The 576716-nt window shown below is 38.4% G+C and overlaps 2 protein-coding genes, 1 non-coding gene and 1 pseudogene across 11 annotated transcripts; 2 read left to right on the top strand and 2 right to left on the bottom strand.

Annotated features, from left to right (window-relative positions):
• The first annotated feature begins 54121 nt into the window (after positions 1–54121).
• On the top strand, positions 54122–54921 carry LOC150004107 (dnaJ homolog subfamily B member 6 pseudogene; annotated as a pseudogene).
• Positions 54922–80123: 25202 nt separating this feature from the next.
• Positions 80124–87759, top strand: ABRA (actin binding Rho activating protein). Its single transcript, XM_090283447.1, has 2 exons — positions 80124–80841; positions 85891–87759. The coding sequence occupies exons 1-2, from the start codon at positions 80183–80185 to the stop codon at positions 86393–86395; spliced, it is 1164 nt and encodes a 387-aa protein (XP_090139573.1). The 5' UTR covers positions 80124–80182; the 3' UTR covers positions 86396–87759.
• Positions 87760–91792: 4033 nt separating this feature from the next.
• On the bottom strand, positions 91793–455166 carry OXR1 (oxidation resistance 1). Of its 9 annotated transcripts, none has more exons than XM_090283450.1 (17): positions 455099–455166; positions 383017–383186; positions 270585–270781; positions 146598–146680; positions 140864–140971; positions 139845–139958; positions 132713–132865; positions 128333–128517; positions 124553–125307; positions 121383–121551; positions 117778–117940; positions 101711–101791; positions 99845–99970; positions 99002–99154; positions 97107–97202; positions 95409–95482; positions 91793–93650 (listed from the first exon to the last, which is right to left on the bottom strand). In XM_090283450.1, exons 2-17 carry the CDS (start codon positions 383037–383039, stop codon positions 93515–93517), a joined length of 2616 nt encoding a protein of 871 aa, XP_090139576.1. In that variant the 5' UTR covers positions 383040–383186; positions 455099–455166; the 3' UTR covers positions 91793–93514. The 9 variants fall into 9 exon arrangements, with proteins under 9 accessions (XP_090139576.1, XP_090139574.1, XP_090139578.1 ...); XM_090283448.1 differs by lacking the exon at positions 455099–455166 and adding an exon at positions 446894–446995; XM_090283452.1 differs by lacking the exons at positions 101711–101791; positions 455099–455166 and adding an exon at positions 446894–446998.
• On the bottom strand, positions 324134–324267 carry LOC150004110 (U11 spliceosomal RNA). The gene has a single exon (XR_016512554.1). It is a non-coding gene; the product is annotated as a U11 spliceosomal RNA (small nuclear RNA).
• Positions 455167–576716: the final 121550 nt, after the last annotated feature.

Genomic DNA, 576716 nt, shown 5'->3' on the forward strand with positions numbered 1-576716 from the left:
CCAGCAGGGCGTGATGGTACCCATTGCCATAGACGTTTGTGGTGGTTTCGGGTTGTAGCCCTGGCACTCTGCTGTCCTGAAGCCTAGATCCTCATTTGCAGGACACGATCACAAAGCTCAGTCCTCCCGGGGCCTGCCCTGAGTGGCACCTCGTTGCTGGTTTGGGCCCAGCGGGGCATGATGGTACCCTGTGCCACAGATGTTTGCAGTGGTGTCGGGGAGTGGCAGGGTGGGTGTTCAGGATTGTGCATATCTACTAGATTACTCCTGCTTGTTCTGTATTTTGGGACAGAGGGTATTGGGTTGGGGATCTTGGGAGGATGAGGATAGAGTATAACTGGGTTGCCCTTCATCAAGAATGATGGGTACTGCCGCTGCTGATACAGCTGCTGCAGACATAGTAAACTGCTTTCATTTCTTGGATGCACAAAGACGAGGCCCTTGTAGGGCCTCGTTCCCTTTCTGATATGTCCTGCCTTAGCGTTGCCACCGCCATGGCCTGGGCTCCCTTGGTGTTCTGTGCCATGACTGCTTGCCGTCCCTCCCGCCCAGCTCCCTGTGATGTTATAGCTGGCAGATGGAATGCCTCAGCTCACTGGCGGCTGGAGCCTGGGCCTTCCTTGGGAGCGACAGGCAATGCAGAGGTGTTGTCAAACAGCTTTCTGGCCAAGTTTTCCCGTGGTGGTAATCTCAGGAACCGGCTGGCTGCTTTAGATGTCAAAATCTGGTCATTGCCCGACAGTTCAGTACTGCCGCGGACCACCCTGAGTGGCACGACGCTGCTGGTTTTGCCCCAGCGGGGCGTGATGGTACCTTGTGCCACAGATGTTTGTGGTGGTTTACATATTTTATCCCTGGCACTCTGCTATCCGGAAGCCTAGCTCCTCACTTCGAGGACACGGTCACAAAGCTCAGTCCTGCCGGGGCCGCCCTGAGTGGCACCACCACGGTGCTGGTTTGGCCCCAGCGGGGCGTGATGGTAGCTTTTGCCACAGATGTTTCTGGTGGTTTACATATTTTATCCCTGGCACTCTGCTATCCGGAAGCCTAGATCCTCACTTCGAGGTCACGGTCACAAAGCTCAGTCCTGCCGGGGCCGCCCTGAGTGGCACCACCACGGTGCTGGTTTGGCCCCAGCGGGGCGTGATGGTACCCTTTGCCATAGACGTTTATGGTGGTTTCGGGTTGTAGCCCTGGCACTCTGCTATCCGGAAGCCTAGATCCTCATTTGCAGGACACGGTCACAAAGCTCAGTCCTCCCGGGGCCTGCCCTGAGTGGCACCTCGTTGCTGGTTTGGGCCCAGCGGGGCATGATGGTACCCTGTGCCACAGATGTTTGCAGTGGTGTCGGGGAGTGGCAGGGTGGGTGTTCAGGATTGTGCATATCTACTAGATTACTCCTGCTTGTTCTGTATTTTGGGACAGAGGGTATTGGGTTGGGGATCTTGGGAGGATGAGGATAGAGTATAACTGGGTTGCCCTTCATCAAGAAGGATGGGTACTGCCGCTGCTGATACAGCTGCTGCAGACATAGTAAACTGCTTTCATTTCTTGGATGCACAAAGACGAGGCCCTTGTAGGGCCTCGTTCCCTTTCTGATATGTCCTGCCTTAGCGTTGCCACCACCATGGCCTGGGCTTCCTTGGTGTTCTGTGCCATGACTGCTTGCCGTCCCTCCCGCCCAGCTCCCTGTGATGTTATAGCTGGCAGATGGAATGCCTCAGCTCACCGGCGGCTGGAGCCTGGGCCTTCCTTGGGAGCGAGAGGCAATGCAGAGGTGTTGTCAAACAGATTTCTGGCCAAGTTTTCCCGTGGTGGTAATCTCGGGAACCGGCTGGCTGCTTTAGGTGTCAAAATATGGTCATTGCCCGACAGTTCAGTACTGCCGCGGACCACCCTGAGTGGCACCACGCTGCTGGTTTTGCCCCAGCGGGGCCTGATGGTAGCTTTTGCCACAGATGTTTGTGCTGGTTTACATATTTTATCCCTGGCACTCTGCTATCCGGAAGCCTAGCTCCTCACTTCGAGGACACGGTCACAAAGCTCAGTCCTGCCGGGGCCGTCCTTAGTGGCACCACCACGGTGCTGGTTTGGCCCCAGCGGGGCGTGATGGTAGCTTTTGCCACAGATGTTCGTGGTGCTTTCCGCATTTTATCCCTGGCACTCTGCTATCCGGAAGCCTAGCTCCTCACTTCGAGGACACGGTCACAAAGCTCAGTACTGCCGGGGCCGCCCTGAGTGGCACCAGCACGGTGCTGGTTTGGCCCCAGCGGGGCGTGATGGTAGCTTTTGCCACAGATGTTCGTGGTGGTTTCTGTATTTTATCCCTGGCACTCTGCTATCCGGAAGCCTAGCTCCTCACTTCGAGGACACGGTCACAAAGCTCAGTCCTGCCGGGTCCGCCCTGAGTGGCACCACCACGGTGCTGGTTTGGCCCCAGCGGGGCGTGATGGTAGCTTTTGCCACAGATGTTCGTGGTGGTTTACATATTTTATCCCTGGCACTCTGCTATCCGGAAGCCTAACTCCTCACTTCGAGGACACGGTGACAAAGCTCAGTCCTGCCGGGGCCGCCCTGAGTGGCACCACCACGGTGCTGGTTTGGCCCCAGCGGGGCGTGATGGTAGCTTTTGCCACAGATGTTCGTGGTGCTTTACGCATTTTATCCCTGGCACTCTGCTATCCGGAAGCCTAGCTCCTCACTTCGAGGACACGGTCACAAAGCTCAGTCCTGCCGGGGCCGCCCTGAGTGGCACCACCACGGTGCTGGTTTGGCCCCAGCAGGGCGTGATGGTACCCATTGCCATAGACGTTTGTGGTGGTTTCGGGTTGTAGCCCTGGCACTCTGCTGTCCTGAAGCCTAGATCCTCATTTGCAGGACACGATCACAAAGCTCAGTCCTCCCGGGGCCTGCCCTGAGTGGCACCTCGTTGCTGGTTTGGGCCCAGCGGGGCATGATGGTACCCTGTGCCACAGATGTTTGCAGTGGTGTCGGGGAGTGGCAGGGTGGGTGTTCAGGATTGTGCATATCTACTAGATTACTCCTGCTTGTTCTGTATTTTGGGACAGAGGGTATTGGGTTGGGGATCTTGGGAGGATGAGGATAGAGTATAACTGGGTTGCCCTTCATCAAGAAGGATGGGTACTGCCGCTGCTGATACAGCTGCTGCAGACATAGTAAACTGCTTTCATTTCTTGGATGCACAAAGACGAGGCCCTTGTAGGGCCTCGTTCCCTTTCTGATATGTCCTGCCTTAGCGTTGCCACCACCATGGCCTGGGCTCCCTTGGTGTTCTGTGCCATGACTGCTTGCCGTCCCTCCCGCACAGCTCCCTGTGATGTTATAGCTGGCAGATGGAATGCCTCAGCTCACCGGCGGCTGGAGCCTGGGCCTTCCTTGGGAGCGACAGGCAATGCAGAGGTGTTGTCAAACAGCTTTCTGGCCAAGTTTTCCCGTGGTGGTAATCTCGGGAACCGGCTGGCTGCTTTAGATGTCAAAATCTGGTCATTGCCCGACAGTTCAGTACTGCCGCGGACCACCCTGAGTGGCACCACGCTGCTGGTTTTGCCCCAGCGGGGCGTGATGGTACCTTGTGCCACAGATGTTTGTGGTGGTTTACATATTTTATCCCTGGCACTCTGCTATCCGGAAGCCTAGCTCCTCACTTCGAGGACACGGTCACAAAGCTCAGTCCTGCCGGGGCCGCCCTGAGTGGCACCACCACGGTGCTGGTTTGGCCCCAGCAGGGCTTGATGGTAGCTTTTGCCACAGATGTTCGTGGTGGTTTCCGTATTTTATCCCTGGCACTCTGCTATCCGGAAGCCTAGCTCCTCACTTCGAGGACACGGTCACAAAGCTCAGTCCTGCCGGGTGCGCCCTGAGTGGCACCACCACGGTGCTGGTTTGGCCCCAGCGGGGCGTGATGGTAGCTTTTGCCACAGATGTTCGTGGTGGTTTACATATTTTATCCCTGGCACTCTGCTATCCGGAAGCCTAACTCCTCACTTCGAGGACACGGTGACAAAGCTCAGTCCTGCCGGGGCCGCCCTGAGTGGCACCACCACGGTGCTGGTTTGGCCCCAGCGGGGCGTGATGGTAGCTTTTGCCACAGATGTTCGTGGTGCTTTACGCATTTTATCCCTGGCACTCTGCTATCCGGAAGCCTAGCTCCTCACTTCGAGGACACGGTGACAAAGCTCAGTCCTGCCGGGGCCGCCCTGAGTGGCACCACCACGGTGCTGGTTTGGCCCCAGCGGGGCGTGATGGTAGCTTTTGCCACAGATGTTTCTGGTGGTTTACATATTTTATCCCTGGCACTCTGCTATCCGGAAGCCTAGATCCTCACTTCGAGGACACGGTCACAAAGCTCAGTCCTGCCGGGGCCGCCCTGAGTGGCACCACCACGGTGCTGGTTTGGCCCCAGCGGGGCGTGATGGTACCCTTTGCCATAGACGTTTGTGGTGGTTTCGGGTTGTAGCCCTGGCACTCTCCTGTCCGGAAGCCTAGATCCTCATTTGCAGGACACGGTCACAAAGCTCAGTCCTCCCGGGGCCTGCCCTGAGTGGCACCTCGTTGCTGGTTTGGGCCCAGCGGGGCATGATGGTACCCTGTGCCACAGATGTTTGCAGTGGTGTCGGGGAGTGGCAGGGTGGGTGTTCAGGATTGTGCATATCTACTAGATTACTCCTGCTTGTTCTGTATTTTGGGACAGAGGGTATTGGGTTGGGGATCTTGGGAGGATGAGGATAGAGTATAACTGGGTTGCCCTTCATCAAGAAGGATGGGTACTGCCGCTGCTGATACAGCTGCTGCAGACATAGTAAACTGCTTTCATTTCTTGGATGCACAAAGACGAGGCCCTTGTAGGGCCTCGTTCCCTTTCTGATATGTCCTGCCTTAGCGTTGCCACCACCATGGCCTGGGCTCCCTTGGTGTTCTGTGCCATGACTGCTTGCCGTCCCTCCCGCACAGCTCCCTGTGATGTTATAGCTGGCAGATGGAATGCCTCAGCTCACCGGCGGCTGGAGCCTGGGCCTTCCTTGGGAGCGACAGGCAATGCAGAGGTGTTGTCAAACAGCTTTCTGGCCAAGTTTTCCCGTGGTGGTAATCTCGGGAACCGGCTGGCTGCTTTAGATGTCAAAATCTGGTCATTGCCCGACAGTTCAGTACTGCAGCGGACCACCCTGAGTGGCACCACGCTGCTGGTTTTGCCCCAGCGGGGCGTGATGGTACCTTGTGCCACAGATGTTTGTGGTGGTTTACATATTTTATCCCTGGCACTCTGCTATCCGGAAGCCTAGCTCCTCACTTCGAGGACACGGTCACAAAGCTCAGTCCTGCCGGGGCCGCCCTGAGTGGCACCACCACGGTGCTGGTTTGGCCCCAGCGGGGCGTGATGGTAGCTTTTGCCACAGATGTTCGTGGTGCTTTCCGCATTTTATCCCTGGCACTCTGCTATCCGGAAGCCTAGCTCCTCACTTCGAGGACACGGTCACAAAGCTCAGTCCTGCCGGGGCCGCCCTGAGTGGCACCACCATGGTGCTGGTTTGGCCCCAGCGGGGCGTGATGGTAGCTTTTGCCACAGATGTTCGTGGTGCTTTCCGTATTTTATCCCTGGCACTCTGCTATCCGGAAGCCTAGCTCCTCACTTCGAGGACACGGTCACAAAGCTCAGTCCTGCCGGGGCCGCCCTGAGTGGCACCACCACGGTGCTGGTTTGGCCCCAGCGGGGCGTGATGGTACCCTGTGCCTCAGATGTTTGCAGTGGTCTCGGTGTGTGGCAGGGTGGGTGTTCAGGATTGTGCATATCTACTAGATTACTCCTGCTTGATCTGTATTTTGGGACAGAGGGTATTGGGTTTGGGATCTTGGGAGGATGAGGATAGAGTATAACTGGGTTGCCTTTCATCAAGAAGGATGGGTACTGCCGCTGCTGATACAGCTGCTGCAGACATGGTAAACAGCTTTCATTTCTTGGATGCACAAAGATGAGGCCCTTGTAGGGCCTCGTTCCCTTTCTGATATGTCCTGCCTTAGCTTTGCCACCGCCATGGCCTGGGCTCCCTTGGTGTTCTGTGCCATGACTGCTGGCCGTCCCTCCCGCACAGCTCCCTGTGATGTTATAGCTGGCAGATGGAATGGCTCAGTTCACTTGCGGCTAGAGCCTGGGCCTTCCTTGGGAGCGACAGGCAATGCAGAGGTGTTGTCAAACAGCTTTCTGGCCACCTTTTCCCGTGGTGGTAATCTCAGGAACCGGCTGGCTGCTTTAGTTTTTAAAATCTGTTCTTTGCCCGACAGTTCATTACTGCCGGGGACCACCCTAAGTGGAACCACACTTCTGGTTTAGCCCCAGCTGGGCGTGATTGTACCTTGTGCCACAGATGTTTGTGGTGGTTTACATATTTTATCCCTGGCACTCTGCTGTCCGGAAGCCTAGCTCCTCACTTCGAGAACACAGTCACAAAGCTCAGTCCTGCCGGGGCCGCCCTGAGTGGCACCAGCACGGTGCTGGTTTGGCCCTAGCAGGGCTTCATGGTAGCTTTTGCCACAGATGTTCGTGCTGGTTTCCGTATTTTATCCCTGGCACTCTGCTGTCTGGAAGCCTAGCTCCTCACTTCCAGGACACGGTCACAAAACTCAGTCCTGCCGGAGACGCCCTGAGTGGCACCATCAGGTGCTGGTTTGGCCCCATCGGGGCGTGATGGTACCCTATGCTACAGATATTTCTGGTCGTCTGGGTGTTGTATCCTTGACACTCTCCTCTCCGGGAGCACTTCTCCTCATTTGCAGGACACTGTCACAAACCTCTGTCCTGCGGGGGGCCTCACTGTGTGGCACCACCACGGTGCTGGTTTGGCCCCAACGGGGCATGATTGTATCTTGTGCCACAGATGTTTGTGGTGGTTTACACATTTTATTCCTCGCACTCTGCTGTCCGGAAGCCTAGCTTCTCACTTCCCGGACACCGTCAGAAAGCTCATTCCTGTGGTGGGTCGCTATGAGTGGCACCGTCACGTGCTGGTTTGTCCTCAACAGGGCGTGATGGTACCCATTGCCATAGATGTTTGTGGTGGTTTCGGGTTGTAGCCCTGGCACTCTGCTGTCCGGAAGCCTAGCTCCTCATTTGCAAGACACTCTCACAAAGCTTAGTCCTGCCGGGGCTGCCCTGAGTGGCACCACCACGGTGCTGGTTTGGCCCCAGCGGGGCGTGATGGTACCTTGTGCCACAGATGTTTGCAGTGGTCTCGGTGAGTCGCTGGGTGGGTTTTCAGGGTTAGAGGCATCTGTTGGATTACTCCTGCCTGTTCTAGAACTTGGGACGGAGGGTACTCTGTTTGGGGATCTTGGGATGATGAGGATGGAGTATAACTGGGTTTCCCTCTATCAAGAATGATGGGTACCGCCGCTTCTGATACAGCTGCTGCAGACATGGTAAACTGCTTTCATTTCTTTGATGCACAAAGACTAGGCCCTTGTAGAGCCTCGGGTGCCTTGCCGTGATGTCCTGCCTCTGCGTTGCCACCACCATGGCCTGGGCTCCCTTGGTGTTCTGGTCCATGACTGCTGGCCGCCCCTCCCGCCTAGCTCCCTGTGGTGTTATAGCTGGCATATGGAATGGCTCAGCTAACCGGCTGCTGGAGCCTGGGCCTTTATTGGGAGCGATAGGCAACACAGAGTTGTTGTCATGCAGCCTTCTGGCCACGGTTCCCCGTGGTGGTAATCTGGGGAACCGTCTGGCTGCTTTAGTTTTTAAAATCTGTTTGTTGCTCGACAGCTCAGTATTGCCGTGGACCGCCCTTAGTGGCACCATGATGCTGGTTTTGCCCCAGCGGGGCGTGATGGTACCCTGTGCCACCCCCTGCTGTGGTCTGGGTGGTGCAGCCCTGGCACTCCGCCTTCCGGGCGCAGAGCTCCCCACCTCACAAACACCATCAGGTGGCTTCAACAGGCCCTTCCCAACCACACACAGCTGTGGCCCCACAAAGGCCTGAGGCCTTGGTTGTGTAACCTGCCGCATAGCGTACTGCCTTCTCTTTTTGTAGTTTCTGATTGCTTTCCCAGATGGGAATGAGGAAACTTGAACGCCGGCCTTTCTTTTATAGTCAGGGCTCCATTGACCCAGCTCCATTCTGACCCAGGCAGTGGGTGTAGAGCCAGCTGACCTCATAGTCAGCCTTGGCTCAGGCATGTGTGTTAGTGTTCGGGACGTATTTTCTTCAAACCAAAAATATTCAGAAGTTCTATAAGACGGGCTTGTCTGCTGTTATAGTCAGCTTCTCTAGCTATTGGAATAGCTTCAGATGACCAAACAAGGAAGGGTTAGGGATAGAGAGGACTGTGAGTCCAGGCAGTATATATATGGCTTCATCCTATAGAATTTCCAGGTTTTGGGCCCTAGCTCTACTGCTGTGAGGAGGAGTTCACATGGCTCATCACCTCACAGCTTTCTTCGTACTTGACAGAGTGTCTGTTGGACGAGGCAGATATCTGACAGGGATTCACTTGGAGTTAAGCTTTGGGTGGGAACTGGGTGAAACTGTGCTCCCAGCTCATGTTTTACTTATCACATTCTCAGGCCAAATGAAAAACACCCATCCCTTCAAGGCTGACATACAACTGGGTTTTACTTCACATGGTGAGACTGGATTTCTGAGCAAGGACCATGTCCCCGGGGGCCAGTTATGGGTGAACTTTCACTCACCTCAAATTGTAGAAGAAATCTCGGCAGCATGAAAATGTTTAGTGAGACTGTCAGCTCTTTTCTCAGAATGCAGGTCCTGTTTGAGATTTGTTGTAGGACGGGTACTTGTTCCTTAGGACTTTTGTTTTGGAGATTACAACAGTGAATGGTTTTCTTCCCTTAATAAGATACCTTCAACAGAAAGAATTTGATTCCTTAATCAAGGTGCATTCAATGATATTTGCCTAACCCTCACTGGCATCAAATGTCCACATTAACTTAATTTACTTACAGCTTAAGGAATTTCTTCTAAGGAGATTTTCACATGATTTAGAACATATTTACTTGGCGTATAAATTTTTATTTAATTCTAAATTTAGATATAAATGTTTATATTCTTATTTTCTTATATTCATCACCACTTTTGTATATATTAATGCTTTGTGGACAAGTGGGTTTGACACCCATTATGCTGCCATTCTCATATAGTACATTGTTCCTGCAATGTAGGACCGGCATGGAAAATATAGTAAGCGTTTTGTTTTGTTTTTTCACTTACAGGTGTGCATCTAAGAGTGACATGTTTTCTTTATGGGGCTTATGAAGTCAGTTTTGGGATCTTGACAAGTCAAGCAAGTGTTGTGAGGATGTAAATTTTAAAAGTAGCCATATCAGTTCAGGGATCAGGTGGATTAGCCACTGAAAGGGCCATTTTGGGGCAAGTGACCGTCATCATGCTGTCATAGAACTGACTCTTGGCGCTCTGCAGTGTGGAAAATGACTTCTTTCCTAACATGTAGTCCCATTGTGATTCCTCAGCAAATACCTGCGGTAGGGGCCTGTAGTCCCTGCTTGGGCCAAGGTTTGACTGAAAATTGGTAAGAGTGGTTGCTGCTTCTCTCTCTTGGCTGCCGGCAAGACTAGCTATGTTAGAAAGTTGATTTTAATGTATTTTCCCCCAAGGGATAAAGGTGCCTCACCAAAGGCCAGTTCTTGACTTGCGTTTATGGTCACTATTAATAATTATGCTGGTAGACAGGTGTAACGTAAGACTGTTCCAGGCAAACTAGGATGAAAGTTCACCCTAGCTCTAAGGCAGTACAGGTGGTTTCATCCAGTGCACTGACCAGAGGAGAAATGTTCTGTCATAAGGTGCACCAGGTGATGAATCAATGCCACACCCGTGCAAGGATCTCATCAACCACAGGTCACCAAGAACAACACAAGAAGAAATTCACCCAACCTTGGTTCAGGATGAGTTCCTTGTTGTGTCATAAATATTTTTTGAAATATGCTGAAACCTAACAAGTCTTCTGCAGAAGGACATACAGACATGTCAAATTTTGCAATTCCATAAACGTCTCAGTTTCCTTGAAGCCACTGATGGAAATATGAACCCTAGATTTATCAGCTCTATAAGGTGTGAACTACACAATATATTTTATTATTTTCATCAAAGTGTTAAAAACAGTTTAGGAGCACCGTGGCTGGGTGGCTCAACTGTTTGGAGAATCATCCCATACACTGAAAGATTACAGGTTTGGTCCATTGTCAGGGCACGTGCCTAGACCACGGTCCCGTCTCTAGTCAGGGCACGTATGGGAGACAACTGCCTGAGTTTTCTCTCTCTGATCACTGTTTCACTCTCTCTCTCTCCCTTCCTTTCTAAGATCAATAAACATATCCTCAAGTGAGGACTAAAAAATAAACTTAGGAGCACATAATTTATAGAATTTACTGACATAGTTATGATCAGAAACCTTTGTGTATTAGGTAATTAACAATATGTGTATGAACATAATTCATGAATGGTTACTTCAAATTCACTTCTGGGAATAGGCATCTCTGGCACCTTTGTGCTAATTGGAGGACCATTAAAGAAAATCATCAGAATTTAGTTTTCCTGATCTCAAGATTACTCCACTGGAGGTGGTAGTTTATAACAACAATCATCATTTGGTAATACTCTTTTTTATTCATCCAAGTAGATTTTTTAATAAAAAAAAATGCTTGCTAATAAAGAAACTACATATTTAACAGAAAAAACATTGTTAAAACTAGAAGTTATAGGCACATTGAGAGCGAGTGTTTATTTAATCCAAATTTTTTGTCTACTAATTTGGGCCTGGAGGAAAGTTGTGGAAATCCTGAAAAGTGTTCCTGCCGCACCCTGAACCCAAAGATTCCTCACACCCTGACCCATCTCTTCGCTGGGTGTGAAGGACCGCACACATTTTCATCCAATTTAAGGAATTAATTTAACATATCAATTAAACCAATTTCAATGAAATTATTTTAAAGTTTTTTTATTAATGATAATTTTAAATTGATCAATGGTTAGCTATCAATATGTCATAAATTTAAAAAATTCTACTCTCAAAATCTATACTGTTTCTAGTTCTATTCAAAAGGCATAAATATATCACATGTCTAGTAAGAAAATGTAATAGGGGACCTAAAATATAGTAAAGTACTTACTACATTTGACATTAGGTAATCTTATCTTAGAATGTAGGGTGTTGCTAGGGAAATAAATAGCACAAGTACTTTAAAAAGACATCGTTGCGAGATTTTAAAAACTTTTGATGTGTTTTCCTTAAAAAAGCAAAGGCATTCAGCCACCTCACTTATTCTGTGGGTGTTTCTTCACACTTTCAAGAGTTGACATAATATGCGTCCTCTTTATTGTCTTTCCTTCTCAGTTTACTGAAACGAGCTAACGAAAGCAGTACCTAATTAAGAGCCACACAAGTACCTAGCATTTTGGCTGGTAAAAAGCATGTGATCCTTCACGCTAACATTATGTTAGTTGTTTTACGGTAGCAATTAGATCCAATAGCCTTCCTGACCATGTATGTGAGGAGGGACCCAAAACACAGGAATTAGTTTGTAAAAAGTTGTGTATCTATTCTCACATATATAAACTTCGAAGTACTCTTCATTTGATGCAATACCCCTATTGAGACATTTTCCCCACTACTCAAAACAGTTTTTGAGCCCGACAGTTTTGATGCCTTTCAGTGGTGCTGCCATGTTTTGTTTCACCCCTTCCACATCAGGAAAACATTTTCCTTTGAGAACTTTTTTCATCCAGAGAAACAACAAACAAAAAAAGTCACTTGGGGCAAGATCAGATAAGTAGGGAGGGTAAGGTACTGGGGTCATGATGTTTTGGTCAGAAACTGCTGAACACTCAGAGCGGTGTGGGTGTTGTACTTTTAAATCATCCATCATGAAGTAGGCTAATGCATTGATTCTTCGAAATAAAAATCACTGAAGCTGAATGCAGCCTCCCACAACAACGCCAGCAGGTACACTGATACTAATGGCGTCCTAGGTCACCTAGAGGGGGAATCACATACTATAAGGGGAGTGCCTTCCAGAAGATAATTCTGTTTGTTGTCCCAGCCCTTCTTCCTGTGCTCCCTGCACACCCTTCTCCCTCAGGCGATCCCCACACCATTGTTCATGTTCTGGCTACTCCATTTCCTATACTGTACTTTACTTCCCCATGGCTGTGCTGTAACTACCTATTTGTACTTCTTAATGCCCTCATCCCCCACACCCTCCTCCCAACCATCAAAATGCTCTCTTTTCTTCTTGTTTACTTTGCTTTTTAGATTCAATTGTTGATACATATGTATTCTTATCCACTTTATTGTTCATTCATTTTTTAAATTTCATTGTTTCTCAATTACAGTTGTCCCAATTTTCCCCCCATTGCTCTTCTGTGCCCCGCCCTCCCTCCCACCACAGTCTATATTTTGATGTTCTTTTTCTTAAGTCCCTTGAACACGATGATGCTGAACTCTTTTATATCTTTCTTGTTTGGCTATCTTGATGGTAGCTGGAGGATCTGCTAGGTGATGAATGGCTGGGTGGTTATTCAGGTTTGGGGGCGTCTTGTGGATTCCTGATGCCTGTTCCGGAAACATCAAAAAGTAAAAAAAAAAACCAATAACAACAAAAAAAAACACAGAATGGGCGAAAATATTTCCAAATCATATACCTGATGTTGGTCTCATATCTAGAATATAGAAAGAACTGTTACAACGCAACAACTAAAGAACAATTTTAAACGTCAAGTACTTCACGCCTGAGTGGGGCATCCCCTAGGTCAGTCTGGAGGCTTCTGCCTACCGACGCAGAGCGCTGTCGGGACCCGCCGTTACAACCCAATGCAGCCTCTTGGAAGCGGCCTTCCTCTAGGCCTATGACCGTCCTGGGGGACAGCACAGACAGGTCCCCTAGAAAGCCCCAAGCTCCTCTTCTGCCAGCCCTGCCCACCGCTAGCAATCTGTCCACGCCCCCTACTCCGCCCTCCAAAGGATTTCAAAGATGGAGGCGGCGGCTCAGTAAATCGCTTTCCCTGTTCACCCACCTCCATGGAGATCGAAAGGGGACCTCGCCCACCCCAGACGGTTCCGCAGGAAGACAGGATCCTTGCAGACCAAGAGCAAGCAATACTGACCACAGTGTCTAGGATGGGGGGGCCTTCTTGGGGTTTGAAGTGTCTTTCTCCCCTCGCTCGCCTACTTCTGCTGAAGCCCTGGCCATTTTCTGGGTGCCTGCCTCCTGCGGAGCAGGCCTGTCTGCTGCTAACGGGAGCTCTCCGCGAAGCGGTGGAGGAGAGACTGCTTTGGGGCCTTCCTTCTGTGTGTTGGGGGGTGGCGGGGAAGACAGGGGGTGGAAAGCAAGACCTCCCGTGTCCTGGCTTACGCTGGACTTGCCACAGCTGAGTGTAGCGCGGCTCCCCCGCGGTTAAGGTGCTGCAAAATGTGACTCCCCACAACGAGCTCCTTGGGGAGGGCAATGCACGGTTACCGAGTCCAGGGGATGCAGCGCCTGGGAAAAGGATTCGAACCCCCCACTGTGGCGTCAGTGCCAGCCTTGCAACGGACACCGGCCAACCGCCCGCGCTTCCGCGCGCCCCGAAGTACCCCAACCCGAAAATCCAGCGCTTACAACTGACACCGGCCAACCACCCGCGCTTCCGCGCGCCCCGAAGTACCCCAACCCGGAAATCCAGCGCTTACAACCGACAGGGGCCAACCGCCCCCGCTCCACTCATAAGTATCCCATCCTGTAAAGCCTGTGCGCATTACCAGCCTGTGGATGCCATCAGACCGGGTCTGCCGGATTATCACAAAATTATAAAGCAGCCTATGAACATAGGTACTACCGTGCTTCCTCCAAGATAAGAGTGTCTTATATTAATTTTTGCTCCTAAAGACGCGCTAGGTCTTATTTTAAGGGGATGTCTTATTTTTCCATGATCAAGAATTCCCATTTATTGTTGAATAAAAAATCAACATTTATTAATATACTGGAGTCATGTCATCACAAACAGCAGCATAACCAGCCAAACTATGAATTCCATCAAGAATTTGGGGGGAGCTGTAGCAATGACTGCCACTGGGTCTTATTCTCAGGGGAGGCCATATATTTCTAACCTTGAAAAGAATTGCACTAGGTCTTATTTTGGGGGGATGTCTTATTTTGGGGGAAACGGTATATATCTAAAAGGAGACCTGAAAATAACCATTACAGGGCTGCTTCCGCATGTATGCAGGATTTTAATACCATGTTCACCAACTGTTATACCTACAACAAACCCACTGATATGTCCTGATGGCACAAATGCTGGAAAAGATGTTTCTACAGAAAGTGCCATCAAAGCTGCAAGAGGAATAAGAGCTTATAGTCACCATCCCTAAGAACGGCCACAAGAAGGGGGCCAAATTGGCAGCACTCCAGGGCAGTATCACAAGTGCCCATCAGGTGCCTGCTGTCTCTTTCTGTATCTCACATATCCCTCCATACTCCACCTCCTGAAATATCTACCACTGCCCTCAACATTCCTTCAGACATCAGTGATTCAGACTCAGGCTAAGGGGCCAGGCCAGATGGATGAGGAGGGTCCACAGGACCAGACCCTTAAGATCACGCTGCCCTGCTCCTCCTTCCCTTGCTGTGACACTTCTTCATCTCACCCCTTCCCCCACTGTAGGAGCTCTGGCCCTGCAGTGGGGAGGGGTGCAGGGACATTTACTGAAGGAGACACACAATGGACACAGTAAAGTTGAGTTCCCAGCCCCACAGACAATGACCTCTTGGGTGTAGAGCTCCCATTCAGAATGTCTGGGACAGGGGAGGTAGGTGGTGTGAGTGGGCAAAGATCCTGATAGGGGGCTACCTGAAACCATAGCTGCCCTGTTCACTTGTAAAGATCCAGGTGTGAGGTTGGCTACTTCTAATAGATTTGAAGCTAGGAAAGACTGAAGGGGATGGGGCCGTGGTCACTCTCGACCTCCATGGGAAGGGAAGAAAGGGGAGTTCAGTTTTATGGTGACTTTTTTTCTATTCTGTTTTCCCTTTTTCTTTTCTATGTGGGGACCCTGAGGGTTTCTGTCATCTCCCATTTGGTCCTCTGAATAGTCTGTCTTTAATTAATTTTTTAAAAAAGAAGATATACAAACGGCGAACAAGCACACAAAATGATGCTTAACATCATTAGTCATTAGGGGAATGCAAATTAAAATGACAGTAAGATACTATTCTATACCCACTAGGATAGCCATAATAAGGAAACGAAAAATAACGAATGTTGGCGAGAACACGGAAACACCAGAGCCCTCACTCATTGCTGGTGGAAATGTAAAATGGCATAGCCACTGTGGAAAATAGTTTGGTGGGTCTTTACCAAGTTAATCTTAGAATTACAGTATGTGTCTAAAAGATAATTTGTAAAAAAATGTTCATAACAGCTCTATTTGCAGTAGTCAAAAGGTGGAAACAACCCAAATATCCATAATGAATGAATGGATAAACAAAATGTGGTAGATTTATACAATGAAGATAGTTAGCTACCAAAAGGAACGAAGTACTGATACATGCTACATGCATGAACCCTGAAAATATAATGTTAAGTTAAAGACTCCAGACACATAAGGCCACATATTATGTGATTCCATTTATATAAAATATCCAGAGTAAGTAAATCCATAAAGATGGAAAGCAGATCAGCAGTAGGCAAGGGCTGGTGAGAGGAGGGCAAGATGGGCAGGGAATACTTATAGGGTACAAGTTTCCCTCTGAAGTGATGGAAAAGTTCTGGAACTAGGTAGCGATAATGGCAGCACAACATTACGAATGTAATTGATGCCCTGAATTTTACACTTTAAAATGCTAAATTTTTTTATCACATGTATTTTTCTCAATAAATACAAATAAAAAACACAGGACTGTTTCAGAGGACATAAAAGGAGCTAGAGAGGTGTGAAGTTATATCAGGTGTCTGTGGGATTGAGAACAAGCAGGTGAAAGCAGTTGCATGAAGAGCTCAGAAAGCAACCTCATACTCTCATACTGAAGAGCTTTGAACATCATATTAAAGAGTTGGTACATTACTCTAGAAATAATAAAGAACCACTGAAGAGTTTTAAGCAACAGGATAAATTGATCTGAAAGTTCTAAAACTTTGTAACGCCTTCTTGATTGTGATACCTAAACGGCAATCAGAAGCTCTCTTTCATTGAGTTTCATTTGTAAACTTGATTAAACTGTCTCCTCCTCTTTCCCAGGAAGCCAGGACTCAAAAGTCTTCTCCTAGTGTAAAATCTTTTCTATCACCTTAAACTGCGAGCCAAAAGAAGCAGCCAGACTTGTGGCCATCGCTAGAAGCATTTTATGAACAACGTTTTACTGCCCCTCTTAGGAGACATTTTACAAGAGGAAAGGCTTGCCTCCCTAAGCAATGAGTGGATTGAAGGCCTGGACTATTTTAAAAGAAAAACTTTTTCATAGAAATATTTCCCCTGCTCCCAGGCAGCTCTGAGGCCTTGTCCCAGTTGTGGGATGATCCTTTGGGTGTAAGCACAGAAGCCAGAAAGTCAGCTCTGCCGCCTGTAAGTCTGGCATGTAAGGCGTATAGCTCTATCTTTAATCAAAACCACAGACAGTTGGCACTTTGGGCACTCCAAGAATGCAGGCAGGAATTCTCTATGTTCTAACCCTGATCAAAAGCTCACTTGAACCACCTGATGTTGAGAGGCTTAGGGAGAGCCATCGGTAACTCTGCTCTCCTGGATAAGCACAATTCTATTGGAGTCAGATGAGTTCATAACTCTCACAGAGGCCTCATTACCATAGCTCCCAATTTGTAGGCCTTGCGTGCATTGTAAGTTCATATAATAGCTTCAGACTCAAATGCAGCTTACAGATTGCATATCATGGAACTTCTCAGCCTCTATGACTGTGTGAGCCAATTCCTTTAATAAATCTCCTCTTATGTATCTCTGTGTATATGTCCTATCGGTTCTGTTTCTCTGGAGAACAACCCTAATACACCCTTAAAGGAAAAATTGACTGAAGTCCTTCCATAGCAAACATCCTGCACAGTGCTGGGCACATGGACAGTTTGTGACTTGACCCTCGTTTTAGTCCTAAGTGTGTGGGCTTCTCTAGGAAACAGATATATACGTTTCTCCCACTTGATTTAAATTATCCTTGAGTTCATAAATAGCACTTCTTTTGTCAATGCCTAACAGGTCATCCTACTTACATATAGGATTTCTACATAATTAGTTACTAAATTTCTGTCAGCCTCTCCCCACTTTGCAAAGTAAGGCCGACCTTCAATGCATCCAAGTGAGTCATTAATGCTTACCTCTGTGTGCCAGATACTCCAAACTGCTGGAGTGAAGTGGGAACAGACATGGTGACAACTGGGGACTTTATACAGAGCCAGAAATGTTGTGGGGTACCTATTAATCATGACTGAGTTTTTGTTTTGGCCTGCATCCATTTTAGACCTCACTATTTTAAGTCTATTATAGTCTTCCTACTTAAGGCCACTCACATGGGAACATTTCTCTCCTCCCTGAACTGTCATCAGGCTGTAAGGCAGCCTGAGATCCTCCACACAGTGGGTACGGTTGGCTGCAACCTGCTCTGCAGACTCAACTCTCTCCAAGGCCAGTTCAAGGTATAGATTTGGACAGAGGTAGGAGGAACCCTCTGATTTTGCCTTGGTTTCCAACCACGGAGCCCTGGGCTTTGAGAATGATTATTCTTGATTTTAAAAGTTAATCATTTTATCTTGTTTACTCTGAATTAGTTTTTTACTTACTTGTTCTTAATGGAGAAGGTGGGTAATTAATTGGTATCCCAGAAGGCCACTAGGCTTAGAAGAGGTCATTTCTGTACTGGCTCAATTTCACCTTCCAAAAGAGTTTTTTTTATGACCCCATGGGCAAAAATGGACATAGAGGCAGAGTGAACATTGTACGCTGTAGTTCTAAGTCCTCCTCTCCCTAAACACACATACAAAGTCTGCAGTTCAGAAGGCAGATCGCAATATAGAATATCCAACGTATCTTATGGACCATCAGGCCTCCATTTCTTCCCCAACTGACGAAAGTGAGATTCTATTAAAGCAGGGGTCCCAAACCTCTGGGCTATGTACCGGTACCAATCCAGGACTGTCAGCAACCAGGTCACATAGAAGGAAGTGAGCTTGAATGTAATGCGCCTGAATTACCCCCAAACCATCCCCCCGACTCTGTCCTTGGAAAAATTGACTTCCACAGAACTGGTCCCCAGTGCCAAAAAGGTTGGTGACCACTGTAAAAACCAGAAGGAATATGGGAGGAGAAAAGGTTAAAAGCCATATAAAGTGGGAAGTAAATTTAACCTTAGCAGAAATAAAATTCCTAATCCTGGAAATGTGATGTGAAAGCTGGATGGTCATGGCAAGGAGCTCTAGGTGGGATCTACAAATTAGTGAGAAAAGTCATGATTCTCTGTGAGCCAGGTACATTACTCAGGAGTGGGCTGGGCGGAGGAGAGCAAAGGGGGGTAAACTTGGATATGTAATAGAACAACAATAAAATATTTAATTTTAAGAAAGGAAGAAGATACCAAGATGCTGTCCAGCCCAAGTATAGCCTAGACTGGCTTTCTTTCCCCATAAAGCATGAGAGGCCACCAGGTGTCAGTGAAAGCAAGAAAATAGAAACAAGTCCTTGAGTTGGTCAGTTGGTTGGTTTTAAAGTAGCTTATCTAAATTTACACTGGGAGACAACATTCTGGACATGTTTGAGATTAAATAACAGTAACAGGAATATCAAATACAGAAATTTAAAAATGTTGTAAAAAGGTTAATGAACACTATAATAAATTTTCCTCATAATATCAGAAAATATCTAATTTAGTTAACCGATGCTATGTTTAAGAGGGAAGAAACAATGGTTTCTATTGGTGAGACAGGCAGCCAATGGCAAACTGACTTTAATAAACTTGACTGTCAGGTGCATTCCCACCTGGGATCAGCACAGGCATCTTGTGAAATGGACAGCTATTCAAGGCCCACAGCTATTAATTCATTCCAAGCACTTTTAGCTGGCTTTCCCACATTCCCCACAAGAATAATCTTGCTTCGGATTCTTATGAGCAAACTTAGGAAAGGCTCTGACTTTTGGGGGAATTGTCTTCTGCCACAAAGAATCAAGTAAAAACAATCAACTCCACTTTACCTGTATGGGACCTAAATTGATCATGCTTAGACAAGATTCCTCACCTCTCCCCAAATTTTATCTCTGTCTACTTGAGAAGACAAGGTTTTCTTGTGGGGGCTTTACCTGCACTTGTATTGAATTAGCCATGTTAGTGAGAACTAGCTGCCTTTCTTTGCCTCAAAAACAAAATTATTCCTGAGGAAATAAAAACCTATATTTGTATACCATTTTATGCTTATAAGACAACACTTTCACCCATATTTAATAGGAACAGGAATCCTGTTATGTAGGTTCTTGTGTGATCATTTTGTTTTTTAGATTCAAGTGTTGATAGATATGTATTTTTAGCCATTTTACTGTTCATTCATTTTTAGAATTTTATTGTTTTTCAATTACAGTTGTCCAAATTTTCCCCACCTTGCATTTCCGTGTCCCGCCCTCCCTCCTCGCAAGACTATATTTTGATCTTCTTTTTCTTAAGTCCCTTTAACACGGTGATGGTGAACTCCTTTAGTTCTTTCTTCTTTGGAGTATCTTGATGGTAGCTGGAGGATCTGCTAGGTGATGAGTGGCTGGGTAGTTTTTCAGGGTTGGGGGCGTCTGGTGGATTCCTGATGCCTGTTCCAGAAATTGGGGTGGGCGGAAGGTACTGGGTTGGGAAACTTTACAGGACGGGGATATAGGACCACTGGGTTGCCCTCAAGTAAGAAGGATGGGTACTGCTGCTGCATGATACAGCTGCTGCAAAGATGCTAAATTGCTTTCATTTCTTTGATGCACAAAGACTAGGCCCTTGTAGAGCCACGGGCGCCTTGCCGTGATGTCCTGCCTCTGCGTTGCAACCGCCAGGGCCTGGACTCCCTTGGTGTTATGTGCAATGACCGGTGGCCGCCTCTCCAAACAAGCTCCCCGTGATATTATTCCTGGCAGATGAAATGCCTCAGCTAACTGGCTGCTGGAGCATAGGCTTACACTGGGAGCGACAGGCAGCACAGAGGGGGTATCATTCATTCTCCTGGCCATTGTTCCCCTTGGTTGTAATATAGGAAACTGAGTGGCTACCTTGATTTCTAAAGCTGCTCATTGGTTGAGAACTCAGTCCTGCCAAAGACTGCCCTGAGTGGCACCACCACGTTGCTGGTTGGGATGCAGCGAGGCGTGATGGTACTCAGTGCCACAGATGTTTGTGGTGGTCTGGGTGTTGTAGCCCTGGCACTCTGCTGTCCGGAAGCCTAGCTCCTCATTTGCAGGACACAGTCACAAAGCTCAGTCCTCCCTGGGGCTGCACTGAGTGGCACCTCGTTGCTGGTTTGGGCCCAGCGGCGCATGATGGTACCCTGTGCCACAGATGTTTGTGGTGGTCTGGGTGAGTGGCTGGGTGGTTGTTCAGGGTTGGGGGCATCTGAAGGATTACTCCTGCCTGTTCTGGAACTTGGGGCGGAGGGCACTGGGTTTGGGGATCTTGGCAGGATGAAAATGGAGTATAATGGGGTTGCCCTCCATCAAGAAGGATGGGTACTGCAGCTGCTGATACAGCTGCTGCAGACATGGTAAACTGCTTTCATTTCTTTCCTGCACAAGGACTAAGCACTTGTAGGACCTCGTTGCCTTGCCGTGATGTCCTGCCCCTGCATTGCCACCGCCATGGCCTGGGCTCCCTTGGTGTTCTGTGCCATGACTGCTGGCCGTCCCTCCCGCCCAGCTCCCTGTGGTGTTATAGCTGGCAGACGGAATGCCTCAGCTCACCGGCTGCTGGAGCCTGGGCCTTCATTGGGAGCGACAGGCAACTCAGAGGTGTTGTCATGGAGCCTTCTGGCCACGTTTTCCCGTGGTGGTAATCTGGGGAACCGGGTGACTGCTTTAATTTTTAAAATCTGTTTGTTGCTCGACAGCTCAGTACTGCCGGGGACCGCCCTGAGTGGCACAACGCAGCTGGTTTGGCCCCTGCGGGGCGTGATGGTACCCAGTGACACAGATGTTTGTGGTGGTCTGTGTGTTGCAGGCCTGGCACTCTGCTGTCCGGAAGCCTAGATCCTCACTCCCAGGACACGGTCAGAAAGCTCACTCCTGCTGGGGGCCGCCCTGAGTGGCAACACCTCATTGCTGGATAGACCCCAGCGGGGCATGATGGGACCCTGTGCCACAGATGTTTGTGGTGGTTTCGGGTTGTAGCCCTGGCACTCTGCTGTCCGGAAGCCTGTCTCCTCACATGCATGAAAATGTCACAAAGCTCAGTCTTGCCGGGGGCCACCATGAGTGGCACCACCACATTGCTGATTTGGCCCCAGTGGGGCGTGATGGTACCCTGTGCCACAGATGTTTGTGGTGGTTTGGGGTTGTAGCCCTGGCACTCTGCTATCCGGAAGGCTAGCTCCTCACATGCATGAAAATGTCAGAAAGCTCACTCCTGCCGGGGTCCGCCCTGAGTGGCACCACCTCGTTGCTGATTTGGCCCCAGTGGGGCGAGATGGTACCCTGTGCCACAGATGTTTGTGGTGGTTTCGGGTTGTAGCCCTGGCACTCTGCTATCCGGAAGCCTAGCTCCTCACATGCATGAAAATGTCACAAAGCTCATTCTTGCCGGGGGCCGCCATGAGTGGCACCATCACGTGCTGGTTTGGACACAGTAGGGCGTGATGGTACCCTGTGCCATAGATGTTTGTGGTGGTTTCGGAATTGTAGCCCTGGCACTCTGCTATCCGGAAGCCTAGCTCCTCACATGCATGAAAATGTCAGAAAGCTCACTCCTGCCGGGGTCCGCCCTGAGTGGCACCACCTCGTTGCTGATTTGGCCCCAGTGGGGCGAGATGGTACCCTGTGCCACAGATGTTTGTGGTGGTTTCGGGTTGTAGCCCTGGCACTCTGCTATCCGGAAGCCTAGCTCCTCACATGCATGAAAATATCAGAAAGCTCACTCCTGCCGGGGTCCGCCCTGAGTGGCACCACCTCATTGCTGATTTGGCCCCAGTGGGGCGAGATGGTACCCTGTGCCACAGATGTTTGTGGTGGCTTCGGGTTGTAGCCCTGGCACTCTGCTATCCGGAAGCCTAGCTCCTCACATGCATGAAAATGTCAGAAAGCTCACTCCTGCCGGGGTCCGCCCTGAGTGGCACCACCTCGTTGCTGATTTGGCCCCAGTGGGGCGAGATGGTACCCTGTGCCACAGATGTTTGTGGTGGTTTCGGGTTGTAGCCCTGGCACTCTGCTATCCGGAAGCCTAGCTCCTCACATGCATGAAAATGTCAGAAAGCTCACTCCTGCCGGGGTCCGCCCTGAGTGGCACCACCTCGTTGCTGATTTGGCCCCAGTGGGGCAAGATGGTATCCTGTGCCACAGATGTTTGTGGTGGTTTCGGGTTGTAGCCCTGGCACTCTGCTATCCGGAAGTCTAGCTCCTCACATGCATGAAAATGTCACAAAGCTCAGTCTTGCCGGGGGCCGCCATGAGTGGCACCATCATGTGCTGGTTTGGACCCAGTAAGGCGTGATGGTACCTTGTGCCATAGATGTTTGTGGGGGTTTCAGAATTGTAGCCCTGGCACTCTGCTATCCGGAAGCCTGTCTCCTCACATGCATGAAAATGTCACAAAGCTCAGTCTTGCCGGGGGCCACCATGAGTGGCACCACCACATTGCTGATTTGGCCCCAGTGGGGCGTGATGGTACCCTGTGCCACAGATGTTTGTGGTGGTTTCGGGTTGTAGCCCTGGCACTCTGCTATCCGGAAGCCTAGCTCCTCACATGCATGAAAATGTCAGCCAGCTCACTCCTGCCGGGGTCCGCCCTGAGTGGCACCACCTCGTTGCTGATTTGGCCCCAGTGGGGCGTGATGGTACCCTGTGCCACAGATGTTTGTGGTGGTTTGGGGTTGTAGCCCTGGCACTCTGCTATCCGGAAGCCTAGCTCCTCACATGCATGAAAATGTCACAAAGCTCAGTCTTGCCGGGGGCCGCCATGAGTGGCACCATCACGTGCTGGTTTGGACCCAGTAGGGCGTGATGGTACCCTGTGCCATAGATGTTTGTGGTGGTTTCGGAATTGTAGCCCTGGCACTCTGCTATCCGGAAGCCTAGCTCCTCACATGCATGAAAATGTCAGAAAGCTCACTCCTGCCGGGGTCCGCCCTGAGTGGCACCACCTCGTTGCTGATTTGGCCCCAGTGGGGCGAGATGGTACCCTGTGCCACAGATGTTTGTGGTGGTTTCGGGTTGTAGCCCTGGCACTCTGCTATCCGGAAGCCTAGCTCCTCACATGCATGAAAATGTCACAAAGCTCATTCTTGCCGGGGGCCGCCATGAGTGGCACCATCACGTGCTGGTTTGGACCCAGTAGGGCGTGATGGTACCCTGTGCCATAGATGTTTGTGGTGGTTTCGGAATTGTAGCCCTGGCACTATGCTATCCGGAAGCCTAGCTCCTCACATGCATGAAAATGTCAGAAAGCTCACTCCTGCCGGGTTCCGCCCTGAGTGGCACCACCTCGTTGCTGATTTGGCCCCAGTGGGGCGAGATGGTACCCTGTGCCACAGATGTTTGTGGTGGTTTCGGGTTGTAGCCCTGGCACTCTGCTATCCGGAAGCCTAGCTCCTCACATGCATGAAAATGTCAGAAAGCTCACTCCTGCCAGGGGCCGCCCTGAGTGGCACCACCTCGTTGCTGATTTGGCCCCAGTGGGGCGTGATGGTACCCTGTGCCACAGATGTTTGTGGTGGTTTCGGGTTGTAGCCCTGGCACTCTGCTGTCCGGAAGCCTGTCTCCTCACATGCATGAAAATGTCACAAAGCTCAGTCTTGCCGGGGGCCACCATGAGTGGCACCACCACATTGCTGATTTGGCCCCAGTGGGGCGTGATGGTACCCTGTGCCACAGATGTTTGTGGTGGTTTGGGGTTGTAGCCCTGGCACTCTGCTATCCGGAAGCCTAGCTCCTCACATGCATGAAAATGTCAGCAAGCTCACTCCTGCCGGGGGCCGCCCTGAGTGGCACCACCTCGTTGCTGATTTGGCCCCAGTGGGGCGAGATGGTACCCTGTGCCACAGATGTTTGTGGTGGTTTGGGGTTGTAGCCCTGGCACTCTGCTATCCGGAAGCCTAGCTCCTCACATGCATGAAAATGTCACAAAGCTCAGTCTTGCCGGGGGCCGCCATGAGTGGCACCATCACGTGCTGGTTTGGACCCAGTAGGGCGTGATGGTACCCTGTGCCATAGATGTTTGTGGGGGTTTCGGAATTGTAGCCCTGGCACTCTGCTATCCGGAAGCCTAGCTCCTCACATGCATGAAAATGTCACAAATCTCAGTCCTCCCGGGGACCGCCCTAAGTGGCACCTCATTGCTGGTTTGGGCCCAGCGGGGCATGACGGTACCCTGTGCCACAGATGTTTGCGGTGGTCTCGGTGAGTGACTTGGTGGGTGTTCAGAGTTGGGGGCATCTGTTGGATTACTCCCGCCTGTTCTGGAATTTGGGGTGGAGGGTACTGGGTTTGGGGATCTTGGGAGGATGAGGATGGAGTACAACTGGGTTGCCCTCCATCAAGAAGGATGGGTACTGCCGCTGCATGACACAGCTGCTGCAGAGATGCTAAACTGCTTTCATTTCTTTGATGCACAAAGTCTAGGCCCTTGTAGAGCCTCGGGTGCCTTGCCGTGATGTCCTGCCTCTGCATTGTCACCATATATATGGTTTCATCCTATAGAATTTCCAGGTTTTTGGCCCTAGCTTTACTGCTGTGAGGAGGAGTTCACATGGCTCATCACCTCACAGCTTTCTTCGTACTTGACAGAGTGTCTGTTGGACGAGGCAGATATCTGACAGGGATTCACTTGGAGTTAAGCTTTGGGTGGGAACTGGGTGAAACTGTGCTCCCAGCTCATGTTTTACTTATCACATTCTCAGGCCACATGAAAAACACCCATCCCTTCAAGGCTGACATACAACTGGGCTTTACTTCATACGATGAGACTGGATTTCTGAGCAAGGACCATGTCCCCGGGGGCCAGTTATGGGTGAACTTTCACTCACCTCAAGTTGTAGAAGAAATCTCGGCAGCATGAAAATGTAGTGAGCCTGTCAGCTCTTTTCTCAGAATGCAGGTCCTGTTTGAGATTTGTTGTAGGACGGGTACTTGTTCCTTAGGACTTTTGCCTTGGCGATTACAACACTGAATGGTTTTCTTCCCTTAATAAGATACCTTCAACAGAAAGAATTTGATTCCTTAATCAAGGTGCATTCAATGTTATTTGCCTAACCCTCACTGGCATCAAATGTCCACATTAACTTAATTTACTTACAGCTTAAGGAATTTCTTCTAAGGAGATTTTCACATGATATAGAACATATTTACTTGGCGTATAAATTTTTATTTAAATCTAAATTTGGATATAAATGTTTATACTCTTATTTTCTTATATTCATCACCACTTTTGTATATATTAATGCTATGTGGACAAGTAGGTCTGACACCCATTATGCTGCCATTCTCATATCGTACATTGTTCCTGCCATGTAGGACAGGCATGGAAAATACAGTAAGCATTTTGTTTTGTTTTTTCACTTACAGGTGTGCATCTAAGAGTGACATGTTTTCTTTCTGGGGCTTATGAAGTCAATTTTGGAATCTGGACAAGTCAAGCAAGTGTTGTGAGGATGCACATTTTAAAAGTAGCCATATCATTTCAGGGGTCAGGTGGTTTAGTCACTGAAAGGGCCATGTTGGGGCAAGTGACCGTCATCATGCTGTCATAGAACCATCTCTTGGTGCTCTGCAGTGTGGAAAATGACTTCTTTCCTAACATGTAGCCCCATTGTGATTCCTCAGCAAATACCTGCGGTAGGGGCCTGTAGCCCCTGCTTGGGCCAAGGTTTGACTGAAAATTGGTAAGACTGGTTGCTGCTTCTCTCTCTTGGCTGCCGGCAAGACTAGCTACATTAGAAAGTTGATTTTAATGTATTTTTCCCTAAGGGATAAAGGTGCCTCACCAAAGGCCAGTTCTTGACTTGCATTTATGGTCACTATTAATAATTATGCTGGTAGACAGGTGTAACGTAAGACTGTTCCAGGCAAACTAGGATGAAAGTTCACCCTAGCCCTAAGGCAGTACAGGTGGTTTCATCCAGTGCACTGACCAGAGGAGAAATGTGCTGTCATAAGGTGCACCAGGTGATGAATCAATGCCACACCCGTGCAAGGACCTCATCAACCGCAGGTCACCAAGAGCAACACGAGAAGAAATTCACCCAACCTTGGTTTAGGATGAGTTCCTTTTTGTGTCACAGATATTTTTTGAAATATGCTGAAACCTAACAAAAGTCTTCTGCAGAAGGACATACAGACATGTCAAATTTTGCAATTCCATAAAAGTCTCAGTTTCCTTGAAGCCACTTATGGAAATATGAACCCTAGATTTATCAGCTCTTTAAGGTGTGAACAACACAATGTATTTTATTATTTTCATCAAAGTGTTAAAAACAGTTTAGGAGCACCGTGGCTGGGTGGCTCAACTGTTCGGAGAATCATCCCATACACCGAAAGATTACAGGTTTGGTCCCTGGTCAGGGCACGTGCCTAGGTCACGGTTCCGTCTCTAGTCAGGGCACGTATGGGAGACAACTGCCTGAGGGTTCTCTCTCTGATCACTATTTCACTCTCTCTCTCTCTCCCTTCCTTTCTAAGATCAATAAACATATCCTCAAGTGAGGACTAAAAAATAAACTTAGGAGCACATAACTTATAGAATTTACTGACATAGTTATGATCAGAAACCTTTGTGTATTAGGTAATTAACAATATGTGTATGAACATAATTCATGAATGGTTACCTCAAATTCACTTCTGTGTATAGGCATCTCTGGCACCTTTGTACTAACTGGAGGACCATTAAAGAAAATCATCAGAATTTAGTTTGCCTGATCTCAAGATTACTCCATTAGAGGTATTAGTTTATAACAACAATCATCATTTGGTAATACTCTTTTTTATTCATCCAAGTAAATTTTTTAATAAAAAAAAACACTTGCTAATAAAGAGACTACATATTTAACAGAAAAAAAATTGTTAAAACTAAAAGTTAAAGGCACATTGAGGGCGAGTGCTTTTTAATCCAAATTTTTTGTCTACTAATTTGGGCCTGGAGGAAGGTTGTGAAATTCCCGAAAAATGTTTCTGCCCCACCCCGAACCCAAAGATGCCTCACACTCTGACCCATCTCTTCGCTGGGTGTGAAGGACCGCACACATTTTCATCCAATTTAAGGAATTAATTTTACATATCAGTTAAACCAAGTGCAATAAAATTATTTTAAGGTTTTTTATTAATGACAATTTTAAATTGATCAATGGTTAGCTATCAATATGTCATAAATTTAAAAAATTCTACTCTCAAAATCTATACTATTCCTAGTTCTATTCAAAAGGCATAAATATATGTAGTAAGAAAATGTAATAGGGAACCTAAAATATAGTAAAGTACTTACTACATTTGACATTAGGTAATCTTATCTTAGAATGTAGGGTGTTGCTAGGGAAATAAATAGCACAAGTACTTTAAAAAGACATCGTTGCAAGATTTTAAAAACGTTTTATGTGTTTTCCTTAAAAAAGCAAAGGCATTCAGCCACCTCACTTATTCTGTGGGTGTTTCCTCACATTTTCAAGAGTTGACATAATATGCGTCCTCTTTATTCTCTTTCCTTCTCAATTTACTGAAACGAGCTAACGAAAGCAGTACCTAATTAAGAGCCACACAAGTACCTAGCATTTTGGCTGGTAAAAAACATGTGATCCTTCACACTAACATTATGTTAGTTGTTTTACGGTAGCAATTAGATCTAATAGCCTTCCTAACTATGTATGTGAGGAGGGACCCAAAACACAGGAATTAGTTTGTAAAAAGTTGTGTATCTATTCTCACATATATAAACTTCGAAGTACTCTTCATTTGACACAATACCCCTATTGAGACATTTTCCCCACTACTCAAAACAGTTTTTGAGCCCTACGGTTTTGATGCCTTTCAGTGCTGCTGCTATGTTTTGTTTCACCCCTTCCACATCAGCAAATCATTTTCCTTTGAGAACTTTTTTCATCCAGAGAAACAAACAACAACAACAAAAAAAGTCACTTGGGGCAAGATCAGATAAGTAGGGAGGGTAAGGTACTGGGGTCATGATGTTTTGGTCAGAAACTGCTGAACACTCAGAGCGGTGTGGGTGTTGTACTTTTAAATTACCCATCATTAAATAGGCTAATGCGTTGATTCTTCGAAATAAAAATCACTGAAGCTGAATGCAGCCTCCCACAACGACGCCAGCTGGTACACTGATACTAATGGCATCCTAGGTCACCTAGAGGGGGAATCACTATAAGGGGAGTGCCTTCCAGAAGATAATTCTGTTTGTTGTCCCAGCCTTTCTTCCTGTGCTCCCTGCACACCCTTCTCCCTCAGGCGACCCCCACACCATTGTTCATGTTCTGGCTACTCCATTTCCTATACTGTACTTTACTTCCCCATGGCTATGCTGTAACTACCTATTTGTACTTCTTAATGCCCTCATCCCCCACACCCTCCTCCCAACCATCAAAATGCTCTCTGTTCTTCTTGTTTACTTTGTTTTTTAGATTCAATTGTTGATACATATGTATTCTTATCCATTTTATTGTTCATTCGTTTTTTAAATTTCATTGTTTTTGAATTACAGTTGTCCCAATTTTCCCCCCATTGCTCTTCCGTGCCCCGCCCTCCCTCCCACCACAGTCTGTATTTTGATCTTCTTAAGTCCCTTGAACACGATGATGCTGAACTCCTTTAGTTCTTTCTTGTTTGGCTATCTTGATGGTAGCTGGAGGATCTGCTAGGTGATGAATGGCTGGGTGGTTATTCAGGGTTGGGGGCGTCTTGTGGATTTCCGACGCCTGTTCCGGAAACATCAAAAAGAAAAAAAAAACACAGAATGGGCGAAAATATTTGCAAATCATATACCTGATGTTGGTCTCATATCTAGAATATAGAAAGAACTGTTACAACGCAACAACTAAAGAACAATTTTAAACGTCAAGTACTTCACGCCTGAGTGGGGCATCCCCTAGGTCAGTCTGGAGGCTTCTGCCTACCGACGCAGAGCGCTGTCGGGACCCGCCGTTACAACCCAATGCAGCCTCTTGGAAGCGGCCTTCCTCTAGGCCTATGACCGTCCTGGGGGACAGCACAGACAGGTCCCCTAGAAAGCCCCAAGCTCCTCTTCTGCCAGCCCTGCCCACTGCTAGCAATCTGTCCACGCCCCCTACTCCGCCCTCCAAAGGATTTCAAAGATGGAGGCTAACCCGCTTTCCCTGTTCACCCACCTCCATGGAGATCGAAAGGGGACCTCGCCCACCCCAGACGGTTCCGCAGGAAGACAGGATCCTTGCAGACCAAGAGCAAGCAATACTGACCACAGTGTCTAGGATGGGGGGGGGGGGCTTCTTAGGGTTTGAAGTGTCTTTCTCCCCTCGCTCGCCTACTTCTGCTAAAGCCGTGGCCATTTTCTGGGTGCCTGCCTCCTGCGGAGCAGGCCTGTCTGCTGCTAACGGGAGCTCTCCGCGAAGCGGTGGAGGAGACTGCTTTGGGGCCTTCCTTCTGTGTGTTGGGGGGTGGCGGGGAAGACAGGGGGTGGAAGGCAAGACCTCCCGTGTCCTGGCTTATGCTGGACGGGACAGGAAGGGGACCCATGTCAGTGAGAACTAGCTGCCTCTCTTTGCCTCAAAAACAAAATTATTCCTGGGGAGATAAAAACCTATATTGTATACCATGTTATGCTTATAAGACAACACTTTCACCCATATTTAATAAGAACAGGAATTATGTAGGTTAAAAACAAAACACTTCATGTCTATTTTATAGACAAGAGATCGAGGCTTAGCAATGAACCCAAGTTTGCACCTTAACTTCCCATTTGTAAATTTTTTGCACTCTGCTTTAAGAACAAATAAAAATAAAGATCCATGTTCTATTAAAAACATTTTCAATTTCCAGGAAAAATCCACCACATAAAGGTAAAAAGACAAATGTGAATGTGGTTGTGCAAGAGAAATAAAAATTAAAACATTCAATACTGTCAACTAGAGCAATTTTTGTCAATTTTCTAGCTTAGGAGATTAAAAATTTAGTAAGACTATACCACTATAAACAAAATAAAGGATATACATATATATATATTTTTCTTTCATGACTTTGACAAAAACAGAGTGGGTTGTGAGCCAAATTTACTTTATGTTTGTTTGTAAGGCTTAATTTCATATTTTTAAATTTTATTGTAAAGAAACTAGGAGATGTAGAAAAAAATTGTAGGGATTTGAGAAGGAGCCCCAATAATATACACCAGTCACACCCTCCTAAGTGCTAACTAAGACAAAGAGAAGTAGGCAGATGGGACGGGAAATGTCAGCTTTATCACTTATGAGCTGTTGGATGATGTGACTTAGGTGGGAGGTGCCGTTGGTTCCTGATAATGTATCCTGAACAGATTCACCCACAAGCAGGACCCAAGACATGAATTTGTAAGTCACTTATTTGGAAATTAATCTAAGCGGAAGTATGGGGAGCAAGACAGGGAATACATTCTAAAGCCAGTAATCCCTGTGCGCAGCCTGAGCTCAGCCCCTTGGAGAGCTCTGGGAGAAAGCACAGAACACACCTCTGAGAGCTCTCTCGGCTTAGCGTCTCTGAAGCTGGCATGTGCATTCATCAGCTCCCACTCCATCCTTCTTTTAGAGCTGCCTCTAGGGACACCAACTCTAGGGTGCTTCCAGCCTGTCTGTGCACAGGCCAAGCAGCCCCCTGTGCAGGAGACTTACTCCGACAGAACTCATAGGTATAATAAGCAACCTTTGCCTAGAGAGGTGAACTTTGGGAAGAGAAAGGTGGGTCAGCCACAGCATTTGCTACACCCATCGAGTTGCAGGTAGCTCTGCCCAACATAGGGCCTTTCCAACAGGGCACTTAGCATTAAGCTGACCACATGACCAAGAGCGGACCAGATCTAGGCTTTCCTAAGGAAAAAGGAGAAAGGGCCTGAGCCGCGCATGCTCAGTTCCTCACCCAAACTCACATCAGGTAAAGTGTAAGTGAGGGGGCAAGAGGGACCAGGAGTGAACTGTAATGGAGCTAGGGAAGAAAGGGGCCTCACCCCAACAATAGTAATCCTGGGTGACAATTTTAGCAGGTGAGAAGTAGCTAGAAAAATTATGTAGAATGTCTTCACTCGCCTTTTCACCTCTTGTTACCAAAAAGAAATCTGGGCAAGATACTTTTTCTGGTTTGACTTAGGTTTCACTGAATTATTGGCGCATTTCTATATAAATAATAGAGGGAATAATTAGGTTGCTAGAGGTCCAAAAATAAATACATTTAACAGAAAGTCAAATGGCTTAAAAGTTACTTTCAGACATTAGTATATATCCTCTAATGGAGAATTCAAAATCACATCCCAGTAACTGGGTAGTAAAATCAGCTTACTTTAAAATATTTTTATAACCCCCACATACCAAGTAAATTGAATTTCAAAGGCGAGGAGTAGGCAAAAAGAAAAAAAAATACTATGAATAGCAAAATAGCCTGGTAAATAAGTTGTCAGAGAAAAATAAAAGTTTTTATAAGTTTATAGCATACTTATGCTAGATCCTAAATAACGTCTGGATGTGGCAGACCAACATATACCATCAACTTATTTTATTAGCAAAGGGAAAGTTGTCTTACACAAAGTATATATGGCAGCCCAGTGTGCATAAATATGTATATATATATATATATATAAGGTACATGTGTTTGTGTACATGTGTTTGTGTGTATATACTGATAACCTGTTGGTTGAAGGTGAAATAATGGCCTTTGGCAAATTTTGGTTCTGTAGAGCTATAAAGTTCCCATAATGAAAGCAAGTGTGTGCTATGAGAGACTGTGGACCCCCTTTGGGGGCCAAAGAGAACATATTCATTTATCCCTCATTCATTCTGCAGTGACTGAATACCTACTTGGCGTATTGAAGATTGGGGGGTGTGGCAGAATAGAGGTTGTATTAGTTGCTGCATAATTAATTAACCCATATGCAACAGCCTAAAACAATGAAAATTTATTTCCTCCGAGTTGCTGAGTGTCGGGAATCTGTGGGAGGCTTAGTTGGGTGGATCTGGCTCAGGGTCTCTCATGAGGTTACAGTTAAGCTATCAGCCGGGGATACATCATCTGAAGTGTTAACTGGCTGGAGAATCTGCTTCCAGGATCACTCATGGGACTGTGCCCAGAGTCCTCAGTTACTCAGCGCATGGACGTCTCCGTAGGACTGCTCACAGCATGGCAGCTGGCATCCCTAGAAGCATATGGTCACAGAGGAAGAGAGAGCAACCAAGAAGGAAGCCAACCTGGCTCTCTCTTTAGTTACATGTGTACTTGGAGCCTTGAGTCACCATGGAAGAAATCCTGCTATCCCAAACCCCAGCTGTGGCAGCCCTTGGCAAGGTCACACAGACCCAGAGAAAGACACCAGGAAGCCCCCTCTGAGGCAGCCACTGACGGAGGGTAAGCCCACCCGAGGACCTGAGCCAGAACCACCTCTCTGAGCGCAGCCCCCTCTCAGCACTATCAGAGATAAGAAGTGATTGTTAGGGGTTCTGAGCCACTACTTTAGAGGGGATTGTTCCGCAGTAGCAGATAACCTGAGACAGATCTCATGAAGAGTAAAAGCTCCTTCAACTTCACCTAACCAGAAAGAGGGATTAAAAGCTAGTTTGTTTACAAAGACACCAGTGTTTTCAGACATTTTAGAAGGGTTTGGTGACTGAAAGCCAGTGATTTCATCCTTCTGACTTCTTCTCCCCCCTTAACACCCAGGCCCCTCCCTGCTCTTGTTCTTATGCAGACATTCGACTCTGTCAAACCTTCGTCACAACACAAATCAAACACCACTTTCTAATCCCTCAGTTTGGAAACTCCAGTAGCTCTTACCTTCAGAAACAACTATTTTGAAGGAGAAAGTTACCAAATGACTCTGAGGAAACGTTTTTCTGGAAGAGGACCGCAACAACATTGTCATTTTCAATACAGCATTAATATCTCTCATTAGCCTCTTGTTTTCTTAATGTAATGTGTAAATACTCATGGGTGCCACTTTTTAATCATCGTTCCAGGTGTTTTACTTATTGAAAGACAACGAATGCAGGTAATTATCAACAATGCATTTATGCCCCAGATCTAATTTACAGGAGGCCACCTGTGCAGGTAGGGAAGCACCTTCAGGAAAAACAAGCACAATGAGACCAACCCTCACCCCCTACCTCCCACCCGCCACCCCCACCCCAAACCCCCCAGCCCCAGGACACTATCATCAACATGGGAAGGCAACAGGGGTTGGTGGCAGCCAGCAAAATGAATTACAGGGACTGGGAGGGAAAGGTGGAGTGGAAGAAAGTGAAATAACATTAACTATTTGTCCATAAATCTGTGGCTGCACCCTACACAGACACTAGTGTTCCACATGTCACATGTACTAAAGATGAATTAAGTGACTCACATTGGTTTTCTACAGGTACCAAAAACCAACTCATCTTTGCTGTAAGACCACTGCCTGAGTGTTTGATTCACCCTGTAGGTCTGAGGCCTCTGCTGCAGGATTTTGGCATTTGCATATTGGCCTTTAGCTCCAGACCAGCTCTGCCATCAGTTACAAATTCGCTATGGGGATGTGGCCATGAATTACCTTGTTGGGTTCAGTTACTTTGCAAGTCAACTCCTGGGTCTTCATACCAAACCAAAGAGCTTCCCTAACACTATCTTACTTCCTAACAAAAGAATTCCAGTTAGGCTAATTGAATACAGTAGTCCCTTGTTATATCACAGTTCACTTATCGTGGCCTCACTGTATCGCAGGATTTAAAAAAATATTATATTTAATTATCGTGGGTTTTTCGCTATATCACGGGATTTTGCAGTATTGTATATATATGTTGTTAAAGTTACGTAGGTTTAAGAGTGTAGAATAAATTTAAGGTTTCTACTTCGCGGGGGGCCTGGAACATAATACCCACGATAAGTGAGGGAATACTGTAACTAATTAACAAAAGGGTGTTATTGCATGACTTCTCAACAAATGCAGTTCCTTTGACCTTGGCCTTAATCTGCACGTCTGAGGGCATAACCTATGTAGTTGTGGCTTTCAATTTCAACAATACCTAGAGATACTTTTAGAAAATGCTGATGCTCAAGTTGCCCCAGACCAATTATATTAAAATTACTAGGGCAAGGGTTCAGGCATTGCTAGTTTTTAAAGTTATCTCATGATTCAAAATGTGCAACTAGGTGAATTTCTGCTTTATATCATGTTTATGCACAATAAATCCTCACAGTTACCAGAATTAGCATTGTATTATATATACAAGGCAGGACAAATATATCTCCAAAAGGCCTTGACAATGAGTATCTTTATTCATATTTCTTGAAAAGTGAGAGAGAAAATTATGGAGCATAAAATATAGCAAAATATGCTTACAAATACTGTCTCCCTTAAATCCTACATTACAGAATAGCAATGTCTCTATATTCTCCCTGCTCTTTCAAAAACACCATCTCTCAAAGACTCAGCCTACTTAGGATTTCCCATTCCTCTCTTCTTTTTCAATTCCATAAACCCATTTCTGCCACATAGAAATAGCTTCTGTCCCTTTAAGATGTCATCAGTCATCCATATTTTTTATTTTTCCTGTCCAGAACCTTCAATTTCTTAATTTTAGTAATAAAAAGCACTTTTCCTTGGTAAATCACTCCGTCCTTCTTGGAAGTGTTGCAGATGTCACTGGGGCTCAGGACTGAGCACGAGACCTGGCCAGTCACCTGCAATCCACAGGGGTCTATTCAGGATAAGCACGCGTCTCAGCTAGACCGATTAGAGGCAATGGAACAGTTTCCAAATTGCTTATGCTATTAGACAAGAGGCTTTCTCTTTCTTCTAAGAATACCAGCCTTACAAATATACATCCCTAACTACCAAGAGTAAGTGTGAGAAGTCTTCAAATGACGCCAACTACAAAGAAACAGAACTTAGGGGTAGAAAGCAGGTGCAGCTGGAGTGACAACACCACTAAAGAAGGTTAATCCCAAGGCTACTGAGCTTTTGATGAAAACCAGCTGAGCTTCAAAAAAAAAAAAAAAAAAACAAAAAAAAAACTACCGTGCTTCACTAATAGAAGACAAGATATTCTCAACTGTATTAAATTAGGTCTCTGTCCCTTGAAACTGAAAGAGTCGTTTAACACAGAAACCAGTAGTTAGAAATAGGGTATTATAAATAAGAGTCCATCAAATGTTGGATTACTGAGCTCTGATGTGGTGGATAGGAGTAACTAAGGTAAGAAACTGGAAATATCTGTTACAAGGTGGTTGAACAATCCCCTATCAAGCCTGGAGATAGAGATAATATGCCTAACAAGGCTGGAATATTAGAAAATTTTGCAGAAAAACACTAGAATGGAGGGATATATTGTTTACCCCTTGCAACCACTACTAAGCTCCATCAAGAAATTAATTTCTTTGACAAAGAACTTCTATGCACACCAGTCCATCTGGAAATGAAGAGAAGAAAATCAAACCTTGCTAAGACCTTTTCTGTATACAACTTTGCAGATGTTTTGAATTCCGTTCCTCTTTTCACTTGCAGGGTTAGAGATACAAACTCTACCTCAGGATAAAGTTGGAATTGTGGCTAAAAGCAGAGTGGGAGATAAGATACCAAGAGAAAGCAACAGCTTTCTCCCTTAGGCATATTGTAAGCACCTCAACCTATGAACTCTCTATCTGAAGAGGAGAAAAAAAAAAAAAAACCCAAGCAAAAGAGCCAGTCCTTAGACTATAGGCTGGGGACCAGGGAAAGATGAGATGGGAGTTTTGAGCTGTTTTGACAGAGGCCAGTCAGAAGAGTATTAAGCTGATCTCTGCACAAATGTGCAGAGCCCACAGCCTTTAGCGCCAGAGGACCAGAATCTAAATTCTGGGGCACTGACTTGACAAGAGAATTAACTTCGTCTTTACTAAAATTGACTGGCAGCAAATAGATCCCAAACCTACTAAGCTTTTAAGGGAATTGTGTTTGCAGAGAATCCCCAGTCTACAGAACATACCTATTGCTCTGTAGTTTTTTCTGTTTTCAGTTAGCAGTGCAACTTGGGAAGAGGTTCATACCAGAGACTACTGGCTTAACCCTCTGTTTTTAAATCCTGCAAACAGCATTTCTTTGTATGAAGATTTTACAGTGTATCAACTTCACTACTGCTGACCGCTAACTACTACCTGATTTACAGATATAACAAACGCTGCATTGAGTATTCTTGACTGTATGATGAAAATAGGTTTTTCTCTAAAACGCAAACCTAGTTCTCTAGGAAGGATTACCATAGCCTAGCCAAAAACTTCCGGAAACTCAAACAAGCATTAATTTCATAAGTGAGTTGACAGACATCTTAACCATGAGTTTTGTGCTTCAGTCCCCATCTGAGAATCTCAGAAATATCCTCTCTTATGCTTCAACTCGAGATGCCAGCGATGAAGAGAACAAGCCCCGGGAACAGTGCACATAAGGCCTGACCTTTGTGATGATGTTCAAGCAGCCCACTCGCACCCTGATTCTTTCTTTCTGCTCGGCTTTGTCAAAGCTCCACGCTTCCCTACTTGCCCGGAGCACGTTTGCTTTTCATTTGCTTGTGGCTTAGAAAGCCACAGATGTGGGTGGGTGGCAGGAACTCAGCACTTTGTTTCCTTAGTGATAAAGACCGCCATCAACGGCACACAGATGGCTCCTATTAAAGCAAATGGAAGGCACGTGTCTAATTTGGAGGGCAAAATTGGCAAAACTGAAACAGCTGAAACTATTGACCCTTTGTTTTCAAGGGGTGCTATGTGAGGTGAATAGTTCAGTCTCTTTTTCTAACCTGTTTATATGACTTCCTCATTGTATAATGTTCGTTTCTTTCTACCTCTGTTCACACATGGTAGGATTTCCCTCAGATTTTTCTTGGCTCAGTATGTCCTTCTTTCTCATTATGAAAGAAGAAACCTAGGAATGCCATTTTAAATGGAATCTATAAACACCCATGACAAACGATAACCCTCCAGTGCCAACAGAAACTAGGTGACCTGTTGCAGGAAGACAGATCTCTGGGTAGGGGCATTCTCATGCCCTCCACCCAGGTGGCATCCCATGACTCAGGAGACGATGAGCAACTCTTGTCTCCGCCTTCAGCTTTAGGCTGTCGAGGCCACTGAGTCGTGGAATCCTGGGTAAAACAGGTTCTGTTGTGTACTCCATATGCTTCGTTGTTAATGAAGTCTTAAAATGGAGCTGGCCTTGAGGATTAATGTGTTTGCCTTGCTTCCCTGGTAGGTGCTAGCTAAACCAGGAGTTACCCTGGCTGCATTTTACATATTAATGATACTTTGTAAGAATTCTTTCACTTGTAAAATTCTTCTGTTGTTGGCTGGAATGTCACACCCCCTGTTCTGGTAGCTTTTGAAATCCTAATAAAAAGAGGATGAGGCTTCCCGCTCTCAGCTGTTGGTCAGAGCGAGCCACAGTCCTCTGTTTGTTACTGGCCAATAATCCTGCCTGCTGGATTTATTTCAGTGTCCGAGATCATAAGCAACACTCCAGTGACCAATTATTAGTATATTTTAGAGGGGAATCAAATATCTAATTGGGACAGTAGTTGAATGTAAGATTCCTTTTGCCCTCAAGTGTCTATGAGTCATGGGTTAATTCTGTGAACATATTTTAAGCATTTCAATACGCCAATTACTGGTAGAATCTGGACATACAAAACAAAGACAATTTCTATTTCCAAGGAGTTCACATTCTAGAGAGGACAGTCAGGAAAACTGTCTCTCACAGGAAACCATGAAAACCTTGAGGGCAGAGAAAACAGTGTTATTTGTTGTCATGTTGTCAGTATTCAATATATGTTATATGACACAGATAATTGCAACAGGTATGAATGAGGAAGGCAAAGACTGACAGTGGAAACATAGATCTGAAAGTTAAAAGAACGGTTCAAATTTGGATGGAGGGTTATGCGTCATTACCATAGAGATGTCAGCAGAAATGTAAAAATGGAGGAGACTTCCCAGGAAGAATATGTGAAGTGTGGCCAGCATTGGGGAAGCTGACCTCTGAGGAACAGCTAACGGGCAAGGAATCACCATGACATAACCGAAGATGTGGGATGGGTACCGTGAAGAGTAATGTCCTAGAAGTCAAGAGAATGTGTCTTACTCTGTTCCGGTTATAGCAAAAATGCCATCAACTAGGTGGCTTAGCAACAACAGAAGTGTAAAGTCCAAGATCAAAGCACTGATAGATTGAGCATCTGGTGAGGGTCCTCTTCCTTGTTCCCAGATGGTCATCTTTTCACTGTCTGCCTGTGGTAGAAGATGGGAGGGAGCTCGCCGGGACTTACTTTATAAGGGCACTAATTCCATTTATAAGCACCCCACCTTCATTACCTAATCAGCTTCTAAAGGCCCCATCTCCTAATACTATCACTTTGGGAGTTAGGATATTAATGTATGAATTATTGAGGGGACGTTCAGACCATAGCAGAGAGTTTCAAGAAGGGTGTTACCAAAAATAAAAAGAAGCTACAGAGTATAGACATAATTTACAGACTAAAAGGTGCCCATTTAATGAAAAGAATTAGAAAATAATGAAGTTAAAATAGGCCAAAATTGTCAAGAAGAAGCAACCTAGAAACAGGAAACAAATAAACCCAGGAGAATAAGGAAAGGCTTCACTTTGTCCACCTTTTGGATCGAAGCTTCCTTCACGTCCCTCCACAGAACTTAGCACAAAGATGATCAAGGTATTTTCCCAATTCAGGTATGTTATAAGTTGGACAAAAGATATTGTATCATTAAAACAAAATACCAATGGTCTTTCCTGGTTTCCAGGAAAAAAAAAAATTTACAGGATGATGTGTTCTCAAAGGCATCTTCGTCTCTCACATGTCGGTCTACATACACTGTTGGTGCCCAGTCCATCCCGCACTTCTGCTATCAAGTGTTAGAGGCTAAAAATGAGAGGAAGTAAAAAGTAATAAATATTAAAGAGGAAAACCTAGGAAGAAGATAACCATGTTGATTTGATGACTTTATATTTCATGGATAATTGTGCTCAAGATTGTAATTTTATGTTATTAACCTCAAGTATGTTCTTAGTTCATATAATGGAATTAATCCTGTCCATTTTTTTCATGGTGTTATAAAAAGTACCATGAAAAATAGTTTTGTTTGGTTTTTTCTTTTACCCAGAAAAATTTGGGCACTCTATCTCCCAAACAAATCTGCAACCTATTGGCCTAACACATTAATTTGCATGCTGTTTATATATATTCCTGCAGTAAAACTCAGAGGAACAATGGTTCCGTGGGGTCCTGAAACTGAAGAAATTATGGCAAAGTCCAGGCCAAACTTAATATTCACCACTTACTTTAAAATTTTATTTATTTATTTTAGAGCAAGAGTGAAAGGGGGTGAGGGAAGAGAGACAGAGGAGAGAAGAAAGAGGAGTGCGAGAGAATGAGAGAAAAACACAGATCTGTTGTTCCACTTATTGATGCATTCATTGGTTGATTTTTGTATGTGCCCTGACTGGGGATTGAACCCACAACCTTGGCATATCGAAATGACTAACTGAGCTACGTAGCCCCACCTACATTCATTGCCAGAAATCTTAGAGTGAGTGTAAAAATGCAGCAGCTCTCTCCTTTGTGCCTAAAGGAAGATGATTATTGCCAAGGCCATAAATTATCCTAGACTGGGAAGTGAGACTCTCGGGAGAGGCTGGAGAAGCTAGATAACTGAAGAGAAGAATGGATATTTTAAGAAGTAGTACTGTTTACCTAGGAATACCCTTAAGAGATACAAGACCAGGTCTTGTATCTCTTAAGGGTATTCCTAGGTATTTTATTTTATTTTTCTTGTTGCTGTAGTAAATGGTATTTTCTTTTTTGCTTCTGTGTCTGATATTTTATTGTTGGTGTACAGAAATGCCTTAGGTTTCTGTATATTTATTGTGCACCCTGCTATTTTGCCAAATTCACTTACTATATCGAGTAGTGTTTTAGTGGAGTTTATAGGGTTTTCTAGGTATTCTATCCTGTCATCTGCAAACAGTGATAGTTTTACTTCTTCTTTCCCAATTTGGTTGCCTTTTATTTCTTTGTCTTGTCTGATCGCTGTGGCTACGACTTCCAACACTATGTTGAATAGAATTTAGGTGAGTGGACAGCCTTGTCTACTTGCTGATTTCAGGGGGAATGCTTTCAGTTTTTGTCCATTGAGTATGATGTTGGCTTCAGGCTTCTCATAGATAGCCTTCATTATGTTAAGGTATGCTCCCTTTATTCCCATTTTGCTGAGTGTTTTCATCATAGATGAGTGTTGCACTTTATCAAATGCTTTTTCTGCATCTATGGACATGATCATGTGATTTTTGTCTTTCATTTTGTTTAGGTGATGTATTATATTTATAGATTTACAAGTACTAAACCATCCTTGCATCCCTGGGATGAATCCCACTTGATCGTGGTGTATGATCTTTTAGATGTATTGCCGGATCCTGTTTGACAAAATTTTATTGAGGATTTTAGCATCTATGTTCATCAGTGATATTGGCCTGTAGTTTTCTCTCTTTGTTGTGTCTTGACGTGGTTTTGGGATTAGGGTAATACTGGTTTCATAGGACAAGCCTGTTCTGGCAGAATATTGCATTACATGGAAAATGGTAAATACACATACACAACATGTATTGGAATGGCAAAAGAAAGCTATAAAACACTTGTTATAATGATGCTCAAGGAACATAGTGAGGACCTCAACAGCATACAAATGATCCTGTCAGAAATGAAGGATACACTAATTGAAATAATACACAATTTACAGGGAAACCACAGTAGAGTGATGCAGCCTAAAATTAAATCAATGGTATGGAATACAAGGAAGCAAAAAAACAACCAATCAGAACAAGATGAAAAAGAATCCAAAAAAGTGAGGATAGCTTCTGGAACAACTTTAAGAGATCTAATATTCACATCATAGTGGTTTCAGAAGAAGAGAATGAGCAAGAAATTGGAAACTATTTGAAAAAATAATGAGTGGGAAGTTCCCTGATTTGGTGAAGGAAATAGACACGCAAGTCCCAGAAGCACAGAGAGTTGTATGCAAAGTGCCCACTCTAAGACACGTCATAATTAAAATACCAAAGGTTAAAGATAAAGCAAGAATCTTAAAAGTAAAAAGAGAAAGGGAGAAAGGAGTTTAGTTACCCACAGGGGAATTCCCACTAGACTGTCAGCTAATTTCTCTAAAGAAACTTTGCAGGCGAGAAGGTATTGGTAAGAAATATCCGAAGTCATGAAAAGGAGGAATCTACAGCCAAAACTGCTCTACCCAGCAAAGCTATCATTTTGAATTGAAGGGCAGATAAAAAGCCTCGCAGAAAATTTAAAAAAAACGAGGGGTTCATAATCATCAATTATTAGAAGAAATGTTAAAGAAACTTCTTTAAGAAAAAGAAGATCAAAACTATGAGCAATAGAAAGGCAAAAAATACAAATTTGTTAACAATTGAATCTAAAAAACAAACGTAGCAAACAAGGAAAGCAGAGATTGAATTAAGGATCCAGATAACGTTCTGGTGGTTGCCAGATGTGAGGGGGGTTTGAGGGAATGCGTGAAGAGGTAGGGGATTAAGAAATACAAATAAGTAGTGACAGAGTAACCATGGGGCTGTAAATGACCGTGTAGAACATGGAGTAGACAAAGAACTTGTGCATGACCCATGGACATGAACAATGGTTAGGGACTGCCTGAGGAAGTGTGGAGTGTTGGATAGAGAGGATGTAAAGTGGGAAAAAGCAGAACGACTGTAATAGCCTAATTAATAAAATACAATTTAAAAAATATCAAAAATAAAACTTATTTATAATTTATAATAAATTGTAATAATAAATCACACCAAAAGAAAATAAAGAAAAATCAAAGTAAGAAAAAGTTATAGGGGTGGAAGAAAACAAATTCTGGTAGGAGAGGCTGTACAGGTTTAACAAGTGGCTCTAGATGTGGCCCTGAGACATTTCTAAGACACAGCTCTGCTGCTGCTGTTGCTAAAACCAGAGCAGGTACAAGAGAGGGATATTCAGGCAGGGTCCCTGGACTGATCAGGAAGTAAAGTCACGTCTCTTGTCTGAGTAGTCCCTCAGGGTAGGGGACCCAGGCAGCGACCTCACTTCTTGAAGTCATAGACCTTAAGAACTTGGAACCCCGGTAGCGAGACAGCAAAATTCTAAAGCTGCCCCTAACTGACTCACTTTGGCTACAGAGTTGGGACAGACAACATGTCCCTTTGTTGTCCCCCAATTCCTTGACGCCAAAACTCAAAAAGGCAGAAATATGAGTTTGGACCAGCGCAGAAAGCTTTGGCCTGTTTCAAAGAAGAACTCACAGGTAACACAGAAACGCTCAGGGTGGTTTTCTTTGGGCCAGGCCACCACTCAGATCCCACCTGGGCTGATCTATGTCAACTTCGTGTGTGTGTGTGTGTGTGTGTGTGTGTGTGTGTGTGTGAGTGTGTGTGGTTGTGGAGCAAGTGCGAGAACCAAATGGTTGGAGACAATCAAATTAGAATTTAAAGAGCCTTTATTAGCTGGCTAGCGACTGCCCACCCGTCCACAAGCCGGACTTAGGTGGACAGCCCCGACGTTAGGGATTGGGGTTTTATAAAACCTTTCGGGTGCATGAACTTGGACAGAAATGCAGCTTGTACAGACAAAAATTTTCCACTATTTTCCAGGTCATTGCTCAAAGGAATAGGTCACTGCTCAAAGGAATAACAGTTAGGTTAAGTTCCTTGTTCTGCTTGGTCGGAGCATGCAACTGAGGGGGTCTGGTTCCCGTGACCCAGGTTCAGCTGATTACCCTACTGGCTGGACATCTAAGAAATACCCTTTAACATTCCCCACTGGTTTTATTTGGGGATTCAAATCCTTGAGTCCTAGGTGTTTAAAGGATGATATTGTGACCTTAGGACCAAAACTCTTCTAGGCCCTTATGGAATGAAGCCCCTGTATAATTCCCCTTCTTAGACTTAAGACCCTTTATTTTATAGAGGACACTGGGCGAAGGTCTCATGCTTTTCTAGCTGCTTCAAGCTGAACATGGTCGTCGTCCTACCTCCCCTTGGGTCTAGGGATTTCTTTTTTTTTTTTTTTATGTTTTTTATTGATTATATTGTTACAACAGTTCCAATTTTCTCCCCTTTGTTCCCCTCCCCCCAGCACCCCTCTCCCCCAGCAATCCCCCCCAAGTCCATACCCCTGGTTCATAAAAATTAACTATCCCCCCCCCTCTCAAATATTAGGACCCTTTGTAATCTTGTAAAGGACAATGGGCGAAGGTCTCAAGCTCCTCTAGCTGCTTCAAGCTGGACATGGTCGTCGTCCTACCTACCCTTGGGTCCAGAAAACCCTAATAAGAGTGGGGGTGTGGAGGGGAGGGTGGCCTTCCCACATGGGGAAGGATCGTGCAGACTCCAGGTCAGTTGGCTGCCTCCGGTCAACGGCGTGCTTGGTTCAACAGGCTGGTGTCCTTGTTGTGTTCTGAGGGCAACAGATTTGGCGAAAAGGGTTAAAAGACATCATTCAATCCATAACTACTAGATGACAAAAGGCAGGGATTAATTTTTCAATGTTCCATATTAGGGAAAAAAAAAAAGTTTCTTTGTAAGAAGGTGTGCTAGGTACATCTCGCCTGTCCAAAACCCTTTTGCCCATTATACTTAGTTTGGGCTGAGGTAAATAGTTTAGGTTTTTCCCCCTCTCAGACCTCTGGGCCTTTTCTGTCCAAGCCATTAGGATAGAAAAGAGAAACCCGTTTTAAAGTGAAGCCCACAGACCACCCCATTCTTCCCCAACCCAGCCATTTAGTTCAGCCAAACCGTTGAGTCTCAGGAGGCAGCGCTGCAGAGAGGATTAAGTGAGGCTTATGCGTACAGATAATCACTCAGGTAATGCGATCATAGGCTTATGTCCTTTGAAAACAAAAAACACGTGTTAATTTATGTAACATAACCCGCAAACAAGTCTCTAAATCTGGAGAAGAAACTTTTAAGACGGTTAGTTGCCCTGTTTTATACTCTACTACTGATCATTGTGATTTTCCTTGAATAATAATTTTCCTCCCTAAGGTTACCCTCTTTGTCTTTAAAGGGACTACATTAAGTCCATTTTTAATTTATCCTGTTCGTTTGCATAAACATAACAAGAGCAGCAAATGATCACTTATGATCTTTAGTTCTGCTTTGCTGGAACTTACCCAAGGAATATTTGGGGTGACCTTCAGTCTGTTCTTCAGGGCACAGAAGCTGTGCCACATATCTGGCATTCATCCTTGCCTGTACACACCTGTTTTTTCCAAGTCTTTCTGGTCTTTCCTTGTGCCTTAAGGTCCCTTCTAGCCATCTTTCAGGAAAACAACCTTCGTTCCTTCCCTGGAAAGATTGCTGTGGACCGCACAACCAACCATGGTACCAGGCCTTTTATCTCACGGGCTTTTATTACCTTTGAAAGTCATTCCCAGTTCCTCAGGGCTTTCTGGTAACAATCTGAGCCCAAGTATGTTTCCTTTAGGCTTGACATTCCAGTCAAAGACTTGGTCAAAAAAAAAAAAAAAAAAGAACCTCTGTTGACAACTGGTCTTATTAGTTCTATGTAAAGGAACTTATGTCATTATTTACTTGTTTAAAATGCCAAACTCTGGAGGGATCAAATAGGGAGAAAAATATACAATGTGAAGGAAAATCTTTGTCCTAATATTCACTGAACTGGCATTTCCATTCTTCATATTTTCATTTTCCCCCCACTAAAAAATGTTGGTTTGTTTTTCCATTACAGTTGTCTCACTTTTTTAGCCCTCTTGTTTCCCTGCACCCTGTCCCTCCCCTCCCCCACATTTAGTCCCCACTCAGTTGCACCTGTCTGTGGGTCATTCATATATATATATATATTTTTTTTCAGATTTAATGTGTTTTATTGATTAAAATATTACATTTGTGCCCCTTTCCCTTCCCTCTGCTCCCCTCCACCCGGTGGCCCCCTCCCTCCAGTTGTCCCCCCCTTTTAGATTATGTCCATTAGTTGTGCTTACAGTTCCTCCCAACCTCTCTCCGTCTATTCCATTCCCTCCTACCATGATCCCCAATTCCTATATCATCTCCCTCCCTCTCCCCACTCCCCCTCCCTGTTGGCCTCCCCCCACTATGTTTCCCTTACCCACAGTTCCTTTTCCACTCTCGTTGCCTGTTTCATTTGCCTTTGTTTCATCTCCCTAGCTTCTGTTTTTAAACCAGTCCCTTTAACTTCTCATATAACAGTGGTTTGGATCTAATGAACTCTTTCAGTTTTATTTTGTCCTGGAAACACTTTCTCTGTCCTTCTATTCTGAATGACAATTTCGCTGGATAGAGTATTCGTGGTTGTAGGTTTTGGATTTTCATTACTTTGAATATTTCTTGCCAGTCCCTTCTTGTCTGTAGGGTTTCCCTTGAGAAGTCAGCTGATAGTCTAATTGGGACCCCTTTGTACATAATTCTTTTCTTCTCTCTTGCTGCTTTTAAGATTCTCTCTTTATCTTTAATTTTTGACATTTTGATTATAATGTGTCTTGGAGTGGTTCTCCCTGGGTCCAGTCTCTTGGGAACTCTCCTTGCTTCCTGGATCTGCAAGTCTATTCCCTTCCCCAAGTCTGGGAAGTTCTCCTTTATTATATTTTCACTCAATTTTTCAAGTTCTAGTTCATCTTCCTCATTCTCTGGCAAACCAATGATTCTTATGTTGGGCCTTTTATAGCTGTCCCAGAGGTTTCTGATCCTCTCATTGTTGCTTCCCATTTCCTCTCGCTGCATTGGTTGACTGCTTGTTCCTTCTCCATATTCCAGTTTGTTGAAATGGACTCTGAATTCCTCACCATCTGTCTCGTATGTGGTTTTGTTCCTTTCGTTATGAAAGTTTTTCGCTTCTTTCATATCTTTTTCCTGCTCTTTTGTGAATTCTGTAAGCCACCTGATAACAATGGCCCAGAACTGAGCCTCTGACAGGTTTCTTATCTGTTCATCTGTCAGGTTCTCTATCTGCTGCCTGGTGAGTTGTGTCACCGGGATCTCTATAGTTGCCTGCCTCATTTTGACAGATGCGTTTTGTTTTCCTGGGCCGGCTGTCGGGGGTAGGGGGCAGTGCCTGCGTACGCGTCACAAATCAGCGACCGCCGGCGCCTGTCTGTCCGCGACCTATTTCGCCGCCCTGTGGTGCTTTCTGTGGGGGCGGGGGTCCAAGATGGATTCACACAGTTATTCAGCTAGGAGACCGGGATCCGTCCTCCCGCCCCCCTGGGCCTCACTGTTCAAGGCGATGCTACGGCTGCTCCCCAGCGCCCGGAGTCGCGCAAGCCAGGGGCTTGATTGGAGTCGCGCACGCCAGGGGCTTGGTTGCCTCCAGGATTTTTCGCCGCCCCGCCCCGCCGCTCCGCAAACAGCTTTGCCTTCTTTAACTCTTACCTGCCCAAATGGCACCGCTGGTTTATAACTTCATATGTTGGGCTTCCGTGTAGCTTTATTTTCTGGAATTTCTAGTTATCCTTTGTTTTAAAGTAGTTGTATTCCACTATAGTTGTAGAGGGAGACCTAGCGTGTCCGTCTAAGCCTCCATCTTGGCCGGAAGTCCTATATATTTTTTAACTTGACCCATCCCCTTACACCTTTCTTTTCCTCCCCCCGTCCCCCTTGTTACTGTTAGTCTACTTCTTGTTTACATACCTCTGGTTCAATTTTGCTCATTTGTTTGTGTTGTTCATTAGTTTCCTGTAATAGGTGACAGCATAAGGTATTTTTCTTTTGTTGCCTGGCTTATTTCACTAAGCATAATTTTCTCTAGTTCCATCCATGTTGTTGCAAATGGTAGAAGTTCCTTCTTTCTTTCTGCTACATAGAATTCCATTGTGTAAATGTACCACAGTTTTTTGATCCACTCATCTACAGATGGGCACTTAGGTTGTTTCCAGCACTTGGCTATTGTAAATAGTGCTGCTATGAACATTGGAGTGCATAGGTTCTTTTGAATTGGTGTTTCGGGATTTTTTTGGATATAATCCTAGCAATGGAATTGCTGGTTCAAAAGGCAGTTCCATTTTTAGTTTTTTAAGGAAATTCCAAACTGTTTTCCACAGTGGCTGCACCAATCTGCATTCCCACCAGCAATGCACCAGGGTTCCCGTTTCTCCGCATCCTCTCCAGCACAAGTTGTTTGTTGATTTGTTGATGATTGCCATTTTGACTGGTGTGAGGTGGTATCTCATTGTGGTTTTAATTTGCATCTCTCTGATGGCTAGTGATGTTGAGCATACTTTCATATGTCTATGGGCCCTCTGTATGTCTTCTTTGGAGAAGTGTTTGTTCAGGTCCTTTGCCCATTTTTTAATTGGGTTGTCTGTCTTCTTGGTGTTGAGTCGTATGAGTTCTTTATATATTTTGGAGATCAATCCCTTGTCTGAGATGTCATTGGCGAATATATTTTCCCATATGGTTGGTTTCCTTTGCATCTTGCTGATGTTTTCTTTAGCTGAGCAGAAACTTCTTAGTTTGATGTAGTCCCATTTGTTTATTCTTTCCTTTATTTCCCTTGCCTTAGGAGATATATCAGTGAAAATGTTGCTACGTGGGATATCTGAAATTTTCCTGCCTATTTTTTCCTCTAGGACTTTTATGGTGTCACGGCTTACATTTAAGTCTTTGATCCATTTTGAGTTTATTCTGGTGTATGGTGTGAGCTGGTGGTCTAGTTTCATTTTTTTGCATGTCCCTGTCCAGTTCTCCCAACACCATTTGTTGAAGAGGCTCTTTTCATTCCATTTGATGTTCTTTCCCCCTTTGTCAAATATTAGTTGACCATATGAACCTGGGCTTATTTCTGGGCTCTCTATTCTGTTCCATTGATCTATATGTCTGTTTTTATGCCAGTACCAGACTGTTTTGATTACCGTGGCCTTGTAGTATAGTTTGATATCGGGTATTGTGATTCCTCCTACTGTGTTCTGCCTCAAAATTGCTGTGGCTATTCGGGCTCTTTTTTGGTTCCATATAAATTTTTGAAGTATTTGTTCTAGGTCTGTGAGATATGTTGCTGGTATTTTAATAGGGATTGCATTGAATCTATAAATTGCTTTGGGTAGTATGGACATTTTAATGATGTTGATTCTTCCCATCCATGAGCATGGTATACGCTTCCATTTATTTGTATCTTCTTTAATTTCTTTCTTCAGTGTTATGTAGTTTTCTGTGTACAGGTCTTTTACCTCTTTGGTTAAGTTTATTCCTAGTTACTTTATTTTTCTTGTTGCTATGGTAAATGGGATTTTTCTTTCAGTTTCTATCTCTGAGTTTTTATTGTTGGTGTATAAAAATGCCTTCGATTTCTTAATATTGACTTTGTATCCTGCTATTTTGCCGAATTCAGTTATTAGATTGAGTAGTTTTTTTGTGGAGTCTAAAGGATTTTCTATGTACACTATCATGTCATCTGCAAATAATGACAGTTTTACTTCCTCTTTTCCAATTTGGATGCCTTTTATTTCTCTTTCTTGTCTGATTGCTGTGGCTAGAACTTCCAAGACTATGTTGAATAGGAGTGGAGAGAGCGGACATCCTTGTCTTATTCCTGATTTCAGGGGGAATGCTCTCAGTTTTTGCCCATTGAGTATGATGTTGGCTTCAGGTTTCTCATATATGGCCTTTATTATGTTGAGGTATGCTCCCTCTATTCCCATTTTGCTGAGAGTTTTTATCATAAATGGGTGTTGTACTTTATCAAATGCTTTTTCCGCATCTATTGATATGATCATGTGGTTTTTGTCTTTCATTTTGTTTATGTGGTGTATCACGTTTATTGATTTGCGAATATTAAACCATCCTTGCATCCCTGGGATGAATCCTACTTGATCGTGGTGTATGATCTTTCTAATGTGTTGCTGGATCCGGTTTGCCAATATTTTGTTGAGGATTTTAGCATCTATGTTCATCAGCGATATTGGTCTGTAGTTTTCTTTCTTTGTTGTGTCTTGACCTGGTTTTGGAATTAGGGTTATACTGGCTTCATAGAACGAGTTTGGGAGTCTACCCTCTTCTTGTATCTTTTGGAATAGTCTGAGGAGGATAGGAGTTAGTTCTTTCCTAAATGTTTTGTAGAATTCACTTGTGAAGCCATCTGGTCCTGGGCTTTTGTGTGCTGGGAGTTTTTTGATTACTGCTTCAATTTCGCTAGCTGTTATTCGTCTATTCAGACTTTCTGCTTCTTCTTGATTCAGTTTGGGCAGACTATAGTTTTCCAGGAATCTGTCCATTTCCTCTAGGTTGTCAAATTTCTTGCCATACAGTTGTTCGTAATAATTTCTTATAATTCTTTGTATTTCTGTGGTATCAGTTGTGATTTCTCCTCTTTCATTTCTGATTTTATTTATTTGGGTTCTCTCTCTTTTTTTCTTGATGAGCCTGGCTAAAGGCTTGTCAATTTTGTTTATCTTTTCAAAGAACCAGCTCCTACTCTTGTTGATCTTTTGAATTGTTACTTTAGACTCTATGTCATTTAATTCTGCTCTGATCTTGATGATTTCTGACTGTCACCTGGAATGTGATACCTACATTAAGAGAACCCCATCAGATGACCTAAAGTCTTAGGAGTCTTTGCCCAACGGTGAGGAATTGAGGGAGACTGGGATAGGTTGTGGGAGTAGTACTGGCCAGCTTATGTGGAGGGTTCGGTGCAGTTCCAGATACACAGGGAGCATCTGCAGAAGCTGGCCCGGAGCAAAGCCTGGCCTCAGGCCACCTGTGTGCTGGACTGTCTGACGGAGGGTGTCAGGGTATTGTCCCAGGCTTTGCCTACTGGAAGTCTCAGGTTATAATCCTTCTTTGAAGGATTTATGGAAATGCAGGCATGTGGGTGACATTTTGTTTGTTTGCACTTTATCAGAAGGCCAGGAAGCTGAGCCAGACCCCAATTTCGAAACCTGTAGTGCATCCAGGAGACCTCAATGCAGGGACAGTCTAATAGGCTGATCCACTACTGGAAGCCTCCATCACCCGGCCTTGGTAGCATCCCAGACCTGAGCAAGGCCCCCTCTACATTCTGAAAGAATCCTTTTTCAAACTTTCCCTGGTTCCTGGGTAATGGTACAGGGCCATTTGTAGAGGTCATTATCATTTAACTGGCTCATTTACTCCCATTATTAAATTTAAATACTTAATAAAAGGTTTGTTGTTGCAGAGGGGAGAAAGGAAAGCCCGAGGAGCCGCTGCCGCGCAGGAGCCCAGGAAACCGCGCCGTCCGCCGGGCCTTCCCACCGCCGGCTCTGCGACTTCGGATGCGTCCCCTCAGCCTGTCACTGTGGTGGGTCCGCCGGACGTTCCCGCCACCGGCCCCGCCGCGCAAGAGCCGAGGAGACGGCGCCGTCCGCCGGACCTTCCCGCCACCGGTCCCGCCGCGCAGGAGCCGAGGAGACCGCGCCGTCCGCCGGACCTTCCCGCCGCCAGCTCCGCGACTTCAGACGAGTCCCCGCAGCCTGTCACCGTGGTGGGTCCGCCGGACCTTTCCGCCACCGGCCCCGCCACGCAGGAGCCGAGCAGACTGCGCCATCCGCTGCGCCATCCGCTGCGCTGTCCGCCGCGCCCTCCGCCGGGCCTTCCCAGCGCCGGCTCCGCGACTTCGGACACGTCCCCGCAGCCTGTCACCGTAGTGGGTCCGCCGGACCTTCCCACCACCGGCCCCGCCACGCAGGAGCCGAGCAGACTACACCATCTGCTGCGCCATCCGCTGCGCTGTCCGCCGCGCCCTCCGCCGGGCCTTCCCAGCGCCGGCTCCGCGACTTCAGATGAGTCCCCGCAGCCTGTCACCGTGGTGGGTCCGCCGGACCTTTCCGCCACTGGCCCCGCTACGCAGGAGCCGAGCAGACTGCGCCATCTGCTGCGCCATCCGCTGCGCTGTCCGCCGCGCCCTCCGCCGGGCCTTCCCAGCGCCGGCTCCGCGACTTCGGACACGTCCCCGCAGCCTGTCACCGTAGTGGGTCCGCCGGACCTTCCCACCACCGGCCCCGCCGCGCAGGAGCCGAGGAGACCGCTCCGTCCGCCTGACATTCCCGCCGCCGCCTCCGCCGCGCAGGAGCCGAGGAGACCGCGCCATCTGCTGTGCCGTCCTCCGGGCCCTCCCACCGCCGGCTCCGCGACTTCGGACGCGTCCCCGCCGCCTGTCACCGTGGTGGGTCCGCTGGAGCTTGCCGCCACCGGCCCCGCCGCGCAGGAGCCGAGGAGACCGTGCCGTCCACCGGACCTTCCCGCCGCTGGCCCCGCCGCCCAGGAGCCGAGGAGACCGTGCCGTCCGCTGTGCCGTCCTCCGGGCCCTCCCACCGCCGGCTCCGCGACTTTGGACGCGTCCCCGCAGCCTGTCACCGTGGTGGGTGCGCCGGACCTTCCTACCACCGGCCCCGCCGCGCAGGAGCCGAGGAGACCGCGCCGTCCGCCGGACCTTCCCTCCGCCGGCTCCGCGACTTCAGACGAGTCCCCGCAGCCTGTCACTGTGGTGCGTCCACTGGACCTTCCCGCCGCCGGCCCCACCGCGCAGGAGCCGAGGAGACCGCGCCGTCCGCTGCGCCGTCCGCTATGCCGTCCGCCGGGCCTTCCCACCGCCGGTTCCGCGACTTTGGACGCATCCCCGCAGCCTGTCACCGTGGTGGGTCCACCGGACCTTCCCGCCACCGGTCCCGCCGCGCAGGAGCCGAGGAGACCGCGCCGTCCGCCGGACCTTCCCGCCGCCAGCTTCGCGACTTCAGACGAGTCCCCGCAGCCTGTCACTGTGGTGGGTCCGCCGGACCTTCCCGCCACTGGCCCCGCCACGCAGGAGCCGAGCAGACTGCGCCATCTGCTGCGCCATCCGCTGCGCTGTCCGCCGCGCCGTCCGCCGGGCCTTCCCACCGCCGGCTCCGTGACTTCGGACACGTCCCCGCAGCCTGTCACCGTAGTGGGTCCGCCGGACCTTCCCACCACCGGCCCCGCCGCGCAGGAGCCGAGGACACCCCTCCGTCCGCCTGACATTCCCGCCGCCGCCCCCGCCGCGCAGGAGCCGAGGAGACCGCGCCGTCCGCTGCGCCGTCCGCTGTGCCGTCCGCCGGGCCTTCCCACCGCCGGCTCCGCGACTTCGGACGCGTCCCCGCAGCCTGTCACCGTGGTGGGTCCGCTGGACCTTCCCGCCGCCGACCCAGCCGCGCAGGAGCCGAGGAGACCGCTCTGTCCGCCGAACATTCCCGCCGCCGGCCCCGCCGCGCAGGAGCCGAGGAGACCGTGCTGTCCACCGGACCTTCCCGCCCCTGGCCCCGCCGCCCAGGAGCCGAGGAGACCGCGCCGTCCGCTGCGCCGTCCGCTGTGCCGTCCGCCGGGCCTTCCCACCACCGGTTCCGCGACTTTGGACGCATCCCCGCAGCCTGTCACCGTGGTGGGTCCACCGGACCTTCCCGCCACCGGTCCCGCCGCGCAGGAGCCGAGGAGACCGCGCCGTCCGCCGGACCTTCCCGCCGCCAGCTCCGCGACTTCAGACGAGTCCCCGCAGCCTGTCACCGTGGTGGGTCCGCCGGACCTTCCCGCCACTGGCCCCGCCACGCAGGAGGCGAGCAGACTGCGCCATCTGCTGCGCCATCCGCTGCGCTGTCCGCCGCGCTGTCCGCCGCGCCGTCCGCCGGGCCTTCCCACCGCCGGCTCTGCGACTTCGGACACGTCCCCGCAGCCTGTCACCGTAGTGGGTCCGCTGGACCTTCCCACCACCGGCCCCGCCGTGCAGGAGCCGAGGAGGCCGCTCCGTCCGCCTGACATTCCCGCCGCCGCCCCCGCCGCGCAGGAGCCAAGGAGACGGCTCAGTCCGCTGGACCTTCCCGCCGCCGGCCCCGCCGCGCAGGAGCCAAGGAGACCGCGCCATCTGCTGTGCCGTCCTCCGGGCCCTCCCACCGCCGGCTCCACGACTTCGGACGCGTCCCCGCCGCCTGTCACCGTGGTGGGTCCGCTGGAGCTTGCCGCCGCCGGCCCCGCCGCACAGGAGCCGAGGAGACCGTGCCGTCCACCGGACCTTCCCGCCGCTGGCCCCGCCGCCCAGGAGCCGAGGAGACCGTGCCGTCCGCTGTGCCGTCCTCCGGGCCCTCCCACCGCCGGCTCCGCGACTTCGGACGCGTCCCCGCAGCCTGTCACCGTGGTGGGTCCGCCGGACCTTCCCGCCACAGGCCCCGCCGCGCAGGAGCCGAGGAGACCGCGCCATCTGCTGTGCCGTCCTCCGGGCCTTCCCACCGCCGGCTCCGTGACTTCGGACGCGTCCCCGCATCCTGTCACCGTGGTGGGTCCACCGGACCTTCCCGCCACCGGTCCCGTCGCGCAGGAGCCGAGGAGACCGCGCCGTCCGCCGGACCTTCCCGCCGCCAGCTCCGCGACTTCAGACGAGTCCCCGCAGCCTGTCACCGTGGTGGGTCCGCCGGACCTTCCCGCCACTGGCCCCGCCACGCAGGAGGCGAGCAGACTGCGCCATCTGCTGCGCCATCCGCTGCGCTGTCCGCCGCGCCGTCCGCCGGGCCTTCCCACCGCCCGCTCGGCGACTTCGGACGCGTCCCCGCTGCCTGTCACCGTGGTGGGTCCCCCGGACCTTCCCGCCAGCGGCCCTGCCGCGCAGGAGCCGAGGAGACCGCGCCATCCTCTGGACCTTCCCACCACCGGCCCCGCCGCGCAGGAGCCGAGGAGACCGCGTCGTCCGCCGGACCTTCCCGCTGCCCGCCCCGCCGCGCAGGAGCCGAGGAGACCGCGCAGTCCGCTGCGACGTCCGCTGCGCAGTCCGCCGGGCCTTCCCACCACCGGCTCCGCGACTTCGGACGCGTCCCCGCAGCCTGTCACCGTGGTGGGTTACTATGAAATGCTAGGTGTGCAGAGACATGCCTCCACTGAGGACATTAAGAAGGCGTACCGGAAACTGGCCCTGAAGTGGCACCCGGATAAGAACCCCGACAACAAAGAGGAGGCGGAGAGGAAGTTCAAGCAGGTGGCCGAGGCCTACCACGTGCTGTCAGATGCTAAAAAGCGGGACATCTATGACAAATACGGCAAAGAGGGATTGAATGGAGGTGGAGGTGGCACTCACTTCGACGACTCGTTCAGCGAGTTTGACTTCACGTTCTGGGTATTCTTTGGTGGACGGGATCCATTTCTGTTCGACTTCTTTGAAGGCCCCTTCAAGGAGTTCTTTGGGCCTCGGCGGGGCTCGCGTGGGAGGAGCCGCGGCGCAGGCTCGTTCTTCTCCGCCTTCAGTGGATTTCCATCATTCGGAGGAGGGTTTTCTTCTTTTGATAGCTGAATTTTCTTTTTTGGGGCCACTCGGTCACCGGGGCCTCACTTCATTCGCTTCCACCACGTGTGGTGGTAGTGGGATGGGCAACTTCAAGTCCGTGTCAACTTCCACCAAGATTGTTAACGGCTGAAAAATCACTACAAAGAGAATTGTGGAGAAGGGCCAGGAAAGGGTGGAGGTTGAGGAAGACGGCCAGCTCAAGTCCTTGACGATAAATGGGAAGGAGCAGCAGCTACGCTTGGATAACAAGTAACTCGGCGCACGCATGAAACAGAGATGTTACATTCTGGAAGAATCCTTTTTCAAACTTTCCCTGGTTCCTGGGTAATGGTCCAGGGCCATTTCATTTAACTGGCTCTTCTACTCCCATTATTAAATTTAAATACTTCCTAAAAGGTATTGTTTATAATGTAAATTGTATCACCCCTGTGCAGACATCACCACTGTGTAGCTGCAGGATGTTCCGTCTCCCTGAAAGGAAACCCCACACCAGAAGTTCTTACTCACCCCTCCTGCCCCTGGCAACCCCTGATGTGCTCAGTGTCTCTGATCCATTATCAGAGATGTTACATGGGTTGCCTTTTTTTTTTTTTTTTTTTTTTTTTCCTTTTGCTTACACATTTTTGTTTTTTGAAAGGAAAATCCCAGGTGGATTAGAGATCAGATGTAAAAAAGAAGCCCTTTGGTACAATCTCAGGGTATAGACCACTGTCCAAAGTGTGACTGCAGGGTCAGAAGCCAGTCAGGCAGCGGCTGTCTCCTCCTGCGCACAAAACAGTAATGAGGAAGATGCAGACATTGGGGAAGACAAACCACAAGCTGGGAAGCATCCCTCAAAGCCTAGGCAGATAAGGTTTAGCCTTTCTGCGGTGCAGCAAACTCTTGGAAGTCTGTGTTATCTAAAGGAACCTATAGCAAACAGACACTTCCATTGGCAGGTGGTGCCCACGTCTCTGCATATCAGAGATGCCCGACCTCCCCAGTGGGGGAACACACACTGCAAACACTGAGGACAGAGCACTGTCATCATCAGACAGGCAGTCTAGTCCTGGGGACAAAGTGAGGAATTAGAGGCCCAGAAGATCCCCTGGAGTGAAGGGGGAAAGGCCCTTCCTCTGGGACGACAATGTGCCAGTCCCGTCTAAGGCCTGCAGGTGCTCACCTTTTCCTGGCAGTGGTCACCCTAGTTTACCTCACAGAAATTCTTGCACAATTGTCCAAAGATGTGTTTTCAAAATTACCCGTCAGAGCACTGATGTAATTGCTGGGAATTGGGGAAAACACTAGTGTCCATGGAGAAGGAATGGGGTCCCCTAGTCCTGGTCCACATGGAGGAAGGACGCTGGACAGCTGCTAAAGTGGGCGCAGGAGTCTCTACGTACTGATACATGGAGACCGCAGGTGTCCTCTGTGTAATATGTGTGGAACAACTGTGTGCATCCCGGGTCCCACCTGTTAGACCACATACATGTAATTTCCACAGGCAGACATACATATGTGAAAATTATTCTTCTTGTGACAGAGACCAACAAACAGAATAAAAGAGGCAGAATCTGAAAGACACCCACTAAACCACACATGATGGTCACTTCGCGGTGGGACTAGCAAATCTCTTATCTTTTTTGGGAGATGAGGTCTAAATTTTTGACATCCTCTTCCTCCTCGGTATTTTCTGTCCCCCCCCCCCCACACACATAAAAATTCCCAAAGCCCCTACTGGGGAACATGAGCCATTTCCAAGTTTTCACTCCCATCATCATGCAGAGGGAAACATATGTATTCATATATCTTTCTTTATTTAGGAAACGTCCCTAGAAGTGGAGATTCTTGGTCTAATATAAACACAATTTTATGTTTTGGGGCACAGTTTTCTACATCTCAGGTCACCTTGGGCACTTGAGCCTTGTTTGGGACAGCAGGGTTGCCAAGACCTGGGGCCAATACCTCAGGGAGAGAGGAGGAGGAGGGGCTGGGAGTGAAAGAGATGAAAGTATCTGGGAGTGACACACCCAGCAGGAAGGTCCCATCCATCCTGCCCATGCCCTGCTTCATGTAACACCTCCTACCCTTGTACCCCTAGCCCACATTAGCCCACCCTACTCCATAACTCAGTTGAGCCCAGCAGCCTGGCCCAGCCATCCAGGACACAAGAGAGTTCCATCCTGCACATTCGGGCCTGCTCCCTCTCCCTCCAAGCACAGACCCCCTTCCTCTCTGTCAGGAAAGCAGATGTAGGGAGGCTCTGCCTTTCATAAGGACCATTGTGAATGTGCTCTATCCATGTGAAGATCCCAGTTACCACAGCAGGACCCATTACCCTGTGTGAGAAGGAACCTTTCAAGGGGCCTCACAGAAGGCGACAGAACGTCAGAGCATCAGGCTCCAGGCTTTGGCAGGCCGCAGAACTTGAAGCACGGAGGTCCTCCAGCAGGGACCTCTGCCCCAGCCCTGTGTCAGTCCTCAGCCCTCATATCCAGCACATCCAGATCTGGTGGGTGGGGCTCTGCTCAGCGTGGGAAAGGGAGGGAGTCCTCATCTCCTTCAGTATCAGGTCAGGTGAGTCCACTTGGTCAGAGTCTGTCAGGTGAGTTACAGTCAGTGAAATAGCAATTGCCTGCCCAGAAACAGGACCCCTTACCCAGAGCAGAGAATATAGGTCATTTAGGTGGGAACGCGTCAGGGCCCCCCTAGTGGAAGAGAAAGAAACCCCTGATGGTAGGGGGAGCGGGAAAGAGGGGAGGGGAGGACATATTTGTGGATGTCAGTATTCAGACTGATTTTAACATAAGACACAGACTCAGATAAAGTGTTTTCAAGACACAGATCTGATAAGGAACTGGTATCCAAATATGGAAAAGGAAACTTTTAATCTTCAACATAATCCACTGAACCACCCCAGCCAGGGCTATCACAGCTTTTTAATCCATTTATCTGCTGATTGGCACTTGTACTGTTCCCAAATCTTGGCTATCATAAATAATGCTGCAATGAACATAGGAGTGCATATATTCTTTCAAATTAGTGTTTCAGGATAAGGTAGGCCTTTGATCATGAGTTATTGTGGATTATTTGCCCAATGAATGCATGAAACAGCCCTGGCTGGTTTGGCTCAGTGGATTGAGCGTCGGCCTGCGAGCTAAGTGTCGCTGGTTCGATCTTCCAGTCAGGGCACATCAGAGAAGGAGAACTCTGACTCCAAAAAACCTCCGCTGCCTTGCGGCATACCTCTTCAGGGGAAAGGCTAAGGGAGTAAACCCCGACAGAAAATCCGGAGCCGGAGTCCCTAAGGCGGTTTGACATTGTAGTCAACACCGGCAACTCCTGCGGCGCACCTGAAGCCAAGCTGTATTGACTCCGTCTTTCCCTTGGATCCTTCAGCTGCGAAGAGAGGGGGGGGTCTGCTGCATGGGCAACAGCAGACCCTCCATATCACCCTGCCCAGGCTCTGTAGCTTCAGCTTCACTGGAGAGGACACTCCAGCGTCATCGCAAGATGTCGATTCAACACGGGAGGAGACAGATACCGTGTCACTCCCGAGTCGGACTGCACAGCCATTCTCGGCGGTGCAGATAGACTCTTAAGAAGCTACACCATCGTCTCTCGAGACGGATGGCTGCCAACGAGTACTGTTTACCAACCCCACCCCCCTTAATGGTCTCAAAATAGCACAATTGAAATATTTTAGTCTTTTCTATATTCTTTTTTGGAGGGTCTGGATTCTGTGTTTTGAATGTTAAACTACTAGTTAAATGTGGCTACATGAGTCTTTGGGTTCAAGGAGTCTCATCTAGAATTTCAGATCCATTCAGGGTCACCCTGATGCAGGTCTCTAAGATTAAGTGTAATAACTTCTTAAGCATAGAACTTTCTTTCCAGTGACTCACTGATAATGTGTTCTCTCTTTGCGTATTACCCACCACCCCTGAGTAACTGCATCCTTGGCAAATGGCTCTGCCCTCCTACATACAGCTGGGTGCAATGGGTCTCCCCGTCTCAGCCAAACTTCTAAGGACTAGGAACCAAAGGCCTTTTATCCCATGATAAAAAATTATCCCCATATCATTGGTATGCTATCATATTCCATCCAACCATCAAATGAGCTAAAAGAATTACCATTTCCTCCATTGGTGGCAGAATTAGCTAGAAGAATAGACGTCTTACTGATTTACAGTTCTGGACAGGTTTTCCCACATATGTGAGAAAGCATTTTTCACAAGGCTTTTCTCAGCTGTTGCCTTTTCCTGACTCAAGTGTCAAATGCTCTGGTACGTGAATTCTGTACCCCTGTCATAGCCTTGGGTGTTGGCATTCATAAGCCAGTATATTTCTGTCATCACCCACATGCCAAAGCTCAAAAGAAAGCTACATGTGCATTGGAGAAAAGGCAGCTGTCATTTTCTCTGGGGAAAAATACAATTAAGAAATCTTTTAGCAACAACCTCAGCATTTCCTTTGGAGAATAAGAGGGAGAGTTAGAGAGCCAAGGGGATTCAGGCCAGAGGAACAGACTCCCTAGAACCAAATACATAAATATGGCTAACAGGGTTATGGAGACCGCAAAGTAAAAGGAAGTGATAAAAGATAAGGGCCTTGCCCCATTTCTCATTTTACCCAAACCTTTGCCTGATGCAATGCCCAGAAACTACGTCCTTGATTCTGCCGCACAAGGCAGAGTGGAATTAATTTCCAATGCACTTTATGTTGTATAGACATAGCATGAACTGACTGGAATCAAAGGAGCCAAATGTAGATACAGGTACAGATATGGATAAACGCCTCAAAACTATGTCTGCTCCATGTACTTCCACATCTTCATGTCTAGTCCAAAGGGAGAAAGAAGATACCTTAGTCCTTCTGGGACTCAAAATTATCTAAATCAGCAAATAAGATCAAGCCAATAGGAAGGAACTGGAAATCAATTAGAAATAAATTCTTCTACTCAGGGTTTCTCAACCTTGGTTCATTGACATTTTGGGTCAGGTCATCATTCTTTGTTACCAGGGCGAGGCGGGGTGGGGCAGTTGTCCTGTGCATTGTAAGATTTTTAGTGGTATCCCTATCCTCTGCTTCCTAGATGCCAGTAGCAACCCTCCATCTGTGACCACCAGTAATGTCTCCAGACATTGCCAAGTATCCCCTGGGGGACAACATCACCCCGGTTATGAACCACTGTTCTATCTCAACGATATCCGGGGTTGTAGGGGAGAAGCTGTCCTATAAAGGGACCTTGGTTTTCAGGATATGAAATGGTTCAGCTGAGAAGTGTACACAGCTAAGATATGTGTCAATCCCATAGGCCTTTAAGTATATTTTTCCCAGCTTTATTGAGATATAATTGACAAATAACATTTAAGGTGTACAATGTGATTTGATATATGTACATACTACAAAGTGATTACTACAATAAGGTGACTTAACAAATCCTTCAACTTACTTACATAGGTACCTTTTGTGTGTGGTAAGAACTTTATAAACATTAAAAAAAATTTTTATTGACACTAATACAGATGTCCCCATTCCCCACCCCCTTCCCTTTGGCCATCACTACACTGTTGTCTGTATACATGGAACACACAGTGTCAGGGATACAAGTATCCATTACAAAGTGATTTATGTATCCTCTGTATACTCCTCCACTTTTAATACAGGTTCTCTTTCAATGAGTCAATCATTTTTCCTGGCACGCACACTTGAGATGGCATTAAAACAGAGCTAGGCACTGTGGCTTTGCTTGTAAGGGCATTGGCATGACTTCTTTGGAGATCACACACCAACACAACCAGCTGCAGGTGGCTTCGAGTTACAGAGCACAGGCCAGGGGCAGGAGAAGGTGTTGCTAGGGAGCTCCTCTTGAGGGGCAGGGGCTTCAAACACAGCTGAATTAACTTGCGCTAAAGCTATTATATGGATCTATTCTCAGAAAAAAAGAAGTTCCATTGAATTAGATGTTACATATACAACCAGCCCCTTACTTTCATTGCTGCATTAGCCCAAAGTGTGAGCACCACAGGCTGCCACATGCAGGAGAAATCAAAGGTTATCTATTATTCTCAAATATGGTAATGATCTAAAAATAGGGAAGTGATTTAGGAACTAAACGAAGCAACTGAGTTAGTTGTTTATAACCTCTGAGTAAGTCAGTGCATGAATTTAGCTGATAACAATTTGAAAACGAGGAACTCAGCCGAAAGCAAAACTTAATTCATCATCATAATCACTTTTACCCACATTAATATATTAATGGAGCAGATGATGCAAGGTTCTGTTCTATAGTAGAACTGCAAAGAATTGGATAACATTTCTTTCAGACTATCAATAAAGTCAGTGGGTTTCTTTTACAGGACAGACATTTTTAATTAGAATTTTCTTTTTTTGTTTTTGTTTGTATTTTATTTAATCTTTATTGCATATTTTCCATTACCTTTCAGTCCCCTTATGTGTTCTTTAAAGTACAGTGTCCAGTTGTCATATGTATTGATTGTCTATTGCAGCAGTATTTGGGGATGGAAAGTGACTTAAAAGTGATACATATATGACTTATTTTTAGCAGTGTTCTATTTTAGATGGTTTTAGAACTATACTTTCTGTAATTAAAAATCACTACACAATTAGGAAAAAAAAGCCCTCATTTCTCATTCAAAATTATTAATAATTCTGTTGTCCTTTTAGATTAATTCAAGGTAATATCTCAGTTACATCACAGGTAAAGGCACTATGGCAACAAGTTAATCTCTCTTCAAATATTTCAAGGTCTGTTATACTGGAGAGGGATTAAGTCCCTATGTGTTTCTCTAGAACTAGGGCCCGTGAATGGAAGTTTTAGAATCAGAGCAAAATATGAAAAAAAAACCTTTGTGTTGTTTAAGTGAGAATTGTTTGACCATAAACTGAACTCATTCTTGCACCTAAGGCTCCACTCCACAAAATTTACAGGTGCCTTTTCTACAATAGGCATCACTATTAAGACAGGGAGTCAAGGCAGCTCTGCCTAATACACAGAAACAAACACAGGGAGGCTGCCAAATTGAGGAGACAAAGAAATATGGCCAGAATGAAAGAACAGAGCTAAACCCACCCAAAAAGAACTAAATAAAATGGAGATAGCCAACCTATGGAGAGGCAGAGTTCAAAACTCTGGTGATCAGGATGCTCAAAGAACTCACTGAGTACAGGAACAACATAAAAGAAAAAGTGAAGGTTAATAAAGAGGAATAAATAAAGAGAAATCTACAGGCAACCAACAGTGAAGGGAAGGAAGTAGAGATTCAAGTCAACAATTTGGAATATAAGGAAGAGATGAGCATTCAACCAGAACAGCAAGAAGAAACAAGAATTCAAAAAAATGAGGACAGTATATGAAGCCTCTGGGACATCTCCAAACATAACCAATATCTGAATCATAGGGATGGCAGGAGAAAAAGAGGAGGAACAAGAAATTGAAAACTTATTTGAAAAAAATAATGCAAAACTTCCTTAATTTGGTGAAGGAAATAGCTATGCAAATCCAGGAAGCACAGTATCCCAGAAAGGACCACACCAAGACACATCATAATTAAAATGCCAAGGGTTAAAGATAAAGAGACAATCTTAAAAGCAGCAAGAGAAAAGCAGAGTTACTTACAAAGGAGTTCCCATAGGACTGTCAGCTGACTTCTCAAAAGAAACTTTGCAGGCAAGAAGGGACTGGCAAGAAGTATTCAAAGTGATGAAAAGAAAGGGCCTACAACCTAGATTACTCTACCCAGCAAAGCTATCATTTAGAATGGAAGGGCTGATAACGTGCTTCCCAGATAAAGTAAATATAAAGGAGTTCATCATTGCCAAGCCATTATTACAGGAAATGCTAAAAGGACTTATTTAAGAAAAAGAAGAAGATCAAAACTATGAACATTAAAATGGCAACATATTCAGAGCTGTCAACAACTGAATCTTAAAAAAAAAACAAAAAACTAAAAAAACAACTAGAACAGGAACAAAATCACAGATATGGAAATCATGTGGAGGGTTATCAGCTGGGAGGCAGAAGGGAGAGAATGGGAAAGGTACAGGGATTAAGAAACATAACTGGTAGGAACAAAGAGACAGGGGGATGTTAAGAATAGTATAGGAAATGGAGAAGTCAAAGAATTTATATGCATGACACATGGACGTGAACTAAGGGCGGGGCAGAGGAGGGCAAGGGGGAAAATACTGGAACAACTGTAACAACATAATCAATAAAATATATATATTTTAAAAGACTAAACAAAAAAAAGTTTTAAGTCTGGTTCTGCCAGAGGGCAGAGGTCTGATTCCAAGAAACTTCAGGTGTCCCAATTTGGTTTTTCATCTGAGAGAGAATATGAAACCTCTCACATTCATTCTTTCTACTCCTCTGAGAACCATTGACCCAAAACATGGCCATAAGTTTTATTATCAAAGGGGCTGGAAATACTCAGAGGTGTGGCAAGATTTGGGAAGTGAATCCAAACCCTCAGGTTGAGCTCACTCTCGAATGTACAAGAAAGAGGGAGAACACAGTGAGCTGGTCATTCCATTCTAATTTAGAATTTGGATGTCTGTCACATTCCAAGTTCTTAGGACTAAGTTCAATAAAGAGTTTGCCAGGCTTTTCTGTCACACTGCCAGTGACAGTGAGGAACTGAATCAGGAGACAGACAGTGACCATGTGAGCAAGTGCCTGCTGCTGTCAGGGAGAATCAGAGTGTAACAATGATCAGAAACAGACCTTTCAGCATAATATTACCTCCCACTTTACCAATGGGGAAACCAAGGCACAGAGAGGTTCAGAAAGTCACCTGAGGTCATTCAACGAGTAAGCCACTAAGCTTGCATTTAAAACCCAATGTTTCTGACCACAGAATCCATGTCCTATGCCACACAAGCCCATTTCGTTAAATACAACACAGACTAATACCATATATGAGACTGTGTTCTCTCTGGCACTGACCAGGTCGACACATTCCCTTTTGCTGAGTCATCAGGCAGGTCACCCAGTTATGTCCTTTATCTCTCACTGCAGTTAACCTCTAGTGTCGTGAAATTCCTTTCCTCCTGGAAGTTCAATAGGGCTCCAATGTGGGATATGGCAAACATAAGCCACTCTTATGTTTAAAGGAAGCCATTTGTTTTACACACACACACAGAGATGCATGGACTCACACACACTGATTTTGGTGAGTGGAAAGAGGCTAAGCTAAGGGAAAAGAATCTCTGAAAAGGATGCCTATGATAATGAAAGGAGGAAGTCCTTTCTGATTGGGTTTTTCTTAGGAATAAGAGGAAAGGCTGCTCTTTCCTTAAGATCAAGCTCATTAGCTCATGGGATCACCAGGATTTATTGTATGACTTTTTAAAATTTATTTTTATTCTTGGAGAGAGGGGAAGGGAGGGAGAAAGACAGAGAGAGACATCTACGTGGGAGAGAATCATCAGTCAGTTGCCTCTTACATGCCCCCAGCTGGGGCCCTGGCCAACAACCAATGCATGTGCCCTGACAGGGAATCGAACCAGCAACCTTGCAGTTAACAGGCCTGCATTCAACCTACTGAGCTACAACAGCCGGGCCTACTATGTGACTTCTAAGCACATCCAATTACAATGTCCTTGTTAACCCTGAAGGACAAGTTATTTGGCAGGAAAACTGAACACAGTCCTCCCTTTTGAGAGGTATTTACCTCCCTAATATCACTGGGACAAGAATCTTGTAGCTAATAACACTCCAAAGTTTCACCATGGTACTTGGCCCCGTATTGCCATTAAGTAAATGGCAATGTCTCCATGGGAAAACTTTTATACTAGCTGACCAGAAGCATTTGAAAGTAAAATAAGGCATCTTGGTTCCTGGTTTTTGAAGTTCACATGGGTAGGCTACATACATGGAATCTAATGAACAAAATTAACTGACAAACAAAATAGAAACAGAGGCATGGAAATATGGAGCAGACTGACAGCTGTCAGAGGGGAGGGGGTTGGGGGTTGGATGAAAGAAGGTGAAGGGATTAAGCAAAAGGATATATACATCACATAGACACAGATGACAGTGTGGTGATTGCCAGAGGGAAAGTGGGGGTGGGGGTAGGGGCAGGCGGAGGTGGGCAAAGGGGGTATCAACGGGGACAGAATGAGACTTTGGGGTGCAGGGCGCACGATGCAGTGAGCAGATGATGTTTCGTTGAGTTGTATACTTGAAACCTGTACAGTTTTATGAACCAGTGTCACCTTAATAAATTCAATTAAAAATTCAATTCAAGAACTCTTTGCTTTTGGGTATTCATTTATTTCAAGAAGATATCACCTCTTGGGTTTACTGTTTTGTTGTATTTTGTGCTGGGATTTCTTAAAAATAGTAGTGACCAATTGCTTTTTCATGTGCTAAGTCAAAAGACATTCTTAGGTGTAGTAAATTCCCTAATTAAACATGAGAAAAGGACAAATAATGGTCTCACATCTTACAGGGCTAGGAGATGCATTATGGAATCAAAGTTTATGCATTTTTTTTTTTGCAATTAAAGCAGAATCACATTTTTTTAAAGTCATTGTCACTGAGTTATATCTTGTTTAGTTCTAAAATTTGATTAATTTTAAATGATTAAATTTCAGTTCAAAGTAGCTTAAACAAAAACAGGATTTATTAGTTAACATAAGTGAAGAATCTTCAGAGTAACATCTTCAGGTATGGCTTGACCAAGGTGCTAAAAGTGTTATTGGGACTCAACACTCTCCATCTTCTGGCTTTGCTTTCTTTTGTGTTGATTTCATTTTCACACCGGCTCTGCCCATGAAGCAGCAAAACAGCTAACTTTATAACTATACAACATCAATAACAAGAAAACCTTTCCTTCCCAGTAATTCTGGAAAAAGTCTGGGACTGAGGTTCACTGTATCAATAGGGACAGCTGTCCATTTCTGTCCCAAGGGGGAATAAAACATGCTGACTTGTTATATCAGTCACTCACTGGAAAGGGATAAATTATGTCAGTGGGGAGCAAGGCAATTTCTAAAAGAAAAATTGAGATGCTATTTCCAGCAAAAAAGAAAAATGATAAAACCAAGAGTAGTCAATTCTGTACAGCAAGGTAGAGTTTTAGTAAAAGCATTGTCAACTGCACTAAAAGACAAATCCATCTTATGTTTTACTCTCTTGTGTGACAACTCTAGCAATGACATTATGGTGGTATTTGTGGATTATAATTTCATAAATCTTAACAACTTGTTTTCTTATATAATTGATAGACTCATTTTTAATAAGTAAAAGAGAAAGGGAAAATGCAGAAAGAGTAAGTAAAATATCCATATCCATACTGGCCATTACAGTAAACTTTGCCTTAATTTATAATCAGATTTTCTCTAAATGCCATCTATCACGTGAGTGAAAGCAGATAGAAGTTTGGGAGCTGTTCCAAGACCTCAGGTAGCCCAGCTCTGCAGAAGGAAGTTTCTAGGCCTCTGAAGATTTTTCTACCTGCTTAGTTTATGTTGTTTGGGTTTATTTTGGATTTTTTCCCTTAGAGTTTCAACCTATATTAGCATACAATGCAAAAATTACTAAGGATGTTATTCATATCAACAATATAATTTGCAGAAAGATCCATGTTTTAAAGGGAGAGTAGAAATGAATGTCCTTCATTGTTTTATGTGTGTAATTGCCTCTGATGTTCTAACAATATTATCATCTTTAATATTGCCATAGAATAAGATGTTTAATATAGGAAAATTTTTCAGGTAATTGTTCTAATTATATATTGCTTTGATATATTTTTCTGAAGTGCATTGTTTTATTTAGTAGCTTAGTATATATGGTCATAGATTAAAACATCGATTAAATTAATATGACAATAATCAAAGGCAGCCTCAGGGCTTATAACATCCTGGGGTTTGGGTACATCCTTAGACAATAGATTAGATAACTTCAAACTCACATGTAACTGGAATGTGTCCACTGTGTCCTCGTCGTCTGCCAGATGGTCAACTGTGACTTCTTAGGTGCTCTAAATAGATCTTCCTCATTGCAGTTGCCAACCTGTGCAGAAGGGAAAGCATAACTGAGCTTGTTAGAATTTGTCCAAGACTATACCGATTCTATGTGACCATTTAAGGAGCTCTGCGGTGGATAAGGTGAAACAGGTTCACCAGCCACTCCGCTCAAAACGCTAAGGCAGCAGGGGCATGTCTGCATCCTTAGAGCTCACTAGAGTGGCTGCTGTACCATCGGCACCAATAAATACGTGTTGAATGACTACATAAATATACAGCTTGGCATTTACTTTGCTCTGAAACTTTTAAACTTCTTTTCACATTGTTGGCTTGGTAGGTTAAGATATGTGAATTCTGCACGAACTGTTACCGACAGTTTCTATGAAGTGAGAAAGTGTGTGCAAAGCCACTTAGCTCCAGGCTTGCTACACAGCATCATAGGTGCTTGATAATATTTGTTAGATCATGCATTTTCCTCACCTATAGTGCCCTTTCGTTGACTTATTTTTTAAATGGAATTTCTCTGGCTACAGCACGTTCAGAGGCTGCGTGGTATCATGGGAAACCCACTTAAGCAAGAGTGAGGCTACAAGGTTGAAGTCATGGCTTTGTCACTCATTCTATGATTCTGGCAGTGGCCAATTAAGAGAACTTCTGGGAACCTCAGCTTATTCATAGGTAAACAGAAATAATTATTCAACTTAAAAACAATGTATTGAATGATAGTCAGTATTAAGGTTCACAGGATTCAAAAATAATCTATCACTTTTCTATTTCACATAGGTTCTTGTGACATTCAAATTAGATAATATGGGAATCTTTTGCAAACTATGAAGCAATATCCACAAAATAAATGCTATTGGGATTATTTTTCCATGAAGTTTAAGGCCTTTTTTGGTTGTTCAAAATCATCCAATTTTTTCCCCCTTTGCTGTATCCTTCAGAGACAAAGAAAAATGAGTAATGCTTTCTTTTATTGACTTACTTTTATTTGCATTTAATTTTTCCAAAGTCCTCCAAGTTCTAGTCTGCTTTTGGATTTGTTTTGCGGGAGTGGGTTACATACTTATAAAAGTTTTGGGAGTTTGGGGGATGAACGTTTTCTTGGAGGATCTTAGAGAAAGGTTTCCAACACTGTAATGACTGGATTTGATTGATCCAGGAAATCTACCTCCTGTATTGATCTCATGAGGAGCCAAGCAATGAAATATGGATAGGGAAGGTAAGTAGTCTCTTGGAGATCAGCTCCTTTCTTTATTGAGTAGACATTCAGGGTATGATATGTTGCCAAATTTAGTAAATAAAATAGAGGTCCAGCTAAATTTGACTTTCAGGTAAACAATGAATACATTTTCAGTATAAGTGTTGCCAAATGTTGTATTCTATATTTGATCTGGCAACCACAGGTGAGACAATACCTTGAAAGGGTCCACAAGGAGTCTTAACAAAACTGCAACCTTCAGATGATCTTTACCCTGTTAAAAAGTGAGATACTTTTGCCATCTAGAAAAGGGTTCTGTGGGTTGTACAGGATCCTCTGGGAGGTTTCCTGTTAGGGTGTCTCACGTAGGCAAAATTACATGGTTGCTGGGGCTAGAGATGTCTAATCACTCATCTAAGTTGGAGACCCAAGAGACCTCACTCCTAACTGGCTATTGATTGGGAGCTCAGCTGACAATCATTGATTCAAGTGTCTGTGTATGGTCAATCACCTTTACTTGGGCTTCTCCTGACACGGTGGCTGTGTTCCTAGACAGCATCCCAAGAATGAACATTCCAAGAGCTAAGCCCTTTGCTTTTGCCTCCCAACTAAGCAAACTCAGTGAACTTGCTGACACCACCCACACTCATGTCTTCGAGATGAGGAGTATTGTTATGGAGCTGGTTGCATGGCTCGTGCTCTCTAGGAACACATTTACTTCAATGACTAAGAATAGAAAGACATAGACGAGAGCTCAAAGAGTAGCATGTGAAGTGAGGGTTGAACAAGGGGCAGAGGGACTGGTTTGGAGGCAAGTTATAAAGATAGATAAGTGGTGGATGAGAGACGACACTGTCTTTGGTGGATCCAGGTACCAGGCAAAGTGAAAGAGTTATGCATTATACTTGATTGATATATGGATTATCTAGGATAATTTTGATTAAGAATTAAGTTTGACTTCTGGGAAAGAAGTACTGGGGTCCTGCAATACAATGTAAAAATCTGCACAAATATTTTTACATTTTATATTTTATAAAAGACTAAAACATAGCAATTTCATGGTTTGTCCTTTTTTATAAAGTAAAATTTGGCCCTGGCCAGGTGGCTCAGTTGGTTGGAGCGTCATTGCGATATGCCAAGGTTGCAGGTTTGATTCCAGGTGGTCAGGGCACATATAAGAATTCACCAATAAGTGCATAAATAGGTGAAACAACAATTTAATGTTTCTCCCTCTCTCTCTCTCTTCCTCCTTCCCTCCATCCTTCCCTCTCTCTTTCTCTCTCAAATTAAGCAATAAAAAAAAGTTTAAAAATAAAAATTAAAAGAGCCATGGCCAGGTGGCTCAGTTAATTGGAACACTGTCTGGTAAACTGAAAGGTCGCGGATTCGATTCCCAGTCAGAGCACATGCCTGGGTTACAGATTGGGTCCCTGGTCAGGGCACATAAGAGAGGCAGACGACCAATGTTTCTCTCTCACACCGATGTTTTTCTCCTTCTCTCTCTCTTCTTCTCCACTCACCCCCCTCTAAAATCAATAAGCATGTCCTTGGATGAGGATTAAAAAATAATAATGAAAAAATAAAAAGTAAAATTTTTGTTTGATTTTATTTATACCTACTTGCTTTAAAATAAAAAAGTTACTTTCACTTAAATGTGCTACAAGTATTAATTTAACCAAGAGGACTTGCCTCTGACACACTTCTTGGCTTATATGTTGAACTATAGTATGAATAGTATTTACTTCACTGCTGTTTCCTTTCCACATTTCATGAATATCCCAAGAATAAGTTGAGAACCCCAAAGGTATTCAAGGAGCCTGAGTGAATATAAACCCCTCCCTATCGAAGTTTCTAATCACAAGTTCTTGACAAATTGATACACACTGGGTGTACAGAAAATGTTTGATTGAGGCTTGCTCTGATTGCAGGTTAGACCCAGAGGTGGGTTTTGGTTAAATAAATATTAGGTCAGTTAGAAGGCTACTTCCCAATCATAACATAGCTGCCTGTCGAGCAAAACAGTTAGTGGCTGAAAAAGGAATGAATAAGAACATGTTCTGCCTTGTGCTATGAAATGTGAAAGGGGGTAGCCCTGAGAGACTTTGCAGAATAGAAAGGTCAAGCAACTGGGCTATATATTTGGATTAAAATGCAACTGAGTTATTTCTGGAAGGTAAGTTTAGATGGAGAGTAGAACAAGAAAAAAAATGAGATCATATTATCCACCACTGATTGAAAAATCAGGCTATGGTCTTTGGGTCGGTTACTCTGTCAGAAACTGCAAAATTTCACCAGCAGCATTCAGTAATGAGACCTGCAGAGCCACCTGAGGAGGGAGGAAAAGGTAACAGGGGTGTGCATTTCACGCTATATCAGAGTACACATGGCCCTGCAAAAGAGCTAAATTAAATTGGTTATCCATCAACAATATATGCACTACAGACATCTTGTTGCTCTGGGCTGGCCGTTACTAACTAGAATAAAGTTTCACTTGAAAAATAGGGATTAGGAATGCAAAGAGTTAAGGTCATCAAGGGGAAATGCTTGACTTCACATAGGATAAAGGTTGAGATATCCTAAGGGAGTATTTCTGAACAGCCTTTGAGACGGATAATAACATCTGAATTTTTGTCTCCCACCTCCTTCCCTAAGAACCACTCTTGACACTGGAGACCTCCAGATAATGTTAGAAATTTCCGGTGGGTCTGGACTACGTGAAATGTTGCTTTAATCATGTCCTGTCATCATTGCTGCAGAAAGACAAGGTTGGCTTATTTGTAGATATTTCAAACTTCAGTTACTAGTCCTCCCTCCCTTACAAACAATTCATGAGGTTTATCTAACTCCATTCGCACACTGTCTTTATCTTTCAGTGAAGATCACAAACTCATCTTTACTCCTATGAGCTTGAGGCTAGCTTACCATAACCAGCAAGCTTCATGGCCATGTAGTGAAATCCTGGCACCCTCGAGCAATCGTTCTGATAACATTTCTGCTCTCCCCAGATGCTGCTTTAAAGCACATGTGGAGACGCCATGTCTTTTCTCTGTCCCCTTCCTGTCTCAGCAGGAGCATTTCAGCAGCCTTGTTAAGGTGTTCAGCTTTTCAAATACCAGATCCCATAAACCAGCTATCCAGGTTGGAACTTTTCCAAGCAGAACACTTTTAGAGTTTGAGATGAAAACGTAATAAAACGCACTGCAACAGAAAGAAGGTATATCACTCTCCTTTTTTTAATTAAAATTTTTTTATTAATTCTCACCTGAGGATATATTCACTGACTTTAAAGAGAGAGGAATATAGAGAGAAACATCAATGGGAGAGAGAAATATCGATTGGTTGCCTCCTGCACATACCTCTACCAGGGACTGAACCCACAACCTAGGCATGTGCCCTGACCACAGATTCAATCCGCAACCACTTGGAGCATAAGATGACACTCCAACCAGCTGGGCCACATGGCCAGGGCCATATCCGTCGGCAGCCGTCCGTCTCGAGAGACGATGGTGTAGCTTCTTAAGAGTCTATCTGCACCGCCGAGAATGGCTGGGCAGTCCGACTCCGGAGTGACACGGTATCTGTCTCCTCCCATGTTGAATCGACATCTTGCGATGACGCTGGAGTGTCCTCTCCAGTGAAGCTGAAGCTACAGAGCCTGGGCAGGGTGATATGGAGGGTCTGCTGTTGCCCATGCAGCAGACCCCCCCTCTCTTCGCAGCTGAAGGATCCAAGGGAAAGACGGAGTCAATACAGCTTGGCTTCAGGTGCGCCGCAGGAGTTGCCGGTGTTGACTACAACGTCAAACCGCCTTAGGGACTCCGGCTCCGGATTTTCTGTCGGGGTTTACTCCCTTAGCCTTTCCCCTGAAGAGGTATGCCGCAAGGCAGCGGAGGTTTTTTGGAGTCAGAGTTTTCCTTCTCTGATGTGCCCTGACTGGAAGATCGAACCAGCGACACTTAGCTTGCAGGCCGACGCTCAATCCACTGAGCCAAACCAGCCAGGGCCATATCACTATCCTTTTAAAGGCAGCTACATGTCACTGAAACTTCACTAGCATCAAAAGACAGGGAATTATAATCATATACTTTTTTGTATTAGTTATATGCTATAATAATACAACTTTTTAGGCAGTTACGATGATTTACCAAGCACAATTTATAGCACTTTGTATATATTACTCATTAATCTGCACAGTAACCCCAGGCTATTCTGTACCCTTTTTACATTTAGGCCAGTTAAGACAAAGTGGGTAAATAGATTGTCGTAGATGTACTGGCGCTCTATGGATAGAACAAATTGCCACAAACTTAACTTAAAGCAGTACACATTTATTTATAAACTCACAGTTTCTGCTGGTCAAGAGTCTGGGCATGTCTTAAAGGTCCTTTGCTCAGGGTCTTAACGTGGCTGCGGGGCTGCATTTTCATCCTGAGACTCAGCTGGGGAAGGATCTGCTTCCAAGGTCACACAGGTGATTGATAGAAAAAAATCTTGCAGCATCATGACCCAGGGCCTCCTTTTTCTTTTTTTTCCTCTTCTTCTCCTTTTTCTTTTTTGCTGGCTTTTGGCTGGAAGCCGTGCTCAGGTCCTAGACGCCACCTGCCTTTCCTTACCACGTGGCTTCTCTAATGTGGCCCCTTGTATCATCAAGTCTGGAAGAAGACTCTCTCACCTCTGGGAAGGTTCAGTCCCTCCTTGAAGGGCTGTTCACCTGATAAAGTCAGGCCCACCAAGGGTGCTCTCCCTTTTAACTGAAATTCAACCAATTCGAGACATTATATCTACAAAATCTCTTCACCTTGGTCATATCCAACTGGCCGTAAGTCACAAGCCCCAGCCGCATGGAAGGGGAGGGGCATTACACGAAGGCACGCCCAACAGGAGGCAGGAATGACTGGGGGTCACGCGGGTCTGCCTGCCGCGCTGCCTGGGTGCTTCTGCAGCTTTCACTCACGGCCGATCACCTGGCTGTCTTGGTAGGTGCAGAGTCTGATTCAGGAAGTCTGGGGTGGGGCCTGAGAGTATGCATTTCCAACAAGCTCCCAGGTGATGCTGATGCCCCTGGCTGGTGTGCGGACCACCGAGACCTCAGAGGGGTAGGAACCAGCATTTTGAGCCCCGGTCCCTATGCTTTTAGCCACTTCCTTAGATTGGTCAGATTGTCCAGGACAGCACGCAGGCTGCTGGGGAGAGGACTCTGTCTACTCCGGGCCCCACGACCCACTGGCTGAGCAGCCTGGGGTCAGTGTTGCTTTACATTCTCAGCCACCACCTCCCTCCCTACATGAGAAAACTTCCTTCCTTGCTTGCTTCTTTACATCAAGCCTCTGTGGGCATTTTTACCTGACCAAAGCGTTTTGCCAGAGGTCTATTTTCCTTTTAAAGAAAAGGAAGTACAGATTTTAAATATTCCGTGGTTTTTGAAGATAAATATTTACTTTGAAGGAAAGACAAAGATGGAAAACATCTTAACTACAAATAACTCTCCCTGGACTTGGTAGGGGAAAATAATTTTCACAAAGAAAGTAGAGAAATATTGCATGAAAGCTTCTCTTCAGTAATCTCTCCCAGACAGGGAGCTGTTTACCTACCTTCTTTTAAAAAGGCTGCTTAGACCCTTATAGGGACTTGGGCGCTCAGGCAGCCTCCCCTGTCTCCCTGTGGGGCACACATATTGTTTAATAACACAGGTGCTGAATGGGACACTTCCCCACACAGCTTCCTTGGACTCTGAGTAAACTCCAGTCTCCATTAAAAACAAAACAGAACAAAAGCCTGCAGGTAAGCCTGTCAGAGGGTTCTGAAATTAACATAACTCAGACCTCCTGCCAGCGACGCAACACTTCAAACAGGGACTTTTTCAATTGCCTGCCAGCGAGGGGCAAGGCTTTCCGAGGATAGCCAGCGTTCTGAGATTGGAGCAGGTCTCCAACGCTGACCTTGGCCCTGGGGACGTGCAGGCAGGAGGAGGACAGAGCTGCACACTGAAGGGCTAAAGTCCTCCATCTCCGCTGCCCCGGGTGCTAACCGCAGTGAGCCTTCGTGCCCCGTTCCACCTTTACAACAATCCTGGCAAAGGCTTATCGCTACTTCCCCTTTGGAGAGAGAGCTCAGGGAGAGGCAAGTAACATACTCAAAGGTCACACAGCGAGCTGACCACTGGGCTTAACTTGATCCGAAGTCAGCCTACGTGATAGAAACAGGGGAGACTTAAAAGCACCATGGGATGCTAAAGAGGACACCTTGCAAGGAAACTGTAGTGGGGTGAATGGTGGCTCCCCCAAAGATAGGTCCACATCCTACTACCTGGAATCTCTGAGCACTGTATTGGAAGAAAGGTCTTCGCAGGTGTAATTAATTGGAGGAGCTTTAGAGGATGTCAGCCTGGATTCTCTGGTGGGTCCTAACTCCAAAGGCATGCCCTTATACAAGAGAGGGAGATTTGACACAGACAGAAGAGGGGAAGACACACACGCAGAGGAGATGGCCAAGGAAAGGCAGAGGCAGAGATTAGCATGATGCTGCCACAAACCAAGGATGCCTGGAGCCCCCAGAGGCTGGTAAGGGCAAGGGAGGGTCCTCCTCTGGAGCCCTCAGAGGGAGCCTGGCCAGGCCACCACCTTGATTTATGACTTCTGGCCTCTAGAATTGAGAGAAAAAATTTTTGTGTTTAGGCACCAAGTTTGTGGCAATTTGTTACAGCAGTCCTAGCAAAATAATACAGACCTAGGGGAAAAAATATCCTTAGGTTAACAACGTGTGGAGCCCCTGTGATTACCAAGTGTGCCTGAATCTCTGACAAGGTGATAAGCCCTGAGAAGAAATGGGCACTCTTTCATCCCTCTCTGTACTCTTAACATTCACGATACTCACCTGCAGTCTGGGGACTGCGTATCGAATTGGACGGTGGAAACAGTCCATAGTGGGGGGGAATAGAGACGGTAGAGACAGCAAGCCTGGAGTCATCGGAAAGCCAGCACAGGAGGCTGAGGCAAGTCAGTCCCTTGCAAAGGGGCCAAACCAGACTGAAATCACTCTTTTTCAGGACTGAGAAGCAGGATCAGGAGCCCTGCCCTCGTGTAGGAGGATACAGAGGTGGCCCCAGGAAAATTTAGAGCAGTATTTTCAGCCCTAGTTTGATCAAAAAGTGGTCATGGAAATGGAGCATGATTCTTACACATTTTGAAATGGCGAAAATAGGAATAAACCTGAATTTTACTTCTGAAATCAGTTTATTACTAACACATACAAAGGTATGCAGTGGCATCTCCCTCTCCCACCACCCACTCATGCCTGCCTGCTGTGTACTATTCTCAGTGCTTAGGACACATGAGTGAATAAAACAGACAAAAACAACTGTCTTCATGGCCTTCACACTCACCTGGGCTGAGAAATCGAAGTTAGGCTCTTCAAAAAGGGAGACGAACAAAGACTTAAAGTAAAGGAAGTGAAGGAAGTGAGCCAGGCAAATGTCCTCCCCCTACCATCCTGGAATTAGATTTCTCTGAATCCTTCTTCAGAGCAGGAAATTTGAACATATATTCTGATTTTTCTTTACTACAAAAAGCAGATTATATTGCATCTTGCTTCTTTAATTTAATGTACTTGTAGCTTTCCGTCAGATAACTTTCTTTACCTGAAAGTTTCCTTATTTACTTTTGCACTGTTGGCTAGAGTGCCATTATTTGTATGAATACACAGAAATTTATGTAACTGTCTTGCCATCTATCCCATGAATTATTATATCTGCTTTGTGCTCTCCCTCCTTCTTCACTGAGGTGATGGTTGTGTCTAAATTTGTGGCTAACGGGTCCCATTTTTAACCTGCTCAGTGGCAATGTTTTTCTGGTGAGTGTTCTTGTTAAGTTTACTGTATTTTTCCACATGTTTTTCTTAAAGTGTCTTTGGGTTGATATTTTACCCTTTTAAACAATTTTTACGTTATTAAGTTGAATTTTTCCGACTAGGCATTTAAGGAAGTTCCTGTGAGGAGGGGTGGGATGAGGTCACCCCCATAGCTTCCAGGTGTTAACACTCCGAAGAACCTCCTATTGGTACCACCGGATGGATTGTCACCTGCACAGGTGGTGCCTCTATACACAGTTCCTTGTATCCCCTTCCTGCCTTTACCTCTTTAAATCCACATTTAGGAGAATTTTTATTGCCAGCCCTGGCACCAGATTTCTGGACTCACTATAGCAAACAAGCCATGTAGCTTTTTTTTTTTTTCTAGAGGATGAGCCTCTTTCTGGCCTAAGATGTGCTTTTACAAAATCCTTCTAAACCCACTGCTGCCAGGCCTTCTCAGTATCCTTCTTGACTTCCTGCCAGATGAATCCTAACCAGTCTTAGCCGCTGTTAGCAGTCATCACACGTACGTCAGAGTCTGCAGAGCATCTGTGTCCTGTTTAATTGAAGACAGAGGTTGAGACTTGGCAATAAGAAAGTCATCCATGACCTTGATTAAACTGAGTTCTGGGCAGCAACCAGAATTGTGAATGGAATGAGGTGGGAAATGAATAGGAGGTTATAAATTAGGGGGTGTAGACTACTTTCTAAAAATACTCCCCTCCCCACCGCTGCTGAGATTTTTTGAAATATAATTGACAGATAACATTGTGTAAATTTAAGCTGTATAATGGGTTGGTTTGATACACTTAAATATTGCAAAATTATTACCAAAGTAGAGTTAGCTAACACTTCCATGAGGTCACATAGAGGCACTTGGCTATTAAGGAAAGGAAAGTTTTACAGGCTCAGATAGAAAGACAGAGCTAAGAAACTCTATATTTAGATCTTCTTGTTTAGACATGGTGTCACAAGCTGTGGAGTTGTGCCCTTCAAGGTGGGGGTGGGACACAAGGAGGAGAAAAGGAATTTGTAAGGGCACATTCACAGCCAACTCTGGCATCAGAGAGCCTGGGTTTGAGCCTGTTGTAACTTTTGTTGACTCTGTGACGTGGTACAGCTTAGTCTCCATGATCCAAAATGATGCCCTCGTTTATGTAAGAGCCCAGATCTTTCCCCTGAGCTCCAATCCCTGTCTACTGGGTAACCCTAACCCTAACCCTCACCCTTCAGGGATGGAACAAACCCCATATGATAAAACATCTGGATTCCTTAGCCAGATGTTCTTTACAATGTCCCACTGCTTCCTGGTACCTTGTTCTTACCCCATAAACACTGCATGCTCTTCTCTAAAGGTCACAACTGTGGGCCCCAAAATAGATTTGGTCTAGGGGAGACTTAAAAGCACCATAGTGCTAGTGTGTGTGTGTGTGTGTGTGTGAGAGAGAGAGAGAGAGAGAGAGAGAGAGAGAGAGAGTGTTAACTGTTACCATTTAAATAACTGGAAAAGTTCATGTAAAAGTCCAGATCTCTAACTTCTCTTGAAACATGACCTAACCACCCCGTGATCCCGTGATGTGTTGGTACCCTACTCGCCTCCCACCTAAGTGAGCCACATGACCGTGCAGGCATCTGAGTTTGGGATCTCTGCTCTGTGTCAACAGTGCGCTTTCATGCCTTTGTAACTTTGTTCACGTTGTTCCTTCAGATTAGAGTACCCTTTCTCCACCTGGCAATGTTCTCCTTATCTTTAAGGACCAGATAAAAAATCTCCACGTCTGTGAAGTCCTTCCAATAAAACCCGTCACTCTTTGCTCGATGATTCCATGAAGTTTTACTTTTATTTCTAATGTAGCTGTCTCGAAACTACTGAAGGGGCTCGTATGTATGCCTTCTCCTGGCTAGACTGTTTTGTTCAGCTGTATACCCTCTCCCACACTGTCTACTGTCGCGCCTCACCCTGTGTACACCTTCCACAAGTGCTGAGTAAATGCGATTGAAATCAGAAGCTCTTTTTGCTCCCCATTAAACTCTATTCATCCCCATTTTCTGAAACTAAACAAGTAAAGGACTTACTAGCTTATGTAGAAAGGCTCATAAAAATTATTGCTTCACATGAGCTTTGAGCAAATTTAGGTTCTAAATGTTTTAGAGCCGTTTAGAAGGGTTGGCTCTATCTGACTGCTAAGTGTATTATGCAAAGAAGTATATAAATAGAACTCCCCCCTTCCCTAGTACTGCCCACATCAGCAGATAATAACTAATATTTTTTCAAAACACTTTCATACTTATGAGAAATTTCTTAGGTGGTAATGACTTCTTCATTAATCAGGTCTGCCTCTTCACGTACAGTTTCTAATCTCATGGTTTTATAGACACTCACATTGTAAGCTATTTCTCATTTCACTATGTCTTTGTTTTTGAGACTTTATTTTCATTCTTTACATCTGCTGTCAAAATAGAAGAACACTACACTCCCAAGCACCTCGATCTGGGTTCAGAAAGAAGATAGGACATTTCTATAGTCATTAGAAGATGCGGGGCAGGCAGTGTGCAGACCTTGCCTTAGGGAAGGAGCACTCACTCTTCCCTGGAGAAGTATGAATGAGGGTCCACAGTTGCCATGGAAGCAAAAGCTCAGAAGGAATAACCAGACTCTTTCAGGAGCTGCCACTGTGTTTTGCCAAGACTATTGTTGACAGCCCTAGGCCCCAGGCAGCTGCCTGCAACCATGAGAGACTAATACCATTTTACTGTCTCAGTTTGTTCTCAGAGCTGCAGGTGGAGCAGGTGTGGCCAGGGAAGCAGAAAAACCCCTTCGGAAATTGCCAATTAGGCGGATCCTGGACTAAGCTCCTGAGTGTCTGAGGGACCCCTCCCTTCTCAAGGCATCCAAGCGTGACGAAGGGATTCTTATCAGGAACCAACCATCTGCACTGTCTACATTCCAAGAAAGAATGCCAGATTTTCAGATTTCAAATCCAGTCTTTGCTAGTAACAGTTTTCCTTCCTTGTTATCCAATTTCCTCTTAATTAATCAAGAGGGATTTTGACTCTGCATTGTTGGACCTCGGTTAACGCTATTAGATAATGTGGAACTCTGAAAACACATGTGACAGATTTCTAGCTAGAGTATTAAGTCATCTCCTAGACTGTTTTAATCCTAGCAGGTAAATGACCTAGATGATGAATGATTGACATCAATTTTTTAAGTGAAGGGGTCTATCAGAAATAATTAACTTTCATACCTGTTTTATGCTCTTAGCAGTTTTCTATTAATATGGTTAACTATGTGTCAAGATTGGAGGAAAGGATACAGTATTAATGTCTATATAACTACTCTATGAAAAAAATTGTATTTGTCTTATTTTGTGTGCTGAGTTCTGAGCATTTTTATCTGGTTTAGTATACTTCATAGATGGTTCGTTTTCTATCCAAATGACCTATCTATGCAGTCCTTAAAAAAACAAAAAACAAACAAACAAAAAAAACTATACTATCTGAATTTTTGTTCTGAGAATTGAAAGAGTGGCTTTTTCTGCAAGGAAGGTTGTGTTATTAAAAACAAAAGGTCAGGCAGGAGTTGCTTCTGAGAGCATTCACTTATTTTGTCTTTACATGCTCTTTTTAAACAAACAATTTGAAAAGGTTTATTGTTATAATGACCTATGAAGTTCAATGTGTGTGTAGGTCTTAACTGGAAGGTTTAACAAAATAACTGAACTAGACTTTTGATCGCTGTCTTATTTTTAATATGATTTGTTTAGGCAATAATTCAAACCTGGGACTGGAAAGAGTAGCTGTTGTCATCCCCTTTATCTGGGCCTCAATTTTCTCATCTGGAAAATAAAGGTTGGACAAGGTGACTTCTAAGGTCTGTACTGAAGACAGCTGAAGACCAAAGAAAAGGGCACCTTAGGATCTCTGATGACTAGAATGAAGAGGCACAAGCTTTGAAGCAGATATATCTGGGTTGGAATCTCAGATATTATAGCTTTAGGGAGTTATATGTCATTGTACTCAGCTACAAAATGGTTATTAAGTAAGAGCTATCTTGAGGGCTGTTGGGGTTTAAATGAGAACACACCTATAATGTTCCTAGTACAATCTGTGAACATATTTTATGCTTCTATAAATGGTAGGGCCATATTTTAAGGTCAAGAAACACACAAGGTTGGCCGCATGATCAGATCTAGTAATTTCCACTCTGGCACTTGGCACTTGGAGAAGAAAGGGAGTGAGCACATCACTGTCCTGTAACAGCAGACATGCCCCTCTGCTGTGATGAAATTGGAGCCCTCAGGGTTTAAAAAAAGAATCCTGTCAGGGGGAAGACACCACATCTTGGTGAGAAATGCTTAACATACTTTCATCATCACCAAACTCTGTTCCCAGCCCACACCCTGCTTCTATTTAAGTCCAAGGCACTCACAGGTCCCCACTCATTTCAGCCAGTGCCCAGGCTATCAGCACAGAAGAGAAGTGTAGCATGGCTGCAGGAGACAAAGAGAGAGAGAAGGGGCCAACCAAGAGCACCCTGCGGAAGGTACACAGAGCCACCCTGGTGATCAGCTTGGCCCGAGGTTGGCAGCAGTGGGCAAATGAGAACAGCACCAAGCAGGGCCAGGAGCCTGCAGGCTGGCTGCCAGGAGGGACCCAGGACTCACCCCAAGATCCTAAACCAGTGACACACCCCACTCCCCACCAAAAAGCTCAGAGTGCCCCAAAGTTTCCCTCCCTAAAACCAGAGGGGCATGGGGATGGACAGAGCTCAGAGGAAGCCACCGAGGTCTCTCACATCAAAAGGAAAGAGGTGACCAGAACAGTTGTCAGCAAAGCTTATGAGAGAGGAAGAGACGTGAGCCACCTCAGCCACAGATACGAGGACAGTGGCATGCCGGCACCTGGGCAGCCAGAGGATGACATCGACCGCATCCTCCGCAGCCATGACTCCCCGACACGGAGGAGAAAATGCTCCAACCTGGTGTCTGAGCTGACCAAAGGCTGGAAGGCGATGGAACAGGATGAGCCCAAGGGGAGGAGTGACAGCATAGACACAGAGGACAGCGGCTACGGAGGCGATACTGAGGACAGGCCGGAGGAGGACGGAGAGCAGGTGGCCAGGATCAAACGCCCCTTGCCCTCCCAGTAAGTGCATTCATCCTTCGGCTCCTTGTGTTGCTGTTGAGCCCCAGGCAGCTCCAGGAAGCCAGAGAGCAGGGAAGTGCTGCCCACGGGAGGGTGAGAGCCTCACTCTGGGCAGGCACGGGGCTCCTGTGGGGAAGGCGTGCCCGGGGCTAAGAGGGCGGCGCCAGGCTCAGACTGCGGCATCTGGGTAGAGGGCCTGCATTAGTTCGTTTCCCCATTTGCTTTGAACCGAACACTCAAGTTTTAGCCTCAACAAAAATGAAGCTACCAGAGAGGGGTGGTGAGTGCTTTGGGTACAATTTTAAAATCAACTGTATGATGAGTAGCAAATTGGCTTATTTCTCTGCAGAGAAAAATCTTATGGTAGATCAATTGGAGATACCTTTCCTTTGTCCCAAATCTGTTTAAGTTTTATCAGGAGCCAAATCTACCCAAATAGTGCCCATGGAACATGAATCTCTATGTCCCTGTAATTGGGGAGGAGGCTGCTATCTGACTTGAGAGCAAGTTCTGAAGTCCGAGAGACCCAAGTTCAAATGCCAGCTCTACCCTGACTCTAGTTAACAATACTGTATTATATACTTGAAAGTTGCTAAGAGTAGATCTTAAATGTTCTTGCCACACACACATCTGATTATATTTCTCAGCCCATCTCCTCCTTTATAAAATGATGGCAGAAGCAGTCTTCGGGGATAAGTTGTATTGTATTGAGAGAAGTAAACAAGAGTAAGGCTGCCAAACACTCAGCACAGTGCCCCCCACATACGCTCAACACACGAAAGCTGTTATTGTTCATACAGGGTCTACTACTGAGCACTTTTTCAAACTTTCAGAAAAAATTTTGTCATTTGTAAGTGAAGAGAAATGGAATTAAAGCGAGGTAATTAAAATACCACAATCCGTAACTATTTAGATGTGAAATACACAGAGACACTCAAACTACCACACTTATTCAGACAAGATACACATGCTTTCTTTCAAGACATTAACTCTACCTCTACATAACAGGAAGTCAGGATACCTCGCTCCACAACCGCAGCATATCAGAATAGGGGAAAGGTCTCTGATGTGATGAATGCCTTTAAACTGACTCCTCTGGGAACAGTTATATGTGTTTTTCAAATGTTATGAAACAAGCAGAAAGTAAAGAACAGAATTGGTTACCTAATTTGACAAAGAGCTGCCTTAGAGTGTGTGACTTTACAGGTGTTTTGAAAGGATTACAACTACTGTTTTTGGGAAGCTTCCAAGAAAAACGAAATGGCAAAATTAGGCAATTTTAACAATCCCTCTTGCATTTAGTGTGCACTACGGGCATTTTACATGCTTTTCCCTTTGAAAAGGTGCTTATAATCCTATGAAGTGGCTGTTATCGCATTTTAGGAAGGAGAGTACGGAAGCTCAGAGGCAAGGTTTACCTGGCAGGTTAGTGACAAAGCTGAGATGTGCCCGTTTCCAAATGTCATGCTGCCAACTCGCATGCAGTGCCTTCCAGAAGCATTCAGAGATTTGGATTTCTGTTCTACTTACGTTCATATAGGAATTCACAATCAGAAATAACTATTCTACCAGAAATACGGAACCACGGTCTGCAATCTGGCCTGTGGATGAATGTGTATGTGTGTACGAGTGTGTATGTGTCTAGGTGCATGCGCACGTGCACACGTGCATACTAGGAAGAGAATAATAAGAGCCCAACAGAATAAAGACTGAGGTTGGCACAGTGAAGATCTTCCTGTGAGCACATCTAAACTGGCAACAGGCAGGGAAATGAGAGCCAGGGCCAATCTCCAATGCATGCACCCTTCTCTGGCACATGTTTATTCATGCAATCCTCACAACACTCTCATGGGGTAGGTATAATCATGATCCACACTCGATAGATGAGAACAGGAGACAAAGAAATATTAGGGAATACGTGGCTAACACTGCACAGCCCACAGGGATTTGAACCCAGGCATTCTGACTCCAGAGCCCACCCTCTTGACCTCAACTCTAAATGGTCTTACCTGGAAGTGGGGACTTGTCTTCAGTACCTTTCTCATGGTTCCTGAAACCAGACATGTACATGGACATCTTAATGTGATGGAGAGGAGCTTAAGCTTTGAATAAGAGGTTTGAGCCATAGTTACACTGGCAAATCCTAAATCTCTTTGACCTCATCTAAAAAACAGATATGATAATTAGTTATTTTTATATTAATTATGTAAAGCAATGGACTCAGAGGAGCTACTTAATAAGCTGCCCAACTGCAGGATCCCAGCCCTTCAAGGTGCTAGGAGCTTGGCTCTCAGGCTTGGCCAAGGGGAAGTGGGAATCAAATCTCTTTTTCCTTCTTTGGTTCCTTTCCCTCAGTCTTATAGTACATACAGTACCAGAATGTTGTATGTAGCAGCAACAGCTTGGAATGTCAGTGGTAATCCGAGCTGTGCTCAGAAAGCTTCAGCTGAAAAGCCCAACGGGACTTTTTGCCTGAAGGGACTCTTAAATACTGTTTGAGAAATTAACGTGGCATTACAGAATAAGCCTATAGGAAAGAGGTTTTCATTTATTTTTAATTAAACACCATTCTTTTCCCACATCCACCAATAGGGAGAAAATAATGAATCATGAATATTTAAGTAGAAAGAGTGTTTTGTTGGTAGTTAAGATAAAACACAGGTCAGGTTTGGTAAAAAGCAGAGATATTCCTTATTTTGCTAAGTGGGGTTTTACTCTGAATACAGTTGATATTTCCTATTTCATTTAAAAATTTTTAATATTTTGATTGTATAGCCATGACTTACTCAGTCTAGCTCCTCTAGACAAAGGAAATTGGATCCCTCTCCCATACAGAAATAGTGAAATATTCAAGAGCCAATCTCCCATCTATCCTCTTCTCCAAGGGTTATTCAGTAAAAATAATAGCAGTTGAGAATGACGGTGCCATTTTATAGATAAGGGAACTGGCACACAGACATTAAGAAATGTGTCTATATCACAGAGCTAGTAAGTGGTATGGGTAAGGCTGATGCCAGAGTTTGCGTTCTTAACCATTATGCTAGACTGTTTCAGTAGAGAACAGACTCAAGGAATAAAATAGAGATCAAAGGGTCAGCTTAATTAACGGGATCCCAATAACTCCCAAAGTGTCGGGGTTTGAGACACACTCTTGCCTTTGTTCTCAGCAAAGTCCTTCAATATACAGGGGTGGGCAAAGTAGGTAAGAGGTCTGTGCCAAAGTGAGCTTGAGTATTACAAGAATGTGTAATAGCGAAGGCCAGCAATTTGAGCACTTAGAGATTTTTTAAAGAGTTCCAAGGAGATAAGGTGTTTGCTCTCCGTTGATAATGAGATGAAGCAGCCCCGTCTGGGCAGCAGAACAGGGACTGTCTACGGAGAGGGAGGTGACTGTGAGGAGCAGCGGGGCAGAGAAAGCCGTTTCACTACAATGTGATGCAATTCCTTAAACTTCAATAACTGTGTAATTCTTGTTTGCTGCTTTTCTCCAATTAACTTTGTCATATCCTTTTGGTCCACGTGGCGACACAGAATAGTAATGTTAGATGTAGCAGCGTATTGAATTCTTGTTTGAATTCTATTGTAATAGGATAGACACTAAGCATGGGAATTAATACAAGTTTGCCCTCTAGTGGATGTCATGTCTTGTTTGAAAACAACGCTAACTACAAAGACGCCTGCCTCCCTTTCCTCGTCCATTAGCTTCCTGCACTTGGATAACCGGTTTTCAGGAAGTGAGTTTGGTTTGGATAGTGAGGAATACCCACATCTGACCTGCTCCTGGGTTTTGGGTAGTGAGTTGTGAGAGTTTCGGTAGGAGGGGCCACTTAGTTCAAGCATGCCCTTCTCCTAAGCAATTGCGACGCTGCTCTACAACTGGTCCCAGTGTTTGCAGACACTAGGCCACTTGCTGGTGGGGAGGAGGAACGGTGGGTCACGCGTGAGGATGAGGAATACAGAGCTCTGACTTTCAGAGAGTCCAGCAGAACATGTTTACTTGTGAAGCGAAGAGATGTGGGGGAAAGGTCTAGATTAGAGATACAGAAATGACAGGAAAGTGTTTTAAAGACAAACTGTGCTCATTAAAAAATTAGACATGCGTCCTCATGACACCACTGGTCTACACTTTCCAGTGCTGTTTTTTCTTTTTTAATAGTTAATACATCCATTCTAAATTGCAAGGACAGACACACATTTGACAGACAACTCACCCACATGCTGAGTGGCATCATGAAACTCAGGAGCATTGACTTGAGCCTCAGATAGCTGTGTTTGAATACCACGTCTGACACTGGTTTAGGGTACTTTGTAGTTGTGCACAGGTTCTGGAGCCAGCTTAATTTTAGCTCAAATCCCACTCTGTCACGTAACAACAGTTCCGTGACTTTAAGGAAGTTACTTAACCCCTCTGGCCTCAGTTTCCTCATCCGTGAAATGAGCACACTAGTATCTGTATCATAGAATGGTTGTGGGAATATTAGTAAAAAGTATTTAGAAGAATGTCAGCACATAGCATTCAGTAAGTGTTACTATTACTAGCATGTGTCTTCTCTCTATACAATTTGGTATTTTAACATTTGTGGTACATCACTGATATGCTTTCATTAATAATCCACATATGAAAATTACATGTGAGTGAATATTACAATGTGCTGGTGTAGGCCGTATGTGGGGGAAAATAGCTGATTTCTGAAGTGGACTCCCTTAATACACACGATTCCAGTTCTAAAATATTAACACGCAATTTAAGATACATGTATTTACCTTACCTGTGTGTAAGAATATATTTTTCCTAAAATATTTACTACTACTTTACAGCATTTAAAACCTTCCTTTATCCAGAGAATAATCTAGGACATACACCAAATTAAAAATAATGGTGGACTTTGTGTTTTCTTTCATTTTTAATTTCTTTATTGTGTTTATATTTTTTATAATGAAAACAATCAGATAATTACATTAAGATGCATATGTGCAAAAATACAATAAGAAAGCAACACCTGTGTGTTAAACTATCAGTATCTTGATTCTTCACTCTCTCTCCTTCAGGGCAAACAGATTTACAGAGAATCTCAACTGCAAGTTGCAACGGCAAAACAGCCAAGTGCACAGCCTGAAAGGGAGGTGGCAGCAGTGGGCTGATGAACACATACAGTCGCAGAAGCTCAACCCTTTCAGCGAGGAGTTTGATTATCAGCTGGCCATGTCCACGCGCCTACACAAGGGAGATGAAGGCTACGGCCGGCCCAAGGAAGGAACCAAAACTGCTGAAAGGGCCAAGCGAGCGGAGGAGCACATCTACAGGGAAATCATGGACATGTGCTTCATCATCCGCACGATGGCTCGCCACCGACGGGACGGGAAGATCCAGGTTACTTTCGGGGATCTTTTCGACAGATACGTTCGCATTTCAGATAAAGTAGTGGGTATTCTCATGCGTGCCAGGAAACACGGACTGGTTGACTTCGAAGGAGAGATGCTCTGGCAAGGCCGAGATGACCATGTTGTGATCACTCTACTCGAGCAAACCCCCAGCAACAGAAGTCAAACGTGACCCACGCCTGTCTTAATGCTAAATGCGAACTTAGTAAAAATTAAAATGCAAACTGCTCTATAAGAAGTTCATACATATTAAACAATTTTTACATGACTGACTTTTTGGCATACTATTTCTGAGGAACTTTGAAGATTTTGATAGAGCACACACAAACATTTGAAATTCCACTTACCCTTCAGGGGAAGAGACCTAAGGGATCTCTCACACTGCCATTCCTCCAAGGTCACTCCCACCTCTTACCCTTTTAGGCAAAAACATTTGGCTATTCATTGCAGACATTATTGCAAGTCTTTAACGAAATAATTACATCTAAGAAAAAAGCTGAATATAGATAAATATCAGCAGAACATATTATGATGTCATTTTTTAGGGAAAAGAAATCCCATTAAGTTTGGCAAAACTAAACTTAAAGTTTTCTAAGAAGCTTGACTTTGTACTATTATTTTAATCATAGTATGCCTTACAAAACAGGCACACAAGAAATTGCTCAAATGTGTCTGTGGGCTTATAATTTAACAGGTTTCCAAAGTCAGCCGTGCTTCTGTGTAATTTGTGAAAATCACATAAAAACAGACATTATTGGTGGTCACAGAACCAATGGAGAAAGCATGTTCTGCTTTGCTATGAAAGCAAAGCAGAGGTGAGAGTTCAGATTTATCTACCTTTGTAGGACTTCTTGCAGGTTTATTTTGTCTCAAAACCATGTCATGCTGCTTACATTCATGCCGAAATGTGAAATAGAAATACAGAAAATTCTACAATAAAGTTCAACATTCATGTAGAAGAACCTAATAGCATCACTGGTAAATTAGAAAGATTTGAGACTTTTTGTTTTCTTCATACTTTAACAAACTTTATAAAATATCTGAAAATTATAAAACAGCAATATGAGTTCTGCCAGTGAAAAAAAGTATAGTTTAATATGATGCCAAAGAGAAATTTGACACTAATCTGTCATTTTTTCTGATTTAATGTGCCCTGTACAATTCTAAAAACACTAAAATGTGAGATTAGTTCTTACTGAATTCAATAAAAATTACTATTATATAGCATTTTTGTGTTAAATACAAAAATTAATGTCACATTATCATACCTCAAAATAACACATTCATAATTTTTAAGTTTAATATATTAACTAAACTGCTATAGGAATTATTTTTGTTCCATGTATGATTCTTTCAAACTTTTAAGTTCAAATAATTTCTTAAAGGTTTGTACATTTTTGTCTTAATAATTACAAATTAATGACCAATATTAATAAGTAGAATTTCATGTAAGATGTATACTTCTATCACAACCATGAACCTGTATTAAAAATTTAAGCTATGGTACAAGAATAAAAGATAGTTTCTTGTATTTCCTGTTCTTGTGTTTAGACTACTATTTTTACTACTGCTTTGGAATACAACAAAATTACAGAGTGCAACTTGGGTTACTTCTAGTTACCAGCGGAATATTTAGACCAAGACTTCAAGAGTTTCCTCATATTCAACTCTAGACAATATTAGTTTTTGTAGGCACTGACAGATTATTCCAAGTTCAATTTGATTGAATTTGAGGAAGGAGTTAGTCTTCTCAGAGAGCTTACATTAACTCACACTCTTCTGAATAAGGTGGGGCTGTGAAGTCAGAAAGTTAAGCTTCCTTTGCGGGAAATGAGTGATATATGACAGATTTTTATCCTAAAAACTAACAGAAAAATTCAGTTGAAAATTTAGGGCTCCTGTTAGTTGCTTTTCGCCTTTAATGATATCTTTTGATGAAAAGCTCTTAAAATTATAATGTGGCATATCATTTTCTCCTTTACAGTCAGTGCTTCTGTGTTCCACTTAAGAAATGTTATGTGTATCCTAAGATCATAAAGATATTCTTCTATATTTTAAAATTAATAGCACTACTGTCTAATCTTTCACATTTAGATCTACAATCTTTTTTGTATGTGATGTGAGACAGGTCAAGACAGATGCCATTTATGTAAAAAAATATATGCTCTCCACTAAGCAGCAGCATCATCTTTAAAAAAATCAGTTCATTTCTGGACTCGATTTTGATGCATTCCTTTGTATATTCTTTGACCAATACCACATCCTCTCACTCAATTTTTTAATAGGTCATGATATCTGAAATTTAACACAGCCTCATTCCCCAATGTTGTCGTAGCTACTCTTTGCCTTTACATTTCCATACAAATTATTCAACCAGCTTTATTTCCAAAAATAAGCCTGAGATTTTCAGTGCCAATAAGAATTGATTTTGGAGACTTAACATCTTTTAATATTGTTTCCAAGTCATAAATGTCGTATTTCCTTCTTAGGTGTTTTCTTTTTGTTATAGATCCAATATTTTCAGTGGTATTACAACTGGTAATATTTTAAACTTCATATTGTAATTGTTGTTTGTATATTAAAATTGAAAGATTTTATGTTTAAACAAAATCAAACTTGTATTTAGTGACCTTGAAAAAACAATTCATTCCAACAGTTCAAGCTTTTTGGCATTTTCTTTGTCCACAATCATGTCACATACAAATGACATTTAAAATACTTTCTTCCTAATCCTCATACCTTTAATTTTTCTTGCTTTGTTGCATTGATTGTGACTTCCAGAACAATGTTGAATAGAAGTGGTTATAGCAATGATCATTATATAATAGTTTCTTTTTTAAAATCTCTGGGAAGAAACTTTCAGTAATTCACTGTTAAAGATGATGCTTCCTGTTCATGTTTCAAAAAGATTAAGGAACCTTCTTTCCTAGTTAGAAAAGGGCTTTTAATCATAAATGGGCATTGAAATTAATCAAATGCTTTGCTTCTATAGAGATCATATAATTTTTTTCAATTATAGTTAACATAGTTTTATATTCATTTCAAATGTACACCAGGGTGATTAGACATTTATAAAACTCACAAACTTACCATCCTGATAAGTTCAGTACCCATTTGACACCATAACTGGCAATTTGCACAGCTTAATCCTTTCCTCTTTTTCACTCAACACTCCTCTCATTTGGCAACCATCAGTTTGTTCTCTGCACTTATGAGTTCATTCATTTCTTTTTAGATTGCACATTTAAGTGAAATGTTGTTTTTCTCCAACGTCTTTCATTTAGCCTTATACCCTCTAGGTCCATCCATGTTGCCACAAATGTCAAGATTTCATTCTTTTTTATGAGTAATAATCCATTGTATATATGAGGTCTGTCCAGAAAAAGTCCAGACATTGTTAATACGAGGATGGTTTGCGTGACACTGATGTAACCTGGCAGCCAAGGAGAGTGGACTGGAATGCTCATGCGTGAACAAATACAACTTCATAGTAGGGGCAGTAGACGCCAGTCAGTGAGCATGTGTACTGTGTGGCTGTCACACTCAAAATGATTGAGAAGAGCAACGAATCTGCATCAAGTTTTATGTTAAGCTTGAACATTCCTCTGCAGAAACTATTCCATGATTCAGAAGGCCGCGGCTATGAGCAGCTGGTGATTGGCAGCTCCATCACGACAATGCACCCACTCATGCATCACATCTCATGCAGTTTTTTGGTGCAACATCAAACCACTCAGGTGACTCAACCCCCCACAGCCCAAATTTGGTGCCCTGCAACTTCTGGCTTTTCCTAGAACTAAAATCACCTTTGAGAGGGAAGAGGTTTCAGACCATCAATGTGATTCAGGAAAATACTATGGGGCAGCTGATGGTGATTGGGAGAACTGTGTGAGGTCCTAAGGTGCCTACTTTGAAGGGGACTGAGGCATCATTTTTCTATGTACAATGAATGTTTCTTGTATCTTCTTCAATAAACTTCTCTATTTTTCATATTACATGGCTGGTTACCTTCTGGACAGACTCTGTATACACCACTTCTTCATCCATTCATTTACTGATGGACCCTTAGATTGCTTCTGTATCCTGGCTATTGTAAATAATTCTGCAATAAATATAGGGAGGCATATGTTTTTCAAATTAGTGTTTTGGGTTTCTTCAGACAAATACCCAGAAGAGGAATTGCTAGATCCTTCTTTAGTATTGCTACACCATTTTTTCCCCCCTTAATTTTCATTTGCATGAATTATCTTTTTCCATTCCTTTACTTTTAGTCTGTATATGCCTTTTTGATTTGAAGTGGGCAGCATATATATGTTTTCTTATCCATTCAGCCATCCCATGTCTTCTGATTGGAACATTTAACCCATTTACATTTAAAGTAATTATTGACAGGTATGAGGCTGTTCTGGAATTTTATTTTGCTTTTTTGGAAGGATTACATTGTCAAGTGTAGTGATGCAAAGTCTTTTACAATACCCTATCTCTTTAAGATCTATGGGCTCTGTGGTGATGTCTCCTTTTAAATTAACAATGGTAATATTTTTCTTGATCTTGCTAGAGGCTTACAATTTTTATTATTCTCAGATTGTGTTTTGTGTATTTGTCTTGATTTTATTGATTTCTGCTCACATCTTTATTTTGTCTTACCTCCTATTTTCATTAGGCTTAATTTGTTGCTCTTGTTCTAGTTTCTTGAGATGGAAGTTTAGAGTCTTATTTTTTCTGCCTGTCATTTAATACTTCTACACCCCAAAAACCTATCTCAAGATTTTTCTCTTTTCACTCAGTCTATAACCTCCAAAGGCATTGTATCCACAGGATATGGCCTCAACATCTACCTGTATGTTGTTGATTAAAAACATTTTTTTTATCAGAACAGAATACTGAATCCTTCCCCAATCTAGTCCCTAATTTCTCACATCATAGTATAACAAGGTCAATAAATAACCTAATTTCCCTCCTGCTTTTTTCTCCTCTTTGTATATCACCTGTCAATACATAATGTACCCTGTTTCTAGGTAAAACATCTGACGGCCAAGGTTAACTCTTTCTGACATCCAATAACCTCTTCCTAATGCACACCTCCTTCTTTAATCACCATTGCTAGTAGGCTTCCTCAGGCCTCAGCATTACCCCTCTGGACTATAGAGTGGATTTGTCTGTCTCTAGTTTTCCTCTCTACCAATCCATTTTGCAGAGATCTTCATGAAATGCAAATCTGACCATGTCATTCCCTCATTCAAATTTTCTTAATTACCCCTACAAGAAACAAATAAGTTTCTTGGCACTGCACACAACAACAAACCTCTTTATGACATCAATCATACCTTGTAATGCACTTCCCATCAAAAAAGAAAACAGCATGATTTAAAAATATCAAATGACTTTCACTTCACAGCAGGTGCCCTCTTACTCTCCCATTTTTAAAACTATGGTGCTCCTCCTACTTGAATGCATCCTTCCATCACCATCACCACCACCATCATGGTCGTTAGAGGCATTTTTTACATCTAATCAAAGACGTCTTAGCTATGAAAATAAGTTGATTGTCAATAAATCCAAACTCAAATTTGTATTTACGTATTTCTTTTTATTTGGTGTACACCACTATGACCTTATTTTAATTGAAATCCAATACAGGATTTTTTTTTTCCATGATTAGTCAACTCCACAAAGACAATAATACTGCTGTGGAAGACCAAAGGGGGGAGGGGCAATATATTTATTTACAATTCTCTATTTGTAAACATTTAATCTATATACTGTAACTAAGTTATAATGAGAGAGCTTTACATAGACAAGAAAATGATGCCCTGCATCTCTATTCACATTCAGCAGTAGCATATTAAATAGAACATCAGGTTTTCTTTCCCATTTGCATTATGCTTTCTTGAGATAATAATCTAAATTTTCAAAAGATCTAAATATATTCAAGTACTATACAACTAAAACTACTTGAGCCAACATATTTGGCTTACAATTTCATTTTTAGAATAATTTAAAGTGCTATAAGCAACCTGGCAATCAACACTTTCTATAAGAACAAAACTACCTTTAAACATTAATTTACAAGATAATATACAATGTTTATCTGGAATAGCTGAAATTTCAGCACAAAGTCACTGTCACATGTATAACAGCAGGATTTTGTTTGCATAACGTGAAGCTTTGAAATTAACTGATGAATTATTGCCATAATGGCTTATTATTGGTTTCCTACAAAAGAGGATAAGAACTACTAATATATTCTATCTTTTTTTTCTTGAGGTCACTTGACAGTAAGTTTGCATATTCAACAAATCTACTACTGAGTTACAATATTGTCTACTATAATCATTGCCCTTTTATAACAGCAAATGCTAATGGTAACTAATAACATATACCACTCAAAAGAAAATCACAAGTTTCTTTTCTTTTTGAATAGGAACCTATATTTTTGGAGTTGGTGTGCAATAAGGCTAAAACAACAGAACTATAAAACAGTATACCTGACACAAATGTTGAAGAAATATGTATCTGTTTCATAGTTTTTGTACTTATAATGCCCTGCTACACTACAAATATATAAGTAGAATATTTTCTTGCTTGAGATATTAAATCCAGTAGGATCATCAAGTTCTCATTCTCTTTTGTCATTTTCTAACTCTTTATCAGTTAATTCAATGATCAAAGCATATGCCCAAACCTGCAGATCATGTGTACTGCAGTCTATTTCAACCAAAATTTTCCTGCAAAATTAATAAAGAGAACATTGTAGTGTGAATTAAAACTAGAACTCAGTGGTCCATGAAGTATGCATTATTTTGGCATGTGTTTTTTCCTTCTTAAGGATGACTAAGTTGAGCATGTTCAAAATTCACCTGGGCCAACCTCACGAACATAGGAGTACCTAGAGTTCATTCCCTCAATGTCCCAATCAGACCGATCTAGTACAACAACCAACACAGTGTTAAAAACAATAAACCAAAACAGGTTCAACAGAAGAGCACCATCCTTTTAGGGGACCCAGATAACATGGACTGTAGATGAGGTGGCCACTATGATCGAATGCTGACAAAAACCACGCTTTTCTACTGCAGGGAGCCACGCCATGGTTTAAGCCTAAATGAACTCTTAGCTCTGGGACAGAAATATGATTTAAATGTCAAATTATAACCGCAATAAATGGTGATACGGACTAATTTTAAAGCACGAGTAACATGGTACATTGTATTGCTTCTTGAACTTTCCAAACAATGCTTGTCCATGTCAGGTTTGGGCCATTATCCTGCTAAGACAGAGAGCATTATATTTATTCAAAAGCCCAGATTTCGATGTCCTGGATAAAGAAATCTTCCTTCTTAGAAAGTGTATGATTCCCAAATGTTTTACAAGAATGGCTTCTTCCATGGTAGAGATCTCCATCAAGCCAAAGGGCAAATTCTCCCCTGCAACATATGCAACAGTTTTAACAATAATCTCTTAATACTTAGGACCTGAGTTGTAAAATAATAATTTCAGAGGTTGTTCAATAATTTAAATGAGACATTTCAATATCCAGCAACTCTAAAATCATAAAAATTTCCAAATCCTTCTCTATTCTCTTCCACTCCGGCACAAAGTAATTTTGCTTTGTTCATGTCCCATTAAAAAATCACTTACTCTATAGATCAAAGAGTAAAATGAAAGCTCTAAAATTATCTTCATATAGAATTAACTCTTGAGACAAGTGCTGCTCTGTTATTCTTGGCCTGATACTATGGGTTCCTCTTCGGATCTATCGTTTTAATATACAGGGTGGGGCAAAAACAGGTTTACAGTTGTTCATATGGAAATAATAGTTAATAATCATACAATAATAAACTCTGTGTTTCATGTACTCACAACTATAAACCAACTTTTCTGAATGGCATATTTATAACCTTCCCTGTCAATCATTTCATAACAAGTTGACAAAAAATGAGCGATGAAAAAGCAGATTTTATAGGATATCAGTGATATATATAATTTAAGTAATACTAGGGGAAAAAATGGAATGACAGAAAAACATCAATGGCTGACCTGGCTAGGCAGTTTGCAACATGACTTATTGTTAGGAAAAAAAAGCGAAGAAAAAAGAAAACCAAATACTTCAACGAAACTAAAACTCCAGCTTAAAAAACTGTGAGCCTCTGCAGCCCAAACCCAAGACCGCATGGAGTGAGACTACTGACTCCTCTGGCTTAAGAGCAAGAAAGTCCTGAGAAACATAAGGTGCGGCAAAAGTAGGTTTACATTTGTGACTGCGAGAAACACAATTTATTTTTGTATTATTATTTATTAATTATTGGCCCTGACCAGCATGGCTTAGTTGGTTATCATCCACAAAGCATAAGGTCATTGCTTCGGCTCCAGTTGGGTCACATGCCTGGGTTGCGGCCAGGTCCCGGGCTGGGACATATGCCAGAGGCAATCGATCAATGTTTCTCTCCCTCTCCTTTCTCCCTCCCTTCCCCTTTCTCTAAAAATAAATAAATAAACAAACAAATAAATAAATATTGTATTATTTTTCATACAAAAAACAACTATAAACCTACATTTGCCCCAGCTGGTATTTAGCATGAGTTTCTCAGGGGCATAAAAGTTCCACATTATCTAAAATAAAATGTGGGGTTCAAGCTCCAACTCATAGCTGAGAAAACACTAGACTTGAGCTTGTTCAAGGTCCCACGTGTAACATGTACTGAAGCTAGAATATGAGTCACGTCCATTTGACAAAGCCTACATTCAGTCTATCCCCATGATAATTTTGATTTCTTTGGGGCTCCTGTTTGGAATTCTGGAACATCAAAAGTGCCTGTAGCTCCCATTTTCTGAGCCCATACTCTTTTTCTTTTTTTAAATCCTTACCCAAAGATATGTTTTTACAGAATATTTTTTTTTTTTGAGAGAGAGAGAGAAAGAAAGAAACATTTATCTGTTGCCTCCTGTGCACACCCTGACCACTGATCGAACCCACAACCTGGGCAAGTGCCGGACCAGGAATAGAGCCTCCAACCCTTCAGTGCACTTAAAACACCTTCTTGCAAATAAATTACACTTTTAGTCATAGCATACAAATTAGGATTCTTATGTCAAAACTCTCCAAAGATAACTAATCTTACAAATAACACATAAATGTTTAAAGTTTCTTAAAAATCTTACGGTAAAATGTTCAAGAGACTTACCCTCCTCCACCAAAGGCTAGGGAATCCATGTCTCCTTTGATAAAAAACATATTATCTCCTGTCCATTTAAAGACCTACATTAAAAAAAAAAAAAAAAAGGAAAAAAAGAGCTTTAAATAGCTTTAAATATGTAGAAGAAAATGGTCGTTAAACAGAGTTAGTTCTCCTAAACCCCAAATACCTAACAAAGCTTAGATGGATAGTAAGAGAAACAATAGCAAGAACAAAAAGTCTGGGCAGAAGGGCATGATGCTTTGAATTTCAGTGTTTGTGTGACTACATTTAAAAGCACATGATCTACTGCAATGTAATCTTCAATTCAAATTCCTCAAAACTTACATTCTCTTCATACATACTTTTTTCTAACTATATAGGTATAAGAATCAGATGGTTAATGAAAATGGTTGAAGAAAATAGAAAATCAGTTTAAAACACTGATATGGATGTCATTATCTTTTAACGTTAAACATAAATATAAATTGTAATATTTGATATAGGGCCAAGGGCATTTCTTTGGATATGTATTTTGACCACCATCATTGTTCTTACATATGCTAATGACACCTTTATGATTTCCAGTTTCTTCTTTAAAGAGCAGTAAGAACATAAAAATACCTGAGAAGCCCAAGGGGAAGACTTCTAGATGCTAACATCCCTCAATATTTTTTTCTAACCTTTCATGGGAGTTTTACCTAAACTTAATACAAATAGCAATTTCTAGCACTTTACCCTTAACCAAGTTTTTCCAAAGTATTCATTATAGTTTCCAATAAAATAAACCTTAACACTCACTTTTTCATATCTATATAAATTTGATTAATTACTTTATAAACAGTTATTGAGGAGACAGCACAAAAAGTTCTGAGAAGAAGCACAACTCAAGCTTTATATTTCTGTAACAATTTCAGGCTTCCAGTTAGTAGGACAGCTGATGTGTTTTATTAAGAGACCAGAAAGCACTGGCCAATCTGTCAAGCCAGCCAATTACAAATTTCTTAAGAAAGCTTCTGTTGTGTTATCAAATCCTTCCTATTTTATTCCTTATAGAAACTGTTTCTAAAGACCACTCATTTTTTTAAAACCAAGTATTTTGATTCCCTTTTCAAGACTTAAAATTCCTCTCTTAAGAAGGTTTGACAGGCTGAACCTTAGTGTACCTGAAATGCTGGGGTTGCATTCAATGTTGTAAACAGAATCATACATTCACTAAAGTTCATGTATACCTTTACATTTTAGAACTGATTGGCATTAGAATGATTCAATTTAAGTTAGTCAAGCCACGATTAAAAAAAACAACAACAACCGGGCAATCACTTTTGAATTAGACACAAATAATTTATTAGGTTTTGAAGACATACATCATTAAGCTCATGTAGTCATTACACGTTTCTAGAAATTTCACAATGACAGTTCATAAATAGAATAGTAATAATGATGTATATGTCTTTCTGAGCCCATGATGTGTGTCTGGCACCATGCCAACTGTTGTGCATATAAGAATCTCATTTAATTTTTAAACAACTGTTACACTTTCTATCCATAGAAAAACTGAAGCTCAAAACTATCAAAAAAAGTGCTGTTTTCAGTTAGTAAAAGGCAGAGATGAGAGTCAAATGCAAGTGCACAGGACTCCAAAGTGCATGTTCCCTTCATTATTCCATCTCTTTATAAACTGAATATTGGAATGACTGTCCTCACCTCAAATTCCGGACAGAATGTAAAAACAAAGGTCTCTCCAGTACCATAAAAGCCATCACTCACTTTAAATGGTTCAGATGCTAGTGCACCAAAAACCTAAGGATAAAAAAAGGTATATTCAATATGTTTCATTAAGCATTATGCAATTATGTATGTTAAAGTAAAATGCAAAAAATAAAATCCAGTGTCATTTTATCTATTTGTATTTAAAAAAGCAAACATGATCAGTTGCTATATAATTCATATTAATGCCAAGTACAAACAAATCAAATCCGTTTCTTGATAGGAAAAAAAAAAGGTATTCCTGTTTTTAAAATCTAAAAAGATGCTTATTTTACCAATTAAACAGACAATCTTAAAAAATGGCTCACAACTTCGGGATGACTTCTCTGCACAACGTACGTACAATAAAGATTACGTGCTGCTGTGGGGCTGTGGCTCTCAGGGAGGCAAAGCCCCGGCAGCACGGGAGAATATTCTACAACTATAAAAAGCACGCTATCTTTCTCTTCACTGGACAGTAAACTCCATGAGGGCAGCCCTTGGACCTGAATTGTTTGGCCCTTTAAGACTGTGGCCTTCCATAGTACAAGACACACAGACACCCTAAACAAAATAATGAAGGACTAAAGAGACTTGGACAAGCTGTTTCAGAGCTCTGGGTCTAAGTTTCTACATCATAAATGGAATGTAGAGTTTGACAAATGATCTCCACAGTCATTGTCTTTCCTGACATTCTATTTTTTACAGTCTTAATTTTAAAAATACTTTATTATTGAAAGGTATGTATTTCATGTATGTAACATACATATAAACATAAAATACAAATGGACAGCTTAATTTTGAGTGATCACAAAGTCCCATTTAACCTTCATTCAGACAAGAAACAGAGTAATGCCAGTACTCCAGAGCCTTCCCAGTGCCTCCTCCTCTGCACACCACCCTCAACCAACCCCCGCAAAGGAAGCCACTAGCCTGACAATACCATAGATTTGTTTTGCCCATTTATGAACTTTCTATAAATGTAATCACGAGAAAGTAATTCTTTAGTGTCTGATTTTTAACTCATATTATGTTTGTGACACTTATCTCTGCTAAGAAATGTAACAGAAGTACATTTTTATTCCTTCAAATATCTTTTATCAGGAGTATAACCTTGGGGAAGTTGATACACCTCTTTAAGTCATAGTTAACTCATCTTTAAAACAGGGTTGATAAAAATACCAATCTCACAGGGCTTTGATAATCAATTAAAATAATGCATATAAAGTGATTAGACATGTGTGCAATATAAACACACTAAAAGTGTTAGCAGTAGTAGTGTTTTGCTTTGTTTTGTTAAATGAATATTGCTATTTGACCCTCTCATTGCTCTCTAGTGTTGGTAGTGACCTTAACTTGGCATTTTAGGAACACACCAATGTTTCTCTTGCTCATCTGCTATTCTGTTCTTGGTATCATCCTTACACAATTATCTTTAACTTTAAGAACTTGACTCATTCTTCAAGACTGTCAATTTCCACCCTTTCTGTAAATCTCATCATCTCTCCCAAATATATATGAACACCCCTCACTCTGAGCACTTCTTTTGTTTTTTTCTAGGTATTTACTATTCGACATATTTTTCTTGGCATTAGAGACAATGACATAGTTAAATGATCATCTCTACCAGAGTACAATCCCCTTGAAGGCAGGAACCCTTTAAACATTGTTCATACTCATATCTACCTTCCGGAGCACTCAGCATTGCCTTGCATATTAAAAGTATTCAATAATTACCAGTTAAATTTAATAAAATATACTGATAAAAATTTTTTAATCAAAGAGGATATATTGAAAGTCACTGTTGCTATAATCTCTTAAAAGGTAAGGTGTCCATATAGTTATTTTCATACCTGCCCATCACTGTCTTTAATCACCATCAGCACTGGGGTGTCCAAACCTGTCATTGTGCGATAAAGGGTCTTCAAACTTGTGCCATGCTTCCCAGTACCATAAACAAGAGTCCATGGATAGCCTATTGTTCTTGGTGGAAGATGCTTGGTAAGCTTTGGGGAAAAAAAAAAAAAGTTAAAATTTACTTGGTAGCTTATTGTCAGCCTGTAGGATAGTAATGCCACTGGGACTGGGTGGTACTTTATAAAATACAGGTTACAAAAAAATAACAGTAGAAATTATGATTTTATAAGACACTGAGATGTTTGAAGAGTAATTGTACATTTCTCACCATGAAACATTAATTGTCTAGTAGGAAAAGAATCATGCTGAATAAGATACAAATTAGAACAGAGACAAGAAACAGGAATTACTCATAATGCTCTCTGTCTTGAATTAAGAAAAATATTGAATGGACTATTAGCTTGATTATTAACCATCTCTCAAATAATGGGCTCCAGAGGAAGACTATCAGAGATAGAAATCAAGCTTCAATACTTTTATCTGTGAGACTTTAACCTCTCTCTGCCCAAGTCTCTTCACTTATAAAATGCACACAGTAAGAGTATCCAACTCCTGCAGGTGCTGTGACAATGACATGAGAGAGTCCACACAACGCACACAACAAGAAATTAAATGCCCGCTATGGTAGCAGGTCCCCTAAATTGCTCTGTTACCTTGTTCTGTTTGCTGACCTAAGTCGCCTCATACCTTCTAGCTCACTATATTGTGCTCACTACAAAGAGGCTGTTTTACTCTTAGGGGCGCCCATTCAGAAATGCACAGAGGTGGGTATGTCATACCTTTTCAATCTGATCTGGCAGTAAAAGTTCACTGGGATCACTTAGGTTTGGTCGAAAAGATTCAGACTCCAGGTCTGCTTTCACTGGAGCCGCCTGCTTTGAATTTATGTCTTCCCTTGTAGTAATCTAAAGAAGGAAACGGCAGCAGCATATGAATATAAAATTGCAACATGTTTTCAAAACGTTTAGCCTCTTGAGAGAAATCAAATTTTATACCTTAGAAAAGGTGGCTAAAGCTTTACTTTAGGATTTTAGAAGGCAAAGGATGCTTCATGAAATAATATCCAATGCAGAAAGATTTTTTAACTATAAAAAGACACTTTTCTTATCCAGAATATGAAGGACAGGGAATGAATGGTAAGCCCATACTTCTGTATAAAAGGAGAGGGTGACATGCAAACTTTAATTTTGCTGCTGAAGGACAAAAGTGACCCAACTAGCATGCGCTTCATGTGTGCTATTTAAAATATGTGGGATTATTTTTTCGTGGTAAACATAAAATTTGCCAAAAATAACTTTCTTGGTGCTAAAATCTTAATTTAAAGACTAGTACAATAAAAAGTATAACTTCACTGATGTGTTTGCTTTGCTGAAAACATTATAGTTATTTTTAAAAATGCCTTCATTGTTTCACAAATGTATGTTTTAAATTAGATCGATCCGATGCATTAAAAAGAGTAAATGCTTTTTGTTTGATGGAAATGATCTCACTGATATTCTTTAAAATGATAAAAATATTGATTAACTTAAACTCCTGTACATTTGCTGTTGTTAGCACTTTTTCATATTGATTTTATTTTAATGTAAAAAACAATAACAGAATAAATTATGTGAAACGTAACCATCGTTAATACAATTTTTAAGTTGGGAAATAAGAGTTCTATTGGAGCAGATAACTAAAACGTAGCAATGTTTGGCGACTTATGTTTCTACACAGAAATGAAATGTGGCTCAACCATTTTGCTCCTTGGACAAATTTCTTACCAAACTTAAACAGCATATAATTTCAACCAATACATGTTCTAGAACTGTATTGCTTTTTGATGAGAAGCTAAGCTTTATTAATTCTCTCACATCATCATATTTTACCTTTATTTTGATGATGTGAAAGGTTAAAAAAAAAAAAAAAAAAAATCCAAGGCAGCATGAAAAGCATTCAAAGAAAGAAAGAAAAAAATCAGTAGTTCTAGCAAAGCCATGAGAGCGTATCTTACTAAGAGGAAAACACACAGCACACAAAACTGGAAAATCAATTCAAACGTATCGCTTTCTTTTATTCTAAGAAAAAATCACAAAGATTATTTCACAACATTTTAAATAATTCATCTAGTTCTGGTGACTAACCTAGACTATTTTCCAAAGTATTTCCAATACTAACCAAGAATAATACCTCAAGAGCAAAACAATTTATTTCACTAACATATTTGAGGTGGGTCTGATACAACTGAAGTAACCTTAAAGAAAATATTTCAAATCTTACTATCCATTAAAAATTAAAACATTTCCCCACAGTAACCACACTTTCAGATTCTGTTTAGCAAAAAATCAATCTTAAATCCAAAGACAGTCTTCCAACGTTAAAATTAAATAAAAACTCATCACTCAAGGAAACACAGAATGCTGAGAACAGTTCTAAAGGGACAGAAAATTCCTCTGAATATTTTTCAAATGAAAAGATGACAGGAAAGATAATCCTACAGCACTTCAAAGCATTGCTGTACTCTTCAGTACAAAAGGAATTTTCTGATGGGCTATTTTAGTGCAACAGTCAAAACAAATCCTTCAAAAATGAGATTTGCCCTGACCAAAGACTAAAAACAAGGAGTAGCCACTCTCCGGAGGGGTTTAAACTACTGAAGGGGGCACCTGGAGGCGTCTGCAGAGTGTGCGCAGTTCTTCAGTATTTAGAGCATCGATCCTGCGGTGATACTCAGCCACCGACACTACCTGAATGTGGAGACAGGAAGACAATAATTCCACTGACAATTGAGAAGAAGAGCCAACAATTTTTAAAAAATGGAGCAATTTAAATGGGGAAAGGGAACTGTTGTAAGGATTTCTTTCCCCGACTCCAGGCTGAAAATCCAAGAGATTTATATCTTATACTGCAGTGAAATATGCAGGAATGAGTTTAACCACACTACCTCCAACGAGATCACAATGTAAGGTTTATTTTATGGACTGTTTCATAGAGACAGAATTTGAGTAATAAGATTTACAAAGGAAACATGTAAAACAAAACATGCTTTGCTAATATTGAAGATTATGACATCTAAAACTGTTTACAAAGAAAATGGTAGTTTCAACCCTTGTCTTGAAATCAGTTTAGTTCAAACACTGTATCCTAAGGGCAATGGTGGAAAAATTTCTTCCAGGCAAAGGTGACAAACATACCCATGTATGATCTGTATCAGAAAAAACGAGAGGAGGAAGCAAGAAAAAGACACGAAGTACATTTTAAAACTTAAAGCAGTAAGAAAAATAAGCTTTAGAAAGTAGAAAATTAGATGTTCAAAAGCATATCTAATCAGCAATACTTCCTCAGGCATGTTGTCTACTTCAGTATTTTTACATGACTCTTTTCAGTTTTTGCCTCTCCTGTATATTTCCTTATGGCTTGTACTGTAGCAGTTATTTGTGAATAAAACTTGATGACACTCCTACATTCTAAATTCCCAAGGGAAATTCTCTATTTTTGGTAATTGCCTAGACCAGTCTCTTGCACAGTGCTGACTTTGAAAACAGTATCTGACAGATAAACATGATTACAAAAGGTCCACAAAAACAGACAAGTTTCCTCAGGTTGACACATAGCTACAGCTTTTTCAGATTGCGGTGCAATTCCCCAATAAGTAACCATAACATAGTGAACTCTGGTGGGGCCATAAATAGGTGCTGATTGTCCTGAGCCACGACAAATTCCTCTTGTGATCAAATATGTAGAAGTTCTGGCCACAAATGCAGTTAAACTACTTGGCCCATGGAGTTTAGACTTCTAAAAGGTTCTTGTTCTAGCCAACTAAAATGAATTAGCCACCAGTAAACATTAAGGTACCTCTATAAAGAACTATGTAGACCTGCCATGAAAGCTATGAAAGATATGAGAATAGAAAAAAAGGAAAAGAAACTGGACATATTTCCATTCTGGCTGTTATTATTATATTGCCTTTTGCAAAGCAGCAATACTTGCAATATGATAGCTAACTTTTTTATCTATAAAGAAACCCAGTGGTTATGATCTCCAGCTCGGGGAGATCAGATGAACCTGGGTTTGGCACCCTTTTCTATTTCTTCATAAAAAAAGTAGAAATAATAAGAGTACATACCAAATAGGGATTTTATGTAAATAAAGTGAGAAAATAAAATGCATTTAAAGGATTGAGTATAGTGCCCAGCATATAGCCAATGAGAACTACTTATTAACACTTTTTTTTACTTGATCATTTTTTTACCTATTACCCTAAGTATTAAAGAATGTCTTAAAAACCTCCTAATTCATTTTTGATATGAAAATGTTTCAGTTTTGACAGCTCCAATATTTTGTATACCCTGAATGACTTCTCTGAAATTAATTTTCCATTTCAGTATTAGATAAAATATTAAATACCTTTCAATTAAGAACGACAATTCTCAATGAACAACAACAACAAAAAAATTAAGTACTAAAAGTAAAACATGGCCTAGCTTCTCTATGGCCAGCAAAAGATATCTCCACAAGATATTTAATGGCCAGTTATATTTTTCTTTCTTTCCCCATGGCATTCAGCCTAATCAAGAGTCTCCTAGCCAAGTATTTTCAAATTATATAACATCTACTCCTCTGCATACCTTCTATTCCCTTGGTTAACAACAATCTGGTTTCTTAAAGCTCCTTCTTTTACCATAATAAACACACTTCCTGGATGGAAGTGAAATTGAGTTTGGCTCTCAAAATGGAACAGTTATAATCTTATTCAATCAATACCACTGAGAGTAAGAGTTATTGGTGAGGGAACCATGAACTGTTATTGTAAACATTTGATGCATTCAAAATTTCTTTACTGTCAAAATTAATTAATTTCTCATTAATACTTTTTTAAAAAAATGTGTTCTTTTCTGAGACTTACAAACTCACCAATCCCTTAACCTTCTAAATATTTACTCATGTTGTGATGAATGAAGAGACATAAAACTGTCAAGAATCTATGAAGTAATAAAGAAAAGGGATCTGAAATGAGTACAGAAATATACTTCCTCCTCTGAAAACAAAAGAATAAAGAGATAGAGTCCTAGTATACATGATAGAACTGGACTGGTCTTAATTTTTATCCCTTGGTAAATCATACTCAATGTACAGAATTTATTACTTTAACCAAAAGATTAAGCCTAAGTGGAAAACAGACATATTTCTACAAAATGTCCTATATCACACTTTTAATTATTAAGGACACAAAGCTGAGGAAACCAAGACCTTCTAATTAAAAGCATATTCACTGTCTGGCTGAAGAGTTGTTTACTGAGGAATAAAGTGGTCCACACACTCTGCCAAGTCCCATCCACAGGCACTAAGTACAATATGACCTACCTTCTGCAGAATTAAGTGCGCACTATTGAGTCTTTTCAGCCTTTGACAAAGGACTCTCACACAAAGGTGTTTTAAAGCATTTATTTTCACAGAATTACAAATTAAAGGCAGGATTAAATCTACTCATCTCTGTTACAAAGGGACCAACAACAACCACCAAAACAGAACAAAAGCTGAAAGTATGAGAAAACTTAATTTTTATTTGTTTTATGTTTATAGGTTGCTGTTAATCCCTTGAATAAGAACATGTTCTTTTAGATATAAAGACCAATGTTATGGTCTAACAGTCCTCATTCCAGAATTATTCCTGTATTTCCCCCTGAGATTACCCCACAAACCAACCAAATACCTCCTTTCCCCCAATTGCCTGACAGAGTAACAAAAGTCTGTTAGGTATCTTTAAATGGGCCATTTTTATCTCTTAATTTTCTTTTTTAGTAAAGGAAGAAGGGGTAGAAAGAAAAATATTACCTAATCACTGAGACTTATACTTTAGTATCCAAAAATATATGAAACAGGAGGAAATGTAAGTCTGAGCTGTTGTGTCTTAACAAAAAGGGCGTACAGCAGCATCCCTGAGGTCACATGACCTTTTGTTCTATAATTTCATCATATCCAACAAAGTCATATTACAAAATAAAACCTGGATTGTGTTAAAAATTGGCTCATTTTTGCCTTAAATTAAAACTACTGCTTTCAAAGTTAATACTTTGTGGGACTACATTAAATGAGAAGCAAAGAGAGAATTATGAATTAGATACTGGAAAATAGAATTGATAGAGGAAAAAAAAAAAAAGAAAAATCCAGAATACATTCCAAATAGAACACATCAAAGTTTTTATTTGAATAAACCTTCTGCATTTAAAATTACTTCCTTTTAAGTATATTTGCAGATGACTCATTTTCATGAGAAGACAGATATATTCACTGTTCTTTTAGTCAAACAGAAACCCGTTAACTTCTTAAAACCATTCAATTACAGTACATATATACTGTATTAGCTTAACAATAAATCCAAGAAGTGACTCTCATAAAAAGGGAACAATATCGTTTTTGGGTAGCATATCAGGGGAAAAACCTCATGATATAATCTTGAAATGTATAAATGCACTATTATAGTTGGAGACTTCAAAACTACTCTATCAGTGATGCACAAATCCAGCAGGCAGAGATTCAGTGACGATGTAACTGAACGGAACAGCACTCTCAATTTATTGGATCTAATTGATAATGTATAAAATAGCTCATCCAACAGCAAAATACACATTCTTCTCAAGCTTGCATGGAACATTGACAAGACAGACCACATTCTGGGCCATAAAAGAGACCTCAACAAACAGAAATAATAAAAGACCAAAAAGAAACTTAACTAGAAATCAGTAACAGAGAAATAATGGGAAAATATCAAAATACTTTAAAAAAACGCATAAAGTATTTTGAACTAAATAAAAAAAACAGCAAGCAATAAAATTAAAAACAGAAAATTGATGGAGAAAAATCAACAAAACCAAAAGACAGCTCTTTTAAAAAGATTAATGAAATTGATACACCTCTAGCCACTGTAAGTAAAAAAGTGAAGACACACATGAATTGTATCAGAAATGAAGAGGGCCATCACTATTGATCCCATGGGCATTAAAAGAATAATGAAGGAATATTATAAACAACTCTATATTCACAAAGTTGATAGCCTAGATGAAATGGATCAATTCCTTAGAAGACACAAACCACCAAATCTTACAAAAGAAGAAACATAATTTGAATAGGCCTATATCTATTAAAGAAGTTAAACTAACAATTAATAAGCTTCCAAAACAGAAGGTACTAGACCCCGTTTTAGCCAACAGAAATGAATTAGCTATCTGTAAACAAACATCAAAGTAACTAAATAAAAAGCTACACAGACTTGTTGAAAGCTATGAAAAGAATGTGAGTACAAAAAAAGAAAAAAACTGGACAGATTTCCATTCTGGCCGTTATTATTATATTTACTTTTGCAAAGCAAGAAAGCATACACTAACTATGATAGCTGAGTCTATACTTACAAAGAAACCCAAGTAGTTAGGATCCCTAGCTATGGAGTGTCTGGAGTAAATCCAGATGGATTCACTGGTGAATTCTACCAAAATTTAAGAAAAAAACTATATTAATTTTCTACAGCATCTTCCAGAGAATAGAACCAGAGGAAATACTTCCCATCATTCTATGATGCCAGCATTACACTAATTAGAAAACAAAAACAAATAAAGACATTAAAAGAAAGGAAATACACAAACCAATCTCTCTCATAAACATACATGCAACAAAGTATTAGCTAATTGAATTCAACAATTTATAAAAAAAATTATATACAATGACCAAGTGAAATTTATTCCTGGTATGCAAGGCACTCGCAAGGTACTTCAACATTTGAAAAAAATCAACTGATGCAATCCATCACATCAACAGGCTAAAGAAAAAAAATTCATATGATGATATCAACAGACGCAAAAAAAAAAAAGCACTATTCCAAATCCAACACGCCATGATTAAAATTCTCGGCAACCTAGCAATAGAAGAGGTATTTCTTTAACTTGATAAAGGATATCTACAAAAAAACCCTAGTTATTCAAACTGAGGGTCCTTACATCTTCAATGAAATTGAGCTTCAAATCCTAGCTCCAAAAATCATCTCTCTCTCTCTCTCTCTCTCTCTCTCTCCCCTTCAGAGACCTAGCCTACCCACTTCCTTGATAGTTAGCAATCCTCAAGGAAGCAGAAGACAGTAGTCCAAACTTGACTTATGGTCAGAAGGTCTGGACCTCTAGCAGGCCAAAGATAATATCTTGAACTAAGTTACATTTCAGCTTCTGAGTCCTAAGATGGAACAACTTCCTGGCTACTTCCTCATGAAACCAGACAGTGAGACCTTGGAACAGATCTCAGAACTGTCAAGACCTGAAGAAATGATTTATTACCCTTATCTCATCTCTGAATAACCAGCTCCCTGTTACAACTTCCACCTAAAGTATCTTGTGATTTCTTCCCTATGTAACCCGTAACCTGCGTACCACTGGAGAGTTAGGGCTTTTGACCATTAGCTTCCTGTTCCCCTGGGTGGAGCAATTCATAATAAAATAGCAAATATTTCTCCTCTGCAATTCTTGGTGTTTAGTGCTTGGTTCTGCTAGTGCTGAGTAGCACTACCCATTCAGTCACATTATCATAGATAATGGTGAGGAACAAAATAACCTTCCCACTAAGGTAAGGAGAAAGGCAAAGATGTACCTTCTTACCACTTCTATTCAACACTGTATTACAAGTTCTAGCTAACGCAGTAAGATAAGTAAATAAAATCAATATCATTAATGGTGAAAATGAAAAATGTTCCTTTTATTTCACACACAAAAAATCACATAGACTTTTTGGCCAACCCAATAACAAAGGAAAAAATGTAGGTGACCTTGGGTTTAAGGAAGCAGATAGAACACCAAAAGCACATAAAAATTATTTAGAGATTATTAAAATTAATAATGTCTTCTCTGAGACAGACACTCAAGAGAATGAAAAAAATCTCCCAGCCACAGACTGGGGGAAAATCTTTGCAAAATACATATCTGATAAATATGTTGTCCAAAATATACGAAGAACTCTTACAACGTAAGAAGAAAACAATCTAATTAAAGCATGAACTAAAGATCTGAACAGACACACCACTAAAGAAGATATAAAGGTGGCAAATAAGAATATGAAAAGATGCTCATTATCATGCCATCAGGGAAATGCAAATTAAAATAACAATGTGATACCATCATATACTATTGAGAGCGGCTAAAATCAAAAGAAACGTGAAATACCAATGAGGATGTACAGAGCAACAGGAATGAATTCTCATTCATTGTTGATACAGTGCAAAATGGTACAGCCACTTTGGAACAGTTTGGAAACTTCTTATAAAACTAAATATACTCTTATCATACAATTCAGCAACTGCATTCCTTGGTATTTACCAAACGAGTCAAAAACATATGTCCACACAAAATATGCACATGGATATTTTAACAGCTTTTTATTATATGGGTCAAAATTGGAAGCAACCAAGGTGTCATTACGTGAATGAATAAACAAACTATGTTACTTTCAGACCATGGAATATTAAAAGTCAGCACTATAAAGAAACAACCTCTTAAGCCATGAAAATAAAGGGGGGAACCTTAAATGCGACTTAGTAAGTGAAAGAAGCCAATCTGAAAGGGCTACATGATTCCAACTCTATAGTACTCTGCAAAAGGCAAAAATACACAAGCAGTAAAATCAGTGGTTGGCAGGTGTTACAGTGGAGGAAAGAAGGCTGACTGAAGCACAGAGAATTTTTAGGGCAGTGAAAGTACACTCTATTAGCCTTTAATGGTAGGTACATGTCATTCCACACAATGTACAACACAAAGAATAACACATAATGTAAACTATGAACTTTCGGTGATAATAATGTATAATATAAGTTCATAAATTGTAACAAATGTACCACATTAATACAAGGTGTGAATAATAGTATTGTGTTCAGGGAAAAAGGGGTATATAGGAATTCTCTGTACTTTCCATTCATTTTATTTCTGTAAGCCTAGATTGCGCTACAAAATAAAACTTATTAATTAAAAAAAGCAGGGGAGTAATAGCCACAAAACTCAGGAAGGTGGTTACAATTTGTGGAAGACATAAGATGAAGTAGAGAAAGAACACATGGGCTGAGGCTAGTAGGGTGGTGGGATCACAGGTATTCATTTTTTTATTATGCCTCATAACTTGTATATGTAATGAATATGCTTTTCAAGAACTAAGTCAAACAAAGAAAAAATATTCTACATTGAATATATGTGCATATGTCCTCTTTCATGAATATGTGACTAGAAAGCAGAGGATGTTTTACATACAATAAGGCACATATAAATATTAGTTAATAAATTACCTGTGAATATGTACTATAGGTAGGCAACATAGTATAGCAAAAAGAATACTTGGTTTGGGTATTAAGAACTCTGCCTTAATTCTGATTCAGCTTTTTGTTAGTTGTGTGAACTTGAGCAGCCACTTTAATCTCTCCATTTCTGATCTTTTGAATGAAAATAATAAACATACTTTAAGCACTTGATGAGGAATAAAAGACATATGGAATTGATATTGATAATTAAATGTACAAATCAAATGCTAATTCACTTCTAGTTATATTTTTGAAAATTTTGAAAACAAGTACAGCAAAGAGTTTAATGGCACAGGCTAGAGCCAGAGTGCCTGGACTTAAACCACAGCTGTATGACTGCTATATGCCTCTATTTCAGAAAATGGAGATGTTAGTAGTACCACTACCTCACAGGTTAAGGATTAAATAGAACAATTCATGTGTCAAAATAATACATGATGTTAATAGGAGTACACAATGTTAGTAGAAATTATTATTTTTATCATTACTATTATTATTATATTGAGCTGAGGTCAGTGAAAAAATTTTTACATTTAAGTTAGCTCTTATTAAAATTCTGTGAGCTATTTCTTACATAGATGTACATAATTCATCATAGGAACTTTTCTCCTGTGCTTTCATATATAAAAGCCTAAAACATATACACACAAAAATCTGTCTTGTCTTATAAGGATTTAAATATATATATATATGTGTGTGTGTGTGTGTGTGTGTGTGTATATATATATATATAAAGGTGACTAAATTAGTGAAGTATTGATGTCGATAGAGTTCAGTGTTGCTATTTAATGATTTGTGACTTTAATCTGACTAACTCTAAATCCTTATTACAAAACAGGCTTATAACTTTCAAGCAAATGACAATTTATTGACAGACATAAAAAAAGGTAGACTATAGTAAATAGGTTTATCAAATATATAAATAGCTCCAAGTAAATAATCAGAAGGTTAAAGTTTAGGTGGTTTGTCAGAATAAATTCTAAAACAGCCTTAAAAATAAAGATAAGAAAAGTTAAGCAAAGCTAATTGGCAAAGGTTTAACTTCTTTCCATGTATTTTGCTTAAAATGTCTTCAAGCCTTAACACATACATAAAATAAAAATAATCTACCTCTGTAAGGTCACACAGAGTTATTGTAAGGTCAAATATGACACTACATGCCTGAGTATTTGGAAAACTATTGTGGCTTACATAAATATGGCCACATTAGAACTAACTGTTAAGATGTAGGTCTTCACTTAGGTCTATTCCATTCTGCTCATCAGCGGAGTAAAGATAGAATTGTAAAAAGCTTCCAAATACAAAGTCCAAAATGAGAAATTTTGTATGTTCTGAAATCCTTGTTATTCTCCTAGAAGAATCACTTTTTTTTATTTTCAGATTTAAAGCAGAAGAGCCAGCCTGTTGGCAGGTGAAATTCTATAGGAAATCTCATCTACACAACAAGTAAAAGAATTGCTAAGCTTTTAATTTTTATTTCTTTAGCCTTTCTCTTGCCTATAGCTCCTAGGATATCTACTCCAAAACATAGAAAACTAGGACCTGAGCTTCTCTGAATGTGCAAACATGTTATACTATATTGTACTGTTTTAGAAAATTCTCAGAGGCATCCTGGTGAGATAAAGAGCGTGCTAGGGTCAAACCGTCTCTGTGCTCCATCACAACGTAGTTCAGCAACCATTCTATACCTGTTTCCCCATGTTTAAAACAGGAAGTAGTAGTACTGACTATGAAAAATTATTGTGAGGATTAAATGAAATAATACATATAACTATACATATGGCAGAGCTGAAGGCCAGTGAGAGGCATGTTGTCATATGACAAAAACATATAACAGCTTCCTATGAGGTTGAACAGGGTTTGATGAGTGTAGTAAGTGTGATGCACATCATAATGACCTATAAAATTCAACACATCCACAATTTGTTTTACCTGTATGTGTAATACATTTAACTGTATTGAAGTTTTAGCAAACTAATGATGTTTAAAGCAAATAAAAAATCCATGAATAGCTTCACTGTTTTTGTATTTTAAAAAATGTGTTCAGATTCTGATAAATCTGATCAAAATTTTACCCATTTCAATAATATGAGATTCCTAAATCCCTCTGTGCTGATGTATCATGTAAACAAAAACCTGTAAATCATTCAACTTGAAGAAAGTACTCCCAAGCCCAATTAAAAATAACACCGATTAAAGTTATCTTAATATTTTTAATGCTTAACATTTAACGGTGGCAAAATGCTTTGGGGGCATTTTTCAAAGTCACTCCTGGTGCTAAGGAAATAGCTAGCCTAATTTAAATCACTACAATTAACAGTAAAAAATAAAATTAACATTCATAAGACAAGCTATAATTCTGAATTACCACAGAAAGAATAACTGGCAATACATTTCTAACAAATAATGCACACATATTTATACTAAGAAATAACTAGAATTCTTAGCTAGTAAGGTTGACTGAGATTCTTCTTTACTAGAATAGATCTTAAAGTTTGGTAGTATTAGATAGCACTGCTAGAAACTTTTTGGATAGTTTCAAAAAGCCTTCCTCAGATTGCTAAAATGAGAGTCTTAATACACAATGTTTTAAATGTATCTAGTTTGGGATTCAGTCTATAAAAATTAAAGTTAATTCACTCTGATTGTTCTACACTATTTTTAAGCAAGAAAAAAAATGTATTTTCCTACAAAGTTAAGCTTAAATAGAAAATTTAGGGAGCAATAAAGATTTGGTAACTACTGTTTATGTGGAATAGAAAAATCAAACACTTCTACAAAATAAAACTACAGTACCTTATTCATTTCCTTCTTTAAAAAAGATATTTAGGATTAGCAGAAATGACTTAAAGGTACTTTTCTGCAATCACACTATTTTGTATTCTATGAGTATTCGCTATCTTTAAACTTTCAGAATTGTAAATTTTGCATGATAAACTATAAAAAGACTAGTAAATATAGAAATGGAAACCACTAAGATTTACCAGAGGATACTTATGATTAATTGGTTGATGTCTTCTCCCTTTCTTCCCATACCAGAGACGAGACATTTCCTTTCCAAGGCAGATTAAGTTACATCAGATTTCGTAAGAACTGTTTTACAAAGCATTCTTCCTCTGTCAAAGATAAATTCCCAGCACAACAAGCCCTTCCTACTATAGTGACAAAACAGTTTGCTAGAGACAAAGATTTGATTGACAATACAGAGAGCTAATCACCAAGTAGTATCCATTGCAGAGAGAGTCCTGAGTGGAGACTATAAAGCTGGGGAGGGAAGACAGGGTTTCCCATGTGTAGTTCGGTTGCGCTGTACCCAAATGTGCAAAGAAAGGGCTCAGAAGTTTAAAGACACAGTGCCTGTATTTCCAAACACTAAGTATACTAAGAAATATACTAAGAATATCTTACTCATAAAAATGTAGTAAGTACAGTACCCAGAATCCCTCCCAAAGTACACAAATGATTGCAATTAACATTTTGTGTGCTCATAATCACAAAATTTTATTCTTTATATATAATTACAAATCCTATAAAATGTCATCTTTTATATGAGCATTTTTTAAAACAATAAGATGTTCTTTGAGGACCTTCAAACCTCACATTTCATAGAATGACTATGTAAAAACCAAAGCCAACAAAGAACAAATAAGTCCTGCAGAAATATTCAAAGTGACCTGAAAATTCCTCTGCCTGTTGCACAGTCCGTTTTTAAACTGAATTTTCTAACATTTAATTTGTTGAAAAAATACTTATGTTTATTATGCCCACATATACTTCACTGACTAGTAACATGCTGAATATAACCAGAGTAAAATTTTAAGTATTAAAGCTAGAAACTAAAATTATCTAGTGTTCAATTTTAACTAGCGCATCAATGTCACAACAGCATACCTATAAATTTCTTCCACTTTAAGCTAAATCTGTTCCTACCCTTTGACCTTGTGTGTACACACAATGACACCCTTTGTACACACAGAAAACAGCACACTCCACACTCTTACCCAGACACCTTCCTCTACACGCCAGCATGCACATGCACCGGGCAGAGCACGCCACACTGAACATCCTCCCTTCCACACACCGGCCATGTCCCCTGCCCCCAGGTCTCCACGAGCCCCATCACTCTTACCCTAGGATCTCCTCCCAACAGGCTCTCATGGGCACACTAGAACCAGCTCCACCCTGGTTCCACTATACAGAGTCCCACATTACACCCACCCTTTCGTCGCTACACTGCCCCTACACACACCCACGACATTACACAATTGCATGGTAGTGGGGTGCCATTTTGAAAACCTATCCATTACTTACAGCCAGATTTTCTAAAGTTAAAAATATATGTACCACAGTGAGGTTTAAAAGAGATTTACACACACACACACCAAGCACAGAATAGACTATTTTGTTGGTTGTCTATTCAACATACATCCCCACAGATGCTTCTAATTCAGCTTTGATTTTACTGAGGGACCTTTTCAGTCATGTGTTTGTGAGAAGGTTGTGTCCATGCCTGGAGAGGAGGTGGCCTTCGTTCTAAAACAGCGGCTCTCAAAGTTTAGCCTGCGCCCGAGTCACCTGGGGCATTTGTTAAAACAGCGGACGCTGGGCTTCAAAAGCAGTTTCTGGTTAAGCGGACCAGAATGGGGTCTGGGAATGTGACTTCTACACAAATGCCTAGATGCTGCTGCTGATGGCCTGGAGACCATAATTTTAAAAAAATTTAATCTTGTTGTATTTTTGTTACATTACCTTTTAACCCCCTTATACTGCCCTGCCCCCAGCAATCACCACACTGTTGTCCAGGTCCGTGAGTTCTTCCTTTTTACTCAGTCCTTCCGCCCCCTAACCTCCCCTCCCTGCTCGCTGTCATCCTGCCCTCCAGGTATGGGTCTGTCCCCATTTTCCTCGTTAGTTCAGTTTGTTCATTAGATTCCACATATGAGTGAAACCATATGACACTTGTCTTTCTCTGACTGGCTACGTCACTTAGCATAATCCAGGTCCATCCATACTGTCGCAAAGGGTAGGTCCCCAGTCAGGGCAACCAATTGATGTTGCTCTCTCACACTGATTTTCCTCTCTCCCTCCCTGCCACTTCCTCTCTCTCTAAAAAAATCAATAAAAACATATTCTCAGGTAAAGATTAAAAAAAAAAAAGGAAAATGAAAGAAGCTAGAATGTCAGTTAATTAGTTAATTCCAACTTCCAGAGCCTATGGCTTGATGACAAAATATTTACCACGACTGATATGAAAACTTATTTTAAGATATAGACCTGTTTTGAAAGACAAATAAAAAGTTTTATAACCAATTCTAATGTATGCCCCAAATTATTCACTAATCAATAAATATTTATTGAGAATAAATTATACAGGGTGAGGTAAAAGTACCTTTACAGTTGTGAGTATGTGAAACACGGAGGATATTCTGAGTTTTTATTATTGTATTATTTTCCATGAACAACTGGAAACCCACTTTTGCCTCATCCTGTATACCGACACTGTTCTTGGTTCTGAGGATACAGCAGGGCCTGGAACTGCCGTCATGATACTTACTTAGGGAGGGAGACAAGTGGGAAACAGAAGGAAAGTGGGAGTGGAGGTAAGTTTACCATATGCAAGAGTTTCCCCAGTGTACACATTCCTGGTTAGCAATATATTTCTGCCTGATTAACAGGGATAATAAAGAACTAAGTATCACTGAAGCAGAGCAAGAGTAAGACCAGATGGTTTTAATCAAATAGACTGGTAGCCGTACTAAATGCATCCTAAATTCTAAGTCACCTATTCTCCATCCCTAGGTAGAAAAAAAACCCTAAAAATACCACTTCACATTTTGAAGTACTTTGATTTTATATAAGTGCTCTAGCCAAATTCCTTTTCAAACATCATTTTAACATTTAAAATATTTTTATGTTATTATACATTTGTTCAAATCCATAGACCGTATAACACCAAGAGTGATTTTGGATGAAAAAAAAATCACTTTTTAGGTATTAGTAACCATTGGGCACTAGACCATCACTGTACAAGATCATTACAAGACACATGCAGTTATAAATTTTCTAGTATCCACATTAAAAAAAGAAAAAGTTAAAGTAATTTAAATATATTTAATCCAATATATCCAAAATATTATCATTCAACATAATCAATATATATAAAATGATATATTTTTTCTTCAGTTCTAAGTCTTTAACATCCAGTATATATTTTATATTTAGAGAGAACATCTCAATCAGGACAAGCCACATTTCAAGTTCTCAATATCCACATGTGGCTGCTGGCAATTGTATCTGTAGGAATTCCTATAGCATACACCATTGCACATCTCAATTAAGATACTACATTTTCACAGGAAATACTTGATCTTACTGAGATTTGAATTTATTTAAATCATATTTAGACTTCATTAAATTTATAGTTGAAAAAGTAGATTCATAAATTCAAGTTATTCAAGTTACCAAAATGAATAATTTATCAGTTTCTAACTTTAAATTAAAATAAAATGAAAAATTCAGTTCCTTAGTTGCATTAGTCACATTTCAAGTACTCAGTAGTCCTATGTGGCATTGCAGCACTGTTTCTAGATAATGTGGCAACAAGTTTTTAAATTAATATTTATTTTATTTTCCTTTTTTTAAAATTTGAATTACTCTGGTTGAAAACAGGTGAGCATTTACTTTTCTTTAGAAATTATAACCTGCAGTCTTCCACAAGAACAAAGGCAGTTCCTTTGAACCAAAATAGTAAGTAGTAAAATCATCATAATAGTCTATTATTTCCAAAGTTAAGTGCTCCAACTCCCAGTGGAATAAAAATCCCCAATTCCCTTATTTGATTAAAAATATTTCCATCCATCTTGCATCCAAGTTAGAAACATCACCATTATCTGGTTGTTACTAAATCTAATCTTATTAGCTATGTAATTCCTTTTCAAAAAACTTTATTTCATCCCCTTCCACTCTAACTTCAACTGTTGCTACCTGAGTACAGGAACACATCTTTGATCACCTTGGCTACTTTAAAAGCCTCCTAAAGCTAATTTTAAATACAAAGGGATTATTTTCTATATATGTCAACACCCATGTAACCCTCACCCAGAATAAAATACAGAACATTTCCAGTACTCTACAAAGTTCCCACGTGCCCCTAGCTACCCCAATAACCCCCAGAAAAAGCTAGCTTGATTGAATTTTAACTAACTTCTCCCTTCTGAACTCTATGTAAATGAAATTATACAGTATATACTCTTTTTCTTCCCTGGCTTGGCTTCTTTTAGAAAACTTTATTATCTGTGAGATTGATCTATAATGCTGCCTGTGCCAGTAGATCATTTTTTTGCTATATTATTTGGAATCTTATGAATATTCCAAAATTTATTTATCCATTCTCCTGCTGAGAGGCATTCAGGTTGTTTCCAGTTTGGGGCTATTGTGAATAATGCTGATGAGAAGATTAATAATGTTGGTTTAAGTACTAAAAGACCCTAAAATATGTACTGAATATATGCCACCTCTTTCCCTCCATTATATTAAAGTTATAGTAGAAATTGATGTATATACTACACAAACTGGACATTTAAAATCAGGTTCACATTTTAAACAAAAGACATGCCATGTATACTTTCAATCATTATACATGTTAACTACATGCATGACAAATTTATATCACATAAACAACCACGAAAATTAACACCAAATGGATAACAAAATTTGATCTCATTTACTATCACATTTTAGTATCTGCTCTATATTTTCTAATGCATCAAGAAGAGATTAATCCAGGCAATCACAACAGATAAACCAGTAATTGCCGCCCTATCAACCCCACAAAACAAAGCATGTAAAACATATGTAATATTAAAAGATATATCTAAAAGGGGTTATAAAAAGTTGATTAGTGTTAATTTAGCCATATAGATAAGTTCATTAAATTTGAGCAAATAAAGTTTTTACTATTTTGTGAAATAGCATCAGCTTATTTCCCTAGCATTATTTACATTCATGTCAAAATAATGCTTGAATATAGATTTAAAAGAGTTAATTTGCATGAATCTGTTAAATGACTATTATACCTGCTCCATGTAGGAGATAACAGTAATAAATCATTTCTGAAAAAATTAGTATAAGAGCAATTAATATTATTCTAAAAAGCACTCAATAAGTCATTTTATTGCTGGTGCACTGCTTCTCTAGTATTTTTAAAGCCCCCCCCACCTCCAAAAAAAGGGCTAATAGTAATTAACCAAAGTTACTAGTTAGATTCATTCAATAGACATATATATACATGGACAGTGAACCTTTTTAAAAAAGTGTTCTTTTGTACCCAGATTTTGTGTACTTCCTGTACTACCATAAAGCTATAGATTCACAGAGGAAAAAGATCAATGAAATCTTCAGTTTTCTCCTTACCTCCCATTCTCTGGCTGCTGCTTCATTAGTAGAATCCTCATTTGTTTCAGATTCTTCAATCCTTTTTACAACTATGAACCCAGGTTCTCTGGTATATTCACCAGTATCTTCTGCATATATTTCTGGACTCCACTGAATGAAGAAGGCATATAAGTGGTCTGTCCTGTTAGAACAAATGACCATTAATAACAGACCTAGTGTACTGCACTTCTAGTTAGAGTTAAAAAATTGTACGTTAAATATCTTGACAAAACTTGATAACTTAAAATATACACAGACTATACTATGCTTTATTTTAAAAAGATAATAAAACCCACAACTAGTAAGAGAATAACTTAAAATATTTTATTTGGCTGTCTTCTATCAAGTTGTTCTGAGAAAACTGTATCAAGATTTTCCTTGGCATGCTTTTGACTAGCTCAGGTGCTGTCCATGGTAATATTTTCCTCTTTAAAGCAACTAGGGAAGGGAAGGAAAATGAACCCAGAATTGTGACATCATTCACACAATGATCTAATTATCTAAAATACAAGTAAACAATTTACAAATTGCCTATCTGAAACCTGGATATTAGAATTTTTCCAAGTTAACAGAAATTTAATATGTATAACTTTTAAATGATACCAAGAACACACAATGTATTATTGGTTCAGAGACAGATGATTTAATAGTAAAGCCTGCTGCTACAAAATAAAAACCCAAATAAACATATCTGAGTGTCAAATACATATTTCAAATAATTGTTTTCTTGACTTGAATTAGCATGGAAATTAAATTTGATAACAAAACTCTCAACTACCATATACCAATCAATAACAATGGTTCTGGAAATTGCTTCCAATTTAGATATTTTTAAAGTACCTCATAGGTGACAGCTACCATAATTAAAAGCGTGCTTAGTTCCAATTTCAGAAATTTGCCTCTACCAAAACAGCAATCTTCATAAATTGGGCCCCATTTTGAAAGAAGTTATACTGTGGGTAAAATACTACCAATCAGCAATGTATGCTACAGAGAAACTGCTTGTGAAAGGAAGAGTCAATTAATGTGGCAAACTTCATTCTTGTCTTATTTTAACTAATTGCCAATCACCCCAAATTCGGGAACCACCATCCATAAGCAGCCATTAGCACCAAGGCAAGACAGTTTACCAGCAAAAAGACTCACTGAAGGTTCAGGTGGTTAGCAATTTTTACCAATAGAGCATTTTTACATTAGGGTATGTACATTTTTTAATACACAGTGCTATTGCACACTTAACACTCTAGTATAGCGTGACATAATTTTTACATGCTCTGAGACTTGCTTTACTGTGAAATTCATTTTATTGCAGTATTTACTTTATTACAATAGTTAGGAACTGAACCTGCAATACCTCTAAGAAATGCCTGTAGTTTAAATTTTCATTGTGGTCATCTTAATTTTTCTGGAAAACCATGAACTGGCTCTGTTCCATTGAGGTATTTCTGAATTATGCATTACATACCATATTTTTAAATCACTCTAATCACATTTTGTTGAATGTACACATTGCACTGTATATTTGAGTAGGAGGAGGAAAAATTTTATCATTGTATCCCCCAAACCAGTAGTTTTCAGAGCAACAGACTTGCCGAGAGGTACACAAACACTTAAGATGGATCTAAGGGAATCAATTTCTTTGTCTTTTTTTTCTAAATGTTACTCCTCACTCATACTAATCTGCTTGAAAAGTGTGGTAATGATATCTTAACACAGCCCCTGTTCTCTGCTTTCACTAAAGCATCCTTTTCTATCTTATTTAAAAAAAGAAGGAGGAGGAGAAGGAGAAAGAGAGGAAGAGGAAGAAGAGGAAGAGGAAGAAGAAGAGGAGGAAGGGGAAGAAGAAGAAGAGGAAGGGGAAGAAGAAGAAGAAGAAGCATATCCTCATCTATCCAAAACTTTATAATGGTACATGCTCTTAAAAACTTCTAGGTCCTCCAAAGTTGGTATTAAGACAGGAAAAGATTCTAAAGACTGCGTTATACATCTTTTTTTGCATATCAGGTAGTTTCTAATTCAATTGTTACTATAAAACTGAAGTTTTCAATGAAGTTGTTCACTGATTATCACTAAACAGAATTTTGATAAAAGAAGATTAAGTAATTTTTGGAATATACATAGAAAAATGTTTCAATAATTGAATGACATTATTATAATAATACTCTGCAGCCTCATAGACTTTTTTTTTTTTTTTGGTAAACAAAGCTTCTCAGTACCTAAAAGAAAAAAGAGAGGGGAGTAGGTAGAACTGACGGGCTGAATCTTATCTCATCCTTTCAATAAACAACATTCATCAATGAATACATAAATTAACTGTGAGAAAGGCCCATCTATTTTATTAAGACATCTCCTGTGTTATTTTATGTGTAATAATTATGAAAATTTATAATTTATGTTGCTATAATCAATGTGTTATTAATAACTAATAACATTTTTTATAGATTTAGTTAACATTTGGAATAACGTAGTCTGTATAGATAATTTTCTCTTGGATTTCTGCATGTCTTGTGAGGAGAAGTACTGATTATCTTTGTTCAGCCCTATCTTTTCAAGTATGTTAACACAGGAAACATAGCATAGCATAGCATAGTCTTAGAAGGCAGAAATAGTACCTTACTCTGGAGCAAAGGGTACCCATGCATACTGTACATTATAAAAGGTTTAGGTTCCCTAAATTTATGGTTCCTCTTCTGTCATACAACCCATGGCATAATGCGTCTGTCACCTGGTCTTCACATCACACTCTGAGAACTGAGGCTCAAAGAACTCATGCCAATGTTGGTACTCTGACTACCGCTTTTGTTGGGACTCTTGTGTTTTCTGCCAGCATGCATTAAACTAAGGCAGACCACTTGTTAGACTGCATGTAGGGCATGAACAATAGTCACAGAAAATTTAAAAATACATGTAATTTCAGTATGTATACACACACACACAAATGTGTAAGTGTATGTGATCTGTTGCAACAAATATATAATAGGGAATAAAAACATAGTACCTTAGTATAAGATTCTATGAGGAGGTGTAATAGAAATACAAGTTCGAAGAGAAAAAGTAAGGATGTAAATTCTGTTAAAAAAGAGCACATTCAAGTAGTTTTTAAATGGATAATGGTAGAGAGCAAATTGTTATGATGTTTAGATTCTACTAGATTTATTGTTAAAATCAATATAACAGTGCTATGTATATAGCAGATATTCAGTTAAGTACCGGAGATTTAAAAAAAGGGATTATACATCATTACCTGCCAGGAGGTAGGGGTCATACCAGTTAATATTTTGATGAACCTTTTTGCTTTAAGGCATTTTAAGTAAGTTTCTTTACTACTAAAACTAAGTATATGTTCACATTTTTTGCATAACATCACAACAAAGAGTAACATTTGAAATGGAGTAAATTAAAAGAATATAAAATAGGAGCTAAATTATTTTGAACAGATTTGTCAGGTTTTAATCATAAATTATGTTTCAGAAGTACTTGTAAATGGTGTTAAACAACACAGAAAATACTTTTAATTAGAAGGATCTCGATAATGTTTTTAAGTTTCAGCTGTGTGTGTGTGTGTGTGTACGTGTGTGTTTTACCTTTCCTGCGGCACAGCAAACCAATATTCATGTTTCTTATCTCTCTGTGCATACTGTTGCATTGTTGCACTCGCTTGGGACACAAATGTTTTTCTCATTGGCTTTCCAACTCTGAGACACAAGAATTTATGTAATCGATGCCTTCTCTTTTCTTTTAAAAGTGCAGAACCTAGAATTGAGACAAACAGTGTTTATTTAATTCTTATATACCATGCTTAAATAATTTAAATTACATAATGCTTATCTCCACACTTCTGACAAATAATTACAGAATACTACTACAATTTGTTGACACTTGGGTGAATTCTCTTAAGTAACTTATATTTTTTCCATCAAAGGTATAGATACAACAAGATCAATGAACTATCAGCCACATTAAAAACTGAAATTATATCCAAGGATATGAGGAAAAATGTGAAAGTTTCAGGAACTCTTGACAAGTTTTTGTTTGTAATAACCACACTAAAATAATTACGTATAAAAATACAGTTTTCTGCACATTCTCTATCAGCTTTCTAGAATAATAACCAAATAAGTTTGTAGAATTTTTAAAGGTTACTTTAATATGGTTGCTACAGACAAAAATTTAATTTAAAAGTTTCTAAAGCTTTTATATACATATTAGTGTGATAAAAATAATCAACAGCCATCTGTTTGGACAGTTTATTAAGCCTGAATTATCATTAAATCCCCCAACCAGAGATTCTGACATAAGGTATTAAGGGTCTGACAAAAAGGCTGAATTTAGGAATCTGGACATTAATTAGCTTACAAAGGCATCATAGTGTGGAGGAAACACATAGTTATACTCAGAAAATCTGGGTAATAGCTATGGCTTTTTTCTGCACAACATTGTGAAAGGCAAATAATCTTAAGCCTAAGTATTTGCATATGGTTAAAAAAATGAACTTATCATTTTCCCCACAGTTATATTCCAGTTTTATACTTATTATTAAATATTTTATATTATAGATGTCATTCAAATCATAAACTTTGAATATTCCCTATAATAGACTCTTAAGTTACTTAAAATTAGTTACCACATACCCTCACCCCCTCGAAAAGGGAAGAAACCGAAAGGCAATGATTGGAGCTACCTATCTGAACACATCTACCAGCTTTTCTCCTCTCAGTATTTTGTCATAATAGAGCCTCTCCCCATCCAAACCCTGCATTCCAACAAACGCACTACATGAAAGAAGTCTACCACAATATTGGTTTAAGCAGAACACCTTATCTTTTTCAAAGATGCGAAGTATAAGGCAACCATCAGACACAAAGGTACCAATAAAGATATTCATGCCAGCGTTCTTTACAGCATCAAAGATAGAAAACATCTTAACAATATGGAAATGTGAAAACATTCATGGCATAAAATTTTAAGTGAAAAAAGCGAAATACAACACTATGTACAGCATAATCTTGATTTTATATTAAGAATATATATGTATACATACAAATATCAGTTTTATATATGTATGAATATATACATAACACACCAAAGATAAAACATAAATATACCAAATATTAATAATGATCATTTCTAGGTGATGAATTCCAGGTAATGTTTTATGAATTTTGTAAAATTCTCTACATTTAAAAAAAATCATGTTTAATGGATGTTCATTAGTTCTGAGTAAAGAAAAAGATATTACAAAGGAAGAAATATTCAATCTTTTATAGAATTTGCTTTGAGTAAATGATTTTCTTGGAATCTGCTGAATATAAACCTTAGGTCTTCAGAGTATCTAAGATGATAGAAAGAAAATCAGTATTTTAAGAACTAAACCAAACCATTGTGTATTGCTGATGGAAACGTCAAATGGTGCAGCCACTGTGGAAAACAGTTTAGCAGTCACTCAAAAAATTAAACACAGAATTACCATTAAATCCAGAAAATTCATTTTTGGGTATATACCCCCCCAAAACTGAAAGGAACGGCTCAAACAAATGTTTGTACCCCAATGTTTACAGCAGCCCTGTTAACAAAAGCCAGAAGGTTGAAACAACACAAATGTCCGTTAATAAATCAATCAAGAAAACATGATATGCATAATGGAACATTATTCAACTTTAAAAAGGAAGGAAATTCTGACACGTTACAACACAGATAAAACCTGCAGGCATTAGGTATGGTAAATAAGCAACAAACAAAAGGACGGATATTATATGACTCCACTTATATGAGGTACTTAGAGACAAAAAGTAGAATGGTGGTTTCCGGGAGCTGGGAATGGGGAGAATATTTTTTGTTTAATGGATACAGGTTCATTTTGGAAATATGAAAAGCTTTGGAAATGGATGGTGGTGATAGCTGTACAACAATGTGAAGGTACTTACTGTGACTGAATTTTACATTTAAAAATGGTTAAAATGGTAAATTTCATTTCATGTTTAACAATAAAATATTTGAATTAAAAAATATAATGAAAGAAAACTTCATATATAAACTGGACTGGCCTGGATCACTGTTCCAATAGACTGTAAGAAATGCTACCTAAGCTACCTGAGCTGCAGTCCATTCACCTATTAAGCAGAAAGACTGTATATGAGAAATAAAAGGCTATTTCTGTAATTTTCATTAGTTCCCAAAAACAAAACTGAAAATGAAAGTGGTGTTTTAATTTATCTTTAGTGCTGCTTTCTAAAGGAAAGCATTTAATCAGACAATAACAGAACTTCTAGATACTTGGAAGAATTAAAAAAACAGATTTTCATGCCTAATCACACTTTTTTAAAAAAAGATGGGATTACAATTTTGTCAACTACAAACTGCAATCACGATATTGTATGTGCAATGAGAAAAGACATTTTAATGAGATAACATGCCAAGAACTCAAAAAAAAAAAAAAAAAAAAAAAAAAGGAGAAATCAGTTATTACAGAGCTTATATGCATTTTCAAGAAGTAAATTGTTTAAGAATAGAGTGCGGTTAAGTTGGGAATGTTTAAACATGGTGAAAAATGTTCACTATATGTGTAATCACCTGTGGGATGAGAAAAGTCAAACGAGTAGAAACCAGAGACTATTATACTTGGCCCCAGTGAAACGGCAGTCAAGGGCCACTAGGTCATTTGCAGACAGCCTACGACAGAGCATCTTTTGAGGCGGCAAGGACAGAGGCACACAAAATGCAATAATATGAACTCTATATCCTCTCTAACACTTACCTTCTATATCAACAGTTGCTACTTTAGGCTTAATTTCTTTTTGTGACACCTGTTGCATATTTTCCCTTTGCTGCTTCGTTTGTTGCATAGTATGGGTTTTCCAGAGTTTCCGGAGCTCTTCTACCTCTGTCTCTGAGTCCTGGTTTTGTTCCTTTCCTTGTTTCCTTTTGACAGTTTGCTTTTGTTTGAATTCTGCTGCTTTCCCACAAGGTAGACTTTCTTTTTCATCCTCTTCTTGGTGTAGTGAATTCTCACTAAGAAAATCCTGGTCTGCATTCCTTTTAACACTTATGCATTCTTCTTTAGGGCCTGATATTTCTAGAATATTATCTGTAGGCTGATCTCCTTCCTTAGTGGCGATTTCAAGATTATTTAAATCAGTTTTAAGAGAAAGAGCCCCAACTTCATTTGTAGAATGTCCAGAATCAGATTTTAACTGATCAGGAGTAGTAGTAGACGCTGATATGACTGCCAAACATCCTCCTCCACTCTGACTGACAGTTTGCACAGACTCTGATGACGCACCAGACCATTTACCTTGTCGCAGCTCATCTGAAGAGACAAGCTCCTCCCGTGCAGGAGAGAGTTCTGATTCTGTGAACACGTCTTCAGAAAGAGACTCCTCGGTGCTCCTAGGAGCAGTGCTGGCACTATCATTACCTGCATCACGGATTCTTGAGTCTATTTCATCAGTATTACTTCTTGTCATTTTCTTTAAATGGCAGAAGTCCCTTCCTGATAACTGATCTAGTTCTCTGTCAGTAAACAAAATTATAAGTTATTAGACTTTTTAAGTTGTAGTCTTTTATTTTCTACAAATTTACCACTAAATTAATATTCCAAAATAGGCTTTTCTAAAAGGAGGTAGCATACATCTCTTAACAGCATTTCACAAATTTTGACTTACTCATATAGACCACGTAATAGTCAAGCTTTTGTATCAATTGCTTAAAATATGGAAAACATCAATATAAGATTTCCTGAATTAATCTACCTGAAGAGAAGATAATAAGTTTTAGGTGAAGCAAAATTCTAAGTTAAAATGTATTCATTGATAGCATATGAAAAAATAAGCTTAGGTAAAATTTTGATTAAAATTTAAATGCCTTAATAAAGGAAGACATTGATTGATATTACACACACATGCACACACACAGTGCTTATTTCCATTTAAATAGAGATTAAACTAAAATATAGAGCTCAAATGCAAAGCTGAAAACCAACCTGAGTAGAACTGAGGCAAAAGTACTTACAGGAATTCTTCAGGCTACCAGCAACAATTCTTAGTAAAAACTCTAAGAGAACTTGTTCAACTAGAGGAATTAGATATTAGATAGCTGAATGGTTTTTAATTGCATCTAGGTTTCCATGTTTAATGGCATTTGTATATGGAAGTAGTAATTTCAAAAGTTAAGTTTAAGTTCTTGAAGGAGGTAGTACAAACATTTATAGCATGAAATACAACTCCGCAATTTAAAATGACAGTTCGAAATAGTTTGTGATACATGAAAACTGCATGAGTTCTCAGCAGAAAAACTATTAACATTTATGCAAGCGTGAAAATACAAAACACTGAGAAGTAACTCAACACAAAAATAATTGGCTGTCTCTGGATGGTGAAGCCGAGAACTCCCTTCTTCCTAGTCACCTTTAGGTATTTTTCAAATTTTCTAGAATGATTATGCATAATTTTTATAACGATAGGAAAAATTCCACAAAATGTATTAATTAGTTGAAGTCCAATTCATATCTCTGCTTCTCATATCTGATTCACCGTTTAAAAAACACAATTTAATCTGTGCTATAAAATATGTAACAGTGTCATCTACTGGTGGTCCACTCAACCTGCATACAGGGTTGGGCAAAAGTAGGTTTACAGTTGTGAGCATGCAAAGGTGTTTATTCTTATATCATTATTTATTAATTATTGTATTATTTTCCATATGAACAACTGTAAACCTACTTCTTCCCTACACTGTACAGAGGTCTTGGAACTTGACAAAGTTCTGAGAAAATGTACATGTACATTTAATGAGACCCTTAGATAAGAGTTAAGTAACAAACCTAACAGGATATATATCTATATAAATGCTGTAACCTTCGGAGTTAATATCCCAAAAGACTAAATATTTATTAATGCCAATGATGCTTCTACTGCTCAATATAGTTTCAAAACAATACCTTTAAAATCAACTTCCCAAGCAGTTTAAGGCAAAAGAAAACCAATCAAATCTTATACTTCATTTTTGTCATGCATGACATTACTCTGAAAAACCACTTCATTTATATGATTTGTCACAAACACTGTTTTTAAATCAATTCATAAGGAAGAACTGAATGTTATTTCTTTCTGAAGAAATTAAAAAACAATGTTTAGGTCAAATGCATGGTCTTTCCAGGTCACATTCTGAATGGCAAAACAGTGATCTGCAAGACAAGAAGCCCTACAGCATCCTTGTACAATAATGACGGATCACTCAGCATAAGAGTATCCCAAAATACCACTATGCAAACGGACAAGCAGGGCAACAGAAAGTTAATCTTACCAATGACTGACAATATATACATGTACATATATAATCTTGTTTCTCTAAAATTAATCCTTCCCTCCTTCACTTTGGTCTCATCCCTCCACCCTCTCCAATAATCCTTATTTGCTGAAACTGACTTTGAACGATCTATAAAAATAACTGACATTAGAGGATATCCTAGGAATTACCCACCTTTAAAGATGAGTTTATCAAGCCAAAATAATATCTAGTGAGTGAAAGGTGTAATGAAGACATTTTGAATAAGGAATTTTATTCTCCACAGGTATCTTAACAACTCATGTAGTTTGCCTCACAAACAAAAATAATTTGGTCTTCTCCTTTGTAAGTAGTTCTATTCCACAAGATTAACTTTAAAACAGCCTTCATCATCCCTGTGGGCTAATACAGGGATATATATTTCAGAGTCAGTTATAGTGAGGCCAGTTTTTAAATTGTTGGCAGAGTCATGCATGAAGGAAAGGGGGAGTAGTTCTTGTCTATTATATATCAATTTCCTTCCTTTCTACTTCTTTCCTTCTTTGTATACTTATCTTTTAGCTCCTTTTATTTCTTATTTCTCCCCTTTCTGTCTGGTCATTCCTTTGGTCATGCACATTACGTGCAAAGACTCTGCTGACCTGTAGTCTCACATCTGTGCTACCTGAATCACAATCAGATAAGCACACATCCCCTGACACAAGATTAATGCTTTGTAACTGTGCAATTTTTGGATCTTCTTCCCTGTATTTTACACTTTTCTGAGAAAGAAGGATGCAAACATATAAATCAATAAACAAAAAGCACAAAGCCACTCTGCCTACAGCAATGTCAGGTTTTTGTTCACATGGCCTCCCCAAATCCTACCCGATTCTTCAGGCTCTTCTAAGAAAAATTTAAAAGCTACCTTTGATTGCTTATAGTACCCTGAATTACTCATATAAATAATTTATAATTCTGAATGCTATGTCTGAACAAAAAAAGCTGGTAAACATTGTATTAAACTAGTACTATAGGTTACTTTTAAATATCCAGTTTTCTGACCAAATATACAAACATAAACCTAAAACAATTCCTATCTATTCTAAGTGCATTGAGAATAATCTTTTCAAAACTATATATATTTTTGTTTCCTTATTAATAAAATGAAAAGCAGCTAAAATGAAACTAATAAAAATACTTCAGAGTATTAGACTAGGGTCAACTATCTAAACGCAATAAAACTGCAAAGGAGTATAAAAAACACTCTTACATGGGTAAGGATTCCTTTATTTTGCTATCCAAAATTTCTTTGTACATTGCAGCTGACATCACCTCTTCCATTGGACACATGATCCCATAATCCTCACAGCCATTCTCTTGAACCAAAGGGTCAGTTTTATGTGGATCAAACATTATATTATTTGGTGTAACTAGAAGCACACCACTGACTGTGCCCTAAGATAAAAAGAAAATGATGTTTAATCTTCAAAGTTTAACTTTTCAAAAAGTACTCTAGCTGTTTTCAATAATTTTCATCTGATGTTAAGCCACCTACTATATATAAAAGCAGTACATTCAAGTACTAAGGCATTCTCATGGAAACGTTAATAAAACACACATTTTCCCAGTAAGTTCTCCTCGTTAACAGAGAAAAAAATATTATATTTACTCTTAAACAACCAAGGCAGGTATACAATTTGCAGCCTCAGGAAAATACTGAGTTATAGCAGCAAGATAACGTCAGTAATGTGAGAATGGACCATAAGCTCCTGGAAGGCACGAGTCACGCTGTGCACTGACTTTCGCACTGCGTCCTGTGTTGTTCCCTCACTAGAGCCACCAAATACAGTTTTATGTATTCAATGCAAGTTTAATAAATAATGCTGACGATTCAATCCATTAGAAAAGGAAAAGAGTATAAACTCTTTTAAAATATTTTGTAAAAAATCTGCTTCACTTGATACTGCTATCACCTAGGCATGTGACCTTGGGCAGCAAGCAAAGCCCCTGGGCCTCAGTTTTTTAATCTATAGAATCAGGTAGATTAGATGACCTCCAAGGTATACCACAATCATTTTTATCTTAATTATAAAAGCTATGAAATTTGAAATATATTCAGACAAATAGTGATGCTAGAGTCCAATCCTCTCATTTCACAAGGAGCAAACTAAAATCCATAAGAAGCCAATCCCAATAATATTAGCTAATGTACTGAATGCTTTGTATGTATCACACTTTATATACATTGCTGTTCATTTGATCATCAAGATCAGCTCTGAGATGAGTATACGTATGAGAAAATTAAGGTTGAGAGAGACTGGGCAACTTGTCCTAAAATAGTAACACAGCTAGCTAATAAGAGGTAGAACAAGATTCAAAAGCCAGGCAGTCTGTGCTGTTACTATAAACCCTCCACATCCAAGTAACAAACTATATAATCACTTCAACTCAAGTGCCAACTACACAATAACTTAATCCCATTTCACTATATCCTATAAGTATAAAAATGAAGAGTCAGACAAAATTCTAAAAACACACCAACTAGTTTCTTCAAAGTTGTCTTGTGTTTTTTCTGAAGCTAATAAGAAAAAGAAAAAGACTTAAATCCTGTTTGATTTGGTACTACACCCACCTTCCAATTCCATACTCAGCTCTGTGAATTCACTTGGTTTAACTTTAAGGACATAAAACTACCTTTAAAAATAATAAAGTAAAAAAAGAAAATCCTACTAAAAATGGTCACCTAATCACAAGTAGAAAAAAAGTTATTGCAAATGTTCAAGATAATATGCTTATCATTCACCATAACTATGCAATATTGGAGAGAAAAATATATGCACACAAGCACTTTGGTGAGGGAAAGGGAATCAATCTGAAACTATGAATTGCATTTCTTTTTGTTCAGACAGACTATGGGCCTCTTAAGTATCACTTAATCATCCTCCGATTAATATTTTAAGTAGATTTACATACATCAGTTTGTATTCCTGGATCAATGGCAACTCAAGCCAATGAGAGATGGTAAAGTGTGTTGTAGGAACACTTGCATTGCTGGGTATAATCCAAGAAATAGATAATAAAGAGTAGAGTATAAACAATGTAAGAATACCGTGATACTCCATATATTCAAGAATGCAGAAGATTGTGCAAGCTAAATAGGGTCCACGAAGATGACCCACTCTGAACTTATAGATGAAAAATACGCTAGATAGAACATAAAGATATAGTAATTTAAACTGTTCAAAACAATGAAAAAAAAAGAGAGCAAAGTACCACTGAAGCTATGAGAGACAACACTGAGATGTCTAAACATGCGTAATTTGAGCTCCCAGTGAAGAAAGGAGAGTGGGAAAGAAAAAAGTATTTGAAGGTATTTGGCCAAAAAGGTTATAAATTTGAGGAAAACTATAAACTCATGTATTCAAGAAGCTACATCAATCTTAAGCAAAAAAATAAAAATATAACAAGGCATATCATAATCAAATTGCTCAAAAACAGACCATCTTAAATGCAACTAGAAGAAAATACTATGTTTTATACAGAACACCAAATATAAAACCTACAGAAGACGTATCTTTAGAAACAATGCAAGCTGGAAAACAGTAGCCTTCTGAAAGAAACATCTTTAAAATTCTGAGAAAAAACTCTTGTCAATCCAAAATTCTATGCTCAATGAAAAGATCTTTCAAATACAAAGAAATGGTCAAAAATAAAGGATAGCAAATAACATTATGAAAACAGGCTCAATTTCATAAGTCATTAGGAAAATGCAAGTTAAAACAATGAATCACCATTAACGACCGATTGGCATGGCTAAAATCTAAACACTGACAACGGTGAGTGCTAGTGAAGGTGTGCAGCAACAGTCAGCCGGTACTGACTGCTTTTGGGAACACAAAATGGTACAACCACTTTGGAAGACATTTTGGGGTTTTCTCACAAAGCTAAACATGTCTACACAAAAAAACCTGCCTGTGAATGTTTACAGCAGCTGTTTTCATATGTGTCCAAATTTGGAAACAAACAATTGTCCTTCAGCTGATGAATTCAAAAATCCACACAATGAATTACTGTTCAGTAATTGTTTAAAAAAAAAAAAAAAAAGACAGCTGTCGAGTCACAAAAGACGTGGAGGATTCTTAAATGAATACTGCTAAGTGAAAGACAATCTGAAATCATACAATCATACTACATGATTCTAACTATAGGACACTATGGAAAAGGCAAAACTATACAGTAAAAGACTGGTAGTTTTCAGGGATTGAGCGAGGGAACTGACCAGGCAGAGCACAGAGGCTTTTTAGGGTAATGAAACTGTTCTCTATGGCACTGTAACGGTGGGTAGATGTCATTACTTGTGTAAGCCCACACACAGAATGTGCAGCACAGAGTGAATTCTAACGTAAGGTATGGAAACCCATTTTAAATATAAAAGCACAGGCCAAAAGTAAAACAACAAAAGAGATAAACCATGTTAGCACTAATCTAAAGGGATCTGAAGTATCCACAAAGTATATTTCATTGCAAGAATATTAATTACCAAGAATAGCGAAACAAATCAATTCATCAAGACAATATAATAATCTTAAACATCTTTACGCCTAATGGCAAAGTTTCAAAATGCACAAAACAAAAACAGATATGGAAGGAGAAATAGATAACTATCGTGAGATTATTTCAACACCCTCCTGTCAATAACTGATAGGACAGAAAGGGAAACAGTAGGGAAACAGAAGAACAACACTATCACTCAACTGGAATTAATTGACATTTATAGAATAATCCTCCCAATAACAGCAGAATACACATCAATTTCAAGTGCACATGTAATATTTATCAACATATACCACATTCTTGACCATATAATAAGTCCTATATCAAGTCTTCAAAAAGTAGCATGTTCTCTAACCATATGGAATAATATTAGAACTCAGTAACCGAAGATATTTTAAAAAATCCCCAAATGTTTAGAAACTAAAACACTCTAAATATTCCATGGGCCAAAGAAGACATTCTTTGCAATGTTTTCCAACTCTGTGTTACTTTACCATATTGCCTCTGCAGATGTGATATGCTTTGCTTAGTAAAGCAGAAATGTGTGGTATATAACACAGATTCAAACTCAGTGTGGATTCTAGCCATGATGGAGACTTGGGCATATTAACCCTTTCTGATATATACTTTTTTCCTGTGAAAAAGAAATAGGACTACCTATTGCGCAGGATTAGTATGAGTTGATAAAATTATTAAGACACCAAAAATTAGTTTCTGGCATACAGTAGGTACTCAATAAATGGCAGTTATCTTCTTGTGTGTTATACTAACTTTGCAAGAGTTAGCACTTCAAAGAGTGCCCAGGAGTAGTCATTTTATATCAGCTTTTAAAAATATTCTACCATCAGCAAAATAAATTCACCTTATTGTTGAAAATTTATCTATATCCCACTGCCTTTAACAATTTGCAACAGACCACCAGATTGTTAGTTATGAGCAAAATCCATACTAACTCAAACTAGTAGTTCCACTAATACTTTTAAAAATATTCAAGCATTTGCTGATGTTGATGACTTAAAATGTAAATGCCATACTGTCATATTTTAGTAATAAATAAAGCATAATTAAAAATATTTTCTAAGGTGCTATTCATTACCTTGCCTCTGGTAACATATTTGCAATTAATTTTTAGAAACTTCTCAGTAAATGCTTCTTCCTCCTCAGAAGTTGAAGATATAACTCGTGCAGGTCGAACACCAGTAAAAGTAGATGAGGGAGTTGTTTCTTTCGGGTGGACTACATCAGGATTCTTAAAAATAAATAAATAAATAAATAAATAAATAAATAAATAAATAAATAAATAAATAAATGTACTTTGGAGAACTAAATAAAAATAAGTACATTATTAAAGTCAAATGAATAGCTTTCCTTGATAAATGTTCTTCCTTCTCATCACATTCTGGAGGTTAGCGCAAAATAGTCTTATGTAAAAAATATAGGTAAGAACGCTTGCTCTTTTAATGGGGGATATATCTATGAATCATTTGGGGAATGTTGAAACGTATATTTCTTATATCCCCAGGCCCTGACATGTGAATACCAAACACAAGGGCACACAGACACAGTCTCTCCCTCTCCCTCCTCTCTCTCTCTCAGTAGCTCCCAAATTAAACCACTGAGCCTGATAAGATCATTTACTACATCCCCGAGGTGCTGGGAGCAAAGAGAAAGTAGAGTGCTTGTCTGTGATATCTAGGAATTTAGCAGAACCCATTCACTGAAAGAGCATTTTAAAATATATAATATGTACAGAGAAAGAGAAATAAGAAGAAAGAGGAATGTAGGGAGGGAGTGCTGGCGCCTACTTTAAGGATGGTATATCTGAGAACAAGTCTTAGAGCACATGCAGCATTTAGTCTCTTCAAACTATCGTGCTATTTGTAACTAGGTCTTTAACTTCTTGCAAGTCTGCTATTATTTGTGATTAATGTCTGCTTGCAGGTACACAGTGAATTGTGTGATTATGATTAATATGGAAAGGGATTTACTTTATCAGATTTCACAAATATGCTCAAGCTTCACCAAACCTCTGTAAAAAATTAACCTCACTCTTCTATATATCTTCTCATAAGAAAATAGTCCCTGAATGTTTTTAAAAATAATCTTGAGCAGTTAGAAAATGTTCTAATTATTCCTTTTTTTCTCAGAAATAAGGGAGATTAAATTCTATAATATGAACTGAGTTCTAAGTTCTATAAAATAAATTCTGTAATTCTCTTTTAATTTTTAACCAGCAATGTTATGGGGTTGATTGTGTCACCCAAGAGACATACTGAAGTCCTAATCCCCAGTACCTCAGAATGTGACTTTACTTGTAAATAGGGTTTTTACAGATGAAATTAGTTATGCTGAGGTCATACAGGAGCAGTAGGGTGGACTCTCCCCAATTACTAGCAGTCCCTCATAGGCAAAGGAGACCAGTATGTGAAGACACAGACCCACAGGTGGAAGACAGTCATATGACTACAAAAGCAGAAAGAGGACTAATCTAAAACAAGCCAAGGAGTGTCAGGGAGTGCTGGCGAACACCTGACTAGAATAGAGTCAAGGAAGGATTTTCCCCCACAAGGATCATGGCCCTGCCAACGGCTCAATTACAGACTTCTAGCCTCCAGAACTGGGAGATAAATTTCTGGATTAAACACACCCGCTTTGTGACCCTTTGTTACGGCTGCCCTAGGAATCTAATACAGGCAACTCGTAATTTTTTAAGTTACATAAACAGAATATTAAAAAATCCAGAAAATCTTAAATATTGAAAGTAGTAAAGGAAAAGAAAAGCCAATGCTTCTGTTCACCTTTTAATCAGTTTAAACAATATTTCTGAATTATCTGCTTACTTCTATTTTTTGCTTTGGTTAAGCAAAAACTTGCTACATTACTTTCAGACAGCTGTTTATTGTAAACTTTCTAGTTTCTATAATTATAAGTGCATAGTAAGCACTTTTTACTAATAAGTATAATAATTAACTATGTCACATAGTTAACAGTATAATCACAGTCTACGCTTAAAAAGAAACTTTCAGTGTACCTAAGCTCTATAGTTTACGTTATGTATTTTCTTCCTGTAAGGCCTAGGTTTCCATAGGAACTCTTTAATTTTCTTTTTTTTCAAAATTACATTTTCTTACTACCGTACACCTGGTTCAATGTTGTAAGCACTAATTTTCTTACAATCTTTTAGATTTATTAGAATATACTAAAGAGTATTCTATATTAAAAACAACTATCTGTATATCCCATCCTTCAGTAAAGTATATTAATATAAGTGTTAAAAAAACTCTAAATTATTTCATTTTCCACATTATTTATTTTAAACACTTTTCCTCTGAATTTCATCCTGAATATATTACACAGGTAGATTTAGCCTAAAAAAAAAACAAACAAAAAAGGATAAACATTTATAAAAGGATGTTAAATTTAAAGAAGCTTAAAGATGATAATGCAAAGTGTCAGTTATTGCTATACTCATTTATAATGATTACGTATTACTCATCTTATTGGGTCCAATTATTTATTGAGCAATAGTAGTTTCTTGTGGGGAATCGCTCCTTGTGGTTTTGGGAATTGTAGCCCAAGCCATGAGCCAGGCTGCACACTTCCTCCCCCCCCCCACCCCCCCCAAGTCTCTGAGTCTCAACAGAAAACTGGAAGGCGGGGGCAGACAAGACCGAAGGCCACTCAGAGGGTTTCCATGGGAACTGGATTTAAAGAATGCTTATTATGCTTTGGAGCTTGCTCTGTTTTTCTTATCTCTTAGTTAACTTTAAACATCTCTAGCAGGGAATGTATGAAACCTTACACCTAATGCCAGTGTGGCATCAAGATGTTTAATAGACCCTGACACAGACTGGTCACTGTACCCTCTATATTGATACTTGTATTCTGTAACTGTCAACTGTAATCCGGGTGCCTAAAAGCTATTGATGACGTATGAATTTTGACCTTGTATCTCCCATGCGTACCCTTGTCAATAAAAAGCATGAGGGACGGAGGTCTTGAGCTTTCTCCACTCGAGGAAACAGATGCCTCCTTTCTCCCCCAGACAAAATACAGTGTCCTGGATAAATGTGTTCCGCCGTGGTCATGAAACCTCTGCTGGACAGAGTAGTTTCCAACTGAGCCAGGGCGTTGGAGGCAGCTCAGCCTCAGTTTCTGAGGTATTAATTTTCAGCTATAAAGTGGTAATTAAGAACATGCACTCTGTACTCAAACTACCGGGGTTGAAGTCTTCACTCAGCTACTAGCTAATTGAGTGAACTTAGATAGTTTATTACTTAACCTGTCTCCCTCAGTTTCCTCAACTGTAAAATAAATACTGCATTGGTAATATACTGAAAGTAAAAGATGGCACATCAACCTGAGTAATTTTAAGTTTAATAATGGAACTATTTACAAAGGTATGCAGTGTAAAATGGAAATCCAGGTGAACAACAACAGGAGTTTCATTATCACCTGTAGGCCGGAAGAGGGAAGGGGGAGGAACTCATGCCTAAACCCAGACAGAGAGGACTCTGTAGAAAAGGTTGTCTGTCTGACAAGAAATGAGGTATTGAAGAATATAACCACTCTGGGGTGATCCTGTAGACAGGAAGTAAGGAGAATAAATATGTCCCCCACCTTCTTTTCCCTTATCTTTTGCCAGCGCTATCAAAGACCAAAATCGACAGAAAGAAAAGGTCAAGGGAGCCCAAAATGTACTCTACAGCCCGAAGGAATACAGAAAAAAGTGTAGAATGGGTCTATAAGGAAAAACAGACAGCCAGGCTAAGTGTTTATCTCATACAAGTTTGAGATTAGGAATAAATAAGACTTCCAAAGTGCTCAGAATTGTACTTGACCTATAGAAAATTTTAGTTATTATTTATTCTCACTTTGGTTTTATCTATTTTTTTTTTGTGAATATGTGAAGAAAAAGAAAAATGGACCGCAGAAATTCTCAAATATATTATTTTTAAGGGAAAATAAATTATTCAAAAAGCCACTGAGATCCTTTATGCTGCCAAAGCCAGGAACATAACATTTTAGCTTCATAAGTAAGCTAAAATCTACTACGTAGTAGTTACTGCTCATGCTTTTGTACTAATTTTCTTCATAGTAATGCCTATTTAATTGGTGGCTTTGGTAACTGATTAGTGCTCTTAATAATCAGAGCTCCAGACACAGCATTTCCCCAAATAAATAATACAAGCTTTTGACCTTTGCCCCCAACTTTCCTATTATTAGTGGCTTTCTCAATAGTCAAAGCTGGAGTGGGCACTGGCTGAACGGTTCATCCCCCTTTAGCGGGCAACCTGGCCCACTCAGGAGCCTTTGTTGACCTAACAATTTTCTCCCTTCACTTGTCAGGGGAATCATCTATACTAGGGGCTATTAATTTTATTATTACTATTTGTTTAATCTGTCCTAATCACAGCTTTTACTAGTTCTGTCTCTTCCTGTCTCAGTGGCCAGCATCACAGATGTTATTGACGGACTGAAATCTAATACCACTTTCTTTGACCCAGCTAGGGAGGAGATCCTATTTTATACCAACATCTATTCTGATTTTTTGGGCACCCAGTTTACATTCTGATCTTGCCCGGACTTGGAATAATTTCACATATTGTTACCTACTACTCAGGAAAAAAAGAACCATTTGGGTACATGGTTATGGTCTGAGCTATAAGGTCAATCGGATTTCTATGCTTTATCATTTGAGCCCATCACATGTTTACAGTAGGCACAGAGGTCGACATGAGCATACTTTACATCCGCTACTAGAACTATTGCTACCCCAACCGGAGTAAAAGTATTTAGCTGGTTAGCGACCTTACATGGACGCAACATCAAGTGATCTCCTGCTATACTCTGAGCCCTTGGTTTTATTTTCTTGTTTAGTAGGAGGCTTAACAGGCATCGTTCTTCATAACATATACTATATAATAGCACATTTCCACTATGTCTTATCAATAGGGGCCATGTTCGCTAGTATAGGCAGATTCCTGTGAGTATTCAGGATACCTGTCAATGATTATTAGAAATATAAACTCTAACAATTTTGGAGAAAAACCTGTAGTAACAATACTAATTACATTATTTTAATTAATATAATACAAGTATGAATTATATCTAATAAAACACAAGATCCCTGCTTCTAAGCATAAATCCAATAAATCCAGTAATTACAATACTGAGATATGAGCATTTGAGATATGTAGAAAGTTATATAGGATTATACTGGAATCTAGTAATGACCATATTTCTAGGTTAAAAAAACAAAACAAAAAACTACTGCCCTGGTGGGTGTGATTCAGTGAATTAAGCACCTGCTTGTGATCCAAAAGGTCACCAGTTCAATTCCCACTAGGACACATGCCTGGGTTGCAGGTCCCCAGTTGGGGGCATGTGAGAGGCAACCAATTGATGTTTCTCTTCCTCTCCCTCCCTTCCCCTATCTCTGAAAATAAATAGAATCTTAAAAACAACAACTCAAGTTTACATTATTACTGTTCAAAAGAATTATTTCTAATATTGTCTACAATCAGATAGCAAGAGATGGTTATCATCAGGTAAAGGGAACTTCAAGAACTCTTATATTTCTTCTCCTTTTCCTGGAACCATTTCAGGGAGAAAGAATTTATTCATGATTGGTTATATTAGAGGATACTTTCGGGGCCACTTCTGATAGTAGGTTAAAAGGTCATACATATGGCTTTATTCTTCTCTCCCTCTTTTTCACCAACATGACAAAATTGTGAAAAATAACCTTTTCAAGTAGGAGGAGACCTGGCCTTGCTATTCCCTTGAGCTTCAGCTTTCTCTTCTCTTTGATTTTAAGCTTTCAATAAAGTCAGTTGATAGGCAAATTTGGGGTAAAGGTGAGGGACAGAAAAGGGTCCCACAGGTTCCTTCCTTGTCAGGCAAGATGCTACAGTCAAGGCTTTTCACAATTCTGCTTTAGGGTTTAAAACACAAACTAAATTAACTGAAGGCTACACTGCTCTACTTTGTTATTTACTCTTATGAGTATATTTCTTTTTTAAGTCCCACGGGAAAATGCCATGGCCATGTTCAACAAGATATTCTTGCATCACCTGGCTTAGCAATACCTATCATTATAATCTGACTTTCATTCTTATCAATGATGAGTAAGTGTAATACATCTATTCTTTTCATGTGAATACATTCTAAAGCACAATGTTGTCATATTTATGCAAATAAGATACCCAACTAACAAACACTTGAAAAAGACACCATATTCTACTTCCCATCCCACACCCCCGCTCTCTCTCTCTCTCTCTCTCTCACACACACACACACACACACACACACACACACACACACATCCCACCTCTGGGCAAGAAGAAAATAGTTAGCAATAATATCTTGTACTTTACTCCATGAAAGAAGTAAAACTAATTTAATACTAGAGCTTAGAAAGAAATAACACCTTATAACCTGTGGGAAAATTAAAATTAATAATCTGTGTTTTATTAGTAATATGCCATTTAGTATCCTAAACTTTCAGTGAAAATTGGGGCAGAGAAAAAAAACAATATCTCCTAAAGTCAGCAGAACATAGAAGAATCTCTCACAGGAGTCCAGCCATTTAATGGAGGAAGAACCTTTTACATAGAAACATAATCCTTAGGTTATTATGAAAATGGGAAATTATGATTAGTATTAATTTACATAGCAAAGGCACAAAAAATATTTCTTTCATATCTTATTAAAAATTATTAGTGTTTGGTTCCTTGAAATTAATTTGTAAAATAACTTATATAAAACACTGGTTCCTTAAAATATGCTAAATTAACCCATTATTAATTACTTGAAATTAATACTTGGAAGAATGTTAAGATGATAATAAATTATTTTTTAAAAGGCATTGTGTCAAAAATGAACTCGAGTTCTAAGTACTATTAGCAATATTCACAGAAACTGAAATAAAAATCAAGTTGAACATGAACTTCCTATTATGATGCTCTCATGTTTGTTAGGTAAAACTTCTTCCTTAGTTATTACATGGTATTTATAAGAGTGAATTGGTGAATATCCTTGGACCAATATCACGAACAGTAAATTAATTTAAGCTGATTTAATAAGAATGTTTTACAAATTTAAGTAACAATAAAGAGGTAAAATTTTGTTCTAACAATAGTCAAAGTAGGATTAAAAAATATGATGATATACACATGTACACTGAAATTTCTTCATAGTTATCTTTGAAAAGTAGAGACACTTACAGTGGTCTTATCAAATTCAACCTCAGATGATGTTGGTGACAGGGGACTTATGGGGCTTAGAGATGGAGAGCTTTCAACACTGGAGACATACTCAGGATCAGGAACATATAAAACCTGGAAGAAAACAGTCACACAAACTGAAATGTTAATAATCAGATGGTATTTTATTAGCAAGTACTATTAATGACTCTGAGCAATAAACAGAAAAAAAATCTTCAGATTAAAAAATTTATTACCATAATAATTCTAATAAAATAAGAATATATTTCAATTAGAAAAATTTGATATACATACTATCAAGGATAGGGTGGGGAAATGATAATTTTATACTATGGGAGTTCCTCTTAAAAGACAATTTTGCAATAGCTAGCAAAATTTAAAATGCATATATCCTTTATTACAGCAATTTTACTTCAAGGACATTACTCTATTAAAATATCTGTATATAAAGAAAAGAGATACGTTCCCTATCGCGATGTTTACAATAGCAAGAGAATAGAAACAAGTAACAGCTTATAACGCCTAAACTAAAATATATAAATACAGCACAATACTCCACACACAAAAAAGTCTGCGATTATGCTGTGCTTATATAAAACTTTTTCCAAAGTCAAAGTTAAATAAAAAAAATAAAAAAAAAAAAGGCTGGACTATATCTGGAAGGGATACAAATTAGTAACTGTGGTTGCTTCTGAAAAAAGAAACTAAAAGTCTGAGATAGGATAACTTAATCTTTAAAAATGTTTGAATTTTTTTATCATGTACTGTTTTTGGTATTTTATAAAGCTCTTTAAAACTAAATTTAAAAGATAATTCACAATAATTTTCAATATGTATTAAGAAAAATATATTTGGATATACGTGACAGTTTATTTTCTCTCCTGAAGCAAACCTGATTTGTTCAAAGCATGCATAAAATTATTATTCTTAAATTTTCTATATTATTAGATATGCTGCAATGAATACTTTCTGTATTGTGACTTAATGCTTCTAAACACCAATGCATTAAAAAAAGATACCTGTCCGGTAACAACAGCTCGGGAGAATAACTTATTTAATTGAACAAGTTCATTTGGTGTTGTATCAAATTTCAGGGCTATACTATTCAACGAATCTCTTGACTCAACCTGTTTAAAAGAAAACATAAATTACTCTAATTTGTTAAAATAGAGAAAGTCAACTAAGAGATTTACTGATTATCAATATATTTATAGACAATCTCATTTAATTAACAAGTGGTATTTCCATCTTTGGAGATAGGATAACTTAAGAAATTCTATGTTTTGTTAGCAAATGATCTCAACTAATTATGATAGAGTATATGCTCACAATTACATGTGAGCCTCTACTTCAAGCAATCTCAACACAAAATATAATTCACAAAACACGAACAAGTGATTTTATTTTACAGAGACTTTAAAACAATATACTATTTCTCTAAATAGTTTCTAAAACATGTAACTTCTAGAAACACCCTCTCTTATTTCGGGAAAGTATGCCCTTTTTACAGACTCATAGATAAAGAACAGACTGACAGCTGTCAGAGTGGAGGGGGGATGCAGGGCCAGACAACAGTACAGTGACTACCAGAGAGGGAATGAGGTGGGGCAGGGAGGTAAAAGAGGGTATGGGGGGACAAATGGTGATGGAAGAAGTTACTTGGGGTGGTGAACACACAATACAATATGCACGTGATGCATTATAGAATTGTATACCTGAAACATATATAATTTTATTAACCAATGTCACCTCATTACAGTAAATTCAACTTAAAAAGTATGCCTATTTTAAACTTAAATTGCTATTTCTAATGATCTTATGTATAGCTTCTGCCATTTAAATGTATAAATTAGACAATATCTTTGAGACCTAACTGGTTTGGCTCAGTTGGTTGGGTGTCATTCCGCAAAGCAAAAGGTCACCAGTTTGATTCCTGGTCAGGGCACATGCCTCGGTTGTGGGTTCAGTCTCCAGGGAGGGTGCATAGGTGAGTCAAACCAATCGATGTTTCTCTCTTACATCAATGTTTCTGTCCCTCTTTTTCTCTCCCTCTTTAAAAGTAAATAAAACCTTTAAAAATATATATTTGAATCAAAGTTGAACAATCTCCTTGTGAATCATTGTTTAGAGATCATGTTATAGAAATTTTAAATCACAGGATTTTGCCAATTATCCTGAAAGAAGAAGTCATTTCATCAGTCAACGTATTCCTTTGGAATCTTCTACGTGAGAGCTCCGTAGAGGGGAAACTTAAGTGCGACTAAGTGGCTTTAGTTCACAAGAGATTTACAATCTAATTGGAAAATAAGACATAGAAGGTTCTATAAATGAAACAAGTGTACTAGAAGTTCTGAGTATAAATGGAGGACCACATTTGCTCCACATTCGTTGAGGAGTGACTTTATAGAAAAGATTTAAGGCAAAATCTAGAAGAAGGGAGCATTAGAGAGAAGAGAAAAAGATTCCTAGTGAAGAGTTTAGAAATGACATGTTTGAAGACAAAAAAGTATAAAACCTATTTATGGGATAGTGTCTCTTCCTCCTAAACCATCCAGAGTATACTCATGATTTGAACATTTTAGGAAGGCAAATAGCTAGCTAAATCTCAAAAAAGGATGAGTTTAAACAGGCATTTAGAATTAGGCTAGAGAAGACTCTGAAAGTCAGAAATAGTAGATATGTATTGGGCATAAAAAACAACAACTAAATATATTTTAATGGTTTTATAAAACCAAATTTATGCCAAATACACAGGATAATAATCTAGTCCTGCTTCCTTCCTCTGTGTAAACCTTATCTATGCAATGAATTGATTTATGACCTATTTTATTGAAATAGAATATATAAAAGCTCTCTGTAAACAAATTTTATTTTGCAGTAACATCTAAGTTTACAAAGTACTTTTATATTGATTAATCACACATTTTGTCCTCAGAATGAGTCCATTAAATGAGGCAATAAAAGTAATAAAAAAGCCAGCAATATTACAAAATAAGAAAGTTACATGGCCTGAGTGGAAACAGATCTAGGATTAAAGAGACCAGAGAATGGATGCTGAAAAAACAACATAATGCTACTGTAGTAAATCAGGTTTAAGGTAATAAAAATGTAAAAAGATCAAGAAATAAGATTTTCACATTAAGACAACAGAAGACAATGAATGCACACATTGAGGTTGTGATGATGGTGGCAGCAGCATTAGGTCAGGGGAGCAAATGTTAATGAGCAATAGATGCTGAATGCTAAAATTCCGAACTGGATAAGACTGAAGGGAAATGGAAATTTAAAAATTAAGAATGTTGGGCAAGGATGGAGAAAGAATTAGTCAGAGGCTTGCTATAAATTGTTAAATATGAAGGGATAGAAGGAAATGCAAGCATCCAGAAAGGTATGAATATGAAAAGCTTACGTCTCACCCACATAGTTTATACAGTAAACTTCTTAAGCACCCAAGCAACAGAATGTAAATGGAGAAGTGAAAAGAAACAAGGGACCACTCACATACGGAATCAAGAGAATAGCAGCAAAGGAGATGGAAGATACAGTCAAAATGATAGCAAGAAGCCCTGGCTGCTGTGGCTCAGTGGATTGAGCATCAGCCTGTGAGCCAAGTGTCGCTGGTTCGACTCCCAGTCAGGGCACATGACTAGATTGCACGTCAGGTCGGGGTGCAAGCGAGAGGCAACCACAGAGTGATGTTTCTCTCCCCCCCTCTTTCTCCTTTCCCCTCTCTCTAAAAATAAGTAAGCAAACAAATAAATTATTTTAAAAAATGATAGCAAGAATAACAGGGCAATGAAGCATAATGACAGTAAAATGTACTATAATTAGCTTCAAGAATAGAGAAAACAAGGAGAGGATATAATTTAAGAAATAATGGGTGGCAATTTTCCACAATTTATGAATGATATGATTCCTTAGACTAAAGAAAGAAAAAAAGGAAAATAAATAAAAATTTGTTTGAACCGAGACTTCTCATAGTGGCACTATAGAACTGTGAAGAGGAGGAAACTTCAGGAACAAAAAATAGAGAAAATCTGCAGACATGAGCAAAAAAAAAAAAAAAAAGGCAACAGAAGGACATAAGACAATGGATGACTGTATTCAAAGGGCTGACAGAAAATAAATGTCAATCTAATAATCTACTGACAGCTCAACCACCAGGAATGATTATTCAATAAAGACTTTTGGGCCCTGGCTGAGTAACCCAGCTGGTTACAGTGTCAGACCGGTAAGTCAGGGTTGTAAGTTCAATCCTTGGTCAGGGCACATACAAGAATCAACCAATGAATGCATAAATAAGTGGAACAACAAATCAATGTCTGTCTGTCTGTCTCTCAAATTAAAACAAAAAACAAAAAACTTTTTGGACATTGCCTGATTATCCATTCAAAGATCCTCACTAAAAGAACTATTAAAGGACCTTAAGAAGGACCAGAAAGATCAATGAACAGGAAGCAATAACAACAAAATCCACTGGGTTTGATAATTAGAAAATCATTAGTGACCTTGGAAAACACTCATTCAGTAGAAGGTACAGAGATAATTAAATTAACTAGGAAGAAAATGATAATGCATAGCATTTTCAAGGTCTAATTTTGATTCCTACTGAGAGTGGTTTTACAATTAAAAACAGTATGTGTCTGTGCATATGTGTGTACATATGTATACATATGTATGATTTTAACTTTAAAGCTATCTAAAGTACAAGATAAGTTTATACTATATTTAGGTGGTCTGGAAATACCTTTAAGCTCGATCATAAATATTTTAGAGTAAACACACTTTGAAAGTACACTATAATATTAAATGTTTTATTTTAAAATAAATACAGGGTTATATATTTTCCTAAATACAAAAATCATGTGGTATTAATATTTTATATAAAAATGTTTTATGAAAATTTTAAAAATCCTAATAAGAACAGAATATAAGACATACATATCTATCTTAACTTTAGAATTACATGTGTTTTTTTTTTCTTTTTTCTCTTTTTTTAAATAATTTATTTATGTTTGTTTACTTATTTTTAGAGAGAGGGAAAAGGTAGGAGAAAGAGAAACATCACTGTGTGGTTGCCTCTCACTCGTGCCCCCAACTGGGGACCTGAAGTGCAACCTAGTTATGTGCCCTGACTGGGAATCGAACCAGTGACACTTGGTTCGCAGGCCGATGCTCAATCCACTGAGCCACACTAGCCAGGGTTTGTTTTCTTTCTTTTAAGGTTTGGCATAGGAAAGACAGGATTAAGAAATGAAAAGAAAAAGACTAAACAAAGACCTGGTAGAGGATGCTTTATAGCTCTTCTGGTGAATACTTGATTATATCCCAAATGTCTATTACAACATTAAAAAAAAAAGTAATTTCAAATTTCAAATAAGCTTCCCCCCTAAAATAATCATTTTTAATTTGAATTTAATTTTGCTACAGATAACACAAGATTTACTGAATCACCAAAACAAAGAATGGTAAACTCCTAAATTCAAAACCAACTTAACTTTTACAATTCTGCACAGTCACATGGTTGGTTACACATGTAGATCACACCTTATGCTTCATTCCTATAATCTTATGCCTTAATAAGCCCTAATAAATACATCAAATTCAATTACCCAATATTTTACTGTTTGAACGTATTGCTTCAATTTCTCATCAATGCAGAGAAGGTAGAAGCACACTTAAGTTTATAATATGCTTTAAGAAGAGACTTTTTAGATAGTAAATATAATTCTACTCTGTTATCTGGTTCCTAACTTTTTAAAAATACAAAAATCTCAAACTGTGAATTACACAGTATATGAAAATGAAGTATAACTCAAGGTTTTGATAATTCGTTCAATTTTAAGAATTCATAGAAAACAGTCAAGATTCCAACATTGGAAGGTTTCACAATGACACAAATGCATAAATTGTTTAAAATTGTTATTTTCTAAATACAGTTATATTACCATATTAGAAAAACACAAAATTAAGCTGTTACAGTAAATGCTTTATAACATATTGAGATTATCTAAATAAACAAGATTTACATTTAATCAAATAAACAGCACACCAATCACTAAAGTCAACTTCTCACTTCATTTTTCCACAGTAACCAGAAATGTGAAAAGCTGACTACAGGTAAATTTGAGGGTCATTTCTGAAGATAGAAAGAAGCTCCATTTTCAGAGCTAAAGAAATTTTCCTATAAATCAGTATAAATAATCTAATGTGAGAGGTTATTCTGCAAGATTAATATCAATTTATCTTTTAAGTATTGTAGCTACCATTTTCATTATCATTAGCACTGCTGAGAAAAAATGAAGATCACATTTCTAAAAAAGTAAAATACTTTCTTAAAATCCTAACCTAATGAAATTATTACAGCATAGGAACTTTGGTTCCCAATAAATTAATATCAATATTAATTTTTTTTGAAATAACTATCTCTGTATCACAATTTCTCTTCCAAGAAAAATTCTTAAACTACAAGTAAAAATTTAAGTGTTATTATTAATAAAACTGTTGTTAAGAGTGAAGTACAGATTTTTAAAATAAGGCAACAGTGGCGCTAGCTGATGAATACTAAATGAGTGGAACAAAAAAAAAAATCAGTTTTCCCCCTCCCTTTCTCTCTCTCTTCCTCAAATCAATAAATACAATTTATTTTTTAAAAAGGCAATTAACTTTTGTCTTATTTATATACAAACAAAGGATATTTTAAATAAGACTGCTGCAAAGATAAATCAGCTTTTTCAAAAGAAGACAACTTACAGTATACTCAATAGTTCCTTTAGGTTTCTGAAAAGACATTCGTCTCCCATCTTTCTTGTCTAGAGTCTTCTTTTGGCCAGTGTCTAGAAAAAAAATGAGGCAAAATCCCTATTAAATTCATGTTCCTTTCAGAGTAATGTTAAAGATTGCTAAATAGCTCACTGGGCTGATATCTATGAGATTCACTAGTAATATAGCTTGTTCCCTGGGATTCTCTGCTCTAAAATACAATCGACTGTCAAAAAAAGGGAATGTACTTCCTCCCTGCTTGCTGTAGGAACTGACCAGTGTGAAATACTAATAGTTGGAAGTAAATTCAAAACGTTAAGTAACTGTTAGCAGAAAGGAAGTTATCAGAAACTAAATTATGGATCATTTCTTTCAACACGTCTAACCCAATTATCTGAAGATATATATACTTATTATTAACCAAACTAAGTCGAAAAAAATGTAACATTAGTCCTCACAGGAGAAAACCTCTCTACTTCTACAACCTGATTAATCTACAGAAATCCATTCCATTGTTCTCCCTCTGCTTCAATCTTAACTGACATTTTGGCTACAATAGTTTGTTTACATGAACCTAATTAGCTCAGTTGGGTGAATGGTTCTAATGAAGCATCAATAATAAAAATAATACTAATAATCAAGTCTAACCCCCCCCAAACAGTGAGTTCTGCAATACTCAAAAGACCAGTCCCAAAATATTCCTGATCTGCCAGGCTAACCCAAGTCTCTGTTATTAATCACATAGCATCCTTATATCTTCTTCACATCATCTGGCACCGTTTAAATTTCTTTTTTTAATATATTCCACTAAACTGTAACCTACATACACCATGCTTGCTTGGCTCCACCGTGCCCCCTTGGTTCCTAACAAATGGCCTGGCACATGGCAAGCATCCAATGTGAATGAACTAACATTCTGAAGCAACAACTTGAACTGTGCCTAGAACTACCACAGTTCTTATAACTTGTCATTAATTTTTCATTAAATAGAGAATTATGGTTCATCCATTAATCTCTAGAAGGACACACACACACACACACACACACACACACACACACACACACACACAATAGCTCCATACATCCCAGGGAATTCTGGATTCTGGTGTGCAGTCAGTGCTGAGACTCAATGCTCTAAAACAATGCCGGCTAATGACATATTTCTGCAGTAACAGAAATGCTTTCTAGCTACACTGTCTATTATGGTAGCCACCAGCCTTGTGGTTTTTGAGTACTTGGGATGTAACTAGTGAAAGTGAAAACTAAATTTTTAATTTCACTCACTGTAAACTAAAGCAGCCACATGTGCCTAGTTGTTACCATATTGGACAATGCAGATAGAAAATCTAGAATCCAGATTCCTCAACTCAGCACCTCACTAGTCACATTTCAAGTGTTCAACAGCCACAGTTGCCCAGTGACTACCATACTGACAATAAAAATAGAGAACATTTCCATCATCACAGCATCACTGCATCCTCAGATTGCTCTGGATCTGTACAAAACTGCTTTTACTAATTTGGATTTTGTTGTTACGCCACTGAGTTATATTAAAGAATAGTGTAAAAAACAACTTTTTGAAATTAAAATCTGTACTTACTATAAAGATGCTGAGGATACTTCTTGCTATATTAGTTTCATGACAATTTTTCTCTTTATTTTCACTAACAGAAATAGTTGTTTCTCCTGCCTGCCTAAGCAACAGGTTTATCTTTATCTTAGAGATACTATGACTTATGTCTGATCACATTTCCTTTTTTCACTGATTGCTAAAAACAAAGGCAAAATTTTAGCCCTTCTCTAAGGCACGAATGTGACCTTAAAACAAGCCCCTTTTTGTACTAAGATCATTCAACAAAACGTAGCAGGTCATTTAATGTAAGTTTGCTGGTGGCCATGAAAAGAGCCTTTATACACAGAAAAAACTGTTTGCAGTTACTTTACTTTTAAACAAATGTTTGCTTTATTTAAGTACAAATATAAAAACTTAGTTTTCCCTTAAACCTTCAACTATAAACTGCATTCTATTTATAAATCTAGTAAATTTTAACACACTTTCTAAGGTGTTTTTGATGGTTGATTAAGTCAAAGAGAAAACAAACTAAATATTCTTAAATAATCCTATTTATAAACAGGTAAATAAATTCTCTCAGATATACTAAACTGCACTAAACTGCATTTATAAATTTACTACATTCTATTTTAAACAGTTGAATTACATCTAACAAGAACCCTAATAAATGCATTACAATCAAGTTTTAACTATAATGAATGTTAAGTTCTCTTAAGTACTCCAAGTTTCTAAATTTAGACAGATACTTGTACCTTTTAACTTAAAATCACAAACCAAAAAACAATTACACAACCATTCATTTTAAATTAAGATTCACAGGACTAATTTGAATGTGCTATTATAGACATAATTCTCCAAAACATAAGAAATAGTTTAAAAACCAACCTTATTACCAAAATAATAATGCTAGTAAGTATTTAAAATGTCATCGTTTCTATATTTATTTCTAACCTTACCATGGATAAAAGACTCAGCCACTACAGAAAGTAGAGTAAAAGTATGGTCCCGAGACCAGTAGCATCGGCACCACTTGGAAATTGTCAGAAGTACAAATTACGGGGCCCAACTCAGAAGCACTGAATCAGAAACTCCGGGGGAGGGGTCTAACATTTTGTTTGAAAAAGGCTTTCAGGTGATTCTGAGGCCCACGAAAATTTGAGAAGTATTGCTTTACTGTAGCCTCAACTACTCAGAGGCAGTTCTGTCCTAGAACACAAAGAGCCTTCCTGCCGGTGGCCGCCACCGAGTCAGCACCATTCAGGTCTCCCCTCCACCAGCGGTCATGTCTAAGTCAGTTTCCCAGAGAGCCCTAACAGCTGCGGAAGCTCTTCATCGGAGGTTTGAGCTTTGAAAGACTGATAGGGTCTGAGGAGCAATGGAGATGAGACCCCAACGCCAGGCGCTCCAGAGGCGTTGGGTCTGTCGTGTACGCCACTGTGGAGGAGGTGGATGCGGCCAGGAGCACCAGGCCACACAAGGTGAATGGCAGAGTTGTGGAACCACAGACAGCCTGTCCCAAGAGAAGATTCTCAAAGACCTGGTACTTATTTACCCGTGAAAAAAGATTTTTGTTGGTGATATTAAAGAAGACACTGAGAACATTAAGAGACTTTGAACAGTATAAAAAAATTGAAGTGAATGAAATCATGACTGACCAAGGCAGTGGCAAAAAGAGAGGCTTTGCTTTTGTAACCTGTGATGACCATGCCTCTGTAGACAAGACTGTCATTCAGAAATACCACCCTGTAAATGGCCACAACTATGAAGTAAGGAACGTCCTAAGCAAGAGATGGGTAGTGCTTCATCCAGCCAGAGATCAAAGTGGTTCTGGAAACTTCAGCTGTGGTTGTGGAGGTGGCTTTGGTAGGAATGACAACTCTGGGCATGGCGGAAACTTCAGTGGTCAAAGTGGCTTTGGTGGCAGTCATGGTGATGGTGGATATGGTTGTAGTGGGCATGGCTATAACAGATTTGGTAACGATGGAAGGAATTTTGGAGGTGGTGGAAGCTACAATGATCTGGGCAATTACAACAATCGATCTTCAACTTCTGGACACAAGAAAGGAGGAAATTTTGGAGGCAGAAGCTCTGGCCCCTGTGTTGGTGGAGGTGAATACTCTCCCAAACCAAGAAACTAAGGAGGCTATGGCGGTTCCAGTAGCAGCACTAGCTAAGGTAGTGGCAGAAGTTTTTTGTTGTTATTGTTGCTGTTTTTGAAATATTTTATTTATTTAGTTTTAGAGAGAGGGGAAGGGAGAGAGAAAGGGAGAGAAACATCAATGTATGAGAGAAACATCAGTTGGTTGCCTCTCCCATGACCTCAACCAGGGACCTGGCCTGCAACCCCGGCATGTGCCCTGACTGGGAATTGAACTGGCAACCTTTCATTTCACAGGCTGGTGCTCAGTCAATGGAGCCACACCAGCCAGGGTGCAGAAGTTTTTTAATTGCTGCCAGGAAACAAAGCTTAGCAGGAAAAAAGAGCCAGAGAAGTGTCAGGGAACCTACTGGTTACAACAGATTTGTGGACTCAGCCAAGCACAGTGGTGACAGGGTCTAGCTGCTACAAAGAAGACATGTTTTAGACAATACTCATGTGAATGCGCAAAAAACTCGAGGACTGTTAGTGACTGATTGTATAACAGGTAATATTAGCTTCTGTTCTGTGTGGAAAGTGTGAAGCATTCCAACAAAGGATTTTAATGTAATTTTTTTTTTTTTTTGCATCCACGTTGCTGATTGCTAAATGTAATAATAGTCTGACCATGATGCTGAATAAATGTCTTTTTAAAAAAAATGTGTAGTTAGTCTATATGAAGCCACCTTGGTAAATTATCCCAACAGTGTAAAGTTAAAAGAATTTTTTCAGGGTGATGCCAGGTTCCATTTGAAATTTACTTATAACTTGCCTGGGCACAGAAGCCATTGACTTCAGAAACCATGGTGGAGGTTCAATTGACAGTTACTGTGTTGTGACCTGGAGTTCACCGTTAAAAGGGTCAACCAAGCAGTTATGGCGTTCATTTGGTTATTAATGATTGCTGGCACATCCTATGCAATATACCTAAATCAAATTATGGTATCAGATAAAATTATGAAACTTGTGTATCATCCATTATCAGGTGTAATCAATAAATAATTTAATATCCTCTTGAAAAAAAGAACACAGATAATACAAGAGACTTCACAGCTACACTGTGAGATGAGTGACAATTCTAAAACAGGCAAATCCACCTCATGTCTGAGAACCACTGGACTGAGGAAACAATATTATGCACTCATAGTTGGGGTTGCCATTGGAGCAGACTGAAGTTGTTTATTAAAATCTGACAGAGACCAGAGGGGACAGGGGAGAGGAAAGGGGGTTCATGGGGGAAAGAAGGGGAAGGATTTAGTCAAAGAACAGGTGTAAAGGACCCATTGACATGGACAACAGCGCGGGGACTGACTGTGGGAGAGGGGGCCGGAGGGATGGGCGGGACAGGGGGGAGCAACTGGGGAAAAATTGAGACAACTGTAATTGAACAATAAAATAAAAATTAAAATTAAAAAAAAGAGGATTTTCTTCTTCCCCTTCCACCACCCACTTTAAGAAATGACACAGAGTACAGACGTCTAGGGTTATCATCTTCCAATACTGACCGACACGGAGTTGTTTTTTAAGTACAGTCATGTGTCATTTAATGACAGGGATTTGTTCTGAGAATTGTTGTGACAGGTGCTGTTGTCACTGCCGGAACATCACAGAGCGCACTTGCACAAACCTGGAAGGCAGAGCCTACTACACACCCAGGCGCTATGTGGCACAGCCTACTGCTCCTAGGCTACAAACCTGTGCAGCATGTCACTGTACATGTCACTGCAGGCAACCACAACAAAATGGTACATACAATATTTGTGTAAATACACGTATCTAAACAACAGATTAAGTCACGCACAAGAGAAAATGATGCAATCAACAGATGTGGTAGACACGAGATATATGTGAGGCTGCTACCAGAGTAACATGGCACTGTTTCACAACAAACTCTTTATTTTTTATAAGTAGAAAGATTATACTTAACAATAAAAAATAAACCAGTAGCAGAGTTGTTTATCATCATCTGCTGTACTGTACAAAATTGTATGGACTACACTTATGTACAACTGGCAGCACAGTAGGTTTGTCTACATCAGCATCACCACAAACAGACGAGCAATGTGGGGCACTATGATGTTAAGAAGGACACAACATCACTAGGCAATAGGAGTTTTTCAGCTCTATTATTATCTTATGGGACCGCCAGCGTCTGTGTGGTCTCTCACTGACCCAAACATTGTTTCATGGAGCGTGACTATAGTTACTATAATAATTGGTCCTCCAAATCCTTTAGAGCCACTTGGTCTTCCCTGGGTTCAAGATAAACTTTTATCTAACAGTTCCAGATAACATACATCTGCAATTTCCTACCTAAAATATATCCAACTGTTGTAACACATTCATTGGGCTTTGCATGTTCAGCTCAGTCATTTCAATGTTCTTCTAATGCTAAAGAAATTTCAACGACAATCCATCTTATCCTTTACCTAATGTGTTCTGACTTTAACATCACACATAAAAGAAGCGTGCATTCATTCTTCTCACACTTTTTTCTGGGTCTGACGAAGCCATAACTCTTAGAAATACAAACATGACACCAAATGAATTCTATGTCCCTTGTTTCTCTCCTGGCTGAGTTTCTTCATGAGGAAACTGGATGAGAATAGTACCTACCTTACAGAGTTGTTATTAGGATTAACTAAAAGTATTTGCCAGTGCCTGCGCCATGGAAAACGTTGTTAGCAGCTATTATTCTTGTTGCCATTTCCTGCCCCAAGATAATTTTAACTACTAAAAGTACATATAAAAAACATTTAAATAGGACTGAGATGTGTTTAAGTATATTCTCATCAAGTGGGAAAACAGAGCTGACATAACAGGGCAGTTTAAGACAAAACTACAGTACAGTAAGTTGAGACTAAATTTGTTAAATTTATTTATTTGTACTTTTTCTTACCATAGGGCCTAGTGAAGTGAATAATTTAAAAGACTACATAATGCAAATGTATGGTCATGCCTCCAAACAAGAGCTGTACTTAAGAACCAAAGAATTTTTTTTGAATCATAATTTACCCTAAGCAGGAACAAGAATTGTATCATAAAACTTATTTTTTTTTTTTAAATCCTCACCTGGGGATATGTTCATTTATTGAGAGAGAGAGGGGCAACATTATTTCAGTTGTTTCCCATAAGTGGCCTGATTGGGGATTGAACCCACAACCTCTTGGCTTACAAAACAACACTCCAACTAACGAGGCCACCTGGCTAGTGCTCATAAGAGTTTTTCTTTGTAATTGTTATTAACTAGAGCAATGACGTGATAAGCTCCTTAAGGTGTCTAAGTCCCAATTATGTTTTTCTTGAAGGAACTATATAATGTTGGAGTCAGCAAACACTAGACCTGGTAAGGGCAAAGGCAGCCACCTTGGAGGCAAATGAAGAGGCATGAGTGACACAAGCAGTTCAGTAAGTAGTTTGTTTATCGAAAGAGTAAAGTCAGAAACATTTGACCAAAGTTTTATCTGGTCCATCCTTACAATGTGTCAATGGTAAAACTATTTTATCAACATCATCACTGAACAAGAAATGATGAGAAGCGAGATCAGTAACAACAAACATGATGCTGGAGTGCAACCAATGTACAAGTACGGTAAAGAGAGTGTACAAGAAATACTGCCACAATATACAGGACATTTTAAGGAATTGAAGGAAGGGTGACAGACAACTGGAAACTGTAGCAGCTGTTTATAAAAGTGTCAAGTTCAAGAAGAAAGGGCAGAAGAAATCCCTCAAACTGACAGATGCTCACTGTGAAGGACACTTAGGAAGCTCTACAGTACTTATTCTAAGAATGGCGGGGGATGATCAAATTATTGCTTAGGCACTGGTTTCTTAAACTGCCTTCAGAACACCGTAGGCGTAACTTCATTGACCTACATTTTTAAGCCCACGTGCTATTTTCTAGCTTCACTACCCATCACTTTCACTAGTTTTTCCAAAAGAAAAGAGAACCTTTGCTATCACCCAATTAAGCTCATTTACAAACAAGAAAATTTAGGCCAAAAGAGATTAGCTTGTACAAATTCTTTCAGCAAGTTAATCTAGGATGTACCTGCTCACCTGATTTTGTGGCTGTAACAGCAATATCACAAGGCCTCTCTAACTTATTTCAGAGGTTTGGGGGCACCATAAATTTTAAAGGGGGTCAAATATATGGGGACAGAAGGAGGCTAGGCATGAGCAAAGTAATATACAGAGGATGTATTATAAAATCATACATTTACATGTTATTAATAAATGTCACCCCAATAAATATAATAAAGAATGTACGATGAGTTCATAAGCCGCTTCAGTATTAGAGGAATGGGTATAGTACTTTGAAGCTTCAACTCTGAAGTAGTGTCAGATACAGCAGTGCACTCAAATGGTTTTGAATGAATGAATCAGACGTAAATGTTTAAAATATTGATCATATTCCTTCCTCCTTAAGTTACGCCACATATTTCAAAACTTTCCATCTATCTAGAGGGCAGCCAAGTATTGATTGTTTTCTATCAGGCAACTGATAACAGGTTTTTTAAAAATCCCTTTTCCAAATACTTTAAAGTTCCAGTCCTCAACCCTGGTCTCACCTTTAAAGAGGAAATTCTGCATCTTGCTAATGCCCTTCAAAACAGAAACAAAGTAACTCCCTTTTTCATTTTCTAATTCCTTAATTAGGAATTCTAACGACAAGGCATTTTATGTAAAGTGAGGAAAATTACTCAAAAGGTCACACTAAAATTAGATTTCAATATTCAAGTTTCTTCAAAGCTTAAGTTACACACTTAAACACAAAGATAATAAAAGATGTCCTATTTCAGTTATAAAATGAATGGCATGATGTGTGGGTTTATAAATAGAATATATATTTTGTGCTTTTGTCTCTTTTCTAAACTCTAATGCTCATATAATCACTCCAACCATCAAAGAAGTAACAAAAATGAAATATACATGCTAGTTAATAACACAACTGGTGTGCCCCAAGAATTTTTAAAATATGAAACACGTAACTATTCAGTCAGGGGCACTGACTTCTTTTCCCTTAAACTGGCAAATTAAAAAAATGGCAACAGCCAACACAATAGTCATCCGATGTAAATGAAACAAAATTATACCTATTTTTTGTCAGATAGGCAAAAAATGTATTTTTTGGAGCGCCGCAGAATTTTAGTAACTAGTTTATGTGTGCCGTGAGATGAAAAAGGTTGAAAATTGTTGACTTTAGAGGAAGCCAACAACATTGGAGAAATTACCATATGCTAATACTCCAAGTACTTTAAAAAAGTTCCGTAAGATATCAAATATCCTACCATTATGACCTTTTTTTTTTTTTTAAGAATGGTATTATACAAAGACACTAACATAGCAGCCAGCATAAAGGGCAATTGAGAAAGCCTCTGCCGCCTCGGGAAAACGTGCAGCCTTACAAAACACATGATACAAAATCAACTACGTTCCCGTTTTAGTTAAGCATTTTCTCTTCCACAGTATTAAGTGCTGAAGAGAACCCTCACAGTTGGCAAATACCAAGAAGACCGATCCAAACCCAACCAGGAACAGCAGTCTTAATGACCTCAACGGTGAAAAGAACGGGCTTCATAATTGGTTTAACATTCACCTCCCAGTGGGAGGGAAAAACGAATGGATGCTACCCTTGAAATACTTGGCGGGGTAAAGAAAGTCCGTCAACTCGAGGTGAAGAAAGCAGGAAGAAGAGCAGAGCAGGAAGCGCTCCTATGCAGATGGTAGGAAGTGTCCTGTCCCAACGCAGAACGAGGAGTCCCCTCCTCACCCCTGCTCTGCCGCCCCACGGCCCGTGCACACCTGCCCTGGGCCGCGCGCCCCCTGCCCACCCGGTTGCTGTCCAGCCCCCGACCGGGCTGCGCACCCCCACCCAGCCCTCAGCCTGAGTCGGCCAAGCGGGCTCAGAAAGGCTGGGCTCACCAGGTCCCTCGGGGCTGGATGGCGCCGGGGGCCGGCGGGGCGGGGACCTGCAGCCGGGCTCCCCCTGAGCAGGCTCCCTCAGGTAGTCCTCGAAGCACACCTGCCGGGCTTCGCCGCCACCCCCGAACCCCCACAAGCGGTTGGCCGTGCCCCGCAGAAGGCGCCCGCTCTTGCCGGTGATCGTGGTCAGGTAGTCCATGCCGCAGCGGGGCAGGGGCCCAGGAGGCCAAGGGTCTTCGAGGCAGCCGCCACACCCGACGAGGGGGCGGTGGCTCCCAGCGCCTCACTGAAGGCGGGGAGGGGTGGGGGGTGGCTGGGGGAGAGGGCGTCCCCAGCGTGGCCCCGGGGCGAACCATCAGGAAAGCACGCGCGGGGGGAGCAGAAGCTGGACAAAAGTTTTGAAAAGTTTATCTTGTAGCTTCCGAACACCCAGGTAGGAACTCTTAGCTTTGGAAGGAGGTAACCTCCTCCTAGAGGAGACGCACGGCGGAAGAGCTGGCGACTTTTCAGCAGGCCGGACGGTCCTGTCTGCTCCTCCCCTACACCCACAGTGGAGCAGCCCGCCCCGCCCCGCCCCGCCCCGCCTGCCCGAACCCTCCGGCCCCAACCGGACTTTCAGGACTGCAGGGGAAGTGGGTGGAGGCCGATCCCTGGGGCGGGACGGCCAAGCTGGGAATGAAAATAGCCCAGGGGATGTTGTGCTGGAGTTGCAAACACTTTGGGGGCCTGGAAGAGCAACGTCAAAAAGTTTCGCTGTGGGGTGTCTGTGCGCACTCGCGGAGGCGCACAATTCACTGGAAACTTTTGCAGCCTGTAATTTTGAGGGGCGGGGTTGAGAGGAGGAAGACGCGTGGGTTAGTTTTAAGATAAAACTGCAATCATAGTTAAAAGCAACCCAGATAGATAAAATGCTTCTTAGGAAGCGTTAAGAGACCGTCTTTGTAAACTAATGGCTTTCATAGTCACGTTTAGGCTTCGCTGTGGCGTGGTGCGCTGTTGTTAAGAGTTCGACATGCCATGAATCTGGTCCTGTAAGGCAAGGTGATTAGGGGCTTAAGGCAGAGAAAAAGCAATGGCTTTTGACAGATGTATATTTCCCCACTGGTTTTTTTTTTTTAAGATCCGGGTATTCTCTTCCTTTCACGTCTGTTTACAGCTCTTTGGAGTTTTCTTAAGCAACTTACCGAATCATTAAAAGACTCCCTCACCCCCTTTAAATAAATTGTTTGATCATTTCCCCGCCATTACTGTTTTCTGCTTAAATTCTTACTAAGTTGGACGAAGTTTACCATTCTAATATCAGCATCGCTTTTATACCTGGACCGATATTACCCCAGACTGTAATTCACAGTATTTGTGAGAAAGGACCCAGGAATATGCGTGCATGTGCCGGCGTGCTGATAGCTGCTTGGGAAAGCACTGCTCCAGGCTCCCCCCACTTTGCTCCCATTTGGCAGAGTGGTAAGTGGCTCCATGGTTTTCTGAGATTTACATTTGATAAGGAAGCTTGACCATGCTCAGCACTGCTTCTGAGATCTCAGAGAGGCTCAGTAAGCTTTCAAGATCAAATTTCAATAACTTATATCTAATCCTGATTAACTAACTTGAAAATTTTTTTCTAAGATGTTTTACATCTTGAAATTTGTCATTTAGTTTGTGATAATCATACCCAAAAGTGTTTATTTTATATCTGATTACATTGGCACTTTTACAGCCAACCTTAGCAGGAACCTGTTCAAATACAGTTTTGTTTTGTTTTTTTTCTGCTTCTGTTTCATGGAAATCTAGAGCTTATGGAGAAGAAATGTATAACCTTCATGATTAAGAATTTTACTATTTTTGATTTAAAATCAGCTAAGTGGTAATGGCTTCAACATCATTTTACTCATGTAATCTGCTTTCTTTTTGATTCTTAACACTTGTTGTCTGAACCGTCACCATTCTGCTGAAATTACCAAATTCAGCACTCAAGCATGTTACTTCACCTTCTTCCTGATTCTGAAAATCATAGGCCATCTGATATGAACACTCTCACTTTTCTTCCCGTTTTCTCTTCAATCTACAAGTTAATCTCCACATTTTGCCTCAGAAAGAAGGAAGTCCTTATTCTTGCAAATACCTCTCCTTCTTTAAATTAACTCTCAATTTTAGTCTGGTGTTGATTGTCTACAACATGCCAGCCTTATTATTCCTCTATGTTGTATTATTTTATTGTCTCTCCACTCTGGTTCCTGCCCCCTATCCTACCTATTTCCTCCACATCAATGCCTCCCATCCTTAAAAAAAAAAAAAAAAGTTTCCTTTTATTAACATAATGATTGAAAAACCATATAATTCACCTGTTAAAAGTATGTAATTCAATGGTTGTTAGTATATTTACACAGTTGTTAAACGATCACCAAAATCTAGTTTTTGAACATTTCTATCACCTGGAAAAGAAACCACTTACTTGTTCCCACCCCCAGGTGTAGGCAACTATTAAGCTACTTTGTCTCTGTGGATTTGCCTTTAATAGGCATTTCATATAAATGGAATCATACAATATCTTGTCTTTAGTGCCTAGCTTCTTACACTTAGCCTAATGTTTCTGAAGCTTATTGATGTTGTAGCATGTATTAACTTCATTCCTTTTTATTGCCAAGTAATATTCTATCATATGGGTATATCACATTTTATGTATTCATTCATAAGTTAATGGGCATTTGGATTGGTCCCACTTTTTGGCTATTATGAATAATATTGCTATGACTATCTATGTACAGTCCCTGGCTGGTTTGGCTCAGTGGATTGAGCGTCGGCCTGCGAGCTAAGTGTCGCTGGTTCGATCTTCCAGTCAGGGCACATCAGAGAAGGAAAACTCTGACTCCAAAAAACCTCCGCTGCCTTGCGGCATACCTCTTCAGGGGAAAGGCTAAGGGAGTAAACCCCGACAGAAAATCCGGAGCCGGAGTCCCTAAGGCGGTTTGACGTTGTAGTCAACACTGGCAACTCCTGCGGCGCACCTGAAGCCAAGCTGTATTGACTCCGTCTTTCCCTTGGACCCTTCAGCTGCGAAGAGAGGGGGTGTCTGCTGCATGGGCAACAGCAGACCCTCCATATCACCCTGCCCAGGCTCTGTAGTTTCAGCTCCACTGGAGAGGACACACCAGCGTCATCGCAAGATGTCGATTCAACACGGGAGGAGACAGATACCGTGTCACTCCCGAGTCGGACTGCACAGCCATTCTTGGCGGTGCAGATAGACTCTTAAGAAGCTACACCATCGTCTCTCGAGACGGACGGCTGCCGATGACGATGAGATCTATGTACAAAATTTTTTGTGGATATGCATTTTAGTATATACCTAGAAGTGGAATTGTTGGTTCTATTTTCTTTTCTTAATAACATAGTGCAAGGTAAGATACACAATGTGATGATTTGATAGAGGTATATATTGCAAAACGATTGCCACAGTTAGGTTAATTAACACCTCCATTAATTCATATAATTACCATTTGTGAGAACATTTAAAATTTACCCTTAGCAACTTTCAAGTGTATAATAAACTATTGTTAAGGATAGTCACCATGCTATATTTAGATCCCCAAAATTTATTTATCTTAAAATTGGAAATTTGTAACATTTGAGCAACATCTCACCACTTCTCCAAGTCCCAGCCCCGGCAATCACTATTCTACTCTGTTTCTATGCGTTCAGCTTTATTTTTTGATTCCACATGTAAATGAGATCATACAGTATTTATCTTATGCCTGAAAAATACTATATATATATTCACATCTTCTTTACTCATTCATCCAATAATAGGCATGGGGTGAAGATATCTCCTTAAGATAGTGAAATCATTTCCTTTGGATATAACCAGAAGTGGGATTGCTGGATCATATGATAGTTTTATTTGTAATTTTTTGAGGAACCTACAAATGTTTTACATAGTGGCTATACCAGTTTACATTCTCACCGGTGGTGTCCAGGGTTCCCTTTTCTCCACATTCTCACCAACACTTGTTATCTATTGTCTTTTTGGTAACAGTCATTCTAAGAGGTATGTGGTAGTTTCTTGCTGTGGTTTTGATTTGCATTTCCCTGATGATTAGTGATGTTGAGTATCTTCTCAGGTACCTAACAGCCATTTATATGTTATCTCTGGAAAACATCTACTCAGGTCCTCTGTCTATTTTTAATTGGATTTATTTATTTATTTTTGCTATTAAGTTTATGAGTTTCTTATTTGTTTTGGATATTAACCACTTATCAGATAGCTTACAAATATTTTCTTCCATTCCTTGGGTTGGCTTTTCATTTTGTTGATTGTTTCTTTTGCTGTACAGAAACTTTTTAGTTTGATGTGTCCCACTGGTTTATTTTTGTTTTTACCATTTATGTTTTTGGTGTCATATCAAAAAAAAAAATTGCCAAAAATAATGTCAAGGAGCTTTTTTCCCCCCTATGTTTTCTTCTAAGAATGCTATGGTTTTAGGTTTCACATTTGAGTCTTTAAATCATTTTGAGTAGTTAAATTTTTGTGTATGGTATGAGTTAGGGTCTAATTTCATTTTTTTACATGTAAATATCTAGTTTTCTCAACACCATTTATTAAAGAGACTGTCCTTTCCCCACTGCATATTCTTGGCACCCTTGTCAAATATTAGTTGATAGAACATGCATGGTTTATTTCTGGGCTCTTGATTCTATTCCATTGGTCTATGTGTCTGTTTCTATGCCAGTACTATACTGTTTTGATTACTATAGTTTTGCAATACAGTTTGAAATCAGGATGTGTTCCTCTTTCTCAGGATTGCTTTGGCTATTTGGGGTCTTTAGTAGTTTTATGTGAATTTTAAGATTGTTCTATTTCTGTGAAAAAATGCCATTGAAATTTTGATAGGGATTGCATTGAATGTATTGAGCAACTATGGATGGTATGCATATTTTAACAATAATAAAGTAATAGGTAAGAACTTGATAAGAACCTGGCTGCTGTGGCTCAGTGGATTGAGCATCGGCCTGCGAACCAAGTGTCGCTGGTTTGATTCCCAGTCAGGGTACATGACTAGGTTGCATGTCAGGTCCCCAGTTGGGGGCGCGTGAGAGGCAACCACACATTGATGTTTCTCTCCCTCTCTTTCTCCTTTCCCCTCTCTTTAAAAACAGATAAATAAAATAAAATAAAGTAACCTTGTTAAAAAAAATTAAAAAAGAACTTGATAAGTAAGGATTTAACTGATTCCAACTTACTGCTTTTTGGATGTTATGTAGTTTGCTGGTTCCCTTCTTCCTCTCTTCTTGTCTTTCTTTGTAAATTAATAATTTTCCATAGTGGAATGCTTTGATTACCCTATTTTTATCTTTTGGGTATCTTCTGCAGGTGTTTACTTTCTAGTTACCAAATGAAACATTTTATAAAAGTCTTTTCTAAGCTGATAATTTCAATAGCATATAAAGACTCTACTCTTCTACTCTTGTCCATTTCATGTTTTTGATGTTACAATTTACCTCTTTTTATATTGTTTATCCATGAAGAAATTATTGTAACCATAGTTATTTTTAAATACTTTTGAGGGACTTCTGGCCAAAATGGAGGCCTAGAGAGACATGCTGCATCTCACTCTACAACTAAGAAGGAATACAATTACCTCAAACCTGGAGACAACCAGGAATTCTAGAAAATCGAGCTGCTTGGAATTCCAACAAACAAAGATATAAAGAAGAAATACTCATCCGGACAGGTAGGAGGGGCGGAGCCGGGGTGGAGAGGATGCGGTGTGGTGGCAGCGGCAACAGCGGCAGAATTCACAGGCTGGAGGGAAGTGCAGTAAAACATTTTAAAAAGTCGAGAGGGACACCTGGGGAGCACTCCCAGCACCAGACCAGACTGCACAGCTCACAGTTCCAGCACCGGAGAAAATAAAGCCTCATTGATTCTGACTGTGAACACCAGTAGGGGTTGGAGCGGAGGCAGAAACTGGCAATCTCTCAGCAGAGTCTGCTTGTTTAAAGGGCCTCCACAGTCCTAGAATGTCTGCAGACCTACCCACTCTAGGAACCACAACCAGGGCAAGAGCTAGAGGGGCACCAGTCCCATATGGGTAGTGGAAGAAGTGCCTGGAAAAGGGGCGAGTACCAAGCAAACATCATTGTTACCTGTCAGACCCCCCCCACACACAGTGCCACAATGTGGTGAAATGGGTCACCATGTACTGACAAGTGCCTAATGTTCTGCCCCTTACAAAGTTACAGGTGCATAAGCTCTACATAAGACACAGAGGCAACAAACCCAGGAGCCTGTCAAGATGAGGAGACACAGAAGTATGGCCCAAAAGAGGGAACCTATCAAGGTTCCAGTGGGAGAACTAAGTGACGAGGAGATAGCCAACCTAACAGATGAGAGAGCTAACCTAACAGATGAAGAGTTCAAAACACTGGTGATATAGATGCTTACAGGCTTGACAGATATGCTTAAGTATGGCAGACGCATAAGGGAAGAAGTGAAGGCTATGCTAAATGAAATGAAGGAAAATCCACACAAAACCAATGGTGAAGAGAAGGAAATCAGGGCTCAAATCAATGATTTGGAATATAAGGAAGAGAAAACAGTCAACCAGTATAAATGAGAAAATAAGAATAGAAAAAAATGAGGAGAGGCTTAGGAACCTTTGGGACAACTTTAAATGTGCCAACATCTGACTCATCGGGGTGCCAGAAGAAGAGGAACAGCAAGAAATCGAAAGCGTATGTGAAAAAAAATAATGAAGGAAGACTTCCCTAATTTGGCAAAGGAAATAAAAATATAAGTCCAGGAAGCACAGAGAGTCCCAAACAAGCTAGACTCAAAGAGGACCACACCAAGACATATCATCATTAAAATGCCAAAGGTTCAAGATAAAGAGAGGTTCTTACAAGCAGCAAGAGAAAAGCAGAGAGTTACCTACAAAGGGGTGCCTATATGCTTATCAGCTGATTTTTCAGAAGAAGCTTTGCCGACAAGAAGGGACTGGCAAGAAGTATTCAATGTGATAAAAAGCAAGGACCTACAACCAAGATTACTCTCTCCAGCAAAGCTATCATTTAGAATGGAAGGGAAGATAAAGTGCTTCGAAGACAAGGGAAAGCTAAAGGAGTTCATCATCACCAAACCATTATTATATGAAATGTTAAAGGGACTTATTTAAGAAAAAGAAGATCAACACTGTGAACATTAAAGTGACAACAAACTCACAACTATCAACAACTGAATCTAAAAAATAAAAACAAAAACAAACTTAGCAAACAACCAGAACAGGAACAGAACCATGGGTGTGGGGATCATTTGCAGTGTTATCAGCTGGGAGGGGAAGAGGGAGAAATGGGGAAATGGTGCAGGGACTAAGAAGTATAATCTGTTGATACAAAATAGACAGGGGTAAGTAAGAATAATATAGGAAAGGGTGAGGCCAAAAAACTTATATGCATGGCCCATGGACATGAACTAAGGGGTGGGGTGGGATTGCTGGAAGGAAGAGGGATACTGGGAAGAGGGGAGCAAAGGGAAAAAAATTGAGACAACTGTAATAACATAATCAATAAAATATACATAAAAAAACTTCTACCCTTTAACCTTTTTAATAGAGTTAAGCCATTAACACATCATCATATTATAGTTTTAGAATATTCCTAATTTGACTAATTGCCTTTACCAGCATGATATGTATTTTCATGTATTTCTCTGTTACTAATTTGTCTTGCTTTTATTTCAGCCTGAAGAACACCTTTTAGCATTTTCTTTTTGGTATGGCAGATCTAGTGGTGATGATGTCCCTCAGCTTTTGTTTGGGAAAATCTTTTTCTCTTCTTAATCTCAAGGAAAGTGTTCTTATATGGTATCTGTCAGCAGCTATTTCATGAGATAGAAATGTCAGCACTCAAATTTTCAATGTGATAAGCAGAATCACTAATAGAATCAATACAGTGAACTGAGTAAAGATGTTTTGTAAGTGTTAAGAAAATAGAGAAATGAATCTGTTATTTACTTAGTACATCTGGATATCCCAATAAACAGAAAGCCCAAATTGGTAGATAGCCAAACTGGTTACCTTGAAATTAACCCTATCTTTACTCAGAGTCTTAGTGATTCTTTTTCCACTAAAAAGTTTATGCTAGCATTCAAACTCCTTAACATGTGGGACTCTCACCTGTATCAAAATTACAACTGAGAGGAAGAGTATGGGTTGTTGTTTGGACACAGCCAAAATCAAAACACCGTAGCATATGTGATAAAGATTTAACATGGCCTTTCAACAGAATGGGAAAGAGCTTTGTATTGATTAAAGACAAATTTTCCTCTAGTAGATACCAACTTTGGGTATAATCATTGCAAACCCTACTGAACCAAGTAACTTTTTCTCAATTTGAAAATTGTCTTAAAAGTGTTAACTCCACACTTGTCAGAAATGATATATATAGGTAAACAGGTAAGGACCCAGGAAGACCATCATTAAGAATTATAGTGGAAAACTAGGTCACAATAACTCACATCAACTTACCATAGGATTATCGGACTATTTTTATATCCTATCAGAGATTATAATTACAATTATATAATTATAGCCCCAAGTACTCCACACCTGGGATGTGGCAGCTTCTGATCTTGGATCAGTTTCACTTAGCTCATTGAACAAGTGCCAAAAGATACTGCCATTTATGCCCAAAGTTGAGAAAATTTAGTAAGTCTTTAAAAGTCTTAGTATCAAAATCCCCCAAAAAGGAGTGTTACAAAGACAAACATTCACATTCCCTTTCTTTTACAAATTTCTTTCTATGCAGGTTTCTTTCCCTTTCTACTGCTGGTACTCTGGGATTTTGGTAGTGTGTGTGTTTCTACAGATGGAACTGTATGCACACCTGTGAAGTAGACTACCCTCTGTCTGTTTATCTTTCTGGACTCTTCCTCTCCAACTTTGTCCCTCTTCTCTTTGTTTTTTGTTTTTTTTTAAGATGTTATTTATTTTTAGAGAGAGGGGAAGGGAGGGAGAAAGAGAGGGGAGAAAGATCACTGTGTGGTTGCCTCTCACGCGCCTCCAACTGGGGACCTGGCCTGCAACCCAGGCATGTGCCCTGACTGGGAATTGAATCGGTTACCTGTTGGTTCTGAAGTCGGCACTCAATCCACTGAGACACACCAACCAGGGCTCCCATTTCTTTCTTAATTTTATATTAGGTTTTTAGATGTTGCTACTGCTTCTATTTATGTTATTAAAGATAATTTTGATATTTAATGCTTTTATTCTACAAAAGCTGATAATTAAAACATTTGATATATAGAATATTAAATGCTTTATTTTAATATATCAATTTTAGGATTAATTTTACATATTTTAAAGTTATGTAATATTGGGTCGGCCTAAGAGTCCATTTAGTTTTTTCCATAAAATGAAAGACACATTTTTCATTTTCACCAATAACTTTATTGATTTGGATATTTTGAATATGTCAGCTATCTCATGTTCCACGTGGTAGAACATTGATTGTTTTCAATTAATGTCTCTATTTGATCACTATCAACTTCAACTGGTCTACCTGACTGTGGAGCATTGTCCACTGAGAAATCTCCAGCACAAAACTTTGAAACTGCTTTTGACATGTTGAATCGTCACAGCATCTTCTCCATACACTGCACAAATCTTTTTCTATGTTTCAACTGCAGTTTTACCTTTCTTCAAATAATAAGTACAATATGCCAAAAATGTTGCTTATTATTTTCCATTTTAAATATTAAAATGGCTACATAAAAATTTACCAATTTTGATGGTTTATTTTTAAACACATGCTGAATGACAGCTGTCACGATACAATCTAACAAAATGGTTTTGAATGAAGTTAAAGGGAACTGAGCGCTACTAAAGCCATGTTACAGGAAAAAACAAAAACAAAAAATTATCTTTTTGGCCAACCCAATATTTAGTTATGTTTTGGAGAAGTTTTAAGTTAAAATCTATTAGAAATAACTTCCCTATCTTTGGTCTGAGTTTTTAGAATTATATTAGAAACATGTAAATGCAAAAAAGGAAAGAATAAAATAGTTTTGAAGAAACCTCAGTCTGTTGCTAGTTACTGCTTTCATGGCAAAATGCCAATTTCCAGCTTCAGTCTATAGCTGATAATTAGGTGTGTGTGTGCGTTTGTTTTCTCCTGTTGGGGGAAAAACTGAACCCTGGGCTCTATCAATACAAGACAAAATGGAGCACAGCAATAAAAAGGAAACCTGTCTACAAGGCCATCCATCTCTCAGAGCAAGTGCTGGGCAGCATTGCCAAGTTCTTGTCAATATTCCACTTACTTCAATCATGGTACAAATACAGCAAACTGGTAAGTACAGGGCGGCGTAATGTTTGAAAGGAAGAGAACCTGGAATTCCTCTTCCCAAAGTGTATGGGGGTTTTCTGTCTCTCCACCTCCCCATCCCAAACACCATGTGGGAGAGACGCTAATAGTGCCTTGTCGATCCGCCAGAATCCAGGCAGATGTAGGAGGAGAAACCAAAACCTAGATTACCGGTCCTTAAATAATCCAGCACTTACCAGATGGGTTTATTTCCCAAAAGAATCATGCACAGGTCATTTTCTCCCAGTGCAGACCTAGTCTTAATTATCAGTCTTACCAGAAGGCAGGAGACGCTGCAATATAACTAGTTCTAGTCCTTAACAGGCATCGAAGTAGAATTTGACCACTTCTAGCAACCTCTCAAAAGAGAAGCAGGCCATGCCCACATACCCCATGTTCCACTCCCTATCCAGAAACTCCTATGGGTGCCGAGTTAGCTCTACAACCAGCACTATCTGCTGCAGTGGCATGCAAGACATTTACTGAAGTAAGGAACAAGGACTGGTTGGCAGCCACTTGGTACCTAGCCTACTGGTTTTCTGGGAGTCAAGGAAGGGGTGGGAGGAGGAGAAGATTCTGAAGTATACAGAGAAATTTACAGCAATATTGTTAGACTCTCAGACTAAGCTATTCCTGCTAACACATTGTATGATATACAAGAGGGGGGCCCAAAAAAGGAACCAGAATTATCTAGGAACCCAGCTGTATCAGTGTACCACCTGGCACTGTTGTAAAAGGCTGCATTTGGCTTCAATGAAATTTTTTGGAGACTTTTAATGCGCTCGCCCATGTCATGATGGGTGATTTATGAGTGAACCTGCTCACACCACAGCTGAGTGTTCAGCAGTTTTTGACAAAAAACAGCATGATCCCCATGCCCCACCCTCCCTACTCACCGGATCTTGCCCCAAAAGACTTTTTTTTTTTGTTTGTTTCCCCAGATGAAAAAAGTTCTCAAAGGGAAATGCTTTGCTGATGCGGAGGAGGTGAAACAAAAAATGGCAGAAGCACTAAAAGGAATCAGAATCAACGAGTTCAAAAAAATGTTTTGAGCAGTGGAAAGTGTCTTGATAGGTGTATTGCATCAAACGGAGAATACTTTGAAGGTGACTGAAGTTTAAACATGTAAGAATAAATACACAATTTTTTACCAATAAATTCCATTTTTGGGTCCCCCTTCATATAAGCACATGCATTTATGTTTACTCATTGAACCCTCTATGTGTGTGACATGAAATCTACCTGCTTCTAGTTTCTTCCTTTTTTAATCCATCTCCAACATACAGCAGATAATCTTAAACCTAGAGATTTAATTGTTGCTTTTCCTTTATTTTAAAAACACTCATTGTTCACAGAAGTTGTTGCCTGTGGATAATGAGAATCAACTGTGGAACATTTTATAAAATGCAAAATCCACCTGGCTGCTGTGGCTCAGTGGACTGTGCGTCGGCCTGCGAGCCAAGTGTTGCTGGTTCGATTCCCAGTCAGGGCACATGACTAGGTTGCACGTCAGGTCCCCAGTAGGGGGCGTGAGTGAGAGGCAACCACACAGTGATGTTTCTCTCCCTCTCGTTCTCCTTTCCCCTCTCTCTAAAAATAAAACAAACAAACAAATAAATAATTTTTTTTTTTAATAGGAAAATCCCCTCCTATATCTCAGAGATCCTGATTCTAGGATTGTAGAGTGGGTGGGGCTCAGGAACCCGCATTTTCCGATTATGAAACATATTTGAGATCTGCTCCTTTCTAGTTCTTCCTTGTGCTTTTGCACATTTAGTCCATGTGAATCATACATTAACTTCTGAAATAAAGTCATGAGACCAGTTTTGGCAAACACTGAGCAGGACTGACAAATGTGGTTTACACTCACATGTTAAGAACAGTCCCTGTATAAAACAACCAATGCTGTGCACTCCAGGTGCCTCTGCCCAAGCCTTAGCAACCAAGGACACTACCTGCACCAGAGCGTACAACTATAAGAGGTTGGTGCCACCTCCAATAGCCTGGATCCCTGAGAAGCTACCTGGATCAGAGCCCTTCCCCCTCATCTCAGTCAGAATTGGGCATGTAGTATGAGCAAGAAATAAATACTACAGCAGCAGGCCACTGAGGTTTTGGGGTTCATTTACCACCATAGCATAAACTTAGCCTACCTTGACTGATACAAGATTTTTTCAAATGCCTAATTCAAATTTATTTTTATCACGGATGCCAAATTGATATACTGAACACAAGCTGAGTTATGTTGTCAGGTTAATGTATTTTGTTTTTCAGACCTCTCTTCCCATTTCTATATTCTGACGAGTTTTCTTAGATTGCAAGGCTATTGATTTTTTTCATCATTTAAACTAAGATGTGAATAGGATTTTCTTGACAATATAAAACCAAAAGCAAGCAAACAAACATAAAACCAAAACACAATGAGTAGAATGCCGAGATGCTTGCTAGAAGAATCCATCAATTATCTATCACTCCCAGTTTGAAACTTCAGTTTCATTCGTATCAGCCCAATTCTCTCAGTAAGTGTCTTTATGATCAGAAAATATTACAAATTTGAACTTGTAAAACACATGCATGCTCATAAAATGCCATTTTTATGTTTTGTATTTTGGTTTTCTGTAAAACTATATTAGAAAAGATTGAATAGACTTGCTTTTAGAGTTACAAAGAGCATGTCTCAATTCTGTTTCACATGATGCCCTAAACATATTAATAGTAACTTTACCGGACCTGAGAAAGGCTTTGGTGTTTATCTAGTTGTGTTTCTTATTTTTATTGCTTTGTTAGCAAAGGCCCAGAGAAGGCAAGCGAGTCTCTTGAAGGTCACACTTAAGAACAGAGCCAGAAGAACCCAGGGCATTCCTACAGGGCCAATACCACAGGAAGTCTCCACCTGAGCTAATGATTGTGAGTCTCTCAATTCACCCAAACATTTGTGGATGTGACTTGATGTCCCATGAAGTGTTATCCAGATGTAAAAGTCAGGTCAAACTATTTATTCTTGAGATTTAGCTTCCTTATCTGTAAAATAAGAGCAAATAATGCCGACCTTGTTGCTCCTGTATGTAATATGTTAGGCCCATTGTTCTTTGACCATAAATGAACAAATTTAGATTTACTGCCTTCAGATTTCAGCCTATATATTTCTAGATGAGGGCTCAGCAAAATCTAGGCCGTGGATCAAATCTTGCCCGGCACCTGTTTTTGTAAATTCGGTTTCATTGCAGCACAGCCACACCAGTTCGTTTATGTGCTGTCTATGGCTGCTTTGGGGCTATAACAGCAGCAAGGACTACTGTGCCAGAGACCTCGTGACCCAAAAGCCTAAAATATTTACTCCCTTGCTGTTTTCAGAAAAATTCTGCTGACCTATGTTCTAGATTTGTGAGATCATTTTGAAAGAACACTTGATTCTTTCATCTGCACTATCATTCAATAGCTCTTTTACTGAGTCAGCCACAAATTCGTCTCTGTTCCATCATGGACGTGGAAAACACTGTGGTGACTGTGGGGTCGGGGGTCGGGTATAAGGGGGACGAATGGGAATGGAAAAAATAAAATAATAATGAATTTAAAAATTTTGCCTCTATTCAAGTATTTAATGAGACATGGGCTAGGAGAGTCATGGGACACAGCACCCAGGAGACCGCATTCATGGCTGACAGTGATTACCACTCACCGGACACAGTTATCTGAAGAAGTATGAATCCGCTAAACAATACCATCATCCGGTTCTCATTTATCAGTGATGTCATTATTTGTTAAATGTCTTCCTAATATGCAGGAGAAGATGAGGTACAGACTCCAGGTGATCAGTATTTTACCCATTCCAAGTGGTTTCAAGCCTTTGTTGTTTCCATACCCTTCAATTCCATTTCAATCCTATTTTTGAAATTTGAATTATTCATCTAATTACAGTTTTCTGGCAGACCTCCTATTTTCTGAGCAGAAACTGGTTAGCTGTCACCAAACCTGATTATTCTTTTTCCTGGACACACTACATACCTCAGTTTTCTTTTCAGTTGGGGTGACTAAGGGACTAATTCCTAGCCAATGGAAGGATTACAAAAGTGGCATATGTTACTTTCAATCCTGGCCCACAACAGCATCCACTGGTGACCCTCCATGGTCTTTTCCTTCCCATAGCCTGGGAAAGATGAGCATGCAGAGCTGCAAAGCCTTTTATTAAAGATGCAGAGCCACAAGAAAGGAAGTTGGGTCCTGAAATCCATCCTTGGAGGAGAGCGACCCACCACTCAGGAACACCAATTTCAGACTTGAACAAAACATGAACTTCTATTGTATTAAAGCCACTATATAATATATATTTTGAGGTTTGTTTGTTATAAAAATGAGTATAATTTTCACAAATACACTATCTGTCCTATAATATTACTATCAACATTTCTGTGACCGTACATGAAAATTTACTGATAACTCAGTTTTCTGGAGCAAGATATTAATAATTCATGTAAAGTGAATGTGGGTAATCTATCTTTGCTCATTTTAGCCTACAGTTTTCCATTCACAGTTTTTGTTTCATATTTTCTAGCAGCTCATTCTTCTTAAGAAAAATAAATAAAAATGGGCATTACACTTGTTCTGCCTTCTAACAATCTTTTAAACAATGCATATCTTCAAAAACAGCCTCACACTTCTGTTTTATTCTAGGTCTTTCCTTTTCACAGAACGATCCTAATATAGTTAGATAATTTTTTTTTTTAAAGATTGTTTTGGCCTTTCTGATACTCTTTACAGTTTAATGCCATCCTTTCACTTATTCTTGGAATATGCTCTTGCTATTTCTATCTCTTGTTCAGAGATATTCGATTCACATACTCTATTTGGTTGAATGAATGAATGAATGAATGAAAACTATCACGTCCATCTGTTCTCTCAATAAGATTCCAACCCACTTTTCTACAAGTCAAGGATCAGTAATTAAGTAGAGCTTACTCCCTCTCTTCATTATTAAGGAGTGCCAATTATCAGATACTTTTCTCTCAAAGAGTGGTTCTCAGTCTTGGCTATACATCTTAGGAGCTTTTGAAAATCACAATGTTCAGGCCACACTCCAGACCAGTGAAATCTAAATCTCTCAAAGGTAGAAAAAAGTCAGCAGGGAGGACACTTCCCAATGATTTCTAAGTGAATCACTGCAGGGCTCCTGTTGTTTCATTCATAAAATACAATCTTTCTTGCTAATGAAAATTAAGTCTAGAGACCAGTAAATATTATGGCGTCATTTTGTAAGGGATTGCTAGACAGTAATAACAAGACATATGTCAATTATTTACTAGGCCTGGCATTGTACTAAGGGTATTTCATACATTATTTCCTTTAGATCTGAGCTCTCCTTTGCAAGTAAAGTTACTGGTCAGAGAGGTTAAGAAAAGCAACATGGTCAATCAGGTTAGCCAGGACTACCTTGGGTGTTTGCTCATAACTTACTGATATCAACAGCACAGCAGGTTTTCAATCATGGACAATTTTTCCTCCTAGTAGGGTTACTAGATAAAATATAGGACTCCCAGTTAAATTTCAGATAAACAACAAATAAATTTTTAGTACAAGTCTGTACCAAATGTTGCATGGGACATACTTATACCAAAAAGTTATTTGCTGCTATCGGAAATTTAAATGTATGTAGGTGTCCTTTATTTTTACTTGCTAAATTTGGCAACTCTCCCCCCCGCCCCAGGAAATATTTAAGAAATATTACCATGATCTGAGGGTGTGCTACTGGTATCAAGTAAATTGAGGCCAAGGATCCTGCTTATTCTGCAATGAATACTTGGACAGCCCCCACAACAGAGAACTGTCCAACTTCAAATGTCAACAGTGCCCAGGCTGCGGAACCCAGTTGCAGTAGGGGTTGAGAAAGATTAAGCACCCCCATAACCACATCATGCCTCTGGCTACTTTTATAGTCTGTCGTCAGAAGGTCTTATTTTCATGCCACTTACTGACATATCTTTCTGTGCTTTCTTTTTCAACCCCTCATTTTCACTTACACCTTCAAGATCTATGGCAAATATAACACAGCTACATGCAAAATAGTGTATTGCTAATACAACAGAATAATGCTTCTTTAGCCAGCAAATCTGTATGTTGTGAATATCATTAGTATGGTGGCAATTATTCGATAAGTTCTGAAGCTGTACTACCTTGTAGATATTTTCTCAAAACTTTTGTAAAAGACTTACTTCAATGAATTTTACCTCAGTTATTTTACAGAACATGCATATTGGCTTGTCATGAATAAATCTAAGTAATTTATGTTATAATATGCATATTTTCTAGTTTGATTTTGGAACGTGTAAAAAGCATGCCAATTATTCTTTCAAGTGTTGTCCTCAAACACAGGGTGTATTTGGTACAAAAATTTTAACTATTTCTTCAGGAATTTGAGCTTAAACATCAAATGATGTACCACAATTTGAATTTCAGAAGATTTAATTTGTTTTTCCTAGATGTAACTTTAGTACACTCAATTTAGCGTGTGTCTAAAAATTGTTTGCAAGGTAACAGGTGTCAATTTTATGTCATCAAAAGTTAGAGCTTAAGTTAGTTTCCAAAGTAAAGATCATTTGCTATAAAAGCTTTTAAATATAGGTACTTCTATGATTTTTAAATGGAGGATTACAGTGCTTTAAAGTCATTATATTCACTAATCTCTCCCCCAAAGAAGGAGACCATGAGGTTTTCATACTATAGAAAGAGCTCTATCCAGAGGCCCCCTAATCCTTAAATGTTGCAATAAGGATTATCTGCATTAATAAGGGAGTAATCATAATTATCGCAAAAATCTAATATACAGTTAATTAAAATATATATGCACACACACCCTTGCATTTTATGTGTTATACAGGAGGTCCTTGATAGATACAAGGTCTTTCCACTTAATATCGAGTGTTCACAAAATACAATATATGAATATATGTGGAAGTATGCATGTCTGGCCTGAAGATGTTAAGAGTATCAAGAGAGAAAGAAAAAGAAACAAGGAGGAATCCCTTCATAAATATAATGCCTTTTCCTTGATATAGCAAAGATAAGCCTAAGTGGGACATTCATGTTGTGGAATTCCTGGCAGTGGCAGATGGCAGAGAGATTACAAGATTTTATATACTTGCCCCAAAAGGACTCTGTGACTTCTTCACTTATACTTATTTACCAGGCTCATTGTTTTTGTGTCTGCCTCTGAAAACATTAGTAGAGCTGACTGTCTACATTAACGTCTTCACTAGTCTAATGTCTTCTGGTTCATTACAGAAACATCCTGAATGACACATCAACTCTCAATAAAAAGCGCCAATCGAGAGTTTGCACACCAGAACTCTTTGAACCCCTTACCTCAAAATTCTCATCTCATTCTATGAATTCTAAACTATGATGATATCATGATCTTTACCCAACTCTAAGTTGTTATATTAAAAGCCCTGCCTTAAATCAATCTTGAGAACCTAGAATATTCCAACTACTACTCCTGTTCCCCTTTCCCTCAAGGCATTACTAAGGCTCTGGTGAGGTGGTCTTCTCCTACCTCATTAAACTCAGTTTTATCTTATCTAAAGGGGGTTTTAGTGATATTTTAGAGAGCCAGTTTTTTACATGGTTCCTCTGGGCAGGTGGTTCTCAAAGTATTGCCTTCAGACCAGCAGTATCAGCATTAACATCATCTGGGTCTTGTAAGAAATGCAGATTCTCAGGCTCAGCCTTAGACCCACTGAATCAGAGGGTAGGTGGAACCCAGCAATCTGTGTTTTAACCAGCTCTCTAGTGGATTCTGATGTCCTCACAAGGTTGAGAACTACTACAGATGATAGCAGATGTTTAATATGCAAGGAAAGCACAGAAAAGAATGTCACAAGTGTCAATGGGAGGTATAGTAATCTCTAGTTAATGTAGATAAAGTACAACAGGACTTCTTGAAGGAAATGACAATTTATTGGCGACTTAAAGGATTAGTAATATTTGGGAATATGTAGCTAACTTTGGCTGAATGATGTAAGGTTCAAGGGTGTTGGGCTGGATACTAGAAAACATTGGAAAGAGGCTGAGGCTAAATTGTGAATGTCTGCCTATGGAGTCTGGACTTCTTTCTGTTGATAGCAGGGAGGCAATGATGGTGTGATGCACGTAGCAGTATAGGGAAACTATGCAGTGTCTAGGGTACACTCTTCTGAATTATCTGATTTTGATTCTATGGAAATTAATTGATAACTATAAATTGTAATAGCTGATATCTATGCAAAATAACAAAGACATTGTTTTATTCAGCAAGTAAACACTCTGTCCAATAGATTTTGAATTGACTTTCTTCCCCAGCATGGGTCAGAATGTGCCTCCATTTGCACATTCATTTAATAATCCTGAGCTGTAAATATGGCTATCTCGATTCTCCTTTGAACTGGTTATAACATCTTACTAGATCCTTTATTAATGAGTTAAATAAAATATTTAATGTGTTCATTTTTATGTATGTCTTGATTTTACCTTTTTGGGGGGGAAATTATCCTTAAACAGTATCCTCTTACTGTCTTATTTCTCTGAGGAACCCATTTGGGATACACACACATATTAAAGCTCACTCTTTTGATTTAATAATATTCTTTTAAAATGGAGAGAGAAAATAAAATTTTTGCTAGATAAACCATGAAACTTTGTTCATGCTTCTTCTCAAACCCATCTACAGTTATAAATGAATTTTAGATCTTTTGTGATGTTGTTATATTTTATGATAATTTTGACAGGAGCAACACTAGGGAAAACAAATCATTCTAACTATAATTCTCTAGCCAAGGATTATAATATTGTGCTGTAGCAGAACCAGCTGAGGGGTGGAGGGGTGAGTAGAATATGTTTGTGGAACACCAAAAGATCATGGTTTGACTAACCACCATGGTTTGTTTGTACTGACTGAGGCCTAATACGAAATGCAGAGAATTTTATGCAGAGGCTGTCCTGTGGAGGAAACAAGAGACAAGATGACTAGGCATGTAGTAGGAAGAATAAGGAAGAGGGAGAGAAAACAGGTGTCTACAAAATTGAGAATTACACCCATCTAACAACATAGCACCCTATGACCCTGGGAGCAGAGAGCCTCTCAGGGGTATAACCTAAATGAAAGAAGTACAAAGAACAGCACAGGAGTGCCAACAACTCTGATTCAGAGTCAGAACGAAAAGTCCCTCCACCACGCTATTACTCACTTATTGCTCCTAATACATATTTGTCTAAAGGAAAATCTTAGATGCACTGGGTTATTCCATAAAATTCAAACCAAGAGATCCAAATATAGTACCACATAAAAACAACAACAAAAAAACCCTACTTGAGGTTAAAACAGGAAGGTTTCTGGAAGCAAAGTTTTGCTCACCCACTGACTCACTCTGTAAACATGAGGCACCTGCTAAACCAGTCAGGCATTGGTGGTTCATCTGTGAAAAAAATAATGTCTACGTCTGGCGATGCTGGCTGAGTTTATTAGTCTCTGAAAACCATTCTCAGGTTTTCATAGGAAGGAGCCAGAAAAATACAAAACATGACTATGAATACCACCCCTTAATAAGCGACAAAAGAACTTGGTTGTTCTTTTCAATAGTTAGGGAATCTCTTCTGCTCCCTTTTCCCGAAACAACAAAATGATATGGTTTGGAATGGGTAAGTACTTAAAGGGTTTTTGTGATGTTGAAAGGAATGCTTTTGTATATGACAAGGACACCCCAGCGAAAGGGTTTCCTATTGATCACATACCATCAGAAGGCCTTAGTCTGCACTTAGCAGCACAGACTCTCAACAGAATCAAATGGGTACAGGATGCTCTATTAAATACTTAATCTGGATGAGTAGGTAGCTCAGCATTCCATCAGTCAACCATGAGAGGAAAACAGGCTACCACAGAGGCACCATCAACTGCTTTTTAAAAAACACAGTGAAGGCATTAAATCTAAGATTAATGGCCTATAATATTCACAAAGTATAACACCTACCATAGAATAATTTTTGAGAAAGGGAGCTTGAGACATTTTTTTAAGTCTTCTGGCTTTTACCAGGACTATATCTAAAATTGCCCTCGGACCAATGATCGCGTCCTATTTTTAAAATCCTTTGCAGAAAGATTCTCTGGTATCCTGTTCAATGATTAAGCCTTTTTTGCTATAAGCAACTTTTTTCCTTTTGGTTATTTCTAAAATGTCTAGAGCATAAGACCAATTTTTTGGCATTTAAAAAATTGCTAAAAATTCTAACATACTGAAAAGTGGATAGAAGAATAGCATGACCCATCATATAGATACAATAATTTTCAAGATTTTGCCACATTTGTATCACTTATTGCTATTTTCTTTGCCAAAATATTTTAAAGAAAATTCAAGACATATCATTTCACTCCTATATGCTTCAGTATACATTCTAAATTTTAAAAGATTTAAACATTCATATTAACAATTGGGTGCCATTATCACACCTAATGAAATCAGCACTCATTCCTTTGTAGAATCCAAGAGCTAGTCCTTGCCCCATCTCCCCAATAGGTAAAAATGTGTTTTTTGCAGTTTGCTTGTTGAATCACGAGCAAAACAAGGTCTCCATATTACAACTGGTTAAGTCTCTAGGCATCTAGACCAGGGATTCTTCAACTCTAATGTGCAAATGAATCATTTAGAGGTCTTAATATTCAGTAGGGTCTGGGGTCGGACCTGAGATATTACTTGTCTACAATCTCTCAGGTGACGCTAATGTTGCTGGACTCAAAGTGTACCACACTTGGGGCAGTAAGATCCTAGCAAAGGCCACACTGGCTTTTGTTTATTTGCTTGTTTTTCCCATGCCAGTGGCTTATTGCAGAAACAGTCAGTGATCCTGGGCTCTGTCCCATGGTCTGGATGTCATGTTTGTTTTTGTGTGATATTACTGAACTTGTTCTTCCATTACCCTTACTTTCTCTAAATAACATTAGCTCAAAAAACATGAGTACATTTAACCTTATCCTTTTGGTAGGAATACCTTAAGGAGAGTTCTGTGATTCAAATAAACCATTCAATCTCTATGACTATCATTTGTGTTATGGTGACGGTCTTGTTAAAGACCTGGCTCTAGAGTCAGATTTCTATGATTTAATTTTTATCTCCATCAGTTTAACTTATAACCTTGGACAAGTTAATTTCCCCCAAGACTCAGTTTGTTCACCTGTAAAATGGGTATAATAATAAGATCTATCTTACAGAGTAACTGTGAAGAATTGCACACGGCACACATTCAATAAATGCAAGCTATTATTGCTCTTGATTTCATAATATTTTTCCTCTAAATTAAAATAGTTTGGTTTCTGGGGCTTTTCTTCTAAGTCTTTAAACTAACTGTTTAGCTCTTTGTTCATCTTAGGGAGTGTGTCATTCATTCATGCTAATCCTATATAAATTATATAGTCTTTTTGTGTATTAACATTAATAAACACATGTTTTGATATGAAGACTGGGGTTTAGCCATAAAGTAAATCTTCAGGAGATTACTGAAGTTGAGCTGATGAGGCACTGTAATATTTCCTTATCTTTTTGAAATAGCTTCTGACATTTGGAGAGAATCCCCAATTTAAACTTGATACTTTGAGAAACCTGAGAGTCTAGGGAAAGAAGCCTAGGACAATCCAAAATGGCACTATGCATTCTGAATTTATTTTAGGACCATATGAACATTGATGTGGACATGACGTCTGCAATTGTAAGTCGAAGCCATATCTTGAAGATTAATTTTTTCCTTTACATAAATTCTGTCAGTACAGAGTAACTTAAGAGTCATTTTTCATAACAAGCAAGTGCTGGCCCAGATAATCAGGACCAAAAATACATTAGGCAATGAGCCCAACATTGTTCTACACTTTGCTCTTTTCTCTTTTTCCTTTTGAGCTTGATTTTCTCAGATGTCTTTCCTATGAGAATATAAATATATTTGTTTGGGAGATCTGTTAGTTTAAGGAGATGAATAATAAGATAAGAGGGCAGAATTGGCAGAGTACTAGTATGAAAGCAAAATAATTGAAGGAAATATTTTGAAAGTCAGTTACTTAGAGGAATTATTTGCAAGACAGCCATATGGTAACAGAAATGTAGTGATATTACCATGGTTTTATTATTATGTAATATGTTGGAATCATAGGTATTTATGTGTGATACAAGTACAGGATAACAGGAAATCATATGATACGCTACAGAATTATATCTAGCAACAAAAGGCAGAAAAATTTAAATTAAAAAAAAAGAGACTGGTATATAAGAAGTATCTTCCTCTTTTTAAAGTTGTAATATATAAGTAGCGCCTACACATAAATCAAGATCAATAGAGAATAAGCATTAGTGAACAAGGACAACCTATCTATTATCAGATAACAGAGTATTTCATTTGATGTGTTTTATTTCCAGACATTTGAATGCATTCAGCCTGAAATTGTCGATTAAAAGCCAGACATAAGAAAGAAAAAGAAATTAGATGGAATAAGAGTATCCAGAAACAAAGTAGCATTTATGAACATATTTAGATTTTAAGCCATTGAAGTCTTTCAAAATTCATCCATATAAAGATAAAAGGCACAGAAAATGTGTTATGTAATCAGTAACTCCAAAAATGGATGACATCACAAAGCTAGGTGTGTATTTATGTGATACCACATGAAGGTAGTATCTGTTTTCACATTAAGTATAAGAACACAATTTTTCTCCCTAAAACTTTCATTGAGATATGAAGGGTAGATCTAATTGGGTCATGTTGTATCTTTCTTCATTGTTAATATTTGCAAGATCTAAATCTCCTAGGAAACCTGCCTTCCAATTCTATATTTAGGTTTAGGGAGCATATCAATAATATTTTCTTAATGAGTATTGATATCTTCTGTCTTTTTGTCTAGGCTATGAACTAAAATATTCCCAGGGCCTCCTATTTTAGTTTCCAAAACACAAGTATATAGCATTTTTTTGCACTGACTCCTGATGAGGAGTATGTAAGTATATAAAAGATATAATAAATACAGACATAGCAATTTCCTCAGAACAGAGGACTAAATATTTACTGAAGGGATTTTCATTAAAAGATGTGTTGATTAAATTATTATACCTTTACTATGTTCCCAAGAAAATTTGTGTTGAAAATCATTGAACATTTATGTTTTTATTGGGATCAAATCTTCCCTAGTAGACTGACTATGATCTTCTACAGAGTGACCTAGCACACTACTGGCACACAGTATTTGTTGCACACAAGAAGAAATATTTGCTGAATGAATTAATTAGTACAGAACACAATGAAAACATATTACATATCCACTAAGCCCTCTCAATGTAGATTCACATCAACAAAATTGTCTACCTTTTCCAATTCAATTTCTAACTACTTAAAATTAAAGCCAAAGAGATATTTTGATAGACTTTTTGTGTGCCCCAAAAGAATAATAGGCTAATAAAAAATGAAATGCATAAACAATTCAAGGGTGAATATTTCTGAAGACACTTAATTTGCCTTCTTAATTTCATGTCCCATTCATATGCATGTAAAACACATTTGGTTCCCATGTTCAGATAACACTATCAAGAGTCACCATAAAATAGTTGTAAGATTTTAGAAAACTTTAGGTTGTAATTCTGTATGTGTGGAATCCAATCTAAAAAACTTCAAACATTTCCATAGTCTCCCAGTTCTCCTTTCTGCCCCTCATCTCTTATCCCTCACCCGTTCAACTTCCCTGCCTTTCATTAATGAATGAGTATTTGAAATATTTATTCAGTATTGTCTTCTCCTCCAATCATTTCCATGCCTGACAACCATCTCCCTTGATCCAGAAGCATCTCCCTTGCTCTGTAGACTCTGTTGTATTCTGCCAGGCTTCACACATGAGGTTGGCCCCACTTCCTACAGCAAAGACCAGAAGAAAATCCTCCAAAGAAAACTCATAGAATCTTTTCTTGAGCATAATGCTACAGATTATTTCCAGCAATTCCCATTTAACTGTCCTGTTTACTGAATATTGATGCAACTGTGATCTGTGTACAAGCAAGAAGCCTATTGATCTCTCTAGCCCTACCCAGCATGCCCCACAGCTATATGGTAACTACTAAATGATACAAAGCAGTCTAGTAGGCTAAAAATAAAAGAAACCTCTGGGTAGTGATCTCAAATCTATTAATAAAATAAGTTACTTATTAATCTTATATCCATCTACCTCTTAAGTGACAGGCTGTATCAAATTAATTAGCAGTATCGCTACGGAGTTCTGGTGTTCCTGATATCTTTAATTGCTAGATTATTTGATTCTTCCTAAATCTGAATCTATAAGAGAAGGTAATTGTATGGACGACTTCAAGATCTTAGCTAGCTGGTCTCTGATTTTTAACTTTAATTTTGATTACACAGAAAGAGTCTTGAAAGAAAATATTTTAACACATTATTCTCTTGGAAAATGCCTTTCTACATAGAACACTGCCTGCCTGACAAGGGATAAATTATTATTTTTTAACTAGAAAAGTCTGAAGTTCTTGTAATCTTGAATATATAAAACTATCAGTGGTACAGCATTTGTGTTACTTTAAAAATTCAACCTCCCATGTCCACCCCTTGGTTTGAAAAAATAATAATTTTCTTAATTCACACTAGAGATTTCCAAATAGAAATGTTTTTCTGTCTTGTTCTTATAACAGACATATCTAACCCTATGTTCAAGATGCTTTGAGACCACAGCTGGTTTGTACTATGACTGCTCAAATGGCCAGAGTTCAGAAGGTTCACAGACTGTAAAATAATTTATAGTTGGTATATTCTAAGGCTAAGTTTTTATTACCAGTTGGGATATTTTTTAAATGCCCAACATGAACTTTTCGATGATTTGTGCTTATTTTACTCACTGATAACCAGAGAAGTGGAAAGGTATGCATTAGTCTCCTTCGAATACATGCAACCCCTTCTGTCCTATTACCTTCTTAATAAAGTTAGTTTATTTGTATATACTACCCTTTCAATTTGCTAAAACCCTCATTTAATTTCCCCTAATCAATGCTGGAGTGGGTGGGGGCCAAGGAGTTCAGACAGAGTAGATATTCATAATCATTACATAATAAGAAGATGAGATACTAGTAGAGCAAAATAATAACTTTTCTAAGGTTATATAGTTACTCAGTGGCTGAAGAGACTGCTAACTACCTAATATCCATTCTTCCCATCTTCCTTCCTGCTTTTATTTGGAATGACAATGTAGTTAGCAAAAAAGCTGATTTTTCACTTTGTTTTTCCAGGTAGTCCTATGACACAGTTCTAGACACTGAGACACGAGCTGAATGAAGTCTGTTAAAGGTTTCTCGGAAAGTGTCTGCTTCATTGGTACAGGTGACATTCCTTCCTGCCTCCAAATCCTCCTACCTGGAAGATGGATGTGATGGCAGGAACTAGAGCAACCCTCTTAGAACCACGAGGAAAAGGCCAAGAAAATTGTAAAGAGACCCCGGCCTTGGCATCCCGAGCCTTTATCCATGACTCCCTATTTCTGGACTTCTTTCCATAAGAGAAAAATTAAGCTTTAGGTGTTTAGGTGACTGTAATCAGGGGCCCTTAGTTACAGACCAATGCCAATTCCTCACTATCAACATAGGAATTTGAATTCAGGTTCTCTGGTTCCAGCTCTCTCATCCACCATTGTCTGTTTTGGATGATGCTGTCTGCTAATTCTGAGACTATACATTTGACTTGTTCTTATTCCCAGCACTCATGAGATATTACACTCAACATCAAGTCCTAGAGCATGAAAAAAATAAATAAATAAGGCTACTATCATATCTTGGATTTTATTTTATTTACTTTTTTTTGAATTTTTGTAAGAGTTTATTTGTGCCAAACCAATGACATATGCCAAGGAGCCAGATATCAAATGCTCCCACATCTTGGATTTTAATTGGTTGCCTCTATAGCCCTAAGCAAAAAATAAAAGTAGCCAAAAGTTGTTTTTGGCATTCCTCACTAAACTTTTTTTTTTTTTTTTAATGAACTTCTTTTGCCTCCTGGCACTCAGTACCCTTTGGCATCTACTATCAATTCCTATCTCCAATAAAAACTGATGTGATGAAAGGAGAAATATAGAATTACTGTCACTGAAGTAATTTATGGGGATGTAAATATTTTAAGAGGGTATTTGCATTTTGTAAGAGGGGCTGGTAAATCCAGTGGAACCTCTAAGATTTGTGAGTGAGGGGTTTCGCTCTTTTACTCCTCACCTAATCTACACAGCTCCTCTTCCACGTTGGCCCCTTGAACTCCATCACGCGCCCCCCACCCCCACCCCACACGGGCCAAGGCAGCGCAAAGCAGGGATTTGGTTGGTGCTCATTGTGAAGACCGCAAAATCCTGGAACTCAAGAGAGTGCTAGCAACACGGGAGGCAAGGAATGTGTTTTTGATTATTCTCTATACATTTAAAGAATATCCTTAGTAGATATTTCAGCCATGTAATACATATCAGGTAATTAAAAGTTTTTCACATCTTAATGTGCATTTGGCACAGTACTAAACCCTCTAATAAATATTTTTCCTTGTACCTTCCTGTTTTCTTATCTGCTGTCATGTTACTTGCTGTAAAATAGCTACTTCCTTTTTCAGATTGTGCTATCATGATGTTCATGTTCCTACTATGGGCACATCAATTCTGCTCTGTCTATGGAGTGAAAAAATATTTAAAAAATAAACCAGGACACCCTCAAGCAAAAGACTTGGTTTCTAGCCTCATGCTATGACTTGATATAACTCATGGGTGTATTGGTCTTGAGTACATTTCCTCTTCTTGCCCCTCAGTTTCTAAGCTGAAAAGTTGTGATAGAGTCACCTTTGGAAGGTCCTTTCCAGCTCCAATATTCTATGATTTAAGCCCATGTTTACACACAGCCATTAATCTTTGCAACAACCTTATGGGGAAGGGGAGTAACATTATCCTCTTGCGGCCAGGGAAGAAACAAAGACTTAAAGGAGGCCCAACGACTTGTCTGCTGTTGCACAGCTGGCAGGCAGCAGGGTGAGGACCTAAACCCGGGTGTTAGCTGACTTTTCTCTCTGCAGAGAAACCTAAGCCACCATTTCCCTACACCAGGAGAGGACAAAGGAGGTCATGTGGGTAAGACTGTTAAGGCTCACCTACGAAGTTATAGACAGGCAGGTGCCTCACTCTCTTAAAACATGGGACTGTAATCTGCAGAGAGGGCATACTGTATTTACATCACACTGACTGTTACTTTGCTTCACAGCATTACTATTTTCACTGAGGTCACCAAATCTGCTTTAGATTGTAGAGTTGTTGAATCTGACCCAGAGGTGGACGATCATTCCACACAAGTTATTAAAAAAAAAAAAAAAAAAAAAAGGAAAGCACTTAATTAAAAATAATGTTTTCCCTCGTCTTCATACAGAATAATGATGTTGTTGTACTGATACATGTGAGATCCGTTTATTTGTTTGTTTGTTTGTTTAATCCTCACCTGAGGATATGTTTATTGATTTTAGAGTGAGAGAGGGAGACAGAGGGAGGAAGGGAGGAGGGAGGGAGGAAGGTAGGGAGAGGGAGAGAGAAAGAGAAAGAGAAAGAGAGAGAGAGACATCGATCAGTTGCCTCCCATACATACCCCAACTGGTTTGTGCCCCCAGGTATGGAACCCACGAACTCTTGGTGTACAGGACAACACTCCAACCAACTACGCCACCCAGCCAGGGTGTGAGCTCTCTGTATTTTAGGGGATAATGTAAATTCTAGAAGTATTTCTGTGTTGGTATTCTTGACATAATACTATTACACATACCAACCAACAGAACATATGCATCTATAAGTTTAAAATTATTATTTTATCAAACAAGGAAAAATAGAATATGAGCACTGGCAATGAGAATGCTTTACTTTGTCAAAAGTAACATCCTCTATTTTTTCCAAAGTCTTCAGGGGATATGGCAGTAGTTAGTTAGATGAACAGAACCCTGGACTGACGGTCTGAAGATAAACTCTGTTCCTGGGACAGGGCACTGACTTACTCAGTGATCATGTGCCTATTAGCTGACTTCCGTCAAGCCTTCAGATTTTAGAATATAGGCGTGTTTCCTAATTTGCTAATGCTTTAATTGTTGGTATAACCATGTTTGGAAATTTAAAAAGGATTGGCGGGTCGGGGTGGGGAGCCTAAGACTCGTGTCTTAGCCAACTTAGCATGAGGCATAACTAGTATTTTTACAGATAATTTAATTTAATTTCACTATTTCTAAATGTTACCTTGCTCCTTCAATCTTGTGTCTTTTTTATTCAGTAGGAAAAAAAACTCAATTTTACAGAGAGAAACGAGGAAGGAAAAAAAAGAGGGTGATTTTGTCTTCTCTTCAACCCCTCCTCTCCTCCCTCTGAGTCTGATTATGCTCTTGCCTAATGATCTGGTGGAGTGCCACTTGGAGGGTTAGTGCTGTTACACATTGAATGCAAGGAGGAATTCCTCATTTTTGAGCAAGGGAAGGCCCCACAGATTTCAAAATTCTCTCCAGAGCTTGTTTCACTCTTTCATTTGTTCAACAATTGCTGAGTGCTGCACATTATGCTCTGCTCTGAGGATACAAAAACAATAAAGATATGGTGCCTGCGTCCAAGGAACTGCCATCCGAGGCATGAGATACGTGAACACATTTTGACACTATAGCATGGTGAGCGTGAAGGTGAAAGAGGACAGCAAAGAGGAGATGGGCATCTGGAAAGAGTCAAAGACGTGGCTTATCAGTTAACCTTGGCGGGCAATGGAAACAAAAATGTAAAGGTCACTGTTCACATACTGTAAGTTTTATAGCATTGGATTTTAAAAATGAATATTTAATCAAACCGAATTGTACAGCGGGCAATGTGCCAGGTAGCAGTAAAATCTATAAAAGCATCAGTTTTGGAGTTGGATAGATAAAATTACAACCCAATTTCTGTCTACAGGTATGACCTTGGGCAAGTTGCCTGACCTCTCAGAAGGCTTCTTCACCTAGAGAATGGAGATTATAAAAGTATCTACACCTCACAGGGTTGTATGAAGATTAGATGAGAGAAAACACAGAAGCACCTAGCTCAGTCCCTGGCATTTGGCAAGCTGGTGAGTGTTCATTAAATGTTATTAAGTACTCTATATACATTTTCTCTTTGAACTCTTGCAATAATCCCATGGACAGGCATTCCTAAAATCAGGTCTATGTGAAGAGTATAAAGAGCACAGGAGATACTAGGAAGAGAGGTTCTAATCCATGAAAGACTTTGTGTGCATGCAAGGAGTTTGGAATATACATAGCAGGCAATCGATGATCTTTAAGGATTTTTAAAAGAGAGAACCAATGAGTTGTATGTTTCAGAAAGATCATTAAGTGTGGCTATTGCATTGGAAGGGCCAGCAGGAAGAAGAAAGGTTAGGGATTGCTCTGAGTAACAGTAGTGTGGGAAATCCTAACTGCAATACTATAGACCTTCAGAGAGGATGGCTGGCAGGTTCCTGTGCCTCCAACCTCCACCTCGTCCTGCAGCTCCTCACAGCAAAAGCTTTAGGACTTGCCTAAAAGCTAATGCTTTCAGCTCTGAATCGCACCAGCACTGGTGATCTTTTAGATTGGTTTTCTTTGTTACTAAGGGCATGAGGTTGCAGTCACCACTTAAGAGGCAGTAAGTAAGCTACTTGCTGGAATTGGAAGAACCAAATATCATTGCGATTGCTTCTTGGCTGCAGGAGAGCAGAAAATAGATGCTCTGAAAACATTGGTCCCCAACCATTTTTGGCACCAGGGGCCGGTTTCGTGGAAGACAATTTTTCTATGGACTGGGTTGCAGGGGGAATGGTTTTGGGATGATTCAAGCACATTACATTCAAGTTCACCACCTGCTGTGTGGGCCAGTTCCTAACAGGCATGAACCAGCACTGGTCTGTGGCCCAAAGCTCTAAAAGCATTTGGGTAGTTTGATATCTCTTTTTTGTCACCTTCGCAGGTTGATGATATCATCATTAACCTACTACAGTGATTCAAAAGTAGTAAATCATATAATAGTAGACATGATATAAAACATGAATACAGGGTGGAGGGTCAAAAGTAGGTTTACAGCTGTGAGTACACAAAACAGAGTTTATTCTTATATTATTTATTAATTATTGTATATTTAATCTTAGTATTAACCTACATTTGCCTACCCCTATATATTTCCATAGCGTTAACTTTTTTTCTTTTATACCATTGCCCATATGTCACTTTACTGTTACTATCTGAATTTCATCATGGGTGGGATTGGGGTCATTTTGTTTTCGTATTTTCCGATATTAAGAACTCATACCGACTTCAGGCCAAGAGGAGGCCTAGGCAGACATGCTGTGTCTCCCTCCACAACTAAGAAGGAATACAACTACCTCAAAACTAGAGACAACCAGAAATTCCAGAAAAGTGAGTTGCATGACAGAGATATAAAGAAGAATTACTCATCCAGACAGGTAGGAGAGGGGTGGAGAGGACATGGTATGGTGGCATCAGCAGCAGTGGCAGTGGCAGGCTGGTGGAAAGTGAAGTCACACATTTTAAAAAGTAGGGAAGGACACTTAGGGAGCGCACCCAGCACCAGACCAGACCATGCAGCTCACGGTCCCAGCACCAGAGAAAGTAAAGTCTCATTTCTTCTGACTGTGCAAACCAGTGGGAGTTGGGCAGAGGCAGAAACTAACAGTCTCTCAGCAGAGTCTACTTGTTTAAAGGGGCCCCATGGTCTTAGAATGTCTGCAGACACACCCACTCTGGGAACGATGGCCAGGGCAAGAGCTAGAGAGGCGCCAGGCCCATACGGAAATAGGAGAAGTCCCTGAAAAATGAGTGAGTGCTGAGCAAGTGGCATTGTTCCCTTTCAGACCCCTCCCCCACATACAGTACCACAACATGGTGAAACAGGTTGCCCTCTACTGATGAATACTTAAGGTTCTGCCCCTTAAAACATAACAGGTGCGACAGCTCTACCTAAGACACAGAGTCAAACACAGGAGTCTGTCAAAGTGGGGAGACAGAAAAGTATGGCCCAAAAGAGGTTCCAGTGGGAGAACTAAGCGATGAGGAGATAGCCAACCTAACAGACGCAGAATTCAAAACACTGGTGATAAAGATGCTCACAGGCTTGACAGATATGCTTGAGTATGGCAAACACATAAGGGAAGAAGTGAAGACTATGCTAAATGAAACAAAGGAAAATGCACAAAAACCAATGGTGAAGGGAAGGAGAAGGGAAGGAGACCAGGGTTCAAATCCATAATTTGGAACATAAGGAAGAAAAGAATAATCAACCAGTACAGAATGAGGAAACAAGAGTTGAAAAAAATGAGGAGAGGCTTAGGAACCTCTGGGACAACTTTAAACACGCCAGCATCTGAATCATAGGGGTGCCAGAAGAAGAAGAGGAAGAGCAAGGAATTGAAAGCTTATATGAAAAAATAATGAAAAAAAAAACTTCCCAATTTTGGCAAAGGAAATAGACATACAAGTCCAGGAAGCACAGAGAGTCCCAAACAAGCTAGATCCAAAGAGGACCACACCAAGACACATCATGACTGAAATGTGAAAGGTGAAAGATAAAGAGAGAATCTTAAAAGCAGCAAGAGAAAAGCAGAGAGTTACCTATAAATGGGCATCTATAAGACTATCAGCTGATTTCTCAAAAGAAACTTTGCAGGCAAGAAGGGACCGGCAAGCAGTATTCAATGTGATGAAAGGCAAGGACCTACAGCCAAGACTACTCTATCTGGTAAAGCTATCATTTAGAATGGAAGGGCAGATAAAGTGCTTCCCAGACAAGGGAAAGCTAAAGGAGTTCATCATCACCAAGCCATTGTTATATGAAATTAAAAGGGACTTATTTAAGAATAAGAACATCAAAACTATGAACATTAAAATGACAACAAACTCACAACTATCATCAACTGAATCTAAAAAATAAAAACAAAAACAAACTAAGCAAACCAGAATAGGAAGAGAATCATAGGTATGGGGATCATTTGGAGGGTTATCAGCTGAGTGAGTGAAGGGGAAGAAATGCAAAAATGGTGCAGGGGTTAAGAAACATAATTGGTTGACACAAAATAAACAGGGGGATGTTAAGAATAATATAGGACAGGGTGAAGCCAAAGAACTTAAATGCACTACCCACTGACTAGAACCAAGATGGGTGGGATTGCTGGAGGGAAGGGAAATAGTGCATTGAGGGGAGCAAAGGGAAAAAAATTGGGACTACTTTAACAACATAATCAATAAAATATACTTAAAAAAAGAACTCATACCTACTTTTTAGAAAAATATCAAAAGGTAATGGAAGAAAGAGACTTATCTTTTTCTGATCATTCTGGCCAAGCCAGATAACTCTCAATTTCCCAATTAAGTGGAAGGAAAGCATTCAGAGAAAATCACAGGGAACAGATGCATCTCTACATACTTCTATTTTTTTCAATTATTTTACTCAATTATTTAAATAAGAACTATGGAATAGGACTCTGGAGTATTTGGAACACAGACTCTGAGCCAGGGTCTTGGGTTTTTATCCTGACTCTGACTCTTACTTAGCTTGTTTGGCCTTAGGCAAATTTCTTAAACTTTCTGTATCTTAACTTCCTCATTTGTGAAATGGGGTAATAATTGTACATAATGAATAAGGGTTGATGTGAAGACGTAGTCGACAAATACTTACCATGGACATATTATGTACTAGGCCCTGCTCTTGGTAGGAGGGATAGAATATGAAAGAAAAAAGAAAAAATTACTTCTTCATAGAGTTTCCATTGCAGTTAACAACATGAATATAAACACACATATATGTATTAGTGACATGTGCTAAGGAGATTAAAAAGGCAGAAAAGAGGGATGTGAACTGCTGAGGTATTGGGGAGATTTGAAGTTATATGCAGGTGTTCAGGGACGGTCACACTGAAAAGTCAACTTCTGAATAATGACTGAAGAAAGCCAGCAGCTGGGCATGCCACCGAGGCAGAGGGAACAGCAGTTTCAAAAGTCTTGAGAAAGAACCATGTGGTGGGTTTGAGATATAGTGAAAAGTCAGCGTAGTTGGAGTGGAATGAATGAGGAAGAACTGGTAGGAAGTATGATGTGTGTTTTTGTGTGTGATTTTCTGTACCAGGTAAGGCTCTATGAAAATATACGTTCATGTGCAAATTCTATTTCAGTTTAAATCTTTAAATAAGGGCCTGGTAAATAAATAACATTGAGTCCCAAAGTCTCACTATTAAACATGCATTATGTTAATTTTTTTAAAGCCAAAGCCTTCCTGAGATTTAGATTAATTTGTCTCTTAAATGGAAGGAACAAAAGTAGGAAAGTAACTGGGGAATCTAAGTAATGTTTTATTTTTACCACCACAGAGCTGCTGTAGACTATATGGTTCTGCTAACTGAATAAAGGATAGACTGGCACATCTTCAGCACTGGGATTCAACACAGCTAGGACCCTTATAGTAAGGATGTTTTCTGAAGATAGATTTCACAGTTCTCCTTGGATTTCAGACAGAAAGTTAATGGGTCATATCATCATTTCTAATGACAATTAAAATGCAGAACTTATTCCTTTTGTTTGGAAAAAAATCTATAATTTCTCTTTCTTTCTACTTACACATAAGCCAGTCTAAGTATTTTTTGTTTAATGTTGATCCTTAAAGTGCATAACTGAACAGTACTTCATTGTATATCAAGAGCTCTCATATACATTTAATATTCAGCATTTTACTGGCTCAATATTTTTTACAAATTGCCCTAACAATCCAGTGATTAAAATAGTATTCATATTATTTCTATTCGTAGATGTATAATTTAAAGCTTTGAGGATAAATATCGGATCAGTAAGTATACATAGGAGCAGAACTGTAACTTGAACCTAGGTCTTTAGTTTAAAAAACCTGTACTCTTCCAATTTCACTAGAGTTATGTACAGTATTGGTAACTAAATTAGTAATAAAATTCTCTGAGTATTTTCCAGAGGTGTTCAGTCATGACAGATGGTCTCAGAACTGGTAGAAGCCCAGTGGCAAAGCAATCAGGATGGAGGAAGGTGGTGAGGAAAGACCAATGTTGGCTATGAATAAGCTACAACAAACAAAAAAAGTAATACTCTTATAAAATTTATATGTGAAATGTACAGCCTTTAGCATATGATACAAATAACAGATTTATCTATTTTTTTTTACTGCGATATGTCATCAAACCTAAGACAGCATTGATTATATATAAGATATGCCACCAAGAAAGAAAAAAGAAAAAGCAAACCTTGCCAATTAAACTATGATATGCCATTGCTCATAAGTTACTTTCGAATTTTCAGAAGTTAAAAGGTAAAATAATGGTGCATCTTAGAATAAAGGAAATATAGTACTGGTAACTGAGGAGTATATGAAAATTCTCAAAGTCAGTCACAATGCAGCCTTACTAGGCAATCAATAAACATTTGTTAAGTGGCTATGGATGTGTACAAAGAAACAAAATGCATCATCTAGGTAAGGAGGCTTAAGTGCTACATATGAAATATTAATTGCTATCCTTCAGTTTCACAATGATTGATGACCACTATTGAAATAAACAGATTCACTTTTGCAAAAAGATGCCTGAGTGTGCAAATGCTGGGACAGGAGGAAGTATAGGAGGGAGGAATCAAGAAGAGGAAGAGGCTGGGGAAGGAAAGGATGGGTTGTACCTAGTGAATAAGGGTTGATATGAGGATGTGTTCAACAAATATTTACCAAGGACACATTATGAACTAGGCCCTGCTCTTGGTACAATGGAAGGAGGTTTCTAATTTAACCAGGAGCTTTACTGAAATTTAAGAATGGTCTGAATCTTATCTGCACCAGATCTGATCTGTCCTGTATGTGAAATCATGCTTTAAAACATCAGCTTTGAAAAGGGCTTCATAGGTTTTTGTAACATCTATAACTTCATATGTACTACTGAATATTTTTCCATTCTAGAGTGAAAATTGAAAACTAGATAATTTTAGTACCTCTCAAATTTTAACTAAATGTAATGATTAAATTTTGGGCATTGCTTGGAAATTAAATTTTGTTATGATTGGTTATCAACCTCCTTACTGACTTAAAAGTTTTAGATCTTGTGATTAAACTTAAGAAGTCATTTGGGCTGAAACCAATCCTTTAAATATTTAACTTGGGCATTTTGTGTGTGTTATAATTATCATCATGAAATTCGTGCCCTGATCTGGAAAAATGAAATTAGACTGTTTATTTCTAATTAAAAACATTTCTGTTTCTATAATGAGAACTTCATAAATAAATTGCTTTATAATGTGAAATAACTGCTTTTGAAATTACCCAAATAAAAAAGATACTCAACCTTTTAGCTGTGCATTATGCTCATGAATTTATTATTAATGTGAGAAATAATATCCTGCAACATCATTAAGCTTCATGCCTATGTGGTAAACTATACTATATATTCCGATGTTGCCACATAGTTGCTTGTGATTGAGGAAAAACTAACCTAGTAACAGTGATTACTCCTTTTGAAAGGAAAAGCTATAAGTAAATAATAATGTAGGGCAATTTCATTTTTAAAAGTCAATAACGAATTCTATCTGCTTTATGCCATTAAAAATCAAAGAGGTGACTTACATGCCTCAGGTCTTTTTATATCTTTATTTCTCCCACTTAAAAAGTACAGGTCGATCCATCAGTAATGTTATTTTGCCTTGACTAAAACTTGGAAAACAATAGCAAAACCTCCTCTCTTTCTCTCCTCCTTTCTCCGGAGCCCAGCGAAGTTAAAGAAATAAATGCTAAAGGGAAACAAAGACATTTAAGTGCACTTTTAAGAGGGTGTCTGCGAGGACCTAATGAAACGTATTATCACCCTTGAAACTCAGAGCACAGTGATGACAGAAGCCTGAGCATGTGACTTAATCACTATCATTAGCTTAGGTGTGCACAGTTTTTCAGTTAATGGCAAGGTCAGGCAATAGGAAACCTTACTGACAAATGATTTCCTGCGAATGAATGCAAAAAGTCACTAACAACTGTTATAAATGTCCACTGGACATGAAAACAGACTCAAAATCTCCGTGTCTGAATCTATCTTGGGGAGTTCCCTCTTATAGAACCCCAGCAGCAGCACGCACAGCAAATCATAGACAAATATTGTTCATGCACAGAGTCTTTTTAAATATATTCTATAATTAAATTAGTATTTCAACAGAGTTTACTCCTTCCCAACCTCCCCCACCAAACATTCCCTTTCTGGAGGCAGTAGCCAACAGATCCATATAGTTCATCTGGATTTTGAAAATATAAAGTCAACCCTATGTGACTTTCCCAAATGACTTGTTTAAAGCTGAGAGCACTTACACATACCTTTACGTGGGCAGAACATTTCTGAGATCCTCCCTTCAGACTACTGAGACCACAATACGCCACTTTCAGGAAGAGAAGACGGGGATTTTGGACCCTGTGCTTCCCTGGTAATACAACACTTCCTTTCTGGGAGAGTGTCTGGTCCCTGACCCCTGGTGGCAATGTGTGAGACTCAAAGGTTTCTCTTCCTGCATACCGTATCCGCCTTATGACTCTGGACTTGCTCCTGGCTCACTGAGCATTTTGGAAACAGTGCCAGCACATTCTACACAATATGTCACTAAGTTGACCCTATAAATTTATCATAAAGTGAGATAGCAGAACTCAATATCTAACTTCTGTACAGTCTCTTATTGTAAAGTATATCAGTGGCACAGCCACGTTCAGTTCAACAAATCTCTCTTATTGACTTCTAATAGTACTGACAGGCAGTAGCTTGGATAAGGCTAAGTATTTTGTAATTTGCTGGTGTTTTGTAGCACAGATATTTCAATGCTGCTAGTTTTGCCCCCTGCCAGAATCTTCAACTGCATTGTCATGATATAGTACACATTGCTTTGCATTACACTTATTTCTTTCTGTATTTTTTTTCCTTAGGAGGACAAGCAAGAGAATTCACCCCAACAGCCATTATACTGTATTTTGTTGGGGGAGGGGAGAGGGATCAACAATTATGGGGCAGAGAAAATGGCAACTCAGTTGGTAAAAATCCCTGCCAAGTCCAAAGACTACTGGATGCCGGAAGAGGCAAGCTTCAGAGGGAAGTTAAAAATATATACAAGTCATTTGAAAATGTGTGCAGTTAGTACACTGTAATGAACTGACAATGATTATAAAGAAGACAAAGTTCACATTATCATCAGTTCATAACAATGACACGCTGTGTAATCGTAATAACACCAAGATTTTGCATGCAGTACAGAACAGAGGACTTTGGCCAAGTTCTGAGCGCTCCATTAAAAGCTATTCACTGACTAGTAAAGTGCCTGACCAAGCCAACATGTTTTTAGAGGAGAAGGGTATAAATCGGAAATATGATTCAGTCTCAATTCAAAATGCATGATGTCTACTCTATGGAACTAATTTGGATCAAATACAGACTCTTTCTTTGGCTCCTTTAAGAGTTCAGCAGTGTTCCCTGTGAATGCTATTAAATAAATAAGAGAGCCTATATAAAATTTCTAGAAAAGTTCCTGACACTGCTATAATTAGGTGTTTAACAGATATTCATTTCCACTCCTTTCTGTAATGACATGATTGGCTTATTCCACTACTAGATACTATTATACTACATTAAAGTAATGCTAATGATAACAGTGCCTTCCATATGTGTAATGCTTTACCATTTACAAAGTGCTTCAATTAGTATCTTCATATCATGAACACAACCACCCTGGGGCATATTGTTTGTTTATAAAGTTTTGCCGAGTTAGCTATGCATAGAAAATTAATGAGCGGCTGTTTCCTTATTGCTTTATAAGGTGAGCAAAAAGAAAGGGCAGAAGTGTCTTGGGAATGCTCTGATGTTCATCTTCAAATAATTTAGCATTACTACCGATTCCCAGGAAATAACAGCAGCAGATAGAAGGCAGGAATGAACTGGCTCTTTTTTTTTTTTTTAAGCAAGCCTTCATATGAGAAGAAACGCACACACAAAACAGGCCTCTACAAAACATAAGCACATGGTTTTCAGTCACTGTAGAAAATGCAAAAAGGGACTTTTACATGTTTCCATCTCACACAGGTGGTAATGCTATCTCTATTTGCACTGTGTTTCAATATGGATAAGAGAGCTATACAGACACACACTCACATCAAACACTGTTGTGAATTGGTCATATGCAGGTACCTACAGGAGCAAATACTTATATCTCCATCTGTGCTGTAGCTACACACAAGATACATATTTACCAGTAGTTTGTCATTTCCTTCTTATTGCTCTGCTTAGGAATCTGATAGGAACTAGACTTCAATCACTTGTCACCTAAGTATATTTCATTCAAGGCTAAATATAATTAAGTCAATCTTTTAGCTGTACTTAGAGATGTCCATGAGGCATCTGATAAACAGAGTTTTCAATGAATAAATACTGGGTCTTCGGTGTTGCTTCCTCTTCATTGTTCATCACCTTTGGGATCCAGGTTCCTAAGAAGCCCTCATTTTAAAATATTTTTAGTGCTTTGGTCAGAAATGCCACTGTTTCCACATCTTCTCTAGTTTTTATTCTATATTCCTGTTCTAGTTATTGATTTACTTTCCCAGTTTACTTCTTGATGTATTTTCTTCATATCTGTATCATATCATGTAGACTGACTAATTTATGATAATGTGACTTATTTAATTTTTTAAAGTATTTTTTCAATTTTATTATGGTAAAAGCACTTACCATGTGAGGTATCCTCTTAAGAAATTTTAAGTGTACAATACATTATTGTTTACTATGATCACGTGACTTTAAATGTCTAACTGTTGGTTTAGTTTTTATGAGGTGGATAAATCTGTTTGATTACATAATTAGAGCTTGTTCAAACTCAACTTTTTTTTTTCCTTCTTCCTTTTTTTTTTTTTTTGTGAAGATGGTAGGGATAAGATCCTTTGCTAAGGAAAATTTCTGATAAAAAATTTTCCAAGACTAGGGTAATTCTGAAATCATGTGATATTGCTATTTATAGATAGATGTTAATTGTTGGCAGGTAGGATTATAAAAGTACTTTGCTAATATCACATTTTTATGAAATCCTCCATTAGAATACCAAGGATATAGTCTTAACTTGAGATGTGAATCTGTCTGGTAGTGTGCATCCTTATCAAAATGCATGCTGCAGAAGACTAGAAAGAACATCTCTCTTAAGTGAAGTAACAGATGGGAAATAAATGTGGTCCAGATGCTGAGGGATAAATGGTGTCACTTCTGAAACAAGGTTCTCTAGGGGATGGATGCATAGAAACACAAGAGAACACATCGAGCTCCTCTCCGAGAAAAGTTACTTACAAATATTTAACCAAGTTTCCTTTTGAACGGAGAGGGTGTTTTAAGAGCAATTCTTAAAAAGAAAATTTGAACTGCTTATAGTAGCAATTATCATTGGCTATATATAAGGCATTTCAAATGAGTTAGGCTTCATGGAGGACACACACTTCACAATGTTCCTGTAAGTTTAGCCTGTACAAAAGAGCTTTGATTAAACCAGGTCCGGTAGCAGGTAACACACGTGAATGTTGTTTACTAAGTAACTAGGTGTCTGAGGCAGGCCTGTACTGAGCACCAGGGTTACAGGGGTGATCCAGTCACCTGATACCCACAGCCTTTTTTATTTTCTTCTCTTTTACTCTGTGTGAACATACTTTCTGACCAAAGAAAAAAGCCCCTTAAAGTTCTGTGTTTTTCCTTCGGGAAAAATGTCTCATATTGAGCAGGGAGCGCATTTTCCATTCTCCTCTTCCCTCCTGTTAGATTTCCCAGCCATCGGCACCAAGTAGTCTGATTACTTCCTGCACTCTCTGGGCTGTGTGAGCGAATGCTCTGTCACATAGCAAAGAGCAGTTAAAATTTCTGTCCCTTCACTTTACAGTCATGAGGCCTGAGTGAACTGGTGAACTCTCTGCCACTCAGTATTTTCATCTATGAAAATAGGATTTTAATACTTCCTATCTCATAGGGCTGCTATGAGGATTAAATGATTTAATACATACAAGGTAGTTATAATAATACTTGGCATGTAATAAGTGTTTAATAAATACCAGCTGATTAAATTATCACTATGAAAAGTTATAAAAGTATGTGTAGATATTTGACATATCTCCTGCCACATCAACATAAGCCATGTTACGACAACATTGTTTCTAACATAGAAATTTCTTAGGATAAACTCTTCAAAACAAAGCTTCTCTCAACTATCTGATTTAGAAAATTCAAAATTGTCATAAAAGAAGAGATACAGAAAAAAAATAAAGATAAAAACCTCAGATCATAATAATGAATTAGTTTTAAGCTTGATTTCAAGCACCTACAATAAAGTCTATCAAAGAAAATGAATGGTTATACACAAGTTATGTAGTATGTGAAAATTATTATACACTAAAAGAATTATGTAATGTGAATATTTGATTAAAATATTTACACCCATCAGTGGTGCTTTTGAGGCTGCCTAATAGTGTATACTTTTGACTTCTGACATTATTATAATTAGTAGTTAGAAAATTTCCCTGGATGTGAATTATGTGTCTTATCTACACTGTTTTCATTTCCATAGGATTCTCCTCTCCATTTTCTCCTTTAGCCTTACTTATTTATATTTATTTCACACAAACTTGAAAGAGTATGCTTATCAGAAAAACATTTCCTTTTCAACAATATTTTAGATTATGGACATCAGGAAGGGGAATCAACAAAGATAATGTAGAAGAAAATACAAGATAAAAATAATGAAGTGATTAGACTCTGGTTAATAATAAAAGAAAATGAAATAGATACCATTTTAGGAAATAATTTAAGATCTTACTGTCTATAGGTCAATCCTGGAAATAAGTCACCCCTCTTGAAAATTAGGATGACCTTTTATTTTTTGTTTTTATCATTCAGAGGTATATAAATTAAAATTATATAACATTCAGCCTATATAGACCATGTGGCTAGAAATTGATGTAAAGTTGGAATTCATTTTTTTAAAATAATGTATTACACTTTGCAGCATTACAGTAACAAGTCACTGCTATAGTTCAAAAGCAGAAGTATTCTCTATTACCATCTAATGGCGGGAAAAAAACCTAGATTTTGGCTAAATCAATTTTGAAATAGTCAGGAAAGAATGGTGATGGGAAAGGGCAGAGGGAGAGATTTTGGACGTCCAGGGTACTAGTTCTTATGGGATGAAGGTTTTGCTCCCCTCAACCCCTAGTTGCTACCTTTCTGACGTTATCCTCCTAGTTCTGCAGGTTCTATCCAGTTCTGGCTTGTTAATTCTCAGGGCAACATCTTTGCACTAGAGAGGCTCTTCTCCCATTGTCCTTGGTCCCCAATGTCCCTTCTTTCCCACAAAAATGTAATGCAGTTTGTGTTTTCAGGCCAAGTACAAAATCATGAGCACAACTGGAGTGAATACCCAGACAAAAGTAGACTGATGACGGAGTGGATTCACTGCTCACTATCACAAGATCTGGCCACAAGAACTTTCCATCACCACCCTCTTGCTCACTGAGCTTAACACAAGCAGGCCCCTTTGCTGTTCTTTGAACACACCAAGCGCGTTCTGGTCCTAAGGCCTTTGCACTTACATTTCTCCTTTTCTTAAAATGTTCTCCCCCGGACATGGGCCTGACCTTGTTGTGCCATTTTATTTAAGTTCCTGTCCATACACCTCTTCCTTGGAGAGGTCTTCCCTGATGATAGTATCTAAGGAAGCATCCCCTTAACTCTTTTTTTTACTTCATGATACTTATTAACTGATATTATACATCTACATGTTTGTGAATAGTTTCCTCTACCAGAATTTAAGATCTAAGGATATTCTTGCTATAATTTCTGCATCCAGAACAGTGTTTGGAATATTGTAGGAGATCAATATATACCTGTTCAATGACCCAACCAAAAGTGGCTGGGCACATAAGAGGTGTTCAATGAGTATTTGTGGAAACCATATTGACTGAATTAATGTATACATACTTAATGTTAGTTTCAAAACAATTATTCAAAATAATTCCATTATTTTATTTTAAATTTGTTTCCATTATTGATTTGATCAGACTTGGGGTGCCATGGACATTTCCTAAAGGAATGTCATCTAAGTTGAGATTTCAAGGAAGAATAAGTCAGGCAAATAGAATTATGTACTGAAAACTAATTGGGAGCAAAGGAAAGTGCTTGAGGAAGAGAGACTCACATAAGCAAAGGCTGGGGAGCCAGAGAAAGCTTCAACAGAAAGAAGTCCAGTACGACTGCACTATGGTATAAGAAGGGATAAGATGAATTAGGAAAGAGAGAAGGGAGATGTGAGGTTAGAGAAATAAAGAGGAACCAGGGCTTTCACGTGCCTTGTCAGTTACACTGAGGATTTGGATTTAAATCTGAGGGCAACAGGGGGATAGAACATTGAAAGAAGCTCGGGTTTAAAGGGGCTACTATAAAACCAACTGTGGAAAGGTTGATTTTGAAATTCCTGTGTAATATCCTACTGGATAGGTGGAGTACAGCTGAATTTATGGGTCTAGACTTTATAATAATCCATTTGGCTGGAAATTTAGATTCAAGCACCATCTGTTCATAGATGTGAATTAGTATTGCTTAGGATAAATATGTTCTCATATATTCTTTACCAAAATTCTACTATTCTTAATATTTTATCCCATTTGTTCTCTCTCTCTCTCTCTCTCTGATATATATACACACACATAATGCATTTATTTGCTGAGCCACTTGAGTGTAGGTTATATGCATCATGGCCCTTTGCCCCTAAATACTGAAAAGTATACTTCCTATGAATATGGATATTCTTTTACATAACCACAGTGCAGTTTTCAACTTTAGTCAACTTCACAATGACATAATACTTTTAAATGATCTGTTGTCTGCATTCCATTTTCAACTATTGAGCCAATAATAACTCCAGACAACATCAAGTTAAAGTCTATTTCTTCTGCTGTGTTTAGCTTTCACAATCATACAGAAATCTAAGAACTACGTTTAGGAATCATTTGGTTTGCATGTTCCTATAAAAGAAGCAATAAAGTTTGAAAAGATATGTCCTTATAATACTGAAGTTCATTTCTTGCAACTTTTAAAAATTCTATAGATTCCATCAAATACAGAAGGGCAAAGCCATCATGTGAATAAACAAGAGTTGCCCACGCTGAGCTCGTTTGCATAGTATATACTTTGATGCTTTTCTTTATGAGCAATAAAGCTTCTTAAGGCCCCAGACAGCATTCTTTCTATTATTAAGATCACCTAGTCTGAGATGATTTCTTTTTCCTCTTTAAGAATGTAACCAAGCAGGAAAAGCTAAGGGGCAGTGATAGAGGACAAAGTCCCTTTTCAGTAGGCAGTTAGACAGACATGAACAGAGTAGGAAAAGTAGGCCACGTACAGAAGGTCATCAGGGTGGAAAGCCCCAAATGCCTAGCAACAGACAAAACTGGGGTGGGACCTCGCCCCCAGGGTGACCTTTCCTCCCCCAACATATCGCTGGTCATGCAGTTTGGACCCACCCCTGACCTCTTCTCCCCTGGCATGCCACTAGTCATGCCGCAGACCCCCTTAGAGGAGGAACAAGGAGTCCTGAGAAGAGCCTTATATGACTCCCATATAAGCTGCCCACGACCACTCCTGTAATCATTGAGCCCTCAGGACAATGAGGTTCTGACCTGCATCAAATAATCTTAGGAACAAAGCATAAGGTCTGCTGATGACAGAGTCGGGTTTTGCTCAAACTAGAGTTAACGTCTAGACCTCAGTTGTGTTTCAACTCCAGGCCCAGAAAAGCAGCAAAACCAGCCTGACATCAGGACAAGCTGCAGTGGTCAATGACCCTCTATGCTGGTGCCAGACCAGTCAATAGAGACCCTGACTCTGAAGACACACCTGCAAAGCTGATGAATATTCTCTTGAGATTTTCCCCTGTGACCTCCAGAGAAAAACCCTCAAGACGGAGGATCCAGTTAAGTCTCTCTCTCTCTCTCTCTCTCTCTCTCTCTGTCTGTCTGTCTCTCTCTGTCTCTCTCTCTCAGGCAAGCAAAGCACCCTCGTTTCCCCCTATCCTTCCACCAGGCACATTCTCTCTGCCCTTTTTTTTTGCCTCTGTAACTCATTTCCTGAGCCCACGCAGCCCGGCTGGCTCCCCTTTTCTACCTCTGTGACTTTCCAAATAAACATTCTCTTATAATTTGAGTCTCTTGGCTCTGAATTCTTTCTTTGCCCAACTCAAGTAGCAAAGTTGCTAAACTGAGGTCTGGTAACATTCTGGTGCTGTTTCGCTGCTAACACCTTCTATAAAGAAGACTTAATGATTAAGGCCACCTTTAAGAAGAATCAAACTTAGAATTCTAAAAGATGCAAATGAATCAAAGCCATAGCTAAATTTATTAGGCAGTCAGTAAGAATTCAGAGAGAGATGATAAATACCATCAGAATTCTTAACCTAACATGACCAGAGCTGAACAATGGGAGGCTTTATTTATAGGAGTCCTTTTGCACCCACTTACAAAGTTGCTAAACTGGTTTCTGTTTCCTTTGTGGGCGTTTTGATCAAAGAAGAAAAAGCATGTCTTGGCTGGTCACTGGGTACTGAGAGTTGACTTCTAATGGGAAAGAAACAGATTTATCAGGATTATTGACCTCCACAAGAGTGCTAACTTAATGTGACTCAAAGCTACCCACACATGGGCGAATGACTTCCTTCTCTCACCACCCCGCCTTTTTTCCCTTTTAGATATGAGAAATGCACCTGGACTAACCTGCAAGCCATGCCAAAGGCACAGGTTTAAGTCCTAGGTCTTAGGTAAAAGCAAAACAAAACAGTACACATAGCAGTCTTTAGTTGCCCACAGAAAGCACCAACAAGATGACCAAACCATGATCCATTTGTCATCAGGCTACTGAGGATCTACCCCTAAAGTATATGAACTCAAGAAAGCCTTCATAAAACAGATACCTTAACAACAAAATTAAATGGTGGGGCTCCATCATGGTGGTCAAGTGAGGGGCTTTGAAATTAGACACAGTTGAATTTGAATGATCTCTCTGCTGTTTATTGTGTAGTTTTGGCTGAATTATATAAAGCTCTCTATCCTTCCAATTGCCTACTAGTAAAAATGGAGAAATAACATCTACCTGCCAGGGTACCAAATTAGGATTAAATGAGATAATGTATGTCAACTGTCTAAGTACAATGTCTGGCATATGGTAGGTTCTTGAAAATAATTCTGTGAGCCCTTGAGCATACTGACAAAGGTTGATTTAATACAAAACAAAAGGACTAATTTAAGGCAGGAAAGAAGGAACCCGAGACTTTGCGGAGTGATGGCACACATCAATGGAGGGAGGGAGGAAAGCAGGAGACAGGAGTCCAGACAAGGGCACAGGAAGCTTGAACTTGGAGAGTACTTGCTGGGGAGTGACTCCCAATATTCACATCTGTGCATCAGAAAGAGTGATCCTGTCCTTGAATGCAAGAAGGAGGAAGGGATGCTTGAATCAAAAATGGTCATTTGAATTCTGGAGATGTTTTCAAAGATGCTTAGAATATTAGGGGGAAGGTGCCCAGTTCAGAGTGGACATGGGATGCTTTAAGCTGGACAGAAAGGTGAGCACACAAGTTCCACTTTAGAGAGTCAGTTACATATAGGCGTGTTGATACCACAGCAGAAAATGCCCTCAAGAAAGAAAGAAGTACAGAAAGAGGAGGGAACAGAGAAGGTGTTGTTTACTTTTCAGCTTTAAAGGCAGAGCGCCAAAAGAACTGTCAGTGAAAGGTGTTGGGAGACATTGTGGGAGGGCTCTATGCTCATCTGGTTTCTGGGACATTGGTCAGTTGGGATCTTCTTACTGAAACAACAAAATCCATTCAGAGAGTATTTCTTTCTTTTTGGGGGTGTTAAGAGTAGCAAAATTTAGCATTCCCTGTGTGTTTACTTAGTGGCGAGTGCTCCGGTGTGGTAGGGAGAGTAACGACTTCTAAAAGGCTCTTGCCCTAAACCCCAGAACCTATGAATATGTTACCTTACACAGCAAAGGGGAACCAAGGCGGCAAAGCCATTGGCCTTGAGATGGGGAATTATCCTGGTGGCCAATGTAATCACGGAGGTCCTCATAAGTGGAAGAGGGAAACAGGAGAGTTGGTGTCTGAGTGACGTGACAGGACTACGAGCCAGAATCGTAACAAGAAACATCTAGAAGCCTCTAGAAGTTAGTAGAGGCAAAAGTAAAAATAAAAAGAATTCCTCCCCTAGAGCCTCCAGAAAGAACAGGGCTCTATCCACATACTGACTTTAGCCAAAGGAGATGCATTTTGGATTTTAGACCACCAGAACTATAAGACAATAAATTTGTGTTGTTTCAAGCCGCACACGTGGTGTGTGTGTGTGTGTGTGTGTGTGTGTTTGTAATTTGTTACAACTGTAATAGGAAACTAATATATCTCTGGTAAATGCATACCATACATGAGGAAGGACCTGTTATTATCCTTCATTTTACAAAAAATAAAAATGGAGGTTTAGAGAAGTCATCTCCTAGTCTGACCAAAACCCATACACTTACCCACTAAAATTTCCTCCCCCTCCAAATTCTCCTGAAATATCTAGAGAGGAGCCTCCAATCATCATCTTTCTTTCTTAGACAATTGCTCAACATAGTTCTTCTCATTTAATAATACTCATATAATATCATTGTATCACACCTAACAAAAACAATATGCTTGCCTTCTTATTAGAATGCCTAGTTATTTTGAATCAATTGCTTTCAACCAGGAGAATAAAAAGGGCCTTATCACAAACAACTAAGGGCCAATCCTTCCAGCTTAGTGCTGACGCTGTTTCAACCTAAAGAAGGAAGAGATCTCTGACTTCAGGCTTTTAGCAATAACGTTGTTCACGCTATTAAAGCCTAGCTGCTTCTGCCCTGGCTCCTCCCCCACAGAACGCGGCTGGCTCAATTACAGCAGGCCATTAGGCAAGCCTAGACCAACTCTTGTTGGAGAAGGAGGAAGAATATTTGACCTGTACAAGGCAGAAACCAAATCAGCAATGCAAGAAGCCAGCCATGCTCCATCCTGAGGTTTTAATTCCTACAGTTTTAATTGTAATAAATAATTCCTTTAAAAATTTTAGTTTTCAAGTGTAAAATATTATAGGTTTTTTTATCTTTAGGAATTATAGTTATCTCTTCTAGAAGTTTGCCTTTTCCAGTGAAATTTTTTCCTAATACCCCTTTCAGCACAAAGGAATGATTCTGCCCTAAGGCAAATAAGAAGTCCCAGAATCTCACCTCCATCAATTTATAAGATTTCACAAAATCTGAGCTGAAGAGAGCATTATGTAGCTCTGACCTATTAGTGATTGTGATCTGATGTGGCTTTTTAGCCAGAATGACATTCTGTGCTATCTCAAATCCCTTGCGGAAAGAGATGTGTGAATCATATGCACATGCTTGTTCATGGCCACACAAACACAATCACATGCTTGTGCACATATACAAGCCTTTTAAGTCATTTTTGAAATGCTTCCTTCTTAGTATAACCTTCAGGCATATTACATAAAATTTTTGGAAACAACTCTATGAGAACAAACAAAAAAACACTTAAATAACAATCAAAAGGCAGGCATGTCTCCTATGTTATTGCAAACAGCTGTATGACCATTTGTTAATCAGCTGTTTACTGAAAAGGCAGCAGTTTTAGTCAATAAAACTCTTCTTATCCCCTCTTTGTCCCACATCTAAAATCATGCAATCCAACACTTCAATAAAGCAACTGAGGTATGTTACTGCATAAATTTCTTCATCTTTCCATGGTAAACAAATGGATGAGTTCAAAAGCAGTGATTTTTAATGCTGAAAGTCATAACTAGAGCAATACCCAAAGGATTTGACAAAAAGCTAAGAAACAACATCATGTTTACCATTAAAGTGTATGAAACAGTTTGCTGGAACATGTGTCTATTTTTTCTCATGTGACCCTTACTAAAGTTCTGAAAAAAATATGACTCCTATTTTACAGGCAATGAAAAGGAAGGAGGAAGGTATGGTCAGCATTGTAGAGCTTTGTCCACCACAGACTCCCATCCAGGACTGTCCACCTTCATCACGCTACACAACCACCACCCTTATGTCCAAAGGGAATTTCTTCTCAGTAGTTAACAAGGTTCCTCCACATTCATAAATGCTCGTGTTTTCCTAAAAACTGGCACCATGCCCAGAATTCCCTGAGGATGGCGCAGCTTCCTTACCCCTAAGACGATGTTGCCAAAGCTGCCACCGGAGGTCTCAGACCTCACTCTAATTCTGCATATCTGATGGTATTGCATAATGGCGTTGGGGTCATAATGGGTAAGGAGATCTTTTTGAAAGTACAGGTTATTTTAAAGAAGCATAGGCTTTTCAACTCATCTTTAAGCACACTGAAGTTGGGACCATATTGGTACCCAGACCATTATAGAAATTCATATATCAAGAGTATGATGGGTAATTTTATGTGTAAACTTGGCAAAGTGATGTGCCCAGTAGTTTAGTGAATTCCCAGCCTAGATGTGGCTGTAAATAGTTCTTTAGATGTTGTTAACTTAAATCAGTGGATGTTAAGTAAAGTGAATTATCCCCTTTAATGGGGATAGGCCTTATTTGATCAGTTGAAGTCCTTAACAGAAAAGACTGGGGTTCCCTGAGAAGAAATTAGGCATCAAGACAGCAACATAGAAACCTTTCCTGGGTTTCCAGCCTGCCGGGTCTGCCCTGTGGAGTTAGGACTAAAGAATGCAACATCAATTCTTACATGAATTTCAGCCTGCCAGCTTGCTCTATAGATTTCATATATGCCAGCTCCCACAGTCACATGAGCCAATTTTTAAAAATAAAATCTCTCTAGATAGATAGATAGATAGATAGAGATAATATATGTTATATCTATATATACGCATATGTATACATATACACATTTCCTATTGATTTTGTTTCTCTGGAGATCCCTGACTAATCAATAGGGTTTGCTGAGGTTGTTGGTGTGGGAGAATTTGATTCAGGAGATGGTAAAGAAAAAACTGACACTTCAAATCTGGAGCCAGTCCTTTGTAAAGGTGAAGGTGGAGATCCTGAGGGGATGACACCTAGCGGAATACCGTAATGTGTTATTAAAATACAAATGCATGCTTAGGGCCCAGACTGGGGTGGGGATGGGGGGTTAAACAGCTGTGCAGCCTTCCCAGCTTGGGGGGCAGCTGCAGAGTTGGAAGCCTGATGGGGGCTGTAAAAACAGGGTGCAGGGGGCCCAGCAATGTGTCAAGTCTGAGAAAGAGATCCAATTGTCTCTTCTAAAAGTTTGCCTTTCCCAGGAAAATCTTTTTCTTAACACCTCTTTCAGCACAGAGGAATGGTTCTGCCCTTAGGCAAATCAGAAGTCCCAGGATCTCACCTGTGACAATTTATAAGATTTCAAGAAATCTAAGCTGAAGAGAGCATTATGTCACTCCCAGAACCCAGCACCATGTCAAGAAGCTTGAGTCTGAGAAAGAGCTCCTCAGAGGTCAGGAGTTGTCAGTAAATTCTTAGCACAGTGGTGTTTGAGACTAAATTTGAGCCATTCCTGTTCTTTACAGTAAACACCTTCACCTCTTGTTCTCTCCCATTCTTCAACCTACAGTAAAGTGACATGCTCGCAGTGTTGTCCTAGTTGTGCTTGGGAGGTCCAAGGAAGAAAGCAGGGGTTTCTAGCTTGAAGTGCAGCGGGCACACGAGTGAGCTTCTGCACCCTCTGCTGCGAGCACTTCAGTGAAGAGCAATCACCAGAGGTAATAATGGCAGAGGAGCAAGTGGAGGTAGTCTGACTCAATGACAGCTATTCTTAAGAGCGGTGCAGTTTAAATTGTTTAAACTCGTACGAAAAAGTTTAGAGAGATAGCAGGCTAAGGAACACACATAATAGCTGAGAGTAATCATTAAGAGTAAGACAATCCTGAAGCTAAATCCTACTCTCACTGTTTACCAACAGGTGATCTTGAACAAGCTCTCTCTGAGCATCATGTCCTCATTTATAAAACTGGCTAACTTAAAGAAAAAATCCTCAGCGTCTTCAGAAAGAGAATGCATGTAAAGTACATAGCGGACTACTTAGCACATAGACAAAAATGCAAACAATAGATATTATCATCATTAATAAAGAGAAGCCTGTAGGTTTTTAAATGTGGTTTGAAAATGTCATTTAATAACTGACATACGTGCTGGACGCTGAGCTGTCAAAGGGTTCCTTTCCCTCTGAAGGTCAAGGTTCCTGGCTTCATAGCACCCTGGCTTATCCCTTCACCAATAGGGAGTCAGAGTCCCTTTGATGTTCTCAATATGATTCATTAAGAAAAAAAGTATTTGAAAGTATATTTAAACAGTGTTTTAGGTTTTTATAAAAGTATAATTGTTGGTTAGAGGTCAAGTGTTAGGGCATACAGTTAACATGCCATGTAAGCCTGCTTTTTCAGAAGATTTTTTCCATTTAATTCCTGCAACTTGCTTCTGTTTATTCTTGATTTTTAAAGCAATTTCGGGAAATTGTTGTCCAAGACATCTTAAAATGCTTTATTAACTTACAAAGTTCTGTTCAAATATTTGTTTTTAGAGAAACTACATGTTCAATAATAAACATCTGGGCAATATAGAAAAGTAATAAAAATAAACTAATAACCCATTAAATCCCATAACCCACAGGAAACCATTATTAAATAATACCCTCTCGCACCGAATACATTTTTTAGTGACTGATTTGCGAGATATATTGTAGACATTTTAACTGATAGATTTTTAGCCATATATCATTTTAAAAACAACAACAAAAAAGAAAACTGTTTAACACATTTTCTGTTCTTTCTTTTACGCAGGCAAACAACATAACAAAGTATTTTATACTCTATGTTATTGGAGGAAAGCTAATTTGAGGATGAGGGCAGCACCAAGGCTTTCTGGCTCTGGATATAATTTCGGAGACTATATCAGAGAAAATGCCCACATTCTCATAGAGGATGCTGGATTTAACAGCATCATTCTGTGTCCTTGTGGTGGTTACTAACGACAGGACGTGACTCTAGTCATGTGCCATTTCAGTATAGTGGGAGAGGTCAGACCAGGCAGGAAAGAACGAAACATAACTAAAGACTGAAGCGTGCCTTGAAGATGTAGGCTATAATAAATTAATAGAGAAATGAGATTTTTTTCATTGCTAAATTGACAAAGATGCTTTCAAAGTAATAATTCTTAGTAGTGAAAGAGAAGTCCACTAGCTTCCTCGTGTACTACTGAAGGGAATGGTAAATTGGACCCTGCTTTCCAGAAGGTGATTTAACACATTTGAGTAAAAAGTATCTTTAAAATGTTCATACCTTTCAGACCCAGTAACTCCAATTCTGGTGATTTAATCTAAATAATGAGAATTGTCACATAAGAATATTCACTAGGATATCATTCATAAAAGTGAAAAAATAAAAATAGTTTAACCATACAATAGGGTATTTGAGATAGGCTAAATACTTAAAGATAATATAAAGTGGAAATTATCAAATCATCAAAATTTATTTTTCTATTGTTAAGTAAAAAAAAAATAAAATGAACTGTACTATCATCCTAATTTTATGACAAATAATATATACAAGGTCTGTCCGGAAGAAGTTGAGCCATTGTTAATATAGTGAGAATGGTCTGCGTGACATCAATGTAACCTGGCAGCCAAGGAGAGTGGACTGGAATGTGCATGTGTGAACAATGATGACTTCACTGTATTAGTCAGTGGGGGTGGCAGACGCCATTGAGTGAGCATGTGTACTGTGTGGCCATCGCATTCAAAATGACTGAGTGGGCAGAGCAACAAATCAGCATCAAATTTTGCACTAAGCTTGAACATTCCTCTGTAGAAACTATTGGGATGATTCAGAAGGGCACAGCTATGGGCAACTGGTGATTGGCAGCTTCATCATGACAATGTGCCCGCTCATGCATCCCGTCTCATGCAAAGTTTTTTTGAGAAACATCAAATCACCCAGGTGACTCAGCCCCCCTACAGCCCAGATTTGGCGCCCTGTGACTTCTGGCTTTTCCCTAAACTAGAATCACCTTTGAAAGGAAAGAGATTTCAGACTATGTGAGATTCAGGAAAATACAATGAGGCAGCTGATGGTGACTAGGGAGACCTGTATGAGGTCCCAAGGTGCCTACTTTAAAGGGGACTGAGGAGTCATTGTCCTATGTACAATATATCTTGTATCTTCTTCAATAAATGTCTCTGTTTTTCATATTACATGCCTGGATAACTTCCGGACAGACCTCATATAATATATGCGTATGTATATGTATATACATACATACGCAAATATATAGTGTAGGTTATATGTAGGTTAATGATAAATACAATAGTTAATAAATAATAATACAAGAATAAACTCTCTGTTTTGTGTACTCAGAACTATAAACCTACATTTATCCATCCCTGTACAATGTATGTTTAACCCTTTGAGTGCCATGCTTAATTTGAAATATGGGTCAACATGAGAAAAAGTTATATTAACATATAACCTGAGGTACAAAAAAAAAAAGAACAAAACATAAAATACGAATTATTCCATTGTTATTTACATTATAGCCATCGAAAAAAGAGTTGCTGGGAGCGACGTTGGCACTTTTGGGGAAATTTCTCAGTGTCGCTCACAGCGACATTGGCACTCAAAGGGTTAAATATTAACTTGGTAAAATATATTTCTAAAACTAACCACCACCGTTTGGCATCACTATCCTTTTAATATTTCATAAATAGCACCACCATTCACTCATTTGCTCATGCCAGAATCCCAAGAATCATCTGTGATTTATTCCCTTTTTTTCACCCCCCAAATCCTTTTTTTCAGCAAGCCCCGTTTCATTTACAAATTTACTTAAAATCTGTCTACTTCTTTCTGTCTCTCCTGCTAGCATCCGACTCCAAGCCATCATTACCTTTTGCTTGGACCTTGACAGTGGCTCTTAATGATTTCCATTCTTTTCCCTCTTTAATCAGTTTTCTCATTGAGAAGATCATGTCATTTCCTTTGTTATTAGTTTGCTATTGCTGATTAACAAATGACCATGAGTTTGTCAGCTTAAAAACAACACAAATTTATTATCTCACCATTTGCTCTCCAGTTTTTTGAGGTCAGGGGTCCAGGCCTGGCTTCCCTGGGTTCTCTATCCAAGGCCTCAACAGGCTGAAATCAAGGTGTTTTCTGGGCTGCAGTCTCATCTGAGGCACTTCCAAGCTCACTGGTTGTTGACAGAATTCCATTCCTTACAGTTGTAGGATGGAGGCCTTCAGCAACCAGAGACCACCCTCTGCTCCCTACCACACGGGCCTTTCCCCACAGTGGTGTGGTTCTTAGAGCCAATAGGAAAGAATATCTCTTGCCCTGAATCTCTGTGACTTCTTCTGTCTGGGATCTCTAGAGCTTCTTCTAGGCTCACCTGACTAGGTCAAGCCCTCCCAGGATAATGTCTCCCTTAGAATAATTTAAAATTAACTGATTAGGAACCTTAATTACATTTCCAAAATCTCATCGTCACCATATAACATAACCTAATAACGGGAGTGATATATCTTCACATTCATATTCACGTTCTTCCCTTTGTATACTAAGGATGAGAGCCTTAGAAGCTATAGATTGCATGTTGTGTCCCTCCACATTTTATATGCTGAAACCCTAATCCCAAGAAGATGTATAAAGAAGTCATGGGTCTTTCTGGAGTCATTAGGGTTCGATTAGGTCATGAGGATGGAGATCCCATGATTGGATCAGTGTTCTCATTTTAAAGAGAGGAAAGAACCAGCCCACTGAAAACCAGGGAGACTGCATTCATTAGACACCAGATCTGCTGAAACCTTTTTCTTAGACTTCCCAGCCTCCAAACTGTGAGAAATAAATGTTCATTGTTTAAGTCACCCAGTCTGTGGTATTCTGTCGTATTAGCCCAAATGGACCAAGAGAGTCAGAATTCTGTCTACTATACCTATTCCATGGGTGATGGTAGCTTACATGATGTATTTTCTTTTTAATACTTTTTGTACTTTCTGAATTTTCTACATTGATTATTGTTAATATTCTCCTCTGCAAACGAATCTGAGATCATTTCATGCCACTTAAAATCTTTAAATATTATCAGAAAACCCAAAACTCCTAGAAGTCCCTGCATGACCTGGCTCCTGCCTGTCTCTACAGCATGTACTTCTCTCAGAGAACTTTCTAATTATCTTGTTTTTTTCCTAGTTTATTTCCTTGACTAGAATGTAAGCCTAAGGAAAGGACACCCTTTCATGTCTTTTTTTCCACTGTATTCCAGTAACTAGTACAGTGCCTAGCACCAAGAAATTGCTCAGTAAGAGTGTGATAGGAGGAATAAATGCTAAGGGTAAGTGGGCCTTTCTAAGATCAGCCTGTATGGCATTAGCCATATAAGTAAGCTTGGAATAAGAGGACCCTTTTTGCAGTTAAGGAGCAGATTGTATCAACCATGAAAGCAAAGAGAAGTGTCAACAATGAAAGATTCTCAAGTAAGAATTACAAAACAGAGAGGCCTATTAAACATTTGTTGGCCAGAGCAATCCACTGTAAAAGTTCACAAGTTGTTGTTATTTTTATCCTAAAGCACAAAAGAGATTAGCATCACTACCATCACTGTTATGATTGACCAAAAACCTGATAGCTTCAAAAGTGGATGAGTTCTCATTACTGGAAGTGTTCCAACAGATGTAAACGGCCACTTGGCAGGCATATTTGAGAAGGAATCTGGCCTTGAAGAAGAGATTGGAAGAAACTGCTGTTTAGGCTGGGCAAAGTCATAAGGCTAGCAAACTGGGGAGCCATAGTCCATATTTGTGTTGTGGATAGGTTTGTTTGAAAGACCTAATATTTACTTTTAAATTGGTGTGAATATTGTAGATAGGGAATATACTCTTGAATTGCCATCCCTCCTATTATTTGCAAATGATGGAGATAACCATTTACAGTTGTTGCTGGGCCCCAAACAAGCATATGGGTTTGCTATACCTGGACCCCCTAAGCCCTCTTCCAACACCTGACCATAAAGGACAAGGGGATATGCTAAGGGAGTGGATGGGATAGAGTGGTATAAACTTTACACTAAAAAAGTCATCACTGTATGAAGTGCAAATCCATTCTCTACCCTTTATCTTTGACATTTTAGCTACAAAGTCTAACTCTCATTACTTAAGCTTGTGGCTCACCTGGAAAATTTTATCTGTTATAAAAATATTAACTTAACCTTTCCCAGTAAGAACCTTGATAACAGTCCTATATATCTGTGAACCCAAAGAAAATCAAACATCTTTTTTTCTTCTTGGTTGAAGAATAAATATGACCCAGTCCAGATATTCAGAGGAAGTTATATAAAGTAAGAAGTCTCTCTAATCACTAAATTCAGGCTCAATGTTCTTTTGACTTCAGATCATTGAATTACAACTATATTTTATTTTATCAGTGCATATTTTAAACCACTCTGGTGGACTGATTCTGTGTTTTACCACCTGCTTTTACTGTTTCAGATGCTGTATTAGTATCCGATAAAGGGGATGCTGACATTTTATCCTTTCAGTAATAAAGAGCAACTGGAAAGAAAGAAGCTGGTCATTGTGCATAAGAGGAAGGTAACTATCCTCTATCCTTCCTTTCAGCCAGACTCCTTCAATGAAACAAGGTCTACTAAGTGAAGCCTCTGAATTTGTCCACAAAGTCCCCTCTTCCTCATTTCTTCATAATTTTCTCCAAAACAAAAGCTAATTTCTGTGGCAATTTTCCAAGTTTTATCAAGTGAAATCTGGAATGAATACTTTTTAAAATTGACAACACGAGAAAAAAATACTTTTTTTTTTTTTTAGTACAATAAAATAAATTTTACCTAAATGTCTCAGATTAAAAAACCGGTAATTGGCATTTATTTCATTGATGTGAGCCTATGAATGATCAAAGAATACCGGAAAATTTAGTTTAATCACTAAGAAATGATGTTAATCCTCTTAAGGTCTTAGTGCTGTTGAACCAATTAGAGCGAACTTAGGCCAGTGAATAGTCACCGAACAAACAACTTAGCTTCCTGTCATCACAGAAACAGTCCATGTCTTCTAATTGGGGGAAAGGGAACAAACAAACAAACAAACAAACAAAAAAAAACACTCTATGGCTTGTGAAAATTTAAGGTATTATTAAAGTAACGTATGTTATGACTTGTACTTGAGGCCCACCTTGCCTAAATACCTTTAAAATGATATTAAATTTATATATATATATATATACATATACACACACACACACACACACATATATATATATATATATTTCTTTTTTTGGAGTAAAGGTTATTTAAATAATTAATAACAGGCTTGAATCTTTTAAATTTTTGTGGTAGTGGTAAACTTTTTTGAGCCAACAAAACACATCACCTACAGTTTGGTTACAGAGCAAGTAATCAAATTGATACTTGAAATTCTCTTTTCATAGGTTGCATTTTACTGTTTTAGAAGGTTAGAATGTGAGATTTTGTAACAGTTGCCTAATAGTGGCTTTGACTGACCACATTTGAATACACCAGGAAGCACCTGCAATGGCTGTCACTCACACGAGAACCCCTGAGGTCTGCTAGAGCAGAGGTTTTCATTTTAGCGAATTGATAATTCTTTGTTTGGGTTATATTATTGCTGCTGCCTTCTACTTCCATTAAGTCAGTCCAGGAATACCCTTGGCCTCCCACCAACATCTACCTCTGATGGTGGAAATAAACCGCTCTTTTTCTTAGATAAATTATAGTTAAGTATTAATTATTGTTATTTCTTCAAAATCCCCTGAAGTCTGGAGTGCGGGGTCAGGGGACATCATGAAGTTGCCTCTGGCAATTATTCCTTAGATTGTTTCCCATCATGGGGTCAGGAGGGAGATTAAGGATACACTATGAAATGCCTTGTGATTCTTCAGAGCTGTCTCACTCCCACGGCTCCTGGCAAGGCAGGAAAGGGCACCTTCACACCTGTGTGTGCTGACACAGAGAAGTGCTCAGCCCTGTGCCTCCCTAGGCCATGTAGGGATCAGGTATGTTCAGTACAAGAACAGAGGCCGCAGACAGATTGTCTTGAGGAATAGCTGAGACTAGTGGCAATCCTGGAGGATGAGTGGACTTCAGAAGTCATATTGTCAGCGTGACTGCCAGTCAATTAGCCACTAGGGACCCATAATCCATAATTGATCCATAACTGATACTAATCCAAGTATTATACATTTGGTAGGCAATGATATAGTCTTCACAAAGTCAGGCACAATTTAAGGGCTTACATGTACTTAAAACATGAGGTGCCTCCTGGTAATTTTCTGAGAGCAAGGCATCCTATAGTTGTGAGATTAAATTATCAAAGACTATATTCAAGGACAAAATTTATACTGAAACGTCATCCTAAATGTATTCCATCTGGATTATGTAAATATGAATATTAAGCACTTCAAAATTAGCAACAGTTATCCTCATGAGTTTTGTTTTCACACATATTTATAAAATATTCAAAAATATTAAAAAGCACTAGAGTTGACCAAGGGTAAGATGTTCCCAAAGTTCTGTTACTTCTGTGAGTGGAAAATGAAAATAACTGGGCAATGTTGGTACACCCCGGGCCTAACATATATGGCAGGCAGACTGGACGATGGTTTCAATGATCTCTACTATCTCCCTTTAAAAATGCTGTTTACTGCTAATTACTTTGATCAAGGAATTCATAACCATCCTGGTGAACAAGGACAACTGTGGACATTTTCCACTGGTATGCAAGATCTGTGCTTAGCGAAGAGAAGATGCAGCAGCAGGTGCCTCTGAAAGTAGAAATCCGATGCCAGCGAGTGAACTGGGTTTGCTTCCATGGAGCGAAGAGAAGACCATCAGAACAGGACTGAGAAACTGCCAGACATTGTTAAGCAATTATCAAAACTGGAGAAATTCTCAAGAGGCCCAGAGAAAGAGAGTTACCTTCCTTTCTGCAGTGACGAAGCTATGACAAGGACAGGAAGCACCTGGGGGGCGGAACCTGAAGTAAGCAGAAGCAGTGAAATGGAAGAAGATGCCTTTTGAGGCATTAAGCTTGCAGAGCAGGCATGTATAAAGCAACTAAGCTATCATCTTGGAAGGTCAAAGAAAAAAAATTCAGAAATAGGTGGAGAAAGGCTGATCTAGTCAGATTATGGATTCCCACATATCTAAGCTATAAGACTCCTCTGAAATAAGTTACAGAGCTTTAGGTGAGGTCTGGGATCATTGCATAGGGCCCTGAAGAGGAAGGGTGGAGACAAATCACAATGACCAGGAGAAAGCTATGGAAGGCCCTGGGCCTGGAGCATTTTGAATGGGAGGTTCTACAACTACAACTTCCTGTGTAGTCTGAACAATTGGTAAATCAAGTTTTATTCATCAGTTGCATGACCCATAGGGGCTATAAACTGTGCTAAGCACCAGGGATACAGGGATGGAGAAGATAGTCGGTGCTATTCTGGAGCTCACAGACAAGAAAATAAGCAATTACAGGAGCGGTTAGTACTAGAGGGATAAGCCCATGGTGCTGGGGAATCATGGGAGTGGGGGGGCATTGATTTCAGCTTTGGTGGAATCAGGACAAGCTCGCCAGAGGAAGTGATGCCCGTAGTGACCAGAAGCGTCTTTTCAGGGTGGGTAGAGTAGGCAACAGAGAACGGCATGTGCCACAGGCAAGAGAGTGCTTAGCAAATGGGGAAAAGAAAGTAGCTCAGTGTCACTGAAGTGTAGACAGTGAAAGGGAAGTTGACAAGAGATGGTGTTGAATGGTAAGCAAAGACCAGATCACGAAGGGTCTTGTGAGTTCTCAGCAGACTTTTGGGGATGGGGAAGCAGAGGGGGCCATGAAGAACCACGGAAGGTAAGTAACTTAAGCAAATCTCTAGGCTTCATTTCTTCAGCTACCTAACCCCCCCCCCAAAAAATAGCAAAACAAAAATGGAAATACTTCCACCTATAATTCATTGCCTCAGTGAATTATAATGGAATATGCTGTAGTATTATTCCTTTCCTTCACTGGAAAAATATGGAGAACAAAAAAAATAGATATTCTTTAACAGGTTTATTTTGTTGAATTGTTTGTATTAAATTTATCTTCTCCTCTTTGCTTTAAAGATACGGATTCTATCAATATGCATACCATGTACCAGTCCTTCACACTTAGGTGATACAGCTTTGATAAATGGGGGGGGGGGGTGTTAGACAACTAGAGTGGAAAACTCAAATAAAAGCACTGATCTCCCCTCTGAAGGTCACTGGTCAGAAGTCACGTGTGGCTCAGCCTAACCTGCCTATCAATAAATATAATGTGCACACTGTCATCCTGGTCCCTCTTAGCTTACTCTATTTTTCCTTGTTTCATTGCATTTATTTTCTTATAACACACCAGGGAATTTTTTCACTCGTATTTATTAGTTCTGGTATATAAGCTCTTTGAGGGCAGGGATCCTTCACCTATACGTTAACTAGATGGATCCTTTGTACTTAGACTGGCACTCGGCACTAGTAGGTGCTCAATACATATTTAATGAATTAATCAAATGAATAACTAGATAAAAATGAAGTTGAGTAGAAACTTTTTGCTAAAATTTATATTTTTATTTATATATTTTATCTTTTCCCTTGAATTTATTGGGGTGACACTGGTTAACAAAATTATGCAGGTTTCAGGTGCACAGTTCCACAGCACATCAGCTGTAAACCATACTGTGCGTTCACCACCCCAAGTCAGGCCTCTGTCCAGCACCACTCACCCCCCCATACCCTCCTCCATCTCCCCGTCCCCTCCACACCCCCGGCAATCACCAAACTGTTGTTGGAATCCGTAAGTTTTTTTCTCTCTCTCTCTCTTTTTTTTTTCCTTTTAAAAATCACATATGGTAAGTTGAAATGACAAAATTAAGAAGAAAGATTTAGAATTCATTTTCAAAATCCAAAGCCTTATTCAACACTTTCGTCCACAAGGGTTCCTATTAACGAGTCTCCCCTGACCTGGCTCTGTTAACAGCCTATAGTGAGACATGCCACAAACCCTATTCCCAAAAACACTCAAGTGGGTACTGAACTCTAACTACTGCAAGTTGTAGAGAATTTGAATATTGCCCTAGGAGTTTTATTTGCCACCTTTATTAAATGTGCCTCATTCCTGTTATGCCTGTGGGCTTGTTCACAAGCAAGGAGAAAAAGGCCACTTCTGCCATGACTGCATGCTGGTAAAAGGTGACCATAAAAACAAAATAAATGCTGTCTTTCTCCTCCTATCCCCCATGCGGCATAGTTCCGGCATTCTTAAGGAGAAATATGCCTTGATTTGGACAGAGCACGTAGTGATGGGACTGGTTGTTAATAAAACAAACAGTGAGTTCCTTTTCCAGAATCCAGGGACCAGGGGTTTATTAAAAATTTAAAGCAAGGGTTGCAAATTGGTGGTCCACAGGCTACATTTGGCCCCCACACAGAAGAGTCTGGTTTTGTCTATAAGTTTCACAAACTCTTTTGAATTAATGGCCAAAACGTAAAGAACAGATGTTTTGCACAAACATCCAGAATGGCAACCTCCTTTGAAAAATCTGGCAACAGAAATCAGGCATTTCTGCAGAGCAATAGCTTATAGAAACCAAACAGGAGGTACCTGTCAGAACAGGCAGGTGCTTCCTGGTTCCAGACTCCCCAGGGGGCCTCTTTCCCTCCCCTGCAGTACTTGCCCCTGTAGGTAAGGCGGGACTGTGGAAAGGCTGAGAGCTTTTTGATGGAAGAGAGACCAGTTCTGGTTCACATGTGAGTGCCCACTCTGCTCCTAGTGTTTCATGACCTGGTCTGGCTCTTAGCAGCAATGTGAGTCAATCTTTTTTCCCAATGTCCTTGGGCTCCATATTCCATGCCTCATAAACACCCCTGGCTGGCATCCTCTTACATTTTAGGTGCAAACAATTTTCATTCTTAATTTTTTTAAATTGATTTTAGAAAGAGAGGAAGGGAAGAGAGAGAGAGAGAGAGAGAGAGAGAGAGAGAGAGAGAGAGAGAGAGAGAGAGAGAAAGAGAGAGAGAGACATTGATTACATTGATTAGTTTCCTCCCATATGCACCCTGACCAGGGCAATCTAGGTATGTGCCCTGACCAGATATAAAACCCCTAACCTTTCAGTTTACAAGAGGATGCTCCAACCAACTGAGCCACACAGGCCAGGGCCAATTTTCATTCTTTTAAATTATACTTGCTCTTCAATTTTGAACTCGTTCACATTGGAGACAAAAAGATAAGTACTGTAAGACATCTCCAAACAAGACATGTAATGCAAATAAATCATAAAGTTCTTAAAACGAAACAGGACCCAGTAAGCGTTAGTTAGGGGTGAGGAGTTGAAGAGGTTTCCAAGGTTTCTGGAAGAGGGGCGGTACGGACATCATTCTCCAGAACAGAAAGACAGTCCAACGACTTGGTGGAAGCTGAGCTGTGTATTTCTGGTCAGTTTGCACGATATGAAGGCTTAATTTGTCTATATACTGCAGCTGGGTCTTTGTTACCACCAGCTAAACTATTTTCTTTTTGATACAGATATTACATTTATTTTTCCCTGAAATAATAAAGAATTTAGTTCTGATTGCCCTAATTGTTTGCATTGGTGTCTACAACATGCGGGAACAAGGCTGAGGATTCACTGCCATTCCACTATGGTACTGCTATACATTCAAGGAACAACGGGGTTTTTTTTTCTCACAAATGCTACTCCAGATAGAGCTGACATGAAGTAGGTAAGGGGTTTTAGAACAATTTATTCAAAGTTTTGGCAAGGAGGAAACTTTTCAATTAAAGAGAAGTCACAGTATTTTAAAATAAAAGCACAGTACCTTATTGCTGGGAAGAGAGCTTAGGGAGAAAAAGGGGCTTTATGTTTACAAACGTGAGAGTTGGTTATATTTTTTTTTCTCAAAAGAGGTATCAAAAACAGAAATCTATTGCTAACTGCATGATGTGGGATTTTGTAAGAATCAAGCTAAAGACATGGCAAGTTAGTTGGCTGCAAATCCAATCCCACCCCCAATGGGTCCCATGAAAAAGAAAAGTGGGAGGATGGTCAGCTGCATTTGAGGGCATGACACGTGATTAAGGGGGACTATTGTTCCATTGTTAGAAGAGATTTTAGAGTAATCTGCCCAAACCACAGAACATCAGAAGGCAACCAGGCTGAAGGCCCTGGTGAGAACAAAGGCTGGAGAACTGGGAACGTTAGGCCTCCAGAACAGAAGGCCCAGGGGGGACAGAAGTTACTCTTCTCCTAACTAGCTGCCCTGTACCAACTCTTGTCCTCCTACAATCTATTTTCCCTTCAATATCCAGAGTGAGCTCCTTCCATCAGGAATGAGGTTATTCCTCCGATTAAAATTCTCCAATGGCTTTCACTAATAATTAAAATAAAACCCAGTCTCCTCCGCATGAGCTGGCCACTGTTACTGTCCCTGGAGGCTCCCCTAATACAGCCACATGGGCCTCCTTGTCTTATAAGCTGACATCCCAAATTCCCTTCTACTTCAGGGCCTTTGCACATGCTGTTCCTTCTACCTGGACAGCTGTCCCCTAGATCTTCAAAGGCTTGGCTTCGTCTCTTAATTTCAGTGTCCTCTCCCCAAAGAAGCCTGCCCTAAATACTCCTGGAGTCAGAAGTGGTTTTGTTTCAGATCCTGCTTCCACTTCTTAGGACCATCCCAGCCTTGCCTCAGTACCTTCATCTGTAACGTGAAGTAGCTAGCTCAGTGTCACTGTGAGAATCAAGTGGGGCAAACCACAGAAGAAAAATCAGTGCTTTTAATGGTCTGTTCTCATAGGGACCCATAAAGATTAGTTATCGCCATTATTATTTAGTATACTGATCATAACTTGAAATTATTTATTATTATTTTTTATTCATTGGCCATTTACTCACATAAGAATATGGGTTTTATCAGTGCAGAGATCTTGGTTTTCACTTCCTCTGGAGTGCTACTAACAGTACCAGGCCCACAGATAATTTGTTAACTCTTAAAATATAAGCACTGTATCTTATTGCTGGGAAGAGAGCTTAGGGAGAAAAAAGGACTTTATGTTTACAAATGTAAGAGTTAGTTACATATTTTTTTTTCCTCAAAAGAGATATCAAAAACAGAAATCTATTGCTAAGTGCATGATGTGGAATTAGATAATTTGTTAACTCTTAATTCAGCAGGGGAGAGAAGCTGTGGCAAGGCAGGAAGAAGTCACTTTTCAGTTGTCTAATGCTGAGTCGTCCACCATTTTTTGGTGCCTTGGTCACTTTCAGGGCCTCAGTTTCCTCATTAGGGTGATCCTATTATACAGGATACAGTTTTGGTAATTTTATAAGGTAATGATGTGTGTTAGCCAGCAGGGGGCAGAAGTGTATAAAAAAAATGCATCTAATCTCCAGATGTCCTCTCATTTCCCTTGAACTGAGTGACTTGCACTTAAATATTCCATTAACCCATTACATCCTGCGAGATAGGGGGAAAAACATACTCTCAGAGAAATTATATGTAAACTGTCTTTCATTTCTTTAAGAATGGAGTTTTCAATTCAAGGATCAAGGAAAATTCAGTTGTACCTTCTAATTTTATTTCCGGTTGTGAAACAGTTAATCATGGGATGCACAAGCTATTAAAACACCAAGCACAGAGATTATGCAATTTGCCTAAAATCATGCAGATGAGATATACAGGCCCTGATAGAAAGATCTTAACTACTGTGTCATATTATAAGAAATTGCTTGGTTTAAAAGTAAATAAGGGATTATATGAATTTCTTGCTAATAATTTAAAACCAAGAAGCCAGGAACATTTTCCTCTTTGTTTGAAAATTAAAGTTTCAGCACCCAGTTAACCCCATATCTAGCAGACCCATTAAAAGTAACTCAAGTCAGTTTGGGAGAGTCCTTTTGAGACATTAAATTTTTGCACCATCAGCCTGCTTTCTTTTTTGGTTTTTTGTTTGTATTTAGAACATAGTTCAGCTGACTTTACCTTCATGGGGGCCTCTCATTCTGAGTAAATTTTTAAAAAATCTAAATCTGTATCTTCCCCTTTTCTGTTCTCAGACATTTTAGTACCTTTTGCTTTTTCCTTTTCTCCAGCTCAAAAACAATGGTTTAAATACTAACATTTCCATCAAGATACATGCCAATAAAAGGGACAAACATGCAAACCAGAGAGGTTTCAAGAACAGAGAGAGAAAAAAAGCCAGGCTGTAGAGTCTACCCACACACAGCAGCGGCCACATCTGCACACACATGTCAAACAGAAAACTCGCTGATGATTACACATTGACCTATTTGGACTTCTAGGAGAAATCCAGCCTACTATTTGAGAACATTTCCTTATTCACAGTCCATCATAAAAGAACAACCATAACTAAAGCTCCTTTATATTTTCAAATATAACTACACAGTCATAATAAGCAAGCTTTCCAGAGACATTGATGACGGGGACCTTCAAGCGGCTTTTGCACTATTTTCCTAGCTATGCACTCTCCGGGTTTCCTAGAAGATGATTTCACACCACTTCCCCTCTCGTAACAAGCTCTTCCTTCATCCGTATTCTTTTTTTTAAAGTATATTTTATTGATTATATCGTTACAATAGTTCCAATTTTGTCCCCTTTGCTACCCTCCACCCAGCATCCCCCCTCCCCCAACAACCCCCCTCCCACATCCATGCCCATGGTCGTACATACAAGCTCTCCCGCTTCACCCTTTCATATATTCTTCTTTTTTTAAAATAAATAAATGATTAATTAATTATTTTAATAATAAAAAATAACAATCCCTCCCTCTCAGATATTAAGACGCTTTATAATCTTATAAAGGACAATGGGCAAAGGTCTCAAGCTCCTCTAGCTGCTTCAAGCTTAGTTGATGGTCTTGATGCCTAAGTAAGTGAAAAAGCGGAGCATTCAGAGGAGGACTTCCCTGTACAGACTCTCCGAGCCACACGGACCCACCACCGGCATCTGCACCCACGCACTCAGCCTTCTCCTCTGCTCCTATTTTAAGCTCATTTATCTCCCCTCCTCTCTCACCGATTCAAAGACAATTCCTGTGACACTCTCAGATTTCCTCAACATCGTCAGATTTTTCCCTCTCGAATGTATTGCTTTCATCCACATAAAAAGACTGTTATTTCTTCCATCTTAAAAAAAGTCCTTCTCTTGACTCAACTTCCTCAACGTAAATTGCTCTTCTGCCTTCCGATGTGGAAAAACCTGAAATTTTCTACATTCGCTGTTTCTAACTCTTCCCTTCCCAGCTTTCTCTCAAGTCCGCTCCCGTGGGGCTTGCCGGCAGACCACGGCACTGCTCTTGTTCCAGTCATTGGTGAGCTCACCTTGATAGAGCCCACGGTCATCTCAGTTCTCACGCAACACACTGATCTTTACATTCCTTCTCCTTACGGTCTGGTCTCCTGGCTGTCAGGACAACAGAGCCTCCCGGTTCTCCTCCGATTCCACGGGTTGTTCCTTCTGGCTCATTTACCAGATCTCCTTCTCAACGCTGGGGACTCTGGTCCTCAGTTTCTCCACCACTACCATCTCGGCCCGAACCGTCATTTTTTCTCACCTGAATCACAGCAATAACTTCCTAACTGGGCTCTCTGCTTCCGCCCTTGCTAATCCAACAGTCTATTCTCCACATTCCAGTTAGAATGAGTCTTTCAAAACGTTAGGTCAGATCTTGGCACTTCTTGGCTAAAAATCATTAATCACGCCTCATTTCACTCTGAGCAAGAACCACAGTCCGATAATCCAGATTAAAAAGCTTCTATGATGCTGTAGGATCTGGCTCCCACCATCTCTCCAAATTTATCCCTCATTTAATCTCCCCTTGTTCACGTCTTTCCAATCGCACACACTTGGATGCTCCTGGAACATAAAGCAAGCTCCTGCCTCAGGGCCTTTATTTTCTTCTTCCTGGAATTTTATTTCCCCAGGTATCTGCATTGCTAACCCCTCACTTTCTAAAAGTCTGTGCTCTCTCTGCCATTTCACCAATGCGGTTTACCATGACTGACATGAAAGAATAATTCCAATACATCCCTTCCCTGGCACTCCTTGTCTCCTTTATCTGGCTAGACATTTTCTTTACTCATTAACACTTATCACTTAGTTTACTACACAATTTACTTATTTACAATGTTATTTAATTATTTATTTATTTAGCCTTCTTATTGATACATAAGCTCTACGAGGAACTGAAATACTATAGTATATAGAATGGTGGGTAATGAGATCAGGTTAATTTTTTTAAAAAGTAGTAAATTTAATTATGCAGAAAAGATAACATGCAATCTGGATAACAGATATGTAACTTGGTAAATCAGTTTGGACAACAGCTGCCTGAGGTGATAGGAAAGAATATGAATAAGGGAACATGTGAGTTACTAGGTTGTAAAAAAGGGGGTTGGCTTGAAAAATGCCTTCAAAAGGGATTTGGCTTGTTAACCTGTATTTGGATAGAATTTTCTTAGAAGTACAGCTGAGAAGCCCAAGAATCACCATCCACAACCCAGATCAATGGCCAGAGTGGCTTCAGTAGACTGGTGGTGATGATAACATTGGTTGAATGAGCAATGTTAAGCATAAAAAGTATATACCAAAAAAAGTGCAGATATGATGAAAAAATGAATTGTTCAAATTGGGTTTATAGGAGACGAGAATTTTCTAATCAACATGATGACTTGATTATGTTTGTTTCTTTACTCTCTTAGTTTTAATTTTTATCAAAGTTCCACATTGACTAAATAAGCAAAATAGTTCTCCCGGCTTTCTTACAAAATATGGCAGTTCCTCCAATCTCTTCCTTCTTCCACTTCCCTGAGCCAACCTTGAATTTTTTCCATTTAGACAAGCTCCAGCCTGGACTGTCGTTATGTAAAACAGCTGTATCAGTGGATTTGCCCTTCAGTAGATCCCCTTCACTTCCCCTTTATGGGTATTTCCTGTTTTATCAATTCCATATTTTCCTCCTTGTTTTATTTTCTTATATCCCCGGGTAAGAAATGGGGTAGGGAGATAAATTTTTTAAATGTGCATGTATGAAAATGAGTTTATTTTACTCTTACATATTATTCACAATTTTAGTAAAATTTTGGTAGGAAATAATTTACTATTAAAATTTTCAAGGCAAACTCCGCAGTCTCCTCGCTTCTCGTGTTGCTGTAAACAAGTCCTGTACCTTTCTGGTTTGCGATCCATTGAATAAATACACCCTCCTGAAGATTTGATAATCTCTTCTTTGTCACCAGTCTTTGGAAGTTTCATGATAATGTGTCTAGTGTGGGTTTATTTTCATTCATTGTTCTTGGCACCTTTCAATTTGGAAACTCTTGCCCTTCAGTTCTGGGAAATCTTGAGTTATGTCTCCTACTTTTCTCCATTTATTTTTTCTCTCATATCTCCTTCTAGTATTCCTGTTTAAATGATGGATGCCCAGGACTAGCCCTCTAATTTCCCTATTTTTTTTCATTTATTTTCATTCTTTTAGTGTATTGTTATCCTTTTGGGTAGATTTCTTTTAAAGCTTTTACTGAGTTTTTCATTTATGCAATCATACCTTTATTCTCTTAGAGCTTTTATTTTTATTTTTTTTGATTCTGGAATATTCCTTTTTGTATCACCCTATTGTGGTTTCATAGATACAAAATATTTTATCCTGTTGAGAATATTAATAGTGTCATTAGAAAGTTTTATTTTTTTTTCTATATATTTTCTGTTCCTTCCAATTTTTCTTTTCTTAAATGTTTATTGAATTTATTATGGTTAAGAAAAAAATAAAAAAACCCTCATAGACACAGACAACAGTATGGTGATTATCAGAAATGAAGGGGGCTGGAGGGATAAAATGGCGATGGGAGGAGACTTGATTTGGGGTAGTAAATACACAATCTAATTTTTTTCTGTGCATTTGGTTTGGTCAATGTTCTCACAGTAGAACCTTTTTAACTTTAAGAACACTTAAAAATTTGAGAGTGCTTAAATTAAGTAAGGCACTCAATGGCCTTCCTATTACAGAGTAGAGCATTAGAAAAGCTGAACGGCAGTGAGGTTTGCCAGCTGTCGTCCGCGCTATAGGATCCTGGTGGAGTGGAGTCCTAGAAGAATTCTTAATGTCAGTAACTTTAGGTCTTTTCTTGTGGGTCAATGTACTTCGTAGACACACTTTTTGTCCAACCTTTATTCCTACTCTGTGAAATGCTAATATCACCAGCTGCCTTTGGGGAATGTTCCGCACTGTAAACTGGTGCTTCTCGGCCTTTCCCACTGTGATCCTTGGCCTTCTGAGTCTCCTAAGCCTTCTGCCGATGAGTTTCCAAAATATTGTTGTTGTTATTTCTAGTTTTGTTTTTCCTTTTGCCCTTTCTTTGTCTCTTTTTCTTTAAAAAATAAAAAAAAAATTACTTTATTATGATTTTAGTTGAGTAACAAAAAGGGGGAGATCTTAATGGCTGTATTTAATCTGCTCCCTTTAATTGGAAGTCTCGCTGATTTTAAGATGGATTAAATGCTTAGGAAATTTTAATTTACTATAGTTATAGATTTGATTTATTAGTTTTATAGGAGTTAAGTGCTCAGAAAGTACTGGTTTATTACAATTTAAATTTGCCCCATTATATATTTACAGTGTTTTTGTTAAAAATCACATAAAAATCACAATTTGCTAAAAATCACTTTTCAGTGTAGTTTGAAATGTTTAAGGGAGTTTATTTAACTAGCTTTGTAAATGAGAGTAAATTTCAGGGAAACGTAACCTGTTAAATTTATGAGTTAATGAAATCAAGCAACTATTTTTATACAAAAATGCCTAGACTTATAATTGTGCTTAAATCTTAAGAAAAACTATGTTTTCTAATTAATATTTAGCCTATAAAACCTATATTTAAATATAAACTACTATATATTTTTCTCCTTCAGATGCACTTTTTCCCCCCCCAAAAGTGGGGGGAAAATGTCTGCATCTTATGGACCAAATATTGTGTCACTGACCATGATGTGTATTACCTGACCTGTCAGCGGTGGTGACAGATGTTAGAAGAGGAAGCAGTGGGCCCACGCGAAACCCCTGGAGATGCTTAAATGTCCCACTTTACTGCTGAATCTCAGGGTGTCAGTGATATCAGTGATTGTGAGCAACTGAGCTTCATAAATTCCGACACTAGCGATGATGAGTTCTTAGGGTTCCCAGAAAACTTAGAAGAGAACTTGAATCTTAAAGTCTCTCCTCATTTGTTAATGGTAGTGATGATGATTCTTAATACTGCTGTTGACTGCTGTTCACTTTACATGGTTGAAATATTATTCTGTTATATTTTATTAAATATTTTAGTACACCATTTGGTTCAGAATATGTTTTTTCTTGTTTTCCTCCTCTAAACCTAGGTGAGTCTTATGGTCAGGTGCATCTTATAGTGTGAAAAATACGGTACCTTAAATAGTGCTTATCACAAAAGACAACCCCTCCTCCCCACTACAAACCTAGTCAATGAACCAGGAGGTCATTAAGCTAAGTAAAAGAAGCCAGATACAGAAGAATGAATACTATATGATCCCGCTTCCATGAGGAATCTAAAACTGTCAAACTCATAGTAGCAGAGAGTAGAATGGTGGTTACCAGGGGTTGAAGGAAGGGGAAGGGGAAATAATTAATCAGAGTACAAAGTTTCAGTTATGGAAGATAAGTCCTAGACAACTACTGGTCAACATAATGCCTACCGTTAACCACAGTATATTGTATACTAAGTGTTTTCTTTTCTAGGAATGTAGGTGTTATGTTACATGTTCTTATCATAAAAAAATAAGTAAAAAGGGTGGAAAAAAACTTTTGAAGGTGATGAATGTTTATGGCATAGATTATGTGATTGTTTCACAGATACATAGGTATCTCCAAACTCATGGTGCTGTGTGCATTAAAGATACACAGCTTTTTGTATGTCAATCATACATCACTAAAGTGTTTTTTTGAAATCTAATTGATATAAGTAAGTTAAAAATATAACATAACTACATCATGTCATAGAAGTATAGAAGCTATGGAAATGGAACTGGGTTGTACTTTTGGATGAAAACCTTAAGGCTGAAAACTGTGGACTAGGTACCATATATTTCTTAAAAGCGATGCTAAGAGATTGTAACATTGGCCAGCATCTGACCATCAAATACCCAGAAGGTATAAAACATCTGATATGAGAATGCCATGTGTGGAGAAAGTGGTCAATACATTGTGCTTTTACCTATGGTTTGGGGAGAAGGCTAGAGAAAGCTTCCTCCTAATTTCAAGCCAAGGGAGAGTCTTCAAGGGAAACTTAAGTTAGAGGCCCTGGCCATAGCTGGCTGGTCTAAGAAAGAGGAGGAAGAGGAGGATGTGTACGTAAGAGGTTCACTTGCGCCAAGCAGTCTATTTCCTGGAAACCAGATGCCGTGGTAGCTAACTCATTGGAATTGTTTGAAAGAGGGTCTCATGCAAGTCACAGAACACCTGCTAATGAAAGGAAAGCCCAGAAGATGTCAGAGGGGCAGGTGGTTTAGAATAATTCTATGTAATTCGACATCTCCTGGCATAATTCTATAGAACTCCATAGAAGAAAATCTTCCAGTATCCGCAATGAATACTGAAACAAAATAAGTCACAAAGCTTGTTGATTCTGTTATTTGCAGTCCACCAGAAAATGTAGCACTCTTGTTATTCCACTGGCAAAAGACTTTGCTAGACTAGAAAGAAACAAAACACTGTAATAACTATGGCTGGGCATTACTTATCATTGTCATCAATTACCAAGATGTCCCTTGAAAAGTCGAAGGTCTCTATTTTTCTCTCTCTTATCCCTATTTTCTCTAAGAAATCTGTTTGTTTCACGGTCACTTTGTGACTAAGTCCACAAGCTTCTTCAAAGTCTCAGTGTATTACAGTGATTCCTTCATAAAACAAGCCTGCTGGGCAAGTAATAAGCTTTAGCAGTTATAGTCTAAAAATAGGTAATAACAACACTGCTGTTGGTTCATTTTTTTCAGTCTAAAGGTAGCATTTTCCATCTAATTTGGTTAAAATTAAGCTTTGCTTATAAACTCAATAAGAAATTTGACTCTTTAAGATTGGCAAAGGTTAAGCTAAAAAATTGTGAACATGGTTTAAATTTTTATTTAAAAACAAACACATTCTCTAACATCGAATACTTACCACTGAGATCTTATAGTACATTCTGCAATGGCAGGGACATTTCTGTTTTGATAGATATGTTCATAGGTTTTTTTTATGCTAAGTAACTGTAACACCGGTTAAATATGGGAAAGAAATTTCATTGTCCCCAGGTTTGCTAATTTTAGCTGTCACACAAAACAAGTGCCTTGTGTTTAGCCTATTATTTACTTTTACTCTTACACTTTCACATAATCTTATCTTACCTATTAGGTCATTGTTAATTTTATTTTCCCAAGTGAGCCACCCTGAGTTTAGACCAGTATTTTCTTTTATACATTTTTTTCATTGAATTTATTTGGGTGACATTGGTTAACAAAATTATTTAGGCTTCAGGTATAAATTCTATACTACATCATCTGTATATTTTATTGTGTTCACCACCTTTTTTTATACATTTTTTGTGCTGATGTCTTTTTATCAGTCATTTTTATAAATTATTTGATAGCATTAGAAAATTTACCAGTCACTGCCTGGAAAATGTTAAATTTTCTGAATTTTTTCCATACTAGTAATTCTTTTGAGACTCTAAATGCTACAGTCTTATAGTAAATAAATATGACATTAAATGTTATAATTTTATTTTATTTATCTGTTCTCATGTTCAGAGTGAAAAAAATGCTTCCAGAAGTTTCTACAAATGAAATGAGAAATGAAAACAAGAAAAATCAAACAATACTAACAGAAATAAGATAAATGTTTTAGAGTTTTTTTTCAACTTGTACCTCAGAATCAAAATATTATAGACCACTAACATAACTAGTCCTCTTAAAATCAAAGGCCAGCAATTCCTGGTACTTTCTTTGCATAAGATTCTACCATTTGGTTAATTTCTATGCTTCAATAGCAGAACTCTGCTTTCCCAACTAATGATCTAATGATTGACATTTCAAGTAAAGGAGGGGAAAAAGAAAAAAAAAAGACAGGCATGATTAGAGAAACTTACTTCTCAGCTTCATGGATATTGGGCATATTTGATTGTAATTCAGCCTTCTGCAGCAGTGGGCTGGGGAGTTCTCTTTCAAACATCCTTGCTATTCCAGTGGGTTGGTTTCCACCCTGAGTTTGAAATCTCTAAGGACAGCTTGTCTTTGAATAGCACTGTTTTCTCTCCATTTTAGCAGACTGTTGAAGGGAGAGGTCTACACCTTCCCACTTGTCTCCTTCTGAGCTGGTTAAGACAGTGGTAGCCAAAAGAAGGAGAAACAAATAAGTGTTTTAGGTTCAAAAGAGCAAGTTACTCATTTACTCAAGGAATGTCCTGAGAAATATTTAGCGCCTGAAATTAAAGACATTGAGAGGGCTGGGAACATTTAAATATGTTGGCTCCATATTGGTCGTCAAAAATTTTAGCTTCAGTAATATTACATTTTCTGAAATCAAATGTATACTATCTCACCAAAATTAAAAAAAAAAAATGTTTTACAGAATATAACAAGTATTTGTGAGGATGTGGTGAAATTAGAACCCCAGTGCACTGTTGGTAGGACTGTAAAATGATGCAAACACTATGGAAAACAACATGAAGCTTTCTCAAAAAATTAAAAATAAAACTACCAGAGGGCTTATCACTACTATTTCTGAATATATATCCAAAGGAATAGAAAGCAGGGCCTTAAAAAGAGGTATTTGCTTAGTCATGTTCATAACAGCTCCATTCACAAAAGCCAAGGAAGCACCTTACCTATCCATTGATGGATGAATGGATAAATGAAAGGTGGGACATACATATAAGGAATATTACTGAGTCTTGAAAGGGAAGGAAATAGTGTCATATCATATAATACAGATGAACCTTGAGATCTTTATGCTAAGTGAAATCAACCACTCACAAAAAGACAAACGTATGAGGTATCTAAGGTAGTCAACTTTGTAGGAACAGAAAATAGAATGGTGCTTACCAAGGGCTGGGGGTAGGGGAAAAGGAAAAAAGTAAGTTTGAGGGGTATACAGTTTCAGATATGCAAGATGAAAAAGTTCTGAACATCTGTTTCACAACAATGTGAATATTCACTACTGAACGACATCCTTCAAATGGTTAAGATCTCTGCCTAGCATTCTGTGCATTTAAAGTCACAAGTACCAGTTAACTCTACATGGGAAGAACATGCTGGTCATCAGTGTAACTTTTCCAGCCTAAATCATGGATGACTTACACAGATGGCTGGAACTGTGTGGCCAATCGGAATGCACACACGTCTCTTTAAGCCTAGGATGAGTGTCTGAGCTGCTCCCACAAGACTGGTGAAACTTTTTGGAGTTTTATTCAAACATTACTATCCCAGGCTGCACTGAATTGAAGAAATGCACAGCTCAGGAAGGCTAAATTATATATGCGCAAGAACATAGAGCACCGTGATTAAGAATATGGCCTCAGAACTCAGCTTATCTGAGTCAGAATCCTTACTACCCTACTTAGAGACTGCGGCTTTGGACAAATTATGTACCTTCTCTAAGCTGGAAACTTTCTTTCTCTCATCTGTGTAGTGGAAAATTATAAGTACTTTGTAGAGTTCTCATGGGCAGTACATCAGATGATGCATATAAATGCTTACTATATTGCCGGGCAGGTAATAAACACCAAAATTTGGGGTATTGTTATAACTTTCTTTTTCTTTTTGAAGAGCTATTTGAAACTAGAGATTTGCTTTTCAATGTTTTGAATGGGAAAATAAATCAAACTGTTTCAGTGAGTCTCTAAAGTCCTGCTTTATAATTACTTTGATTTTGCAGATTACTTGGTTCCCTCAAATGTTAACATTTTAATTATTCACATATTAATGGTGTTCATTTTTCCCATTGTTAGCTTTAGACTCTGTGACACCTTGTGAAATAGCAAGAGCGTTTTGGCTGTCACCCTGAATTTGGAGTAAGGATACGAGGGGTAGTAGGTATGCTGTTGACGAATTAGCTATGTTACATTGGACACATGTGTAAGCTTTCTATCGTTGGGTTAGTCTCCTCATATGAAAAATTAGATTAATTTCTATTAAAATCTTGAAAGTAAGTTAAATGTGATCAATACTAATCATGCTTACAAAAAAAGCCTGTAAACCCTAACATTATTCAAATTTAAGTAATAAGTTCTTTAGAGTTATTTGACAATTCAAATGCCTGATTATAGATGATCATATATATGTAATATGATATATATGATAAATATCAGTAACTCTTCACTGTAGAATCATTATCTGGGGCAAAAAAGTGTTAGCCAATTACACACAGGTTTGCCTTCACAGGTGAAAATATTATCTTTGTCTCATACATGGACCCAAATTGCAAACTCAGCAAGACTCTTAACTGCTTAACCTAGCAACTTGGTTACAGAAAAGGCTGTTCTAAGATTTCCATTCTGGTTACTGCTTCTTTCAGGTTCCTACAATCTTTGAGCCTTTCAAACACAGACTGAAATAAGGTTCTAAACGATTTTATTAATGGTGATTTTTCTCCCTTTTTCATTTAGAAATAGATGCCACATAAAGATGGAGGATTCAATAGCTATGTAAGGGAAGCAATGTCTACTTAACAATTCTCCCATGATAGTTCATTAGTCAGGAAAATAGTCATTTAGACATGATATTCAATTTTGGATCAACAAAGTCATCAAGCATAATTGAGGGATGATAAAAACAATGGCTAACATTTGAGTGTTTTTTTCCGTGAATGACCTAAGTAATTTATTTACATGCTTTATTTAAGTTCACCTTTACAATAATTTTGAGGCAGATATGTTACATTCATATTATATTTAAGAAAAATGAGGTACAGAGAGGTAAAGAAACTTCCCTAAGGTCACACAACTAGTAAATGATTGACTCAAGATTGGAGCTCAGGCCATCTGACTCCAGAGCCAACAAACTGAACCAGGGGGCTTTCCAACACTCTTCCCTGAACATTCAGAGACAACCAGAGACACAAAATAGTCACATGTTGAATAAACTACAGTACCTCTACAGATTAAGTTATTGCAACCATTAAAATGATATTTAGAGTCACATTTCAAAGATATGAGAAAAATGCATATTATCAGGTTAAAAAACGCAAAACATGCTCAATTATGTAAAAGTCTCATGAAGAAAAGCTCTTAATAATGTTATTTCTTGCTAATGGAATTATGGTTGATTGTTACCTTCTTTATATTTTTCTGTGTTTTCCAAACTTTCAAAAATGTGCATTTCTTAAAATCAGAAACAAACAGTACATGTTATAATTATTTTCAATGCTAGATTCTATATCCCATGGTAACTGCTATAGAAATATTCTTTTCATGTACAAGAGTCTTATATTCTGTCCATGACTGTTCGTACTTGGATAACCTAGTACAGTACTTGGGAGAACTGGACAGGTGCGACTTAGTTTGGGTGGATAGGAAGTTCAGCAGCCTCCTTCCTTCAAGGGCTCTGAGCCAGAGCCTGCTATTTTTCTCCCTAATATCTGTACTCTTTTTCTACAGAGACAGAGAGAGAGAGGGTTTAACTGGGTATTAAGCTGTCCGGAGAAATATTTTATCTCCCAGCCTTCCCTGGTTCTGAGTGTGGCCTTGAGACCAGTTTCCGGCCAATGAGAAATGAACAGAAGTGATGCGAAAAGCCCTGTGCCCGTCTTTCCTGTCCCCCTCCTACCCTGGCTGAAATACAGATTTTGGAGTGGACATTAGATATGTCTTTTTAGACCAAGAAATGGGAGTTGACTGTGAAGGATGCCAAAAGAACTAGCAGTCTCTACCCTTGACATTCAAAAATCCACCTAGGACTACTTACCCTCGGGCTGTTGTATGGGACAAAAATAAAATCGTTGACCTTTATTATAGAGCCAGATTAATGTCCTAACTACTGCTGCTTTGATCTGACAGAAGCAGCTGGATTTAACTGATTGCTTTTAGAAGATTAGCTCACCATTATTTACACCAAAACTAAAACCACTATATTTAGTAGACATTTCCCAACATTTACCTAGCTAACCTTAAATAACCCATTCTACAGCCCAATTAATATAGTTATTTGAGAGTGCAGAGTGCCATGCCACTTGAAACTGGATGTCCCAGAACCAGTTCTTCTAAAAATAAATTCCTTTTTAAGAAAAATTAAGTATCACTCATTTTATGTCATGTCTCAGGCTCAGTTGCTGGAGAAGACTCAAAGCCTTTCTTGGGATAATGTTGGGAGCACTTTCAGATCACATAACTTTTTACATCAGGGCTGAAATGAGAGTCACATTCTCAACTGCTCACAGTAGAATTTCAGGCACTTCAGATTTCATACCTTAAGCATAAATAAACCTTGCCTTCTAATCATACAATGCTGCACTGGAGTCCCTACTTAAAAAACTAAATCATGACTTGGCAGTAATAAAATACTGCTCAAGCATTTAAAATGGTCTTGTTTGAAAGACTAATGGATATGTTAGCAATCTATTCTAGATTGTCCCAATCATGTCTCCCATTCAATTGAAACATCAGAAAACAAACAAAAAAAAATGTATATAAAATTTAGTATTTGACTGGTGTTTCTGACCTAATGTCATAGAATTATTACTGAATACATTGTCTATGTTAAACTGTTTCTTTCTTTTTTTAGACAATACCCAATTCAATAAACTTTTCCTTGAGTTTAATTTCTAGAAGTATATGTGTATATGTATGTGTGTGTGTGTGTGTGTGTGTGTGTGTGTGTGTGTAAACCCAATGTTTTCCATTTAGTTGTAGCTACTCTGGTGGATATCTGCCCTTTTAGCCTACCTGCGTATATTTTTCTTACTCTTGGGTAACAGCACTCTGATTTTGTACTGGTTTCATGCCTTGCCAATGCATCCCATGTGCTTTAAGGGTAACAGGCTTCACCTCCAAATTAAGGGTAGAATCCATGGCCCAGGCCTAAGTTAATTGGCATAACCCCATATCCCGCCACATTTATTAAGGGTGGGTAAGTGCTCTAAGTTGACTCGTTTACGGCAAAGCTCGGGATTTTGTTTGAGAGTGAAGAAAACGGCACTCTTCTTTGCTGAACGTGAATGAGATAGCATGCATGAAATTTGGGTTCTGAAACATTCACCACAGCTACTTTAGATCAGACATCTTAATGCTCAAGAACATGATGTGAACAAGGACCATGAGGTAGGAAGACTGCCCAGAATGAAGTCAGTAATGAAGCAGAGTCAAGAAACGGAGAGAGCATGAAAATGGGTCCTTCCCACGTCCTTTATGTCACTTATGTAGATAGATAGGCCTGATCTCAAGTTGGCTAACCTCTGTATTTCAGTCCCATGTACTTATGGATCTCTTTTATTGTTTAAATCTATTTGAGATAGGTTTGTTATTGCTTGTAACCCAAAGCATCCTGACAGAGGCAAGAAACTGAGACCAAGTCAAGGCTTAACTCCAATACTAATTTCATTTCGCATTCCCGATAACACCAAATCCCTCTCGTAGCAGTGTTCCTTCATTTTTTAACTTAATTAAACAATTTCCAGTATGTTTACTTTCATAAACCTCTGCAGATCCTTCCTGCATTGCGCTGAAGGCAGTAGAAAAGAAACCTACATTAATTCTCTGCCTACTTTGAACCAGGCCTCTAATTTACATGATCTTTTTAAATTAAAAACTGAGAAGACAGTGTCTTCGTTAATAGATATAGAAAATGAGGTTCAGAGAAGGTAAGATCCCCAAGGTCACACAGCAGTTAATTCAGGTGTCGGGACTCAAATCTCTAAAGCTCAGTCTCATGCCATTAAACTACATTTCTCTGGATGAATAAAAAATTCCAAACAAATAAAAACCAATGAAGATTATAATTTAATATGTGAGTTGTTGAAACACTAGACACTGTCTGCCTCTACAAATGTGTCTAACATTTCAAGAATTAAAATTTTGCCTTGGAAAAACTGAGAATTTTTCAGGCCATTTGAAGATAACTTCAGTGCCTCTGAAATAAGGCAGGTATCACTGACTCTTAAAAATGACAAAAACATGAATGTACTAACTTGAACAGTCTGACACTAGTAACTATTTTCCTCCCATCTTCACCTCAGTAGGAACCACATGTTTCAAATGACGATCAAAGAGCCATTCTCAGATTTCTCCCCGCTCTCTAAGCTAGCCAGAGGCCCACAGTTCAAATTTGTATCTATTGTTAAAGCATGATTCTTGACCTTTCTGCTTTCCCACTGTGATCTCTCCTTTGATTTGGGGGGGCAACTTTCTTTTTCATAATAACCTCCTTCTCCTGCAGTTGCAGGCCAGCCTCTCTGTCTACTTTTATATCATGTCTTTATAGCAAGCAGTGAAGTTCAAGTTTCCCGTATGTTCTCTCAACAACCTGTTTAACTCTTCTTTTTAAATTCTCATTCCCCTTCTCTCTCTAAATATTCACAATTGTCACCCAGTTTTTTTCCTCTAATTGCTCATGTTTGCCTCTCATCCCTCTTTGTGTTACTTCTTAAATAGCAAAATCATGTCCAAAGCTCTTGATAACCATTAACTGATGACATCAAATTGAGCTCTATGCGATACGGAAAGTACAAAGCCCTTGGCCTTGGACTTCCAGGACTATGTAGTCTAGAAATATCTTCAAGGGGGAAAAAAATCTCAAGTCTGGAGATGCAGACACAGTGAAAGCAGCATTAAGGGCTTTCCTGAATGTCAAAGCCAGAGAACACAAGGAAGCACAACTGGATATCATTAGATGTATTGTTCACTTAGCAGTGGATGATAAAAATGTGATCAAGAATCATGGCCTGGGATCAAATTCAGATCAAAAGGCCCCCAAATCGCACCATGGCAGGACGCTGACAAGAATGCAGGAGCTGTGAGTTATGTAAGGCCATGTTCAGCTGCAACGTGTTCTGGTTATTTCAAAGCACTTGCACTTAGAGATATAAATAATAATCTATTTACCTTGGAAAAACAGCTCCCACACAGACATTTCACATGCATTACCATAAGGGAAGAATATTGAACAGGCTGCAAATACTTCACAAGGTTTTACAGTATTTCTGGGCTTTATAGCAGCATGGGATTAATTTAAATGGGCACTGTCAAACTCTCCAAATGAGAAATATGATTTACTGAAAACGATTTTAATGTGGAATGGTAGAATGTCAAAGTGAGAGTATTTTTGTCAACATCAACAAAATATTTATAGGAACTTTCAGGTCATCTCTTCTAAATTAACCAAGTTTGTGAAACAAGGATGATAGAACTCTCTTTACACTATTCTAGCAAGATTGCATCCTTGCTGGGTAACAGATCTTGTACCTCAGACAAAGATTTTAGAAAGGTGTTTCCAGGCTGGTAATGTAGCATGCAGAATGGGTGTTCTCAACATTTAATATGCAACAATATGCTTTAAAAACTGTTTTTAAAATACTTTTCAACATAATAAATACCTAATGCCAATGAGAGTGTAGGCAAATGGTCAATACCTATTGACTGGATTGTGAACTGACAATCTTTTGAAGAGCAATCTGGCATTATGTAAAAATTCTCTGAAATTGGGAATACATTACTTGAACTTGGCAATTCCACTTTTTAAGACTTTATACTACCAAAGTCACAAAGAATAAGAAAGCCATAGGTTTATTTGCATTGTTGTTGATTAAAATACTGCTATAGGCTAAAATGAACAAAGTTCCCAAATGGCAAATCCAATGACAGAGGATTGATTGAGTAAATTGTGATATATCCATACTGTAGAGCACTATATACACTACATAATAATTGAAAACAATGCTGCAGAACCATATTTATTGGCACAAAATTATATAGGCTACGCTAGATTAAAAGAGTATTGAGTATGCACTCTGTGATCAGCATGTTCTAGATATTGGGGAATAGCACTGAACAAATCAATGCATACCCAGTCCTTGCAAAGCACACATTCTGCTGCTCACCTTCAAACCATAGTGTATCTACCTGTTTTGTTAATGTGTATATGTGGTTTACATGTAGTTAGAAAATCTAGAAAATTGTATAAAGTAGTTCTCTCTAAAAAGTGTTTATGCTTCGTTTCTTCTATTTTTTATATTTTTAAATATTTTGTATAAGGTACAAATAATCACGTTATGTTTAACTTAAAAAATTGGGATATACAACAGGCAGTAATAATAATAAATTGGTGAAAAGAAGCAACGAGAAAAGGTTTCCTATCATACGGGAAGCATGCCAAGACAACTCAGGAGGAAAAAAATAATATCTTTTAGGTGTTATCTGCTGTGGTTCTATATTTTGTCATCCCTCCAGGACTGTAACTATTTCTGTAGGGGCCAGAGGCTGGGGGCCAGAGGACTGCATTGAAAAGAAAGCTTTTATATTTCTAAAATGATGCATAGTAACAAAAGAAATACAATTTATTGAGGACCTCATGAGTTATTATAAATGAGGGATTCCATTCTTGGAGTCTTAAATACTTCCTTATCTATCATAATTCCACAAGGTAGGTGTTCTCCATGTGGCACACACGAAGAATCTCATACAAGGTATCTTGTTCATGTTCACACAGCCAAGAAGTGAGGAAATAAGATTTGATTTCATATCTGGGTCCCAAATCAGTCCTTCTTTCATTAACTTGGTTGGCAGGGCAGAAGAAAACAAGATATAATAAAGCCAATGACCTAAAAAGTCACAGAATTTTAGATCAGGAAAGGATTGTGTAGATCAAGTGTTTAAATTTCCTCACACCATAGATGGAGACACAATGACTCTGGGAGGCTAAGAAATTTGTCCCAGGTCACAGTCCACCAGCACTAGGGAAAATGATCATAAAATATCATGATTTGAATCATTAAGTGATAATTCTGTTTTCTTTTGGCCATTGTTCAGTGGCAGTGAGCAAATTACTCAATGATCACACATCGTCCAGATAGTTTTCATGCACTGAATTTCATTTACATTTTAATTGAAGATATGTTGTGCTTATTAACACACTGGAATGGAGAGCCACAGAAATTATTTTTTAAATTATTTAGTTTTCATTGACTTTACCAACTCTTCCTAACTACTTTGTATTTTGGAGGGATTCCTTAATAGCACGGCTTTTCAATTAGGCAATATATTTACTATTTTGACAGACAAACAAGAGCTTCCAAATGTTCCCTGTTTTAATTGCATTTGTATTTGGTATTAAAATGAATTTTGGCAGGCAAACTCCAGAGAAGTAACTTCTTACTTGGAAAATTATCTCCAAGTTTGCTCATAGAAAACAATGGAAACAAATGAGCCAAAACAAAAAAGTATATCTGGAATCATCCCTCACTAAGGTAAGTGCAAAATGAAAGTCAGGGCATCAAACTCAGCATAAACCTGAGGACCTTACCTGAAGTGCTTGGTCTACTTGTCTTGAATCTAAATAAATTCAATACCCCGATATCTCTAGATGCATAGCAAATCTTCATAAAAGACAAAGTTCCCTCTTGCCTGCTCCCCTGCATCCAATGAGACAGAGTTGTGAACACAAAATAATCGCACAGGAAGTAAGATATACAAGTTGTAACATAGTGAAAAAAATGAGATGGGCTGAGGAAGAATACTTTGACCAGAGAGGGAATCTAACTTGTGATGGCCAATTATTCTATTTTTCAGCATGGACTCATGCATATTTATTTTTTATACTTTACTTTGTAATCCAACACCTCCCTATTTATTTGGTTATTCAAATTGTTCCAGCTTTGGCCACTGAGGTCTCTTTCGATTGCTTCCTGTGTCCATCTGGCATGCCCCTATCTCTTTTATGTATTTACTTTTAAGCAATTCTTTGCATTTCAACACTGCAAGTTGCTTTAGTCTCTCATCTTGTATAGTTACTGGAGTGGTCAGTGACTTTAGCATGATCCTGGCATCCTGCTCAGGACATGGGACTTCCAGGGAAAGAAGGGAGGGACTTCAGGTGAGTGCTTATAGGTCATGTGTCAAGATTCAGGACAGGCACTGCCTCCAGATGCCTATCAGCAATCCTGGCCACCTTCATATAACTAAAAAAGTCAAACAAGTCATATGGGAGCACCAGAAACAGGTTGATGTATGAGGTTATGCAGGAAGAATTCTGAGGAAAACCCTAAGGAGCTTATAGGGCAGAAAACCGAGAAATACTTCAAATTTGCTTTAGCAAGCTGAAGTCCCTCACTTTCTTACTCAGCTTAGTGCCCTTTTCAATTGCATTCCTTCAATACAATGGACAGTCTGTAGCCAATGGTTTTCCAATTTCATAAGCAGTAAGAACTATTTATTTAAAATACAAACTCCTGGGCTCTTCCCCAGAGATTCTAGGTTTCTCCACATTACATCTAGCTTTATGTTCCTCGGTGTTTTTGATCCATGGTGCCTTTTGAAATGGGCATGTCTCTTGTACTTCAAAAACTGTGTTCGGGAAAGTCCAACATTATTTTTATTTTCTGTCATGAAGAAATGAGGCTCTTTGGTTCCAATGACAAATATGATTGCTTTAATATCCAAATACTTAATATTTTTTGAACTACCATCTTTTCCCAATTAAGTATTGTTGTCCTATTCCTAAGAGGTATTTATATAACCTGTTTGTTCTTGATGTGAGTTTATTGGACTATGACACATATGGATACAAGCAGCACCCTTCATGCCAAGATGTCAGGGGCACCTGTGCTAACTGCAGGGTGAAGTATATTAATTGGGGCAACAGGGACAGGAAGATGATAATATGGATGGGGCAGAGCTAACCATCAGCCAGCTTGTATCAGAAATACTTTTATATTGGCTGGTATACAGTCACCGCAGCAATCCCCCAGATGACCCCCTCCCACGTTGCCCAGGCTCTCCCATTCAGACCCTCAGACCATGAGTTGATCCATATAATTGCCCTTGATGGGCCCAAGCCTCTGCCAAAGTGTAGCTAAATATTTTGACTGTCATTCCTGAATACAAGTAAAATATATCAACATTGATAGAAATCAATTATTTTGACTGAGTCAACTGTAGAAGCAGGAGGGCCAACTCTAATAATTGTGAGCTCAATAAATGGTTGCTGTTTTACGCTATTGTCTTTGGGTTGATTTGTTATGCAGCAGTAGCTAACTGATACAAAAGGGTCATATGCTTTTACTTCCCAGAGCAGTCCATTCAAGAAGGAAGTTTCTCCCAAGCCTGTGTTGTAGAACTAGGAGCTCATCCCTCATGTAACTCACAGAAACTCTATGAAGTGATAGTTATCCTCACTCTACACATGAGGAAATGGACATTTATAGAGCTGAAATTACTTTTCCAATGTTAAAAAACCTCATCTGGTAAAACCAGAATTCAAAGCCAGTTACAGCTGACTTCAAATCACTGAGGTCAATATCTGTAGTAACATGAAATACACGTTAGTTTGCTGATGTTTCTTTGATTTTCAATTCAGTTTCTGAGTTAGTCATGTTTAAATCATTCCTTAATGATTTTTTTTATTAAGATGGAACTTTTTCTCTTAAACATTAGAACAGACAAAAAATAAGACAAGTCACAACAAAGTTCCCTCTTCATAGGAGGATTCTGTCACTACCATGAATGGCATCTCATTACTACACAGAACAGCAGCTCTTCTTTATGACTGTAAGGGTCTGTTCTTGCTGAATTTTAGTTTACCTTATCTTCAGTTGCCTGCAGAGATGGAAAATAAATGCTGAGTCTCAATATTCCTTTTTGGTGCCAACGGATGCTATGTGATAATTCAACAGGTATTATAGAATCTAGAGGAAATATTTGCTTTTTTCTCTTCTTGGGAGCTCTCTTACAATAAGGTTGTTCCTAATAAATAAGCAGAATTCCACAAATCAGTAGTTTTACTGAGAACTGTTTTCTGTTAAATGCATGGCTCAGAAAAACATGTTTAGGAGTTGGCTGTCAATCCTGGCCATCATAAAGGAGAAGTCTTGGCCAGAAAAATAGTCTCTGTGGGTAGCATAACCTTTAACCCTATGCTAATATAATTAAAATTTCATTTTAACCTGAGTACTAACATACAGCCATGTATGAAATTATTTCCCTTGTTTCAGCTACCTTATTAAAGACAGCACAAAATTAAAATGGTTTTTAGTGCCATAAAGGGGAAGGTTTCCTTAAGTCCTACTGATCATCTTTTTAGGTAATGGGATCTATCTCCTTTATTAAAAAAAGGAGAAAGTCTTAATTAATTGGAACTGCTTGACATAGCAAATGTTTCATTAGCTACAATGAGAGCAGACACTAACAGGAAAAGGAATTTTAGTTTACAATGCATGATAAGGGCAGGAAAGAATTAGATTCTTATGGGAGTTTAAAGAAAAAGGAAACTGCAGGTGGGTGCTGCTCAGGCTGCTTTAATAGCTCCGAGGTTACAAAATTAATGAGGGAAGGGAATTGCTCGGTTTCAGATGAGAGGACAGGAAGCCATGGCCTGAAGCTACGGAAGGAAAGCTGAGACGAGCTGTTAGGAAACAGAGTTAGAAAGAACATTTATCGGTGGAGCAGACTCACTGACAAGTGACTGCCAGGCGACACCAGCAGAGATTACATAACCAGTGTGGGAAGATTATGTAAGGCTGGCGTGGCATCAGATGGTCACCCTGCAGAACAAGGGGCTTCTGTGCAGCTCTTGCTGAGGTCAGTTTTCAATTCCTTTTGTGCCTTTTGTTTTCCAAGGACTCTTGACATCCTACTATGCTCAGCTGTTTTTGCAAGATCTCATTTAATTATAAGAAATCTATAATTAGGTACTTCTATTACCCTATTTAACAGATGAAGGAAGAGATACTAAATACTCCACTCAGCTCACACAGATGATAAAGGCAAAGCCAGGTCTGGCCAGGTGGCTGGGTTGGTTGAAGCATCATCCGGTATACCAAAAGGCTATGGGTTTGATCCCTGGTCAGGGTGCTTTTGGGAGGCAACTGATCAACATTTCTCTCCCACATAGATGTGAGTCTCTCTCTCTCAAATCAGTAAATATATCAACATATCCTTAGGCAAGGACTACAAAATAAAAAAATAAAGGCAGAGCCAGGATTTGAACTCAGATTCTGTCATATGATAGCTAATTTCAATGACAAATATTCTCTAATCTCGGCATTTTTGACCCCAACAGCTGGTTGTTGGTTGGATACTATGTTTAATTCACTATTTCCTAAAATAAATATAGTGCTGGAGGTGAGTGAATTTTCTGGATAATTTACATACTATCTTAAAATGTAACTGCTCTTAATGGCAAACGATTTGAATTCTATTACAGCAATTAAACGCTGAAGTAAACAAAGGTATGTCAGAATGGAAGCCTGGAGAAAAGAAAGGTTCATTTGGGGACTGGAAGTGTCACAGGAGGGGTAGTATTTAAGTTCAGTTTGAGAGCATTAATAGGCTATTGTTCAGCTGAGGTCAGAAGACAGGACTAGGATAAAGAAACAATTGAGTGCTTCAACATTCTGCACTCCTAGGTCACCTTCACTTTGTTGGCTTATCACGTGTTCTAGATACACAGGTGTGTTTCCACCATGGGGAAAATCCAGATGGACCCTTCTGGAATGCTGTTGTGTGGACAAATACAGGGTGGGGCAAAAGTAGGTTTACAGTTGCGATTATGCGAAACACAGTTTATTCTTGTATTATTTTCCATATGACCAACTGTAAGCCTACTTTTGCCCCACCCGGTACTGTGACTTTGGCTCTTGCTCTTTGTTTAAGTGTACACTGTCTTGAGAGCTATGACTGCAGCATCTTTCTGTACTTGAATCCTCTGCTGAAAGAGAGAGAGAGAGAGAGAGAGAGAAAGAGAAAGAGAGAGAGAGAGAGAGAGAGACTGTGGAAGCAAGCAGTTTGAGACCATGACATTATTACTAGAACCCAGGACTAACAGCACACATTTCCAAGTTCCACTCCTTAACACGCCAAAGCACTCTGTGACTTTGGAAAGGTATTTCAGTAATTTAAGCCACAGTTTTCTCATATGTAATACGGGAGTGATGACAACAACCACCTCTTAGCGTTGTAAGGAATAAATGAGCTATCTAGGAAAAGTTTATTAGCACGATGCTGGTCAAAAGCTAGAATTCAGAAATACCAGGGATTTTTATTTGGGATGACTTCCGCTAAACTATGTCCTCCCCAAAGGCGGGGGATACAGCACTGAGGGCTGGCGTTTGTAACAGGGCACAGGAGGCTTTCCCACGTGGACAGTTGACCCTTATCATTTATACCTTTAGTTTTTCATCTAAGTAATCACACCACTTTCAAAAACAGATATGGTGGGGCATGAATAAGGAATAACCTTTCGTGTCCTGTGCAGAAATGAAACGCCAGAGTTTAAGAAATTAGGCCTGTCCCAATTGTGCCCACACATGGTTGCTAACATCAATGTTTGCTCACAGTCAACAGATGTTCACTGTGCCTTTCCTCTGCCTCCAGCCCTGAGCAAGGTGCTCGGAGACAGTGATGAACCAAGCAGTCATGATTCTTGCCTCCCTGGACTTCAGGTCTCGATAAAGATGAAATTAACTTCAAAAATGATTGATAGGGAGTCCTGCAGTCAAATCTGTAACATCACCATTTCCTTTGCTTGGAGGAGCATGATTTCTGTGTACACAGTTCCAATTCCCTCAAGGACGGAAGCCTAGAGCTTAGATTTCCATCACTTTCGCTGTGGGTTTTTTGTTTTGTTTATTGTTTTTCTCCCAGTGATCATGAATTGGAGGCAGATGTAATCTTGGCAGGCATTGGGATTGCTGCTTTATGCTGCTCTAATATATCCATGAATGTGCCTGGGGCATTTTCACGTTGTGATCAGTTCCAGGGAGGGGAAGGATTATTCTGTGACTAGATATTTAGACAGGTTGTTCTTTTTCTGTGGCTGCCAGAAATGGCACATTTTATGATATTCACAGACTATATTAGCCCTAAATTTTCCAAATATTTTGAGAACTCTCAGAATGAAATTCAAATTTCTTCATTTTACTAGAAAATGGCAAAGCAATAGGCAATACACATCCCACTAATATATTCAGCTTCTATTACACATAGCTGTTTCCTGAAAACTACTTCATTAAGACTCCAATGAAGTAGTTAAAAGCCTATTAATAAATTAAAACTATGTCAACCGATTATCCTTTCATTGTTGAGACAGAGTATAAATCACTTCTAAATCACCTTTCTCTACTGGTTTGCGAAAAATAAAATTGTTCATGTTTTTTTACTCAGTTTTAAAAATATATTATAACATTTTTATTGTGGTAAGAACACAACACGGCATCCACCCTTTTAGCCAAATTTTAAGTGTACAATACAGTATTGTTACCTACAGGCATACTTTCATAGCTGTTTCCTCTGTAGTCTCTTATTTTTCCTGTTATCTCTTTTTTTTTATAGTGAAATATTAGAAAATGTTTAGCTATAACAAGAGAGAGGCAATGATGAAATTGAACTGGAAATTTCTGGTTTCTCCCTCTTCGTGCCTACTTGTGTAGCCAAAGGAACATAGTGATTTGGGGGGCGGGGAGAGCAATGCACCAGGAGTCAGCAAACATGTTAAGAAGCCACTCAGTCTGGAGTGAGTCCCATGAATTCTCTAACTCTGGTTTCCCTATGGCAAAATGAGTGAGTCAAATTACACAGCTGATAAGATACAAAAATGATTAATTCATACCACTTCACACCCATCAGGATGACTACTGTAAAAAACAAAACAAAACAAAACAGAAAACCAGATTAAAAACAAGTATGGCAGAGGATTTGGAGAAATTAAAACTTTTGTGCATTGCCGGTAGGAATTTAAAACTATCAACCACTATGAAACATAGTATTATGCTTCCTCAAAAAATAGAATTACCATATAATCTAGCCATTCTATGTCTACATATATACATAAAAAACTGAAAGCAGGGACACAAACACAGATTTATACACATGTTTATAGTAACCTTATTTAGAATAACCAAAAGGCACAATCGGTCCATCAATGAATGAATGGATTAAAAAATGTAGTATATATATATATATATATATATATATATATATATATATATATGAATATTATTGACCTTAAAAAAACTGATACTCTAAAAAATGCTATAATAACATGGTTGAATCTTGAAGACATTATGCTAAGTGAAATAAACCAATCACCAAAGGTCAGATACAAATGATTCCACCTACACAAAGTACCGAGAACAGTCCAACTCAGAGATGGAAAGTAGAATAGTGATTGCCTGGGGTTAGGAGAGCAGAGAATGGGGAGTCATTGTTTAACTGGTGCCAAGTTTCAGTTTTGCAAGATAAAAATAGTTTGGAGGTAGATAGGGTGATGGTTACACACAATATTATGTACTTAATGCCACTGAGCTATACAGTTAAAATGGTAAGTTTTATGTGCATTTTATCACCATTTTAAAAAACAAATGACTCCTTTATAAGTATACTTCATAAAAAACAAATCCACTGTGCTGGAACCTCAGGATGCAGGGATAGAAGTCTCCTCAAAGAGTGCACTACTTAGCAGAGAAAAGAGTTAAGGAAATAGTCATTTATTGTTTTCACTACTTTTTAAATCTTTTGTTCAACTAATTTTTCATTTGAATGTTTTGGTTTTACCAGGTAGACAACCATGGTATCTAAAGTGATAATTTTGTCTTCCTTTCAGGCACTCTATGTTTCTAATTTCTATTTTGTAATACATTGCCTGGTCTAGAAGAATGCATCTCAGCCAGGGGTGACTTTCCCCAGGGGACATTTGGGAATGCCTGGGACATTTCTGGTGATCACAACTGTGGGTCGTAACACTAGTGTGTAGTGGGTAGAGGCCAGGAGCGCTGCTAAACATCCTACAATGCACAGCACACCTCCCATAACAAAGGATTATTTAGCCCAAACTGGCCCTGGTGCCAAGGTTGAGAAAGCCTGATTGAAAACCTTCAGAAAATGTTAAATTGCAGTGGTAAAAGATGGGTAATATTGACTTGTTTCTAGATAATCACTTTTGTAGTGATAAACTCAAGCTAATCAAAAGCTAGTCACAAAATTGCACAGTACATGTAAGTGCACCAGCCACCCTGAAGGTGTTAGTTGTTTGCCTCATAACAGAAGAGTTACAAAATATTAATTAAATAAGGGGAGATAACTTAGAGGCGATCTAGAATAACCTTGTTTCAAACTTTACAAAAGTTTCCAGCACAACCCACAAAATCTTCCCTAGAAGCTGTTCAGAGAGCATCTACTATCTCTTGTGATGCTGAGGTGCTGCACTGCAGTTTTTTTCATTATTTTTATTTTCAGGGAAACTCAGAATACTTTCACATAGTTTTACGTCAGTCAGAAAGACTCTGACACCCCAAGAAAAGCAGTGCCCTTTTCCCTGAAGCTCCTTGCACTAGTAATATATGTTCAATTGCTCTCATCAATTGTAAACAAATCAGATACGCCTTAAAGAGTATTGCAGTACTGCAATTAAAACTTCTACCTGCTAAAACAAGATAAACCAAAAATACTGAAATGTGAACTTCCAGCCAAGATGAAGGCCTAGGCTCACACGCTCCTTCTCCCCCTACAACTAAGAAGGGATACAACTACTGCAAAACCAGAAATAACCAGAAGTTCCAGAAAATAAAGCTACATGGAAGTCCAACATATAAAGTTATAAACAAGTGGTACTCGTCTGGATGGGTAGGAGGGGTGAAGCAGAGGCAGAGAGGTCAAGCTGTGCTGGTGGCAGTAGCTGCGGTGACAGCGGTAAGCACAGACATCTGTATTTAAGGGGAGGTGAGAAGTGCCTGGGGAGCACCCCTGGCTGCAGACCAGACAGAGCCATCACTCCGTGATTCCAATTCTGTGGAAGGCAGGTCCCTATTGCCTTGGACTGTGAGGCTTGGAGGGCATGGGGACAGAGGAGGAGGCTCCCAGTCTCTCGGTGGAGAGTGAACTACAGGAATTCATCTTGGACCCTCTGCCCCCAAAGAAATGCCACAGCGTGGTGAGAAGGGTCGCCCGGTTGAGACGAGTGCACGGGGCTCCGCCCCCTATAGCTCAGGAGGTGTGACAGCCCTGCCCAGGAAGCAAAGTTAAACACAAAACTGTCAGGATGGCACAGATCATGATAGAGATCCCAATCACGCAGCTGACCAGACAGCAAATATCTAATCTAACGAAGCAGTAGATAGGAAATCTTTCTGAGGCACAGTACAGAGGTTTGGTTATACAAATGCTTACAGACCTAACAGCAGATCTTAAACAAGACGAGGAAGGAATGAAGGCTAGCCCTGCTGAAGTGAATGAAAACACATATGAAACTAGTGGTGAGGAAAAGAAAACCAGGGATCAAATCAACAAATTGGAACATAGGGAAGGAACAGTCAACCAGTGCAGAAAGAGGAAACAAAAAGTGAGGAAAATGAGGAGAGGTTCAGAAACCTATGGGACAGCTATAAGCAGTCCAACATCTGAATCACAGGATTGCCAGAAGGTGAAGAAGAAAAACTAGAAATTGAAAAGTCATGTGAAAAAATAATGAAGCAGAACCTCCCTAACTTGGGGAAGGAAGTAGACTTACAGGTCCAGGAAGCACAGAGAGTTCCAAAAAAACTTGACCCAGGGAGAACCACACCAAGATATATTATAATCAAAATGTCAGAAATTAAGGATAAAGAGAGAATCTTAAAAGCAGCAAGAGAGAAGAAGAGAATTATGTACAAAGGGGTCCAAATAAGACTATCAGCTGGTTTCTCAAAAGGAACTCTGCAGGCAAGAAGGGACTGGCAGGAATATTCAAAATAATGAAAAGCAAAGACCTACAACCATGATTATTCTATCCAGCGAAGCTGTCATTCAGAATAGAAGGACAGAGAAAGTGCTTCCAGGACAAAGTAAAACTGAAGGAGTTCATCAGATCCAAACCACTGTTATATGAGATGTTAAAGGCACTTTTTTAGGAGAAAGAGGATCAAAATTATGAACATTAAAATGAAATCTGTATCACAACAACCAACAACAGAAGCTAGGGAATCGAAACAAAGGCAAACTAAGTAGACAACGAGAGTGGGAAAAGAATTATAGGTATGGGGAACTTTTTGGGGGGAGGTAGGCAGGGAGGGGTAGGGGAAAAGGGAGGGAGATGATACAGGAATTAAGAAGCATAGTAGGAGGGAGTGGAGTAGACAGGAAGATGTTGAGAAGAACTATATGCACAACCAATGGACATGGACTAAAGGGGGGGACAACTGGAGGGAGGTGGGTCACTGGGTGGAGGGGAGCAGAGGGAAAAGAAATTGGGACAACTGTAATAGCATAATCAATAAAACATATTTTAAAAAAATTTAAAAAATGTATATATATACAAAAAAAATACTGGAATGTGTTTCTGCTTGCTTCACCTCTCAATGTGATCAGATTTACAACTAAAAATGTTCATAAAAGGCAAAGGAAAGCTGAAAGTTTCACATATTTTTGGTTGCTAGGTAACCTCCTTAATACTTGTATGTTGCACATGTCTCCCTTTGGATTACATGCTTGGACAAGAACACCATCTTGTAAATGAAAGAAAAAGCTCGTCCTCTCTGCAATTAAGAGGCAGAATAAGAATGGGTGTGTAGACATATAGAATGCTAGCTCATCCAACATTACTCCAGCCAGTGCTCTGGGGAAAATACACAATTCCACTTAAGACTTACATGAGGAATTTACCAGTACACTCTTTATCGTATTGATATCAATACAGGCCTGTCCGTGACCTTTTAGTACAGTGACCCAAAGGCCTAGAAGCCTGGAAACTAGATTTATCTATAGTCTCCTGTTAGAAAAAGTTCCATTTAGATTTCATCAACGAGAGGTACTCATAAAGATTTGGAAATAAGATAAGAAGACTTGACTTTCCTCCTTGAGTGGCAAAGGTAGGCTAAGGGGTGGATGGCCATGTGAGGTTTTTGGAGGCTTCCCGAGTGTCTCTTTAAATCATTTCAGTGCTGCAGGAAGCTGTGAGCACTGGCACCAGCTCCTGACATATTTGCATTTTGGGGTTTTTTGAAAGCCAGTAATAGTTTGCTCTAGCCTTTAATCTCAGCCTTTTCCATAGCTTTGCAAGCATATACTTCCTTGTATAAAGTCCTTCCTTGCTCAAACACTACTTTTCATAAATTTTTAAAGAAATCACTTGTGACTGAGAATTGCACAATTCTACAGCTTCTGTTCTCTTTTGTCTGGTGTGTACATAATGTTCAATATCTTCTCTTATGGAACCATTAACTAACCTCTCATTCCCACAGGTAGGCACTCAAAAATGGGATAATCCATCAACATACAGCCTAAAAGAAAAACAAAGGTAACAGCATTGCATCTGAAATGGAAATGTTTTTAAAAATGGGTACAAAAACAAATGAATGACCACACATAGCTTAAACAAATTAAACTGAATTAATTTCAAAGGAGAACACTTGATCAATAAGCCTCTTACGAAATTCTGTGAATGAAGACGATCATGTTCAGTCTGTAGCCTCCCTGTCCTTGCCTCATTTATACTTTGTAGATCCGATGCCTATATTCAGAACCAGCCATAGAGGATGTCATTGACAAGTGGCAACAGGTGCAGAATGAAGCTGCACGTTTCTGTGGGTATAGCCCATTTACTAAAAAAGTCATAGAAATGTGACCCCATAGACAAGGGTCTGAGGACTCACAAGTCTTAAGCTAACAGACTTATCAACCACAACTGAACTCAATTATAAGCAAAAAGGAATTTAGCTACAAAACAATACTGAATGTAAACTGTAATTGAAAATTAAATGTTAAAACATAAAAAATGGTCAGATTATCTAGAATCAAGGAAAAAAAGGATACATGGAACAGACTAATGGCTGTCAGAGGGGAGGGGTTTTGGCGCTGGATAAAAGAAGGTAAAGGGATTAAGCAAAAAAAGAAAAGGTGTTCTATACATGTATATATTATATATATGTGTATATATATATGTGTGTGTGTGTGTGTGTGTGTGTATATATATATATCACACAGATGCAGACAACAGTGTGGTGACAGCCAGAGGGAAGGGGGTTGCACGGAGGTGGAAGTGGGCCAATAGGGACAGAAAGATGGGCACACGATGCAGTGAGCAGATGTTTTGTTGAGTTGTACACCTGAAACTTGTGTGGTTTTGTGAACCAATGTCGCCCTAATAAATTCAATAAAAAAGGGGAAAAAAAAAAACAAATTCAGCATATCCTGAACCCTTGGGGGATGGTCAACATAAACTATGCCCATTTATGAGAAAGGAGAACAAACCAGAGATGGGTGGCAATTTGTTATTAAAAAAAAAAAAAAAAAAAGTAAGACTCTTCTGAGATAAGAGAACTAAGTTACACATGGTTTCATTAAATTTTTTTTTCTCCTGACCCTAAACCTCAAGCCAATGTGAAACTCAGTTTCTTTGCAGTGATATTACTTGCAGGTTTGTATTGCTAACAGTATAATATATTTTAAACACTTTTTAAACTAAATATATTTATATGCACTAATTCTATCAAAGTTTTATTGACAGGAATGTAAATTAGAAAAAATGTTAAGCCTAACCTACACTGGAAATCTACTAAAATAGGTTTATAACTGTATAATACATTAATGTATGAACATATACCATTTTATCAACATAATTTAGCAGAAATATAGATTGACAAGAAAATATGTTTTCCTTATGAGCTTTATAAGTTCTTAATAAGAATTTAATGTTTAGGAGGCTTTGCCTCTAAAATATTTTAGAGTTGTTTTATGAAGATTAGAAAAACCTGTCTCAGGCAATGGGGAGAGAATATAGTATTTTCCTCATAGGTACATCACCAGTTTAATAAACACTTGTTTTAGGCCACTTTCCATTTGCTTTTTTTTTTTCTCATGAAATTATTTTATTTTAGGATTTCAGGTTGGATATTATTCACAGTAACCTCCAAGCATAATCTTAGCTGCTAAAGGGTCTCTCTAAAGCTAAGAAAGTCATCTCTAAAAGGCTTGGGAAGATCACCTACATACCTATTAGGATGGTGCAATAATTCTGCTCTGTTTATAAAAGAATAACTTCTATCTATTGAAGGCAGTGCTCTAGAGTGAATAAGCCTCTCCTCTTGTACAGAAGACTGACTCAAAGCCTTGGTCTCCCAGTTTCTCAGGCAACGTACTTAACCTGTCTGAGCCTTAATTTGTCCATTTGTTAAATGGAGATAAAAATACATGACTCATAGGATATATCAAGATAAACCAGAATGATGCATGTAAAAGCCAAGGACAAAAAGAAGCAATTAACATTGTGTCTAGATAACATCTTATTCCCACTTCATATTATGCTTTTCTTCGCTACTATCTCTCAGATCTCCGTTCACTCCCTGGGACCTCTGTTGGTTTGCCCTCTATTTAAACAACTCAGGGTTAATTCTCACCTTGCTTCCCCAACTCTCACTGAAATCAATTGCTTCCACAGCTCATCACACCTCAGGGAACTCCTCTGTGCTTCTAAGGTATCAACTACCCATCTGCTAACCTCAGTTTTGCCAAAGTGCTGGTCAGCAAGAATCAAAAGTATTTCCTTTCTTCCTCATAGGTGGATCAGTGATTCTCTGGGGAAAAGTCCTGGTCTTTGTTTTATAATTTGCATGTGTGTTTTACAGGAGGGCTTTGGGATCAAACCAAAAGAGAAAATATTTTGGGTAAATATTGCTTTATGATACCCCGGTTATGCAGTGTGCGTGCATTGGCAACGAGGAGTGGCGCACGTTTTCTTCACCTGCTCAGCATCGACCTCCCTTGTTTGTGGCTGATGTAAAGAGTAACAGTGAAATAAATTTGTATTTCCAGAGAAAAACTAAGGAAAGCACAGAGCATGATTTATGTTTGTTGGTAGGAACACGAGTAGAAAGAAGTGATTTGTGTCACATCCCACTTGTACCATTACTCCCGCTTGTTTCACAGTAACATGTGATTCACTTTTATTTATCTACCACTTACTATGTGTCTTGCATAGTGTGGTTTTAAAAACATGAATTATCAAAATCTCGTAAAATATTATTAATGGGTACTTGTTCAACCTTTATCATACTTTAAAGGATAACCTAATTAAAACTATATTACCTACATGTACTCCTTGGAACAGCGTGGTGATGTAGATAACATCTTCTTTTTACAGATGTAGAAACTGAGGCTCAGAGAAATTAAGCAACCTTCCCAATATCACATAGTAAGTGGTAGCACCCAGACTTTTAAATCAGGCTATATTTGGCTCTACGGCCAAGGCTTTTAATCTATTCTACACTGCCTCGTACTCATAGACACTCCTAAGTGAAGGCAGTAAATGCAGAAGTATTGGAATAAAAAGGAAATCATTTCAAAGTCTATCACGATGCAAGGAGAAGTTCATTATGGCACTGCATCTTCTTAAAAATGCAATGGTACAGCCATTCTCATGGTTTTGTGCAAAAATAAGATATGAATGTATTGCTTTAAAAGAACAAAGCAGATAACCTGTAGGGCAAGACTGTCTTAGAATCCTGTCTTCTTTCACTTACTGTTTTCATACAGTCTTCCTTACATTCAGCTAAAAAAAAAAAAAAATCTTGGAACTTCTACCTATTGGTTTTTGAGCTGCACTTGTGAGCCCCACAGCTGATGGCCGAGTGCTCTTCTTTGGGGTGGACAACAGCTACGGTGTATCCTCGAGATCCCGGTCATTGAAGATTCTATTTCCCTTTTGGCTTGCTATGCCCCGTTGTTGATAGGTCACCTCTAACACTAAAGTCCATGGATCTATTTGTACTCAAATTGCTGTTACAGCAGATTTTCTGAAATCTATATATGTACAGTTGACTTTTTCAAAGAGAAAAAATTAATACTTATTAAATGTTAAATTTTTAGTTTCAGTTATCATAAAGTTGGAGTTAATCATATCAATTTAATTTTTCAATTTTAGTCAATCATTGAAGGTGAACGTATTTTGTCATATTTTGATGTCACTCAGCATTGTGTCAATGTATATCTTCTGTCTAGGTCAAAGGCACTGGTGAAATCCGAATGACACATTCCTAAATTCAGGCCTTTGTTCACCAAGCTGACCCCTCATTATTAGTCATTCTCAAATACAGAAATACTCACAAAATCATCTCATGCTTATTCATCTCTCTTTCTGATTGACCATCACATAAAATTTTTCAGATGGTTCTGCTGAAATCAAGATATTTTCTCTGTGACATTTTCCTAATCCTTAAGTAGTTCATTTCAAAAGAAATGGTTTGTTTGATGTGTCATCCTTAAAGTACTCATGCCTAATTCCACAGCATGACCTTTTAAATTAATATAAAACTTCTGGCAATATCTTTAGTGAATGTAGTTCTGTTCCTGTCAAAAAATTATTTTAGTTTTATCAGTTCATAATTTACTAGAGCATGGAACATGCAAATTACAGTAGTCCTATTTAGTTTTTGCTAAATGATCCCCTCCTGCCTTTCCCCCCAACCCTAGGACAATCCCCAAGCCAAATTGTGCATGTTTGCAAACACTGCCAATATTCAGGTTTCACTGAGAAATATAAAAAGGGCATGTTAAGTGCCTCAGTAGGAGCAATGCATTAATTATAAAATGCTATTTCCAATACACGTGAGAAGTAAAATTATACAAGCAAGACTAGTGCATAATTATGCACACCAATTATTCATTATTGTTCCTTAGGAGCCTCAAATGACTCATCTAGTTTTATTAATTATAGCAACAATAAGTCACAGCTGTATAGCACTTTACAGTTTATATAGAGCACATACTAAGTTGCCACAGAAGAGTAGGACACACACATTTGAGAAAGTGAAATTTAATGCAAAGAAGATAGGGTTTGGAGTCAAATGTGGATTTAAATCCTTGCTCTGCACCTTACAATCTGGGTGACCTTGTGCAAGCCATGGATATCCCTGAACCTCAGTGTAATATGAGGACTATAAACACCTGCCACTACAAGGTTTTTATGATGATTAAATGAAATGATAATACACAGCTCCTGGCACATACAGGTGCTCATAACAGTTAGTTCCTTTCTCCTTCCATTTCCCCAATCTGAAGAACCCAGTTCCACATGCAGTTTGCCTGTTAACTTTAACTTTGCTTTACTACACTCAAAACATCTATTTTTTAAATGCTATTCACAATTATTCAGTTCGTTAGAACTCTCTGGGGTGATAAAACCAAAACAAAGGACATAATTACTGAAAAAAGATTCCATAAAGGGATTTAATTCTTACAAAAGTTGTTCATTTTAATGCAGAAATACAATCGCATTAAATAAAAATGTTTAGGAGACTATAAACAAAAGGGACAAATCATGATGAATGGTTGGGATTATGAACAGGAAATAAGGAGGTACCACTTCAAACTTGTACATTTGGGAAAAAGAGTCTAGTCTGGTTTTGGAACAACAAAATTTAATGAAGGAATACTACAAGTGGCAGAAAGGAGATGGTATAAGTAATTGAACATAATTTTCTTTTTTGTTTTTTAGGTTGCAGTATGGTTTATTAAGCTGCGCCTTAGTGCAGGTGCTGGGGCTTGCCCATGGTGCTCTTGATGTTCACAGCCCAGACGTTCTGCCAGTTGTTTTTGATCAGTGACACCAGGAAACTGACAGTTAAGTGGATGTTGTGCATGAGCTCATCATCTGTCATCTTCACATGACCAACTGCCACTGCCAGACGCAGCACCTTCTTCATCTGGAACTTAATTGTGGATTTCACTCAATTGACTTTGTCCACCATGAATTACACATATTTTTAAAAACAAACGTTATTTTGAGCTGTATTTAGAGAGCTGTTGTGGCAAAAATCAATGCTCAGAATAATTTTATGTGGCTAGAACACTAATAAAGTGTGTCTCAGTTAAAAATATTAAAATCTATGAATTAGAGGCTTAAAGGATCTTCATGATCATGAAGATACCAAATTCTCTAATTTATCAGATGTGAGAGTTAGACAGCCAGAAAGGTAGGTGACCCAGGTCCAGAGGAAATGGTTAGGAGGAAATGTGGGTATTGTTTCAAAATCACCTGATTTTCAAGTCCCGTCTTTCTACTATTACATAACGATGACGTGTCTGACTCTGTTATCAGCTGAGGGTCTCTAGCCATGTGTCCTATGTACAATACATTCTCCTTATTTCACTCCAATTCAGCCAGGACAAGCAACTTCATCCTTCCATTAGTTCCTACAGGATATCCAATCACAGCCAGAATTTCATGATGTGTAAAAAAGTTTGCTGGAAGTTCAGAAGTCACAGGCGGAAGAGATGTGGAGTGACATCATAAGGCCCTCAGCGGTAACAAAGAAAACTGGTACCTGGGTTAAAGGATGACTGAATAAGTACAGAGCTCTGGAGAGATATAGAGACTTATCTCCCTGCACCTATGTGTTTACATTTTGAAGGAGGCTAAACCCCGGAGCTATTTTATTTTGCAAAGGACTATAAAACTCAGGGACTCCCCCAGAGAAGACTCATTTAGATAAGGGACAGAGGACATCAGGGGTGCTGTCCAGCTCCTGTCTAGATGTCCACTTTTGTAATGTCAGGTTTCCTGCAATACAAACGTCTGTGGGCAGAGCTGATGTCTACCTCCATCACGCTGCCACGAGGGAACTGAGGAAAGGGGAGCCAGTGTGGTTATTGCTATAGATGATAATACGTATGATCCAGAAACCCCACTTTTGCTTTCAGGACAAAATAAGTAAATGTAGATATTAAAAACTTATCAATAATGTATTTTCCCCAAACTAAGACTACTTATTACTGATTAGCTATGATTTCCCTCTACGTTTCTCTCCATTTTCACTCCCCTTCTTTAATAAAATAGCAAATGTTTGTTAAGTATTTACTAGCCAGATAAAGTACTAAGTTTTATTTAAGCTTTTGCTCTTTTTTGTTTTATTTAAAACTCACAAAACCTCTATGAAAAAAGTGCTGAAGTGCTTTTATTCCCATTGAAAAGTCGAAAAAACTGGCCAACAAACTTTGCCAACACAAGGTGTGAATAGCAGTGGTAAAACAGCCAGTAAATTGCTAAATTCTAACATGTCTCTTTCGTCTGTACTGCTCTGCACTGAACTACTGTGCTATCACACTTCACACCCTTAACTCAGAAGCTGCTAACATGTCTGATTTCAATCTTAAGAAAACAATTTTATCTATTAAACCATATGGTAATTTGTATGTATTATAGCATGAAAACAATTGGTACGTGTGTGAGATATAATATCCATATTCTTATTCTGAAAGTTTCTTGTACCGTAGGTATCAGGGATTGGGAGTTAAGCATTTTCCAAAAAAGCACACAAGTATTAATGATCAATCCTTGGTCCAGGATGATAACTTGGGTATATACTTAAAGATATGTTATAAATGTTGCCAAATAAAGAAAGCCTTTAAGCTCTTTAAACTAGCCTTGCTATTCACGAACACTGTCTGAAATCTTGTTACAAATGCAAAACTGTGAGTGAGCCCTAGCCCAGACCTACTGAGTGAGCATTTATACTTTCTATAAGGTTCTCTAATGCACATTAAAAATCAGAAAGCAATTCTTTTTTTTTTTTTTTCAGATTTAATGTGTTTTATTGATTAAAATATTACATTTGTGCCAATTTCCCTTCCCTCTGCTCCCCTCCACCCGGTGGCCCCCCTCCCTCCAGTTGTCCCCCCCTTTTAGATTATGTCCATTAGTTGTGCATACAGTTCCTCCCAACCTCTCTCCGTCTATTCCATTCCCTCCTACCTTGATCCCCAATTCCTATATCATCTCCCTCCCTTTCCCCATTCCCCCTCCCTGTTGACCTCCCCCCAATATGCTTCCCGTACCCACAGTTCCTTTTCCACTCTCGTTGCCTGTTTAGTTTGCCTTTGTTTCATCTCCTTAGCTTCTGTTTTTTAAACCAGTCCCTTTAACATCTCATATAACAGTGGTTTGGATCTAATGAACTCTTTCAGTTTTATTTTGTCCTGGAAACACTTTCTCTGTCCTTCTATTCTGAATGACAATTTCGCTGGATAGAGTATTCGTGGTTGTAGGTTTTGGATTTTCATTACTTTGAATATTTCTTGCCAGTCCCTTCTTGCCTGTAGGGTTTCCCTTGAGAAGTCTGCTGATAGTCTAATTGGGACCCCTTTGTACATAATTCTTTTCTTCTCTCTTGCTGCTTTTAAGATTCTCTCTTTATCTTTAATTTTTGACATTTTGATTATAATGTGTCTTGGAGTGGTTCTCCCTGGGTCCAGTCTCTTGGGAACTCTCCTTGCTTCCTGGACCTGCAAGTCTATTCCCTTCCCCAAGTCTGGGAAGTTCTCCTTTATTATATTTTCACTCAATTTTTCAAGTTCTAGTTCATCTTCCTCATTCTCTGGCAAACCAATGATTCTTATGTTGGGCCTTTTATAGCTGTCCCAGAGGTTTCTGATCCTCTCATTGTTGCTTCCCATTTCCTCTCGCTGCATTGGTTGACTGCTTGTTCCTTCTCCATATTCCAGTTTGTTGAAATGAACTCTGGATTTTTTTTCCTCACCATCTGTCTCGTATGCGGTTTTATTCCTTTTGTTATGAAAGTTTTTCGCTTCTTTCTTATCTTTTTCCTGCTCTTTTGTGAATTCTGTAAGCCACCTGATAACAATGGCCCAGAACTGAGCCTCTGACAGGTTTCTTATCTGTTCATCTGTCAGGTTCTCTATCTGCTGCCTGGTGAGCTGTGTCACCGGGATTTCTATAGTTGTCTGCCTCATTTTGACAGATGCGTTTTGTTTTCTTGGGCCGGCTGTCGGGGGCAGTGCCTGTGTACTTGTAATGACCCAGCGACCGGCGCCGTTTGGCGTCACAAGTCAGCGACCGGCGCCTGTCTGCGACCTATTTCGCAGCCCTGTGGTGCTTTCTTTCTTTGGGGGCGGGGGTCCAAGATGGATTCACACAGTTATTCAGCTAGGAGACCGGGATCCGTCCTCCCGCCCCCCTGGGCCTCACTGTTCAAGGCGATGCGGTGGCCGCTCTCCCCAGCGCTGGGGTCGCGCACTGCCATGGGCTTGACTGCCACCGGGATTTTTCGCCGCCCGCCGCTCCGCAAACAGCTTTGCCCTCTTTAACTCTTACCTGCCCGAATGGCACCGCTGGTTTATAACTTCATATGTTGGGCTTCCGTGTAGTTTTATTTTCTGGAATTTCTAGTTATCCTTTGTTTTGAAGTAGTTGTATTCCTCTCTAGTTGTAGAGGGAGACTTAGCGTGTCCGTCTAAGCCTCCATCTTGGCCCTGGACCTCAGAAAGCAATTCTTTAGAAGAGTTTTAAGGCATTAAACATTTGCCTGCTGAGCCCTGTTGAAGAAAAGTAAAACCTTCTGCCTATTCATGTTGAGTAGCATGAAACTGCCTCCAGACCTGGAGTCATTTGCTGTCAGCTGATCATCCTTAAGTTTTCCACACGTCCTAAAATAATGGAGGGAAAAGCACTCGGACCATGTGATGTGGTGTGACTCTGCATTAGGGAGGCTGTTTAAACAGAATGAATCATAAGTGTGATTTACACAAAGAGAAGAGACCCATGAATACTGAAAAAGATGTTTTGAGAGTCATTGACTTCCCTCTAGATCAGATAAAAACCATTTGCCTTTAATGTCAAAAGTATTCTGATATGATACTTACGTATCAGGCCCAGTCCATCTCATTCCTCTCGACAGGTTATACTCTGGTACACTTAAATCATAGGTGATGGCTGACAAAGGAAACCAAAGAGAAGTGTCTGGTCCTTCTCTTTCTTTTAATAAAGAATATTCCCAACAAACAATAGTCCAGGACCAGATGGCTTTGGAGGTAAATGCTACTAAACATTTAAAGAAGAATAAAGCCTATATTCTCACACTATTCCAAAAAAATTAAAGAGGAAGACAGGCTTACAAATTGATTCTATGAAGCCAGTATTATTGTGATACCAAAACCTGACAAAGACTATGAAAAATTACAGACCAATATCCCTAAAAAACATACATAAATCCTCAACAAAATATTTGAAAACAGAATTCAACAATACATTTAAAAAAGCACACATCATGATCAAATGGAATTTATTGTAGGGGTGCCAAGAATACTTCAATATTGGCAAATCAATGATGTGATATAAGTCACATCAACAAAACCAAAGGGTAATAATTGTACGATCATCTCAACAGATGCAAAAAAAGCATTTGGTAAAATTCAATATTCACTTATGATAAAATTACTCAACAAAATGGATACAGTGGAAACATATCTGAATATAATAAAAACCATATATGACAAACTCATAACTAAAAACATACTAAATGATGAAAAGCTGAAAGCTTTTCCTCTAAAATCAGGAACAAGACAAGAATGCCCATTCTCAGCAGAGTTATTGGAAGTCAGGCATAGCAATCAGACAAGAAGAAATAAAAAGGAGTCCAAATAGGAAAAAAGAAAGTAAAACCACCACTATTTGCAGATGACATGATTACATATATACCTGGGTAGAATGCTTTTCAAAGAAGACATGCAGATGGCTCACAGACACATGAAAAGATGTTCAGCATCACTAGTCATCTGGGAAATGCAAATCAAAACCACAATGAGATATCACCTCACAACTCTCAGGTTGGCTACTGTCAAAAAGATAACAAATAACAGATGTTGGTGAAGACGAAAAGAAAAGGGAACCCTTGTATACTGTTGGTGATATTGTAAATTGTTATAGTCACTATGGAAAACAGTGTAAAGGTTGATTAGAAAATTAAAAACAGAACCACCACATGACCCAGCAATTTCACATCTGTGTATCTATCCAAAGAAAGTGAAAACACTAATTAAAAAAGATAATATGCACCCCTATGTTCACTGCAGCATTATTTACAATAGCCAAGATATGGAAGTATTCAGTGTCCATCGATAGAGAAATGAATAAAGAAGATATATATGCATATAATAGAATATTATTCAGCCCTGAAAAATGAAATCTTGGATGAAGCTAGAGGGTATTATGCCAAATGAAATAATTCTGACAGAGAAGGACAAATACCACATAATTTCACTTCTTTGTGGAATCTAAAAAAAAAAACAAAACAAAACCCAATGAACAAATAAAACAGAAACAAACTCATAGATATATAAACAAACTGATGGAAGCCAGAGGGAAGGAGGTGGGGGAAAGGGTAAAAAAGGTGAAGGGGAACAAATTTACAGTTATAAAATTGATAAGTCATGGGGATGTAACATACAGAATAGGGAATACAGTCAATAATATAACTTTGAATGTTGTCCGATGCTTACCACACTTATGTAGATCACTTTGATAGGTATATAAGAGTTAAATAACTATATTGTACACCTGAAACTAATGTACTTTTGCATATTAACCATATTGAACTAAAAATATTTCCCTGCCCACCTCCAACATGGCTTTATGAACACCTTTATTCTCTAATCCTAAAATGTCAAAGTCCCAGGAAGATAATCTTCTGTTGTATTTTTGGTCATAGCAATGACATAGTTTCATTTCTTTTCTAAATAACTAGTAAAGGCTAAGATGGGAGAAATTTATTGGATTATAGGGCTTGAAGAAACAACCAAGATTGCCGTCCCTTATCATCCTTTCTCAGTTACCTTTGCAGGCTATTGGTGTCATTCTGTTCCTTTTCATTTCTTCTCACTTTACTCCCTCTTCTTAAGAAACTCCTGCATACTTACAGGACAATTTGGACTGATATCTTCCTTCTAAACCAACCTCCTAAGCACCAGAACTGAAGACCCAACTACCTATTTCCATAGGTATCTCAGGTTCAACCGACCCACAATTAAACACAATATTCCATTTCAAAAGCTCTCCCTGGAGTATTTTTCATCTTTGTAAATGGTAACACTATTCTGAAATGTTCAAATTAGAAACTCAACACTTATCCTATAAGTCTCAAACAAATATGAAGTCATTTTATTTATTTATTTGGGTTTTTTAGTTATAATTTTTAAAATATTATTGAATTTATTGGGGTGATATTGGTTAATAAAATTATATAAGTTTCAAGTGCACAACTCCATAATACATCATTTTTATACTGATTTGTGTTCACCACCCAAAATCAAGTTTCCTTCTTTCACCATTTATTCCCCCTTTACCCTCTTCAACCTCACCCCAACCCTCTTTCCCCTCAGTCTGTGTCTATGAGGTGTTTTATTATATATATATATATGTATATATATATATATATGTATATATATGTATATATATGTGTATATATATATATATATATAATCATCATCATCATTATTATTATTATTGCTTAATGGTTTCACCTTTTCCACCCAGCCCCCTACTCTCTATTCCCTCTGGTAAGCACCATACCGTTGTCTGTATCTATGAGTTTGTCTCTATTCATGTTTAGTTGTTCACTCTGTTCATTAGAGTCCACGTATGAGTGAAATCATATGGTACTTGTCTTTCTTTGCCTGGCTTATTTCACTTAGCCTAATGTTCTCCAGGTCCATTCATACTGCAGCACACATAAGAGTTCCTTCCTTTTTACAACTGGTAGTATTCCATTGTGTGAATGTACCACAGCTTTCTAATCTAATCATCTTTTAATAGGCACTTGGGCTGCTTCCAAATATTGACTATGGTAAATAACACTTCATTTTACATAAGGGTCCATATATTCTTTTCAATTAATGTTATGGGTTTCTTATGATATATTCCCAGAAGTGGGATCACTGGATCATAAGGCAGTGGGTGCCTCTTTCTGCTTCTGATGCTCTGGGCTGGGAGCCTAGCTTGGGACTGAGATGCCATGCTTTTCAGGAGGGGAACACTCCTGCAGTTGACATATTCCTCTGGACCTTCAGCCAGTGCCCATGAGAATGGAGCCAGCCCTTTTGGTGGCTCTGCCCTTCCTACCAGTCTTCCATGTGGCTTCTTCTGCAAAGCCTTGGCTAGAGTCTTCAGTGGGTTATTCAGAATAATTTTCTCTATAATTTAGTTGCAATTCCAGTTTGGTCCAGGGAAGAGGTGAGTGTAGCTTCCACCTACTCTGCCACCATCTTGGATCTCTCTCATTAATTTTTCTTAGTAGGTATTTTTACCTACTAAAAAGCTGTTTGTTAAGCTAATTTACCGAACATGATATTTTCCCTATTGTGAAATCATGTTTCCATTACAAATCCACATAGCTTTTTATTTCTGGATAATATTACCACAAAGTATTTTTTATCTCATAGTTTGTTTAGCTGCCCTCCAGGTTTGAATTAGTAAAGTTTTAAATAGCTCACTAAAAGCTTGCTTGCATGTAGATGAGCATGTGATTTGGAGTGAATCTATTGCAAATGGTCACTGAAACATTTATAATTGGGTTCCTCAAAGTAACTAACGGTAGTCAAAGTAGTTTCAAAACCTCTGGCAGAACCAGCAATAGAAGCATTCCCCCCAATTGTGCCTGGCTTGTAACCATCTTTACATTCTTCTCAGTAATCTTTTGGTCATGTGAACGTGGACCACATTCATTAAGAAGCATACTTCCCCAAGGTTTTTTTTTGTTTTTGTTTTTTTAATGTGTGAAGAAAGACCTTCAGTGTGAATTGGGAAGAAAAGCCAAATGAAAAAAAAACCAGGAGATAACGTTTTATTTCTGAGTGTGTGCAAGACCCCAGAAGCTCTTCAAATTCATCCTCTTTTAAAACTGGAAATAATGGGGAAATTTGGACGTATCTCACGATTCAAACTGCCATTACTTTTATCGTTAAGTGCTTAAAATAAAGTAGGTCTTTCAAAAATAATCTTTGCTAAGGCAAAGGGACTAAGAAGCACCAATTGCAGCTACAAAATGCCACGGGGAGGTGAAGCACAGCACAGGGAACCGTCGATAACACTGTAGCCTCTCCGTATGCTGTCACGTGGGAGCTAGACTTGTTGCGGGGATCACTTCGCAAGTTACATAAACGTCTAACCACCAGGCTGTACACTCGAAACAAATATAATACTGAATGTCTACTGTAACTGAAAACAATTGAAGTTAAAACTATCATCTTTTCTTCCCCAAGCCATGGCTCAGGGAAAAGGAACATTCCTACAAGTGCGGAAGTGTGGAAAGGGAAGTCTTGCTCACTGACAGAGCGAAAGGATTTATTTTAACAGGGATTTAGCACATTTCAAACAGGATCATGATTATTTCTCAACCGTGAAACAATGTCCATTTTAATCATTCCACGATTTTAACCAGCCTAGGTTTAATTAGGCTATTTAGAAGTCATTAACAGGTATAATTTATTTTTAATACGCTATAAGGCTCTTACGGTACAACTCAGAGGCCACACAAACATGAGGTGCTCAGGAAAACCTTGGGGTTATTGACATTTTTAATCCACTCATCACAGCTATGATGAAGCTGTGTTTCTTGATTCTGGGTTCATTACTTTTCACAGAGAACAATCCCAGAATTAGGGCAAAAAGACAAAAATAAGGCAAATGTACAAAATATGGTTCTACCTCCTCTAAAATCGGAGTTGGCAAACTTATCTAGTGTGCTACCATCTTTATGGATGTCAAATTAATGTTTTTCCTCCTTCTGAGTATACCTACTGCTGCTTACTAAAGTTTAAAACTGTGCACAGATGTTTAGTAAAAATACATATAATTTCTCTAGAAAAAAAAAAAGAGGTTTCATATTTATTCTAGAGTTGAAAAGAGATTTCTGCCCGTGGGTTTTCCTAGACCTCATGTTTTAAAGTAGGTTTTAAATAGAATAAAAAATATACATAATAAAAACCCAATAAATATTCCCTCCTAAAGACTCATATTCTGAGCCAGGGCTGCTTGTTGCACAAATGAACAAACCATGAAGCTTGAATTCTCAGTATTTTTGAACTCACTGTCTCAACAATAATGACACATGTTTGCACAACGGGCATAAAAAAGACAAGAAACAGTTCTTGCACACGTGCAGCTGCCGTAAAATCTGTGAAAACTCACACCCACTGAGGCAATTCCAGATTTCATGTATAACCAGGAACCCAGCAATGGAATAACTCCCCATACACTTTCTTGTGACCCAGAAAATATAAGGAATCATCAAACTGTCAGAACAAACAGCCATACACAGTCATTTTCCTCAAGAACATAATTTAATTTGAACCCCGAGAGCAGTTTTCCATTTTCGGGTCTGGCTTATAGGCAGCGGACTGGGCGCCTGGATGGTTCTGCTGATTAAACCACATACACCTCCGGCTTTCGCATGAAAAATTTTAGGTTCTGGCTCAGGGGTGACCTAGTTTCCTGCTGTGGAACGTGTAGCCTCCAGCAAGATCAGGTTTTTCCTTCTTTTCCCTCTTCTGTTAACATTATTTTTACTTTAGAATTTGTCTTTTTTCTTATAATTAAAAAGTCTGCCTTCAAAATGAGAGGCACACAAGTTATGTGGTATTTTTTTTAAATGCCTGCTATCCCGCAATTTAAACACAGTTAAATGTGCATTTTGCTTTACTCTTTTTAGAGGTTTCAGAGTAGTTACTACTGTTTTAATTTTGCAAATGGACGCAGAAAAATTCCCAGGGGACCACTAATTCTGTAGGCTCTCTTTTCAATATGTAAGCTGCCTGGGGTTTGTAAGACACATTTGTATCTAACTTGCTTCATTAAGCTTGGGATGCCAAAGGCAATCCATCCTGAAGGCAGGACACTTGGATTTCAGGTTTTACAATTTCATAAACCAGTGAAATTTGAAAAGAATAATTTGGGGACATTTTCCAAGTTAATTTTGTTATTAAAAAGTCAGGAGATTTCAAAAAAACTGTGGTACATTTACACAATGGAATACTACGCAGCAGAAAGAAAGAAGAAATTCCTATTCCTCGCAGACAGCGTGGGTGGACCTGGAGAGTATTCTGCTTAGTGAAATAAGCCCACTGGTGAAAGACAAAGTATATGTTAAAATGCTTTGACATCTCTTCGGGTGGATCAGATTGGGGAAGGTGCGGCCAGGTATGAGGGAAGTCTGAATCCTAGCACTGTTCAAGGCAGAAGGAAAAGCTCACACAAAGCTTACATGGATGAACACATTTTTGTACGTGGAAAAGGGTGAGTTTTACATATCCTCCAAATAAACCCAGAATGCATTCATCCGAATATAACTGGAAATTTCTGTGTAAAGAACATTGAGTGACTTATCCTATATGGTGCTTCATAAAGAGAAGGTGTTAGAAGGAGATTAATATAAATATATTTAAAAATATAGAAAGGTAGAGACTGATGCCTGAGGGCAAACAGGAAATTAAAAGGGGTAAGCAGGCTGTCAGTCCACATGACAAGGCGAGGACCAGAGAGGGGGAGATCTCAACGGAAGGGCAGTCCCGATGTGTTACTGACACCTGCCAGCCAAGGAGCCCGCTTAAGGGACCTGTTTGAAAGCTCTGCTGAGCCAGAAACCTAGCAAGGCTGAGTTCCACCTTTTCTGCCTCTTCCAAGAACTTGGCAGAGAGCATTGAAATAGCATAAGGAATAAAAGGGGACTTTCCTAACTAATTGTTTTACACATGTAAAGATTGCACTATTATTCTCTTATTCACAGCAGGTGTCATTCACAGCATGTGTTCAGTCCTCTCTCTAAAGCCCTGAGGCCACCAAGCTCTTTCTTACACTGAACTCTTCACCGATTCTCCTCTTGCCATCTACTGAAAAGGGCGCATTCACCATCACAACCTCCACCAGCACCCCTTCCCTCCCCACTTCCTCACCCCAACATTTATTTAGCATTTACTATGCGCCTCACACCATACTAAGTGCCAGGATTAATGAAATTAACAACATCAGTCCCTGCTCACAGGAATTGAGACCTGGAGACAGAGGAGCCAATACAAGTTCAGGGGGACAGACAGGCCTGAGGGAGGCCAAAGGAGCTTATAAGCAAGGAGGACAGAGGGTGGTGAGAGAGGACTGAATCCACAGAGCCAGTAAAGAGCCTCTGAGCCTCTTTACATTCGGATGCAATTTCTGCAATTTCTCCATCTTTCCGCATTCCACGGCACTTCGAGTGGGCCTGCCACGACCATGGCTGTCCACACTCGTCTCTGCCATAGATTTAGGGCATCTGTCTAGTATTGCACTCACCGGTGGGTCCATTTTCACCCAGCATCCCCTTCCCCCACCCACAGGGTGACCCCCTTGGACACAAGGTTCTCTGGTTTACTTTTCTCTCTATTCTGAGCAGGCTCTGTCTCCTGTGAGGCATTTGCACTGCAGGCTCTGATCAGGGACTCATCAGCATTTCATGTTTCACTGAGACTCACTGTGGGACATGCATTCTAGCATTGTCCCACTTTCCTAATTGTGGGGGGAAAGTCCTCAGAGTGGAAACAGAGCAGCACCTGTTATTAAGAGTCACAGAAGCTGTACAGAGACATATGAACTCCAGCTCTAGGTTCTCGAAGCAAGGAACCGATATTACGTGGACTGGGACGGGCCTCTCGAGGAGCCGTGAGACGTTTCCGATCCTGTGTATAGTCTTCTTCACGAACTCAGTGCCTCATCTACAATTCTCTGAGAAGTCCCCATGTGCAGTTCTCTGACTTAAAGGTGGCAAATAACAGAGTATTATAAATATCTGAGTCTACTATTCAGTTTTTTTTAAAGTCAAGACTATAGTTTTGAAAGAGTTATTTATTGACATCTACCCTGTAGAGTTGGTCTATTGACTTGATGTTGTATTATTCTAGTTTTAATTAACACATTTTAAAAAATAATAAAATTTTAAGTATCTAAAGGACTTCAAATATCTAGCCCAGTGATTTTTCAGACCGTAAGTTACAACTCGTTAATGCAATGTAGTGAGTTGAGAATGCATTTAAAAAATGAAATAGGATGGAATAAAAATAATCAGAATAGATGGTAAGAGAAACATTTCAAGGCAATTTTGTTTGAGCCGCGCTGGTAGGTGAGTGTGTAGAGCAGGCAAGCAGTGCAAAATGTGTTAGAGCAGAATTCTGAGACAGTCCCAAGATGGACACAGCTGTCTAATCCTCAGGCACATGAATGGCCATCACTTCCATGATTATGTTATGTTGATTTGAAGACAAGGAGACCATCTGGGTGGCCCTGACCTCATCACAAAAACCTCTTAAAGGCAGAGAGCTTCCTTGGCCAGCCCCAGGAGAGAAAGTCAGAGGTTCAAATGAGCAAGATCTGACTCAAGCCACTGGCTTGAAGAGGGAGGAGGCCACGTGACAAGGGAAGAGTGGCCTCTAAAGACTGAGAGTGGCCCCAGCTGACAATCAGAAAGGAAATGGAGATCTCAACTCCACAACAGCACAGAACTGCATGCTGCCAACAAGAAGCAAGAGGCTGGAAGCACATCTTTCCCTCGTTATCCTCAAGAGGGGACCCCAGCCCAGCTGACCCCTTGATGTAGCCTCCTAATACCCTGGGCAGAGGACCTAGCCAGGCACTGCAGAATGCTGGTTTACAAAACTTTCAGCTGATAAGTGAGGGTTGTTTTAAACAGCTAAATGTGTGGTAACTTGTCTCATAGCAATTGGAAACTTACACAGTACTTCACATGGTCAGCCGTGATAATAAGAAAGTAAGAGGGCTAAAAACCTCAGAAAGACACTGTTTTCCTCTAACTCTTTCCCTGTATAGAGGAGAAAAGTAAGGTCAACAAGTAAGGTAAATAACTTGCAAAATTATACAGTCAGTTACAGGAGCAGGGTAGAAAAAGTTCTTTCCTTTGCCAGATAAGTCCTTTAGACTCATATATGAGTCCTGAAGACTCATATATTTCACATAAATAGAGAATATGTTTATTCCTACTTACTGCAAATTAATAAAATTCTATTGTAATTCTTGTAAGACAGGTTATTCTCTTATTAAAAAGTAATGACTATGTTGTGCCCCTTTTTTGCTGCTATATTAGGTTTTTTCTGTTATGAAAAATAATTAAGAAACAGAATCTATTGCCTATACAAGGAGGCTATAATTTCTTTTTCCCAGAGTTCGCTCACAGGAAGTACATCTTAAACATACGTTCACAAAGAATAAAAGCTGTGAGATTAAAAAAAAAAAAAAATTCTAGAGAAGCTACTGAGGCCACTCAGCCACTAAGAGACATTTAAATAATTCCAAATTTTTCTAGTTCTCAATTTTTTTATTTCAAAAATTTTAAACCCCCAGAATCACAGCTTTAATTTAAATATAGTATTTCACTTAAAAATAGTACAGCACCTCATTCCTAAACTTAAATGTAGTACTCTCATTGGCCACAAGAGGGCTCCCAGGAGACATTGAAAAATATCAATTAAAGGAGCATAGTTTTCTTAAATAAAATTATCTGGGAATTGCAGTAAAAATATTAACCCACTATATTGCTTACAGAAACCCCTCTGACTTACCTCTGTAGGTAGCCTTCTGAGGCTAACTCTAAAATGTCACAAGAGGCTAATTTCACTTGCAATGTCTGCTATCTCTGACTCATGTCTCCTTCTTTAATTTCTTTAAGATTCTACCTCTCATCTATAACAATAAAGAGTATAACTCCTACCTCTCAGAGTTGTTTTGAGAGTGAACTGAGATAGAAGAAAGGAGCTTAACTAATTGTGCCAGGTAGACAGAATTACTAGTAATGATCATTTTAGTTGTTATTGTTCATTACCAATAAAGCTTTTCTGAAGCATTATTGAAATAGGTTTGTTTTGTGAAATGATCTCTCATTACAGGTGGTTACATGGTTGCAAATATTTCAGCCTTAAAAATGTTTCCAGATCCAAGTTAGTAGAAGGGTTATATAAATACAGTCAAGTCCACAATTCAGATGTCAATTTTAACATAATAGACATGACATTGACATTGATTATTTGTTAAATTGTTTAAAATCCAATAATAAAAAACTATTGGTAGAGCTATTTAAAATAACTCAGTTATTTCTGCAATCCAAGCTCATCATTGAGGTTTGTATTTCCTAGCACAGCTCTCTATTTTGTGTAGCCAACCTGGTCAGTCTTTTTATTTTCTTATCTTTAGATTGAGTTTGTATGATAAACTATTTTCTGAAGGCAAAATACTGAGTCTTCTTAGGCAGCTAATAAGTCAGAAAGGTAATAGAAAGTTGTGGACATGTTGAAGGGTGGGAGGAGAGGACAGTGAAAAATGGAGAAGCAGTGATATAAACTTTATGGGCTTTCTGAGTTAATTGATTAGTAGAAATCTGCTACTGTGGATTTTAAAAATGGAAATATTCACCTGTCTATACTGTCTTATGTCAACTCTCATTATTTGGCTATTGACATCATTAAAGACATCACGCTCGTTGCCTGTTGAAAAATAAGATTAAACATCTTAATCTGGAAAGAGAAAGCCTGATCATAGCTATAGAATGAGTGGATATATAAAATAATGGAGAGGGAAAATACTAATAGGTACATGGAGGTACCTCTTCAAGTTGAAGGGAAATAATTTAACCCAAAGACACAGGAAAATGGCTTGACAAAATCACACAGAAAATTGGTGTGGGAATCAAGATTAGAAATCTGATCTCCTGATTATTATTTCTAGGTAAGGACAGTAAAATATCTGAAAAAAAAATTAAACATCCCATATTGGGGCTGTTGGGGTGGTGGATACCAAATAAAACATGACCTCTTTGATGTAATGTTGGTAAACTCATTAAGACATGGCTTTTGGATAAGACCAAATCTTTCCAATATGAAATAATACATAAGGCCAAAGCACCCATCCTCTTCCTAGGTAGATTTATCTTTATGTATCATCCTTTACCATACATGATATGTTTAGCAACTTTTGTCTGAAATAGACCCAAGACACTGAAAATCATTTTCGTTACTTACAAAACAAGGATAAAGGCATGATGGACAAATACCAGTACACAAAAGTTGACAATTCAACTTATTTATATTAATTACCTACAACACTCTAATTAGATATTAAAGTTTAAACTTACAGGATATTATTCTACCTGGGGAAAAAAAGTCTAATAGGGTGTCACAAAAAGTACCACATGCTGTGACCACCGACTCGTGGGATAGGCTTGTTTCACATTTATTTCCGCCATAATTCTTTTTCAACCACAAGACCCCGTCCCCAGTCCCTTTCCACAATGGGCTCCAATGCAACTCCATCCCTCAAAATTGCAGCAAGTCCAAAAAAGACCCACACTGCCGCTTGTTCTCTCTCAGAATGCAGTCACTTTCTATTCCCTTAGTGGCTTTGTCAGTTACAGGCTGACATCAACCACTGTCTCAACAACTTGACAGAACAGGGTCAGAGAGATCTGAGGGAAAAAGAAAAAGAACAAAAACTAAGAACGGCACTGGCTGAAGGATGGCGAAAATGAAAATGGTAGTACTTAAACTTAAAAATTGGAAAACCATATATATTATTTACTCCCCTTAAGCCAGATATAGAAGGTCCTCCAGCATGCCCTCTTATTTAATTTCGCTGAGGGTTTTTAGTACTTTTCCATCTCCGTGTTCAGACCATATCAGAAAATGTCCACATAAAGCATCAGAAAAGACATGTGCATGATATGAAGCAGGGACTCACGCATTCACAGTGCTCTCTAGAGAGACGTCATATATGCATGTACTGTGTGGACTCACCTATGGTGTAGAACCTCTTCAGTTCACTCCTTCGGGAAGGATGCTTCGGGGTGTTGGCTGCGTTGTTCTGTTCTTCTTCAATGACGGGTGTCTTGGGCACAGGGGGCTTGCTGGCTTGTGGCATCTGCTTACCTGCCCCGGCCAAAGGGTTCAGCCCTGGAGCAGTAATATCCACCGACTGGGACTTTTTCTTCAACCTACAGGCAAAAAGTACCACATGCTGTGACCACTGATCGTGGGAGAGGCTTGTTTCACATTTATCTCCGCTATAATTCTTTTTCAACCACTGAGTTATGCTTGGCCCTGAAATACAACACGGTTTATTCAGAAATTACAGACCTTCCTGAAAGGATTTTAAATTCTTCAAACAGTTTTGAAAGTAGTTGGGAAAAATAAATCTTCCGCCTAATCACTGTGAATGCTTTCACTAAAATATATTAAAATGTAAGGTGTTAAGGACTTTTGTTTTTCTAATAGCAAACTAAAATGTGATGTCAAATATAGTGCATTTGGCTATTGCTTTTTGTTCAGAAAGGAGTATTTTTTAATGTTATTGTCGAGCACTAGTTAGACATAAATAATTGCAGCCCAGAAAAGGATAATGAAATGATAATCTGGGTAACCGGAGGCTGCCAGTGCTTTGCCATTTATTCTGTAACAGCATCCTAGCTGTGAAAAGAATAAAGTTCATTCACATTGTTTCTCCAGACACTCTCAGTGACAATAAAAGCATTGCTTACTTCTACATTTTAAAGAGCTGACATCAGGCCTAACTTGGAAAGCAGAAAGCCATCCAAAAAACATTTTTTCCACCCATGCATAAGAATATTTCTCTCGGTGTAAAAATCATTGATAAATGATAGGAACTAAATTCAAATACTTCCAGCTACATTGTAACTTGATATTTGTAAGGTAAATGAACCCTAAGCTCAGCCTACTCTTGGCCTTTGGTCGATCTGGAAGCTACTGCTGTGTCAATTTTTCAAGTCTAAGTCCCTAAAGAAAACAAATTCACTGTTTTCATATCAATTATGGTAACCACACCTGAACATTTGTAATTTTCTTAAAGTGTCATGCATCTTCACACCTCTAGGCTTTATTTCTGTTTTCCAGAAACAAACTATATTAACTCCCATTTTCTGCTCTACCCTACTAGACGCAGCTTCAACGTGGCCTCCTGTGGAAGCCTCGCACAACATCAGCCTTGATAGCCTCCCACTACTCCACAGAGGGGTTACTCTCTATGAGCTTCTAGTAAATTGAATCAACCAGAGCAAAAGCATCACCAAAGGACTAGATCATTTCCACAGTAAAGGATTCATTAATGAAAGTGATGTTTACTAAATGTTAGTTAACTCAGTATCACCTATATGATTTCTGCCACATCCACATATAACCTCTATCGAACCTACTTAACATTTATGAGAACCAACTTGCCAACAAATACATTTACAAGAGCTGAACAGTGTTGGTCACGAGAAATGTAACACAACCCACCAGGATGCGGTAGTGATGTGGAGCAAGTGGAATTCGCCGACAACGCTGGTGGGAATGTAAGCTGGGTCGACCACTGCAGACAACTATCAGACAATACCTGCTTTGCTGAAGGCATTCATCTGGTGACTCACCTGTTCTGTTCCCAGGATATATCCTACACAAATATGGGTATGTTTGCCCAAAGACACACTCAAGAATGTTCATAGACACACCACGTATAATACACAAATATCAAAGACAACCCCAAAGCCTACTCACAAGTAGAAATGGGTGAATAAACTGTGATAACATTTACAAAATGGGATTTGATACAGCAATGGAAGTGAATGAACTACAACTACTTGCAACAACATGGATGATTTTTCAAAAAAAAAAAAAATAATGCTGGGCAAAAGAAGCCAGATGCAAAAGTGTATGTACTATATGATTCCACTTCATATCAAGTTCAAACAGAAGCAAAATCACCTGTGATATTAAAAGTGTGGGTAGCATAAATGTTGGGGAGTTATTATATTGATGGAGACATAAAGGGGTTTCTGGGATTCTGGTAGATCTGGATTGTGGGTACCAGGATGTATTTACTTCGTGAAAGTCTAATTTATAATTTTTACAGTTTTTCTGAGCATATGTTGTACTTCAATAACATTTCCATAAGAAATTAATGAACTTATTTATTTTTAACTTATTCATTTACAGCGAAAATTTAAAATACAGTTACTAAATGGCTACTTGCTACAGAAAGGTGACAGTAAAAAGAAATAGAATGGTATTATTGGCCCCTAGCCTCCCAGAGATAGCTAGAGTAGAGTTAATCTAAAGAATAATCCCTCCATCATTGGAGGTGGCTGCTCCTCATCGCCATCCCCCCATCTTGCATAAACTGAAAGGGATTGCTCATTCATTCCTTAAATGGCTACTCTGCATGAGGTTCTGTGTATTCTGGGCACAGGGATACTCGGTGAACACATTCGGTCAAATATCCACCATCATGGAGTCCTCATTCTTATGGAGGTAGACAAGTAATAAGGAAGTGAACAAACCAATGAATAACCAATCAAGTAGTAAAAAGTGCCGAGGGTTAAAATAAAATGGAGTAGAAGGAACATTAAATATAGGTGCACACGCATACTCTCACACAGAGGAGAGCCAGTGGAAGGCCCTCGCACCATCACACTGGTGAGACGGGCCCTAAAGGAAGGACCCATGAGCATACCTGAGGGAGAAGCATTTAACGTGCTTTTTGTGTGAGAGGAGCAGGGTGTCTGGAGCAGAGAAAGGGTGGAGTAAGAAGGAGATGAAGTTAAAAGATGGTGCCAGGGGCAGCTGAATGAGGGCAGGTCATATAAAGCTTCACAGTCATTAAGGAACGAGGCCAACAAGAGGGTCTGTGCAAAGGCGTCATCATACATTAACCATATTTTACAAGAATCACTCTGGCTGCTTTGTTGAAATTAGGTTGAAAGCTGGATCTCAAAGTTAAGCAAGCTCCATGCAATGTCCTTTAAGGAACAGCCACCAAAAATCACCCCATGACCCACACACTTGAGGAAACATGGATTTATTTGCACAGAGTTATCTCTTTATTAATGTCTCCATTTTCCCAGTAACACCATTCTTGTCTTAGTCTGGAAGTTATATAACTGGAGCTAGGAGTTATAGTTGTACTACATGCAACCAAAGAAGGCACTGAGATTAATAGTGAGAAGTTAAATAAGTTGCAGGCCATCAGGGCAACAAAATTAATTTGTCCCAACATGGCTTTCCAGAAAAGCAACTCAGACACACAAAGACCTAGGTTACATTTAAAATATGATACTGAGCTCTATAAATTCTAAGAAATTACCGATAGTTTGTCATTTTTTTCACCTACAAAAATCTCAATATTCTATCATTCATTCTATAAACTTTATTTGAAAATCAATTTAGAATTTCAATATAAAGCAAGTTTTGGGGGGGAATAAGAAGAATAGGGATATACAGGAAAGCTGAATTTTACAGAACGAAAGCCAACTGCTCTCCAATTCTTGGCAATAATTATTTTCAAAACATAAGTATGACAGGCTTAATCTCAAATTCACATAGCAAAATATTTTATCACCAGAAACTGTATTTTATACTGGCCTGTTTTAGAACTGATCAGAGGGACTAAAGTGTCATATTAGAGACTTTGTTAGTTACGGACTATGTAATGACTTATATTTGATAAAAGCACCAGCTAATGTAATTTATATGATGGCTTATATTTGATAAACTACTCGGTAAAATAATTAATGAAGTTCTACATCACTTCAAAATGTCTAAGTTTGCTCCACAGTCTTTTTTCAACCTCTTCAGAATGAGCAAAGGACGTGGCTCTGGCTTCCCAAGGCCAAAGGTCAAAGGCAGGCAGAAAACAGCCCTTGGCATTTCCCTCTTCTTTTTTGCCCTTCCCCAATCAAGACATGAAGGGTGTCACGTTCTCATGGTAGTTGCTGGAGTCTGGAGCCTTCTTGATAGGTTTGCTGTCTTGCTTAAGAGAAGACTTGCACTTTCTTAGAAAGCAGTACTGTGTGGGTAACTGAATTGCCCCTCCTTAAAGATTCTAAAAGTGACTACTACGGTTGACAAGGAAACCTGCTCAACGCTACCTTCAATTTCCAAATTTTATGAAAGGAGAAATCTTTCTAAATTTTTAACAATGCCTTCATTAAATGTGTTAAAGAAATATAAATATAGCATAATGGAAGATGTAGGTGTACATGAGAGAAAATACCCATTGATAATAAAGGAAACATTACAAGTAGAGACGGAAATAATCTCTTCATAGGCAGCAAAAGAATTTTTGTTTAACGAGCTTTGTATTTCCAAAGAAAAACGAGTGCCAACATCTTGGATGGAGGTGGAAAAATAAAAGAGCTGGTGAGGCCATCCCTCTTGGCATGACTCCCATAGGCAGACTGTCTGGTGTTCAATAGTTTTTGCCTTTTCTCATTCCTCCTTTTGAGCAGATTCCTACTCTTCCCCAATGTTGGTAACAATGTTGGACATCTTTCTGAGAGTCAGTGGCCTCATTCATAAAGTGGTGGATAAAACACACCCAGAAACATTCTGAGGACTAAGAAACCTCCTAAGAAGGTGCATAGCACACCACCTACACGGGATGCTGTCGATAAATGCAAGTTCCAATCTCTTTATAAGAGGCTGTAAGGGATTGACATAATTTTGTTCTTCAAATATTCCAGGGATAATAAGGAAACTGTCAGCCTCTCAGGATTCTTCCCTGCTGCACTACCTTAGATGAACATTGAACTTGCATGGACTGCACTGTATTTGGTAGGAAGTTTCACCTGCTTGAAGTGTGGATTTGGGGGAAGGAGTGAAAAATAAGAGGGCAAGCTAAATGGGAGTCCTTTGCATTGTATGCAAGATGACATTTCTATGGTGAGTCTCCGAATCATTTGAAAAATAACTTAATTCATCGACACTTCACTTGGGTGTTTACATTTTTTTAAAAATTGGTGTGGGATTGACTTAAAACAGCAAACTCATAAGCAGAGGTCAAGGCCAGGGAACCATGAGGAAGTAAAGACAAGAATTAGAAAGGAAGTGCAGAGGGTTTTTAACTTTCTTATTCTGCAAAATAGGGTTCTTGACAATTTTAACTACTTCTCCAAGGAGCAGGAAAACCCCTGTAGGCCAGTGATGAAATGGGAAATCCCAGAAACTAGAGAAAAAGAGATGGGGCAGAAAACTTCCTATGCCAACCAATTTAAACAGAGTTACTCTCATAGTAATCAGCTAAATTTTCTGAGTTGTATTTGTGCATAACTTATTTCTGCTTTACTATAAGCATAAAAACATTTCCACTCATTTTCCAAATTACTGTTTGAGTGGGATACATAGGTCTTTTGGCTTCAATGAGTTAATGGACACCCCAAAGCCCAGGGCTTGCTCCAACGGTGACTGAATGTGGCTTTCCATTGCCCACAACAGAGGGCTTCTCTCCAAGACCTGGGTCAATTCTGTATTTCAATAGCTTTCACCATGGAGCAGTTTTCTCTAGGCTTCTTCACTGTTAGCCCTTTACTACTATCTTTTATTTATTACCCATCATACTCTGGGTCTTACCTTTTCTTTCCCTCTCACATGGTGGGGTTTTCACCTTCTAACTATCTCCATCTTTCTACGACCTTCCATTCAAGTCATATCACCAAGCTACACATTTCATCTTTGTCTATCAGGCTCTGCGTCTTTTTTATTTAATGTTTAAAAAATATGTTTACTGGTTTTAGAGAGGGAGAGAGATAGAGAAACATCAATGTGAGAGAGAAACATTGACTAGTTGCTTTCCATTTGCGCACTGACTCGGGACTGAACCCACAACCCAAGGCATGTGCCCTGGCCTGGGATGGAACTGCCAACCTTTTGATGTACAGATCAATGCTACAACCAACCGAGTCACACCAGCCAGGGCGATGCTCTGCATCTTTAAACAGCTTTATCTTTTTGTCTTAACACTGCATGATGAGGCTCTATCTTAAGCCTAAACTAATTCCTGATACGATTTATCTGCATAGGAAAAAACATTTTCAATTATTTCAAGTTCTTAACTGGAATCACCTCTTCCATCATGCGGAATTCAAATTGTACCTGCATTATAGCTGCATGTTCATGAGTTTTGTAGTTACTTGGAAAAAGTGAACCTTCTACCATCCACTTAGTATAGTATTAGTAGACGCTGGGTGACAGTTGAGAAAATCTATGCTATATTTTATATATACTACAATATATACTAAAACACATACTATAGTAAAATGGGAATATTCCCTAAGCCATAGGAATTTAAGGTGGTATAACATTAGCATAGAAAAGCTACAGCAGAATGGGTAAGATCACAGACACAGGGGCCAGAATCCCAAAACTGGTATTTACTGGTAACCTTCTTAACCTCTCCTTGTCTGTTTTCTCACATGTAAAATGAAGGTATTAATAATACCATGTCGTAAAATTGTTGTGAGGATTAAATTAATATTTACAAAAGCACTTATGATACTTGGACGTAATAAGCACTATATGTGTTTTTGCTCTAAACAAAAACACAAGCAATCATGAACAATTACTGAGTTTTTCTAATGTACAGGGTATAGGCTACATGCTCTATATACATTACTTCATTTATTGACCACTACAAGCCTATGAGGTAGGTATGATATATGTTATTTGGTGAGGGATCAATGGAGGTTTAGAGAGTGATAAGGCTAAAAATAAGGGAGCTGGATGGACTTCCACTGGGAAATTCTGAGCAAAATGTCACATTTTGGAATTAGGAGATGAATTTCAGCTCTGACACTTACTTGCCATATGACTTCGGACAAGGACCTGGACTATTTATGTCTCAATTCATAATGGTACTACTCACTTACTTTACCAGAAGGAGTTACTGTGAGCATAAAATGAGTTAATTTATGTGAAAGCACTTGATAAAATTCCACAGAAATCTACAGTACCAGTAACAGCTATACGAATTCATCCATTCTCATTCATTTTTTGCCTACTCACACAAATGGACATGCTCTACATATCTACATGGATACATGTGAATGGCTGTGTCCCAAAGACCCAAGATGTCGTGTTTTTTCCCCAGCAATTACCAGCAAGAAGACCATCTGTGGTTGCACAACTCATTACTGTTAGCAAAGCTGTCTCCTTGCTTCCTAAAAGAGCTAATGTAAGGGTATTTTTTTAAGCAGTAAAGCTGCTGAGAATGCAGCTATTCCAACTTGGATACTGTGACTGCTGCAAAAATCTCAAGTCACTCAAAAAGAGCTTTTGAGAGCAGTGCCTAAAACATTTTCACATGGCAAAATTAAGGGCTTTTGTTACCCTTCCTGTACAGTCTGACTACAAAGCAGCAGCCAAGAACAAACCACAAAAATCAGCAAAAAAACAAGTGTATTCAGAAATCCAACCAGAACAAATAACAGACTGGAAATCAATGCATTAAATTAAGAAAATAAGCCATTGGGCTATAGAATGTGCCAGTTATAGCCTGCTATGTAATTACTGGGGCCATACTATTCTTGGTGTCCCAAACTCAAGGAATGAGACAGCAAATCTCATTAACGTGGAATCAGAAATTATACAATCTTACAATTTCAAACCAATGCAAAATGTTTCAACAGAGGTATCCTTTGGGAGTGCAAATTGGTTTTGGAACTGTTAATGGGACACCCAAACTAGGTGCCTTGTTATGATAAGACATGTTTCTAGCCCTGTATTCATTCTAAGAAATTTATGTTTACCTATCTTGGAAATCTGAAAACAGAAATTCAAGAATGAAGCCACAGGTGCAATAATATGTAGGAATGATCTGCTACAAAGTCTCTTGTCAAATGCAATTGAATTCACATCTATAAAGAGCAAAGCCAGTGTACACACCATGACTTGTATGGAAGCATACATGAATACATTGCTATTATATTTAACTTTATTCTAAAAATGCTAAAAAAATAATCCGTCTCTCCAGAGTTTCATGCACCTAACATAAAAAGTTAGCATTTCTTATTGACCTTTTATGAAAAAGACACCCAGCTTCTTGAAGGTTGTCAGCCGCTTTGTATCTCTTCGCCTATGCCAGCCCAAAGAAACAAGGTAGGGAAGAAGTAGCTTCAATTAGGCATCCTCACCAGCAGATCAACTTAATTCCTACATTCAAAGAAATGTTGTCTACTCACCATATTATTCTGAAGACTTAGTATAGCTCTTGGCATATAGTAAGCATTTAGTATATAAAATTGATGAATGAATGAATGGCTTCAGCATGGGAAAAAGCCACAAGGAATAATACAAAAGTGTAAGCACACTCATATATAAAAATTCATGAAAATAATCTAAGAGAGTAAGACTTTGGACAGTTTAGTTGTTCATATAATGGTCAGTTTAATACATTCACATAACAAAGACTTCATCCCCCCCGCATTATGGAAATGTTTTTTGAGGTTGGACCAAGGAAAGATCCATCTCCGTTAATAATACTATGATAAATATTTCACTTTATTCACTAAGTCCAGCTTCGTAATTTCTTTTTTTTAAAAGATCTAATTGGCTATTGCAACTGTTCTTGAACCGGGCAACACTCCATCTAGTAAATAGCAAAGTGCTCCCAAGGTTTGTGATTTCTAAAGAAACACTCTGTAGCTTTGTTAATTGACATCCTTATGCAAAAAAAAATTCAATGTTGGCATGGAAGAGTGAAAACGGCAACGACTCTGGAATCAAATATTTGGGTTCAAGTTCAGGCTACTGCTTTTAAGCAATTTACTAATGCAACAACTATTGATTAGAAAGTTCTACTTTGTTTTTTGAATATTCATTAAGAATTTTGCATACATCTTTCTATTATAAAATTTCAAAACATGAGTCAAATAGTAAAATTTTAATGAGTTACCCTTTCCACGTACTTTCCAATTATACCACTATACTGTAAGCATTAACTTTGAAATTATACACATTTTCAATTTATTTCAGTTTTTGCCTTGAAACTTCAAAGCTTTTCAAGTAGAAAATCCTGAAAGTGGAAATCCATTATGCAAACCCAAAGTTAGGGCTTGAAGGATTTGGAAGTCAAATTCTTGTAAATGTTAAGCAGTCTTCCGCAATAAGTCACAGTGATGAAACTTAATTTTATTACCTTTTATGAAATGATTTGCAACATGCTATCACCACAAGATTGCATTCTGTTTATTCAATTTAGGAAGAACAAATCAGAATAAAGAAGAGTATTATAAGACTTTAGAATTATATCCAACATTCCTGATTAAAGGAATCTATATTTTACAAGGCCTATTACAAACTATCTGTAAAAAGCATATGGACTTGCTGACTAAAATATGGTTTTGCTTATGCATAACATGAGGCAACTCCACATTTAATCAAGACAGCTTCTGCAAGTAATAATAATCTGAGCCAAAGCCCATTGGCTTATTCTTAAAATGCCAATATAGTGCATCTTAATTTCTCCAAATGAAAATATGAAAAACAGAAAAGGTATAGAAAAAAATATCGGTCTTCTATTTACATATTAATTCAGGAATTTGATGGAAAACATCACTCTAGTTAATCTATTGTTTATTTGCCTCTTTTAAAACTAAATAATCCTATTGATGAATATTAAAAAGCATATTTTAAGTCATCCTATTTTCAAAAGAAAGTGGTGTTTTGTGGTTTTTAAAGTTTAGATTGCATTATTGACTATATTATTGCTTGAAGAGGACTTTTTTAACTACCCTATTTAGATTCTGATTAGCTACCCTAGATAAAGCATGCCATGACCTATCCCCCAATCTGAGAATCACTGGAGAATCTGGTACATTTTTTCTGTTCAGATGATAATGGTTTGACACATGAAGGCAAGGTAGTGCCCCCAGGACAATAAAGTTGGACTTCAGACTTTTTCTGATCAATATCTTCTGTGATATTTAAAGTTACATTAAAGAAACTGCTGTCTTCTTCCAATGGTAACTCTATAAACCTACATTTATCTTTCTCCATTATTTTTAAGACATCTTTTTCCTGTTACAGAAGAGAATATGGTCCTCGTCTTCTTAAAGCCAATCTCTTCATATGCTCTCTGAATCCAATGGCATCCTCTCTCTGTACGTGGGGTTTTAATGTACTAACCACTGTAAATCCAGAGCCAACTTAGGGGCAGATACAGGAGTCAGGGACCCCATGACAAGCTGACAGCCTGGAGAAGTAGGGTCCTGGCGAGGCTGCCAGGGTGGCAGGGGTCAGAGAACACCTGTGGGCATCAGGCTCCAGAGAGAACGCAGAGCACACTGGGCCCTGCAGCCACAGTCCTCACTCTCTGAGACATCGCTCTCCTTCCCTGGGTAGGCAGAGACGCAGACAGCCAACGCTCTCTCCTGAGTGCTTCCTAAAGGAAGGAGGCTTCTATCTGACACAGGGAGGAAGGGAAGCAGGAAAGAGAGAAAAGGTTCCTCCTACATCCTTTTCTCAAGGCTTCCCTCCAAGGTTATCTGCTTCCCATCCTGATCATCAATCTCTTCCTCTTTGTGAAAACACTCCCACCAGCACTGAGCCAGACGCTAACACCTCCCACTCCTTCAAGGCCTTTCCTTTCCAAGGCCACATTAGGTGGTGGACACACAATGCAATATACAGATCATGTATCATAGAAGTCCACTTGAATCCTATATTATCCTATTAACCAATGTCACCCAATAAATTTAATAAAATATGTAAATATTAATTTTTAAAAAAGAAAGAAACAGGCTTGGGGTAGAATACCCTTTTAAACATGTGTTGATTTGATATACTGGCGTTGTGCTAATGGGCATTTCACTCCTGCATTTTCCAGGCCTGATACTTCTGCAGGTGGTAAATTACATTAGCAGAAAAATCAAATGGAGACTGAATGGAGAGAAGCAAAATAGTACACATTAACAAAGCCAGGGAAACAAGGGCAGGGGGAAAAATATGTCCCTATATATGTTCATGTCTAATCTCATGAAGGACTGAGAAATTCCAACATAACTCATCAATAAAAAAAAAAAAAAAAGAAATAAAATTTGATGATGGAAAAAGGTAGCCATCTATATTTAATTGGAAGACTTTTTAATCTGTAGAAAACCCAAGTTTAAGTGCTTAATTTTATAGTGGCAGGAATGGAACCAATATTTCTTGGACTAATGCTCTATGCTACCTGAATAAGCAATGGTTGCCTTCAAGCCATACGCCATAAGCTATCTGCGGTCAGGGATTGTGTTTATTCATATTTGAACCACCAGCGCCCTAATTCCCATCAGGCACATCAGCATTAAAAGCTTGGCTTCACCTAAGGATAAACTGAACAACCTGGTACAGAAGCCACAGGAAGGGCAGCCTTAAAGCCTTCTCATGAACACCTAGTTGCCTTTTATTACAACCCTGAGGACAGCAGATAGTGCAGTTCTGGGCTCCTTTCCTGACCAGTGTTCTGGACCACTTTCTGCCATTACTAGGAATCCAATCTGATGTAAGACACTTCACCTGGCCCTCATCAGTCTCATCGGTACAATGCTGATCATAGTTCCTGTGATATTTACCTAAAAAAGTTACACATCTTTGTGTTCACCAAATATCTGGTGATTCTTGTCTACATTCAAAGCACCGTAGCATAGTCCCCCCTTATCTGTGAGGGATAGGTTACAAGACCCCAGTGGGTATCTGAAATCGCAGATCATATCAAACCCTATATATTACGTTTTTTCCTATACATATATACACCTTACAGCTTCTCTTTGGCATATCTAAACGGCTGGTGTTACTCCTCTTGCACTTTGCGGCCATTGGTTAAGTAAAATAAGGGCTACTGGAACATAAGCACTGCCATCCCGAAACAGCCTGTCTGATAACACAGACAACTGCTAAGTGAATAATGGGTGTGTAGCTTATACAATGTGGAGACGCTGGACAAAGGGATGATTCATGTCCTGGCTGGGATGGAGCAGAGGACAAGATTTCATTACTTTACTCTGAACTGTGTGCAATTTAAAACTTATAAATTGTTTATATCTTGATTTTTCCATTTAATATTTTCAGATCATTGCTGACTACAAAGTAACAGAAATCATGGAAAGTGAAACAGCGAAGGAGGGGGGAACTACTCTCCTAGGCTCCAGGGGTCTCACTTACTGGGCATCCGCACTCTGCATTTGTTATGTGTTTAAAGATGATTCTTTCTCTTGTCAGGCGGGAATCAAGGCTTATCTGCAGTTTCTTCTTTTTTGGTGAATGTGACTCTTCCCACTGGTCACTAGTTCCTTCTCTAGCCCCCAGGTACACACTCATGCTCTTTCTTCCGGGGTTACCTCTCACTCCCAGGCAGCGCCCATGGACACCATCTGAGACTCTTTCAGGCCAGGCCCTTTTTGTATGGCCACATCTTGCCAATAAGAAGCGAGAATCCTTTGCCCAACAGATTTTGGCACACCCATGATGTAATAGCTCTTGCATCCCCTTGACAGATGCTCCAGAAGCTATAGGCCCTGCTTGTCATGATTTCTCAGAGTTGGGTCAAGTCTAAGCCACTGCTTGACCCAAGGTCTAGCCTGTTCCAGTGAAGTCCCACATGTAGCCTGAGGTGAGAAAAAGTATACCTCATCCCTTTTGGTCCTGGGATAGGACAGGATTCCCAGAAAACCAGCAGTTTTCTCTACAAATCTTGTTCGTATCTCCAAATGGCTATACTGACTGGAGGTGGGATGTCAGCTAAGGGTCACAAAATCAGTTCCCAACCATCAGCTTTTCCAACCTTGATTTGGTGGTCTCACACCTCATTTTAATAAGGGAGTAAGAGGTGCCTTCTCTGTTCCAGCTGAAATAGAAACATAAGCCTAATTTTAGCTTCCTGTTACAAATGCAATGCATCTTCATCAAGCTTCCTGGAAGTCATCACTCTCTAGCTAAGGGATGGACTTGTCAAAGGAGGTGGTGATGGAATAGAGACATCCTTCTAACTCAGGGATGTGTCTAGTTAAAAATTATTTATACATTTTTTCAATTACTATCTACATATTCATTGAAGACTTACTGAGTTCAACACACTGTGCTAGGTGCTGGTGATGAAAAACTGAAAAGAAAAAGGTTGTTCTCATTCAAGATATAAAAAAGTTGGATTTACAAAACAAAGTGATAGAAAATGATAAGTACTTAGTTATAGGAGGGTAAGCCTTCCCCAACTTCGAATTTGCCTACAAAAACTTCTAATATTCTTGTGGATTTTTTTTTTTCTGGTCACATTTTACTTAACTGTTAGAAATTAGATTCAAGTCTTTGTGAACAGTGAGTCATTGATTTTGGAAATTATTAGAATGAGAAAAGTGAGGTTGCAATTAGAAAAACATAGGTAAAAGGAAAGCAGAAGGCAGGGACAAGATGCAAGGGAGGTTTTCTTGATTTTTAAATTTTATTTATTTATTTCTGGTCAAGAAGAATGGGGCTGAAATGAGATGGTCACATTTTGTGTTATAAAAATGCTTTAAAAACAAAGAAAGAACTTCCACCTATTACCAAAATGTTACAAAATAGAAGATATCTTATACTGACAGTGGCAAGATGAAGTTAATTTCAGAATAAAGGAGGGGCCAAGTGGAGTCAATTTAGCTTTACAGAAATCTGAGGCCATCATGGCTCGTGCTCTTATTTTGCCACAAGCAGGTAAAAGTCAGGTGGGCACGGACTGCACAAGGGCGCGGATGATCTCAAATTCTACAGGCAATGAATCTGCATTGCTTCTAACCCCTTTATTAAAGCCTGCTCCTCTCCTGCCTCTTCCTCTCTGACTTAGAGCAGAAGGACAGATTTTAAAACAATTTCCCAAGCCCTGCATTTAGGACCAGCTACAAGATTTGTGGTACTCATGCAAAATGAAAACGCAAGGCTCCTTGTCAGGGAATGACTAGGAATTCACCATGGTGACAGAGCACTAAATCCACTCGTGAAGCCCTGTTGAGCACAGGCCCTGCGCAGCTGCGTGGGTTACGCATCCAGGAAGCGGGCCCCGCCCATATTGCCTGACGTGATTCCTCAAATTGTCTCCCAAAGCACAATTGTGTAAAAATGATTCTTCAGCACACAGGCATCGTGCATAATGAAGGATTTTTAGAATGACAGTCCAGTTTGATAAACTCTCTGCTACTGGTCAGTAAATTCTATCTTGTAAGTCATAGCTCAGATCCAAAGTACTACAAAGGATACATTTAAACATTGTCTTAACCTTCTGGCAGTTGAATTCTCCTCAGTTTAAGTCGATCTTTGTGTCTCTTGGGCTATTATTGGAGCTTAAGAATAATATACTACACGCATACTACCTGATCAAAACCACCTGGATGGTTCAAAATAATTTCCATGTAGAGAAAAGGATACTGAGAGTATCCTTTCCTTTGCATTGAGGCAGGAAGTGCTTCAATGGTAGAACTTTTCCTCTGTAGAGGTAGGGGCCATTTCAGCGAGGGTAATTTGGAGAGTCCTGAGAAGAGCATTCTGTATCACTCCCGGCGGACCCAGCCTTGTTTCTTCTTTGGATGGCAAGGTGCCTCCTCCTGTTGCCTCAACTCTTCCTTCTCATTCAACTTATTTTCCGTACAAAGAGAAAAATGCTCTTTTATAAGCATAATTCAGATCAAGGGGGTCTTTTCAGTGTCTTTTCATCTTCACTGAGAATAGATTTCAAACCACTTACCATATCCTGCAGGATCCTACATGGCCTGGCTCCTGCTTACTTCATCGGCCTCATCACTACACTCCTCCCACACTTCTTTCTGTCCACTCTTCCTATTCCTAGAAACTACTCATCTCAGAGCTTTTGTACTAGAAGCTCCCTCTCCTTGAAATCCACCTTACTTAGAAATTCACACGTCTGTGTTCTGGTCATCCAGGTCTCAACTCAAGTCTCTTTACAGAAAGACCGACTTTGGTCAACAAACCTAAAGTTGTCAACTCCCACCACCACCCTATGTTACTTGAATTTTCTTCAGATTGTTGCTATAATTTCTTGTAAATGATCTGTGTCCCTGACCCCTTCATCAATGATGTGAGAGCTGGAAGCTTGTCTGCCTTGTTCACTGACAATACCAGTGCTTGGAACAGAGTTTTAGGTGGTACAGCAATTTTGTTACAAGCTCAAATACTTCATTCTTCTGAATTAACTAAGAAAGAAGCATGATATACTTTCTATCACTTAAATATGATGATTTGCCTATAGTGATTTTTAACTAGAAGGAATCATATGCTTTCCATCATTTAAAAAAATGACAATTTCTCTACAGAGTTTTAAATATGCAAGAAAAAGACAGACATCTTAAATGTAGCACCTCATGTACAGTATCTGCTATATTTTTCCTTGATAAATAAACTTTCAAAAAACCTTTATTCTAATGTCTCAGGAGCTCAGTTAAGTAGCCTACCCATGATGACAATATGCACCCCAAAAATCCACAGAGCACTACAGCCAGCATCTCACACATTAGTAGTCACTTGTAATTCCTGGGTCATTGGGTTTTGTCACACTAAGCAAATGAAAGCTCAGTGACTACATATTAGCATTCATTTCTCAACATCACAGGCAACAAAAACACTGCTTTATTATTTAGACAATGATTTGAAATTGCAAGTCACTGCTGAGAAAATGACAAGGTCAGAGTTTTAGGGGAAGAACACTTATTTTTCTACCATATATTCTCCTACTTAATTTCAACGGTATTGCTGGAGTCCAACCGCAAATGTGGCTTTATCTCACTGCAGACGTCAACAAATTATATTCCTGTGTTTCTTTTATGCCCCAACACGAGTACAAATAAGATTCTACTTGCTACTCAAGAATCAAGGAAGAAGAGGGAAAACTAAATCTTGTTCATGATTCTAATCATGTATTCAGTTGATGAAGGGAAGGAGCAATTTTAGTGATAGTAATAGGTCCTTGTGTGTTTCCATCTTTCCATCAAACTTATATGAACCAAGTATCATATTAATTTGGAGGAAAAAAACCCTTTAGACAAACATAGCAGAATCTATTTTGTTATTTTACTGTTGACAACATAGCATTAAAAAGCAAAACCAAGGTAGACCGAGGTTTGAGCCATAGAAGGGGAAGAAATTAAAATCAAGATCTTTTACATTAAACATACACACTTTTTTCTTCCTGATTTAGGATGACCCTCACTGACTGTCTTCAATAAAGACCCAGAGAAATAATAAAACATTTCACGAGAAGAAACATTAGCCTAAAATGAAAGGGTAATTAACAAGCAGTTACTCTGATAATCACCTCCTGGGCAAAATTATAGTCGTTAAAGAAAACAGGACACTATATACTTTTAAAATGCTTGTCTATTCTTTAGCCAAAGAGGTGAAACCTGCATCAGTTGGCTCCTGGCCATATAAAACAATGAGGTGAAATAAAGGCAAAGAGATTGTATTTAAGAAATCAACTGCAAACATTTTTTAACTTTTTCTAAGTGACATAACTACAACAAATCTAAGATGCAGCATATAATTTACAAACACACACACAACATAAAATATGAATAGAATGAAAAACACAGACGCAATCATGATTTAAAATAAGAGCCTCGAATTCAACTCCAGCTTAAATATAAACTGCATTCATATGATCCATGCTGTGATTTAAAGTATTTTGAATTTCACAGGTTTCTTTGAAGCTAAAATATGTGGGCTGCAAACTGTCTCATGAAATGTGTTTATTTGTTTATTAGATAGATTATTCCCTCTATATATTTTTATTATATATGAATTACTGTCTTGATCAATTTGTTTATAGGACAAAGTATGTGAGATATGTTTAAAGGAATAATCCATGTTTGGATTTATTAGTTGGCAATAAACCTCAAAAAACACATTTGAAAAAAACTGTTCTTAATAAAGATGTTCATAAAATTGCACCATTTTCTTAAAAATATTATTTTACTAATTTTACAAAATGGAATTCATAGCAAACAATTTAAGCCAATTTCCAAGAGTCTACATAGGACCAAGAAGAATTATCAGCAAATTTCTAGCAGGTAATTCCACTAAGATAAAAGTCATATGTGAGAGAGTCAGAAATAACCAGGAAATTTGAACTTACTTAAAATATACTAACTAATCCCATAAATAAGTTTTTCTGGGCAATTGCACATACATAGTAAGAATGGGGGAAATAACAGCTCCACAAAGTAAACAGACATTATAATGTATAGACTTCATAGTGAAAAAGAGAAACATTTTTTACCAATGAATGTCTGACCTCACTCTTTGACATTCAATAAAGATACACACACACACACACACACACACACACACAGGAAAAAAATACATATATTGTGACCACATAAATTCTGTTCAATCACCTACTGGTACATTATCATGCAACTGAAAAAATATCAGGGCCACTAAATAAAAATGCGGTATTTTAATTACAAATTTCAATCTTCATCAAATATACATTTATGGTGGGATAGTGGCTAAGACTCCAGTAGATATTTCCAAGAATGTCACATAATAAAACTTTTACTAGTTGAGCTAGGCTTTTTTATTTTTTACAAGACTGCATTAGTTCAACGTTTCCTGTGGCTACTTTCTCATCATTTTATGTCTAATACCTTCTCTTTACTATGAGATAAAAGCAAGGCAGGCAGAGAGTATTACAGAAAAATGCCAGTTGAATGTGTGTAACATTTTCCAACAGATGAAAAAAATCATCTGTCACAATCACGAACAAATGATTACGTACCAGTGGCTCATATCACTCAGTTAACTGAGTCCCAATATAAATTCAGAAAGATTATTGGTCTGAGACTTTTCTAAGTCAATATGTCAATTTAGTTAATGTTAAAGGATCCAAAGAGTTTATTTTATCATCAAGAGCATTTAAGAAAGCGTTCTCTAAAATGTCCTGCATTAAGTGCTGGACCAGTGCCATTTACACAGATAATAGCTGTAGTGGATATGAAGCTTACTCTCAGGAGTGTCAGAAAAATCACTTTCCTTTAAATCAACTTAAATCTAACACTGAGCATCCTGTGGCAGGAAATTCAATCTCAGTCACTTTTGAACTTTCTTCCCTTACCCAGAATTATGCAAAAAATTCCAGGGTTTTAAGTATCACCAAAGTAAAAGACAATGCCGCCTCCCTTGGGCCACCCCAGTCATTCGTCTACCCTGGTCTACATTGTCACAGACTGCATGGAACACGATGGTCCAGATTGGTCCACCCACTGACCCAGGCTGCAGGGATGCCACAGGGCCTGTGATTCTGCTATTTGTGTGCCTGCTGCAAACATAGGAACTATTGGTGTGGCCGTGATTGTCTCCCTAGGGGTGTTAGCCAGTCATCCTCTCTGAGACCTTGATGTTTCTTAGTAGGGTTAGTTATCATGAGCTTCCTGGCTGCCAGGTTATTTCCTGCCTCCCCAGATACTTGGGTAGCCATGTGACCAGTTCTGGTCAACTAGCTTTTAGTGGGGATGGTGTGTGTCACTCCTGCTCTACTAATCAGCACTGTGTGAACCCACATTTCTCCAGTACTAGTGATGTTGCAGATGGTGGCTCTTCTGTCAACCAGAACCCTGGAGTGAGGAGGGATGGAGCAGAATGAGCCCATGCTAACTGCGACGTAAATGAAGCCTGAATGGAAAATAAGCCATGTGGTTTTACAATACTGGTACCGGGAGCTAGTTTATTACTAGAATACAATTCAGCCCTTTGCTCCTCAAAATTGAGGGTGCATCAGAATTGCCTTGTTAAAACACCGATCGCCTGACCCTGTTCCCAGAGCTTGTGATTCAGTAGAACGTGGGTAGGACCTGACAATTTATAGGCCTAACAAGTTCCCAGGTCATACTGATGCTACTGGTTCAGGGACAAGACATTGAGAAACACTGACCTAGACTATCCTCACTAATATGCATTTAACTTCTGTTGGGAGACGTAGGAACTCAGAGTGATATACAAGCCCTTCCTCTGAACTTGGGGTCCATGCCCAAAGGGTCCATGGACTTGGATGGGAAAATGATTACATCTTTATTTTTATTAACCTCTAGTTTAGCATTTCCTTCTATTATAAATTTAAGAAATAAACAAAAATAGTATTAGCAGTACCTGAAATCCATGATGATTAAAAAAAGGGATTTTTATATCACTTTATAGCTAAAATTCTATGCTCACCACCATATCAAAATTAAGGTAATTATTAATTACATGACCAGACTATCTCAATCTCAAAAAGTATTTTGATAAATGAATTTCAATATAATAGGTTTCCTTTGTAATTCTTACCAAACTACAGAAGGGAACCACGGCATAGAAAAAATGAATAACATCCGCAACAGCATCTTTTTAGCTCAGGCTGAATTCTTTCCTGCTTTGGGAACATTCCTTTTCCTCTAGTCTTCCTGGAAAGAACTACTCTTTCTTCTATAGTATCCCAGGGTACATAGCACAATCTCTTCAGCAAGTTTAGGATTTTACAAAACAATACAAAGAGTAAACTTCCAAGAACTTCTGCTTTTTGCACTGCAAAATTCCCTATAACAGTAAACTAAGGGACTGGATAATTACTTGGAAATGGGGAGGGGGCTTCTGGGTGAATAAATCTTAAGATTAAAAGCCTCAAAAAATTATCCTGGAATACCTTCCTCTTCTTCTCTTTCTATATTTATAAAAATATCAGTCTTATTTCAAGACTACTGCAAATACTCTTTTCTGAAAAATTTTTTTAATTAAATTTAATTTTTTAGTATATTTTATTGATTATGTTATTACAGTTGTCCCAACTTTTCCCCCTTTGCCCCCTATACCTGGTAACCCCCTTCCCTCCAACACCCTTCCCCGTAGTTCAATGTACATGGGTCATATTTTGTACCTACCAATCTTACCTACTTCCAAAAAGTTTTATTGTATTTGCCCATAATACTAATTTGATGTATGTTATTATATGTTTACAACTTGAAGCTGATAATGTATTTCCCAAAATACTGCCATGAGAATTATATAAACAATAAGTAATTATTACATATCTATATATATTACCATTACCTGTTTTCACTTAGTCATTTAGTAAGTCACAAACATTACTGAGTACTGCTGTATAGGTAAATCAGCTCTCTGTTGTGACTATCTACATGTGTCTAGGTTCTGGAAACACAGGCATGATCAAGGTAGGAAGGTCTCTGCTCTCACAGAACTTAAAATGACATTGGAAGATATAAGCAATAAGTAAAATAACAAAGTGTTAATCAATAAGTGCCACAGAGTGTTAGAGAATTCAAGAGAGGGATAGAATACCACAGCGTTTCTCGAAGTTTAAGGTGCATAAGAATCTCCCACTGGCCGTGAACCAGCAGCCCTGGTGTCACCTGGGAGCTTGTTGGAAGTGCAGTCCCAAAGTGCAGGCCAAAGGAACCAGACTTTGTATTTTAATAAGAGCCCATGTGAGTCATTTGTATATTAGTGTTTGAGAAGCACTGTAATAGGTGACTAGGTAGTAGCATATAGCAGGTGCTCAATATTTATTCACTTAGTCAAAGAGTGTTCACGGGCTGCACACTAGTTTCAGGTTGATGAATCAGGAGGCTGAGGAAAGTTAAAGAGGGTTACAGTTCACAGACCCGTGTGCAGGCCTTACAGAATCCTGGGTCATATTCGGGGCTCTTTTACTCCTCACAGTACACACCTATTGTGCATGGTGAAAGGCCACCAAATATAATAACTTTATTTTAATGGGGAAAATACTTTCAGTGAGACCATAAACAACATATTCAGCTTTAAAGTTCACTAAGGGCTTCCTAGGAAGGGAGAGAAGTAGAAAGAGAGGGGAGGGAGAAGGGAAGGGGGAAAAAATAAAATCCCAATACTGCAAAAATCTGATGCTTCAGAAGCCTCAACTGTAGAGGAAACACTTAAGGCTGTAGAACAGTGGTTCTCAACCTTCCTAATGCCACGACCCTTTAATACAGTTCCTCATGTTGTGGTGACCCCCAACCATAAATAAAGCATAGTGATTAATCACAAAAACAATATGGAATTATATACGTGTTTTCCAATGGTCTTAGGTGACCCCTGTGAAAGGGTCGTTGAACCCCAAAGGGGTCGCGACCCACAGGTTGAAAACTGCTGCTGTAGAATAAGGCAGATTGGAGTGGAAGTTGTCTTCTGGTTTGCTGTTTAGAAGCCACAATCTGCTTATAATGTCCCCTTTCTTTTATCCCCGACTGCCTCATCTGCAAAATGGGGCTAATAATAATAACTGATCAGTGTTTACTATTTTCAGACATCTAATTTCTCTCAACATATTCTGATGTAGTTCTCATAATTACCATTTACGATAGGTATCATCATTCCCTTTCTACAGATGAGGAGCTGAGGCACAGAGGGGCTGAGTTTCCAGCAGAGGTTCTGTAAACGTTCCCTCGGGGAGCTGGAGTTGGACGGCAGTTGCGGAGGGCAGGCTTACACCGACTCATGGACCTGTCTTGGTAACATCATACTGAGTTGACCTGCACTCCCAGCTCCATTTCTTTTTCAATCTCCTTCCCTATAACCATAAACATTAACACAGAATATAAAAAAAGGCCTTGATGTTCAATCAACAGACCCCATGCCTCCTAAAGAAATAAGCACAGGTTGGAAAGATATGGAGCTCCCAGGAAGGAAGAACAGTATATTTGAGGAGAGTCCCAAAAGAGTAAGAAATAATTAAGAAAAGCTGGGAAATCCAGTATGTCCTGACTTTCCCCCAATTTTAGTTAACCTAAGAATCACATGGGAAGTTCATTGACAAAGCTGATTCGTGGAATCCCTCCCCAGAGGTTGTAATTCTGTGGGGCTAAGGTTTAAAAGGGTTCCTCAGAGGGGGTCTCATTCAGGTGGTCCATAGACAAGATCTTGGATATGGTGGTAGCAAAGAGAGGGTAAAACGGGGAGAAAGGAGAGATGAAGGGGAGGAATGTGTGCAGGGAATACAAGGAGGTCCACATGTGACAAATGCACACTGACCCTGATGGAGGCAGCATGCTATGTGTTCTGTGTCAAGAACTACAGTTCTGCAGGCAGGAGTGGCCCTTCCCTAGATTGCAGTGGCAACGTTGCTTAACCCCTGAAGGTCCCCATCAACCACACCTGGCCCTATAGCTACCGCATTTAAGGATGCAAAGCAATTTATAATGAATTTTAGAAACATTTATATTTTGAAAGAACAATTTTATTTAATTTTAAGATTTTTTTTTTTTTTTTTAGAGAGAGGGGAAGGGAGGGAGAAAGAGAAGGAGAGAAACATCAATGTGTGGTTGCCTCTTGCGCACCCGCAACTGGGAACCTGGCCCATAACCCAGGTACGTGCCCTGGCTGGGAATCAAACTTGCGATCCCTTGGTTCTCAGGCTGGCACTCAGTCCACTGAGCCACACCAGCCAGGGCAAGAAACATTTATTTTTAACACTAGTTCGAAGTAAAAAGTCACTTAGCCAAAAGGTCCACTCCAGTTACTTCTGTATATGTAATTATAGCTTTCCAGAGTGGAAAGAAATTTATGATGCATTTTAGAAAAAAAATCATTTTAATATCTATTCACCTGTAGAAGTTCTTGTCTCTACCTGCCCTCCAGCAATTCAGAAACCTAAACTCTACTGCTTAGGATTCTAGACGGCTGAAGTTTTGTCAGAGCACTGACACCATAATTCGGTAAGCCTTAATATACAGCATATCATACATATAACCTCAGGGGTAATTGGTCTGGGAGCTTATAGGGCCAGACAAGCAGTGCTTCCTTTTTCTAAAAACTTAATTAGCTTTTTACACCGGCCCAAATACCTGTAGGCAGCAACTTAAAACATACTGACAGCCCTAGAAGATGGTTAAGAGGACCATGTTGTATGGTTGTTTGCTTCCAGAGCCTGGAGGGAGGAACAGTAAACCTGAGGCATCCTTTTACACACTTCATTGTGCAGGTGACCTTCAGGTAGCTCCTCCATGGCTCACCTGCAGAGGAGCTCCAGAGAGCCATCAAAGCAGATACTCTTACAATAGGTTTCAAAGGCAACTGTAATTGATACAATGCACTGGGGAATGGAGTCTAGTTTTCTTCCCATTGTGCTTTAGGTTCTCTGAGGCTTTCAGACACACAACACTTTATCTGAACTCCTAGCTCGCTTTCTTAAGTTTTCCTTTAAAAAGCCCTGCAAGGGCTTTTCTGAGCTAACACCATCTAAACGGACCAAAATATTTTGGAGGGGGGAAGTCATGAATTAACAGTACACAACATGCTGAATGTTTATTAAATAGCAGTCAGAGAATTGAACAAGTCAGTGCCTTTATGATTTCCAAATTGTGCTCCAAGGCACCTGGGCAGCCACAGAAAACTCACAGGAGTACGTAGGGGAGCAAATTTTCATAATGGTCTAAGAAAAACAGATTGACATCTGATGCCTACCTTGCAGGTGTATGGACCTAATTAATTAACAAATTGTTAGATATTTATTTTAGCCTCAGGGTCCAATGGAAAAAGCCTAAGAGTGAATCCAGAACATTTGCAAATCTCTGGTTTGTCTCTTAAAACATAAGCTGAGGGTATTTTATACCATTTTGCATTTTTAATTTTTAAAATTTGCTTCTTCATTGTTCAACCTGGAAATAAGATAATGAGGGTGACCGGATACATACCTTAGGCTATGCTAACATGGATCTAAATTTTCATGCTAACCATCCCAATTAATCCTGGAAAGTTCATCTTCCTTAGTCTTATTTTACAGGCATGGGATGGGGCGTAGGAGGTTGGCTCACGTGCCCAAGGTTACACACTTCCAGAGCTTGCCCCTCTGACCACCACACTGCTGCTCCTCCCTGCACGGAGCATAGGAAATACCATCACATGTATTTCAGCAAGCCTCTGCTCTCTTCCACAGACTTGAAAACTGACAATTTCACACTACCAATATTTTCAAACTTGCAAATGCCACAGATTTCACAGGACCTATTTGTGGGGAGTGGAAAGAAAAGGTACATCTTAGTATTCATTGTAAGTATTGTTTAAAGTATGTTTCCTATTTAGGTTCATTAAAATATGAAAAAAATGTGTGTAGGGGTTAAGAAAAAGTTGTACGCACACTGATGTGTGTGTATAAATGAATGTGTTTGTCTCCACACACATACTGATTTCAGTTCTATTAACTGAAATAAAATACCAACTAAGAAACGGGAAAGAAAAAATCATGAAAGATGGCAGAGTTAAACTGGAAGGCAAATAAGAGAAGGAAAAGTAAAGCCAGTTATATAAGCAACATGCGCAAAGGAGTGTCCCATTTCGGAGGATACCTGGCCAAGAGAAAGTCTGCTGCTAATGTATTTAGCATCAGTAGAAACATGATGAGCATATGTTGAGCTCACGCATCGGAAAAGCAGATCTACAAGAAATGAAGAAAAATGAATGACAACACCAGACTGAGACGTACTAGTCAGTGTAAAAGCAGAGAATAAATACCCAGGGCAGGTGAAGGGGTTGAAGGCTATCATTTGTTTAATAATAAACACATCACATTAGGTAGACGTTCCTCAGGTTGACATACAAAGTCCTCCATAACGCCATAATTAGCTCCCACAGTCCCTCTTCCCACATGACTAGCTCAACAAGCCAAATCCAACTCCCCCTTCCCCTGTGCCTTCTTCCGGCCAAGGTGACAGAATAAAAGCCTTCCTCTCAGCCAGGGAAACTGATTCTTACATTCCCATCCTTAGTTCTTCTATTCATACCTACAGGCTCAACCCAAGAGGAGTGTACTTGCCCTCCTGACATTGAACTTGTTCTTCTACTCTACTCCTTTGGTGGTTTTCAAATATTAGGAGTCAGGGAATACGTTGTTTACATGAAAACAAATAAAATACATCTGAGCAGAACATTGCTGGTTGGTGGTGAAGAAGGAGGCTGGTGAAAGGGAAATCTATTCCTTTGTATTTATCTTTGGTTCGAAATACAATGTCTTGCACATACCACTACTCTGTAAGTATATGTCGTAGTTCATGAAAACAGGGCTAAGGTAGAGTAATTGCACATCTCAATTGCCTGGGACAGTCTAGGTTAAGCCAGTTGCCCTGGTGTAATCATTAGAGGCACCTTATTGCTTCTCAAGAGTTTCGATTTGGATGTCTTGGTTAGAGGAAGACAAGTTGTTTGATAACTGGGAAAAGTATGTTGTAGGAAAGGTTAAAGTAGTTCCTCAAAATCAGAGCACAGATGGACCTTAGTACATAAGCCTAAGTCAACAAGTATTTTTCATAAAACTAAATATAAATACAGAAGACAGTTTATGAAACACATCATTAATAACTAGAACATTTTGACACTATTCTTTATAACCATGTTGTAACAATTCTCATATCTCAATAATATTGTGTTATCTTCATCATCACTGATTTACATAATATTCCAATAAAAAGTCAAAATCAAACAACCTAGAGTCTACTACATATAATATGCAAAATAATGTCCTATACACTAATATAAAATGTATACTTTTTCACATATCCTTTGTTATATTAAAGGAAGTCTATGTCTTGGGAAAATTTATGCTGATGAACTTTTCAGGCAATTCCCAAGTCACCTCAGTGATGGTGCTACATGGGGGTGGGGTTACTTTTGCACCCTTCATCCTGACTCTGCCTAGTCACTCAACTGCATTAGAGGTATTGGCATTAATATTAAGGGAGGCCTTACAATTTGGAGGATATTTACTCAATATTACCTAGAGCTGTTCTTGAACTTCAAGCCTTTTTAGTTTAAAAATTATACTAACATTTAAGATATTATCATACAGTAATTAAAACTTATTATTATTTGACTGGATCCCTTGAGAAGGGGGTTTAACTCCTGCTCTTTGCCCTTGTCCGCTGGATAATGTGGAGACCCAGAGCATACATGCCCATAAAATAGGGCTTCAGAGCCACAATTAACACTTCATCCACCAAAATGCAGAAGCATAGAGAACCCACGCACTCTGATCTTACACGCTAAAGCTTTGTTTTCTTTTTTTTAATTTTGTATCTTTTCCCCATTAAATAGCCATGATGCACTTAAAGGTAAATCAGCATGGTGTCAGTCTCAGAATTGACAGCCAGAAAATGTTTATTTGGTGAATTCATAGCACCCATGAATGCTATGTACAGGTATTTTAACCTGCCCGGTATCCTCTCCCAAATTTTCTGGTAACAACACCTCAAATTTCTTTTCCTATATATCCTACTCATGGAAGCCCAACAGTATCATAAGCATTTAGGAAAAGTAGAAATAACTACTTAACCTACCCATAGTTCAGATGCATGGCTATTAGGAGGAAGATGTCACAGAATAAGATAAGCATTAGTGGATATATTTCATTATCATCTTAAGACACAAATATTGACTTAATTGAAGTCAAACTATGAATCCAACAAGGGTACATTTTAGATAGATTTTTCAAAGTAAAACAGGTTAAAATATTAAACAAATATGTGGGAAATTTAGTTGTTCCACATACAGGATGATCCATGGTTTGTTTTTTTCTTTTTTTTTTTTTTCCTGAAAAGGTACTTGGGTGTACTTTCCCCTATGGCTCAACTTTAAAATTTACCTTCCTGGTTCTCTAGCCAAAGGCACCTCATATTTTCAAGGCTTGAAACTGAGGAAGCTTTGAAACTTTGAAAGGAACTAGTCAGATATTCTTACCAGAGCTCCCAAAACAGTTCCTTTAAGAATTAGGCAATATTGCCTTAGACAACTTTATGTTTAAAGAAGCATTAACATTCAAAATTTTCTATATCTGGTTACATAATGTTTCTGGTATCAAGACTCTCCCAATTGCTGTAAGTTTTTAATGCAAATTTCTGAAAGTCTTTTTTTTAAATGTACCATGTAAAATTAAGGAGGTAACAGAACTTGGTTACATAACTTCAATATGCATCCTTCCAAGTCCCTTTCAATATATAGTCTTTACCACTAAGTAACCTATATGTCACACATGCTCAATAGTTTAAGATTCTGAGATCTAAACATACTTTACTAAACCACTGGCCTATCTTAGGATTAGCACCATATAAAATTTTCAAAGTAATGAGAGTCTACTGTCATTTGCCTCATCGTTCCTGCTTAATTCTAGCCTTTGCTTGGTTGTCTTCATTTACTTGGTAAACTGTCTTAACAGTACTGGAGATGATTATGTAAGATTCAGAGGTACCAGTTTATTTCATTCAGTGACCTGAAACAACGAAGCTTTAAACAGGAACTGTCACCTTAGTTTAATTATAAGTATTCAATCATTCTTTCTTAGATTCATATGGCACTTTATTGATCTAAATTTCTTCACGTACATTAAATAATTGAATGCATATAACCCCTCGTGATATAGGTAAGGCAGGAATTTTGTATTTCTGTTAGCATTCTAAAGTGCCGAAGGCTTCAGGGACTGTGAGAGTTTACATGGCTAGTGCCTGGAGAGGGACCGCACGAAGCTGGATCCATTCTCCAAGTTGGAGCACGTTTCGTTGCCCTATGTCACAAGAGTTTACTGTGGGCCACACACATCCCAGACACTCACCATCTAGTTCAGGAAACAAGACTGAAACATTGGCAGGAGTTAAGCAATACTATCACTCAAAAGGTCTGGGGCTGAAACATTCCTATAACTGATTATCAGTGAATATCCAGTCAAACCATCAAAGTATTTCAATAGTACATCGTCGTCGTCATCAGCAGCCGTCCGTCTCGAGAGACGATGGTGTAGCTTCTTAAGAGTCTATCTGCACCGCCGAGAATGGCTGTGCAGTCCGACTCGGGAGTGACACGGTATCTGTCTCCTCCCGTGTTGAATCGACATCTTGCGATGACGCTGGAGTGTCCTCTCCAGTGAAGCTGAAGCTACAGAGCCTGGGCAGGGTGATATGGAGGGTCTGCTGTTGCCCATGCAGCAGACCCCCCCTCTCCTCGCAGCTGAAGGATCCAAGGGAAAGACGGAGTCAATACAGCTTGGCTTCAGGTGCGCCGCAGGAGTTGCTGGTGTTGACTACAACGTCAAACCGCCTTAGGGACTCCGGCTCCGGATTTTCTCTCGGGGTTTACTCCCTTAGCCTTTCCCCTGAGGAGGTATGCCGCAAGGCAGCGGAGGTTTTTTGGAGTCAGAGTTTTCCTTCTCTGATGTGCCCTGACTGGAAGATCGAACCAGCGACACTTAGCTCGCAGGCCGACGCTCAATCCACTGAGCCAAACCAGCCAGGGTTACAATAGTACAAAAGAAAGTATTTTAAGGGGAAAGAGGCATTATTATACCCATAGCCATTACTTCTGCCCATAAGCCCAGTTAAAGTAAAACTTATCGACATCAGATCTTTACTAAAAGGAAATGAGAAAAAATACAGAATGTGAAATAGCTATAGTAGGTTTGAATTTTAGAAGCAAAATAATTTGAGGAAAATCACAATTCAGAAAAGCAGAAGATCTGGGCTGGTGCTGCATATTGCCAGTAATGGTAACAAAGTCAAGATGATCTTTCATGGTTTTGCCTTTTTAAAAAATCCTCACCAGAAGATATGTTTATTAATATTTTTATGTTTTGTAAACTGTTATTCTATTATAGTTGTCCCAATTTTTCCCCCTTTGCCCTGCTCTGCCCAGCTGCACCCCCCACCCCCAGTCAATCCCCACACCATTGTCCATGTCCATGGGTCATTCATACATGTTCTTTGACTAATCCCTTCACCTTCTTTCCATCATATCACCCCCCTCCCTCCCCTTTGGCTGCTGTCAATCTGTTCCATGTTTCCACCTCTCTGGTTCTATTTTGTTCATTAGTTTATTTTGCACATTAGACTCATATAAGTGAAATCATATGGTATTTGTCTTTCACTGACTGGCTTATTTCACTTAGCATAATACTCTCCAGTTTCATTTGTGTTGCTGCAAAAGGCAGAAGCTCCCTTTTTCCTGTTGCATAGTGTTCCATTGTGCAAATGTACCACGGTTTCTTGATCCACTCATCTACTGATGAGCACTAGGCTGTTTCCAGCACTTGGCTATTGTAAATAGTGCTGCTAAGAATGTAGGGGTGCATAAGTTATTCTGAATCAGTGTTTTTGGATTCTTAGGGTATATTTCCAGCAGTGGAATCACTGGGTCAAAGGGCAGTTCCTTTTTTTTTTTTTAGGAAATTCCATAGTGTTTTCCACAGTGGCTGCACAGTCTGCATTCCCACCAATAATGCACTAGGGTTTCCTGTCCTTCAACATCCTCACCAGCACTTGTTGCTTCTTGATTTGTTAATGATGGCCATTCTGACAGGTGTGAGGTGATATCTTACTGTGGTTTTAATTTGCATCTCTCTGATGGCTATTGATGTTGAGCATCTTTTCATATGTCTATGGGCCAGCTGTATGTCCTCCTTGGAGAATTATCTATTCAGGTCCTTTGTCCATTTCTTAATTCAATTGTTTATCTTCCCAGTGTTTAGTCAGATGAGTTCTTAATATATTTCGAAGATTAAAACCTTGTCTGATGTATAATTGGTAAATATGTTCTCCCATACAGTCAGTTCCCTTTTCATTTTGATGATGGTTTCTTTAGCTGTACAGAAGCTTTTTAATTTGATGTAGTTCCATTTGCTTGTTTTTTTCCTTTATTTCCCTTATCTTAGGAGATATGTTGGCAAAAATACTGCTATGTGGTATATCTGAAATTTTATTGCCTATGTTTTCCACTAGGACTTAATGGTATCACAACTTATATTTAAGTCTTTTTACCAATTTGAGTTTGTTTTGGTGTATGGTGTAAGTTGGTGGTTTAGTTTCATTTTCTTGCATGTGCCAATCCAGTTCTCCCAACACCATTTATTGAAGAGACTGTCTTTACTCCATTGTAAGCTCATGACCCCCTTTGTCAAATATTAATTGACCATAGAGACCTGGGTTTATTTCTGGGCTCTCTATTCTGTTCCATTGATCTATATGTCTGTTCTTATGCCATTACCAGACTGTTTTGATTACAGTGGCCTTGTAGTATAGTTTTATATCAGGTATTATGATTCCCTCCAACTTTATTCTTCTTTCTCAAGATTGCTGAGGCTATTTGGGGTCTTTTTTGGTTTTATATACATTTTTGGAGTATTCATTCTAGAACTGTGAAATATGCATTAACATTTTAATAGGAATTGTATTGAATCTATAGATTGCTTAGTTTATTGATTTTTAGAGAGAGAGAGGAAGCATTAGGGGAGGGTGTAGAAAGAGAGAGAGACAGAGACAGAGGCATTGATCTAATCTCTTGCCGCCGACACATGCCCCAATCAGGGATCAACACACACCCTAGGTATGTGCCCTGATGGAAGCCATGACCTTTTGGTGCAGGGGATGATACTCCAACGCACTGAGCACCTGGTCAGGATGGTTTTTACTCTTTTTCTTCATCTTCTTGCCATCCATTCTCAACTGCTTTTCACATACAGCTTGATAATTAATGAAAAGAAAATTAGTTCTTTAGGAACAACTGTGAGGGAACGGAGCATTTCAGAATTTTAAGTCATTGCTACTACAGTTGTTAAAAATATAAAGAAGTCAATAAGTGGCAAAACGCTTGTAATATACCCACATCAAAACTCCTACACTTTCTGCCTACATAACTAGCCAACTTCACAACTAAAAACACTGCACTGTAAATATGCCAAAACTATTTACATTTCTCATAATGTTTCTTAAATATGTTCTTTAAGTCAAGTTAAAAATTTAATCCTTTGTGAGTAAATTCTCAAGTCCAAAATTTTGTATTCTCAGGTGCCACTAGTAGTTCAGGAATAACTATGAATGTCTACAGAATACTGATTAAATTCACAATAGCTGAGTTGTATAAGTAAATCCTGATTCTTTCTTCAAAATGTAATTTATGTCAATTAATTGGTCATCTCTCAATAGTAAACACAAATATCCCCAATTGAGTCCCTGTCTGTCTGTGCGGGGAAGGTAATCCAGGGCTGCCTGTATGGCCACGCAGGTTGTGCACTGCAGTCCCAGGTGGGCAATGGTGCAATAGTGCCCCCTGGAATTATGTAACTTGGCAGTCATGTGTGTGAATTCAGTTTAAGTAATTGCTTTCTATTAGCAGTAGAGAAAGTGTGATGAGCAAGTCTGAAGTGATGTTGCAGAGGGCAAGAAAAACTCATTAGGTAGATGAGACATTGCATAGAGTATGTCAATAACAACTGAATAAAAGATTTTGATTTATGATTCCATTAGTCACAGTAACATGATAGCATGCATAATTATCAGAAGCATATGGCTGGCATCAATTACCAAAAATAATTTAAGCATGCACAGGCCTTGAGAAATTGACAATATAAGACAGATACTAACATAGCCCTATTCAGGGTATACACTAAATATTTAGACCAAAAACTAACTATTGATACTATATTTTTTTTAAAGTCATATGATACTAAGTTAGGATGGAGTTGTAAAGTGATCAACCTAGAGAAAAGTAATCCCTTTTCTTCTCTTTTGAGGGGATGGCTATTGAATTGCTATTCAATGAAGCATTATCTAGAACCTGTCTAAAGTACTACAGGACTGGAAGGGAATTGAATAAGGAACTTAAGCTGTCATAGATTAGTTAAATGCAGTTAAATTTAATTCATTACTTTAGGCTTGTATATTCAAATATACACTCATATAAAACACACATTCTCCAGCTTTTCTTAGAAATCTATTCTGACTTGTAACTCTCACTTGCAGGAAAACTTGTTCTTACTGCTAAGAGTTACAGTGGATTTCTAATGAAAACTAAGAGGTAGAGGAAATTACATAAAAGTTCTTTCCTATAATCAAATTACTTTTAGAATTAATCATATAGATTGTGATAAACTTAACTATTAACTAGCTCAAAGGCATCAGGAACCTCCCACCAACTTCCTGTGTGTGCTAATCCACCCACCCCTAACCTACAATATTTTCTCTTTTTCTGGATTTACTGAGTGCAGTTTTTATCCCTGAACAAAGATTCTTCTGCAGCCAATTATTGCACTTCATCCTTCCTTCTTAAATAGGTGCTCTTTCTGCTGAGTGCTTTCTCAGTGTCAGCCATGAGGTATTCTTGTTGCCCTTTTATTCTGCTTTTCTAGTGTGCATTAAAACAATATAGCCAAACATCAGATTTGGAAGACCAGCTATATACAGTGTGTCTACCCCTGACATAGCTGTGATTACTGGGGCTGGCATATTAATCCCAGGTATTCGGTCCTCAGAGTTCACATTCCAAATTACTGAAATCTAAAGGGCTTCCTCTAGAGATGTAAATGTGAACAAGACCAACTCCATCTCTGTGCCCTGGATTTCATTTTACTTTTAAGTTTCATGCTGTGACCTTTGACCAACCTCACTGCACTTATCAAGCAAAGCAAAGTTCCTAGTTGATGATGTTCTGGGTTCATTAATATCTCGCCATAAATATTTTTGTTAGTAATGGCTGGAATGGCATGACAACTGAAATAAATATCAAACTGGCGATGCTATCAATTATAAAACAATCATCTATCACAAGACCACTGGGAGGTATGGCCCACAGAACTACTTCAATCTTTGTCCCTTTGTCTTGTCAATCATTAGTACCTGAGCTATACTACAAAAAAAGTACAGTAACAAGAATGTGTAGCAGAAAATAATCTGTGCAGAATGTCAGGGTCATCTGTTTCTGCCCATAAGTAAATTACACTATAATAATGTCTGTTATAGTCTATGGAGTTGCCTGCTTCGTTTTGGGGTCTGAAGATACCTTCTCGTTTTAGTGGCCATTACACGTTTGCCCCACCATCAGACACCTGTCTTAAATTCACCTTTTTAGATTACCCTAAACTTTCCTGGTCTCTGCATCTGCACATCCACGAGTATGCCGCTGTCCATAATCAGGTGCTGAAAAGCTTGAACTTTTCAAGCCCAAGAGTAATAAGGATGCACCTGTCACTTGGGGGAGCCAATTTAGCAGAGAAATAGAAAAGCTCTTTAGATCATACACTTCATAGTGTTATCAGTCCTAAGGGAATATTAGTCTGAAATTCAGATAAATATTATAATAGATATGTTTTTCTCACTGGATTCATGAGAGCATAGTAACTTTTGCTTTCAAATTGGACAGCATTTCTGCCTTCCACAAACAGTTGTAAGACTCATGTCCATGGCAAAGAAAGGCACAAGCAGCATGTTAAAGAAAATGGAGCCTTCTCATCTGATCTATCTTAACAGAGTATTGAATAGATGAGACCCAAATGTTAAATGTATAGGAACAATTTGATAGGCAATTGTTTTTAGAAGTATCATAGATATTTTTATAGTGCTTTTATAAAAAGCATTTTTATACTACTCAAGTTTACCCCCTAAAAACCAGAAATAATCCTCTTTAGAAATCCCTGCACTTTCCTCCAAAAATTAAACACTATTAAATTCTAATTTATTAAAGAGTCCTTTTATCTCCTATAAATTCGTGGTCATATTACATGGTTCTTTTTAGAGCCTTCTATAAAATAGATAGACATACACTTTGTGTTAAAAGGAAGCCTGTATCATTATCTTAAAAGTTTATTATTTTACATAACAAAAGGTTCATTCAGTTTTCTTTTAAACCTACAATCTAGTGCTCAGAACCCTAACATTTGCTTTACATTTCCAAAGAAACCCTGAGATGTCTAATGAGACCATTTGCTGCCTAAATAAAACACATATTTTTAATAGTTTTTTCAAGTAGTATTTTCAAAGGCACTGGGAGAAAGGCTGATGTTGCGTGATGACTACCATTAGTGTGCAGTGATATTCTTTGACCTTTATTTAATCACCATGATCAAAAGGCATTTACCAGGTGCCCAGTTGTGGCAACAACTTATTTGTGCTGTGGCATTAAGCTCCATCCTATTTTAGAACTGGATGAAAACTTGAGTGGTCATTTTATCTAACATAAACTTCAAACCAAGAATGCACTGATCCATTCAGAGAGGTTTCTCTCCTTTCCCAAATGGTATACTTATAACTCTCCCTGTCAATCATTTCATAACAAAGTCAACCAAACATAAGTGATGAAGAAGCAGATAAAGCAGATTTTATGGGACATACCAGTAATGTATAATTTGGGTAATACTTAAAAAGAATGACAGAAAAACTACAATACCTGACCTAGTTGGCAGTTTGCAACCTGACTTATTGTTAGGGAAAAAAAAGAAATAAACAACTCAGTCAAGCTAAAACCTCACAGCTCAAAGCTAGGACCAGCTTAAAAAATGTGAGTGTCTGCAGCCCAGAGCTGAAGACCACATGGAGCGAGACTACTGATGTCTCTGCCTTAACAGCGAGGAATTCCTGAGAAATATACTCACTGGACACTGATGTTTAGATTACAGACAAATGTAAATATTAACTTTAGAAGAAAACAACATCTCCATGGAGTGACAGATTCATGTGATTTAATTGTTGAAGTCCTTTCTGTGACCTATAAGCCTTGTAGATATATCCTTTACTGGAGCAATAAATGTGTCTCGTATTTTGAAGACCATTTACTCCTCTCGTCGGTAGCCGTCCGTCTCGAGAGACGATGGTGTAGCTTCTTAAAAGCCTATCTGCACCGCCGAGAATGGTTGTGCAGTCCGACTCGGGAGTGACACGGTATCTGTCTCCTCCCGTGTTGAATCGACATCTTGCGATGACGCTGGAGTGTCCTCTCCAGTGAAGCTGAAGCTACAGAGCCTCGAGAGACGATGGTGTAGCTTCTTAAGAGTCTATCTGCACCGCCGAGAATGGCTGTGCAGTCCGACTCGGGAGTGACACGGTATCTGTCTCCTCCCGTGTTGAATCGACATCTTGCGATGGCGCTGGAGTGTCCTCTCCAGTGAAGCTGAAGCTACAGAGCCTGGGCAGGGTGATATGGAGGGTCTGCTGTTGCCCATGCAGCAGACCCCCCCTCTCTTCGCAGCTGAAGGGTCCAAGGGAAAGACGGAGTCAATACAGCTTGGCTTCAGGTGCGCCGCAGGAGTTGCCGGTGTTAACTACAACGTCAAACCGCCTTAGGGACTCCGGCTCCGGATTTTCTGTCGGGGTTTACTCCCTTAGTCTTTCCCCTGAAGAGGTATGCCGCAAGGCAGCGGAGGTTTTTTGGAGTCAGAGTTTTCCTTCTCTGATGTGCCCTGACTGGAAGATCGAACCAGCGACACTTAGCTCGCAGGCCGACGCTCAATCCACTGAGCCAAACCAGCCAGGGTGGATTTACCCCTCTACAAATAAACTAACTCATATTTGAGGGTTATAGTAAATCACTGTTCTTTTTACTAATCAGCATTCATTTATCCTCCTTTTCGTAGCTGCTTCCCTATTTCCTTCAGAAAAACGATCTCTTTTTCTCTCCCCTCTTAGTCACATGATTCCAGGAACCCTTACTTTATACCTAAACTCCAAGGTGTACACATGATCCAGGCCTAAGCCCATCTTTTCACTGTTTCCTGTGGTCACAGCTATTAGTTCAGGAATGGGAAAGTGTGTTAGACCACAGAAGATGCAGGGAGAGATATACTATTGTTTTTGGGAAAGTAATTCTTTTCCATTGTCGCTAAAACCCAAGAAAATAGACAAGGGTTACTACTGCCATTTTACTAGCATATAAGGACCAAGACTAAAGTCAACAAAACAGGAAGAATTGACAGGGGACAGAAAGCCAAGTCTTGATGATATTTTTAAAGCCCTGAATCCAGAAGATCCTTAAATCTGGGTTTGTCAGCCTATATGAGCCAATAGTTTTCTTTCTTTCTTTCTTCCTTCCTTCCTTCCTTCCTTCCTTTATTTTTTTGTTTAAACCATTAAAAAAGAAACTTAATTGGTTCAATGATTTGATAATCCCCCTGTAAGATATGGATTTAATATGCTCTTCATTTATTTTTTTGTGCAAATATATTTTAATAGTGAACAAATTCAGTAAAGTAATGAACAAATTCTGTATTTTGTCACCTTAGCTTGATTGTATTTGAGGTAAAAGATTGTATCTTGCATGTCTTTGTATTTCCCACAGCATCTACCAGTATACTTTAATTGCACATTCTTAACATAATAAAGTGATTCTGTCCCCTATTTGTCCCCTTGATGACTTATTTTCAACTACATTTTTTCTGTTCAACATTCTTCAGCTCTATCAGGCAGGCTCCCACCTTAGGCCTTGTACTTACTTTTCATTCCCACAGCTGGGCCTCTCACTTCCTTCCAGCATTGACCCAATAATCACCTTCCCAGGGAGGCTTTCCATGGCCAAAGCACCCAGAATTTAACACCACCAACATTTCCTATCTCCCTTTCCTAATTTATTTTTACTCTTAGTACTGAAAAATATTTAATATACCGTTTCATTCAGGTATCTGCTCCTCCTCTATAATGTATCCTTGATGAGGGTAAGCACTTCTACATTTTTTCTTTGCTCTTTTATCCCTAGTGCCTAACACAGGATAGTTAATAAAAACTCATGGAACAAATAAATGACTATAGATGTCATAACAACTAAGAGGAATCCCACACTCGGTGATGCAGAACAGGGACCAGACAACAGATGACAATCCATGGGTACTGTGTAAAGGAGCACCTCCATGTCTGACTTACACTAGGTGTCCAACAAATATTTGTTGAATAAATTAATTTTTAAAAAAATAAGAAAATTTCTTCCCATTTCAGGATAAGTAAGACCTGCCATTAAACAACTAGGAATCAACAATAAGAAAGGGCATTGAATGCATTGCCAAGCATCTCGCTCACTGAAACTTAGTGCCAATGTCAAAGAACCTGGGGACCCAAAAGGGTGGCTGTAGTACACTGACATTTGCCCTGTGAAAAGTTTCTGCACTCTATGAAGAAGAGAAAAAGGGCATAATAGAAGCCAAGAAACACATGTTTTTCCTTTATGTCATTTTCTTTCTTTCCTTTTTTTGGTGCAGAAAGCTTCATAGGGCACAAGCCTCCTCTCTTCTCACAAATATACACATATGAAGGTCTGTCCAGAAAAAGTGCAGCCATCGTTAATACCATGAGAACAGTTTGCGATGCAAGCTTGCAGCCAAGGAGAGTGGACTGGGACATGCATGTGTGAACAATGAGTTCACTCACTGTCCCAGTCAGTGGGGGCAGTAGATGCCACTGAGTGAGCATGTGTACTGTGTGGCTGTTGCATTCAAAATGACTGAGCGAGTAGAGTAGAGCAAGGAGTCTGCATCCAATTCTGCACTAAGCTTGAACATTCCTCCCCAGAAACTATTTGGATGATTCAGAAGGCAGCAGTTACGGGCAACTGGTGATTGGCAGCGTCATCACAACAATGCGCCCCCTCATGCATCATGCCTAGTTTAGATTTTTTTGGTGAAATATCAAACTACCCAGGTAACTTAGCCCCCTGCAGCCCAGATGTAGTGCCCTGCAACTTCTGGCTTTGCCCAAAATTAGAATCACCTTTGAAAGGAGAGAGATTTCAAACTGTATGAGATCCAGGAAAATACAATGGGGCAGCTGATAGCGATTAGACTTCTGTGAGGTCCCAAAGTGCCTGCTTTGAAGGGGACTGAGGCGTCATTGTCCTACGTACAATGTTTCTTGTATTGTCTTCAACAAATGTCTCCGAGTTCAAGTACATGGCTGGATACTTTCTGGACAGACTTCATATAATCCATTAATTTATATGGCTAAATATAAACAACTTAAAATTATTTTTCCCATCACTTAGTTTTACTCTATTCAATATGCTATCAGTTTTCTCACCACAAATAAAAATTAAAATACCCACATCACAAGATAATTTGTCATAACAACAATACACAAGCATCAGTGAAAATACTAGGCTTGAAAATGTTTTGTAAAGTATTGAGTGCTCAAGAGCACTTTTCTACAAAGATTCTAGGTTCAACTCAATAGGCTACCATCAGAAAAAAAACAATAAGCATATAACCAGGGGTTTTTAGAAATCATTATGTTAAAATGAAATAAAGTAACAGAAAAAAAGAAAAGATAAGTAGGTTCACTTAAGTGTGAAGATAAATAGACGAGGCTCTGTATTTACATTCTGCAATGCCTATGGTTTACAATGAAATCAATTATATATCGATAAAGAAACTGAGGTATGAGTAATGACTGCCTATTATCCTACCCAGAGGTGTCAGACTTAGAGCTCAGGTTTTGCTGAATCTAATTCGGCACTGGAAAACACAACAATCAAGCATTTATTAAGCTTGTACCATGTTCCAGTATTGCCCTGAGTACTTCATACGGGCAACACAATGAAAGTGCTGCTCTTACAATCCCTACTTTCCTGATCAGCTAATTAAGACAAAGATAAATTAAGTAATTCAGCAAGGTCACAAACAGCTTGGAAGTGGCTGAACTAGGATTTGGACCAAGATAAACTGACAGCCTCAACCTCTATGCCACTTCTCTAAGAAGCAATAGCTTGCCATCACAGTTTTTTCTCACACAAAATTAGTTGGTGGGTGAAAAAAACAATCAGCAAAATGGTTCAGCACTTCCAAAGGGCCACAAAACACAAATCAGTATATCGTATATCTGTGGTATTAAAATTCCACTGCCAGGAGAGATTAGTGGTCTAGGAAGGCTCCTTAGTGGGAAGGGGCAATCATTAAAAGTGTTGAAAACACTTCCTTAGATGAATACCTAAGGGAAATGAAAAAAATAAAAATAAATGTTTATTCTATGTAGTACATTGAGAATGGATTCAGTAAATCCCTGATACCATAAAATCCCTTCTTATCACCACTTAGGAGACTGCTGTAGTTGAAGGTCACACGAAGAATCATTTAAGAGAATCTAGCCTCATTAAGTCTGACAACCAGCCTTTCTGCAGCATCTTTATTCCTGTCATTCTGCTTGACTTGTTATTTCGTTTCCTTAAAGTGGATAAAATATGGGCTTGGGAGAACAGGTACTCCGTGAATGTAGTAGAAAGAGCACAGGATTTGGAGGCAGAAGAGTGGACCTGACTGTTGGGTCCACCATTTACTACTACTGACAACTCATTTTAAATCTCCTGAGTTTCAGATCTCTCATCAATAAAAAATGAAAATAATAAAGAACAGGTAAACTAAAAATTTTAAAAAATGTTATTTTTAAAATCTTAGGTTCTCTTATTATTGAAAGAAATGTAGGTGGTGGTGCTTATTACTATTAAACTATAATAATAATTTAAATGTACTTTTATATAATATCACATTTAACCCTCAAGGTAAGGTGAGATGGTCATTTCTAGGTCTCTAATCACAGGAAAAATTATGGTTCAGAGAGTTTAGTGCATTACTCAAAAACACAAAATCTTCTAACTCTGATAAGAGCTCTTTCTAGCAAATCTTTCTGTTAACTACTGGCACAGACGTAAAAGTAGTACATTTCATTGAATTTCTAACATATTAATTGCTTTAGAACAACAACGTAAATTATGATGCTGAGAAAACAAGGAGTTGTTCCCACCCTGATGATGTTTATGAGGACTGAGATTCATTCTTCATGGGGTGTTATTAGACTTTTAAATAGTTTACCCTAGGTCTTGTATTACATTTGTTATTCACTCAGAAAAACAATGTGTTTTCCCAAAGTTTGAGACAGGAACTGAAGCATATACTAATGGGTAATGATTCAAATAGAGGTAGAAAGATAAACTAACATATTCAATGCAGAAATACCAATTAATAGGTTGTGGTCCTTTTTCCCCGCAACCTCTCCAATACTAGTTATTACTTGTCCTGTTGATAATAGCCATTCTAACAGGTGTGAGGTGGTATCTCTCTGTAGTTTTGATTTGCATTTCCCTAATGGCTAGTGAAGTTGAGCATCTTTTCATGTATCTGTTGGATATTTGTATGTCTTCTTGGAAGAAGTGTTCTCTGCCCATTTTTTAATTGAATTGTTTGGTGTGGAGTTCTATAAGTTCTTTATATATTTTGGATATAAACCCCTGGAGCTATTGTTTGCAAATATCTTATCCCATTTGACTGGTAACCTTTTTGTCTTGTTGGTAGTTTCTTTTGTTGTGCAGAAGTTTTTTAGTATGATGTAGTCCCATTTATTTTTGCCTTTACCTCCCTTGCCTTTGGGGATCAAATTCATAAAATCTTCTGAGACCAAGGTCCACAAGTGTAGTATCTATGTTTTTTTCTCTGTAATTTATTGTTTCAAATCTTATATTTAGGTCTTTGCTCCATTTTTAATTAATTTTTGTACATGTGGACAAACTGTAACCTAGTCTCATTTTTTTGCACGTGGCTTTCAAATTTCCCCACCACCATTTATTTGAAGAAGCTTTATTTTTTCCACTGTTATGTTTTGGCTCCTTTGTCAAAAACTATTTGCCCATAACAATGGAATACTACCCGGCCATTAGAAAAGATTAAATACTGCCATTTGGGATGACATGGGTGGACCTTGAGGATACTATACTAAGTGAAACAAACCAGGCAGAAAAATCTAAGAACCATATGATTTCACTCATATGTGGGATATAAAACTGAAACTCATGGACACAGAAAACAGTATGGTGATTACCAGTGGGAACGCGGCTGTGGGTGTAGTCAAGGGTAAAGGGAGCCAAATATATTGTGACGGAAGATGACTTGACTTTGGGTGGTGGGCACACAGTGCAATATACAGATGATTCATCACAGAACTGTATGGAAGTTGGGGGCAGACTGTATGGAGGGAGGTGAAGGGGGAAAATGGGACAACTCTAATAGCATAAACCATAAAATATTTAAAATAAAATAAGTAAACACCAACAAAAGAAACCTATATAATCTTACTAACCAATGTTACCCAATAAATTTAATTTAAAACTTAAAACAGAAGGTCTACATAATTTCTTATATATGTTGGTACATGTTACCTAAAGTACAACAATCAAGGAAACCTCCTGTCCTTTAAAGGTTAATAAAGTCTACTGTAGGAATGTGAATATATAAATTCTGGGAAACTAACTTCATTTCTCTGAAACAATTTGAAGTTCTGCTAAGTTATTTGCAGAGGTAAAATTTTCTGGAACAAAGTATCACCTTTTTCCAAAACTGCTTTGAGACATAAAACATAGGCCAACACACCAACCAACAAACAAAAGCCTGTCTGTAAGATCACCCAAGATTCTTCTATGTAACAGAAAAATAATACTATTAACTAAAAAGTAAGTATGAAAGGGAAATAAATCCATCAGTATCTAAGTCCCTTTAAAGTGCGTCAGTATGCTTTTCTCTAAATAGAAGCCTCAAAAATACAAGTTCATGTAATATTTTTAGGTGTTGTAATTTGGATGTTTCTTATAGAGGCCTTATTAATGAATACTCTGGTATTAGTCAGATCTGACTCACACTCATTAATGAGCAACTTCCTTTGATGCAATAGGGATACTTACTCCTTACACTTTGGTGACACTTTGCATATATTATCTATTCTGATCTGCAGAGCAACCTGTGAGAGGAAAGGCAGGCATTATTAGAGTCAATTTACAAGTAAAGAAACTTAAATCAGGCTTAAAATAACTGCAAAGTCCATTTATTTAAATCACATACTGACGCTTGATTCCACTCCAGAACTTCAATTTCATATGTATATATAAAAGGGTAACACATCATCTCCCAAAGGACATTATTCCTATCCTGGCCAGATGTGAAGGAGAAAATTTTTCCATATAGTGAGCCAAAATCTGTTCACTTCATCTCCAACCACTGGCCCTAATTTACCTGGGAGGCCACCAGGACAACTCTACATACTCTCGGATAAACAAATTCTCAAATATGTGTCCTGGGCTATTATGTTCCCCTACAGTTCTTTCCTTCAGGCTAAATGTCCTACTTGTTCAACTCTTCTTCATGTCTTAAGTATATACATACAATATGAAATATACCTGATATACATTTTATATTAAACATCTTTTTCACATTAATCTGTATACATAGGCCCCCAACACTATATTTCTCTGTGAAATTTTATACAAGTCAATGGAGGTAAAAATGAATGTTATTGAATTACATTGTTTTACCAAGTCAATATGTATTTGAGTGATTACTATGTATCCCAAATTGTTTTCAGCATCTATGGAAAAAGGTGGAACACCTATGGAAAACTTTTCTCAGTCAATTTATAGTCCAGTTGAAGATATCTAATTTTAAAAATATAATTTGCATTTACTATGGCTATCATCAATAAATGAACAAACAAGTGCTGATGAGCATGTGGTGAAAGGGGAACTCTAGTGCACCATTGGTGGGAATGCAGATTGGTGCAGCCACTGTGGGAAGCAATATGGAGATATCTCAAAAAATTAAAAATGGATCTTCTTTTTGACCCAGCAATTCTACTTCTGGGAATATATCTGAAGGAACCCAAAACACTAATTTGAAAAGACATAAGCACCCCTATGTTCACTGCAACATTATTTACAATCGCCAAGATGTGGAAGCAGCCCTAGTGCCTATCAGTAGATGAGTGGATAAAACAACTATGGGACACTTACACAATGGAATACTACTCAGCCATAAAAAAGAAGAAAGTTTTACCTTTTACGACAGTATAGATGGACCTGGAGAACATTATACTAAGTGAAATTAGCCAGTTATAGAAAGACAAATACCATATGATTTCACTCACATGTGGAATCTAATGAACAAACTGCACTAATAGGCAAAATAGAAACAGACTCATAGACAGACTGGGAGGCTGGCAGTTATGGGAAGGGGGGAGATTAAGGGGTGGAGGGGTTGAGCACACAGGAAAAAGGACTCACGGACGTGGACAACAGTGGGGTGATTGTAGGGGGGAGGGGTATAAGTTGACTAAATGGTAATGGGAAAATACAATAAAAAGTAAAGGTATATGAAATCATCCAAGTAAATTTAAACACCTCATTATCTGGTGCTAATTATTACTGTAATAGGAATTAATCAAATACAGGTCACATATGCCATAATTACTGTTGGCATATGTGTTGTTAAGATCATTATACTGAATGCCAGCTCTGGGTTCATGATTTCAGAATCCTTCTTGGGGTGTAGTACCTTAAAAGAAGTAATTAAAGGTAAGTTTACAGATTTCTAGCAGAGTTCATCTATACAATGTTCAGCATGCTCTTGAATAACTGAGAAAATACCATAGATGTACTTATATTTTTCTCCGAATTTATTACTGGTTTTGCTGTGGTTATAGGTTATTGTTATAAGTTCTTTAGAAACACTTTGTTTTTAAGTGGGATTCCTTTTAAGAAGCTTGACTCATGATAATAATGTGCTTTAAGTAAAATTCCTCAGTGTCCCATTAAAGTTAGAATTTATATTCTTCATTTTCAGGTCTCTAAGTTTAATAATTATTTGGTCATAAATAATCATCGAACGACCTAAAGAGACCCCTATAAAACTAAGAACACTATGGGGTGCTTTTCTATTTTCACAAAGGACAATAAACAGCTAAATATTTTCCCCAAAGGTTACAACTAAACACACACATGGACACACAAATATATATATATATATGTTTAGTATGCTCAATAATTTGAGATCAACCTCAGATATTTTATTTGCAGTTACTATAAAATATTTCAGTTACTTTTCTGTGCTTCTTTGGTAGGGACATAGTTTAGACAGGCTGAGCCTCAGAGAATGTGGCATACTAAAAGATGTTTTACCAAAGTTAGTGGCATTTTATTCACAAGACCGTTGGTGGTAAAAACTTCCATCTATGCCACTACAACAATCCTGTCTAGTGTGTGTGTTTTGGGGGAGTATGGTAATAAACTCAAAAGAGGCAAAAAGTAACAGTCTAGAGGCAATCTGAATCTCTACTCTGCAAGACGAGGGGAGGGATCAGCCTTTCTGAGTATGTTCCCACAGCGCAAACAGCATACACCTGCACCTAGGAAATGATCTGAGTTTCTTTGGGATAATTTTGACTCATCAGCCATTAGCTTTTCTTAGGCCAGGATACATGGTGGTTCATTCTGAGTCAGGGAAGAATTTTGCCTTACAGAAAGTCTTTTCCTTAACAAGACATGTTAAGGAGAACATACCCTGCACTTTGAAACATCCCAGCAGGGTGCATGCTAATTAACTTACTTTTAGAAAATGATAATAATTATACAAATTGTTTCACCACCATGGAATATGAGTTTGCCCAGATACAGGGATTAACCACATTTAGAGGCTGCTTTTACGCCCTTTAACCACCATCATAAATGCTTCTGAAACCAAGGCTGTAAGTGGCCCTACCACATGACTTGGTACAAATGTTCTGAAAATGCTAGGTAAGCGTGCAGGAAACATCCCAGGTCTTTGAGTCTCATGAGACTCTACCCTGCTGTCTTTCATGCAGTCCTCAGAAAACTGGAAGCAGGATATAGGATATTTCAAGTTATATTTCCCATACATAGAAAGATGATGATGGCATTTAATCCTGCTTTTGGAAATTGCAGGTGGCCGGTACTGAAAGACAAGGCAACCTCAGATAGTGCACAGAAACTCTTTGCAGGTATTTCCAGGTGTAAGGAGATTCTGGGAAATCTATTCTCTGGGTCTCCTTCAACTGATGAAGGCACTAATTGAGAGCACTGGTGTCAAAAGTAATTTTTAGTTTAAGTTTCAAGTGCCAGATTGGAGTCTACTAGGCTAAGATCACCTGTGCCTTCTTGGCCACTGCATCCCTTATATAGTACTGTGTCTGCCACATGTAGGCACTCAATAGGTACTCTATTTTCAATGGACTGAATGAATAAATGAGTGAATGACTATGATGAATTGACAGTCAACTCTACTTCCCCTTGATTTTAACACACGCAGCACAGTTGGCTTGTGACGCTGGGTGAATAATGAGGATTAACTATGATGTCACTTCTGACAGCCTTCAGTATATCACAATGAGTCAATTTTGTTAAATTAAGATTTTTTAAAATTTATTTATCAATTGTGTTTTTATTGCAGTCATCTCATTTTTTTTACTCATTGCTCTCCCCTGCCCTGCCCACCTCCCCCCTCTCTCACACTCCATCCCCACCCTGTTGTCCCTGTCCGTGGGTCACTTATACCTGTTCCTTTACTAGACCCTTCCCCTTCTTTCCCCCCATGTCCCCTCCCCCTTCCTCTCTGGTCCCTGTCAGTCTGCTCCTTGTTTACTTGCCTCTGGTTCTATTTTGCTCATTTGTTTTGTTCATTAGGTTCCTGTATTTGGTGAGGTCATATGGTATTTGTCTTTCGCCGCCTGACTTATTTCACTAAGCTTAATACTCTCCAGTTCCATCCATGTTGTTGCAAAAAGTTTTTAGTGAAGTAAAAAGTACACACTGTGGCAACTGATGCAACAGGAAGAATGAGGAATGCAGTCCTGAGGTCATGTCATTAAAGACATATTAAACTAAATAAACAGCAGATACGCTAGGTCTTGGGCTTTTCAAGATATTGTTGACCTACCTGCTCGCTAGTGAAAGGCTCCTGTATAGGAAATTTTTATAGATGGGGCAGGAAGAGAGAAGATTACTCCTCACATGTGATGCTGGAAGCCCAAACTTTGGGGGTAGAAAAGCTAGGTGGCAGCAAGGAAGGAATTCTCTCACCTGCATTCAGGTGCTTACCAGAGTGACTAGAACACTAGAGGTATTAATAAACATCTGTAATCAAATGTCTGATATCTACTGAGCTACCAGTTGAGTACATCCTAGCTCAAGAAGAGGAGAAAGACTAAAATTTTTGATGAAAATTATCGAAGATATGTGATAACAATGATGCCAGTCAGACATTTTAGCCACTTAGTTAGGAGTCAACTTAATGATGAATTTTTATGTAAAATACGCACAATAAATACAACCGCAACTCACAGGAAGAACACACACACACACACACACACACACTTATTCGGTTTCCTGGATTCCTGAATCTCCATTTATCCATCACCTGGTTGACATGGAACTCTAATAAAAGAATCCAATTGAAAGAGGGATGAGGCAGAGGAAGTAACTAGGCTCCAGATGTAATCAAGTAGCTGCCTAATTTATTGTTATGAATTTTATCATTGATGGATGTTCTGAAGGCTACTCAAGCTACAAAGAAAAAATGCAGGTGAAATTGTGATGTGGAGAAATAACTCACGAGAGCTCATTGAGATGGATTCAGTTGGTCTCTTTCCTTCAAACTACACTGATGCTATTAAATCCTCTTCAACGTAATTATTTTATTATAGGAATAAAACCAGACAATGGTGCTAGACATATTCAAATTCAATTATTTGATCACTTTGTCAAGTTCCCTTCTTATTGTGTAAATATCCCAATGCCTTTTTTAAAGGTAAATAATGCTTATTCTGCTTCTGAGAAATGTACTAGAAGAAGCCCAAAAAGTCCTTAATGAAAAGCTGTTCGGGAAACATCCAGACTGTTTCATATGAGCGTGACTATATGACTCAGTGAATACATTAAGAGTCGTCAGAGGAAGTAGGAAGTGGGGTATGGTTCAGGAGGATAATATCTGTATTCTATTCCCAGCTACATCTCTATCCTCTGGGTGACCTATGATGACTCACATCTCTCTTTCTGAGTGCTTGCAGTGACTCAGAATTGTTTTTAAAAGCCCTCTGTTAAATTCTATACCATAGATCATTTCCTCTGGAAAACATACAATATTATCTTTTTTAAGCTCTTTCCTATATCTGTATTCAAAGTGACAATTTTCCATGTATACAGACTGAAGGGAAACGCCATTATATTTACAGTATTTAACAGTGAAAAAAACTCATGATGAAAATATTGTATATAACATTTTGAATTACGTAAAGTTTTTGAATTATGGGACCTAAGGGCACTGACTTTTACAGCCCAGAATTTGGGACTTGGTCTAGGTCTGCCAGGAAAACACTAAATAGATCTTCTGTGGTATCATATTCAATGGATCATAATCTAAAATCACATATATTTAAATTGCTGGATCTATAGGAATCACACTGAATCCATGGAATCAGATGCGATGGCCCCATACTGCACTTCCATCTGGTTTCCCATGTGACTGATGCAGCTGGACCAGACAATATTTTCAGTAACACTGTTCTGAGGGCCATCACCTGGTCCTTTGTCAGTATCTCTTTGAGAGAGTTATGTCAACATCTATAAAGAGAATGACTCATGGCTAACAATAGGGATTTGAACACAGTATCTTCATTTTGACAATTGTTAATGAAACAAGAATATACTTTTAAAGGACAGGCATTTGACCTTGTCTAATGTTTTTATCAATAGATAATATGTCAACTAAAACTGTTCTTAAAAGATTCTAAAATTGCTTTCAGTTTGGATTTTCAAGCTCTGATCTCTGGTTAATATTAGTGTAAAAGTTGTGAAGAAGATGTAAATGATTATTTATCAATAGGTTATACAATCTTGAAAAAATGTACACAAATATTGGGTTCGAGAGATTTTGCTTGTTTTGTAAAACATAGACCTTGACCAAGGCAGACTTAAATGTTCTGACTAAAGCAAAATACCAAGTCCCTTGTTAGATGGTGCCTGGCAGGGCGTACTGGCAATAGTATGGGAAGTCTTCAGAGGTCAACACTGCAACAATGTTCTCTTCTTCCATACCAGTCAATTAGAGGAATGATATATACCAAATTATATCTATTCAAATGTTATAAAAAAATAACTGTGTGCAAGCAGTAAGAGTACAGAATGCCACATGACTGCTCCTTATCCTGGACCATGCAGTCATAAAAAATAAGAGAATTGTTAAATTGAGTGTATACAAAAAGCTCAGTGGGCACCAAAGAGGCAGAAACCAAGTCCATTTGGCAAGTGAGGAAGGCAGGCTTAGAAAAGCACTCAAACTGAATCATGTGTTTTTAACTCCCCACTGAGCATGTAGCAGCCTTCCTGCCGTTATACTGTCTATACATGTAACTCTGTTTCAACCATTAACCTGTAAAACTTTGGAAAGCCAAAATCAGATTGTATTCATTTTTGAATCTTTTTATAACAAAAAGTCAAATGCCTCACAAAAGAAATAATAGAAGTTAAAGAAATCTTTATAGAACTAAATTACAATATGCGTACAATACTTAACAATTTTTATTGCTGATCTCAAGAGATATAAGCATTTCTAGAAAACAATTAAAATTATATACTATATAAAACTGTCTTTTTGTGCTATTTTTAAGTCATTAATGTTCCAAGCAGCATTCTCTAGCATAATCAAATCCAACATTTGAAAAAAAATCTATTATTCTGAATTAGAAACAATCATTATAGAAATTGCTTTGAAACAGATGGTTTCTCAAAATGTCAAAATTATAAAAACAAATGCTTTATTCTGAATAGTTTATGTTTAAAGAACTACTCTGATGTATTTTCTGGACAAGTTTTTGTTTCTAAGTGAGTAAAATTCATCATATGAATAAGCTATATATTAGAACCTATATATCATATATATATGATTTCTAATATCATGCACTCAGATGTAGTCTTAGATTCCAGATGGTCTAGAATAGAATGATCAGAGTATCAAGGGTAAAGCATATTCTCAGATGTCTGCATTCTTGTCATCAGCTCTACAGCATATTTTTTTGTACTAAACCCTAAGCAAACGAACACAATGTAAAAGTTCTTACAGACATTTAAGATGTAAATAGAGTAGCTTCGATGTGTTTCACGGGAACACAAAGAATGTTACTTCTTTTTTCAGTTCCCGACATTGATAGGGATAGTACTGAATCTCACTCTGCTGCTTCACAGAGAACACTGTCAGTTCTAGAAGCACAAAAAGTCAAGAAAATGACTTGATGAGGTGCTTGTTCTTGAGAAATAAGAAAATGAGAAATTACTTTTCTGAGGCACAAAGGGCAAGTGTACTAACCATAAATTTGCTTTGTTTTCAACCTTTTAAAAGGACTTTTAAAAAAGAAAAAAAAACCCCGCAGGCTTCTATAAAATGAAAATATAAAAGCAGTCAAATAATAACTCTCCTCTATTCAAGAGGCATTGAGGTGGCTTAAAGATATAACTCCACGTGAAATAGAGCGAGCTGCTGTTGTGTCAGACATGGGAAACATCCCTGCAGCAAGAAGTTAACGTTATATGGACACTACAAGTTTTACATTTCCTAAATCATCCTCATTTGCTTCAGAGAATCTAAACTTAAGATACTAAATAGAGACAAACATATGGGAGCAATCATAGCCTTTGAGATGATGGGGAGCATTTTAAGAAATGTGTACTTTGGGATGGAGCCAGGCACATTTTGGTCAAGTAAATCTCCAAGAAACCGCAGTATTATGAGAACTGTCTTCGTAATTAGACCTTAGCTTAGGCGAAAGCACCTGGCTCATTCACTCTTTCTGTCAGGTGTCCATTCCAAACACTTAGGCAACTGATCACACACTTATCTGAACATCTATCATAACATGAATAAATTATGGTTCATTCACCACATGAAATATTGTGCACCAATGCAAAGCTGAGCTATAACTCAACTGGACTGGAGTTAGCATCACTCTACCGTGACATGTAAATTGGTGAAATACAAAATTTCAGAGTAATGTTGATAGTATATTTTTATTTTTGTTTAAAAACATGTATGCATGTGTGGAGAGCATACATGTGTTTGTTGTTTAAGCATGAAGAAAAATGTGCAAGGATATTCTCAATTTCCAGGAAAGTAGATTAGAAAGGGCATATGGAATATGTTTTATTTTGTAATTTTATACTGTTATACTTGCAGCAATAAGCACATATTTTGTCATTTAAGTATCTAATTAAGAAAGTGTAAGTGAAATTTTAAAAAATAATCTTGGATTGGATTTGTTTTAATTTTTTTTTTAATTAAGTACCCAGTTACTGTGGATGCCAATGCCATCACTTACTAGTTGTGTGATGCTGCAAAATTTATTTTTTATACCTCAGTATCTAAACCGGTACAATAGGAATAACAATACCAATCACATAAGTGGTTGTGATAATTGTGCTAATACACATAAAGCACAGAACAGTTGCCTATATTAAATAATAAACATCATCTGGTAGTAGAAGTGGTTGTGTATCTGGGGCTATTTTTAAAGAACTAATTTGCTAAGGTTTCTGGATAACACTATTGGTTTTGTAACCAAGGCATATTCTATGTAGATACCTGCTTTTGGCTCAGAACTTTGGATGGTTTTTGTCACTTAAATATTGATGGAGGAAGGCAAGAACTGTAAGTTTTTCTCATTATTTAATAAAGAGTCAGAAGTGATCAAAGGGGTAACACCTGTTGAAGCAGGTTAATTTTAATTAGGCAATTTCAACCCCTAAAATATCTCTGTAATTCAGGCAGAAGCTATATATTTCTAATTTAGTTTCCGGATAATTGTGGTTTCCTGGCTTCCAAGTGAAAAATCAATGTTCCACTATAAATGTGAAGTGAGGCAGCAGAATGCTAATTAGGTAATCTGGTTAAATACTTGAGATGCAAAAATTACATCTCCCACCTGCCCACCTGGGATCTCAGCATCAGAGGGGAAATAAAACTTTCATTATATAAAAAATATATAGTAATGTAAAAATAATTTTGATACTTGAATGGTGTTAAACACTATCAATTCTGTTGTCTACATCCTACTGAAATAAAGAAAAAGAAAATGCAATCTTATAGTTTGTTTGTTTTTTTAAAAAAGAATTAGTGAGTAAAGGGAGTTACTTTACTTCTGGGGTGGAAGACACGTTTCTGCACCTGAGCTGTACCTGATGTTCTAAACGATCACATGGGCATCCACTGGTGCCCATAAGCTCCTGAAAAGCTAGAATAGCCAAGAGAGATTCTATGTTGGTAAACCCACAACACTGTTCCTTTAAAATGTGAAATGCTTGAAAAACTATTATTCTCAGAAAAATACAGAGAAAAATTTTCATGACTTGTTTTTTTTAATTATTTTAAGTGATTTTAAATAATGTATTAAGCTAACTACAACATATTAAACTATGTAAGTGCTTAAGATACTTTTAATGGAGAATAAAAAGGATACTGATCTCCCCATGCCACTTAAAATCATTTAAACCATACAATAAAAGGTGTTAGTCAACGATTGGCAGAAATAACATTTAAAAATTACAAAGCATTATGGTTTGAAAAGAAATCAGATGTAATGGATACAGCAAACCATGCATGTCGGAGGGTTTCCCTTTCTTTAATACCCATGCCCTTGGCAGTCTGCCTTGTTCATGGTCCCATTTCACCAGGAAACAAATAGCAACAGGAATCCATCTGTTTGGTCCCATAAACACAAAGATTTGATTCCCCACTTGCACAGAAACCAGATGGAACTAGGAAACGTTTTCTTCGTAATAACAATGAAAGTAACAACAGTAGAAGCTGGTAGATCCCACTTACCCAGGGCTGTTTTTGTCTTTCGTCATTTCTGTGCAGGTCAGAGGCAACCTTATAGCCTTGAGGGAGCCAGTCAGATCTGATGAGCGTTCAGTTACTAGTGAGCCTGGTACTTGAAGTCCAGCGAGCTCCGCCCACACCTCCACCAGCGCCCTGGCTGTTGGGGGAGGGGCTGGTATGCAGGAAAGCAACCAAGGAAAAGGAAGACCCAGAAGTCCACACAGCAAGATCTGAAAATGCTGTTCAGTGAGTACAAAAAAGGTGGGTATGAAGTGCAGTTGCTCTTCAGTTGTGTGTGGAAAATGTGCTTCTATAAGTGTATTTTTCTTTGCAGCCTATCATCTAAACCAGACAAGAAGGTGTGTTAGTAAACGCTAGGTAGCGCTGTGGTGAAATTTCTTTGTAGCATACCAAAAACTAAACCCAAAGACACGATTTAGGAGAGTGCCCATATCAGACTTTCAACCGCCAAAGAACACAAAAATATTGACGTGAACACCATTCTCACTATAATGCATTGTGTTCTCTGTGCGGGGCGATGTGGTAAGCACCCAATGCATTACTTAATCTCTCAGTGGCCTGTGAGGCAGGTACTGTTCAGTTCCACTCAAGGAAAGAAAGAATGGAAATTGGCAAGGTTACAGAAACGTGTTCAAGGTCAAAGAAGCGTGGTCAAGGTCAAATAGTAAATGGCAGAGATAGAATTTGAACTCTGTCCTTTAAGACTCCAAAGATTAACTTGTCAACCACTTCACCATATTTCCCTCATCTTGTTACATTATTTTCAATAGATCCCTTTGTATCACCAGAACATTCTTCCTAAATATTAAAATAAAAATAATTAGATAAGGTGTTTAGTAATTTAATGTGAAGCACTCAGTTACTGTTAAATCAATATCCTCAAAAAGTTAAAAATACCCTAAAAATTTTAACTTTTAATATATTTTCAAAATCTGAGATGTCAATGATAACATTAAAAATGGAAATATGAGTTCCAGCCAGGTAGCTCTGTTGGTTAGAGCATCATCCTGATATTCCAAGGTTGTGGGTTCGCTCCTGCTCAGCACACATACAAGAAGCAACCAATGAATGCATGAGTAAGTGGAACAACAAATTGATGTTTTGCTTTCCCTCTCTTTCCAAAAATTAAATAAACAAAAATTTAAGAAAAATGAAATATGACCCTTAGGTGTAGTTTACCCAGCATCATAACATATAGAAGCAGCAGAAAAAGTAAAATGTCATTTAATGGTATGTTGCTGGTGGCATGAAAACTTAATTAGGTTTCTTCCACCAGGGATCATTGTAAAAATTCAATTTTTAAGTGAGAAGCTCCCTATGGATTCAGAGAAGCCATGAAATAGGATAACCCCAGGGCATTTCCACACCTTGACTTGTGAAGAAAAGTAGAAATGAGTTAGGGCCGTTTCCTCAGAGTCCAAACCCAGCTGCTAGGAAACCACCTTTGAACACGCCAGATGTCCCCCTTGCTGATTTCTAGAGATAACAGTGAAGGGAGACGAGCCACCTCCCATCACATTGTATTTTTACTCTTATCCATAGGCTTGGCCTGGAGAAGACAATTGTCACAAAGCCAATCTCTGTTTCATAGCCCAATAAGAAAGGGCTGTGCAGGAACTAATGTAAATGACCCATGGACATGGACAACAGGGTGGGGATTGACTGTGGGAGAGGCGGGAGGTGGATGGGGCAGCGGAGAGCAATGGGGGGGATGGGACAACTGTAATAGAGCAACAATAAAAATATGAAAAAGGAAGAAAGAAAGAAAGAAAGAAAGAAAGAAAGAAAGAGAGAGAGAAAGAGAAAGAAAGAAAGAAAGAAAGAAAGAAAGAAAGAAAGAAAGAAAGAAAGAAAGAAAGAAAGAAAGAAAGAAAGAAGAAAGGGAAGGAAGAGAAGGAAGGAAGGAAGGAAGGGAAGAAGGAAGGAAGGAAGGAAGGAAGGAAGGAAGGGCTCTGCGTGCTTCCCCTGCACACATTAGGGTGTGAAAAATATGCCTGGACTGTAGCCTCATTAATGCTTCTGTTTACCAGAACCCCAGCCCCAGGAGACATTAAGGCCAACTCGCTTGTAAGGGAGGACTTAATCTGGCCCAATAACAAAGTCCATTTTTTTTTTTTTTTTTTTTGCGGGCGCCAGGACCAACAATCACTAGCTGCCCCGATAGCAAAAAATTATGCTTCCGAAATCTCTTGATGTCGATTCCGCACGTAGGGCAATCAAGCTGCTCTACGTGTGCCACTCACGACAGAAGCCCTTCTTTACAAAGTCCATTTTTGCCACTCCCCTCCTTTGGAAGAAACTACATTTTTATTGATTTTAAGAGAAGCAGTAAGAGATGGCTTGCCACACATAGAAATTCTTCCTAAGGTTTTGTTAAACTATGCACTAATTAGCATGAGAGTCCTTTTATTTCTTTCCCTAAGATTTTTATTCAGGTAAAAATCTGATTAAGCAGACGTCTAGAGTAAACCTAAAAGGTAAATAAAGTCTAAAAAAGCCACCGATGGCAATCAAGGAGGATGTTCCAGGCCTTGGCAAAAATGGGGAGAGGGCGCATGGGAACCAGGCAAGGCAATAAGGCTGGTCTTCTAGGAGAAGCTGACAGAGCGCCATCTAGGGGTGCTGCCCTGAAACATGACGCAGCTACTGAGGAGCAGCTGCCACACGACAGGCACCAGGCCGCCAGCCTCGGTGTCCTGCAGATGGATTTGCCTGTGTTTGGACAGACTCTTATAAGTTAGCAGTTAGGCCTCGTGGTGCTTTTCACATCTTTGTTGTTAGTTTGTCTACAATGATTCAGCGTTCACCTTCTTGGGTCTTTAATGCCAAAATAAGCCTCTTAAATGACTACAAACTTGTCACCAGCCCATGAAGTTATACTAGAAATAAAGTAAGCGAGATTAGCGTGTCTGTCTTCACCACTGCATTGCAAGGTCTTTAATAACAGGAAAGCAGGCGGATGTTATCAGGGCTACGTACTGCTTTAGTAGTTTCCATTTAATTCCCTGTAAATAAAGGGCTCTGTCGGTAGACTCATTAGGAAAAGGATTTAGAAACATCAGAACAAGAACACTCTTTGAATTCTTAATGCCTATTGCCCAAGGTCATATATAAAATATTTTTTTATTTGTTCTTAAACCCTGCAATTTTTATTAAGTTCTTCTAATACAGATGTTGTGTGTGCGCATACACATAAATTTTCTATAAGAACTTTAAAATTAAGAGTTTCTGAAGATCCTTTCTTTTTAAAAAACTCAAATAAGGAGTGGATATATTTAACAGATGTTTATAAGTCCAAGCTCAGCTGTAACTATAAACAGTGGTTAAGTTATACTGTGGGAATGTCCTAAGTGAGAGGGCACTAACTATTTTATATATCTAACCTGAGATTATTGATTGGTGAAAAACACTTGTCATCAAGGTTAACATGCTGTACTAATATTCTAATTTCAGTTCGGTACTACTTTATATTTTACTATGTTTTTCTAAGATGAAGCAAACTTTTATTTTATTACCGTTTTATTATTAATAGTTCCAACTGTCAAACATTGTTTTCAATATTGTTTTTTTAACTCTCTATATCCAACGACATCATAACTTCACACCAAATCCAATGCCTTTTTGAAAAGAAGCAAATGAGATTAGAAACCCTGGATAGTAGTCTTCATCAGTGGCCTGAATTTTTAGATGCATGCTTGGTCTACAGTAAAATTTAACAATCCAATTTTATTGAGTTGGAATTTATTCTATCACCCAGAACTAGAACGAAATGAAATTCTCTTTTTACTCTTAACGGTACACCAGATAATTCTGATAAGGTTCACTTACTGAAATCAGCAGTTCTTTCAGCGTGTAGAGAAAAAAAAAAAAAAAAAAAACGCCATATTTTCATTGTGCTGATTTCCCTGTGTCATTTATTAGTATTAAGGACAAATTGCGCAGTGGTCCATATGGCATCCCTGCGCACAGCTGTCCAGCAAATGCTGCACTGCTTTCTTCAGAGCAGAGCTAATCTACCCCAGCTTCTGGGGGATATGGTATGGGAGCTGGTGTAGGGACAAACCAATAAATTATAAATCTATAAACTAGACAACACCTACTATTTCTTAAACTGTTGTCTGTTCTGCATACTATCAATGCAGTCCCATAGATGGGGAGCACCCCTGTTAATCCCCTCCATGACAGATATTTTCTCCATTTTAGTAAAAATGAAATAAAGAATCAATTAAGTGAAATTTTATTACTGCCTATAAATAATAAGCCACAGTCAAACCTCATTTATCCAGAAACTTCAACTATCCAGAACCCAATTAATTTACAAATTCACAGATTTTCAGACTTTATTATCAGAGAGTTCTCTGTATAGAACCTTATTAGAACTATATCTAAAGCTTTATATTCCTTATTAATCCAATAAGCATGGTTATCTGGTGTCTCATCCACTGAACAGATTCATTGAGCACCTACTATGTGAATAGCACTTTGCTAGGTGCTGAGGATTCAATAGTAAAAAAAAAAAGTGATTTGTTTCCTCTCCCAGTGAGGTTTGCATGATAAAATCCACAAATGTTTGCGTAGCAAATGAGATGGTTGAGGTGGGGAGTGTAGCGACTACTAAAGAACAGCACATGCATAGCCTTAGCTACATGAGAAGAGTCTAGAAGGAATGAATTCAGAAAGCATGGTGGTTTATAACCCCTAAATTTAGAAGCAAATATCAGAAAAGCAAATTAAGTAAAACAAAAATAATTAAAAAGCTAAAATAGTTTGAAACAAAATTATAAATACAATTATACGGTTACAGAAGATGGTCTGACTTTGGGCGGTGGGCACACAATGCAATATGAAGATCATGTATCATAGAAATGTACCCTTGAACCCTATATGATCCTATTAACAATGTCACCTCTATAAATTTAATAAAAATATAAATAAATATATATGCATTATCTCATTTAATCATCCCATCAAGAAAGGAGACGGGACCCTTATTGAAACCTAGTTTTTATGTGGATGAAGACTAAGGCACAGAGAATTAAGCAACGGGCCCAACATCATATGGCTGGTACATGAAGGGGACCAAAGCATGCTAATCTCATTCCAGACCTATTGGATAAGCTATAGGGCCCTCTACCAACATGCTCATTATCTCTGGCCCTGCACCTTAAACACATTGCTATTATTCTTGAATCCTATCTGTGGGCTGGGCACTAAATATCATTTGATTTAACTCTTAGAACAAACCTGAAAGAACAGCATTACTGTCATCCTCCTCTTACAGATATTAATACTGAACAATCTCAGAGTATTTAAATAATTGGTCCAGCTACAAAGCAGCTACTACTCACCAAGTTGGTGACTCCAAAGCCCTTGCTCTTCATCCCTGTGCTGTGTTCTTTTCTGCATGAGGGTTTGTATGTAAATGTGCCGGTGACTTCCTAACAGCCTAGCAGTTAGGCAGTACCAGTTCAGTAGCAGTACTGTGAGCATGTAGTATAGCATAAAGATGAGCATTTGTTATAGAGTGAGTTGGTCTTGAGGTCAAATTCTGCTATTTGCTCTCTATTGACCCAAGACAAGTTACTTAATCTGAATGAGCATCCTTTGAACTGAGGATAATAAAACCCACATTATAAAGTAGTGCTCAATTAATTATTAGTTCTCTTAGCCAATGCCCCCAACACATTTTGAAATTAGTGACAAAGTTTTAGGAAAGAAAGGTATCTAGAGCTTCTGCAATAATTGGAATTGAGAACTGGTAAAAAAAAAAAAAAAAAGGGAGGGGGATTTACAAAGCACTCCCAGTTTCTAATCTGGTCAAGTAGAATAGTGTTGTCCAATAGCCACATAATGTAAACCATATATGAAATTTTAAATTTCCTAGATGCCACGTTAAAAATAATTACCTGAATAATGTTTTATTTCACCCAATGTATCACCTCTTTTTCATACTGAATCTGGAAAATGTAAGGTATATTTCTTATTTACAGCACATGTTGATTGAAACTAGTGGCTTCCATATCGGACAACATCATAACGTGTGAAGATATGCTCATTTCTCTGGCTTGTGATGAGTTTCCAAATCTTTTTCTTTCCTTATTTAGTACACTCTGGATCTGGCTATCGTCAGTCAACAATCTAGTTCTTGTGCACCTAGCTTGACCTCTCACATTTACCTCTTTGCTGATATTCATGGAGGCAGTCAGATTCACTCACATTACAACGTATGAGAAAACAGTCCCTCAGGGTCTGAAGTGCTCATTGGATGTTGAATGCCTGAAGCACTTGTTTGTCCTGTTTACATTGTATAACTGCCTCGTATATTTACTTACCTTTCTGCCAACAACTCTCCAGCTAAACCATAAGTGCTTTAGAGCTTTTCTACACATTTTTACAGCCTCAGCTTATAGCACAGTGTTACGCATGTTTTAGACAATCAATGTATTTCAGAGGATGACAACAGATTCCCTTGAGGAGCCATCTTGCAGCCTTCACTGTATCTACCACAGTACCTTGGCCACAGACTCTCAATTCATTTTGTCTGAGTGAATGAATGTTGTTTCAGTGATTGAGCTGACAAGCTCTCTTGCTCTCAGTGTGAAAATACAGCCATTAAAGAGATTCTGTGAGAGCTATAGGAGATCATCTCAGATAGTTAAGATATCATCTGCCATCCCTCATTCACATGGAGATACTGTCAAGTTGGGATCATAATCCTGGCTTCCTGATTCCTTATCCTGTACTCTTTCCACTGGGTTATATTATTTCTTTCTGTTTAATTTCTCCCAAGGGAAGAGTACGCTCCACAAAATCAGAGATCAAACATGCTGAAATAAAGACTACTGAAAAGATGGTAAAGACTATTTGAATTGGTAAGAAAGATAGAAAATGGTAGTGCAGCCTTAAAATTTTAAAAGAGGAGAAAGTTTATTCTGTTAAATATCCTTTATTTTGAAGATGTGAAGATGCCTTTTATTCAATGCGAAAATATGCTATGAAATTAGGTACTACGTCATTACATTTTAAGCTAAAGTTTAGAGGATTTTTAGCTTTTAGAAATAATATTCCCCTGTATGTTGAAGAGCTGGTAATTTTTGTTAAGAGATATATCACAGGTATGCCGATGTTTTTAAACATCATTTCCTTAAGAAAATGGAATATTTTTTTCACATAAAGTACAAGAGATTGAGAAACTATCTCAGGAGGAAATTTAAAGGACAATTATCTGGAGATGAAGATCAGCGTAAAGGGTAAGGAGTACTCCGGAGCTTATAAATCTGAATTTGAATCCTGACTGTGCCACTTACTACCATTGGATCAAAGGTACATATAATGGACAGATGTTCCTTTGTTTTGTTTTTCTCACCCAACTGTCATCCCCTTGTCTTCTTGGGGAAGGTACAATGTACCACTTCCCTCCATGGGTTTGAGTTGTGTGGACCCACTTTCCTGCCCAGAGGGAGCCTGGGATTCGGGCCAGGCAAACAAGGAAAATGATACTGAATCCCAGAACTGTGTGGGGACTGCAGGGAGAGGAGCCATGGCCGGTCACTAGGGACCGACGAGCCGAGGGGATGTGAGCAGGCAGCTGTTGGACGCCATTCAGCCACCTCAACAGGGAAGGCTGTGTGGGAAGGTAGCGGACAGGGAGAGAGCACAGCCAAGTGACGGACAGAGGGAGATTATATACTCTTTGGGCTCAGCCATGAGAGAAGCCAGTTCTATCCCAAGACTGGATGCAAATTATTAATACCTAGATTTTCCATCACTTGAAATGGTAAGGTCCTGACAAAAAGCTCTAAGTTATCAAACTTCGCTTAACTTCATATTTTATCTGTTCTAGTGGCATTAAATAGCTTCAGAGTCAAAATACATGACATCACCTGTTTCAAAGCACATTGAAATCTCCGGTTCTTTGGGAAATGGTGCACCTGATGCCTCAGTATTATAGCTCTTAATGAGTTTTTCAGTGTTTTTTAATCACCTCTTCAGTTTAACAAAGTTCACAATTTTCTAACAAAATTGCCTTCTCTTAAACTTTAGCAAGCAAAAGGCAAAACCCCCTGAAAAGTTTCTCTGATTTGGTGGAATATTACTGTTGCTTGAACCACTGGGTCCACAGTAATTCAAATGATCATATTGCTACACACACCTACACAAACGTTCATGCATATAATATCAACATGAAATATTTAAAAAGAGGTAACATTACACTTTAGTTTTAATAACATAAAATATACACCACTAGGGGACAATGCCAGAAATGCACATGATTTAAAATGTATGAGATATAAAAGAGAAATGTAATATTAAACTTGTTCTTTAAAAAAAGTTTTTATGTTGGTTATTTTTCCCTCCTAAAATGAGTTTTAGGTTTGCATAGGAACATTTGATAAATGATAGACTTATCCTCTAAGCAATAATAATAAAAACATTATTATTATTACAATGTAATTACTTTTATAGTTGAATTTAACTGATAGGTAAAAAAGAAAACCAGAAATGTTTACTCTGTTATATATCCACAAGGAAAAACAAAGAATATATTTAAAAGAATGTTTCTTTACACATTGTTTAGAAAAGTGAAAACTAAAAGTAACTACAATATAGAAATAATAGAATGGATAAATAAAATGTATGGGATAATATACTGCAATTTAAATGACTGGCCTACATAGATGGATGGAGATATAGATACAGTACATATATATAAACATGGACATATTTTTAAAAGAATGTTGATTGAGAAGAGCAAGATGCCACAAGATACATACAGTATGATATAATTTATATATCCTCTTAGAACTCAAAGAACACTATTTCTATATTTCCTCACCCAACATCTACTTCTGGGGTGCCAACTTTATGTCAGCCATTACTCTAAGAACAAAAAGGATGTAATCAGAAGGCCTCTGACCAAGAAAAAGCTTATATTCTAAGTCAAGAAATAAATAGCAAACAGATAAATACATGCATATTTATATGTTATATACAAATTCTGCCAGGTGGTAGAAGAAAAATAAAGCCTGGTAAAGGATTGTAAAGGCATTTCAACTATAAATTAATTGGTCTCCCCAACCCACCAGGAAGTGACGTTTGAACAAAATCCAAATGCAAGCAGAGATTATTGACACTCCATGAGACAGAAGGGTAATCCAGGGCAAGGGACGAGCGAATGCAAAAGCCCAGAGATGGAAATGTGCTCCTGGGACAGCGAGGAGGCCAGTGCACCTGGAGCAGAGGGAGCAAGGTGGAGAGTGGGAGAAGGAAGTTTGGATCATACAGGGCCAGGGTGAACATGGCAAGGACCTCAGATATTATTCCAGAAGGGACGGAGCCCACTGAACGGCTGGGAGGAGCAAAGTTACATGATCTAACGTATGTTTTTTAAAGGACCAATCTGGCTGCTGGGTGGAGAACCCACGGAGTTTGTCAGAGTACTACTGTGAGAGAGAAAGCAAAGAACAGTTGGGAGGTGGGGCAGTGACCCTGGTAAGTATGATAGGCGTTGGCCTAGGGAAGGAGCAAGAGCAGGTGAAAGGGACTGGAATTGCGATCTACTTGATTTTGAAGGCAGAGCCAAGCAGACACACTGTTTCTGCATAAACTTACGCTATAAAACCCTAAGAATATAGATGTCAAATATAGAAAGGCTTCCCTCTAAGACAGGAGCAAGGAGAATAGAAAATATAGGTAGATTCAACATCCTAACTTTTTACTTATTTAAGAGAAGAAACTCTGATGTGAACATATTATAATCTTATCATTTGTTAATTCTGGGCTTGGATGTTTGCTTTATTATTTTTGTACTGTCGTGGTTATCATATTTTCCCAGAAGAATTATATTCTACATAAAAACAATAAATCTATGCTTTCTTTTCACTGTGAATCACTGTTTCATTGATTCATTCATTTATTCAACAAATATTATTTGAATGCCTACTCATGCCAGATGGTGGTGTGGATGCTATTCAATCTATAAGGAGCAAAATGAAGTCTTCATGGAGTTTATATACTGGGGCATGAGGCAGACAATTAAATAAATAGATATATAATATGCCATTCTGGATTAGGGGATATGGAGAAAAATAAAGCATGATAGCAGAGTTGTTTTAAATTGGTTCTAGTGGACCAATTTAATTATATCCCTGTGGTTACAGATCATAAATATAATCAAACATCATAGAAGCATAGGCAACAGACAGTTATAGGGAGGTCAGAAGCCCTGGATTCAAAGTTGGCAAGTGTTCCAGTTACCAATGTATCACCACCACCACCATCATCGTCATCTTATTATTACTACTTAAATTTAATGATTCTGTGCGGCAGCAGTTTGGACTGGGCCTAGTGGAGACAGCTCGCCTCTGTTCCATGATGCTGGAATATCATCTGGGATGGCTCAAAAGGCTGGGGGCTGGAACCACTGCAGGCCAGCTCAGCATGTTTTAGGATTCCTTACCTCATGGTGGCCTTGGGACTCCAAGAAGTGTCCCAGAAGTTGTGGGCAGAAGGCTAGCCTCTGAGTCATAGACCATCCTTGCTGGTTAAATAAGTCACTATGGCCAGCCCAAATTCAAGGGAAGGGGAATTGAAGTCCTCCTCTCAATGGGAGCATTAGGAAGGAATTTATCTACCCCAGTGAATTATTTAACTATCCAAAGAGGAATTAATCGAGTCTATAAAATGGAGCAATAATGTTTACCTCAGAGAATTGTAAGGGTAGCAAATAATGTACAGAACATGTCTAGTGTCTAACTTAAGGACCTCTAAATGAATTTTCCCTCTATATTTACAGAGAACAAACAAAGAGACTTCAAACCCATTTTTGCCTGAGATGAGGAGGGTCCAGGAAATCCCTGAAGTCCACTGGTAATGGAAGAGGTGGGTATTCATAAGAAAGTTTTATTATTTTTCCCCATAGTTGAAAGAGCATGATAGGGAGATAGACTATAAAATCATATTTAAGGCACTCCAAACTCTGTGCATCTTAGTTCTCAGTGTTATAACTTTTATAAAATAGGCAGAAACTTCGTTTGAGTATCATTTTACACCCAGCCAGGTGTTTAGAAGAGGAGAGAGTTAGGTAAGTCAAGTCTTTCTTCTTGGGATTATAAAATCAATAGAGCTTTCCTCCTGAGGCAGCTGTTAAAACAGAGGTATTTGGAACATAGCACTAAATGTTCCCTCACTGAGCTTTGAAATGAAGTCAGGTAAAGAGCACAATCTACTTCTGAAGAAAGTATGGGATAAACTTAGCTTTCATTCCCATCTGTGCTGTATATTTTTAAAATGCTAGCTAATTTCACCCCATTGGTTCCTTTTTAAGACTAAGCAAACTAACTTGTCTAATCATTTATATAACATACAGTTCCGTTCAACTTTTTGCAATGGGCCTTTGGATGTTTGAAAAATACATTCACTTTACAAGGGATTATGATTTTAGGAAAAATGCTTAAAGGGAATAAATGATACCAACATTTATGCAAATGAAAGCATAAAAGTACCTATAGAAAAAGAATAGACTATAGAAATGCTTCTAGTCTTAGTTTCCATTTTAAGTGAACATAAACCTCTATAATCATCAATGCAAAGAGATAAATTATTATGGAAATTACTGGAAAATACTTGCACTGAACATGCATAAACTTTAAATAGACTGAATTAATTACTGGAAGACATTCACAAATGTACCTACATTTCCTAATCACATTTTCTTAGCAAAACTGAGAAACCCAAAAGAGCCTGAAAACAAACAAACAAAAAAAAACCTCAACCATCCCTGATAGAGAAAAACATATATAATCTAATAGTCCTCCAAAAATGAGAGACTTATTGATCATTGTTAGATAAATTAATTATTTCTTAAGTCTCTACTAAGTGCCTGATGGGCACATTATTTTAATGACAGAAAAGATTTAGGAGTTTGTGATTTTATAGGTAATTGCACATATTAATGGTACAGTGATTTTAAAACACAGCTGCCCTGGTCAGGTGGCTCAGTTGCTTGGAGTGTTGTCCCACGCACTAAAGGTTGTGGGTTTGATATGCCGGTCACGGCACATACCGAGGTTGAGGGTTTGACCCCAGCTGGGGGCACATGCAGGCAGCAACTGATCAGTGTTTCTGCTCTCTCTCTGTCTCTCTCTCTCCCCTTCTCCCTCTATCCCTCCCCCTCCCTCTAAAAATCAATAAATATATCTTCAGGTGAGGATTAAAAATAAACACAGTGAATTTAGTTGATCACATAAACTCTAAAATAACTTCTTTTTGAAATAATAAGGACTGATGTTTTTATTTCTCAGATGTAAGGAAATATACAAGAGAGATATATTCTTCATGACTTCAAAGAGTACAGATAAACGTTAGAACATAAATTCTATAAATTAACAAATAAAGATGTACGACCACCAATTCATAACCAATTTTATGATGTGCTATATTTTTAAAAGAAAAGTAATGTAAAACTGTCAACTTTGTTTCAGTATGGCTTTCTTATATATTAAATTCCTCTTATAATGCTAGCATCTATATATTTTTTCTTTTCTCTTTCGGTCATTCTGCCAAATTCATACATGGCTATATATATAAAGATATATTTTAAAACAACAAACAGGTCCCCGTGCCTCTTGCCACATAACAAGTTATTTTCTTCGGCTTCACACAAAAACACTTTCCTTATTTTCTGCCACAGAGAGTTAAGTATTTTGAGCTACTGATTTTCTGAGAGCTCAGTTTTAACCCTTTAAAAGAGGGTTGGAATGGTGTGTATATGTTTATATATGTTTATCCAGGTTGTTATAGTCTTTCTGAAAAAAACAAAGGGGCTTAAGTGAAAAGTCTAATATCCATATTGAGCCCCATAGTGTTTTCAAGTTATATCTAATTTTATATAGTAAAATAAATCTGTCAATTCAGACTACTTCAGTTGGACTGGCAAATAAAAAGTTCAAGTTATTAAAAACATCTGTTGAATTAACTGCCCAAACAAGAAAACAAAGAACCAGAGAGTGGCTAAGAGTTTGTCTCCCAACAATGTAGCAATACTGACAGACACAGAGCTGGGATTCAGTGCCTCTCAGTCTGCCCTGGTCGGGGCGCTCTCCAGCCCCACAGAGGGGGTGGGGCATGATACAGGAGAACAGGCCTCACAGGCTCCATGGACGTCAGCTCCCCATGCCTCTTGTCATATAACAAGCTCATCTATCATCTATTTAACTTTTGAGTCCACAGGCTATTGACTGGATCCAGGCTCCAGGGACTGGGATGTTCTTGTAAGATCTGCTAACCGTCACCATGTGACCTTGAACAAGCCAATCAATACCACTTACTCTTCAAACTTCTATATCTGCAAATAGAGGACAAGAAACAGCTTGCAATGCACTTGCCTCAACAGAGTGTTAGGAGACTCAATGAGCACATTCTTCAAAGTCACTGTGACTTCTGGGAATAAAGATGCTTGGTCAGGATAAGATACATTTTCTTGTCCACAGCACTCAGAGTGACTGAAGTAACAGCTCACCACAACTCAAAAAAGCTCCTGTGCTTCCGTTTCCCAAAATGCCGCAGGTAAATATGCATGATTAGATCAATGCAACCATGCCAATGCAGTCAACAGTGTCACTGATGATATAGAGTTGAATATTTTACTTATTGCATCTTTATAATAATAGTGTTATAGTTTTAATTGTTATGAGCTTTCGGTATGACCATTTTTCCAAAATTAAAAAGAATTTATGTTCTGAGAACCAATATTCATTGTAAAAATGTTTTTAATTATACAAAAAGTATGAAATAAAATAACTGGATCTCATCACTCAGAGATAATCATTGTTGATATTTGGGTAACTGTTCTAGATATATTTGTGGATACACACACAATACACAAACACACATATGTACATATCTGGAGGTACATTTAAAATCACACCTACTTATCTATCAACCCATGTAAGTATGTGCTATTTTGCAACCTGCTTTTTTTCCAGGTGTTTTGGACATGTATTCCTCTTCCATGAAATAAATCAACAGCATGATGTTCAATGGCTGCCACATTGTGGTCCACAGCAAAGGTACACTACTTTACTCATCTCCATTGCCGATACCTATTTTAAAGCATTCTGCAAAACTAACTACCCCCAAACAACAGAACGGAGCTTCAGAACCATTTCAAAAGCTCAGGCATTTTGTTATGGACAAAGGGCCAGAAAATGACAAAGGCATTTGTAAGAGAGAGAAGGACATGAAATCCATAGAAAGGTGGTGAGGGGAGATAAACACATTAGTGTATTTTCAAATAAATCTTGTATGTCTTACATTATACATATACTAGTATATATTGAGCTGTTCATTTGGAAGATAAAATAAAAACCAAAGTGGGGCAGTGGAAGGCAATGGGGGGAAAGTGGGACAACAATTTAAAAAAATAATAATTATAACAAAACTAAAGATTACAAGATCCCAATAGGCAGCTGTTATTCACAGCCCCAAATGACTCTTTCCATCGAGTCAATGTCCTTTTTATTTAACTTCCTAATAATCAAACTTTTTTTTCAAAAGTTGGCATTTAAGATGTTCCTTTACCACGGCTGGCCACCTGATAGTGAGGAGACAGCTATGTCCCTCAGAGAAGGCCTGCTAGGATGAAGCAAAGCCCGGTGTCTCCACCACCTTTGCTCACTCATGCCTTGGGGTGGGCAAGCCCCCAGCCACCACCATCATTGCTCCAAGTGCCTCCAGGTTACTGTACTCTCCCTTGTGGCTTCCTACACTCTGGCCAACCCTTTGTAAATCACCCTTTCATTCAACTCTCTTGAAATCATCCATTTTGAGTGTCCCATTTGTTTCTGATTGGGACCCTGACTAAGCCACACATATTTCATAGGTATAAAGACAACACAGGAATATTGATGCGATATTGGAAAAGTTGAAACTACCAGTGCTTTCTGTTTACATCTCAAAATTTGGCTGACTGGGAAACTTTATAAACACTTTTCTGTGAACAGTGATAGCTTTTGTTGATAGCAGCTATATTATATTAGGAACAGACAATTTGATAAATGAGCCTATTGGCCTCAAAGACACATTTGAAATTTACTTAGACCAGTAGGTGTTTTCTGATCATACTTGAAGCAAATGAATTTCCTCAGGCTCAAAGTCTGATGTGAGAAATAATTATTTCCCGAGAGTAAGGACTATACATAACATATTATCATAAATCTTACTCAGATCTGGGTGATAGATCCATAATTTTAAGAAGTGTGCATTCTCTCTTATTTGTACAATCATGTCATATTTGCATAATAGTAGAATTCCAATAGCTAATGTCAGTGGAATATTTACTGACAGCCACCATTTTTGATCCATTATATAAATTACAGTATAACACTCCAAAAGATTATGATATATGTACTATTATTGTCATTTTTTTCAGATGAGGTCACATAGCTGATATAAGGCAGAGCTGAAACTTGACAGGTCAAAACACTATGTTAAGTGTAAGATAAAAATGATTCATTAAACACACAGAAATCGATTTGATCTGTGATATTCCTATTAAGTCTTTTAATAACAACCTCCCTTTCTTGCATCAATCTTGTTTCTTTTTAATGATAATTAACATTCTGAGTTAAAACTTGATAACCCCTAAATCAGGGCCCCTTCCAAGTTTCACCAGCCACAAATGGCTAAGACACCCAATAAAATAAAATCTTCCAAAGCTACTACTTTGGGTTTAAATCTGAAGATAAGAAATGGCAAAATAAGTAGCATTTTGACCCCAGATGTCAACATTACTTGAAAAATAGTTGAGCAGAAGGACTAGACTTCAAGGGGATGCTGGCCAGATTTATACATTCCCACTAGCCCAGATGTACTTCACAACCCATTGGATATTTCCCAGAAATACCAGACAGCAAAAATACATAATATAATAAGTAAAATTATATAAGCTCAAAATGATGTTGGAATTCAGACAAGGGAGCAAAAATTTACAACTATGGAAGTGGTAAGGGTGAGAGTAGCAATGACCACCACAATGTATTAAAAATATGTTTTATAAAAAACTTAGTTATGTAACTTGTTTGCCAGGAACTGTTTCCCAGGAAGCAGAATGACTGACTTTCTTTACATACACATATGCATATTCTGAATCTTTCTCTCTTGCTTTTTCTTGCACACATGAATATACATATACATGTATGTGTACATACATATAACACATTAAGACTTAACCAAAAGATAAAAAAAAACAAATAGAATTTTATGGAGATTACTCTCTAAGTTAAAAAAAAAAAACATTATCTTCGTTGCTAGAACTGAAATTTGAATGTTGTCTTATAGTCAACATCAGCTGTTAATTCAATTCGCTGATACCATATAATGTCTTCCTTTTTCGCAAAGCATGTTAATACCCATAAAGATGGCAAAACATTAATACAAGTAACAAGACAGATGGCCGTAGATCTTAGGTCTGCTGAAAAGCCATGAAAGTACACTGAATATTTACAAATAAAAGAGGCTTAAAAGTGGGGAAAAGTAAATCACGGCATGTTAGGGCACTTTCACAATGTGGAACTGTGGAGTCAAAGAAACAGTCTCGGAGAAGACATGTCACCTGTCACTTCAGATATTTGTTTACACTTCCAGGAGCTTCAGCTCCATCATAAAGGATGACTCAGATTAAATTCAGGCCATCATCCCTCACACTAATTGGTTTGCTAATTCTGCAGCACAGCTTTTGGCTTCTGCTCAGCAGTTGGCCTAAGGTTATAAACTCTACTATTTATTAAGCCTTATTAAGACTGCTGTCAGCTGTAATCATATTGCTCCTCTGCACAAAATCTTCAGTGGCTCCCTGCTGCCTTCATAATTAAGTCCACACTCCTTATCGTGGCGTTTGAAAGTCCTTTACAATATGTTGCTAACCTTCCTTTCTAGTCTGTTTCTCACCCCTCCTCCAAAGGTTGCTCTGGTCTGGTCAAACTAAACTCCTTCTTGCTTCTCAAACGCCCTTTCTGATTTCTATCCTTTACCCAGGAGGCTCTGACCAGAATGTTCTTTCTCCTTCAGATTTTTAACATCCAATTCCCATGCATCTCTCTACATGACCAAAGCTTACCAAGCCTTCCTGATGCATCTCAAAAATATGCTATTAAAGTAGTATGAATGGAAGAAAAAACAAGTTTGGGTGACATATATTTTATTCTAAATTCTAATTTGTTTTTTGACTTGCTGATGACCTTGAGAATCTTAAATGAGGTGCCCCATGTAACGATCCTGCCATCATGTCTGGCACCTGGAAGAAAATCAATATATTATACACTGGCTCTCCTGTCCCTGACTTCTCTAACTCAACATGGTCTCTTCTTCCTTTGAAGTACATAAGACAGAAAACACATCAACTGTAGCACCTAGGAGTTGTTCATGATTTCTTAGTTTTCATCAAGTATGAAATATTTGCCCTTTCATTGGTCATAAATCATTGATGACACATTTACAAACCAAAAACCAAAAACTCATCAATGCCAGAAAACAAAGTCCCAAATATCCTAGATCAGTTCATCAAGTTCACAAATTTAACACAGCTCCTTATTTAGGCTAGAACATAATATTGATTATGAAAACAAAAAATACTATGCAGTCCTAATGACAAAGTGCGTAAGATATTCAAGTTAAAGTAGATACAGCACTCTAGCTATAATTTAATTCCATTTTTTAAACTTATAATATGCTAACCACAATATGCTTTGAGAACTGGGTCTACTCTGAAAACTAGAAAACATATCATTAAAAATATCTTCCAGATAGCAGGCAGCTAAAATAAATACCCCAACCAACCTGTTAAAACTCTTTTCAGTGTTTCTAAAAATTTGTTTTGATTAACTCTTATTCAATTTAACCATGTTTAATGACCACTCACCATGTCTAGGAGACCATAAAAAATTTAAAAATTATAGGAGCTCAATAGATACTGGTGTCTGTACAAAATTATTAGTGCATACATTAAGAAATCACAGTGAGTACTGGTAGGGACTCGTGATTCTGAGAGGAGTGCATGAAGAGTACAATAGGGTTATTGGGATCAGGTACCTGCATGTGCAATGGATACATGTTTTGGCTTAATAGTAAATGACCATGTATTCATAATCAATGTTAGAGCAAAGCCAAAGCCAAAAATTATCATAGAATTAAATACAGGGTTCATATATGATGAATAGAAAAGATTAGTGACTACACTAAAAAAATAAGGTGAATATTTTTTCCGTTTTTAATTCAGTTTATTGGGGGTGACACTAGTTAACAAAATTATACAGGTATCAGGTGCACAATTCCACAACACTCCATCTATACACTGGATTGTGTGCTCACTACCCCAAGTCAAGCCCCCTTCCATCATTTATGCCCCCATCCCCTCCTCTACCCCTCCTCACCCCCCTCGGCATCACCACGCTGTTGTTCATGTCCATGAATATTTTTCTCCTTTCCTTTTTACCCAATCCTCTCATACCCACTAACCACCCCCCCACTAGCTGCCATCCTGCTCTCCATCTATGAGTCCATCTCTGTTTTGCTTGTTAGTTCATTTTGCTCATTAGATTCCACACATGAGTGAAATGATATGGTACTTTTCTTTCTCTGACTGGCTCATTTCACGTAGCATAATGCTTTCCAGGTCTATCCATGCTGTTGCAAAGGGTAAGATTTATAAGGGAAGTATTTTTAAAAACTGCTTTAAATGAAGGTAAAGATGAGCCTTCTCTAAAACAAATTTTTTCTTTAGTTAGTTGCCAAAAAAAATGTTCTAAGTCAGTTATAGACAACAAATACATTCCCTGGCAAGCAATGAAAACTGATATGGTATTCATCAAGAATAGCTTTCAGAATAATACAAGTTACTATCTACCACTGGATTCCTATAATATGGTAAGCAGTACTGTTTTTATAGTACAATAAAAATAAATAGGATTATAGAAGAGACACAAATACATCATTATCCTACAATATACATTTTTAAAAAGAAAAATGATTTCTTTGATTATGAAAATAATACTTATTATAAAATATTTGGGAAATACAGAAAACCATTAAATGAAATGAAAAATTTCCGAATACTTATATGAATTAAAACTCAGTCTGCTTAGTTCTCCAATAAAAACAGAGGCTTACATCCACTGCCTGCCTTAATCATTAACATAATTCTATTTCAGGGCAGAGTTTTTAGGTCTAAAACACCCTGTGTACTTCACCTTGGCAAATGATAATATTTGTTCAGGAACTTTCCCTGCCAAAATAAATTAACTTTGGAAATTGAAAACACTTATGTAGAATTGCTCACAGCACAAAGGTCTATTTGATTCTAGTACTGTAAGCTGCACACAGTTAGGTAAGATGACAGTTTTGAAGAGGTCTGCAAATTGTTTCCCAGGTTGACCTTAATAGCTTTCATATTTACAGCTCAGTGTGAGAGATGGGATGTAGCTGACTGTCGGTCCCAGAGCCACATTTTCCCCATGCTAGCATTTGAAGGACAGGCTGCCCACTGGTACTCGTTTGTATGCTGCTGGGTATAGCTGAGGACATTTTCTGAGATACAGAAAGCCTGGGACAGCCTGATATATTCGAGAGTCAAAGTTGTCAGAAAAAAAAATCGAGGTTCTCACAGGAATTGAAAAAGTTACCTTATAAGATCAGTAAAAAAAATAACATCTCTGAGAGTTTAATATTAATATGTATTGGGAGTGTACTACAAATTTTATAGGCATTTTCACATTCGGACCTCACAATATTCCTGCAGACTAGGTCCTGCTTTTCTATTTTATCGCCGACAAACTGAAGACAAGAAAATTAAAACATCCCAGTGCTAGCAAATGGCGGTCATGATCAGATTCTAAGCAGCTTCATTCCTAAGTGTTAGATTCCTATACTTCAAGAGCAACATATTGTATGCAAAGTGCCTTTTACAACCCAGCAATTTTACTGTCCTGAATACAAAGCAGGGCCCTTGGGTGACACTGTATTTAAGATGACATAGTTTAATCATAATGGATAAAAGGCAGAAGTATCATTAAACTCTCTAGATGCTTAAAGGCCAAAGTTCTAAGACTCAAAGACTAATTAATATCATGTACCTATTATGTGCCAATTATATACCGCACAGTGCCTTCACAGTGTACTGCATAATGGGTATCTATTGGATAAAAGTCAACTTTTTTTATTGTTGTTCTATTACAGTTGTGCCATCCCCCTCATTGCTCTCCCCTGTCCCACCCACCTCCCCCCTCTCCTACAGTCAGTCCCCACCCCGTTGTCCATGTCCATGGGTCATTTATATTAGTTCTTTGACTAGACTCTTCCCCTTCTTTCCTGCCTCCTCCCCCCAGCTCTGGTCACCTGAGGACACGCTAATTGATTTTAGAGAGAGATCTCAACCAGAGGCTGAACCCGAAATCTAGGCATGTGCCTTGACCAAGAATCAAACCAGCGACCTTTCAGTTTACAGGACAATGCTCCAACCAACTGAGCCACACTGGCCAGGGCAGAAGCCAGCATGTTTAACCTGACCGCAAGCTCTTGCATGAACTGGCCTTGCCTCATGTTGCGTCACTGTCTGCCCTCATTCTTTGTCATTCTTGGAGACATTGGCACTTTCTCAACTCAGGAATTCTGCCCACATGCAGGTTCCAACCTAAGTGTCACTGTCATGGAGAAATCTCTCTCCTGCACACTAGGTGAGATTTCTCTATAAGTCACTGTCATCTTATAAAATATTATTCCTTCCTAACACTCATCTCAAATTTAATTGAACACTTATTTATGTAACTCATTGTATAGGGCCAAAACATCATAGGTCTTATTTGCTGCTATAATCTCAGAACTTAGCATATGTCTAGTACCTGGTAGATGCTCCATAATAGTTTATTAAATGGATAAATGAATGAACAAGCATTTCTGAATAAATGGATTATTGGAAGACACACATAAGACCACAGACATGACAGAAACATGAATACTGAGAAGCTTAGAGTTTAGTACAGATCAGAGTCATTAGATATTATTACTGTTTTCTCTGAGACACACTTTAAAGTTGGTTGTTACACATTCCATCACTCTTGTTTTGCTTAGATCAGTCAGTAGTTCATATAATGATTTCCTATTTTTTGAGCCACATCCTATATTAGCTTAGCAATGTCTTGGGTTTTCAAGCCAGAGGCTTTGACTATCAAAATATCAAAAATATACCAAAAAATATCAAAAAAAGAAACACTTGCATCCACACTTGCTTGGCTCAGCACCCATTTGCAGGAATTACCTGGAAATTAACTCAGTATTCTAAAAGGCTCAGGGCTCTTTTGAAGGAAGGTTTTGGGCTGATTTTGCACTAATGAAATAATTTACTGAATAAAGAAAGAATCATATCTTTCTTCCTTCTAAGAATAAGACATTAATAGCCAATGTCTCCACATACAAATAGCCACTACTCCACATACAAAAGATACTTAATAATCATCGGAGTTGATCAGAAACTCAAAAAATTTGTAACAGGAGCTTTAGCTTTCAAGCTCAATCAACTTCATTTACTTATCTTCTTTGACAAAATCTCTTCATTGGCAAATGGAATATTCAGGATAGAAAGATGTTTACAGAGTATCAAATTATAATTCAGTCTAAATAAAATTTATGTTTATTAATCCTATTCTTCTGAGAAGTAAATGAGACTGAGTGCTAATAAAACTCAAGACTTTTACAGTCACATAGACATTAGATTGTTACTGAAATAATAGCATTTATATGTTCACTATCTGTGCCTGGTTGGACATTTTATTGGTAATTTTTAAAAAGATCCTACTATATAAAGCTAGTGAGTGAACCACAGACATCCTTGGGAGTTACGAATTAACTTCCATGAATGCAATTCCTCTGAGCCTTACTTAAATGTAACTGTTTCAAGTTCTGTATTCATTACTTTTACAATTTCATTGGCTTTTGAGTACATTTAAAAGTCTAGTATTCCTTGTAGAAGATAAAACTTAATTTAACTTCTTTGGGGAAAAATGTTTCTCTCAAGTTTAATTATTCCTTCACAGACCAAACTGTGCAATCATTTCCTGAGAATTAGATAGTTCTAGACAAAGAAAAATAGCTGTACCAAAACTATAATTTTTGTGGTTTCCAACAGTAAAAGCATCCTTCTTTTATTTGACAAAAGCCCGATGATGCTCCTGCAGATTTAACTGCTCTTGCAAAATTGACTCCCCATCTGGAAAATATAATAATAATGAGAAAAAGTGACAAATGACCATTTTTCCCTTCTTTGTGTAGCTGTAGTATAATCATTATGATACGCCTGATAAGGACCAGGCACTGGAGGAAAAACTCAAGAGGCTCACAGTCTAGGGCAGAAAATAAATCTATGGTATAATAAATACCATTCTGTGATAGAAGCTTTTCCTGGAGGACCCTCTGGTTAAATCCCTCGATAGGCCAGCTTCCCCTCTTGCTGCATCTATCAGACTCCACACATGTCTCACCAAATAATATACAGTCTTTTCTTTCTTCTGGGAAGATAATGAAATTATCTTATTATGACTGCTCTGTGTTTCCCTCAACTAAGTAATAATAACACCTGCGTGCACATTGCCAGGGAGCAGCAAAAACTGAAAAATACATAATCTTAATATTGCTGCAATAAAGTGGCCACTAGAGATTAGAGATGACCTGCCCATTGAACTTGCCACCAGTGAGATAATAGTAGTTTGCTCTGACTAGAGCCCATATTTCTACTCAGGAAGAGGGAAGATAAAGGAGTGAAACCATCCCCAAGTCTCTATCCTGGAAACAGTGAACAAAAATCTGTGTGTCCAAAACCTTCCAAAATAGGGGACCCTAAACAGGAGAAAGTGGAATAGGAGGAGGTAAGTAGGAGAAGAGGTGGGGGGAGACAGAGGAGGAGGAGGGAGAGAAACAGTTTCACCAACAAAGAATTGATACCAACATTAGTCATATCCAGATATGGTTGACTATAATCTTGGATTTGAAAAATTGAGAAAGAAGTTAAAAAAAAAAAAAAAAAGGAATCAATGTGTTTCTCTTGATGTCTTGAAATATCCATCCCTTGCTTATTTTATTATATTTTTATTGCTTATCTTAAAAGAACTAAAAATAAAAATAAGTCTATCCCAGAAAGAACCATGTCTGGTTTTGGCAAGCACTTAAAACAATGCTATAATTCAGGGTTTCTCAAAAGCAGTACTACTGACATCTGGGCCAGGTAATTCTTTGCTGTGGGAGGGCTGTCCTATCTGTGCATTTCAGGATGTCCAGCAGCATCACTGATCTCTCCCCACCATGTACTAGTAGCAACCTCAAGTGCTGTCAATCAAAAATGCCTCTGGACATCGGCTATACATTCTCTGCAACGTAAAACCACCCCAAAGTAAAACCACCTTTGATTGAGAACCGTGGATGTACCTGATGTGTAGTACAAGGTTATGGTAGGGACATTACCAACAGTGCCTGGGGATATGAGGGTGGCTTCCCAAACAATGTTGGAATAAGTTGAGTTTTCAAGGGTGAGCAACAATTTGTTCAGAAGTGTGGGAGACAGGCAGGCGTGGTTTGAAAGACTTTGACAGTGGACCGCTGTGTGGAGACCCACCCCAAAACAGGAACTTGGGACTTAACCAGCAGGTTTCTTATCTTTCATGCTTGCTCTGAATCCCACCCTCTGGGGGATTTTAAAGATAGAATAGAAATACAAAGTGGCTTTTAAGGAAAAGGGAACCTACTCTGTTTTTCTCTGTATAGCCTTAAATCCTTGTCAGTAGAATGTGAAGAACAGAACAATTGAGTAAATGTTTTTGACCTTGTGTAAAATACCTGGATGGTTTAACCCTGTATTAATCTGCATTTCCCTTTCCTTCCCTACCATTTGGGGAAGGGCTGTATGTTTTCCATATGCATTTCTGTGTGTGGAAAGTAGATAAAAACCCTGACTAATAAAGAAATGGGGGCAATTTTCCTCAGAGAAAACCCCCTCCCTTCCTCCCTCTGATGGAGAGTGTCTGAGTAGTTTCTTCATCCACTCCAAGGGACCCAGAATCTCTCACACAGAGGCCAAAATAAGCTCTTTGCACATGAGTAAGTTTAATTGGCAATCTCAAAGCTGAGAACATTCAGGGTCAGTACTAGCGACTTCTGGGCCAATCAATTCTCCAAACTGTACAGGTACGGTCACCCTGCCATGCTTTCCTTTCTCCACACTCCGGACACTCTGCAGTACTGAAGGACAGTATAATATGATAAACAATGGCGGTGGCTCAGTCCCTGACTAGCTAACTAGCCATGTGATCTTGGAGAGTCACCAGACTCTTAGAAGTTTCAGTGTCCGTGTTTATAAACTGAAGGTGTTCAATTTGCAGATGTCCTCCGGTGCTCCTTCAAATTAAGAAATTCTTTGATAAATCTTTCTTGTTCCTTAAGGTAGTCTCTCTGCTCATTAAAATGTGCACCTTTCATGTTAGACTGATCTGCAGTGGACACTAATCAAACAGCAGTTCTAATAATTTGGGTACTGAGAACTGATTAGAAATGCATTCTCAGTTTTCATGTCCCTCTGGGGAAAATCATTCAGATTCAAAGGAGAAAGTTCTCACCCTTAAGACAAATCCCAGCATTATTGCACTGACAGTGAGTTAAATCAGGACTGCTTCAGTTTCAAAGAGTTACAACCTTGTCTTGTCACAGATGTTCACGGATATCATATCAATATACTTCAAAAGTGCTGAAATATTTCCACAAGGAGAAAGAAGGAAGAGTCTAGTTCAATCAATACATAAACCCCAGTCTTCAGATACTGTTTTTCAACAGATGGTTTTTTTTTTCTTTTTTTTAGAGCAATTATAGGGTCACAGCAAAACTGAGCAGAAAGTAGGAGTTACCATAAACACCCTGATACCACGAACACACAGCTGCCCCCACTATCAGCATTCCCCACTAGAGCTGTTCATTTGTTACAACTGATGAACTCACATTGATGCATAATTAGCACCCAAAGTTCATAGTTCACATTAGGGTGCATTCTGTGGATTTTGACAAATGTATAATGACATCTGTCCACCATTAATAGTATAGTACAGAATAGTTTCATTGCCCTGAAAATCCTCTGTGATGTGCCCAGTCATACCTCCCTCCCCCTTAAACCCTAGCAAGCCCTGAATTTTTTGTCTCTATATTTTTGCCTCTTTCAGAATGCCATAGTTATAAACTTGTAGTATGTAGCCTTTGCAAATAGGAGTTTTGGGGGGGATATGCATTAAAGGCTCCTCCATGACTTTGCATGGCTTGACTGCTTGTTTATTTTTAGCACTGGATAGTATTCCATTGTCTGGATGGACCACTGTTTATACATTCACCTACTGAAGGACATCTTGGTTGCTTCCAAGTTTTCAAGTTTTGGTTGTTATGAATAAAGATGCTATAAACATCCACATGCAGTTTCTTGTGCAGACATAGCCAGGTATTTTTTAAATGTGGATTTATGTTTAAGAATAAGCATGTGCAGGTCTTTGTGCAGATATAGGTACTTTCTAAAATGTACTTCTATATGTAAGAATAAGCAATAATAAGCATTACTCTTTACTCAAAAAAAAGTCAACTTCTATTAAGTAGTCTTCTAGTTTACATGTTTCTGAATAAAGTGAGCAGTTTTCTTAACCAGAAATAACAGCCAAGTACTCATACAAGTTCAAAAGCAAACAATAAGGCAAGCAGGCCCTAAGACACAATCAGATCACTCTCAGGTACAGAGAAGGGACTCCCAACTATGTTCTTCTAGCCATTGCAAACTGTAGATACTTAACAGTTCCTTAGGAGAAATGGGAGATTGATTTTAGAATACTTTGAACATTTTTCAGAGCTCACTATGTATGAATACATAGACTAGAGTTCTTTAACACAATGCTTATTATTTAGTCTTTGTCCTGTTAAACACTTCTTTGGTATATGAGTTAGCTATTGTTCCTTAATAAACCATCCCAAAATGTAGTGGCTAAAAACAACCACTCATTTAACTCATGATACTGTGGCTATATAATATAGGCTTAATTTAGGCTGGACTCCTCTGGGTGGTTCTTTCTGTCTCAACTGGGCTCCACCACTATCTGCGGTCAGGTGCAAGTTGGCTTTGCTGCTCTTTTTCGTCCTCTCTCACATCTCTGTGACTGTGGCTGGGACAACTGGGCTGATTCAGCTCTGGACCATATTCTCTTATCCTCCAGCAGGTTAGCATACAATTGTTCTTATGGTGTCTGGGTAAAGGATTCCAAGAAAGTGGAAGCAAGCATGCAGGGACTCTTGTAGGCTAGGCTTTGAACTTGCACAATGTCACTTCTGCTGGATTCTGTTGGCTGAAGCAAGTCACAGGCCTACTCAGCTTCAATGGAAGGGGAAAGAGACTTCACTTCTTAATAGGAGAAGATGAAAAGTCCCTTTGTGCAGGGCATGGGTACAGGAAGAAGTGCGTATGTGACAGTTGTGCAATCTGCTACTATTCGCCCAGATGATGTTGTGACTTAAACTTTGAACTCTGCAAGTCAGTCACCAAAGCTCAAATCCCTGTTTTGTTATTCATTAGCTGAGTAGTAATAACCTCTCTAAATCACCTTACTTGTAAAATCATCATAATAAAAGTAAGTACCTTACAGTATTATTAAGGGTGGTAGGTGTACTGCCTGGCACATAACATCCAGTAAATCTTTTTTCATTGTTGCTATTTTATTACCATTACCATCTGTTATAAAGAAACTTTACTTCAATATGAGAAACAAGTTATTACCCAGTTTGGGCAAAATGAGATAAACTACCCTTCCCCATCAAATAATTTATCTTTAAGTCATATTTCTGAGTACATATAAAGAGCAAAAGAGTTATTTTTGGTTAGCTTTTATGAAAACAAATGCTTTTTCCAATCTTCATTGACAAGAACAGAGCAATCATCAAAATTCTCATTTGCTAAATAATTTCAAGTAAAATTAATGTTAAACGTTTGGCTTCCCATCTGTCTTTTTTTAAAAATTATTTCTTAAATTTACTTTCACCATATTACATGCTAACACAGTGAAGTGGCAGCTTCTAAGCCACTAAATTCAATATAGAGAAAGAATAAATGAATCCTCCAAAATACATATCTACTTGGATCTATCTGTCATAGAGCCATCCAACAGGGTCCGAGTACCTCTGAGCATACTTAATTTACATATGAAAATTAGATATTCTGTCCCTAAGCATAATGCAAAATGAAACCTTGTTATGGTGATATTTTATTACAGATGTTTCATTTTGTAACACAACAAATTTAAATCCTATTTACTTTCCTAGTCTAAATTGCAGGTACAACTCTGTATTTCGGTCACCAAAATAACCTGCCAACTCTGGCTGTAATATTATAAAGCCAAACGTATGTTCATCAAAAAGTAAAGGTCTAAATGTATTATTTTGAATACTTTAATACTCCTGGAAAATGACGAAACTGAGTTGAAAGGAATATTTTTGTTAATATTGAAGAAATATTAGGGTTCTTCCAGGAGAAATCATTCCATGTCATTCTCATTTGATAGTATTTTTAAGAGAGTAGCCATAAAAGCAGAATAAGCCCCAGTGGGGTTGAAACTGGATAGCTTTGTCATATATGTATAGAAAGTAGTTTTATAGGACCATGATGTCCAGTCATTCAAATACAATTCTCTTTATTCATAATAGCAAGAGTTGGCATTTAACAAAAAGTACTTCTGAGCATCTACTATTCCCACTTTGATGGGTGATTTAAAGGACAAGTGGGTAATATTCCTGCCTTAAAAATGTTGTAGTATGCTTGGAAATATGGAACATGCACACAGTAATGATATAAAAATATACATAAAAAACATAAATCTGAATGATCATTAGAATAATACAATATATGAACTGCTAAAAGACAGTCAAAAAACAATCAAAACAGAAGACTAATAATTAAAAATGTATTCACAAAAGAGTCTTGAAAGGGCATAACTGATTATTTTTGAGAACTGAAGTTAAGGGTGTTGACAAAAACAGAAATAGAATGAACATAGTGCATATCATTATTTTACATAACTGCCTCATGATGAATTTTCTTAACTAGAAACAGGGAGACTTGAAACAAGGAAAAATACATTGAGATTTCTAATAGCACCCTATTTTTTTGCAGAGGAAGCAAAGCACAGGAGTCAGAATGCCTGGGTCCAGTTGCAATACTGCTGCTCCCTAGCTGCGTGACCTTGGACAACTTACTTGACCTCTTTGTGCCCCACCACCTGTTTCCTTGTTGGTAAAACAAGGATAATAGTAGCTCCTGCCTGTGTGCCAGATGTGATATGTCAACTTTGTTAGAGAATTACATTTTTCAGAACCTCCTTCCCTGTATGGTTCTGGGTTATTCAGGTCAAAAGAGGAATTCGCAGATGTGCAGAGTGGAAGTGAGGCAGTGGCCATTTAATCTCTAAAGCCACTGTGGTCAGATGTGATGATGGGCAGATGCAGAAAGCCTGGCAGGTTCCAGCTTGTCATAGCTTTTCCTCACCCCGGTCTAGCAGTTCTTTCCTTGCTGATCAATGGCAGGTTCAGGCCAGTCAGCAAGCACCTGACTGAAGACCCAGAGTTGAGAGATTCTCATACAAAGAGTCCACAGCTTCTCAGAGACCACTCCATGAGCCCCACTTCATGTTGTCCCTTAACTGCTGGACATACCTGGCTTCTCAGATTGACACGCAGGTGACTTCCCTGATCCTCCAATTTCCATTTCTGAACCTTCACGTTTCCAGCTCCTCCCATAATTGTGACAGATCTGATTCCTTTTTTTAAAAAAAACCCTTATGCCATAATACAGAATACTTACTGTGAATGGTCTCCTGAACAAATGGTAACTAATACTCTTTCTCATAGATTTTTCCACAGGTCACATAGGTTAATATTTGTAAAATGCTTAGAATAGTTTCTGGCATATAGTTAATACTTCTAAGTGCTCATTAAATAAATCTCTAAGCCAGTAAATACTAGGCAAATGAGGAAGAAATTTTTAAAAAATGCGAAGGAGAAGATGACAAAATGCAGTACTCTCTATGGTGCACACACGCGCGCGCGCACACACACACACACACACACACACACACACACCCTTTTGGGTAACTAGGGCATACAACAGTGATATAGTGAGTGATAAACACGTGAAATACTGAAAGAACTTCTGACAAAAATAATTGCTAATATTTACTGAGTGCTATCTACGTGCAGATGCTCTTTTAGGTTGTGTAGATAGACTATTTCATGTAATCTTCACAAACCTTCCGTGAGGTAGGTGTTCCTTTGTCTGTTATGCAGAGGAGCTTCAGTGCAGCACATAAGTATCTATTCTACTATAATGAGACCTGAATAGGAAACCATGTGTATAGGAAATTAACACCAATACCTACAATCATTAGAGTTGGAAAGCAGGTCTGATATGTGGAAAAGCATAGTGTTCCTTCCCTTCTGGTTTCTGTCATGAAAGTACGTTATGAACTGTACTTGGGCCTGACAATCTCATAACCTACTAGAGATTCTGAGAGATTCTATTCTGAAGAAAGACAATTGTTGCTGCTGGTTGGTCATGTTAAGTGGGCAAGAGAGACTATAAACAATATGAGAAAAGCACATTTTGACATAGTGGAAATAAACATTTTGACATAACCAGAAAAATGCGTGTGACCCCTGTTTTTAGCCCTCCTGTTTGACCTTTAGCAAAGGCCTTAACAAGTTGGATCCTAATTTTCCTAAAAGTAAAACGGGGATAATACAAGCCTCATAGCACTTTTGTAAAGATTGATGAACAATAATATTTGGACAGTGTTTAGCATATTTCAGGCACGTGGTACATGGCTGACTGATACTATTTATTCCCTAGATATCAGGGTCTAAGAATTAAGAAAATAATTAAACAGAAAATAAAAAGCTCAGAGTTTATTCTTGTTAAATATAATACCAGCAGTCTATGATTTGCATACAACACCCACTGATTTCAAAATTAGAAAGTTAATGTACATACATTGTAGAAATGGTGACTGTCTTATTGAAAATGTTGTGATGTGAAAAATAGGCATTTTGTGAATAGGGGATCACATTAGGAATAATGAACACTTTCTACGATGTGGAGAGAAAACACATAGGTAGCATGCCAGGTCATAAGGCTAGAAGACATGCTTGACCACATAAATTTTATCACAAAAATCCTGATAAACTACACTACTAGAAAAAAAATTAAATATTAAAAAGTCTGTTTATATTTCCATTTCAAAGCTAGCTATATACATCAGAGAAAAGCTACTCTGACTTCATTAGTCATAAATGCCTATTAGTTAATAGAAATGGATTTTCAATTTACTTCATATTTCGCAGCAGGGAAATACTCAAATTTTCCTGCACTAGCATATAATCAAAATAGTCTGTCTCATCTGGGATATGAAAAATCAACTGAGTTGAAAGAATTATTAAAAAATCATGATTCAATAACTTTTTACAGTTACTCTTTGCTGTGGGTATTAGTTTGACAATTACACACTCATATCACTACATTCATTCTGTTCCACTATTTAGTGTCTCATGGCTACCTTATGTAAGACATTGCATACATTTGTAGTCCTAGGAAAAAGTGGTATAACAATTATTTCATTTTTATTCCATTTTAATTGGGTGGTTTCCTTTTTCATTATCACCTGAATCCAATGAACCACTGAAATAAGAATAAAAATGAAGTTTCTAATCATAGTCTCTCTTATACTACAAAAACATTTCTATTTTAAGTAACATTCATTAACTATTCACATCTATTGCTGTAGCACCCTTTTCTGAATTATGAGTTAAAAAATGATATATTGGAAGAGATGGGTATCATCAGATTATAACACCCAATATATATAACAACTCATTTTTATTTCAATTGTTTGCAGCCAGGTAAACAGTTGGTAGCCAGATGAAGTAATGACAATGAAATGCTAAAATTATTATGATCACAGATGTATCACTGAACACAATGAAAATTACAGAAAGAGCATTTTATATTTGCCAAGTCTTCTTTACTATCGTTATTCATCCGTTCTCCATGAACACAAGGTAGTGTGCTGGGGTAATTATGGAATTGCTATATTCATGTCAGAGATGGGGAAACTGACTCAGGAGTATTTCAGGGGAATAATATCTAACTGGTGGTTGCTTCCATTTAAACTTCACCACATTTTAGTAGTATTTTCAAGTGGCTTTTGGGACAGCAAAATCATTATGGCAGGTGCAAATAAATGAAGACAATGGAGGCAGAAGTGAAAGATTTAGTATTCCAATTTGGATGAGACTTTTTAGTAGGGAGAGGATTAAATTGAAATTTTAGGGAAATAAGAGCCAGTGAAGCAGTCTTGTATCAGAAAGGAAAAGAAGGTATGCATTCCCTCTGTATTACAACTCACTAACAACAAAATCCCCAATCGATGCAATTAAAAAATGGGCAGAAGCACCGAACGGACATTTTCCCAAAGAAGACATTCACATAAACAACAGGTACATAGAAAGGTGCTCAGCATTACTCATCGACAGGAAAATGAAAAGCAAATTCATGCTGATGTAACATCTCACACACGTAAGAATGGCGGTGATCAGGAAGACAAGAGGTAACAAGTATTTGGTGAGGATGGAGAGAAAAAGGAACCCTTGTGCACTGTTAGGGGGAACGTAGGCCGGTTCAGCCACTGTGGAGAACAGTATGGGGGTTCCCTCTAAGAATTAGAAATAGGACAACCATACTAACCAGCAATCCATTATCCAAAGGAAATGCAAACAAGTTGCTAAAGAGACATAAAGGGGGGACCCCCCAAAAAAACAAATTTATTTATTAAAAAATTGTGTATTTTAAACTTACATGTTTAAACTTCAACCACCTTCAAAGTACTCTCCTTTTTATGCAATACACCTATCTAGACATTTTTTCCACTGTTTAAAACAGTTTTTGAACTCGTCAAGTTTGATTTCTTTTAGTGCTTCTGCCATTTCTTGTTTCACCTCTTCCACATCCACATTAGCAAAACGTTTCCCTTTGAGGACTCTTTTCATCCAGGAAATAAAAAAATGTCGCTTGGGGTGAGATCAGGTGTAGGGAGGGTGGGGTACAGGCGTCATGCCGTTTTTGGTCAAAAACTGCTGAACACTCAGCGTGGGGTGGGCAGGTGCGCTTGTAAATCACCCAGCATGAAATGGGCAAACGCCTTGAAAGAGTTTAAAAAAAATTTGCTAAAGTTGAACACAGCTTCTCACAACAATGCCAGCTGGTACACTGATATGGCTTCCTTGAATGTTCACCTAGCAGGGGGAGCTTGTATTATTGTGCAAGGGGCCCACCCTCCAGAAGGTAACGCCTGCTTTTTGTGTGTGCCCCCCTGTATGTACCTACTGCTTATTTGTAACTTTTGTCTCTGATAGTGGTAAACGTGGCTCCCCTTATCTGCAATTTACATAAACATATTTGCATAAAGGAATTTCAGAAATGTTACCAGATACTCCTGTGAGAAACTTTCCAACTAGAGTATAGTGTTCATGCAAAGTTCTTTTTTGTTTCCAGCTTTATAGTTTCCAGTCAAAGCTGCGTTTTATAGTTATTGAGGTAAACAATGTCCTCTGCACCCCTGCCCACTGCTTTTAGTAAGGTTTCATCATACATTTGTTTAAAATTTAGATTTATTTGTCATTCTGCATTCTATCTTAGGATCCCCTGCTATCCTGTTTCATCTTTAAAATTAAAAAAAAAAAAAAAGCACTTGCATACACTGAAGTTCACATTGGTGATGCATTTTATGGACCTTGATAAAGTCAGAGTAGCATATAGAACAGTAGCATACAGAACAGTTCTATTACCCTAAAAATTCCCTTGTGTGTTACCTTTCATTCAACCACTGCTCTGCCACCAAACCCTAGCGATTGCTGATCTGTTTCCCACCCTTATACCTTTTCTAGACTGTCACTTGGTCAATCTAGTTGTCACTTAACAAAGTATATTTATGATTCACCCATGGTATTGCTTATATCAATAGTTTCTTCTTTTTGTTGCTGAATAGTATTCCATTGTATGGCTATATGACATGGATTTATTCATTCACCAGTTGAAAGATGGGTGGGTATTCAGTTTGATTCTAATTTTTAGCGATTAATAATAAAGCTGCTACAATCATCCTCATACAGTTATTTGTGTGAATATTGGTTTTAATTTCTTTTGAGTAATTATTTTGGAGTAGGATTGCTGGATTATATGTCAAGTGTATGATTAATTTTATAAATTATTTTTCTTTTATCTTTTCCTCTTTTGCCATTCCAAAAGATGTAGAGCAGTAAACATATCCCTTTAAAATGTTCTCTGATTTTAAATATTTCATCTTTCAAAAGAGCCACTTGTCATGATTTGTGGTTGGCTGTGTATCAATTGCGAGAAATATGTTCTTTCTACTCCAACTCTTAGAATAAAATATTGTCTCAAAATACTCCGTCATTGGTTATTTAATTATCTAATGGATATTAAATCTTTAGAATAATTATGGTCTTCTTTTTAGGTAGGGATTTCATTAAAAATGATTTTCTACTATTTTCCTAAAAATATGTTCTTCTAGGTTCTTAAAATATATTTTAGCTAAAATCATCTAAAGAATATGAAAGTATTACTTTAACTTGGCTAATAATTTAATGTATAGAAGTAGTATATAATATATTGGAATATGAAATCCTAAGGATAGCTATATATTATACAGTTATATCAAGTACTTAACATAATTTAATAATAAACACATGTGAAGGTAATTATAGAAGTCTGTATAATAGAATATGTACATAAAATTTACTAGAATAGTTACATTAGAACTATTGTATATAGAAAAGTCCCTATATTTTTTAACTATTAAGTACTTTTTATGATTCTAAATCTAAAATATAGGTATCTTTAATCCACCCTGTATTATATAATTCATTACTCATGAACACCTTCGAGAAGTGAAAAGGTGGAATAAAAAATTATCCAGATTATTATTTTGGTAACATTTAAATGTTTAGAGATTTTCAAAGATTTAAACATAACACGTGACTTGTACTTCTACTTATTATATTGTACAATTAGTAGTGTAAACAAAAAATTCAAAGCATTGGTATGCACTGGAGGCTAGATTATGATCCTTAACTAGGATTACCCAGGCCCAACTATGCTATAGCAAGCTAAATAATGAATAATTATCTTGAGTGGCTATAATATGCGAAGATGGGGTTACTAAGTTATCACTAGAAAATTGGTTTTGAATTATTTCTCTCATAGTGAGAATGGATAATCTAATGTTCATTTACACTGTTTCTCCTATTTGTTCTTTATCATACACTGTGAGATCAGCTAGAGATATAGATACAGAATATAGCAATGAAAGATTTAGTAATCAACTCAGCATCTAAGAGGTCAGAAACAGAAATCATATGGAAGCTGTGACTCAGAAAGGAAAATAATGCCCACATTGAATGGAGAAGTAGAAAAGGGGAGGATACCGTGGCAGGCCCTCCAGCTCCTCCCGTGAAGGATAATATGGTCCTAGAGGGACCTAGTAAATTGTTTTGAAGCCATGCACAGCAAGAACACAGTTTTTGTTTAGATTCGATGTCATTTAAACTGGCTCATCTATTGGGTGATAACCCTATCCTGTAAAGAAATACCAAACCTTTATTTATCCTTTCCAGAAAAAAACTCCCCTCCTTGCCCCTGTCTTCTATACTATACTTAAACTAGTTTATGGTAATGGCTATCTTATAAGAAGATTTTAAATAAACTCAGTCTATAGTTCCTTGGTTCAAGAATACACAGTACCCTCTCTTATCAATTTTGTAAAATGATGACAAATCAATAATGCCATCACACCATACCATATAAGCTGTATGTTTTACATATTTGGCACTACCTTACTACTTTGTGTCCATTTCGATGTGATCTTTCCACAGATCCCTTAGATCTAGTAGTATTTCCTCACATCTCTCCCTTCATGACCTAGCTAATGCTGCAACATACCTGTAAAAGGCCCTCTTCTTTTTACCAACCCAGCTCAATTTTTACCTTCTCCAACTGCCTATAAGACATCCTTACTCAGAGGTATTAAAGACAATTCAGATTCTACATTTTCAAAAGTGAGCTCATGAATCCTTTTCCCCAATCCAATCATATTGCATTGTCCTCTAGTAGAATGAATGGGCTCATCCTCTGATCTAATACATAAAGCAAACACATACAGGGGGCTAGAATTTCCTATGTGCAAGAAGTCCTTTGTGCAATGGGGGAAATTCACTCTCATCCATGACCGGGGCTGGGCATCCACTGATCATTGAAAGTCCTGAGATGTCACTTGGTAACAGCACCCTCAGGCCCACCACCATCTATAAGTGATGGACACAGGTTAGTGCCCATTGTTCTGGTACTTTTCAAAGTCCTGCAGCTCTGCTGCCTGTATGTCATGCTTGGGGGCAGGGAATATTTTGGTGAGGCTGGATCCCCGATGGAACACCATGCAGCTGCCCAACCTCCAGGGTAGTGCTAAGTGACAGCATAAAGGTGCCTCTACCCTCCATGTTTGATTGCTATTTCTGAATTACCCATTTGCAGGTAACATTTTCCACATTCAAAATTTTTATTTTTGTAAATGTATTGCTTTAACCATCAGAAATAAATTAGTGTTTGGAAAAAACACTAAAATGAAAAACAGAATCTAAAAAATATACTTGCTAAGATTTTTTAAAAATATTTTGAGTTTGCAGACCTCAGAAGAATGCACAGATGTATTTTATTTCATAGGTAATTAACCTGTGGTAAAGAACATTCATTATAGTAAATGACAAACTAAAGCAACACAGACTTGACTCTTATTTTAAATAGATCACATGTTTTTATATCTTACATCTCAGTATTGATTACTCAAAAATTATTTTAAAGAAGGAACACATTTTTCCCTCATGACTCAAGTCAAGAGTGTGTGTCTTGGTCATGGAACACTGGCATTATTTTAATTAAAATGGTTTATTATTTATTTATGCTACCATAAATATAACACTATCTATATAAACTCTTAGCAATGCATGCTCCAAATTTCACTTTGGATATTAACCCTGGAAGAATCAGAGAGTAAAATGTTACATTATTTTTTCTTCAGATATACTCTCTTTTAAACTGTAAAGTATGGAAAGCATCAAATATATACAAGAGTAGGAAAACAATAAAATGAACTTCATGATTCAACAATTATCAACTCATCACACATCTTCACTAATTATCAACTCATGGCCAATCCTGTTTTATCTATGCTTCCCTTCACTTTTCTCAATTCCGATTATTTTGTAGCAAATCTCAGGCTTCATAAACTTTGAATTTCTACATAGTTTTCAAAGGCAACCCCAATAAGAAATTAATACCAAACATAAGCAAAAGTTTACCTTCAGTATAACACTGACTTTTTCCTCTTATACAAAAACTAGAGTCACAGGTACAAAATTGGTAGCCCACCACAGAGAATATTTTTAGAGGCACCGAAAGATCAAATGATCATAAAATAGATAATTTAGTCCTCCTACCTACTGCCTGACAGTGACAAAGAGGCATTTCCTAGGATGAAGGCATCCTCTCTAAATGTCCCTTCTCAAAATATACATAGGTTGCCCAAAGGAAAAGTGTCTGAGGCAGCACATTAATCACTTTTTGAACTATGATTAAGTACCCTCAATGTAAGAGAACAGATATTGGAAATAACCTCGAGGAGACTGAGATCAGAGGGGATAGTGTAGGATCCCTAAGGAGAAGAAAACAAAAAAGGCAGAGAGTAACCAGTAGGAAAGTCAGAGATACCAAATATCACCTTTGCTAAGTTCACCGTCTTGTCCACATTCCTCTTGATTTTTCTTGGTCAATAAAGAAGAGAACAATCACAAGCAATATGAGTCGTTGTCAAGTGGAGCTACTAAATCTAGATTTTGAAGAGAATAGTTGTTAACATTTCTAGTGACTCATTCACTTAAGACCAAACTATATTGGAGAGTCTTGTCTGTGATTCTACTTGGGGAATCAATACATATTGACTCATGGAAGAATTTAGGTCTTCTGGAATAAAGTTAAAAACAGTATTATTACATTACTATTCAGAGAAGGAAAACTCTGATTCCAAAAAACCTCCGCTGCCTTGCGGCATACCTCTTCAGGGGAAAGGCTAAGGGAGTAAACCCCGACAGAAAATCCGGAGCCGGAGTCCCTAAGGCGGTTTGATGTTGTAGTCAACACCGGCAACTCCTGCGGCGCACCTGAAGCCAAGCTGTATTGACTCCGTCTTTCCCTTGGATCCTTCAGCTGCGAAGAGAGGGGGGGTCTGCTGCATGGGCAACAGCAGACCCTCCATATCACCCTGCCCAGGCTCTGTAGCTTCATCGCAAGATGTCGATTCAACACGGGAGGAGACAGATACCGTGTCACTCCCGAGTCGGACTGCACAGCCATTCTCGGTGGTGCAGGTGGACTCTTAAGAAGCTACACCATCGTCTCTCGAGACGGATGGCTGCCGACAACGACGATTACATTACTATTACATTACCATTAGCAAATTAACTACTTTGTTTTTCAACAGGTAAATTCTTCTGCTGAATTATTTATTCTGCATATATTGTTACAATTATAAAAATTCCTGCAGACTAGAAATGTCAATAGACAGTGTGCACAATGGTTACCAACTACACAACAAGAGCCTGAAAGCCTGGGTGTGAAGTCTTGCCTGACACTAACTCGCCATGTGACCTTTTGGCACCTCAGTGTCATCACATATAAAATGGGAACTAGTAACAGTTCCTATCTCTTAGGGATGTTGTGAGAGAATAGTTGAATGAATATGTGGAAAATGTTTACCAAAGTGCTTGGGATTGTCCCCCACCTACCTCCCCCACCTCCAGGATATAAATTCCAGGAAGGATGGTGTTTTTTTTTGTTCATTAATGTATTTATTCCCAGTGTACAGTATTGGCAAAAAACAAACTCTGAATTTTTGTTGAATAAATTAACATATAAAACTTTCGTTATCTTATTATACAGAAAACTTTAAACATGAATATACATTATGTATTATAACATTAAAGAATACACAGACTAAACAATCCTGCTGAAGTAGAATTTTTGATTAAGTAAATGTGGAGAAAAAGACATTTCAGATTCTGTGATTGCTACTTATATTCATGATGGATAAATTCTGAAGCCAAGAGCAAATGAAGCTAATCCATCTGTAAAAGGCAGTGATGCCCAGAGATTTGTCCTTCAAGTTAGATATTTGAAGGTATATATCATCAAATATTAAATATCAGCTTTATTGAGATTGAACTTTTGCTTCATTTCAGAAGATGTATTCGATTGTATTACCACGTCTGGGAAATGAGAATGATTAGCATATCACAAGCTTTCCAATCAGATGGGTCATTCAGCGAATTACTCAACAAGGATTAAAAATGTCAATTAAAAACATTTTTAGACTCTATGAATATAGATACCCCAGGACTGGTAGGTAGATAATAATCAGTTTACTAATCAATATTTTGCTTTCTTATGAGAGAACACCACCAAGTATGGACGTGCTTCCTTTCCTAGCAGCGGCAGTATGTGAGATGTTTCCCAGAATTTAACTTTTCAAATAACCGGAACTTATCTCTCATATATAGTGTTAAAACATTTACATGGCCATTTTCCCAAAATGATTTTAATTCTCCATTACCTTTTTTTGTACACAGCAGACATTGTTTGATTAAATGTTATGTTGGATAATTTAACCTTTTTATAATTACTCAGTCATCATTACCAAAATTAATTATTGCTCTGTTGTAATAGAGGAATGCCCTCATGAGGTTCTGAAGTTTGGAAAGCTGGCTATGATTCTTCATTTCTTATTAAAGAATGGGAGAAAAGAAGGGGCCTACAGCAACCCCACAGGGCTCAGAATTTAGATCAAGGACATCCCCGCCCTGCCCACAGGAGCTGTATATGGTTTTAAAAGTTTGTTTTCATAGGTTCAAGGCTATACCAGGAAGATACTCCCTGAAGCGAGAGACAGTAGAAGGGTTTCACTGGCAAGAGGACTTCTACTGCAACCTAAGGAATTTTACACTATCGTTTTCCAAGCCTAGCTCATTGGTCTAAACTATTAGAGTAGTGTTAACATAATTAAGCAAGGAGGCCACTAAACTGAGGTCACGCTAATGCCTTGGTAGCCCACGTAAGTGAACCAAAACCTAAACCAAAGTCACTGCACTTGAACCCAAGAGAGTGAAACTTAAAAACAACCAATCACAAACAGCTCACAAGTCTTTCCCACATAAGGCAACAGCTTAAGCTATAGCCAATCATCATTAATTTGCTTCGCTTCAGCATCTTGTCTATAAAAACCTCGCCACAGCTCCTGTCAGTGGAGCATTCCTAAGCACCCTTGATGTAGCACGGCCCCATTCTGGTCCTCATGTGCTCAAATAAATTCTTGAAAATTTTAATGTTAACCTTCCAACAATAGGAACCTCTGAACCTCAGGGTATAAGAAAGGAAGGTGGAATTTTTTGGATGTTGTGTTCCTGAAGTTCAACTTAAGAAGTTTGAAGTTCCATGAGCCTTGGGGGTAATAAATAGCATAATAGCTGTATTAGGCCAAGGGCAAGGGCTGCATGTCCTTAATCTTAAAAATCAGAAAACATTAAACTTGAAATGGGCTTTCTACTGCAACTTTCTAGTATCAGAGAAACTCATTGCCTCCAGTCAAATTTCCAGTACTGGAGGAACACCAAGGGTCACAGAGACGCTTGGACTAATTAATATTCCTTTAGTAGGCTTGAAGCCCTCCACACTAAGCAGGGTTCTTGTTCACAGGAATGCAATCTAGCTAGCTTAAGTAGAAAGACTTTTATTACAGAGTAGTAGTAGTTACATAAGTTCTCAACACAAGAATGTTCTAGAAGAAATCTTACTGTTGCTGCCACTGCCCCTACTCAGCAGCTACGACACCAAAGACCAGACTAGCAACCACAGAAGACCCTTAACACTTTTGCTGCTTTTCCTATACTTCCACACATTTCAAATCGTAGACTCTTGAATCTTCTTGACAGGAAGTAGAGCATGAACAAAACGGTAGCTGCAAGAGAGTCTTTAAAAGGTGCTTTTTGACATTCCAGCCTCTTTAGTACAAGAAGTATGCTAAAGTGGGAGTCCAGTGAGTATCAAAGGAGCCAGCTGCTGTACCTACCCCACACGCTCATCATACAATGTATGAGTTTGTTTCTATCATAGATAACAAACACAATAACAAAATCATGTAGAGACTTGATTGTAGGACCTGGAGTGAGACTGCTAATGTCCAAATAGCATCTCAGATACTATTTGCATGACCTTGGACTGTCACTTATTACCTGTGCATTTATTTTGTCTTAAAGGGCATATGTTTTTTTAAAAGGAATATTTGTAATTCTTAACTCCCAGGGCAGTGTGAGGATTAAGGGCATTAAAATATAAAGTGTTTGGACCACTGTTTGTCACATACTAAGTATTTGATAAATGTTAGTTATAATTGTTTATAGGAAATTGTTGCTTTTTAGAAAAATGTATGTACTCTGAACTAAGATCCATGTATATCTATCAGAAAATGAGTTATATGAATTGCAACAAATGGAACATATAATCTTTGCAAAGTGCCAATGAGAATTTTCTCCCTAGGCTTTTTTGCCAGCTTGCTTTTGTCATGTTGCTTTTAAAGAATGGAAGGAAACCTGTCATTAACCTGTCTTAAAGTAGGTAACTATCACAGCCTATCACTGCTATCCTAGGTAAGGTAAAAAGCTTACAGACACCCTTTCAGTGAAGCAATTGCACAGTCTTGCTCTAGGGTATGAAATTTGAGTTCTGAGCAAAACTCTGTTTCTATCTCTGAGACAAAAATACAGAATCTACCCTGAAACTAGTATGAGAAATCACAATCTGCTCTCTAATATTGTTTTGAGTCAAGAATTTAAGGACAGTAAAACAGCAATAAAAGCTTTCAACAACTCTTAGCATCTTAAATAACTGGAAATCTCCATCTTTACAGTAAGATAAAACAGATTAGGGCCACACCAAGGACAAATGCCTCTCTTTATTTTGTGTATGCCCACCACAACTCCTCCTGCCATTTCCTGAGCAGCTCTGCTGGTTAGAAAGTTCTTTCACACAAGGCCTGAAATCTATCTGCCAAATTTCACCCCCTGGCTGGTCCTGCACATGGGTACTCAGTGCAGTCACTCTCCCTCCTGTCACAGAGCGCTGAGGTCCTGGGAGAGCATTGTCAAGGACGGCAGCTGCTTACATGGATGGGATGCAGCAGGTCACTGCCATTAGGACATGGGCTTGCCCACTCCCCCTCCCCCACTCTGTCACCTCAGGGAGGTGCATTAACGTCTGTGAGCCCATTTTATTATCTGTAAGACAGGAGATAATTATTATCCTTGCCTCTCCAGATTGAGCGAACAGAAAATAAGGTAATATAATAAACATCAGTTATCGTTAATGATACCACTATCACCATCACCGCAGAGTCCACATTGTCTTTAGAGTTAACTAACACTTTTTAATTAAAACATCCTTACGAGAGAAAGCGCTATTTTTATCTCCTTTAATATGCAGGCTTCATTTTGTCAGACACTTCATGTGGTAGTCAGAAGTGAGCACCGTCCTCTGCATGTGATTTAACTGTCACAGCAGACAGTGAAGAATTCTCTCTTGCCCGTTTGTTTTTGCCCCATATTCCACTAATGCCTCCTACTGTAATAGGTACAGGAGCTCATCACACTTCTGGTTTATATTGACTTTATGGACAAATAAAATCCCTAGGTCTTTTCTTGAGGAGCTTCTATTATACCAAATATCTCTCATTCTATAATGTTTTTTTTTTTTAAGATTTTATTTATTGATTTTTAGAGAGATGGGAAGGGAGGTAGAAAGAGAGGGAGAGAAACATTGATGTGAGAGAGAAACATCTGTCGGCTGTCTCTCAAACGTGTCCTGACCTGGACCAAACCCACAACCCAGGCATGTGGCCTGACAGGGAATGGAACCAGCAATCTTGCGCTTTGTGGAACAATGCCCAGCCAACGGAGCCACACTGGTCAGGGCTCATTCTATAGTTTTGTGGGTGATTTTTTTTTTTTTTATTATTATTCTAAGTGCTACCAGATAAAATAATTCTGCTTAGGAACGGCTTTGACTTGACTTGTATGGTTTATGGGTTCAGATCATTAAGGAAAATATGATAAACCAAATAAAGATCACCCCCATGATACTGAGAATGTGATATCATGCCCTAAAACAGATTATTAGCTATATGAAGCCCAGTTTCCAGTTTTGATCATCTGCTTATCTTTTGGTCCAAAGTGTGCACTCAGTACATGGTTAACTGCTAACCTCTGCACAGTAAATAAATGATTTGCTGTGCACTTGATATGTGTTGAACTGCTAACCTCTATACACTAAATAAATGGTTTGCCCCCTTTGTTTTTATCAATGATGTGTAAAATAATCCTGATATATTTGTGAGTATTGCATCCATTTCTTCATGAAGTAGTCTTTCAAATAATGCAATGACAAGGCACACATCTGGTTTACAACCAATGCTTCATGTTAATGCACTCATGTAGCAGCCTAGAGGATGTGATATATGTCATCAATAATACATTGCCAAATTAATCCAGCATGGCTTACTACAGATACTGAAAATAAATTTAGATGTACAGAAACCAGTGGTGTTAACTATGTAAAATGTATGGAAGTTTTACATAAATTTTAACATAATTTTCGTGCTATAAACTAATTAAAATATTAATCAACAGTATTCTTGCCTCATTACACAAGCAATTCAAGGAATAACAATTTATTTTATGATAATTTATTATTACTAATGGGAAAACATAATTTCCATTAAAGTAGACACCTTGCAATGAAACGAACATGCTTTTCTGAGATATGGTTATCAAACTTTCCTTCCTCATATTCTTCAAGTCTCCTTTCTCCCCACCCTTTGAGATATCCAGAAAACAAACAAAATAAAGCGAAAAGAGCATCTAGGTAAGCCCAATATTCTTTCTACCCAGAGTTACTCTACATACACAAAAATAGAAGAGCCAAGAGGAAAAGCTTTGGATGTTAGCTGTCAGAGTTTCAGACCATTTCCCTCTATTTACTTGAGTAAATCATTGAAGCTGAATTAGGCTTCATTTCCTCATGAATGAAGTGGTGATTACCCAGCTCCCAAGACAGGTATAAAATTTATTGGGATTATATTACAGAGCTTAGCATGGAAAGTGCTCCTACAGTCTCCCCAACCCCATACACCACCAAAAAACAAACAAAAAAAGAAACACACACACACACCCCACTCACTGTAGTTCACAGACCTGGAGAGGAGAATTGGGAGTAGAGAAGAAAAAAGCAAATTGCTGGGACCCTGTGGCAGGGCTGGGCTGCAAAAGAAAGTGCTGTAATCAGAATCATGGTTCACATGGAGGAGGAGGCCGAGACCCTAGCCAGTGCATTAATGCTGCTCCCGCGGCCTGAGCCCGGCCAGCCTGGCCAGCAGGCCTGGATCGGCATTACAGGTACACATCAAGGGGTTCAAGGACGGGAAGCGAACATTATCAGGATTTCCGTTTGGAGGATTTGCAATCAAATGAAGAAATATGCTATGAGAAAATAAGACATTATGCTATTTTATACCTTTATATCAGAATACTGTACTTTTTTAAAACTCGGGGATCTGGATTAGTAAGAAAAGAGAAAATGCAGCTCCAAATTCTTATAAAGACTCACAAAATAACAATGCTGGGAGGGACTTACAATATCATTTTGATCTTGTTATTTTGTCATGAAGAAACAAAGTGACAAGGGACTTGACCAAGAACACAGGGCTAGTTATTTCACAGGCAGGACTCCTGGCTTTTGGTGAATTAAAAGTCTGATTTCTATATACATTTACTCTTCAGATATTGATAATACATGGACAGGAACCATCCAAACAAAGGTAAAATCATCTGAGGAAAGCTCATTATGTAGAAAGATATGTTTAAATTATTGTTTATAAAAAACCAGAATTTAAATATATTTAGATTATTGTTTATTATTTTGGTCCAGTTAAGAGATTAAGTTTAGTAATCTATATGCCACCTGGAGTTGTGGCAAGATGGAGGTATATGTGGACCACTGAAATATTAAATTGTCAGGGACATTAGGTAAGGTTCTGAATGTAAAGCTTTCGTTCAACAGAAGTTCACTGAAAAAACAATACAGAATAGTCTATGGGAAGGAACATTTCTTCATAAACAAATCAACCCTGGTGATTTCATAGAAACTTCAGATAAGTGTGTTATGAGGGGGATGTGATCAACAAGCCTGAGGTGAACAGCAGACACTTCATGCCTGTTTGGTTCCCACACCTGAGAAAGGAGGAGGAGTTTGGGGAGGACAGGCAGCCATTAGGGAATCCCTTCCCTTGTGTCTTTGGTTCTGCCCACCCTACGTCACTGAGAGTTTGCCCTCAGTCTCTCTTTTCTGTGCAATCAATTGTCCCCTCTCCACACATTTCCTTTCAATTGCCACAAAGGTGCTCAAATCTTTCCAATCTAAAGAGCTTCCTCCTTGATTCTGACTCCACCTCCTCATCAGCCTCCTTTGTCCTACTCACTACATTCCCATATATTAAAGGGAAACCTATGCTGACTCCTTTTCCACCCCCTCCCTCGTTTGTAAACTGGGTACATTATATGGTCTTGCTCCATCTTTCCAGAGAAATTCTTCTCCTGCATCATCAATTACCTGGATCCTAATTTCCACACTTACTAGCTTATATTTAGTTCTGATTCTGTTTGAACACTTTGTTATTTAGCAATCCACTCCTTATGGAAACTCTCTTTCCGTTAAAATTCTGCATTGGTTTTCTCCTCAACAAATTTGAAGCAAAATTCTTCAATGACTCTCCTATGTAAAAGCTGAATTGATGTTTAATTATTATAACAGTGACCACTGCTACTCTATGTTTCATTGGAAAAAAATTCACTTAAAAAAAATCTCATTAATCTTTTTCTCTATATACTGAAATCATATGTAGTCCTTCAACCACTTAACAAAAAACGACCATAAAATCATATATATGATAAGAACTTGAATCTAAGATACATAAGGAACTTTTATAACTCAGTAATGAAAAGTCAAATAACCAAAATAAATGTGGGCAAAAGATCTGAGTAGCATTTCTCCACAAAAGTGCCAAGAAGCAGATAAAAAGATGTTTAAGGTCAACATCGTAAACCATGAGGAAAGTACAAATCAAAACCACAGTGAGATTTTACTCATACCCGCCAAGATGTTTGTATTCAAAAGACAGATAATAACAAGTGCTAACAAGGATACAGAGAAACTGAAACACTCACACGCTGCTGGTGCAAACGTAAAATAACGTAGCCCCTTTGCAAGATAACCTGGCAGTTCCTCAAGAAATTAAATTTGGAGTTACCATATGACCCAGTCCTAATTATATACCTAAGATAAACAAAAATAATGTCCACACAATAATCTGTACATAAGTGTTCGTGGCAGCATTATTTATACTAGCCAAATGTGGCACAACCTAAGTATCTGTCACCCGATGGATGGAAAAATAAAATGTGTATCTATTTATACATTAAAATATAGTCTACATTTGGACAGAGTGATTCTATCCTGTGGAGTATTATTTGGGATGATTTGGAATAATGAAAAGAAAAGAAGTACTGGTACATGCTACAACATGAATGAACTGTGAAAACACTGTGCTACGTGAGAAAAACCAGTCACAGAAGACCATATATTATATGATGTCATTTATATAGAATGTCTAAAATAGGCAAATTCAGGGACAGAAAATAGATCAGTGTTTGCCTTTGACTAAGAGGAAGTCGGGTAAGGGAGGGAATGGGGAGTGATTGCTATTGCTAATGGGTAAGGATTATTTGGGGGGGGTGATGAAAATATTCTATTAATCATGGTGATGGCTGCACAACTCTGAATATTCTAAAAGTTACTGAGCTATATGTTTTAAGTAAGTGAATTATATAACATGAATTTTATTTCAATAAAGCTGTTGCATACCTATAGAAATGCCATGAAAACCAGAATGAGCAGGAATGACAATCAACAGCACATATCTCTCCTGAATGTTTTAAATATTAAGGAACTGGAATTATTGTTTTTAGCTTGCATACAAAAAAAAAAAAAATGGTCCAAGGTTTACATCAACTAGATGTCACAGCTAACAGAAAAAGAAGTGTGATCTTACCTGCTGACAATGTTCCCCTCCCGTCAAAAATTTTAAAAAAAATAAAAAAAACAGCTGAAATTGTTAGTTATTTATTATCAGAGAGATCTCCCACATATCAATTATACACAAATCATTATTTTCGACACACTATAAATCTAGACGTTAGCGAGACAATTTTATACCATCTGTTCTCAAACTTAAGCATACATCAAATCACAAGAGGGGCTTGATAAAATGCAGGGTGCTGGATCCCACTCTCAGAATTTCTGCTTCTGTCGGGTTGAGGTAGAGCCTCTACATTGCCAGGTGATGATGATTCTGCTGGCCCAGGGACCAACCTCACTTTTAAGAGCCACTAATTGTTTCATACTAACCTACTTAGTTTTCTTATGATGTTACTTATGGTTAATTTTTCCTGATTGGATCAAACACAGTTTATACACAAAAAAATGAAGGTGTTATATAAACCATGTGCTAGATTAGAGCTGCTATAGTAGAAGAAGTTCTTGACTGAGAGAAAGGTATTGCATAAGACAGTCACATACTCAATGGGACAATTCTTCAGCTTGAAATACATGGTGCAACGTAAGCTGTGGTAGCAGATGCAGAATCGAAGGTCACAAAGGAAGTCAGGTACCAGTGAATCAGATTAATGCCAGAGAAGTAGAAGAGAGATCAATAAAGTTTTGCTCCTGAGGGCAACCAGATGACAGTCACTGGGAGACCACTGTCTCTTAATTGGCCTTCAGGTCCTGAATCACATTCTCAGCTCTGTGTGTCCCAACAGTACAGCAGTCCCGGTGTTCCCCTGTCACTTTCTTGTGCCTCCACTGTTTCTGCAGTACAATGAGCTTTACTGTGTGGGTGAGATACATAGCCTCATTATTTCAGAGTTATCCCTACAATAACCTGTCTCAACTTAAAAAGAGTAGCTTTGGTAGCTTTCCTTGAAAGGTCCAATGAACAAGTTTCAAAAACAGACCTTAATTGTGACAGGTTGATCAACTAGCTCTCACAAGATGATACTTGATACAGATACACTGTATTTCTTATATTTGGTAACATCCAGATATCATGTAAGTGAGTACAAGTTAAAGGAATCAAGACTTCTAGCTCACATTTGATAACGACATAATAACACTAGCAGAAACATGCCCTGGCTGGGGTGGCTCAGTGGATTGAGCACTGAACTGTGATCCCAGGCGTCACCGGTTTGGTTCCCAGTCGGGGCGCATGCCTGGGCTGCAGGCTGGGTCCCCACTTGGGGGGGTGTGAGAGGTAACCAAACATGGATGTTTCTCTCCCCCTCTTCCTCCTTTCCTTTCCCTCTCTCTGAAAATAAATAAATAAAATCTTAAAAAAAAAAAACAATCTAGCAGAAACAAAAGAGGGCAAAAAAGAAAATAAAACAAAAATAAGTTATTATTGTACATATAGTAATATACAACCATGAACAAGAAGATAACAGTCCATGAAGCACTAGGTCAGCCTATACTTGATTTTTGTGTTCCGTTATTATCATGGCTCATCAGAAACAAAGACAAAGTAAAGCATGTTTAGGGTTGAGCAGAAGGGTCTAGATATCATGTAAGTGCATACAGGCTAATGGAATCAACATGTTTAGTTTGAAAAACTTTAAAGAAAGGGAGAAGAGGGGAGGAAGATAGCTTTTACCCAATAATTTTAGTGCAGCCCCAAATTAACATCAACTACAAGACAGAAAAGGAATTCCACAGTCTAAATTTCAGAAACCCAGGTTATCTATCGCATCTCCCTCTTATCTACACTACCACCAGTACACCAGTATAGATGAGCATATAGAACACTGCCTGCCATTTATTATGTGCTCAAAAACATTTATTGAATGAACTGAACCATGAAATAATTTTTTAAGTACTGAAATTAAATAATCTACTGTTTGAATGATTATTTCCCCAAATAATTCGAGTGCGGAATTAGTGTTCTTTATAAGACATTTGGGATGTTATATTATACATAGCATATATGGTGCTAGGTAAAATTAAAAATAATGATTAGAGCAGTAGATGCAGTCCAATATAGGTATAAACTTAGAATAATTAGAAGAGCCCAAAATTATAATGGGTATCCCATAAGGCTGAGAACTTCCAGCAAAAGTTTTGAGAAAAGGCTGCATTACCATTTGTTAAGATTTTTGTTGATGAGATTCATGGTTGGGTAATCAGCTGAACTAGAGCAGTAGTTTCCAGACTCTTCTTGGATCTATAGAATCATAAATTTGAAAATTAGAACTTGAGGCCTACTTTGTGGATAACCACTTCTGCTTTTATCAGTTAGGGACAGACATAATTATCACATACTATCACCTTCATTTCATAAAAGGAAGGCCATTTTTAATATTACATAATCACGCAGGACATCATTTCAGGCTAAAAAAATTGGCAAAATTAAACCAATATTACCTTAATTTTTCTCATTTTGTAACAAGATGCTGTATCACTGACTGGCCCTTGTCCGTGAACCCCTACTTTATGACGAATGCCCTATATGACTTTACAGCTTCTTTCCAGAAAATGTCCTATGATTTTAGGCAAGTGACCTGTCAATGTCAGCCAATAATCTATGAGGATGATAAAAGGCTAAGGGACAGTAAAAAGGGCAGAAGGTGACAGAACAGGGATCTGAGGAGACTTCTCCAAAATGTAGAGGTTAAAAATCAAGAGTGTGAACAGAGTGATTTTGTTTTATTAAATACCAGGGAAGTTCTCACCTTAGCTCAAATGAGCCATAGCTCTAACTGAGAGCTGAAAATATATCCACAGTCCTCTTCCATGCCCAGTGACAAATGTCTGCCTGCATTAGACACAGAGTAACCTTATGGCAATCGAATACCGTCGCCTCCTGTTCCAATGCTTGGCTTTTTTTCAAACCAAAATCTTCCCACCCATACTACAGATATACTCTCCATTCCAACGCCTGGCAGGGAATTAGACTGTGCTCTGGTGAACATTCAGCCATTCGCGAGTGCAAAGCACCTGTTGAGTACCAGGTGCCAATATGCGTCCCTGTCCTAGTAGTTGGCTGTCCAAATACATTCCAACTGGGAAGCTGCAGCTTCGTGTATCTCATCCTATATGGCCTTGTGGCAGCTACCGCTGACATTTATAACTCCAATCAATCACATTTATAATACCTGTTTTATTCTCCAAATGCTTAACATCTGAACTTGGAACAAATCTGGAGGGATACCAAGCAAATTTTCACTTCGAGAAAATAACTTTCTCTTAATTCAGTTCATTAGAACCAAGCAGTAATAAATATAATGAATGTTTTCACCAGGCAACTGAATTAATAGATGCTTTTAAAATCTTTTATTAACATCATCTTTGTAATCATCTAAAATACCTAGCTAGGTTTCCATAAAAACATTTAAAAGAAAATTTTGAATTGAAAAAGATCATCAAAATTCCAAAGAGCCTCATTCTATGAAAATTCTGAATGCAATTTTATGATACTATAAAAACCTCAGGGAAAAAGTCTAAGTGAAAATGCACCTAGCGACATCAATTCGTTTGAATTTCTTTTTCTGTCATATTCATGAAAGCACTTTGTATCAGTAATCTAACACTAAAGAGTAGTTAACCTATTCCAATTCGTTTGTCAAATGTTGGAGTAAAACCAATTTTCAGTTACAGCAGGAGTCTACGAAGCTAGCGTGCAAAAAGCTGAACAAACCATCTGGAACAACATGATCCTCGACATGAAATTTATCAGTCAGCAAAGATGGTGGATATCTCAAACCTTCATCTTTCTACCATGAGTTCTCAACTGAAAGAGGGAGGCCTGGGGCACTTCAGAAAGTCATCTTGAGGGTGGAGCTTATTCTGTCTCCACTGCTGTTACTGGCTGTTCTCAACACGTAGCACCAACATTGTAAACTCATGCACATTTTATCTAATGAGACCTAGATCAAAGAAAACATTTTCACTTTCAACCGGTATCTATAATTAATAGTTTCAACTCGCCAAATACGATCTATGTGACCCCTGCCAATGTGAATGTGAGAGCATTTAGCTCTCCAAATTCTGCGTCGAGTAAAATAAAAATTAGTCAAGTAAAAATATAAAAAGAGAAAAATAACCTAACTTCCTTCTATAACCAGCACCCTAAAAGAAACCATATTTTACCATCAAAAGTGTAAAATAGTCATAATCTTAGAATTAAAATGAATTTTTTTCCAAGAAAGAACACCTAGTAATTGTATGTCAACATTCTCTCCAAACATACATTGGTATTTGGGTAGATGTTTTATTACATTTGGTTCCTCACTAAAACCACATATACATTAAACAACCAGTATAGATTAGACACTTCTTTGCTGAATGCACCTTTGTGTTTATAGTTGAAAATAATCTTAAAATTTATGGGGTGGGGGAAAAGATTTAAAAATAAATGTAGAACTTAAGCTGGACAATTGATAACCTATTATCAATTTACACAATTTACAAAGTCAATCATTAAGGACTGTAAAAGTCCTTAAGGTAAGGTAGAATATTTCTGTGCATGAAATCTCTTTTGAATGGTATGTACTTAATTATTTATATGTATCAGATTTGTGGGATCTTTCAAAGTGAATAACAGATACACAAGCTATATTTGTGAAAAAGGTTTTACATTAACCTCTTTTTTCTTTCATTATTACACCTCAATAATCATATTTGCTGAGTATATTAATAATATAACAAATTGTTTTCATAAAATTTGACAATCATAGAGAGGTCCTTTTCAAATAGAAATTAGATCAAGACTGCTCTCAATACTCACTGAATTTTGCTAAACTTGTATTTACTTATTTATTTTCCCCTTTGTTGAGATGGTTGTTCAGATTTTTTGACCATCTTTTCTTCAATTTTGTTAACTCTAATGATTGTTTTAAATAGCGGTAAAAAAATAACCCATAACAATATTTACCACCTTAACTCTTTTCAAGTGTACAACAGAAATGTTAACTATATGTACATTGTTCTACAACAGGTCACTAGAACTTTCTAGTCTTGCAAAACTGAGACTCCATTTTCCCATCCAACACTTCGCGTTTCTCTGAGTTGGACTGCTTTGGATACTTCACATAACTGGAGTCATGTGGTGTTTGTCTTTTTGTGACTGGCTTATTTCACTTAGCATAACTAAATTCATATTTAATGTGAACTTTTGTCTGTAACATAATAAGGGAGAAGAAAGTTTTCAATCACATTTAAAATATAATCCAGTCTTTCTCAGGACCTGCATGGCCCCTTGTACCTCTCCAAGCTCAGTCCTGGGACTCGCCCCTCTGTTGGCTGTTTCCACTGAGCTGGCTTCCTTGATGGTTCCTCAAACACACAGGTACCTTTCAGCCTCTGGGCCTTGGTCCTTTCTGTTTCTCTGCCTGAAATGTTTCCTATAAGTTGTAAAGTCTACTTCCCTCTCTGCTTAAATACCACCTTGTCCAAGAGGCTTTTCCTGACCAATTCCTCACCCCATCACTCTTTCACTCTGCTCTGTTATTCTTCATATCACTATCTAATATTATAAAAAACAGAAACTTCTCTTTCATTCATCTTCTATCCACAGCATTGAAAAGTGCACATTGTAGACACTCAAAAAATTTGTTGAATGAAGAGATGGGTGACTATAATTGTAAGAAAATGTCTTCTAATTTACATAAAAATGTAGTGCCAGTCTACATACACTTAAACTATACCAATTCATCTCTATGTGCAGGAATTATTTTTAAATTCCTATAAAACTCACAGTAACAAACTTATTCTTTAAAAAGGGACATAAAACCAAGTATAAGTGAAAGCATCTAACTTTTAGTGAGCATCCAAATGTTAAAAGGTGTTTTTGTTTTCTCAATTAAACTGAAGGAGCTTTAAAATCAAGGTGAACTCTCTTCACAATCTTAAAAACAAGTAAAAAATCAACAAAAATGCAGACTAGTGCAGCCACTATGGAAAACAGTATGGAATTACCTCAAAAAACTAAAAATGGAACTGCCTTTTGAACCAGCGATTCCACTGCTAGGATTATACCTGAAAAATCCTAAAACCCTAATTCAAAAAAACCTATGCACCCCTATGTTCATAGCAGCTCTGTTTACAATAGCTAAGTGCTGGAAACAACCTAAGTGCCCATTTGTAGATGAGTGGATCAAAAAACTGTGGTACATTTACACAATGGAATACTTGTAGCAGAAAGAAAGAAGGAACTCCTGCCATTTGGGACAACATGGATGGAACTGGAGAGAATTATGCTTAGTGAAACAAGCCAGGCAAAGAAAGCAAAATACCATATGATATCACCTAATACAGGAAACTAAAGAGCAACACAAACAAACGAACTAAACAGGCAAAGACTAGAATAGTAGTCAATAGGGGGGAGGGGGGAGGGAGAGAAGGGGGATAAGGAAGGGAAGGGTCTAGTCAAAGAACGTGTATGAATGACTCACGGACATGGACAACGGGGAGGGATATGATTGTGGGAGAAGGGATGGGCTGGGAGGGGGGAGCAATGGGGGAAAAATGGGACAACTGTAATTGAAAAACCAAAAAATAAAATTAAAAAAAAATCCAATAAACAAATACAAAAAGACAGCTGGTGATATATACCAAGACATTACAACCAATGAAAATTTTATACACTAGTGGCAAAAGATGTTTAAGATTTCATAGTCAATTTAATTTTGATCATGCTGAAAATAACACATTAGTCTATATAACTAGTTGGATAACTAAAATTATTCCATAGACCATTCACTGGTATTTATTGTTCAAGTCCAAAAAGGGCTGGTATATAGTAACTATAGCCTTAAGTTTGGAATGGAGAGTCTAGTTGTATGTTAACACTTCTACAGTCTAAGGAAATATTGCTGTAATAATTCACTGTAGTTCTTTCACAATAGAGTAAATTATGATTTCTCTGAGAATAATGAAAAGACATATTTCAAAACATTTATAGTCCTGGATGATATTCAGAAGGAAGCTGATACATGTGACCCAATATGAATCCCTAAAGTCACTTGTTTATATTTTTTCCCAATACTGACTGTGAATCGGTGATCATCAATCAACTGTTTCTAATGGGTTTTGACAAATGGCGAATCTGGGAAAAAGGGATGGTCAAGGTTATAGGTGTAGGCTTTTGCTATGAAAGAGAATGAAATCAATTGTTCCCTATGGGAACTGAACTTGCAACCTCAGATTCATTGACTTCACAAGAAAGGAAACTCCTCTAAGCAGATCAAAACTTACCAGACAATTATCTTTAAAATGTGATTCATGTCTAGTTGGCACTAGTACTTAAAAATGAAAGTAAAATATTCTGTTTTAGTAATTATCTTATTATTTAACAAGAAACAATTTGAGGTATATATACAGAGAAAAATAAATGTCTAAGAAGTTTCCTATAAAGGTTTAATTTTTAAAAAGCTGTTTTTAAAGGCATATAGCTCAAAGCTGAAAATGGTTAAGAATTCTAAAAATGTAATGCATTTACTTAAAGTGTTTAGCCCAAATCAAAATAGCCCAAATTCTGTTAATAAGGATGTTACTTCTATTTGAAAAGACATATTATAAATAGAAACACATTTTGGAACTTTTCAGAATTCAGTAACTTGACTTGCATCCAAATCATCACACTGTAACTTGGTGTTATGTAATTTCGGGGACACATTTTTATTTCTCTTGAGTTTTCATTTTGACTATATTATTCTTTCCTTTCTGCTTCACCTAATTTAGTTGCTCCTTTTCTTGTTCTCTAAAATGAACTTACTCCTCTATGCTCTGGATCTATACTTTTCTAGTTGAACAGCCACAGTTACATAAGGATTCTTAAGTTTTGGGCTCCCAAACCCACTCTCTCTTACCAGTACCTAAATATATATTAGTCATTCATTCAACAGGCACTTACCCTGCTGAGAAATACAGAATCTTGCCAGCTAAGCTTTTCCTATCACTTGGAAAGTCTTATTTTTATTTCAGTTAGAAACAATAGTTTTATATTTACATCTAATCTTTTCCTTTTTTTCTCGCTTCTCTAATAAAAGGCTGTTGAAAACTGACTAATACATTTTACAGTAAAACTCGGGGTAAAACTTCCCCTGGCAATCTCTACTTTAGTCACATTTTCCCCCTCTGTGGGTTCTGATCTGTCCAGAGACAATTCAAGACTCTCCTTCCTCTGCCATTGCAAATACTATCCCTGAGAGTCTGCCTTTTAACAGTGTAAATAGGGCAAGTCATTTGCCCTTAGTGGCTAAGGCAACTTTTGAAGAAAAATCCTGATTTTACTTCCTCTTTAGAATAAATAGGCTGCTTCTCTCCCTCCAGTTCCCCCCCCCCAACTAAATCCAGGTGCCAAAGAATAATAAGGAATGATTCATTTCTTCATATATTCACTGAAGAAGAACTTAGATAAAAGTACTATAAATCATGTAAATAATCTAACAAAGCAAAGTATCTACACTTTTAAATTTGCATCTTTCTCAATTCCAGGATTCTAACACACTCTTACTTTTGGATGCAAAAGAAAATTCATATTAGTTTTCATCTCCTAGTAGAGTATTATTAAGCTTGCCAACATTCATAATAGCATTTTATACCATAAGCATACTCAATAAAGACCATTCACCACTCCTAAATTTAGTCAATACAGCCATAATTTACACAATTCATATTTTGTTATATTTGCAATCTATGGGCATGCTTGATGGAATAGTTAATTGACATATGATAAAATTTTGTCAGTCAATTGTAAGTACATATTTCTTTGACAATTATCAGCATGTTTTCAATATTTATGAAGGACTAAATCTGGTGAAAGAGTCAGCATACATGATGGGTCCTTTTCTAAAATAATAAAGGAGTTGAATTGACAAGACACTTTCTCAGAAATACAAGCTTTCTACACAGCCTTGATGTCTGCAATCCAGGAAGCTGCAACAAGACAGGGCCTCATCGGGTACCCTGAATGGCACAGCACCTTGTGACCCAGATGGGTGAAATGAATAACGCTACTATTATATGATGTCGCCCAGCCTTTACACGCGATGATGTCACCCCATAGCCATCAAATGCAGAGACCGCCATAGTAACTGTTCAGGGGACAAAGTCCATTTTTTGCAAAAGTATGTGAGTATATGTAGAAAAAATATACCTTAGCATTTATAACAGGGTTTTCTATGAATGGTATGGTTTAGGTTATATTTTATTTCTGCTTTATAATTTTCTGTAGTGTTTGACTCTCTGTAATTAGAAGATGTCTTTATTTTTATGACTAAATACAAGACATGTATTTGTATTTCAGGAAAAGAAGCCGTTTCTTCCCAAACTAAAAAAATAAATATCTATTTTGTTTCCTAAAATGCCCCAAACCTACCTTTTTAGGTTCCATACCATATTAAATCAGTTATCTGATGACTTCATTTTTCTGGCTAAAATTTGGGGCGCCTATGAGAGTAGCTGTTACTTTTCATGAACAATTGCGTCCCTGTGCTCAGCACAGCAGGGCACATTATAGATGCTCAATAGACTGGCACTTGCTATTGGGCTTCTTACGTTCACCCAGCCTCTCCTTTCTCCCACGCCTGGCTCTCACTGAATTACCTCCAGCTCTGCCGGGTGCCACACAGTCTTTAAGACACTGTGGGACAAAAACTGAAGTGTTCGCAGGCATCATGATGAAAACCGATCTGGGATCAAAAAGATGGTATTTGGCAAAAATCAGTGGAGCCACTCTAACTACTGGTTAACGTGTGTACGGTTAACACTGAAATAACGGGAGCCGAGGGCACAGGTGAGTCCGGGAGAACAGAAAGTACATGATCTATCTGAGGAGGGTCTCCATGACATCGCTACTCAGGACCACCCCAGGGGAAGTACAGCGCAGTGCTGCTGCCTTTCTCTTGTGCTTCTTTCCTATCATGATGCAGACTTGGCACTTTCTAGCCTGTTACATATCAGTGGAACAAAGATTTATAATTTGTAGTGTAGGTAGCTCACTTTACGTAATTTTAGAAGTTCAACTAAGCTTCTTATAGCAACAACCTCTTTATCTCCCCTAGAAAATCAGGGGGTTCCTCCCCTGCCCCCATACCCCACCCTCAATACTATTCCAATGCTCAACAGTGCTCCCAGGTGCAGACACTCGCTTCCTTCCAGAAGAACCTCCAGGATACCCACTCTGGAGGGCATTAAGGGAAACCTTCTGGTTGGAAATAGAAACTGGGGTACTTGTCCTGAAGACACACATAGCAAGGATATAGTTTTGATATGGACTCTTTCTGTTCTTACACAAGGAGTTTGGTGGTTAGGGGCACCAGCTGGCTGACTACATTCATTTCCCAGCTCCGCTCCTCAGTGGCTGTACCACACTGGGCAACTTACTTAACTTGGGGTGCTTGACTTCTCCATTTGTGGAGATGCAAATAATTGCCCTACATTTCTAATAAGGTTGTTGTGAGGAGTATGTGAGTAAATATCAGCTAATGTCTAAAAGGGTGCTTGGTACATGATAAATGCCAAGCACATGTTCTCTTGATAATATTTACTTAGCTTGCATGTTGTACATGTATGTTTTTAATGTTATATATGTTATGTGTAACATATGTACATGTTTTGGTCAGGTATATATCTTAAAAAATATTTTTACAAGTCTCCTTGAGGATAATTATCGGGAAGGAAGCCCTTAAAGTCTTTTTAAGAGCCCCTGGCATCACATCATTTCCCTCTTTGCACTATAGATACAGGGCCCTTTTCCAACTCTTTTGCCTCTTCACGTCTCTGGTTAATTATCTCTGCTATCAGCAACAATTCTCTCCCTCAGATCACGGCCTGGACACTGTCACCCGTTCATGGGTGTCTGCAGCTGATTCTGTTCATCCCTTTGTCTTTGTCTCAACCAGCATCAGCTCAATCCTTGTCTCCCTCTGGTGAACGTTTACTAAACTGGGAGATGAGTGAGACATCTGTGGTTTGTCACCATCTGACTCTTATAATCAGTTCCCACCACTCTGCCCACCCGACTGACACCGCAGTTTCCTGGAAGCTTGGAAATCTCGAGATTGGTTTTCTTTCTGAGGTTTCCAGGAAAGAGCCAGATTACTTTATATTTCTTCCACGGGTCATACACATAACTACTAGAGCAAGAACGTTTTTATTTTACCGTGTAAAAAGAGAACTTTCTTCTGCTGGGTATTTAAAAGCTGAGTGTATTACCTGATAAATTGTCAATATAAATGTAATTATCTTCACCTATGTTTTCTAAATTCCTAGGTTGACATAGGAATCACAATTAGGCATCAGTCCCTTCATAAGATCTCCAAGGTAAATTTTACAATCAGCACATGGATGTGGTCAGGTATGTACCATGTCATGATAGGCAGACCAAACTGTTCACAGATTGACATAGGTTTTGACTATAAACTCAGTGTTAATATGAATGAGGAAGCCAAGCCAAGGAGAGTTTGGCAGAAGTGAAAATCAGAAGAATGCAGATTGGGACAGCTACTGTGGAAAAGAGTATGAAATTTCCTCAAGAAACTAAAAATGGAACTGCCTTTTGAACCAGCAATTCCACTGCTAGGATTATACCTGAAGAATCCTGAAACCCCAACTCAAAAGAACTTACGCATCCCTATGTTCACAGCAGTACTATTTACAATAGTACTGGAATCAGCCTAAGTGCCCATCAGTAAGTGAATGGATCAAAACACTGTGGTACATTTACACAATGAAATACTATGCAGCAGAAATAAAGAAGGAACTCCTACCCTTCACAACAGCACAGATAGAAGTGGAGAATATTATACTGAGTGAAATAATCCAGTCGGTGAAAGACAAATACCATATGACCTCACCTATAAGAGGAACCTAATGAACAAAAGAAATAAACAAGCAAAATAGAACCAGAGGTATGGAAACAAAGCTCAGACTGACAGGGACCAGAGGGGGGTTGGGAGGGAGAGAAGGGGAAGGGTCTAGTCAAGGAACATGTAAGAATGACCGACCGATGGACGTAGACAGTAGGGTGGGGACTGACTGTGGGAGTTGGGCTGGGGGGCAGCACAGAGTAGGGGAGAGCAATGAGGGAAAAACTGGGACAACTGTACTAGAACAACAATTTTTAAAGAAGAAGAATGAAAGAGACAAACATGGACAGTGTTACTCTAACTTCAGACGATGAAGAAGCTGCCCTGAGAAGCAGATGGGGGTGTTTGGCACATACGTCTTCACTGACAGATGTAACCTACCAGGTGTATTCTGTCCTGACTCCTTTGAACATTGGAAGCAGATAACTTTCCTCGCTGTGATTATGTGGTATCAGTCAGACTTCTTAGATTCCCAACAGTTACACTACACTGGTCAGGCCAAATCAAGCATCCTTTGTACTTTCAAGTTACATATCTTATTTAAAATTAATAATCTGTCAACCCAGCTTCTTTTCCAATGTCAGTATGTTCATACCTGAGTTTCTGGATTTCAAAACAGAGAACCAGACCTTGGACTACAATAATTTCACTAAATTAATGTAGCTCTGTGAGGAATTCCCACAGAGAATTGATCAGTTACTATTCCCTTCTATTCATGTGTGTAGGATGATGCTTTCCTAAATATAGATTTAAGATGTTAGGAAATATAGAAGAATTACAAAGGTTAATAGGCAAGAAGGTTAACAATTTCTCAGCTGTGTGTAAGTGAAACAAATCGGTGATTTGTTTTGCACATCTTAGATGTCCTTCCTATGGTCTTCGCCAGCATGTGCAGAGCACAAATGCTAAGAGGGGCACTAAAGATGCCAACCCTCCCACAGTTGTGTAACAGCGGACAACTGTAATAGTGGAAAACCGCAACCCACCCCACCATTCTTTTGACAGGAGTCTGTAAGTGCTGACTCTGACTAATGCGTAGCTTGTAGATAAACAGCGTGTTTGCATAAGAATCCTGGGAACTAACTTCAAAAGATACAGACTCCGACCTTCAGGCATCCCACCTCCAGGAGATTTGCTGATGTTCAACTGTGGAGCCAGGATGATGTAAAGGCAGGATGACTAAACCAGGACGATGCACACTGGACCGTCACCTGCCTTATTGGAATGGACTGTGCTCGTCTGCAAAGAGAGAACTTTGCAACCCCCTCCCTTGATCTCTTTGCTTTGTTCCTCTCTCACTCCTTATAAAACCTCTGCCTGCACTGAGAGGCAGAGATGGGCTTTGAAACATGAGTCCCCCATCTTCCAGGTGGCTGGAACCTGAAAATAAACCACTTTCCTTTACATCAGCACTGCCTCTGGAGTACTGGCTTTCCTAGTGGCAGGCAGCTGGACCTGTGTAAGGCTACAGCTGTACAAAGGTGCAACTCTGGTAAAACAAATTAAATGCTCCCTGTATGAAAATCTAATGTAGAACATTAGTTTAGACAGAATTGAGGGCAAGTTGAATGAAAGGATCTAAGAATTATTTCTGTAAAATTTGAACCTTTGACATGGAACGAATTCTTTTAAGTTTCCTATATGTGAATTCTATAAGAAGCCTCCACCATTTGAAATTTTATTTTAGAATAAAAGCACTAATTTCCTATTGAATTACCTGCTTTTCTTTTTTAAAAAAACTGATTTACAATGCACAAATTTAAAGAACACCTACTAAATTATAGGTGCTGTGCTGGGCAAATGGGCTGGAATAACAATATATAATCTCTCTCTTTGTGGAGTTCACTGTACTATGGATGATCCTTAGTCAAATCATTATATCACATCAAGGCATCTATTAATTGAGGTACACCCCAAGGACAGGCTCCAGTGTTAGCCTGTAAACCAAGCCAGCCACACTCTGTGGTGAGGGATGACAATCATATATATCTATGTTTTACTCTGTCTCTCCCATTCCCTCTCCTTCTTCTTCACATTTGAATATGGTGAATTGGTATTTCACTTATTCAGCTCTTTAGATATTAAAAAAATACAAAGTTCAACAAAATGTTTCAGATTCATCCCTGCAAGTATTATTCTTCATTGCCATAGAAAGTTGTTGATTGTTTGTTAGAAAATTATCTTATGCTTATTTTTTAAAATCACAAACAGCTTTAAAAACATACTATAAGTAGAAGATTATTCAGAATGCCAGTTCTTTAGAGAGATAAATCTATAATTTTCTCTTCAATGTTGGGAGTCCTATTCAGTTCAGAATCAGGAATTGTGAAGAAACGTGCTGATGAGCGGTACCTACCGCACCCTCAGAGCCACGCTCACAGCTTGTGAGTCTGGTACCTGGGAATGTAACAGTTCACAGGAACATGGAAAGGCTGTTTTATTCCTACTCCTCTTTCCCACAGGGTGTGCTGAAAAGAAAGGCATTGGATGTTACTGGAAATAAGTGGGAGGCTTGAACCCTTTCCAGAGTCCCCAGGTACCAGAGTGCTGAAAGTGTCAATCTTTTCATTCAAGATTGCTCTCCTCGGCCTAACAAGGGACAACAATCTCTGTTAACCAGATTTTTCAAGTTCACACAGTACAACTTATAAAATATTGTTTCATGATATACATGTGTTTGCATTTGAGGTTAGAAAGCAATTCACTTACCATGATAAATTAGATACAGACATTGCGGGAATGCAGGGAGGAGTCTTGTGGAGCCGTCTTCTCTGGGATTCAGAGCAGGGAGAGGAGGTCAAGTAGACGAGAAAGCTGGGAGCTTTAGCTTTGCTGCTGGAAGGATGCACAAGCCACAGTCAGTCGCAGTTTGAGAAGACCTATAAAGAAGAGTAAGGAAGTGATATCTATAGTACCTGGTCTATATGACTTCCACCGATTTACTTCATCCAGTTAATAATTCTGTCATGTTATAAGACACACAAAAGAATATATGATTTTCTCCTTGAAGTACAAGATATGTCATAAACCAAAGATAAAATAAAACCAACCCTGTGATGAGCTTAAAGTTTTACCTTTAAAATGAATTGAAAGGTTATTAAAATGTTTATTTCCTCAAGTAGATAATTCCTTGATCACTCAAGGCAAGAATATGTTTTTAGAGGCACCCCATCTTGATTACCCATAGCAGATACTAAAACATGAGTTCTTGCACGAATTGTTATCATGTCCAAAGGTTTAACAAAAATGCATCATATAACTGAGTAACGTTTGAAGCCCAGAATCTTATTCATGAATAAAATGATTACAATAATTATCTTGGTAAAGTATAATCTCAATAATCTATTTCTGTTTAAGAGCTGTTCATATTTTTAATAAATATGTCAAATAAGGGGTCTTCTGTTAAATTTGCATACTATTTTCCTTAACATTGTGGTAAAAGAGTGACCTAAAGTGAACAGTGTGCCTTCATTGCATAGCCTTAAGGGGGCTGAATGGTAATGGGAAAAAATATAATAAAGATTAAATAAAATCTTTAATAACTTACCACTCCATATATTTTGAAAAATTTCCCCTAACATGAAGATATACTCTCATTCCCTTGTGACAAAGAGGCAGATGGTGGCTCTTAGTAATGTTAGAATTTTGGCTGAAAGCTATGAATTCATATATACTTACATGTGGAGACTGATATTGGATTTGTATAAAGATTGTGGATTATCAAAATGAACTGAAAATTTAAACTTGCTTGAAGATCCTAAAGCTGTTTTCTCTGGAAAGGTTGCATTGATAAGCAATGAATCATTTAAATGTCACTGAAAGAATAACAAGCCCACTACCGTGGCCTTTAAAAAACATCACCTCAGAAAAATGTAGACACAATAGGCTTTTTTTCTTTTTTGGGTGTGTTATGCAACTCATTAAACTTTATTGATTGCCTCAGGGCTGCATATCCTTGAAAAAATAAATCAGATAATGATAAGATGCAAATAAAATGAAGAGATGATATAATAACAAGATGAAGGTCAGAGTGATTATTGTAATCATTATGAATAATCACCATGAATTTTTTGTGTTCAGATATTATTATAAACATCTAGGTTTAAAATCAGAAAATTTTAATTCTCTAATATATATTTAATTTTACAAATTCACAGCTTATCAAAATCCAAGTTGGTAGTTATTGTAGGCAAAAGACATTGGGAATATATCACACTTTCTAACAATATTGCCAGAATCTGAGGACATTTTACTGAACTTTAAGGAAAAACAACACATTCTCAAAGAAAAATTACAGAGCTCAACAAGCAAGGACAACTTAATTCAAGACTATCTCAATAAGGGGAGAGGGACTGGATTCAACTCTGCTGAAATAAAAGGTGGGAGGTTTTTTAGGTAGCTGGGGTGAGCTTGTAGGAAAGTGCCAAGGGATGCTCAGGAGGTTGGTCGATGTGATTAGACCATCTGTGTTTGCTAATTGGCACTTAGGGAAGTTAGTCTCTGCCCTCCCACAGAAGCTTGGCAATAGGGCACTATCTCCTTTGATGACTACATTTCAAAGGGATGGCTCCCTGGTTCTTGAACAAGACATTCCTGGTTTGTAAAACTGGCAAGAGGATGGAAGAAGATTTATGTCTCAAAGGGGCAAAGAAAGGATTTACAATTGCAAGTTTTCTAAAGTAAATACTCTGAGAAAAGGCAGGGCAGGGTCCCCAGAGTCAGGAGGAAGCCTGTGTAAAGTTTAGTTAGGTGGAGGGGAAACGACAGGCAGTCATAGTCGACTCTTCGCTTATTAAGATACACCCTATACTGGTACATTGACAACATTTGACCATTTTGACCTACAAAAACGATGGCTTGAGCTAAGATCCTGAAATCAAATTTCTGTGCATCTTATTTCTACATTCTGTAGAAGCAAACAAATCTGGAGTTATGGTGTTTAATTATACTCTCTCTCACTCTAAAATGGACTTGCTGATTATTTTTATGTATTTACATAAATATAATGTGTATATGTGTGCATATGTTTCTCTCTGTGGGTTTACAAAAAAAAAAAAAAAGGTTAAAAATAAAGTTGGAAAAAAGGGCGGGGAGGTTAGTATAAAAATCAAACCGCAAAGGTCTTGAATAGTTCTTGAAGAAATATTACATATTTGCTTTAGAGCTTTCCCATAAGTTAGAGCAGGGAAAGAAGCATAAACTGTAATAATGTCCCCACATCCCCAGGACTAAGACAAGCCAGAAATTTAGGGTAATAGCTTTTCTGGTGTTGAAACCTGACACATAAAGACAGCATTTTTTTGTGTTGGCAAATATTCCACTAAACCTAACAGCTGATTTCACATCCCTGGTTTTTGCTTGTTTATTATTTCCTTTAACGATGTTCCTCAATGCAAAGTCTTGGCAAGTCCCCAAAGTATAATTCAGTAAAAGTTATTTAGTTAGGTATTAAAATAATGACATCCAAATACACAGTCTCTAAAGATGACATTAAAAAATATAAGAATTACATCAGGCAATATTACATACTTTTTTCTTTTTTGCTAACTGAACCCTAGATAAGAATCGGCTAATGCAGATTTTGAGATTGTGAAATGATCAGTTTGGGAAGCAGAATTTGGAGTCCCCGTGCCCTTAATCGGTGTAAGTCCAGATGCCTTAACAACCAAGATCAAGGTGGACTTGAAATCTGCTTTTTGGCATGTAAGCAATATAAAATATGGACTTTATAGCTGCTTATGCCATTATCATCCAGGGCCGTTTGAAATTAGAATCCATTGGAATTAAGGTCTTTTTCTCTATTCTCCTACAGCTACTCATGTGTGCTGCACATACACAGCAATTTTTATAGTACAGTTTATTTTGTCTTTTTCTTACCTGATGACATATATGTTAGACAGTGAATTCTTTTTTTAAAAAAATATAATTTATTTGTTTCTTTCTTTATTTTATTTTATTTTATTAGAGAGAGGGGAAAGGAGAAGAAGAGGGAGAGAAACATCACTGTGTGGTTGTCTCTCACTCGTGCCTCCACCTGGGGACCTGACATGCAACCTAGTCATGTGCCCTGACGGGGAATTGAACCATAGATACTTGGCTCGCAGGCTGACTCTCAATCCACTGAGCCACAGCAGCCAGGGCTGACAGTGAATTCTTTATGTGCAATGACTATTATGTTATTAGTCTTTGTGTCCTTAGTGCTTAGTTAGAGCCTGGTAAATAGTAGGGCACAAAATATCATTTGTTGACTCTATGAATGACTTAAGAGAACTGAAAAAGTTTAATATTTAAATTTATACACTAAATACGTAAAATTACCAACTGACAGTGGAGTCCTTCCACCTCCCCTTCACCTCATGTTTTCCTCTTTGCAGTAGGTTCAGAATCATAAAATATTGGGGGTAAAGGCCACCTAGTCTCCAACATGATGGCAGACAATGCTAGTTTTCTTCCGACACCTCCTTTTACTTCCTTCCTTAATATTAGGCACCTTCCTTTGTGGCTGACCCTCTGGCTGCCTAGAATAATGGCTGAATTTTCCAGTCTCCCTTAGAATAACAATGGCGGAGTGACTCTGGCCAATGATACGCAGGTGGAAATGGCATGTGTAAATGTTGGGAAGCATCCTGCTTTCTCTCTTTCTTCTTTCTGCTGGGTGGGACCCAGGAGATACTTGCCAGAACTCAGTAGCCACTGATACATGAAGGGGAACCACATGTTGAGAATGGTGAGGTGACAGGAAAGGAGCCTCCATATCTGCCTGGGACCTAAGACTCAAAATTTATTTCTATGAGAGAGAAATAGACTCTGTTTTTTCTGACTCATTTTGATTTTAGATATATGTGAAAACTCTGATCACATATATAGATAAATCCTTAAATAAACAAGGAAACCAAACTAAGAGTTTGCCTTTTCTCTTTATCTCATATATATTTCTTTAGATACAAAATTTTAAAAGACTGGGTTCTGCCTTGAATTTTATAACTTATATTATCTTGATATTAATTTTAAAATAAGAAATGTATGCATACAAAGCAAAATTGAAAGGCTATGTGATGACGGATAACTATCTCTGTCTTTTTTGTCCTCTGTCTCCAGCCATCTAGTCAGTACCCCTTCACTGAGGCAACCGCTATTATTACCAGTATTATTATCCTTAAAAAGATATTGTATAGTTCATATCTATATGAAACTCTCTATCTCTCTATCTCTCTCTCCATCATCTACTTGGTTTTCACTTCCTCCTGCAACCTAGTTTTCACATACATACATAATCATATGTCTGTATACAATATTTGCCTATCAATACACATGTAGAGATGCCTCATCACCTTTCAAGGATTGTAAAGCATTTCATTGAATGGATCTACCCTAATTTACTAGCCTGTCTCATACTGAAGGAGATTTAGTTTGCATCTGATATTTGCAATTACATACAATGCTGCAGTGTATATTGATACAATGTAGATGTATATTTGTGGATAAATATCTGGAAGTAAAATTTCTGGGTCAAATCTATGCACATTTTTAATTTAATCTTTATTATATTTTTTCCATTGTCATTTAGTCCCCTTATACCCCCTTCCCCTCAGCAATCACGACACTGAAACTCTGGGTCAAAGTTATTTCATTTTCAAATCTGTTTTGCTTCTCAATTTTATGCAGAATATACTTTTGTAGTAAACTATGTAAAATAACATCTTTTTATTTGGATATGCAAAGTGGAGCCAAATAATCCTGATACTCTAGCTACTTTGGTAAACATCACACAAAATTTCTAACAAGAGACAGACATGTGTCTCCCTAGAACAACTGAGTGAGTAAGGTCAGCATGGATATAGACCAAATATAACAAGTACCTTCCTCATTGTTTTTATAACCCATTAATATGTAGCCTGAAAATAGTCTTTGCAGAGGGCTGAGAAAACACACACACCAAAACTTTAGATGAGTAAAGATAGTAACCTTGGCGACAAGCTAAATACAAAGCTTTATGTGCCCTTCCACTGCCCTGCCACTGTCATTTTACTTGTATTAAAGCCATTTCAGGGGAGGTATCAGTATTCAGCTGAGAATGTCGGTAATTGGTCTAAAAGCATTTATCACAGAGATATGGCTATATTTGTGATTATCATACATACCTACCTCAGAAATATCCACCCCTCCCACCATGTTCAAATTATAGGAAGTATTTACCATAGTCAGAGAAATGAAGGGTTATGGACCTTGGAGTAATTAATTCTTAAACAAATTATTACACTAAACAAAGATCACCTCCACCTTAAAAGAACCTGGGATTCTTTTCTTCAGAATAATTGTGCCAGATATTGTTTTAATCTTCAGAGAAGATTTCATTTTATGAATGCAGATGAACTACAAAGATACCTTTTCCATCTGTGCTCCTTGCTTTGGTCTCATTTTCTCTTGAACTGTAATGCAATCACAAGCTGCTCTGTCACCTACACCTTCATCTCTGCCTCCTCCTGGTTCCTCTCCTCTGTGTCCCTGATTCTAAACGACTTCCTTTGCCACAACCCTGACTCTACTCCTTTCTCTTACTTCTTCCCTTCACTGACACACGCAGCAAAAATGTTACTCTGCACCCACTGCCTTCCCTGTTTCACCATCCACTTTTGCTTTCTGGTCTCTACTTCAACATCCTCATCACCAGTCAACCGGTCGATATGTAACTTCGGACTCCCACAGCCTTGGGTCAGACTCCACTCTGTCCACTTGTCTTGAACTCTCCTTCTTTGACTTCCAGGATGGTGACATATACAGGCCCTCCTAAGCCTTTCTGTCCTTCATTGACTGGCCATCAGTCTCCCATTTCATTAAGGTCGATATTCTTCAAAGTACTGTCTAAGGTGACTTTCCCAGTAAGTCACAAAGTTCTATCTATGGATCTCATCTTTTCTCCTGACTTCCAGAATAACTTTTCCTAATTATTCATTAAACAGTTGCCAAATCTTGCTTTTGTTTTTGCTTTTCTACTGTTGAATAATATCTCTTTTACTTCTTATCTCCTTTTTATTCCTACCACCACCACCACCCATGTTCAAGCCCTACTGTCTTTTGTATTGATCAGTTTTTCCCCCCCAAATTTTTAGAGCTCCTAAAATAAATTTAATTAATTAAAACATATTTCAAAATCCTAATGAGGGACAAGCACCGTAACTTTAAAAAGAGGTTAAAAATAGTTTGTTGGATAGTTTAAATTTTTTGGTGTTTTCTGGGCAGCATGTCATTGATTGGAAAGTGAGCGTTCCCACTCCACTGAGCACTAGGGTTCTCTGGCACACAGGCTGCCAATCCCTGGCTGCAAGTTGTTGCACAGGACTTCAAACGTGCCTCTGACCCCCAATCTGTACTACAAATTAATTTTATTAAGGCAAAGCACTTAATATATGCAAATTCCTTCTTTAAAAAAACCTCAAATAGTCATTCCACCTAACTGCTCTATTGCACTGGGGAATCCTGTATCATTTAGTCTATCTTATATTTTTAAGCTTGTCTATTCTCATGTTGGATTACTATTTTTACATGAAGTTGTTCCCACCCTTTAAGGAAGGCCTAGCACATCACTTTGTACACCGGAACTAGTCAAAGCGGTAAGTTGAATCCTCATTCAGAACTAAAGCTTTTCTCAATATTTTTTCTGATATATCACCTCAGGTGAGGAAAATAAAAGAAAAAATAAACAAATGGGACTACATCAAACAAAAATCATTTTGCACAGCAAAGGAAACCATCAATAAAATGAAAGACAACCCAGTGAATGGAAATATATACTTGCCAGTGATAAACTTAAAAGAGGTTACCACCTAAAATGTATTAATAACTCATATAATTCAAAATTTAAAAAAAAGCAAGCAAACAATTAAAAATGGGAAGCAGACCAGTTGAAAAATGGGAAGCAGACCTGAAGAGAAACTTCTCAAAAGAGGATATACAGATGGCCAACAGACACATAAAAAGATGCTTAAATGCAAATTAAAACCACAGTGAGGTATCACCTCACACCTGTCAGAATGGTCATCATCAACAGATCAACAAATCACAAGTGCTGGCAAAGATGTGGAGAAAAGGGAACCCTCATGCACTGTTGGTGGGAATACAGATTGGTACAGCCACTGTGGAAAGCAGTATGGAGGGTCATCAAAAAGTTAAAAATGGAACTCCCTTATGACCCAGTGGTTCTACTTCTGCATATGTATCCAAAGGAACCCAATAACTCATAAAAAAAGAATATATGCACTCTTATGTTAATTGCAGCATTATTTTCAATACCCATGGTATGGAACAACCCAAGTGCCCATCAATAGATGAGTAGATAAAAGAGCTGTGGTACATGTATACAATGGAATCTCACTTGGCCATAAAAATGAATATATTCTTACCATTTGCATAAGCTTGAATGGACCTAGAAGGTTTAAGTGAAATAAGTCAATCATAGACAATATAAACAAAGTGGAAACAGACTCATAGTTACAGAGAACAGACTGATGTTTGCCATGGTAGAAGAGATTCGCAGGGCTGGGTGGAAAAGGTGAAGGGGTTAAGAAGTAGTTACAAAATAGTCACAAGCATGTGAAGTACAGCATAGGGAATAAAGCCAACAATACTGCAATAACTATGTATGGTGTCACATGGGTACTGGAAATATCAGGGGAACAATTTATAAAGTATATGATTCACTACTATGCAGTACCTAAAACTAATAAAAATAATATTGAATATAAACTGTAATTTTTTTTGAAAAGCACTAAAAAAACTCAAGTTTTTCTGGTGTACATTACCATGCTCAAGGGTAGCACTAAGTAAATGAGCTTTTTAAAAAGTATAATATATCTAAACAGGTTGGTGTTTTTAGAATTTATAGTAAATTTCAATGAACCTCTTATAGGTTCAATCCCACAGAGATCACTCCATAGAAAGGATTGCTGAAACTCCATTTAATTAGAAAACAGAAAGAAACAAAGTAGCAGATTAGTTTTTTTCCTCCATAAATGTTGCGTTAAAACACATCTTAGGCACACTTAATGAAGCTTTTTATAGTCTCAGCAGGTGAGCACTGGCACATTCAGAATGAACCTGGAAGAAGTGGGGAAACCTGCCCGTGATCACCATGCAGTTGAGGAAAATAATACAAAGCTGCTGCTGTTTCTTCTCGGCAGACTTTTAGGTGTTGCTTCAAGGCCCTTCACAGTTCAGCCTGGCAACCTTGTTGATCCTCATCTCAGGCTACCACCCCTCTTCCTGCTCCCTAACGCCTGACTCACGTGTGCCTGCTTCCTCCTTGAATACACTAAACACTTTCATGTCTGTATAATTCAGAATGAACAGACTGATCATCATGTTCTCACTTCCAGCAACGTCTCTCCTCTCCTTGTCTAGAAATTTTATTTGTCCTGCAAAATCCAGCTCAAATAGCAATATAATTCAAGACTTGGTAGAAATATGTCCCCTTCAAAATTGTAATCTTCTCATGATATACATACTTCTATTGTGATATTTATCATATTTTATTAGTGTTATGGTTTACCTGTTTGAGAAAGATAAGCATTTTATGTTTATCATACGTTACAATATTATTTAAGAGATAGTTACTTACTTAAGAAACATGGAATCTAAAGTTTCTGGCCATAGGGCTAGGGAAGCACCCGTGTGTTATAAAAATGGACAGAGGAGATATAGTAATGTATATTTAAATATACGTATTTGCAGATACTTAAGAAAAATTACAAATGCTAAAGAAATTCCATAGTTACTTATCCATTTGTCTTAACTTGGTCCTTATATTTTTCTTCATCCCTATAATACCTAGCATAGTTTATTATCTAGAATACACAATCAATAAGTATCTGTTCAATTTATTTTAGTTGAATTGCTATACTATTAGGGACATGGAAATTATTGATTTTTCTTCTGTTTGATGATGAAGGCAGCTGCACAAGAAGTACGCAAACAATAGATATAAGAAAAAACAGCTTACTTCCAAGAAAAGAAATTTTAATGCATAACACCTCCCTGTTGATAACCACTAGTCAGCCCCTACTTGGAGACAATACCTGTTTCTTAGGGAATACAGCATCCTGGAGTGAGGCAGTTTTCACAGATACAGAATACAAGAAAAATATGCATCACGCTCTTTGCTGAGGCAAAGGTTTTTTTCCTTTTCAGCATTATTTGAAAATATCCAACATGATGAAAACCAGTTTACTCTTATTAAACAAGTCCTTTCAATGAGCCTGGAGAAGAGCCCTTGACTTTCATTTTGCAGGGACAAACATGATCAATTGAACTAAAAACAGAGGTTTTGTCAAGGTTAAAGATGAAAAGAATCTCAAAAGCAGCAAGAGAAAAGCAGTTAGTTACCTATAGGGGAATTCCTATAACACTGTTAACTGATTTCTCAAAAGAAACTTTGCAGGCTAGAAGGGACTGCCAAGAAATATTCAAAGTGATGAAAAGCAGGGACCTACAGCCAAGGTTCCTCTGCCCAGCAAAGATATCATTTAAAATCGAAGGGAAAATAAAGAGTTTCCCAGACAAGAAAAAACTAAAGGAGTTCATCATCACCAAACCGTGATTATATGAATATTAAAGGGACTTATTTAAGAAAAAGAAGATCGAAACTATGAACAATAAAATGGCAATAAATACATATCTATCAACAATTGAATCTAAAAATCAAACTAAGCAAACAAGAAGAACAGAGACAGACTGATGGATACAAACAGCTTTTTGATGGTTGTCAGATGTGAGGGGTGTGAGGAGGAATGGGTGAAGATGTGAGGAGATTAAGAAGTACAAAGAGGTAGTTACAGAATAGTCATGGGGATGTAAAGTACAGTATAGGAGATAGAGTAGCCAAAGAACTTATACACATGATCCATGGACATAAACAATGGTGGAGGGATTGCCTAAGGGAGTGGGGGTCCTTGTGGAGGGGGCAAAAGTGGGAAAAATTGTGACAACTGTAATACCATAATCAATAAAATATAATTTAAAAAATGAGGGGGAGCATAGGGGAAAAAGTGGGACAACTGTAATAGAAAAAAAAATTAATAAATAAATGTAAAAAAAAGAAAACTAAGCAACTTCCACCTTTTGGAGCTAAACAAAAAGAGCCTCTAAATATCAGAGAGTAACACTGAAGGTTCAGTGAAGACAACACCTGTGAAGGTACATCCCCTCCATGGAGAAATGATGTTGCCATTGGCAAAATGAATTAGGGATGGAAAGTAGTTCAGACTTCCATGCTGAAAAGGAAAAAAAAAAAAGCATTTTCTTAGCTTGGCATCCAAACTGTCTTTTATCACGGCATTGTCTACTCAAAAACTTCTTTGTCAACTCCTTTGTTTTTTATTCAATAAAAATTAACCCGTCTCAACCCCAACTCTTTACATTCTTGTAAGACTTCACATCCCGAAAAAATGAAATGTCAGAAATTATGATTCCCTGAATAATGACTGAATGTCTCCTTTGGGAACCAAAATTTTATGATTTGAAACCATATGAAAGGCAATTTAGTCTTCAAAATTTACTTGCACACCCTGGGGTGCTCAGAGTTATACAAATATAGAGGTTTCGGATTAGTATCACCTTTATGATTTTCACTTAAAAGTTGTCTCAGCCTGTCTTTGGATGTTTAATGTCCTGGCTCTGTTTTCTTATCCTCTGGTAAGATGACATTCATTTTTAAAAAGCCAAATTTCATCATGAAAAAATGGTAATAATGGAAATTTGTTAGCTATCTTTGTTTATGGCTTTCTGTAATTCACAGGGAAAAACTGTTGCAACCTCATTACCAAAAAGCTGCTTCCTCTGTGATCTGTAAATAACACTACCTTGCATAGTTTTTAAGTCATTTGTACCATTCTACATTTAAAGTTGAAAGTGGACTTCTTTGCCAAAGGATCAAACTCTTTCATCTTCATTGTCAGATCTTCAAAGGTATGTGGTGCCATGAGGAGCATCTACACGGTTTCAAAGACTAAGATTATCTATCCACGGCATGAGGTACATTTCCAGCTTTTCAACCATGCCCTTTTGTGCTTGAGGAACATGGTGAAACTTCCCAAAACCAATAATCACAACACAATATTTTAAAATTTTTCTCACAAGTAGAAAAAAAAAAAAGCCTATGCATCACAGACATACACAAAAAAACAAGCTTGTGTCCTTTATATGTTCACCCCTCTCAATATACTATGTACCTCCAATGTTCCTTTTAGTGTACGGGATTTTCTAGACCTCTCGTGCTCACCAACTTTCTTTCCAGGATTTCCCATTTCCTTAAAAGACACTGACATGATCCTGTCAAGACAATTGCTGAGCTGTGATGGAAGAATACTCTACATCCATCTCACCTGGACTCACCTACAACTTCATTTCCATTGTTAAACTTACATAAACTTGTTATGGTAGAATTTCTATTCAAAATAGTACATTTTTGGTGAAAATTTCCATTAATGATATTGCAAATATTTCAATAACAACAGCTAAGATAGTGAGGGCTATCTGTATTGTGAGCATGTATATGTTTACTGGTCTCAAATTTAGAATCTTTGAGTGAGAAACACTTCCCGACTCATTCCTCCTCGCTCTAGCCAGAATTAACTGCTGTCAGTTAGGGGTCGCTATTATAGTTTCTCCATTTATTTATTTATTTCCTTACTTACTTACTTGCTTACTTACTTATATAGCAACTAGTATGTTTCAGGAAGTATGGTAGGGATATAAGAATAAATTAAATTTAGTACACCCATACAATGGAACATTATTCAGCCATAAAAAGGAAAGAAGTACTGATGTATGCTATACCATAGATGAACCTTGAAAACATTATGCTAAGTAAAAGAATATAGATAAAAAAGGTCACATGTTGTAGGATTCCACATATAAAATGTCCAGAATAGGTAAATCCAAAGAAGTGGAAAGCAGGGTTGCCAGGGGCTGCGAGAGGCAGGAGTGGGCAGTGACTCCTGATGAGTATGGTGTTTTTTGGAGATGATGAAAAGGTTTTGGAATTAGGTAGTGGTGATGGTTGCACAATTTTTTTAATATATTAGAAGTCACTGAATAGTACACTTTAAAAGGGTGGATTTTTTGGCATGTGTATTAAATCTCAGTTTTTAAAAAAAGATTTACTGTGTCAAAGACATCTAACAATTTAACAAGGAAGCTGGTGCCAGAATTCAGAGCTGCTAATTCCATCCAGGCTCCAAGTGCAGTAACACATTGCACTTCTCAACTTTGGAGGCCCACACACGAATCTTAACCTCTTGGAATGGCACAAACATACTTAAGAATTGTTTCTTTCTTATTTCTTGGAATATTAAAACCATGTTACTGGAAAACACACAAGTAACTCCAGCAGCCAACAAAGTAAATGTAAACGTTACTGACATAATCGCAGCCCTCAGTTTCAATAACGTGCTAATCTTCAAAACCCAATGTTATCTTTCTTAGCATTTCCTATGATCAGCCCTCATACTAGAAATCCATTCTTTCTCCTATGAACAAGTTACTTAGGCATCAGTAACATCTGATTTGTTATGATAAACATTGCAAGTTTCTTAAATACACATGACAAGACCTCAAGTGTCAAACTTTCTCCCATAATATTTTAAAAAGTGAAGATCCAACTGGAAAAAGATCCAACTAGAAGGAGAAATATGGCAAAGACAGATTCTTAAAACAGTAACAGCTCAAATTTTGAAGTTGTTAATTTATCATGTTACCCTAAATTTTCCCTTTGTCCTCTTCCATATTTGATTCCAAATTCTTTAACACGTGAATTAATTTTATGAGTTCCCAGGCCCCAAAAAATGTCATCATTTATTTGGTAAAACAAAAAACAGAGAAATAAATAAATAATTAGTGTGTGGGGAATGGAGAAGGATGGATGTGTGCACCCCCCCTCTTCTTCCTAAAAAATAAACATAACAAATGGTGCCAAAAGCACAACATTAAAGATATTTTAGGCAATGCTTCCCATTACAAATTGAAAAAAATTAAAAGTTTGTTATAATGATATATGTAGTATTTCCTTCAGTAGTTTATTACAAATCTTTTCAAAGCCATCATTATTTATAATTTTTATTAAAAAGCTAATACAAGATCTGTTTTAAAAACGTATAATTTATTCCTAAAACATTTCTAAGACATTGTAACTGCAATGCTTTTACAAAGAAATTAGATGTATTTGGATGAGTTTCGATGACAAATTTATCAATGGTAACCATAATTCCAATTGTGAAAAACATTTCAAGCAAATTTTCAAACATTTCATTTTAATCAACTAATGGAAAATAACCAATTGTATGTGCATAAAGTTACTTTAAAAATGTCTGGTTGATATTAGATCATTAGACTACATTGCTGTTTTTTGTCACTGGATGCAATGTTTGTTTACTTGAGGACTAAAGATAAAATGAAGTTAAATAATTATAAAGTAGGGCAGCTAGTACTTGAGCAGTAAGTAGTTCATAAACAAGCAAGTAACAAGCAGGTCTTAAACACGAGAGTCATTTGTTGTACGGAAGTGATTCTGGGCAGCTCAACAACACTGAAACAGTGTAATGTGCAAAGAGAGTATAGAAGCTCCCCCATCTGCAGGAGGTGCTCTCCAAGACCCCAGTGGATTCCTGAAACTGTGGATAATACCAAATCCAATATACACTATGTTTTTTCCTATACATACATACATACCCTTTCATTTAAATAAAGCACCTTAAAGCTCCCCTTTGGCGTATCCAAATTGCCAGCTCCACTACTTTGGCACTTTGCAGCCACTATTAAGTAAAATAAGGGTTACCTGAACACAAGTGCTGCAATACTACAACAGCTGATATGATCATGGCGGCAGCACTAAGTGACCAATGGACAGGTAGTATATACAGTGTGGCGGTACTGGACGAAGGGATGACGATTCATGTCCCCTGTGGGATAGACCAGGATGGTGCGAGATTTCACCACATTACTCAGAATGGCACACTATTTAAAACTTATGAATCGTGTATTTCTGGAATTTTCCATTTAATATTTTCAAACTGTGGTTGACCACGAATAATTGAACCAAGGAAAGCAAAACAATGGATGAGGGGGGCTATTGTAACCCCAAAGTCTAAAAGATATTTACACTGAACCTTAGTTCCTCCAGCACTTCATCCCTTTCTTTACAAACGTTTTTGAAAACCAGCTGGTTACCCTTTACAAACTAGCTTGTGGAAATCGGCAAAGAATTATTTTTGAGTCCTTAGAAAAAGTTACCAAGAAGCAGCTACACAATTCTGTAAAAGAAATGCTTCTAAATTTTACTGTGATGAAATCACCTTGGTTGAATGTTTCCAAACTGATCGAAATGAGAGTGCCATCAGCCCTTGATACCTTGATGACACAGCCCAATGAACTCAATAGACATGACGTGCACATATGGATCACGATGGTTCGCCCCAATGCAGAAAAGATGGCATCTTGAGAGGACAAGTCATAATCAAGGAGGAGTTCTTAACACACAGCAGTCATAAATTCCATCCCTTAGGAAAACAAAACATGCCCAGAGAAACTTCTACCCAGGATGGTTTTTATATTTCCACTTAATACCATAAATGACATTTTCCTTTTTTAGAGTCTTATGTGTTAAATTGAGCTTCAGTTGAAACAGACAGGTTGGGCTGTGAAAAGTCACTGCACTTAGCCCAGAGAACCTATTCCACTACACTTGGACATCCATGACCCCAGGGTGTCCACTGAGGGTCATGGGTATTCACTGAGGCTTTTCCATGACACCCCCTGTGAGGCTGAACCAAAAGCAAACCCAAGAGGAAGCCAATTCCATGTTGAGGAATGAACTTCTCACAAGTCTTCTACTAACTGCCAGAAAGCAGTGTAAATGCAAGTAAGATATAATTACTAACTTTAAACTGACAAGTCTAGTGGGGGAATAGAGGAAGCAGAGGCCAAGAAGTATAAAATAGGATAGCAATTTAGCAACCAAGAAGTCTGCTGACTCAAGGGGCAGAAATGGGGGAGAGGCCAAGGATGAGGCTAGGGAGGGAGAAAGAATTCACAGCGCAGACAATATTCATTGAGAATGAACTAGATCCAGCTGCTGTGGTAAATGTAGTGCATAATTTTTTCTCATTTAGTCCTTACAAAAAAAAATATGTAAGGCAGATCTAATTTTGACCACCCATTACAGATGAGGAAGCCAAGACAGAGAAGATGTGTAAAGTGATGCCTATGCTACCCAGCTAAAAAGTAGGAGCACGGTGCTTTGATCACAGCTCCCAGATCCTGTCTGTCATGAAGAGCCTTGTGTACAAACACAAGCATTTGCATCTTCCTTGTACATGAGGTGTCACTGATGAGCATTACACAGATAAGTAGCACAATTAGCTTGACCCCAAAGAATGGTGAATCTGAACCCAAAGTTGCGCATGGACTAGAAGGGACAGACTAGGAAGCAGGCAGGTCACTAGAGGGCCAAAGTGGTAACCCAGACTGTAGATGAAGGAGTTTCGGCAGAAGAAATAAAAAAGGGCAATTGTCCTATTAGAGCATTAATTCAATTAGAGATACTTAAATTTCTACAAAATGACTGTGGAATGAGAAGTACACTCCTAGTAATACCTGAGACTCATCTAATGTCTTGTTCAAAAAGGATGGTAGGTAATGAGGAATCTTGTTAGGGTACTATTCCTACTCAGATAGTCTTGTTTTTTCCTATTACTTCTTCTTTTTCTTTTTCTTTTTTGTGTTTTATTCTTGCCTCTAACAAAACATGATCACCATCTCAATAGATGAATCTCAGACCGACTGACATTGAAGTTTCACGTAAGCCCCACGTTTTACCATGGCCTTCTAGACATATCCAAGAGTACAGATGTGCCTTCTTTACTTATTAAATTTATCTTTAATTTTTAAAGTGGAATGTATTCATCTAAAGGTGGATTTTACTGGATAGAAGAAAAAACAAGTAAATAATAAACATGTTAAGACAATTTTCCCCTTTATTGTTGTAAAACAAATGAAACTAATCTACAAACACCAGTGCATCTTACGCTTCCCAAATTCAAAAGGGCCCCAAATATAGCAGGGCATCGTCTCATTCACAGAACAAGCAAAGACTACCATCTTTAAAGCGCAACTTGCATCCTGACTCCTTAGTGCTTTAAAGAGTGCTACTGATAGAATACAAACATTATACACTGTTACCTTACTTAGTTTATTTGTATTTCTCTAGGAGTTCTGGATAGGCAGCATAATTAGCTGAGGAGGCAGCCATTTGAATGGAAAGAATCTGTTCCTACTTTTTGAGAGAAGCTGTATCTGAGCTGTCCATGGTTCTGAGAGATTTCGATTGTCACTCAGAAGAAGTTCTGAAATGTAAGTAACTAACCAGAGGAACTGTTAGTTGAGAGATTTGCTCTTTGCATCCATGACTGATACTTGGCGAAAAAGGAACTGGATTAGACATGGCGATGTGCTATTTTTGTTGTGTCTTTTTCTGGTTTAAGCACCTCCCATCTTCTGTTCATGCCATTTCACTTTCCCCACCTCAGGCGCTCAACCCTTGTTAGTCAGTTTTCTCATCCCCTGAATGAAAACTTATCCAGGGATATGCACATGGCCAAGAATGACCAAATGCAACCCTTCTGAAGAAATGATAAACACAAGGAGGAAGAGCATCCTGGTCTTTTTTCTGGGAGTGTTAGGTATGAGGCCTTATAAGCCTGGGACTGACAGCTGGCCATCTTTGCTGCCACAGTTACCCAAAAATGATGCAAAAATCAGAAGCTAGTAAAGGCGAGAGAGACATCCAGATATCCAGAATCCTAGTGCGATCATGTGAACCCCTGAATCCATTGTGTTATCTAAATCAACACACACCCTTTAGCCTTCCCACCCTTTTTTCAATTAAGGTAATCTGAATTGAATTCTGCCACTTAACAGCTGAGAGAGTTCTGGTTACCAGTGCAAAAGCAACTATAAATTAGTGTCTTCTCTTTAAAAACACAAAATAATAGAGTACTGGATGGAAATAAATACATTATGTAGTGTAATAAATTTATGTTTTGCTTATCAATAGCCTAACTTGAATTATGAGATGGTATTTGTAATTTTTTTGGCACAGAGTAACAAACATTTAGAAAAACTGAGGTAGAAGGCCAAAAAGTATTCTTTTTGGAAGAAACCTTTATGAATAAAGCCAATAAAAAAACAGGCTAAAAGAGACATTCTTTCTCAAAAGGATAAAAACATAGGAATCTGAAGATTTCAACATCTAATACAGTGTAGACAGCTGCATTCAGCGAGGCACATTTTCATTTGAGGACAATGGGAAAACATGAGTGAATATATTTCATGAATTATGCATTGTATCAGAACCTCTTTGGTAAGCATCTTGATCTTGGCTATTTCTGGGCTGACACCTATTGTACTACCAATTAAGAAAAAAATTAACATGGGAGATAATAGATAATGTTAGAATTAAAGACAGGAGGTTGAAAACCCAAAGAAAAATACCATATAATCTCTCCTATAAGGGGACACTAATGAACAAAACAAACAAATGAGCAAAATAGAACCAGAGGCATGGGAACAAGGAGCAGACTGACAGTAACCGGGGGTGGGGGGTGGGGGCAGGAAGAAGGGGGAGGGTTTGGGCAAAGAACAGGTATAAAGGACCCATGGACATAGACAACGGGGTAGGACTGACTGTGGGAGCAGGGAGTGTGCTGGACAGAGGAGAGAAAAGGGGGAAAAATTGGGGCAACTGTAATAGAACAACAATAAAACGTTTAATGATAATAAAAAAGCATGAAATTATTTTTTCTGCATGGTATTGGCACAAGAAGAGGCATACAGATCAATGGAACAGAATAGAGAGCACAGAAATAAACTCACACTTCTATGGCCAATTAATATTTGACAAAGAAGGCAAGAATAACAAGTGGTGTTGGAAAAATTGGACAGATACATGCAATAAATGAAACTAGACCACCAACTTACACCATACACAAGAATAAACTCAAAATGGATTAAAGACAAATGTAAGTCATGAATCTATAAAAATCCCTGAAGAAAACATAGGCAGTAATATTTCAGATCTTTCTTGTAGTGATATTTTTCCAATACATCTCCTCAGGCAAGGAAAATAGAGGAAAAATAAACAAATGGGACTACATCAAACTAAAAAGCTTTTGCACAGCAAAAGAAACTATCGACAAAATGAAAAGGGAACCCACTTAATGGGAGAACATATATGCTAATGATACATCTGATAAGGGGTTAATTTCCAAAATATATAAATAACTTAATGAAATATGTAAAGAACTCAACACCAGGAAGACAAACAACCAAAATAATAATGGGCAAGGAACCTGAATAGATACTTCTCCAAAGAGAACATACAAATAGCCGATAGAAATATGAAAAAATGTTCAATGTCACTGATCATCAGAGAGATGAAAATTAAAACCACAATGAAATATCACTTCATGCCTGTCAGAATGGCTATCATCAATAAATCAACAAACAAGTGCTTGGGAGGATGTGGAGAAAAGGGAACCCTCATGCACTGTTGGTGACAGTGCAGATTGGTGCAGCCACTGTGGGACTGCCTCTTCTGACCCAGTAATTCCACTCCTGGAAATATATCATAAGAATCCCAAAACTTCCCGCCAAGATGGAGGCTTAGACGGACATGCTCGGCCTCCCTCTACAACTAGAGAGGAATATAACTACTTCAAAACAAAAGATAACTAGAAATTCCAGAAAATAAAACTACACGGAAGCCCAACGTATGAAGTTATAAACCAGCGGCGCCCTTTGGGCAGGTAAGAGCGAAAGTGGGTGGTGCTGTTTGCGGTCGCACCAGGGACAGCGGCAGGGAGAGCAATCCCAGCGGCAGGGAGGACAATCCCGGCTGCAGTCAAACCCCGGCGGCTCGCGACCCCAACGCTGGGGAAAGCAACCACCACATCGCCTCGAACAGTGAGGCCCAGAGGGCGGGAGGACGGATCCCGGTCTCCTAGCGGAATAACTGTGTGAATCCATCTTGGACCCCCGCCCCCACACAAAGCGCCACAGGGCTGCGAAATAGGTTGCGGATCGCCACTGGTAGCTGGGCAGTGACAACAAAGCGCTGGCAAGAAAGGTTGCGGATCAGCGCCGGTCGCTGGGTTGTGATGAGTACACAGGCACTGCCCCCTATAGCAGGCCCAAGAAAGCAAAACGCATCTGTCAAAATGAGGCAGACAACTATAGAAATCCCAGTGGCACAGCTCACCAGGCAACAGATGGAGAACCTGACAGATGAACAAATAAGAAACCTGTCAGAGGCTCAGCTCAGGGCCATTGTTATCAGGTGGCTTACAGAATTAACAAAAGATCTGGAAAAAGATGAGAAAGAATCGAAAAACACTCATAACGAAAGGAACAAAACCACATACGAGACAGATGGTGAGGAAATAAAATCCAGAGTTCAAATCAACAAACCAGAACACAAAGAAGGAACAAACAGTCAACCAGTGCAGAGAGAAAAAACGGGAAGCAACGATGAGAGGATCAGAAACCTCTGGGACAGCTATAAAAGGCCCAACATAAGAATCATTGGTTTGCCAGAGGGCGAAGAAGATGAACTAGAAATTGAAAAATTAAGTGAAAATATAATAAAGCAGAACTTCCCAAACTTGGGGAAGGAAATAGACTTATAGGTCCAGGAAGCACAGAGAATTCCAAAACAACTGGACCCAGGGAGAACCACTCCAAGACACATTATAATCAAAATGTCAAAAGTTAAAGATAAAGAGAGAATCTTAAAAGCAGCAAGAGAGAAGAAAAGAATCATGTACAAAGGGGTCCCAATTAGACTATCAGCTGACTTCTCAAGGGAGACCCTGCAGGCAAGAAGGGACTGGCAAGAAATATTCAAAGTAATGAAAATCCAAAACCTACAACCACGAATACTCTATCCAGCGAAATTGTCATTCAGAATAGAAGGGCAGAGAAAGTGTTTCCAGGACAAAATAAAACTGAAAGAGTTCATTAGATCCAAACCACTGTTATATGAGATGTTAAAGGGACTGGTTTAGAAAAAGGAGGATCAAGACTATGAAATATAAAATGAAAACTGCATCACAAGAAACAACAGAAGCTAGGGAATTGAAACAAAGGCAAACTAAACAGGCAACGAGAGTGGAAAAAGAACTATAGGTATGGGGAGCATATTGGGGGGAGGTCAGCAGGGAGGGGGAAGGGGGAGAGGGAGGGAGATGATATAGGAATTAAGGAGCATGGTAGGAGGGAATGGAATAGACAGAGAGAGGTTGAGAAGAACTATATGCACAACTAATGGACATGGTCTAAAAGGGGGGGACAACTGGAGAGAGGGGGGCCACCGGGTGGAGGGGAGAAGAGGGAAGGGAAATTGGGACAAATGTAACATTATAATCAATAAAACACATTAAAAAAATAAATACACATATTTAAATATTAAAAAAAAAAATAAAAGAATCCCCAAACGCTAATTCGAAAGAATATAAGCACCCTATGTTCATGGCAGCGTTATTTAAAATAGCCAATATCTGGCAACAGTCAAACTGTCCATCAGTAGATGAGTGGATAAAAAATTTGGTGCATTTACACATGGAATATTACTCGGCCTTAAAAAAAGAAGAAGAAGAAGGAAATCTTACCTTTTGCAATAGCATGGATGGACCTGCAGATTGTTACACTAGGTGAAATAAGCCAGTCAGTGGAAGACAAATCCATGTGATCTCACTTTTATGTGGAATCTAACGAACAAAATAAACTGATGAACAAAATAGAAACAGAGGCACGGATACATGGAACAGACTGACAGCTGTCTGAGGAGAGGGGCGCAGGGGGACTGGATGAAAGAAGGCAAGGGATTAGCCAAAGATCATATATGCATAACCCACAGACACAGACAACAATGTGGTGATGGCCAGAGAGAAGGGGGCAGGGGCAGGGTGGAGATGGGCAAAAGCAGGGGTGGGGGGGACTGTATGGGGACATCTCTAATAGTGTCAACAATAAAAATAAAGAAAGAAAATCAAGCTATATAAATGCTCCAAATTTCATGAAAATGAATATCCATATTTCTTTTTTAAGTTTTTATGGATGAGAGAGAGAGAGAGAGAGACATCAATTTTGCTGTTCCATCCATCCATGCATCATCCATTGGGGATTCTTGCATGTGCCCTGACGAGAGATCGAACCCGCAACCTTGGTGTATTGGCACAACACTAACCAAGTGAGGCACCCAGCCTGGGCCTCAGGTGATTCTAATATGCAGCTAGGGTTGGGATCATCTGGTCTAGTACATTCATTTGCCTAATCTTTGACTTCAGTTTTACTTGATTTCTCATTGTCCACAACTTCTGAATCCTGAGTCCTTCTAGCAAATTATCAAGTCGGAGGGTGGTCTTGGAGACCTCCAACATGCCACCCAACTTCTAAGGCCATGGTCAGTTCCTACTAACTTGGAAGCTTTTCCTCCTCCAGGCCTCTTTGCGTTACCCCTTCTTTGCCACTAAGTTGCATATTGTCTTATCTTTCCTATGGTTCATTGATCTTTTCACTTAAGAAAACCTTATTGCCTCAACCAGATAATTAATTACAAAACTCTTGTGAATAGGATATATCCAATATATACTGATTCAGACATCCAATACAAATCTGTTCCACTGAATTAAATTCAGATACTTATTGGCAACTTTAATAAAACACTAATCAAACTCTTTCAGACTCTGCAATTCAAACAAGATGGTTACAGTGGGGGTACTTAATACATTTGTATGCTAAATTGAAAAACAAGCATCAGAAGCAATGGATGTTTTCCTCCCTACTAGCTAGGTAAATAATACATTATGGTCATATATTAGCAGGAGATTTTTTTCCCTCCCTCCCATTTATTTGTAGATATATGCAATGAACTATTTGCATATACAAATAAAGTTTCACGGAATGCTGGTAAAAAGAGGCTGACACAGAGTCCAAAAAATATCTTTATACAAAGCAAACACTAATCTGCCAGTTCTTTGCAAAGGGGACTTGAGTGAGTGTCTATGTATTCATCTTAGCATTTACTACCATTTAAATATATTAAATAAAATATTTTATGATAGTTTTATAATCATAAAAATATTAGGAATGCACTTTTACTGCTGAAAAGCATCATAAAGATCATTCAATTCACTGAGGAAATGGAACCTCAGAGAAGTTAAGTGATTTGGTCAAAGATATGCAAAAATTTAATGAGGGAGCTGGTGCCAGAAATCAGGTCTCCTAATTTCCATCTAGGTTCTAATTGTGATAGCATATTGCACTTCTGAATTTTGGAGGCTCATTTACAAATCTCATCCTCTTGAAATGGCACAAACATATTTCAGAATTGTTCCTTGCTTATTTTTGGAATTAAAAAACAAACATGTCACTGGAAAATGTAGAAGTAATTCCAACAGCCAGAAAAGTACTTCCCAAATATTTGGGGCAGTAAAGTGCTCCCCAAGTATATCGGGAGAGACTAGGATGTGACCAGTGCTTGGCTGAGTTGACTAACTGGTTGCGGCCACATGACCTCTGCCTTTTCTTTCCCCTTCTACCACAGTCCCCTCTAGTGGGTAATGCTTCGTTAGACACCAGCATGTACTAGATATCACATCCAGGTACCCCCATGTCTTCCAGGCACCCACGGAACTTCTACTGGGTGCCATTCTCACTTTGACTTAGACTTGCTGATACCCCTGGCTATTGTAGTCACTGATGCTTAATTCTTCTGTCAATTCTGGTGGGCATTGCTGTTTCATATTAGACACCATTGTTATATTTCTTGCCAGATTCTGAAATCTCCTTGTAGACTGGGGATGTATGGAGTCCCTCAGAGGCAAGAATGTACTTGTTACATGACAGAAGAGAACCAAAGCACATGACCCCATTTCTTACATATTATTAAGGCAAACAGTTTTAGACAGAGTCCTTCTTTTTCCTGGAACTCAGATATTTATTAACGAGAAGATCTAAGAGGAAAGATACCTGGCTATTTATTCCAGCAAAATTATTCCAGACTTTGTTACTGGGTCAAACTGTCAATAACACGGTTATCTCTTTTCCCTAAGAAGTCCCCCAGTATCTCATCCAAATGAATCCCACAATGATGGTTGTCATTTTCCACACAGCACACCAAGGGGACTTTCTTCCATTAGTACAACTGGTTCACCTTGGGAATGCTCCCTGGAAGGGTTGACTGATGGAGGGAGACATATGCAGATAGGCTGAATTTTTGACAGAAGATGTGGTCAAAGATGGCACATTCCCACCAAACATTATAATTATCAGTAATCACAGTCAAAACTTTCATTCAAACATGTTACAATTGCAAAGATTCCAAAGCAACTGACTTTACATATTTTGTATCCCAGGGTCTAAAAGAACAGTCACACTGATGATGTCTACAGGCTACACATACATCTTTTTCATATTTTCATTGTATAAGTAATAAAAATAAATTGTAATAGATTATATCATCTAAATTTATTCTTCTACAGACCCTCCTATACAAATGCTTTCACCTTTAAAGACAATTTTTTCTTAGAGCAAACAATGAAAATGGTATAATTATTTTTATAAAGAATAATTTAAAACAAATCATCAGTATATTTGCATAGAAATGTAAATGTGAAGTATATTTTAATGTTTTCTCTGTATGGGTATCCTAAAACATTCAGACCCAAGTGAAAAATATAAATCAAGTAAAATAAACGTGTTTGACAAACTTCAGGTTGATTCAAGAGTTGATTTGTATTAATAGCAGTGATAATGGATAACATTTACTGAACACGCCCTTTCTTCTTTCCCCTGCATCACATACCATTCTTTCATATAATATAACAATGGGTTATTGTCTTGTTTTTATTTATTTAATGAAGATACAAAGAGGTGTGACAACAAATTTGTTATCCAACTAATAATTTAGGGCCTTTTCAACAAAGAGTTAATATCAAGTTTTTCCAACATCAACACAACAGATGTTTGGTAGTTTCCAATTAGAGAGGTGTGTTTATTTCACAACTTGAGCATAAATCATTGTTCTAGAAAATCAGACCCTTGTCAGGAGAACTAAAAGCAACTTCTAACATCAGTTAAAATACACTTTATGGTAGAATCTGGGGTCTGGTGCCTTTGGTTGGTGGGGAAGCCTGAATAGGAAGGAGAAGCTATACTCTTTGTCTTCGACTTCCTCGCTCTTACTTCTTAAAGCTCACCCAGTACCTTTTCAAAATAGTCTTAGCACCATTTACTAATTGGTGTAAAGGTTCTTCTTTGCACTTAGTAACATCTAGGGTTGCTCGGCACATCCGTTCCTTTTACTTACTCACCCAACCTCAACCTCAACCTCCACCTCCAGCTCCTGCTTCTTCCCTGTTCCTGCTACATATGCCTTGAACCACATATATTGCCAGTCACACAACTGCTATCACAGGACTCCTCCCACCATAAAGATTCCACTTCTTTAACCATAGTGGAAAATGAATATGCTAAAAAAAAAAAATCAAACTCCCAAATCCATATATTTTCCTGTGCTAGATGAACTGTCAGCTCCAAACATGAACAATGGGAAAAATGTATGTACAATCATGCATCCTCTGACCAATGAATAAACACTTTCACAAAACTGTTTCTGTAAATTATGATTCCAAAAGCCATTTAACCTGACCATGATCATTTTCCATGTATAATTTTTAGAGGTAAAACAAATCCCAGATTTGAAGAAATTTTGTGCTACGGATTTGTGTTACTAAGTCTTATATGCATGTTCAGCTGTCAAAAGCTGTAAACAAATAATAATTACGGTTGAGAATGACAGAAAAAGAGGGAGAAAAGAGACAAAAGAGTGACAGGGAGAATGAAAATTACAAACATAGAGTGATTTCATACTTACAACCAAGAAATTACTTGTATATACTCTGTAATTCTTAGCTGATACAATCCTACCTATTTTGTCCTAAATCCTAAGTGGAAGGGCATGTTTAATTGGGATCATTACAGTAGACAAGGTAGTGGAATTATAGGCTAAAATATTAAATATATTTGTTAATCATTCTTACTTCTCCCCTTCTAAGGATTTTTGTTCTCTTGCCTTTTGGGGCTAATCAGAGGTAAAAGGTAGAAAAAAAACATTTGGAGAAACCTAAATCTATGACAAGATTCTCCTGAAGGCAGGAGTAGGCAATAAAAAATGTCTGTGGGGACATTTGAAGGGGGAAGAAAGCGGGGTACAGTGAAAAGCAGAACCCCAGAATATTAAAGAGATTTGAACATTAAAGTGAGACTGGAGCACCTGAGTAAAACTTACAGAGGGGGTTTCATGTGATGAGCAACGGGACTCCATCGTTAGGTTTCCGTGACAGTCACGATGCCCCTGAGACCTGCACCCTGAGAGACTGACAAGAGGCATTTCCTGAAGAGGGACAGATTTATCGAGTGTAACTCACTCAACTTCTCAGCTTCATTATATACCACAAAAGGACATCTCTTAAACCACCTTGAACTTACAAATAGAGAAAAGAACTTAACCAACCACAGGCATTCTCACCCCCATGACCAGACTTCAAGGAGGACAAGACATACTGCTGATCAGCAATGATTCCTTATCAGACAAGTCTTGTTGATTTTTTATCTTGGGCTCACCAACCAACTCGCAGAGGTACCCACAATATAAAAAAAAAATAAGGGACTGCCTTTATTTGTCCTACCCAAAGCTCCTGAGGAACCCATTTATCTTCCAGGAGTTATTCTCTCAAATATTCCCCCCAGAATGCTGCCTACAGGGAAATGGCTGCAGCTGCTTCTTAATGTAATTTTTGTCAGGAAGATAAGTGTCCTCATTCAAAGAGTAAATGGAAGAAGAAAAGGCGTCTTCAAAGTGATATTTCACAAGAAAAAGGCCTTTTAAAATTCCCTGGATGTTGGATTTTTTCTCTTTCAGTCCAGAAGAGCTTTAATTGCCTTACTTCAAGATAAGCGGGCTAGGCCTGATTTCTTAAGTCCAAGCTGAGCCCGGAAGTTGAATTCTGTGAAAGGGTCCTTTTCTATTAAGCTGTGTTCCTTCTGGATATAAAGTCAGCCAATCACCGATCTGCAAATGTGCTGCCTTTAGTGCAATGTGATTTTCTGTAGTCCAAGAAAAGTCACTTTTCAGCTTGTCCTTCTGGCTCCTTGCAGAGGGGTAGCTAGCTTGCTTCTTCATCTGCTTCTCTGGCTTCAATGCCATCAGCGATCCAGAAGTTTTTGGATAGACACCAACCCTAAATTACTTCTACTGGAAAATCTTAGGGAAATAAGAACCTATAAAGCAATCAGTTTAAAGAATATGGCATGATACATTATAGCTAGTTAAATTAATTTTGTGAGGCAACAGTAAATCACAGAAGCACTGTGAATTACCTTAGAAATATACAGGTTTCTAGTTCTAGATATATCAACTATTCAAGTAGTCCATCCACTTAACCATTAATATATTCATATAAAAGTGAATACATTTTGTATATTTTCTCCCTTGTTTATTAAAATGGCTGCTGAAGACTGTTGACAGATCCATGATTCATTTATTTACCTCTTTGAACTTGCCAGGCCCTAGTGAAAATAAACAATATTGTGTACCTGCTCTCCGAAAGACTAACAAACATAGCAGAAACGCAAGTATCCTATAATATTAGGATGTATGCCATCCTTGTGATATAATTAAGGCATGAAGGACTGTGGAGGAGGAAGTAAGTAATTTGGCCAGGAGAAAGAAGGAGAAAAATGCAAAGAAGCCTTCACTGGAGGGGAAATTGGAGCTGAATGTTAAGAATAATTTGAATGTGTTAGGCAGGAAAGTAATGAGAGGGGCATTTGAAAGACGGTGACAACCTAACACCTGGAGAAAAAGCAGAGAGCTCGGTGAGCACAGGAAGCAAGTGAAAAAGTGGGAGAAGAGACTATCACACAAAAAATGAGTAGTACTTTCTTGAGGCTCTAAGGAGCTGTTAAAGATTTCTGAACAAATAAGGATCGTCAAACAAAACTACTGGCCAGAAACATTACCATGACCTTTCCATTTGGTTAGACTCAACTTGAAATGAATGATAATTGCAATAAACATGATACAACATAGCTTTAAAAAACACATTGTCTTTTAGTTAGATTTTAATTGGTTCTAGGTTGAGAACAGAGGTGAAAGGCTAACCAATTTCTTTTAAACTTTCCATTTTGTGTGTTTACCCTCAGATAACAAAGCCACTGATATTTTTAAAATTCATCAATTTTGTTACCTTAATTCTCAAGGTTGGAATTCTGTTTAAGGTGCCTTTCTCAAGCACCACATCTATCCAATATTTATAAAATGTAAGAGGAACGGGAGTTTAATAATATAAACATTATTACTTGTTGGAGTTGTTTGGATTATATTAATTTTACCTTTCCACATTTAATATTGTACTTTACATAGCAGGTTTATTTTCTTTGTTAGTCTTTCCTTTGTGTCCTCTTTTATGGCTGGAAGAAAGATTAGAATCTTGATGTACTTAATTATGGCTGAATGCAAAATAAAAAAAAGATTTCTCTAAGTTTTGATTTTTAGAAAAACAATAAACACTCCCAACTCCTTTCAGAATTTAGAGAGAGAAAAAAAGGCAGAGAAAAATAATGAGAGTGAATTCTCTGCTTCAGAAAGATGCTCTGCAGCATCCTGCTGTGTCAGTCAGATCCTACATCTGCTCGAAATAGGAAATATCCGGAAGCAAGCACTGTGCTGTGGATGGGAGAGGAGCTCTTTTTTTTTGACTGACTTGCTCCAATGCTGTACTAGCTAGAAAGGCATCTGGGGTCATGAGCTAATGGAAAATATGCAATAAGGTTATACTTTATGCAAAATGCATTAATACAATCGATATTTAAAAACAGACCTTAAATTTAGGATGTAAATTCACTTGCACAAAAATGTCTTTCCATACAACACATATAAATTAGTCATGTCTATATAAACTTTAATATAAAAATAATAAGGTATGCTGCAAACTTCACCAGAAAATTCAGTTAAAAATAATAATGTGTGTCTTTTCAAAGAGAAAACAAATACATCAAGCCCTTAGCCGTTCCTAGCCTGTTTTACCTAAGTTTTGAAGAGATAAGTACAATAATGAATCTTTACAGGGACCCAAATAAGATGAAGAAACTAGGATATGACTTAAAATTGTAGGTTCATTTATCTTCCTTTGTCAAAATAAAAAAAAAACAGTGTAAGTAAATGGTTATAACCCTCAATGACCAAGAGAGGTAAGATGGCAGATAAACACAAAATTTAATGGAGTAGGATTCTTCAAAAAGCCCTGCATGTCTTCAGTCCAGATTCTTTTCAATCAAGATTGATTACAGCCCCCAAAGCAGAATGAATGTCATCATGCTTCACATATCCCATCCTGGGATGCTAACCTCCTCCCTGGCTATTTTCATTAACCTGTGTTTGTCTATACTTGACACAGAGAAAAAGGAGCTTTGAATCGTATTTCATAAATGTACCCTTATATAACCAAAGCAACAGATAGGTTTGTGCTAGGATATAATCATCCAGGAAGGGTGCCTATATTTCTCGGATAGTCAGAGTTTTCTTTACACACTATGTTACTAATGTTGAGCCACTTCAATGACAGAAATGCCCTGTGGATTCACTACAGCTTTTTATCTGACAAAAATATTTATAAAATCACACAAACCACTCTGGACCAACCGCCTCTCTAAATGGTCTGTCCTATAGACTAACCATTTCTAAAGGCCTCTGAGAAATACATTTCAGTGCTCTTCTTTAGTTCATGCCAAAGTTTAAAAATAATACACAGACCAAAAAATAAAAAAATAAAAAATAAGACTTTTCCAATCTACTCTACTTGCTTCTTATTTCCAGTTTGACTTAATTGGATTTATTTTTTGTGCAGTTAAAGGCTGGCATTAAATAAAAGTACAGATGACTGTCTCTGACAAAGGGAATCAGAAGTCTTCTCTCCTTCCACTGCCATGCTGGCTCCTTGAGTTTCAGTTTCCTTTCAATGTAATGGAGAAAGCAAGAGTTGCATATATAATACATTACAACATCTTTGCTACATTATCCATTATGTTTTCTACTGTACCTCTTTGATCCTAAGGTGCCATTGATTATTCTCTCTCACTGGTGAATTAATAACAGCATTTCTAAACATTTATGTAATGTAAATGTGTAAAAATGTGAGTTTTAGAATCAAGAAAAAGAATTTTTAAGGCAATTTCAGCCAGGCTTTAAATACCTCCAACTATAAATAAGTTTGTAAGGATGATGCCATCCAGTGGTAAAAAGTTCCTGATAATTTATCTTGTGTTTAAAAATAATCAAATAACTTAATTTTATAATATTAAAAATTTAAATATTACTAAGGTAGAGAAATGGGGAAGAAAAATACAAGTTATTGATTATTGGCTATTTGCCCTATGCTGTTGACTTTATATAAATTCTTCCATTTAAGTTTTATAATAATCCTATGAATACATGCTACTTTACCCATTTTACATTGAAAAAATAAAACACTTGATCAAAATAGGGTATCTGGTAAGTGGCAGAATGATGTTTCCAATAGTCTAAGACTCTTTTCATCATAATTCCTCTCCAAGAAATGCCAACTTGACAAGTTTACACAAAAGCAAACAAAATCTCTGCTAAAAATATACTTTCATATGCTTACAACAATTTTCTTAGGAACATATCTTTAATATACATTCAGGAATATTTATTTGCTCTCTGATCATTAACACTAAAGCCAATGTCATCCCCAGAGACAATTCTGATGGACTATATTGTTACACTGTAATTAACATCACCTTTTTAAAAATTCAGTTACCGTCCCATTATTTTCACATAAATCAGGATACTCTTTCTTAAATCAGATTGAACAACTAGCATTCTATCCATGTCAGTATTTGCCAGAAGGTATTTAGCAGTCTGTGCAACCAGGCTGGGCTGGGTTTGAGTCCTGACTTCTCTGTTACTCACTGTAGAAGCTTGGACCACTTACTGAGCTTCTTTAAGTCATAGTACCATCATCATTTACGAGCTCAGGAGAGTAAAGCTGTTAGCCCACTGCCTAGCACAGAGTAAGCCTAGTTGATTCATTCCATAAATATTTTAAATGCAACTGAAGTATATAGCCTATAAAGGGAATTCAAAATCTCAACACATTTAATTTTAGCTTAGGCAGTAAGCAAAGTGCACTCAGTGTCTTATATATAGATGTAATTAAACCTAATTTTAGATTTAGGCATATTATATTCAGCTCCATCTCCAACTAAAATATCAAATAGTGCCTTCCCTTTAAAATTGGATAAGCACTGGTAAACACTGATGGCCATCCATTATATATATCTTTTTGAGGTCACACCATCAAAACATCAAGAAATATAGTGAACTTCAGTTTGTAATGAATCAGAAATACCAATAAACCTGCTTCCCAGAATTTTTCCAGAGACACTGACTTCCTGACATGCTCCTAGAGGAAAAAGTGCTCCCTGCAATTCTGGATTCATTTAAAATATTCCATTCTGGACACACAATGATCATGTATGCGGTCTGTGACTACCTGTAGAATGGAAGCCTATTGAACTATGTTTACAGACTTATAATTTCCTGAATTTGCATGCTCACTGATTTGTTTTTCTTTGCATGACACTTATCAAAACAAATTCTAGGGAAACATAGTCCAGAAGTCAATCCCCACTGGAAGGTTCACAAAAAAAACCTCTTATTTAAGTTCTAATCAATGGTATTATGGATCTCCTTTTCAGTTTTCAGAAAATGTATGCTACAGAGGCATGGAGGTACAGGTTAAACTTCAACTAATTTAGGGTGGAGTGCTAGAGCAGGAGAACAGCATATGGCAGCGAGTCTTACACTTCCTACCTACATGAACTGTTTTAGTTCCGTGAAAAGCTTGCTGATTTTTTTTAGCAATGGATCCTTGCCACAGAAATAATATATCTCTAGGCTGTGATGTGGCTGGAAGAATTCATTCTGTCCTAGCAAGAGCCGGAAAATCTCCGTTGGACTAGGGATTCTCCATCATAAAATAGCAGTATGTATCTTGCAATCGATAATTATTCTTATTAAAAGAAAAAAATTCTTCCACAGTGGAATGTGGTGTCAGCTTACTGGTCATCACCAATTTAGAAAAATCTCATTAAGTTCCAAACACCCAAATGAAAATCAAATGACCATGGAAAATAGTGTACCTCATTTGCATATTTTTGAAATCTACTGCAAGCTGGAATACACTGCACCCTAATTATATTTGTTTCCAAGGGATTTAAAATTAAAATGACAACTTCCTAAAAAAAAAAAGTATGTACTTAGGGAATTAAAAAAGTTCCAAGAATGGAGCTGTAGCTCTAACAGCATGATGTAAGGGAACAGTAAACCTTCACCAATCTTGAAGGCAGTCATGATAATAGCAACTATTTCTCAACAAGGGAGAGGCCAATATTTCATCACCCTGAAATGGTATTTCACACAGCGTTATTAACATTTGGAGTGTTAGGATAAAAAAACAGAAATACATACTGAAAAAAAATCAAAATCCTCTTTACCCTCCTTAAATTTCATTTTGTTTAGTTGTAGCTGATGTTCTTTATGATAACCTGTTTTTAATGACCATTTATCTAAATAAGAAAATACCTCCAAAATATATTCTATACAGCTCAAGGGATTGGCTCTTTCCAATAGAAGTCCCTATTTTGGCATCTGCTTCTCTGACCTACCCAGATGAAACACCAGGCATATATACAATGTGTGTACCCTGTATTAATATTTGATGGGGTAATTTGAAGTTCAATTCATTTATAGAGCCCTCATAAGCTGACAACTGAAGTCAAATTATAAAACAAATTATATATAAGTTGCTAGGTTAATCTAAACTTTATAAATCACTTTCCAGATTATTTACAAGTAACATCATGTGATTTAGTTCCTCTAGGCGCACCAATCTTAGTCACTAAAGCTTAAGAGTACTACAGACTGAATATTGTGTTCTGTCAAAATGCACGTCCTGCAACCCAATTCCTAACGTGATGGTTTTGAGAGATGGGCCTCTGGGGGCTGATGAGGTCATGGAGGCTCTCAAAAAGGAGACTCCATTAATGCTCTGACCAAAGAGACCCAGCAGAGTTCCCTTGCCCTTCTTCTACGTGAGGACATAATGAGACAGTCATCTGTGAAGCAGGCAGCAGTCCCCCACCAGACACCAAATCTGGTGGCACCTTGATCATGAACGTTCTAGCCTCCAGAACGGTAGGAAATACATTTCTGTTATTTATGAGACACCAGTCTATGGTATTTTGTTACAGTAGCCATAACAGATGAAGACAGAGAGTAATCTAATAACTGAGGGAGGCTCGATAAATATCCAGTGCGGAGCCAGCTTCCACTGTTATCTGCCATGACTCTTGCCTCGTGGAATTTATACCCCTGTGCATTCCTCCCACCAGGAATAGAGCTAGCAGACCTTTCTAACACCTAGAATGATGTGAAAATGGAGGAGTATGGCCTCTGAGGCTAGGTTATAGATGACACTGTGGTTTCTGCTTTGTTTTCTTGGCTTGCTCACTCTGGCAGAAACCAGGCACCATGGGGTGAGGACACTCAATCATGGAGAGGCCAAGAGGGGTAAGAACTAGAGCCTCTTGACAGCAACTACCAGCAGGTGAACAAAGCATCTTGGAAGCCACGCCAAATTAGCCTTCCGATGACTGCAGCTGCCTTGCAAATGAACTCCATCTTGTGAGGAGCTTCCAGTCCGAGCATCCAGCTAGGCTGCTTCTAAAGCTTTGACCCACAAAAATTGCGTGAGATGAGATTTATTGTATCTTTAAGGCATTAAAGTGTGGGGTAATTTGCTGCACAGTGATGGATAAGTATACCCAATATCTCCAATCCACAGTGTTTTGTAGCTTGAACTTGTTATATTTGTTTTATAAATAAGGTATATGCTCTAGACATAAGCATTGTGTACAGATTTTTCAAAGAAGTTGGGTATTTCTCTCAAATGTCAAGGGTTTATTGTACAGTGAGCTATAAGTAGCACAGAAGTGTAAGTTCCATGAGGGTACACATTTTGTCTGTTTTATTTTCTACTGTATCCTCAGTACCTGGAACAGTGCCTGGATCATATCAGGTGCTTAGTAAGTACTAGAAGAACGAGTGTATGCAGAGCTGGGAGGGCATCTCCCATGTAACTCTCATTAAGCACAAACACTCTGTTTTACAATGCTTCCTGGTATTATAGGAAGGAACACTAGATACAAAAAGAACACTTACTCTGCCAGGTCTGCTTGGAAAGCACATCTGCCACTACTCCAAATGTTCTTCTATGCCTAATGTCTACTTCTCACTGCAGATGATTCACCCACTGAAACTGAAGCTGGCTCTGGGTTGACCTAAGAGTGAGCTCTGGTGTTTATCTTAATGCCCTCAGGGTAGAGTTTGGTAACAGTATGACGGTTAGCTGTGGCAGAGGAAGCAAAAGAGGAGAGAGAAGTATACTCAAGATATGCTTAGTTCAAGAATATATTGAAATGACATGAGCTCCACTCTTTCAAACCTCTTAAAATCTTTAAGACTCCCAATTAAATGAGTTATTTTCTGCTCCCTCTTATAACTACACACAAGTGATAATAAAGGGGTTTCAAAGGGCATAAATCCAGAAGTACAGTAAGAATAGGAAGAGAGACAATGGCAGAGAACAGAGGGGAGGAGGGAGACAGACTGCAAATTATGAATGCTGGAAAGTAAACAATGAATGACAACTGACTTAGAATAGAGAAAGCTTAAAGTTCAGTGCCAAGAAGGTGTAGGGAGAAGCAATGGCTGAGAAACAAGCAAATGCACTTGATAGAAATCATCATCAAAAGGTAGGCATAGGGGGCATCTTGTATTTTTGAAGCTTAAAGGATGGTTAGATGAACATCTAAGAAGCATATATACCCTGACAGCCAATCCTCTACCTTTAGAAACTGGATGGTTACATCTCCTCCACCTAGGAAAGAGAGTGGCTGTTTGGTCTCCTAAAAAGATGAACTACAGTATAAAAGATCCCAGGGAGAGGCAAGAGCTAGGGTGTCATAAAGAAAGCAGGGAATAAGTAAATGTCTAGTGAATGTCTGTGAACTGAAAAATAATGCCCTTCCCCAACCACACACCTAACCACCCTGGCCCTGCTTAGTTCTAAGAATGCCAGTAGTCTACTAGGAAGGATTACAGAATATTCCTCTCTGAGAAAATTGAGAAGTACAAAATGAAATACTTATGGTTACTAGTTACTAGTAGTTTGGTATATGAACTATATATATATATATATATATATATATATATAGAGAGAGAGAGAGAGAGAGAGAGAGAGGTATATAGTTTGGTATATGTACTACCAAGTAAAATGATTAAAAATAAATACATGACAATACAGTGAAGCATACCAGTCAGCAACTTGACCCATGAAGACCAGGTATACAACTGGCTTTTAAATGCCTCATTTGCAAATACAAATGGACAGTAAAGAAGACAGAGATCAAGGAAATGAGAAAAAAAGGAAAAATGCAAAGAATAGATGAAAACTTCAGAAAACTATAATCAATAAGAAAAAAAATATGCAAACATGAAACAGAATATTATAAAAAATCATTTTGGAAATTAAAAATAAGAGCAGAATTAATACATCCAATAAAGAAGATGGAAGATAAAGTTGAAGAAATCTCACAAAGAACAAGAATGAGGAAAAGATGGAAATTAAAAGAGGAATGATAAGAAAATAAAGGATCCACCAAGTTTGTCTAATATCCATATTATAGGACCTCCAAAACTGCAAAGCAGAAAATCAAGGGAATCATCAAAGAAAATGGTATCAGAAAATACATTAGAACCAACATATATGAGTCACCAGACAGAAAGTGTCTACAAAGTATTTCATACAGTAAGTAAAAAATAATGTAACCTAAGACACATCAACATAATATTTCAGAACACTAAGGACAAAAAGAAATCCCTAGAAGCTTTAATAAAAAAAAAAACAATGAAAAAATGGGCCAAAACCAAAATGTTAAGTAGCAAATTACATCATACTTTTCAACAACAACTGAGTGCTAAAAGAAAATGGAGAAATGTCTTCAAAGTTTGGGGGGATAAATATCTCTAACCTATATTTCTATACCCAGTCAAACTATCAATCAAATGTGAAATTAGAATAAGGACATTTTCAGACCACATAATATTGCAAAAATGTACCTCCAATCACATGATCTTTCTCTGGAAATTATAAGAGAATGTGCTTGCCTAATGTGAGAGGGAAAACTAAGAAAATGTAAGACAGGAGATCAAAGGGGGAGAAATCCAGTAAGACATAAGCAAAGGAAATTTTCAGATGACAGTAAAGGGGAATTATGCATGATAAGGTGCGGCCGAATTGCAGAGCAACTAATCCTGATTGGAACAAGAGGACAGCCAGCTATAACACAGCTATATGAGGAATGTCTACAACAAAATTAAGAAATATAGTAAAAAATAGCAGATTTTTATTACCGGTAAGTTGTTGCAAAGTTTACATTTCTGATAGTTTAGAATGAATGGGGGAAGGGGAAGGGCAGAAAGTGAATCAATTATTAACTGCAGGGAAAACACAGCATTGTTTAAAAAAGAAGTGTAATCAACAATGAGTGATGTTTCCTTTGTCATAATTTTAGCACTAAAAATTGATATAACCAACTGAAAAGATGGGAGAAAAATGATTTAAAAAATTATTTCCATGTTCCATAGCAGAAAATCAAAGGACTACATGAAACAGAAATATGAAGAAGTGAAGATATTTAAACAGAGGTAAACCTAAGAAAAAAGTATCTAAAAATGTTAAAAGTGGCTGCCCTAAAAAATAAGGATAAGGAGGTAAGGAGAAAAGGGGCAGAGTACTGCTACCTTTGTTATAAACCTTGTAAAACTACTGAAATTAAAAAAAAAAAAAATATATATATATATATATATATATATATATATATAAAGAGAGAGAGAGCACAAAGCTAGCTCCCAAAGAGTATTAAACATTTTATATTTAATACAACACAAAGAAGATTCCTCCAGATGTGAATACAATGGGAGAAGAATTGCATATCCCAAAGGAAAAAAACCATTTACCTCTGTAAGAATAAGAAATTTACTTTCTTCATTGTTCTCCAGACATAAAGGTCTTCAATAACTAATTATATTAATACAGTCCAGATACAGTTTCAAAGCTAAGTATATAAAAGCTAAATAAATGAGACTTTTAGCAGGTCCATTAAAAAGAATATAATTATCTCTTGTATCCTGGAGTGTGCTCCTGCTACCTTATTGTCCACATAACATTGTCCACACACACACACGCATATATAGAAGTTATTCAAAATTTGGATGTAGGATCAAGGATAATTTTGCTATGATTACCAGTCCACTGATTTTTTTGAAAATGTTTTGCTCAATATAAGAATTTCAATTTATATATCTATAAGAAACAGATCATTTTTATGAGTATTATTTTGATTAAGGAACACAGCTAAGTATTATGATGAATATGTAAATTTGGGAAAGTACACATTCTAAATTTTGAAGTTTTTATATCTGAGGTCACACATTATTTGTTTTCTAATTAAGAACACTGACTTTCTTGATGACAGACCCAAGAAAATTTAAGGATTTCATTAGCAAATTTATATTCATCTACCTCCCAAAATAGCTTTACTTACAAATATATTGAGAACATATTTTATAACAGAAAGAGAAATTGTATCTGTTAGCAATTGATTCAAGTCATCCTTTCTTGTTTTGAGACCATGTCTTCTAAATATTTCCTTCTGCAATCAGAGTCGTAAAGCTTCTCAGAGTAGTATCATTGAAATCACATGTTGCCCAAAACTGAGAAATGTTTCTGTTTTTCTTTGTCAACAGTTTATAAACAATAAGGATAATAAGCAGGTAATAAGGGTAATTGAGTAGTTACCCACGTCAATATAGTACACATTTACCTGACTTTACATTTTGTTTGTGTAGATCGTATAATAATACTACACAGTATTTTATGTGAGAATTTGTAAATGCATTCTAGAACTTTATAAGAAAGAGCTTTGAGGCATTAATCAATAAAGGATTATATAAAAGCTTCCTGTTGCATAGACAATCACCTGTAGCTTCTTTCTTTGAATGTGATCTAATTGGAAAGCAGTTAACAGGGAGGAAGATGCTAATATAGAGGGTAAGCAAGTTCTTGGACTCTTCTAGATCTGACCAGGTCAGCATTGGATTATTGACCTACAGTAAATAATACTCATTCTCAGAAAGTAGGCTCTGACAATCGCTGCCTTTACTCTACATCCTCAGCAATCACAAAGAATTTGTACCCATTGACCTAGCAACTTGAGAGCTGTCTACAGTTTAAAATATATCCCTGGAAATCAACTACACCCCAGGTCACTATGCTACCTGCTGAGGATACCAGCCCTCTAAAGGATACAGAGATGGTTCCTGCCCTTTAAAAACTTACATTCTAGTAGGAGACACATACAGACAAAAACTTAAGAGTATACGCAACAGGACCAAAAATAAAAATAAAAAATAAAAAAAATCCTGGAGCAAGCGAGCATGAAACCTGAGATGTTTGAACCACAAATGTTGTGGAAGGAGTGCTTGAACCTGAGGGAAGACCATGCACAAAAGCCCAGAATGAAACAGATGGGAGATACGTTCTGGAAGCCAGACGGTGATGGATGAATGAGGCATATAAAGAAGGGAGAGGGTTGGCAAAAGATGAGGCTGGAGAAGTAGGTGGGTGCCAGGCCATAAAAGATAAAGGTTTTATCTTTGTCATGTCATTGGGAAGTCATTCCATCTTTTAACATTTCATTTCCACCCAAGTGCTATGCATATACAGTACACATATTTGATTGACAGAGAAGCTTATGCTGAAAAACAACACTGGAGCCTTCCTCCACAGTACTGTTCCCGAGAAGTGACCACTTCTACCATTTCTTATTTTAGGTCATTGATGAAACCCAAACAAAATGACGATGCCTCGGTGCCCCATGCTATTTATTATTTCTCTCCACAATGTTTGATAATCATACTATTTTTATAAATTTAAAGTTGGTATTCCCTTGCCCTGATACATAAAGTAAACTTACAAATACTTCTGCACCTTCCTTCATCTTTGCATCCTTTTTTACTTCTTTCTCAGGTAGTTGGCTAACATTTACCTTTTATTATTGCAAACTTGTTAACATCTACATTTTATTTTTAAAATCTTCATAAAATTTACACAGAGTGAAGTGTACAGATACTAAATGTATAATTAGATAAGTGTTATCAATTTTATACAATCCTATAATCAACATCCCAGTCAAGATACAGAACCTCTCCATTAGCCCAGAAAATTCTCTTGTTTCCCTTATAGTGTGGTCAGTTCTCAACTTCCATAGGCAAGCCCTCTTATATAGTCTGCTATTACTCAGATTAGTTTTGCCTATTCTAGAAATTCATAAAAATTAAATCATACAATACATATGTACTTTTCTTTCACTCAATAAAAATTCCTAGGGAAACTCATGTTTTTGTGTGTATTGGTACTTCATGTTTCTCCATATTACTAAGTAGTATTTTATTGTATGGATATACCAAAATTTATTTATCCATTCTCTTCTTGGTAAACATTTGGATTTTTTTGTTTTTTGTTTGTTTGTTTTTTAGTTTTTAGCTATTACAATTAAAATATGTAAACTATGAACATATACAACTATGTTTGTAAGCAAGCCTTCCATTTATTTGTTTTGAATTAATATCTTGAACTAGTCAAAGGCTAGGTCTATGTTTAATGAGATGAAGCAAGAATGAATTCCCATAGCTTTAAATCCAATTTCTTAAGAGTAAGAATGAGATAAAATTATTAACTTTACACATCAGTGATTTATGAATCCAAATTTGTTGAATATTCTTGAAGATTAAAACTAAACACTTATGTCTAATATTGCAATTTAGGAGCTATGAAGAAAATTACTCCTTTGATGTTCCCAAAGGAGAAACATCTTAGCACAGGAATATTTTAAAACTAAATTGCATAATCATATCAATAGCTCTCCACAATCTAGAGATTTAGATTCATACTGCCTTTTAATAAGAAAACAAAAAAGATCTTTTGAAGGTATGGGGGAAAATGCACAATGAAGGTAACCTAAAAAGTAGGAAATAAAACACTGCATCCTAAAACCTTAAGCCCACTACATAATCTCTTATACTCTCCTTAGGTATTTCAGTAGATTAGCAAAGAGCCCTCTAGTTTTTGTTCTGGAATACAACTAAGGCTTTGAGGTAAAAATAACAATAAAACCCTCTCTATCCCAGTTATGAATGGGAACAAAAAATAAGGAAGATCCAACTAATATGGTTATACAAATAGTAATGGAGCAAAAATATGGAACAAAAACTGAATCTAAGACACAGACACTACTAAGAATAGATATTGGGCCTAGAAATATCAAGGATAACAGTGGCAAATTGAAAAAAAAAGGAAAAAAAATTGAAACTATAAAACTCCCAGAAGAAAACATGAACAGTAAACTCTGACATTGGTCTTAGCAATATTTTTTTTGAGTATGTCTTCTCGGGCAAGAGTAATAAAAGCAAAGATAAACAAGTGGGATTACATCAAACTAAAAAGTTATAAAATAAATAAGCCATGGGGATATAATATATAGCACAAGAAATACAATCAATAATATCATAATAATTTTTTTATGGTGAGAGACAGTTACTAGACTTACCGTGGTAAACACATATGGTATATAAATGTTGAATCACTACAGTGAATACCTGAAATAAATACAATATTGTATGCCAACTACACTCCAATTAAAAAAAAAAAGTTAAAGAGTAACAGCCATAGCAAAAATAAAGAATAGATGTTTTGGGGATGTTTGAAGGTAAAAATAAGATTTTGGAAATCACCTACACAGCTAACTCTAATGTGTCTGAAGTTATTGTAAGTAAATCAAATATAGTTTTATTATAGTAAAAAAAAGAAAAACTATTAGCAAAATCATGAAAATAATTACCTAAATCTATCTCTTAAGCTAACTTAGAGTTATTTAGAGTGTTTTCCTTAACCAGAGCTTTTAACACTTAAAGGTATATTTGCTAAATCTGATTCTCTGAAGTAACATTTGAAAGCATGTACTCTCATTCATGTTGAATACTAAGTAGGAAATATATCAACTCTTTTGGTTATCTTTTTATAAAATATATTTTGGAGATTAAGAAAATATTTTAAGAGAACACAAATTCTAGTATCAAATAGGGGAATAACACATAGAAGAAAAAAAATGACTGGAATACATCTGATGGATTGAGTATATGGGAAAAGTGTACCTAGAGTCAAACACGCAACATGCCAAGAGATTTTCCCCCAAATACCCACTTACACCTGAGCTGTCCACTATCGGAGCCACCAGCTGCATGTGGCTGTTAGCACATGGAAAGAGGCTAGTACCTATGGAAGCGCTGAGTATTTTTTAATTTAGTCAAAATTTTCTCTAAGTGTAAAATATACACTGGATTTCAAAGGCTTGGTATAAAAAATGTTAAATATCTCATTGATTTTTTAAAATATTTCTTACAAAGTGAAATGATAATATTTTTGACACACTGGTCCTAAATAAAATGTACTTTTAAAAGCAATTTTCTCTCTCTTTTTTTACTTTTTAAAATATTGCTACTAGAAAATTTAAAATTACATATGTGTCTCACATTATTACATTTCTACTAGACAGCTCTGGTTTAGACTATTTAAAAGAAAATAAAAACAGACTTTGTAGTTCTGATAGGTTTGAAAAGCTGTGGATTCATTTGACTTTCTTCAAATTAAAATTGACAATGGTTAAGCCCAACATTTTTTGTGATTAAGGTTGGTTTTAACCATTTACTGATTAGGCATAATTCTAGACTTGGACTTTAAACCGCAGAAGAGATCGCAGAACACTTATTCAAGAAAATGTGTTTTCAAGCAAAAGACTTAGAATGGAAATAATACAGAGGGAGTCCATTTGTCTGCTTTTTAAAAGTAGCACATGAAACATTTAGGAATATAGGTAATCGGTCAAGGTTCTGGGTTAGCAAAGAAGTTCCGTCACCATTTAGAGATTAAAAAGAGATTAAATCATGGCACAGTAACAAACTAAGTTAGAGAGCACTTGATTTAAAACAACTCAAATTCAATCAGGATTTTAATCACCAGTGGAAAGACTTGATTAACTTAATTTTCCTGAAAAAAGGTCATTAAAATAATATATTCTTATGTAGCCAAATGATTTATTTAATGAAATACATGAGGCATGTTAAAGTAGTGACTTTTACTATTTATAAATATTTTAATAATTTTCACAGCTAAAAGGAGAAATTAATAATGCTACTTTGTTTTAGTTGTTCTTACAAAGATATATGAAATACATACCTGTTAAATAACTAGTAGATATTATCATTTTGGAAGGCAAACCACATACTCTAGTGTATTTAACTGACAGGTATTGGAAAGGAAGCCACACTGATATAAAAATATTTAGTTAAAATTTATATTAAAACACATTTACGTTTTATATATTTTTCATTCCAAAGTGTGTTAACTATTTCACTAAATATTGAACCAAAAATTCTAAAAATGCCAACAGTGACTCTGAATTCTGGTTTTTAATCTATTCAGTATTTACCCAAATGATTAAATGCAGTAATACACAAATTTCCAAGTTCATAGCAGAGTAAGCAACCATAAAATTTACTCTTTTCCTTATAAATCTGAAATATATACACTAAAAAAATTAGACATATTCAACCAAATCCATACAAAAGATTAACATATTGAGCTAATTCAGGACTTCCCTTTTCATTATTTGTATCTATTTTAGAAAAGACATGTATGCTTTCCTATTTTTCCTTACTTCCCTCAGGATATTCAACCTATAGTTTTTTTCTTCCTCATTATACTTTATTGCCATATTTTGTTCATAGTTTCCAAATGACTTTCAATGTTTTTTTTAAGGCATAGGCTCACTCTTGATTATGAAATGTATTAAATTTAGTATTATGGAAAAACTAGTTGCTGAATTCAAATATTGTAGGAAGTTCTTCTGACCAAAGAATGATTCTGTAACTCAGGATAAAGAAGGATGGCAATAAACTAGAGAAATGCAGCAGGTGGCTATGAACTCTATTTTATAAAGTAATGATACCAACACTGCATACAACTTCAAGCTTGCCATAAGTAAATAGGTCTTTCTTTGGTTATTCCTTTCTTATCACTGTTATCAATAATTTCACAAAATTATTTTTATTTTTATCTGCTATGTTTTTAATTCTCTCATGTGATAGAAACTTCTGTCTTCTTTTAGAAGGAAAGAGATTATTACTTAACTTACCCAAAATCATAGAAGTACTAAATTCCTTGTATAAAGATGGGCTTTCTTTATATTAAAGCATATCTGAAATTGGGATACTATATACAATCAATGGTGTCTTAATTTGATGAAATTCAGTAACAAGAGCATTATGGCAGAAGTTTGGACCCTGATTCATGAAACCCGGCCCCTCCTTGCTCCTCTACATAACTGCATTACAACGGTTAGATGCATCAAAATCTTAGTTCAAAACTCGACTGGGCTCCCAGTTTCTGTAAACTTCAAGGCTAGACTACATTTTTATTTTTCTATTTACTGAGTACTGAAATCAATCCATCAAAATATAAAAAGTAAATTAATACAATAAATTTTAAAATAGCCATAGTATTTTATATGTATACAGGCAAGACACTTCAATTCTCAAATTATATGATTTAGTGAAATCAATCAATACACAAGTATAGAGGAAATACACAGTGGCTGAAAAATTAATAAACAACAAGCACTGATTCCTCAAGTCATTTGGTGCCAGGTAACATTCATCACTTGTAATTTGGGGTGACTATACAGTTATGCTCAAATACTACACTAATAATCAAGAATGCTGACTTTATATCCCAGCTTTCATATGATTTGGAATTTATTACTTTATATTTTCGGATTTAAAACTATCACATTTTACAACATAAGGAGTTTGAACCATTTTGAAATATTCCTGTTCTAAACCCAAACTATCCATTCTCTAACCCAGATAAAAGAAAAAAAATGAAAAATAAAAATAAAATTACCCAACAGGGTTTCCACAGGAATACCCTGGAAGGCAGCTGTATGAAGAGCCTCTTTTTCCCTAGTGGAAAGCAAAGCACTGATACACAGTGTTCCCAGCCTCAATTCAATTGAACCTCTTCGAAAAGGTAATACAGAAGAAGCTCTTGTTCAATATCAGTACCCCTGACTTTGATGAAACAGTAACTGAACCAATGATGTTTTCCTGGCAGGTTACATTTTGATCTGTCTCTGAAATGTCTGTACAGAACAGTCCTTATGCCAGAGATGAGTCATTGAATGCCCTGGGTCGAATATTTGTAGAACATCATAAAAACAATGATTCATGGTGCATTTCATGCTGCAAATGACTCATTACTTCATTTTCTAAACACGTTAACTGAGGGATCTGTGGATATCAGAAAAAATTGTATATGTTGAACAGAAATATGGAAATCCATCTATGAAATGAAGGTAGAGGAGAGAGATATTTTAGGTCATTCGCTGGAACTAGCCCATTCTATCCACATGGAATAAGCAAAACAAAGAGGCTTAAATACAGCTCTTAGACATGAAAAAGGTGAAAGATCAGCAGCCCATATTAATCAAAGGTAATGGACGCAAGGAAACCATAGGTCTCAGTCTGGAACACTGTCAGTTGAAAGAGTGAGTAAAAACAAGGTCAGGCTCTACTGTCCAGGGCCAGGGAGAATACTCAGAGACTCAGGAAGGTTGGTCTTTCTAGATATACCTGATGAATTCTATCAAATAACTCCAAAATTTCTCTAAAACTGTAAATCCAATCTTATCTCTAACTGTCCTTTCCCCAAGTTCTATACCCCAACTATAAAGACCTACTTCTATTTTTCAAAAATGTTTTACAGTTTTTCCTGTCTCTGCCTTTCTTTATGCTATTTGCTTTGCTTAGAAGGCTTTCACCCCACTTCTTCCTTGACTTCTAAAAAATATCCCATTCATCTTCCTCACGATCACATCTGTGATGTCATGTAACTAACCCAGTCCCAAAGAATCTACATTCCCCTCCTCTGTGTTCTAAAGCCCTTTGTAAGCCCTCCTCTAATATGTTTGCCTCTTCCACAAAACTGTGATATAGTTTCATTCACCCATTATAATGCTTAATCAATATATTTTTCAATAAAAGAAACTGTTTCCTCCAGACCTTAAAGAACTAAAGAAGAGTGTTTGAATGAAACCAATCTGTCATAAAGTGCATAGCAGGGCGCCTGACAGAGTTTGTTCTCAACAAATATTTGATTGAAATATATCAGGGATAAACTTTGTTAAATGGAAATATACACCCAATGTCATCAATGGGAAGAATAAAAATGTAAAAAAGAAATGGAGGAGGGGAAATATGACAATAAATGAGGGTAAACCACAAAACAATGTTTTCTTCTTTTCTATCACTATCTCTTCAACCACCTGGAAAAAAAGACCTAGGAGTAGATGGACTAGCTCCTGTGAGTACAAATACATTCTGATAACTACAATTCACCCACTGCACACCAAAACTTCCAAAACAAATATAGTATTAGTATTGTGTATCACTACAATGGGCTACTATACTGTAGTAGCTGGCTTTATTGTTCAAATACATTGCTCTAGGAAAATCATGTACAGTAGTCCCTCACTATATCGCAGTTCACTTATCGCGGCTTCACTGTGTTGCGGGATTTAAAAAAAATATTATATTTAATTATTTATCACATGTTTTTCGCTATATCGCAGGATTTTGCGGTACTGTACACGTATGTTGTTAAAGTTACGTAGGTTTAAGAGTGTAGAATAAATGTAAGGTTCCTACTTCATGGGGGGGTCTGGAACATAATACCCGCAATAAGTGGGGGAATAATGTATACATATATGTGAGATTATATAAGCAGTGTATGACATATAAACATATATAAAACAAACATATGTAGAAACATGTCTAACTCATGTTTTCTTTTTCAAGGTTTCAGGGTCACTGAAGGGGAAGAAAAGGTGTGTCAGCATGGAAAGATTAGTAAGTTTCTTATTTTTCTGTCAATAAACAAAATTGTTTTTGTCCTCCTTTCTTGCCCAGAAGGACTTCCTTTCAATAAAACAATAAGCATAAATATCATTTGATACTCCATATCAAATCAGCTATGTGCATATTTGTATAGTTCTGGTTCTGATTATTCACTTTTGTATCATTTTCTATTCCATTCCACTCTATTTTATTCTATTTCTCTCACCTTTATAAAATACTGCATAAAATATAGGTATGGCGGCAGAGACTACTCCTCATGACTGATTCAATTATAGGACTATTTCCCCTTACTCCCTACTTGATATGCATCAATGAGCAGCCACAAATCTGACAGAGAAGGCAGAGGAGCAAGTAAGAAAATATTTTGTTGACTGCAAAACATTTTTTGCAATATTTCTTTGTAAGGTTTATACTGGGTCCATTGCTGGATCACTGCCTTCCACAGTGATAAATTTTATGTATTGTATCTGCCAGGGCAATAGCTTGCCATCAAAAATCTGCTTTTCATGTTAAGCATCTGCTCTGTACTCATTAAGTACCCTCACCAGTTCTTGTTTATTTCCTTCATCTTGTAGATTACTCCCTACTCCTTTCCCAAGGTGTTCTTAGGAAAAGATGTTCTTAGGCATCTGTGAGAAAACACCCTCAAAGAAATATTTAAACTGAATCATAAGATTGGGAAAAATAAAAACCTATATGCAAACAGTTAGCATAGTGCCTAGCAAAGAGCAGACGTTTAATAAGTGGTAGTATCCCTCCCCTTAATAAAATCATCTAATCCAGGACAAAGAATATATCTAATCCAAGACAAAATAAAGTAAAATAAAACCTTAGAGTCCACTCATCTAATATATTCCCAACCATGGGGCTCATATCACTTTATTTTAATAGTAAAGGAATAAGTAATGCAGTCATCAGCCATGCAGATTACTGTATTAATAATACAGTAGAATCAACTTTATAAGGTTTATATGAGGATTAAATGAGATAATGCACATAAAGTAGGTAGCAGTTTCAGGCATAAATGCCTATAATTTATCAGTGGTGATGACGTTGAGAGGAGCCCTCATCACAGCTTTAAGGTGGCTTAGATTCCCCTGATAAGTAAAGAATAATTTCTCAAGGGAAAACCAAGGGTAACCAGTTCAGGTCAAAATAAATAATGAAAAACTTTGGCCAAAATTTAGGAAGCAACATGATTGTACCAACATGGACCAGGAATTAAGTGTCAAAATCTTAAATTACTCTTGTCCCAGCATTTTCTTTACCCTCTTGAAACCTGCTTTGGCCCTTGATCCAATCTCAGGGTCTATAAAGACATACTTGCCCTGCTGGTCCAAGGGCAGATTGACAGCCAGAGGTTATATTTTGTCCACGATATGTCCACTGACGTCACCACTACTCATCAAACACAAGCCAGGTCATTACTAGCTCTCAGCCAGTCACAGGAGACTAATGGAAGAACCAGAGCTCTACATGGGGCTCACTGTGGAAGTGTCTCCCTCCTATTAGGTGGCAGGAACTGAAGAGGGTGATGCTTTGGTTACTCATCTATAAAATGGTCATAAAAGTGATACCTTCCTTCCAGAGTTGTAAAGAATAAATGAGAAAATATCTGCAAACCAGCTAGGACAGGGGCTCACCTATTTCTAGCCCTCAATAAATACTACTGACATTGTTATTATTACCATCATCAATGTGATCATTATCTAAAGAGCTTGGGGCAATCATGAAGTCCTTTTTGTTTCAGCCTTTAGGAACAGCAATAGGAAGGGTCTCTCAGGGAGCTCACTCCCAGCCAGTGACAGTTGACAGAACCTTTGATCTCCTCCAGGCAAAGCAAGAAGATGAAACAGGTTGGGAACAACACCAGCTGATGAAGCACCTCGAAAACCCTGTAAGAACGGCAAACTGAGCAACCAGCAAGAGATTATGGACGACACTGGCTTTAAAAATTGCTGCCCTAGCTGAGATCTTACCAATGAGTGACACACCTAAGGGAACAATAAATGTGAGAACTGATGGAAATGGCCACCTCTGGGAGCAATCAGTGGGAACAGCAGACAGGGTCAGGCTAGAAGACTTTCAGGCTCTGAGGTCTCTACCAAGGAAGCATGACTCACCCTCCAGGGAAAAGGGTTCCGATCACTATCCTATAACATCTGAAAGTATGTGCAGCAAAGAGAACAATGATATTTCATTTTCCTCCTCCTTAGCAACAAGACCCATGTCTGATTCATCATGTATTCCCTCATACCTCCTAGTACTTAAATGACACCTGGTATTTGTTCACATGATAAATGTTCCAAAAAAAATAGGTTGAATTAAAAAATAATTGAAAAATACTTTAGCCTCAATTATTCTGATTGGTTAAAAAACCTAGAATCACTGAATGGTAACTGGTCCCTTGTAAAGGGTAATCAGATCTTAAGCTCTTTAAGGGGTTTTGCTAAATACCACACCTCAACTCCAACAGAGGATCGAGAAAACATGAGAAATTGCTAGATTCCTTCACCTCCGATCTTATGGTAACACTATTTGTGCCCTTTACCTCTGATCTTGATTAGTCTTAAGAAGTCTTTGCTTTGGCAGTTACCTCAAACCTGAATGCTAACCATTATGCCCAGAAGTGTAAACACTTACCCTTTTGTTCTTTGAAATCATGATCATGCTTCTTAGTTTATAAAGTTTAACTGAATATCTACCATGTGCGTTTTTCAGGGTGCTGGCATTACAGGATACAGTCTTCTTTCTACTTGCTTACAATCTGAGGGAAGGCAGGGAAAATTCAAGCAACCACCCTTGATGTATAACAGTGCTATGATAAAGGTAAAACACAGAGTATTATGAAAACATAAGACAGACACACATCAGAATGGTTAGAAGATCTTAAAGACCTCCTAAATAATGTGCATTAACTAAGATTTGAAGAACAAATAAGGTTTAGCAATCAAAGCTCATGAAATCTAGAAATCATAACTCACATTGTTCCTTTTATAGTTTATACTTCATATATTTTATAACATACCTGTGTGCATGCAGTCCATTAACCTTGGCGACCACAGCATTATACACACCACAAAATCAGCAGTTCTTCAAGAGTGTACCACACCAGGATAAACCTGAGAACTCAGTAATACTGTAACAGCTTTTACTCATGACTTTATGTAAAGCAAGGCTCTTCAAATTGAGGGTCACAGATGACTCTGGTCTAGAAACTTTTTCTGGCCTAAGGCAAAACAATGAATGTACTGTTTCCTTCATTGAGAAAATCTTGCTACAAGAGTCAGCCAATTTGCATTTTGGCACAAGCTCCTTATGTTGCTGCAGACCAGTGGCAAAGTTTGCAGACCCACACTTGAGCAGCACTGATCTAAACAAAGAGCACCCTCAAACCCAATATGAATCCATTAGTGAACCCCGTGTCCTACCACTTTTGTGTGCTGCCTTCTACCATATTTTGTACAAACCCCAAATGCAGCTCCTTTGACCACCTTTATCACTATAATCATAGTCTAAACAATCCTTATGTCTCGCATTGGTTAGGGCAAGAGCTCACTAAATGTTTTCTCTGCTCCTGTCCCTGCCCTGCGACAGTCCTGCCTCCTTGGCCTCCAGGGTGAAACTTCCAAAGCCATCAGTGGGATCCGGTCACTCCAGGGCTTAACAAATGACTGAAGCATTCTCGAAGGACAGTTTCCTTGGTTTTCCTGCCACCTTGCTCACTGCATCTTCTCAAGCCTCTTGCCTTTCCATCCTCTAAACGTTCCTCAGCCCAGGAGTCAGCCTTCAGATCCCTTGTCTTTTTTATCTATATACTATTATTGTCCCTGAACTCCCAGGCTTGCCATGCTCTATCGCATTAACATAGTATATTTTCTTCAAAGCCTCTATCTACGTGTGTGCATAATTGTTGTTTACCTCCACAAACTGCAATGTAATATCTCTGAAAGCATGGATTTCCTGGGATCTATTCACCACTTTTTTTCCCCCATGTCTGGCAAAGACTGAGCAATCAATTTACATACTAAATGAAAGAATGAATGAATAAATGAGTTGGGAATCCCTGAAATTAATATGGAATGAAAATGATAATCAGATTCTTAAATGTTAGCTGGAGTATATTGTACAAAATATATATATCAGGGAGGGGCTTCCTATGTAAACTCCAGTCACGCCCTCATCCACGCCTCACCATAGGGAATGTCTGGACTGTCCCTCTACTTTTGTCACCTAGATGTTGCCCCTCTGTGGCTCATGTTGTTCTGCCTTGGAACAGTCCCTTCCTTGCTCCAGGACACTGCAAAGAGCACAGAATGCCAGGCCTTCTGTCAGCAAATGTACCTCACGCAAGGTTCATAAATTCAGAGTCGCCACTTGGACTTCTGCAGGCCTAGCTCTCTCTTAATTTCACAAAATTTAAGGAATTTTTGACCTACATCTTCCAATACACTTTGACTGTCACTATTGAATTTCATTGCCCAGAAACCCTATCTGTTTGCACGGCCCGCCTGTCCCCATGCTGTAACTGCAGGTCCCAGCCAGCAGCCTCCATGTGCTGCATGGGCACAGCCCTGACTGCAGGATGGGCTTCATAGCTCACACCTGCTGGTGAAAGACTGTGCAGCGTGAGATCCAAACGCACAGGAAACGGCACTGCACAATAGTATGGTTTCCAGCCACTTTCCCTGTGAAACCAAATGCATGCATGTGGCTGGAATAGCCCAAAGAGGCTCTGTTCTCCTAGCTATATGTTTGTACTTTTGGAGGAACGATAACTGATAACAAACCAAATACTTGGGGGAAAACCACAAATTTAAATGTGAGTGCTAATTTTTGTTTACTAAACAGTCTCCTGTAGATACAAAGAAAAGAACTATTTTTTTGTCACCTAGGCGACAGACCATTAAGCCATCATTTCACTAAACACAGCACAACTAAGTTTCATTATTTTCATGTTACTTTATCCTGTGCCACATTTTTCTTTTGAAAATGTGATGTTTTCTCCCATTAAATTACCAAGGAAGAGAACCCTATTTTTCCTATTACATAAGCATAAGGGATAATAAATACCTCAGTATATTCTATGATGCCACCCCTGGCTGGTTTGGCTCAGTGGATTGAGTGTCGGCCTGCGAGCTAAGTGTCGCTGGTTCGATCTTCCAGTCAGGGCACATCAGAGAAGGAAAACTCTGACTCCAAAAAACCTCCGCTGCCTTGCGGCATACCTCTTCAGGGGAAAGGCTAAGGGAGTAAACCCCGACAGAAAATCCGGAGCCGGAGTCCCTAAGGGGGTTTGACGTTGTAGTCAACACCGGCAACTCCTGCAGCGCACCTGAAGCCAAGCTGTATTGACTCCGTCTTTCCCTTGGGCCCTTCAGCTGCGAAGAGAGGAGGGGTCTGCTGCATGGGCAACAGCAGACCCTCCATATCACCCTGCCCAGGCTCTGTAGCTTCAGCTTCACTGGAGAGGACACTCCAGCGTCATCGCAAGATGTCCATTCAACACGGGAGGAGACAGATACCGTGTCACTCCCGAGTCGGACTGCACAACCATTCTCGGCGGTGCAGATAGACTCTTAAGAAGCTACACCATCGTCTCTCGAGACGGACGGCTGCCGACGGATTCTATGATGCCTTGTGGAAAATCAGTGTTTGTTGTATTTTCCCGTCTCAATGGGAGTGAGCTAACCAAGATGCCTCAAAACATACTTGGAGACCATTCAGGCCATAACCTGGAAGATAATGTGTTCTGGTCACTGACTTACCACATACAGAGCACCTCTTCTTATAGCTTAGTAACCAGGCTCTATTTTTAGCTAAAGGACTTATCTATCTCATAACCCTTCTTAGCAGAAATTATTATCCATGAGACAAGCATCAATGGAAGATAAAGTGAGTCTTAATAATACCTGTGATTCCCCTAGGATTCCTTTTAGCTGTGAATAATCCCAATTTATAGACATTACATGTATCTCCTCATAAAGGAATCATGAAAAAATAAATCACTAGCATAAACTTGTATCAGAAATGTATTATACTTTCTTTGCTTTCCACTTTATAGCCACAGGGCACTTGAAATACCCATTTTCATTATCATACTGTGTATCTTTTTCTTCCATGTCTTTAAAAGGAAGTATCTGTAATAAACTGATACCTAGGATACAAAATGGAATGAAGCTGTGGCAGAATTTTGCATCCAAAATGACTGACTCATATTTTCTAGCTATTTAACGTCCAAATGAGAACATAAATGTCTTTCATTGCTGAGTTACTAGAAATAGGAGATAATTTGTCTTTTATTAATTTTACTGCTTGTCCCTCTAATCTTGTTATTCATGTTAGAGACCATTACTGGGGTTGTAATATCTTATTTGTTGAACAATAGACCCTAGCATGCCTCCTGCTAAAAGCAAATGCCTAGCAAATAAATACAGTCACGTATTTCGTATGGCACAGCTGTAACTAGAAACCAGCTAGCCACCATTTATGTCTGTTTCCATAATACATAGCAACACTAAGTCTCTCATTTCTGTATATGAAAAAAACTAGGGATCTACTTCCTCAAAGTGTAGTTTAAAAGATGCAATGCTATTTAAAGGGAATGGCAACAGGAAGCAGTCAGAACATTCCTTTGCTTCTCTTACAAACTCCCTGGCTCTGGGCAAGAGAAACTTCAATTCCTTCACAGCTATATGATGACATCTTCAGACCTCTCCCTTTCTGCTGCCTTTTCAGTACAAGTACACTTTATTGGCAGCATTCATGGTTTAATTTTTTTAGTTGAAAGTAACAAAACCCAATTTTAATTGGCTTAAATATAAATAAAAAATAATGGGACAGGGATTGTACTGACTTGAAGTTGTGTGGGATTGATGGGCTGAAATGTGCATTTTCATCTTGTTTTGTTTTCTTTGGAATGCCTTCATTTTCAGGCAAACTTTCTCCAGTTTGATAACAATGATGGTGATCAGCAGCTCTAGATACAAAACTTAACAGCTTTGTAACTATGAGAAAGAGAGCATTTTCTTGGCATCCTGTCAAAATCCCAGGGAGTGCCACCCCATCATCTCACCAGGTAAGATAATATACCTATCCTTTAACAAATTACGGTGCCTAGAGGTAGGAGTAATATTGCTGGGTCACATGCTAAGCCCTAGGGGGATAGGAGCAAAAGATACAGAGAAGCCGCACATCAACCACAGAACTGAACACTGGGGGTGGGGACCATCCACAAAGGAATACGCTGTACAGACAAAAGACGTTTTCATGGAAGTGCATGAAAAATTGAACAAAGCCCTATGGTTAGGCTCTTTGGCTCTTGCTGACATTATGTGTGAAGATGCCAAACACACAGAAAAAGCATCCTCTGTAATGTTCTAGTCATCTCCTCTAATATCCTCGTCTTGAGGACTTTTCAAAGTCCTTCACAATGTCGAATCAATAAGTATCCTCTGCAATCTTCTGCATACCAGACAAAAATAGTCTGGGTACTACTAATAATTACCTCCAGTACAGATTGATACTAGCCGTTTCAGCACACACTGCTTAGCTTCATGTGAAACCATTTGGAAACTGCCCATAGGGGAACATAGAGACTCCGGGTGGACAGCTTTAAAAGGAAAAATGTTCCTCTTGTTCACGCCCAATGGCTCAGAGTACCCAAAACACAAAGTCTGACTATCCATCAGAATAATACAATGAGTTGGGAACTAATTCATCCATCGGTAGCTAACACTAAAAATGAGGCAGAGCTGCCCAACTATTTCATAGACAAGATGTTGCCATTTCAAAAAGTATATACACGGAAGTAAAACTGGCTTTTACATTCTTACGCAAATGACAAAGATTATATTGCAGTGGTTAACTGGGCTATCATACATCAATCAGTGTTTAGTACGACTATGGCCCATATTTGCTAATCAAGTTGTTAGCAGTGAATGTTAGACCTCAATTCTTGAGTTTGGCTAGGAAAGGATTCAGAGCCAAGGACTCTAACTCAAGAAGTTTATTTAGAAAACCACAGAGGTGAAGAAGTGAACCAGTGGGGCTGCGTGGACTTAGGAAACAAATTACAGATGCAAAAGAAGGGCCCTTGGAGCATAGGAGGAAAAAAGAAAAGGATATGCACTTGGGAAATAAGGTGCAGGAGAGAGAGAGAGAGAGAGAGAGAGAGAGAGAGAGAGAGAGAGAGAGAGAGAGAGAGAGACTGGGACCCTTGCCTTAGGGTTTTTCTCTGTTTTCTAATGGCAGGAATTTTAGGGGAGGTCTCAGGGGAGAATCTCAATAGCATATTCATCAGCTTTTCAGATGTTTCCTTTCAGGGGCCTGTTCTCTACTGATTCATCAGCCAGCACCAGGGAAGAGAGTCATTAGTCATTGCATCTGGTCCTGATGTCAGCCATGGCATTGCTTCATCCGGTTTGGCTGTTTTTCTGGGTCTGAAGCTAAAACACAACTGAAGCCTAGATGTTATCCCTAGTTTCACCAACACTCTGTCTCTATTGTCAGCAGACCTGAGGCTTGGTTCCTAAAGTTATTTGATGTTGATCAGAGCCTCACTGTCCTGAGGGCTCAATGCTTAAAGAAGTGTTCATGCAAGGGCTTGTATGGGAGTCATATAAGGCTATTCTCTAGCCCCCTTCTTCCTTCGTAAAGGGGGTCTAAGCAGAATAACTAAGGACGTGCTAGGGGAGGAAAGGTCCTAGCCCATAAATAGCTGTTTTCTCTAGTTTTGCCCATTGCTAGGCACCCAGGACTTTCTGCCCTGGTGACATTCAGTACCTGGCCTATCATTCCTACTCTGCTCATGCCTGTATAACTGCCTACTCTATGAAAATGGAGAATTTGAAATGTTTTCCTATAAATTTAAATGTATCAGAGACTACCATCCCTGAAAAGTAGCTTTCTTGCAAATTAGTTCAATTTGATTATAGGAATAATACCTCCAGCCTTTTATAACGAAGTCCAAATAAACTGATGAACGATGACAACTAAAATAGAAAGCAAATATCTGAGTGATTTTTGATAGCCCCTTTCTTTTTAAAGATTGAAGATAATGTGACTTGCTTTTGTAATAGAAACTTTATGGAGAAGTCTTCAAAGACAAATGACAAAGGCAAGTGGTTTAGAATTCCCTCAGCTGAAAACCTCAAAGAAACATGTAATTTAATCCTAAGACTTAAACAAAAAGCTTATTACCCAGCAGTGAAGGCAGAGTATTTGTAATAATGTATATGTATTGGGTACATGTGCCATGCCCATTGTGTTTAAATAGCAGACTTTTAAAAATGTTGCTACCCATCCTGTTTTTGCTCAAGGTTATCTTTACCCTTGGGAAATAAAGAATGACCTCTCTATCAATAAAGGATAGTTGAACATGTCACCCACTGCTTCAAAGACCATAATGCTCCGCTTGGCCAATAAGATTCTTCATTGTCTGATGCTGGCTTATCTTTCCACCTCCATTTGGTCCCACCATCGTTCCCCTTGTCCCAGCCACACTGATCATATTTAATTTCCTCTTATGTGCCAAGCTGTTCCCTCTGCCTGGAACACCCCTCTCCTCCTGTCCCCAACTGCAACCCCATGCAGCGCTCAACCAAGGGACCCCCTCCTTTCTCAGACTCTGGTAACTGTTGAACAGCCTCCAACCTCACCTGCCTGGTCTTCAGAGGACCTTCCTGGTACTGTAACTGACACCTACCCCCGCCACCCAGGAGAGCAGGCATCACATCTGCTCTGCCCCTGAATTCATCCCCAGGGTTTAGCAGAGTGCCTGACACACTCAGATCCCAAACAGTCATTAGAAAAATGTTGCGCGCAGCCCAATACTGATATTTCCCGGTAAGCTTATTTCTGCCAAAATATATTTTGATTTGGAAGATTTCACTACACTGTGCTTTCCTGGGACGATCAGAAACATCACAGGCAGAGCATTTCAGTCACTTCAGGGAATTCCTAGGTAATTGTGAAGTTTTACAGACCAGGTCAATGACAGAAGTTAAACAGGAGCAGATTTTTACCTGCAAAGACGTCAGACTTCCCATCAGTGGTGCCAAAAATAAAATAAGCTGTCCTGGGATCCTTAGAAGATGTATCTTCAGACCATTCTGTAAGTATCTCGTTGTAAAATAATACCCATTGGGAAGCAATCCTCCCATTCCTCAAGGGTCCACGCAGATCCTGTTAGACCACTACCATTGCTAGCATGTCAGTCACCCAGTTTGCTCTAGCAGGATCGCATTTAGAATCAATATAATTTAAAAGATAATAAAAGAATATAAATATCCTGGCAAGGGAGGTGTGTTCATTTAAATCATACCCAGCCTGACAGGGAACCAAATAAAAGCTGGAAGAATAGCCCTGACCTCTGGCTCTGAGGTATCACATCAGTCATCTTCATGTCCCCATAAACACATACGGTGGAACCAGCCAGAACGGCCTCTGTCAGAGCTTCCTGTCTTCCCGCCAAGGGTGCAGAGACCCAGAGCCACGAAGGTGGGATGGTGCCCCAACACCTAGGCCCCCTAACAGGCAAGGTTGAAATGCACCACACAGGGGTCCTTCCTTCTGAGGCTGCATTGGCCCCACTATAGGAGAGGCCTCTGAGGCCAGAGCATCTAGAGATTGTCACAGTGCCCTCTGCTCTCACTGCTTGACATGAAACCTGCTAGAACCAGCATCTCCTATGGAGTGGTACAGCTGGCATCTGGCACATCGAGCACAAGTGTGATCAGTTAGAACACACTCAATGTCTCAGGCTTTTGGGACAGAGCCATGGTCACTGAATGGAACTTATAACTGAAAGCCCAAGAAAGGTGTTAGGTTCTTAGACTTTTTGCATATTATGAATCTCTCTGGGAGTCTCTTCAAGTCTATGACCTCTCTTAAAAGAGATACATATGATTACAAAGAAAACAAAATGCAATAAAACATTGTTATCAAATCTTAAATAGATGAGTTTGTGACATGGTATATGTGTTTCTTTACTAATACTGTAAATAAAAATACCCAAAGCAGGTCTAGTAACCACCAAGCTTTCAAAATAGGGATAAACACAAATGATTTTTTTTTTATATCTGCAAACATCTGTAATTTGATATGATGTTTTATCTCTGACTTACTGGTAACAAAGTCACGGGTACTGCTGACACTCTCTAGTGCTTTGTGGCCCACACTCATTATTAAGGAGGATGCTAGATCTGAATGGGATTAGTAACAATAAAGATGTCATTTTCTCTATCCAAGGTTGTATACTAACTGAATTCTATCCATTATCTGAGAACAATAGCTAAAAAAAAAAAACCCAGGTTAGAAGGATAGTAAATGAATTCTAAAGATCCTTTAACCTTAAAGAATTTCTAATCAATCTGACATACATTTAGGGGAGGGGAAAAGCTATACCACTACTTATAGATTTTGAGTTTTATAAATAGAATAATATATAAATCAGCAGTAGCTTATGTATCATAATGGGGAAAAAAAAAACTCAGCATGTAGGATTTTTTCTCGCCTAGAAAATTAGTCTCTAGGTCTCTCCCCTCCTTACAATCAACCCCTCTAAGCTATCCTTGCTTTCTACATAATTGTCTTGATCTACTTCTGAGCTCCTTGCATTTTCTAAAGTGCCATGTTTTTCATGAAATATTCATGGCTCCCTCCCTGATGGTTATTCTCAGTGATCATTGACACAGTGGTGAGTTCAGCAACTTTCCCTTTATTCCTTTTTACTGTCAGGTAGAATTCTATTCCATAGAATGCCACCACAATTTGTTTATCCATTTTCCAACTGATGGGTATCTGGGTTGTTTCCAATATTAGCAATTATGAATACAGCTGCTATACACATTTGAGTTCTCTGGGTCTATCCTCAATGTTAGGCACTATGAACCTGGGCCTGGGGCTGGCTTTTCCTCAATTTTTCTGCCCCTCCCTCCTTCTGTGGCAACCAAAACGTGGTCTGGATCCCTTGCAGAGATCTCCATGTTGTTTCAGCATAAGATCTGGCCCAGCAGGGTTTCTCCCCCTCCCCCAGGAGTTTAAAGTTTTTGCATGAGACCCTGGGGTTATATGTGAGATTCTGTGCCTGTTTCCAGGGGTAACATCTCACTATCTGCACATCTGTGGAACCTAGGGGCTCTCTCTCTCTGGTCAACCTCCCTGGCCTCAAACTTTCTGGTAAGTACTGAGCAGAGGCCCATGGGAAAGAGGTTGTGATGAGCACAGATTGCTCTTGCATCTGCATTCCCAGTAATTCTCAGCAATCCTGCTAGCCCTCCTTGACCTTTAAGAATTTATCAAAGATTTTAAATGCTTTCTTCTTCATGCCTTGAATTTTTATTATTATTTTTAGTTGTGGTAAAATACACATAACACAAAATTTACTATCTTAACCATTTTGAGTGTACAGTTCAGTGGCATTAAGTCCATTATAGTGTTGCACAAAAATCACCTCCATCCTTCTCCCAAACACTTCTCATCTTGCAAAGCTGAATCTCTGTGTCCATTAACCAGTAGCTCACCATTTCCCCTTCTCGCCAGCTCCTGACACCCATCGTTCTACTTTCCGTCTCCATGAGTTTGACTGTTAAGTCACTTCATATAAGTGGAGTCATGCAGCATGTATCTTTTTGTGACTGGCTTCTTTCACTTAACATGTCTTCAGGGTTCATCCATGTTGTAGCATGTCAGAATGTCCTTCCTTTTCAAGGCTGAATAACATTGTTGCATTCATGCACCACATTTCATTCATTCATTCAGCTGTCAGTGGACAGTTGGGTTGCTTCTACCCCTTGGTTCTTCTCAACAGTGCTGCTATGAATGAGTGTACTCTTCTTATTCACTTTTATGAAAACTATTTCTTCTTCCTGTGCTCGGCCAAAGGTGAAAGGCTTTGTGCCCTGTCTCTCCTTGGAAAGACATGACCTTCTTCAAGTTTCAGTTCACTTGCTTATCCTGTGACCTAAACTTGGGGCAAGTTATAATTTTGTGTATTATCCAGCTTTTTCTCATTGGAAGGGTAGACGTGATTTCTTAAAGCTTTCTACAACATAAGTGAAAACAGAACTTTTAAAATTTCATTTGATCAAAAATTAATACAATAATGTTGGGAATAGTGGGAAGGTAGGGGGGGCTAGTACAATCAAAGGTATAAATCTTCATCTTCCTTAGCTCTTAATCGAGGAAGCCAACAGGTAACTCGAAGTAGGCATATGGAAGTAATCATCGGGAAAAAAAGTGGTTGCCTCCTGTGAATAGGAATTGCACTGGTGAGCAGCGGAACAGCAACTGCTCTTCCAAATTCTATGCTTTGTAGAAAGATCTGATTGTTTAAACAAGATATGTTGAAGTTTTTAAAAACTCCTTCAGTATCATAATTAATTCTCTGAGATGGTAGAATGTAGAAACTATAAAAAATTTCTTTTAACTCTCCTTACTTCTTTGAAGTCTGTGCCCTGTCACGAATGGCAGGTGGGCGTGGGACAAAAAATAAAACAGTTGAGAATTACCCAAATTTATTGGTCCTCCATTCTATCAAGCTGAGAATATGCTTTAAAAGCCCTCTCCCCAAGAAAACATTTTGAATTGCTTTTAAAGGATAGTTCAGAAATACACAGAATCTAGCTACAGTAAGCCATGCAAAGCCATATTTACATGCACAATTTCCCCTTTCTTTGGGCCAGTTTGCTCATCATCTGAACCAATGAAGGAGGTTGAGGAATCTTTTGAGAAAAGCTGCTTCCAAGTGCCAGAAAGAGCAGGGAGGAAAGTCTAGACATGAACCATCAGGGTATACCCTACCTTCTTGATGGTTTTAAATACCATACCTTTTTTAAAAAATGTAACTGCATGAATTTTAAAGGAGGCTTTGCAACATTATTTTATGTAGAAACTAGCACTTAGCATAAATGGAAGATAAAAAATGAATACCATTAAAACAAAATGGTTTTACTGGACTTCTGAAATTTTGTATTTCAAAGCCTACTCTTTATTAAAGTGGGAGCTATATGTGTATTGAAGAGGTGTTAAAGACTAGCACCATCTGAAACTTCTTCCTTGCCTGGAGTGTATTATGCTAAGTGAAATAAGCCAGGCAGGGAAAGACAAATACCATATGATCTCACCTAAGAGGAACCTAATGAACAAAACAAACAAATGAGCAAAATAGAACCAGAGGCATGGAAACAAGGAGCAGACTGACAGGGACCAGAGGGGACAGCAGAGGGAGAGAAGTGGGGAAAGAAGAAGAAGGGTCAAGGACCATATATAAATGACCCAAGGACAGGGACAACAGGGTGGGGATTGACTGTGAGAGCAGGAAGGAGGTAAGGTGGGCAGGGGAGGGCAATGGGAGAAAAAGTGGGACAACTGTAAAACAAGAACAATAGAAAAAGAGAAAAAGAAAGAAAAAAAGAAGAAACTTCTTCCTTGCCTTAATAAGAAACACTGAAAGAGACAGATTCAAAATCCTTTCAGTTCAATTCAATACATATCCATATGCCAAAGAAATTCATCTCACATAAAACCAGTTTGAGAAACACTGTGCCCCAGTCTTCATGTTAATGTATTAACTTCAGAGGTTCAAGCCCACCTATGCTGCCCGAGAGAGCCTACAGGAGAAAGAGATTAAGGAGAAACATTACCCTCACCTCCAACCCCATTTTCAAGATGGTTAACAGGAAACAAAGAGAAGGATGCTATTAAGCCAGGTAACCCTAGATAACCAGAAGGGAAGGCTACAAAGAAACAGTGTGAATGATTATGGCAGGGCTGGTAACGATCAGGTAAGTACTCCAGGTAAACAACTCAAACATACATGTGTAAAGGGAACTCTCATTAAAAAAATAAATTCAATTAACGAATAGTTATTGATTGCGTGCTTTGTGCCAGATACTGCGCTGGACACTAGATTGTTCTTCATCACTATGGTAATACCCCTCTGCAATATTTATCATTGTACTAGCTAGGGACTATGTCTGTCACATTTACTTCTATATCCACTAGCTTATGATACTTTGCTGGATGCTCAATAAATGTTTTGGGGTCATTAGTGTCCTATGTACTTCTAGAAGATAATCTTGAACATGAAACTCTGTACAGTTATCTAATGTAAGGGGTCTTCTCCTGAACCACACATTAATGTAAGAATGTTCTTTCTTATAGAGAGAGGAAATCAGATTCCCTGAAACTTCCAGCCAGAGGTCTTAGTTCTCTCTAAATAAGCAAGAGACTACACCTTTTGACATTTGTAAACTTTTATTACATTATCTTAAATTCCTCTTTGCCAAGTTCATGGTCCATAGTTTAAAAAAACAACAAAAACAAAAACAAACCTGATCTTAAAGAGCAAATGGTTTGTCCACTAAGTCTCCAGGGACACAGAATAATCTGAAAAGGGGTGCCTAAAACCAGGCAGGATACCTCAGCTGTAGTTACATAGCACAGAACAATAGGATAGTACCCTCCCCCACTCTTTACACCTAGCTGTGTGGTTGTTGTTGATTTTATCCACATCACACTTGTACTAGGTTGGAGTGTCTCCCCCAAATTTCATGTCCTTCCTGGAACCTCAGAATGTGACCTTATTTGGAAATTGGGTAAGTACAGACGTAACTGCTTACATTAAGATGGGATCATACTGGAACAGGGCGGGCCCTTAATCCAAAATGACTGGTGTCTTCAGAAGCAGAGAAGATACAGGAAGTCAGAGGTGCAGGGGAGAGTGAGTGCTATGTGATGATGGAGGTGGAAACTGAAGGGATGCAGCTATAAACCAAGGAATGCCAGCGACTACTAACTAGCAGCACAAGAAGCTAGGAAAAGGGTGTGGGAGAAATTCTCCCCAGTGAGTCTGCAAAGAGAGAATTGCCCTACCAGCACCTTGATTTCAGACTTCTAGGCTCCAGAACTGAGAATAAATTTGTTGTGTCAAGCCACTCAGTTGTAGCCATTTGTTAGGGCAGTCTTAGGAGACTCACATAGTGTTTTTGTCTCCCATATAGATACTGTTTAGATAATACAATCAGGGTTTTCTTTCTTCCTTCCTTCCTTCCTTCCTTCCTTCCTTCCTTCCTTCCTTCCTTCCCTTCCTTCCTTCCTTCCTTCCTTCCTTCCTTCCTTCCTTCCTTCCTTCCTTCCTTCTTTCCTTTCTTTCTTTCTTTTAATCTTTCTAGTAATTCATCATCACTGAAGCACATTTCGCCATCCTGAATGCATACAGTGGGTCTCAGTGGAATGTGCCTGCCAGGTATCATCTATTCCCTCCTTCCTGTAGCAGCAGATTATGCCTTGGGGTAGCTACTTGGGCTCACTGAACACAGTGTTGGGCTGTCAGTCAAGATGCTCTGTTCTTCCTCAGATACACCCCTTCCTCCCTCCCTCCCTTCCTTCCTTCCTTCTTTCCTTCCTCTCTCCCTCCTTCTCTTCCTCCCTCCCTCCATCACGCCCTTCCCCAACCCTCTCAATTCTAAGCCTTGAGCACAGCGACACAGTGATGGAAAACACAGGAGCTGATTCATCCAGCAATGAGTGCATCATCCTTTCCAAGGTCATGTTCTTCAGCATTTCCTTCACTTTATGAACTCCTCCCTAAACATCCCTTGAATTCCTTTTTTGCATAAATTAACCAGAATCAATATCTATCTAATTCAGTTCAGAAGCTCAAGCGATTGCTACAGCCAAAGAAAAATTTCCCCATAATAGTTCATGACAAACATGATGTGTGCCTGGCGCCAAAACACAAAACTCTGAATATGTAACAGAATCAGCAGCTGTGTCTATAAAGCTATTTAATTTGCTCCCCAGACTTTTCTAAAAATTGCTGAGCATTTCCATAGTGCCAGAATGGTTCTTTCACCCTCTTGGTTGTTCATCTTATAGTTAAGATAATTAAAAAGTATATCTTATTCTTCCTCTGCTGTACATTCACCAATAGGATTACTCACTTGAAACTTTAAAACGTGCTGGTAACAAGAGAAAAACTCACTGCAATGACATTTCAGTGGCATAAAAGGGCACCTTTAAATCTCCTTGGCCCTCTTACAAATTTAAGCTCGAAATAGATCTAACAAGTAATGAACGCCATGCTGATTCCTACAGTTTTTCACTTTTTAACTTCATTGTGCCAGAATGCATTTCCCCTCATGTTGGGAACTATGGGGAAACCAGTTGCTGTGCTGACATGCTCACCTCACTCACCACAAGTAGCCTGAAAGTTAGCTGTAAAACTGAGAGGATGTGGGGCTTCATTTTCCCATTCTGAAACACTTTAAAATAAATCACTTACAGTTATTTATATTACTAAGTGATTTAGATAAATGAAAACAGAAGAAAAAAACATTTTGCTCAAAGCCATTTATCATGGCTGCTAACATTTCTTCTGCTAAATGTGTGATATGTGGTCATGACAGACTGTCACTGTGATCTATATAAAGAGTTACCAATATATGAGAGAAAGAATCCTTAGTCCATTAATACATTAATTCACAATGTAGGATCACATTTAATCTTAGAAAACAACTGCATATAAAAGACTTCCGTGACAACAGTTCCAATGAAGATTGTAGAGTTTTTAAATAAATGTAAAGATTTAGCTAATTAACCTTTCTGAAATTTTGTTATTTGCCCATGTGTAGCGGTTTGCAAACACAAGAATTATTTGTTGCATAAATCTTAGTAACCTTAGTGGACATTACATCTGGGTCTGTGGATGTTGGGCCAGAGGCTGACATATTCCTCCATGATCCAAAAACTTAAGATAATAATTTACATGATGATAGCTACCCCTGACATGTTTGAGAAAATAGCAATCCTACAACCAAGTATCTAATGTAAGGAAATGTATTGATTTGTTCCTTTAACAAACATTTATTCATAACAAAACATGAATCCTAGAGTCTAACCAGCCAGCCTAAAGATGTATATGGTAGGAAGAAAGCTAATGTACATTGGTTTCATATAATCATGACAATGTATATCCATCACTGGAAAGATACATTCAGTAATAGAGAAGAAAAAAATCCTTTAAGACTTTACCTATGACTCAAACAAAACAAAACCATGGCTCCCACATTGGGGGGAGGTGGACCATAACACAAGAGCCATGGTAGCCCCTAATTGTTTATCTGCCTGTCATACATACAATCTCCCTTCTCTCAAAAACAATCTCCCACCTTTCTATAGGAAAACACAGCTCCCAGCAAGTATACAGCATCCTCTGGCTGGTTAGAAGAATAAGCTCTTTACCTGATTAGAGCCAGTGGGACGTGAGGGGGATGTTTGCTGGGATTTTTGAAAATATCAGCTTCCTCTGCAAGAACTATGGAAAGACTCTCCTCTTCATTAGGTGTGAATCCAGGAGTATGACGCCCTGTAAGCCTCAGGCAGTCATCTCTCAACCCCAAGGAGAGAGCATGTAGAGAATGGAGCCAACACTTAGAAAGTTGAGCTAAGAAAGTACAAAGGGAAAAGAAGGAACTAGTCATATGGTTTGAATCCTAAATCAGGTCCTACCTGGAGTCATAGTCCCATCCTCTAATCAGGTGCAGTCATTAAGAGTCTCTATCTCTTTATCTCTTTTTCTTTTTAACTAAAACTACCTGAAATCAGATTTTCTGACTCTTGTCAGTGAATAAATCTGAACAGATTAAAAAATAAATGATCACTTTCAAAGGCACAGTAGAATTAGCAGTAACAAAGACAGAAGCCAGGAATCACACTAAGATCTCTCCTCCCTTGTCTCACTTAATCACACCTGTAACCTGGTGGGTGTGACTCTCAAAAGATAGGAGAGCTGAAAAGTCATTTTTTGCTCTATAAGACACACTTTTTTCCCCCTAAAGTAGGGGGAATATGTCTGTGTATCTTATGGAACAAATATTGCACCACAGACCGTGATGTGTATTACCTGACCTGTAAGCAGTGGTGACAGATGTTAGAAGAGGAAGCAGTGGGCCCACGCGAAACCCCTGAGGATGCTTAAATGTCCCACTTTAGTGCTGAATCTCAGGGTGTCTAGTCAGTACAAAGATAGCGAAGAAAGTGATATCAGTGATTGTAAGCAACTGAGCTTCATAAATTCTGACACTAGTGATGATGAGTTCTTGGGGTTACCAGAAAACTAGAAGAGTACTTGAACCTTAAAGTCTCTCCTCATTTATTAATGACAGTGATGGTGGTTCTTAATATCGCTGTTGACTGCTGTTCCCTTTACATGGTTGAAATATTATTGTTATATTTTATTAAATATTTTAGTACACCATTTGGTTCAGATTTTTTTTTTCTAGTTTTCCTCCTCTAAATCTAGGTGCATCTTATGGTTAGGTGCATCTTATAGAACAAAAAATACAGTAATTTGCCCAAGTTTCACAGCCACTAACTAAAAAAATAGAGATTCGAATTCCAGTTGGTCTAATTCTTAAGGGAGTGTTCTTTCAAAATTTCCATCTGTCCTGGCTTACAATTTTAAATATTTTATTATTGCAGTCAATTACATATCTTCATCATAAACTACAAATAAGACAATATACATAATATATTTTACAATTCACAAAGTACTATTAACACATATAGGTATTTACATTTTCATTGGCTCTGAAATTCTTCAAAAAATCACAATGGAAACAGTCCTGAATTGATTTAAAACAAAAACAAAACTACTAACAACAGAATCATAAACAAGGGCCGATCTTCAATTTTCTGATCATTAATAGATATAACTTAGTTGAAGGATATTTATCCACAGCGGCATTTTTTGTTTTTAGATGTCCTTACCTAAAACCCTACCTGTGTTCACCCCATTTAGGAAAAAAAAATTAAGTTGCGCTTGATCACTTTGATCATTTAGGTAAATACACAGGTTGAACTTCTATACAAATTCAATTAGAGATCCCATTAATAACTTGTTTTTGCCTATAGATAATCTAAAATATCATAACGTGAGCTGAATGAGCATTTTTAAATAAATAGAAGAAACATGGATTTAACCAAGAAATAAGTGTGCTCTTAAGGTAGAGAAAGGTCTGGATGGAGACTTTGAAAAATGTAGACTCAGCTAAAATAATGCAGTGACTGTTGACCATGGGCAGATCGCTTCATAACCCCACGTCCCTAATATCTTATAAGTCAAAGGAGTACATCAGACTACATCACCTCCAAAATCCCTTCCTAATCTTTGATCCACCTCTATGGTCCTTTTCCATCTCGTTTTGTTCACCAATGACCCTTATGATACCATGGCCCCTTTGCACCACTGCCCCCTTCTTGGACAGTAGCCATTTAAATTCATCACTAGAAGGAGTATAAGTACCACCACTATTTAATAGGCACCTACGTTTTGAAACTATTTCATAAAACCTTAAAATAAAATGGACAGAAAAAAAATTACCTCCATTTCAAAGGTGAGGAAATTGGAGTTCCATGAAGTTAAATATATATATATAAAGTCACAAAACTACTAAGAGTTGACTGCAAAGTTCTTGATCCTCCCTAAACCACTGTATCAGTTTCCTTGTAATGGGTGGTTAATATTCTGGTTCATCAGTCACTCTTTTCCAAATACATTAATTAATTATTAAGCCCGATCACAACATTAGTTCAAAATAACAATGTTAATATCAGGCTTTTCATAATCCAGAAGACTGAGATCTATGTTTTGGTCAGTGGGGATCCCAGACCAAATTTTCAAGTGACGTGTATGTCCTGGAGCAAAACAGGCTGCTCTCGGCACCCACAAGAGTGCTCCCAACTCTTTCGCTTTCTTTAAGAGGATGGAGACAACTCTAAATCACAGAATTAGAACCAGAATCGCTTCAGCCAACTCAACTCAGTATTCAGACTCCAAATGACATCACTTAATCAATATTCTGGATAGAAGAGACACGTCACGCTCTTTACAAAGAAGGCTGAAAGTTTCAGGAAACATTCTGGGCTATTTGTTTCTTAAGATGAATAAGTATTTATAAACAAAAGTACAATCTTACACAGGCAAGATAGTCTTTTTCATGCACCGCTATTGCTCATCCTTAGCAATAAGCTAAAAGAAAATAATAATTAAAAAAAGTCTCTTTGCCTTTGTTATAGAATAAATTTCAAAACTTTGCTTTTGTTGTTGTGCATGAATTCAGCAAAGGCAACGTTCAGTGTTTGATTAAATTCCCTCCCCTCATACTGCTCTTTTTCCAGCTAAGACAATAGCAAGTCTGCTTAGAGGTAAGAGAAGCCTTCCTATTATTTCAATTTCCCACAATAAGTATACGTACTCCAATAGTTTAAAACACAGGTGTTATGTAGTACTCAAAATGGCAAAAACACTCACTTCTGTAATTTTCCTTGTAGTCTCCTCAAAATGGTGACATGGTATGATCAGTCTTTGAAAGTATGTGTTCAAAGGCTCTGTTGCAAACATTAATTAGGACAGAATCTCAATGTGAAATTCTGCTTCACTCTAAACACTAGTACCAGCCAACCCACTACTGCCTTCTACCACAATGGTAATCGGTCTTGTAAAAGGGCACACATCCACCCAACAATAACAATGGGAAGGAAACCATTTCTCCTTGTGTAGCTGTCAGACAAAATCAATAACTATTTCCTATATAAAGTTAAAGAGAAACAAGAACTGACCACTTTCACCTCAAATTGCTCACTTTCTTCTTGTCTAGTCCATACAGAAATACATGCAACCATCTCCTCCCTAATGGTTTCTCCGGCCATCCGCATTTCACCAATTGCATTCGGAAGTACTTTCAAGAACGAGGCTATATAACTGCTCCTAATTTCATGAAAATGAATATCCAGCCTGTGTTTCTTTTTACACACAGGCTTTTAGAAACATGCTGAATGTATCTATAATCTGTGAATGAACTTGGTTTAGCAAACTGGTTTCAATTACAAGGCAGCTCAGCCTTTGCAAATGCAGCAGTCCCAGTGCCTAGAACAGAACTTACTTTTGAATTTGTAAATGTTTGTTGAATTTATAAACTATGATTTTCATTGATTTAAATCATTTTTGGGCTTTCATGTAGTCCACTGATAGGTGCACTCTTTGAATGCCAGTGTTGCTCAAGCTGAAGTTCTGTTTTCCTCAATTCTTTCACTATTCCTTTGGGAAAGACAAAGCCTTCCTATCAGCAACAATAGGCATTTGAACAAACAACTGAACAAAAACAATGCAAAGATGCAAGAGTAGAGAATCCAGGCTGCCTTTGTGGGAAACACGGGCTCTCCCACTGTCTTTTTCCAAGAGACACAGATCTGTTTGGTGCATTTTGTAAGCAGAATAGAGCTGTTAGTGTTTGCACACACAGAAGAAAAGGAGGGGTTATTGGGTCCCCAAGGGACTTAGCAGGAGTATAAAGTCTTCTCTGCTACATGAATTCCTGAGGGACTGAAGGATGGTAATGGCCAAGGATGGAGGGCATGATTATTAGAACAAGAAGGGAAGGAAGCAGCCCTAATGGTGATCCATGCAGAATGAATTCGAAGCCACCCAACCAAGGACATGGGGCTGGGGCAGGAGAGAGGGTAGAAACACTGGCCAAATCTCTCAAGTTTTCTAGGCCTCAGTGATGACAAAGCTTTTTACCTAGTAAGTGTTCTGAGTTCCTGCATACAATCAATATTAGAACAGTTCCCTGATCTTATTACATTTAAGGATATAAGCTATTGTTCCTCCTCTGTAGGTATCGTGCTACAGACTAGACAAGTTTGTTCCTCAATACACATCACGCTGTTGATTTCAAATTGAAACTAAATACATGAAAATTATATGGGATTCTTACCTTCCTGTGTAGATGTCTACAAACACTAAGGTTTCATTTTGGAACATTTCATGAGGCGTCTAATAAATATTCCACCAACATTCTCTGATGCTGTACAATCCCTTACTATATGAAGAAATTACCAGTTGTAATTTTAATTAATTATAATTTTAAAAATGAATGCTATGTATTTTAAAAGACAATTACCAAACAAGTTCAGTGAAAAATACAGTAGTTGAACAGTTTTGTTTTTATCAACTATGTTTACTCTCTTCACATGCATACTATATACTTGTCATTTTAGGCATTCCTAATATATTTCAGGAATTTTTAAGACTGAAAAGATATTCTACTAAAAGGAAAACATCTTTAATTTCCTTAAAACAAAGTGTTTTTGAACATGGGGCCATTTTGCAAAGAAAGTCTTTTAATATTAACTACTCGTGATTTTCAAGATAGACTTCCAAAAGGAATATTTGAAAACATCCCAACAGGAGTAGCTTTTAATTCTAATCATGTCTTGCTCTAAGCCAGGATTTCTCAACTTCAACACTATCGACATTTGTGGTCAGGCCATTCTTTGTTCTGAGTGACCATCCAGTGCCTTGGATAATGTTAGCAACATGCCTGTCCTCTGCCCATGGGATGCCAAGGCACCCTTCCCCCAAGTTGTAACAACCAAAAGCCATCTCCAGACATAGCCAGTGGCCTCTAGGCTATCAATAAGATACCCCAGGGTAAGGAAAAGTGATGTCTCTTCTTCCACTTTGACTAATATTTCTATCATTATTCTGCCTCATCAAGCCATTTCACTACCTTTTAAAAAATGCCTTTACCTTAGGGCAGCAAAGATTCTATTGGCTATTACCTGGAGCACACCTGGATTTAGGGAACAATCCTCTAGAAAATTAGTGCCAAATTAGGCTTCTGAGGACTAGCGGTACAATCCTTTGTATTTCCATTGCAGGAGGTGAAGAATGAAGAAAGAAGAGTTTTCTCATTTCACATGAAATTTAGCATCCTATAAATGAAGGTTGCATGTCCACAGGCTCATAAGAGCTTCCAGTGCCTAAATTCTGCCTTTGACAACCTAATCCATGTGCCCAACAATCCCTCCTCCTTGGCCAACAAACAAACAAACAAAAAAGGCAAACATGTAAGGTTATATTTTATTTGAACAGCACTCTGCGGAGAACAGAATTAATGGCTAAAACAATAATTTATTTTACCTTCAACACAATTACTGATGAAAATCAGTAGGAAATAAACATAGTAATAGAAGCAGAAAAGGCTAGTTCAAACTTTCCACCATACTGATGCTCAGTAGCATGTACATAGAGTTTTTCAAAAGGTATATTTCAATAGTTACTATGCAGAAACGAGGTCAGCCACTGTCACATGGAATAAGAAGAAGACAAGCCTTGGTCATTAGAAGTTTGCTGTCTTTTCTACTGTGTTCCTCCACAGGTCATTGATCACTCTGCAAGACAACCCATATACCATGGTCCTCATCACTTTTTAGAGTTCTCACTTCTCTTCATTTGTGTCACCCCCCCTACCCGGCCCTGCCCCTGTACTTTGGGGGTCCAGAACTATGTCTGATGATTGCACACACACAATCTCAGAGCCTCTTGGATACCAGCAGGCAGTAGGTACAGTTTTCACTTCCCTTCTTTGAGTCCTTCCACAGATGGCACAGGTTTCCAGAGTCACCTTCATCCTCATTTCCCTGTATCTGATCAAGTCTCACTTAAGATATGGCACCAAGGATGACGACAGAACACAGCGAGCCCAGTGGAGTCTGAGAAGCCAGCGACTTGGCGACAACACCTGCTCCTCCCCCACACCCTCCCGTTTCAAATCCGGTACCAGAAACTTCTTTCCTTCTTGAGGTTGATGGGTGAAATCTTTCACAGTCAGAGGCGTTTTTACATAAAGCTTTTTGCACCAGATGTTTGTTTATTCTACTAATCTTATTTTTTCTTTTTAAGTTACATTAATGCGTGGGGAACTCAAGGGAGAGCCACCCACCCATAAGTGCTACTTAGCTACTCTTCCGGGCTTCTCTTTCCCACTGGTCATTTGGAACAATCCCGCCTGCCTCCCCAACCCAAGGGGCAACCTCACCACATCAACTGCAGGGGCAGCAGAGTGAATTGTGGACCTCCAGAGCGACGCCCCAGGGAAGGGCCAGTAGATTCGGGCGGGAGCCCAGCCGCTCTGGCCACCGGGGCTCCTATCTCCGGCAGTGGATGGGGCAGCCGCCTCCGAGTACAGGATCAGAGGAACAGACCAATGTCAGGTTCGGGGGATGCGAGGAGTAGGAAGAGGTTAGAGATGAGCATCATTGGACCAGCAAAGAATGTGACCCTGGGGCAAGGAGGTAGAAGAGGTGTAGGAAAGGACGTTCCCCTTAATCCCTTCCGCGTGCTGCCGGTGGAGCCCAGAATCTCCTCATCATAGACGCACACTGCAGCAACACACGCGACCCCGGGCAGGCAATACGCACACACGTGCACACACATGCGCGCACACATGCCCCGCCGCGAGTTGCACGCTGCAGACTTCTGCCTGACTCCCCAGTCCAAAACAGCGAGACCATAGATTCCTGGGGCCTGTAATGGACACCACTCTCCTTGCCCACCCTGAAACACACATTCAGACTCTACATTGCACCCCGAGGGTGCCGGGAACCACTTAAGGAAAGCCCCGGCAGCTCCCCTGTAACTGACTAACCTCCCGGCAGACAGATTAGTCCAAATCTCCTACAAGCTCAAGTGCAGCGAGTCTCGGGAGACCAAGCCAGGTAGCAGATGGAGAAGAAACCTGGGGTATAAGTGAACCTCACAGAACCGCGACTAAATCACTATTGGGGGGGTGGGGCGCACGTAGCCTCCAGTCCTTTCCTGAGCCTTTCGGCCCCACCAGCAGCCCTGTTATTTCGTCGAATCTCTCCCCTCCTCCCTTTCACCCAAATCCCTCAGCGATTTTCCTGCTGGCTCTTCCAGGCCACTTTCTGCATCCATCCTTTCTCCAGCAGGTTCCCAACATGTGGCCGCGCGTACTCTCTCCGAAAACCTTCCATTCAAAGCTGTCTCTCTCCATCATACATCGTCCTGACCTGGCATTATTCCCTGAGTTATCAGGATCCACATGTTCTCCGGAGCCCACTGTTCCTTTCACCGGCGTCCTTTGCTCTAGTTCAAATCCGCTTTCCACGCGCCCCACTTTCCACCCATCTTCCCTCCCGCCGCTCAGGTCAAGGCACGTTCACCCTCTACTATGCCTCCCATACTGTGCTCTCACGCCGCTTCCACCCTACCCCCCGGAGACACCCCGCTTTCCCTCTGCGGTTGTTCTCAGCCGGGCGCCTGCATCCTCAGCCCAGCCTCTCCGTCCCGCACCAGCCCGATCCCGGTCTGCCAAGTCCCCCTCTGGCCGCGCGGCCCTTCCCTCTCCCCTCGACCCCCGCCAGAGCCAGTTCAGCCCTCCTGCTTTGCCGGTCGCCTCTACTCGGGCATCCCAATGGCCACCCGCTTCCAAATTAGCCAAGAGGCTCGCCGAGGCGCCAGGCACAGGCGACAGCGGCCAGCCAGAGATCCCGGGCGCCAGCTTCGCCTCCCGCCGGCCAGTCCAGGCTCCCCGGGGCGCAATGCCCTGGCCCCACCGCCCAACCACCTCTCAAACTTACTTGCGGGTCGCCAGGAGGGGGCTGCGGTGAGCCGCGGCGGGCCCCGCCACGGCGAGTGCGCCCCTCTCGGCGGGGCTGGGCGGCGCGGCACTGGCGCTGCGCTCCTGCGGCCGCGCGGTGAATGGGCTCAGCCTGACGCAGCCCGGCTCTGACTCCGCCGCCGCCGCCCGGGCCGCCGAGCGGTCTCAGACATGCTCAGTTCCCCGGCCGGCCCGCGTGGACCATACCAAGAGCCAGCAGCGGCGGGGGAGGCGGAGAGGAGCCGCCGAGCGGTTGCAGCCAGCCGGAGGCTACCACGCAGGAGGCAGGGGAAGAAGGGGGGCGCTGTGCCGCTAAAAATAGCTCCTGCGGAAGCCAAGGCTGCTACTGAAAGCTACACCCCGCCACTCCCGCGCTGGGGGGTCGAGGTCCAGAGTGCTCGTCCCGCTAAGTCCCCGACCGCACAACGCACCCCACCTGGGGGAAACGGAGCCTCCTTAAGAAGCACCCTCGGATTTCGCCGGAGCTAAGCCCGAGGCTGCCCTGATTTGATTTCGGGCTCTCTCCTTCGGTTCTCTCCAAAGGAACAGAGGAAAGTTGGATTAAAGGGATGTAAAAGCTCCGCCACAGGAAATTGACTCAGACTTCTAGAGAACAAAAGTTTTTGGATGACTGGGTTAGCAAGAACGAAAAGGGAGGAAAGGGCGACGCTCAACAACCCCTCCCCCCAGCGGAGGTGGGCAAAGGGCTGTGTGAGGCGGGCTGAAGGGGACTCTGGAAAGAGCGTCTATAATGCAGAACTCTTTCCTGGGCGTTTATGACTGCTCATTCCGCAGAATTTTGCATAGTTCGTGGACACCCACCCTGACCTTGGTGATCTTGCTCTTGTTATCTGAACGGTTCGACTTCCACCCTTCCTCTACCAACCAGGTTTAAATTTCAAAAAGAAAAGAGCGCAAAAGGAAGATGGGTGGATTGTGACACCTGAACTGGAACCTGTCCCTTTGCTAACCCTTCGTAATGAGGAGTTGGTCCTGTTGCCAAGTTAGGGCCAGGATGTGTGCTAGGTCTCCTGGGCGCTATTAGTCTATGTCTCAGAACCACCACACCTGCAAATTAACAACAATGTTTCCCCGCTATTATTAAGTATGTTCTACCTTATTCTTGATAATCTAGTTTTGAAAATTTTCATCCTCATGGGTACATGTGTCCTGTGTTGAATTCACTCCTCATAGCCACACCATAAGAGAATCATTATTATTCCTATCTGACAGATGATGTTGAAGTTCAGAGATGTTCATCTCTTACCTTGAATAATAATATAGTGTTGATCCAGAATCAGCCAGACTAGAAACTTCCATGGTTTCCACACAACCTAGTCCCCTGAATCAATAGTTTTAGCTGAGATAGGGCTGAAGAAATTTAGGAATTGTTCTCCATAGAGTGCTAAATATTGAAAAATGCTGATTGTGAGTTTTGTTCTCCATTATTGCCCTCTTATCTCCGAATATTTTTTTCAGCATTTACAGCTTAGATTTTGTACATTCTGTTGAAAGTGACTGTTTTCATTTTTATTCATTTATTCAGAGAGAATTCACTGAAAATCTTCTAAGAGCAATGCATTCACCTGGATGTATTTTATAATATGTCACAGTTCGGCTTCTTTGTTCAAGCTACTTTCTTTTGCCCTTGCTACATATTAGTGAGGTTTTGCTAAACCTACTAAGAAAAGCAGGTGTGTGATCTATTTGGGTCAAGTTGTCTCCTCCCCACTCCCCATTCATAATTTGATGCCATACCCAGCCCAAACTAGATGATCAATTAATGTATGATTGCAAGTCTCCAGCTCCTTGATTCATTTTTTCTTTAGACTGTTTCCAATAGATGGCATCTCCAGGACTAGAGCCACTTTGTAATGACAATACCATTTTTGTAATTTTACGTGAGCCATTCATTGGGAAATCAAAATGGAAGTTTCCTTAGGATATCAGCACAACTCACTCATTCCTTTCTGTAGATAGTGGGGAAAAGGTGAAAAATAAACTTTACCTTTATCCCAGTTGTTTTCCTTCTTCCTTTCATAGCAGTTAATCGTAAAGTGGTTATGACTGTCTGTGAACATCCTCACACTACATCATGAGCACTAGGCATAATCATGAAATGGGCAGTTTGATTTCAAAGTTTAGACTTTTTGAGTTTCTACCTAAATATGCAGTTAAGCAAACATATTGCGTTCAGGACTCTTAAAAGCAAGTGACAGACTCAACTCTAACTAATGTAGGCAGACAAAGATAATGCATTGGGCCACGTAACACAGAAGAGCAAGGAGCGGCAGGCTGATCCCGGGCTCACCATCAACAGGAACGTGTCTCTCTCTCTCTCACACTTGCTGTCAGCATTGCTTTCAGTGTCGGCTTCATTCTCCGTCAGACTGTCCATAGTGCAGTTCCAGCTCTACACAGGTGACAATCTTTTAATCTCGCAAAGAAAGCAAACCTCATGTTCTGATGAGCAGATCAATCTTTGGACAAGGACTCTGGTTGGCTGTCCTGAGTCCCACACATTCTCCAGGGAAAGAAACCTTCTCAGAAGGAGGGAAAGTATCCAGTTGATGGAGGAAGGGATAGGAGATGCTTTCAAGATGGAAATAATAGATATCCACCTCAGGAAACATGGACTGGCTGGTTTCACCATAGACAAAAAAGGACAGCAAGCCCCTAGTGGGATATCTTTTGGTTTGAATTATTCAGGAATGAGCAAAAGAATAATAATGCTTTTAAGTGATATTTCCTGTCTCTTTTTAGGCTCAGATGCTTTGATTTGGCTGCCTAAGCAAGGGTAGCAGTCAGTCTGCTCTCTGTTGCTTTTCATCTTTATTTCTGGCCCTGGTTACTTCCAAGGTGTTGCTGCTCACTAGAGTCTTCGAATGAGCCTCCAGTTAGTCAGGCCTCCTGTCCACAATGGTCTCTATAGGAAAAGGTTATTTTCTGTATTCCTAAAGCCCATTCTTTCTTTTTTGATTTAACATTCTTGATCATTATGTAAACCATTTAATAACTTAGTTAGAAAGTGGGCTTTTTTTGTTTGCCTCCATTCCTAAGCATATAAGGGGAAAACGCTGCTCTTCTTATAATAAATGTATTATGTCTTTCATATGGATCACAGCTAGAATTATTTAAGTAAATGATTATTACCCCTTTCCTTTGCATTTATCCCCAAATCCATGCAATTCACTTATTACCTCTTTTAATTTGTTTATTAAAAGTAATAATAATGCAGCCCTGGCTAAGTGGCTCAGTTGGAGCATCGACCCAATGTGCTAAGGTTGAAGGTTTGATCCCCAGGCACGGCACATACAAGAGTTGGCCAATGAATACATAAGTAAGTGGAAGGGCAGGTTGCTGTTTCTTTCTCATTCTCTCTCTCTCTCTCTCTCTCTTTCTCTCTCTCTCCCCCGCTTACTCCCTTCCTCTCTTTTTCTCTAAAATCAATGAATTAAAAACAATTTTAAAAAGAAATAATGCAATCATTGCATGAAACATTTCATTTAAACTACATTTTATACTGCATTTTTATAGTTATATTAAAATCACCAAATCTAGGACCTCTTCTCCCTCATTGGCTTCCTTACACATGGTCTTCTAGGAACTCCACACTCAGTGTTTGTCACAACACGCCTTAATCCATATCCCTGGTTATTCCTCTGTTCTATTCCCAGTTCTTCTTTATCCCACCTTAGCAGTTTATTGACCTCTTATATCAGTAGAACTCTCCCATTTGCTTTAGGTGTCTACCTACTTGCTTCTACCTCAACCTACCCCCTACACTACAAGTTCATGGAGGGTTGGGACTATGGGAAATTTATATATGTGTGTATTTTTATCTTCAGTGTTCCATACATGCTTGCTGAAATATTAATGGACTATAAAGGAAAGGGGAATATATAGATCTGAAACAAGAAGACTCATGGGGCATGGGTTAAGTCCCTTGGTTTCAGGGAGTGGAGAAAAGAGAGAGGGTCTTGATAGTAGAGGTGGGATGGCATGGGATAGACACTTGCCTATTTCACATTTTGTCTGGCGATAGCTCTATGTTGCCCCCTTTCCCCTCCTTTATGTATTCTTACCAAACTTCTCTAACTTGGAATTCCTTCAGTATGATCTGTAACACACTGCCAAGCATCTCTCACTTATCCGATATTGGCACTGATCACAGGGCATAGAGGCAGCCCGCTTTAGACCCTTGGACATAGAGGCAGCTCGCTTTAGACCCTTGGACACTGGGCTGCTTCTCCATTTCATTTCTTTCATAATACATTTGCCTTTAGAAAATCAGAACTAAATTAATTCACAGGGGACTTCTTTAAGAGAAAAAGAAATATAAAGATGGCTTTACTGAAGGGCTTTTAAAAGCTTGTCTTCTTGATAGCTGATATTTTCTCAATGTTCAAAAAAAGACTATAAAATGGAGAATTAAATGGGAGCAATTCAAAGTCACTAATGACTAAATCATTCTTTCATTTCATGACTATAGATAAATGTCATAACAGATCAACTAATGACATATACTAAAGATATAAATGTTGATTTTTCCCTCTCTTTGCACTTCAAGGCTAAAACTGCTCTAGGTAATAGTCATGAGACATCAAGGATGCTCATACTAGTTGTGAATCAAAGATGCTTCTTGAGTAAAAGACTTAGCTCTGATGGCCCTTTCCTCAGGGAAGAAGATTGTGGATAATTATGTACTTCAAATATCAGGCTGCTCTTTTCTTGCCTCTAAATCTAACACAAACATGACTTAGTTATAGAACAAGCAGCAAGATCTTTATACAGCTGCAAATATTTTCATTTTTCACTGAGTCCAATACTTCAGTGACAAATGGTTTTAATGTATAATCTCAGATTCTCACGTATTATCAAGAAATCCATGACGAACATTGTTTCCATAATATATTTGAATATAACGAATTTAAAAAACTTGTTGGTATCATTTAATAATAATAATATCCAACACTTATCAGAACTTCTATGAGTCTCATTCTGTAGTAGGCACTCACTTTGCATACTCTTTATCTTTTAATTCTCATAGCAATTCAATGAGTTAGTATGGTACATAGCATCTTCTCAGTTGTCAATATAGAAATACAACCTAAGCTAGTTTACATGAAAAAGGAAGTTTTCTGGAATAGTGGTATAAAATATAACTTCCAGAAAGTTGTGTTTCTCTGAGCCTCCTGGAAACACTTTCATGACTGTCCATTTCCCATCAGCATCTCTCTCTTGGTTCAGGTTTATTTTCCCACCTTGCAGATAGGATTTGTCTACAACATGCATAGTCCAGGATCCCTCCATTAAATAAAGACTGATTCTCTTCCATTTGATTTGGCTTAAAATTTTCCAGATAACTTATTACGCGCTTCTGAAGAATAGAGTATGGAAAAGGGAAAGGTGGAGAGTTGACAGACACCACCTTACCAACATGATGAAAGTTATCATCATCAGGGATGTCATGTGGATATATTTTACCTCCTGATGCTGTGTGATTAGAGCACCTCACCTCCTTGGAATTAGTTCCAAAAAACTACAATTCTAGTCCAAATCATGAGAAAAAATATCAAACCCAACTGAGAGACGTTCTACAAAACACCTGACCAGTACTCCTCAAACCTGACAGTCATAAAGAACAAGGAAAGACTTAGGAACTGTCATAGTCCAAAGGAGACCAAGGAGATTTGACAACTAAATCCAGTGTTGTGTGCTAATCTGGATCCTGGAACAGAGAGAGAAAATTAATGAAAAAATTAGTGAAAGCCAGAATTTACATAATAGTAATAAACCCAAGTTAGTTTCTTAGTTTTGACAAATGTAAGATGGTAAATGTAGGGGAAACTGGATAGAGGATATACAGGAACACTCTGTATTATCTTTACAACTTTCCCATAAACCTAAAATTATTCCAACATTTAAAAATACATTTCAAAACCAAAAAATATAAAAAAACAAAATTAAGAAAACAAATTCCAGGGAAAAATCCTGATCTAAGACCAATTAAGTAGGAGCAGCAAGCGAGGCCATCTAGCAGAAGAAAATGGCCCCCAGATCCCACATGTGCGATTCCAATGGGACAGATGGAGAAGGGTAAAGTTGATAGCTGTCCACCAGGAAGGAATCCAGTTAGTGTGACTACAAATGAAAAAGCTAAAAGTCAATTCTAGTTTGTCAATTCTAAGGTGCAATAGTCCATGTTTAACTTTTATGAAATTGGGATGCATCTTTCATATCTTAGTGATACCATTAATGTTTTAGATTTGATGAAACATGTTAATTTGTCTCTGAAGATAGCAAATGATGAGACCCAGAATTCTAAGTCAGTCTCGTGATCATTGTTATCTGGACTTGAAAGAGAGAGAGAGAGAGAGAGAGAGAGGGGGGGGGGGAGAGAGAGAGAGAGAAAGATTTGACCATCATTCCTTTCAGTCCTCCCTCAATATTGACCATACGCCATGTAACACAAGTGCTGATCACATCAACCCAAACTGCAAAAACAAAAGTAGAATTGAAATGATGACAAATTTGACCTAAGAGTTTGTTTTCCTGACCAAGTTATCACCAAGACACCATACATAGCTAGTTCTGGACATTAGGATAATCCAGAACCAGGATTTACACTCATTTATTTGGCTTAGTGGATTGAGCGTCGGCCTGCGAGCTAAGTGTCGCTGGTTCGATCTTCCAGTCAGGGCACATCAGAGAAGGAAAACTCTGACTCCAAAAAAAAAAAAAAAAAACCTCCGCTGCCTTGCGGCATACCTCTTCAGGGGAAAGGCTAAGGGAGTAAACCCCGACAGAAAATCCGGAGCCAGAGTCCCTAAGGCGGTTTGACGTTGTAGTCAACACCGGCAACTCCTGTGGCGCACCTGAAGCCAAGCTGTATTGACTCCGTCTTTCCCTTGGACCCTTCAGCTGCGAAGAGAGAGGGGGGTCTGCTGCATGGGCAACAGCAGACCCTCCATATCACCCTGCCCAGGCTCTGTAGCTTCAGCTTCACTGGAGAGGACACTCCAGCGCCATCGCAAGATGTCGATTCAACACGGAAGGAGACAGATACCGTGTCACTCCCGAGTCGGACTGCACAGCCATTCTCGGCGGTGCAGATAGACTCTTAAGAAGCTACACCATCGTCTCTCGAGATGGACAGCTGCCGACGACGATATATATTTATATATATATATATATATGTGTGTGTGTGTGTATGTGTGAGTGTGTATATACATATATGAAATGTGTATATATATATTAAATGTTTTAACACTCCATTTCAGAGGGCTCACTTTTATATTTCAGCTCAGCTCAAATAGAGAGAAGCTAGACTGATTTAAAAATAAATTTTGTTAACCATGTGCTAGTTAGTTAATAAGATATTATAAAACCAGGAAACGTGAAGATTTATGTTTAATCCCGTTAAGAAAAAATAATATCCTATTAGGAAAAAAACTTAAGAGAATGAGCCATAGTCTATGTCAATTTAATTCATAAATTCACTGTCATTTATTGGGCATCTGCTATTAGCCAAGCACCATACCAAGTCCTAGTGACATTGTACTACAGAAAGATAGGCTTGGTTTCTGCTTCTGTGAAGCTTTTATAGTATAATTACAAATGAGGTAGGACTTTAAAAATCACAGAAGTTCACGGAGCCTATGACCAGAAAATTTAACCTAGTCTAGGTGGACAGAAATGACCTAAAGAAATAGTGTTTAAGCTGAGACTAGAGAAACAAGCGCTAGCCTTTACTAAGCACTTGCATGTCAGGTACATTATGTGCTTTATCCAACCTGATAGATATTCTTCCAGATTGTTGGCAGCTCATTATATGTTCAGATCTACCCATCGTAAGATCTAAGTAGACTCTAACACTGGAACTGAGTACATGGAAAAGATACGATGAACTTGCTGGTACAGCAGTTGCAGGTGCAGCCATGCCTTCCTGATCCTGGAATAACAGCTTAGTTTCTGACAGTAACGCGGTCCGGGCTGCAGTGTTGTGATCTTGGAGCTGTGATTTTTCGGTGTGAAACTGCGCCTCCTTTGAGGCAGAAGTAACTCCTTTCCTTGTGGGCCATTTGTGGGTGTTGTTCTGAAGTTTGGTGGGATGAGAAATGTAAAGAATGTGGGGGTGGACTGACTATGCATAACTGTATTAAAGATCATAATGAAAGAAAAAGGGTTTAGGAATTTAAAGTCTTAGCTCAAGGCATAGCCTGAGAGAAAGTTTCTACATGGTTCTAACAAAAACACATCTCTTATATAATTGATAGACATATTGAAACCTCAGGAATCTATCTATGGATCCTTGAGTTATAGTTTAGTGTGAATTTATGGACTGAAAACAAAGGGATTGATTAGAAAAGTGTGTGATCCCAAGAACTAAAATGACAACAAATATATGTGATGACACTTGGGAGAATCACTCCATATTCCCTGAGCCCCAAATTTCACCGAGACTTATATGTCTGCAGAAGCCCCTATCTTTGCCTTACCTATAGATACCTTAGTCTGAGGGAGTTGCCTTAAAAGATAATATTCTCCTTTCATCCACCTCTTCAACTTTCTTTAGTTTAAACCAATAAAGCACAAGTAAAATCCTAGCCAAGGAAGTGGGGTAGGGTTAGGGGGCAATCACAAAGCCAACCCAAATAGGAGTTCCACCTGCTTAAAGGATAAAATATTTGGCTATTTTGAAACTGCATCAGCAAAAATCAGGGGAGTGTGTGTGTGTGTGTGTGTGTGTGTGTGTGTGTGTGTGTGTGTGTGTGTGTGTTGTGAGGTTGCTGGCCCAAGGAAGAAAGAGGAACATAATTTTCCAATGTGGGGATACTTTTCGGAGTGTCTGCCCTTGATGTACTAGCTCGAACAATTGGGAAAGGTTCTAATGGTTTGTTCATTTGTTTAACTAAATTCTGGTCTCAATGGTGGACTATACTGAATGAAGTTGAGATGCTAGAAATGTCGATGTGTAATATAAAAGGGATCTGAGAAATTGTGAAGGTAAGGATGTTGGAGTGGCATTATCCAGGATCACTGGCTCAGCTACTTCCTAACTATTGGCCCTTGAGAAGACCCAGAAGACCCTTCTTTCATCAAACACTAATTACTTCATTGACTCCCCTCTTTGGCCACAAATGAAGATGGGAGATACTAACACTGAAATTATTTCTAGGACTTAATAGTAATAAAGGATTATCAGGCCAGGTAGCAACTTAACGACCAGAGTCAAGGTGGGTGTTTATGATAATGGGTGATAGGGCTAAAATGGTTATAAAAAAATGTGACCCACTGAGACCATTGGAAGTGGCTAAAACAGTGGTTCTCAACCTTCCTAATGCCGTGACCCTTTAATACAGTTCCTCATGTTGTGGTGACCCCCAACCATAAAGTTACTTTTGTTGCTACTTCATAACTGTAATTTTGCTGCTATTATGAATCGTAATGTAAATATCTGATATGCAGGATGTATTTTCACTGTTACAAATTGAACGTAATTAAAGCATAGTGATTAATCACAAAAACAATATGTAATTATATATGTGTTTTCTGACGGTCTTAGGTGACCCCTGTGAAAGGGTCATTCGACCCCCAAAGGGGTCGTGACCCACAGGTTGAGAACCGTTGGGCTAAAAGACCATGGAATCCTTAGTACTGGAATACCTAGGTATCACACTAAGGCCCTACTTAATCTATACAGCCACGATAGCTTTTGTTGAAGACAGACCTGACTTAAAGCATCACAATAGAGAATCATGGCTTCCCACCTGATATCCAGACCTGAATTAGAGCCCTGAAGTCTGGGTACACTGAGAAAGGGATTCTGCACCACAAGTACTTGCTTTTTTTTTTTTTTTCTCATAGTCTTCCTCCAAAGGACCTGCAGTTATTTACCAGGGTGACAGTATATTGGGAAAATGGAAGTACTCAGGCCTTTCTGAAGACTTTTGTATTCTAATTCTTATCCAGAGTGTCACTGTGGTCCACTGGCAGGCGGTAAATATAAATTTTGTACTAAGTTAATGTCACTGGGATTCAATGGTTTTTGCAAACCTATTCTGTATTTAATTCCCCCATTCCTGAGTATAGACTTGGAATATATATGATCAGTAACTGCTATTAACTCCCTGACATTGTCATGAATGCTTTCAAAGGTGAAAATCTCTCCCCCCCAAAAATCAAGCAAAATAACTCCCCCAAATCCTAAACCTCACACTCTCTAGCAAAGTAATAGGTAGTGAGCCAAAAGGCAATACTGCATTCCTGGGGGAGTCATAGAGAAAAGCGTTACCACCAAATACTTGAAAATTGCAAGGGTAGTGACTGCAATCACATCTTCCATATTGCTCACCTGTTTAATTTAGGCACAAGCTATATGGATCCTGGAAAAAGACAGAAGACTCTCAAAAGCTTAATTAGGTGATTACACCAATTGCAGTTGATTTCCAAAGGTGACCTCGTTATTGCAACAACTCATGACAACCTCTGATCCTCCATATGCAGCTATTTATTGGCCAAGTGTGGTTTTCATTGTATCCATAAACGCAGAGCCCCAGAGGTGTTTGACCTCACCTTCACTTGACAGAAAAGCAGTACAATTTACTGTTTTGTCTCAAGACCAGATCACCTCTGGCTCTGTGCCATAATATAGGGTGGGCAAAAGTAGGTTTGTAGTTGTTGTGCAGGTTATGACTATCACAGTAGCTTTCTTACCTCCACAAGAATAAACTCCATGTTTTGCATACTCAAGACTGTAAACCTACTTTTGCTCACCCCCCTGTATGTAATCCAGAGCCCCCTTGGTTAAGTCATCATTTCCTAGGTTTTACGCTGAACAACTGAACTGACACCACTCTCCTAGGAGGATCCAGTGATCAGAAAATAGTTGAGACACTAGGTAGCTTAACAAGACATAAGGTTGATAGAGTCAGATAAAAATTCCATTTATGTAAGTATATATGTGTGTACATACATATTTGGTTGGCCGGAAAGTTTGTTTGTTTTTTTCCATAAGATGACTCTAAGAGTGCTTATTTGTCTTTAACTTCATTTGATACAATTTTGTTAGGTTGTACTGTGACAGCTGTCATGTCAGTGTGCATCTTAAAAAACATCAAAATTGGTGAATTTTTGTGTAGCCATTTTAATATTGAAGACGGACGAAAATACACATCATTTTTGGCATATTATACTTTATTATTTCAAGAAGAGTAAAAATGCAACTTAAACACAAAAATCTTTTGTTCAGTGAATGGAGAAGATGCTGTGATTGATCAAATGTGCCAGCAGTGGTTTGCAAAGTTTCATGCTGGAGATTGTTCGCTGGATGATGTTCCATGCTGGTGTACACCAGTTGAAGTTGATAGTGATCAAATTGAGACATTAATTAAGAGCAATCATGTTATACCACATAGAGATAGCCAACATACTCAAAATATCCAAATCAATAAAGTTATTGGTGAAAATTTTTTTTAAATGTGTCTTTTTTTTTTTTATGGAAAAAACCATATGGACTTTTTGGCCAAGCCAATACTTATCACCCAGTTTTGTCACCTAATGTTGCACTTCATAACTAGAGTATATGTTCCAGGAGAGCAGGGATTATGTCTGCTTTGTTCACTGTCATATTTCCAGCACAATCCTGGCACCTAGAGTAAACATGTATTCATGGATAGGTGTATTCTTTACCATACACCCTTGCTCAAAGAACACTATGTTTTCTAACAGCTATTTTCTTTGGGTGAAGATGAATTTTTTTGCTGCTAGAAATTATAATTCAGAAGGTCTTAAATGTTGCTAAAATAAGGTTTGATGTGCAATCATTTGGAAGAAGCACGGTTTGGAATAAGGAACAAACATAAATTTCCTCAACTCTCAATGACATGCTTGAAAGAACTTCAACTTGTGAAAAAGAACAGAATAATTACTTACTTTAAGAAATGCAAGGAAGATAGTGGTCACATAGGGTAATTATGGGTTTTTTTTGTGTGTGTGTATTTGTTTGCTTTTACCATTTAATATTGAGCAAACAGTTCATGAATTGCCAAAATAGCGCATATTTAATAAGACAGAAAGTTGACGAAACAAAAGAAAGGAATAAACAAAAATGAAACATCACTAAGACATTTCATATCAGATGTTGTTAAAAGAAATCATAAAAAGAGGAAAATATGTAATGTGTTTTGCTTATCCAAATGACAATTGGTGAAGAAATTATTTAGCTTTTTTTTTTTTTTACTTAAAATTAAATTAGGTTGTTTTAAAGCTTCTAGAATAAGATAGAATGAGCAAAAACTCCTTCCTAAATAACCACTACATTATGCCAACAAAGAAAAATCTACACAGGAAACCAGGAATAGGTCATCTACATGCCATATCTTGCTAGTGCAAGACAGATGAATTTGCTTCACCTCCCCACTACCCATACAAATGGCCAAAAGATATGAAAAGATGCCCAACTCCACCAGGTATTAGGGAAATGCAAATCGAAACTAAAATGAGATACCTCACACCTGTTAGAATGACCACCATCAACAAGAGAGGCAATAACAAATGTTGGAGAGGTTGCAGAGAACAAAGGAACCCACATTCACTTCTGGTGGGAATGTAGAATCAGCTTATTGATTCACTGTCATTAAGTACTGAATCTACCTTTAACCCTTCCAACTGTAGATGAAGTTGGATGTGTCACATAGGATCCAATATTGCCAGCAAGGCCTACATCTTCAATAGTGGCTATAGTTGGACTACTTTATTCTGAAATAATATTAATACCAGCTACCATTCACTGCAAGTTTATGAGGTTTTAGTCCACCTTAATAGTTAACAAAGTTTATTTTATCTAATTCATACAGGCACTTTTTCACCATTGCCTAAATAATCTATTGTACATGAAGATGTGCCATGGAAAAAGAGTGAAAAAAATCCCTCAAGAATGATGAAATTTTAGTTGGGAAAAACATTGGCATTAAAACTATTTAGACATATAGAACTTTCTCTGGGTAGTTGCTTACATGTGCTTACAAAGTTTATTATAAATATGCTTTTTACTAGAAAGATACACTATATAGTAGTGTCATCTGACAGTGTTTCATTTTCCATGAAATGTTTCATTTTCCACAAAAGAGACTTTTAGAAAAATCTTTGCCTTTTGGATAGATAGTAGAATGAATAAAAGTTTTATAAACCAGAATTCAAAAGTGGTGATCTCCACATGGCAAAATTATACCTTATTTATTTCACTATGATTTTCTGTATTTTTAAAAACAATAAGAAATACAAACTTTATTATAAAAATATCCTTCTCTTTTAATGTCATGAAAGGCTCAAAGCACTTGAAACATGTAGCAGCTGTGTCTTTTATTCCAAAAATGCATCCGTGCGGAGCGCGTTTCCTTTGAGTCACCTGCCAAGCTGATGGAAAATGTAGCCTTAGACACTCCTGGACCCCTCCCTTACAGCAGTGTCCCACACATGCCCTGAATGTTGTACAAACAGCACAATACCTGAAGAACCCACCTTTCATTGATCCACACTGTTTACTGCTCAACTGGCCAGTGACCTTGAAGGTCAACAGATATCTCACTATCTTACCACCTAGAACAGAAGAAATGTTGCCATAGTCTTCAGGTCCTGCTGTTCAGAGAACTTCCGGATCTCTTCTGCTTCCTAAGTTAGATCAGATCATCATCTACCTACTACTTTCCTTAGCTCCTTCAAAACACTTATCTCTCTTCCCTCTGCCTTTGTGGCATAATTCCCTATTTAGTTAAGGCCTTCACAAAGGATAGGAAGAGATATTGCCATTTTAAAAAAATCTCCATTTTGTTCTTTATGATGAGTTGACAGCCAAGGATTTTTGGCAGTCAGTGCCGAGAAAAGCTCTTCACTAGGTGCTGGAGTTGAAAGGAACTCACAAGCCAGCTGGGAAGATAGGCCATCCATATGGAGAAATAATCAGCCAGGGAGAGCCAATGCATGGAAGTGAAGTATAAATTGGTGTTGTTAGTCTTATTGTCATATCTTCCAAATGTCTTTAAATCATTTCTACAATGTTTTACTTCCCTTTCCTTTATCTGTGCTTTTTGTTTTCCACATGTATTTAATCAGCATCCTCAGTCATAACCTCCAAATGAAAGCAGACAGATTTCCTCCTTCCTACACAGTTTACTCAAAAGGGTATGTCAGAGAGTTATTGTTTTTCTCACAAAGCAAATTAGAAATTTCACATGTCAGGTAGACAGATGTGTTAAAAGTTCTTCTCAGGTCAAGGAAGAGAGATGACTCAAATCTATATATACAGTAAAAACAACAAAATTTACTTCTATTATGTTTTGTAGAAATAAATCTTACCAGTTGCAGTTCTAAATTAGTTTGAAAAAATCTCTGCCTCTTCAAAGGTTTACCAAGAAACGCCACCTTGTTAAACAAGCAAAGTGATATCACAACACATCTGACTGGCTTTCTCATTTTAGCCTGAGTTGTCAATTAACAAAACTTTTATGAGCAATTTTTTTCTTCTTTAAATATACCTACTTTAATGAAAGAAACATAAAGTTTCCCTAAATGAGCTAGTTTGTCCAATACAGAAAAATCTTGTCTAGTTTTCCTTGTTACCTCAGGGTCTATCTTTTTCATCCACCAGAGGAAAAAAATTTAAAGGAAAAAACAAAAACAATAAGGGACTCTATATTCATGAGAAGATTGGGACAAGACTCAGAGAAAACCATTTAACCACTTACTCTCCCTCCAACACCCCCCAGACTCTTTCCATTCTTCTGACAGTGATTCTAAAAATTTACTAATTTTAGGGTCTCAAGAACATATAAATAGTATATACTAAACACATATTGTCTTATGCATTATTTTCCTGATTGGAAAGAAATTCTGTTCCCGGACATCCCAGTTTTAGTGTCGAAAGGCCTGGGTTCTAATCACACTTCTCAGACAAGTGATTGGTAGAATGAAAGAGACTCTGTATTTCAGTTTCCTCATTGGTAAGATGAGGAAAAGAAGACAATCAAGTCATGAGGATTGTTGTAAGGGACACAAGAGATACACCAAAAAAAAAAAAAATCACAGAGCCAGGAACATATAAAGTACATATCTGAAAATTGTAAATGCCTTCTTTTATATAAAGTAGAAGACATACTTTTTTATAAGTGATATTTAGACATTTGGGATTTGCCTATGGATTTCTCCTCTCATTTGATATATATCGGATGCCATTAGACAGGCCCTGAAGAGTTTTAGGGAGAGCATTTTAAAACTAGCAGAGTTCTGTGAAGTGCTCTCCACCAGACATGTGATCTGCTTTTACCATTTGTTGACTTTGACTTCTGTTCAAAACCTAACTGTGATAAATCATTTAGTGTTTTTCATCTCAACTCCAAATGATCAGCTGTCCTTGGCCACCCTCTATTTTCTCCTGCTGACTTCCCCACGGGCTTGGCCAGGACAATTCACTTTGCTTTTCTTACCTTGGAAATTACCCTGGCAGTGATATCTGGCAGGGCTCAGGCCTGGGCTCTCAAAGAAGCATGGGGAGTAATTTTAAAGCTATTTTAGGTGTCAGTAAGGTGATAATATTAAGGCTCTGTATTTGCTTACTTATTGGATTCATTTAGCTCTTTTCCTCGAAAGAAAGCAAGTTTCTGAAACTTTAGTCCTAAAATAAAGAGTAAACTTTATTTGAATCTTAAAAGGCCAAAAAGCTTTAAAGTGGTGTCTTAGATCGTATTTGTAATTCCATACACTTGTTTATTTGTAATCCCCCAATTTTAAGTAAAATTTTAATACAGGAAATACATCACATGCTATGTGGTTATGAAATTAAATTAGATGTAACCTATTTGTTAAGCATTACATGTTGAATAAAGAGCAAAATGCTAGAAAGCAAATGAAAAGCCAAACATTAGAAGAATAAAGTCTCATGGGAATTTAAAGGAAAGGGAGATTATTTCTAGCTAGAAAAATCCAGGAAGTCTTCATGTAAGGTAGTTGTCTATTTCTTCTTTCATTGTTAATTGGTATTTTATTGTGGAAAAAAAATTCAGCAAAGGCTAAGAAAGAAATGAAGAAAAGTCAAAAGGTAAGTACAAGAAAATACATTTAATGAAATAAAATTATTACTTCCAAAACTTAGCAGTGAAAAGGAGAATTGGTTAGGTTTGTGGTAAGAGTCAGAAGTTCTACTCAAGCTTAAGCAGGCAATGGGCCATATAAGTGTAAAGCTGTTGTATGGTAAGTCTATGCACGACTAGATCCAGGTGCTCAAATGATGCCACCAGTTTCCCCAGGCATTCTCTGTCCCAGCCTGCTGGCTTCTGAATTAGCTTCATATTCAGTGAGGCTCTTGACACAGTGGCCGTACTGGCTGTTGGTCTGTAAGTAGCCAGGTAATTAGCTAAAGTGAACATTTAAAAAAATTTTCTGAGCAAACCTAGATTTGTATCGGGCAGCATCAAACCAGATGTGGTTAGGAACGCTCCACCAAGATCAGTCAGCGGAAAGACACATAGAGAGGATGCTGAAACAAAGGGAGGAAATTATTAATGGCTATGGCTTAGAGCCTAGCTGATTGTGATTGGTTGTCCTTACGTTCCAATTTTGTAGCCTGGAGGCATTTTTGGTTTGCTTGCGTAGGCTGCCATGACGTTAGAGCCACCTCCATCTGATGGCTTCCTTGTTAAATTTAACATTCAACAGAATATAAATATTACAAAATAAAGTTTTCTTATATTTAAAAAATCATAGTGTAGGGAAAATGTTGGCAGCCAACGTTCCTTTCCTGCATCCATCTTTCCTGATGATGCCCAGAATTTTGCTTCAATACTCTCAGCTCTCCATTGCGTCCCTGTCCTTCCAAGGAAGCCGAATGCTTCCTCTGTATCAATGGAGCTTCCCCACTGAGAAAAATGAATGTGAGCAAAGGTTTCCTGGGGTTTCCTGGAAAGACATTTCCGCCTTTTTAAGAATAAGCCTCCATTAAAAAAAAAAAAAGAAAAAGAAAGGAAGGAAGGAAGGAAGAAAGAAAGAAAGAGAAAAAGAAAAGAAACAAAACTTTCTTTTAAAATCATGATATGTAGAGATTAAAATTTGCTTTTGTTGCTGTTACTTTGCTACCAGAAGGGAAACCTTCCCCTTCCTCTTCCCCTTCCCTCCCCTCTCCTCTTCTTTCTTCTCCTCCTCACTTTCTTTCTCCTTCATTTTCTCTTTATTGAACAACAAAAACAATGGAGAATTAAATCTAAAAATACTAGCTTTTGGTGCAAACAGTTAGGACTACCTAGCTTGAATGCCACATGAAAACAGCAGTGTCTAAGTGTGCACTACTACAAAAAGCCACTAACTATAGTCATATCTCACATTGCCAATGTCACTTGGTTCCATGTCAACAGCTCAATCAATGTGAACTGACTGTTTCATGACCAATTAGATTTGGGCTATTCATTCACAAAAGATCTTCAAATACCATGGGTTAAAATATTTATCATGGGCACTTTCATTTTGGCATGTTTATTTTCCCCCTTTCAACTAGATTAATTGCACAATTACCCAAATTTAAATAAAAATAATTATCAGTCTTTTGATAAATACTTTCACAACAGGCCTTCTTTAGAGCCATAGCCTTAAAGGTAGAATATCTTACTTCCCTTGGCTTTCTCGTTTGTTAGAATCATTGTCGGCATCAAAACGTCAATTTCTGTATGTGTGTACGTTCAGAGCCCAATTGACGTCACCGAAGAGGGGAGTGAAACAGAGTGTGAAAGGTCAGGTCAAAATCCGTCTAGTTTTGCAATGATGAAGGCAGGACAGCTTGGAGTGCTGGCTTGCTGTTCCCTTCAGATGACACTGGCTGTGATATATGTTTTCACACTAGTGCGAAAATCTGTTGAGAGATTGATGAGAATAAATAGGATCCAGCAAAATTAACACCTGGAAAGAAAATGTTCCTCTCCACTGTGGGTCAGCCTTTGCATCTATAGAAACCACACAGTATCAAACTCACTTATGTCCATGTCAAAATATATATGGGATGCCAGTGAAATACATAGCATAGCTTAATGCTGACAGTGCGATTTTAATGATGAGTCAGTATTATCCCAATTAGAATAAGTATTGTACTCTTTCACCTTTTTGGAACTGGCTTTCTTTCCAAAAAGTATAAACAGTTTTTGTACATAAAATCAAGCAAATATGTGAACCATAAATGGGTTTTAAATGAAGTTTGTGTTATTATTGTTTTAACCCTTTACTGCCCTTATTAAGATTTTGTTTGTTTGTTTTGGTTGTTCATGTTGTCCTCAAAATAAACCCTGTGATAGTTAATTTTATGTGTCACTTTGAGTAGGTCCAGATTAAGCACTGAGGCCTCCCAAATTAAACATTGTTCCAGGTGTATCCGTGAGAGTGTTTTCACATGACAGCAGCATTCAGCTCTGTGGACTCAGTGAAGCAGATGGCCCTCTGCAAGGTGGCTGAGCATCGACCAGTCCACTGAAGATCTGAATAGAACAAAAGGCAAAGAAAGGAGAATTTGCCCCCTTTTTCTGCCTCACTGCTTGAACTGAGACATTTTATCTCATCTGTTCCTGGTCTCAGACTGGGATTTTCATCAGAGGCTCTTCTTGTTCTCAGGTCTTTGGGCTCTGACTGAATCAAGCACTGGTTTTCCCTCGTTTCCAGCATGAAGATGGCAGATCTCCAGACTTCTCAGCTCACTCTCTCTCTCTCTCTCTCCCCCTCTCTCTCCATATATCTATATATAGAGGGTTGATCCTTGAATAGCACAGGGGTTAGGGATTAGGAGTGCCAAAAATCCATGTATAATTTTTGACTCCCCTAAAATGACCATCATCCCTCATTATGCACAGGGGCATTGGTACCACGACTCCCACGGAGTCCAAGACTGGAAGATGCTTCATCTCTTTATGTAAAACGGCAGGGAACAATACATACAATGGGCCTTCCCTCAACGGATGCGCAACTATGGATAGAAAATACTGGTTTTGATCCACGACTGGCTGCGCCCACAGATGACCATCCTGAGGATACCAAGGGCCAACTGTGTATTAATTTTTAAAAATGTGTGTGTAAGTGAACCTGTACAGTTGGAACCTGTGTTGTTCAAGGGTCAACCGGGTATATATTTTTATTGGTTTTTTTCTTCTGGAGAAGCCTTAGTAATACAAACTATAGAACAATTTGTCACCGTTTATTTCCTGGACTCTGAGACCTGAAGGAAACTACCAAAGTCTCTCCAGAAGAGAAAATGTTTCTATTGCCTAATAAATTTAGGAAACATCAGGCATAGAGGCTCCTTTAGTGCTTTCTGTGGCCTCTCCTACTAAACTATTGTGCATGAGGACTCTCATTGAGACTGAATCTAATATGCAGCATTTATTTATTTTTATCACCAAAGTTTCCATAGTGAACAACTTACAGGACTGTTGTTCCTCAAAACACATTGTGGGAAAAGGCCATTGTAAGGCCTCCTGGAACTGGGGAATCGGGTATTATGGGTGGTAACATGCTTCTTTCTTTTAAGCTGGCACATTTGGGGTCTCCAGAAAGGAGGTAAATTCTGCAGCTCCAAATTCATCTACTGCCTTTTCTTGTTTACTATCAGCTCAAAGTTCCATATAAATTAGTCATTATCAAAACGTCACACTCTAATAGCTTAGAGCAATTTAGAAAAAGTCTCAAAGCCATACCTGGTTTTAAAAGTTCCAAGTAACCAGGAATTTTTTTAAAGAAAAAGAGATAAATTTTCAAAAAGACCTCTACATTTTAGAAACAATGTGTTTTAATGATTTGCCACTGGTTTGAAAGCGCGAAAGCGTTAACCTCAGTAACGCTGCGGTCTCTAAAGTACATTCTGAAGAACTTCACAAAGACTTACGCAAAGAGCTGAAATGACAACACTTACGTTTCTATTCCTGCCAAAGTGTGTGTAGAGAGGGTGCATTTACACTTTAAACTTCTAATGATTTTTGAAATAAGTCAGGTTAAGTCTGCATTTTCACATTGAAACTCAGAAAGAATCTTTACCAGATACGTTTGGGAGTTAGATATTTTTTTCTTAAAGAGAATCTCTCCGTGAATGATCTTAGCTTTGTAAAAATAGACCTTGCAGCCAGATAGTTGCACTTTCTGGGAATTTTACATATCATTTATTCATGTATTCATTATTCATACATGTATATTTGCACATACATATACATGAATGACAATTTTATTAGTTTGCCTTTTGGTGAGTTCAAAAAAAATCATTTCTGTCAATGAATAATAGCATAAATTCCCCTTCCTCCCATGAGCTGGGAATATCCCAGCCACAGAACAGGCACTTACAATGTCCTTGTGGCCTAAGAACTACATTTAAACATTCTTAAATAAATATAACAGTATATATTTTTAAAACTTCAAGTCATTTGATGCTACATGAAGGAAAACCCCAAACTGCTCTCATCCTCAATATCCCAATTTTCAGTGAGTCCTCTTGGTTCACAGCAGCCCCAGAGGGAGAGCCTTGCCTGTCTGTCATGTGCAGCCTCCCAACCAGCTATTTCTGTGTGCCACCAATATGTCACCTTCTGCCTCACTTGCCCTGGGGTCTCACTGTGGGAATCTCTTCCTGGTCTGTGCCTTACACGGCAGCACTCAGTTGGGGCAAGGTTTTAGCAATTGCTCTGCTTCTTGGATTACTGTAGAATCTGCTGATCAAGTAACCTCTTTGCAGCAGGAGTGAGAAGAAAAGTCATAGCCTCTTTCTCTCTTGATGACAATTTCACCTTCTAAATCTAGACTTTATTTCATCGCTTTTCATTTCCATCCTCTGCAACCATCCACATTTTCCACTGTGTAGTCATTTCTGTTCTTTATTTCTTCAAAGGTATGATAGGTTCATGGAAAGAGCAGTCTTGGAATCACACACATCTGGATTTGAACTGAGGTTATAGTTCTTGTGAACTAGTTGGTCTTAAAAATGAACTTAGACTTACTGTAGTTCATTTGGTGGCAGAATAACAATAATAACAATCTCACAGGGTTGATGGGAGTATCAAGTGGAATAAATATCTATTAAAACCCTGGCACAAAATTGATATTCCACAAACATCAGGCCCCTGTGGAAAAGTCTCTCCTTTTGTGTAAACTCTACAGACATTTTTGCAATTATCTCCTACTCCCAGTGAAAGCAGCAGAGTCAAAATTAATTTCTGGTCATTGATTGGATGCCTCCGTGCAGTAAAATAATTATGAATTAATATATTTACCAATTATTTACTGTGGATTCCATGTGAACTATGCTGTGCTGAGGATAGCATAAAGAAATTTAAGAAACAATCTATACTTTCTTGAAAAAGCATTGCATCTATTTGGGTACATGAGAAATAACACTGCACAGTAGCAATCCATAGCTATATATAATTAATCGAAAAAAGAGTGCTATAAGTGCTGTGTAAATTTTTTTTTTTTTAACTGGAGATCTTAGCACAGGAATGTTTCGAACAGGCCTTTTGGAACCAATTGAAATCTAACCATCTATGAAAGGAGGCTTATGGTAAAATGATCCCATAAGACTTTTTTTTTCATGTTTTTATTTCAAGCTTGATGTTTATTCTTTGTTTAATTTCCTCCCTATTTTCTTCAATTTTCCTGTTGTAAAATCAAAAGATTGCTTCTCAGAGGCAAGATGGCTTTTAATTCTATGGGAAAAAATAACCACTTTGACTATAAAATAAACAATTATTTTAAAATTATTTATCTAAGTTATAAAAAAAGGCAGAGGCTATTTTAGTAGACATATAATAACTTCTTAATAACTTTCTTTAGATAATTTTATTTTATTTTAAAATGAAGTCATTTAATATTATAGTTTGGTATGTATGATGTTTCAGTGCCATATATAACTCTCATTCCTTTTTGATGTGTTAATACATCCACTCAGCAAATACTACCAAGTGTCTTTCAAAAATTATAGGTGGTCCCTGCCCTCTTAGATTCTATGGGTCAGTGAAGGAAATAGGTATTTAAATACAAATATGTAGCTAAATAAATAATCACAACTTTTAATGAATGTTAATGGATGATAAGAATGGGTTCTGTATGAGAGAATAAAAAGAGATACTAAATTTAGATTTGGGAGGGGCTTTGAAGGGTTTCAGGGGAAGTGACTTATAAACAGAAAACTAGAGAATGAGTAGGAGTTAGCCAGTGAAGAGAAGGGGGAACAAAGTCCAGGCTCAGGGAAGAGCATATGCCAAGTCTCTGGAATAATGAAGAGCTTAGTACAATGTTTGAAGACATTTATAAAGCAGGGTGGGCCACAGGGGTGATGAAATTGAGGAAGGCAGGCCTAAGAGGTCATGGCAAGGGGCTTGGATTTTATTCTAAGTAAAAGAGGAAGCCATTAAGAGTTAAAAAGTTACATTTATATAGTGATTGTTACATAATAGCATGTAATAAATATAATATAATAGCATACCCTCTGATTCTTAGCAAGTGTCAATAAATGATGACTCATTTTATCATTATCAACATGACAATGGGTTAAACATGAGAATTCAATCTTGGAATTTTGTATTACTATTTCTGAGCTTCTCAAGTCCACATATTAATGTGACTAATTATAAGTTAGTTAAGAACTTAGATGCACAACCCAGGGACATGAACTAAGATGGGGATTGCTGGAAAGAAGGGGGGTACCAGGAAGTGGGGAGTAAAGGGGGAAAAACAATTGGTACAATTGTAATAGCATAATTAATAAAATATACCTATTTTTTTTAACCTTAAGAAACTAATTCTTAAAGATTCTAGAATCCTGAAGTCCTAACATCATAAAGATACTAGGATTCCTCAGTAAATAAAAATAATGATTTCTTTGAATAGTAATATCAACACAAAATTATTTCGGACAAATTTCTTCTAATTTTAAAATTTGAGTTCTGTCACTATCCCCACCATATACTTTTAAAACTCATACTGTGACTTAGGTCCTTCAGCTATAAAAGCATATAAGGAACAGCCCTCAGGGATTTTAGAATCTGAAGGATCAAGTTAAAAATGCACATGAAAAAAACAGGGACAGATAGGTATATTGCAGGAATTCAGATAGAGTTCCCATCCAGAATGGAAACAGTCTGAAATTCCTTTTAACAGGCAGTTCAACTTGAACTTAGAGTTAAGAAGAGGGCAACCTTTTCAAACAAAACACTCCAAATGTCTCAAAATAAACATGTTATTTCAGTGCAAAATATTAAAATATTTGTGACAAATGCATTCTTCAAAGAAATCAAAATCTCCTTCCTACACTCTTCATGACAGAAAAATCAACAATTAGGGAAATTCACCCAGTTCTGATTAATTAACTCAACAGAAATTCCACACTTTAATTACAAGCAGCAGCAAACATAGAATATCTACTTTGGATCCAATTTTAGCACAAACAAAGACAGAGACTTCCAAAATATGACTTCTTATTAAAGGAGACAGTGATAATAACACTTCTTCAAACGCTAGTGTTATGTTTATAGCCACATAATCATTTAACACGCTTGATTTCACTTCAATTTTGTACAACTAGTGTGAAATTCAGTAGAGGTTTTCTCTTAATTTCCCAGATAGTAAATTCATAAATGTATATGACATCAAAATTTTAATTTTAACTTACTTATTATCAGGTTTGCTCCATACAAGGAATTATACATTTATTTTAACTTTTCAGGATTACTTTTTCAAGTTTTGAGGGGAGTCTCCATATCCAGGATCTAGTGACCAAAGTGGCACCCTCTTTATTCAGTCCTTACAGAATTTGTTCAGACAAACCTGGGAAGAAAATATAAAATGGACTATGGAAAACATTGAATTAACATTTCAGCAGGAGAGGGTAAACAAAAAAGAGTCTTTTATGGTCAATTTCTATGGATAGTTCCCATTAGAGCATCTCCCTCTTGAAATTAAAAAAAAAAATTTACACCCAAGATGACTGACAGGGATGTGAACTCCAGTAGATTATATATATATATATTTTAAATGTTGGTAATTTTCTTTCAGACCCTGTCTACTGGACTTTTCTTTGGTAGTATTTCCTATAAAGTACTATTCTTCCTGCCCCTTGGCTATCAAGCTTGACATGACTTGTTTTAGCCAATGGCAAGTGATATTTGCCAGGTCGGATGGCACATTCCAGGTAGGGGGTATGTCTTTATTTTAGAACAAAAAGACACCTAGAGCAGAGCCCCAGCTGACCTCCAGGCATCATGAAAGGGGGACAAGAAATAAAGGTGGTTGCTGTAAACCGCTGCTATTTGGGGATTGTGACCCTAGCATAATCTAAGGAAAGCTGCCTGTACCATAGACAACAACCATTTTTCCTGGCTCACTCGGGGCCCTGAGAGGCAGTCTTCTATTCTCTGACAGAGAGAGCACAAAGAGATACATGAAAAAAAAAATCTCAGAATACTGTGAAAGACAAAAACACGAAAAAAAAGAATCTTACACTTTTGTTTTATGTTCCTTGTTATGAATTATATAAATTATGTTTTGAAGAAAATCTGAACTAAGCCCTGCTATTCTATACCATCCTAATGGGGTTTGACCAATACCATGTGTTCAAAAGAGAAGGAAGCCAAGTCTCATGACAAATAGCTCAAACCTCTCTCAGTCTGATGTGGCAGGAATGGGCAAGAGACCATGGTATATTTCACATCTCAATTTCTTCTTATTGATTGAACAGATGGGAGCTATACTATTTAAGGAATAGTAAAACCTGGTTTCTGGCCATTATTCAAAGCAAAGTGAAAGAAGGGGGCGGCATTCATCTGGCTCTGTAACAGAAGACAACTAAAAATAGGCATTCAGCCCATTCCCAGCAAAGCTGCTATTTGCTAGGCAAGAGTGCATTTTCCTCAGCAGCTTGGGGTCCTCCTTTTGCAAGTATTGCATCACCTACTAATTTGTCTAATATATTTGCTTCATTCTTGTGCTCATTTAACCTTCACCTTTATGGCCTCTCCATTTTATATTAATCTAAAATACAAACGGAAACATGCCGTGATTTTTCTCATCCCACTGAGTCCAGTGTAATACTCCTGGCAATCAGAAGTTTCTGGCCAAATGCCGTAACTTTATTCTGAAAGGCAACATTTCCTTTAGTTATGAAAGTTACATTTTTAATTAGGGTCCATGTAAGCTCGAAGGTGTGGTCCTCTGAGGGTTGTTGATAATAGCATTAGATGCTTTAATTAAATTTCCACTCATTACTTGAGCAATTATTAGAATTGTTAAGTATTTTTTCATAGAACAGTGATTCTCAATCAGTGTGCTGCAAAAAAATTTTAAAACATACAATACCTGACTATTTAGTCCTGGTTACTGATCTCTTTTCTCTTCGACTGTCAAATAAAAAATGACAGCAGCCAGCACAAAAACAATGTGAATGAACCAAAATTATGCCTATTTTTTGTTAGATTGGCAAAAAAAAATGTTTTTGGTATGACATGAAATGAAAAGCTTAAATAACACTATGGTAGAGGAGTATTTGAATATTAAAGGACAGTCTCTTAAAACAAAGCCACATATTTCCATCTACGCTGCAGTGACCAGGATTTTAGACTCCCAACCAGAAGAGTGACACAGCTCACTGAAGATCAGTGTATGAGAATACAGGTAAGCAGAATGCTGAGAAGTGAGTTTATTGACTGGAAGATCAAAAATGAACCGGCACTCCTGAGGCTCACAAGTGACTCTTGTGCCAGTCTCAGCAGGTCTTACTTCTTTTTATGTATTTAAGATGCTGCTGATAAAATGCATCCTAAAATGAAATAAACTGCAAGAACATGAAGCAACATAGAAGAAATTCACAAAGATAATCTTGAGCAAAAAAGGCCAGATACAAAAGAACACATGAACATAATTCCATTCATAAACTGCAAAGCCAGGTGAATATACAGTATTCCCTCACTTATCATGGGTATTACGTTCTAGACCCTCCTGCGATACGTGAAAATCCGCGAAGTAGGAACCTTACATTTATTTTAGTATTTATATATATTTTAAGGCTTCATAAACCTTTCCCACACACTTATAAACCGTTCCCAGTCCCTTATTAACCTTATAGCGAAAAATCCTCAATAAATAATTAAATATAATATTTTTAAAAATCCTGCAATACAGTGAGGCCACGATAAGTGAACTGTGATATAGCGAGGTACTACTGTATTCTATATCGTTAGAAGTCAATGTCTTTGCATAGGACACAGGGGCTAGAAACTGGGCAGGGACAGGAGGAGGCCCTCTGGGATGGTAGTCATATTTTATCTCTGGATCGCAGCGGTAAGTTACACAGATGTGTTCCATTCATGAAAACTCATTAAAAGGTATACTTGTGATTTGTGCACTTTTCTGTAACTATGTTACACTTTAATTTAAAAGGGAAAAGAATCATACTTTAGAATTAAAAGCACAATCTTAAGTGGTGAGGTCTTACTAGTTTATTTTGAAATGTTTTCTACTTCTTCAAGTCCATTAAATTAAGTTTAATTCTTTCGCTAGCTATTTCTAACCAATTAACAACCTCAGTGACTTGAACATGGGCAGAGTCTGACAGTTAAATAATGATTGATTAATGCTTTTCAAGCTACATGACAGCACTGCTCACTCATTTACAGTCTTCCTCTCCCTAAAGCCCTAAAGCTAAGCTGACTGATCAGATATTGGCACCATGTATTTCAATTTGACCTAGTTCTTTATTCCATAGAATTTAAAAATTTTGGATGACCCCAGTGAAATCAGGCAAGTTTCATATTCTACTATGATTTAGCTACATCTAGAGTCTTAAAACAGTCTCATCATCTGTGGATACCCTTCAGCATCTCATTCTTAAAATTCCTATGTACTTCTTCATTTGTTATTTTAATTACATTAGACGTATTATTTATCTGACTTGAGATTTTTTTTAATGAAGTTTATTTTGAGATCTCCACCACTCAGGATACCAGGACATGCTTATTGAATATTATGTCTGTTAATAGAAACATTTAACTTATAATCAGGCATTGTTATTAGATCTTGTGTACTTTTAAACTCAATCCTCATACCAGGCATGTCAAGATTGACTTAAATTCTGGACATACAAATGATCATTAACATGTATTTTTCTATATAGACTTACTTCCTCAGTAACTATGATGACACAGCCTTACCCCTTCCTTAAAGGTGTCTCTACCTACAGATGCTGTCCAGGTGTGTGGATTGATATTAAAGTCTGTAGTTGCTTCTGGCATGAGAATTGAATTTTCTTAGTTTGTACAGAGAGCCTCATGAGTGGTTTCCAGATACATTCTAAATAGGGATGACATTGCTTTCTAGGTCCCCTAAGTAGTTGTTACCAGGAAATTTGTGTAAATACAATCAAAGTGACAGTCTTTATCATGAGGAACTTACCGTAAGCATGAACAGGATTGGGGACCCAGACTGGAAGGGTAAAACTTTTATCAAGTGAAAAGTTCTAAATATCAAATAGTTGGGGGATTTAAAATTATATTTTTCTTGTACTTCTTGAAGTTCACATATAATTTTTCTTGGGCTCTCCAACATTACTTTTTTTCATAATTAACTCATAATTTGCCTCCTACTTGATCAAATAAAATTTTTATTTTTCCTTAATATTTTTGGTGAATCATAAAATCACAAGTTCTTGATCTGGTTTAATAAATGGGAAATATCATGTTTTTATACTATCTTTCCAAAGTTTTGGCTCTTATTTTCAAGAATCATATTTTTTGGCATAGATCCAGTATACACGTAAGCTTCATATTTACTTGGGCTTCAACAAAGAAATGTTCAAATCTTTTATTTGTGGTGCCTTCATGGTAGTTATGATGAAATATATTTGGCATCAGGGGAGTTCTGATTTATTGACCAAAGTTATTTCCTTCATTTTCTTTCTTCCTATTCCTGTTCTTATCTGTTGGGAAATGGGTGACTAGAGAGAGAGCACCATAAAAGCAGGGTCCATTAAAATCAGTTCCATAACGGAATTTCCATAAACAGGCGCAAATCAACTAATGTTTTACAGTGGCGAGGGTTTTGATTTTGGACTTAAGTAACCTTCCTATAGATCTATTATACTCATTGCTCAAAGGTGAGAGCAAAGCAGCTTCATTTTATATTCATATTATGTACCTGCTATTAGACAATTCTAGTTCTGAAATTTATTCCCTGAGCAGATATATTGGGACCAGGAATCCTATATATTTGAACAACATTATGCACTCAGCTACTAATGGTGACACATTAGCCAGAAAAATGATTCTATAACCTGAATAAGAATGATATACAATTTTTTAATCTGATAGCATGATATGTTCCTGTAATAGACATACATGTATTGATATAAATATGAAAAGTATTCAACCTCATCCATAATAAAATAAATTCAAACTGAGATGCTATTTTTCATACACAAGACCAGCAATATCAAAACATTGAATAACATTATGTGAATGAGGAAGGGAGTGCATATTATTGCAATGTCTATGGAATGTAATTAGGCAACAGGTATCAAAATTAAAAATGCATTTATACTATGATACAGCATTTCCCTGTCTATGAATTTATTTTACAGACCGTACTTATACTGTGAGAAATGATACATGTAAAAGAATATTCATTAAAGCATTATAGTTGTCGTAGCACGACTGGAAGCAACTTAAATGTCAGTCAATATGAGAGAAATGAAATAGAGAACGATACATTCATACAATGGAGCAACATGCAGTAATTAAACAGAGAAGGAAAGCTTTTTATGTATTGACATGAAATGCTTTTCAAGATACATGTTTTATTAAAGCAAGATGCCAAATTGTGAATAGTATACAACTGTTTATGCAAAAAAGGGTGAGACTAACAAATATTTGTTCACTGAGTATAACACATCTCTGGTGGGTAGAAGAGAAACTGATAACACCAGTGACCTCAAAGGAAAAAAAAAAAAACGGTGGCTAAGGAATAAGAAAAGGAGGGAGAGTTTTCATTATAGGTCCTTTTGCATGTTACGAATTTTGCAATTTGTGAATAAATTATGTAATCAAAAAATAAATGCAGTTAGAAAGAACAAAGAAAAGAGTGCATTTTCCTGCTCAGTGATCTTACCCAATTGCAATTTAAAATATCATCTTAATATAAGAAATACAAGCCCAGGACAACTGTAATTGGCACAAGTCCATTTAGGTTCCAATATCTACAATTCATTGGCAGGACCTATGGGTGTTCACATTAGGCCCAATTGGCCGCTTAAAGGGGGATTCTGGTGGCTAGATTACCCAATTCCTCTTATGCTCAAATCTCAGCTGTGATTTCAATCACTCCTTCTGGGTCTTATTTACAGTTGCGGTGCAGTGAGGGAGCTCCAGAGGTTTCTGGTTTGCATTCTGCTATCATCCTGCACAGCATCTGTGTTACATATCCAAGCCAAAGCTCCTCCTTCCTGCTGCATCACTATAAATACACGATGAAGGAGAGATAAATCCACCCCAGGGAATATTTTTAATCCTGTGTAGCCAACAACAAAACTATATCAAAACTCATAAATTCTGAATCCTCGCTTCTCCAACTCCTTCACTGGTCCAAGGAGTCCTTCTAATCTTGCAATTAGTGCTTCTTCTGAACCTGTATCTTAAAGCCTCGGAAATTATTATATTATATATTTTCAACAAAATAGCCGGAATGTGTGGCATAGGACAAAAGTTTTTCCAAAAAGCCTTGATATTGTATATGGAGAGAAGAACACTGGGCTATTTATCCTTCCTTTTAGACTGACTAGGCTAAACCGGACACATTGAAATTAGTTTCCCTTAGAATTACACCTTAAAATTGGGAGTGCTGGTAGGGTTCATTATTAAACCAGATGTCATGTTTGCTAGTTACACACACTCATGAAGTCTAGAAGAATAGGCAGACATTTAATTCTGGCTCAAGAAGCACATTTCTAACCCATACCAAGTGCACAGGAATTGTATGGCATTGTGGGGAGGGAAGAAGATGCTGTGGAGTCTGGAAGTGTTCCTTTAATCTTTTCACATTATTCACAAGTCACCAGACTTCAGGAAAAGATACTGGGTTCCTCACGAGGCTGTCTCTCTTGCCACTTCTAGGGAATAAACCTACCTCTATGGACCCTTTTCTGCCCTCCCTCTTTCATCCATTACTGCTTTGTTTTTCTTCCTCAGATAGTTACATTTCTCCTCAGCTTCTGATTTGTTTTCTGTTCCACCTTGGATGAAGAAGATAGGATGGGGCAGGGATCACTGAATCTTACCAAAGGACTGTCAAAATCTTCAAACCTCCAACACTCAAGATTATCTGCCTTGAATTACATTCCCAAGTGTTACTCTTTGCTCTCTGTTTTGAGTAGATGCTAGGACTGAGGAAGAGGGACTTTCACTCTGTTCTATCACTTTTTTTTTTTTAAGAGATAGAAGCACCAAACATTTGGCTTTAGCTTGAAAGCATGCTTGTTTAATTGAAAGTCAAATTACCTAGACATCTTTAGCTTTGCAACTTCTGACTTAGTAAGTTTCTGTTTTGCTCAAAAAAAGTGTTTATTTTCTTTACCAGCTTTTTCGTGACTCAGCTCTTAATTCAATATGAATAATTAAAAACTATGCAACTAGGAACATCAGGAAGCTAATTTGTTTTCATTAAATTTTGATTCACAGAATTCCAACGAGTCCCACCAGGCAAAAATATGCAGCCAAATTCAGAAGATGCTTTGGGAGACTGGAGAAGGCCAGTCAGCATTCCCAAGGACCAATGCAGGCTTAAAATAATCAAAATGACTTTAGGGAAAGTAAATAGTAGTTGTGAAATAGATATAAACATTTATGTATATTTCAACATTTGGTCTGATGGGACTATAGACCCCTCTGGGCTTCTAAGTTTGAATATATTGATGAGTCTTGAAAAAGAATTTATAAATATTTAAAATGCATGTGCACAATTGTAAATTTTGGGGTCCAAATTAAGAATAAGTGAAAAATGGGTATCATGCATTGAAGAGCAAGAATAGAATGTCTGCGTTATATGGAAAAAAATACTTATTCTATAATTATAATTCAATTTTTAAAAATCCATCCCTGTAGTAACTGTATATTGAACAGCATCAGCCAGTTATTGGAGTCCATTTTATAGAGGTATCACATCCTAGATTTTCCATCTATTTCATTCCATATCTTTATGGCAATGTTAACCAGTCAGATATCCAATCTCTAATGCTCTCAGGCACTGTCTGCAAGCTTAAAATAGTTTATGATTTTAGGCTATTCACAATTGTGAATAGCCTAAATCTCTCTCAGCTTGGCATGCCTTGTTAATTTTCCAGTCATTGAGTAACACTGGGTCTTCTCAAAATAGCTGTCTCTACCTTCAATTACGTATAATCTCCCATGATTTTTGATTGGGTTTTATTTTTAACAGGTCATTAGTGAAGGACAAGAACCAGATGTTGACAACTTCTCATTCCTATGTACTTAATTACTATTCCTAGCATACCAGAAGCGCTAAAATATTGATATTTATGAATGATGGTTGAGTGAATACATGATGAGAAAGCTCTCTCAATTATGCTTGTGATTTTTGACTTCTGTCTGACATCTTCCTGGACCCTGTGCCTGTACTTTGTTTTTATTTGCTACTCTTGTTTAGGCAATTACAATATAGACTTATCATACTTTTTCTCCAGTGGAGGTACGATGAGACAAGAGAGAGAGAGAGTCATCACAGCCATAACTTTAAAAATGGATTTAGTAGATGAATATATGTACATATAAATATATATGTGTGTATATATGTGTGTGTGTGTTCATAAATATAAGCATACTATTCAGCAATAAAAAAGAACTGAATCCTGCCATTTATGACAACATGGATGGACCCAGAAGGTATTATGCTAAGTAAAATAAGTTAGAGAAAGACAAAGTATGATTTCACTTATATGTGGAATTTAAAAAATAGGAAAACAAAACAAATGAAAACCAACTAATAGAAACAAAGAACAAACTGATGGTTGCCAGAGGAGAGGGGATAGGGGGCTGGTCAAAAAGACGAAGGGGCATATAGTCCATGATAATGTGATAATTTTCTACAGTGACAGATGGTTATCAGACTTAGTGAAGTGAACACATAGAAAGATATTTAAATGTAAAATCATTGTTGAACACCCAAAACTAACAGAATATTGTATGCTAACCTTACTTTAAGATAAATAAATAAATAAAAATAACGTGAAAAAAATTTAATGGACTTACTGAAATTGCCATGTGTATGAAGGTCACACACACACATATAAACTCAAACATATTATATTTTACTAATAAGGGGAAATGTAGCCGAGACATACAAAAGAAGAAAAAAATAATAGATAAATCAAAAAGAGAATGATGGTAAATGCATTTTCTAAGCATTCTTCACTGCTGCATCAACAGGGCGAGTTCAGTCCTTAGCTCTGAAAAGCTTTTAAAGATTTTAACAAAGTAGAAGTCAGTCTTTGCTGAAATTTTCCATTCAAAAAGCCAGGCTGATTTACAGTTACATAAAAGAAAAAATAGCTAGTACAGGCTAGGGTGATGTGTGACCTAATTTGGACAAGACCCAGTGGATTTCATCTCTCCAAGACAATAGCTCACTTCAGGATAACAGGCCTGGTCTCTTTTTCGTTCCATCCCCAGAGCCAACATTAAGACTTTCATGGGTGCTAGGCACTGCCTCTGTCTGTCTCCTTCTCGATAAAAAATGTATTTTAAACTGCAATAAAGACAAATATGTTAACATTATTAAAATGTTCTCTCCCACCTACACATGCCTTTTTCCCTATTGATTAAACAAAATCAAACATTTCTGTGAATGCCAAGAGGGATTATAGCCCTAGACACAATGCTTACTGTGCCCCATGGAGGTCAGCCTTGTCCATTGCCATATGCCAGCTGGAAAGAAAGATAATTCAGAGGGTTGGAGCTGGGAGAATCTTTAAATTGGAAGTTCAATGTTTTCTTAGCTACTGGACCAAATAAAATCATATTGAAATAAAAAATATACTATTGGAACAGTTCTAATTCATACAATTCAAGGAAGGATAGTTTTTCTTTAGAGACTTAAATTTGAATAAAAAGTCAGAGCTTTGCAAAGGACTAGCTGTAAATGACTAATTATGATTAATTAAATATTACTAACAAATATGTAGTGAAGTATAAAATACCTGTGTGGCAAAATGTGCACATATTAAAATCAAAGAGCTCAATGAATTATCACAACATGAACATCCTGAAGTAAAAACATACTACCAGTAAAAGCTATCAGCATTTCAACACAGACAATATAAAAGATATATGCTAGAGTTTGGAGCTCAAAAAGGTAAAAAATGTGGGTTATTATAGACTTTAATTCTAAAAATAAATGACTCTAAAATAAAATGTAATAGTGATCAATTTTATCTTATGTTGTCATTTATAACAAGTACCCCTCATCCTGTTACTGAACTTCACCCCTGATCCTTGAACCCACACTTGACCTTCACCTTACTCCTGAGTGGAATATAAGTCCTGACCTGCCTTATCTTTATTACTGATATCCCTTCTCCTGACACCCTGCCATTCATTCATTCATTCCCAAATATTGGAGGGGACCTACTATGTGCCAGCCACCATGATAGGTGCTAGGGTACAGCAGTGAAAAGACCTAGTCCATCTTGGAGCTTCAAATTTGATATAAGAGACACAGACATTTCATGAAAAATTATTAAATTCAATTGTGATCAATACTAGAAGGAAAGAGGACAGCATACCATGTAAAGTAACAGAGAGAGCTAATCTAATTCTGGTGGCAGTTTATTCATTCTTTCCCTTTTTATTGGATTAGAGATGGTAATGGTCATATTAATGACCAGTGACAACTAGGACGAGCATAGGAAGCATAAACAGTTTTATGGTAAATAATGAATGGGATTGTAAACTCTTATACTGTTCTGTGTTTGTTTTAAAGAGTTTGAATTTTTTTAATTTTATTTTTTGATTTTTCAATTACAGTTGTCCCACTTTTCCCCCATTGCTCCCCCCAACCCAGCCCACCCCTTCTCCCACAATCATATCCCTCCCCGTTGTCCATGTCCATGAGTCTTTTATACACGTTCTTTGACTAAACTCTTCCCTTACTTATCTCCCTTCTCTCCCTCCCCCTCCCCCCTATTGACTGTTATTCTGCTCCTTGTCCTATTTAGTTCGTTTGTTTATGTTGTTCTTTAGTTTCCTGTATTAGGTGATATCACATGGTATTTTTCTTTCTTTGCCTGGCTTATTTCACTAAGCATAATTCTCTCTAGTTCCATCCATGTTGTTGCAAATGGCAGGAGTTCCTTCTTTCTTTCTGCTACAAGTATTCCGTTGTGTAAATGTACCACAGTTTTTTGATCCACTCATCTACAGATGGGCACCTGGACTGTTTCCAGCACTTAGCTATTGTAAACAGGGCTGCTATGAACATAGGGGTGCATAAGTTCTTTTGAATTAGGGTTATAGGATTTTTCAGGTATAATCCTAGCAGTGGAATCGCTGGTTCAAAAAGCAGTTCCATTTTTAGTTTTTTGAGGTAATTCCATACTGTTTTCCATAGTGGCTGCACCAGTCTGCATTCCCACCAACAGTGCAGTAGGGCTCCTGTTTCTCCACATCCTCGCCAGCACTTGTTGTTTGTTGATTTGTTGATGATGGCCATTCTGACTGGTGTCAGGTGGTTTCTCATTGTGATTTTTATTTGCATCTCTTTGATGGCTAGTAATGTTGAGCATTTTTTCATGTGTCTATGGACCTTCTGTATGTCCTCTTCAGAGAAATGTTTGTTCAGTTTCTTTGCCCATTTTTTAATTGGGTTGCCTGTTTTCTTGATGTTGAGTCATATAAGCTCTTTATATATTTTGGAGATCGGTCCCCCTGTCTGAGGCATCATTGGCAAATATGTTTTCCCATGTGGTTGGTTTCCTTTTCATCTTGCTAATCTTTTCTTATGCTGAGCAGAAACTCTTTAGTTTGATGTAGTCCCAATTGTTTATTTTTTCCTTTATTTTTCTTGCCTTAGGAGATGTATCCGTGAAGATATTAAGTGGGATATCTGAAATTTTCCTGCCTATGTTTTCTTCTAGGACTTTTATGGTGTCACGGCTTACATTTAAGTCTTTGATCCATCTTGAATTTATTCTCGTGTGTGGTGTAAGTTGGTGGTCTAGTTTCATTTTTTTTTTTGCACATCCCTGTCCAGTTCTCCCAGCACCATTTGTTAAAGAGGCTCTTCTCACTCCATTGTATGTTCCTTCCTCCTTTATCAAATATTAGTTGACCATAGAGGCCTGGGTTTATTTCGAGGTTCTCTATTCTGTTCCACTGATCTATATGTCTGTTCTTATGCCAGTACCAGACTGTTTTGATCACAGTGGCTTTATACTATTGTTTGATGTCTGGTATTGTGATTCCTCCTGCTATGTTCTTCTGTCTCAAGATTGCTTTTGCTATTCGTGGTCTTTTTTGGCTCCATATGAATTTTTGGAGTATTTGTTCTAGGTCTGTGAAATATGTCATTGGTATTTTAATAGGGATTGCACTGAATCTATAAATTGCTTTGGGTAGTATAGCCATTTTGATGATGTTGATTCTTCCCATCCAAGAACATGGTATTTGCTTCCACTTATTTGTATTTTCCTTAATTTCTTTCTTCAATGTTACATAATTTTCAGAGTACAGGTCTTTTATCTCTTTGGTTAAGTTTATTCCTAGGTACTTTATTTTTCTTGTTGCTTTAGTAAATGGTATTTACTTTTTTGTCTCTGTCTCTGATATTTTATTGTTGATGTACAGAAATGCCTTAGGTTTCTGTATATTTATTTTGTATCCTGCTATTTTGCCAAATTCACTTATTAAATTGAGTTGTCTTTTAGTGGAGTTTATAGGGTTTTCTATGTGTACTACCATATCATCTGCATATAGTGATAGTTTTATTCTTCTTTCCCAATTTGGATGCCTTTTATTTCTTTTTCTTGTCTTATTGCTGTGGCTAGGACTTCTAACACTATGTTGAATAGGAGTGGAGAGAGTGGACAGCCTTGTCTTGTTCCTGATTTCAGGGGGAATGCTTTTAGTTTTCGTCCATTGAGTATGATGTTGGCCTCAGGCTTCTCATATATAGCCTTAATTATGTTAAAGTATGCTCCCTCTATTCCCATTTTGCTGAGTGTTTTCATCATAAATGAATGTTGTACTTTATCAAAGGCTTTTTCTGTATCTATTGATATGATCATGTGATTTTTGTCTTTCATTTTGTTTAGGTGATGTATTATATTTATTGATTTGCGAATATTAAACCATCCTTGCATCCCTGGGATGAATCCCACTTGATTGTGGTGTATGATCTTCTTAATGTGTTGCTGGATTCTGTTTGCCAATATTTTGTCGAGGATTTTAGCATCTATGTTCATCAATGATATTGGCCTGTAGTTTTCTTTCTTTGTTGTGTCTTGACCTGGTTTTGGAATTAGGGTAATACTGGCTTCATAGAAAGAGTTTGGGATTTTTCTCTCTTCTTGGATTTTTTGGAATAGTTTGAGGAGGGTAGGAGTTAGTTCTTCCCTAAACGTTTTGTAAAATTTGCCTGTGAAGCCATCTGATCCAGGGCTTTTGTGTGCCAGGAAGAGTTTGGATTTTTATCTTGCAGAATTGCAGCATTGAAGCAACAGCCTCTTAATGTCCATGGCATCCAGATCACTGTGTCAGATGGCCTTCTACACACACACACACACACACACACACACACACACACGTTACAGCAAATACCCCCCCCCCCAAAAAAAATTTTTAAGCAACTCCCAGGTCTCCACAGTTTTTTTCTCTTTATTTCCAGAAAGACACAAGATTAAAAAATCTGGCCAATTAAAAATCCTCATAGATTTATGCCAAGTATAACTCAAAGAAGGTAATCATATCATTGCAGAATTGATCCCTTTAGCCAACATTATTTGTAAACCTCCAACAGGAGCTAGTTCACTAAATCACATGGCCATTCATGTGTTATCCCATGTCTAAGCTCTGCTTGTCTATCAACTGCTCAGTGAGAAGGGAAGGCAGGACCACTTGACTATTGCTGCTCTTTATATTTGTAGTCAGGCCCTTGTTCTCAGAGACAAATGCATTTTCAATTTTTCAATGTATTTCTTTCTCATTACACTCAGCTAATAGAATTATAGTTTCTAACATCCTTGGCTTATTTGACTTGTATCAGAGATCTCTTTAGAAATCTTCCCTATGACTTTGTGGTTGGCACTTTGGCAAGCAAATAATCTTACCACCTGAGAAGTATTTCTAACCTAAGTAGACAGAGAAAGGATAGAAACCTAGACATCAGCTTAGCTGTCCCTCTCCTGTACTGAGGCAACTCATTCCCTTGTCCACTCTATCACATAAGTCCTTTAAGCTGATGGCTGCCATTTGGTGACATCCTGCCACTGTCCCATGAGTCTTTTTTCCTCACTAAGATGTTTGCTTACAAATTTTCTTAATGTTTTTAGTTTTAGCCCTTGAATATGCATGTTTTCTTGTTCAATTCAATAGCCTTGACTTCAGCCACAATTAAGTGGAAGACATGTACAGAGAGTGGTGCATCCTGACTCCACCACTCTTTGAGCAGAGCTGCGGTAGGGAATGCAAACATAAATCCTGAAAACGCATGAAGATCCAAGTACACTTATGTTAGTTTGCTGTTTTCCTCCAGATACTGAAGTTTTAGAACACTTTGAAATACATCATATACATATATATATATATATATATATACATATATATATATATATATATATATATCCCCCATCACATAGCCCAGCACCTGGCACCTAGCAGGGAACAAGTTAAGTGTTTGCTGATTGAATGGATTTGTTTCCTTTAATCTCTCCACAGACTCAGTGGACCAGCATGACTTCCTCTAGAGAGATAAGGTAGGCTGAGGTGAGAAGTTTAATGTGTGCAGTGGTCCAACCTCTGGCAATGATGCCTTGGCTATAGTTTCCACAGTCACCTGGGGGAACTCTTTTCAGGCAAACTATCCTGCTCTACCATCATTGTATTTATGAAGAAAGCTTTTTTACATTTTGGTCAACAATTCAACAATTTCCTCCTTGGGTTAAAATGTAAAATTTTCAGGTAGCTACCACCTGTTTTTGTGGATTTAACTACATTTAGTTCGCCCTTAATTTTCAGAATAGCCAGAGCGCTTGCCAATGTTCCCTCAAGCACCTGTTACCTGTATACTTATTTCAAAAGCTACCTGGGAGTGAGAAGACCCTTGGCAAATTCTTCAATAAAAATGCTGACAAATAATTTGTTGACTCTCTCTGCAATTTGTTCTTTTCCTTTATTATGCCCTGTATGCCGTGAGTATCAAAATTGACTGTTTTCTGTCTTAAAACATGCAGCTTTCACAGTAGAGCCCCTGGAAGACAATTTGTATTTCCATTTTTTATTTATACCATGTCTGCTCCATCCTAATGTAATAAAATTCTTTTACTTTGTCTAGACTATATATATATGTTTTTTAAATGTAACGTGTACAGAATAACTCCTTTAAAATTTCCAGCTACTAAAGATTTTAGTTTTTTTTTTAAATACAGAGATGGGCAAACGTAGATTTACAATTCTAATACAAGTAAATAATATAATAATTAATACATAATAATACAAGAATAAACTCTGTTTTGCATACTCAAAATTGCAAACCTATTTTTACCATCTCTGTCTATAGTATTTTGATAGCCACTGCTGATTTTCAGCAATCTTGAAGAACTTCTAGAATTCTTATAGATTAAATTATTTTTATGTAGCTTCATTTAAATTATTTATATTTTGTTCCCTCATATATTAAAAATACTGATTTAGAAGGAAAATGCATTAATATAGTATAAAGGATTTCAATGAGACATATGACAAGATGTTTGATGGTATAAATATGGGCAAATAGAGCATTGGGATGGTGGTTACATAAGAGTCTGAGGATGAAAACAACTGTCTGTAAATGCTGTGGACATAACAGGCATGAAATAATTAAGGGAATGAGTCATTCTGAAGAAAGGTGTCTGGGGTCAGGCCATAGGCTCTGCTAACTTAACAATTCACTTGAAAACCTACTGTAATCTTTGGCTTCGAGAAGAGTAGTAGAAAAAGAAAAAGGATCAGGCTATATTTTTAAAACATCTGCAATGCACTCTTTGTCTTGGATTTCAGGACTTTTTTTTATTTAAAAAGGGCACTGTCAGACTGTAGTGTAATAGTATAATAGGATAAGCAACACTTAATGACAAGTGGCTTGAAAACAGTGATGAAAACGAGACAAAGTGGCCAAAGTGGCAAAATTAAAAGGTGACTTCAAATACTTGAGGAATGACATGTGAAATAGGGACTTAACCACAATTTAGGTCTAGAAAACAAAAAAAAAATCTAGGGTCAATAATTAGGCTCAAAGAGCCTTCCAGCTTCAGTTCAACATAAAAAGTTTTTCAAGGTTATTCCAACCCAGTAGTGGTATAGCCCTGCTCCCCGCTGCCAAAGCTATTAAAGCAGAGGCTGAATAAAACTCTGTCAGAACTACCATCAGATCGGAGGTTAAAATAAGTTCATAATTTTCTCCTCCAAATCAGAGATAAATTCTATTTTCCACAACTAGAGAAGGAAGGCTGATTTTAAGTGCTGCACTCACCTTCAAAACCCATTTAGAGAAACCCCCTACACTTACCAATCAGAACAACACCAGTAACCTAGATGATTCTGCGCTAACATTCCCTGGACTCTATAACTTCTATCAAAAAGAAAAAAGTTAAGTAACACAGTCTTCCCTACAAGGGCTTGAACCTGAAACTGAGAAGACTGGCTGGCTGTCTCTGTTCTATAGCAGCCTCCTTTCTGTTTCTTTGTTCATCAGCAAACATCTATGACTGGGGGGTCCTTTTTATAATGGTTGACTGAGCTACCTTCCATTTTCAGCCCTTTCTCCTGACTGACTTCTGGGTTGTCATGAAATAGAAGCAGAGTCCCACAGTGAGATTTCTGGGAATGTCTTTGCCTTCCTGACACAGGCATTGCCACTTCCTCAGTCTTTGGGATTTAATCGTGAAATCTGATGATGGAGCCACAGCAGCTGATGTACAGCCATGAGCAAAAGCCCTGGGAGAACTGTGAAGGCATCAGCCCTGAAAACCACCACCTTACAAACACTCCTACTCTTTGTTTCAGCATTTCTGCTCAGAGTTTTTTGTTGTTGCCAGCAGCTGAAAACATTTCTGACACATGATGCTTTGTGATTTCTCCCCTTGGGAATGTAATATCGCCAGTCATATGAGTGCTTGAGCATCTTGGACCACTTAAATCCTCATTTGTTACTGAGAGGCCTGAGAAACATATTGGATTTTATGAAATCATAGAATCTTAGAGTTAGAAGGAAACTTCAGAGCTCATCAAACGTGGAAAGTTCACAGGAACAGGACTTTTCTTCCCTAAGGTCCCTGGTAACTGTCACTCATTCATGCAGTAATTCATGAAATATTTATTGAGTGGCTACTAGACCTGAATGCTTTCATTAAGGGATCTCAGTACCATAATCTTTAAATAGCCCTAACTGATAGAAATCCTTTTGTTTATAAACCAAAATATTTTGATTTTTATAAAGCGTATCACTTTTTCAAAAATCTTAGCTTTACTGAGTGCGTGATCTTTGAAATATTGTACTAATTAATATAATTTATAGGAAAAGGACTTGTCACAGTGGGAAACCACATGATCTTTGAAGTAGAAGAGAACAATTTACAGAGGCCTCCTCTTTCCAACTGTGCGACTTTGGGCAAGTAATTTATGTGGGTTATTCTCGGTTTGTCCCCTCCTCTCTCATTTCCCTTACTCCTTTGTGCTGAGAATTTCAGAATGCATCACCTAGGCCTCCTTTCCTCCTGTTAGTGGGTGTGGTCAATAGGTGTATCTGCAGGAGATTGGGAGATGGGAGGAGAGACAGTAGAGAACTAGGGGTATTAGTCACCCCTTCCCCATCGCGCATAGACTGCCTCCATTCCCGGTGGTTCTGCCTGTGTCTGCATACCTTTGCAGCTGCAACTGACATAGGATGGCCTTTCTTCACTCAAGCCCTAATGTGGCTGTGGTAACATGCACCCCTTCCCTTTCCCTCAGGGACCAGGTGTGGTAGTGCTCCGTGCTGTTGCACACTCTTATTGCCATTATTGTATGTCCTTTCCATGTACTTTACCATCCCTGATAGGGCTCCTTACCCATTTCCACCCTGGAAAATTGTCCTTTTTTCATATGTCATCTGTTTCCTGTGTGTCCCCAGGTACTACATTATTAAATCTCTCCGAGCCTCAGTTTACTCGGGGGCATGGGAATACTAATAGTTAAATCAAAGAGTTCCTGTGTGAGATTAAATGACATTACGTCCATGACGCAGTCTAGTGTCGGCCACATAGTGTTCCATAAATGTAAGACTATAAATATTAGAGTTGGAAGTGCAACTGGCATGGTAGGGAGTGCACCGGGAGCATCCCTCCCATTTTCCCATGCTGACAGGAGCCTTTTTCCAATATAAATATAGCCTGACACATAGAAGTAGAAAGACAATAAAAGAACATCAATGGCTACAAGTGTAACAAGGAGCATTGCTTCTCTTAAGATCCTCGCTTTCCCCCACCAAGCCCATTCATCTTTTTCTCCCCGGGTGTCTGTTCATTCAAGGATGAATAATAGGCAGTGCTTCTCCAGCTGAAAGCAGGGCACCTTCATTCATTTTGGGACCAACATAATTACCTGGCTAAAGGCAATCTAAAACGTCGTATCCCTACCATTGATTCTGGTTTTAGGTATGGTCAAATTAAAGGCTACTTAGCATGTACACAGTTTTACATAAAGAAACTCTTTGTGCCGTTCTTTCCAATGTGGATATTCCCTCCTTGGAATTTGCACATACTTCTATGTATTGCTGATGAAACCATTTTGTGCTTGCTTGCTTTCACATTGCTCTTCTCGGTGAGACCTTTTTACCTACAGCACCTGGCAGAGTTGCCTTCCACATAGTAGGCACTTAATAAATGTTTGTTGAATGAATGGCACATATTAGTCCGCGGGGACTATTGCTTTTACTGAGGAGACACAGATGGCTCGGCAGATGGCACGTAAGGTCACGCAATGCCTTCCCAGGGAGGCTGAAGTTATTCACAGAAAGCCATTGCGTCACCACTGTGACCAGCTTGAGCTCTCCCGTGAATCTGAGCAGGCACATTAGCCGGTAACAGGATGATTCATGGGGGAGAGTTCGGCAACCTGCTCTCTGTTTCAAAAAGACAATACACAAAATTTAAAAGAAATAATAGCCCAGATGATGCAACCACAGGTCTATGAGAGCCAAATTTTAACTTAAACTGCAATTAAGGTTAAGTGCACAAAACCTATTTGTAGTACTTATTTTTCTTTCTAGCAGATGTTTTGGGGTTAGATGTTGAATCTTTTAAAGTAATGGACAAACAAGAAATGTGATTATAAACTATTTCAATTTATGGTTGAAAACATATCAAGAAACCAATGCAAGGTTTATTGAGAATTCCTTCATTGAGATCTTTTATATTGACTACTATCATTTTTCAAAAGATATAAAGTGATCTAAAAACCGTAGGTACTTAACATTTCCTCATTGATCTGTAATGATGCAAAGGGTATAGCAATTTTCATCTTTACCCTCCAAACCTTTGTTTCTGATGCCAAAAAACTTTAGTACCAAATGCCTCGCAGTGCTTTGAATATGGAATATGCCTTTCTGCCAAGCTTCTGCCACTGCTATATGGCTGCCTAAAATGCTCTCCTCTCCCTTTTAGCTATCTAAATCCTGAATGTGAAGCCTTCCATGATTACACTAAGCCAGGATAATTACCCATCCTGTGTGCTTCCCTATGAAAATATCTTTGCATGGTAGATTTTGTCAGCAATCTGAGTGAATTGTATCATCAGACAAACTCACATTTAGCTAGTTAAAGTTATTTTGAGGTAGTCTGGTAATACAGGGTTCCTCTAGTCTTCTATTATTTTTCAATTAAATTTATTGGGGCAACAATTTTTAATAAGATTATGTAGGTTCCAAGGGTCCAATTCTATGATACATTACCTGTATATTGCATTGTGCGTCCACTACCAAAGTCAAATCTTTTTTCATCACCATATATTTGACCCCCTTTATTAGCCCCAATCCCTTCCCTCTGGTAACCACCACATTGTTTCCTGTGTCTATGAATTTTTGTTTGTTTGTTTATCTTGTTTGTTCACTTGCTGCTTTCAGTTTTATAGCCCACATATGAGTAAAATCATATGGTCCTTGACTTCAGGATCTGAGCAGACACTTCTCCCAAGAAGACATACAAATGGCCAACAGATACATGAAAAGATGTTCAACTTCACTAGCCATTAGGGAAGTGCAAATCAAAACTACAATGAGATACCACCTCACACACCTGTTAGAATGGCTATTATCCCATTATTTTTCCCAATAGTCATTATAGCACTGGAGGCGCCCCCAAGAGATTACCAGGCTCCATTTGTACTCTTCTCTATTCCCACTACAAAGCAGATACTTTCTAGTGAGTATTTTGATGTAGTGTAGAAGATGTGAAATGCAGGTCTTGTTCACTTAGCTTCTGGTTATACCACTGGTGGACAGTTTCCATCCCTCAACCCTCTTTGGAAATGGAGAGAGCTGCCTGACAAAGCTGGCTTTCTGTAGTGACCCAAATTCTTTCTCTGACTTGGGACAGCTGTGAAGAGTTGTTCTATCTTCAGGATTCCCCATAGAATAGACTGAGGCTCTGGCTGAGGCTGCACTGCTAATCTATTTCTCCCTATGCCCAGTTGCTTCCCTCCCCTTCCCTTCCACAAGTATTGAGCCAAAAAAACGCTTCCTAATAAATCTCCTGTATGCTAATCTCTATCTCATAATCTAGAAGCCCCATCTGTGAGATTTGGTGCTAGGAGTGATCCAAGAGAGCACACATGGGGGTAGGATTTGGAGCAGGGTCATCCAGCTGCATGGCAGGCAACAGGGACCCTGTGACCAGCAGTAGGCGGAACACAGCCAGCCTCCCGACACAAGATGTATTGTTAAAAGTTTCACCTATAGAAAACAGGGATGGCATCCAGACAGAAGGGACTACTCTAGCTGCTACAGTGTATGCATTGGGGAAGTATGGGAAAAATAGAACTACAAGAGAGATGGTGTTGGATGGCTCTGGCTAAGCTTGATTGATGTGCTAGAAAAATACAACGAATCACTGAGAATGATTAATCTGCCCTTAAAAGCTCTGTTTGGAAGCCAGGAGGGTCTCCTGAGATGAGGTCACACAGAGAAGGATCTGATCTCCTGCAGCAGAAGGACAGAGAAACCCAGACCAGGGCCAGGACTAAAGAGCAGATGGAATCCAAAATGGTCCAAATCCTTATCGGGTAGACCTGCTGCATCAGGATCAGGGCTTTGATTGAAAAAAAAAATTTCACAATATCTCCTTGAGTCTTTTGGGCTTCAAGAAAGGTTTATTTCCCCCTTGTAAAGACTAAGAACCCTTTTCTACTTTAAAAACGATGCAGAATCCTCTCCCCTCCTCCAATGACAATATGTACCCCTCCTCCTTTTCCCCAAGATCTGTCCTCACTCCCTTCTGTCCACTAGGCAAAAATAGGGTTGAGTTACAACATAACCTCAGTTAGGAACATACTGGGCCTGTTGAGGAAGGAAAGGGACTATACCTCCCAATCACTGCAGGACCTGCTGACATGCACACTTAGGATCTGGGGGGAGCAAACGTGATACTGGATTTTGGGAGTGTTTAATCAGGTTGGGCAAAACATAAGGGCTGAATAAAGGAGAGTTTTTTAGTTTATTTGGCATAGATGACTGAACATCGTGGGAAGAACTTAGGGAGATGGTGAGGATAAGCTACTAGTGATGGACCACACATGACATATGAGTGCCAGAACTCCCAACACATGCGGTTAACAAGGGATTAAAAGACTCAGAGATATAGGTATGGCAGAGGGATTATACAATGAATATATTATACAAGGCCAGAAGTCTCACCGCGGGCCTATGTTCCATAAAACAGTCCAGAGGATATACTATTCACCAAAGCAATGCAGAATATCTTGGTGAAAAGGGTACCAGCAAAACTGAAAAGGTCAGGGGTGGTCATCTTCTGTAGGCTGGGGCTAATAGCAAGCTTTGCAGTGAGGAGGCAAAAAAAATCCGTGAATCAACAGAGTGTAGTGATAGCACTTAACTTTTGGAGTCAGGTAGACCTTTTAATGAGTGGTAGATTTGGAAGGGCTTCCGAGGGGGGGCCTGCTTTTCAAATAATTTGGAAATGGTTAGTACAACATGATGTCTTTAGGAGCAAAATAAATGGGTACCTAGTAAAAGTACTAATAAAACTGTGCAATTAGAAGAAATTAAGAATGAATGATTGGAGGACTGAGGGCAGTTGGTGCACTCCCTGCCAAAATTACAATACCTTGCCTGGACCTGAGAGAGTTGGACATGGGAACTATGACTGAAGAAGAGGTATGATTCCCAGAAGGAGGGGTCATGCAATACGGCAGCAAGAATGCATGTTATGAATCTCCCAGGTTTTCCCTAGTACTTAGTTTTAAGCTACTAAGTTTTGGGGTGGTTTGTTACACAGCAATAGATAACTGATACACCTACTCTGGTCACTTTGTATATGAGCCCACTGAACGAATACTAGGGTGACTAAGGAAGGATCCAGAATGGATCATTTTTCCTCCTAAATAAGAAAAACCTTTTCCAGAGTGGGAGCCTTTGATGAGAATTCATATGACAAACACTAATTTTCATCAGTGGGTCTATCCACCACTTTGCCCCAAATTGCTTATCACTGATCTCTCATTATTTTCTCTTGTCCCCAAGTCCATAACCATAGAGTTGAACCATTAGTTCTTCACAAACTGGTGTACATTTTGATTTTAGGACAACTACCCCTTGAGGCAAAGAGTACAAAGTCATCTATTGGCCAAGGTTTTGCCTACTGATAATACTTGCCTCATCCACTGGCTTTTAAGTGATGATTAGTGGGATGTGACTCTCTAGTAGTCCACTTGGAGCTGGTACCAGCACACTGAGCAGAATCATCTCTAAACAACACAGCTGTGCATGGAGGCAGTGGTGTGCCAGCACCAGATACGCAGGTCCATGCTCTGAGACAAGTATTTGGAGTTTGAGTATCTCACTTCTTTTTTCAGCTAATGTGGCCCACCTTGACCTACAGTGATTCAATACTTCATTTCCTTCATATGCCATCAGTGACATTGACCTCCCAGATCTCACCTTTGGTGGGTGTTTCATTCCAAGGGAAGTCAGGGGATAATTTTATTAGATGTTTGTCGCGGCGGTCACAGGCCACCAGTTTCCTATCTCTTAAGAGTGATTGGATGTCTCCTGCCTCCCAGATTTCCTGGAGGTTCTGTGCTGCGGATATTCCTGATAGCATTTTCTGTAAAGTCTGGCTTCTTACCATCAAGAGAAGTTGACTATAGCTGAATTCTATTGAAAAATAACTTACTGAACACATACTGGGTTACTTGAAGACTTTCTGCAAGAATAAGGAACCAGTAAGAAAATGAGCAAGTATAAAAGATAACAGTGTAGCCAGAAGCAAATAAGAAAAGCAGTTTGGAGAAGCAGCCCAGTAAGAAGATTAGTAATGATGCTACTAGACATGAATGCTGCAGCCAGCACCCACACTGTCACTGGCACTGGGCACTGGCTGTTGCCATGGCAACACCGTCACTCCTAACTTTGGACATCAGATGTTGCTGCTGCTGCTTCTGCAATAGAAATAGTTTCCCTCTTTGCTTCTTTATGTCACTAGCTCCAGACTCCAAATCTTGTCAGGTGTATTTGATCGGCTGAGTCTGGACCATAAGTCTGAACAGGAGCCACGTCAGACACTTGGAGAGCAATGAACTAACTTTTTATATTTCATAGCAGCTGATGGATTCAGCTGACTACTAACACTCATGTTCAGAGGATTTCTGAAATGTATATGAAAGGGAGGTTAAATATTAAACAAGGAAGAAAAAGATAAATGTCCTCTCTATAAGATTCCCCTGCTCTTCTGTCTCTGGTCAACTTTCCCCACTATATTATGTTAGTCTTCTTCAGGAATCCATTTATGTCATAGGATTTAAGATTATAAACTTCCTAGTCTTAAACATGCTAACCTACAGGATGAACAGGATGAACTTCTGATGTGCTTTGAAGAATTGCAAAGATAGACTAAGTAAGAAATTAATTTTTTGGTGGATAATTGCATACAAAGGAAACTCCAATTTACAGAAAAATACAAATGTTTTGAGTTAAGAGTTACTTGTTTTAGTAACTAATGTCTACAATGAGTTCCGCAATGCTGAAATTGGCACTGCATTGTATGAATAAAAATGAGTTATGAAAAAGCATTGCATCAGAGCCATTAGACATGAAGCTAGAAAATTCATATTAACAAAACTGAGTGAATATTTTAGATATTTGAATCTGAACTTAAGGTCTTTCATAAAAGAGTGAGTCATAATAAATGAAAAACAATTTTATATATTCTGAGGGAACTTCAAATGAGATATTTAAATATAATTTGGCCTCTGGCCTTCTTTTTACGTACAAACCATACTAAATTTGGAGAAGAGATAAAATGCCAATACACACATTAGGGAAGACAGACCTGGTGGATTTTAAAAACTCCATTTACACTCATGGTATTAATGGCCAAAATATATATATATATATGCCCCAGATTTATCTATGACTTGGGCTGGCTTCACCATCCATCATCCTGTGAAGCAGATGTGTCAACAAAGACTATAGTTAAGAAATTTTTTTCTGTATGGGTATATGAAGTGGATAGTTAGGTGTTGAGCAAATCTGGAAAGGTCATGGTGCCCTTCGGATTCATTGCAAACACCATGTAGTGGGCCTGAAACACAGGTTCTAAACCAGAAATTACACAGGTAGATCATTGATGTGCATGACACATGCTCACAAAAACTATAGTCTCCAGGATTCTTCTTCCCGGGCCTGGTCAAGCTGCTTTAACCAAGTCACCTGCCAGTGGTGTTTTTAGGTTCATCTATCGTCTATTCTGTAGGATGTTTTCTCCCTCTCTCTCTCTCTTTCCATCTCTTACCTATCTATCAATCTATCTCCATCCTCATCTATCATTTATCATGGAGAAATTTAAACATAAAAAGAAAATAATGAGTCTTTATGTACCCATTTCCCAGCTTCAATAAGGAACAATTTGTGGGCACATCTATGCTTCCCATACTATTTTGAAGCAAATATCTGACCATATTATTGGATCAAAAAATATTCTAGTAAATATCTCTAAAAGTTAACAACTCTTTTAAGACATGTAACTACAATATTACTATTGCAAATAAAATCCTCAATGTTTGCTAATTATTACCAAACATCCAGAGTTCTAATTTCTAATCATTTCATACATGTCATAAATATGAGCATTTTGGGGTAGGGGGAGGTGGAATCGAGATTTGGATAAGGTCCCTGCATTATGATTAGTTAATAAAATGTTTCTTTAGTCTTCTCTATCTATATCTGTTCCTCCTTCATCTCTGTTTTTCTCTCACTCTCCCACCTTGCAACTTATTTTTGAAGAAACCAGGTCATTTGTCCTGTAGAGCTTCTCAGCCTAGAGCTGTGAATTTTTTGAGAACAAAAAGTAGTAATATATGAAGTGTGAATGTTCACAGCCTGTGCTCCTGGTCCCTGCAAGAAGTCTGATTTTGCAATATAAGTTCTTGAGGTTTCGTGCCATAAGATCAGGGCAATAACAGAGAAAAAAGGGGGGCTTGGAAAAAAGCCAGGGTGGAGAATTTGCCCCTGAACTTGACAAAGGAAAGAAGAATGAAGTGAAAGACAGGACAGGCATTTAGAAAAAGAAGCTCTAGAAGGCGTTGTGAGCAGCTGCCAGTTGGGAGTTAAAATTGGGAGAGAAGTTTTGGGGGAGCAGCTCACATATTTATGGCTAATGCTCAGGTCACAGAAGTACAGAGAAGCTTTCATTTTTTAACTTTTTGATATAAATTATATATAGGCTTAGCTCTCCCCCAACCTTTTGGTGTTTTTAAGAAGCCAAGGAGATATTGAAATTACTTTTATTTGTATTTTTCTTCATATTACCATTTTTTAAAATGTGACACTGAGTAGAAATAGACCATATGAACTTCCTTTAATCTATTTCTTCAGGTTCCTTTATCCAGATAAACCCCCCAGGATGGTGTTCTTCTTACCCACTCTCCACACCCATGGTGGCTGTAAGTCAAATGTTTCCCCTTCACATTTTTCTCATTTGACCCTAGTCAGTAGGGCCCTGTATCCGTTGATGAGCTTTTGGCTGCAGTGATAAAAAACCTTCACTCAAAGTCATATAAATAAAAACAAATTTATAATGTCATATCCTAAGAAGGTCTGAGATAGGGCAGGTTATTTATATACCTTCCATCAATTCTATCTTTAACAGCCCAGCATTGCGCTCCTTCATCCCCTCTCATGGTATCAGGAGAGCTGCAACGGGCCTGTGAGATGAGCCAGGGCCCTGGTGGGTCGTGAAGCACAAGGTCAGCAGCCGCGCAGCCTCCGGGGCTATCTATGAATTTTCTTCTGGGCAAATGGTGTGAGGGTTGAGACATCGGTGGAGGAAGACAAATAGGGAAACAAATACTATGAAGACAACTAGCAGTTTTTGGACCATCACTGATGGGTTATGCATACCACTGAAATCAATAGCAGAAATACATTCTGGGGGGGGGGATGGAGCAAGGTGCCCCTTGAATGGCATTGCTGGCTTTGCAGTATGACTGATGCTCCTCCAACAACAAAACCACCTACAGCTTATAATTGCTTTGGACAAACCATAAATTCAACATGCATGACAGTCCAGAAGAATATGTACCTTATCCCACGATGAGAGAGGATTCAGGAGTGGGTCTCACCTTCAACACCTTACAAGTAAAAACAACTAAAAACAATTTAAACATGTAAAATGTAGGAATTTTTAAAGCAATTGCACTTTTACTGTTTACTGTTAACTTGATTTGAAAAAAATAGCTGCAACGGTTTCAACAATCATTTCTTTATCAAACAATATCCAGAAAAATAATAATTCTTCTTCTGTGGTCCTCTTTAAGAGCAAAAAAGCTTTCCCAAAATGCAAAGCTCATTTACCAGCTTTTCCCTCTTGTTTCATTCTCCAGAATTGGGTGCCAGGACTTGTCCTAAGCCAATCACTGGCAAGGGAAAGAGAATTACCATGATTGTATTGGTTTGGGCTAACCAGACACACACTTAAGACTTCTCTGAGTACAATGTCTGATGGGAGAGCATACATCTGCCACTGAGGAAGGGTGAGATGGGGGGGTGGGGTCCATTTGCCTACACAGATACAGGAATTAAAATTACTACAGAAATAAAAACATTCAGAGAGATGAGGAAGCTTTTAGTAGTAACTATTGTTCTTCTCCAAAACTCTCACCCCAGACATACCACCAGATCCTCATTAACTAACTTAAAACTGTAGAGTCTAAAACAGTTATCAATGGCATTGAAGTGATTAAAGAGGTTATCAAATGCCTTTTACTTTTATGACAACAATATATCGCGTATAAACCTAGGGAAGGCACATTTCAGGCTGGAAGGTTGTAAGTTTCAGCTTTGGCAATATCTTTCATTTGCTAGAATCAGAAGGGCCAGAGCTGGGCTCAGAGGAGAGAAAGCTAAGTCAAGATGGGTAAAAGGATCCTCTTCATTACATAGTCATGCTTAGCATGGCAGGGATTCAGAAGAAAGTGAGATAAGAAATGGAGCAGGTGCATTTGAATGGAATATCGATTTTGTCTTATCTCTTACAACCTTGGCATAATGGTTAGCAGCTGGATTCAATAGAAAACAAGCAGAGAAAAGGAGGGACTTATTCTGCAATTCAGTGGTCCAGCAGCTATCTCAGGAGAAGCAGTCAAGAAGGAAAGAAGAAAGATTTGACAGATAGGCTTACTCACGTAGGCCTCCAGCTTCCAGAAGCAAAATTTAACATTTTCTCTCTCATTCATTCATTCATTCATTCAGCAAATATCGCAAACTCACACGCTGAGTCTTTCCCCTCTAGTTATGTTCAGTCTTGTTCAAACAGATAAACCATGAACAATTTCTGTTGTAAGCTAGGAAAATACTGGCACTAATTATTCTCTATGTATAGCATTCATTACCCATTTGATTCTGATGAGTCATATTCTGTACTGGGACACAGCTCTATCTTCTCTCTACTAAAGCATTCAGATATGTACTAAATAAGATTATTTGCTACATCACCCCTTTTTTCACGCTACAGGCTTTCCCTGGAAATTTTCACTCACCCCCAGTCTTTAAACTCTATTTACATATCAATAACTTCTATGTTTATACTTTTAGCTCAAACTTCTTTTCCATTTTCAAGCCTTCGCTATTCATGTATACCTGAAAATCTCACAGGCTTCTTACACACTCCATCTCCAGCCAAAGTGGATCTCCTCATCTCTGCCCCTACTAGATCCCTCTCATGAAATCGGCATATAAAACATTTGTTGACTTATTTATTCTACCAAGCTCTAGGCTAAGTACTTTGAGGAATCAAATGATGCATATCCTATAGTTCCCTTAACATGTTACTCCTTGATTTTTTACCTTATAATGAAAAAAGAAGAGAGAGAAAAAATCATGAGAACTCCCTTCCTTGTTTTCTAAAATTCTGCATTTTTGGCCACATATTTGAAAGGGTATATAGTTAAATAGCATAGGTTTAAAAAGAACCACTTCTCCTTTCATTTCAACAGAAATGACTTACATAACAAATTGGGGTTATTTTGTCAAATAAATAAATAACTTAAAAGATAAAACGACATAATGAAGCAATGTTATTTTAATCGAGATGATTGGTCTGCTTGGTGGCGACCTTGAAAGCTTTCATGAAGGTTTTAAAGTGACATAAATTAGGAGTACAAGATGGATAAAGAAATGACTTCTCTGTATGAAATGTAAAAATATTTTAACAAGAGGATAATTCAAGTGGACACAATAAAAAATGAATTCAGAACAAAGACTTGGATCACATAATTAGCTATCAGGGAATCAGGCTACTTTCTCATCTGATAAAATCTTTCATGATTACATGACATAAAGGTCAGTATTCTCTGTTATTTCTATGTTGCCCATGTCCATGAGTCCTTTTTCCTTTCAGCTCAATCCCTCTACTCCCTAACCACCCCTTCCCCACTAGCTGGCAGCTCTCTATCTATGAGTCTGTCCCCATTTTCCTTGTTCAATTTGTTCATTAGATTCCACATATGAGTGAAATCATATAGTATTTGTTTTTCTCTAACTGGCTTATTTCACTTATAATGTTCTCCAGTGTGGTGATTGCTGGGAACAGGGGGTATAAGGGGACTAAATGGTAATGGAAAAAAATACAATATAGGCTAAAAAAAGATATAAAAAATAGAAAAAGAAAAAAGAAATCCACTGCATTTCAAATACTTAGTCGAAATGTAAAATATTACATTATTAATGTCATATCGATTACATAGTGCAATGATATTTCAAATATATTGGATTAAATATATTATTAAACTTATTTTCACATATTAAAAAAAAGTTCCTATAATCTAATTTCTTAATGAAGATGATGTGAGAATAATGCCTAAATTATAGACATGGGTTAATGATAATACAATGTAAGTAAAAATAAAATATGTAATGTGACTAAATAGTAAGAACTAAGAAAAAGTGTTTATTATGAGGTCCTCAAGGGCTCAGAGTCTGCCCTTTAAGCAGGTTAGAAATTAGTAAGGAAATGAGTCATATTCACAAGCTTCTCCTATATAAGGTCAATATTGATAAGTTCTGCAAAATACAAACACAGAGTTATGGGAATTCAAATAAGGGGAGTTCACACTGGTAACAAGTCTTCACTGGGAAAGAAACCATTTGAGTGGGGTTTTGAAGGTGAGCTGAGCAGTCAGTGCAGGCCAGGTGTGAGCCTGTCTGCTGGATCTTGAGGCTGGTCCATGGAGTACAAGGTGAGATACAGGAGCAAATTGAGTATGAGGAGCCGGACAGTATGCAGTGCAGTGGTGAAATAGCAAATTCTATCTGGTTTTTCAACCAGTTATGATAAACGAGGGCCATGGTATGAGGAAAAACGAAAAGGATTGAAGACACGCGTAAGAAATACAGGAGTAAGATGATTAAAGGAGATCTCGATAAAAAGACAGATGCTTGTTGAGGCTCTCATCGAATCCCGATGGTGGCTTTACATCGCTGAGCTGTGATTATTCAGTGTACAGAGGATAGTCAGAGGTCTGTTTCAAACAGAAAGAAGGGAATGAATCTGAATGTAAATCTGGATAAAGACCTGACTGATTTGGAAAGCAGTAACAGGTCTAATTAGACGGATAACTAGTGTACGTTTAGAGAAACAGCTATCACCTAGGAATGTAGGAGGATGGTTGCATTTAGTGTTAGAAGGAGAAACAGGAGCCAAGTGGTGGTCAAATGTTGCAGGAAGAGCAACGTACATAAAAACCAGCTTCACTAAACGAAAAAGCTAAATTTCAATGTGGGATCCTCATCATCGGGGATGCACATAAGTATAGTAATTAATAATACAACTCTAATAACTACAGTTACAACTGAAGCCATTGTGCTATTAACACTCTCTGACATAAACATTGCTGATAATCTAGGCCCTAGTTCAGATTAGGAGAGCACTGGTATCTGTTTTTTGGAAGAAAACATGAGTGGTTTACCCAGTGGATCATTCTTCTCAAAAATACACAGGGGATAGTTTTGCTTTTTACTAAACTTATTTGTTTTGAAAATGTTTGCTTAGAAATTTAATATCTTGGACAAAAATTACAGATACCTTTTTTCCTGGAGCTCTTAGCTTGGTTGGAGTTAAACAGAATCAGTATATGGGTCTAGAAAAAGAACCATAGAGGGGAAATTTGCAAAGCTATAACTAGAAACAGGAAGAAAAAGAAAGATGAGGTCTTTTAGTGAAAACAGTGTCTTAGTTATCGGCTTGCCTGGGATCAGCTGGATGGTTCTTCCGCTCTACATGAGACTAACTCAGAATGCAGTCATCATCCTGCATTCTGGGGAATACAATGTCCACCATTTCTTCCTCATGTGGCTGAGAGTTAATGCTGGCTTCTAAATAGGTGCTCACTTGGGCTATCAACTGGAGTAATTATAAGTGGCCTTCCATGTGTCTTGGGTGTCTCATAGTATGGTAACTGGGTAGTGAAATGAAGTGCCCCAGGCAGGAGCATTTCAAGAAGGAGGGAGCAGGCTCAGAACTGACAGAGTGTCATTTCCACCACATTCTGCCGTTGAGCGATTACAGGGCTAGCTGGATTCAAACAGAGGGGAAATAAAGCCCACCTCTCGATGGGGAGAATGACAAAAAACATAGAGCTAACCTTAATCTTAATCTACCCTGGAGTGGGGACAAAAATAAAGGCCAGGAAGCAAGAAATATACAAGTGCAAGGGAATCAATTGGGTAGTTCGAGAAAGCCAAGGCAGGAACAGGTCTTTCTGTGAATTTTCTACTGTTTATAAATACTGGGCGTTAGAAACACCCTGAGATGCCCTCGAGCACACGAAAAGCTCCCTTCGGTAAATATCATATTACACTTAAGGCAAGTCTGGTCAAGAAAGGAAAAATGATTTTTCTAAACTTTGCCAGTTGTACTTGTCCTCAACTTTTCTTTCCAGCATCCAGAGACCTTTTCTAGTTTATCTATTTTTGTATGGTTACCAATTATACTAATTTCTATTTCTAACACTGCATGGATATTCGGCAGTAGCTTCTTGTCGGCCAGATTATAGAAAACAATATTTAGTTATTATTGATCAAGGAGGAACAGGTACTCATAAGAGTCTTTGGGAAAATAGCTTTAAAAATGTATCTTTGAAGGGCCAGGTGTTATGCAGGCTACCCATACAGATGAAAATAAAATCATACAAAGTGATAAGTGATGGGAAGAATGAATCAGCTTTCAAAAGGTGATTCTCAGCTGATAAAATATAGAAAAAATCGCACGATACTGGAATCAGTAACTGCTTAGCTTTTAACTCCATGACTTACATAAAGGCAACTTGTTAAAGTTCTTATTTAAAATTTTTATTTAATTGTTCAAGTTCTTATATAGATAATTTATAAGCAAAATTAAAAGAATATTCTTTCCTTTGATTTACCAGAGGTCTGATTTAGCTGTTACCAATGTGTAATCTTTACTTTTATATCCATGTTCAAGAAGGGACTGATGATTTAATTAGAACCAAATCTGCTTTTGGCTAACTGGAAAGATAATGTGGAATGACCTGTAGTTTAAAACATTTACTCTGATTGTGAGAGAGTTAATTTTTTTTAAACATTATGCTAAAGAAAATCATTGATATAATCCAATTTAACCCCCCTCATTTTAAAAACTTTACCAAACTTTAAAAAATAATGGGGGTGGGGGGCTTAAGCAATTAAGTGACTTGCCCGAGTTGACCCAGCTTTACTTAATAGGAGGCCTGTGGTGGATTTAAATTAGTCTGTAAGCACATGCAGTCTGTCTTATTCACCACTGTATCCTAGTGCCTGCCTTAATGACCGGCATGTGTGAAATAAAGGGTGAGTGATTTCAATCTTTTCAAATACTTTTTCAAGGTTACTAAATCCAAAAAATCTCTTCAACCTTAAATATATGCATTTGCCATTGCTACTTATTTCTTATTATAACTAAGGCTGTTGGTTTGTTTATTTGTTTTAGCAAAATGGTGGGTTAAAGAAAGTTTAGCTGAAACCTACAGACTACTCAGACTATAACAGCCAAACCAGGTGAAAAAATTAGCCCCGCCCACAGGAAAAGAGGGAAAGCATTCCATCTGCATCTGAAAACCCACGGTCTGCATCAAGTCTGAGACCTGAGCGCATTGGTGATGGGTAAGAAGGCAGTGCCACAGAGGCCAGTTTGAACGTATTTTGCTTGGTAGGATGTAGAACATGGTATTAATAAGGGATCTGAAATCAGATGATGGGATAAAGGTCACAAACGGGTATCATCTGGCTATTCGGCTCCCTGGTCATTTGTCTAGGCTTCAGGCTCCAGAATCTTATCCATAATAAACCATGAAAGTCCCTGTGATTATCAGAGAAGAAAGGAAATGGAACTTCTACTTTACCTAACCAGGGCTAAGCACTGTACGAGCCAAATAGGGATTGAACTTCTGACAAAGTAAGAAAGTTTTTGCTCCTGAACAAACTAAATGTGATCAACTAAAATTACAAGTAGGTTAAAGTTTTCACATAAACTTTGGGCTCCTTTGGAACATCACACCTTTTTTGGGAGCACCCTCAACAGAACATGTTCACAGGAAGGAGCTGAGGTGTTACCCTTAGCATAACACAACATTCAGTAAGCAGGAGCAGATAAAAGCTGCCACAGATTGCTTCCAAACTCCTCTTATTCCTCTAATTTATAGTCAAGGGTACTAGTCAGATACCTTAAAAATTCAGACATGACTGACTCAAGTAATACGTAAATTTACAAGTTTTTAAGACTAGAATTGGCCCACAAAATTCTTTGAAAGAGAAAATTAGAATATTCCAAGGGAACATCTACAGGCATACTGTAAAATTTAATGAGTACGAGATGATGTGTTAATTTAAATCTATTGATAGATTCTTGTGAAATATAGACAATAACAGGTATTAGACTGTAGGGTCTTACTAATCCTGACATGAAAACAGGCTGAGATGCATAAACCAAGGCCTCAATTCAAGGGCAGCAGGCCAAATAGCCAAGCAGAACTTCCATTTTATTTTGTTGGAAACCTGGGATCTGAGAGTAAATCTTTTGGACAGGAATTGGATCTTTGAAATGGCTTCATGCAGAGCTAGTACAAAAAGCTACTGATACAACAATTTACTAATTAATGCTGATCACTGATGAGGTAGATGGCAGTAGTGGAGAATCACTAATATGAAAAGATGCCAAGGTGGGGGTGGGGCATCTGTACTAGAAATCCAGGGTATCTCTAGACAGTATCCTGACACCCTTGTTCCCCCATTCTCTGGCCATTATTATCTGGTAGTTTAAACAGCTTGGATGATCTGATTCATCTGTGTATTCTTCCACTCTGCCTTGCTGCTATAGGTCCCCCATTGCAGACAGGGGCAATGGTTCTCAGGTTAGCAGTGTATGGAGCAGCAGACAGATTGAGATTGACCAGCCCCTTGCCTTTGAACTCTCTGCCTCCACAGACACCTCATTATCCCCATCTGTGGGCTTAGCCTCAAACAATATTCTCAGGCTACTTCTCTACCTACGTGTTGTGACTTAAGTGGGTAATAATCAAATTAGCCTTGTAGCAGGGCCAGCTCTGACACCCTCTGCCAGTCCAGACCTAAGCTTTTGCTGCAGCCCTTGTGAACACCGCCACTCATACTGCAGTTCTAGAGATACCAGCCAGTGTCTGCTCAAAGCAACAGGAGTCAGGCCCAAGGGAAACAGTAAAGATCCAGGAAGAACTGTGAGCTAGGGTGGAGATTCATGTTGAGATTTTTAGAGCTACAATTACATTCCATCTGGGAGAGCTGGATATCTGTTCTGTTTGGGCAGCATCACAAGCATACTTCACTCAATACTGAGTAAACTGAGTATTGACCAGGATCTTCTTTAATCCCTCCTGTGTGGGGAAATAGATTCAGGCCGTAGGAGAGGATCAAGCTGTCTCAGTAATAAGGAGAGAAAAGTAATTGGGTAGGTAGCCAAACATGAATTCGTATACTTAATACAATGTGTATTTTCAATTACTTGTTGAACTGAAAAGTGGCAAAAATAAAACCACGGGCAAGGAAACATGGAACAGACAGAAAGTGACCTGAGGGGAGAGGGAAAGGGGATAATGGTGGACGAAAGGGGAACAGACTAGACAGAGAAGATGTACGAATGACCCATGGACGTGGATAACAGTGTGGGAACTGACTGTGGGAGCGGGGGGTAGGATGGGTGGAGGAGGGCAAAGGGGTAAAAATGGAGACAACTGTAATAGAATAACAATAAAAAATGATTTTTAAAAGATTAAAAGCAATATTTCTTTTTTTTTTGAACTAAGGCTACTAAGTCAGTGAAACACCAGTAAATAATTGAACATGAAATGGTCCCAACGTGTCATCTGTTAAAAAGGCTGCATAGAAAATTGGCATAGCCTTCTCTGCCAGTAACTGAGGATACAGACATTAGAGATCCTTTTGCCTGAGATTTCTAGTCTAGATTGTTTATGCACATATATGTGCATAACTGCATATGTTTCCCCTTGATGGATTTTTAAAAATACATATCTGCACAGGTTTTGTTTAGAAAAGCTCTGAAAATTGGAACATCTTAAATCTGAGTCTTTTTGGTGTTAGGTCCTTTGAGCACTGCTTATCAAATTCTGCACTCTGCATTTGCGATGTGCTTACTTCTTTTTTAAAAAATGTATTAGGGTGACATTGGTTAATAAAATTATATAGGCTTCAGGTGTACAATTTTAGTCTCTTCCATCACAATTAACCTCTCCCTTCTCCTCCCCACCCCTTTCCCTCTGGTAATCACCATACTGTTGTCTGTGTCTATGAGATTTTCTTTCTCTTTTTTTTCAAATCTCTTCACCTTTCTCACCCAGCCCTGCAATGCCCTGCCCCTCTGAGAGCTGTTAGTTTACATGCTTATTTCTAAGTTCATTCCTTTTTTTTTTTTTTCTGCTTTTCATGTATGATTTTTCAGGAAAGCAAAGATCCCCAAAATGTAATCATAGTAAATGTTAAGCAATAAAACCATCCTGTGGCCAAATGCACTTAAGAAATGCTGGACATAATAAAGTTAAATTACGTTCTTTATTGTAGGATTTTGCAAAGCCTTAGAAAATGCTAATAGTTGTTAAACTCTGAGAAAAATTAGAGCGTTGGATATTTATTTAAAAACAGAACACTCACTATTTTATCTCAGCATGAGGCTCCAGGATTTATTTTATATTGGAGCACATTTTTAGAAAAGCTGTTGTGGAACCCAGGAGAAAAAGCTTAAATAGGATTTTTTTGTTTGTTTTTATCCTTTCCAGTTGATGTCTCCTTTGTTACTCTAAAAAGTCAGGAAGAAATAAACCTTGTATTTCACATTCCTTGGGATGAGCAAAAAGCAGACCTTCTTTAGAGTTTTAACTTTGCATTCCCTCTTTGTGTCTGGCTTTGGTTCCTTTGCTTTGAGGCATGAATTTTCCTTTCCCAAAATAGAAATCTTGCTGTAATCAGTGAAGCACAATCATGGCTCTGAAAAGCTCATTTGTAGGTACTATTTGTATTATAGACATGACAGTTCTATGCTAAAATGTATTGGTGACATTTCTACAAAACACAACCCTAGGCAAAGTAATAGTACTAGATGGATGACATGTTTATTTTAGGCCCTAATAGTGCATAAACTAATATATATAATAAATAACAGCAGGGAGTATAATATGAGCTATAAATTATTGTTGACCACTCAATATTGAGGAAGGGCATGATTGTTTATAACTAATACAATGTAGAAGTATGTTAAAATTATGAGGAATTTTTATAGAATTTATAATCAAACTTTTTGCATTCATTATTATTAATAAATTACCCTCTAATTTTGATTTGGTTGTTTTGAAAATATCATTTTATTGTTTGTCAATAACAATAGTAATTGAGGTTTAATAGAGCTTTACATAGTACATTATGTAGTGATCCCAGTTACAGCCCCAAACTCTGTGATTATTAATTCCATTCAGAGATGAAGAGGATGAGTAAATAACTCAGTTGTGACCAACTATAAGTCTCAGAGCCAAGATATAGGTTCACTTCTTACAACACCAAATCCAAAAGTCAAACTGCCAAAATCTGTGCCATTTGAATAGCCTTATCAGTCAATGTATATATTTAATGTATATAATGACTACATACTTAGTATGTGAAGTCTTCATAGAAAAGTATGTGAGCAAAGCATCCTCTTACATGATTGGCAGTCACATTGTAATTAGGCCGATGGTAAATCTTTAAGACCGTGATTATCTTAAATTCTTTCCTCCTTGCTCCCCTTGCTTTACTGACTTTTTCCCATTTTAGTGCACCAGAGAAAAGGCAGTGAACACATCATATGGGACATAGAGAAGCTGTTCACTTAAGTTGCTCACAGAAGCTGCTGAATAATTTTACAGTATACTAATGTTACCTACTTCGTTGTCCAGCATTCCAGAAAGCACAGGGGCAACAGGACACATACTCTAGAACAAATGCCAGACATTCCCAGGTATGTAAAGCTACTACTTACCTGGATAAGTAAACACTTTTGTGAAATATCTGGTCTCTAGTTCTTTCTATCTTCCTTTGAAAAGATCATGCCCAACTCTGCAAGCTCATGTTAGGGCATCTAAAATCCCAGTGGTGACCATCCAGATATAATATGTCAATACGCACATTGCAGTTATGACCGTTGCCTGTCATGAGACTGGATATCAAAAGTGTATGTTGGTGTATTTCCAAGCCAACTACCACTGCTGCATTTCCTCCTTTGTTACATGTCCCTTTCTAAAGTTTGTCAGGGTTCCCTGGGGAGGGGTGACGAAGGTGGTGATATTGTTTCTTTCCATTCTTACCAAAGATTTTACCACCTTCATTTCCTCCTCTCCCCCACTGTTATTCATCAAGACATATAACTGAGAAGATGCTTTCTCCCTTAAAAAAATCTCTCCTCTGTCAATGACAACATACTCTATAGTAGTCATTAGATCATACATATATGATTTGTTTTGAGATGTTTGAAATGGGCTCATATCTACCAGATCCACTTGCATCTACTATTCACATTATATTTTTAGAGGTTGTATATAACTTCCTGTAAATTTATTCTTGGTATCATATAGGCTCCCAGGGAAAAATACCATACCTTAGATTCTTCATAGGATTTATTGATTAATTCTCATTAGATATATTCTGACTGTTTTTAGCACAAAGAACCACAGTTATTTCCACGTTCATCTCTTAACATACTTTCATTAATTTAAAAAATATTTCTATCAAAAGAAAAATAATTTTATAGATGGAAAAGTTAACCCATAAGGAATTAAGGTTAGCATAAAACCACAAAGCTTGAAGAGACAGGTAGAAACTGAACTTTTATATCTGTGTTCTGCTTTTGATGTTTTGATGTTTTACAGAATATAGGAAGCCTGGTAAGAAAAGTTAGTATGGGACTTAGATGTAGGGCCCTGAGCTTGAATTTCAGCTCTGTCATTTACTAGCTGTGACCTCTCTAGGCTCGAGCTTCATTATCTAGGAGAAAATAGAATTAGAGAGTTTGTAGGAGGATTAAGTGAGATAGCATATGTCAATGCACTTGGCATTAGTAGTTGTCAACGAATTGTTACATGGTATTTGTAGACTTCCAATAGCAGTTTCACTGAGGGAAAATGACATTACCTGCCTGTTTAATATATCTGACATTGGGAAAGCAGCTATTGATGGGAGAGGCATTCTGATTTTAAGACAAGACCGATGTGCATCCAAGCAAATTAATACTCCAGTCCAGAACCCACAGTGTGAACATGGGGAAAATACTTGTGCCAAGAAGTTGTCTTAATGCAGAAAAATAAGTGTCTGAACAATGCATCCCAGGAAATAAGGCCAAAGCACTGAGTGATTTAATCATATCCTCAAATAATAAAGAAGGAAAAGAGAAATGAGGAAAGTCACAAAGACTCTAGGAAAAAGGTATCTTTATAGAAGGGAAAGAAATTGATAGAAATTGAGCCACAGAAATGAAACTGAGAACAGTGCACAGCAGCCCCAAAAAGAGGATTCAAAAGGCAAAGTCCTGATAGACAGAGTGCTATCAGAGCAGAAGAGACACAAAGGGCTCCCCTGTCTACACTGAAAATCTGTGGCTAGCTTCTGGTCCCCACTGTTGGAGTTCTCGTTAGAAGGGAATGGCTTGAGTCAAGGGTTCTCACGTTGAGGATTTTTTGTTGACCGTTGTGGTGAAAAGGTGAAAAGAGGCTATAGAAAACTGATTCAGGAACATGGTTGGATTCCAAAGCTGGAGGCAGACAGGAATCAGAAATTATTAATTCAGATAATTATATTCTAATCATTCAGTGAACTGTCCTTCTTCTGAGACTTGTTTTGAAAGCATCTAATTTTATTTATATTGTTGAACTAACACTGTTGATCTCAAACCTGAATTCCTGGCATTTGTAATGTGAAAGTACTATAGTTATACTAGCCAAAAATTGGTTAGCAGGGGACTATTAATTGTGAATGAGCCCTCCTTCAGGTAGAACAGAAAACAATGAGAGACTTAAAACCCAATGAGTGCTTGACATTGCGATTTGCCAGTACATTGTTCTGTAGAATAAACTTCATTTATGCTACATGATAATTGATGTTTTAAGATGTAATTACAGAGAATTAGGAAAGTTTGATTTGCTAGTAAACCTTTAATAAAATCATAGATGGCTTCCTTTTCCTTTTGTGATATATTTTAAACCCAAATTCAAATGATGAAGACGTTGGAAAAACAACAAAAATTCTATTCCCTGAAATAAGTTTTATTTTAAGCAGGCATTTACACAGTTCTGCAGCAAGACCTACAATTTATATAATCTCATGTGAGTCACCAACGAAAGCTGGCGTGATTGACCTCAATGATTTTGATGTTCAACAGAAGAGCCTCAGGAAGAATGGAAATGTGTCTGGAGCTTCACATTAAGGTTAACTACTTTGAAAGGATACTCTCCTGGGTCTCCTTTGCAAGATTCACTTGGCACCATATCGATCACATAAATTACTATTAATTAAGATAAGACTGGGATCCCATTTGTCTCTGTTTTCTTCATTTTGATGTTTGGGAGTACATTTATTAAGAGTATAAAGCAATGATGGGGTAAAGATACAAAGAAAGGAATAGAAGATAATGAGTCACCCTACTTAAGGTGTCTTCTTGTAAAAAGGATATTTTTTTGCCCTTGCATTGATGCTTTTTGGCCCAAGGGAATGACTTTTTTTTCAAGAATACATAAAGTTCCTCAATCTGACAATGTGCAGGACAATTGGGGATCATCAGTCAGGAAGTGCTGGCTACAAAAATGATAATGTTTTAAAATTATGATGGATTTCAAAAAAGGTTACAAAAATTATGTTTCTTAAAAATAATTTAAACAATTCTGAAGTATCCACAATAAGAAGTAAAAATCATATCCTTAGTATCCTCTTTTCTCTTGTTAACAGTTTAGTATATGTTCTTAAGGAATAATCCAACCATATATAGTAGTTTATTGTTACAAAAACTAAAATAGAATAAGAGTATGTATTATTTTGTCCCTGAAAAATATAGGCTTTGAAATTGTTCCTTGTTACAACAGAGAGAAAAATTTCATTCTTTTTAATACCTATAAACTATTTTGTAATATTAGTATACCAGAATTTATATAATCCTTCCTCTTATTTTTTCATCACCATTTATCCCCCATACCCTCGTCCACCTCCCCCTCACCCCTCACCCATGCAATCACCACATTGTTGTCCATGCCTATGAGTTCTTTCTTTTTTTTCCTTTTTTTGCTTAATTCCCCCCCCCCAGAGCTGTCAACCTGCTCTCTATGCTACATGAAATAAGCCAGTCAGAGAAAGACAAATAGTATATGATTTCACTCATATGTGGAATCTAATGAACACACTGAACTAACAAGCAAAGTAGAGACAGACTGATAGATAATCCTTCCTCTCTTGAACATTTATATTGTGTAACTTTTTTATTTTCTCTATTTTTTGGGGGGAACATTTTTGTACATATAGCCATAAATAGTACTGTAAATATTCTGTGTGATAGAAGCCTAGATATAAAATTATTGGATAAAAGAACTAAATTAAATTTTTATAATTGTCCCTCAGAAGGTTATTTGGTTTGCATTCTTATCCCAGTGTATAAGAGGCCCTGCTTCCACAAAGCTTGTTGACCTTGGGTAATATTATTGTTTTTATCTGTGATAACTTAATAAATGATAAATGATATATAAATATTCTTCTAAATTGCCACAAAAGAAATATCAGTGCTATTTTCTTTGCCTTATTTACTTATCCTTTCTCTTGGTCAGTTCTCTAGATAAAATTATTTTATACCCACATTTTTTATATCCTCTGTGTATTCGCATTGGATATATTGTCATAGAATTGAAGCAATTTAGAGTGAGAAGTGGTGTTGATCAAAACCTATTCTTTTCACCCATCTGATGCTTGGTTAATACCACCAAGAAGCGTTTGATCAACTTGTGCTTGAACACTTCCACGGACTAAGAATTTATGATCTCCTGAGGCAAACTGTTCCACCTTTCAATGGTATTTCCTTTTTTTAATTGACTTTTTCTTTTAAGAATTTTGCTTAAAATTTTTTTCTTTATTTTTATTGTTTTCACTATTACAGATGTCCCCATTTCCCTCATTTTGCCCGCCTCCACCAGTCCCAGCACCCCCTTCCCTCTGGCCATCAGCACACTGTTGTTTGTGCCTATGAGTTATGCATATACATATATGTTCTTTGGCTAAAAATTGTGCTTTTGAGGTCATGTGTAAGAACTCTTCACTAAATCCTAATAATCTTGCAATGTATGAAATATTTGTCTAGGGAGACAAAAGCTCTCACTGTATTTTCCACAGATTATATTCCTCATGAGCTTTCAATGGGTAATTGAAGGTAGAGGTGGTTGGTTCCCCGCCTGCCCTAGCAATTTCTTCTAGGGGTGCTTTTCCTCATGGTGCTTTGCATATCTATGAATTAGTTGAGATTAATGGCTAAATGGAAGCCTTGCTTACATTCTCTGGAGCACTTCAAATATATCAGATTGGAAGCTTATTTTCTTTCTGTGCAACAGTAGTTATGCACTGTCTCTCCTATGGCTTCTATTGTCTGTGGCTTACACACTATAGCATCAATGTGTACATTTTCTGAGATCAAGAGATAAATATAATATTCATTGGAATTCATATAATTAACCTAAAAGATATTGATTACAGTGAATTAGATTTGTTTATCAGGGAGTGGATAAAAGTTAGCTAGACTGGTTATGTTACGAATGACCTAAGTGGATAACTCACAAAATATGTATTCTCAGGTTGAACCTAGACTAAAGAATAAACTTTTCATTTTATTTTTACTTTTTGGCATTTCAACCTCTGTGCTTTTTACTTTCTTATGCCGTATTAAAGATAAAACGTTTTTATCTGAGTTGTTACTGCTTCTTGTTTTTCCTTACAAATTGAAATTGAATTACTTAAGATTTACATATTTCAGCTCTATTCTTGGAGTCAAGGAAGGAGGCCTTCCCTCACTCAGGAATGAGGTGGGAAGGGGCCGTGGGTGGTCCTAGCCTTTTTGTTTTCTCTTTCTTCTGAAAAGCAAGTTTTGTCAAACAACTGCAGGACACCCAACTTCACAATTATGGGTGCAACAATTTACCTTCTTTTGTTTTTTACTTGTATTATATTCCAGGTAAGTGGAATATTATTATAATTTTAATGTTGGATGAAATGGGTTCAGATTTTGTTTTTTGTGTTTTGTTTTGTTTTTCTTTCAAATTTAAAAGCTGCATGAAGGGAATCAGGCAGTTTGGAAAGAAGGATCCTGGGGAAATTTTTGAATTAATTCAGTACTTTCAAGTTGCTTTCTGACTGTGGTTGGATCAATAGGTAGAAAGGCTCCTTACATGAGAGAACAGGTGGCAAAGTCATTGAGATATAATTCAGAAGTTTTTTCAAAGCTATTTTAGGTTTTCTGCCAAGTAGCACTGGGTTTCATTTCTAATGAAAAATCTTTTCATATGCATAATAGCAAGACGCAAAATCTCAAATAAAAAAGAAGCCAATTAAAGTCCATCACTTTTAGACATGTTTACAAAAATCTCCATTTAAAAAAATAAACCTCACACATTGTATGCAATGGTTAATACTAAGGATCCATGAGAAAGTCTGAAGTAAAAATTAGTACAAAACATGATTACAGACAGTTTTAGAGATAGAGAGATATAGGTAAATATTCGAGATCTGTCATTTATTGACTGTGTAACTTTGAAGAAGTAATTTATCTAATCTCAGCTTGTTCTGTCATCTGTGATGGAGATCATTATAGGATTTGACACATCAAATTTTCTAAGACTTGTGAGGATTAAATGGCATGGTTATGAAGACATATGAGATAAGCAATTTAAAAATAACAGTTCCTATCAAATTATAACACTTCTACAAATGTTCCAAAGGCTTCCAATTATAACTAGATTAAAATCCAGATACTTTATCTTGGCTTGCAAGGTCCTGTGTGATTTTAACCAAAGATAGTTTTCCAATTTCACTCCTACAATGTTTACTCAGCTCTGCTACTCCAGCGATGCTTTCCTTCCCCCACCTTGAGTTGCTTCAATATGAAAAATGTATTTCCACCCAGGGTCTCTAAATTTCCTCTCTGGAGTAATTTTATCCCAAGAATTTCAAGAATGATTGTATTCAGGAAACTACTTAAATTTTGTCTCCCCAGGGAGTTTTTCCAACCTACTTAAAATAGCACCTGTACTTCCAGGTGGGCAGATGGAGGCATGTGCCTGTGCTGGAACCCTTAGTAGGACTATGTGAAAGGAGCTGTCAACATAGGATTCTATAGCCAGTGAAAATAGTCCTCACAAATAAAGGCGAAATAAGTATGTTTTCATACAAACCAAATAAAGATAATTTGCCACCAGAAGGCCTACATTTGAAACAAAATAAAACTTGAAAAAAGCAATATTTTAAAGAGAAATTTTTAATCAGAACGAAAATAGTCTTGAGCAGAAATACAGAAATTCATAAAGAGTATATTTATGAATGAATATTGACTATATAAAAGAATAATTAAATGTTTTGTAGAGTTGATGTACAAATTGTACAACAACAAAGAAAGTTGTAAAATGGTAAATGCATATGATAATACAGAAGGCAGGAGGGGATAAGTGGTATTTAAAAGTTTTAAGGTTCTTCAAAATATCTGATATAACTAAAAGGGGGAAATAACAATTCTATATTCATATTTTAAAGTACTCCTTCAGCAACTGATAGAATAGCTGGTAAAAGATCAGAAAAGACAACACTGATCTAAATGATTCTGTCAACCACCTTCACCTCACTGATATTTATACACCACCACACCCAATGATTCCAAAACATGTTTTTAAAAGTGCAAATGGTACATTTACTAAGGCAGAACATATACTAGCTCACAAAACAAATTACAGCAAATTTTAAACAATTGAATAATTCTGAGTATTTTTTCTGAGAAAATAATATTATACATCAATAACAATATGGTATCTAGGAAATCACAAAATATTTGGAAATTCAATAGCATACTTTTAAATAATCATTCATGAAAGAAGAAATCACAAGAGTAGAACATACTTTGAACTGAATGATAATGGAAATACAGCATATCAACATTTTTGGAGTGCAGCTAAAGCAGTACTTAGAGGAACATTTATAATTAGATGCTTCATTAGATATGAAGAAAGGCCTAAAATCAACAACTTAAGGTTATGTATTAAGAAGCTATTAAAATCGGAAATGTAAATAGAAAAAAATAATCAAGGTGAGAGCAGATAAAGAATGAAATAAAGAGCCAACCACAGATTTTGAAAAGGTCAACAAAACTGATTGATCCCTACCTAGCTAGATTAATCAAGGATAAGTGAATGAACACAAGACTGTAAACTTGGTTAAACATTAGGAAATCAATCAATTTAACTTACATTATTAACAGAATAAAGAAAAATACCATATGATCATCTGAATAAATGTAGGTAAAGTGTTTGACAAACTCCAACATTCATTTATGATAAAAGCAACTAAGAACAGAAACTTCTTCAACCTGATGAACAACATTTAGAAAAACCATACAACAAAATAATTAATGGTGAAATATTGAACTCTTTTTCTCTAATATCTGGAACAAGCCAAGGATGCTCATTCTCATCATTTTGATCCAAAGATGTACTGTTGTTGAATAAGTGATGAATTTATGCACAATGCTAGCCATATAGTTATCAAATAGTACATGTTAGCTATTCCTACTCATTTTATACTGCTTATTGAATCTAGCTGTATGTATTTGTGGAATGGTATAATGTCACTTGCTTTATGGGTCATGTCCTGCCTGACTAAATGTGAACATCAGCATGGAGGGACTATGCTACAGAAGGCATCCATCCATCCTAGTCAAAGTCTTAACCATCTCAGATGAAGACTGGAAAAACTACGTGTTTAGATTCTCATGGAAGTTCATTGCCACTGCAGAAAAAACAACTGCTTGTAAATAATGAGTGGTAAGTTTGATTGTTTTCAGTTATAAAGAGGCAAATACTTGTGAAGCATTAGGTCAATAATATTGCTTACATTCCTGATGAGATAGATAAAAGTGTTTATTTCAGAAAAGAAGAAAAAATGTTACAGCCCTCTAGGGGGAAGAAGTATAACGATGACACTTTTACTTTGTCATGGCATCTTTCAGCAAAACTCTTTACTTACCTGCTTACCTCACATCTGCTGCACACTGACAGCTGTAAAGACAACTGCCTGCAACCCTACATTGGAAGTAATGTTGCCTCACAAAGCAATGGTGAGGGGCTGCCACTTGTTATGAGAAGCTGAGACAGAGGTCAGATCCAACTGTTCAGTTGTTCTGGAGCATCCTGTATTTATCAAATCTGGTATTTGGGTTACAAAAAAAATCAGTATTTTTAATAAAGTATTTTTTCCATAGGTTTGTGTAGGAGGCATCAGTAAAGAGTCAATGAATATTTTCAGATGCAAATTGTGTTATGGAATATATAGTAACAGCAATGTGTTTGGTTTTTCTGTCTTTATTCTTCTCCCTGAACCCCAGATAACAGAAAACATTTACTTCTGGTATTGAGGTGGTTTGATGAACCTCTTCTTATACTCATAACCATTTTGCTATTGATCTAGCTAGCCCAAATTGGAAACCAGGATTTGGAGAGTCATCTACAAGTAGGTTAAATGTTTTTCTGGCATTTGGTTGCAAACCTGGGTGTTTTTCTTTTGTTTCATTGAAAATGTTTCAAGTGAATGCCTTCCGGTTTTCTAAAGTTTCTGTTTCAGCTTTTTTTCTGGATATAAATGCACCAAACTAAGGAGAGGAACAGTCCCAAAGGCTCCTGCTTCTCCTCTGCTTTGCTGTTCACTCTCCTCCAGCTCTCTCCTGTTACTTCAGCCTCAGCTCTCTACACACTAGACTCAGGGCGAACGACCTCAGATAACAAAAATTACTTGCAATACCTCTTTTTTTACTCCTATGAGTATCAATGGCATCAAGAATGGCAAAGAAAGAAGTAGGGTGCAGAAAGGGAAAGGAGCCTTTCCAGATACGGAGTTTACTCTTCATCCACCTCTAAAAGCAATCCAGAAAGTAAATCAGTATTTCTGTCCTGGGATAGAGCTTATGGTAATATTTCCTTCTTAAGCCTGACATTAAAATTGGGAAAAAAATTGTAAATTTTTATAAATATCACCAAAGTTTTGGTTTGATTTAAAGAGGGTTGAATTTTTTTTTTTTTTTTTAATGAATTGATTAGGTATGGCCAGAGTATAAAGGAAGGAAAGGCAGTTTCTCTTGGGTTTAAAAGAACACAGGGAATGAGTTAGAATGGAATAACACTAATTAAAATTTACATATCAGTTACCATGCGCAGTCTCTGTGCTAACTGTTCAGCTGAGGAAACTAAGGCTGGGGGTGGGGGTTGAAGTAACTTGCTCAAGGTCATGCAGATAATAAAAGGTGGAATAAACCCAGGTGTTTTGGACTATCGTGCACCTCTCCTTAAAGCCCAGCTACAGCCTCTCTTGAAGCAGAAAGAAGTGGGGGCACCTTCTAGATTAGGGGAACAGCATAATCAGTAACATGGAGAAAATACTAAATATACTGTGTGCAGATGACTGCCCAAATTAGCCTGATAAAAAATGTAATTACTTACTGGGTGCTGTGGAGCCTGAGCTGCTGTTTTCTTGTGAAACTCACTTTGAGTGCTCTCGTATACCTGAAATGTTATCCGAAAGCATTTTATACAGTGGGAGAGGTTATGTCAACCTGTATGAACTTGAAGAAGGAAGAAGAAAAAAGTCTGAACTGAGAGCTGACTGTAAGACTTCTCACCCTTGGCACTTCCCCGTATTGTATTACCTTTGCCAAAAGGAACTACTTTCTTTTGGGGGCACAGCTTCTCTTAGACCTTTAAACTTGAGTTTTCTTACTAACCAGTTATTGGCCATTAATCATTCATCACATGGATTCAAGTTGTACAACTGAAGAACATTATTAATATGGAAGAAAAATAAGTTTGGCAAGAGCCAATTATTGTAGACTCACTTGAATTTTTACATAATACATTTTAGGCTATGGGACATCAAAGTAAAAATACCCTAAAGACCATCAGTATTATAGGAATAGACCACAAGTGACAGGCAGTAATGAAGATTTATATTTGAGAATCAGAAAGGACAGCATTTTATTGCTTGAAAGGATCTTAGACAGCATCTGGTACAATCTCCTCAATTTACAGTTTATGAAACTGAGCCTCAAGAACTTAAATAACATTTAGGCCCAAAGTCACAAAGCAATTAAATGTAACAGAACTAGCACCCAGATTTTTGACCATCAACTAGTCCAATATTTCTATCAGGATAATAATGATGACTCAAGCGATAAACAATGTAAATAAAGGGAGAGTGAAAATAGAAAAATAAATTCAGAGATATGGAAAAGAATGCTGACCCCAGAGTTTTGGAGACATTATGATGATGCTATGTATGGAGGGAGAAAGACGAGCAGTATATAAGGTAGGTGGATAATTAGGGCATTGATAGGAGGCAGAAAGAAATTTTTTTCTAGACATTAACTGTGAAAGGCTATAAAGTCTTTTTCAGTGTGTATTCTTTTGCTCTCATGTTGTATAGGAATGTAAATGGAGGCGACCTGTCAGTTGAGACTATTCAGATGTACGTTTTAAAAGAATAAAGAATGTTTTTGTGAATTTTGTTCACTTATGTGCCCCAAACAAATAGTAGGTCTTATATAAATATTCATTGATTAAATGAGTAAAAGTCTTCCTACCTCTCTGTATTTAAACATATTATTAAGTATTTTGATAAATAAAACTCTCAAGTGAATCATGATTTTAGAAATGGTAACTACAGTCATTATCATTAAATTAAAATAGTTTTTAGTTAGGTCAGTGATTTTTTAAAAATTGTAACTAATTTTAAAAGTCATCTTAATAATTTGAGTTAGAGACTACTCTAAAGTTAACAAGGACAGTCAGAAGATAATTCACTGATGAATAATAACATAGATTGTTTTATAGAAGTACCATCATAGACTATATACAGTATATGTGTATGCTGTGTCTGTAAAATTATAAAGAATCTATTACTTGAATGCTTTTGTATAAAAATAAATAAATCTTCCTCCAGAGATTATTATAATATTTGGATTGGAGAAGAGTACACTTAGTATTAAGATCCAATTTTCATGTCATGATTTCTTTGCACAATTTGGAGAAATATGCTATGCAAAAAACATTGTTATGACTAGCATATTTAATATAAATAACATCAGCATTCTGAAAATATAGAAGTGTCTTTATATTTTAATATAACCTCTACCCCTTTAGATTTGTTGAATTTTAGGATATAGAAGCATACACATGGATAGTTAAATAATACAGAAACTTATAAGGGACAAAATTACTTCATTTATATATAATTCGAATTTTTGCACACTATTTTTTTCTGTATCATTTCTGTTCTTAAAGTTCTCCCTTCTATTAAAAATTAAAATTTTGAGTGCTTAGTTTGCACAAGGCTATGCTGTGAATGCTTTTTACATGTTAACTTATGTAATATTCATAATAATCTTAAGAAATAGGTACTATTGTTGTCCTTACAAATGAGGAAAGTGAGGCATAGAGCAGTTAAATAACTCGCTCAAGTCATACAACTAGGAAATGAGATAGTGAGAGTCTAACCCAAGAAGTCTGTCTATGAAGATCACATTCTGACATCTATGCTCATTTGTAGAGTAACTATTTATTCCCATTAACACTTACCCACTTGGGGTTTACCCGACGTAGGCATTGTTAAGCTTCTTGGATCTATGGGTTTATATCTTTTTGTCTGATTTGGGCTATTGTTTTTTCACTTTTTTCCCTGCCCACATCCCTTTCTTCCTGTTCTGGGATTCCAATCACACACATATTATGCATTTTGTTATTATTCCACAGGTCACTAGGGCTTTGTCCCTTCCTTCTTTTTGTGTTTTTTCCTATTTGTACTTCAGTTGGAATAGTTCCTATTTAACTGTCTTCAGGTTCACTGATCCATTTTTTTCCAGTGTTCAGTCTACTCTTAAGTTCATCCAGTGAATTTTTCATCTCATTGTATTTTTAGTTCTAAAATTTCCATTGGTTTTTCACAGTCCTGTAATATTTACCACTTAGGGGAAACTGAGGAAGGAGAACATAAATAAAGCTAAGTTTATATTTCACTTTATTATTGATTTGGCTAGTGGTTTTATGGATAGTTACATATTATAAAACAAAAGACAAATTCACAAAATAATATATAAAGCAAGATGAAGGAGGTTTGTTATATAACTAATAATGGCATATTGTGAACAAAGAACTACAATTATATATTGGATAACTCTGCCCTTGAGAGACACACCAGTTTTTTTTTTTTTTTTTTTTTTTTTAAATTAAGAAATAGGCAATAGGTAATAATACAGGAAATGTAGGAGATAACAACCTATAGTTTTCCCTGCTCCTTCCTGTCCTTGGAACTCACTGCTGGCTTCATTTTTAAGAAGGAAGCAACAGCTTGAATACTCATTGAATTTCTGGGTCTATCCCTTCTAAATCAGGAAGTACCTCAATGAGATCGGCATCCCAACACTCCATTTAGAAGGGCTCCCATGTATGTGCTGCTACCTAAACATGGGATACAGGACACTAGTCAGAACCATAGGCCTCCTTAATTACCTGATGCATCTGAAATCCCCAGGTTTCCGGGGTAACCCTGCACACATACGAGTCTCTATGTGCCTCTCTTCATTTTTGTTTTCTCTGATACCAACTATCACAACTCCTTATATTTCTCCTCCTGCCTCTACCCCCCAACACACACATGCACACACGAGGCTTCCTTGATCTCTGTTACTAAAGACTGGATCCATGCCCAGACCCGGAGCTCTGCTCCTTTTTATACTATGCTAGTCTCCAGCTCTAGACTGGGCACTTAATTCCATATTCTCAGTCTTATTGCCAAGGTACCACCACTGTTTGATTCCCACGTATGCCCTCTCATATGTCTCAAATGTCATGCTGTTTTGACAGTGCTCACCACAGGATAAGTCATTCTTGCATGTTCAACTCAAGTGTCTCCTTCTCTGCCCAGTGTGTCCCACTTCATCACCTTCACAGCACTGAAAACTCTAGCAAGGAACTTCCATTGTATTTTTTATTTGAAGTTATAATATTTTAATATGTAAGAATTCCCAATTTTTTTCCTAGCATTTTTCCACTTCAAATGGGTTCTTCCTTTGAACTGAAGCCCCTTTCCTGGGCTTTTTGTGGGAATAATTACAAAAGACAGAGGAAGGCAGGCCTAGAAAGGCTGCAGGATTTGCTTTTGTTAGGAGGAAGCCCAGTAATTGATTAAAAACAACAAATAAACTTAAAGCCAGAGAAAAACTGAAAAGCTGTCTGAGTAGACAGAGGAAGAATTTTTAAGGATTGAACAATTAATAAGCACTAAAACATTTGCAGAGAAAGGAAGAATTTTAATGACATGGAGAGGGAAATACTTTCTGTGCAATGTTGCTGCAGGATATAGGTTGAATTTCTGGTAGCGTTTTTCAAAAATAACAGAAAAAGACAAATTACTTCTGAATTATTGAAAACTACTTGACTTAAAAATATATAACTCTGTAAGAGTTCTGGCTTTTTTGTGCATATGTTATATATAAAAGCATTGTTGGCCCAGCATCTAGACTGTGAGTATGCACATACGTGCTCAAGGATCTTTGAGAAGCACACAAATAAATTGTGTTGAAATTTAAGTTCTAGGCAGGAGTATAGATTTTGTTTGGTGTACATGGAGAGGCACTAAAGTCTATTTTTTTAACCAGGAAAATATCTGCATTGGATTTCTTTTAGATTTGGTAACTATGGAAACAATGTAGAGGGTCATTTGGATGTAAGAAGAGAGTGGAGGGAGCAAGACCTCTCATGAAGCAATAAGAACAGACAATAAAAGTTATGCAGGCTTCCTTCAGAGTCTCAGAATGAAAACAAGTGGATGAACACAAGTGTCATTGTGTGGGCAGGGTTATTAAGGCTGGCCTCAACTTATAGGCATCTTCCAGAAACTTAGACTTGATCTTCACATGTGCCATAGAATGTAAGAGAATTCCTCCCTTACTCAAATTTGTTAAGTCAATGGTTACAGGTTAGGAACGTCCTGACTTAGGGGGATAAATGATCATACTTGTATTATGAATTTTTTAAAAAGTAAAAAAGTTGTGTTTAATTGGGACCAGAAACACAGAAGAAAGGAGTTAGGATTAAGATGTAAAATGATGTATTTTGTTAAGATACTTTGATTTTTTTTATGCTTCATATAAGAAAACCATAAAGAATGTACAAATTGTATCTGATTTGGAGCTTAAAGTGGGTTTCAAGGCTGGAAACATTTTATCTGAGAATTATTTTTCTGGAATTAATCATGAGAACTATGGAAATGGTATTTCTGATGGGATAGCACACAGATCATAGTGAGAAACATGATGTGCTGAAGTGTAAACTTTGGGGAATGATTCACTGTTGAGCAGATTTAAACATGCTAGAAAATCAGAGTCAGAAGAAATCATAGAAGGAGGAGGAGACCTGAGCCACTGAAGATTAAAATCATGCCAAGGGAGGAAAGAATTCTGAGAATAATATGGCCAATAATGAGGGACCCTGAAGGGATCAGTATAAGCTGAAGAAAGAGCTTGGCTTGAGAGAAGGTGATGAGCCAATAGGTAGAGGCATGAGTGGTCAAGCCGAATGAAGCCCAAGAAAAATACATTTAACTTAGCACAATATTAGTGAACGTTAACAAAGAAGATTGGTTAGAAATGGGGAAACTGCCCCAATACTGGAGCCAACATAGAGGATATGTGAGAAAATGGAGGCAACAAAGGGTGATGCTCTTTCCAGAAGTTTTGCAATAAGAGAAGAAGCAAGCTAGCTTGGGGAGGAAAGGGAGTTGAAGAGGTAGATCTGAAGTTCTTTGTAGTTTGAGGGAAGGAAGGAAATGGAGTTTGAAAATGTAAAGAAATGGAACAGACTGAGGTAACAAGGTCCCGAGGGAGCCAGGGAGAACTGAAATGTCCCAAAGAACAGAGCTCTTGAGTGCATAAATCTTTATCAAGAAACATTTGCCAGGGAGAGAGGAGAGGTAAGAGAATTCATGTAAGATGGTCTCAATCACTCTTGGATAGTCTATATTCTGGTTATCTACCATGAGAAGGATTCTAGTAGTGCCTTTGGGTTTCATGGTACATAGAAATGAGTTCAGATAATCTCTTTTTGTATGTTTCCAAAAACATATCTTTCAAATATTCTGAAGCTCTTTGCAGAGTATATATTTTATAAAGATAAAAAATTGCACCTATTTTATTTTACCCCCAAAATGGGTTTATAGCCCTTTACTCACCTGGGAAACTGGGAAGTTATTCACCTTGAATCTGTATATTGTGCCATAGCCATTGCAACCAGACTGTTTTCTCCAAGTGGTAATTAGCTTTTTTTCTGCCTATGATATTTTGCAGTGAGCTTTCTGTAGCAGCCCTGGGTGAGTGTGCAGGCAAGGGCAGTAGCAGGGGCAGGAGCCGCTCCAGGCCTGCTGCCAGCAAACTGTTTCCTCCAAAAATGTCAATGCATCTAGTGATCAAGCCTCATCATGCATCATTTTTAAAGGACAATTCTCTGTAGATCAGATCAAAGTCTGATGATATTATTGCAGACAAATAGCCTAGATTACAATTGTCATTGTATCCCTAGGAGTTTAATATGTCTAAGTGAACTATATATATCTTTTACAAGTAATAACTCTCGCTAAGGAAATCTTTTAAAGTGGGCTATACCATAACCCTTGAAAATGTCCATACCTTTTACTCCATATAGGAAATGGCTTCCCAGGTGGTCTTGGCATTTGGACTAGAGCTGTGAGCATCACCAAAATCTGAGTGAGTTCTTGTCTAATATGTATGCTGTGCTTTGTGTAGTAAATTAGATAGGTTTCACTTCAGGTGTGCTTGACCAAACAATAGCAACAACAAAAACAGTGGTGTAAAGAGGAAAGAAATCTATTTCTCTCCCAATCAATAGTCTAAAAGTCTGCAAATCATGGTAGGTTTGGAAGCTCTGTTTTGTGAAGTCTTCTGGGGCCTACCTCTCTGTCCAGCTGAACTGGGCTTTTTTCTCAATTCATTCCAAACCTTCTGATAGAAGAGGACATAAAGAAGCAGGTGGGCTTGAGACATTAGAGAGAACACCCAAGCTTGCCGCAAAGAACTTATGGCCGAATTAAATCATGTGGCCACAGCCAGTTGTAAAAGAGGCTAAGAGAGACTGTCTTTTTTGGGATCCTCAAGTGCTAAGCTAACATTTGGAGGCTGCATTACTGAACTCCGCTGGGAATCTTGGCTAGAGTCATGTCTGCTCTTCTGTGCCCTGGAAGGGAATATTCGTAAGCACGATTAGCAAAGAGGCCACTGACTAGATGACAGAAAATTGGGGAAGTTTCTTTGACCAGAAAATACATGAAAACTAGCTCTATGTTCAAAGCAAAATTAAGAGGTCTTTATCATCCCTGTCTAAGAACAAATGGGTTAAACCCTGTTGGGTGTCACCTTCACTTACACTCTCATGTGTATGGTCTCAAGATTCTAAGTATGATCATCAACACACTGAAAGGACAGAGTTGCCTACATTGGTTGGATAGTGAGGCAGCTGCTGAGGAAGGTATTGAATTCTGGCTCTGGAATACAACTTTGTACATGTAATTGTTACATTAAAAACTTATGTTCCACATAAATGCACTTAGTGTAATAAAAGCCTGGAGAGATTTATACAGGTAGCTTACTAGTTAACTTGGGGTTAGGAACAAAAAGTATGAGTTCTCAGAGATTAATATCTTGAGGGTGTTGTACTCTTTAAAAATCTTTAAACGTTTTTTGACTTAGAATTAAAAATAAGTATTCAACCAATATTTTATGATTGCATTATATCTATTGTATATGGAAATAGTTCATAGGGAAAAATATGGTATTTACTATATTGCATTAACATGTTATTTACGTACCCTTTAGTAATTAGTCCTCTATCATCCTAAAGGTAACAAGTCAGTCAATACCCACCAATTTTTGTAAAACCACATTACAATTAAAGGAGACATAAGAAATCTTGAAACCCGATCATTTAGCACTTTGTTCGTTCATCACTGTAGTTCTGAGTCCTTACAAATGATTTTGCTACTGACAAGTGGGGAACAGATGAGTTGCTGGGTTTCATCTCTGCAAGAGAAGAGGGGAGTGGAAATCTATAGTACTCATCTTGCTGTACTCGTCTCGCCATTGATTACTTTTCTGATCTTGCCTGGCAGCCTGCCTCACTGTGCTAACAGGCACTTAGCTTCTCTAGTGCTGACCAAATAAAAAGAGAATCAAGAGCACAGTCTTCCTTTATTTTTATCTTCATTTTTCCTTTCTTTTCTCTCTCTCTCCCTCTCCTTTCCTCTCTCACTGCTTCCCTTGCTTCCTTCTTCTTACTCCTTTCCTACCCTTTCCCTTCCCTTCTTCCTTTCCTTCCTTCCCTTTCTTTCCTTTTCCTGCTACTCTCAAACTTAAAGACAGGCAATGCATGCACATGGTAGCAAATCAGACTTTGCAGCATACAGATTAGTTTAATTAAACTTTAGATCTGAGTCTTTAAGTTCTGGATCTGATAAAAGATTAGTTTGATTAAGCAATCAATGAAATAGGGTCATATAATAGAAAAGAGGCAGGAAAAAGAGAAACACTGATACGTATAGAGAAGATAATAAGAAGCTGTTTCCTTTTATTTCAAAGAGAAAGTCAGCTCTATACAATGTCTCATATAGTAGTTCAGAAGCTTCTTGATTATATATTTTATCTGTACAAAATGTTCAACTCTCATTCCCAATATATGTATATTTTAGTTTATCAATGGTTATTTTAGCATTGAAATACTAAAAATGAGATATGTAAAAAGATTAGATACAAAATAAGTATGAATGTATCTTATCCTATAATCTTCCCACTCTCCCCTTTTTGCCCACTCCACGTCAAACATCCTGAATACAGTGCAATTGATGTGAGCACATCTCTGAAGAGTCTTGTACCTCTCAAATGCCAGAGATTCTTATTCAACTGACTGATCGGCTTTTTTAATCTTCTAGAACTATATAATTAGGAGTGCTTGATAATTTGACCACACATTCCCAAAGCTCAACTGAATAGTTTAGGATAATAGTGGTTAACTGGAATGTAGTTCTTCAATTATTATAAGGTAACAGGAAGGGTGGGTAGTGGTTCTTTCCTGGGATGGAGCATGGTGGGTGAAGGCTCCATGAAACTCCGAATGTGATCAGTTCAGGGGGAAGAGTCGCCCATAAAATCACCCAAAAGGCTTACACGCCAGATACCAAACTTTCAGAATATATGCAGAAGTCTCTCGTACGACCTCAGTTTTCATGCTCAAACGCTGCTGTCCTAGGCAACAACGCCTTTGCCAATCAGGATATCAAACGATAGTTTAGTTATTTGGTTTGCAAATATTTTGTGATATATTAGGGATGACTGTTTCTAGAGTGATATGTTTTAAGTGTGACTTTTCCAGGGAGAGGGAATAAAGATCTATTATGCCTTTGTGGCCTCCAAGAGGTTGGCTTGTCTGAGTAGAACAGCCAACTGTACTCGCTATAGCCTTTTATGGTCAATAGGAGTTAAAGTTGATCTGATGCATCCTAAAATGCCTTTTACTCTAAATTACTCCAGTGACTCTAAACAATCTGTATCTACGTGAATAGTATATCTTCCACTATTAACAAGATGCTTGGCACAGGATAAATACTCAATTAGCAACTTCTGAATGAATTGTTGGAATTAGCTTGTCCAGAGGTCAGGACCAGTGAGAAAAACCAGGTGGTCTAGCTCTGTGCTTCTTAAAATCGAATGTGCATGGTAATCACCTTTTCAATTGCAGGTTCTGATTCAGTCGTTTTTGGATGGTACCTGAAATTTCTCACAAGTTCCAAGGTCATGTCCATGATGCTGGCCCTCAGAAAAGACTTGGAGTAGGAAGAACCTAGAGCCCTGGTTCTCAAACACTGGAAACACTTGGAGAGCTCTAAGAACTGCACGTGACTGGGTGCCACTTTCAGAGATTTCCATTTAATGAGTATGGGGTGTGGCTTGGCCATTGTGGTTGGTTAAAGCTCCCTATAGCATGAGAACCACAAGAGAAAGGACAGAATAAGATGGGTAGGAGAGGAGAACAGTCTAGTTAGAAGAAAATTTTATCATAAAAATTCTGTTCTTTAATGTATGTGGAAATTCACTGGTACAAATAGTCTATCACTCATTTTTACTTCACCTTTGAATATATCTGTTAGGAGCAAGAATAGTTTTTCTCTGTTGGGCAACAGCTCACCTGATCACTGGCTTTGCACCTGTTCTTGATTGGCAAAGCAGCTACTGTTTCCCACTCCCTGTGTTAAAAAAAAACAGAAAACAAATTCTCCAGTGTACTTTTTCATTATCTTTAAAAAACAAAGTCATATGTTGCTCATCCAATCTAACTACGTGGCTTCCTGAGAGCTATTTAGTTTTATGGGGAGATTGAAGCGAGATTGCTCTTGAGATGAAAGCAAACATGTCCTTTTGTAAGGGGAACACATGCCAGCTGAACAAGGAAGCTCTAGCTCCTCTATGATACACCCAGGGGAAGTCAATGAATCATTAAGACGAGCAAAATTCTTGACTCCCTCGTAACAGTGAAAAATCCTGATGAATCTTTGTGTAAAAGTTTAGCACATATCTCATTTGGAAGGATATTTCTAAGTATAAATGCAGTGGAAAGAATGAAGGAAAGCAGGCATAGTTCTGAATATTTAATTGAAAAATATTCTTTGTGTGTTAATATCACAAACATTCATTCATTCTGTAAACACTTAATTAGGTCTATTTATTTGTTGCAGGTGTAGTGCTAAGCCCTGGGTGGACAGTGGTGAGCAAAACAGACACAGCTTGGGTTTTTCTGGAGCACAAAGAACATTTAGAAGGAAAAGACAAACTTTGAGAAATATTTGAGAGAGGTATTCTGAGGACGTGGTGATCCAAGCACAACTTTCTTTCTGGTCCCCCTGTTTCTGTAACCTAAATCCAAGTCATTTGCCTCTACTGATACAAATGACTAGAGATTCTATAGGAAGATGTATACACATAATGTTCTAGGTTTTGTGGGCATCTTCATAGAGAAAGCTGGTACTAGGATTTCTTCTCTACAGACTTAGAGAGATGCTACAGAATAGTGTGAGTTTCCATGTAAAATCTGAGAGGTGTGGATCCTGTTGAGAGCTTAGCCCTTAGAGAATGGGAGGTGCTCATTATCCCTTATTCTTCCTGCACAAGCCTCACCAGCAAACTGGCAGCCTGCCTGTTTATATACCATGAGCACTGGGGTGAGGACACATTACCTTCCACTACCTATGAGAATGCTGTCACTTAGGGAACTTCAGGGTTGACAGAGCCCTTACGAATAGCCAAAGAAAAACCACCTATCTAAGCAAACCAAAAGCCAGAAGTTGGAAGATCAATCAGAATCAATGGGATCTACCCTCCCCAAAAAACAGGGCTTCTGGAGGAGACAAAAAATGAATTGAAGAGAAAAATGAGAGCTCTTTTTGGAGCTAAGACATGAATTTTAACAACTATACAATTCAGAATATAAATGAAGAAGACTGTGATTTCTGCTGAAATGTGAATTATTGCTTTGAAGATCAAGTTTAAGCACTACCCCAAAGCACAGAGGGAAGTATAAATAGATTGAAGGTATAAAATAGAAGACAGGATAGAGTTAGTGGATAGATTCAAGAAAATTAAAAAGTGAAAAATAGGGATCACAGGAAGAGAATGAAACAACTATAGGAGAGGAAGTCATCAAACAAGATTTTTTTTTCATGAGCGGAAGGAAGATCTGCATTGCCAATGGAAAGGACTTCATACATTCCTGACAGGATGAATGAGGAAATTTACTCACCTAGGCGAAGGCTAACAAAACTCCCAGGCTTGCAAACTTTGGGCAGAAAAAATAACCTACAGAAGAATATAAAGCCAGATGGAGGCTGGACATCTCGTTCACAACTGAGTTGAAAGGCAGTAAAATAATATCTACAAATTGCTGAGAGAAGAGAACCCATCTAAGCTCTCCATGAAGACGACAGATTTGGGAAACCTGCAATGTTCTTGAACGGTAAGACTCAATATCATGAAGTATAAGTTCTTCAAAATTTGTAAGTGCTACAATTCCAACTTTGTTTTTAAGTAGAGGAGATTGTACAAAATAGCATTAAATATATGAAGTATATTAAGTGTCAAAACATAGCCAGAATATATGAATTAGAAGAATACTGTGAACATAATTCTTGCCTTACTAGATACCATAATACTTTCAAAAGTAAGTTCTTTGTAATAATATCAATATAATATTGAAATAGAAGTAAACAAATAGTTGAAAATATAGAAAAATCAGAAATAGGCCAATTAAAGAACTTATTACATTCCAAAAATAATGGTATAATTCAGTGGGGAAAAGATGGATTATTAAAATTATGCTGAGTAAATTCGATATTCATCTTGAAAGAAATAGAAGTGAGCCACATCTTATGCCATATGCAAACAACATTAAATAAATTTAAAAAAATGTAAAAAGCTTAAATATCTTCCAACAAACCCTGGAGACTGCATGTAAAACCAAGAAGTAAATGATGTTTTCTTAATCAAGACAGAGAAAGCAGACACTCATAAAAGGAGATTAATATTTTTGACTACTTAAAATTTGTACCTTTTATAAGGCAAAATAATACCACAATGTCCGTACATAAATGTTTGATTTGTAAAAAAACAATTATACTGTATATACCACACAAAACGCTAAAATCTATAATATACCAAAAGTCTTTTACAAATTGACAGAAAAAGAAAAACAAGGAAAAGGAAAAAGGGCAATATATATGAATAGGCAATTACACAGGGGTATAAACCCAAATAGCCAACAAACTGATAGAAAGATCTTCAACTTCATTAACAGTTAGGGAAATGTAAATGTAAATAACCATGTAAAAATGATATGTCACTTTATTCTTATTAGATTAGAAAAATTCTATAATACCTATGGTTGGTGGGTCCATGGGAAAAATGAAATTCTATATGAGAGGGACCCTGAAAATACCAGGATTACCTTCTGGAGGGTGGGCCCCTTGTAGTACAGGCTTCTCCTGCTAGGTGAGTGGTCTAGGAACCCATTGAAGTCAGTGCACCAGCTGGCATTGTTGTGAGAGGCTGCATTCAATTTCAGTGAATTTTTTAAAAAGACTCAGCGCATTTGTCATTTCCTGATGGGTGATTTACAAGTGCCCCTGCCCATGCCACACTGAGTGTTCAGCAGTTTCTGACCAAAAACGGCATGACCCTGGTGCCCCACCCTTCCTACTCACTCAATATTGCCCCAAGAGACTTTTTTTTTTTTTTTTTTTGTATCCCTGGATGAAAGAAGTCCTCAGAGGGAAATATTTTATTGATGTGGAAGAGATGAAACAAAAAACAGCAGAAGCACTAAAAGGCATCAAAATTGATGAGTTCAAAAAGTGTTTTGAGCAGTGGGAAAAAGTCTGAACAGGTGTATTACTTCAAATGGAGTACTTTGAAGGTGGTTGAAATTTAAACATGTAAGAATAAACACACAATTTTTATAAATAAATTCTTTTTGGGTGGTCCCTCTTCATATATCGCTTATAAGATTTTTGCAGCTTTTTAAGAACTCTATCTAACCACATTTCTTAAAAGTAGCATGCAAACCCTTGGAAAACCCTTATTCATGGAAATAAAATCATCAACACAATGAAAAAAGATTTTAATTTCAGCATTGTGAATAGGAACAAAAATCTGGCAACAAGGTTAATTTTCAACAACAGATAAATGGCTGAATAAATTAGGATTCATCTATATCAGGGCATATTGTGTGGTGATTCAAATAACAGATATTGGTTGATTTAGAAGACTTTTCCATGGTATTATTCAGTGAGAATGGAAAAGTACAGTAAGGTGTAAAAAACAAGATTGAATTAAATGTTGCAAAAGAAAAATAACATCCTACATATAAAACATTTACTCTTATCATAAGTGCTCTGAAGAATTTTCAGGGGACTGGAAAGACATATATGTGTTTTCCCTAAAGAAGCACCATTTACAATAAGACACAAAGGATAAATATGTCAAAGTTGGCCATGTAAGGGAGGAGAACGGCATGTGAGAAGGTCGCATGTTGTGAAAGGGTTTAAATTGACACCAAGGAAGAACTGTGAGTTCCAGAACAAGAGGATCTTGATAAGCAAAGCACAACCTAGCTCAGGATGAGATTGAGGAGCAGACAGGCAGATGGTTTTCAGTACAAGAAACTCAGTTTTATTCCAGAACAGTGAGCAGCCATTGAAAGGATTAAGTAAGGCAAAAACACCAGCATGTTAGTGTTTTAAGAAGACCACTCTGGCAATTAGTTGGAGTTTGGAGGATAGTGAGCAAAAGTGGTGAGGATTGTTTGCCTTAGAAGCCTTAAAGACTCATCTGTTCTCAAATAAATCAGGGTAGGTTGGTGGACAGAAAAGATTTAAATATAATTAATGATTCAATGGAAAAAATCTACAAACATGTTATCTTATAGTGGCAAAGCCTGAACAGTATATATTGTGATATTAGCTTCATAAAAGGGGAAAAAAGTGTGTGTGTGTTTATGTATGTCTCAGAAAATGCATGTGAGTCTTCAGGTTGAAAGTTACCAAAATGAGAATAGTTATGTTATGTCTGGAGTGATCATGTGCCATTTCCTCCCTCATTACTCTATTAATCAGAGATTTTTATCTATTTATTTTTAAAACACAGGATACCTTTTTAAAAAAGTATTTATTTATTGATTTTTATTTTTTGAGAGAGAGAAGAAGGGAGAGAGAGAGAGGGAGAAAGGGAGAGAGAAACATTCATTTGTTGTTCCACTTATTCATGTATTCATTGGTTGATTCTTGTATGTGCCCTGATCAGGGATTGAACCCACAACCTTGGTGTATTGAGACAATGCTATAACCATCTGGATACCCAGCCAGGGCCAAGATTTTTAAATAAATAGGAGGATAAAGAATGTTTTTGTCAAATAATATTTTCTGATGTTTATTCAAATTGCTAAATTAGCCAAATTAATTTTTCCTCTTTATTTTAAAAATCTTCATCTGTATTCAGGTTGTGAGTTATTTAACTTCCCATTTTCCTTAAACTTTTAAATATGTAAAAGAAGTTAAATTTCCAGAAGTATATGCAGATTTTAATTAACCTTAGAGTTCAAAAGTCATTCTTAATTCTAGTTCATTTGACTGGAATTCTGGATGAGTTAGCAAATCCAACATATTTTTAATGTTAAGTTTAGATTGCCATTAAACATTCAGTATAAAAAGTTAAGAAATAGTGAGAGAAACCCTCGTAATAGAGAAAGTTTAATAAATCATAATTCTAAAATCTGCCTACATTGAATAATATTCTTAGGCTTAATGCAGAAGTGAAAAAATTAAGATTAAGTTTATATACATAGATAAGATGGAATGTTCTGTCTTAAACACCAGAAAAGGTCAATTTCATTACAGAGGCTTTTCCAAAGTTTAGATAGGGCTGGGTTTTTCTTGTGGAAATGATAAACTGGAAAGTAAATATTTTCATTATGTAAAAAAAAGAGGAAATTTATTATATATAAAACATATGATATATACATATCAAAGTCTTGCATATATTTAAAATTAGGCCAAAACCTTTTCCTTTCAAAACTTCTTTTTAATCAGAGATTGAGAAGGAGAGAGAGGGAGAAACATTAACTGGTTGCCTCCCATATACACCCCAAGTCCAGATCAAACCCACAATCCAGGTATGTGCCTGACCGGATATCAAACCCTCAACATTTTGGTGCATGGGACAATGCTCCAACCAACTGACCCATCCGGCCAGGACTATCTTTCAAAACTTTTAAGATATCTCTGACTATGTGAATATATAGTGGGTGAAAAAGTGGTGCTGTAATAAATTATAAATTCCTAATTAGGCAGGTCATGGTGGGTAGTCCCACCCCAGGCCTATAACTTCTTTCATGAAAAGTTTTTAAATTACAGTGCCACCTAGAAGTACATGGGGGACTGAGGTTTGGTTTCAGATTTTATAATTTTTACTTAAAATGAGATTCTAAATATATATATATAAAATTAACAACTGATCTGTGGCAAAAACTTGACATTTCCCGAGATGAATAGCATGGCTCTGTGACAATGGTCAAATGTCATCTAGCCTCAGATAATTTGATTAAAACTAATCTCAGTGATAAAAATACAGGTTTTTCAGGGACAAGGTTTGACGTTGGGAAGGATGGGAGGGGCATTACCTCAACCACAGATAACAAGCTTTTCAATATAGACTGTCTTTCAAAGGTTAAAATGCTATTTCATTTTGTGTTCTATCCTCCTAAAAATGCTTCTTGGCCTTTTCTTTTAATTGATGGTGTTATTCTTTTCTCATCTGTAGATAAATTACATTTTACTGTGGATGTTTTCCAAGATTTGCGAGTTGGCTCTATGGCTTATTATGTGCCTTCAGTTTTCTGTCAGGTTTTATATCTTTTAATCTTCAGAATTTCAACAGATGGTGACTTTCTGGAGGTTAGATGAGCAATTAAAATGCTGTCTGGTCGCTTTGTGTCCATGCCTATGCTATCGCACTTCATGCTAAATGTGAACAAACCACTGTCTCTCTTGCCTTCCTTTCCTCTTTGGGGATTTAGGACTAGAAATAGTCATTCTTCCTGCCTGCTGTGAGGAATGAGTCATAGGAAAGATGTAGCATCGAGCTCAGTTAATATCCACCAAAGCTAGACAAAACCTGCTCCTAAAAGTAGCCTTACTGTCCTCAGTAGGGGTTCACAGCATATAGTCAAATAGTGTTATATAGGCAGGTTACAAATGAACCTGAAAACAAGAAATTAACTGTCCAGAAGTACTCCTCTGTACCTTAAAAGACAAATGGGCCATACAGCAGTTATTATTTTCTATTTTGTTAAGGAGTTGATTAGATATGTATATATGGCATTCGTTTCGGCCTCACCATCAGGAACACTATTAAAAATTAAATAAGATGTTGAATTGTACTGGAAACATAAAGTGTTTTGAGTAAATTTAACAAACTCTTATTGCATATCACATCTACAATAAAGTTCTATACTTAGCATGGAAGGTCAATCCAGGGAATGAAAATGATAAATAAAACAATCTTTCCTTAGAAGGAACGTACAATAAATTTAGAGCAGATGAAACGATACTGCCATTGCTTGGAGGACACTCAATAAATGTTTATTAAATCATTGTTCAGTGTCACAGGAGGGATGAAGTACTGGTATTGGAGCACAGAGCAGGCATTGGATTTGAGTGGGAGTATTGGGGAAGACTTGACAGAAAGGGCGATAATTATAATCGACTTTCAACAAAGTAGATTTGGCTCTTGAGAAGAGGGATTCTTGGTTTTGAGACTGGCACATTCTGGATTACAGATGTGGCATCATTTACTGTAACCAGGGAGCTGTGAGGAGCTTTGTGTGGCTGGACATTATGGAGTGGGAGGTTAAGCTAGGAAGGAAGTTTGAGACCGGATTCTACATGAAATAGTTTGAACTTCAGGCAGTGGGAAACACCAAACTTTTAAAATACAGGCAGGATTATGCTGATAAACCGGCTCTCTAAATCAAAGAAAAAGGCTGATTTGTAGCATTTGTCAATATTCAGAATATAAGTATTCCCACTCTGACTGACTGCAAACTACCAACCAGAAATCACTAAACTCAGAGTTGGGAAGAGATGCGCATGCTCAGTACTTGCCAGCCAGTCTGAGCGGGCCAGGCAGCACTGACGGGGCGTGGCCCACTCCGGGGTCTGGCCGATGAGTAGGCTGGAGAGAGAAGTCAGAGATTGGGACGAGAGACTAAATTAGACCGCAGGTGGAAGACGGGGAAAACTGAAATGTGGAGTGGAAATAGAAAGCTGAGATAGATTAAGAAGAAAATACTTAGCAGAACCGGATATCTGAGACTGGGGTACCAGCATCAGTGAACTCCCTGAAATCGTATACACCTTTTTTGTGTAAGAAGAGCCTTTGGGTATGAGTTTTTATTAGATTTTCCACTGGCCTACGAGCCTCAGAATTTAAGAACTGTTGTTTCTCGCTAAGATACACTTTGACAAGCAGTTGTATGTGGTACAAAAGAGTAAAGCCACAGATGATTTGGAGATTCATAACCTGGACAATTGGAAAGATTTTATGACATTTTCTTAGAGAATAAAAAGCACAAATCAGAGAATTAATACTGTAAGGAAGTGTGGCTTTTTAAAAGATTTTTTTTAGAGCAATCTTCGATTCACAGCTAAATTAAAAGGAAAGTACAGACATATCTTATATATCCCCTTCCCCCACACATGCATAGCCTCTCGTTACCAGCATTTGTCACAATTGATGAATCTATCCTGACAGATCATAATTATCCAAAGACCAGAGTTTATACTAGGGTTCACTCTTGGAGTTGTACGCTCTATAGGTTTCGAGATATATATGTATATATATAGTATCCATTATAGTATGACACAGTATTTTCATTGCCCTAAAAATCAAATGTGCTGTGTCTATTCGTCCTGTCACTCCCTTAACCCCTGACAACTACTGAATTTTATTGTTTATGTACATAGTTTTGCTTTTTTTCAGAATGTCATATAGTTGGGATCATATGTATGTAGTCCTCTCAGATGGGCTTCTTTCACTTAATAATGTGCATTTAAAAATTCCTCCATGTCTTTTCATGGCTTCATAGCTCCTTTTTTTTTTTTTTTTTAACACTGAATAACATTCCATTGTCTGGATGTACCAGAGCTTATCCATTCACCTGCTGAAAAACATCTTGATTGCTTCCAAGTTTTGCTAATTACAATGAAGCTTCGATAAACATCTGTGTGTAAGTTTTTGTGTGTACCATAACCTTTCGGTTCCTTTGGGTAAGTAACAATGAGAATGCAGGATCACATGGAAGGAATATGTTTAGTTTTATAAGAAACTGACATACTGCCTTCCAAAGCGGCTGTTTCATTTTGCATTCCCACCAGCAGTGAATGAGAGTTCCGGTTGCTCCACACTCTTGGCAGCATTCAGTCTTGTCAGTGTTCCGGATTTTGGCCATCCTAATAGGTGTGTAGTGGTATCTCATTGCTTTTTATTTAAATTTGAATTTTATTTGAATTTCCCTGATATGAGATGTGAAGAATCTTTTCATATGCTTCTTTGACACCATATATCTTCTTTTGTGTGACACCTGGTCTTTGACCCATTTTAAAATCAGGTTGTTTTACTGTTGAGTGTTCAGAGTTCTTTGTATGTTTTGGATAATAGTCCTTTATCATATGTGTTGTCTTCAAATATTTTCTCTCATTCCGTGGCTTGTCTTCTCATTCTCCTGGAATTATCTTTTGCAGAGCAGAAGCTTTAAATTTTAATGAAGTCCAGTTTATTGATTTTTTTTTTTTAAGGATTCTGACTTTGATGTTATATGTATAAAGCCATCACCACATCAAGTTCATCTCAGTTATCTGCCATGTTATCTTCTAGGGGGTTTATAGTTTTGTGTTTTACATTTATGTCTGTGATCCACTTTGTAAAAGATACAAGATTGGTTTTTACTTTTTTTTTTTTTTTTTGCATGTGGATGTCTAGCTGTTTTAGGACCTCCTTTTGAAAAGACCAACTTTGCTCTATTGTATTGCCTTTGATCTTTTGTCAAAGATTAGTTGACTGTATTTACGTGTGTATATTTTCTGGGACAAATGTGATATTGTTGAGAATTTAGAACAACATAACTAGCAATGCAGCAGAGCACAATACATGAAGCATAAGAAAACTGGATGCTATTATCAATTTTATTGCTAATTATGTGATCCTAGATATAGGAATTCAGAATATGTTTTGTTAAAAAAGTAAAATCAAAATTTTGATTATATGTCTAGGCCAACTCAAAGATCCTTTTGATGAGGAAGAGAGGGAGGAGGAGGTGAAGAAGGAGAAGGACAAAAAAAGCTTAAGTCCTATTCTAAGGTTTTTTTTCTTCAAGCAACATATGGTAGCAGATATTAGAGTTAAGAGGAAGTGCATGCAGTACATTGGAAAGAACATAGGTGAGGAAACCAGAGAACCTTTATTTTGTTTTATTAGCTTTATAACTTCCAGGAAGCAAATTAAACTCTAATTCTCATTATTTCTAAGATGAAAATACTGAAAATCTATGTTTCAAAATCATTCTAAAGATTGGAGACAATGTCTATAAAAAATCTGATAATTGCCCAAGCTAGCTATGGTTATTAAAGCAAAAATAATTATTTGATATTTATTATTATAGAATCTGCTTTGCCAATATAAAGTGTGGAGGGGAGTAGGGAGTCTGGGTCGAAAAGGTGAAGGGATTGAGAAGAAAAATAAACACTGAGACACAGAAAACAGTATGGCGACTGTCAGAGGGAAAGCGGGGTGGGCAGGTGGAAGAGGGCAAAGCGGGGATGAAGGGTGGAGGTTAGAGATTTGACTTTGGGTGGAACATGCAATGGAGTAAGCAGATGAAGTGTTATAGAGTTGTACATTTGAAACCTGTATGGTTTAATTGACCAGTGTCACCCCAATAGATTCAATTAAAAAATTTAAATATATAGATTTTATATGTATTTGTATAACATGTATATACATTTAGCTTCCAATATGAATAAAAAATTTGAAGGTGTAGGTAAAAAATATTTAATTTCAGTGGGATTTTGTTTAATTGTGGTTTCTAATTAACTACTACTTTAACTTGTGGATGTATAAAATAAATTAAAAGGAATTTCATGCAGCTAAAATCGTGAGACTCATAACTGTCTGTTCATCCATTAATGGATTTCATTGGAAAATGACTTTGTTGGTTGATAATACATATGTAGTTGAGCGGGAAGTACATCACGGTTCAGGATTTGAGTCATACAATTTTTAATAATTGCCTTTGGCCTTCCTCTGTCTTGCTGAAAGATGACTGTTTAAAACATAACTTTGTAAATTGAACAAGAATTTCAATTAAATGATAAAATATGACTATAATAGACTAACAGTTTCTCTAGGACATATTAAAAAGAGTTTGAAACTTTAAGACATCAAGCAGTTTAAGTAGTTTCTGAGAGCTGTTGTAACAAATTATCACAAACTTGGTGGCTTAAAACAACAGAAATTATTCTCATGGGTCTGAAGGCCCGAGTCTGAAGTCAGGATATCTTCACTGTAGGTGTTTCATGGCTTATGGTTGCCTCATTTCAGTGTCTGCCTCTTTATATACGTGTGTGTGTGTGTGTGTGTGTGTGTGTGTGTGTAATCTCCCTTTGCCTCTCTCCCATAAAAGCGCTTGTGACGGCATTTATGGCCCAAGATGATCCCCTCACCTCAAATCCTTAATTGCATCTGTAAAGACCCTATTTCCCAATATGGTAACATACTCAGTTAACATACTCAGTTAACATATAAGGTTATATCCACAGTGCCAGGGATTAAGAAGTGAACATATTGGAGGACAAGGATTATTTTTGCAGATGACCACAGTGGTGACCATAAGTAGTGATGTTTAGAATAAAATTCTTTTAAAAAATACTGCTGAGTGAAAAACAAAGCATGTGGAAAGAGTCAAGATTCTCTTAAAGACAAGAAAGAGATTCTTATTAAACTTTGGTCATGCCTAAAGTCTACATGTATGTGTTTCTTTTTACCATTAATAACCAGAGGTTGCTTTTGTCTACTTTCCTCAATTTCAGCTTTACTTGAGTGAAACAGTGGAATGACATCACAGGAAGCTACAAAGAAGCTTTTGAGTATTCACATAGCCTACAGGCCTACATGTGCCTTTAACTTATTTACCTCCCTCTTTGGGATATTTCAGCTTCCTTTAACCTTTTCCTTTATAGTGACATATAAACATTTTAGATCTAAAAGCTAATCTGTGATTAAGAGTCTTGTTATCAACCTAAAGGTAATTGTTTATTTTAAAATAAGCCCAGATTGAAAAGTCAAAACAAACAAAAAGCAGTAGAAATAGTAAATAAATCTAAAAGCTGGTATTTTGAAATGTACAATAAGAAGATAAAACAATGCAATCAGATAAGAATATATGAGAGAGAGAAAGCAAAAATCTTCACTATTTAGCCCTGGCTGTTGTGTCTCAGTGGACTGAGCGCCAGTCTGAGAACAAAAAGGTTGCTCGTTCGATCCCTAGTGAGGGCACCTGCCTGGGTTGAGGGCCAGGTTCCCATTTGGGGGTGCATGAAAGGCAACCACAGATTGTTGTTTCTCTCCCTTTCTCCCTTCCTTCCTCTCTCTCTAAAAAGAAATAAAAACATATAAATAAATAAATAAATAAATAAATTTCACTATTCAGATTGAGAAAACATGTAATCACAGGTATAGAAGTAATTTAAGAATTGTGAAAGATTATTTTTGCAACTTTCTGTAACTTTAAAAGAACATATGGCAAAAATTTAAGGATCTAGAAAAATTACCAAGTAAAATATTACAAAAAATAAAGACTCAAGAAGGGGCAGAGCATCTAAATGGATCAATCACCATTAAAAAGCTTGCAAAAGTAGCTGCAAAGTCACCATATTAAGAAACTATAAACCAAGGTGGGGGGTGGGGGGAGGGGCAGGGGAGAGCAATGGGGGAAAAATTGGGACAACTGTAAAAGAACAACAATTTTAAATAGGCAAAAAAAGAAAAAAAGAAGAAGAAGCTATAAGCTAGATTTTGAGGCTGAGTTTGACCTGATTTTTTAAAAATTTAATCTTTATTGTACTTTTTCCATTACCGTTTAGTCCCCTTATGCTCCCCTCCCCCCAGCAATCGCCACACCATTGTCCGTGTCCATGAGTCCTTTTCCTTTTTGCTCAGTCCCTCCACCCCTAACCTCCCCTCACACCTGGCTGTCATCCTGCTCTCCATCTACGAGTCTGTCCCCATTTTCCTTTTTAAAGAAACTATACTTCTTTTAGCATTAATATTATTTTAGATAAGAGAATACACTTTTTATAAAGCATGAACCTAATACAAATATATTAAATTTAATATGGAAAAAAATAGGGATCAAATTCACTCACAGATATGTATTATAAAAACTCTACTATTCTTAAATTAAATTCTTCAGTGAGTTGAGATTAATTCAATATGACCATATAGGGTTTATTCCAAGAATACAAATCTAAGTCAACATTAAGAAATATATAATCATTATTAACATAAGTATATCCACAAATTATGGAGAGAGATCTCATGCTAATATAAGTTGATAATAAAAAGGTCTTAATAAAATTTAGAAGATATTGAAAATGAAAACCCTATCATAAGAATATAAAGTCACCAATAATTAATTTTGGTTGATTAGTATATTTATAATTATTATGCTTTTCTCAATAACTTTGAGTGAATTTCAATATATGTAACATATATGCATTTTTATATATATCAAATTAAAAGGAATGCAAGAAAATGTTTAAATATAATTAAAACTATTTGCTAAAGCCAAAAGCTAACATTATACCACATAGTGAATGAGAAAGCCATTTCCATTAAAATCAGGAATAAGACAGGAATACTCAGAATTACCCTTATGTTTTAATACGTGATTCTAGAAAATGCAGTAAGATTTTCAAAAATACTTAATTACTGGAAAAGGAAAAACAAAATTTTTATTTGCAAATGATATAATTATAAACCCAGGATATCTGGGGAATCTGTTAAGTATTAGCACACTGAAAATTCACTATAAATTTTACAGAATGGTATCAGTACTGGAATAAACAAATACATTAGTGAAAAAATAGGACCCTGAAGTACATTCTTAAATATATACGGAAATTCAGTGTATAGCAAAATTGGCATTTTAATTTTGTGGGAAACATGATGGTTTATTTAATAAAGCTAGTAGTGTAATTGACATTTAATCTGGAAGAAAATAAAGATCCTATCTCATATCATAGATAAAAGTATATTCTAGATGGATTAGAGAATTCAGGCCTACAATACAAAACAACAGAATGTTGAAATTTAGTAGGTTGTATATGTGAAATTTCAGATACCTTTCTCTTTATTAAGTGGAAAACTGAGAAGAATTAAACATATGACACATAAAACAAAACATAAAAGACTGTAAGAAAGAGTAAAAGATAAATATTACCTTTGGGGAAATATTTGTGATGCATATATTATACTCAAAAGGTTAAAATTCCAATTATACAATGTATTTTTGTGACTTTTTTTTTAAGCAAAACCAATACAAAATAACAACAAATGGAAAAAATATAATATAAATTCAATTACCTGAAGAGGAATTACAGGTGACCAAAACATATTGAAAGATACTCAATCCCAGGAATAGTCAGAAGCAGCAAATTAGAGGTGACAGGAAGGAAAGAGATCCAGCTGCTTCCGTCTGCTATGTCTGGCAGGTCTTTTCGTCCAGAGGGGCTGCCAGGCTGTGCCCCTGAGAACTCCTAGCGTGTGCTTGCTGATTCTGCTAATGTTTATTCTTCTTCTATCTGTGTTATGCCTTATATGGTCTAGAGTATTTTATACATTCATATTTTCCAGTATTTTTTAGCACTTGTCTGTGGAAGCTGTCTTGTCTAGGGTAGGCATCAGATACATAAAGAGATAATTTATAATATGATGGGTTAAGTAGAAAAGTGGAGGCCCCAAAGAGAGAGACCCAAGCCTTGTTTACAGAGGTCAGGATGGGAAAACAGGTTGCCAAAGATACTGCTTTCTAAATTCACAGGTTTGAAAAACTGGATTCATACTTGTAGATTCACAGCAGCTGTAGACGGTCTGTAGTGATATCATGACTCCCATCACTGTCTGGTCTACTGTGTCTTCCCTCCTTTCTTTTCTGATCATCTGATCAGTCTGGTTAGAGGTGTATTGTGTGTAGTGATCTGCTCAAAGTACTAGCGTTAGATTTTACTGATTTTTTTCTTTTGAATTTCATTCTTTTTCCTAGATTTTCAGTCTGACCTTCATAATTTTATTTTTCAGCTTCCTCTAGGTTTAATTTGCTCTTCTATTTGTCTAAGGTGGAAGCTGAGGCCATTGATTTGAGAACTTCATTCTTTTTGTAAGAGTACTTAGTTCTATATGTTTTCCCCTTTGTACCACTTTATCAGTATCCCATAAATGTTGATAGGTAGTTTTCATTTTCATCTAGTTTAAATTCTTTGCACTTTCCTTTTTGATTACCTTTTTCTTTTTTCATCCATGAGTTATTTTGTAGGGTGTTATTTAGTTTACAAATATTTAGGGACATTTTAGGAATATTTCTGTTATTGATTTTATTTCATTGTGGTAAGAAAACATACTTTAAGTTCATCCAAAATTTTTGAGACCACTTAATGGTCCAGAATATGGTCTATCTTGGCAACTGTTCTATGGGCACTTGCAAAGAATGTGCATTATGCTGTTGTTGGGTAGGATGTTCTATAAATGTCAATTAGTTAGATTAATTTGTTCAAATCTGAGTTATTCTTACTGCACCTCTATTCCTGATTTTCTCATTTTATAAATTTAGTTTCTATCAATGCTTATAATGTTCCAAATATTGACATCTGCTCTTTAAGTTACTAAGTACAGTGACATACAGCTCCCTCTGGTGACTATATTCAAACTTTTGTATTTAAAAAAATCACTTATTTCTGAATGTTAAGAAAAATGTATTTAGTGAGAGAAATAAATGCTTCAGGGATTACAAGTTATTTTTAAACATTTCTCAGCATGATGAATTTAATTAAAGTATTAGCAATAAAATGTTTTAGCTTGCATATACAACAAAGTTTTAAAATTATTTTTTAATAATTTTATTTTTTTATTTTTAGAGAGAGGGGAAGAGATGGTGAAAGAGAGGGAGGGAAACATCAATGTGTGGTTGTCTTTCACATGCCCCCAACTGGGGACCTCACCCACAACCCAGGAATGTGACCTGACTGGGAATTGAACCAGGAACCCTTTGATTCACAGGCCAGTACTCAATCCACTGAGCCACAACAGCAAGAGCTAAAATTATTCTTTTATTAATTGCTTTGAGAGAGAAATATCAATTTGTTGTTCCACTTATTCATGCATTCATCAGTTGCTTCTTTTATGTGCTCTTACCAGAGATCAAATATCCACAACCCTGGTTTAATGGGATAATGCTTTAACCAACTGAGCAACCTGGCGAGGGCCTAAAATAATTTTTATCATTACATGGGTCTAAACACCTATATAAGTTTTATAATCCTTTTGTCAATTCATATTACCTAGAACTTTTATATCTAAAATAAAAGATGTGTCCCTTTGCCACAAATATAGTAAATTAGTCTATCATTACCTCTGCTTTATGTCCACACATGATACAAATTCTTCATTTCCCAAATTTTTCAATCATTCTACATGCAGTAATTAAAAACCTACGACATGTTTTTATGGGTTGAACTATACCCCTCCAGTACTTCAGAAGTGACCTTAAAGTCTTTTTCAAGCTGAAATGAGGTAATTATGGGTGGGCTGTAATCCAATATTATTGATTCACTTATAAACAGGGGAAATTTGGAAAGAGAATCATACCATGTGAAGGTGAAGATGACCACCTACAGCCAAATATCAAGGTGTTGGATAGATCCTTCCCTTATAGACCTCAGAAAGAAACCACCTTGATAACATTTTGATTTGGAACTTGCAGGCTCCAGAACTGTGGGACAATACATTTCTGTTGGTTAAACCACCTAGTTTTCAGTACTTTGTTACAGTTGCCCTAGAACTGTGGGACGGCAGTAAGCACAGGCACCCATATTTAAGGGGAGGTGAGAAGTACCTAGGGAGCAGCCCCAGCTGCAGACCAAACCCATCAGCTCATGATTCCAATGCCAGGGAAGGCAGACACCCATTGCCTTGAACTGTGAGGGCCACAGGGTGTGGGGACTAAGAGGAGGTTCTTGGTCTCTCAGGAGAGAGTGAACTGCAGGAATCCATCTTGCATCCCTGCCCCCACACAAAGTGCCACAGTATGGTGAGAAGGGTCAGCTGGTTGTGACGAGTACATGGGACTCCACCCCTTATAGTGTAAGAGGTGTGACAGTCACACCCAGGAAGCAAAGGTAAATACAAAACTGTCAGAATGGTACAGATTATGATAGAGATCCCAATCACACAGCTGACCAGATAGCAAATATCTAATCTAACAGCTAAGAAGATAGGAAATCTTTCTGAGGCACAGTTCAGAGCTCTGGTTATAAAAATGCTTACAGACCTAACAGCAGATCTTAAACAAGATGGAGAAGGAATGAAGGCTAGCCCTGCTGAAATAAATAAAAACACATATGAAACTAGTGGTGAGGGAAAGAAAACCAGGGATCAAAATCAACAAATTGAAACATAGGGAAGGAACAAACAGTCGACCAGTGAAGAAAGAGGAAACGAGAAGTGAAGAAAATGAGGAGAGGCTCAGAAACCTATGGGACAGCTATAAGCAACCCAACATCTGAATCATAGGATTACCAGAAGATGAAGAAGAACTAGAAACTGAAAAATTATGTGAAAACATAACGAAGCAGAACTTCCCTAACTTGGGGAAGGAAATAGACTTACAGGTCCAGGAAGCACAGAGAGTTCCAAAAAACTGGACCCAGGGAGAACCACACCAAGGCACATTATAATCAAAATGTCAAAAATTAAGGATAAAGAGTAAATCTTAAAAGCAGTAAGAGAGAAGAAGAGAATTACTTACAAAGGGGTCCCAATAAGACTATCAGCTGACTTCTCAAAAGAAATTCTGCAGGCAAGAAGAGACTGGCAAGAAATATTCTAAGTAATGAAAAGCAAAAACCTACAACCACAATTACTCTATCCAGCGAAGCTGTCATTCAGAATAGAAGGGCAGATAAAGTGCTCCCAGGACAAAATAAAACTTAAGGAGTTCATCAGATCCAAACCACTGTTATATGAAATGTTAAATGGACTTGTTTAGGAGAAAGAGCATCAAAACTATGAACATTAAAATGAAAACTGTATCACAACAACCAACAACAGAAGCTAGGGAATCGAAACAAAGGCAAACTAAGTAGGCAACGAGAATGGGAAAAGACTTATAGGTATGGGGAACATTTTGGGGGGAGGTCTATGGTGAGGGGGAAGGGGGGAAAGGGAGGGAGATGGTACAGGAATTAAGAAGCATAGTAGGAGGGAGTGGAGTAGACAGGAAGATGCTGAGAAGAACTATATGCACAACCAATGGGCATGGACTAAGGTGGGGGACAACTGGAGGGAAGAGGGTCACTGGGTGGAGGGGAACAAAGGGAAAAGAAATTGGGACAACTGTAACAGCATAATCAGTAAAACACATTAAAAAAGAAAGGCAAAAACAAACAAAAAGGAACAAAAAGCAACCAGACAGAAAGCAAATACTAAGATGGTAGAATTAAATTCAAATGTGCCAGTCATTAGTTTATAGAAACTGATTAAATATTAAATTCATTTCTCAGATTAATTTTTGTGGGTCAGAGTTGATTTCTCCTCTTAGATTTTACTGTATATCTGATTAAATCTTGTTTTTAAATTTATTTTATATAACTTGATATACCCAGAATTGCTAAATGAATGTTAATTAACTAATGGCGAGAAATCTAAAAATGCTTATGGCCTTTGAGGAACCTCAATTTCAAGAAAGCGAAGTATGATTAAAGTTTATGCCCTCCAAGTAACGTTTGTTGATGAAAAGAAAGCCTCGTATTGCCTCATGGAGAAATCAGAGACTTATGTAGAAATGATAGAGTTATAGGAAAGGGTCTTTTTATCTTTTGTATTGAGTCTTCATCAAATACTAAAGTAGACAGAACCAAAACTGGCCAAATACTTCTAAAGGCAGAGGCTGTCATTTAAGGTAACTGAGCTCTGTAAAAGCCCAGTCTTAGACTACCACAGTTTAATTTTGCTCCTGAAGCAAATCTGGCATTAATTTCTTTTTCTTTTTTTTCCCATGCTATTCCTGTGCTTCCTGCATATTTTTCTTAATTCTGCATGCAAATATTTTAAACTAAACACTGGTTTCTAATGTTCCATGTTTTTAATTTTGTATGCTGTATTTTAAACACATGGAGTTTCTTCCAGTTATTTTTAAGCATTGAAGACACCAGGGGAATTAATTCTGATATTAAATGTGTATTTCAGTTGCTCTGACTCTCACCAGTGCTTTAGAGAGAGTTATGCATTCTTGTTCATAGCTAGCTCTCCTGCGTCCTACTCACAGATCAATATTTATAACTAGTTCTCTTGTGGTCCTACTCACAGATCAATAAGCAGTGCTCTCAGGCATACTAACCTCTTGGCATAATCAGCTTCTCATTCAAACATGCCATCTGTGCTCTACCAGGGACATCTTTCTCTCACAAAACTAGCCATAGTGACAACGTTCATTTAAATTCCCAGACCTTATAATCATCAAGCAGTCTAGGTTTTCTTTTGCAAATACAACCTCCTCTACTCCAAAACTCCTACTGCCTATTACAGTAAATCAAGTTTTGCATTTATTTTCCATGCTGGAAAAAGAATGCCTTGTGATGTTTCTCTTAGACCTCCGATCATTCTATAATGTTTTGCCATGTTCCCCCAAACAGACTCCTTCACCATCACACTTTTGCCCCCGAAATCCACCAACATAGAGGCTGAAGGAAAGGAGATAGAAATCTCTATGGGAGCTGTCAGACCATCCTTTAATCAGACCTACAGGTTGCTGCTCAACAGTATGAGATGCTGGTTCTCTGCCCAGAGATTAAGTATGATCTGCTCAGAGGCCATGTGCAGGGAAGCATTACAGCTGCCTACGAAAACATGCTAACTCATCAGAGGTTTATTTCTTCCCTTAATTCCTGAAAACAACAAAATGAACAAAAAGATAAGCTCTAAAAATAGGGCAGCATGCTCACTAGGTCTAAGCATATTTCAGGAGAGGTTAGAATGCTACTTGTAAAAAATGGTTCAGTCTGTCTTGAGGTTATAAAATATAGACTCCAGTGGATTTTCTTCTTGTTTGTTTGTTTTCTATATTTAACAAGGAATAAACTGCTAAAATGCTGCTGAAACAAATCTTTTTCTTTTTTCCTGGCTTGTTTTAAATCTCCCAGTGTTTCAAGGGCAACTTTGAAAACTGATATCCATGGAAGGAATGTGAGATTCGTGTCCTTGGACAGTCCCAGAGAAGGAGGAAAGGTAAGTCAATCGGGAGAAGAGATTCTCTTTAGGGCTCTGGCAGTGACATAAGCAATACATATGTCTTTAAGTTTTGCATATGTGGCCCCATTTGTACAGTAATGGAGTCTTCATATCTCCATTGTAGCCAAGCTAACATTTCCTATAGCAATTAAATGCTTGTCACTTCAATGATGTCAGGTTTATGCTCAGTTTCAAACATTGCATGTTAGAAATCTACCAAAAACACATTCATCTGTATGTCCCTGGATGTTTTCAACTTTCAATATATCAAAAAAAGGAACTAAGTGACTTGGTTTATTGTTGTCACTTTCAGTTAATATTTGGTCAGAAAAATAGTTACTAACCTATTCTAAAATATAGAATAAATATCTATTAAATATCAGGTGCTGTATTAGGCATTGATGTTGAAGAAGAAAAGCATGTGTGGAAATATACAGAATTTTATAGATCAGATATATTTCTAAAATGGTACATAAATTCTATAAATAAAATCATTTAAAATATAGAAACAGATATATCCTGTCTCTCCCTATATGTTGCATATATACATTTATATAGTATACACAGAGTACCAGAGAATGGATAACCTGTACCTTTATACCTAACTCCAAATATTCAATACATATAAAAATATATTTATAACCTCCCAAGTTAGACTAAAACCTGGACTTTGAATTTGTTCAGGATACTTAGAATTCAGTAAGCATTGTAGATGCTCAAAAGAATTATTAATTGGTTGATGTTAACACACTGATTCCATGGACGCAGGTCAATGCAGAGAGGCCAAGAAAGTCATCCTAGGCAGAAAGTCTTCTGCTCTGTTATTGAACACACACACACAGACACTTCACTGAGATGCAAGCTGTCTTCATGCTCTGACTTTGAAATGATCATTCCCAGGAGAGTCACAATGTGCAGATGTTAAGTTTCCATCCCCAGAATCTTAAATTTTAAGGCTTATTTATTGCCCTACTAACAACTATAGAGTTGTGGTCAATTATGGAGGGATGGTAACCAACTTTCCTGTCATATACTGTATTTGGATAACAGAAGACAAAATAAAGAGGTGCTCTTCATGAAGAATTGATATTTGGCAAAAGAGGAATTTTTTCAAGTGAGTTACTAAACAGTGAGGAACAGTGACATCACTGAGGCCTGGAAGATGCCTTTATCATCCAATACAGCAAACCCTTGTATACATGGATTCCCAAAAAGGATATGTACTGTGAGGCAGTGAGTGGGGGTCTATACCTTGTTTAGTTTATGTTTCCACTTCATGACAAAAATCAATGTTTGGGGATATATAAGGGAGTCCCTAGTGTAGCTTGGAAGCTTTCTCTACACTTGTGATCCTGTCTCAAGCCATAGAAGGGGGTCATGGTAGTAACCAAGGCTGGGCTCAGGTTCCTTCCTCAATGCTTCCATTACAACAGAATCTTATCATATTTCTTGACTTGTAGGTTTTGTTGTATCAAAAGTGACACTATCTCTTGTTTATCTTGTTTCTCTTTTAAAGCCCAGTGCAATAAGTACTTGCACACAGTGGGCGTTTAATACATGTTTGTGAATGAATGAGGAAAATAATTTTTTTGTAAGCTCTTAGGTCCTATGTGGTTCTCTTTTCATGTGTTTCCACAGATAATATATATTCATTTTCAGAATCTTAATGCTTATCTAAGAAAACTCGCCAGTAATTCTTAGGGATCAGTTTGTCCAATGTAAAACCTTTGGTTGCCCTATCCAGCAAATCTATTGTTGAAGCTATGGAGTAAAATAAATTCTCCAGCCTGTTATTAAGTCAGAAATGTTCTGAAGGTACACAGAACAGAAAGTATTACTGAAAATTTAAAATATAAAATTAAAAATTAAAAAATAACAAAATTTCAAAGAAGGAAAATTTTTGTTTCACATGGTGAAAGATATGTCTCTATTTTGTCTTGTATAAATACCCTGATGTATTTAAAGACTCTGAAAATGGACTACAGTTTTCCCCAACAGCAAGATATTGTTTTATATCATTTTTTTACTTTTAAAAAATTTAATCTTTATTGTATTTTTTCGATTACCATTTAGTCCCCCCCAGCAATCACCACAGTGTTATTTTCTATTTTATCTGAAATGAACCTATGAAGGTTACCTCAAAAAATGGCAGCTCCTACTGCAGAATTAATTATTCTCCATGTATTTACTATTCATTCAGTGTTAGGCAAGTCACTTATGCTCTCAGATTCTCAATTACCTCACTGCAAAAAAGTGTGTGGAGAATTTATGAGGATTAGGTATAATAAATGGCAAATACTTAGTGAAATGTCTGGTACATATTTGATGCTTGATAACTAACCAGCGTTCCACCATCAGCGCGCCTATAATAATCATCATAGGTAATTTTTTATGAAAATTAACTTAGTTTGAAACATTTTAGATTCAGGGAACAAAATATTACAAATAATTCATATTGTTAATAGTAAATGGAAAATGCCATGGTCTTCCAAAATCATTCTGTTCCCCTTTAGTAGAGGAAATTAATCGATCTATCAAGGCATTGGCTTAAATTTAACTGAATCCTAGGAAGACATGCATAGTTATATGTGCTAAGTTTCAGCGTGCTCCTTGAAAAGTTATCTCTTATAGTGCTTGTCTATTATAAAAAGTGTGATGCACTGATTGTTCAGATTATGATGAAAGACTTCACATGGAATGAAATAGTGAAAAACAGAATTAATCATGTAGCAAACATACTTTAAAAACTCATATTTGTTAATAAAAAGTTAATTTTATTTTTAATTAATCAATAGTATACTAAAATGGTGAAAGTTTTGACACTTGTTTCAAAACTATATATTAATATATTTTTTATGACATTGAAAATTAGTACAGCCGTTCGGAGAAGCAATTTGGCTATAGGTCAAAAGTCAAAGAATTTGTCTTCCATTGATGACAAATCAAATGTATTCGTTTAAAAAATACTTTTTTTTAAGCAAAAGATAGATGGAGATATTCATTGAACATTTTCTATGTACTGAAAGTGAAAAACTAGTCACCGCAGCCAATACTTATATAGCACTTATTTCGTTCCAGACACATTTTGGGTGCTTTACAGACTTATTTAATCCTCACCAGCTCTCTTCTCATCTTACAGATAGGAAGACAAGGTGCAAAGGGCTTGAGGCATTTGCCACAGTGCAGCAGGCATCTGACTGAAGGCTTGGGGCTCTACCATTATTTAGCCACACAAGTAAAGGAAATGACCTAAGACTTAGCAATTGCGAAATGGTTATGTAAATATTCATTTTAAATGGACATAATATTATACAAGCATTAAAATAACCTTATGGAGAATATCAAGCAATGTGAACTTGAAAAAAATTATGCTAAATCACAAAATAATATAGTTTGGTCACCCATTGTGATTCCAACTGTAAAAGATATTTCTCATAGGGACTTGAAATAAATGAGCATGCAGGGCCAACTACATGCACACAGGGATTGAGAGAGGATTGAGGTAACGAAAAGAGGGAGCCAGAGGAGTTAGCCATCTAGCAAATCCTACTGGCAAGAGGACAGCAGGAGTTCACAGTCAGCCCCAGGGACTGTGGCAATAATGTACCCTTCCCATGCTGCAAAGGGTCCCTGCTTGAAAGAAATTTGCACTGGGGGATGGAGAAGAAAGAGTCCCTGACTTCAGAAGTGTGAAGTGGAGATGCAGGAAGGGACAGAGATAGAAGGAAAAAATTTCCTCCAGTCGCAACCAGATCCAAGTGAAGGGAGACTGAAAGCTGAGCCTGACGCCTAGTTAGACCGAGATTAAAAGAACAAATTCGAGCACGCTGGCTCAGATGGTGAACAGAGCTCCTCCTGCTGGCAAAGACTGGGAGGCACGGTGAAAACTAGGTATCCAAGAGATTCCAGCAGAGGTGAATGGCTGTTGATAGGAATGGAGGGTCAGACCAGACAGGAATAATTTCTAGAAATCGTGAGTTTTTGAAATCATAGAACACCAAGAGCTATAGAATCTTTGGGTACAGAGCAGCAGAAGATCCCCTAAATCCTACTGTCTAGGGCCTTGGAAGCCCATGACAGCCCTCCAGCTTTTGTCCCTGTGGAATTCAGGGGAGGGTCAGAGGAAGACATGGGTCAGGGGCGCCTATAGCTGAGATGTTGGGAGACCTGCACAGGTTGTCAATGAAAAAATATGGAAAGTTATGTACTGAGTTAAAGACTGATAAACTTATATATATATATATATATATATATATTTTTTTTTTTTTTCTTATAAATTTGTTTTAATGTTTAAATATTTCTTTTACAAGTTTAAAGTCTGGTAATTTGTGGAGGCTGTATTTTAACAAGTCTGCTCTTTTAGCCTCTGTTTACATTCTTGTAAATGGATGATTTAGGCGAGCCTTTCCTTTCTTTCTCTTTCTCTCATAGGTAGGAACAATGCCAGTGACCAACCACTGAATTCATTTACTCATATCAAATATTTCTCCCAGCATTTATGGTAATATAGGATATTGAACCCCTTTCAGCACTGTTGACAAGTTCACATTCCAAGACTGAAGTAACATGCGTGATCCTTCATTGAAATACAATTTTTAAAAATGCCATCTGCTTCAGAGCCAATAAATATTGAGAAGTGGTGAATAACTTTCCTTTTTATTTTCTTAACATTTCATAAAACTATTAATTAGCCTCTACCTGATTTTCTGTTTGGGGAATGCAATGACAGAAATCATGTGACATCAGCCCAACCGATGCCCTGGTAGCAAATTAACACCCAACAACAATAAACATCAATTGAAATAGGGAAGTTTGTATACAGGGGCTTGTTTATCTTTCATCTTCTTACCTTTCCCCTTCCTAGAAAATTTTGGAGACCTTACCTAATTGTTACTAGATAAGCATTTAGATATGCTAGTTTAGAGTTTTAATTTCACAAACTCAGTGAGTACTTTATTATAATAAGTTAATTGGAAGAATTTAAAATGTAAGCCAATTTCTTATTACAATAATTAAAAAATAGGATATGGGTTAAAGTGACAAAAATATTATATGAAGTTCTATTTCGATTCATTTGATATTAAAAAAAAACAAACTACCTGATTTCTGGCTTTTGGATTTTCTATGGAATCAAGTGTTATATGGCATCTGCACCTATTGTAAGTACATTCATTATCTAAAAGGCCTTGGCCACCATTCATAGATTCAAGTTCTAACACTAAACAAATTATTGTGTTAAATTATGGTCACCGGATCATCTTGGAGATTAAGAGAATCAATTGGTTCTGAAAAGGGTACACCCCATTCCTGCCTCTCTAGACTAATATTCATCAATCGGTACCAATTTCATTTCTAGTAAACAACTATACTCTCTAACAACTTTTATCTTCTAGGTAGCAAAATTTAAGTATTGACTGGATTATACAGCAAATAGAAGCCGGTCTAGGGGATTTACAACAGGAAATTAAGAAATCCTACTGGTGAGCTTTTCAAACAGTGTCAAATTACAGTCATAAAGCATGCTTAAATTGTCCTATACTGATGCTGGGCCAGCTGGATGCTAATGAACTTCTTTTATAGGGCCTTCGTCTGTTGCATTTCCTGTGACTCAGCCGAGCTTCCCACTCTGTGTACCATTTAGGAATAGTTGCAGTATGCCCCCTTTATGCTTTGATGACATCAGACACAGTTATATTTAGTCACTAAGATGCAAACATTTGCCCAGAGAACCAGCCACAGCACTCTCTTTTACCAAAATAAGATACCCCTCTCCACCAGCTAACTTTTACTGAACATTTACTGTGGTTAGGCACTTTTCTGAGCTCCTTTCATCTATTACCTTAGTTAAAGCTCTAAATAACCCTAGGAAGAAAATATTATTATTACTTCCATTTTTCAGATGAATACACTGAGGCACAGAAGATTGAATAATGTGCTCAAGCTCTCAGAGAGATACTGGGATTCTAAACGAGGTGATCTGGCTCCAGGTTCCCTACCTAAGAGTCTCAATTTCTCATTGACCTTTCTTGCCCTGGCCATCATCCCCTTGGTCTTTACATAGAATCTGTGCTCCAGTCAAGCTGGACTACTTTGTAGTTCTTCAAACACATTCCTATTATTTCACTTCAAAGTTAGGGGTTGCTCCTTGCACTGCCATTGACCCCTGAGCATCCCATGCTCTGCTTTCTCTGAGGTATAATGGTTGGCTGCCTTTAAACCAGGGCATTAGATAGAGCTTTAGAGAAATTTTGTAGCTGAGGGGCAGTGTTTGAAAGACATCCAGAAGGGAGAGCCATTTTTCTTTCCCTTAGTTGAGTCTGCACAATTATAAATGGTGGGTTGAGAAGGAAGATGCTAGTGAAGATAGTTAGGACCAGAGGTCGCCTGCTGTGCTAAGCATTAACCCTTAGTCCCTGGAGTGGCACAGGGTATTGTGGAAGGGCCTAAGGTAGGTAGGAGCACTGTAGTGAAATTTCCAGCACTACCAGAGTGAATAACATTATTTAAATGTTTACATTTTTATTTAGGGCCCTACCCGTGTGTGTTGGCTAAGGATTCTTACTCAGTAGCATCTTGTGTTAGTAGTCTACATGGGATTCTAAAATCTCCAAATTGTCTCCCTATTCCTCTCCTTCCCTTCTTTCTTCACAACTGAAATACTGCTTTGTTCAGGAACAATTCATTCATATTCATGTCTCAAAGAAGCAGAGCAATTCTTTCCCGTCTAGCTTTACTGAGGAGAATACATTAAACTTGTTGATTACTTCATCTTGGAGTCAATACTTAACAGGAACAAAGTTCAAAATACATTTGGAAATCTGTGTTCCTGGTCTTATTTTAATCTCTTTCAGAATTATAATTGTCTTTACTTTCTGTATTGGAAATATATTGCTTCAGACTTCTGTTGATAGATGATGACATATCTGATGTCATCTGTCAGGGCTGGAAAGTGAAGAGCTGAGGTCCAGATTTTAGAGCAGGGATAGCTCAGGTGTACTGGCTCCTGCTCTCTCTAGCATGTGCTCTAAGCCAACTGCACTTGACCTCCTTAACTACTTGCACCTTCAGGCGCGTGGGTGCCCAGGCATCGCCCACATTACTTTCTTTAGTTGATGATTTCTAGCTATATGTTTGTAGCTTTGATCTTAAGTAATTCATCATAAAACTCTCATCATCCTATAGCTTCTGAATATCACTGTAAAGCATCTCAAACTAATTTTTGATATATGTTGTGTTGATGTTTTGACATCTTATTCATATTTTAACTTACTTCAAACTGTTTGTTTCCTCTGGTTATCCTGTCAATGACCTCTATGCTGCCTAATTCAATGGCCATTCTGTGTTCCTAGTATTTCCCAACTTTCCAGCAGCGTTCAAAGTAGTTCTTTTTGAAATACTCTCTTCTCTGGGCTTACAGGGCATTCTCCAGGTTTTGTTCTGGCTGCTCCTTCAAAGTCTCCTTGGCTGACATTTCCTCTCTTTTGACCTTTAAATGTTGCTGTACCTCAGGCAGGCTTTTTTACTTGTTATTCTTATTTTCTCTCATATAAACTTTCTTCTTGTCTGACTATAAAAGGTCCATTAGACAGAACCATGTGGAACTGATGTCATTGAAAGTAAAAGACAGGTAAAAAATCAACAATTTCTTGATTCAACCTAATATTTCTATCTAAAGCTCATCTCTGAGCTCCATAGCCAACTGTCTACTGGCATTTCCATTGGATGACTAATATGCATCTCAAACATAAAACATATACAAAATGGAACTTCTATATCTATCCATCTTGCTCAATTCCAAGTTTTCTCGATATTATTAAATGCCACTACCTAAGAGTCACCTCTGATTTATGCATTTTCCCCATTCCTAAGATGAAATTCATCACTAAGTTCTTTCTCTTCTTCCATAAATTTATATGTTGGATTTTCAGGTCCACTCTAAGCTACTCTATTCAAGTGACCTTACACTTTGAGTGAGCACCGTAATAACTGTTTTTTTCTGCTTCCACTCATGTCTCCCTTCTAACCAATTTCCACTCAGCACCAGAGTGACCAATTTAAACTATATATCAGACTCTTTTACTAAACGATCAAACAAATGAACAAAAAAGATCAGCAACACAAATACCTCTTGAAAGACCTCGCAATGCATTTAGACCAATACAAATCCTGCCCGTGGTAATGAGGGGTTGTTGGGGAACTTTAGCAGCCACATTGGGTCCTCTGCCTGCTTTTGTAAATAGTCCTATTCATTCACTTATGTATTATCTATAATTGCTTTTGCACTAAATGGTAAATTGAGTCATTGTAAGAGAAATAATTTGGCCTGAAAATCATATAATATTTACTTTCCAAGCTTTTACAAAAAATGTTTTCTGATCCTGGTTTATATGGCCCTGCACAGTCTGGTTCCTACTTTGCTCTGAACTCATCTCTAGCCACCCTGCCCTTTGCACTTACACCTCTTTCGCAACAGGCCTTATCCCTATTACAAGACTAGGGCTAATGATTTACTGCCATAATAAATTCCTTTGTATTTATTCTTCCTTCTACAGGAAGTGCTCTTTCCTTGGACTTTCGATTGGCTGGTACTTTCTCCTTATCTAGCTCTCACCTCCTTAGACAGAAGTATTTCTTGAAATCCTACATAAAGTTGCCTCTAATTGCTCTCTATCTCATTAAACTCTTTTTATTTCCTTCATAGCACTTACCACATTCAGTAATTACCATACAGACACTAAGCAAAAGACAGTTAGTATAGTATAATAACATCATACAAAGTAGGCAATAAGGCAAGACATATTACTAGAGAGACAGAGAGAGGACATTCATTATCTGTACAGAAGATAGTTTGTGGCTATATACACCAGGGCAGGCTTCAGAGCAAGAGGGAAGAATAAAGAAACTTAGAGAGGTATATTTAATTATGGTAAAAGTTCAATTCAATAAAAAGCTAAAATAGTCTTAAATTTTCATGTATCTAATGACTTAGCCTTAAAATTTATAAAGCAAAGACTGACAGATTGCAAGGAGAAAAAGAAATATCCAGAAAAGCATGTCTGATGATTTTAACATCTTTCTTTCAGCAGCTCCTACAAACAAGCAGATAAAATATCAGTAGTGACCCTATACATTCCTACTGAATTGTTTACCTTTCTTGTTCATAGTGTTTGTAGACTTCCCAACATACATTTATAGCACCACATAGCTACCATTATTAAGAAAACATTCTCATCTGTTTACTTAATAGCCTTCCATACTAGACAGATTGAGGGCAAATATTACTAAGCTTTTATGCAGGTAGAGGAATTGAAACTCAGAGATTTAAATAACTTATAGTTTGTTATGTAGGGAATAATCAGGCCATGTGGCTAAAACATTCAAATCTTAGTCTTTCTGACCTGCGCCTTTTTCTCCTAGATTCCACTACCTCCCTGATGAGTGAGTCAGCAATTTGCTGTTTCTTTTTCCTGTAATGGCTATACACCATTTTCTTCCTCATCATATTATACACAGATGGGGACTGACAGAGATTCATTTCAACATTAAAAAGCTAGACCTAGAGGATGCTGGGGTGGTGGTGGTCCCTGTCTTACCTCTGTTTAATTTGCCAGCCTGGCTTTTCCAGCACTAATGGATGCTGGAGAATGGCGATAGCACACACCACAGCTGCTGTGCTAGATGTACTGTCGCTGCTAGAACTGACTTACAAAGCCTCGTGTTCCCATTGTCTGCAGCCTCTGCAGCCACTGATTTAGCGAATGCATTCTCTCCCATTCTGGTCGGGTAAGATGATTGGAAATAGCTTGCAGTTACGTGACTGGTACAAACACATTCATTTATACTTTTGTTTCAGGGCTGTGTTAACTTTCCTGCCCTTTTTTATAAAACAGTCTGAAACTGTCCGAATCCCTCAGATCCATTATACATCAGTCCATTATATCAATGACATCATGCAGATTAGACAAGTGGTGGCTGGGATGCTATAAGTTTTAGTAAGTCATATGAGCTTCTAATGCTGGAAAGTAATAAACTGTATGAGTTGTTTACTTTAGAAAATGCATACATTCTTTCTATGTCCCTTTGAAATGTAAACTTTCTTCCAGCCTCTTGGCAGTTAGTTTCACAACCCAGGAATTATCTTTCTCAAAGATCAGGGAGTCATTCCTTAAGACATACAGGTGACCAGCAGGCACATGAAAAGATATTCAACATCACTGATCATCAGGGACATGCAAATGAAAACCACAATGAGATATCATCTCACAACTGTCACAATGGCTATTATGAAAGACAAAAACTAACAAGTGTTGGAGAGGATGTGCAAAAAGGGAACCCTCTTACACTGTTGGTGGGAACGTAAGCTGGTGCAGCCACTGTGGAAAACAGTATGGAAGTTCCCCCAAAAATTAAGAATAAAAGTACAATATGATCCAATAATTCCTCTTCTGAGTATTTACCTGGAGAATATAAAAACACTAATCTGAAAAGATTTATGTTCCCCCTATGTTCATTGCTGCAATATTTACAAAAGTCAAGATATAAAAACAATCTAAGTGTCCATTGATAAATGAATGAGTAAAGATGTAGTACACACACATGCACACAGGCACATACAGTGGAATACTACTCAGTCATTTAAAAAAGATGAAATATTGACACCATGACAAGGAGAGCTCTTGAAGCTATTATGCAAAGTGAAATAAATCAGGCAATAAGGATACAACCATACAATTTCACTCAAATGTAGATAAGAAACAAAAGGAAACAAATGAGCAAACGAAAACAAACTCATAGATACAGACAACAGACTGGTGGTTACCGGAGGGGAAGGGGGTGAGGAAAAGTGAAATGGGTAAATGTGATCAAATATATGGTGACTGAAGGAAACCTGACCTTTCATAGTGAGCACACTATCGTGTACACAGATACCAAATTATAATGTTGTACCCCTGAAAATTACATAATGTTATTTACCAATGTCACTTGAATTAAAAAAGAAAGTATTGCAAATCAAGGAAAAAAACAAAGAAAGATAGTATCCCTGTCTCCCAGGCTCTGTGGGAAGATGGGAGCCTAACTTTGCTCAGTAAGCACCAAGTAGCAAATATGGATGGCCCAATCAGATTGATCAACCTCCCCCACAATGTTTTCCACTACTTTTTCAGTCACTCACCCCAGTGTCTAAACACTTTCACCTTTAGTCTTTCTCCTCTATTGTAATAGTCCTTTTTTCCATTTTATTGGGATGTGATTGACATATAACATTGTGTAAGTTTAAGGTGTACAACATAATGATTTATATATATGCATATGTTGTGAAATGACTATCACAATAAGTTTAGTTAATATCGTCACCCCTCATAGTTACGTTATTTTTCTTTTGATGAGAACTTTCAACATCTACTCTCAGCAGCTTTTAAGTGTACAATACAGCATTGTTCATTTGAATAAACTCTTCCTTGTCTGCTTAACTTTATCTAGTGCAATGATTCTTTGGCACAGGGTTCATGATGAGAACTGGAGAAGCTGTTCTGGATTACTGGGGATTTCAGAGCTTGTCTTTCAACCCTGAACCACCTACCTCCAGACCATGACATAAGAGGGAAAAAAAAAATATCTATCTTATTTGAGCAGCTGAATTTGTGTTTCTTTGTTGGAATAGGTTGGCCTACATTATAAGTAATATAAGGCCTATTTGCCAAGTACCCTTAAAAAGGATATGAGATAAAGTTTGAGAAAAAGAAATTTAATTTTGTTTTCTTCATCTAAGCATGAATTATGGCATTGAACTTTGTTAAAACTCAAAACTAATAAAAATACAAATGTGCATGCAGCATCCTATCACAAAAAATTGAAATAAATGAATGTGGCATATTTTTTAAGTCTTGGACCAAAATTATATTATTCAAAAAGAGGAAAACACAAAGAGATGAATATATTTATAACATTTTAAGATTCAAATTGGCTAAGTTATATAATGATTTATTTATCAACAAAATACTGCAGAGAACTTACCCTAAAGCCCACTTTATTCACTCAATAAATGTTCAGGTTGCTCAGAAAAAGTAAATAAAATAACATGGTAGATAAAAAAAAGAAATATTTTTTGTTACTATAGTCATATGTATGACTATTTATTTTCTGCTTTTCCAATAAGCTTTTTGCCGTATACATATTGCAGTTTTCTTGAGATAATGCTAATTTTTACTATGACATTCAATGATGCTCTTCTTTTCTCCAGTTGTACCTATTCTTTCATTAATTAAACTGAACACTTAACATTGTGCCTGGAGCTGTTTTAGTGTCAAACATAAAGTTGTTAAAAAAGATCCTCAATGGTAGATGGACAACAAAATATGTACAAATGACATAAAGAAGAGAATATCAGCTTGTGATTAATTGAAGGTCACTGAGGAGCAGGAAATGGGATGATGAGGAGTAGGCCATCTGGGGGGACAGAGACAGGTAGTTAGATAAGCTGGCCAGGGCACACCCATCTGAGCAGAGCCAGGGAAGAGGGTTTCAGACCCAGGGAAGGGAGGATACAAAGATCCCTGGGGAGGAGAGAGCTTGACTCCACAGCAGAGAAGGAGGAGGCTACTGAAGCTGGAATATGGTGAGCAAGGAGGAGAGCAGGACGTGATGAGGCTAGAACTGGAGAGGCCTGATAAGTGAAGCAACTTAGGAGACAGCTGGAGCTGAAATTTTGCTGTGAGCATAGTGTATAGTTTTAAGGGAAGCAGGAATAAGATCACATTTGTTTTTCAAAGCTCAACCTGGTCTTTGGTGGTGCCTGGATTTCGTGGTTGAGACTGCTTTACTTTGTACCACTGAGGTCAGATGCTGATGGGGGTGGGGATGCGAGAAAGACATGACTTCCCAGGTTTGGAATCAATCTCTGGACACCCGAGTTCATTTGCATTTTACAAATGATTGGTTTAAAAGATTCCTTGTTTGTATTCTGGTCAGACTCCCAGCCGGATAGCTGGTGGCTGAAACTGAAGCAAAAAATCTACCCAGTGATACACAGGGGTTTTTCATTTTGTTCCCCTGCTTTTTATTAAGGGCCTGAAGGCATCACTGGTAAGGGTCGCGGTAAGAGGGCAGTTTGGCCTCTGTACTCCAGGTTGTGAGAGCTAAGACTGAATCTTGGATGACGATGTGGCTATTTCTCAGTGGCAACAAAAAAAATCAGTAAGCACCTCAGTCTAAGTCCTTATTGGCACTCCACTTTAAGTCTACACTGTGCTTTCAAAAGTTATTATATCTGGATTTTTAAAAATTTGCACTTAAAACTTCTTGCTCTTTGTACTATCACCTTGAAGCTAAATGAATTGGAATTAAATCATTGATGGACTAATCTCCTGTAGCAGAAAATCCAAAATAACTGCTCTAATAACTTGGCAAATTATTATTTAGGAGATGAGCATATTTGAATGATATAAATAATAACATACTTTAAGACTATTCTTGCTGTATTGGTATTATGGGGAAAGGGACATAACCATCTGTAAAAAACTGTGCTGGACAAGAATCCTTGATGATTAAAACTCAGTAACAATTTGATTTGATTTTTTTCTTCTTTTGCTTTCTTTTGTGAGAAGATAAATGCATTTGAAATGCTTCATTAACTAGAAAGCCTGCTTTATGCCATCCAGAGCTGAATAGATACTTGTGAAATATGCAAATATTTTCAAGGTATAAAATTTCAACTGCTGTTGAATTCAACTGAAGTACAGTGAAAAACAAAACTAACATAGTACATAATTCCATTTTTCATTTTAATAACCTTGGATAAATATTTTTTTCAGAACAGAAATATTCGAAGTAGATCAGTTGTAGTGATTTCCCAAGTTATTTCTGCCAGGCTTCATGGGGCACAGCCACCACCCAACTACCATCTTCAGATTCCATACAAGACCCGAGTGGGAAGCAGGAGCTGGCCCAACATCTACAAACTCTACCTTCATTCCCCTGTGTTAATAAACAGCCTCTTTTAAACTGTAAACAGCCTCTGGAATGATGGGACTGAAAACTCTGCAGTATTTACATGTTGGTTTTAAAAAAGCTTTGAACATAAAGAAAATGTGACTAAGAGAATGATATTTTGATTTTACCTGCAGATATTTTCAGGGTAGGAAGGAGTTATTTCACAGCCATAAACAACAATATACACGGAGTCATTTTAAAATGAAGCCAGAGCTCCAGTCCCAGAGCAACTGCCTTGCAGGTCTCCTGCCTCATACCTTTGGAAAGTTAAAAATAGGCAAAACAGCCTTTGGACTGGGCCTAAAGCAGCACTCTGTCCCAAAGAACCACTTGCAAGGATAACAAGACAGTAGATTTTATGACTACTGGACTGATGACTGAAAATTAGATACATTTTTTAGAATTAGCGTCACTATATCAGTTTAACTTCACTATTAGAAATGCTTTCTGTCTGTTGATGTAATTGTTCCCCTTTCCTTTCTCATAAATACCTACTGTCTTTGTCCCCTAATTGGAACATTATTTGGGTTTCTGCCTGATTCAGGGCTTCCTGAGTATTCTTTTTTATCTCAAATAAATGCTTGTTGTCTTTCATTCTGAAAGGTCTTTTCTTTTCAGGTCACACAGCCCACACACTACCTGGCAGTGTTATGTGGGGGTGCCTGGACACTAGTGATCTAGTGATAGAAGGGGGTGATGGGGAAGGGATCATGAGAAAAAGTCCAGGAATCATATAGGAAATGGGAGAGACAAGGTGTTCACTGTTGTCTAGAGGAAGAAACAGTGACTTGGATGTCAGGAGATCTTAAATTCTATCCCAGGTTTATAAACAAAGCCATTATAACTACTCAGATTAAAATAGATCGAGGGAAGTTCCAGCCTTTGTGTGGAGCTTATATATCTCTGGGGAACTTCTGGAGAACAAATTATTAACATTTTAAATAAATATTAGGTATAGAGCCTTGGAAGGAGCCCATGTGAGTGAGGCACCTGGAAGTTTAAACTCTATTAGCTTCATGTTAAAATCTATTTAAGATATTAGAATTTCAATTCTCATATGACAAAGCTGAGATCCAAGTACCAGCTTCCAGCTAATTGTTGGTAGAGCTCAGCTTTGAACCTGGTCTCATGAAGCTGGAAGGAATCTCTGAACCTCCCTATGTAACCTCAGGCATTACTTCATCTCTTTACTCCTTTAGTTCTACCTTGAAAAATGAGAGGAAAAATAAAATGAATAAAAATTTCTTCCTAGTTTAACAAAAGAAAGAAATATACACAAATACAATACAGTATTCCCTCACTTATCGCAGGTATTATGTTCTAGACCCCTCCCCCCCACCCCGCGATAGGTGAAAATCTGTAAAGTGGGAACCTTACATTTGTTTTAGTATTTATATATATTTTAAGGCTTTATAAACCCTTCCCACACACTTATAAACCATTCCCAGTCCCTTAGTAACCTTCCCCACTCCCTTATTAACCTTTTCCACACTTTTATAAACACTACTTATGTTCTTAAACATATTCTACACTCTTAAACCTATGTAACTTTAACAACATACATACACAGTTCGGCAAAATCCTACAATATAGTGAAAAATCTGTGATAAATAATTAAATATAATATTTTTAATAATCCCGCTATACAGTGAGGCTGCGAAAAGTGAACCACGATATAGAGAGGGACTACTGTGTATAGATCATGTATTATATCTCAAACCTATTTGACCTAATTAACCAATGTCACCCCAATAAATTTAATTAAAATTTAAAAAATACATCAGAAATAACTTGTTGCACCACTATGTTATGCACATTTAATCACCAACGGTACTTCTTAAATATTTCAAGGCACTTTTTAAATTTTCCATACCGCTTTATTCTACTAATTGCAGGCTTTTACTGTCGGTGCTATTTCCCTGAGTGTCTTTGCAGAGACTTCCAGTGCATACTGCCACCATGATAAATTACATATCTAGCCTCAGGAGGTGATTACTGCTCCTTGGCTTTTCTTGAGCTATTCATGATTGCTAGTGCGATTAGGAAATAATTGTTTGACTTATTTACTTATCTATGCAGCTTATGGGAAATGCTATGTATTTGTCTATAACATCTTTCTTAGTTCATTCATGTGAAACTCTAGACCACAGCATAATGAAATGATCTCTCCATGGATGGCAATGGTAACTAGAATCATTAGAGTCTCACCCACTATGATCTAACAGGATATAGCGCAGTCACTGGTAGCACTGCTGTGGCATCAGCCTCCCAGGATTTGATTCTTACTCTACAATGAATAGCCTTCCATGCTTGGGTGAGTTAATTGGCTTTTATGCCTTGGTTTCCTCATTTATAAAATGGTGATGGCAACGGTCCTGACCGCGTTGTGATGATTATTAACTTCATGCACAACACAGTAAGAACGTCATTATTTTTAATCACTCACTAAATCAAGAACAGCTTTGAACACCCATATCTCCAAACATCTTCCGCCATTTTATCTTTTTTCTTTTACCATTTCCAGAATGCTTCCCATAGTTCATTTCAATGTCAGGATAGAACCAGGGCATAAGTACCCCTTCCCTTTTCATTTCTTCTCTGCCTTTGCTATTTCCCATGTACTAAATAATTCTGGTGAAATATGTTTCTCAGTATCTAAAGGTCCACCATCTATCTGTTCTTTTGTTATCTTTGTTATAGCAATATACTTTCATGTATCTTTCCTTCTAGAAGAACACATTGTCTTTGAAACTGCTTCCTCTTTCCTGCTGCATGTTCTCAGGATTCTTCCTGCCAAGTGAAGGAGCTTTTGAGGTCCTTCTCTGCCTCCCACACATTTCAGACCCTCTAGTTAATCACAGACTGATAGAGTGAACTATTGACTTGACTGGAGGACATTGTAGAGCAAGTATTAACTTCTCAAAACCTTTTTTTCTCACTAATAAATTGGAATAATAATTAATTCTACTTAACTGTGATGAGGATTAAATTAACCAAAGGATGTGAACTAGTTAGCACACCACAAGTGCTCAGAAAATGTTGACTAATATCATCACAATCATTATTTCCAGGGGAGAGTGGGAGAACCCTGTTTCCTTTTCCCCAGCAAAATATTTTCCAGATTGGGTCTAGTGACATCCAGTTGCAAGTTCTGGAAATAATGAGCAAAAGTATATCATCTAATCAGGGACACTTCCTTTAATGATTGCAAGTCCAGTCTTATGCTGATCTATAGCAGTTATATTACATTTTTATAAACCTCTGGTTTTTAGAAAAATCTTAAGTGATTAAATATCCTTAATAGATATTTAACTCTGCTGTCATACAGATGGTATTTAACTTTTTCTATAAACAACCTTTTAATAAGTAATTTCAGAAGATACATTCAAAATAGGAATACCATCAGGGAAATGTTGATGTCTATAGATGAGATGCTTCAGAGCTCAAAGTAATTAAGAATTTTTGTAAAGAAGAGAGAATGTTTGGAGAAATGGAATCTAATTCTTTACCCATGATAATTTAACACTGTATCTTTGAGGAACTCTCTTGTTAATACTTATTAAGTTATGATATACTCACATTTAGGATGACAGCATATAATGAATGCACCCAAAATATAAGGGTGCATTCATTAAATATTAACTAAGTCAGTATCCTATTTTACAGTGTTCTACTTTAATGCAATGAAGATGAACTATTAGCAATGTCATTAAGAATGATACTAAGTTCTGGAATTACAAAGTTTTTGGAATGGAAAAATAGTATATCTAATAAATAGTTTGTTGGCTCAGAAAATCCTTTAGAATTTCTTAAACATTAGTATTATTGATTAGATTTCTGATGACTGAATGGTGTGAACACCTTTGGTTAAATGCAAATACAGCCTTTATCAATAAAGCCTAACATTTGGCTTAATAGAAAGATTAGAACTAAATGAATGGTTTGTTAATGTCAGTCATAATACACAGGAGTTCAGAGCATCAAAATTTCAACTATGATCATTATAAACTAAAATCTCTAGTAAATATTGTATCCTAGAAACTGTGAATTCAAATTCAGAAAAGCTAATAGAATAATCAAGCAACCTTTGTTGACTGACTTATCCGATATTATCTTATGAATATCAACTATATGCCAAAGCTTTCATAAGTTGCCCTAGGTGCTGCTTATCCAAATAGTAAAAGAAATAACATGAGAATTGCTTCCAATGAACTGAAAAAAATCAATGAAAGACAAATTATTAGAAATTGTGATGTTTACAATTTGAAATTTTAAAACTTGGAATAAAATTCTGAGAAAGAAGTGTTAGTTATTATTAATAGTGGAATAGAACTTATGGTGGTAATATTTTCAGAAGATATGACATATAATAAGAAACCTAAATAATTTTAGGTACCCATCATAAGGAGAGAGATTTGGGAAAGCAATTCAGCAGAGGAAACTACATATGCAGAGGCCCCTCAGGACTCAAGTGTTTGAGAAATAGGAAGATCAGAGTGGTCCAAGATTAGTGAGTACAGGGAAGGATGGGTTGAAATGACCTTGGACAGGTCGACAGCAGTCAGATTATGCATATAAGTAGGACAGTTATATTTTAACCAATATGCAGTGGGGACCCTTAATTTCTAGGAGGGAGCCATTAGTATAGAAATTATGCATTAATTTGCTTCCATTAGATAACAGATATTATTCTTCTTAAATCATAGAACAAACCAAGAGACAATGTAATGGAAGAGAAAAAGGGAAGAGGTGGTAAAAAACTGTTTAGAAGTGGGGGAACACACTTTGAGTATGGAATTTTGAGAAAAGAGAAGTAAGGCCTTCAGAATTGATTTTTAATTTGAATACTATCCTTTCCAGAAAATGGAAGCCTCAGTTTTTAGTATGTGAACATTTTGGTCAACACATTTTTATTGATCATTTGATATGTACCTGGAATTTCTCAATTTAACAAGATTTAATATAAGCAGATTGAAAGTAATGGAAATTGTGAAAGGAGAATGTGGGAAAATGAAACTCTTCTTGGTGCAATCAGGCAGTTGTTTCAGTTGGAAAATAATCTTATTCATTCTTTTGAAAAATATGTTGTATGCTGATCATATGAAACTATGGGCAACGCTCTGTATACTCTGGGGTGTACAGAGCTTGGTCAAACCTGCAACCTTCTCTCACAGAGTTCAGATCCAAGGGAAGTAAGACAATTACAACAGTCAAACTTGATATGATTCTGAATTGTCCCTATATCTGCTATACAAGAGCTGCAGCTGCATTCATTTGTCCCACAACAGTGCACTAATCATCAAATATATGCCAACTGTCACCAACAGGTCTGCCTTAGAATATTATTTCTTTACAGAATTGTTTCAAGGGAAGGAAACCAATATATGCTGTGTACCTGCTTTGTGCCAGACAATATGCTGGATGAGGTCCCTATCTTTAATCGCTTTCATTACAATTTTATAGACTTCTTCACTTTTTATGAAGGAACTAAAGCCTCCAAAGTACATGTAATTTGAGCAAATTCAACTAGATAGTAAGCAACAGAGAATGTGAATATGTCTTTATGATTCTATAGCTTATTCTCTCTTAATCTTGGCTATTTCTGGATCTAAGCAATAAAGGAAAATATCTCAGGAAAATGGGACATGTTTTAATGTAAATTTTATTATCAATGAGCTTGAAGGTAGATGCAAATGTACAGAAGCAGAAATATATTTAAAATATGTTGGTAAGTGGGTAAAAAGCCCACTGGAGGTAAAAACATAGCAATTTATTAAATAATAAACACCAGACCAAACACAATAAACTATGAGACATATAGAAAAGGGTCTTAAAGGTTATATCAAAACTGGTAACCAAGTTTACCTCTCAGAAGACAATGGGATGAAGAGATTGGAAGGGAACCTTTTGCCCTATACTCTCCATAGTTAAAAATTTTTATAAGCATGAATCAATGTGTTAAATATGTAATTAAATAAAACAAGTAAATATACATAGAATTAAACTCATTGTGTTTAAATTAAAATAATTAGGTGATAAGGAGAGAAGTGTAGTTTCATGTGTATAAGAGAGCATTTAGGGACAGTTTCTTTTATCCCATGTAGAGATATATTTTCACTGGAGTTTTATTAGATAAAGAGATTAGCCATCAAATACATCTTAGAATTAATGGCTGCAGAGTATTTTATACAGTCAAGGCTGTATGGAATGGTATTGTGGATGAACTTAGACTAAAGTGTCTCAGTCATACAGGATCCTCTCAGCAGACCACAGGTGTCAACTGTGAAGTCCATCAGCTCAGAGCCTGCTCTGAGGTCAGGATTCTTGCCCTTAGACCTTATGCTTACACTCTTCAGTGCAGCAACATCAAAAGATCCTTGTTTCATTCACAAGGCAAGCACAGACTCTTACCTTTCCCAGTATTTGCCAGGCGCTCCTTCTGTTAGTTATCAGATGTTTTTATACACCCCTTGAGACAGCTGGTGTGCTGTTTCCATGGCTACTCTTACTGAAGAGTTCTTTCGGCAATTGTACAACCTCTGCGAGCTAGGATTTTCAGAGTTTCAGTAGAACAGGTCATCCTGGTGAGGAGGCTGCAATTGCCAATGAACTGGGTGTATCATATGTTTTGGGTGTGATATTCATGTTAATATTAGTTTCTTCCTTATCAAAGCTATCACCAAAATGTTTACTCTTGGGTTAGAAAATGGCATGACTATAGAAAGCTGACCTCATGATACGGAAGATAAAACCATGACCCCAAGTCACTGAACACATCCAGTAACAGAACATAAAGCAGAACTCCCAGCCCTCACTCCTACTTCAATGCACTCTCCACTTGTGTTGTGGTACCCATCTATGAGTCTGTCTGCCTGGTCTCTGCTTACCCTTTACTGTGAACTGAATGCTTGCATTCCCCCAAATACATATATTAAAACTCTGGTCCCCAGTGTGGTGGTATCTGGAGGGGGGGGTGACTTTGGGAATTAATTAGATCATGAGGCTGGAGTCCTCATAATGGGACATGCGGATACAGCAGAAGACATCCATCTGCAAGCTAGGAACCCAACTCGCCAGCATCTTGATGTTGGACTTCCGAGCCTTCAGAACTGGGAAAAATAAATTTATGTTGTTTGATTCATTCTCCAAGTCTATAATATTTTTGTTATAGTAGCCTGAACTGAGTATAACAAATACAGAAAAATAGATTTCTTATTTATGATTTACTAAAGAGACAGTGAAAAAAGTTCTCTTTAACGCCACGCCACAGTAACTTAATTCAATTACCCATTCGGCATCTTTCTTCTCTCCAAAAGGTTCTCCCTATTCTTCTGTGAGTTTTGCATGGACACAACTAATTCAAGAAAACATGGATATGAGAGTCTTTAAATTCTTGTTTTGTTATTTATTAATTGTTGTATTATTTGCCATACAAACTGTAAACCTACTTTTGCCCTACCCTGTATACAAATTACATACACACACACAAATATTCCATATATACATATATTCCATGTATACACAGGTTCACATATGCAAGTCC

The sequence above is a fragment of the Furipterus horrens genome, unplaced genomic scaffold (genome assembly GCF_987537825.1).
Source record: "Furipterus horrens unplaced genomic scaffold, mFurHor1.1.pri manual_scaffold_7, whole genome shotgun sequence".
NCBI classification, from domain to species: domain Eukaryota; kingdom Metazoa; phylum Chordata; class Mammalia; order Chiroptera; family Furipteridae; genus Furipterus; species Furipterus horrens.

Excerpts from the sequence above, each read along its gene's own strand:
- ABRA (XM_090283447.1), top strand. The coding sequence starts at position 80,183 with ATGGCTGCAGGAGACAAAGAGAGAGAGAAGGGGCCAACCAAGAGCACC. Across the intron at positions 80,842-85,890 it reads AAACGCCCCTTGCCCTCCCA|GGCAAACAGATTTACAGAGA; the intron begins GTAAGTGCATTC and ends TCTCTCCTTCAG.
- OXR1 (XM_090283450.1), bottom strand. The coding sequence starts at position 383,039 with ATGTCTGTATCTAATTTATCATG. Across the intron at positions 121,552-124,552 it reads AGCAACTGTTGATATAGAAG|GTTCTGCACTTTTAAAAGAA; the intron begins GTAAGTGTTAGA and ends TCTCAATTCTAG. Across the intron at positions 97,203-99,001 it reads TTAAAGACAGTGATGGGCAG|GTTTTTGGTGCACTAGCATC; the intron begins GTATGAAAATAA and ends TTTTATCCTTAG.